At 41.6% G+C, this 495,357-nt stretch overlaps 7 protein-coding genes, 1 long non-coding RNA gene and 2 pseudogenes across 25 annotated transcripts; 3 read left to right on the forward strand and 7 right to left on the reverse strand.

The window, feature by feature from the left end:
- Positions 1–1,181: 1,181 nt before the first annotated feature.
- On the reverse strand, positions 1,182–12,673 carry LOC118932985 (C-type lectin domain family 18 member A). Of its 2 annotated transcripts, XM_036926952.2 has the most exons (12): positions 12,285–12,673; positions 11,601–11,692; positions 9,519–9,758; positions 6,249–6,346; positions 5,748–5,869; positions 5,484–5,591; positions 4,762–4,854; positions 4,269–4,375; positions 3,533–3,662; positions 3,140–3,236; positions 2,070–2,161; positions 1,182–1,570 (listed from the first exon to the last, which is right to left on the reverse strand). In XM_036926952.2, exons 1-12 carry the CDS (start codon positions 12,421–12,423, stop codon positions 1,533–1,535), a joined length of 1,356 nt encoding a protein of 451 aa, XP_036782847.2. In that variant the 5' UTR covers positions 12,424–12,673; the 3' UTR covers positions 1,182–1,532. The 2 variants fall into 2 exon arrangements, with proteins under 2 accessions (XP_036782847.2, XP_036782848.2); XM_036926953.2 differs by lacking the exon at positions 9,519–9,758 and having other exon boundaries at positions 12,285–12,671.
- Positions 12,674–25,119: 12,446 nt separating this feature from the next.
- On the forward strand, positions 25,120–96,567 carry LOC118932959 (pyruvate dehydrogenase phosphatase regulatory subunit, mitochondrial-like). 6 transcript variants are annotated; one of them, XR_008993989.1, is made up of 5 exons: positions 25,120–25,373; positions 27,244–27,436; positions 34,128–34,208; positions 60,017–61,575; positions 70,104–70,411. XR_008993989.1 is itself a non-coding variant. In XM_057492781.1 (4 exons), the coding sequence occupies exons 2-4, from the start codon at positions 27,273–27,275 to the stop codon at positions 47,959–47,961; spliced, it is 279 nt and encodes a 92-aa protein (XP_057348764.1). In that variant the 5' UTR covers positions 25,218–25,373; positions 27,244–27,272; the 3' UTR covers positions 47,962–48,162. The 6 variants fall into 6 exon arrangements, 2 of the variants coding, with proteins under 2 accessions (XP_057348765.1, XP_057348764.1); XR_008993990.1 differs by lacking the exon at positions 70,104–70,411 and adding an exon at positions 94,087–96,567 and having other exon boundaries at positions 25,206–25,373; positions 60,017–60,114; XR_008993987.1 differs by lacking the exons at positions 34,128–34,208; positions 60,017–61,575; positions 70,104–70,411 and adding exons at positions 26,123–26,251; positions 47,928–48,162 and having other exon boundaries at positions 25,212–25,373.
- Positions 30,037–77,685, reverse strand: PDPR (pyruvate dehydrogenase phosphatase regulatory subunit). Of its 7 annotated transcripts, XM_036926883.2 has the most exons (19): positions 77,519–77,685; positions 76,636–76,764; positions 71,701–71,962; positions 70,422–70,555; positions 58,149–58,230; positions 57,888–58,051; positions 57,124–57,245; positions 56,219–56,336; positions 55,315–55,464; positions 54,040–54,232; positions 52,860–52,984; positions 50,827–50,982; positions 50,493–50,626; positions 49,972–50,120; positions 49,577–49,689; positions 48,382–48,476; positions 47,022–47,111; positions 35,908–36,090; positions 30,037–34,821 (listed from the first exon to the last, which is right to left on the reverse strand). In XM_036926883.2, the coding sequence occupies exons 3-19, from the start codon at positions 71,922–71,924 to the stop codon at positions 34,417–34,419; spliced, it is 2,637 nt and encodes an 878-aa protein (XP_036782778.2). In that variant the 5' UTR covers positions 71,925–71,962; positions 76,636–76,764; positions 77,519–77,685; the 3' UTR covers positions 30,037–34,416. The 7 variants fall into 7 exon arrangements, with proteins under 7 accessions (XP_036782778.2, XP_057348758.1, XP_057348760.1 ...); XM_057492775.1 differs by lacking the exon at positions 76,636–76,764; XM_057492777.1 differs by lacking the exon at positions 76,636–76,764 and having other exon boundaries at positions 71,701–71,986.
- GLG1 (golgi glycoprotein 1) lies at positions 86,432–274,153 on the reverse strand. Of its 3 annotated transcripts, none has more exons than XM_057492773.1 (27): positions 273,718–274,153; positions 154,533–154,565; positions 145,202–145,288; positions 140,760–140,975; positions 134,903–135,106; positions 133,995–134,066; positions 132,898–133,081; positions 130,422–130,636; positions 124,486–124,607; positions 122,901–123,002; positions 121,196–121,349; positions 119,201–119,338; positions 116,725–116,811; positions 115,354–115,416; positions 114,516–114,629; positions 113,393–113,481; positions 112,544–112,661; positions 111,412–111,504; positions 109,444–109,581; positions 107,976–108,099; positions 107,103–107,245; positions 106,819–106,920; positions 105,802–105,909; positions 104,366–104,486; positions 103,631–103,737; positions 101,560–101,723; positions 86,432–87,668 (listed from the first exon to the last, which is right to left on the reverse strand). In XM_057492773.1, the coding sequence occupies exons 1-27, from the start codon at positions 274,129–274,131 to the stop codon at positions 87,587–87,589; spliced, it is 3,594 nt and encodes a 1,197-aa protein (XP_057348756.1). In that variant the 5' UTR covers positions 274,132–274,153; the 3' UTR covers positions 86,432–87,586. The 3 variants fall into 3 exon arrangements, with proteins under 3 accessions (XP_057348756.1, XP_057348757.1, XP_036782864.2); XM_057492774.1 differs by lacking the exon at positions 86,432–87,668 and adding an exon at positions 96,712–97,819; XM_036926969.2 differs by lacking the exon at positions 86,432–87,668 and having other exon boundaries at positions 96,712–101,723.
- Positions 179,986–182,301, reverse strand: LOC118932997 (STING ER exit protein-like; annotated as a pseudogene).
- Positions 208,571–234,042, forward strand: LOC118932978 (60S ribosomal protein L36-like; annotated as a pseudogene).
- Positions 274,154–285,452: 11,299 nt separating the features above from the next.
- On the reverse strand, positions 285,453–343,243 carry RFWD3 (ring finger and WD repeat domain 3). Of its 4 annotated transcripts, none has more exons than XM_036926922.2 (13): positions 343,095–343,243; positions 338,166–338,616; positions 318,621–318,829; positions 312,434–312,504; positions 310,816–311,007; positions 310,637–310,728; positions 300,579–300,693; positions 299,860–300,088; positions 297,568–297,718; positions 296,256–296,432; positions 290,881–291,095; positions 289,409–289,620; positions 285,453–287,884 (listed from the first exon to the last, which is right to left on the reverse strand). In XM_036926922.2, exons 1-13 carry the CDS (start codon positions 343,150–343,152, stop codon positions 287,741–287,743), a joined length of 2,316 nt encoding a protein of 771 aa, XP_036782817.1. In that variant the 5' UTR covers positions 343,153–343,243; the 3' UTR covers positions 285,453–287,740. The 4 variants fall into 4 exon arrangements, with proteins under 4 accessions (XP_036782817.1, XP_036782815.1, XP_036782816.1 ...); XM_036926920.2 differs by having other exon boundaries at positions 300,579–300,750; XM_036926921.2 differs by having other exon boundaries at positions 310,816–311,010.
- A 4,476-nt stretch (positions 343,244–347,719) lies between these two features.
- MLKL (mixed lineage kinase domain like pseudokinase) lies at positions 347,720–378,783 on the reverse strand. The gene is made up of 11 exons (XM_057492772.1): positions 378,441–378,783; positions 374,366–374,834; positions 371,107–371,181; positions 370,142–370,328; positions 367,913–368,010; positions 366,701–366,836; positions 363,714–363,798; positions 353,406–353,557; positions 353,146–353,195; positions 352,748–352,888; positions 347,720–350,280 (listed from the first exon to the last, which is right to left on the reverse strand). Exons 1-11 carry the CDS (start codon positions 378,447–378,449, stop codon positions 350,249–350,251), a joined length of 1,434 nt encoding a protein of 477 aa, XP_057348755.1. The 5' UTR covers positions 378,450–378,783; the 3' UTR covers positions 347,720–350,248.
- A 6,659-nt stretch (positions 378,784–385,442) lies between these two features.
- Positions 385,443–428,066, reverse strand: FA2H (fatty acid 2-hydroxylase). The gene is made up of 7 exons (XM_036926967.2): positions 427,717–428,066; positions 402,915–403,007; positions 392,903–393,045; positions 392,216–392,322; positions 389,466–389,638; positions 388,067–388,319; positions 385,443–386,861 (listed from the first exon to the last, which is right to left on the reverse strand). The coding sequence occupies exons 1-7, from the start codon at positions 427,981–427,983 to the stop codon at positions 386,782–386,784; spliced, it is 1,116 nt and encodes a 371-aa protein (XP_036782862.2). The 5' UTR covers positions 427,984–428,066; the 3' UTR covers positions 385,443–386,781.
- Positions 389,566–409,793, forward strand: LOC130681007 (uncharacterized). The gene is made up of 3 exons (XR_008994044.1): positions 389,566–389,657; positions 407,273–407,327; positions 409,579–409,793. It is a non-coding gene; the product is annotated as an uncharacterized LOC130681007 (long non-coding RNA).
- Positions 428,067–495,357: the final 67,291 nt, after the last annotated feature.

The raw sequence follows: 495,357 nt of genomic DNA on the forward strand, positions 1-495,357 counted from the left end.
CCACCTCTAAGTTCCATAACACCTTTACCATTACAAAATAAAACCCATACCCACTGAGCTGTCACCCCCACCTCCCATCTTCCTGCCGCCCCGGCAGCCAGCAGACTGCATTTGTTTCTGTAGATTTACTTATTCTAGATATTTCATATAAATGGAATCATAATATATGTGACCTTTTATGACTAACTTCTGTCACTAGAAATAATGTTTTCAAGGTTCATCCACATTGTAGCGTGTATCAGTACTTCATTCTGTTTAACAGCTGACTAATATTCCACTGTGTGTTTACACAAATGGATAGTTTGTTTATCCGTCCATCCACTGATGGACATTTGTGCTGTTGTGACTAAGCTGCTGTGAACTTTGTGTAGAAGGATTTCTCTGAGTCCTCGTTTTCACTTCTCTCGGGTACATACCGAGGAGTGGACTCGCTGGTCCTATGGCAGTTGTGTTTAACTTTGATGACAGGCATTCTAAGGGTGCGAAGTGGGATCTTATTGTGGTTTTGATTTGGATTTCCTACTGCCTGTGATGTGGAGCATCTTTTCATGTGCTTCTTGGCCCTTTGTGAATCTTTGGAGGACTGTTTATTCAAGTTCTTTGCTCATTTTTAAATCATTGTCCTTTTGATAAATTCATTTTCTGCCATGATTAGCCAGAGTTGTTTCTATGTCTACTGGTTGCCACTAAGAATTGTGGCTAATACGCTTCTCCCTGTTCCATGGTCCCAGGTCACACTTTGACCTCCAACAAGCAAAACAAGTTGATGTTCACACACAACAGTGTGCAGCTGGGCCACAGTGCATTCTGGATCTCATGACGGCACCTCCCAGTCTTTCACCTCTCTGGACGCAGCCTCTCTGTACCACTGTAGGTAGAGGAGGGAGATGGGGCCATAACTGAGGTAACTGCTAAGAAAGAAGAACATGCAGGTGCAGGTATCATGGATAAAGGGAGAGGGTGTGAACAGGAACACACAGCAGGCGGAGGCAGCGTGAGGTGCGGGGCAGGAAATCAGGCGTGCTGACAAGGCTTCTAAGTCCGTGCATAGTCAGGGACTAAGAGCCTGAAGACCTCCAGAGGGTGGCCTAGGAAGGGACTGGGGAGTGTAGGACGCAGCCATAGGCATCTTCCTGGATCATCTGGATTTCCCTTCAACATGAACATTTGCAAGTCCAGCAGATTCATAACTTAGTTTAATCCTTTTGCGGGTGCATCCCGGGCAGCAAGGATCCCCCCATCTGCCACCGAGGGTCCAGCCCACATGGAGGAGAGTGGTCTCTTCTGACTGCTGGCCCTAGTTGAGACCCATCACCCCGAGCAAAAGCAGGCTGAGGGGGCCCTAGGCTCCCTCCCCCATGCCAGACTCCCCATTGGCCTCATTTGTACCCATGCCCCACTTCCTGCAAGGTCTGAGACTCTTGGTGTACGGGGCTTGTGGCCCCAGCCTGGCCCTTGTCCCAGGCAGGTGGACAGACAGGCAAGCAGGGCTGTGCTTCCAGGCGCTGGCAGGGGTGAGGCAGGCCTGAGCCTCAGGGCCCCGGGTCCCACCGGGAAATGTGCTCCTGAGCTGGAAAGGAAGCCGAACAGAGTGAGGGTCAGTGGCAGCCCAGGCAGTCCTGGGATGCGGACCCTGCTATTCTTGGCCAGAAATGGCTGTGGTCCCATGTGCAGCTCCAGACCCTTCCAGCAGGTGCTGCTGGGAGCTGGTTCAGGGCTAGGTTTCACCTGGGCCACCCACCAAAATTCACTGGGCTCTAGGGAATCAGGGCACACCAAGGCACCTGACAGGTCCCCAGTGACAGGAGGAAGGGACCCTGGAGAAATACCCAGCCAGGCTGCTGTTCCCATTCTGCTGTGGACATGCTGTGTGAGGCTGGGCACATCTCCCCCTGCCTGCTGGGTCTCAGATGCCCGCAGGTCACCAAAGCCCTGAGCAGGAGACCTCAGTGGCCCCATGGGCCCAAACATTCTCTGGGCCTGTGACCTGGGTATCCTAGCACCTGGAGCTGACCAGTGGGTATCCCAGGGATGTAAGCCAGAGGAGGGGAGCCGCAGGAGGCCCTCACCAAACTGGCAGATGTAACGGTTTCGGGTTTTACAGCGCTGGTCGTTCCAGTTGAAGGCTGACGATGCCTGCAGCTCCACGCAGTTGCCAAACCTGCGGGTGCTCAGGAGGAGGAATGAAATGAGGACCCTAAGAGGGGCTTAACTCCTCTCCGCCTGCAGGCCACCTGCAGCTAAGAGGCCTAGGTGCTCCCATCCCACATACAGGGCCTCTGGGAGCCAGACCCACCCCCGAGCTCCCATGCCCGCTCCTAGGACCACTGCAGGTCTTTCTACGGAAGCTGGGAGGTCTTGGCAAACCCCCTACTTGGGGTGGGAACCCCACCTACCCACTGCCAGCACTCAGCCACCCAGCCAGTGGGGGGACGGCCAAGGGGAACAGGAGGAGAAGGCCCGTGCCCTTCCTCTCAGTGGAGAGAGGGTGCCTGGGAGCCCAACCAGGCCGACTTCCCCCAAGGGATGGGCCGGGGCATCGGCCTGGCTCCTGTCAAGGAGGCTGAGGGGAGGCTAGGCAAGATATTCCGAGCCCTTGGTGGCCACACAGCCTTACCACCTCCATCGTGCCACCTACTCCTACCCCCACCCCCTGTCCCCCCTGTCTGGGCATTTCTGGGCTTTAAAGGCCAGGGCAGGGCCACAGAATCAGAAGGCCTTGGTCTAGGCTGGCTTGTGGGTGGATGTGTGGGTGAGTGGGTGGAGGTGGAGAGACAGTTAAGGAGGCCAGAAGCAGGGTACTGAGGCGGGCAGGGGGAATGGTGGGGTGGGGTGGAGGGCCGGGGCAGGGTGGGGCACAGCCGAAGGGACGGTGGGGACCAAGGGATGGATAACACCTTCCTGGGTTCCCTCTCTTTTCTGTGAGCCCCTGGAGGCCAGGGATGTGCCCCCACCTCAGCACCGTGCCCACTCCCAGCTGTCCCCAGACATCCTGGGCACCTGGGCACCACGTAAGGCCCAGACCCACAGAGGGATCAGCCCGGCAGCAGGCTGGGTGGAGCTCCTCAGTGGGGTCTGAAGCTTGGACAGCAGGCCCAGGTGAGAAGGTGGGCCCAGGGTGGCGGGTGCCCAGACTCACCCCTGGTTGTCAGGCTGCCCAAAGGCGAAGCTGGTGAAGGACTGGTGCTCCCCAGTGGTCCAGCGGAAGGAGTCCTTAGCAGTCTTATAGGTGAGCCCTGGGCCACAGCAGCCAAGGTTGGCCGCATCACCCAAGATGCCTGCGCCCTGCTCAGAGCCCAGGCTCCCTGAGAGGAGGGCTCCAGGCCCAGACCCTGGTGCCTGCCCAGCCCCAGCCCCCTGACGGTGCTCCCTCCCCTAGGCTCTCTCCCCAGGGGGTGGGTTCACCAGCCTGACTACTGGCCTCATTCTGGGCCCCAAGCTCTCCTCCTCCCACCCTTACTGTCTGCTGAGGGGCAGGGTGCTCTGGGGGTCCATGGCCCAGATTCCTGCCCCCCACCAGCCAGGCACTCACCGATCCAGAAGTTTCTGGTCTCAAAGTCTCTGTCAGTCACCTCGTTAGTGCTCTCCAGGCGGCTCAGGTAGAAGGCGAGGATGTCCTGCACTTTCTGGCTCTCAATCTGGGCTAGCACCCCGCCTTTCCTCTGTAACACCCACTCCAGGTCACGCTAGCAGGGCCCCAGAGCTCAGGCCAGCCCTCCCTGTCCGTCCTGCCACCTCCCTGTGGCCGCTGACGTCAAACCAGTGGTCAAGCTGTCTTCACCCCCACAGCCTCGTACCTCTTAGGGGTCCCCCTGGCCCTCCCTTGCCTGCACCTCCTCTCTGTGCACAGGGGCCCAGAATGGCACAGTTCCATCCTTGGAAGGGTTTTGTTTCACTCTGCTCAGAGTCTTAAGTACATTTGACTTGGCTGCCAATATTAATAAATCAAGAGATGCCAATGAAAATCTGAATTTCTGGTTCTCTTGGAAAAAAAAAAATCCAAGTTCTGGCCTCTCTGAACGCCTATTCCTGCGTGGCAGCCGGCAGCTGGCAGCTAGCGCGGAATCAGGATGGCTCCTTAGATGGGGGTTGGGTGGGCCCCTCAGATCAGTAAGTGACCTCCTGGCTTCCATGGGCCTCTGCTTTATACTAATGACAAGAGTCAGGTCAGGAGAGGTTGAAGCAATCGTCTTAGTCTGGGGTCCCTCCGTGAAGACCCTTGCCTGAGACCCTGGGGAGTCCCTGGGAGGGCAGGGGTCAGCTACCACCTGGCAGGTCATCTTGGCCCTGTAGTAGGTGTCTGTCTCCGAAGATACCGTGAAGCAGTCTCCATCGATCCTCAGGTCACAGGCGTGGAAAGGAAAGTGCACCCTGGCTGGGGAGAGGGGAGCCCGGCTTTGTGGGGGATGGACCTCAGGATCGTTACCCCTCCTGCCCTGCCAGGTGCCCCTTCTTTGGGCTACCTTCTCCCTGCTGGAGTGGGTGGGGGTCAGTGGTGTGCTGGTAAACATGTAACAACCAGCTCCCTCTCTCTTAAAAAAAAACAAAACACAATCTGTAGCATTGGCCAGTTTCTGTGGTGTCAATACCCCCACCACGTCCAAGTGCAAGATACCACCGGATGCCACTGAACGGGGAGCTGGGAAGAGATGGGAAGAGATGCCCAGTGGGCACCTGTGAGCTGGTCAGAGTGGGTTCTAGCCCCTGGCTCCCAGGGGCCCGGGCAGGGCTCTGGCTTGTGGGGGCCTTGGCAGGACTCACTGGCACACCGGGCTCCCCCATAGCCGACGCTGCAGACGCAGGAGCACTCCTCCTCCCGGAACCGGCCGTGCACGCACTGCACCCTGCACCGCACTGCCGGGACAGCAGGCGGGGCTGGCTCAGCCCGCAGCCCCTGGGCCCCAGGCCGCCCCTCACGGGCCGCGGCGGCTGGGCAGGGACCAGCCATGGCCAGACACCCTTCTCGGGGACGGAACCCATCAGGGCTTCCAACTGCTGCCACACATGGCATCTTTGGTTTGATTTCCATTGTAGAGAGATAAGCAAATTGGGGTTTAGGAGGCAACCTGCCCATAGTCAAAGAGCTAGAGAGGGGGGACAATAGGACAAGAACCCATTTCTGACCCTAAAACTGTCCATCTCCCACCACCCCAGAGCTTTAGGGGCCAAATCGGATTTCACCTTGAGTCCCCTGCACAGTTCAGGGTCTGGCAGACAGTCAGTGCTCAATGAACGCTTATTGATTGACTATATGCAGTGTGTAGATCAGCCAGTATACAGTCAGCACCGCTAACTCAGTCAGGATTCCCTGGAACACCTCCCAGTGTGCGCAGCGCTGCCCTGGACACCCCACGCGGGCATGGGTGTGCGCCTGGCTCAGTCCCTGCTCGCCCTCTGAGGGCTGCCCGCATGTGTCCTGGGCTGGGCGTCCCTCTCTGGGGGGCCCCCGGTGCCCGTGCTCTGGAGGTCTAGGTGTGCCTCACCTTGGCAGTACCTGCCCGTGTAGCCAGGGGGGCAGTGGCACTGGCAGGTGCTGACATTGAGATGTCCATTGTTCCGGCAGCTCATGCGACATGGGTTCCTGGGGACTTCTGGTCAGACGAGGAGGCAGCTCTGAGGGGGGCCTCCCTGGGCGCTAAGGGCAGGGCTCCCAGACAGTCCCTCAGTGCCACCCTCCTCCAGGATCACCGGGTCGGGCTCCCGTGTACCCGCTGCCCCAGCAGGAGGCAGGCAGGGTGGGCACTTACCACAGAGGCCCCCTGCGTGGTCCCAGGCTTTGAAGCAGCCCGAGACGCGGGCCGTGCAGAGCGAACACCAGGCCCCCTTCTTATAGGGGACGACTGTCTTCCCGTTCACCTCCCAGTTGCCTCTGTGAGAGCAGCGCGGGAGGCTGGGAGGCCCGCCCTTGCGCAAGGCGAGGCTGGGCCTCGTTGCCTGCCCGCTGGCCCCTGCAGCTCCTACTGGCCCAGCCAAGGAGTCAGGGAGCTGGGTGAGACAGACTTCCCAGGAGAGAAAAGCTGACCTTCAAACTGCCCTGGAGGCAGGGGTGTGCTTCCAGGACGGGGCATCTGAGGGGCCGCGGGCTGTATGCTGGAACTTGGGTGCTACCCACTTCTGCACCGTGTCCCCCTCCTCCTCCTTCCCTCTCCCACCATGAGTGCAGACCAAAGGGTGAAGGCTGTGGGGGGTGGGGAGTGCACCCCCAGCCCAGCAGCGGGTGGCAGGGCAGCCCTGAGGCGGGGGCTTACCCGGGAGAGTAGGCGCAGACGAAGGCTTCCATCTTGGTCTGGGCCCCAGAGCAGAGCTGCCGTCCACAGCCCAGCTGGCTCGAGGTGGCCCACACGAGCTGCAGGAGACATGGTGGCTCAGAAAGGCCATCACTGGCCACCCACTCCCGGGCTGGCAGCAGCACGGGGGATGCTTTCTGGGCACGGGAATACAGCTGTCACCCGGACTGCTCGCTCACCTCCCTGCGGGCCTCAGGAGAGCGGCTGTGCTGGGCAGGGCTGCGAGGACGGGTGGTTCGATCTAGGAAGGCTTTCTGGGAGTGGAGGGGGAGAATAAGCAAATACCCGAAGGCGAGGGGCTTGTGGATGGGTGGCACAAGATAGCCTTGCACAGCTAGGGCCCTGCCATAGGTTGCAAAAATGGCCACAACCCTTCGCGTGTCTAAAGCTGCTCTTTTAAACATGGTTTCTCAGCTGTTTGCATCAAAAGGCAGAGTCGCTCCCACACCTTACTGGGGCTGGCCCTGTGGCTTGCAAAGGCCAAGCCAAGAGTATGCAGTTGCAGGGATACTGAGCCAGTTTTGAACCTGGGCTTCAGGAGACCCTGCAATTTCCACTCACTCATAGAACTCTCCTGCTCAGCCGCCATGCAAATGGGCTGGGGGCTGAAAGACCGCACAGGGCAGCGATGAGCCAGTTGAGGCCACTCTACAGAGCCAGCTCCCAGCCATCCCAGCAGCTGACTGGGGCATCAGGAGCAGCCGCTGGGCCGCGCAGGGCTGTGAGGAGGGGCAGCTGCAGAAGCACCTCCCACCTGAGCCCAGCCCACACTGCCAACCTGCAGAATCAGATGTTAAATTTGGGGGTAGGGTGTCACGCAACAAAAGCTAACAGGTACAGGCCTTTAATAGTGGTCAAACTTAGATTTAAAGTCTTAGGATCAGTGATAACTTGGAAACAGCACAAATGGTCAATACATAGGAAGAGCTAAGCAAATTCTAGGAGCCCTGAAAATGACAAGTATGAGGCAGGGGAACACGAACATACAGTCATCCGTACGCGCCCAACAATTCGAGAATATACATTCTTTGTAGGACTTCAGGGAACTTTTGTAAACATTAACTCCTCCCTAAACCACAAAGCAAGACTCAACAAACAGCCATATGCCAAAAGCCATATTCTATAAATTCAGTGCAATGGAATCTGAGGTAAATAACTGAGAAGTAAGTAAAGGAGAAAGCAGTTTGGACATGTCAACTTACACTTCAAAATCAAAGACCACATCATGATGGAGAAGAGGAAAGAAACAGATCTAAATGACAATGAAATCACTAAATATCAGAATTGAAGGAATGTAACTAATGATGTCTAGAGGGCAATTTATAGCTTTAAATACATACATCAGAAATGAAAAAAGACTTAAAATTAATGAGCTAAGGACCTATATCGAGAATATAGAAAAAATAAGAGAATAAACCAAATGAAATAGAAGAAAGAAAATAATAAAAAATTACGTAACCAGGAAGATCTAGTGTTACGCAACAGCTTTTACACACACACATAAAACTATTCATGCATTTCATCATTTTAACAGTTAAGAGAACACCATATGATTATTTCACTAGGTGCAAAAAAGCATTTGATAAAACACAAGATGGATTCATGATTTTAAAAATCTTTAACAAACTTAGATTAAAGAGAAATACCTGATAAAGGTTATTTACTTAATTCACATGAAAGAATCAGAAGCCAAGAATAGCCAAGAAATTTTTGAACAATAATGGTAATATGGGGGAGTTTCCTGTCAAAACTCTTCATAAAGCCAAAATCATTAAAACACAATTTGTACAGGGATAAACAAAAGCAACAGAGCAGAGAATTCAGCAACAGACCTGGGTGGCTATGGGAGCCGGCATGTGACTGACGTGACATTACAAATCGGTGGGGGAAGGGTCAACTCTCAGTAAAAGTGCCCATGTGGAAAAAAGATAAAATTAATCCTGTGACACACCATGCATAAAAAATTCCAGGTGGCTTAATGACTTCAATATGAAAAAGGAAAACATTTCAACTTTGGAAGAAAATATAGGAAGAATATCCTTCTGATGTCAGAGTAGAAAAGAGTTTCTTAAACATGACACAACAAATGGATGAAGTATAAAGAAAAAGACCTGAGAAAATGGATTATGTTAGTATTAAAATCTTCTAAACGATTTGTTTTATAATGGATAACATAAAAAATATTAAGTCATATGCTAGAAAAGGTATTTGCCACCAATATGACTAACAAAGTGTAAAGAATATAGAAAGGATGGTTATAAATTAATAAGACACCATGTTATAAAAATGGGCAAGGGATATGAACAGGCAACAAACAGAACAGGAAATGTGCTCGGTCTCATAGGTACTCAGGGAAATGCAAATTAAAAATGGAGTGAGGTGGCATTTCATAGCCTTGGGTTGGCCAAAATTAAGACACCTGCTAATACAGGAAAGTGAGAACTGACTTGTGGGCAGGAATACCATTCCTGCGATCACTTTCGCAATAGCTGGTTAGATTGCAGTGTATGGTATGACCCGGCCATTCCCCTTCCAAGTGTGTCCTAGAGAAACTCTGGACATGTGTATACAAGAGGACGTGAACCAGGATTTGTGCACTGTGAACGACTTGGAATAGTAAAAAAGTGGAAATAACCTAGATGCCTCTAAACTGTACTTTATTCACAGTGAATCACCCATGTGTATTTGGAGCAGTGGAAGTAAATCTCACAAACATGGTCTGTGAGTGATAAACACAAACTACGAAAGGAGACACACAGTAAGAGCACTCATATAGGATTTAAAAACACACAACCCCCTTGCACAAGCAGAAAAGGTATCCAAACACACATGTAGTAAAGGTTTTATAACAGGCTTGGGGTTTTGCCTGTGTTCTTTGGTGCCATACGCCAGCACCAATGCCAGGTGTGTAGAAGAAAACAAAGGAGACGTGCTTGGGAGTGATCCCCCTGGACTTCAGGAAGCTGACCTCTGGGCAGGATGGAGGAAAGGGTGGGAGTAGTATTTTAAAAGATGAGAAACAAATAGAACTAACTTTTATAAACATCGAGGTAATGAGTAAGGGGGGTGGAGTCCATTATTTGAATTTACATTTGAAATATTAAAAGCTAAAAACAGTAAAACCACAAAAATTGGAGGAAAAGCCGCCACCACCACTTTTAGAACAAGCTGTAGCACTTCTGAGCTGGCCCCAGAGGTCCATGGGGCTTGGAGCTGGTACCCTGGCCTCACCTGAGTGTAGCGGGTGCAGGTGGCATTTCGGGCACACTCTGCGGCTGCGTGGCTGTACTGCTGCCCCTCAGAGAACCACAGGCCCACCACGTGGACAAAGGACGCTGAGCCCACAGGCAGCAGCTGCACGTTCCAGCCCACTTGGGGGGCGGCCCCCGGGGTAGACACAGGGCGCTGGGCCGGGGCGCCACAGAGGGTGGCCCTGGCCTGAGCCCACTGGGCCAGGCTCTCGCTCCAGTCCTGGGAGGGACGCAAACAGAGACATCAGCAGCAGCCTTAATGATCCTACTCCCCCATGGGTGTCCAGTCATGCAGAGAGCACTGGACCCAGCATCCTCCTCGGCTGCCTGACATCTGAGCTGGTTTCACCCACTTTCCTGGGGCCAGAAAAGGTCAGACAGGACCTGCGAGATCTCCAAGGTGTGTTGGAAAAAGCACGGGGGGGTGTCTGGGCACTAGAGCCTGGCTCCACCCAGACCTGAGAGGCTCCATCCTCCTGACTCCCATGGGGCACCCTGAGGCCCTGCCCGAGGCACCCCCGCGGGGGGCGGGCCCTCCTGAGGGCTTGCCAGCCCAGGGCAGGCTTCTGTGGTAATTCTCCCCGGCTGGTAATGTGAGCCCTTGGCAGTGCCTAGGCCTTTCAAACTGGTTCTGTGTTTGCCATTCGGAGCAACTGACCCTTGTCACAAAGGCTCGGCTGTTTCCCCTGGGCCTCAGCACCTATGGGTCCTGTTCCCCCACCCTGACCTTGGGGTGTATAGGGGCACCAGCGGGAAGCAGGACAGGAGAGAGGGGGTGAGAGGTCCCAGCGAGAACCCTAAGCTGCTCTCCCAACCCAGGCACCAGCTGAGCCCCACGGTCAACAGGGCAGTCCGCATGCCGTGCGCTGCACCTGGTCACCCCACCCGCCACCCCATTCCCGCGGCGTGACCTCCAGCAGTCCCCTAATCTCGGTGACTAAACGTCTTCATCTGTAGGATGGAGACATAACGTTCCTAGGGATAGGGCTGCCCCGAGGATTAGATGATGCAGGGAGGAAAGCGCTGTGCTCAGGGCCTGACCCTGGACAGACAGACAGTCTGTGATTTTCTGTCTGATGAGGATTGGAGACAGAGGCCTGGCAGCCCGCACCACCCAAGGGACTCAGCCTCTACTGGGTAAAAGCATAGGAAGCCCACAGGGGCCAAAGCCCTGGGACTGAGGGATGCTGGGTGGTGGGGCTCCTCTTGCATTGTTTATGAAATGCTGTTTCCTAAGACTTCGGCAGAAGGGGCCAGAAAGTGATCAGGAGCACCCCCACACGGGGTGCCAGGGCGGGGAGTGCGGGCTGCGGGGAGTGGGAGCTGACCGGCACAGGGAGCAGAGCCGGGAGGGGGCGGAGCCACTCCTCCCCGCCGGCGCGCCCCTCCCCCACCTCCTGGGAAACTGCCCCCGGAGCTCCCAAGGTCGCCGCGGCCACGCCAGACGCGGAGGAGTGTCCGGGAGGCGGCCAGGGGGAACCCTGCCCACCCCACCCTGCCCGCCTCGCTCCGTGGCCTGCTAACGGGCTGGAGCAGCTGGGGTCCGCGCGAGGGGGCGGCGTTTCTGGGCCCCAGGATGACACTTCCCACCCCAGTCAGGGTGGCGGGAAGCCTCCGCCTCCTCCCCAAGGCTCCATGATTGAGCAGGGAGCTTGGAGGGGCCCCTCTGGGCGCCCAGACACGCCCGCGAAGAAGCACTGGGTCCTGGTCGCACCCCAGCCCCCTTCACCCAGGAGGATGCTTTTCCCTCCCTTTCCCCTGCCCGTCGATCCCGCAGGGACTCTTTTGTGAAGCTCCTTTTCCTGCCCCTTCCAGGTCTCCAGGTCTCCGGGGTAACGGGATGGGATGCGAGGAGAGGCCGAAGGACTGCTCTACCGGGAGCACGGGACTGTGGAGCCCCTGGGAACCGGGCCCAGTCCCCCGGGTGGTGGGGCGAGGCTGCCCCTCCGGCCCTGCCAGGGGGAAGGGTGCCCGGAGCTGGGATGGCCTCCTGAACCCTCTCCGGGGTTGCCTGGGGTTGCCCGCGCGGCTGCCCCTGGTTGAGCTGGGCTGGGGTACTCACCATTCTCCGCATGTTGGCCGCAGGGGGGTGGACCCGGCTGCGCAGGCGGTTGTGCAGGGAGAGGAGCAGGAAACTCTCCTTTCTGCTCAGGGCTGGGGTAGGAGAGAAGGTCAGGCCCCTGAGCCAGGCAGGACCTGGGCCTGACCCCCGGGTGATGGGGTGCAGGGGCCGCGGCAGGATGAGCAGGACCTCAGATGGACCGGGGATGGTGTGTGTGGGGGGGGAGGGCCCGGCAGAAGGACGGGGGCCGAGAGGTGGATTGACAGTTGGGGAGAAGAGAGGGAGGCAGCAGTGGGGGCACCTGGGTTGAGAGCCTGGGGGAGCACTGATAGAAGGAAACGGGGGCCAGGGGCCAGCTGTGAGGAGAGCTCAGCCCTGGGCTCATGAGGGCCCGCTGGCTGGGGCACCTCTCGGCCACGGTGGCTCTCCTGGGCCCCAGTTGCAGGCTCTGGGCTGGTATTCCTCCTGGACCCCAAGCCTGGGCCCACTCCCTTTCGGTCGTCCTGTCCCCGAGTCCCAGGCTCTGCCATCTGCCCGGGGCCTCTGCACTGCCTGAGAGTGCTTTTTAAACCACACCAGCTTGCTCAGGGCTTAGGCCTGGGAACTGGCTTCCAGAAGCCCCCTAGCAACCCTCTGCAGAGCCCTTAGCTCCTCCACCTCTGCCCTCACCCAGGGTCCCCTTACCTCCAGGCACTGGGGACTGTTCCCCCTGCAGCTGGAGAGGCCTCACCTCTGCCCAGGCCATGCCAAGGAGAGCCAGGAGCATAGGCAGGAGGCCAGGCAAGCGGCCCCCCAGCCCAGTGGAGGGCTCTGGCTGCAACATGGGCCTGGTGGGCACTGGCGGCTTGTCCTGGCTCAGCCTTCCAGCTCGCTTCCCAGGCTGGATGGAGCTATTCACAATCTCCAGGAGTCAAGCTGGGCTGGCAGACAAAAGGGGGAGGCTGGTGAGTAATCAGTGTGTCCAAACAGCCTCCTGTCGGCACTGGCATGAAAAGAGTTCCAATCCCAGGGACCTCTCCCTCCTCCAGCCGCTGGCCTGGCCAGTTGCGCCAGCATCAGCCCAACTAAGTGGTGCGCACTGACCCTGTGGCCCCTGCTAATCATTGCAGGAATATTAGAGCCCTGGGGGAGCCCTCAGAGACCCTGCTGATTGGCCCACAGACATTCCAGGGCTGTGGATTAAAAAACGATGGCTGTGCCCTGCCTGGGACAATGTCCTCCAGGTCACACACAGCTTCCACTCCCAGGCCCAGGCCCAGGGAGGAGGCTGGGGCCTCAGCCAGCTGTGTGCCCTGAGGGTGGGCAGGAACTGGGCAAGACCCTGGGGGAGGGAGTTCTTCCCTTTCTTGAGAAGCTCGTCCCAGCTCCCAGTCATGAATTAAACATAGGCAGGTGGTAACCGCACACCAGACAGGTGCCACAGGTGGGTGAGGGCCGTGGTCTGGTGGGTTTGTAGGGAAGTGGGTTGGAGCTGCACCTGCGAGAGGAAAAGGGTGTCTTATGTGGTCTGGGCAATGTGGGGAGCTGGGCCCCAGCCCTTTTGCCACCCCCCGCTCCCATGTGACTACAGGCCAGGAGAGGGCGAGGCAAGGGGGAGCACGTGATGCCTTGGCTGCCTTGAGTCCTGCTGGGAACAAGTCTGGCTCTGGACAAACAGGCAGTGTAGCAGGAGGGCACAGGCTACCACGATGCTCTGGGCCTGGCGGTGGCCTGCACAATCCCACCTGGCTGAGTTGGAACAGATCTACACCACGGCCGGTATGTCTGTTATTAAGCCATTCCAAAGGATAGGCTTGCAAACCAACTACTTCCCCATTCTGGAGTTTGTGTGACCCTTGGCCCTTGGGCCAGCACCCTCTCAGAGCCAGGTGTCAGCTCCCTGGAAACTGCTGAGATGCAAATGTAGTTGGCTTTTTGGGGGAAAAACACTGAGGGGGCATGGATATCCTCATGGGTACTGGGGCATGGGGGTAGGGCCAGGCACAAGGACCCCATGCCACCTGGGGTTGCATGTCCCCCCTGCAAACCCAGGGCCTCAGGAGTTTCTTCTCTCTCAAACGGATGGCCAGACAGCCTCAAATTCACCCTGTCTGGATCCCAGCAGTGCTTAAGAATAGCAACCTTTTTCTAAAGAGCTTACAAAGTAACTTCACGTGTGTGCGTTCATTTAATTGTTGCAAACACCCTGTCAGGTAGCAGACACGGCGGCCGTGTCACAGATGAGGAAGCTGGGCTCCGTGCATCTAAGGGACTTGCCCCAGGTCAGCCGGTGAGCACAGGCTGCATCTCTGGCCTCCTGCTCCCAGACACTGGTGCAGATACACTCTAAATCACATCCTGGCCCCTTGACTTCAATTCCCCGAGCCCTGCTCTGTGCCAGGTAACAAAAGGCCCAATTCCTGCTCCAGGGCTTTGAAAATAAATGGCTAGTTCTCCTGTGCAGCGCAGTGCCATGCACTTAGGACAGAAGGGAGGAAAAATATTTTGGAGCCTTCAGGGGACCAACTTTTGAGAGGCCCTGGCTCACTGCAAGAAGAGGCCAGGGCAAGGCCAGATTCAGGAGCCCGACGCAGAGGAGGTGGGCAGATGGAACACCAGAAGGCCTAGGTCCTAGCCAGGTGCTCTGTGTGACCCTGGCATTGTCCCTCCTACCCCTGGGCCTCAATGTCCGCTGGTGTAAAGCAGGGATGACCTCCTCTGCTGGGGTCCCTCGTCAGGGCGTTGCCCCTTGGTTTACGTGGTATTTCCTCCTGGTCCAGACTTTTTACAGGAGCCTGTTGAGTGGTTGGGATGGGTTTTCAGAATGGGCACCCCCTTTCTTGCAAGCTGCATTTCCCCAGTAAGCAACTGCTATTCTGATTTTTATCGCTATAGATCAGTTTTATTGTTCTGAATCACATATAAACCGATTCACAGAATATGCACACTTTGAGGCCTGGATTCCTTTGTTACACATAATGTCTGTGAGATAAACCCATGTTGGCGCCTGTATCAGTAGGTGGTTTTTGTTGTTTTGTTTTTTAATTTCTGGCAGTATTTCATTGTATTTTCATTTTTCTAATGATGGACATTTGGATTGTTAGAAGCTTTTGTTTATTCTGATTAAAGCTGCTATGAACATGACTGTATGATCTTAAAGTTTCTTTTAATAAGCATTTAGGAAAGAAAGAAAAGATGAAATTACCCAAATCAGGATTCAGGATGGAAAGAGGGAAATCAACACAACTGATACAGCAGAAATCAAAAAGGTTTTTAGGGAATATTTATGTGTCCCAACTTTGTGTCAAGAAAATAGACAATGTAAGTAAAATGGACAAATTACCAAAATTTACACAAGAAGAAAGGAAATCTGATTGACCTATCATAATAAAAGGAATTGCATGAGTGATTAAAGATCTACCCACAAAAAGAAAAGCTAAGGTGTAAATGCTTCACTGGTGAATTCTGTCAAATATTTAAGGAAGGAATAACACCAAACATACACACACATTTTCAGAAAACAGAAGCAGAGAAAGCTTAAAGGACTTATAGGTAGTCCAAAAGGAACTCTTACAACTTAAAAATGAGAAGACAACCAACCAATTAAAAGTTGATTGGCAAGAGATTTTAATAGACATTTCTTAAAAGAGGTTTATAAACGGAGTAAAAGTACATGAAAAGATGCTAAACGTTGTAAGTCACTAAGGAAATAAAAATTGAGACCACAAGGACATACCACTGCATACCCAGAAGAATAGCTATAGTCCAAAAAACTGCTAATACAGTTTTAGTGAGACGGAATGAAACTGGAACCTGCATACATTGCTAGTGGCAATGTAAAATTCTACAGCCTCTTAAATACATTCTTACCATAAAACCTAAAAATTCTACTTGTATTGATCTGCTTTAGAGGAATAGATAAACATGTCCACACAGAGATTATATGAACTGCACACTATTGCTTCTGCTCACATTTTCAAAAAGTCACGTGGGAGGCTGAAGCCAAATGACAGCTGTGGGTAGAGAAATACAGTCCAGCCCTTTCACGCACTGCCAGGTCACATGGCGGAGGGCACGAGGGATTGAAAGCTGTGTCTAACCTACCACAGCTAGTCGAGCTCCTAACTGTTGCCTTCTTTGCTCTTTTCTACCAATGTCTTCCGTGGTTGGGTCCCCCAGCCTCAAATGTCCTTCTGGCCACCTGTCCCTGTGGTGAAGAGCAGAGATCGCTGGACTCAGATGTAGAACCTTGGCTCCATTTCTAGGTCTTCCCACTACAAGTGTGATCTTGGAAAAGTCATGTTCCATCTGAGGCTATGTTATCTGCCAAAACTTACCTCGTAAGATTGTCATAAAGATTAAATGGGATGATGTATAAGACCACCTTGTCCTGTGTAAGGCACAGTCTTTAAGAACCTACTGAAGTGCTCCCTCTTCCACAAAGCTTTCGACAACTACCATTTCTCCTCCAGAATCTTCAATAGCGGCACCCTGAGGTTTCTAGGCACAAGCGAAGCTCCTGGTAAGCTCTTCAGAAGTGCTGACCTGACTTTCAGCCTTGTTGATTCCAGTTCACCACAGGGTGTTGGGTTAGATTTCCCCAGAGGAGTCTAAGGCGCCCTGGCTCGTCTCTGTCACTTTACTTAGCGCTTGCTCGAAGAGTTCACTATTTCACGTGGGGCAGACTTAGACTCGAGTCATCAGTTATATGATCTGCACCCTGAGAATGTTCTTCTCTCAGCCTCACATTCCTCGCAGGCGAAGCAGGGATCCTCTCATCTCTTATACGTTTCGGGGAAGTTTCAATGAGATGACACAGACAGGCACTTGTACCGTGCCCGGCCCAGCAGCTAGTCTTACTATTACTCTGCCTTACATGGTTTCTGCGAAATTGCTCCAGGACACTGAGCACAGTACCCAGTCCTAAGCAGATGTTTCACTGCGTGAATGCACAGTGATTGTGGATGGAAGTTGGTGTAGTGAGCACCGGTTACTTCCCTCAGGTGCCATCTCCAATCTCCTCACAGCGTGAGCTTACGCGCCCTGTTGTCTGCACGTGGGTACGTGGTGACACAGCAAGGGCCCGCTACTGACTCTTAAGTCAATTTAAGGTAGGGTGATGAACCCAGGGACAGGGATGCTGACTTCAGCAGGAGGAACGGAGGCTGGCTCTCCAGCATGGAGGATAACGTAAGTGCCTGTACCTGCTCTACCTCAGTGCCCAAATTCTTCGTTACACCTTGGTAACACGGGTAGAAGTGGCTGTACGGACAGTTTATCCTTTGTGATGCAGATACATATGCCGAGTTACTGCAAATGAAGGACATTTTCACAAGTGGACTCAGCAAGAGTAAGTAAACTGTTTATATTCATTTACAAATGTAGCAACCTGAAAAGAAAATCTGAATTGAAATCCTTGATAAAAACACAGGGCACAAGGTTAATCCCTTGCTCAAGGAGGGCAGAAATGTTGGGCCCCCTGAGCACCTAGAGGCACTTGGGCTCTTGAGAAAAGACTCGGTTTCCTAGAGCGAGCTCAAGCGCCAAAGAGTGCGGGCGATGGCGTCGCCATACATCCCACGAACAGACCAGACAGGAATGCGTTGACTGCGCTGCTAGGAATCCCTTCCCTGAAACCAGCTGCAGAAGCTTCCCTCCCCACCCGCTCTGGATCTGGGGAAGGGAGGCTAGTGCTGGATGGGACCCTCAGATGTAAATGAAGTCACTTCTTTTGTCCTGCTGTTGCACCCCACCCGTGGCATTCCAGAGTGAAGACACAGGATCTGGCCAGGAGAAGGTGCTCCCAGCTCCGGGACTTGGTGTGTGAGGTGTATTTTCCTACACACACACACACACACACACACACACACACACACACACACACACACATAAACAATAATAAAATTACACACACACACACATATAAACAATAATAAAATTATACACAGCAGTAATAGTAGTGTGACTCCATTTGGGTTCCCAGACTCAATTCCAATGTGTGTTAAGTATGTGGGAGGGGGTCTTCCCATACAAGACACCAAGCAATTCTTGAACAACAGCAGGGTGTTTAAGAATGCAACTAAATTCTGATGCTATCTGCTGGAGACAGCGCCAGATTTCCCAGGGTAAGGGCTCCGTCCTACAAGACTGCCCTCCAGCCCCTACCACAGATGCGGGACGCAAGTCCTACGCGTTACCTGTGCTTCTGACCTACCGGCTACAGATTGGAGGTTCCCTCGACCTCCCCCTGAGATTCAATTAGTTTGATAGAGTGGCTCACAGAACTTAGGAAAACACTTATTTTTACCAGTTTAATAAGAGACACCGTAAAGGATACGAGTGAACAGCCACATGAAGGGATACATAGGACATAGGGCAAGGTCCCAAGTAAAGGAGCTCCTGTCCTTGTGGAGCTTGAGGCCTGGCTCAGTGGCACGTGGAGATGTTCTGGCTCCCCAAGCATAGAAGCTCTCCGTGCCTAAGGGGCAGGACCCAACAAGGCAGAGAGAGCTGTAAGCTCTTCTCAGGGGTTTTGTGAGGGCATCACTGCATAGTCAAGACTGACTTAAATCATTGGCCATTGGCTGATTCAACCTCTGGCCCTTGCCTTGGGTGGGGTTCCAAGTGTCTCTCATTAACATGACAAAACACCCATTTCACCTTTAAGATTCTGCAGTGTTTTCAGGAACTGTGCATGGCCAAATAAACCTGGGAAATATGTGTTTGGTCATCTGAATGATCATATATATATTTCTTAGGACTCAGTTTATCACAATGTGCAAAGGAAATCCTGGCGTAGATCTTCTGAAACAGATGCTAAATTAACTTCCCCACCTCTTGTAACTTCTGTCCTTGAGAGACAGAAAAAGGAGAAGCCCAGGAAGATCTGCAAAGGATAAAAGTAAATACATGTAAGTGTAAGATAAATTCTAACCGAAATTAGCAGGCGACGAGAAGCAACAAAGGGCCAGGCAGTTTATTTGAGTGCAATCCCAGGCAAGGTTCACCAGTCTGCACCAGGACAGGCTGGAGAAGTCGCGTGCAACCAGACAGGCGGGGAGTTTTTTTTAAAATTAATTTTATTTTGGTATCATTAATCTACAATTACATGAAGGACATTATGTTTACTAGGTTCCCCCCTTCACCAAGTCCCCCCCACATCCCCGTTCACAGTCACTGTCCATCAACATAGTAAGATGCTGTAAAATCACTAGTCTTCTCTGTGTTGCACAGCCCTCCCCGTGCACCCCCACACTATACATGCTAATCGTAATGCCCCCTTTCTTTTTTCCCGCCCTTATCCCTCCCTTCCCACCCCTCCTCCCCAGTCCCTTTCCCTTTAGTAACTGTTAGTCCATTCTTGGGTTCTGTGCTTCTGCTGCTGTTTTGTTCCTTCAGTTTTCTTTTGTTCTTATACTCCACATATGAGTGAAATCATTTGGTACTTGTCTTGGGCGGAGAGTTTTTAAAGAAGGTAGGGGGAGGCAGAGCTTGGATTTACAGCGATGTGAGGATTGGCTAGCCTAAGGCACATTTTTCAGGAAGGGGGCAGCAGTCGGGGACTTTGGCACGTCATCAGTGTCCCACGTGCTCACCCCTCCCTCCAGTGCCACCAACCTTACATTCCAGCCTTTTGGTTATAATGGGCGCCAACTCGATCTGGCTACTTCCAGCTGAGGAGGGATGGCGTGGGTAGGGTTGAGGCTGGTGGGAGGCCAGAGGAGGCTTGGAGGGAAGGGGTGAGTACTGATGTACCCACACGGTCTTGTTCACTTCTACTGTCTGACCTCTCTATCGGGGGCCGGAGGTTCTAGCAGATATGTTGTCTTTGTCTCTCAGGACAGATATGTGTAGCATGATCACTCAGGCTTTGCCCCATCTAGTACTGTAGTCTGGACAATGAGAGACAGACTGAGGCTTGTTCATAGCAGGCAGCCTGGATGAAAGAATGGAAAGACGAGCATTGGGTGGGACAAGGGGGTATCTTTCTTAGGAGTGGGAAGTAAGGTAGGTAGGAGAGGTGTTCGGGGGAACTTGAGATAAGAGAGTATAAGGATTAGGGATGACCGGGTGAAGAGGGACTACAGCCTTGTTGATTATCTGCAGGTCTTGAACAAGCTGGTAGGGCCCTGATGGCTTCTTGACTGGAAGGATTGGAGTGTTACAGGGAGAATTAGTTGGTACTAGAAGCCTTTGGGAAAGATGGTTAATGATAGGTAGGATGCCCTTGGATGGGCTTGGGAAATAGGAAATTGGGGTCTAGAAGGAGAGGAGGATGAGTCCTTGAGGAGGATGAGGACCGGAGCATAATGGCTCCACACTACAGGAGTAGAGGTGTTTCAGACTATTGGGTTAACACCGGTCAATGGTACAAGAGGGTCTGGGAGGCCTCAGGGCTACAACTTACATTGGCTAAGACGATGAGTGAGCTCGGTTGGGGATGACTAAGAGGCAGGGAGATAGAGGCACCAAGCTTGGAGAGGAGATCTCACCCTAACAAAGGGATGGGACAGGATGGGATGACTAGATATGAGTGGGTAAGAGAATGGCTCTCAAACGTGTAGGCTACCAGACCTGTCTCTAGAGGCTTAGAGGGGGTTCCCGTGACACCCACGACCGAGACCTGGGAAGGATGTAAACACCCATGAAAGGAAGGTAAAACAGAGTAGGTAGCTTCCGTGTCTACTAAAAAGGAGATGGACTTACCTGCTACCCACAGCATGGCCCTGGGCTCAGCAAGGGTGATAGGGGTGTTCAAGTCTAGGCATCTTCAGTCTTTGAGTAGGCCCAGCAGGTCTGGAGGGGAGTCTCTCAGGGGCGCCTGCCTCCCATGAGACTCTGTCATGGGAGGATGACCTTCCCCAGCTGGGCACTGTACTTTCCAATGACTTCTCTTACAGCAAACTGGGCAGAGTTTACTCGGCTTGTTGGTCAGGTTGGGGCATCTCTTTGCCCAGTGGTCTTCGTGGCCACACTGGAAGCAGGGTCCTGAGGCTCATGAGCTGTGGACTGGTCTTTAGTGTGATGAGACCCCTGTGTTGTTGGCTGCAGGGCCACCGCGAAGGCTCGGGTTTGGGACACTGTCTTTCTCTCATGTTCTTTATCATGGGTATTAAAGACTTTAAAGGCCATGGTTACCAGGTCACGGAGTGGAGTCTGGGGTCTCTCTTTTGCCTTTTTAATTTATGTCTTATGTAACTAATACTTGTTTTGGTGAAATCTAGTTCTTTACTAGTTTAGGAGTAATAAAACAGTGACTATAAATGACAAAAGACTTACAAATGACAGTGGTTAAAGATCTGATGAGAGCTTACTGTAAGACAGTTGACATAAGGAAATTCAGATATTTTTGTAACACAAAACATTCAGTAACAAAGTTTAGCATTATTCCCTTTGACAGGGCTTTCTAGGTAATTAAGCAGGTAACTTTATATCAGATAAATAAGCGAAATGGCTAAATACTTTCTCTAATGAGAAGAAAAAGCCAAATTAGCCAAATACTTTCTCTAATGAGAAAAAAGTTCATCTGACATGTTCCAGGGGCCCTCTGGAAAATATCAGAGTTCACTAGAGGTAAAAGTACTTTTTTGAATTTGATTTTGGGAAGTTGTCAGAAGAAAGTTTCTTTGGCACTTGCTTAAATAGAATCATAAGTCACTATGAAACAATACTTATCTATTTAACTAGAATGACAATAAAAGGTTTTAAAGGCAAATACAGAAGGTTACACAGTTATTAGTAAAACTTAGCTTTTAGTTTTTTTCATATTAAGATCTCATTATCTTAAATATTCAGACAAATCATTGAGACTTTAAGCATGAGAAACTGTTTTGATAAAACAGAGAACTCTTTGCAATCTTTCAACATTAAGGGCAGACTAACAGTTAAGAAAACTTTCTTTTAAACTGAAAACAAAATTCTAATTTTGCTGTGTACTTGATACTGAGATTCATTTGCTTTACTTTTATTTTTCATGGCCATATTAAATTCTTCCACAAGCTTTCTACAACTTTCTTTTTACATTCAGTGTTCTCCCTCTTTAAATAAATAGCTGTACTTTAGAACAATTACCTTCTTTTACCTTCAACAAAATGAATTTCCATTCCTTATATTTTCTCTTATTAAAACACACATCCTTTTAGCAGGTAGAGATGTTTTCTTCTTTAAGTAGCTTTAATTAGACTTTAAAACCATTAGGAACTTTAATTTTCAGTGAACACTGAGAAGTGGGCTATTATAAACCATTGCACTAGCATTCTTTAGATTAACAAATTCATGAACACACTTTATAATTCCTGACACCATGTGCTTTACAGCATAATATTTAAACACAAAATATGTCTACTTAACTTAGCAAAACTTTAAGATTCTAGGTTACTACAAAAATTTTCAGGCTGCATGCAGGCACACACACTGCAATACACAATCACTAAGATGTTCACTTGCTATGTTCAGCTCACTAACTCCCAAGAACCACGCCAGACCACTTACAAAACGCCGGGTATGGGGAAGGGTGTAGGGTTGGGAGAGAAAGGCGGCAGGTCTGTGCTGGGAGGAGTCTTGTCCGTGGCTTCCGGAACCCGAGGGTGGGAGGAGCCTGTTCCAGTGGGGGAAGAGGGCGGTGAAGGCGGAAGTAGAGGGGGAGGGGGTGGTGCAGCCACCGGAAGAGGAGAGGATCAGGAAGGCGGCATGGTTGAGAATGTAGGACTTTAAGATGGCAGCAACACAGGGGAGGACAAAGAACTTAAAGATGGTGGCGGAGAGGGGTGGGGGCAGTGAGCTGAGAGAGGTGGGAGACTAAGGTCCTCTGGCGAATCTGAAAAGGAAGAAGAACTGGGCAGAGTAAGAGGCTGACAATCTTTAACTGGAGATCGGGCCAGGAGAACCTGGGTCATTGAACACTTAACTTAAAGGTCTGGGTGGGAGCGCAATGTCCAAAAAGTCTGCACATATGGGATTTCACCCTACTTTCCACTCTGGTGGCAATAATTAGTCAAGTCGGTGAGGAGGCCAAAATCGAAAGTTCCCTCAGGGGACCAGCGAGATTGATTGTCCAAGGGATACTGAGGCCTGGCCTCAGAGGAAAGAAAAGACTAGCTTCTGCTTGCGAACTTCCTGGGACAAATATAGAGTAGCCAAATTAGAAATGAGACACCGCAACGGGGTCTGGGCCTCTGCTTTTGAGGGCTGGTTCCCCATGTCTGCGTCACCTCCCCAACTAATCCCACTGAGAGGAGCGCCCAGCATCCCAAGCACACCAAGTTAAGGGAGACGTCCTGGGGCCTGGGTGAGGGATGTCTCCCACACCACAGGGCCAAGGGCGGGCCGAATGCCCACAGTGGATGGGCCGGATGCCCAAGGGGCCAGATGCCCCAACCTGGACGTGGCTATGATTTTGAACAGACCAGGTGAAAACGGGTTAGGAAGGGAAACATACCGGGGGAAACTGAGGGACTCACCAGAAAATAGTCCACGCAGCGGAGAGCAGGCTGAGGTCCCGGGTTGGGGAAGGAGGGGGCAGGGCCACCGATGGCCACTCGGGGCCCCGCACTCATGCTCCTTCCCGGGTTTTTTCAACACCAAATGTAAGATAAATTCTAACCGAAATAAGCAGGCGACGAGAGGCAACAAAGGGCCAGGCAGTTTATTTGAGTGCAATCATGGGCGAGGTTCACCAGTCTGCACCGGGACAGGCTGGAGAAGTTGCGTGCAACCAGACAGGTGGGGAGTTTTTAAAGAAGGTAGGGGGAGGCACAGCATAGATTTACAGCGGCGTGAGGATTGCTAGCCTAAGGCACATTTTTCAGTTTGGGAGGGGGCAGCAGCCGGGGACTTTGGCACGTCATCAGTGTCTGACATGCTCACCCCTCCCTCCGGTGCCTCCAACCTTACAGTAAGTACATAAGGAAAATGCTCCATGAAGAAATGTGTAATTCCGCACGGGATGCTCTGCTTTGTGAAATCATGTATCCTACAAGGAGCCACTCTGACATCTAATGAAAGAGAGGAGCCAGAAACATAAAAACACGCCATCCTCTTGACAAACAGTGCGTGGATGGTAATGAAAGCCTACAAATTTCAAGCAAGACCAACACTTGATGATGAAAAGGGCATTAAGACTTGCATGTTAAAGTAGAGGCCAAAAATAGTGCCAGTTGAGGGAAACTGGGAGAATCTCTGCAGCTTGCTCACTACTTACTGCATGTAAATAGAATGTCATTAAAGTATTCAGTAGCACTTCATTCCACCCACTATTTCCTACCACAGCTGGATTTCTTCCACTGTCATCGGCCTGGTAATGGCATGAGCCAGAATGATCACCAAGAAAACTTGGGAAGGTTTTCTCCCCAGATTGCCACATCTGGGAACCAACAAAGTCTTCCCCAAGAATATACCTCTAATCTATTAGTCTGTTCCATAATCTCTGTTGGGCAGGGCAGTAACCCCAAGCTTTAAGCCCTTAGCTAAAATAATAAAGTAGAAGTACTTACCAGCACTGATCCAGTACTTATTTAGCACAGAAGCCCAGGATGCCTTGAGCTCTCATGTACTGGAGCAACAAGAGGCAGAGTTTCTGTTCTCAGGCGACCAGACCTCAGGTTGTTGGTTGTCATGGTGACACAGGAGTCCCTGGGGCTTGATTGCCACCCCCCAACGGCAGAAGCCCATCCTTTCTCCTGCACTGTTGAATCCTATTAGCCAGCCCTGTGCCTGGCCACCAGAGGCCATCAATAAAGCGACATTGGCGGCTTGTGGTGAGAGGCCTGAATCCAAAGGATGGAACTGGAGAGTGTGGCCCAACGTGCCGTGGCACCTGTACCATTAGTACACCATTCATTCAAAGAAATATTTATTGGTCGATGTCCCCAACACTGTTCTGAGTGCTGAGAATATAGCCGAGCCTAAGATTTATGTTCAGTGGAGAGAGGACAGGGCTTGCAACTAGTCAACACACTTTCAACACACACGTACTTTATTTAGCTGGTGATGAGTCCTACAGAGGAAAGAAAACAGGGCGATGTGATAGCAAAGGAGAGGTGGGCGGAGGGGTTTCTCAAGATGATGGAATGAGTAATTCCATTTCCTCTGGCCCAGGTAGCTAGGAAGGTGCAGACGAAGATGTGGCCAGGAACTCAGGTCCTCTAATCCTGCCTCCGAGGTCAGGCCAGGCCCTAGCCGACCGGATTTCAGATACGCTCTGCTACAGCCTCGCCCAGGAGATCCGAGCGACTTCGAAGAAACCAAGCGACACTCAGTCGGATCTTTTCCCATCGTCGACTAGAGGCTTTGAGCGGCGGACCCACTCCGGGACGAACTGGGAACGCGCCTCGCGGGTGCAGGGAACCCCCGGCTGCCCGACTGCAGCGGGGCCTGCCGCCCGTCGCGAACGTTCGGCTGCACTTGCAGAAATCTACGGGGCTCGAGGCCCGAGTTATCGGGCAGCCCGATTAACAATGCTCCCAGCTCGCAGCCACTTTACTCCCGGCCTTGTGGCCCTGGGGGGCGTGGCTTCGCAAGACCCAAACAAGCCCCACGTGTCGGGGGCGGGGACGTCACGGTGCGCGTGCGCGCCTGAGGTCACGCGCCGGCGTACCTCTGTTTTGGGGTTGGCGGGTGGGGCGGCCGTAAAGCGCGGAAGGTCGCGGTCTCCACCTTCCCCGGAACTTCTTCCACCCTCCGTCCCGCCCCCGCCTCGTGTCATGTCCCCGCCTTCCAGGACCCGGCGAGTGTTGTGGCTGCTGGGCAGCTGTCGCCGGGCTGTTGCTGAGCGCGGAGCCCGTTGGGGCCCGTGAGGTAAGGGACACCGCGGGGCCGTTACGGCCTCACCGTCAGCGCGGCCCCGGACTCTCCCAGCGAGGCCCCTGTCCGCTGTGGTCTCCCTCAGGAGTGGTCCCGGTCGTCCCTCGTCCCCTGTCGCTTCAGCCAGGTCCTCTCGGGAGAGGCCCCGCCGGCCCAGGCAGCAAGAGGGTGCGCCTCAGCGCCCTCGGCCTCTCTGCGGCTGCGTTCCGTCCGGCCGGGGCGGTAGGGGCCTCGGGGGCCCGCACCCGGCTGTCCCCGTGCCTGCGCACCGTCTCTTCCCGGCGTGTCCGGTGCTCGGAATCCCGCACCGGCCGGGTGTCCTCGCCTCTGGCTCCCTCCTCGGGCTTGCGCACCCTGCCCTCTCTGCGGGTGGAATTGTTTTCCCGCCTTGCACCGTGCGGTGCGCGTGTGCTTTACTAACTAGTAAGACTGCCGTGAAGTCAGGCCAGTGAACTGCCTTAACGTTTGGCCACTGGGGACTGATGTGAGTGACACTCGGATTTGATTTAGGAATCTTCAAGACCTTTGTAACCATGCACGTCAGCATGAGGCACGGGGTTGCGAGGGGAGCGCGGCAGCCGGGCCGCAGGGCACACTTTTCCAGTGCTGGGGTTTGTGTTATTTTCTTAAACTTTCCGGGTCACCTGGTGCCACTTGTTGGAAAAATAAGAGCACCCTGGACCAGCAGGATCAGAATCTCCAAACATGGAGCCTGGGAATGTGTCTTTGTTTTTTTATCCCAGGTGGCTCTCATGCTGAGGCCGATGTGATCAATGTTGTTCCTCCATCCAGCAGCCCGTTTGTACACAGCGCTGTGACCATGTAGAGTAACGACTCAGGGGGAGATGGAGCTGGCCTCTTGCTCTAGTGCTGTAAGCATTTCTGAGCATAACCAGACCTAGGACTGAAGTTGTTTAGCAAAAATTATTCTTTCTGGCACACTATTTTACAGTAATTTTATTTAAAAAATAACGTAATTTATTTTAAACCAGGTTATGTTTTATTTGTGTGAGTTGGACACCTTCACCTCTGCAGAGCAGCACAGCAAGTGAGGACTTCACACTTGGTTTTTAATCGTTTCCTTGCCACCGTTCTGTCCTCTGAAAGGAAGACTCTGCTAAGGACAGACTGTGCCTGAGTCTTGTCTTTCCCAGAGCATTGTTACGGGGAGGTGGACCCCATTCTGACTTTGTTTTAAGCACCCTTTATGAAAGGATAGCCAGTCGGGCATTCCACCTCGCAGTATTTTTGTTGTTTTCTCTTTGCAAGCTAAGTACCGTCCCCAGCAGAGGCCTACATTGAGATTGTTTGGATTGGAACCTGGAGTTGCTGACTCGGATGCTCTCCACCGTAGAGCTGTCCTGGGGAAGATGCAGACTCACGCTGTTCTGGGCCCTGGGCCCCCGAGGAGGGGTTTGCTATCACTCTGGAGGCCCCGACCCAAGGCCTAGGTGGGCTCTGCAGCCCCACCCTGTTCTGGTGGGCTCTCACGTGGCATGGCGGCAGTTCTGCAGTTTGCCTGTGAGGGCCAGTCAGAGCTTCTAGGTAGCCAGTGGAGGTAGGGATAGGCTGAGGACGTCCCCACTGTCGCCCTGAGAGGAGGATCCTGCCACATGCTGTGTTTGCTCTGCACAGCTCCTTGCCTTGCTGAAGAGTACCTTCCTTCTCAGTCTTGATGCCAACTACTTCGTAGGTGCTCCCCGAAATTCCACCAAGGTGTCTGCTTTCTGATCAAGGGCCCAATTGGCTCTTCTTAGAAAAACCTCGTCTGAGAGAATTTCTGAAAGGCAGGTGAGTGGAAGAGGCTGTGAGCTGTAAACTCCCTCAGCTGAGCGCTCTGTCTGGGTTTGTGTTTACTGCTCAGAGCCCCTGCTGAGCTCCCTCCTGCGCAGGATGCCAGACCTGGAGCCGCTGGAGATCCTGAAGTTGGTGAACTGCCCCGAGACCTTCACGCCGGACATGAGGTGCATCATGGGCGAGGCTCCCTCGGTGCAGGGCTACTTCGTCCTGGCGGGAATGAACTCTGCAGGCCTTTCGTTTGGTGGGGGAGCTGGCAGGTCAGTCTCAGCTTGGGGGGCTTCTTCCTGTCCAGACTGACTTGTAGTTAATGTGGTGTGATGTGTTTAGTCTGGTATGTTAGTAAGAGGGGGATATGTGCAATTTGAGAGTTGTCCCCCATCTCCTAATCCAGAAATGACATTGTGCAAGACGCTTTTGGAACTCCTCGTTTGGAATTAGCCATGGAGCCTGTGGGACGATCTTTTTGTTCTTTCACTCCTAGCAAGTATTGGCTATTCATGAAACTGGAAATAATAGTAGGTTTGGAAGACAAGAGGATGAGACTGTTGTAGACAATTTACCTACCTGTGGATTTACAGTTGTAGTTGCTTAAAAAATAGTTGGGTGAACTGAATAAATAAAGTTCAGTGAGTACATTTGTAGATGGAAGCTCAGGACAGGAAATGAAGACCGGCTGTTTTCTCTCCAATAGTTATCTTCTCTTCCTGCCTTAGTGAGCAAGCATGCATGCACACATACCATTTTCCACAGAAACAAGGACTCAGAGATGGCCCAGGACTGACAAGGGCATCGAGTGCCCAGTTCTTACTCTGAGGTCAATTGTAGGGCAGGATGACAAACCCAGTGACAGCGATAGTAACTTCAAAAGGAGAAATGGAGGCTTTCTCTCCCCAGCCATGCCACCACTGTATGGAAGGTAACATAAATGCCTTTATCTTACCTCAGTTTCCAAGTTTTTAAATCTTATACAGAGAGAGGTACATACAATAAAATGCACATTTTAATAAATCTAAGTGTACATCTTGTATTTTGACATGTGTATAACATTCATGTGATCACCAAAATCATGATACCAAACATTCTAAATTTTTTTCCCTTCACCTGTTTTACCAGTTTTCCCTTCCACCTGCCACCAGTCTGTTCTGTTTATGAGTCTGTTTTAGATTTCATATAAGTGAAACATATGTTCTCATTCTCTGAGTTATTTAACTTAGTATAATACCTCTAGGTTTATCTACATTATTGCAAATGGTAAGATTTCATTCTTTTTTATAGCTAATATTCCATTTATGTATGTACCACATCTTATCTACTGGTGGACATTTAGGTTGTTTCCCTATCTTGGCTATTATAAATAATGCTGTAGTAAATATAGGAATGTTTTTATCTTTCTGGATTAGTGATTCTGTTTTCTTTAGGAAAGTTCCCAGAAGTGGTTACTGGTGGCACGGTATTTCTATTTTTAGTTAATTTTTTTATTGAAGTATTGTTGATATACATATTGGTTTAAAATAGCACAGTGGTTCTACAGTTACCCATATTATTAAAATCCTCACTGCTTCTAGTGCTGTTACTATCTGTCAACATAGGAAGATACCACAAAATCATTATCAAGATTCTCCGTGCTGTACTACTATCCCCATGACTAACCTACATTACGATTGAGAATTTTTGTGCCCCTTTCCTTTATCCCCCTCATGCTTCCCACCCACCTATGCTAATACCTCCCCCATGGTAACCAACAGTTCCTTCTTCTTATCTGTGAACCTACTGCTTCTTTGTTCATTCTGTTTTGCTTTGTATTTATATTCCACAAAAAAGTGGTATCATATGGTATTTGTCTTTCTCTGCCTTACTTCAGTGAGTATAATCCCTTTAGATCCATCCATGTTGTTTCAAATGGCAGATTTTCTTTACTTTTTATGGCTGAATAATATTCCATTGTGTATATGTACGACATCTTTATCCATTCATCTACTGATGGACACTTAGGTGGCTTCCATATCTTGGCTATTGCAGATAGGGCAGCAGTAAACATAGGGGTGCATATAACTTTTTGAATCAGGAATTTTGTTTTCTTTGGGTAAATTCCTAGAAGCAGAATTACTGGGTTGAATGGTATATCTTTATTTTTAATTTTTTGAGCAACCTCCATACTGCTTTCCATAGTGGTCACACCAATCGACATTCCTAGGGTTCCCTTTTCTTCACATCCTCACCAACACTTGTTACTTCTTGTCTTTTGGATAGCAGCCATTCTGACTGGTGGGAGATAGTACCTCATTCTAGTTTGATCTGCATTTCCCTGGTGATTAGTGATGTTGAGCATCTTTTTGTGTTTCTTGGCCATCTGTATGTTGTCTTTGGAAAAATGTGTACTCGGGTCGTCTGCTCAGTGTTTAATCTTTTTTTGTTTTTTGCTGGTGTTGAGTTCTGGATGTATTTCAGATACTAGCTCCTTGCCAGATATATCATTTGCAAATATTTCCTCCCATGGACTTTTTGTTTTGTTGGGTTCTTTTGCTGTGCAGAAGCTTTTTAGCTTGAGTTTAGTTTATTTTTGCTTTTGTTTCCTTTGCCTGAAGAGGCACATCCAGAAAAAAATTGCTAATGCTGATGTTAGACTTTATTGCCTTTGAGGTCTTATATCTAAGTCTTTAATCCATTTTATTTTCTTGTGTGGTATAAGACTGATCTAGTTCCATTCTCTTGCATGTAGCTGCCCAGTTTTCCTCCATGTATTTTTCACTCTGGTAATGCTGGTAGTAATGGTTTCATGTACAATGTTTATCCTTTGTGATGGCAAATACATATGCCGAGTTACTGCAGATGAACGTTTCACAAGTGGACTCAGCACTAGTAAGTAAAATGTTTGTTTATTCATTTACAAATGTAACATGAAAAGAAAATCTGAATTGAACTCCAGCTTGATAGAAGTACAGGGCACAAAGCTATCCCTTATTCATGGAGGGCAGAAATGTTGGGCCACCCTGTGTGCCTAGAGTCACCAGGGCTCTTGAGAAAAGACTCCGTTTCTTAGGGAGTCTTGAGTGTCTTCAGGACCACATGCTAACACTACACAGGGACAGACAGGGCTGAGCTAAACTGCATGTTCACAGATGCAAACTACAAGCTCAAGCACCGAACAGTGAGTGCAATGACGTCTTCATATGTCCCACGAGCGGACCAGACAGTAAAGTGTTAGCTGTGCTGCTAGGGATCCCTTCCATGCAACCAGGGCAGAAGCTTCCTACCCCACCTGCTTTGGATCTGGGGTGAGAGGCTAGTGGCTGGATGGGACCCTCAGATGGAAATGAGGTCACTTTCCTTTTGTCCTGCTCCCTGCACCCCGCCCGTGGCATTCTGGAGTGAAGGCACAGGACCTGGCTTGGAGAACAGAGGTGCTCCCAGCTCTGGTCCTTGGTGTGCAAAGGAAATCCTGGCATAGATCTTTTGAAACAGATGCTAAACTATCCTCCCCACCTCTTGTAATTTCTGTCCATGAGAGACATAAACACAAGCCCAAGGAGGTTTGCACAGGATAAAAGTAAATGCATCTAAGAACATGAAAAAATGCCCCATGAAGAAATATGTACTTCCCCATGGGATCCTCTGTTATGTGAAATCATGTATCATACAAGGAACAACTCTGATGTTTAATGGACAAAGAGAAGGCAAAGACATACAAAAATACTCAGTCCTCTTGAAAAATAGTGCATTTGTAATGATGAGAGACTGCAGGTGTGAGCCCTGTACTGACAACAAAAGAGCCTTTCAACTCAGCACCTTAAAGTGGAGGCCAAAAGTAGTGTTGGGGGAGACACTGCCAGGAACCCCACAGCTCATTTCTGGCTAACAGATCACAGGACCTGGTTAATGCCCAAAATGTCTTAAGTCTTTCATCTACTGTGCTTCTGTAGCCATGTGCCTGAAAATGATGTGCAGAATGAAAATCCTTTACTCTTGGGAAAATTTCCCCTATATCCTCTTGATAAAAATGCTACTTATGTCAATGTTCGTGAAGGTAGTAGGGAGAGGATGGGTGTACAAAAAGAAAATGAAACAGCAGACGGTTACTCTTCAGTACTAAGAACTACTGACCAAACCTTCATCTTAGATGCTGAAGGGGAGGGACCCTTGCTGACTTCACACCAGGAAGCTACGAGGAGACTAAAAATGAACCAGGACAGTCCGTCTCTCAGGACACAGCCTTCTAGGGTTGGAACCAAGACCAGGTCATAGATGAGTCCCTCCTATCTGCCTCAGGTCCTCAAAGGATGGTGAAGACTTAGGCTGATGCCAGCAAATATGTCCATAAGCCAAAGGACAAGCAGAGCCAGAAATCCCAGTGGTTGGTCATCTCCGCAGTGAAGCAAACCCAGTTTTAGAAAGCTGTGTCCATCCCTACATGTATGTGGTAGCCGTGGGGAGGGTTAACATTTCAACTGCATGCAAAGCAGGGTAATGGAAGAAGTGAGAGTTATTTTTCACGTTTTACTTTCTTGGAAACAAAACCCAGGAAAGAAGGGAAGTAGGTAAAATTCTTGGTCTATGTAATAAGACAGAATCCAGAAACAGTTACCTCCTGGTGGAATCAAAGTTACAGGGTGCTACTCCTGCAGAAATGTGATCTTTGGGGCCAAAGTGAAACTGGGCTTAATCACCAGGTCCCTGGCCTGATCAGCACATGGCACTGTGACTGCAAACTAAGTTGAAGGACATCAGGGAGGAGGCGATCCAAGCAGGTAGTGCTTGTCCCTTTTAGCTCTTAAAACTGAGTTAGAGCTTTTTTTCTGATTTCAGTGGCATTATCATGAACGGGAAATCTTTCTGATCAAAGCTTCCATTTAAGTCAAATGGCCGAAGCAGTGCCACGGACTTACATGTGGCACTAGGGGCATAGAATTTACTTCTAGGAGGAGAAAGCCCACAGGAGACTTGGAACCCTGGGTCTTAGGCTGTGTGAGGCCTGCAAACTTTGTGTTTCTAGGTTCAAAAAGATGCTCCCAATTGAACATGCTGACAAGTCTGAGAGTGCAGAGCCCTTCCCCAAGACAGCAGAGAGGTGACGACAGATCATTCCAAGTACAGAAGAGGACCAACCGCCTGCAAGGCAAGTCTAACCCCCCCATTCACAGGAGTCCCTCAGCGCTCTAGGACAGGGGAGTTGTCACACCAAGCAGACATGAGGCCCCTTTGCCTGAGAGATGGAAACAGCCCCAAGTGAGGATGTTTGGATTGTCAGTTAAGCCTGAGGCAGGAAAGAGTCATCCCCTAAGCAGAGAAAACTACCAGATTCACACTCCGATATTTATATTTGAGCCAAAGGAGACCTCAAGGCTGAATGTAAGTGCCAAAAGATATGTGTGCGTCAGGGCACCTGATGTCCCAGAAGATTAACATCTCGTCAGAGTGTGGCCCTTATTTATGGACAAGGTGTAATTTGCATGAATCTAACACTTCTTTTGGATTCAATCCCAAGTTTGTTTTTCTGAGATGACTGACTGGTGCAGAGTATGGATGCCTTTGGCTGTACATCACCTGTTTCCCTCTTGGGGCTGTGGCTCCCGCTGACAACAACACCTGTGCCTGCTCTTCCAAGTCCTTCAGAGCTGCTCTCCAGCTGGGCAGCTCCCCCTCATCACACAGCAGCTCTCATCATGTACTCCCTTCATAAACCAACTAAGGCCTCCTAACAGTGGATACAGTCCGTAACCAAGGAAGAGTGGTCTGACTGGGGAAATGGCAAGAAATGTCCAGAAAGAGTCAGTCTGATTATGAAGTGGTCAGAGATCTCAAGGAAATCCCACGGCAGCAGACATCTGAAAGTTTTGAGCTGCTGTAATAAAATGAAAAGATCTTTAATATATTTAGAGACTTACCAGAGCTAATGCTTCTAAGATAACTAAGACTACAGAAGCTATAGTTTAATTAAAATCTAACAGCAGGTTTTTTTGCATTTAAAGACTCAGATTAGAACAGTTTATCTGCAAAGGAAAACTCAGTATTGGCATGGATTGCACAGTCTGTGATATCCAAATTTTCCCCTTAGAAAATAGACACTGCTTAAAAACGTACAGGACCCTCTTGGGGAACCCTAGGTCATCTATTCCAGGGACATGGAGAGATGGCTGGATGGGAAGAAAGAGCTTGGAAGGAGAAGTGGACAGCAGTTCCCTAGGTGCATGTACCCAAAACGTCAGTGGACACATGGTCACCTCTGTGTGTCTGTCTGTCCTACACTGGAGGAGGCAAATCTAGGATTCCAGTTGCTCTCAGACTCAGCATGGCCAGCAAGGGTTAGTTACTCAACCAGGGTGGTAGGCCCTACATTCCCTCCCTGTTCTAAAGAGAGAGGGATGTTTGCTGACCTAGTGAGCCTGCTGGGGAAAGGACAGGTGAGGCTGAAGAGGAAAGTCAAGACAGGGTGACTGAGCAGCTGGCAGAAAAAGCGCTGTGTTAACAGTAGAAAACTCAGCACCACTGGTGATGTACTTTCTGAGGCAGACCTTTCAGCTTGGAAAGGCAGCACAACACTGGCTGTTTACTCAGCCAAACAAAACCCTTCACTGCACAGATTAGGAGACATTGAGGAAAATTATAGGCAGGTGGCCTCCCTACCAACCCAGCTAACTTCCTCTCTGCTATAGACCAGGTAATGTCCACATGATGCCTCTCATCAGTGAGGTAGATGGTCATCCTCTTGCTAGAGGTATCAGGGTGCCAGACCCACCGCACAGTGGAACAGGAGCATGAGCTGCCTGGCTGAAAGGCACAAGCTATTCCATGGGACTGTATTAAATTTACAGCAAGCCACCAAAATGAACAGGTTCCTCTGAGGAAACTTAGCTCCGCAGACTTGGACTCCTGAGGCCTGCACACCACCAGCTGCTTTTGCTTCGAGACACGGCATCTGAAATCAGACTGTCCCCATAATCTATTCCACAGGTGGAGTTTGCTCCTGTGCTATCAGATGCTTCCTGTCACGATGGGACTTAGAGGAGTGGAAAGACAGAAGCACAGTCCAGAGTGAGTATTGGGATGGGAACCTGCAAGAGGAGGGGAAGGTGGAAGGACGAGAGAGGTTGCAAAGTGAAAGGTTTAAAAGTAGGTCGAGTTTAAAATTATATCAAGGAGGTAAGAGATGGGAGGCAAAGGTTTCAATCAAAAAGAGGGGTGGGATCAGGGAGGTGAGAAGCTCCCAGGATGTGGAGGTGGGGAGGTGAGATGCCTGGCATTACTTCCCGTGCAGGTCACTTAGCTCCACGTCATCCTTTCGGCGCTTATGGGTGAAGAGGGAGGCGACAGGGTAGAGCTTGGCCTTGGCCTGGAACCGGTGTCCCGCAATGTCAATCTCATACTCTCCCCGGTTGATGAACTCTGCTGTCACCACCTGCTCTTCTCCAGTGTCCTCGGAAAAATTGTGCACGAAGCCCAGGCAGACGTGGCGCTCCAGGGTATAGCTGTAGGCGCTGCTGGTGGTCTTACCCACATACTGCCCATTCCGGTAAATGGGCTCTCCCCACCAAGGCCAGAGGTCCAGGTCTGTGTCGTGGTTGTCCAGGATGAACATGGTGAAGCGTTTGTACACCCCGTTCTGCTTCTGCTGCAGCAGGGCATCTCGGCCAATGAAGTCCATCCCCTAGAAGGAGAGGCGACACTGAGACTTGGTTACACCCTGGCACTTGGCCCAGGAGTGGCTGGGAGGAAGGGTCCCTGTGGCACTGCAGTGGAGTGCAACTCTCCCACCACCACACTCCTGCAAGCTTTGAGGAGAGTGTTTTCCACCATGTGAAAAATCACAACACATGTACAGATTCCTTTTTTTCTATTTTATAAACAGATTTCAATCATAAGACCATATGGAAAAAAACAATGAAAAAATACTTTGTTTTAGAAAAACGGTGTTTTTATATAATCCCAACAAAATGCATGGATATCTATATATATATATGTGAGGATCGAATACTCTTGACAGTGATTATGAATAGATGAGTGATTTTAATTTTCTTGATATTTTTCTCTATTTTCCAAAATACATATTCATTTTATACCAGAGAAAGCTCTCTATAATCTCCCAAAAAGAATACTTTCCTATAGATAAAGTTAGTGTACTGATAAGGAATGACTGCTGAGATACTGTGTTAAGTGAAAAAAGCAAACTACAGTATTACAAGTGTGTATTGCCCAACCATCTAAGTTAAAAAAGTGGTGGAGGGAGATTATACCCTCATCTGTTTGCATTACTGAAGGTCTCGAAAAGGAGCTGAGAAACTCTGCTCTGGAAAAGTTTGCAGTGAAAGCAGATGGGGTTCAGAGGTGGAAAAGAGACTTTTCCCTGAATGTCCTCTTGAACCGTGACTTTTTAAAAAACCTACATTTATATTACTTTGAAAAGAAATAAAAACTTAGGCAGTTGGATGTAAGATGATTCATTTATACAAATACATGGGGCATGTCAATGAATCACCATAATCAACTTAGGAAATCTTGCCAGGAAGCACTTTGTTCCAAATGCTCAGTACAAGCGTCCACTGCTGTTTCCACACTGGGATGTTTTACCCACCGACACTTTCATTCTAAGGCTGTCCTCTGTGCCGTTATTCCTGATCTATCCCCGAGAGCTTAGTACTTCACTTTTTCTTCCATGTTTGCTCGTCTTCCTATTCTAGTGCTGGTTCACCACACAAGAAGCTGAGTGACAGTGGAGTGTGTGCAGATACAGTACCTTTTCTAATTTTACCCGAGATTCTCGTCCACATTCCAGAGGTGTGGTAAGGGTATTTAAATCTTGACCCCAGAAGGCAAAAAACTTCTCAATTCGGAGACTACGAAGAGCGTAATATCCAGCATTCCGGATTCCATATTTCTGCCCCATGCTCATCACTTCGTTGTATACATGCAAGGCGTACTAGAGGGAGAAACGAAAGGTTGGTGATGGCAGAACTTACTAATTAAAAGGGAGCGGCGGGTCTGCCAGTGCCTGAGGGCTGACACTGTTGCCCTGGACGAGGGAGAAGCTTGTGTAAAATTCTCACAGTGATGTACCCTCAACATACCAAAGTGGCATGGCCCAGGAGTTGTGCTGGGGTCCCCCTAAACCAGACTATAGCTCCATGACAGCAGCATCCATACTTTCTCACTTCTCTCCAGCATCCAGGACCGTGAGCTAAGGAGACAACAGTCATCACAGAATGGCTCGCAGACACACACCCTCACCACTCAGCAACTGCCTGCCGCGTAACCACTCCCCAGCCAGCCTGCCCACCCCACCCACTTTGTTCTCTTGCCCTCAGTCCCCAAACTCTGTCTTTCCCTTACATGCTGCCTATGCTAGGACATGAGTGTGACACACAACTCTAGATGTGTGTATGTGACCTCTTTTTTCACAGATTACGGCATATCTTAGAGACCCAGATGGAGTCACAGAGAAGCCAAGAAAGCAGAGCTCTCCTACCCGGGCCCCACGACTTTCAGCCTCTCATGTCGTTCTTTTCTTGTGTCAGAAAACTTAAATAAAGAGAAAGTCCAGACTGAAAGCAAATATTCAACCCTTATCTAAACATATTCTATTAAGTCTAGGAACTAGTAACAGACTATACTGTTTGCTTTAGAAACTGGAAAACAGAAGACAGAGAGATAAGACAAAGACAAATACTGTATGATCTCATAAAGAATCTAAAAAAAGGCAACCAACCAACCAACCTCAAACTCATAGAAAAGAGATCAGATTTGTGGTTACCAGAGTTTGGGGTGGGGGAATAGGAGGATGGGCATCAAAAGGTACAAACTTCCATTTACCGGATAAGCATGAGGGGTGTGACACAACATGATGACTATAGCTACCAATGCCATACAATATAAGACCTCATTGCAAGGAAAAAATTCTTTTGTTTGATCTTTTCACTATACCTATATAAACTTTGGTGGTAATCATTTCACAACATATGTCAGTCAGTCCATTACGCTGTACACAGCACTGCACGTCACAAAGCAGCTTCGCTGGTATTGCCGGTCTTCATCCTGGCAGCATATGTTGCTCCCTAAATTGTACAACTGCAGATGAACAGCATCTACTGAACAGACCACTCCAGTCAACTTTACATGTGGAAAAAGAATTCAAGCTGTTGAATTCACACACAGCCTGTGGTATGTGTGTAAGTGAAACACCCATATTAGCCCAGGTGGGCAGGAAGAGGAGACCCAACACAGGCCGGCAGGGAAAGGAGAGTACTACAGGGCCAGCATCTCTGGTGGGTTCAGGCCTTTGTGTCTCAAGCTGAATACTCTGTACTTAAGAGGAAGGCCAAGGAGGAAAGATTTAAAGCCAGGACTAGTCTTGTCTTAGACAGAAGAATGGGCAGAGCGGGTCACCCCCCATTTACTCCCTTACTAAATAACGGATTTAGTGTGAACAGACAAGCACCTGCTGTCATCCATCATGTTGGAAGACATCTCAGAGAGATGAGTGTAAGTTTCTTGAGGACAACAGCCAGCCTGCGAAGAGCCTGGGCATGTCACAAATTACCTCCTGGACTCATGGAAAATCATAAAAGTGGAAGTAGCGCAGGAAAACCAGAAGGCAGAAAGAATCCAGGACCTCCAAGTTATGAAGCTGCTGGGGCCACAGAGCTTCCCTTCCTGATGGAGTTTGGTCGGTACGGACACGGCAGCCAGGTGGTGACACCTGCATGAGCATTGGCACCTCAGAATCAATCACTGTCTGTGCCGGTGAAACAGGTGCTACCTTTATGTTAGTACTGCAGGTGTGGACACAGCCCCTTCATCTTAATATTATTGTTATAATATTTCTGAGTGAAAAAGCATATGAAATTTTCTGGGCTGGTAAATTCATGCTCCAATTAATAATCAAAAGACAACACTATGAATAATGTAACTAATATTAAGAACAAGACAGAGCCTCCAATCACTGCTGCTTGTCACAACTGGACATATGAAATTATAGGGATAAAAATTGCTAAAGAAGGAAAACTATTAGCATTTGCATATGATAAGACTGAACCATGAAAATTGCAGAGAATCAACCAGAAAACAAGTGTAAACAAAATAGTAAGAAACTAGGTTGAAGTATTTATATATATAGAAAAAAATTTTCATGAATCATACTCACATAGAAGACAATGGAACAAAGATACCCTTCCCATTCACAGTAGCAACACAAAAATACTCAAATATACTTGTGATAACATCTATATGAAGAGAACTTCAAAATATCTCAAGTCATCAAAAAACAATTAAAAACAAAGTATGTACTTTGATTGTAGGTCAACACACCATAATGTCAATTCTAATTTATGTGTAACACAATCCAGAAAGTATCACCAGGGTGTTCTTTGTTTTAACTAGATGATTATAAAGTTGTAAGGGAAAATTAAGAGACTAATTGTTCCAGAGTTTTCCAAGGTATGGAAATTAGCACTACCAGATATTAAAATATATAATAAAGCCTCAATAATTTAAAGTATGATCTTGGATCATGGATAGACCAACCAGACAAAAGTCCAGAAATAAACCCAAATACATTTAGGAATTCAGTATTTGATAAAGTTAGAATCTCAAATCAGTTAGTTATCCATGTGGAAAAAACCAGTTTGATCCATATTTCATAAAGTACACCAAGAGGCACCACAAAATAATGGGGCATTTAAATATTTTTTTAAAACATAAACCCATAAATAGCAACAACATGAACTATAAAAGTACTAAAAGAAAATGAAAAATTTTACATTAGAGAAGTCCCTTCTATGTTACCAAACTGTAGAAAGCACAAAAGATTGATCAATTCAACTACATAAAATTTTGTTTCTGCAACATAGAAAATATTTTCTGTAATAATTTCAAAAACCTTTCTACATTGCAAAAAACACAACAGAAGACAAATGACAAACTGGAGAAAGATTTGCAACAGCATGGACTGTCTGATTCAGAGAATGCCGGGAAGTTGATAAAAAGATCAATATAAAAACGGACAAAGGGTGTGACTAGAACATTCATTCCTGCACCGTTTATTAAGCATTTACTATGTGCCAAGTACTTCTCTAGGAGCTGGGGAAACAAAGTTAAAAAAGACAAATACCCTTGCTTTCAGGGAACTTCCATTTAAGCAAGGGTAATCTGATGAACACACTAAAGTGTATTTTACTGAACAGCAGTAAGCACTATGGAGAAAAAACAGGGAAGGGTAAGAGGGAGATCAGGGGGATGTTGCAATCCAGAAGGTGACACCAAGCAGATGTGGTTGTGAGCTTGGGAGTGTCTGGGGGAAGGACACAACAGGGGAAGGGGAGAGGCACATGTAAAGGCCCTGAAGCTGAGCAGGCAAGCTTCCCCAACTCAGCAAGGAGTGAGAAAGAGTGAAGAGAGAACAAGAGGGAAGCCGCAGGGCCAAGAATGGGCCAGTGGAACTGTGGAGGCCCTGGAGATGGGCCTTCACTTAGAGGTGGGTTTTGAAAAGTGGCTCAGTCTCATGACTATGGGAAATTAAAACTGCACTGACAAACTGTTCTATACCCATGAACCTAAAGTCTGAAAACTGTGTGTGCCGGTACATGCAATAAGGAGATGGACACTACCGTACACTGCAGAATTTCTTATAATAGCAGAGGACTAGAAACACCATAAATGTCTGTTAGTACTAAACTGGTTAAATTATGCTTCAGCAGAGAGAAAAAAGATGGCAGCATGAGAACTGAGGCAGAAATCTCCTCCCAAAACCACAGATAACATGAAAACACAGCAAATACAACTAATCTTGAAAGGGTGACCAGAAAGAAACTGCAACAGATGGCTTACATCTGGGGAAAAGAGAAGACCTCACAAAAAATGGGAAAGTAGCAAAGCTGTGAACGAGTGGGACCCAAGCCTTGCCTCCACCCCAGCTCACTAGCGGGAGGAAGAGAAACAGAGTAGGGAGGGAGTAGAAGCCCCGGACCGCTAAATACCTAGCCCTGGAGATCTACTGCGGGAGCACAAACCCGCATTGCATGGTGCTCTGGAGATTAGAGGGGTTAGAAAGCAGGACAGGTGGAATACTTGGAGAGACTGAGATTCCAGCTGCTTGTGGAGAACAGGTACCCACAACTGGCCACTACAGGACAAAAGAAAGGCAGGTGCTTTGAAAGATTTCCCAACAGTAAGAGGGCTGCTAAAGGGGCAAGGATTACACAGAGCTTGCTGCTCAGGAGAAAGGACAGGTGGACAAAACTGTCCTGGTACAATCAGCACAGCAAGTTGGGAACTTTCAGGAGACTCAGGAACTCCATCCCCCTGGCTGGCAATGCAGCTGCGAGGACTCCCACCACGATACACAGCCTGCCAGTCCTTCTTCCTGGCCAGCACCTGCTCTCAAACCTGCTGCCCCTGCCATCGCACCAGGCTAGCCAGAGAGCAGCCCCACCTACAGCAGCAACAGAGGCAAAACAGAGAGGCTTCTCCCTATGCGCTAAGCACACTGCCCTGGCAGTGGAGGCAGGCACTGCGGCCGGGAAGCAGGAAAGAACTCTGTCCTCCCAGAAGGCATTGGTGCCACTTGCCTACAACCCCCACCATTGGTCCAGGGGTTGGGCAGCTCCAGAGAGTAGAGCTCCTGGGCACTAGAGGGCACTACCTACACAGTTATCATTTCATATTACTTAAGTAGGATTGAAATTTCAAAAGAAACTTTTTCAATCCCAAATCCCTCAAACACCAGAAAGAGGAATCAGTGAAACTGAAATCAACAGTCTTCTTGATAAAGATTTCAAAATAAAAATCATAAACATGCTCATGGAGCTATAGAAAAATATTCAAGATCTTAGGAATGACTTCAAGAAAGAGAGACTTTGATAAATACAGTAGCTGAAATGAAACATAAAATGGAGGAATTTAAAAGCAGATTAGAAGAGGTAGAGGAGATGGTCAATGGAATAGAAATTAGAGAATAGGAATACAAAGAAGGTGAGGCAGAGAGAGAAAAGGATGTCTACAACTGAAAGAATAAGACAATTCTGTGACTAATCCAAACAGAACAATATTCACATTATAGGGGTACTGGAAGAAGAAAAGAGAAAAAGGGATAGAAAGTGTCTTTGAGGAAATAATTGCTGAAAAGTTCCCCACTCTGGGGAAGGAAATAGTCTCTCAGGCCATGGCAGTGCACAGATCTCCCAACACAAGGGACCCAAGAAAGACAACACCAAGACATGTAATAATTAAAATGGCAAAGATCAATGACAAGGACAGACTATTAAAAGTAGCCAAAGAGAAAAAAAGATCACAAACAAAGGAAAATTGATCAGGCTGGCTATCATCAGACTTCTCAGCAGAAACCATACAGGCCAGAAGGAAGTGGCATGATATATTTAATGCAATGAAACAGGAGGGCCTCCAACAAAGAATACACTACCAGCAAGATTATCATTTAAACTTGAAGCAGGGAATAAACAATCTCCAGATAAGCAAAAGTTGAGGGAATTTACCTCCCACAAACCATCTCTACAGTGTATTTTAAAGGGACTACTCTAGATGGAAGTGCTCCTAAGGCTAAATGGCTGTCACCAAAGAACATAAAACCACAGTAAAGGAATTAGAACAATTAATAACTAAGCAAATGCAAAATTAAATCAGCTACCAAAAAGTCAGTCAAGGGATACAGAAAGAATACAGAACATGACACCTAATATATAAAGGGTGGAGGAAGAAGAAAAAGAAGGAAGACAAAAGGAAAAGAACCTTTAGATTGCATTTGTAATAGCATAATAAGCGAATTAAGTTAGACTGTTAGATAGTAAAGAAACTTCCCCAGAACCTTTGGTAACCATGAATTTAAAGCCTGCAATGGAAATAAGTACATATCTATCAATAATCACCCTAAATGTAAATGGCCTGAATGCACCAATCAAAAGACACAGTTACAGAATGGATAAAAAAAACAAGACCCAGCTATATGCTGCCTATAAGAGACTCACTTCAAACCCAAAGATACACACAGACTAAAAGTGAAGGGATGGGAAAAGATATTTCATGCAACTAATAGGGAGAAAAAAGCAGGAGTTGCAGTACTTTTATCAGACAAAATAGACTTCAAAACACAGAAAGTAACAAGAGACAAAGAAGGACATTACATAATAAAGGGAGCAGTCCAACAAGAGGATATAACCATTATAAATATCTATGCACCCAACACAGGAGCACCCAAAAATGTGAAACAAATATTAACAGAATTTAAGGGGGAAATAGAATGCAATGCATTCATTTTAGGAGACTTCAACACACCGCTCACTCCAAAGGACAGATCAGCCAGACAGAAAATAAGTGAGGAGGCAGAGGCACTGAACAACACTTTATAACAGATGGACCTAAGAGACATCTACAGAACACTCTACCCAAAAGCAACAGGATATACATTCTTCTCAAGTGCACGTGGAACATTTTCAAGAATAGACCATATACTAGGCCACAAAAAGAACCTCAGGAAATTAAAAATGACTGAAATTGTACCAACCAATTTCTCAGACCACAAAGGTATGAAATGAGAAATAAATTGTGCAAAGAAAAAAAAGCCCACAAACACATGGAGGCTTAACATGCTCCTAAATAATCAATGCGTCAATGACTAAATAAAAACAGAGGTCTAGCAATATATGGAGACAAATGAAAACAACAGCTCAACATACCAACTTCTGTGGGATGCAGTGAAGGCAGTTCTAAGACAAAAGTACATAGCCATACAGGCCTATCTCAAGAAAGAAAAACAATCCCAAATGAACAGTCTAAACTCAGAATTAATGAAATTAGAAAAAGAAGAACAAATGAGGCCCAAAGTCAATAGAAGCAGGGACATAATAAAGATCAGAGAAGAAATAAATAAAATTGAGAAAAACCAAACAATAGAAAGAATTAATAAAACTAGGAGCTGGTTCTTTGAGAAAATAGATAATATAGATAAATCCCTAGCCAGACTTATCAAGAAAAAAAGAGTCTGCACACATAAACAGAATCAGAAATGAGAAAGGAAAAATCACTACAGACATTGCAGAAATACAAAGAATTATTAGAGAATATTATGAAAAATTATGTGCTAACACATTGGATAATCTTGAAGAAATGGACAACTTTCTAGAAAAATACAACCTTCCAGGAAGGTTGTATTGACCCAAGAAGAAACAAAATCTGAACAAACCAATTACCAGCAATGAAATTGAACTGGTAATCAAAAAACTACCTAAGAACAAAACCTCCGGACCAGATGGCTTCATCACTGAATTTTATCAAACATTTAGAGAAGACCTAACACCCATTCTCCTTAGTTTTCCAAAAAGTAGAAGAGGAGGGAATACTTCCAAACTCATCGTATGAGACCAGCATCCCTCTAATAACAAAACCAGGCAAAGATACCACACACAAAAAATTACATACCAATATTCCTGATGAACATAGATGCAAAAATACTCAACAAAATATTACCAAACCAAATGCAAAAATACATCAAAAAGATCATCCATCATGATTAAGTGGGATTTATTCCAGGGATGCAAGGATGGTACAATTTCAAAATCCATCAACATCAGACACCACATCAGCAAAAAGGACAAAAATCACATTATCTCCATGGATGCTGAAAAAGCATTTGACAAAATTCAACATCCATTCATGATAAAAACTCTCAACAAAATGGTTATAGAGGGCAAGTACCTCAACAACATAATAAAGGCCACATATGACAAACCCACAGACAACATCATAATTAACAGTGAAAAAATGAAAGCTTTTCCTCTAAAATCAGGAAAAAGACAAGGATGCCCACTCTCCCCACTTTTATTCAACAGAGTACTGGAGTCCTAGCCACGGCAATCAGACAATGCAAAGAAATAAAAAGCATCCAGATTGGTAAGGAAGAAGTTAAACTGTCCCTGTTTGCACATGACATGATATTGTACATTAAAAAACCCTACAGAATCCATCACAAAATTATTAGAAAAATTGAATTCAGCAAAGTTGCAGGACACAAAATTAATACATGGAAATCTGTTGCATTCCTATATACTAACAATGAACTAGCAGAAAGAGAAATCAGGAAAACAATTCCATTCACAATTGCATCTAAAAGAATAAAATACCTAGGAATAAACCTAACCAAGGAGGTAAAAGACCTACCCTGAAAACTACAAGACACTCATGAGAGAAATTAAAGAGGACACCAATAAATGGAAATACATCCCATGCTCATGGATAGGAAGAATTAATATTGTCAAAATGGCCATCCTGCCTAAAGCAATTTACAGATGCAGTGCAATCCCTATCAAAATACTAACAGCATTCTTCAATGAACTAGAACAAACAGTTCTAAAATTTATATGGAATCACAAAAGACCCCGAATAGCCAAAGCAATCCTGAGAAGGAAGACTAAAGTTGGGGTGGTTATTCTCTCCGACTTCAAGCTCTACTACAAAGCCACAGTGATCAACTGTTTGGTATTGGCAGAACAGACACATGGGTCACTGGAATAGAATAGAAAGCCCAGATATAAACCCACACATATATGGCCAAGTAATGTATGATAAAGGTGCCATAGATATACAGTGGGGAAATGACAGCCTCTTCAACAACTGGTGTTGGCAAAACTGGACAGCTACATGTAAGAGAATGAAACTGGATTACTCTTCAACTCCATAAAGTAAACTCAAAATGGATCAAAGACCTGAATGTGAGTCATGAAATCATAAAACTTTTAGAAGAAAACATAGGCAAAAATCTCTTGAATATAAATATGAGCAAATTTTTCCTGAACACATGTCCTTGGGCAAGGGAAACAAAAGCAAAAATGAACAAATGGGACTACATCAAACTAAAAAGCTTCTGTACAGCAAAGGACACCATCAGCAGAACAAAAAGGCATCCTATGGTATGGGAGAATATATTCATAATGACATCTGATAAGGGGTTAACATCCAAAACATATAAAGAGCTCACATGCCTCAACACCCAAAAAGCAAATAAACTGATTAAAAATGGGCAGAGGATCTGAACAGACACTTCTCCAAAGAAGAAATTCAGATGGCCAACAGACACATGAAAAGATGCTCCACATCACTAATCATCAGGGAAATGCAAATTAAAACCACAATGAGAATACCACCTCACACCAGTAAGGATCGCCACCACCCAAAAGACAGGGAACAACAAATGCTGGTGAGGATGTGGAGAAAGGGGAACCCTCCTACACTGTTGGTGGGAATGTAAATTAGTTCAACCACTGTGGAAAGCAGTATGGAGGTTTCTCAAAAAGCTAAAAATAGAAATACCATTTGACCCAGGAATTCCACTCCTAGGAATTTACCTGAAGAAAACAAGATCACAGATTCAAAAAGACATGCACCCCTATGCTTATTGCAGCACTATTTAAAACAGCCAAAACATAGAAGCAACCTAAGTGTCCATCAATAGATGAATGGATAAAGAAGAGGTGGTGCATACACACAATGGAATATTATTCAGCCATAAGAAGAAAACAAATCCTACCATTTGCAACAACATGGATGGAGCTAGAGGGTATTATGCTCAGTGAAATAAGCCAGGTGGAGAAAGACAAGTACCAAATGATTTCACTCATTTGTGGAGTATAACAACAAAGCAAAACTGAAGGAACAAAACAGCAGCAGACTCACAGACTCCAAGAAGGGACTAGTGGTTACCAAAGGGAAAGGCGTTGGGGAGGGTAGGTCGGGAGGGAGGGTGAAGGGCATTGAGGGGTATTACAGTTAGCACACATAATGTAAGGGGGGCATGGGGAAGGCAGTATAGCATAGAGAAGACGAGTAGTGACTCTATAGTATCTTACTATGCTGAAGGACAGTGACTGCAATGGGGTATGTGGAGGGGGGGGACTTGATAATAGTGGGGAATGTAGTAACCACAATGTTGCTTATGTGAAACCTTCATAAGTTGTGGACAAAATGAAGGTCTTATGGCCAGGATTCTTACCTGGCCCTGGTTGGCTAGCTCACTACACACATGTGGGTAAAGCATCGTTATTGACTCTATAGAGAGAGCCCTGCCCAGTGCTCTGGGTGACATGGTGGCACAGCTACAAGGCTGCAGGAGAGCAGAGCAGAGGCTGCAGTGGTGGCAGCAGTGAGGACAGAGGCCCAGAGGATGGCTGTGCAGGTAGAGAGGCCCAGAGGCAGAGACTGGCTTGCTGCATGCAGACAGATTTTAGTGATGGACCTGCCACTGTGGAAATACAATTGGTTATAACCCTTTCACCCCAAGAATGTTCTACTGTCATATCTTTAATCACACTGAATCCATAGTGAACTTGCCTGGAGAATTCCACTGGCAAGACAACTTTGTATCAATGATACCTTAATAATAAAAAAAAATCAAACCATCATGAAAAAAAATTATGATTCAGCTATTTGATGAAATACTATATATACCATGCTGAAAAATAAAAAGGGCACTCTTTGTCTTCAGGCATTGACAAGGAAAGATCTCTACAATTGTGAACAGCAGTAGGTTTGTGTTTCAAAAAGGGGGTTAAGGATGTCTTTGAACTTGCCTGTATATGCACAGAAATCTCTGACATGACACACCAAAATGAATAGTTTTATCACTGGTGGTGGTTGGTGGGAACTGGCCAGGTGCCTGAATACTTTTTACAGGTTTTTATTTTTAGGCCATGTAAATGTACTACTACTTATTAGAAAACTGCTTAGTTAAAACTGCTGAAGTCTCTTTAATGCAGCCTGCCTCAATTACCAAGGCCCAGTCAGACCTGTCTAACCCCACCAGCACTCTGCAGCTGTGGGAAAGCCCACACACCTCCCTTCCTTGGGTCTCACCTCTATGGGGATGTAAAGCATGAATCCTGGCTCTCCCGTGTGAGTCATGCTCATCACGCGGATCCCATTTGCGTAGCCCACGCTCATCTCCTGTGGAAACAAAGGGGAGGTCAGGTGGAAGTCCCTCAGGGAAGTGGCCACTCCACACATTTGCTCAAGACATGAACACCTGAGGCAAACCCTTCTCACTAGCCCTGCACCCATTGTTGGCCCTGAAGGAGATGCGAATGAAAGAATTTCATCTTCCAAATGGTCCATTTCCAGGTACTGGAGTCACTAGGAAGGGAGCACAGCCCTTGCAACAGCTCTTCTGAATATCACCATTTCAGCTTGACAAGCATGAGGTTTTTCTTTTTGCAAAGTCTTGCTGAAGATTCGTTTTAGTCAGGGCACTGGGAGCAACGCAGACCAGGCAAATGCCTTCTCTCGGGGCACCTGCCCTACAAAAGATGAGGCCTAATAACTGCAGGACAGGTTCATCTGCTACCCTGGAGGCAGAGGCTTCTAATGTTCAAAACGTGTTTACAGGAGCTTAGTTACCTAATGAGCCTCTGACACATCACTGTCCCCATAATGGACACTGTGGCGCCCCACACAGCTGGGGGCCGGTTGTTCACAGGGAAGCCCAGCATAATGTGGTGTCTGCAGGCTCATACCACTGCTCCGGCAGGAAGCGCGTGCTGGGAGGGGCTTGCTGCCGCCTGCGGTGAGAATTTTCTCTCACTTTGCCAAGAAGAAAAAGGGAAACTGACAATGAGTTAGCTGGTAGACCCTGACTTCGGTTTGAACGCCACAGCGCCCCCATCCGTCACGGTCCTGCAGCTGCTTGCTACAGGCAGCTGCACACTTGCCTGGGCTTCCAACAGAATGTTCAGTGACTTTTTCTTTTTTTTCTGTCGCTAACAGTTTTTTTCCACTCAGCTACAGTTGCCAAGCGTAAGAAGGATGTGAGTCTAGGGACTCATCTAACCCATTTCTTACCTGCGGATGCCACGTGCACAGAGGTTACTCTGTATGGCAAAGACAAAGCACTCCATGGAGAGAAGGCACCTGATCTTGGCATTTTGGGCAACAGTGTCATAATCACATAATTAAAAAATTTAATCTACCACTACGGAAAGCAATAAATATACAGAACTGATATCAGAGAAGGCAAATCCAAAGATATCCTAATGCTTATTAAATAAGGGCAACTTGAAGGGTAAAAATAAAGAAATGAATTTATTCATTTTGTTTGCTTAATAAAAGTCAGAACACATTTTGTAGTAGTTAATGCCATAGTAAGAGCATGTAACTGCCATCTCTATAAAAGAAATATTCCCTGCCCACTTAAAAAAACTAGAACTTTATTAGCACCCACCTTGCAAAACAGACTTGGGAAGTGGTCTGGAGTCATAGGGGCATAGGACAACTCAGACAGCACGTCCACAGCTCGAGGACCGATCAAATTGAGGGCTAAACAGAAAAGAACAAGATGTCGGCACCTCCAGGTGAACAGCTAGGCCAGTGGAAAAGGTTTGTTCCAGACTTGCTCATTATAGCCAAGGGTGAGGCCGTGAAAGTGTACCTTTGCTTAGGCAATCTGAAGGTGGACGCTAAGCACCCTGATTCTGGCACACACACCTCTCCTGACTAAATGCAGCTACCACCTGCTGGCACGCAAGACCTGGCTGGGGTCTCCTCTACCTCGTACACAGGTAGACAGTGTTTCATAGCCTGCTTTGCAGTGAGATTGGGATCATGAGACCAAACCCTGGCCAAAGAGATAGGAGCCCACTTCCAGAGCTGGCTACAAACTCGCTGCACAATTCCCACTGCCTTCCTCTTCCCACTGTGGCTACATGACAGCAAATGCCCCAATTCCAAATCAGTACCTGGAGGAGAGCTGCCCACACACCCTGGATTCAGTCACGTTTGTGATAGAAGCTTGTGCTAATCATACATCATTCTCCCACATATGGGCTAAAAAGCAACTCTGGTTCAATAACATTCTATAGTTTCCCACTCTGGTAACAAGAAATTAGTCATATTTGCAGCTATAGTGAATTGAGAATAAGGCCTGGTGGGGGCATAGGGCTGGAATCAGTAAAGGGAGGTAGGGGTTAAACCTGGAAAGAAGAGGTAGAAGAGGAGGGGGTGTTCCCCTCAAAGGACTGATGAAGAATCAGCAAATTAAGTTATCCTTAAAAATTGCTAAATCATTTTTAAAAAGCTAAGGGGAAATTTTAAAGAAAATAATACTTTTGTAATAAATGTAAAAATACTTTAAAAATGGTTTACTCATTCATTCAACAAATATTTGCACTCCTACATGCTGGCTGTAAGGGATACAGCAGAGAACAAATCAAATGGAAACTCAAGCACTAATTCATTCCACACCCTACTTACAGAAATGTGGGCAAGAATTAGGGTTCAGTTTTCTATAACCAGAGATCCTCTTCTGTGCTTCTAATTCTGAACCTCATTTTTGAAAGTCAAATATAAATACATTTTGAAAGACAAATCTGGACTGGCTGGCCTTTCCTTACTCAGCTGATCTCAGAGGGGCGCATTACCAGTGTATTTCCAGGTGACGTCCTCCAGAAGCAGGTTGCTGTCTCTGGGCATGTGCTTCTTGAGCCAGGCCCAACAGTGGACCTGCTGGTCAGTTGGAGAAATCATGAAGAAACTGAAAGCAAGACCCAAAAGAAATCACTACCAGGCAGCAGAGACAGGGTTGGGAAGCATTTAAGCTGTCAGGGAGTCTCAAAACAATGAACAGAACACTGGCAAATGATCTCTTACATAATCTGGAGGGTCTCTTTTTTTTCCCTGATGATTTATTTTTGTATGGGGCTGCTAATGAACTGGCCGTGAGTTAATGACATGGTTTTTTGGTCCTGGGTGTAGAGTTAGGGTTTCCTGGGAAAGTGCAGTGGCGGGAGCAGAGTGGGTTGGCAGCAAACTTCACCTGCGCTTGCTCAGGCGCGCTATGCTGCAGTCGTTCTCGTACCCTCCACCCTCGTTGAGCATGCCCGTATGCACGATGTGGCCCACAGGCACATCAAGGTCGTTGGAAAAGAGGTACTGCAGGATCTCTATTGCCTGGTCCCCGGTGGACTGCAGGGTGAGGGAACAAAGCAGAGAGTGAGCATGACAGCATCTGGCTGGGTCACGTGGCCTGATGAGCATGGTGGCCTGCTCAGAAGATTCAATTAGCCAGAACCCAGGCAACACTACTGCAGCTTTTCTCCACAGCAAGAAGCTCCAGAGAAAGCTAGCTGTTGACTCTAATGATATATGGGCCTCTGCAAGCAGATTACAAACCAGAAACAAAGAGCTAAAAATTCAGAAAAATTTTCTAATACGGATAAAACACTGACATATACCAGAATTCTTAAATCATCTGTTTTGAAGTGACAGATGAGAAACAGGAGGCATTCAATAAATGTGCAGGCTCCTAATCTGTTATCTTGGCTCCCAGATACTTACTGTTATTTCAAACTTTGTGAAAGAGGACATGTCGATGACACACACAGCTTCCTTACAGCACTTGACTTCAGACTCCACAATGTCAAACCAGTCTGGCTTATAGAAAGTCTTGCTCTGCTCAAGTGCCAGGAGGTCTACAGAACAAAATAGGAGAAAAGGAAAAGGGGAGGGGATTTATATTGGAGGATCTCCCTGTATAGTTTAGTATAGCATAGCAGTTTTTATTTACCTTCCCAGGAACACATTCTAGCTATATACATTTAGAAATATGTTTTATTAATTCTCAGAGCAGAAAAAAAAAAAAAAGGACAAAAATGAGAATGTAGCTTCTTACCCTTGTCTGGTGGCACAAAGTACTTTGGCCTCTCAAATCCATGTTTCTCCATCCACCTGGCTCCTTGGGCATCCAGCCGGTCATAGAGAGGAGACGTGCGTAACTGCCTCCCGGTCTGGAAGTCCCAACGAGGAACCTTCAGATCGTACAGCAGAGCTAGAACAGGCAACAGTCTCTGAAAGCCCAGACCACAGAGCTGAGCCCCAGTATCCACTGGGCTCCGGAGTGGTTCCTATTCTAAAGAACATGCTTTCCAGCCTCATGTGGCCAATTTGCCAACCAGCACCCAGGATAACAGGCGTGCTCCAGAAAAAAGAATAGTACTGCAAGAGCTGGTATCGTCCCTCCATAGAGCTGTATAGCTATGCGTCACATAACAACTCTAGGTCTTTGTTCACAACTGTCATTCCAAATTAGTGGTAGAAACAACGGGAGAAAGGTCAGAGTTCTAAACCTTGCTAAGCTCCACAGCAGAGATGAAGGTTGTATCTACATGGGACACAGGTGGTTACAAAGTATGAAAAAAGGGCACTAGATTCTTAGATCTTGTTGGGATCTCACATCTGTTACAGACATTTCCTCTCTAATATTTAATCAATTTCTGAAGTGAAAGGGCACCTTAGCATACCTTGATTTGGTGGCTCTGAAATCTGACAGGTTGCATAGTATTGTCCCAGTAACATTATTCACATAACAAAGCTAGGGTCAGAATTCATTTCTCCTAATGTCCAATCTGCAACAGCAATGAGTAAATAGCCAGAAAGAGTGTGATCTCTAGTCCCTTTCAAAGAGAAGAACTGACCTCACACTATTCCAAATACAAGGTACGTCAGGGGGTAGGGAGGCTGGAGGACTGAAGAGAAGGAAGCAATGCTGGTCTCCTTATGTTGTGACAGTTTGTCAATCTCCTATGGTCCTTTATGTTCTGCTTTCCTCATCCCTATTTCCTACCATGCCTGCAATTTCTATTTTATGTCAGAGAAGGCCACCAAAAGTGTCATATCCTCCAGGAGAAACTCAAGTTCAATTATGATTTGCACAGGTTCTAATGTAACTATGGATGAGGAACTCTAGAATTAGGACAGTTCAACATTTTAACCAAAATATTTCTTACAAATAAAAAACCTTTTAAGTTATACATACTGCTGCCAGGTCCTTTATTCCCCACGCATATGAGCTCTCTGCCACTGGCCAAAAGTCAGTGCACAGGTGTTGAAAGGCCTCACTGTGAGCGGTACCTCCAGCTACCAAACCAGCAACTCATTCTTAATCATGAACAGTGGTCACGGCCAATGCAGGAACTTAGTCCTGGGCATCAATATGTCAAAAATATTTAGACATATTCTGGCCAAGTCGGAGAACAATTCCTCAGTATAGGAACATGAAATCACAATCTGATTTGGATCAATTCTTAATAAAAACTGTCTCTAAGGGCTTATTAGAAAATACATCAGAGGCAGAATAACAAATTAAACCTCAAATTAAAATGAAGAGGCCAATCATTCAAAGTTGTAGGGAAGCAAGAACAAGGAGAAAGCAGAAATGTATGTACTATGTTCACAAGAAGTGGTTTCCTATCTTCCTAGCATATAACATATTAATGACAAAAATCACTCAGAGAAGCATGAAGCTTTGAGAATCACTTGGCAAATTGTCTGCCTTGGAAAGTAAACCATGGCCTCAGCTACCAAGTGGGGAGCTGGCACACTCTCTGACAGCCTCTCTGAGCAAAGCAGCATGCAGACGCCGCTAGGAATACATAGAAGTTGCTGCTGGCGGTTTGGCAGGAGCTATGCTGCAAGTCCTGTTCTGCTTCATGCTGCAAGAGCTACATGAAGTGCCATACCTTACAGAAAACATTCCGTAAGTACCACTTGGGGCACAATGCCCCACACAGGCCTGAAAAGTCAACACCATAAGCCCACCATGAAGCAATTACTAATGAACTACGGAGAAATCTGCTCCTCTGAATGGCAGGACAAGCCCCAAACAAGGCACTTCAACTAGGTGCAAGTGGAATAGGTTTCACTTACGCATGACTTCCATGACCCGGTGGCGCAGAAAGGTACGGCTGCTCTGGAGAGCTCCAAAACGCTTCAGGTCTAATTCCCAGACGTTTTCTGAGGGATACCCGTGCACCATCCATTCAGCCAGGTACCTGTTTAGACGTGGGGGAAGGTATTGGGCCTCAGATGTGACACTCAGCACTACACTAGGACTCAAGAACCACCTGAATCCAAGATCCTTTCACGTCACAGACAAGTGGGGCAATCCTGGCCACTGGAAGAAACACACCTGGATCCATCTACCGCTCTCACAAGACCACTATGAAGATTTTAGTTCGAATAAGATACTCTAGAAATGTTTTAAGACATAAGCCCTGTCTATGAGGAAGTAATAAGATATGCATACAATAAATGTACCCTAATTTATACATCCTGTGAGTTAAAACAGTCACCTCATAGGGGTATACAGTTGTCCAACCACACCTCTTCTGCTCCGAATGTTTTTTCTTAACTCTTTGTCCATAACTTTTTCAGAGCCATTCTACAAGTCACTTCAGAAAAATGGCTTCATGAATTTAAAAAAGTTTTTTCAATTGCAGTAAAATACACAGAACATAGAACAGGCCATCTTCACCATTTTCAAGTGGACAGTTCTGTGGCAATAGGTGCATTCAGACTGCAGAGTAACCATCAACACTATCGAGCTCCGCAACGCCGCCCATCTTCCCAAACTGAAACTCTACACATTAAGCAGTCACTCTCCATCCCTGACCCCAGGCAGCCACCATTCTACTGTCTGTCTGTCTCTATGGACTACTCTAAGCATGTCATGCAGGTGGAATCACATATTACTTGTTCTGTCATGACAGGCTCATTTTCTTAGCACCTATTTTTAAATGAAACTTACATTACTCAGCATGATCATCTTTCTCACCACACTTGGATGTTTCCAAGCTCAATTACATACTCAAAGGACCATCATTTGCTAGGAAGGAAGAACAAAAAGAACGTCCCACAGGCTCCATGGCTAATTCCAAATGAGGAGTTCCAAAAGCGTCTTGCACAATGTCATTTCTGGACTAGGAGATGGGGGACAACTCTCAAATTGCACATATCCCCCTCTTACTAACATACCAGACTAAACACATCACACCACATTAACTACAAGTCAGTCTGGACAGGAAGAAGCCCCCAAGCTGAGACTGACCTGCCAGCTCCCCCACCAAACGAAAGGCCTGCAGAGTTCATTCCCGCCAGGACGAAGTAGCCCTGCACCGAGGGAGCCTCGCCCATGATGCACCTCATGTCCGGCGTGAAGGTCTCGGGGCAGTTCACCAACTTCAGGATCTCCAGCGGCTCCAGGTCTGGCATCCTGCGCAGGAGGGAGCTCAGCAGGGGCTCTGAGCAGTAAACACAAACCCAGACAGAGCGCTCAGCTGAGGGAGTTTACAGCTCACAGCCTCTTCCACTCACCTGCCTTTCAGAAATTCTCTCAGACGAGGTTTTTCTAAGAAGAGCCAATTGGGCCCTTGATCAGAAAGCAGACACCTTGGTGGAATTTCAGGGCGCACCTACGAAGTAGTTGGCATCAAGACTGAGAAGGAAGGTACTCTTCAGCAAGGCGAGGAGCTGTGCAGGGCAAACACCGCATGTGGCTGCAGAGAAGAATCCCCAGGCGCTCAGCGCTTGCAGAGAAGCCCTTCAGCGGCACCCAGAGAGGTTCACAGTGAGAGCTGCAGCTGGATGGGCGCCAGCAGACAGACCGACCCTGGGCCTGTTTCACAGGAAGTCCATCATCTGGGGACATGGCGGGTTCTTCATGCTATTCTGTCCACTTTTAAGAGTTTAAAATTGCCCACAATAGAGAGATTATTGTTTAAAATGTCCAGCCAGGGTGGGACGGCAGCTCCTCACTACAGACCCTTCCATATCTTTTGGATTTGGGACCATGTGACTATATTAACTATTCAGTACATAAAGTTACTAAAAAACTGAGTATGTAAATATCAAATCACTATGACATACACCTGAAACTAATACACTGTATGTTGATTATTATTCCATTAAAAGAAAGAAATTGAGTCAAAGACCATAGGAACACAATTCTACTTTCTATAAATGTCTTCCATCTTATATCATGTCCTATAAAAAGGCCTCCTCCCAGCCTAAAATTTCAGCAATGACTTTAGGTCAATGAGTAATGAGCCAAAGGCCCCTTACCAGAGTTCAGTCCCCTGAACCTGCTACCCGGTTAGTGCATCCCTGACCAGGCCAACTCTAGAGTGGCCTCTGTCACCACCACGTGGGGTTGTTCCAAAGATCAAATGAGGAATGTTGCTCATGTAATTGTACATTAATGATACCAAAATAAAAAATATAAAAATAAAAAAAAGATCAAATGAGGAGCTATTCTCACAAAGGTCCTGGAAAACCTAACATCTTAGACAAATAGGACAATATCACTATCATCTAGTTCACACACCAAAGTGATCCCAGTCTTCCTGTAGATTCTGTATCTCCAGCTGGTTTTTGCCCTCAGTGAAAATTGGCTTCGGGTTCTTCTCAAAGCCCCCAGATAAGATGCCACCCTGCCAGTTGCGAATATAAATTCTTCCGTCAGCATCCACAACAGCTGAGGGAGAGAGATGAAAAGGGAGTGGGGAGTAGAAGAGACAAAGGGATTAGAGGTAAGCCAGCTTTCGAAATGGACAGAGAATGAAAACAAAACACCCACTGTTGGCTTTATTAATGAAACAGTCTCCAGGGGACACAGGCAGGCTTTCCAGTGCCTTTCAAGGTCCCGGGGGAGGATCCTCCTCTCAGGGCGACAGTGGGGACGTCCTCAGCCTATCCCTACCTCCACTGGCTACCTAGAAGCTCTGACTGGCCCTCACAGGCAAACTGCAGAACTGCCGCCATGCCACGTGAGAGCCCACCAGAACGGGGTGGGGCTGCAGAGCCCACCTAGGCCTTGAGTCCCTAAAGGCCCCGAGGCCTCCAGAGTGATAGCAAACCCCTCCTCGGGGGCCCAGGGCCGCAGAACAGCGTGAGTCTGCATCTTCCCCAGGACAGCTCTACGGTGGAGAGCATCCGAGTCAGCAACTCCAGGTTCCAATCCAAACAGTCTCAATGTAGGCCTCTGCTGGGGACGGTACTTAGCTTGCAAAGAGAAACCAACAAAAATACTGCGAGGTGGAATGCCCGACTGGCCATCCTTTCATAAAGGGTGCTTAAAACAAAGTCAGAATGGGGTCCACCTCCCCGTAACAATGCTCTGGGAAAGACAAGACTCTTTTGGGACAATCTGTCCTTAGCAGAAAGTCTTCCTTTCAGAGGACAGAACAGTGGCAAGGAAACAAGATTAAAAACAAAGTGTAAGTCCTCACTTGGTGTGCTGCTCTGCAGAGGGGTCTCCAAGGGGCGAGTCAGAAGGTAGAAGTGTTCGCAGGCATGTAACGGGATACTAACCGGCTCCTCGTTGGACAGACCCAGCTCGTATGCCCACTACAAACGGACAGATTTATTTGTGGGTGGGAAGAGGAACAGAAAGACACATGAGCAAGTTCAGCCACTTGAAAGGAGTTTAATTTCAAGTGGCTTGTGTGTGTTCTGGCTACAATGTCAGGTGTGGGAAGCCAAGTCCAGCCTGCTTTTGTTCAATTATTGGGATGGGGAGCAACAGTCGAGGTTTTAAGCCATTAGAAGTCCTGTTAGATCAAGACAGAAAGATTTACCAGCTAGTAGAAGGAGCTCTTGGAGAGTAAGTGAGGCCCCTTTAACAAAGTGCCTGGCCTCAGCTACCAACCCAAATACCAAACATAAATGAACTTCACATGGCAAAAAGTTTTCCTAGGTCACCCTAAGACTGTAGAGTGGAAGGTAAGGGACCAAGTTGCCTTAAAAGTAGAAGCAGCTGAATGTTTGAGCTGAATCCATGCTCCTGCCACTGTAAAGCAGCCTTATACTTTACCTGTTAGGTTGTAGGATGAAAGAAACCTCCAGAGAAAGACCCAATAGCAAGGACTTATGTCAATGCCCAGATGTTTCCCAGCCTTTCTGACCAGGATAGCACCACTTCACAAGGGCAGGGCACGGGAGCGTCTATCTGAGGAACAGCTATAGGTTTCTGACTTGAAGTACAAGAATTCTGAGTTTTCCAGTCCAAACAAGAAAGAGTGTGGCCCCGATGTCTCTTTCTATCACAATATTAATCTTACATCTGTGCACCAAAAAATCCTGGGGATTGAAGTCAGATAAGAAAATAAGTAACCCAGTATTGTTTCTAACCTACCTGACCAGCACAGTTGACAAAATACTGGCATTCGATCTGTCCTTTATCTGTCTCCACGCCAGTAACTTGACTTTTTTTGACCATTACATGGAGAATGCTTGTCCGGTCATAGATCTGAACACCTGTTCCAAGGTAAAGAAAGGATCGGTGAGTCCATCCTCCACTGATCCAGAATTAAGGCATCTGCAAGTGGAGTCTCAACTCATAAGAAACACTGCAAAAGCCAGGTCAATGCTTTAATTAAAAAAACAAAAACACTCCTCAGAACCACATCCTGAGACTGTATAAATGGGCCCTTCCCAAGACTGAAGCTAGGTGACATTGGCATCCAATCAGATTCCAGGAATCATAAAGGGGCAGAGAAGAAAAAACCCAAACAGGGCATCTTAAATCTACATGAATCAGTTCATCCAAAGTGTGTAACACTAGGGAAACTGATTAGTCTTCCCCTCATTCACTCTAACATGGCACATGGTCCAAGCTGTGGATGAAATCCCTGAGGTGTGTTCTGACCCTGAGCTTCTCAAGTTCTGCTGGTGGGGGTGGGGACTCCCTTGAGTCTGAAGTGCATTAATCAGACTAAAAGCAATTTATTAGGGCTTTAATAAGAAAAGCATGGCCCTGAGGGAAGATACTTATCCAAAGGTATTACATTAAAACACCATTAAGAGCCAGCATTTCAAAGGGGAAGCAGAGTTGTTGTCACTGCCTCCTGTGAGACACTTTCCTAGGCAACCGCTTCCCTAACCCAAAAGCCTGCTTACCATTCTGGGAGGCAGCACTTGCCAGGGCAAGAGCCACGTCAGCGGAGGACACCACTGCATCCTCGGGCACGTGCATGGCCCCCACCAGGTCGTGCACATTGAGGAGAGGGTGTAGTTCGGCCACTTTCTTTGGGGAGATGATCTCAGAAGGGATGCCTATAACACTGCCACAGAACACAAGGGGACAATGACATGCACTGGCCCCCTGGCAGAGGTCCGTCTGACCATAAAGTCGGGTCAGGCTTCTTGCCTCATACGTACTTCAGCCTTGAGTTGATGCGCTTCAGGGAGATCAGCCGGTCCTGAGTTTGGGCCAGAAAGACTGAGCCTGTCCTTATGTAACCTGCAAGAAACACCAGACCAAACTGAGGCAGACCAGGGCAAATGGAGGGTGGCAGAGAGGCAAGCCTGCTAGACTGTAAGTTTGAAGACCTGCGAGGCGTCCTGACACTGCCACCATCTAAACCTCAGCTCAGAATTTCATGAGGATCAAGAAACTTTAATGTACATAAAACCACTCTTAAAGTAAAACTGAAAAACACCATTGCTAAAAGATCTTTCGTAGGGTAATCCATCTCTACTCTTCCCTCGTTAGGATTCCTCCTCCAAGTTTTGGTGGGAATGGAACCCTTGGTGAAGGCCTCTCACAACACCAGTCCTGGGGGGTTGGACACTCTGTCTCCTTTCCCAGTACAGCCAGTAGGCATGTGACCTAAGCTCAGCCAATAAGACACCCCCAGAATGCTCAGTGTCCACGAGCGGGTAAATGGCTGGGGGTCACTCATCTCAGGAGCAGCAGTGTGCTGGCCAGCCCCTTCCTTTGCCAGCTGAGGGACTGTCTGCTGTGAGCAGCCCACATCCTGGCCTCCATGCTGCCTCCAGCTGGCCTGCCAACTCTACTGGCCTCCAAAGGCCTTCCAGCAAACTCCTTGCCCAAGTTAGCCAGAGTCGATTCCTGTTGTTTGCAATCAGCATACCTGACACAACCATTATTGGTCTTGGGTGAGTGACCATCCTCCTAAATTGCAATGACTCTCAGGTCTTAAGAGGAAAATGCTGACTCAGTCAGGTACCTTTTGAAAAGGAGCTACAGTGAGGATTTAAATATTTTCCTTATTTATTTTGAGAGTATCAGATAAATATGCCCTTCACTGACATGACAAGAATGTATCAGTTTTGAGAACTGATATTTCAGAGACTGGTTTTTAAAAATCGGTAGATATCCCAGGTAAGTACAGCAAACTGGCCAGTGATCTGTGGGCTGTGTTCTGATTTTTGCCTTGAGACAGATAGTTATTTTTTGCTCACTACTAAAGATCACACCTAGGAGAGCACCACTGTACATGAACTACATAATACATCACGTTACACTATACTCAATCACGCTCCTCAAACAGAACCACATACCATAATGACTTATCACCCATTACCAAGATTAAAATTCCAGTATTCTCCCACAGAGGACTCTCACAGTTGGGTATGGAGCTTTCTGACATATAATACACTTTAGCAGCAGCTAAGAGCCATGAAACAGAACACTTACATTCAGTAAGAAAAAAAAGGTAGTCATACAGGGTATTAAAGGTATTAAAAGGCAAGTTAAAGAAGAAATGTAAGTGGCCAATAAACCTATGAAATAATGTTTAACTGAAAGATGTAAATCAAACTCTGGTTAACTTTTTTCATCTCTCCGATTAGTAAAAATTAAAATACTCAACTCTGAGAAGACTGTAAAGAAATAAGCACTCAGACACACCGATGGTGGGAAGGTACAACCCTTTTGGAGGACAATTTGGCAATACCCATCCAAGGTTATATGACACACCCCTCGCTCAAGTCATCCACCTTCCAGAAATCTAACCTTTAGAAATAGCAAGAGACATTAAAGATATACAGACAAGAGTGTTTACTGAATCACCTTTATAAAGAAAAAGAAAATGAAACTGACAGCTGTCAGGGAATGGGAAGCTGGTAGACCGACTATGGGATGCATATACCGTGGAGCCTGACTCCTCACTTACAAACAAGGAAACAGACTGATTGGTGGACACTGAGCATTTGCCAATTTGGACAGTAGCCTAGACTACACTGTTATTTAACTATTATTAAAAATGTTTCTGTATTTTCAGAAATAAGAACTGAGCACATAACAGGGGGATAATTCCAGACTCAAAAGATGGTACGAAGAGCACGTGATAAACTGCCTAACAAACAGCACTGATAAAAGGTAAGGTGAAAACTTGGGAGAGATAAGAGCCACGTGGGCTGAACTGTCTTGAATGGATGCTGCGTGAAGTACTGACTGACGTATCAGGATATTTGAGGATGGGCAGAATTTGGATGGCTTGAGAAGCAAGCAGATGGTTATTTTCCAGTCCTGAAAACGTAAGCCAATATATTTGGTTGGTTCAGAGATACCAGCCTTGGAGTTGAAGACTATGACTTGTCAGTTGAATTTCAATTTTACTTAAGTCAGTTGTTCTCAGGCCTTCCTGCACATTAGAATCACTTGGGAATTGTCTGTTCAATTGCCTGGGCTTGGGCCCCACCCCCAGACATCCTGATTCTATGCGTTCAGGGTGAGGCCTTGACACAGGTAATTCCAATATGCAATGGTTCTCGAGCCTGGCTGTGCATCATCAGCTGAGAAGCTTCTAAATTATCTATGCCCAAAGTTTCACCCCAAATCAGCAAATTGAACTATGACTCAGAATCTGAAGGTGGGATCCCTGCACCAGCACTTTTAAAAAGCTCCCTGGGTGATTACTGGGGGAGGAGTAACTTTTTCATTATAATTCCAAACTTAAGGAAAAGCTGGAAAGCCAGTAAAAAGAACAATACTATTATCCAACCCCCAGTCTAGTTCAGATTTCATTGACTGTCCTAATGAAGTGCTCTCCCTGTAGGCCTCTGGTCCATGATCCAATCCAGGGGCAGGCGCTGCGTTTAGCTGTCTTTTCTCCTGGGTCTTCTTCAATCTGGAGCAATTCCTCATGCTCTCTCTTCTTGACTTCGACAGTTTTGAAAAGTACAGGTCAGGCATTTTGCAGAACATCTCTCACTTTGGGTTAGTCCGAGTTCCTCGTGAGGAGACACAGGTCATGCATTTTGGCGGACCACCCCAGATGTAATGCCCTTTCCTTCTGCCATGACTCTTTCCCACTTCTGGCAATGTAAAGCTGGACCACATACTTAAGGCATCCTCTGCCAGGTTTCTCCAGGGTACAGTTACTGTTTTCCCCTTTGTAATTAACAAGTGGCCTGTGGGAAGATACTTCTAGACTAAGTATCCCGCTTCATCATGTTTTCACCCAGTAGTTACAGCATCCACTGGCAATTCTCTCCTGAAGTCAGTACCACTATGATGGAGGCTGAGTGGTGGTTTGCTCATGCCATCATTCCTTTACATTCATTAGCTGGCGTTCCTTAGTAAGGTACAGTTTCCCCTTCCCCCTAATTTAATTTAACTTTCTTTATCAATGTGGCTTCATGGAGTTCTCCTTTACACACTGGGTTATAACCCACGGCTGTCATTTACTTTCTTGCTCCCATTATCCCACACTGGACATGGAGGGGACCCTCCAGCCGGCTCCTGTGCCCTGTGGCATGTCTCCATCACTAGTGTGTACTGCCCCGGCACCAGCCAGGAACCAGTCATTCTCCAAGAAGCTCTGAAGCGTCCTTTTAAGTGAGAACATCCTCCAAAACCCAGATCTGGGCACTGGTGTGTTTATGCCCCTGGGGTTCCACCACTGCCTCTAAGCCCTCTGTGCCGACACAGCTGTGAACAGCCCCCTTGGGACTCCTGCTCTGACCAAAGCTGTGACTGAACACTACCGACGCTGCCTCCAATTTCAGTCCAGCCCCACGGGGCTCCTCCTGCCACCCTCCTTTCCACGCTGTGACTCCCTTCCCCCCAGCAAGAAGCCTGGACCCCTTTGTCCTTAGTATAGCCGCCCGGGTGCTCAATCCTAGAATAGAGATGGCCGGACACTGACAGAGCAACACTGAGAAAAACACAGAATCTTGCTAAAGGCAGTCAAAGTCCACACTTCTCTTTGTCTGCAGACTGAGGGTCCACAGTCAGCACACTGGGGCCCCGTATTGCCCAGGCCAGTCCTTCCTCCCCTCCAGTGCAGTTGCTGTTCATCTGAAATCCAGCTGGGCTCTGACGGCAGCTCGGGTAGGATTCCACCGCAGGTTTCCCTCACCCTTGATGTTCTGGTTTATACTGGAGTATGCAAAATACTAACACGGTTCTAAAAGTCAAAACCACAAGGAGCAAATGCAGAAATACCACTGTCCCCACCCCTGCACCATCTCCCACTTACCCATGAAAGTCACCAAGCTCAGTCACCTCTGCCTTATCCTTCTTGTACTTTTTTTTGCAAAAATTTAAGTGTATTCTCCCATATTTCTTACACCAAAGTAGCACATTATATGTGCTCTTTTTATCCTTTGTTGTTCTCACTGAACAAAGCATCCCAGAACTCACTCCATGCAGTTTGCAGGTGTCGCCGTCCCCCTCTCCCCTTTGCCTAGCAGTCCTGTGTGTGCCATTAATTCAACCAGCCTCCTAGGTGTGGACATTCACACTTGCATCCCTACATCTGCAGTTAAACAATATTATAACAAATAACCTCATGCATGTGTATTTTTCTGCACAACATTTTTAAGTGGATAAAAGGTGGTATATAATAACAGGCTTAACACCACCTCAGTGTATTGGTTCAAAAATGTGTACCTGCATACACATATAGAAAAAGCAGTTGGGAAGGGACAAGTTAAACACAGCAGTAAGCTTTGTGTGGGTATTCAGTGGGGAGGATGTTCATGTTTTATACGCATATAAATTTACATATATATGTTTAAGACTTTTTAGAAGTTCCTTTTAACCCACTAAGTAATTTTTAAAAGTTGATCTGTCACTAACTTGGAAAATGGCTTAATCTCCCTGCATCTGGAGTTCTTCATCTATAAAATAATGACCCTTTCTTATTATAAGATCAAATCAAATATAGAATACTTTCAAAAGGGTATTGAGACCTTTAGATTATCACATTCATTTGCGTGGCAGAAGCTTTATCACACGTGCCCTGGAACTCCAGGAACTGACAGTGCCTAGTCAGGGGATCAGGCCTCTTGCAGTCACCCAGTAATACTGACTAACAAGCAGTTAGCATACACCTCACACAAATGAGCTGTTTTCTGAGGTTCAGCATATAATATCTTATTAAATCTAGGCTGTACATATGTCACTTGTCTTTATTTAGTGTCTCAAAAGCAGTCCACTGAACGATAGTGATCATGGTAGGGAACACCGTCCACTGCGCCACATCACAGAATTCCCCAGCAGGGAAGTCTCCCCATCATCTCTCACTGCACCACTGGGCACTGCAGTGTGGGTGAGGGACTGAGGATGACCCCCTTATTCTCCTTTGCCTGACTTCCTCACTGCCCCACATCCACCTGGGAGGTACCAGGCCCAGTAAGGGGTTCCAGATGGTGACCTAGAAGTAAAGCCAGGCTAACTTCCTTACAGAAAAGAAGCTTATTACCCTACAGGTTTCCTCTAGAATCCAACCAGCTGAGCAACCCAAGGCCCAAGAGTCAGCAGTTCCATCTCTAGGTCCATTATGTGGACCCATTTTCTGACTCAAACCCTGCTTAATATCTAATTCAAGTACCTTGTTGCCAGCAAATTAAATCCAACCCTGCCTGTCCTACCTGTAGCAAGCGTCTTCCCTAATAAAAGCCAGCGATGGTGCTGCAGCAGGAAGTACTTCCACTATGTTCACTCCCTAGCCGCTGCCTCTCAACAGGAAACTGGGCCAAGTTGATGGCGCCCTAGAGAGTTGGGCTCACATACTGGGCAGGAACCAGGGTGAGGCAAGCCAGGTGCCCAGGGTGTCATGTTCAGGAGGCTCTCCCTCTCGGCACTGTGCCAGCGTGGGGTCAGCCCGGGAGCCTGGCTCGCCTTGCTCCCCCTGGGCCTGGCCCTGCTTATGTGCCCAAGAAGACTCCTCCTTCCCCGCCTCTGGCTCCTCTCCTGGCGTCTCCTCTCTCTACTTCCATGTCCATCAGATCTCAGCTACTGCACATTCAATCTTATTCTGTAATTTACAAAAAAGGTTACACTTCATGAAAGTAGGAATTAAATGAGACAGAACTGTTATAAAACCTTACTCTGTGATCAGAATTTCAAATAATCCAAATCTCACCTTCCTTAACTAAAACTGTCTTGTATGTGTCACAATTCCTAAATTGGCTGACAAAGGAAACCAGAAACTGTGCTTACGCTACAGTCACATAGCAGAGCCACTTTAGGTAGCAAATAGAGAAAGCTGCCATCCTTTGTAAGGATTAGTCTTGAATTATCATGATTTGGATTCTGCAAGGTCTTCAAAAGCACAATCCTCACATAGGCAAGTGTCCTGAATTCCATCACTGGGTCTCACTAGCCCCTCATGACAATCAGTGTGGTCATCAAATGCCTTCATCAGCCATGAGACCAGGCTTGACTCTGGGCTTCTGGTAAGCCCACCACCTCACCAGAAACTGCCCTTGTTAATGTTCAGCACCCCTCTGTGCAGCAGTCTTCCTGGTCCTGCAACAATTCCTCTTATTCCAGTTCTATTTAGCTTCTAAGTCCCTGTGTCCTTTCCCCCTAATTACGCAGACGAAAAGACATGTATGTTTAAGCTTTTTAGTCAGAAATAGCCTTAACAGCACACAATGGTGAAGTCCAGTGGATCCAACGATGATTTAACTATCAAGCACTTCATCTTTATTTATTTATTTATCCTTTGCCATACAGAAACTTTTTAGTTTGATGTAGTCCCATGAGTTCATTTTTGCTTTTGTTTCCCTTGCTCGAGGAGATGCATTCAGGAAGAAGTTGCTCATGCTTATATTCAGGAGATGTTTGCCTATGTTGTCTTCTAAGTTTTATGGTTTCATGACTTACATTCAAGTCTTTAATCTATTTCGAGTTTACTTTTGTGTATGGGGTTAAACAATAATCCAGTTTCATTCTCTTGCATGTAGCTGTCCAGTTTTGCCAACACCAGCTGTTGAAGAGGCTGTCATTTCCCCATTGTATGTCCATGGTTCCTTTATCATATATTAATTGACCATATATGGTTGTGTTTATATCAGGGCTCTCTAGCCTGTTCCATTGGTCTATGGGTCTGTTCTTGTGCCAGTACCAAATTGTCTTGATTACTGTGGCTTTGTAGTAGAGCTTGAAGTTGGGGAGCAAAATCTCCCCAGCTTTATTCTTCCTTCTCAGAATTGCTTTGGCTATTCGAGGTCTTTTGTTGTTCCATATGAATTTTAGAATGATTTTCTCTAGTTCTTTGAAGAATGCTGTTGGTATTTTGATAGGAATTGCATTGAATCTATAGATTGCTTTAGGCAGGATGGCCATTTTGACAATATTAATTCTTCCCAACCATGAGCACGGGATATGTTTCCATTTATTGGTATCTTCTTTAATTTCTCTCATGAGTGTCTTGTAGTTTTCAGAGTATAGGTCTTTCACTTCCTTGGTTAGGTTTATTCCTAGGTATTTTATTCTTTTTGATGCAATTGTGAATGGAATTGTTTTCCTGATTTCTCTCTCTCCTAGTTCATTGTTAGTGTATAGGAATGCCACAGACTTCTGTGTATTAATTTTGTATCCTGCAATTTTGCTGAATTCAGATATTCGATCTAGTTGTTTTGGAGTGGATTCTTTAGGGTTTTTTTATGTACAATATCATGTCATCTGCAAACAGGGGCAGTTTGACTTCTTCCTTACCAATCTGGATGCCTTTTATTTCTTTGTGTTGTCTGACTGCTGTGGCTAGGACCTCCAGTACTATGTTGAATAGAAGTGGGGAGAGTGGGCATCCTTGTCTTTTTCCCCATCTTAAAGGAAAAGCTTTCAGCTTCTCGCTGTTAAGTATGATGTTGGCTGTGAGTTTGTCATATATGGCCTTTATTATGTTGAGGTACTTGCCCTCTATACCTATTTTGTTGAGAGTTTTTATCATGAATGGATGTTGAATTTTGTCAAATGTTTTTTCAGCATCTATGGAGATGATCATGTGGTTTTTGTGTTTCTTTTTGTTGCTGTGGTGGATGATGTTGACGGATTTTCAAATGTTGTACCATCCTTGCATCCCTGGATTAAATCCTACTTGATCATGATGGATGATTATTTTTATGTATTTTTGAATTTGGTTTGCTAATATTTTGTTGAGTATTTTCGCATCTATGTTCATGAGGGATACTGATCTGTAATTTTCTTTTTTTGGGGCGTCTTTGCCTGTTTTTTGGTATTAGAGTGATGCTGGCCTCACAGAATGAGTTTTGAAGTATTCCCTCCTCTTCTACTCTTTGGAAAACTAAGGAGGATGGGTGTTAGGTCTTCACTAAATGTTTGATAAAATTCAGTGGTGCAGCCATCTGGTTCAGGAGTTTTGTTCTTAGGTAGTTTTTGATTACCAGTTCAATTTCATTGCTCGTTATTGGTCTGTTCAGATTTTCTGTTTCTTCCTGGGTCAGCCTTGGAAGGTTGTATTTTTCTAGAAAGTTGTCCACCTCTTCTAGGTTATCCAGTTTGTTAGCATATAATTTTTCATAGTATTTTCTAATAATTCTTTGTATTTCTGTGGTGTCTGTAGTGATTTTTCCTTTCTCATTTCTGATTCTGTTTATGTGTGCAGACTCTCTTTTTTTCTTGATAAGTCTGGCTAGGGGTTTATCTATTTTGTTTATTTTCTCGAAGAACCAGCTCTTGCTGTCATTGATTCTTTCTATTGTTTTATTCTTCTCGATTTTATTTATTTCTGCTCTAATCTTTATTATGTCCCTCCTTCTACTGACTTTGGGCCTCATTTGTTCTTCTTTTCCTAGTTTCATTAATTGTGTTTAGACTGCATATATGGGATTGTTCTTCTTTCCTGAGGTAGGCCTGTATTGCAATATACTCCCTTCTTAGCATGGCCTTTGCTGCGTCCCACAGATTTTGCAGTGTTGAATTACTGTTGTCATTTATCTCCATATATTGCTTGATCTCTGTTTTTATTTGGTCATTGATCCATTGATATTTAGGAGCATGCTATTAAGCCTCTATGTGTTTGTGGGCTTTTTCATTTTCTTTGTGTAATTTGTTTCTAGTTTCATACCTTTGTGGTCTGAGAAAATGGTTGGTACAATTTCAATCATTTTGAATTTACTGAGGCTCTTTTTGTGGTCTAGTATACGATCTATTCTTGAAAATGTTCCATGTGCACTTGAGAAGAATGTGTATTCTGCTGCTTTTGGGTGTAGAGCTTTGTAGATGTCTGTTAGGTCCATCTGTTCTAATATGTTGTTCAGTGTCTCTGTCTCCTTACTTATTTTCTGTCTGGTTGATCTGTCCTTTAGAGTGAGTGGCGTGCTGAAGTCTCCTAGAATGAATGCATTGCATTCTATTTCCCCTTTTAATTCTGTTAGTATTTGTTTCACATATGTAGGTGCTCCTGTGTTGGGTGCATAGATATTTATAATGGTTTTATCTTGTTGGATTGACCCTTTTATCATTATGTAATGTCCTTCTTTATCTCTTGTGACTCTCTTGGTTTTGAAGTCTATTTTGTCTGATAAAAGCACTGCAACTCCTGCTTTTTTCTCCCTATTAGTTGCATGAAATATCTTTTCCCATTCCTTCACTTTTAAGTCTGTGTGTGTCTTTGGGTTTGAAGTGAGTCTCTTGTAGGCAGCATATAGCTGGGTCTTGTTTTTTTATCCATTCAGTGTCTTTTGATTGGTGCATTCAGTCCATTTACATTTAGGGTGATTATTGATAGGTATGTACTTACTGCCATTGCAGGCTTTAGATTCGTGGTTACCAAAGATTCAAGGTTAACTTCCTTACTATCTAAGAGTCTAACTTAACTCACTTAATATGCTATCACAAACAGAATCTAAAGGTTCTTTTCTTTTTCTCCTCCTTTTTCTTCCTCCTCCATTCTTTATATATTAGATATCCTATTCTGTACTCTTTGTCTATCCCTTGATTGACTTTGGGGATAGTTAATTTAATTTTGCATTTGCTTAGTAATTAGCTGTTCTACTTTCTTTACTGTGGTTTTATTACCTCTGGTGACAGCTATTAAACCTTAGGAACACTTCCATCTACAGCAGTCCCTCCAAAATAGACTGTAGAGATGGTTTATGGGGGTAAATTCTCTCAGCTTTTGTTTATATGGAAATTGTTTTATCCTTCCTTCAAATTTAAATGATAATCTTTCCAGATAAAGTAATCTTGGTTCCAGGCCCTTCTGCTTCATTGTATTAAATACATCATGCCACTCCCTTCTGGCCTGTAAGGTTTCTGCTGAGAAGTCTGATGTTAGCCTGATAGGCTTTTCTTTGTATGTGATCTTATTTCTGTCTTTGGCTGCTTTTAGTAGTCTGTCCTTATCCTTGATCTTTGCCATTTTAATTCCTATATGTCTTGGTGTTGTCTTCCTTGGGTCCCTTGTGCTGGGATATCTGTGGATCTCCATGGCCTGAGAGACTATCTCCTTCCCCAGATTGGGGAAGTTTTCAGCAATTATCTCCTCAAAGACACTTTCTATCCCTTTCTCTCTCTCTTCTTCTTCTGGTACCCCTATAAGGCAAATATTGTTCCATCTGGATTCATCACAGTTCTCTCAATATTCTTTCATTCTCAGAGATCCTTTTTTCTCTCTGTGCCTCAGCTTCTTTGTATTCCTCTTGTCTAGTTTATATTCCATTTATCATCTGCTCTGCTGTATCTAATCTGCTTTTAATACCCTCTATTGTGCTCTTCAACGACTGGATCTCTGAATGGAATTCATTCCTGAGTTCTTGAATATCTTTCCATACCTCCATGAGCATGTTAATCATTTTTATTTTGAAACCCTTTCAGGAAGAGTCATGAGGTCCATGTCATCTTTCTCAAGAGTTATATTAATTTTACTCTGAACCAAGTTCCTTTGGCATTTCATATTTGTATATGGCTCCCTCTCGTGTCCAGAAGCTCTCTACTCTGGAGCTGCTCAGCCCCTAAAGCAATGTTGGGGGTCACAGGGGAGTGGTATTGGTGCCTGGGGGGAAGGAAAGAGCTGTTTCCTGCTTTCCGGCTGCTATGCCTGTCTCCATTGCCTGAACCAGTGGGCCGAGCACACAGGTATAAGCCTCTATGCTTTGCATTTGTAGTTGCTGTAGACAGATCTTTCCTCTGGCTGGCCTAATGCCAGGGTAGGGTTTGCCAGTTTGCGAGCCAGGTGGGGCTAGCCGGGAGAAAGGTGCAGTAGGCTGCCTATCACAGAGGGGGTCCTTGGAGCTGTGTAGCCAGCCAGGGAGTTGGAGCACCTGGAAATAGTGAAAGCTCCCAACCTGCTAGGCAGAGTGCATCCGTACAATTGTGTCTATCTGTCCTGTCTCCTGAGCAGTAAGCTCTGTGCAATCCTTGCCCCTTTTGCAGCCCTCTTTCTAAGGGCTTCCTTGTTACAAAGTCTCTCAGACTGCTCACTTTTCTTTTGTCCCAGAGCAGCCAGATATGGATCCCTGCTTTCCACAAGCAGCTGGAATCTGAGTCTCTCCAGGAATTCTGCCTGTCTTAGCTTTCCAATCCCCTAATCATGAGTGTATCATGAAAGCACCATGAAATGTAGGTTTGTGCTCCCAGAGCAGATCCGGAGTTAGGTATTCAGCAGTCCCAGGCCTCCACTCCTTCTCTGCACTGTTTCTCTTCCTCTTGCCGGTGAACTGGGGTAGGGGAAGGGCTTGGGTCTCACCGTGCCATAGCTTTAGTACATTACCCTGTTCTGTGAGGTCTGCTCTTTTCTCCAGGTGTATGCAGTCTGGCGCAGTCCTTTTTCCTGTGCTCTTTCAGGATTAGTTGTATTAATTATATTTTTGCATTATATGTGGTTTTAGGAGGAAGCCTCTGTCTCACCTCTCATGCCGCCATCTTTAATCCATAACCTCATCTTTATTTTTTTATATAATTTTTTAAATTAAGGTATCACTGATATATACTCTTATGGAGGTTTCACATGAAAAATGATACGATTACTACAGTCACCCATATTATCAAGTCCCCCCCATACCCCAGTGCAGTCACTGTCCATCAGTGTAGTAAGATGCCACAGAGTCACTACTTGTCATCTGTGTCAAGCACCTAATCTTAAGTGCTTCCTCCTTCTCTTTACTTAGGAGCCAAATGTCAGTTACTATATTACAATGGGTGAAATACAGAGGAAATGGTCCAGGAAATTTCATATCATAAGAATTACAGGATCTGAAAAGGATCTGGGATATTGACTAATCCCCTTAATTGATAGGGGAACTGACGACAGCTACAAGCAATGTGACCTGCACAAGGCAGTAAATACCCTGACTAGTGGCAGAGCCCACACTGAAACTCAAGTTTCCTTACCAGCTCACCAGGCAAACGTGGCATGGGATCAACATAATACTGAGGGAAAAAGACTGTGGGAGAGCATATTAGCAAGTGGTAGGTCACCTGCCTACCTGTTTGGATCCCTGTTTCTTGCTCTAACTGATGGTAGAGTTTGTTTGAATAGTCTGCCATCTTCTGCTCGATGCTCAAGTGCCTGGCAGTGCTCAGGATGCCAGCACAGAACCTCGTGGAGCCAGCAGCCAGCCTGTGGGATGGACCCAAAATGCTATTAGGTGGACTCACATATCTGAGAACGCAACAAGTTCAAAGTCCTCATTACAGCACTGTTCATAATGTCAAAAGATAGAAACAACCTAAATGTTCAGACATGAGATGGATTGAACATTATGGGGTTTGCCTACACAATGGGAGACTATACAGCCATAGAAAAGGATTGAGAAAGTTTTTATGCAGCAATATAGAATCCTCCAATAGAAAAAAAACAAGGTGATGGTGTTTTGGGTATGTTACCATTTGGATAAAAAAGGGGAAGAAATAAAGGAATGCCACTAACACACCAACTAATACTTATTTGCTCACATATGTAGGAAGTCTCTGGAATGATACACAAGGAACTTAAATTGCCTCCAGCCAGGAAACTTGCAGCTGGAGGTCAGAGATTGGAGGGAAGGTTTTCTTGTGCCCTCTTTTACAGTTTTCAGTTCTGAATCATGTACATGTATTGCCTATTCAGAAATAAACACATTTTTAAATGTCCATTCTGTGGTAGACAATGGAACATAAAAAACCTAGACAGGGAAGGACATTAAGGGAAAATGAAAATATTCCAGCAAAGTATGAGCTGTAGTTAGTAAGAATGTATTCACATTGGCCCACCAATTGAAACAGCAATCCCAACTTAAGACGTTAACACAGGGAACACTGGGTGTGAGGTCAGGGGAACGTGGTATGATCTTCCAGCTGTGCAGTGGTTCCATGGGCCTACAGCTGTGTAGTATGTTAATTAGATGCAAAATAAACAGATAGAAGGCGGAAGGTAGCAATTTCCATTTCGGCTCAGGGAGGAAGCTCTCAAGCTACAGGATTCCTGTTGCTGTATGATAATAGAAAAAAGAACAAGATATGCTGTGAGCCTGAAATAAAATCTACCCTTTAGGTACTTGGTGTGTTGGAAATTGGACACCTCTCCAAAAACCAGAAAACATGAGTATTAGGCATCATAAAACCAAGCACAGGAAGGAGGTCTCACCTGTCTATGATCCTTCCCCATGCCACTTGGTGACAACTGAGATCAGCTATTTGTGGGACTAGTTAGCAAAAAAAAGGGAAAGCTGGAGCCCAACCAGTGAGTGCAGTGCAGCCCCAAGCCACGTCCAGTCTGATCCTCACCTGCCCTGCTCCAGAAGGACAATGTCCTTCCAGCCCATCTTGGACAGGTGATAGGCCACAGATGTGCCCATGATGCCGCCACCACAGATGACCACTCGTGCCTGGGCGGGCAGGGCGAGAGAATGCGCCTTGGCGGCTGACACACCACTTCTTGCTGAGGACCACTTCTGCCATCCTCGCCCGGTTCTTTGTCTTCGGACCACCAACAGCAACCAGTGAAACATCACGTCCGTCAGCACCCAGGAGATGTGCTCTCACTCAGCTAAGGAGAGCCCAAGAATTCAAACTAGACAGAGAAACCAAACATGTTTCATTCCATTGTATTCAATGCATAGAATTACTGAGAAAAGGATGCAGCAAAGAACCAGCATCGTTCATTCAGTGCACAGTGAGCGCCACAGTTTCCTACCTGCACAGACAGCAGTGGTGGCCAAGGATTATGATGCCTGAGTTCCTGGGTGCCACAGTGTGCAGGACTTGGAGGAGGGCGGGAGGCAGGGCAGGAGCGTGAGCGTGAGGGAGCCTGTGGGCATGGGTGTGTGCACACACCTACAGGATCATGTCCCACTCTGAGGTGTGAAGTGCGAGACACCCATCAGGCACCCATGTGTCAATGCCAAGCAGCAGCCAGAGAGCCAAGTCTGAAACTTGGGGCAGAGGTTTGGGAGTCAGGAGCTTATACAACATTTAAAGCCCGAGCAACTTGAAGAAGAAGAATACTGAGGCTCCCCAGCATTTACCAATGGGAAAGAGAAAGAATAGGCTGGAGAGAGAGCCAAATGCTGTGGCACACTCACAGGTGCCCAGACAAGAAAGGGGCTGAGGAGACGGAGACGGAGTGGTCAGTAGGCAGAAGGAAACCCAGGCAGAAGGGTCACAGGAGCCAAGAGAGGAAAGGGGCTCAAGAAGTGGTTAACTCTAGCAGGTGCTGACGGTGGAGCAGGCAGCCAGGTGTGCACTGGAGTTCCACAACACAGAGGTCCTTGGTGGCCTCGGGGAGAGCACTCTCAGGGGGGTGGCAGGAAGGAAATACAGACTGCAGCAAACCGGGAGTGAGCAAGACGAAGGCCTGGGGACAGCTCCGTTACCTTTTCTCTGACTGGAGCAGAAAAACAGGACAGAAGGGAGAGAAGAATGTGGGTAGGGCAGGGTTACTTCTTTGTTTATAAAGCCAAGAGCTATTGAGAACACCTCCCTGCTGGCGGGAATGACCCAGTCCAAGGGGAAGAGATGGATGAGGAAGGAGAGGCCAATATCAAAGACAAGGTCCTGGAAAAGAAGAGCAGGATGGGAGCCAAGTCTCAGCCAAGGATGGTGTGCCTCCTGTTTCCATGGGTGACACGGCGGAGAGGCTGCCCCATGTACCTTCCCCAAAGCAGAGGATGATGCTACGGCAGGCTTATCGCTTATACACGAGTCACAGGCTGTAAATACAAGCACACATTTCTACAAGACCATAAATGCCTGAAGTCAGAGAAGGAAAAGAGGACAGAATAGGGCCATCAGGGAAGGGGTCACAGAGAAAGTGGGACTTAAGCTGAGCCCCGGAAGGATAAGATTTGGAGAGACAGGAAGCACATATGATAAAGTCACAGTCTGGCCATGTGTGTTTGTGGATGACAGTCGGGGTCATCCAGATGACATGGAGGTGCTTGGAGCCCTCGGTCTCTAGGAGGCTGGGGAGCAGGAACTGAAGTATGATGGAGCCAGACCATGGAAGACTCCAGACACTTGATCTGACTTGGTCCAATATACAATAATCAGTCACTGCAGGCTGACTACGATAAAGACAGAGTTCTAACGAAATTCATTGAATTGCAAAACAGAGCACTGTTCACGTTTCAAGAAAATGCAGGCAGACCTGCTGCAGGCCATGCAATCACTGAAGTCAGAAAATCTGCAAAGATGAGCACCTAAGATGAGAGAGTGGTGGACAAGTAGACATCAGGGTGGCACATGGTGAACCAGTACACCCACCACCACCTCCCCGGTCAGCCTCAGAACCCAGCCGGCTCCACAGGCAGCCCAAACCCGCTAAGGTCAAGTATCGACGCCCATCCATCAGCGAGGACTCTCAGAACTGAGCCCAGTGCAGGCCCAGACTGTGTCCCAAGAGAAATCCATCCCACTGGGCCTCATCCTTTCGGCCACCTTGCGGTCCCTCCAACAGATTTAAGACATGAAACAAGGCTCCCCAACTTTCTTCAATTAACAAGTTTTTATTGTAAAATTCCAAACTATAAAATTACAGTCTTGGTGTAAACTCAAAACCAGGAGGAAATTAAGATTTCCTACCACACAAAGATGACCAAGACCAGTGTTATGGTATTTCCCCAGACTCTTCCCCTTTGGGAGCAGCGGTGTGCTGCCCTGATAGCCATTTGTTTGCCACCACCTGCCAGAAGTCCTCTTCTTACACCTTAGGGACTGACTGCACAGGCTGCCAGTGGGTTAAGCAAAAATGGACTCTTACCACGCATTGCACAACCTGCCTCCTTCACTTGGCAAGTGATATATGAGAAGGGTTGCTTGTATCATCTGTTTTCCTGTTTCCCCCGCCTACTTAGTCCTGAACCAGAAGTGGTTGGGCTTCTGTCCAGCCACGCCAGGGACACTGCTCTCACCAAGAATGCTAATGCTGCTCATTTCCAAGGACACTCTGGGCTCCCTGTCACTGGGCCACTCCACAGCAGCAAGTCCTGCTGAGCTCTCCTCACACACGCTTGCCTCGTGTTATTCTGCTGCCCCCTGGTCTCTGGGGGCTTCTCTCCTCTGCCTGTCCCTTCTGTGCTGATGTCTTCAGGGCTCTGAGACCAGCTTCTCTTCCTGGCCCACTGCCCTCCAGGGCTATTTCATTCTCTTCTACGACTGACAGCCTACCCCACAGCAACTCCGAGCACACCTAGCTGAAGAACAGCTGCCTCTGCTTGTGTTCCCATGGGGCACCCTGAGCCCATTCAAAAGGGGCACCCATCTTCCTCTATTTCCAAATCTCCATTTTCTGTGTCCCACAGGGACATCACACACTGGGTTCCTGCCTTCTCTCATCTCCTCTATCCAGCCAATCATGGAGGCCTGACAGTCCACATTCTACATTTCCTTTAGATGGGTCTACTTCTCTACGTCTCCGTGGCCAGTAGTTGAGTACAGACTGCCTTCCTCTCTTACTGAGACCACGGCAGAAGCTCCTGATGGGGCTGCCAGGCTCTAATCTGCACATCATTCTCCCCACACCCCACAATTCTTCCATAGTACCCTAGCGAGTCTTCTAACATGAAAATCCTGTCTCACAGCCCTGCTGAAAACCCTCAATGACTTTCTGAGGCCTTCAGGAAAGAGCAAACTCCTTAATATGAAGTGTTATATCCTTCCCTATCTGGCTCATTTCTTATCTCCAGTCTCATTTCTCTCCTCTCGGCTCCCACCTGTAACAAACCAGACTGAACTACCTGTAATTCCACAAACATGTCAGCACAAACTCTCTTTCACCTCCAGGATGCCTGCGTACTGCTCCTTCTAACCGGCAGGGTTCCTGCCACCCCCCACCCCACCCCGCAATAAAGACAACCCCTGAGCTCTCAGCTTATTGATGATCTGACCCCCTCTCCCCTCACACCTGCTAGGTGACCCTTCTCTGACCTCCACAGCGCTCTGCAACTCCTGCAGCACAGAGCTCATCACGTGTGGGACGATCTGTGTCAATCAGGGAAGCCACACAACCACCCAGTGGAGAATACAGGCTTCAGAGGTAGGCAGACGTGGGTCTGAGGATCTTCCCCACCTCTCATTAGCGTTGAGAGTTAGTCAATCTCTGTGCTTTGGGCTCCTTGTCTAACATGGGCCAGAAATGCCTACCTCACCTGGTCGCCACAAAAACTAAATCAGACAATGCAGGAAAAACATGACAACTGACACCTAAGAAGCACTCCATGAGTGGCAGCTTTTAGCCCTATTAAAATGGAGTTCTCTGAGAGCTGGAACCGATTATAACATGATCATGGTTTTCCAAGCACTCGGCCTAGGCCCCTAGGAAGTACAAGTGAAAAGGACAGAGAACAGAGAACAAAGGAGATGGGTACAATTCAGTGATGACTCTGAGATCTCAGGGCGAGGCCCCCAGATTTGAGGGGATAGCTATGAAACCTAAAGGAATTTAAAAGCAGAAAAAGATAGTATTTTTTTAGGTAGTTACAGGGTGCCAGACACTGCTTTATGTACACAACTGATTTACTCCTCACAGTTCTACAAGGTAGATATTGAAATTTCTATTCTACACCTGAGGAAGTGGAGGGACAGAGAAATGAAGTAACTCACCCAAGATCCTACAATACCCGTGAGTGGCAGAGCCATGAACCAAACCCTGCCAGTGTGGCACAAGAGTCTGCACTTAATCATTACTCCATGCAACCTTTAAATTTTCAGATGACTAAAGAACAGGTGGGTAGCTATGAGTTCAGAAACAGAAGGCACATCTCCTAGCAGGAAGGGAACTGCAAACCGTGGCAGAAAACAGAGTAACAGATGAGTTTCAACATGGAATTGGCTATGTTAAAGCCCAGGGAAACAAGAACCAGGAAATGCATTTTTGACCTTGTGTTCATCATGACCTTCTACAGAGTCAATGGGGTGGTGAAAGCAAAAGAAAAAAAGGGGGCCGGGGTTGCGGGGGCTAAAGTGGATGCAACAATGAATGAAAAGAAGACCAGAGTCTATTCAAGTAGGTCTGGCAGCAAAACTGAAGCAAAGGCTTGACAGCAAAGGAGGTAAAGCTGGTAGAGAAGGTGAAGGTGTCCAAGTCATAAAATAAAACACATAACCTGGTTTAAAGTAAATTATATATATTTTAAATAAAGTGAATGTAAAACATTCTGCCAAAAAGAATAATTTCTGCTAAACAACTTCAGTACTGGGCTGGTTATGCGCAGAAATGCTTACAGCACTAGAGCAAGAGGCCAGCTCCATCTCCCCCTGAGTCGTTACTCTACATGGTCACAGGGCTGTGTACAAACGGGCTGCTGGATGGAGGAACAACACTGATCACATCGGCCTCAGCATGAGAGCCACCTGGGATAAAAAAACAAAGACACATTCCCAGGCTCCATGTTTGGAGATTCTGATCCTGCTGGTCCAGGGTGCTCTTATTTTTCCAACAAGTGCTACCAGGTGACCCGGAAAGTTTAAGAAAATAACACAAACCCCAGCACTGGAAAAGTGTGCCCTGCGGCCCGGCTGCCGCGCTCCCCTCGCAACTCCGTGCCTCATGCTGACGTGCATGATTACAAAGGTCTTAAAGATTCCTAAATCAAAACCGAGTGTCACTCACATCAGTCCCCAATGGCCAAACGTTAAGACAGCTCACGGGCATGACTTCACGGCAGTCTTACTAGTTAGTAAAGCACACGCGCACCGCACGGTGCAAGGCGGGAAAACAATTCCACCCGCAGAGAGGGCAGGGTGCGCAAGCCCGAGGAGGGAGCCAGAGGCGAGGACACCCGGCCAGTCCGGGATTCCGAGCTGAGCACCGGACACGCCGGGAAGAGACGGTGCGCGGGCACGGGGACAGCCGGGAGTGGGACCCCGAGGCCCCTACCGCCCCGGCCGGACGGAACGCAGCCGCAGAGAGGCCGAAGGCAGTGAGGCGCACCCTCTTGCCGCCTGGGCCGGCGGGGCCTCTCCCGAGAGGACCTGGCTGAAGCGACAGGGGACGAGGGACGACCGGGACCACTCCTGAGGGAGACCACAGCGGACAGGGGCCTCGCTGGGAGAGTCCGGGGCCGCGCTGACGGTGAGGCCAAAACGGCCCCGCGGTGTCCCTTACCTCACGGGCCCCAACGGGCTCCGCGCTCAGCAACAGCCCGGCGACAGCGGCCCAGCAGCCACAACACTCGCCGGTCCCCGGAAGGCGGGGACAGGACATGGGCCGGGGACGGAACGGAGGGAGGAAGAAGTTCCGGGGAAGGTGGAGACCGCGACCTTCCGCGCTTTACGGCCGCCCCACCCGCCAACCCCAAAACAGAGGTACGCCGGCGCGTGACCTCAGGCGCGCACGCGCACCGTGACGTCCCCGCCCCCGACACGTGGGGCTTGTTTGGGTCTTGCGAAGCCACGCCCCCCAGGGCCACAGGCCGGGAGTAAAGTGGCTGCTAGCTGGGAGCATTGTTAATCGGGCTGCCCGATAACTCGGGCCTCGAGCCCCGTAGATTTCTGCAAGTGCAGCCGAACGTCCGCGACGGGCGGCAGGCCCCGCTGCAGTCGGGCAGCCGGGGGTTCCCTGCACCCGCGAGGCGCGTTCCCAGTTCGTCCCGGAGTGGGTTCGCCGCTCAAAGCCTCTAGTCGACGATGGGAAAAGATCCGACTGAGTGTCGCTTGGTTTCTTCGAAGTCGTTCTGAAATTCGGTCGGCTAGGGCCTGGCCGGACCTCGGAGGCAGGATTAGAGGACCAGAGTTCCTGGCCACATCTTCGTCTGCACCTTCCTAGCTACCTGGGTCAGAGGAAATGGAATTACTCATTCCATCATCTTGAGAAACCCCTCCGCCCACCTCTCCTTTGCTATCACATCGCCCTGTTTTCTTTCCTCTGTAGGACTCATCACCAGCTAAATAAAGTACGTGTGTGTTGAAAGTGTGTTGACTAGTTGCAAGCCCTGTCCTCTCTCCACTGAACATAAATCTTAGGCTCGGCTATATTCTCAGCACTCAGAACAGTGTTGGGGACATCGACCAATAAATATTTCTTTGAATGAATGGTGTACTAATGGTACAGGTGCCACGGCACGTTGGGCCACTCTCCAGTTCCATCCTTTGGATTCAGGCCTCTCACCACAAGCCGCCAATGTCGCTTTATTGATGGCCTCTGGTGGCCAGGCACAGGGCTGGCTAATAGGACTCAACAGTGCAGGTGAAAGGATGGGCTTCTGCCGTTGGGGAGTGGCAATCAAGCCCCAGGGACTCCTGTGTCACCATGACAGCCAACAACCTGAGGTCTGGTCGCCTGAAAACAGAAACTCTGCCTCTTGTTGCTCCAGTACATGAGAGCTCAAGGCATCCTGGGCTTCTGTGCTAAATAAGTACTGGATCAGTGCTGGTAAGTACTTCTACTTTATTATTTTAGCTAAGGGCTTAAAGCTTGGGGTTACTGCCCTGCCCAACAGAGATTATGGAACAGACTAATAGATTAGAGGTATATTCTTGGGGAAGACTTTGTTGGTTCCCAGATGTGGCAATCTGGGGAGAAAACCTTCCCAAGTTTTCTAGGTGAGCGAATATTCTGGCTCATGCTATTACCAGGCCGATGACCTTGGAAGAAACCCAGCTGTGGTAGGAAATGGTGGGTGAAATGAAGTGCTACTGAATACTTTAATGACATTCTATTTACATGCAGTAAGTAGTGAGCAACCTGCTTCCCTCAACTGGCACCATTTTTGGCCTCTACGTTAACATGCAGGTCTTAATGCCCCTTTCATTGTCAAGTGTTGGGTCTTGCTTGAAATTTGTATGCTCTCATTACCATCCACGCACTGTTTATCAAGAGGATGGCCTGTTTTTATGTTTCTGGCTTCTCTCTTTCATTAGATGTCAGAGTGGTTCCTCGTAGGATATATGATTTCACAGAGCAGAGCATCCTATGGGAAATTACACATTTCTTCATGGAGTATTTTTCTTACGTACTTAGAAGTATTTACTTTTATCCTTTGCAGATCTTCCTGGGCTTCTCTTTTTTCTGTCTCTCAAGGGCAGAAATTACAAGCGGTGGGGAGGGTAGTTTAGCAACTGTTTCAGAAGATCTATGCCAGGATTTCCTTTGCACATTGTGATAAACTGAGTCCTAAGAATAGTATGTGGTCATTCAGATGACCAAGTTCGTATTTCCCAGGTTTATTTGGCCATGCACAGTTCCTGAAAACACTGCAGAATCTTAAAGGTGAAATGGGTGTTTTGTCATATTAATGAGAGACACTTGGAACCCCACCCAAGGCAAGGGCCAGAGGTTGAATCAGCCAATGGCCAATGATTTAAGTCAGTCTTGACTATGCAGTGATGCCCTCACAAAACCCCTGAGAAGAGCTTACAGCTCTCTCTGCCTTGTTGGGTCCTGCCCCTTAGGCACAGAGAGCTTCTGTGCTTGGGGAGCCAGAACATCTCCACGTGCCACTGAGCCAGGCCCCAAGCTCCACTAGGACAGAAGTTCCTTTATTTGGGACCTTGCCCTATGTCCTATGTATCCCTTCATGTGGCTGTTTACTCGTATCCTTTACGGTGTCTCTTATTAAACTGGTAAAAATAAGTGTTTTCCTAAGTTCTGTGAGCCACTCTATCAAACTAATGGAACCTAAGGGGGAGGTCGTGGGAACCTCCAATCTGTAGCCGGTAGGTCAGAAGCACAGGTAACGCGTAGGACTTGCGTCCCGCATCTGTGGTAGGGGCTGGAGGGCAGTCTTGTAGGACGGAGCCCTTACCCTGGGAAATCTGGCGCTGTCTCCAGCAGATAGCATCAGAATTTAGTTGCATTCTTAAACACCCTGCTGTTGTTCAAGAATTGCTTGGTGTCTTGTATGGGAAGAGCCCCTCCCACGTACTTAACACACATTGGAATTGAGTCTGGGAACCCAAATGGGGTCACACTACTATTACTGCTGTGTATAATTTTATTATTGTGTTATATATAGGAAAATACACCTCACACACCAAGTCCCGGAGCTGGGAGCACCTTCTCCTGGCCAGATCCTGTGTCTTCACTCTGGAATGCCACGGGTGGGGTGCAACAGCAGGACAAAAGAAGTGACTTCATTTACATCTGAGGGTCCCATCCAGCACTAGCCTCCCTTCCCCAGATCCAGAGCGGGTGGGGAGGGAAGCTTCTGCAGCTGGTTTCAGGGAAGGGATTCCTAGCAGCGCAGTCAACGCATTCCTGTCTGGTCTGTTCGTGGGATGTATGGCGACGCCATCGCCCGCACTCTTTGGCGCTTGAGCTCGCTCTAGGAAACCGAGTCTTTTCTCAAGAGCCCAAGTGCCTCTAGGTGCTCAGGGGGCCCAACATTTCTGCCCTCCTTGAGCAAGGGATTAACCTTGTGCCCTGTGTTTTTATCAAGGATTTCAATTCAGATTTTCTTTTCAGGTTGCTACATTTGTAAATGAATATAAACAGTTTACTTACTCTTGCTGAGTATTTATGCCAAATACTTCAGCTTTTATATCATTAACTAGAGTTCAATGTTTATTTAAAGTGATTTTCTAAAAAATTTACTTACAATGAAAAACATACATGTACAGTTTCCTTTTTCATATAGTGTTTTCGGGGGACATACTGATGTATATGTCTTATTCTTCAAAAGCAATACTTCTTTTAAAGATTGCCTATTGAAAAACTGAAAACTCGTACTTTTCTTCCCCTCTTCCTCATGGGGCTTGGGTTTACTCTGTAAGGGCAGCCTACAACCAGGGTGTGTACATTGGGCCCCTGGGCTCTATCTGCTGATCGATCAGTTAGAACAGCTCTACTCAGCTGTGGGCTCCCTGTTTCACTGCTTCTCCTGTGGACACTTTGGGACACTCTGACAGTTGTGTTGATAGTGTGTAATTGCACCAAATCTGTTTTGCCTCCCCTTTGAAGATGCCTGCCCCACTAGACAACTGGATGCCCCACACTGAGAAGCTCTTATGTCAGAGTGAGAGGGGGACTCTTGCTTTGTTTCCTATGTTTCTCGCCATGCATGGCTAAGTGACTGGACCTCACCTTTCTAGGAAGACTCACAGACTGCCGCAGTTGCCCCCTTGCCCCACTGCACATGCTCCCTGATGCACAGTAGGTCCTTGGGCTGGCTCAGCATCCTCTCTGAGTTCCATGGAAGTCTGCCTGGTGGTCAGTTTCTGCTTAGCGAATTGTTCTTCAGTTAGAGGACTTGATATATGCCCTATAAGATGCAGCTAACTATAGCTGAGACAAATTGTAACTTAACAAAAAATGATGACTGAATAGTTTTCCAGGAAGCAGCTGATAAGAGAGATCCTAACTGACAGATTTTCATAACCTTTGGTGAGTGACTAGGGGACAGATACTGATGGAGGCTCTTTGAAATTCAAACCATTATTGGAACCCACCTAGAGACTGTTTTTACAGTTTTCCTTTTTCTCTATGGCAAAGCGAGAGCAACAGAGGCCTCCACTGTTAGCTGTCAGCCAGCCTCTGTCCAGCACTCTCTCTGTTGCCCAGAAGGAGCAGCCATGCACTTGTACCTAGAAAGTGCTTCTTATGTAGGGCCTCTGGAAGCACTTTGCTTCTGGAACTTAACACTTCCCTCTACAGAAACAGTGTTCCACTCAGCAGTTCCTATTAGGAAACTGATCTGCTATAAATATGTTTTTAAAAATTAGGGGCCAAAAACTTGTTCATGAATGTTCAAAGCAGCATTATTCATAACAGCTCCAAAGTGGAAACAAACTTAGATGTCCATCAGCTGATGAGTGGATAAAGAAAACATAGTATATACACTCCATGGGTTATTATTCCAATAATACAGAAGAATAAAGTGTGGGTAGAGCTACAACACAGATGAATCTTGAAACCATTAAGCTAAGTGAAAGAGGCCAGACATAAAGGCCTTTTATAGAAAATAGCCAGAATAGGCAAATCTATAAAGACAGAAAGTAGATTAGTGGTTGCAAGGGACTGAGGTGGGGACTTGGGGAGAAATAGTGATGACTGCTGATGGGTACTGGTTTCTTTTTGGGTTGATGAAAATGTTCCCAAATTGATTGTGGGGTTGGTTACATAGCTCTGTGAATGTACTAAATACCACTGAATTGTACACCTTAAACGGGTAAATTGAATGGTATGAGTCAAAGCTCAATAAAGCTGTTTGAAAATATTAGCTGCTAGCCTCTGCCCTAGGGTGGCAGGCTAGTTATGTTCTGTGGGCACCAGGTGTCACCTTTTGTGGGGCAGATGCCCATGCTACATCTGCAGAGCCTCTATGCCACAGGACTCCACAAGCTGGAGGACTTGTCACAGGACAGCTTGTGGTTCCCTGGCGCTCTGGGTGTGAGTCATGTGCTCTGCCCCTTACCCCATCATCTGCTCTCAAGCGGGGCCATTCCTAAGCACTGGAGGCAGTGTTTTGGTTTTTGCTGTTGTTGGTTCTCCAAATCCTCTGCTAGAGGGCGAGGTCTTCAGGAAGAAGTCCATGGGGGGCAGTCAGGAATCCTGGAGGGCCTGTGCCCCTGGGGACTTGAGCTGTGTCCTTGTTCTCTCTCCATTCTTGTTCCCCAAGTGTTAAAAGATGGGGCCCCAGGACATGGCCCTCCCTTGCCCTGCACCTCTGCAATTTCCTAGAATTTAGTTGTTTCTGGGATACTGGGGTTGAATTTCTAGAGGGCCAGAAGGAGGAAGACTGTGGCATAGCCACAGTCAGCAAACTGAGCTCTGACCTCTGGCCACTGGTCACACACGGGATGTCTAGTAGAAATAAATGAGGAGCACTTGGCTTGCAATGGTTTCATTATTTTTGGAGAAGGAGTTGATGACGATTATAGGGGTGCTGAAACTCTCCCATGTTCCCTGTCCACTTGGCTTCTGCTCACAAGAGACCATGAGTTAGTGGGACCTGGGGTGGGGGTGGGGGTCACAGGCTGTCGTCTGCACCTCTGAAGCCCCCAGCTGAGTCTTAGTCCCAGCTGCTCTCCATGGGGTACAAATGTGGAGGGAAAGGAGGCCAGGACCGAGCTGGAAGGCACCAGAGGAGACACCCTGTCTTCAGAAATCTAAGGAGCATTTGGGCATTGGCCGGCTTCTCGCTAGGAAGCCGATTTCTGGAAGCCACTCCCACCCATTATGCTGCCTGGCCACCAAAGCACTGCTTACCCAGAAACCAGACAGTGAGACCAGGCAACGGCCGCAGCACTGGAGTCAGGCAGATGCGGGTTCTAATCCTGGTTCTGGCTCTGACTGGCTGCTGGATTCCTGGCAGCTTATTCCACATTTTGAGACTCGTTTTCTTCACCATAAAATGGGATAGAAATATTTACCTGGCACTCAGTATAGTGTATTTAATTTTAGCTTATGAATTTTATAAAAATATATTAAAATCTGGATTTAATATAGATAACATAAATATTTTAAGGTTCCAAATATACGGACTGAAAAGTCATCCCCTACCATTGTTCACCTTCTTAGGTAACCTGTTACCTGCTATATCTTGGGGTAAATGTTATTAGTGTTAATAGCTACTATTTACATCAGGGGCTTACCTTGTATCAGGATGGTGACTTTTATCACAGCATTCATGTTTTTTGGTAGACAGTGTTACCCCTGTTCTGGGGGCAGGGAGCAGGCTCAGAGGGGGGAACATTTTGCCCGGCAGTACACGACCTGTGAGGAGAGAAAGCCAGGATTTAAAAACTCAAGTGTTTTCAAGTTGGTAAATCTAGAACCATCAATATTAACTCTTCCCACCCATACACTTGAGTCTTTCCATCAGGAGCTGGGCAGGCAAGCTCCCTGGGAGAGGAAGGAGGGCATCTTACATCCTACTGACATCAGACAGCAGCAGGTGCCAGGCTAAGTCAGCTAGGTTTTTTACATGGATCATCTCAGTTAAGCCTTCTAATCACCCTCTGACGTAGGTGCTACCATTCCCATTTTATGGAAGATAAAATTGAGGCTCAGAGAGGTTAAAGAATTGCCTTAACTTCTTACAGCTTAGAAAAGTAGCAGAGACACGATTCAAGTCCAGGCAGCCCAGCAGAGGAGCCTGAACTCTTCACCATTCTACTCCGTCCCAAAGGGTGGGAGGCTGGATCTAATGTAACAGAACTGGAGAATACAGGGGTCTTGGGGAGAGAGGGCTCCAGAAGGAAGGGGCAGGTGTGAGACCTGAAGGTAAGAAGTGACAGTCAGGAGCATGGTTCTGGAGCTAGGATTCCAGAAATGAAAGAGGGTTTGTTTATGGAGGAAAAACATAAACCACACATGGGTGAACCGAACTAGGTCGGTGGTAATAACATCATCACAGCTATTGGACTCGCTGATCCCATAAACCTGCTGCATAAAACCACCCCCAAACATACTGATTTAAACACACCCACCAACTGTTTTGCCCACACATCTGCACTTTGGGCAGAGCTGGGTGGGGTCAGCCTGTTTCTGCTCCACATGGCACTAGCAGGGGTGGCTTGGGGGCTGGAACCATCTGAGGGTTTGCTCACTTACGTGTCTGGTGGCTGAAGCTGGTCGTCGGCAGAACACCTACTTATAGGCCTCTTGCCCCTGCTGGGCTTCCAGGCTGATGACCAACAAACAGCATCAGTCATTAGGGAATACAAATTAAAACCACAGTGAGACATCACTATACACCTAGTACAATGTCTAAAATACAAAAGACTAGCCATACCCAGCGTTGTTGAGAATGCGCTCATACAACCACTCTGGAAAATGGCTTGGAACTTTCTTAGGAAGCTAACCACACACTTATCATATGGCCCAGCCACACAACTCTTGAGTGTGCACCTGAGAAAAATGAAAATGTCCATACAAATATTTACACATGGGTGTTCATAGCAGCTTTATTTTAACTAGCCAAAACTGAGACACAACCCAAATGTCCATCAATAGGTGAATGGATAATTAGGGTCTAGGTGTACAATGTAACACAATTTAGCAATCGAAATGAGTAAACGGTGGATACATGCAACAACATGGCTTTCAAAATTATTACGCTGAGCAAAAGAGAAAAGTGTATGTACAGCAGTATTCAATTTATATAAAATTGTAGAAAACGCCATCTAACCCATAGTGACAGAAAGCACACCAGTGGCTGCCTGGAGATGCCAGGGGTGGGGTGGAGGGAGGGGTGACCAAGGGGCATGAGAAAACTTTTAGGATGATGGACATGTTCAGTCTTGATGGTGATGATACATGCCAAGATTTACTTAATTGTACTCTCAAGATATGTGTGGTTCACTGTGTGTCAGGTTTATCTCAATGCAAAAAATAATAATGAGGTGGAAGAGAGAAGGGCATATGGAATGGGACATGCTGTGGTGACCATCCTAGAGAATACAACCCACCTCATTCCCCATGTATCAGACCTGCTAGACCATGTGCGCTAAGCGCTTGACAGCACCTAGTGCCATTGAGTCCACCCTGCAGCCCAGCCTGGTGGGGGGTTAGGAGGCCCATTGTTTATTACTATCTCAGTTGTTGTCAGAGAGCCAAGAGGTCTTGGTCTCTGGGAGGGAAGGGTGTCTCAGGGTCCTGGTGACCAGGCCCTCAGGGATTTTCTCTCTGAGCTTCAGGAGAAACTGCTGCCCACTACCTGAGGCCCGTCCAGAAGCAGAGGCGCCCTTTAACATAGATGCAGTGAGGTGGCGGCTTTGTGGTCAGGGTACGGCTGCTGAACTGAGCAGGGAGGGGCCTGCAGAGAGGTGGTCCCCCTTCTGCTGGATAGGTAGATGCTTACCCAGCATCCTCTGGTAATTGAATTCAGCTTTCCCAACAACCTGAAGTCCTCAAAGATCAGCTGACATTGCTGTCTCCTCCCCTGCCTCCAGAGGGGCGCGAGTGACCCAGGACTCCCCCAGCCCACTGACCACAGTGATCGGTTTGGGCAAACACATGATCTACACTAGGTCAGCCAACATCAGCCTTGGGCATGCTGTCTAAGCAACAGGAAGGAGGCTTCTCCTTTTCCGTGGGGTGCCTGGTGGACATCTCTCCACCACATGTGGAAAGCCTGCTGAAATAGGGAGGTAGAGTAGAGAGGAGAGATGCGTTTCTGACATCACAGCTGAAGTCCCCGAATCCAGCCATTCCTGAAGCTAGAACCTCCCCAGGACTTCTGCTTTATGGGCCAATAAACCACCTCCTTTGCTTAAACCAGTTGCAGTTGTGTTCTTGTTCACTGCAAATAAAGTCCTCCTCTGTGCTCACCCCAGCATCCAGATGCCCTACCCAAACCCACCAGAGCTCAGAGCAGGGGCTTTCCAAGTGACCCGGATATTGGGGTTGGCCCATGATGCACTGAGCATGCGTCTGCTCCCTACCGTCCACACCTAGGAAGGAAGCAGATACCACGTCCCTGGCTCTGGGGCCACAAGGAGGGCTCAGTCGGAGAAGTGCCGCATCTTCTGTTCCAGGGGTGATAGGGAAATGGTAACCCAACCAAGGCTTCTGAGAGGAGCTATGGCATCCCGGCCCTGAGGCTCTGGCTGCTGCTCTCTGCCTCAAGTGAGGGTTCCCTCTTCCCCTCCCAATCCTGAGTCTCTTTCCTTTTTCACAGGGGTGGGGGGCTGTCCAACAGACAAATCCTGGCTTAGGAGCCCATGAGGGGCCTCAGGCTGGGGAGAGTATCAGAAGCCATGGGCTGGGAGAGCAGCTGGGTGCAGTTCTGATTGATGGAGGGCAGTGAAAGGGGAGAGGTCTCTGGGGAAAGCATCATTTGCCTGGTGCTTGGGCTGACCTGGAGCAGGGGGTGCTTGGGAGGGCTGTTAAGGGATGGCAGGAAGGGCGCCAGGCAGAGGCTGTACTTTGGTGGTGGGGGTCACCTGTACAATGCTGTCCAAGAAGCTTAATAGTTGAAATAGGTGGCCTTGATTAAGCAGTCAGTGTGTGCTAGACTTTAGCTCATTTAATCCTTATGGCAATTCTTCCAGGTAGATTCTATGAGCCCCACTCTACAGGTGAAACTGGGGCTTACACATCACGACCAATCACACAGCTAGTAGGTGGGGGAGCTGCCCCGGGGGTAGTCAGCTGGCACAGGAGCCACCGCAGGGCTGGGCAGTTGGATCTGGTGAAAGTGGTGGAGTCTGAAGAACAATGGGCTGAAGCAGGTGAGGGGTCAGCAGGAGCAGGTGGGAGGCCATCCGGGTGGCAGGCAAAGCCAACCGGGGCTCAGAGGACCTGCAGGACAGCCGACTGAGAAGACTCATCTGGAGGCTGGTGAAGTCCCTTAGATGCAGAATTAGGCCTGTTCCTAATTTTGTGGAAATGAGACGAGAGAAACTGAGGAGTCCTCAGCAAACAGCTACCCTGGATGTGCGGAAGTGAGGTGCCTGGATTAAGACTGAGGCACTGGGGGGCTGCCGGGGCTGGTGGGGCAGACGAGGCCCTGAGACGAGTTTTCAGATAAGTGCTGCAGGAAGGTCAGGAGAGATGAAGGTGAGAAGATGCCATTAAGCAGTGGGGACTGGGGCTCATGTGTGGTGGGAGACGGGCTTGGTCCTTTAAAAATGTAAAACTTTTCCTTTCTGCCTCCTTATAATAAATAGCAAAGCTTAAAAAAAATTAAACAACAGAAATACTGAAAGTTATAAGACCTCCCATAATCCTAAACCCACACATTGCTACTTATTAATGGTTTCAAATATTTCCTTCAGATTTTGGAATAAAAACAAAACCAGATAAATACAAAAGTATGAGAATTCCAATTCTTCTACATCTTTGCCAAAACGTTTTTTTCATTTTAGTCATTCAGGTGTGTGTGCAGCTTATTTTATTGTAGTCTTCAATTCTGTTTCCCTAAGAACTAATGAGATGGAGCACCTTTTCCTAGATTTATTGACCTTTAAGATATCCTGTTTTGTGAAGGGCCTGTTCAAGTCTTCTGCCTATTTTTCTATTGGTTTGGCTTTTTCTTAATTGGTAAGAGGTTTTCATAAAGTCTAAATAGGGCTCCTTTGTTGGTTATATGTGTTTTGGATATTTTCCACTACACAGACCTTTCATTAATGGTGTCTTTTGATAAACAGAAGCTCCTGATTTTAATGTTGTTTTTCCATTATAACTTTTTTTTAGCGTTAATATTTAAGAAATCTTTGCCTAAGATTCTAAGATTTATGCTCATAAAGCTATTCTCCTATGTTTCCTTCTAAAAGCTTTATTGTTTTACTTTCCAAATTTAGATATATAACCCAGCGGATTTTTGGTTGTGGGTCTGTTAAGAGTAGAGGTTAAAATTCACCTCCTTTGGATATCATGAACCAGTGTCATTTATTGAAAGGACTGTCCTTTCTTCATAGCCTCGTTATATCCCTTTATCATAAAGCTGTATACGTGTTTTGGATTCTGTTTTCTGTTCTATGAGTCCAACCGTTTATCCTTGCACGAACACTGCACCATTTGCATTACATCTGTCTTTTTTAATGTTTAGGTTCCTGGCAGTGTAAATTCCCCAGCTTTGTTTTCTTCAAGCTTGCCCTGGACATTCTAGGTCCTTTACATTTTCTTAACAATTTTAGAATCAGCTTATCATTTCCCACAAAATAACCTGCTGGGGGTTGATTGGGACTGGTTTGATACTACATCAGTCTGGGGAGAACTGAGATCTTTAAAATACTGAATGTTCCAATGCATGCACATAGTATACCCCTGCCACTTATCTATGTCTTCTGTTTCTTTCAATAATGTTATATAGATTTCAGTATAGAGGACTTGCATATATTTTGTTATATTTTGATGCTGTCATAAATGAGTTTTATAAATTTAATTGTCTTTTGGTAGCCAATAATGTAGAAATACAATTTATTTTTCTATATTCACATTGTATTCAGTGACCTTGCAAAATTCATTGATTAATTCTAATAGCACATGTTATTTTAAAATTTACTATGTATACCATCAGGTGGTCTACAAATCATGTAAGTTTTCTTTCTTTTTCAGTTCTTCTTTTTAAAAATACTTTCAAATGCCATAAAATTCATCTATTTTGTATAGTTTATTAAATTTACCAAACCATGCAACCATTGTCATAATCTAGTTTTAGAACACTTTTATAACCTGAATTAAGATCCCTCACGCCTCATGTCCTCATGCCAGCTTCTGCAGCATCCCACACGTTGGTATGTTGTGTTCTTTCGTTCTGGTCAAAATACTAATCTACTTCCTGATTTATTCTTTGACCCATAGGTTATTTAGAAGTATGTTACTTTCCAAATATCTTTGTTACTGATTTCTAATTTAATTCTATTGTCAGAGAACATATTTGTGTGACTTGAATCCTTTTAAATGTCTTGAGACTTTTATGGCTCAGAGTATGATAAGTTGATAAATGTTCTTTGGGTATTTGAAAAGCAAGTGTATTCAGCAGTTGTTGGGTGTTCTATAAATACCATTTAGTACAGATTGGTTAATAGTATAATTCAAGTCATCTTTATCCTCAGTAATTTTCTACTTGTTCTATCAAATATTGAAAGATGAGTGTCAAATTCTCTGTTGTTGTGTTTTTCCATGCAGTTCCATTACTTTTGCTGATTTTATTTTGAAACAACATGTGTGCATAATGTTTAGGATTGTTATATTCTCTTGAACTGAACTCTTTAATGTTACAAAATAAACTTTTTTATTGTCAGGAATATCCTTTGTTCACAAATCTACTTTATCTGATACTGCCACTTCACTTAAAAAAAAATTCGTAGCAGCTCAAGTGTAGTATTTCCATTTTTTTCTCTTTAACTACTTTTGTCTTTAAATAGGTTTCCTGTGGGTGGAATACAGTTGGGTCTTGCTTTTTTTTTTTTAAGTCCAATTTTTGATTGAGGTGTGTAGACCACTTACATTTAATATGATATGGAACATTTATATTTATGCCTTTTTCTCATGGATTGACTCCCTTTTCATCAAGTGTACATCTTTATCTTTAGTAATGTTTCTTGCCTTTAAGACTACTTGATCTGATATTGGTATAACTAAAACCAGCTTTACTAACATTTTTACTTTCAATCTTTTGATGTCCTAATATTTAAGGTGTATCTTTTGTTAGCAGAATATAGTTGTTAGATTTTAATCCATTCTTAGTCTTTTAATTGTAGAATTTAGTCCACTTATATTTAGTATAATTAGTAATACATTTGGGTTTATATCTACTATGTTGTTTCTTGTTCCCTTTTCTCTTGCCTTCTTTAGGATTGTTTTTAAGAATATTCCCTTCTCCAGTAACTTGTTCATTATACATTCTATTATTCTTTTAGTGGATATTCCTACAGATTAAAATATGCACTTCCAACTTAATAGTCTAATACAATGTTACTTTGATCACTTCTCCAATAAAAGTTAGAACTTTAGGACAATTTAACTTCACTTGCTTTCTCCCAATTTTTGTGTTGTTCTTGTAAGACATTTTAAGTCAATATGTATTTTAAAGACATTTCTACTGCTCTGTATAAACAGTATCTATTTGTATTTAACCACATACCCTTTCTAGTGCTCTACATTCCTTCATTTCCATGTAGGGTCATTTTTCTTTTGTGCAACAATTTTCTGTTGGAGTTCCTTTTGTGCAAGTCTGATGGTGAAAGATTCTCTCAGCTTTTTCTAGTATCTTTATTTTAAAGACTATTTTGATTAGCTGAAAACATTCCATATTGGATTTATTTCACCTTTAAAAATGTTTTCATTGTCTGCTGGCTTCCATCATTTCTGATGCAAAGTCAAACACTGGTGTCAGTATACACAGTACAGTGATCAAAATCGGCAAATTAACAATGATTTAATCTATACATCTTATTCAAATTTCACCAATTCTCCCATCAATATTCTTTAATGCCAAATTAACAAAATTTTTCTCATTTAGGATTCAATCCAGAATCACACATTGCATTCAGTTATCATGTCTCTGTAGTGTCCTTCAATCTGGAACAGCTCCTTAATTTTATTTCTCATGATAGAGTACAGGCCAGTTATTTTGTAGAATGTTCCTCAGCTTGGATTTGTCTGATGTTTCCTCATGGTTAGATTCAGGCTATGCATTTTTGACAGGAATACGACATAAAAGATCTTGTGTCCTCAATGTATTATATCAGGAGGCACGTGATATCTATTTGTCCCATTCCTGTTGATGTTAACTTTGATCACGTGGTTAAGATGCACCTGCCAGATTTCTCCACTGTAAATTACTATTAAATTACCATTTTTTTTCCTTTCTGTCATTATCAATTTGGGGGGAGGTACTAAATATATGAACACCCTGTTCTCGAAACACACACACACACATACATATCCCCAAACATTTGCCCATGAGCTTTAGCATTTACTGATGCTTCTTGCCTGCACAATTATTATTATGGTGGTTGTCAAATGATGATTTTCTAATTCTGTAATTCTTTCTATAATGATTAGTTGGAAGTCTATGCAATACAATTTCTATAGAATTCCAACTACTTCTCATTTGCCTCGATTCCTAAGGCATAGCCTCTAGGACTATCAACTGAAATCCTGGTGTATTCACCAGGGTCTTTCTTTTTGAGAGATCTTGAACTCTAACCTTTATCTTCTCAGCACTGCACTTCTGCAAAATTCTGCTCAGGTTTCCATGTTGTAAAATTTCAGACTTCAGTAAATGGCATGAAATCCTGAACATACATTTGAGATCCCTCACACCTTCAGTTTTGTCACTCCAGCCCACGAGACTATTAAAAAACTAATTTCTTTTGTTCCCCCTGCAGCCTTCTGCCTGGGGAAAACCTGCATCCTTAGCCAGAGTTGGCTGCAGATTGAAGTTCACCTCTTTAGGTTCTCCCCATTCCACAATCTTAACACCTCTGGTCACTGTTGTTTCTGCAACTGTCTTAAACCAGAAAAATAATCTGTTTCTCTGGCTTTTCTAGTCATTCTCACTGGACATTTGGCTATAAACTACTCCATCCTACCCAGAAGTGGGAGTTCTACACTTTTTTGGGGGGCTGCACAGTACTGTATCATATGGATACTTCTCCTCTAATTACAGTAGTTTCTCCTTTATAAAAAAATCATCCTTGTAGGTATATCAATATACATGAGTTCAATTATTTTTATAGGATAATTTATAGAAAGATTGCTAGATTGCAGAATGTTGATTTACAATTTTGGTAGGTATTATCAAATGGCCCCTGTTAAGACTACATACTAGGCAGAGCTGAAAGTGCCTAATAAATGACCACAGAGTCATTTTGAGTGGGCCACTATTCTCCACCTCCTCCAATGCCTCCGAGCTCTTCCAGCCCTCTGATGTTTGAGCCTCAGCCTTCTGTGCTGAAGAGACAAGGCAATCTACAGATCTGGGGTGTGGTGCGGGGCAGTCCTGCCAGGCCCATGTCTTGTCTTGGTACTAGGTTGATGGGGAGTGGCCCCGCCTTCCTCTGAGTCAGCGAAAGGTGCCCCAACCTATGCTTTCAGTGTGAATTCCCACTTCCTGGCAGAGATGGACCTGGCCCAGAATGATGCACATCCTACTGTGGGCAATGCCAGCCCTGCTGACAAGGGCACCTACTACTTTGCCATGTGGTCTTCAGGCTGGTAAGTCTTCAGAGGGCACCAGTCTGCTCTGTCAGGGTGACTCCCAGGGTATAGTGTCCTGGGCCTCTAGTGTGTAGAACTGCAATGGCAGAGATGGAAATGCGCTTGGAAAGATAGGTGTAGATGCTGACATTCCCTTGGAAGAAGCCTTGATTGGTAGGAATAAGAAGAAGTAGAAGAGAAGAAAGGCTCAGAAGAGTGGCCTGCTGGCAGGCAAGAGACCCAAGAATCTTGATGGGGGAACTGTCCAGGAGCACTTGAGAATGGACACAGACACCTTAGACCCAGACTTTTAGGCTCAGGAGGGGAAGCCTAATCAAGAACATTAAATCCATTCCCATCCGTTAGTTACTCTGTAGGAAGGATACCGGAGGCCCAAAGAGGGAAAAGTGCATACGGTAAAGCCCAGAGCTCATATTCTACTAAACAGCTAGAAGGCTCTGTGAGAGGCAAGAGAAGCCCATGGAGGAAGGGAAGCAGGTCTCTGGAGGCCCTCGGAAAATAGGGGACGCAGTAGGACTGGGACCGAAGAGGCTGGTGGTGCTGGGTGACATCCTTCCTCCCATCATTCCCTACAGCTGAGATGCAATCCCCAGCTCTCTGGCCACCCTAGCTGAGGCTATTTATCTGAGCCTCTGGCCTTCCCTTTCATGGATTTTTTTGTGGCCCTAGACCACCATCCTGACCCTCTGAGGGTCTCCTGGGTCCTGAGATGCCAACACCAGGAAGAGGAGACTTCACTGGAGGAGCTGGGGATTCACAGGCTGCGGCTGCCTAAGGTGGCAGGGATGTCTGTGACTTGCAAAGGCCTGCACCAGAGTGGGGCCTCAGAGGTTGTACTGCCACTACTGAGGACCCATGGGGCGAACTCAGGTTCTCCTGATGCTGCCACCCAGAACCTAGACATCCAGACCACCCCCTGGATACCTGGAAGCTCAAGACAGAAGTGCTGTGTGTGGCTGAGCACCCCTGGCTCTGCCCCTGCCTCTAGGTGAAGCCTGGACTTGAGCTTTGGAGCCTGAACAATGATGCTGTGAGACCAGCTACCTGTGAAGTCGATACCCACTCTGTCACTCCTGGCTGTGATCTCTGGTGTGCTGAATGCCCATTTGTTTCCTTTGCAGGATACAGCAGAGGGAAGCTATTTCAAGGCATCTGTTCTGTTCCATGGTGCAGAAGGCTGGTACTGGAGAACTGGAATGAGACTCATGAGGACAGTGGAGACATTTACTTGATCTGGGCCCCCAGACACTGACCTGGGACCTGGGACTACCTAGATGGCAAAGCCATGACCTTTCACTGTCAAACAACACAGTCAACAAATATTAATGGAGTATTAAATATTTGTCAGAACAAAGAGATGAGAGAGGAACATAGTCTGAACATTAGTGAACCTAGAAGGCTAGGTCAGAGAAGCAATGCTTAGAATGCAAGGAAAACTTTGCTGAGGGTTGTGGGACAGGATCACAGAGGACACTCAGGAGGTTGGAGAGGAGAGGAGCTCCCCCACGGGACGACTTGAGGAGCCCCTGTGGACAAGGCAGAGTCAGAGATGAACCCTGAAATTACTTCTGGGGAGGTGTGTAGACCCACTCAAGAACACCTGGGTCTAGTCCTGGCTCCGCCCCCAACTCTCTGTAGCCCCCTGGGTGAGTCTTCTACCCTCTCTTGGCCTGAGACCCACCCATGTACCTATCGCATCCAGTCTAAGTCACCTGTCCTTACAGAAGAAGGTAGGTCTAACTTTCTCATCTGTAAATGGGGAATTCAACAGTGCAGAAGGCACCGTTATCCTAGGAGGATAAAGTGAGTCAAAGAAAGCTCTTTGGAAGGAGGCAGTGGCAGGGAGAAGACTAGGAAAATGCAGTCAGAGGGCTGGGTGGGCCCAGATTTCACCATGTACCTGTTTCCCCGACAGTGGAGCTAAAACAGACCCTCACAGCTATCACCCACTGCTGCGTGGACTGCTGGGCACAGCTCTGGTCCGCGGCCTGATCCTGGCTGCTCTCTGGAGGAATCATGCTGTGGGGCCCACCCAATGGAGCCCCTCACCCAAGAGGGTCGAGCAGCAGCTCCTGGTTCCAGGACACACATGGACGAAGCCACACTCTTTGCTGGGGCCCTCTAAGTGAGTGGTCGAACCCCAGAAGTCCTGCAAGGACCTCCCCCACCCCAGCCTCGCCCTCCTTGCCCCAGCGAGCTTCCATCTGCTGCCTTTCATTATCCCTTGGCTCCCCCTTTTGTCTCTCAGACTATCCAAGTTTCTCCATAAATACAAGGAATGTGAGAAGAACTGCTGTGCTGTGGATTATGTTGGGCCAGGGAGGTCTGTCCAGAGTCTGCAGACCCTTGAGCATAGGTCAGCAGCCCCTTCCTGTAGCCTGATGCAGGCTGGGCTTGTAGTTTGGCCATACAGGACTAGCCAAAGCCAGTCTGGCTCGTCAGAGGAAAAAAGAGGTGGCAGAAGCAGACAGTCTCGTTTCGCTGCCACCTAGATGTCTGTGAAAGCAAGGTCCCACCCTTCTCTGCATCTCACTTCTTCATCCAAGTGGGTTGGACCGTCTAAGGTTCTCCCCCTTTTTGGCTAAAACCCTTCTGTTCTTAGCCCCTTTTGAGAAGAAATGCCAGATGCCTTTGAGGATTGAAGTTGGCTAAATATCTCTTACCAGAAAAATCACACACAAAATGTGGGGGTGAGACCGGTCATTCTGAGGCTGCTGAGGCTGCACCTGGACAGCATGTTCCCGTCAGTGCAGAGGCATCGCTGGAGGGCCCAGTGCCGCTGGGCTGGTGGGGCCACTTCCCCCTGGTGGGAATACCGGTGACAAGGGATGAACCCTGTGCCTCACCTTCCATGCTCACACACAGCCAGGCCTCCTCTCCAGGACACTCAAGAGCACTTGGCACCTGGCTCCTCGTGTGCCAGGCTGCCCAGAGCACCCAAGATAGAGGAATCTTAATTGCAGGTGGGACTCAGAAGACCCCCAAATCCTCTTCCTCCTTTCTTTGTCTACTTTTCACCTTGTCCTGGCCTCCACTCTACATCCAGGCCCACCAGCTCTTAAGTGACAGCTGCCAAAAATGAGTTTGAGGAGTTCTGAAAAGAAACCCTGGGTCCCAGGTTACCCCTTCCTTTCTCACTGAACATTTCATCACTCAAATCCTAGTACAGACATTACTACTTGAAGAAATCCTTGCTACCATGCAAATTCCTTAAGCTATTACTCTTTAACATCCACATGCAAATCAACTTTGCTGAGAGTGCAGGTAACAGAAAGGGCTCAGCAAGGGTGTCACAGAAGTCACTGAACCCAAGACTGGGCAGCTAGAATGGGGAGGCAGGACTGACTAAAAGGGAACAGGGCAGAGAATGGAACAGAAATGTGGTCAAGTCCTAGGCCTTCATAGAGGTGGTCACTAGAGACCAGGTGCCTTCCATGTGCTGTACATGTAAGGACAGGTTCTGGGTATGTGCTCTGCCTGGGAAGGAGACTCATAAATTGGCTTAAACATATCATTAGAATAATAATTCTAGACACATTAGAAAACTCCAGCTGACTTCCAGAAAGCTCTCTCCTCCAAAAGTCCTATGGCTCTACTTGGCTTGACCTAATTAGCCAAGAACACCACAAACCTAACAGTAAGTTTTGTGAGCCTCAGTGCAAGTTCACAGTCAGTGCTCATAGCTCTGTGGGCTTCTACTAGCAAAGCAGGTGGTTGTTGAGTCCTCCCAGTCATCACAGAGAAGATTTAACAAGTAAAAACCTGCAAACTCTTTATTAAATTCTCCCATTTCATCTGTACAGAAAAAAATGCACATTATGTTCAGAATCTCAGTCACATCTCAAAATTACACAGCATGAACATGTAAAAACAAGGAACTGCCAATATTTTATACACAGAAAGGAAAACCATTTACAAAAGAGGCTTGTTAATTTTACTTACTTTCTTAAAAAAAAAAAAAAAAAGTTAAAGGCCTAAGACCTCTTAGCATTTGCTGTACAGTCTGTTTTCCTGCTGGGACCGACCTGGGACACTGTGCTGGGAGAAGTCCCGCAGGAAGCCTCCTGCTGCTGACTTCCTATGGCTCCTCCATCCAGCAGAGTTCAGTCTGATGGGGCACCTGTTCAGACCACCCTAGCATGTCTGGGAGAGGGCCTGCTGGGCTCTGGGGTCCAGGTGTCAGTTCTATGCTGAAGGGAAGGCAAAAGCAGAATCGAGAGGCACTATTCGAATTTTCTCCTTGCCCAGGGAGATTTCTCTACTGTACATATCTCAACATCCCAACCTGTGTGTCCTGGAGGATCCTGGGAAGGGGAAGGAGAGGAAACCACGGTCAGGATCCTGTTACTACCAGCCTGAGGAGACAGTACCTACCACCTCTGTGCTCCAGAGGACAAACAGTCTCTGGGTCTCTGCAGTGATTTCACTAGATGGTCTGGGGAAGCCTGTTACTCTGGAGTCAGTCTGGGTTTGCTGGCAGTTTATCTTCTGTCTGCGGTCTGGGCATGAACTGGGTTTTGGCTTCAAGCTCAACCGTCCTAGAGAGGAGGACTAAGAGGAGTGTAGGCAGAGACATGACCCACCAAAGACACATGAAGGGAGAGAGAGATGCACAGGCCAGAACATCAGCTCTGGCTCCACGGCCCTTGGGAATAAAAGATCAGTGGGGAAGAAAGAGGTGAATTAGGCCAGAGTGTCCATAAAAGCCCAGAAGAAACTCAGGGCACTGGAATGCTGCATATTATAAAACTACTTAGAGGATGTCCAAAACGGTGAGAAATAAAAGGGATCTTTGGAGGTTTTTCAAAATTTCAAACTTGATCTTTGAGATTTCCCAGATCTCTGAATTTGAATCTGAAATACAAGCAAACATATCAAAATGCACATAATTTAAAAAGCCATATATTTCTTTTTTCTCTATGGCCAAATCTAGGCTGAATTTATCAAGCTGGGTTGGTTGCCTCCCAAGGGTCCCGTTCCAGCTTCCTCCTCCGTATCTACTTGCTTAGACTAAATTACACGTGGAGAATGTTTACTTTTTGATGGAGCAGGGGAAGAAATGGTAAATGAAACTTCTTCTCAGAGGAACTTGAGAACAGCTCAGAAAGGAAGCCCCAGAAAGCAATCTACCCTTCCCTAGATGACTCACTAGAGTGGGGATCTTTGGACTAGAAACAGTACACAGCCTGGAGGTGGGAAGGAAGGGCGACATTTCCAGAAGTCACCCTCACATATGAGGGGGGATCTTCCCTGGGGAAGGCAGAGTGAGGTCAGCACCTAACTCCCTTTCCACCTTGTCTGACAGAATGTAAATAGACGCTACAGGCCTCTTACCCCCGGATTCTTCTATTACATGACTTCAGGAAATGGGAAGAAATGAAACCTGTTAAATAATTTTCTGTCACTTCTAGGAAAGCAGAATCTCCCTCCCTCCCCAAGGCAGGGCTGCTTGCTATCCCCAGAACAGTTAAGTGCAGGATGTGAGACAGACAAAAGCATGCAATGAATTCAGGTCAACACCTGCTCACTAAACACTTGAATTCCCCTGGCTTCTAAGGATGCAGTAGCTCAGAACAAGCTGCCTGGACCCACAAAACTGGGACTGACAGTGGCAGCCAGAGGGTCTCTAGGAGTGCAGAGGAGGAGGCTCTCCAAGCCTTTGCTGTGCCCCCATGAGGCACACCTTGCTAGCAGCCTTCACCTGGGACAGCGGCATTGGTGGAGAAAGGCCGGGATGTGCCAGGGCATAAAGGTCTCATGTCCAGAGCTCCCTCCTGTGGCACAAGGTCCAGCAGGGGGCAGGCAGTCGTTCTTGACATTCTGCCCCGATTCCTGTAGTGCAGGGCCTCCAGCCTGAGACTGGCCTCCTGGCGCCTCTGGAGTGTTGTGGAACACACCGAGTCCCCAAGACACCGGAGTGAGCTGATGAGGCCAGATGAATTACTTAGCTACTGTAATTTCAGCAACTGCCTGGAGCTTTGGCCTTGGCAAAAATCCTACCTGCTGCTTGTTCATGAATGAACATCAGGAGAAGAGATAAAGGCCTAGGTCCATCAGTTCCTTCACCACGGCCATGGTTTCCTCTTCTCAATTTGTTCTTGACTAGTTGATTTCCCCACATCTAACCTATAAAGCCAGTAACCAGAGGTGTCCCAGAATCTGTTCTGTTACACCAACTGGGGTATAGAAAGGATACAGGTGGGCTGCAGGTTCAGATGGCGCTGGGCCCGTGAATATAGAAAACGGCTCAGAACACTACACTACTTAGGAATCTCAAGACTTGGACATGTGAACCTATTCCAAATAGGATGGTGAAATGCTTCTAGAACAAGCAACTGAAGATACAGGCAGAATTACCCCTTCTATTCTGATCATTTCTAAACGTGATAAATGTTTGAAGAATCAGACTCCTTTTCAAACTTTTGCTGCAGACAACTAACAAGATTCTCTCTCAATTCAGAAAGAACAAAAATATGGAGACACATTAAACTACTCTTATCAAATGGTGAATGTTTATCCTACTCTGTAATCCACACCACATAGGTCAGTGAGGGCCTACATTTAGATGGCATCCCTGGTTCTTCATCTCAAACTGCCAGCACCCAGGTGGAAGCCACTGGATATGGACTCTCTAGACCAGCTCAATTCAGGCCAATAGTGGTGGCGGGGGATTTGCTGCTTGGCTCCAGGATTTTCAAATTTTATGAGACTGAAGAGTCCCAGGGTAGTTGCTAAGAATCAGGAAGGCCCTACGAGTAGGACTGAGGGGACCAAGCAGCTTAGCAGCTCCCCTGGTTGACTAGTACCCTAGGCTGGGGGATGTACAGCTGGCTTCTGGAACCCACTGCCTCCAGGGAGGATTGCAAAGAGAAAAAACAAGAAAAAGAAAACCACAGTATTCAAATATCTGTCAGTCAGGTTAGACAAGGAATAATTTGGATCAACTGATCCACAAACTGACCCACTTTGTACTGAACACATTTCAGGGAAGACAGACATGGAGGTCCCACAGCACACATGGACAGCGGCAAAGGGGGGGCAGGGCAAGGGGGGCGCATGGTCTATGTGGACAGTTTTAGGCACGTGAGTTATAATACTTTGTGGACGTCTAACAGGTTAATAAAATATATATTATATAAATATATCTCCTACTGTACACGCCGCCCTCTTGTGCAGCCACTGTGACTCCATGCCCCAACTAGATTAAGGTGTGCCGGGCTGACCCATGATGCCCGCACTCCTCCCTCTTCATACTCCAAACCTGTCATCTCCACACTGGAGGGACAAGGGAGGACAGCCAGGAATATTGCTTCCATAAAGCTCAGATACTGGAAAGACTGATGAATCATCAAAGTACAACATTTAGCCAATGCCTACTACAGTGGGTACACACAGCAACTTGGACAGAAAGAAAAAAATAACAGAGAAAAGCCTCCATCTTTTAATAATAACAACCTTCCATACCCTTTCCAACTAAAGGCATAAAGGGGCTTGTCTGGGAAGGTGGCCTTGAGCTTGCAGAAAGGTCAGGATGGACTGCCAGCCACACCCTGAGGCCACTCAAGTGTTTAGACGCCATTGTCTCACTGACCTGCATTGTTGCCTGAAAAATAAAGTCAAATGAGTCAATCCTCTGCACCCCCTTCCTGACCTAAGCTCCCTCCCCTGAGTCACTGCTACCCCAGTAGGGCCAACTGAGTCCTGCATTGGCCTGGAGGAGGAAGATGACAGGATCCTGCTGCCTTAGAACTTAGGGGCCAACCTCCCAGGGCAGATGAGTTGACTGATCAGCTTCACACACTTGTGATTTCCTTCCCAACCCATTTGTCCCTGGCCTAGGGAAGCTCATGCTTTACTTCACTGAGGTGAGGAGATCATCAGAATACCTAGGGCCTTGGGGTCTTGAAAGCAGGGGCTCCCCTATGGTGGGAAATGGAAGGCATCACTGTTTCACCAGAAGATAACAAGACCCAAGGCAGGCTAATTAATGGTTTCCCACTACTCAGTGTCGTCCACAGCCCTGAAGTGGCCCAAAGGTGCTTTTCAGAAATGAGCAAGACATCCTAGTTCATAGCACACTGGGTGGTACGTTTCCCCCTTTTAAGTCCTGCCTTCATTATACATAGTCACACAGAAAAGATAACCCCATTGCCCAAATCAAGCCTGGAGGAGATGTGTTATGTGTTACTATATACATTTTTTTCTTTCTTTAAAAACTTTTTTCTTTTTTGGTGTTTTTTTTTTTAAAAAAAAAAATCATTTTGAGTTGCAGGTCAGGTAAGTTGGTTCTGGAAGTATTGGTAGTTCCACTGGTATGAGAGAGACTTGTCTACAAGCAGGTAACCCCAAGTCTGCCAACGAAGGCAGTAACCCAAGCGGCCAGCTGCTGACGCTGCCCAAGTGGTCGAGGAGGAAGAGGACACGTGGACATGGCAAGGTCTGAGGCGGGACAGGGCGGTGGGTACCTGCGGCTGCTCTAACACGGGTGTTGTGTCGCCTCTCAGAAGAACAAGGCGTTCGGGCACACTATACAGGAGGGCTGTACAGATGGGGCACCGGACAGGTAGCTCCTTTGGCGGTTGAGGTGGCTCTACCTGTCCTTGAGCTCGCGTGTCACTCGTTTGGTGATACGTCCACACATCAGGCCAATCAGGAACAATACACAGATGCTCCCGCTGATCACAGAGAGAATGTAGTTCTTTGATGGGGATGTCATCACTTGCATGGCGAGGTCAGAGAAGCCATCCGCTGGGGCCACCTGGAATGATACAGAGCAGCATCACCCTCTGAGAGAACTCGGCTGGAGGCAGTGCTCGCTCTAATCTGCCCCCCTCAACTCCTAGTTTAATTTATGCCATTTCTTTCCTGAGAGAGGGCAAAGGACAGGACAATCAAACACAGAGCTAAACTCCTTTCTCCAATCACAATACCATATATACATACTGCATAAGATTAGAAAATCTAGACAAATCCAGAGAGGTGGAGTCTCGCACAATTCACAGTGATCACCACTGCCATCTAACAGCAGCCTCACACTGAGGGCCTGACCACATGCTGGGCCCTGGCAAAGAGCTCGACAGCATTTTTATTTAGTCCTCACACCAATCCCTGCAAGATTTTACTGCTCCCGTATTAAAGATGAAGAGCCAGAGGCCTGAGAGGTGGGAGGTGGTTAGGTGTCTTGCACAAGGTCACACAATCCTACGTATTCTGATTTCTTTCTTCATCATGTTTGCAGCCTTTTTAAAAACAAAGAGAAGAGCTGTGATCATTTTGGATGCTAATTGTATATCCTTTGCTTTTTTCACTCCTCACTGTACCATAAGCATCCTCCCATGTCAAACACAAGGTGCACACAGGACTTACACTAACTTAAGCACTCCTCTACTGTGGACATTTAAAGGCTAATCAGCTTTCATCCCAGCTTTCCTCACTGCTTTCTGAAATGGACCTCTATGTGAGCCTGCTGGCAGAATTAAGGGCCAAAAGGCTCCCCAGGGGCACACAAACCTATTCTTTTGAGGCTCACCCTAGCCTGCCTGACGGGCCTGGCCCACGGAGGTCTGGGCTGGGCTGCCACTATGCTCATCCTGGATTCACAGAACAGAGAGGCTTCAGATCAATGTGATCTGAACATCAAATTTGCCAATACAAAACAAACAGCAGAGTCACTCTGAACAATGCTTAACAGCTCAAAACTAAAAACCAGTGAGGAAAGAAGAGACTGATTTAGTGTCTGTCTGCTGGCTCATCTAACCAAGGATTTAAAGCAGACTGTATTCTGTTGGGAGGAGGAGTGGGGTCTTGCTTGTTATATTTGACAGCTATGATCACTTCCCCTCATTTCCCTCACGACTGTGGTCTTTCCTGCTTGCCTGTCACCCTTGACCTTGAAGCGTATGGGTAATAGGAGGAATTAGCCAAGGAGGAGGAGAGTTCTTGAGGTCACTCTCTTGATCTAAGTAATGGGTAATGTCTACCCCCTTTGGGGTGGGATGACACAAAGAGTGTGGATCTAGAAATCTTGAGTTTTTCACTGAAGGCCCTCGAGCAATTCAATCTTTGAAATCAGTTTCCTCCACCAACAAGTGACGGATATTCATTCCACTCGACTCACAGTTTCAAAGTTCAACTGAGATAATATATCCATCAAAGTGTTTTGTGAACTACAAAGCAATGTGTACATGAGAAGTTCTCCTTTCCCTGAGGCTGAACGTTTATGGAAACAGTCCCGCCAGCCTGAGCTGGCCAGGGCCCCATTCGCATTCACTAGCGTCCTGCTGTCCTCCTCCTATTATTCTCCCCATTTCAGGTTTGCTGAGGGCTAGTCTCATATATATATATTCTCTCAAAGACTGTGAAATTAGAAAAACAAGCTTTACAACAGAAGTGGCTGGATCCCTTTCCTTTCCCATGGGCGTGATGTCTGACTTCTCTCTGCATGGTTGGCTTAAGTCACATCTTTTGGGTGACTCACTTTTCAATGGGAGACTAGGGGCAACTAAGACCCAAAGTTAAGCCAAGGAGGCTTAAAGGTGCACCGACAGGTTTTTCAAATACACTTATCCAATCTCACAAAAAGGACAAGACGACCAGTGATGTATCTTGGGGAGGGGCTGAGGGATGAACAGGATGGCCTTTTGAGGAGATTCTCCTGGTCATTACCTTTGCTGCGTAACTCCACATTTCAATCCGGTCATTGAGGCGTTTTTTGCACTCAGGCTGTAACCTCACCCGCTTATCCTCCAGGGCCTCCATGAGGCAGGACATTTCTGCAGAAGGAAAGGAACAAGAGTCTGAAATTGTGCAGAACAGAAATTTCTGAGAGGATGGGGAGAAAGGTACCTAACCACCAGAGAATTCAGATCTGTAGGCTACTGAAAGTTAAACCCATTCTGGGAAACCTGATCCAAGATCCAACATGGACAGGAATGATATTTAATTTCCAAGGTTGGCTGTCCAGAATCTCTCTCAAAACCTCTCTTTTTCCAGGCACATCTAGCTCAGAAACAACTTTACACCTGCCCAGGTTCCACCTCACACAGATCCTGTCCACTGATCCCCAGCGTGGCTGCTAGGAAAGCTGATGAAGCCGCTCTAGTTTGGACAAGGGGGAAAGAGGCCATGGTGATGGCTTAACTTTTATTTCTGTGATAAATAACTCAACTTTCCCTTCTCATCAAATTTTTAACTCTGGTCCTGGCTAGGTCAAACCTGCAAGGTTATTCCTAAATTCGTTTTGCCATGAAGGCCTCATCCCAGCATCAGCCAGGCCGCAGACGATGTTGTCTGTGGTTGAGCTGTAGCCACAGAAGAGAGTAGCTGCAACTGATGTTTCAGAAGGGGTTTCTGCTTCTGCCAAGATGGTCAGAGAGGGTCAGCCTGAACACAGTGACTTACGACGCCCTCGGCCAGGGGTAATGGCTGCGCAGTGGTGTTTAATGTCCAGGGCACAAGCTGTGTGAAGAACTGGGTCCACAAAGATGTCTGCTTTGCTTTCCTTCAGCATGTTTAACACTTCCTAAGGAAGGGAAGACCATTGTAGAGAGAACTTTTATACAGGAAATGCACCAGATCTGTTGTCTGTAAATACTTTACACACAAACAAAAAAGCCAAGGAGGGAGGGTTGAGGGTTAGCAACAGAGCCTCCGAGACAGGTGGCAATGTGGTGATGCAAAGAGTGTAGATTTTCAGCATTCGATTTAATTCAGTAAATATACTTGGGGATCTAATGTATGCAAAGCTTTGTGCTCAGTAAAGCAGAGGACTGTAACATCAGATTTGGGGTTTGGTGTTCTGGTATGCTGCATTGTTAAATACTAAATGTTAGTATTTATATCAGCATAATACAGTTTTGTTACTTTAAGAAGTCTGAAAATGTGAAATCTGAAAATCAGCATAATAGCCTACATAAAATTCCTAATCAAACAAAGGTGAATGTTTGCAAAATGTTTCACTTTACCTCCATTATTCTCAAGAGGAAAAAAGAATTGACAGAGCATAACTTCTACTGCAAGAATAATTCTTACTTGAGTTTAAAGATCTTGTGAGCAAGAGAAACATAAACATGATAGAACTGAAATCAACTTCAGACTTTTCATTTATTTATACATGATGAATTACAGGATGTAAAGACAGGCCAGAAATACTTTCTGAAATAAACATTAGTTTGCTCTCAATAAAAAGACTATAGTTTCTGTAAAACAGTAATAAAAACAAGAAGCAAAAAACTCAAGTATTATTCAAAAAGTCCTACTCTAGGTTAGATGGGATCACTTTGATGACAAAGCAGGCCAAGAAAAATATCTGGATTTAGCTTTTAGTCAACTCCTACCATCATTCCTAAGACTATGTGGGATCAGAACTATTTTTAGCATATGAAAATATCTGCATACAATATTCACAATGACTCAGCAATGTTACTGAAACACTTTTAAAGAGATAAGTTTTTTAAAAAGATCAAATATACTATTTCACTTTCAATTTTGCAAAATAATATATGCTTAGCATCATGTTTTGATAAATTTGTTTTTATGTGATGTTCCTGAAATTATTTTTATGAATGCAGTATACTTACTGATATACTGGAATTGACATTTTGCTTAAACAAGGGTCTAGTCATGGGGTTAAGACATACTCACAAATCATTAGTACACACAAAAGAATATTTAAGTAAGTTATAGGCGATTAATGGTCAAGAACGAAACTAAAGTTTGATAAGAGGAAAGGAAGATTTAGATGTTATTAATAAGATGTACAGATGTACAGCTTTAAAAGGAAAATGAGAAGAGGAGTGAAAAGCAAGAATGGGGGAAACAAGACTGATGGTGGTTACCTTTTTACACACTTCTGTTTTGATTTTGAGCAGGTTAACTTTAAGGCACTCCTCTACTTGACCTGTCTGTTCCTGGGCTGCTGCTTCTTCAGCACAGAGATTGGAGATCTATTCAGGAGACATACAGGAATAAGGCCACCCTTGCTATCACCAGAAGCCATGGTCTCTGAAACCTTAGGTTTGGTGAACCTCTCACATGTGCCCAGGGCTCTCAACAGATCTCATTGATTTTACCCCCTCCCTCCTGTATGGGATGCCAGGCTTTATTCTGCTTTACAAGGATTGGCACACAGAGTTGAAAACCCATCAATGCAACATATCTTCATGCTGTAAACCTTAAGATTTGAGTCAAACTGTCCTAGGACTGGTCACAAAGAGGCTACTTCCTGATTCCATGGGAGGAAGTTTATTTAACCAAGTAAAATGCTAAAAGCAAATGTTTGACATTTATAAAGGTTCAGGATCAACCCAGACTTAACACACACACACACACACACAGTCCATATGAAAGATGAAACACAGTTCACATGAAAGATGAAAAATTTAACCTTCTTTATGAGTAAGCTCATTTAAAATATCTTTTATCTCTGATCCCCTAAAATTGACACATGTTGAACAAGGTTCTCCACATGGCCCCTTCTAGCTAGAAAGTCAAATAATTTCCAAGAACAGGCATTTCTTCAGAGCTATTTTAGGAGCACTTTTATCTTTCTGTGAAGTCTTAGGGAGTGTTCTAGGTTGATTATCAGAATAAGGAGAAAGGAAAAACAATATGTAGATGGATATAATAATTGAACAATAGAGAAATAAGGACCCACCATAATATAGTGACAGGACTAGTGCCAAGCCTAATTCAGTGCAACAGAGAATGAGGGACTCAGACAATGGAGAGCCTAGAAGATGGGCCTTCTACTAATCTGGATTCAGGGCTGAATGGAGAGGGAGTAAGGAACTACTCTCCTATAAAAATATCTTTGACCAGCTCTGTTCACAACCATTTTCATACCCAAATCCTACCTCATCTGAGCAGTGTAGCTGGAGCTGAGGATCTAGTCGGTAATCCAGAGCAGACTCCTGAATAATAATTCGGATCTGGTCTTCACAGTCCGAAGAGAGGCGCTGCTTGTGACAAGGGAGAATCATCAGCCTATCAGACCCCTTTTTATTTTGCCTCTGGTTTGGAGAAGGAATGAAAAACATCTTGGAAAAGTAGGAGCATGCTACAGACTTCTAATGAGACAACTGCCAGGAGTAGAGATGGCTCCAGAAATACACCCTGCGAAAAACCCAGGCAAGTTTACCTGGTCAGCGTATCTCAGCTTGAGGCAAGAGATGACTTGACCTTCTAGCTCCGAATCATCCTTGGCCTTAGTCAGGATACCATGACAGAATTTAGGAATGTCAGCTTTACAGGCCTTCCTTAGCACAGGGTTTAAGCGGTAATCTGGAGCAGAAAATTGTAAGGACAGGATAAAATATTCTACCCAGATTCACAAATTTTAGAGATTCACCTTTCAAAAGGTGGCATATTATTGTCAATGACCATGAAGAAACCACTTTTATTTATTCAATAAATGTTTTTGAGTTCTCATTATACAACTTTTAATTAGCAATATACTTGGTGAAAGAGATGTGGAGACCCCCAGAATTCTTCTACCTACACAGAGGTAGCAGCTCTGTAGAGTTCTGTGGTACCAATACTCTAATTAGTCTTCACAAAAATCAAGCAGAAATCAGCAACCTTCCCCTTAACAGATTTTTCTGAAAATACTGAGAATATCCAACTCATCTCACCTATTACATTAAAAAGTCTTTCAACTCAGAACTGACATTTCTCTAAGAGAGATTGCCCCTATAGTCTCCTGTTACATGCATGAAGTTTTATTAGATCTTCAGATTTTTTTAAGGAACTTTAGCCCTGATCCCTTTGCTAAGTCTTCAAGGGAAGTTTTCTGTGTTTTCTTTCTTTTTTTTTTCAATCTCTTCTTCCCCATGACTTTCATCTTGTTTTTGTGGGTAATCTCAAAGGACAAGTCAATCCCTGGTTATTACATCCAGGCTCTACCCTTAAAATTCAAACAAAGCACCTGTAGTTTAGCTTGGTAAGTGTATTTCCACTCAATTCCATTTAAGCTGTGCTCTATGGGACCAGGAAAGCCAAGCCAAGATGTTACCTGTGTTCTGAGTGATCTGGCGCTTGGTTATCATCTGTTTGCATTTGGGATCCATCAATTCACTGTTTTTATTCTGCTTCAAGCACTGCAACATGGTTTTCGAATCTGCTTCTGCACAGAACCTCTGCAAATAAAGTTTTATAAAAGCAGATACCCAAATATGGCAATTAACACCATCTGTAGCCTTCTTACATCTACTGGGGAGCTTACGACAGGAGCAGCCTGAATTGTCACTTGGTATAAGAGAAATGGCTAAGCCTGAATAAGCACCCAGCTCCAGTTCCCCCTTCCTCATCTTATCTCTACTATATTTCTTACATTTCTTTCTATTACCTCACTGTTTCTTACTCTGCATAGGATTGATTCCCTATTTAAATGGCTTTGTTACACTACACGGCATCTCATGAGCTTAAATATTGTTTAAGCATGAACGTAACATTGGACCAGATGGCCATGTAGCCCTCAGGCCGTATCTGTCTAATCCCAGTGGAAACTTAGGAATTACCCACCAACCAATGTGAACAGGGATGTTGGGAATGAACCTGTCCAGTTCATCTTTTAACTCTTAAGGGCTATAAGCCTACCAAATCTTGTGGGGCTGGCCCCTGGATACTTGAAGTTAGAGATCCATTTTGGACTACTACTAAACTCCACCTCTATCTGCTAATTATAGTCTACCAATATCTTAGTATGGGAATGCGGATCACTGATTTTTATAAAAGTCATCAAAATCTTACAAAGCCCCCTCAAATCAAGAGTCTGAATTTCCACTTTTACACAGGATTCAATTCTACCAGGCCCAGGTAAAGAGACTTCTAACTTGCAAAATTCTCTTTGGAATTTATTTAATAGGGTGAAAAGAAGTATTTTATTTTAAGGAAGGCTGAAATAGGGGTTAGAACCTTATGTTTAACCTCTTTGTATATGTGGATAGATCAAGGAGCGGACATCTAGGTTCTCTCAGTCTGCCTGGAGAGAAAGTTCACTGAAGAAGCAGAAGAACTTGTAGAACAGAAAAGCCTTCTGCGTGTTAGGTGGATGAGGAGGACAGTCAGCGTCCTGCCGTTTTCAGTGTGCCTACCACTAACTGCCCACAAAACCAATCACATGCTCATCTACTTAGTTGTGCCTGCAGCTGAAGTAAAGCCATTTATCTCAGCTCAGCAGTTTTCAAAGTTGACCATGCATGAGAATCACCTGGGAGGCTTGTTAAAGCCTCCTACCCCACTCCCAGAGTTTAGACATTTAGTTACTCCCATTCAGCAGATACGGGGTGAGGCCCAAGAATCTGTAATTCCCAGATGATGCTGATGATGCTGGTCTAGGGACCACACTGAGAACCACTGTCTTAACTGTATGAAACTGGTTGAAATGAAAAAATTACATGAATTTGCTCTAAAATTTAAATAAGTTCACATTGGTATTTTTACTCTACTCTGTGTGTAGCCCTTGGTTTTGCATGCCTTACCTTTATCATCTGCTTGCAGACTCTCATAAGTGTATAGTCCAGTTCTGGGTCCATCATCTCTGTCTCCTGCAGCTTAAAAACTTTCTGGTGGCAGCGGGTACTTAGCTGCTTCTTGTTCTCTTTCAGACATTCAATAATCTAGGGCGTAAGAATTACAATCCAGTTAAGGGGTCTATCAGGAATCGATAATCCATGTATTATTAGTGAAGCACCCAGTTCTTAGTGCAGCCCCCCATTTTTCTATCCAACTACCTTCCATTTCTAATTCCTAGGTAACAGGCGTCAGGATTTCCTCACCAAGGAGAATCATATTTACAGATATATAACCTCAGGGCTAATAGTAAACCAAACTGTATAAAAATAATAGATGGACAGCAGGCTGTCCTGGAGTCTAAATGGAAGGAAATCCACTCACACTTCCTGGTTTCTTCTGCCTTCTAGAGCTGTTCCTTGTCCAAATTCCTTTTGGAGCATAATTTGCCTCTCTGCCTTTCCCTGGAGCAATAACCCTGGCTAGGCAGGCACAGGCCAGGAGGTTCAGTCCAACACACAATTTATCACATAAGAATAGATCAACAGATACCACGTATGAATCAGACCAAATCCTTATCCCTGAAGAACATATAGTTTCACAGGGCAAACATTATATAAATAAATAACTACAATAAAAAAGATGAGTGGGTTAACATAAAAGCATTAAGTGCCACAGAATGGATTTTAACATAGTTAAATATATCCTAAAACCTCCCATTTCCTATACCAAACTTTAAGATACTATAAAAAGTGATGAAGGGAAGCAGAGAGGAAGCTGCAGTCGCTAGCTATGGCTGTAGCACAAAGTCATGAGATATCTGTGAAATCTTTAAGGCACAACCAAGAATCACCATATAACTAAGGGGAAGGTAATGGAGCAATGAAAGATATTTAACATCCTCAGAACCATACAGAAGAAAACAAAAATCAGGAACACGTAGTTATGAAAGCCAATTACAACTCTTGGAAATGAATATAAAACACAACTAACTGGCACTATCTAAAGAGCAGAACAGACAGATTAAGCCTAGAAATCATTAAGCCTGGAAATGGAACTGAGGAATTAACTCAATGTAGCACAAAGAGACAAAGAAATGGAAAGTATGAAAGAAAAAGTTAAAGAGACATGGAAGATAGATTCAGATGTTTCAACTGTCTAATAGGAGTTCCAGAAGGAAGGAAAAGAAAGGCAGTATTTGAAAACACAGTTGAGAACTTCCCAAATTTGAAGAAGATGTGAATTTTGAGACTGAAAAAGCCAACTAGGATGAAGAAATTTAAATAACATACTTAATTATATCACAGTGAGGTTACAGATCATTAAATATAAAGAGAAAACTCAGAGACAAATTATATAGCAATGAGAACCAGATTGAACCAGATTGACCAGCAAGAGCAGATACAAGAAGACAGAGGCCACTTCTTCAAAGGCTAAAATACCATGGCAATGACCTTAACTAGAAGAGGTAGCTAAGTCACTGGGAAAACATTAAAAAATAAAAAATTAAAAAATCACTTGTCTGTACTTCACTCCTGATGATTCTGAATAGGGCCCTATTCTGTGTATTTGGGAAGAAAAGCTCCCTATTTAATTTTTCTGTGACCTCTAGTTAAGAACCTCTATGCAATGGAAACATAATTTTGGAAATGTAGGACTATTAAGAAAGCTAGAGAGAGGAGGAGGCATTTGATGATCATTAGGAGCTTTTAGGCAAAGAAGGTGGGGAAGGACAAAGTAATGTGAAAGAGGGGAGAAAATAAATGAGACAAAAAGGAATGCAGGTGGGGAACTTTGGGTAAAGTTTGGCATAGCTTAAGAGGGGATTATTAGGGTGGAAAAGATGTGATGAGGCCTATCCCACCAGTGAAGAATTGATTATTAATATGTTACCTTCATACTACTTTCATAATTTAAAAATTAAAACAAAAAGTTACCTGAGCATTGCCATACTGCACAGTGGAACAGTAGTTTTTAATGTCACTCTTGCAGGCTTCATACAGATCTGGTTCCAGACGGATGTCCTCTGTCTACATGAGAGACGACCAGCAGAGAAAAGTGAGCTTATTCTAAGTTAAAGGTATCAAGGTCTACATATGTATTTACTGATTGGATCTTGTCTAGTGACCACAACATAGCAAAGTGGCGGCAGTACGGCCACTGCAGTAAAAGGCGAGTTAGGACTGAGTTTCAGTTCTGCCAGTAACTAGCTACATGGCTTTGGACTTTGCAAAACAAAATGCTATCATCTATCCTGCCCCCTTCATAGGACTCCTGTGAAATAAAGTATGATACAATGATGTGGAAACCACTTTAGCAAGTTAAAACGATTATAGAAGAAGTCTAGAGTCCTATTTTTATATTTTACTGTAAGAGTAAGGTTTAAAGCAAGGGACCGAAAATCTTTATAGCACATTTAGGCCAGCTCTACTTAAATATAATTATCATGAATCACTACAACTCTATGTGAAAATCTGGTAATGCAACTTTTGTGATATTAATGGTGTTTGGTATTCATTACTAGTTTTTGCTTAGATGGAGGTAAAATAAGTATGATTCATAATACAAAACACACTATTATTATTATTTTTTGTAGAAAATTCTCTTAACCTCTTCTGATCCTTATTTATTATTAAGGTGTCACTGATATACAATCTTATGAAGGTTTCACGTGAGCAACATTGTGGTTACTACATTCACTCATATTATCAAGTCCCCCCCACATACCCCACTGCAGTCACTGTCCATTAGCACAGTAAGATGCTATAGAGTCACTACTTGTCTTCTCTGTGCTATACTGCCTCCTTGAAGATACTATTGTTGCAATGATGTTATCACAAGCTTACAGCTTGTCTTACAGCTAGATTTCCAGTTATATGTGATAAAAACTCATTGGTCAAGAAAAAAAAGTGAATTAAGAAGCTGGCAATATGGTAACATTTTAGCACAAGGCTCCAAGTCTTAATCACAATAGTGGCTAAAATCTTCCAATTTGCCCTTGCCCTGACCCAACACTCTGAAACCTGTCTCTGTGGTTTCTGGGACCAGAGCTCTACTTCAAGGCATTACCATCTCTAGTTCTTCCACACGCAGCTGCTTGCGGCACTTCAGGGATACCCTGTGCTCCTTGGCTTCCTGTAGGGTGTCATTGCGCACGGTGGTGCTCAGGCAGATCACCACGTCCACCCTGCCAGGGAAAGGAGAAGGCCTGAGACTGGATGTAGCTACCAGGTGGGCTGGGGCAGGGGCTGCACCACTTCCCCAGGATCCATGATCCCTTTTTTGTTATCTTTCAATGCTTTTCTAGAAGTTTCCACTTGTTTTCAGAGTCCTGAAAGCAGCAATTTGACTATGTAATGCCATACAAATCGGGCCACAACACAAAAGCTGACTATATTCCTGATTGGCAGAAAGAAGAGAGGGGACATGTGTGTAAGGACAGTTCACCACTTGTTTTGTGAAAAATGTGACCAGAGAGGAATGCTGCTCTTAACTATGGACTGAGTCTTCAAATGTACTGAGAAACTTTGCTGAAAGGGGCAGAAACCTGAAAAAAAAAAGGGAAATTGGCTAGTATGGAGGGGAAATGTGTTCTAGAACCATGCCTTTGCAAAGAGCAATACAGAATTTGGATGGTCATGCTATAAAAGTTCATCACTGCCCTCATTAAGACCTAATTCTTAAACAAATCAAGTTTTTCATTTATCTCTAACTCAGTAAAAGCCTCTGCTGCTTTCCTGAAGAGATGACAAAATGAGATGCTGCTGGAAGTCAGTTAAGACGATCTAGCCAGACAAAAGATGAGCTAGTCACACTACCAAAGCAGTGTACAGGAGGCCTCCAGGGCCAATCCTGCCAGAATGCAGGAGGTCACCTGACATATTGGGTAGCAGAACAAATCAATTAAAAGCTACATACTTCTTTTTTATGTTGGGGCAAAGTTTCAACACATCCTCCTTGCAGGCCATTTTAAACTTGTAAGAGAACCGAAAATCCTTCATTTGCACCTGAAAAAGATGATGAGAAAGAAAGTCAAAAGTTCTGCGGCACGTTCTAATCAATAGCGCTGCGTGACCCTGTGCTCACATAGAGTGCAGAAGAAGCCTGCATTCCAGGATCTGTGCGACTTGCCCTCTGTCTCTCTCAGACTTCATGACCCGCCAACCTCTGCATTGCTCCCTCTGCTGCACACTCCAGCTTCCCTGCCATTCCAATCACACACATGCTGCTCCTTCTGCCAAAAGGGCTCTTAGCTCTCTCCATGGTTTGCTTTCTCACTTACTTGGCATTTCTATTCAAATACACCTTCTGAAGTTCCCTTTCTCCTTCACCTTCCAGCGCTTTCACTGCTTGATTTTTCTTCATAGGCCTTGAGACTTTATTTGTAAATGTGTTTTTGCATTTTTCTCTTAGTAGAACACAGGATTCACAAGGGCAGGGTTTATCTATTCCACCACTGTCTCCCAGTGCATGTACTCTAGAAGCCCTCAATACATCTGTTAAAGGCAGGCAGGTAGGCTATATGCCCTGAAGAGAGGTCAGTTTTAAACAGACGACTGGATTTCATCCTCTTGGGAAGGAAGTGCTTATGGTGTGATCTTCTTATTCAGATGCCAAAACTGGGTAATATGACGTAAAGAAAAAAAGGTATAGAGTCTACTGTTTTGATACATATTTGGGCTGCTGCACTAAATAAGGACACAACAGATTCTACTGATACTGTTAAAGGAAAGGCTAAAATACCTTTTGAAAGCAAGCAGTGTGACTAGAACAGAAGCGCCTGTTCCCTGTCTCTATCCTCACTGGACTACGTGCTCCCTAAGAGTACGGATTCTGTCTTACTTACCAATGCATTTCCAGAGCCTAACACAGTGCCTGACCATAATAGAGTAATACGTTTTTGGGGAACAAATCTAAACAGGACATATATTTGGAAAAAATGACTTTTCACAGAAGAGGTGCTCTCGTGTTCTGAATGAGGAAGGAATTCAGTAACCATTCAACCAGCTCAGACAGAAGGGATTTGCCTGGAGTTACTGACCAGCTGGAAGTGGGTGACTCCAATGGCACACTTCTCATTCATATCTTTCTGGTGTTTGTTCTGTATCAGACATTCCATCAGGTCCCCAGAGTCTATCTGGTTATCCGCCACATCCTGGGGAAGGTGGTGCACATTGATACTTTGTTTACAACAAGTACTGAACAAATCCTGCACCCTAGCCTATGCAAAATGAAAAGGAGACTGATTCTAGAGCCTTCACAAAGAAGACATATCATCATAAATTATGTCAAAATGAGCCTGAGAATTCAGGGGAATAAAATTTACACAGCAAGTTGCCTGCATGAAGCCCCAGCAAGAACATGTATTCCTTTCCTTATATGGCCAGCAGCTGGATCTCAGGATAACATCTATATAGCCTCCTGACCATCCATCCGTCCATCTGTATGGTTCCTGGATGTGTTTCACTCCCACAATTTAGGTGGTTCAATAAAGCAAAAAAGTAACAGAATTCACTCAGTTTACAAGGAGACAGTTGGAAGGGGCAGCCACAGTTACTGCTAACAAACTCTGGGCTGATATATCAAAAGCAAGTCAGCCACGCTAATGCTAATAGGAGTTTCCCGCTTCCCTCTTATAAAGGGCATCTCGTCAACTGCTGCTAACACATACCAGGTCACCTACAAAGGATAATCAAATATGGTTTCCCAGGAAGGTGGCACCCCTCTCTTGATTTTATTTACATTTTCAACTTAAACTTGGCAATTTGGCAATCACTCAGGACTAATGTATGCTGAAGATAGAGATAAGTCAAATATATTCAGAGACCACAGTCTCAATAAATTTGATTCTAACTCTTGTTTCTTCAGACATCACTTACGTGGCAAAAATTCTGAATTATGGGCTCGCAGGCTCTCATCAGCAAGGCTTCTATTTGAATATCCTGTCAAAGATTAAATACATTAATAATTCTGCTTTAGAAAGAATCAGGGGTGGTGAGAGGAACAGTGTTTTTCTGAATCAGTAACATCTAAAGAGCAAATAATCTAATACATAAATTTGGAAAATATTCTATGCCTTAAGTTAGACAGCCCCCGCATAGACAGAGCTCCTTTTTGTTGAAGACAAGTTTTCTACAGGCAGAATCTGCTTGTGTCTAAGCAAATGAGAGGGCTGAATTAAGGACGGTGGGGAGAAAAATCACTTTTTAATAATACCAGAGAATATAAAGCCTTTGGAGTTTTTTCCAAAAAGCTAAGCAGTTCAAAATGAAAAAAGAGGTAACTAACATTTACCTTTAGTTTACTAACTCCTAAGCCAGATAGATTGCTGTCCTCAAACCTGATGACAAACCGCTGTTTTGGGGAAACATAACACTAACTGCCTTTAAGCAGACAGTAATCGTAAACAGCACTAACTGCTGAAAACAACAACACCGTTTAGAGTTACACAGCACAGAATGGCCTCGTGAGCCCGTGAGAATGGGAGGAAATGACAGAAAAATGAAAGGAGACAAACTTTCGAAAGATAGAAAGCAAAAAAAAAAAAAATAGAAAAAAAAAAAGAGAGACTGGTTAAGAAATGTAGTTTAATGTATTGTCAATTTTGACAGTTCAAATAGTTATAAAAGGCTGATGATAAAAAAAAAGCAATCCCAGTTTCCCTGATTTTTGACCCCGTAAAACATTTTTAGCTGCTCCCTCCTCCATATTAATTTCTAAATAATATGCTATGTTTATGAAGTTTCTTCATTTCTTTTTTATATTTAAGTGGGTTTCAGGATGGACAAGGAATAAACACATATATTCAATCTTTCAAGTTTAACTGAAAGTCCAAGGCTTTTATTTTATTAAATGCACAGACATTACCAAATGACCTAATCGAAAGAGTTGAAGAGAACAGGAATTCTTGAACTATCCTTAAATGTGATTAAGAGATTTAAAGTATAGCTGCTGTCTTCTTAAGGATGGGTAGGAAGAGTGGTCTAAATCCTGTGATAACTCTGTATCTTATGAAGAAAACCAAAGGCCTTTCAGAGTGCTTTACTGGAGAAATGAGGAAAGGGGTTCAGGAAGCCACACGAGGTATTTCTTTATAAAGCAAAACAGAGAGAATCTGATGAGGTTTCTTATAGAGAAGTTTTATAGAGGTTTTATAGAGTATCTGCACTTTCAGGAGTCTAGAAACAGTACAAGAAAAAAGGAAAGGCTGCTGACAGAGTGGCTCTCCTTTTGAGCTGCGAACTGCTTACCTCGGATTCTAACTCGGTGAGGTTGCCGACTATATCCCTGCACTCTACAGCCAAGTCATCAAGATGATCCTGGAGACACTCAAGTTCCTGCAAATAAAAAGGCAATCCCTTGGCATATGTTAATTACATAAATAATCAAGGGAGGTTGATTACCAGTGTCTACTTCCTTTTCAGTGGGACTCCTTTTCTTTTAAAAACTACTTCACTGAATAGAATACTAAAGTTTTATTTGATTTCCTAAACTGGGATTGCCGAAAAGATAATTACTTGATGTAACAGGGTAGTTAAGAGGGTCAAGGGGGTACAATAGCTATGTAACTCCTACAGAAGGCCAAATCGGTAAGTCCAACAAGAATCAATGTTCAGGGGTCTTCAGAGTCTAAAAATCTTATCAGGCCTTTATTCCATTCCTTTAATACCCTGCCATTCTATTTTCATCTACGTTTTGATATTCTTTGCATCCTATTTTAAATCTGTATTTTGATAATGATCACTGGAAAACAAATTCACAGTGAAAGACAGAATATTTTAAGATTCTTCATGAACAAAGTAGGTTGGGATCCAAGGTCTGAAACACAGCATAGAGCTGACAGTTCCTGCAAATCAAATCTGGGATTCTAACCCTAGCCTACATAGAAGGATTGTGTCAGGGAAACTGGAAAACAAATGAGCATAGTAGGGTCTGGGTATCTAACAGTCATCTTGTCTGGGCTTTGGAAACTGAGATGAAGCGACCTTGCAGTATCAGTCCATTACTATCCTTTTAGAGGTTTAGAGGCTTTAAGTAAAACAGGAGCTCACTTCCCCAAAACATATCAACAGCTATTTCTCAGCAAAGGGCTCTGCTAAAGGATCAAGTTTAACTTACTGGCTATTCTGCAAGAAACTTTGTTTTGGAATTAGAATGGAAGGGAGAAAAAGGGTTTTAGAAATTATATAACAGTCAGAAAGGGGGAAAAAAATGCTAAAGGAAAATGCCTAGAACTTTTTAGAGTAAGATAAATGGCTAAGGGAATAATCTCATTTGTGAATCCTTTCCTAAACCTAGCTTCATGGTGATGGGCTGCAAAGTAGGGCTTTCTCAATGTTACTTTACAGGGGGTATGAAAGGAGAATGTTTCCTGGGATGCCATATAACCATATCCCTTGTGTTATTGATCAGGGGCTGCAGAAAGTTAAACTTTAGACATTTTCTAACAATAAACATGACAGAACTATAGCAGGCTCAGGAAGTAGACTGCTGAAAATACATTCCCAGTCCTAACAGATCTGAGTAGGGAGCCATGTTGCTCCTTAAAACTGTGCAGTTCCTGTACATGCGTGACTTTTTAATAGTTAATCCCAAAGGGTGTTCCACAGTGGTACAAATGGAACCTGGATACCTGAGTTCACACCTTATTCTACTATGAATGCAGCTTCAAACAAGCAGCTGTTCTCCTTACTGCTTGGTTCCCCTGCCTTAAGACAGATGGACAAACTACCTTCCTGCTTAATTTGCTAGAATGTAGTAATATACTTTTTTTTTTTTAAACTAGGCACAAAACTTTAGGAAATATATTATAGCATGCATTTAATTCTTGGGGGCTGTTTCTTCTCTACACTTTCCTGTATGGAGAGGTTATAATACAATGGAATGAATGTCTAGCTAGGATTACACCTGAGTTTTAGATAAAACACTTTACTTCTCTAAGCGTGTTTTTTCAATTACTAGATGGAAAAAAGAATTCCATTCCTACCTATCCTGTAGGACTATGGTAGGGCATGCATACCACGCTATCATGCATACCAGCATTTACATATACATTTGTATATATACTCCGCATTCCCTCAGAAGTATTAATGTGACTTACAAAAGTGAGAAAAAGCAAAAAAAAAAAAGAGCAAGATAAAATGAATTTTAAAAAAGTAAAAAATAGGAAAGAAAAGGAAAATATGATAGAAAGGGATGGATCAATTACATTATAATATCATTATATAGTGAGAGATGGTAACTACACTTATTGTGGAGAGCATTTTCTAATGTATATGATTGTTGAATTACTATGTTGTATACCTGAAGCAAATACAATAGTGTATTATAAACCATACTTCAATTAAAAGAAAAAAGTGGGGTGGAGCCAGCAATAAGCTTGGGACACAAGATGTCCACTATGAAATCTTACATACTTGCTACAGGCAGGGCACACCTTTTTCTACAGGCTTTTAATGAGGTAACACAAAGAGGGAAAATAATCAATTAAAAAATGCAGTAACCATAATATAAAAACAAACTGCTTAGGAAAAGTACAAGTATTCCTGATACAGAGAAGAAAGAGCAAATTTTCCTGAGAATTTCTTAGAGAGAGAACATTGAATAATATAATAAATGTCATTGGGTGAAGTCAACAGAGATGGATTTTATATTTGTATTCTATGTAAATTGTTAAACACTATTATTATTATTACTGTAAAAAAAATAGGTAGCTATAGCAGTTACCTGTCCAGTCTCTGTTTTTTCACTGCACCATTTTCCCAGATCAATTAGGCACTTATCCTGGAGAGCAGGATCCAGCTTAACATCCATGGCTCGTTGGTGTAGGATTCTCTGGACTTCAGCTCGGCACTCGCGTGAGAGCTGCATGAGAAAGAACAAGGAAAATAGTTTAAAGGTAGCAAAACAAAACCAAAAAGATACTAGATAAAGCAAAGTTGAGGTCAGGAAATTAACAAATAATATTATTATTCACACCAACTTTATACCTTGAATTCCTCTCCCAGAATAAGGATTAAATGTTCTAGGAAGCTTCTAAAAACCTGCTTCTTTAGGAATCAGATTGTAACTTTAGCATTTTTCTAATATACTATGTGAAACAATACCCTTTTCTTGAATATCCTGATAAAAAGTGAAGCAGATTCATTAAGATAAGGTTAGAGTATTTTGTTTAGCAAAATTAACTTGCTACTACTCTACGAATGTAGAGTAAAATGCTGGATATCCAAGAATACACAACTAGATCAGAATTAAGTTTAAATTTATCTAAACTCAGAACAAGCAGGTAACAGTAGAAGCAATGGTCACTACATGTCAGAACCAGACTCTTCTAGATGAGGTAGGGAGAATCAGAAGAGGGTGAAACCAGTGAAAAGTAACATTTCTGGAAGGTTGTGAAAAAGTTGTCTCTTCCTAAAACAGCCAACACGCTGGGGGAGGGAAAGGGGGAGGAACTGCTCAGTGGGCATGGGTTTCCCTTTTGGAGACATGGAAATGTTCTGAGCATAGAGGTGGTAGCTGTGTGACTTTGTGTATGTGACAAATGCTACTGAATTTTTCTCTTTAAAATGGTTAATTTATGTTATGTGAATTTCATCTTAATTTTTAAAAGAAGTGTATTTTTTAAAAAGACAGCATGCTAGAGTCCACTGTTTTCATTTACAATACAACGAACTTCCTACTGTAGTGACTACCAAGATGCCAGCATTCGGGAGCTCCTGTGATTAATGAGCCTCATTATTTAGGGGAAAAAAGGAATTAATCATGGGGATAAAAGTAGAGCATCGGGAATATAGTCAATCATACTGTAAAATCTTTTTATGATGACCTATGGAAACTATCCTTATCGTGATGAGAATTTATATAATTGTTGAATCACTATGTTGTACACCTGAAACCAAAAAAATATTACATACTAAACTTCAATAAAAAAAAGAAAGTAACAAATTCCCTTTTCTTACATAGCAGTATAAAAACTGGGTTACAACTGCAATGGCTGAAGTATGACATTTCTATTTGAGTCTCCTCATTGTGAAACAGACTTTTGCATAAAGCTCAGAAGGGGTATTTGTAAACATTCATGTGAAGTAATATCTCTACTTTCTGTAACAAATGTAGAACTGAAATTAGTAAGAGTACCTCAGAAGGCTGAAAAAGGCCCTCCTGGAGAGCATGCAGTCTATCAGAATAACACTGGAAGGCAACAAATGTTGCCTGAGAGCCAAGCACACACAAATACAACTAACAAGGCAGCAATTAGGGCAGAAAAATAGGAAGAGACTGGGGTATGAAGGTTTCTACTCCAACTAGTGTACTATTAGAGAGGCCTCATTAATACAGGTATTATGTGTTCTGCCGCCAAGGGCAGAAATCTAAAAACCATTTGTATCCTGGCTAAGACCTTCTAATGGATTTTTAAAGCTAAATAAAGTGAGGGCAGCAGAACTTAATTGTCTATTTGTGATTTAGATTTCAGTAATTTAAAGAAAAACCTGGAAATGTCTCCTAGCTCATTTTGTTAAAAACTTATATCAAATAGAAAGAAGCTGGTGGAGCAACTGTATGTACACTCACTGAATGAAGTTTCTAGTAGTGCAGCAATCCCTCCTCACCAGATATACTAATGGAGTTTTCCTAGGATGACAGAAATCAGAACAATATATAGCAAACTAATTAAAAAACAAATGATAAGAAGAAACAAAGTCAATACTGAGTGCATACCCTTCTGCCCTGTTCCTCAGTGCGGTAGGCATGTCTGTATAAGCAAGAAAACACAGCTCCAGGAGGCATAAGTTCACTGGTTTCATTCCAACCATGGGTGTGGCAAAGACGAGATGCATCTCCCTGGCATTTGCGGTATAAGACAGGGTCCAGTCTACAGTTAAAAGTTAAAAAGACGTTCCTGAATTTTGGTCTTCATGAAAACACACACAATGGTCAGTCTATAAAAGTTTACTGACTTAATACATAAGATTTAAGTTCTACCTCAAAGACGTTATCTTGGTTACATAAGACACACAACATTACAATTATAGACTCAGCACTAACGTGCCCTTGCTGAAATGAGAAAGCAAGGGTTGAAGCAATCATTCTGCAATTCACAATTTTTACTCAATACTCTCTTCTAAGTATGAATGAAATTCAATTCTATCTAACATACTAGATTCGATAAGATCAGGAAACGGCAAGATAAACAGAATCTCTCACTCAATTTCCTTTCTAGTAAAACTGTTTCTCTTTTTCCCATGCAAGCAAGGCAAGGCAGTTATATTTTTTGTTTACCTGAATATGTTTATAAATTTAAAAAATGTGACATTTAACTTTGACTCTGGAGACAGTAGATTAGGCAATGAACCTGCTGCTTCTCCAGATCAGACCAATGAATGCTTAATTTTATCTACATTACAATGTCAACTTTGGGGAAGGGCTATTTAATGGGAGAAGAAAGGCTGATACTTAATGAGCAGCTTTTGAGACTGAAACATTGTTTGATTATGGGTGAAAGAATTACAGAAGAGGAAAAAACATGGTTTTCAGGTAGTAAACAGTAAACTTTTTATTGTTTTGGTTTAGATGGCCTGAGTAAAAAATTCCTACCCAGCTTTCTGTAGTCCTTTCCAGGGCCAATTTTAGGAACAGAAATGAAAACCCACTGACTCTTCAAGTAATCTCTTTCTAGTAAAGTATGTGGGTAAAATATATTAATCACCAGGAAATATTAATGACCAAAGTACAGTGGCTTCAACAACTATGACTCAGGAAGCAGCTGAACCTGGGAAGCAGAAGGAGCAGCCTGATGCGCTACTGGCAGCTATAGAGGTGGAAAGGGAAAAGACAGAGATGGAGATTGCAGCCAATAAACTATAGTAATTCTACCTGTAATACAGATCCTTCTCCTATTTCATGCTCCCAATTCCCCCAGCCCCCCACCTTATTTTTTGGCTAATAGGATGAGAAGAGAATTAGAAAATGAAGTTGTCACTTACTGATAAGAGCCTCTAAAGATAGAATAAATTCAATAACTTTGAATAGTTAAAGAAATAAAAGCAAATTCCCATACCCAAGGCAAATCAATAAGAATAAAAATGCATTATTTTCTTCTTTGAGGCATATCTGAAGATGCTTCTGCTGCCCCACAGGGGCCCAAGTTCTTTCTGGATAGATGTTTGTGGTATCAGAAATATCTGATCCTGACTTCCAAAGACATAGTGAATGGGGACAATTAAGAGACAGACCTGCAGCAGTTGCCTCTGTTTTCAGATACCCTTCTAAAAGAAAGAGGTTTTTCAGGGGATTGGAGCCTGCCAGCTCTCCCAGAACTTAAAAAAAACAAATTCCTATTAATTATTTCAAAAAATACAGGAGATACTAACTACACAGGAAAACAGGCTGAGGCTTATACTTACTCTGGCTTCAAAACACTTACTTCCAATCTCGGGAAATGAAATATTGCAGCTCTAAAAGACGGTGTTCACAATCTTCTACCATTTTCTCTGTGTATAAATGTTCCATCAGGCACGAGAGGATCCTGGGCATAAACAGGGGTGAAATTGTAACAAGAGAAAGAAGAGTTCTGACAGCAGGTTCAGAACTCTCACAACAGTATTTCTTGGTTTGCACAAAAAGCCACTTACAGCTCTTTTCCTAGGGCAATCACAGATTTACATTTCTGAGAATAACTCAAATTAACTCAACCTGACAGTGATTATGCCTTTTATCAACTTCAGAGCCACTTAGCACTTAGGACTCAGCTTGCATAAGATCTGTGTACAGTTGCTTTAATTTTAACTTTATTATAAAGAACATCCCCCCCCCACAAAAGAAAAGAATCATAGTATCCACGTTCCCTTCCCATAGTTCTACCAACCTATGGCCAAGTTTGTTTTAACTCTGCAACCCCTTGCTGCTATTTTGAAGCAAAGTATTTGTTCTTAAATACTGAAGCATGCTTCTCTATGATAATATAATACCATTATCAACCAAAAGAAGTTAATTTAAAAAATTCTTACTATCATGTAATATCCTATCAATTTTCAAAATTTTTTCAATTACTTCATGCCCTTTTATATGTTCAAATCAGGACCCAGAAAAAGTGCATACTTGCATTTAACTGATAATACCTTCTATTTCAATTTGTAGCAGTTCCCTCCTTCCTCCCTCTTCCCTGCCCCCTTTATGGCTGATGTACTTTCTTTTATACTGGTAAATATTCTGAAACAGTCTTAAGCGAGTTTGGCTATCTCCTCTCCTCCAACCACACAAAAAGCTTTAAGGAAGTACACCCTTTTTTTAATCCCCTACCATACAAGAACAGCAGGAGTGTACGCATAGCAGAATGATGATAAACATGGACTCTTTATTGTCAGGTACTTCCAGCTGCAGGCTATAAAGATCTGTGCAGAGTGGGAAACCTGTTCTTACCTGCAACCTGGTTTTAAGAGTTGTTTGCACATCATTCATAATAAAACTAATTCATAAAATTCAAGTACTTTATTATAACATTTTACAGCTTTCTTAGATCTTGGATATAAATAACTTCGGAGTTCTTTTTGTCTAAGGTTACCCCCCTCCAACCACCACATTTTGTTTTTTATTTCAATTATAATTACTTCCTAATGATTATCAAGTAGCTCATGTATACAATGAGTCAATATAAAAATAGGATGAAAAGTTTAAAGCCAAAACAAGTGTCACTTTATCCTAAGTGTTTCTCGTTCTCATTTTTATTTGACCATTAAATGGAATTATTTGTGACATAATATATAGCCCATATATGCTCAGTCACAGTCAACAAACATCATCACAATGCTGGGTCAAAGTGTCTCTACATGATGTATGAGACAGAACCCAAGTCTCAATTTTAATATTAGTTTTAACAAAAGTAGGTATGTGTTCCTATTTAACAAAATCAGTTAAGATGAAAAGTCATCCAAAAGTCAAGTGAGGAACTGTCTGTTGTGCTACAATGCCAAATAAAATACAATAGGGGTAAACAACACAAAGTAACCTACATTGGGTCTCCCGATCGTATGTGTTTGCAGGCTGTCTGTATTACAGATTCACAAGCTTCATTCAAAGCTCTATCAATGCGGTAATCTGCACCAGGGTCAGTCTCCTGAATCAGTGTTTGAAGCTGGATTTAAAAAAAAGATAAGAAGGAAGAGTCACTTACACATAAGGGGATAGAAATATCACCTCTTCAAACGATCAGTTACTCAGTCTGGCATATCACAATGTACTCTTAACAAGGTACTATAACTGTCACTGGCCAGGCTCAAGAGCTCTTGCCAAATACTTTCCAGCTGGTTTCTCTATGTTAATTGCAAGTTTTTCTGTTTAAGCCACTGTGGGGACTCCTTGGCAAATGGAATCATTCCTAGAGATTTGCAAAACAAAAGGTCTTTATAATATAAAGGGTGCTTCTTTCCTCATATCTGCCTATTTGTTAATCAGATTACTAAAATCTGATGTTCAGGGCCAGAACTGAATGGAGAAGAGTAAATGGAAGACATTTTCAGTTAAAGACCTAATGTGGTCATAAGAATCTCAAATTTGAATTTTGCTGCAAATACAGTGGCTTTAAAATAAGCAGACTCTATGTTATTAAAAATAGATAAGATATTTAACTTGCAAGAAATGTCAATTACAAAAAAGAATACAATAGTGTAATTCCTACTTTTCTCAACTATCTTTTGTAAAACCAAGAAGTAAACCAGAGTTTGCTCGTTTTAAGTATACAGAAAAGTACCTGTCATTATGCAGTTGAAAATGAGAATATATTCTTCAACATTCACTTTTGCTTGGTGTACCCTTTGTCATGGAATAAAGTAAAAGCAGATTCTTTTTTCTTGTCCTTGAGGAGAAAGCAGTTGTGGCACAGAGAAAAAGGCTCTAAAGGATCAGAAGACCTGAGGCCTATTAATAGTTCTGGCTCTCCCAGACAGTAGCTTTGAGAACATAAGCAAGTTGATCAACTGCTAAGTCCCAGTTTAATTGCAGAGGATTATTAAGAGTAATATACAGGAGACAGTAATATAAACTGCACAGCATCTTACATGTGTAAAAGATCATTATTACTATTGGTAGGTAGTGGAGGGTGTTTTGGGGTGGGAATTTTAAATGACAGAAAGCAAATTTGAAAACTATAATCCTTCTGGTTTGGGCTTCTTTTATTCTAAGATAAAAAACTGGAGCCCTTCATTATATCATGGACTTAGCTTCTAGGCGCCTTCTCTGATCCTTACACATTTGACTTACGATCCTGCAAAGGTTCACATGAAAGCACTGACCCCATCACAGATCAAAAGGAAACAAAGAAAACTCCAGTCTGTCTATCCTAAAAGAAGTCAATAATCAAGATGAGAGAAATATGATGAATATTTCCAAAATTTTGGGATAGAAAGTTATTTATACTAATTCTTGGTGGCAATTTGGAGAATATACAAAATACTATGGTTAGTTGGTAGGGAGATTACTGTCAAATGACTACCAATTTTAGTAATGCCATTTGCTGACAAAGGCCAAAATATTTACACCTTTTTCACAGGGAAGTTATAAGCATCACAGGACTTTGCAAGTGTCTGTAAGAACTGGGGAAATGATTCTGGGAAATCAGTCAAGAGAACAAAATGGACAGTCATCTTTGCCTGGGAGGGACTGAGCCCAAATTCACTCAGCCATAACTGAAGAGAATTTAGTAAGTTCATGATTGTGGTGCATTTGGAAGAGTATGTAGTTATTAAGATAATAATGATCCTTATGTTTCACAGCTTACTAATTGTTGAGAAATCACTAAATCAGTTAAGTATCCATGACTGACAGGGGAAACTCTGAGATTCACAATGAGTGACCAGACCACAGTTTCTAAAAAGAAACAATCAATGCCCTATAGACTAACAAGCTAATGGCTCAAGGGATCACTGACACTCAAATCCAGTAACAACTGTGGGATATAAACACTAAGAACATAAACTGCTACATGATTATACATCTATTTCAGCCCCCGACTGCTTAGGAAAAACCTGGGGAAATGACTCTGGGAAATCAGTCAAGAGAACAAAGTGGACAGTCATCTTTGCCTGGGAGGGACTGAGCCCAAATTCACTCAGCCATAACTGAAGAGAATTTAGTAAGTTCATGATTGTGGTGCATTTGGAAGAGTATGTAGTTATTAAGATAATAATGATCCTTATGTTTCACAGCTTACTAATTGTTGAGAAATCACTAAATCAAAGCATCATGAAGCAGAGAACAGGGAAAATCAGCAGTTAACCATAGACAGTATGGCTGTACTTACGGTATCAAGAAGAAAACTCTGAAAAACAAAGAAACCTACTCAAAATAAATTATTTCAAACATTCCTTCATTTGACTGAGGATGGATAATGTACTAAAAGACTAAGGAAAAATACTCCCTTTGGATTGTTTATTCCTTTAATTTTTGTGAGCAAAGACTAAAAACTATTGGTCTATAAAAACCAAAATCAAGTGTTTGTTCCCATTTGGCTAAACTTTATGTGGGCAAAACTACTTATTTCACTTTGTGAAGCTAACATTTAGGTTTGGAAAGCACTTTTCTTCTGGCCCCAAAGGATGAGGTGGGCAGCACTTATTTCCCTCTCACGTTGAGTCACTGGCTCTTCAAAATAAGCTAAATTTCAAAAAGCCCTGGAGTAAACTAGATGCCTCCAGTTATAGTCAAACCCATTTTATTCTCCCTTTTCTGTGTATCTTACTACAAGTGTAGTCTCAGTAAAAGGTTTATGCCTACTGCCTCTTCCCTTTTACATGACACATTAAGGATGAAATGCAAATATAGGATATCTTAAGTCAATTTGATCTGGGGCCCAGGCACATCATTGTCACAGAGATTTCCAGTCACCAGCAAGGACTGTTCTTGAGAAACTACACTGTGCCAATTCACCCACAGGAAATTCCAGAAGCCATCCTTCTGGGTAGGCTTGGCATTTTGGGGAAGAGGTTACATTTGCCTGTTGTTTCCACAATGGGAGGTATAATTTGTCTACTCTGAGTGAGAATAACAGAAGCTAAGATGAAAAAGTATACTATCAACATTCTGTGGAAAGTCTGTTTCAGACTAGAAAATTTTGATTTTACATATTAGTAGGAAAGTAAAATTCAAGTAATATTCAATTTTGAGTAAAAACAACAAAAAGACTAATTGAATTGTAGTTTTCTGAAGTTTCACTTAGGAGAGAGCCTTAACTTTCTAATTTAGGTTATAAAGATAAATAGTATCTTTTGTGCTTCCTAAAGGGAAGTATAAGAAAGTACAGGGTATACTGTACAGGGTACCACTGTTGCATTTGGTATTGAAAATTGTTCAAAGATTCTTATACAGTAAAAACTAATAAACACGTACAACTGCAATGAAACAGATGTATCTGTAATATTTTGTTAACTTTATGTTATGCACCTGATCTACAACTATCCAACTGTTTACAAATCCTGGAACAATAACTTTGTCTTCCCAAAGTATGCTAATTTTTTCCAACTGTCTTTATAAAACTGTTGAGTTTGGGGGTAGAGAAAAAGACACTTTTATGCAGAGCTGTGCTAGTCTAACAAGAAAAGATGGTGTGATTTTGAAAATGATATGCTTTCTTGATCATTCTGGCCAGGAATTTATGCCATGCTGCACATCAGTAATAAAAAGAGACTCTTGGAAAATTTCGATTCATTTCAGTTATCTTTTAGCCTCAACTCAATCAATCCTATTGACACAGGCAATTCTCTTTTGGAGGAGCACCTTTTCTGATTTATCAGAACCTGGTTTGCCTTGTTCTGAGTTTAGTAAATACAGTCTAGTACGTTACCTTTTTTAAAAACTCCAGCAAATGATGCATTTTTACCTATTTAAGTAAATAATTCATTTTTTTAATGAACTCAAACATCTGTTTTAAAAAGATTCTTAAAAAGATATGCCTGAACCAAGTAAGTGATAAACCTAACCAAGTAAGTGAAAGATCTGTACTCTGAAAACTACAAGACACTCATGAGAGAAATTAAAGAAGATACCAATAAATGGAAACACATGCTGTGCTCATGGATAGGAAGAATTAATATTGTTAAAATGGCTATACTGCCTAAAACAATCTACAGATTCAATGCAATTCCTGTCAAAATACCAACAGCATTCTTCAATGAACTAGAGAAAATCATTCTAAAATTCATATGGAACCACAAAAGACCCCAAATAGCCAAAGCAATTCTGAGAAGAATAAAGCTGGGGGGATTATGCTCCCCAACGTCAAGTTCTACTACAAAGCCACAGTAATGAACATAATTTGGTACTGGCACAAGAACAGACCCATAGACCAATGGAACAGACAAGAGAGCCGTGATATAAACCCAACCATATACGGTCAATTAATATACGATAAAGGAGCTATAGACATACAATGGGGAAATGACAGCCTCTTCTACAACTGGTGTTGGCAAAACTGGACAGCTACATGCAAGAGAATGAAACTGGATTATTGTCTAACCCCACACACAAAAGTAAACTCAAAATGGATCAAAACCTGAATGTAAGTCATGAAACCATAAAACTCTTAGAAGACAACATAGGCAAACATCTCCTGAATATAAACATGAGCAACTTTTTCCTGAACGCATCTCCTCAAGCGAGGGAAACAAAGCAAAAATGAACACATGGAACTATATTAAACTAAAAAGCTTCTGTACGGCAAAGGACACCATCAACAGAACAAAAAGGCATCCTATAGTATGGGAGAATACATTTGTAAATGACATATCCGACAAGGGGTTAACATACAAAATATATAAAGAACTCACACATCTCAACACCCAAAAAGCAAATAACCCATTTAAAAAATGGGTGGAGGATATGAAGAGACAATTCTCCAAAGAAGAAATTCAGATGGCTCACAGACACATCACTAATGATCTGGGAAATGCAAATTAAAACCACAATGAGATATCACCTCACACCAGTTAGGATGGTCAGCATCAAAAAGACCAATAACAACAAATGCTGGTGAGGATGCGGAGAAAGGGGAACCATTCTACACTGCTGGTGGGAATGTAAGCGAGTTCAACCATTATGGAAAGCAATATGGAGGTTCCTCAAGAAACTAAAAAAAGAAATACCATTTGACCTGGGAACCCCACTTCTAGGAATTTACTCAAAGAATACAACTTCTCAGATTCAAAAGACATATGCGCCCATTTATCGCAGCACTATTAACAATAGCCAAGAAATGGAAGCAACCTAAATGTGCATCAGTAGATGAATGGATAAAGAAGAGGTGGTACATATACATAATGGAATACTATTCAGCCATAAGAAACATATCCTACCATTTGCAACAACATGGATGGAGCTGGAGGACATTATACTCAGAGCAATAAGCCAGGCAGAGAAAGACAAATGCCAAATGATTTCCCTCATTTGTGGAATATAACAATGAAGCAAAACTGAAGGAACAAAACAGCAGCAGACTCACAGCCTCCAAGAAGGAACTAGCGATTACCAAAGGGGAGGGGTGTGGGAGGGTGGATGGGGAGGGAGGGAGAAGGGGACTGAGGGGTATTATGTTTAGTACACATGGTGTGGGGGATCACGGGAAAAAGACAGTGTAGCACAGAGAAGGCAAATAGTGAGTCTGTGGCCTCTTACTACACTGATGGATAGCGACTGCACTGGGGTATGGGGAAGGCTCGATAATACTGGTGAATGTAGTAACCACATTGTTTTTCATGTGAAACATTCATGAGAGTGTATATCAATAATACCTTAAAAAAAAAGATATGCTTGAAGAAATAATATTTCATGTTTGTGTCTTAGTACCTAATGCTCACTGTAATGTCCTAAGTGGTCCAGATAAAGTAAGTTGGGACAGTGTCAGGAAGAGGCTCCTCCCTGATAAAATGTGACAAAGTGGCAGTGGAAAATTTTTCCTCACCGCTTGCTGGCAGTTCATTCCAAGGTTCCCCTTCTCCCCACGAACTACTTTCATCAGACAATGCAGGGTTCGCCCTTTTCGATGCAGTCCAGAACAGTGGTGTTCAATCTCCCCCCGACAGCTCAGGATGATCTCAGGGCTCAAAGAAAAGTCTTCCATCAGCATGCGTCGGTAATCTAACATCTCCCCCTGGCACTCACTGCTCACTTGTCGTCCTAAGTTAGGATTTAAATCATAACATTATGGAGCATTATGATCAGATATCACCACATATTAAAAGTACACGTTTTACCTTTGAATATACCAGTCATACTATTTTCTACTGAAAAGCTTAGAATTTAGCAAAAGCTTTATCAGCATAAAATGAGTTTAAGACTCCAGAGAGCAGGGTTTAGCTTGTTTGTTCTGCATTATACAGATTTTATACTGCTTTACCAATGAAGTCTTATCAGTAAGATACCTATTTGGGTAAAAATGAAAGCCAAGAATAATCCCTATTGCCCTACACAGTTAAAACTCATGGGTAAAGGACTTGAAATATTCATTTCAGCTCCCCTCATTCTTGAGCTGTAAATGCCAAGTTGGAAAAGTTCAGAAATTAAAAAAAAAAGCTCTACTGAGGTATAACTGACATGTAATAAACTACTTTTAAACCATACAACTGGATCAGTTTGATATATGTCAACATTGGTGAAACCATTACACAATCAAGATATTGAACATATACATCAACTCCAAAGGTTTCTCATGCTCCTTTAGAGTCTCTCCTTTTCTCTCTACCCCATTCAGCCATCCCCAGTCTGCTTTCTGTGGCTATACATTAGTTTACTAGTTTGCATTTCTTATAAGTTTATATTAATGGAATCACTGGGTACAGACTCTTTTGTCTGACTTCTTAAACTCAGCATAATTATTCTGAGATTCATCCAGGTATCAACAGTTCTTTCCTTTTTATGGCTAAGTAGTAGTATTCCATTATGTGCATATACTACAATTTGTCTATTGCTTCAACTATTGATGGACATTTGGGTTGTTTCCAGTTTTGGGCTATTACAAATTAAGCTGTTATGAACATTCATGTAAGTTTATACAGACATACGCTTTCATATCTCTTGGGTAAATACGTAGGGGTTACATGGCTGGGTCATATGGTAGATATATGTTTAACTTTTTAAGAAATTGGTAAACTATTTTCCCAAGTGGTTGTACCATTTTAAATTCCCAGCAGCAGTTCTTCCATATACTTGTCAGTACTTAATATGGTCAGTCTTTTTATATTAGCGATCAGTAGAACTTTTTTGAATTGTCTATTCGTATTCTTTGGCCATTTATTTATTGAGCCTTTTTGTGTTTCTTGTTAATTTGCAGTTTAAAGACATTAATTCCATTCTTTAAATACCAAAATTAGATTATATGATGTATACTGTTTTATAATATGCTATTATGAATCAACAATCTTCACCTTTCCATTTCAGGAAAATTTTATCTAACACCCAGACCACAATAAAAATTCTCCAATTGTCTCCAAAATGTCCTTTGTTTGGTATTCAAGACCATGCACCGTCTCTGGTTGCTTGCTATTCCACTGCTTTAAGTTTAGGAGTCTTTCATTATCCAGATATTACAAAAAAATTTTTCACAAAAAACCTCCAAATTTCATTTAATGATTGATTTTTTCCACTTAACTTTTTAATCAGTAACCAACTATCACAAAATCATTTATTTAGTAAGACCTAGGAATTTCATTTTTATAGCCTATAGCCAATACTGACAAAGACAATCCTGACCTTCTAATTTATCGTTCTTGGCTTCTTTGTCAAGGACTGATTTTTGGACTAAACAGACCATGAGTTTGACTTCATGGAGGTAATCTCTTCTTTTACTGTTTAATTTCTTAATATTATTACTGCTTTAATGATAACTGGACATATCACTCATTACATGCTACATGCTATACCAAATAACCTCATTTAATCCTCACAACAACTCCTCAATACAGGTGATATTATTTTTGTTTTATAGATAAGAAAAGGAGGTTTGGAGAAATTAAGAAATGTAAACAATGGTCACCCAACCAGTTAATTTGGTAATATAGCCATAACTTGCAACCATATTTCTCTGACCCAAGTTTACGTGCCATATCATTATGCTACCCTGACTCTGCTAAAAATGCTTCACAACACAACATACATTTTAAAAAAGTAAAATATTTGGACTTGAGAAATATACCATACTTTTTCAAAAACAGGCTGGGATGTAAAGAAAAACAAAATTTGGGATTGTTGAGCTAAAAGAAGGCTTAGGGATATCATGCCTTCAGTTCCTGGAGTTGTGCTTACAAAGAAAGGCTCCTGAGTCACAAGGTACAGGTATATTCAAAAGGGCAAGTTCATGAGGAAACCAACATTTATAGGTACTAGAGCTGTAGAATGTGAATCCAACAAGGAATGAAAAGGATAAAAAAATTAATTTTTACCTCTATGCACAGCTGACTCCAGACACATCAAAAGGTAGGAGAGCCTGGCTTCCCGGGACCGAGGAAGGTTTTCCACATTGCACCTATACTTCTTTAAGTCACTCTTACAGGATTTGGCCAGTGAGTAACTGACTTTATAATCCTGGGCAATCAGCTTTTGTCGGGTTGTTAGTGCTTCTCGACACTGAGTAGAGTGCAGTAACAGAGTTATAAGATGACTCAGGTGGTTCAGCTGCTCATAAGTACCTCTAAGACAAGCAGAGGCTCATGGCCAACTACATGTCAACTGCTACAGTTATTATCAGAATACCTACTCTTAAGTTTGGTTAAAATTGAACACAAGCAAGCTAAACTAGTATGCAAGAGGTAGCGGTAAATGGATTGGGAACCCTGGAATTCTGCAGAGAACTGCTGTTTGTTGCTGTAATGGCAGCTGTCCTAAACACATACTCTGTAGATTCTAAAACATTAATCTGATAAAGTATTCTTTTCTTCTTCAACAATAGAATCAAAGTGGCAACTGAAATAACACTCTGGAAATTCCATTCTATACTTTTTCAATATTATTATTTAACAGTACATGTTAAAGGATCTGAGATGAAACATTTCTTCAGCTGCAAGGGAAAGTGACAGGATAGCAAAAACAAAAACAGTAACTCTTAAAAGTCAATACAAGCATCTTGCATTCATCCAGAGACAGAGGACTAACAGTAATGAGAATGCTTAATGAGACAGCTGCTGAAAAATTAAATAGCTAATTACCTAAGAAGCACACTGCCTTGGTTAGCCTAAACTTCCTGAGTATGCAGGCCTGGCTTCAATACAATTCTGATAGAAATTCTTCCAGTTTTCCTCCCCAAACTGACTCCTGATTGGCTTCCTAACATTTAGATACCACAGTTATGCTTCATTTTCTTGGCTTAAGTGAAATGTACTGTGGTTCACTACTAAAAGCCAAGTATCTCATCTCTGAAAAGGGTAAGCTTTATCAGTCATTTATATTTTGGTATGAGTTTATAAGAACATTGTTTGAGAGATTTTAAGAAAGCTTTTTGAGAAATGGATAAAATATAGGTTTGCTTCAAAGTAATACTTACCTTTTCACTCATGGATTCTTCAAATTTATGGTTAAAGAGGCACTTATACACTCTGCCTTCACCAGCTTGTGTCTGTAAGATAGAACATATACATAATGATGATGAGCTAATAAGCAGTTATGCTGGGCATTATCCATCATCTTATATAGAACTTTCTGTTAAACTAGTATAATGGTGAACACTTTTGAACAGATGGCTCAGCCATTTTATAACATTTGCTAGCCTTTGAAATAGTGATTGTGTGAAGACGAAAAAAAATTTCCCCATGATGTTTGGCTACTGTCATTTGTTCCCAGATACACTATTAATGAGGGAGCCAAGAGAAGTGTCAATAAGTCTTCCTTCTTATAACTTTATGCTAGTGTCAATAGAACTCTTGGATAATCAGTCTCTGATGGGTAAAGCTGTTAATTCAAAACAGGCAGAGTGGGAGTGCACACTAGTCACTCTCAGTCCTTTGAGATTATTCTATTTAAAGTGTTAGGAAGTTGTTTGTAAGGTCTGTAGTAATCAAGGATTTGGTTTTAAAGTTAGCCACCTGTTGTTTTCTTCATTTTAGCCCAAAAAAAACATAACTACATTATATGGCAAAGTTTTAGCCATGGAATAGGTGTGAATGGGATCCCCTAGTGAAGCAGGATTCCTATAGATAAAATAGGCTTTGAAGAACTGAAATTGAGAAGTGAGATAAAGTAGAAAAAATGTGTGGAGATTGTCAGAAGCCAACTGTTAACTAGATGTTAAATCATCAAGGCTTAGCATCTGACATCATTTTCTGTTATCCTGAGACCAGTTCCACCTTCCATTTCACTGGCTTTTCTACAAGTGAAACTGTTGGTTCATTTTATTTTAGAACAGGGTATTTAAAAATATTTAAAAAGAAAAGAGCAGCCTCTGAGCAGACTCACATTTTCACAAAAACGCTCCCGATCATCTCGGCAAGCAAAATATAAATGCCGGTCTAAATGGAAGTCATCTGAGGACAGCTCAGCCACCCGGAGAATGGCTTTCTTGCAGAGTTCAGAGACTTGAATCTTAGGATCTCTTTCTTCTGCTTCCTTCACCAGACCTTTCTCCAAGCATGATACCACTTCACCTTGTGAATGTGCATCCTAAAATAGCAAGGATACTAATATTTTAAAACTATCACAACAATGAATTTCAAATAAACACCATTTGGTTAAAACAAAAAAACAATTCAACGTACAGCTGGAGTATTGATGTTCTACTGAGGAATCAGGTGGGAACCAACTACATAGTAACAGAAAATGTCCTCAATAATGTTCAGTTAGAACATAATACTTACATGCTACAATTATTTGTACTACAAATATTTGTACTCTACAAATAAAGATCCTGGGAAATTTAAGGATTATTTAGCTGGCATCTGAGTTTTTAGTTTTAAATGTTAGTAAATTTTAAGAAATTACATCAGCCCAATGCTGAAGTAACACTGCAGAAAGCTGTTCATATGCCTCTAAGGGCTACATATTCCCCAAATACTAGTACTTTTTAAGTCAAGTTAAAACAACAACAAACCACAAAACCCACTGAGAAAAGATGGTATAAAAACTCTCTTTTCTACTCTATACTGTCTACAAAGACCTCAATATGTACAGTCTGTAGTGTAATACTCACTGATATTTTGGATTTATTTTAATGAAACTTAATGAGATTGCCACTGTTTATACAAATAGCTTTTGATAGCTTTCCTAAAACCATCCAATTATCTTTCATTGTACATTGCATCCCCACAGCAACCACAAGCATTCATTCATTCAAAATTTGAGAAATTTACCCTAAATATTTTCTGTTCAAGAGTCATCTTCTACATCTCAGATGTTTCAGTAACTTGAGAGTTGTGACCATTAGTATAGCAAACCAAAGCAGCAGAAAATATAGTGCTATCATTTATTTACACACACACACGCAGACACCATCTTGTTACAATAAAACACCACATCTGTGAAATCATCTGTATGTAATAAAGATTCCTAGAACCAGGTAGGAAAACATCTACTTTAAACAACATTTCAGTTCAACAAAAAAAGGTACATAGTTTTTTACTATTTTGTTATAAGAGGAGCTGTTACCTAGCACATTAATTTCCAAGTATTTACATGAAAATCTTCATGTTGTCTCCTAATACAAATGTGAAGAGGGGTAAGAGCTGTGGTAGCTATTGTGTAGATGGTAGAGGTCTAGAGAAGTTTATCAGCTCATCTGAGCTGTAGAATATAAGAAGCCTTGCTAGGGAAGGTCCATCATTTATTTTTCTAGACTTTGGGGTTCTAGAAAACTCCTTAAGTTTGTGTGGGGGTCCCATATGTATTTTCTTGGTATATATTTTAATTGTGTACACTAAGGAGAGTTCACAGGTTTCATTAGATTATCAAGAGCTTTGCTGGCCCAAAAAAGATTACTAAGCACATTACACTAGCAGATTCTCACGCCTTCCTATTCTCTGTCCATAACTTATACTTTCTCGCTAGCTGTAGGATTCTATCCAATGCTCAGAAAACCCGAGATAATCAAAACTTGGAGGGACAATTGACAAAAAGATAAGGACAGAGAAAGTGGACACAAACCCCAGAAATAATGTATGAGTAACACTCAAGTTTGTCTGACTATGGCCTACTTAGGTAAGGCCTTCTGAAAGGAAAAACAATGATAACAAAGATTTAGAAAGAAATACATCAGTCATTTACTATATACAGTATACAAGAGATTATTATAAATGTAATTTTGTTATAAAAGCAACATCCTACACCAAATGTTAGCAGCCCATAACAACTTACTTAGATGGTTGCTAGCAAAAAAATAATTATTTTTCCAACTGCAATATAATGAGTCATAAGAAATACTTATTTGGTCATTCATATGACCAAACATGTATTTCCCAAGTATATCTTGTCTTCATCCACAGTTCCTGAAAACACCATAGTAGAATCTTAAAGGTGAAACAGGTGTCTTGTCACATTAATGAGAGACTTTTGGACTCCCACACAAGGGCAGAGGCTGGAGGCTGAATCAGTCAATGGCCAGTAATTTAGTCAATTGTGACTATGCAATGAAGCCCTCACAAAAACTCCTAGGAAGAGCTTATCGCTCTCTGCTCTCTTGATCCTGCTTCTCAGTAGGAGAGAGCTTCTGTACTTGGGGAACTACAATGCCTCCACATGCCACCGAGCCAGGCCCCAAGCTCCATGAGGATGGAAACTCCTTTACTTGGGACCTTGCCCTATGTATCTCCTCTTCATCTTGCTGTTAATCTTTATGGTATACTTTATTAAACTGGTAAACCTAAGTGTTTTCCTCAGTCCTGTGAGTCGCTCTAGCAAATTAATCAAACCTAAGCGGACATCGTGGGAACCTCCAATCTGCAGCCAGTAGGTCAGAAGCACAGGTGGGGCTTGCAACCTGTGTCTGGGGTCAGGGGTGGTGGGCAGTCTTGCAGGACAGAGCCCTTAATCTGGGGAATCTGGTGCTGTCTCCAGGCAGACAGCATCAGAATTGAGTTGAGTTCTTAGAGACCCTGCTGGTGTTCCAGAATTGCTTGGTGTGTGTGTGTGTGTGCGAACCACCCCTCTGCCTCCCCCACCCCGACCAACACAGACACACACACATTGGAACCAGGTCCAGAAACTGGAAAGAAGTTAAACTCACCCATGGCACCAACCAAGAGTCTGAAAAACAGCATGACAGTCAACTTTCGATTGAGATTTAGATTTTAGTCCTGGCACCATAGGGTAAAGAGATAAATTCCATGTAATGAGTCTGCTTCCCTGTATCATAGGGCTTATAACTGTTTTAAATGTGCCACCAGTAAGATTTAACTATTTAGGGCTATTATAATTTCTTAACTGTTCCATTTGCTTCTTATTGGATTTAAGGCAACATCATCATGGTTTGGGACCCCCTAAGAAATCTGAGATTTAATTTTAATTATAGCAATTTTAACAGCACATATTGGTATTGGGCCATATTACCTCCTTTAGATATTTTCATTCACTGTAACATTAGATGGTTTTTTCAAATAAAAATATTTCAGGAATTATCAGTTCTCCACGTTTCAGCTTTTCATTTCAGTCCATCTGAGTTATATAACTGAAATTTATGTAAATATTTGCCAGAGAAGACTATATGCCTAACTACTGACGACTATGAATGAAAGCAAAGGAGGTAAACTACATACCAGCAAATTATCTATAAGAGAATTACTTAGGTTAAAAAAAATTATTAATACCTGGCCTTGACATATGAATAACAAATGATCCTGTAAATGGATCTACAATGAATTTTTAAAATTCTATTGTGAAGAGCAAGTGTCTGTCTTAAAACTACTGCTAGTATGTGCTGATCAGTTTTTAGCAGTTTGATAGGTAATATCTCCCCCACCGACATTTACCTTGTTCTTTTCTTTTTAAAGAACAGAGTATGATAACACCTATCTCAGGAAGGGAGGCAAAAACTTCCTCTCTGTTATAATTTCAATGCTTTTGGTGTCTTCTATGACTTACCTCAAAGAAAGAGAATGTCTGAATTATTCAAAGTAGTTGGTTGTAAGAAGGGATAGTAAAATCATTTTACTACTGAGTGACAAGAATAATAGTAGTAATGTGGCACATGTCCACAATTAAGTTCCTGTACTGAATGACACATTTTACTTTCCCTTCAGGTAATGCAAATATTTTACACTTTTACTTTTTAGAGCTCTAACAATATTTATTTAGAAAATTCTAAAGGTTTTATTTATAGCTTTTCTTCTAAAATTTATTTATATTAACAATTTGAAAACCATCATTACAGTTTTGAAATCATGACATTCTATGTTTATACAGAGGCAGGGTACAGATTAACCATGACCGCTTTCCTCTAACCTTTGGAAGAGGTCAGTTCAAAGTCAGTCACAAAAGAGTTTGCAAGCTTGGGTGGCAAATTTGAAATTGATGAGCCTGGTCAGAAGCTGGTTCACTAATTTTCAGGATAGTTTTCATATCTAAAATAACTAGCTTCAGAGAAGTAAACTATAGTTAAAAAAGGCCAAGCAGAGATAAGGTCATGCCTCCCTCATCTGTAACCTGCCTACAGCACTAGAGTGGATTATAGAGGAAGGAACATGCTTTTTCAGAAGTGTAGACATGAGTCCATTTTACTGTCCCCAAAATAGAAGCAAGCCTTTGATGCTAGCATGGGTGCCTGGTATAGACAGAAATTCACCTAACTGGAAGGTATAGCAAAAGACAAAATGCAAAAATGTGTATTTTGATGGCTCACAGAAACATTTTTTGTTATTTTAACAAAGCTGAAGAACAACAAAGCTGAAGAACAATCTGTCTTTGTGTGCTAGCAGTATTTTCTGCAGTCGTTTCAGTCATTGTAGACTTAGTAACTCATACATGTAGATGAAAGGAGGTTTTACATTGACAGCTCAAGATTGCTAGTGGGAAACTATCCAGCGATTATCTTGGTGTTCAACAAGAAAGAAATACTACAAAGAGAGGTGAATTACAACAATCTGTTCTCCAGCATGGACCCCTAATCACAAATACGAAAAAGTGTCATCACTGATTCCTCAAAAGTGTATCTGGAACACTTACATGGAGATTTTAAGAAGAATGAGGTTTGGAACTGGATATAATTTCCAATACCCTAAATAAAGTCAAAGGAGCTTCCTGAACTATGAGGGTAACCTTATGTGATTTTGTGCCATTTCTGTGTCTGTGGGAAGGAAAAATTCTGCTTTCTTAAAACTACCTGAAAGTTGTATACCAAGCTCACAGTGCCCTCAAGACTGACACAGAGAGGCCCTGTGAAAGGACAAGCCCTGTGTTGGTACGAAGGAAAGGGTATTTGGTGACAGTCAGACAATAACCAGGAAGTTTGTGCATAGTTCTGGCACTCCAACCCCACGCCTGCTTTGCCAGTGACGGAAGCCAGCAAACCATGATGCAATAGACAAACAGAGGCAAAGAGACAAATGGTTTTTATTTTCCAGCATATTTCCTGAACAAATTAATGAGTGGTGGCAATTAATACTTAATGCCATACATATGTCTCAGACTACCTCTTCCACTGGCATCTGTTACATCTCAGGAATTTCTTTCATTTTTGCTGAGCAAAGAAATTCAGAGTTAATCTGGCCAAACCTCCACTGTGACCTTCCAGACAACAGACCAACAAGAACAAAAATAAGGTCAGATATAATTAAGCAAGAAGAAAATAACTAGGTAGTTACTTTCTTTCCTCTTTACTCAAACTAGTTCTTCTGAGATGAAGATAACAGTATATCACAATTAGAGTACCTTTCTTCTGACAAGTTAGAATACCTTCATTTATCTTAAAACTTTCCTAATATTTAAGTATCTTCTTTTGTACTGGTGTGCTTACTAAGTAATAGGGCAACAGTGAGGTATATGCAAAGAAAGGTTAGAAACTCTTGTCTCTCCTAATCCAAATACTTTGACCATGACTACAAAATACTTTGCCAGAGGAACACTGTATGTTACCAGCAATTCATTAAGTACTTTGAAGACAACACTACTTGTACTAGATTTTAATTCTTCTTCTCCATACAGTTCTGAAACATTTTGCTACAAACAGATGAAATGCACTCAAAGGTCAACTAGATTTAGATCTTGGGGCTGTCTGGACTTCAACTTTAAGGCCAACTCCAGCCCTAAATTTTTCCCATGCCAGTTATACAGAGCTTTTCATTCATTAAGTTCATAGGACCCCCTCTGGTGAAGCCAGTGTAACACATACCTTTTCTCCAAGCCGAATGCTGCCACATTTCAGAATGTTGATATCATTTTTGCAGTCATCCATGAAGCCACAGATTAGACGGTAATCACTGAAAATGATAGCCGTCATCTTGGTGATATACTGGTGACACTGGTACTCAGTGATGTTTCCTCGGTGATCCACCAGGCAGGAAACCAAGTAACCTTTTCCAACTGGTTCATCAGCACATTCTTTTATCTGTTCAAAACAAAGTAGCTATTTTACACAAGCATTCTATTTTCATATCAAACAACCTTTACAAGAGAATGTCTGATATTTTCGTGTTGATTTCTCATCTCTATTCTTGAGAGAAAAAGAAGAAAACACCTAGAAATACATTTGTTTTAAAGAAAATAGCATATCATACCTACTCAGATTGTTGTGTCCTCTAGAAAATACCTAGGAAACTGATTAATGTGTCTTGCAAGAAAACATAAATACAGACAAATATTTAGGTAGAACGCATGCCTAAAGGGAGTAAAATGAACTTTTTTTTAAAACTCCAGCTTTATTGAGATATAATTTAACAAAGTTTTTAACATTTACAGCTTTAGAATGGTTCTGCTGAGATATCCCTATATCCATGCAAAGAATGCAATGGACAGTGAGGAGATTTATCTGGGAAATAGGTTTGGAAAACAGCTGCAGAACTGAGGACTAGTTGCACATCCTAAGTTAAGCTACACAGCAAACTATTACTGTTAGGTAAACTTAATGGTTAAGGGGAGGGAAGAGGAGAGGCATAATATTACTTCTTGACATGACATCAATGGGTTCTAAATTAACTATGGATTTGGACATGTGTTTTTGAAGTTAGTAGAATCCCAGCTTCACCACACTGTGGTCTGGATAAGAAACATGTTTAAAACAACATTCAGAGCAGTCTAGCAATAAGTTTGGGAATGGGAAGGCCACTGCAAATCAAATTTGAGTGGTTTAGACATATGATCTAGTGGATCAAGCACAGAGTGATTCTGCATGGTCAGTGTTCCTACAAAGTGCATCCCAAACCACAAGTGCTAATGAAGCAAACTTGCAAAAAAATTGCTAGGTCTCAGGAATAAAAAATTGAAATTTACTTATAGATTTTTAAGCCTGAATTATAAAGCAGAGGTTATTTGGAAAAAGCCTATTACAGTCAGAGAAATTAAAAACAAACAAAAATGACAGTTTCGACAAGAAGGACCCAAATGTAAATATTTATTTTTAATATAAATGAAAAGGGAAATGTTTTTTTTTTTAAACCAATAGAGGTTTTTTTTAAACCTTCTCCATTAAATGCCACCTATCATAAATATGTACACAGGGCAAAACAAATATAATCTCCTTTTCCAAAAGGCGCCAAGTGAAGAATCTACCATACACTAATTTTTCTATAGGCCACTGGGTCTCATCATGTCTAATTCCAGTATCAAATCTAGCCCAAGCAAAAGACTCAGTTCAAGACAGAAAACTGTCTACTTTTCAAGAAGCAAACTTGGGAATTTTAAGTATAAATTGGCTCACACTGGCTTCAAGAGGCAGCAGAGATCTTCAACAGTCAAGACGGATGCAATTCTTTCAGCTTAACCTTGAGCTCTTTTTTTGTGATGCCTAAGAGGACCATGAATGTATTTCCAGAAAGAAAAAAAAAAATTTTTTTTTTTTGAGCAAAAAAGAGTTAAGTTTTGGCAGTGAAAGGAAGAACAGCTGCTTAAAATTCTCAGCATCTATAACTGAACCACTGGAAAACCCTGTGTAATAAAACAAGACTAGTGCAGACACCTGGGTTTTTTTTTAATCAATCAAGTAGAGTATTCATACTGGTTCTAATACTGGGCAATAAACAGTTTAAAAATCTGAAGAAAATACAAGAGTACATTCTGAACTGGAGCCTTAATGAGAAATTAAATGGATATTTAGCTTTTTTCAGTTAAGAATTTACTGAAATGTAGAGATACTGTACCTATTTGTATTTCAGTTCACAATAGGGTGTAATGTTTGAATTATTAGTTCATAAATTATTAGTTCATACTTTTTTAAACCATTTTACTGGATAGAAGGTTATGACAGAAGGAAAATTTCTAAGATTAATGGCAGAAAAACAGCATTAAATCATTACGATATGATTACAAGTAATATATTTTGGTCATTCTTGACTAGTATTTGTCATATTTCTCAGATATATTTGGCTTTCATCCATGGTTCCTGAAAATGCTTCAGAGCCATAAAAGTGAAATTGGTATGTTATGTTAATGGAGAGACCTGAAACCTGACCCCTACCTAAGAGCAGGGACTGGTAGCCAGGGGGACCAACCATGTGATTAGTGGGTACTTTGAGTCCCCCAACCCATGGGAGGAGAGGACAAAGGAGCTGGAGGTTGAATCATCCAATGGCTTAATTGATCATGACTACGCAATGAAGCCCTCACAAAACCTCAAGGGAAGGGCACTTTGCTCCATTTTGCATCCTGCTTTCTATGAGAGTTTCCATGCTTAGGGAACCAGACACTTCCATGTGCCACTAAGCCAGGCCCCAAGGTCACCAGGATAAAAAGATCCTGTTTGGAACCTTGCCCTGTGTTCTCTCTTCATCTGTCTAGTAAGCTGTATCATTTAAATATCCTTCATTAAACTGGTAAACATGTTTCCCTGAGTTCTGTGAGCTGCTCTAGCAAATTGGAACCTAACAGGGAGGTCATTGGAACCACTAATCTATATAGCCAGTCAATCAGAAGCATGGGTAACAAGCAGCCTGGGGCCTGCAACTGGCATCTAAAGTGGGGGATGGAGGGCAGTCTTGTAGGATGGAGTCCTTAACCAGGCGAATCTGGTGCTGTTTCATGGTACATGGTATCAGAACTGAGTTGAATTCTCTGACACCCTGATGGTGTTTGAGACTGCTTGGTGTTAAGCATAGGAAAAGCTCCTCCTCCATAGGAAAACACAGTGGAACTGGGTCCAGAAACCCAGAGTTGGTGTCAGAATAGTGGGATTTTCTAGAAAATCATGTAGAGTAAATAAATAGTTTCTTTTGCAGTTTGCAGATATTCTTGTGGTGTTTTTCCTCCCTGGATGTAGGATTCCAAAATTAAAAAGAAGATAGGAGGGAGATACAGAATAAAATGTCATGTTGGTATCTATGTTCTTCCCGATACTTAATTTTCCTAACTCCAGTATAACCTTTCTCTAGGGAGGGAGAAGTGCCCACGTTACTTGAATCTTTTATAAAACCACTACGCCCCAAACAGTTCCAAGAAGGCCATCATTATATAAACATTATAAGAAAGCCAGCTTTATAAGTATATAAATACAAACAAACATTACATAAAAGCCAGAAAGAGTGAAATTATTCTGATGAATCTGCATATACTATGAGCTGGATTTCCACATGGCAATAAAATGGTATGTACAGTCAGTCATATAACTAGCTAAGGGAATTTGAATACTAAAGCTAGAAGCTGAAGATCAATGTTTCAAAAATACGCTATTCTATTCTGGAGGTAAATATAAAGAAAGGTCACTGCTTAAGAGAACAAAATATACCTGGATTCAGTATTACAAGGTTTGAGGAAGAGAACAGGCTCTAAAACAGGGAACATTAAGGGAGGAACACAAGCTGAGGGCTTATCTGGTTGTAGTAGGGTCCTCCTGAGGAGCTCAGGAGAAAGTGGTCCTGACTTAAATCATTAGTAGGGTGTCTGAGGGCAGATTTACATGTTGCAAGATCTATGATTATTAACTTTGAGGTGGAAAAATAGCAACTGCTTTGTGATCCTTATACTTCAGTAGGCAGAAATCTCTGGTTTTCTGGAATTGCTGTCACTAATTCCAAAAATAAAATAAAAAATTCAATACTACAACTTTTACTAATATTACTTGTCTATGCTGAGCAAAGAGAAATAACTGAAAATTTTCTCCAATTAGCATCTGTACAATACTATATATTTTCATTAATTATTTCTGTCTTTATACTCAATATCCATTTAAAATAATATATACAATCTTTTTACAATCATTTGAAATGTTAACTCCTATTATTTGAAGCATATGCCTCCATTGTTCAGTTGATTCAGCTGCAAAGCCAAAACACTTAGGAGTGTTTTTAAGTCTCCTGTGAAGCTACTCTGATATGCCTCACACATAAGCAGACTGTAAATGTGTGGGAGCAGCTCTGATGACAGAATCGGCTGTAGTCTCTGTTTGGGAAACAGCAAAGCACAATTTCCAACCTGTATGAATCAGTAACACCCTGCCATAAACGCAGGTGAATGTTAACAAAAAGAACTTTAATTACGTGCCCCTTGGCCTATCTCTCAACCAATACAGATGTGAATTCTAAGTAAAGTAACTCAATCAGACAGGGTCTGATTAATGGTCTGGTCAACAGATGTAATTTTCTCTTCTAAGCCATTAAATACCCACAAAATTCTTTCACAACCTACCTCTGATATGGTAGACTTGCAAACCTCTCTGGCCACAGATTCAAATTTGGGATCTGTAGTTAGGTTCAGTTTATAATTCCACAACAACTAGGTACAAGAGAAACAAACAAACAAATAAAAAACTCCTGTTAGAATAGTGTGAAACTTATCATCAATGGTTATTATAAACAACAGTGATAAAGATCCATTGTGAAGTCAGGTAAAGAAAGCATGCTCACGCTTCAGTTAATGAACAGAAAAGTACTAAATGTCATTGAATTTATAGATAAGAGGAGAAAAATGTGCAAACAAAATAAAATACTACCAGTCAGACGTAATTTTTTTAACTTATGGACAATTTTTTTTAATCAAGAGAAAAATTAAAATTCTTGATAAGGTTTTCAAAGAAAACAAACACACTGTATAAGCTAAATTCTGCTTAAACCAAAGTCTAACTTAGAAGCTTAGATTTGTGAGGTTTAGTCACAAATTACACAATCAACAGTGCTTTCACAGATCAATTTTATGAAGAGTGTAATTTCCAGGCATATGTATCTTCACTCCTTTTGAAATTATTGACTTGACACATATACCATAAGGTCTACTTCACATAACTGTTTCAGCATTTTTAAAATGAAATATCTAAAGCCATTATTATTCTCAGGTGAGGGCTGAATATTACTTTATCTTTGTAGCTTCAGTTAAAAAATTTCAATGCATGATCCAACTTCAGAAAAGTAGCAAAAATGAGCCCTTATACTCTGCTCAGATGCAAAGACAGAGCAGGAGCTTTGTATGACATAGAACACAAGGAGATTTTTGAGGGTGGAAGCATGGTTTACAAGCCTTTCTCTGCTGTACTCTCTAAGACTAAAGAATACAATCAATCATTCACTCATTCACTCAAACATCTGCTTAGTACTTTTTTTTATGATGTACTATGCACAGTCTCATCTCAAGGTCTTCATTGGCTATTACAGGAAACAGAAGCTAATGTCTGAGTATACAGTATGATGGGAACTGAGGGATAAAACAGGAGAAGAGAGACAAAGACTGTCCAGTGATGGCTACGGTCAACGGCAGGTAGTGTGATTACATATTTGGTTAACGGCATTACAAGATGCCACTGCAAAAAAGGGGAGGAGTATCCAGGCTACAAGGCGGCATTTGGTCAGGGATGGTTTACCAGAGAAAGTGCTAAGATGAAACCTGAAAGTTTAGCAGCAGTTAGCTATAGTAAAGGGGTAAGGAGAAGACTAAGTAAATGAAACAGTGTGCGTGGAAGTTCTCCCTGATGGGAAGTAGGGTGTGAGAGGATCTCAAAGTCCAGTGAAGGACTCTGGAGAGGCACTCCATATAGTCCAGACCATAAAGTCCTTGTAAGCCATGTCTGAACTTTAGCCCAAGAGTAATAGAGTGTCCCTGAAGAGAAAGTAAGGGAAATATTTGTTGAATAGAACCACAATGGGTTAACATCTCACACCAGTCAGTATGCCCACTATCCAAAAGACAAGAAATAACAAGTGTTGGCAAGGATGTGGAGAAATGGGAACCTTCCTACACTGTTAGTGGGAATATAAATTGGTACAACTACTGTGGAAAGCAGTACGGAGGTTCCTCAAAAAACTAAAACTACAAATACCATTCAACCCAGTAATTCCACTTCTAGGAATTTACCTGAAGAAAACAAAATCCTTTATTTGAAAAGATATATGTACCCCTATGCTTATCGCCACATTATTTTCAATAGCCAAGATATGGAAGCAACCTAAGTGTCCATCAATAGATGAATGGATAAAGAAGATGTGGTATATATACACAATGGAATGTTACTCAGCCATAAAAAGAAAAGAAATGCTGCCATTTGCAATAACATGGATGGTTCTAGAGGGTATTAGGCTCAGTGAAATAAGCCAGGCAGAGAAAGACAAATACCATATGATTTCACTTACCTGCAGAATACAAAAACAAAGCAAAACAGAATGAACAAAACAGCGGTAGACTATAGACACTGAGAAGTGACTGGTGGTTACCAAGGGGGAGGGGTTGGAGTTGGTGGGTGGAGAAGGTGAGGAGGATAAAAGGGCACAAAAATTCTCAACAATATAGGCTGGCCACAGGGATAGTTGTACAGCATGGAGAACATTCAATGATTCTGTAACATCTTTCTTTGTGGACAGTAACTGCACTAGAGGGGGTGAGGATTTAGTAATATGGGTAACGGGTAACTGTTGAACTACTGTGTTGTGTATCTGAAACCAATGTAAGATTGCTTATCAATGATACTTCAATAAAAAGAAATGAAAAAAAAAATTTGTTGAACAGATGAAAAGAACAAACATGATGACTGACAATTACAACCAACAGGATATATGAGGCCAACTGAAGAATGAGTATAGCAAAGACCAGTGGAACAGAATAGACAGTCCAGATATCAACCCAAGTATATATGGTCAATTGATATACAATAAAGGAGCCATGGATATACAATGGGGAAATAACAGCCTCTTCAACAGCTGGTGTTGGCAAAACTGGACAGCTACATGCAAGAGAATGAAACTGGATTACCGTCAAACTCCATACACGAAAGTAAACTCAAAATGGATCAAAGACCTGAATATAAGTCATGAAACCATAAAACTTTTAGAAGAAAACATAGGCAAAGCTCTCTTGAATATAAACACAATTTCTTCATGAACAAAAGCAAAAATGAACAAGTGGGACTATATCAAACTAAAAAGCTTCTTTCTGTACCGCAAAGGACACCATCAGTAGAACAAAAAGGCATCCTACAGTATGGGAGAATATATTCATAAATGACACATCGATAAGGGGTTGACATCCAAAATATACAAAGAACTCACGTACCTCAACAAATAAAAAGCAAATAATCGAATTAAAAAATGGGCACAGGATCTGAACAGACACTTCTCCAAAGAAGAAATTCAGGCCGAAAGGCACATGAAAAGATGCTCCACATGGCTAATCATCAGAGAAATGCAAATTAAAACCACAATAAGATATCACCTCACACCAGTTAGGATGGCCAACATCCAAAAGACAAAGAATAACAAATGTTGGTGAGGATGTGGAGAAAGGGGAACCCTTCTACATTGCTGGTGGAAATGTAAATTAGATCAACCATTGTGGAAAGCAGTATGGAGATTCCTCAAAAAACTCAAAATAGAAATATCATTTGACCCAGGAATTCCTCTCCTAGGAATTTACCCTAAGAATGCAGGAGCCCAGTTTCAAAAAGACAGATGCACCCCTATGTTTATCGCAGCACTTTTTACAATAGCCAAGAAATGGAAGCAACCTAAGTGTCCATCAGTAGATGAATGGATAAAGAAGATGTGGTACATATACACAATGGAATATTATTCAGCCATAAGAAGAAAACAAATCCTACCATTTGCAACAACATGGATGGAGCTAGAGGGTATTATGCTCAGTGAAATAAGCCAGGTGGAGAAAGACAAGTATCAAATGATTTCACTCATCTGTGGAATATAAGAATAAAGAAAAAACTGAAAGAAAAAAACAGCAGCAGACTCACAGACTCCAATAATGGACTAACAGTTACCAAAGGGAAAGGGACTGGAGAGGATGGGTGGGAAGGGAGGGATAACAGGAAAAAGGGGTATTATGATTAGCACACATAATGTAGGGGGGGAGGCATGGGGAAGGCAGTATAGCACAGAGAAGACAAGTAGTGATTCTATAGCATCTTACTATGCTGATGGACAGTGACTGTACTGGGGTATGTGGTGGGGACTTGATAATGGGGAATCTAGTAACCACAATGTTGTTTATGTAATTGCATATTAATGATACCAAAAATAAAATAAAATAAAATAAAACAACAACAACAACAACAAAAGAATGAGTATAGCAGAAGCTTTGTTCTAACTGAAAGAATTTCAGGCCTCTTGGCTCCTCAGAAGTAGAGATGTATCTAGTGATTCAAAAATCAAGGTTAGAATTTAGACAAATACATTTTACTATTATCTATGAATTAAAGCCTAGCATGAATTGGTCACTAAATGTCCTATTTTAAAATAAAAGCTACACTCTTGTTTTAAAATTCAGCATATTCTAATTCTGTGTGTACATCAAACCAAAGACAGATTAAAATAGTTCCTCTTTATTAAATGACTCATAGCTGACCCAATGCCATTTCTTTCATTTTATAAAGAAAAAGAAAAAGCTGCCTAACAGCTAGAGGATTTAAAGTAAACAGCAACAAATGTCAGAAAATTATAAATACAAACCACAGAACACTTTACTTTATCTAATTAAAAAACCCTCAGATGTCCTGTGATAGGTTGTAGTGGTAGGGTCAGTTTCACTGGGATCAATCCCCAGGTTTAAGAAGGGATTTTGTCAGTGAGGTAGACTGGGGTTCTTGGAGTACAAAGGTAGGAAGTACAGAAATGATAACTTCTGGGGATTACTCATAGCTCGTAATGGCTGAAGTTGTGTGTATGAAAGATGGGGAAGGGTGTGCAGGCAAGGGTCATATCACATTGAGTACTATGGCTCATTTTTAAAAATTTGAATTTTAAAGGAAATGGGAAGCTAATGGATAATTTTAATCAGAAAACTCAAAAGATCAACTCTGGTGAATTAGCGTAGATAAGGGCTAGATTGGGGAGGTTAGGGGACCAGTTAAAAGGCAAGAAATTGTTGGATGAGAGATAGGATGTATCTGAGTTATTTGGAATAATGACAAGACTTGGGTGTGGATAGTGAAGGAAAATTCCTCCTTCACAATCAAGCTCCTTGAAAGTATACTCTACAGCTCATTTTATCTATTTATACTCTTCCATTTACCCTTAAAAATTTTACATCAAAGCTATCTGCTTAGTCAAATAGTTCTATACAGGTAGTTTAAAAATCAAAACAAACATGCAGTTCCCTGCAAAATCCCCTCCTAAAGGTCTACCCACTCTCCAGAGACAAATACTTTAAATGTTTTAGCTTTTTCTTAGGATAATTACCTCCATACTTTTAAACTACTTAAACTGCTATTTCTTTAATTGTTAGTTTTACAAATTCTGCAAGATTCTTTAGATTAATATTATGGAAGGAATGCACTTAGACCCTTCCTCTTGATCGTAATCCTCCCATGTTGAATATTCAGTATTTACATTATAATATAAAAAACTATATATACTGAGCCATAGAGTATTGTTATTATTACATTTTTTCCTTCCAACTTTTAGTTTGTCATAGAGTTTTAACATTTATTTCATGGGCCTATTTTTCTATAAACCCATTACTAATTAACCCCACTCTCTTCATTACTAGAAAAGTAAATCTCTCAAAACATTCACATGTATCAGGTAATCTCTCAAGTGAGACCTTCCTCTTGGAGGAACATCTCCTGCTTTAAGCATCTTCCTGCTTCATCAGGACCGGATTTGTTCCCTAGGCCTTGCCACAGGTACCATCTTTCACCATCACCCTTAGACTTGCCTTTGCTTTTTTCTCTTATACCGATTCACTAATTACTGGATTCTTTATCTTTCTTGTCTTGGTGTTTCCCCTCATTTTGTTGAAACACATTCTCTAGTAGCCTTATGAGAAAACATGCATGAGTTGTAAATGTTCTGAACAATTGCATGTCTGAAATGTCTTTATTTTCTAATATCTTAACTGGATATCATTCTTCCTCAGAATTTTGAAAGCACTGATCATACTGTCTTCTAGCTTCCCGTAATGCAATTAAGTATAATATCATTCAAATTCCCAGTACTTTGATTATTCTTTTTCTCTCTGAAAGGTTTTGGAATCTTTTGTTTATTTTCAGGGTTTGGGTGTGGGTTATCATTCCCTCCATGATATGAGGTACTTCATAGGCACTTTAAATCTAGAAACTCATGTCCTTCAGTTCTTGGAAATTTTCTCACATTTTTCGTTCAACCTTTTTTTAAAGTCCTTAATATATGCCAGGCACTGTTCAAGACGACAATGAGCAAAAAAGGGAAAATCCCTGCCCTCAAGAAGTTTACATTTTATGAAGAAGAGAAAGATGCTATGCAAATGATAATATATTGGGTGATAAATGTTACAAAGAACAGTTGAGCTAAGACAAAAGAAAAGTGACTAGATTAGGGGTGCTACTTAATATAAGGGAGGACAAGGAAAATGAATATCCACAGAAAGGGAACTGTTCCATGAAGAACAGCATATTCAGAAGACCTAAGTCAGGTACACTGACTACTTGAGAGACAGCAAGGAGTCCACTACGGCTTAACTGGAGTTAGCACGGGGTAACAGTGGTAAAAAAAAGTCAGAGAGCAGGTACCTTGTATGTGCTGTCGGCCACAGTTAAGGACTTAACAAATTTAATCAGTGAGAAAAAAAGCTTTAGAGGTTTTGGGGCAGAGAGGTAAAATGATCCAACTTGTATGTTAGAGAAATTATTAAGGCTGTAGCATGGAGTACAGACTGTAGCAGGACAAGGGCAGAAGGAAGGTGACTATCTAGGAGGATATTATAGAAAGAAGTATAAGAGAGAACTGATAGTGATGGCTGGAACCAGGGAGGTAGTAGTGACAATAGTCAGATTCAGGACAGATTTCAAAAGCAGCAGCCACCAACCAGGTTGCTAGTAGAATGAATGTGGAATGTAAGAGGAAAGGAGGAATCATGGTTTTTGATTTGAATAATGGGAAGAAGAGAAGAACCAATGAGACTGGGAAGAGGTAGAAAATCAAGGGTTCCGTTCTAGAGATGACCATCATACAGAGTAGAAATGGGAAATCAGTAGTTGGAGACTGATATTCTGGAGAAAGATCTGAGCCGAATAAAAGACATGAACCACAAACTGTCAGCAGGACAGTGTCAACTGTTCCTCTTCAATGGGAGTCTTGGCAGCAATCTAAGTAGCCATCTGGAGGTATCCTTCTCCAGATGACAATTCAGGTGTGAGAACACAAGACTCACAATGGGCAATGAAAGGAGAGGCCTAGCCTAGAAATCTCATTCTCCATGGGAGCCAATATTGCATGTCTTGCAACAGTCCTCTAGGCATTGCTTTCAGGGTCCCTGCAAGGGACACACCCAGATACAAGGGTCACCACATTCAGGGGAGCCCTAAGTATGACACACCTATTGAATATTCATAATTAACTTACAGTTCTTCCCAGTCCTTACAGGTCTTACCAATTAGGGTCATTTATATCATAAGCAATACTTTTGTGAAATTTAGTTGAAATTTTACTCTTATCAGGTTACCAGGGAACTAAGTTACATAATTAATACCATAAAGAACGGGAAAGGGTTTTGTTAACCTTTTACTCACAGCGCTATTATGAGCTGCCAAAAACATTCTTTACATGGGTAGATATATATGCATTTCTTTTGAGTAAATACCTGGAAGTGAAATGGTTGTATCAAATACTATACTTATGTTCAACTTTGAAAGTACAGCTAACCCTTCAACAACACAGGGGATGGGGTGCTGAGCCCATGCACAGTCAAAAATCCACATGTAACTTTCGACTTCCCAAAAACTTAACTACTAGTAACTTAACTGATAGCCTACTGCTGACTGGAAGGCTTACTGGTAACAGAAAACAGCTGATTAAGACATATTCTGCATATGTGTTATATACTGTATTCTTACAATAAAGTAAGCTAGAGAAAAGTGTTTTTCAAATTATCACAAATCTCCAAAAAAATTTCCAATGTATTTATTGAAAAAAATCTGTGTATAAGTGGACCTGTGCAGTTCAAACCCATGCTGTTCAAGGGTCAACTGTAGTTACACAAATTTACATTATCACTACAGTTCACTGAAGTTCCCTTATTTCATATTCACATCAACATATTGAAACTGTCAGTCTTTTGAATTTAGCAAAATTCTATTGGTGAATGTACTAGTATCTCACTGAGATTTTAATTTCCACTTCCTGATTACTAATGAGGTTGAGCACCTTTTCATTTGTTTATACATCATTCAGGTAACATCTTTAAGACATGGGTGTTCAAGTATCTTATCCATTTTTCTTTCTTTCTTTTCTTATTAAAGGCTTATCCCAAATTTGTCCCCAAAAATAGATATGCTGTAATTTTATGGCATAATCTGTATTTTTTTTTAAATTCCAAACTATTTAAAATAAATAAGCAAAAACAGTTCACCCATTTACCCCACTCCCCACTCTCTGCCTCTGGCAACCACCAACTCTGTTCTCCGTATCTATGAGCTTCGGGTTTTTATTTTTTATTTATTTTTATGTTTTGGTTTCCACATATAAGAGAGATCACATTGTATTTGTCTCTGACTTATTTCAGTCAGCATAATGCCCGTGAGGTTCATCCAAGTTGTTGCAAATAGCAAGATTTAATTATTTTTTAATGGCTGAAAAATATTCCATTGTAGATATGTGCACCACTTCTTCTTTATCAATTCATCCACTGACGGACACTTAGGTTGTTTCCATATCTTGGCTATTGTAAATTATGCTACAATGAATATGAGGGTGCATGCATCTTTCTGAGTTAGTATTTTCATTTTCTTGGGATAAATACCCAGAAGTGGAACTGCTGGATCATTCTAACAGGTGTCAAGTGATATCTCACTGCAGTTTTGATCTGCATTCCCTGATGGATACTCTTGTGATTTTACTTTTAATCTTTGACCTATGTAGATCTTCCTTAGAATAAGGAGTCACCTAAGCAGTCAACGTGCTTCTCTGTTCTTGTAGTCTCCCATCCACGCTAACTTCTACATTGTTATAGAGTCATCTCTTACAGAATTGTCAGATATATTACTACTCTTAAGACCCAACTCAAGTATCATGTCCACTATTAAGTCTTTCCTGACATCAACCCATCTGAGCAAAATTCAGTTTTGTGTCCCCACTGCACTACTCCGTATAGGCTTTTACGAAAGCACACAGGACTTTCTGCACAGATCTGATTTCACATTAGTCTTTTAATGTTGTTAGGTTTTATATAATATGAAGATGCAAGAGTGTGTGTATGTGTGTATGTGTATAAAACTTTTAATATATTAATTACAGTTATCTCTGTAGCTCTTATCTGCTAACTCTAACACATGTCATGATAAAGCAGAGAAACAATTATTTTTATTTGATAGCTGTAAATTAAGAAAAATGTAAGCTTATTAGTTTGGTAGAACCTGCTGATTTCAACAACAGAGGGGTATTTGTAGATTCACCATGGCCCTTAAATGAGATTTATCATCTTGCTAAGATTAAGAGAATCTAAGGAGACATAATGCTTCCCAGAACAATAGGAAAAATGTTGCCAAATTTGTCATTATATATGAAAGCACATTACATATGAGAAGGTGAATTATGGAAAAATCCATACTTACATGATTGCAGTCTGAAGAAATTTCATTTTCAGGCTAAAAGGAAAAAATAGAAGAAATGTTGTTAAAAAAAAAGACAACTCAAATTTTCAAACATAACCAAAATAAACTCAAAACAAAAAATCTGAATATTCAACTGAATACATTTCTTCAATATTGGGAGTAAAATGGGCTTATGTATCTTTCAGGTCACTGGGGAGAAACATACCAGAAAAGTAGATGAGACATAATCCCTTCCCAATCAATGGGACAATCTCGAAATGGGGAAAGTGGAGAAGAATGTACTAAATAGATAAAGCAATAGCGACATAAGGATCCTTACATGACACTTCATAATTCTAAAAGCTAAAGAGGATCAGGTACAATATGGGTGTCCTTTTCTTAAAGAAAATTAGGTATCTAAAAAACAGACTTATTAAAAAGGGTAAAAATGGCTTGTCAAAGATTTAACGATTAGTCTCAGATCACCATTAGGGAAAGCTAGGTGATGGGTACACGGGACCTCTATATACTCTGTTTGTAACTTCATGAGTCTATAGCTAAAAACAGAAAGTTTTAAAAAACAGCAATTATATATGTATTCCCATTTGCTTTGTAAAGCCAGGTACATGTACCAGAGATAAAATGAACTTTCAATTCCATGATGAGAAAGGTAGACTAGGTTATGCCTAATACTGCATAGCTTTGTAATATTCAGTATCTTTGTTCATACTGTTAAGGGAGATACAACTGTAATAATAAAGCAAAATTTCCTTTGAGTTTCCATAGCATTCCAACCTGTTCAAATGAAGTGAACTCTGTGTGCCTATGAAATATGACCAGTGCAGACTGTAAAAAGTGTAATGTTCAAAATAAAAAGATTTTGCCATTCAAGGATAAAGGCAATAAAGAAAATAATCAATATTAACAAACAGTCACATGAAGCATCACTTCAGGAAGAAAAAGGTTTTTAGGGAACTAGTAACTCTACTGCAGGGTTTAGCAGGCATTAGTTCTAGTAAACAAACTCGTTTTTTTGTACTTATAAAATTATTACATTAAAACTGACTTTAATCAGATTGCTAGGTAATCATAAGATTATAACACACCACTTTCTCCTACTTGTCTAAGTAAAAACAGTTATTTTAATGCCTTTCAGAGTTTCAGAAATCAGTCTCCATACAACTGAGGTAGAGCAGGGTCACAGGACAAGCATCACAGTTAATTTTTCTTGCCTATGATGAAAAATGCCAAGAAATAAATAGTATATTAAGAACAAAACGGACTCCATCTTAAGGCTAAGATTCCATTTTAAAAACCAGGGAGTTGGGAGGTAAGATTCCTAACATATTTGATGGTAATCAGCCAATAACCTACCCTATCTTAAGGTAGGGCAAGCAGTCCATTTAAATGGTATGTTTGGACTATCTTGGAAAAGAACAGGATCAATAAAATCCTTGTGTTAAGTTTACCTTACAGAGTATCTAGAGGACTGACTATGGATAATGACATAATGTCTCTCACTGGAGATAGACATTGTGAGATCACATGTCAAGCCTAGCTCCCCCCAACCCCCACCCTCTACCCCATTCTTGAAAGCCTTAAAAGACAGAATCCTAAACTGAATTAGCACGCCTCCTCTCTGAGGTTGCCGGCATTCCCCTTTCTTCGAGTGTGTACTTTGCTTTAAATAAAGATGTCTTGCTGCTTAATTTACTGCATTTTGTCTCTGCGCTTTTCCAAACCTCTTGGGTTAAATAAATAAAGACCCCTTTTCTCAGTGGTAAATGTCTTTGTTACTTTGCTATTTCATTCCATTTTCCAGACTTAAAACACAAGTCTTCACTCTCTCTGTCCTACTTTAGATAAGTAGGGAAGGGCTACTGAGATCTCTGATTTGGGCTTGCAAGTTCCCATCAACTGGGTATAACCCAGACAGGACTGCAGCATGTTCGAACATGCTTTCAGTAGCCTGTCTGAAAATCTCTTTCTCTGCTTTGGAAAGTTCTCAGAACATAATCTCACTCCATCTAGTGCTCCGCGGCTCCCCCAGATCCTGGGTGGAAAGGGCTAAGTTCCCATGCCATGCAGATTCAAGTGGACACTTGACATCAGGTGACCCTGGTTTCAGGAGTTGGCAAGAGGTCTGCCCTATGCCCAGCAGGAGTTCAATGAACTTTCCTTTCCTCCTCTGCTCTTCCTTGCTCCCTACTGCCTGTGCGGTTGCTGCCATTCATTACTATTCTTACTTTAATGAATTCCTTCCTTATCTACACTAGTCTGACCTATTCAAGAATATTTTCTCCATCAGAGTCAAGAACCCTCCCCTGTACAGGTTGAGGTCTCACTTAGTGCGTAAGGAGAGACCTCTCCAGACCCAGCTGCCTGGCAACACAATGAGTTAATCTAGCTTAACTCTGTTTTCTCTACTTCAATTCCAAGTGCTCAATGTATCTCTTAACAGTTTATTAACAAGAAGTGGTTTATTTTGTTTAGACAATTTTCTACCATACGATCCTTTTACCTATCCCTTAAAGGTTGTTTCAATCAATGAGGAATTACAGTTATTTCTCAACCAAAGTACAAAGGCAATTAATATTACTATCATCTCTACTTCTATTCATTTCCGCTGAACAGTAACTTTGGATTAAAGAGGTATTCTTAAAAGAAATTCAGAGCATTGCAGAATTTTCAAAATAATGTAGTTCAATAAGATGTAAGTTACCCATGAAAAAAAAGTACTGTCATGTTTGCAGTTCACAGGACCTATATTAGCAAATCAATAATTGCTTTAATTGCTTATTTCCCTACAGTGGTAGACTAGATTATTTCCTCATTTTATGCTTCTCTTTTATAGAAAAATAAGTATTTGTGATTACAAGCATTTGAAATTTTAAGGGTGTTCATTATTTTTAAAAAAAACTGTATTAAACAAATAAAAATTTCAAAACATTTAAGTTACAAATGGTCATAGCTATGGTCTAATTTAGTAAATTTTACTAGTAAGTACAGAGTACTGTATCTTTTATGAAGGAATGACATAATTCACAGAAACACAAATAAACTGCAAATCTGGAGACCAGTGTTTGGTTATCTTCTCTTTTGTTGTCTTGATTTGCAATTGATAATAAATGGGTCTTATTTTTTTCTCTCTAGATTTAATTTTTCTACCCAGAAAGAAAAGATAACAGTACAGGAATGCCATTAAGAACAAGGCTATGATGTTAAGCCATTATGATTCATAGAACTGAGAAGTTAAAAAGAATTTCTAAGTGTAATTGCAAATAATTTCAGAAATTTAAGAGGGTCTTTAGAATCAAAGGATACTGCAGTGGTTCAAAGGAAGAGAACAGACTGCAAAACATAAATATAAAATATAAAATATAAAGTAGTATACCCAAACAGTGGGAACATGAATAATGCCAGCACAAATGAAGTCTAGAGAGAGTATAAAAAGAAAACGCTATGGTTTGAGTATTCAGCCATTTGACATAGATCGAAAGACAGACATATCAAGTAACAATAACAGATGTGGGTGCTGACGCGGGTTCGTTTCTCACACTGCATCACTGCTGTGATGTCCCAATCATACCACATAATCAGGCATAGTAGATCTATTTCTGCAAAACTGTAAATGCAGATAGGCTTGATTATCTTTTTTTAAAATTAAGGTATCATTGACATACAATCTTATGTTCAGGTTTCACATGAGCATAGGCTTGATTATCTTTAATCTTAGAAGAAGAGTATGGGGAATAAAATCTGGAATTACTGAAGTAGAATTAGGCTGAGGATTTTTTTCCTTTTGTTAGCAATCAGTGAACTAAAACTCTGGTATGATCCCAATAAATAAATCACAAGTAAATATTGAATAATTTTGATGTGTCCAAAATCATGCTAGGCATTGTGAGATAAAATGGTGAAGTCAAGCAAATCAAGCAAGAATAGGGCCTTGAGCTAGGCCTAAAAGATTAGACAAAAGAATGATTTTCAAAAACATGCAGGTTAGATGACTCCCTGGGACTCGGGAAGAAATAATAACAGTCTCTCTTTTTCAAAAAGTTTATCCTTTAATTTATAGTTTAGTATTTTTCTAATGTATGTGTTAGTTTTATTATTATTATTATTATTGTTTTTTTTGTAGATAATTATTTTTTATTGAAGGGTAGTTGGCACACAGTATTACATTACATTAGTTTCAGATGTACAACACAGTGATTCAACATTTATACACATGATAATTCTAGGTACCAGCTATCACCATACCAAGTCGTTACAATATTTTGACTATATTCCTTATGCTATACATTACATCCGGTTACTTATTTATTTTACAATTGGAAGTGTGTACTTTTTTTTTTTTTATTGTTTTGGTCGTGAGGGCATCTCTCATATTTATTGATCCAATGGTTGTTAACAACAATGAAATTCTGTATAGGGGAGTCAATGCTCAATGCACAATCATTAATCCACCCCAAGCCTAATTTTCGTCAGTCTCCAATCTTCTGAGGCATAACAAACAAGTTCTTACATGGAGAACGAATTCTCACATAGTGAATAAGTTACATGGTGAACAGGACAAGGGCAGTCATGACAGAAACTTTCGGTTTTGCTCATGCATTATGAACTATAAACAGTTCAAATATGAATACTCATTTGATTTTTATACTTGATTTATATGTGGATACCACATCTCTCTCTTTATTATTATTATTTTTAACAAAATGCCAAAGTGGTAGGTAGATATAAGATAAAGGTAGAAAACATAGTTTAGTGTTGTATGAGAGCAAATGTAGATGATCAGGTGTGTGCCTGTAGACTATGTGTTAATCCAAGCTAGACAAGGGCAATAAAACATCCACGTATGCAGAAGATTTCTCTCAGAACAGGGGGTGGTGACGTTCTAAGCCTCACCTCTGTTGATCCCCAATTTCTCACCTGATGGCCCCCCTGCGACTGTTTCTGTCTTAGGTTGTTCCTCCCTTGAGGAATCTTACCCATCTCTGGCTAACCAGTCATCCTCCGGGGCCATACAGGGAAATGTAAAGTTGGTAAGTGAGAGAGAAGCCATATTGTTTGAAAAGGTTAGCTTTTTACTTCTTTGCATATTTATGCCCTGTGGCTTCTATGCCCAGCATTTGTCTTGAGGTATCTTTACCACTTGGAGGAATTATGATACTCAGTAAATTCGATATGAGGCACGAATTCTTTTTAAGGGTTGTAATTAGGAAGGAAGAAGAAAAGCTATAGAAGTAGCAGGCGGAAGAAAACATGGGAAGATTGATTATTTCTTTGACATATCTTCTTGTAGAGTAACTTCAGCATGTATAGGTTTTAAGCTACTACCTAAACTGCGCGCACACATTAACATAATAGGAGTATAGTTACATAATCAAAGCATACCTGTAATTACCAGCCATCTCCAGTGACACCAAGAAAACCAGTTAGGCACCTTAGGCATTTGTGAAAACTTATCTATGATATGGTGGATATTGTCCAACTGAACTTGAACAGTCTGAGAGAAATCACACAAATTAAAACAACCCATTCCTGGGGAATGTTCACATCCCTTATGTTCTTTTAACAGTAAATAGTCTGTAGTTGTAAGATTTTGGAGCGCTACAATTTGCACTTCTCCTAATTCTTGATTGAGTTCCAACAGTATAGATCCAGTCAAATTTGTTGTTTTACTGTATGCACAGGCCAGCTTAGATATCTCCTTCCTCATTCCCATGGCAAGTCCAGGAACTGGTGGGATGAGTGCATCTACAGCTGTAGCAGTGCGTGGATCTTTGTTGGGGTTTTTTGATGAGCATCTTCTGGCATGAGTCTTCTAGAGAGTGCTGATGTTGGAAGTTCTTTTTCATATCGTATCTTAGTTCATTTTTGGGGTAGCCCAATTAGGCTTTGATCCTCTGTATAAACACAAACGGCCCTTTGCCTACACTTTTATATATGCCCTTTATACCCTTGTGTAGAACTCATTGGAGGTCTCCACACAGGAACTGCCTTTTTTTTTTTTTGGTATCATTAATCTACACTTACATGACGAATATTATGTTTACTAGGCTCTCCCCTATACCAGGTCCCCCCTATAAACCCCTTTACAGTCACTGTCCATAAGCATAGCAAAATGTTGTAGAATCACTACTTGCCTTCTCTGTGTTGTACAGCCCTCCCCTTTCTCCCAACCCCCATGCATGCTAATCTTAATACACCACTTCTTCTCCCCCTCCTTATCCCTCCCTACCCACCCATCCTCCCCAGTCCCTTTCCCTTTGGTACCTGTTAGTCCATTCTTGAGTTCTGTGATTCTGCTACTGTTTTGTTCCTTCAGTTTTTCCTTTGTTCTTATATTCCATATATGAGTGAAATCATTTGGTATTTCTCTTTCTCCGCTTGGCTTGTTTCACTGAGCATAATACCCTCCAGCTCCATCCATGTTGCTGCAAATGGTAGGATTTGCCCTTTTCTAATGGCTGAGTAGTATTCCATTGTGTAAATGTACCACATCTTCTTTATCCATTCATCTATCGATGGACATTTAGGTTGCTTCCAATTCTTAGCTATTGTAAATAGTGCTGTGATAAACATAGGGGTGCACTGGTTTTTCTCATACTTGATTGCTGCATTCTTAGGGTAAATTCCTAGGAGTGAAATTCCTGGGTCAACTGGTAAGTCTGTTTTGAGCATTTTGATGTACCTCCATACTGCTTTCCACAATGGTTGAACTAACTTACATTCCCACCAGCAGTGTAGGAGGGTTCCCCTTTCTCCACAGCCTCGCCAACATTTGTTGTTGTTTGTCTTTTGGATGGCAGCCATCCTTACTGGTGTGAGGTGATACCTCATTGTAGTTTTAATTTGCATTTCTCTGATAATTAGCGATGTGGAGCACCTTTTCATGTGTCTGTTGGCCATCTGTATTTCTTTTTTGGAGAACTGTCTGTTCAGTTCCTCTGCCCATTTTTTTTTTTTTTTTAAATAATTATTTTTTATTGAAGGGTAGTTGACACACAGTATTACATTACATGAGTTTCAAGTGTACAACACAGTGGTAGAACATTTATATACATAATTCTAGGTTCCAGCTATCACCCTACCAGGCTGTTACAATATCTTGACTATATTCCTTATGCTATACATTACATCCCGGTTACTAATTTATTTTACCATTGGAAGTCTGTCCTTTTTTTTTTTTTTTTTTTTTTGTGAGGGCATCTCTCATATTTATTGATCAAATGGTTGTTAACGACAATAAAATTCTGTATAGGGGAGTCAATGCTCAATGCACAATCATTATTCCACCCCAAGCCTAATTTTTGTCAGTCTCCAATCTTCTGAGGCATAACAAACAAGTTCTTACATGTAGAACAAATTCTTACATAATGAATAAGTTACATAGTGAACAGTACAAGGGCAGTCATCACAGAAACTTTCGGTTTTGCTCATGCATTATGAACTATAAACAGTCAGTTCAAATATGAATACTGATTTGGTTTTTATACTTGATTTATATGTGGATACCACATTTCTCTCTTTATTATTATTATTTTTAATAAAATGCTGAAGTGGTAGGTAGATACAAGATAAAGGTAGAAAACATAGTTTAGTGTTGTATGAGAGCACATGTAGATGATCAGGTGTGTGCCTGTAGACTATGTGTTAATCCAAGCTAGACCAGGGCAGTAAAACATCCACGTATGCAGAAGATTTCTCTCAGAACAGGGGGGTGAGGTTCTAAGCCTCACCTCTGTTGATCCCCAATTTCTCACCTGATGGCCCCCCTGCGACTGTGCCTGTCTTAGGTTGTTCCTCCCTTGAGGAATCTTACCCGTCTCTGGCTAACCAGTCATCTTCCGGGGCCATACAGGGAAATGTGAAGTTGGTAAGTGAGAGAGAAGCCTTATTGTTTGAAAAAGTTAGCTTTTTACTTCTTTGCATATTTATGCCCTGTGGCTTCTATGCCCAGCATTTGTCTTGAGGTATCTTTACCACTTGGAAGAATTATGATACTCGGTAAATTTGATATGAGGCACAAATTCTATTTAAGGGTTGTAATTAGGAAGGAAGAAGAAAAGCTATAGAAGTAGCAGGCGGAAGAAAACATGGGAAGATTGATTATTTCTTTGATATATCTTCTTGTAGAGTAACTTCAGCATGTATAGGTTTTAAGCTACTACTTAAATTGCACACACACATTAACATAATAGGAGTATAGTTACATAACCAAAGCATATCTGTAATTACCAGCCCTCTGCAGTGAAACCAAGAAAACCAGTTAGGCACCTTAGGCATTTGTGAAAACTTATCTATGATATGGTGGATATTGTCCAAATGAACTTGAACAGTCTGAGAGAAATCAGACAAATTAAAACAACCCATTCCTGGGGACTGTTCACATGCCATATGTTCTTTTAACAATAAATAGTTTGTAGTTGTAAGACTTTGGAGCGCTACAATTTGCACTTCTCCAAATTCTTGGTTGAGTTCCAACAGTATAGATCCAGTCCAATTTTGTTGTTTTACTGTATGCACAGGCCAGCTTAGATATCTCCTTCCTCATTCCCATGGCAGGTCCAGGAACTGGTGGGATGAGTGCATCTACAGCTGTAGCAGTGCGTGGATCTTTGTTGGGGTTTTTTGATGATCATCTTCTGGCATGAGTCTTCCAGAGGGTGCAGATGTTGGAAGTTCTTTTTCATATCATATCTTAGTTCATTTTCGGGGTAGCCCAATTAGGCTTTGATCCTCTGTATAAACACAAACAGACCCTTTGCCTACACTTTTATATGCCCTTTATACCCTTGTGTAGAACTCGTTGGAGGTTACCACACAGGAACTGCCCTTTTTTTTTTTTTTTTTTTTTTTTGCTATCACTAATCTACACTTACATGACGAATATTATGCTTACTAGGCTCTCCCCTATACCAGGTCTCCCCTATAAACCCCTTTACAGTCACTGTCCATCAGCGTAGCAACCTGTTGTAGAATCACTACTTGCCTTCTCTGTGTTGTACAGCCCTCCCTTTTCTCCTACCCCCCCATGCATGTTAATCTTAATACCCCCCTACTTCTCCCCCCCTTATCCCTCCCTACCCACCCATCCTCCCCAGTCCCTTTCCCTTTGGTACCTGTTAGTCCATTCTTGAGTTCTGTGATTCTGCTGCTGTTTTGTTCCTTCAGTTTTTCCTTTGTTCTTATATTCCACAGATAAGTGAAATCATTTGGTATTTCTCTTTCTCCACTTGGCTTGTTTCACTGAGCATAATACCCTCCAGCTCCATCCATGTTGCTGCAAATGATTGGATTTGCCCTTTTCTTATGGCTGAGTAGTATTCCATTGTGTATATGTACCACATCTTCTTTATCCATTCATCTATTGATGGACATTTAGGTTGCTTCCAATTCTTGGCTATTGTAAATAGTGCTGCAATAAACATAGGGGTGCATCTATCTTTCTCAAACTTGATTGCTGCATTCTTAGGGTAAATTCCTAGGAGTGAAATTCCTGGGTCAAATGGTAAGTCTGTTTTGAGCATTTTGATGTACCTCCATACTGCTTTCCACAATGGTTGAACTAACTTACATTCCCACCAGCAGTGTAGGAGGGTTCCCCTTTCTCCACAGCCTCGCCAACATTTGTTGTTGTTTGTCTTTTGGATGGCAGCCATCCTTACTGGTGTGAGGTGATACCTCATTGTAGTTTTAATTTGCATTTCTCTGATAATTAGCGATGTGGAGCATCTTTTCATGTGTCTGTTGGCCATCTGTATTTCTTTTTTGGAGAACTGTCTCTTCAGTTCCTCTGCCCATTTTTTAATTGGGTTATTTGTTTTTTGTTTGTTGAGGCGTGAGAGCTCCTTATATATTCTGGACGTCAAGCCTTTATCGGATGTGTCATTTTCAAATATATTCTCCCATACTGTAGGGATCCTTCTTGTTCTATTGATGGTGTCTTTTGCTGTACAGAAGCTTTTCAGCTTAATATAGTCCCACTTACTCATTTTTGCTGTTGTTTTCCTTGCCCGGGGAGATATGTTCAAGAAGAGGTCACTCATGTTTATGTCTAAGAGGTTTTCGCCTATGTTTTCTTCCAGGAGTTTAATGGTTTCATGGCTTACATTCAGGTCTTTGATCCATTTTGAGTTTACTTTTGTATATGGGGTTAGACAATGGTCCAGTTTCATTCTCCTACATGTAGCTGTCCAGTTTTGCCAGCACCACCTGTTGAAGAGACTGTCATTTCGCCATTGTATGTCCATGGCTCCTTTATCAAATATTAATTGACCATATATGTCTGGGTTAATGTCTGGATTCTCTAGTCTGTTCCATTGGTCTGTGGCTCTGCTCTTGTGCCAGTACCAAATTGTCTTGATTACTATGGCTTTATAGTAGAGCTTGAAGTTGGGGAGTGAGATCCCCCCTACTTTATTCTTCTTTCTCAGGATTGCTTTGGCTATTCGGGGTCTTTGGTGTTTCCATATGAATTTTTGAATTATTTGTTCCAGTTCATTGAAGAATGTTGCTGGTAGTTTCATAGGGATTGCATCAAATCTGTATATTGCTTTGGGCAGGATGGCCATTTTAACGATATTAATTCTTCCTAGCCACGAGCATGGGATGAGTTTCCATCTGTTAGTGTCCCCTTTAATTTCTCTTAAGAGTGACTTGTAGTTTTCAGAGTATAAGTCTTTCACTTCTTTGGTTAGGTTTATTCCTAGGTATTTTATTTTTTTTGATGCAATTGTGAATGGACTTGTTTTCCTGATTTCTCTCTCTGTTGGTTCATTGTTAGTATATAGGAAAGCCACAGATTTCTGTGTGTTGATTTTGTATCCTGCAACTTTGCTGTATTCCGATATCAGTTCTAGTAGTTTTGGGGTGGAGTCTTTAGGGTTTTTTATGTACAGTATCATGTCATCTGCAAATAGTGACAGTTTAACTTCTTCTTTACCAATCTGGATTCCTTGTATTTCTTTATTTTGTCTGATTGCCGTGGCTAGGACCTCCAGTACTATGTTAAATAACAGTGGAGAGAGTGGGCATCCCTGTCTAGTTCCCGATCTCAGAGGAAATGCTTTCAGCTTCTCGCTGTTCAATATAATGTTGGCTGTGGGTTTATCATAGATGGCCTTTATTATGTTGAGGTACTTGCCCTCTATTCCCATTTTGCTGAGAGTTTTTAACATGAATGGATGTTGAACTTTGTCAAATGCTTTTTCAGCATCTATGGAGATGATCATGTGGTTTTTGTCTTTCTTTTTGTTGATGTGGTGGATGATGTTGATGGACTTTCGAATGTTGTACCATCCTTGCATCCCTGGAATGAATCCCACTTGGTCATGGTGTATGATCCTTTTGATGTATTTTTGAATTCGGTTTGCTAATATTTTGTTGAGTATTTTTGCATCTACGTTCATCAGGGATATTGGTCTGTAGTTTTCTTTTTTGGTGGGGTCTTTGCCTGGTTTTGGTATTAGGGTGATGTTAGCTTCATAGAATGAGTTTGGGAGTATCCCCTCCTCCTCTATTTTTTGGAAAACTTTAAGGAGAATGGGTATTATGTCTTCCCTGTATGTCTGATAAAATTCCGAGGTAAATCCATCTGGCCCGGGGGTTTTGTTCTTTGGTAGTTTTTTTATTACCGCTTCAATTTCGTTGCTGGTAATTGGTCTGTTTAGATTTTCTGTTTCTTCCTGGGTCAATCTTGGAAGGTTATATTTTTCTAGGAAGTTGTCCATTTCTCCTAGGTTTCCCAGCTTGTTAGCATATAGGTTTTCATAGTATTCTCCAATAATTCTTTGCATTTCCGTGGGGTCCGTCGTGATTTTTCCTTTCTCGTTTCTGATACTGTTGATTTGTGTTGACTCTCTTTTCTTCTTAATAAGTCTGGCTAGAGGCTTATCTATTTTGTTTATTTTCTCGAAGAACCAGCTCTTGGTTTCATTGATTTTTGCTATTGTTTTATTCTTCTCAATTTTATTTATTTCTTCTCTGATCTTTATTATGTCCCTCCTTCTGCTGACCTTAGGCCTCATCTGTTCTTCTTTTTCCAATTTCGATAATTGTGACATTAGACCATTCATTTGGGATTGCTCTTCCTTTTTTAAATATGCTTGGATTGCTATATACTTTCCTCTTAAGACTGCTTTTGCTGTGTCCCACAGAAGTTGGGGCTTAGTGTTGTTGTTGTCATTTGTTTCCATATATTGCTGGATCTCCATTTTGATTTGGTCATTGATCCATTGATTATTTAGGAGCGTGTTGTTAAGCCTCCATGTGTTCGTGAGCCTCTTTGCTTTCTTTGTACAGTTTATTTCTAGTTTTATGCCTTTGTGGTCTGAAAAGTTGGTTGGTAGGATTTCAATCTTTTGGAATTTTCTGAGGCTCTTTTTGTGGCCTAGTATGTGGTCTATTCTGGAGAATGTTCCATGTGCACTTGAGAAGAATGTATATCCCGCTGCTTTTGGATGTAGAGTTCTATAGATGTCTATTAGGTCCATCTGCTCTACTGTGTTGTTCAGTGCTTCCGTGTCCTTACTTATTTTCTGCCCAGTGGATCTATCCTTTGGGGTGAGTGGTGTGTTGAAGTCTCCTAGAATGAATGCATTGCAGTCTATATCCCCCTTTAGTTCTGTTAGTATTTGTTTCACATATGCTGGTGCTCCTGTGTTGGGTGCATATATATTTAGAATGGTTATATCCTCTTGTTTGACTGAGCCCTTTATCATTATGTAGTGTCCTTCTTTATCTCTTGTTACTTTCTTTGTTTTGAAGTCTATTTTGTCTGATATTAGTACTGCAACCCCTGCTTTCTTCTCACTGTTGTTTGCTTGAAATATGTTTTTCCATCCCTTGACTTTTAGTCTGTACATGTCTTTGGGTTTGAGGTGAGTTTCTTGTAAGCAGCATATAGATGGGTCTTGCTTTTTTATCCATTCTGTTACTCTGTGTCTTTTGATTGGTGCATTCAACCCATTAACATTTAGGGTGACTATTGAAAGATATGTACTTATTGCCATTGCAGGCTTTAAATTCGTGGTTACCAAAGGTTCAAGGTTAGCCTCTTTAGTATCTTACTGCCTAACTTAGCTCGCTTATTGAGCTGTTATATACACTGTCTGGAGATTCTTTTCTTCTCTCCCTTCTTGTTCCTCCTCCTCGATTCTTCATATGTTGGGTGTTTTGTGCTGTGCTCTTTCTAGGAGTGCTCCCATCTAGAGCAGTCCCTGTAAGATGTTCTGTAGAGGTGGTTTGTGGAAAGCAAATTCCCTCAGCTTTTGTTTGTCTGGGAATTGTTTAATCCCACCGTCATATTTGAATGATAGTCGTGCTGGATACAGTATCCTTGGTTCAAGGCCCTTCTGTTTCATTGTATTGAATATATCATGCCATTCTCTTCTGGCCTGTAGGGTTTCTGTTGAGAAATCTGACGTTAGCCTGATGGGTTTCCCTTTATAGGTGACCTTTTTCTCTCTAGCTGCCTTTAACACTCTTTCCTTGTCCTTGATCTTTGCCATTTTAATTATTATGTGTCTTGGTGTTGCCCTTCTTGGATCCTTTCTGTTGGGGGTTCTGTGTATTTCCGTGGTCTGTTTGATTACTTCCTCCCCCAGTGTGGGGAAGTTTTCAGCAATTATTTCTTCTAAGATACTTTCCATCTCTTTGCCTCTCTCTTCTTCTTCTGGGACCCCTATAATACGGATATTGCTCCTTTTAGATTGGTCACACAGTTCTCTTAACATTGTTTCATTCCTGGAGATCCTTTTGTCTCTCTCTATGTCAGCTTCCATGCGTTCCTGTTCTCTGATTTCAATTCCATCAATGGCCTCTTGCATTCTATCCATTCTGCTTATAAACCCTTCCAGAGTTTGTTTCATTTCTGCGATCTCCTTTCTGGCATCTGTGATCTCTTTCCGGACTTCATCCCATTTTTCTTGCGTATTTCTCTGCATCTCTGTCAGCATGTTTATGATTCTTATTTTGAATTCTTTGTCAGGAAGACTGGTTAGGTCTGTCTCCTTCTCTGGTGTTGTCTCTGTGATCTTTGTCTGCCTGTAGCTTTGCCTTTTCATGGTGATAGGAATAGTCTGCAGAACTGGGACGAGTGACGGCTGGAAGGACTTCCTTTCTTGTTGGTTTGTGGCCCTCCTCTCCTGGGAGAACAGCGGCCTCTAGTGGCTTGTGCTGCGCAGCTGCGCGCAGACAGGGTTTCTGCTTCCTGCCCGGCTGCTATGGAGTTAATCTCCGCTGTTGCTGTGGGCGTGGCCTGGCTCGGGCAGCTACTCCAAAATGGTGGAGTCGCGTTGGAGCAGGAGCTGCTGGGAGGCTATTTATCTCCGTAAGGGCCTCTGCCCATTTTTTAATTGGGTTATTTGTTTTTTGTTTGTTGAGGCGTGTGAGCTCTTTATATATTCTGGACGTCAAGCCTTTATCAGATGTGTCATTTTCAAATATATTCTCCCATACTGTAGGGTTCCTTTTTGTTCTATTGATGGTGTCTTTTGCTGTACAGAAGCTTTTCAGCTTAATATAGTCCAACTTGTTCATTTTTGCTGTTGTTTTCCTTGCCCGGGAGATATGTTCAAGTGGTCACTCATGTTTATGTCTAAGAGGTTTTTGCCTATGTTTTCTTCCAAGGGTTTAATGGTTTCGTGACTTACATTCAGGTCTTTGATCCATTTTGAGTTTACTTTTCTATATGGGGTTAGACGATGGTCTAGTTTCATTCTCCTACATGTAGCTGTCCAGTTTTGCCAGCACCATCTGTTGTAGAGACTGTCATTTCGCCATTGAATATCCATGGCTCCTTTATCAAATATTAATTGACCATATATGTCTGGGTTAATGTCTGGATTCTCTAGTCTGTTCCATTGGTCTGTGGCTCTGCTCTTGTGCCAGTACCAAATTGTCTTGATTACTATGGCTTTATAGTAGAGCTTGAAGTTGGGGAGTGAGATCCCCCTACTTTATTCTTCTTTCTCAGGATTGCTTTGGCTATTCGGGGTTTTTGGTGTTTCCATATGAATTTTTGAATTATTTGTTTCAGTTCATTGAAGAATGTTGCTGCTAGTTTCATAGGGATTGCATCAAATCTGTATATTGCTTTGGGCAGGATGGCCATTTTAACGATATTAATTCTTCCTAGCCACGAGCATGGGATGAGTTTCCATCTGTTAGTGTCCCCTTTAATTTCTCTTAAGAGTGACTTGTAGTTTTCAGAGTATAAGTCTTTCACTTCTTTGGTTAGGTTTATTCCTAGGTATTTTATTTTTTTGATGCAATTGTGAATGGAGTTGTTTTCCTGATTTCTCTTTCTGTTGGTTCTGTTAGTGTATAGGAAAGCCACAGATTTCTGTGTGTTGATTTTGTATCCTGCAACTTTGCTGTATTCCGAGATAAGTTCTAGTAGTTTTGGGGTGGAGGCTTTAGGGTTTTTTATGTACAGTATCATGTCATCTGCAAATAGTGACAGTTTAACTTCTTCTTTACCAATCTGGATTCCTAGTATTTCTTTGTTTTGTCTGATTGCTGTGGCTAGGACTTCCAGTACTATGTTAAATAACAGTGGGGAGAGTGGGCATCCCTGTCTAGTTCCCGATCTCAGAGGAAATGCTTTCAGCTTCTCGCTGTTCAATATAATGTTGGCTGTGGGTTTATCATAGATGGCCTTTATTATGTTGAGGTACTTGCCCTCTATTCCCATTTTGCTGAGAGTTTTTATCATGAATGGATGTTGAACTTTGTCAAATGCTTTTTCAGCATCTATGGAGATGATCATGTGGTTTTTGTCTTTCTTTTTGTTGATGTGGTGGATGATGTTGATGGACTTTTGAATGTTGTACCATCCTTGCATCCCTGGGATGAATCCCACTTGGTCATGGTGTATGATCCTTTTGATGTATTTTTGAATTCGGTTTGCTAATATTTTGTTGAGTATTTTTGCATCTACGTTCATCAGGGATATTGGTCTGTAGTGTTCTTTTTTGGTGGGGTCTTTGCCTGGTTTTGGTATTAAGGTGATGTTAGCTTCATAGAATGAGTTTGAGAGTATCCCCTCCTCCTCTATTTTTTGGAAAACTTTAAGGAGAATGGGTATTATGTCTTCCCTGTATGTCTGATAAAATTCTGAGGTAAATCCATCTGGCCCAGGGGTTTTGTTCTTTGGTAGTTTTTTGATTACTGCTTCAATTTCATTGCTGGTAATTGGTCTGTTTAGATTTTCTGTTTCTTTCTGCGTCAGTCTTGGAAGGTTGTATTTTTCTAGGAAGTTGTCCATTTCTCCTAGGTTTCCCAGCTTGTTAGCATATAGGTTTTCATAGTATTCCCTAATAATTCTTTGTATTTCTGTGGGGTCCATCGTGATTTTTCCTTTCTCGTTTCTGATACTGTTGATTTGTGTTGACTCTTTTCCTCTTAATAAGTTTGGCTAGAGGCTTATCTATTTTCTTTATTTTCTCGAAGAACCAGCTCTTGGTTTCATTGATTTTTGCTATTGTTTTATTCTTCTCAATTTTATTTATTTCTTCTCTGATCTTTATTATGTCCCTCCTTCTGCTGACCTTAGGCCTCATTTGTTCTTCTTTTCCTAATTTCGATAATTGTGACATTAGACCATTCATTTGGGATTGTTCTTCCTTTTTTAAATATGCTTGGATTGCTATATACTTTCCTCTTAAGACTGCTTTTGCTGTGTCCCACAGAAGTTGGGGCTTAGTGTTGTTGTTGTCATTTGTTTCCATATATTGCTGGACCTCCATTTTGATTTGGTCATTGATCCATTGATTATTTAGGAGCGTGTTGTTAAGCCTCCATGTGTTTGTGAGCCTTTTTGCTTTCTTTGTACAGTTTATTTCTAGTTTTATGCCTTTGTGGTCTGAAGAGTTGGTTCATAGGATTTCAATCTTTTGGAATTTTCTGAGGTTCTTTTTGTGGCCTAGTATGCGGTCTATTCTGGAGAATGTTCCATGTGCACTTGAGAAGAATGTATATTCTGTTGCTTTTGGATGTAGAGTTCTATAGATGTCTATTAGGTCCATCTGCTCTACTGTGTTGTTCAGTGCTTCCGTGTCCTTACTTATTTTCTGCCCAGTGGATCTATCCTTTGGGGTGAGTGGTGTGTTGAAGTCTCCTAGAATGAATGCATTGCAGTCTATATCCCCCTTTAGTTCTGTTAGTATTTGTTTCACATATGCTGGTGCTCCTGTGTTGGGTGCATATATATTTAGAATGGTTATATCCTCTTGTTGGACTGAGCCCTTTATCATTATGTAGTGTCCTTCTTTATCTCTTGTTACTTTCTTTGTTTTGAAGTCTATTTTGTCTGATATTAGTACTGCAACCCCTGCTTTCTTCTCGCTGTTGTTTGCCTGAAATATGTTTTTCCATCCCATGACTTTTAGTCTGTACATGTTTTTGGGTTTGAGGTGAGTTTCTTGTAAGCAACATATGGATGGGTCTTGCTTTTTTATCCATTCTATTACTCTGTGTCTTTTGATTGGTGCATTCAGTCCATTAACATTTAGGGTGACTATTGAAAGATATGTACTTATTGCCATTGCAGGCTTTAAATTCGTGGTTACCAAAGGTTCAAGGTTAGCCTCTTTAGTATCTTACTGCCTAGCTTAGCTCACTTACTGAGCTGTTATATACACTGTCTGGAGATTCTTTTCTTCTCTCCCTTCTTGTTCCTCCTCCTCGATTCTTCATATGTTGGGTGTTTTGTGCTGTGCTCTTTCTAGGAGTGCTCCCATCTAGAGCAGTCCCTGTAAGATGTCCTGTAGAGGTGGTTTGTGGGAAGCAAATTCCCTCAGCTTTTGTTTGTCTGGGAATTGTTTAATCCCACCGTCATATTTGAATTATAGTCGTGCTGGATACAGTATCCTTGGTTCAAGGCCCTTCTGTTTCATTGTATTAAATATATCATGCCATTCTCTTCTGGCCTGTAGGGTTTCTGTTGAGAAATCTGACGTTAGCCTGATGGGTTTCCCTTTATAGGTGACCTTTTTCTCTCTAGCTGCCTTTAAAACTCTTTCCTTGTCCTTGATCTTTGCCATTTTAATTATTATGTGTCTTGGTGTTGTCCTCCTTGGATCCTTTCTGTTGGGGGTTCTGTGTATTTCCGTGGTCTGTTCGATTATTTCCTCCCCAAGTTTGGGGAAGTTTTCAGCAATTATTTCTTTCAAAATACTTTCCATCCCTTTTCCTCTCTCTTCTTCTTCTGGTACCCGTATTTTGGATTGGTCACACAGTTCTCTTAACATTGTTTCATTCCTGGAGATCCTTTTATCTCTCTCTATGTCAGCTTCTATGCGTTCCTGTTCTCTGGTTTCTATTCCATCAATGGCCTCTTGCATCCTATCCATTCTGCTTATAAACCCTTCCAGAGTTTGTTTCATTTCTGTGATCTCCTTTCTGGCATCTGTGATCTCCCTCCGGACTTCATCCCATTTCTCTTGCGTATTTCTCTGCATCTCTGTCAGCATGTTTATGATTCTTATTTTGAATTCTTTTTCAGGGAGACTGGTTAGGTCTGTCTCTTTCTCTGGTGTTGTCTCTGTGATCTTTGTCTGCCTGTCGCTTTGCCTTTTCATGGTGATAGGAATAGTTTGCAGAGCTGGGACGAGTGACGGCTGGAAAGACTTCCTTTCTTGTTGGTTTGTGGCCCTCCTCTCCTGGGAGAAAAGCGACCTCTAGTGGCTTGTGCTGGGCAGCTGCGCGCAGACAGGGTTTCTGCTTCCTGCCCGGCTGCTATGGAGTTAATCTCCGCTGTTGCTGTGGGCGTGGCCTGGCTCGGGCCTCTGCTCCAAAGTGGTGGAGTCGCGTTGGAGCGGGAGCGGCTGGGAGGCTATTTATCTCCGTAAGGGGCCTCCCTGCTCCCTGCAGCCCAGGGGTTAGGGTGCCCAGAGATCCCCGGATTCCCTACCTCTGGATTAAGTGTCCCGCCCTGCCCCTTTAAGACTTCCAAAAAGCACCCGCCAAAACAAAACAACGACCACAAAAAAAAAAAAGGTGGTCGTTTTTCTTTATTCTCCAGCGCCAGCCTCAGGCATCTGCTCATCGGTCTTGCTGCCCTGTTTCCCTAGTATTGGGGTCCCTATCCCTTTAAGACTTCCAAAAAGCGCTCGCCAAAACAAAACAGCAAAAAAGCAAAAAAAAATGGTCGCGCGCTTTTCTTATGTCCTCCGGCACCCGGCCTCCAGTGCCCGCTCACTGTTCTTGCTGCCCTGTTTTCCTAGTATCGAGGGCCGTGCACTCTGGTCTGGATGGCTGGGGCTGGGTGTTCGGCAGTCCTGCGTTCCGTCTCCCTCCCGCTCTGCCTATTCTTCTCCTGCCGGGAGCTGGGGGGAGGGGCGCTCGGCTCCCGCCGGGCCGGGGCTTGTATCTTACCCCCTTCGCGAGGCACTGGGTTCTCGCAGGTGTGGATGTGGTCTGGATGTTGTCCTGTGTCCTCTGGTCTTTATTCTAGGAAGAGTTGTCTTTGTTATATTTTCATAGATATATGCGGTTTTGGGAGGAGATTTCCGCTGCTCTACTCACGCTGCCATCTTGGCTGAATTATTAATATTTTATAAAAAACTACTAGGGGTATGCGTGATTTGTTCAAGTAATAAGAACATGAACAAGAAGGGATTAAGAGCTGAAACCTTTCTTCCAACCAGCTTAGGAGTCCTACCCAGACCCCACACCTCCCAGTCAGAGGCAAAGTGCTGGCTCCTAGCCCATGGAAGCATCAAATTAGAAGTTGAGCTTTGCTACATTATTAGTGCCTCTCTCTCACTCTGGATATAGAAATCTGGGCTCAAAAATAAGAGGCTCTTTACATCAAGTGTTTCCTCACTGGAAATAAAATAACTGCTCTCTTAACAATGAAAAACTGGGAGGAGAAAATTTTATGAAAAACCTCACAAATTGCCTTCTGTTAATTTAATAATCAAATTTTGTATAAGAGACTGCCAAAGTTGCATATATTAGTATCAGTAAAGAAACTAATGAATAGAGGAAAGAGAAAAGAAGAGAATGTGACACATCCTAACCCAGAGCAGTGACTAAAATTGAGAAAGAACTCAGTTAATGCTGAATGAATGATGTGGCAATAACACCATAAAGGAGAGAAGCACTGAGTACTTGAAGATACCTGAGTCCAAAGAAAAAGTGATGGGTGTAGCAGGACACAGTGGAAGATGTTACTAACTGAGCTAGGTGCTACATTAATTTCTTAAAACATGATGGACTGCAAGATAAATTGTACCGTGTCCAACTTTACAGAAGAAGATTCTGAAATACAGAGAAATTGAATAATGTGATCAAAGTTACATTGCTAGGAGACAATAAAACTGGAATTTAAATAATGATAATAAATAGCAACTAATGCTTATTGTGTTATTTTCAGTTTGAGGACCTCCCAAAAGGCTCAGTAGGTCAGTCTGAGCACAATGACTGCAGATGGGGGAGAGAATTTGGGAGGTGCAAGAAAAAGAAAGTTGTCCAGAATGAATAAACAAAACTAGTCTTCTAGAGTGACTTGACAGCTACATGACAAATTTAGATGAAGGCAGCCCAGAAAGAAACTGCTGGAGTTCCTAGAATGCATAAACAAAACTAATGCTCTAGAGTGACTTGACAGAGCTACATGATGAATTAAGATGCAGGCTGCCCAGATAAGAAACTGCTGGAGTAATTAGATCAACTAGAGATCTGCGTTAGATCTAGAACAACCACAGCAATTATTTTAAAAACTTTGCTTAGTTCATTTGCCTTTTCTAAATTAATGATTTAAATATTTTGGATGTTACTGTACTTTAATCTCCTAGTTGGGTAAGCCAAAGCTAAAACAGTTGATTTTAAGGCTTAAAGTCCTAGCCCTTCCTATAATTCTGTAAATTCAGAATGGGTTTTAAGGAAAGACACAGAATGATGGAAAAAGAACAAGAGACAACCAGAAGTATTTGGCTATGGAAGATGTGTGATTTTAGGTGTTGTCACTTAAGTTCTCCAAACCCCTGAGGGCAGGCTTTGGTCTAGAACAGGGACTTCTTCATCTAGGATCCATGAACATACTTCAGGAGTGAGATTACCTTGAAACTGAACACAAATGTTTGTGACAATGTATATTCTTCAAGAAGAGAATCCATAGCTATTTTCAAGAATCTCAGAAAGACCCCTAAGACAAGAAAAAATTAAAAAACATTGGTCTAAGACGGTTGAGATTCTTTCTATTTTATGAGTGTATAAAATCTGAGATATGAAATATAAAAATGGAAGTACTTATCGAATTCCACATCTTTTAATGGGGATAATTTGCATGTTTATGATTATGATTTCCTGTCATCTTAATCATTCTCTGTTAGTCAAAGTCACAACAAACAGGTTTCAGAATGAACCACTGAAAGTTTGAGTCTGAATGCTCTCAATGAAATCAACAATCACACTGACTTAAAAGGAAGGATGGCTTTATAGAAAGTACAAGTCTAACAGCTGGTGTTGGCAAAACTGGACAGCTACATGTAAGAGAATGAAACTGGATCACTGTCTAACCCCATACACAAAAGTAAATTCGAAATGGATCAAAGACCTGAATGTAAGTCATAAAACCATAAAACTCCTAGAAAAAAACAGGCAAAAATCTCTTGGACATAAACACAAGCAACTTCTTCATGAACATATCTCCCCGGGCAAGGGAAACAAAAGCAAAAATGAACAAGTCAGACTGTATTAAGCTGAAAAGCTTCTGTACAGCAAAGGACACCATAAATAGAACAAAAAGGCATCCTACAGTACGGGAGAATATATTCATAAATGATAGATCCGATAAAGGGTTGACATCCAAAATATATTAAGAGCTCAAGCACCTCAACAAACAAAAGCAAATAACCGAACTAAAAAATGGGCACAGGATTTGAACAGGCACTTCTCCAAAGAAGAAATTCAGATGGCCAACAGGCACATGAAAAGATGCTCCACATCGCTAGTCATCAGAGAAATGCAAATTAAAACCATAATGAGATATCACCTCACACCAATAAGGATCACCACCACCCAAAAGACAAACAACAACAAATGCTGGCGAGGTTGTGGAGAAAGGGGAACCCTTCTACAGTGCTGGTGGGAATGTAAATCAGTTCAACCATTGTGGAAAGCAGTATGGAGGTTCCTCAAAAAATTCAAAATAGAAATACCATTTGACCCAGGAATTCCACTTCGAGGAATTTACCCTAAGAATGCAGCAGCCCAGTTTGAAAACGACAGATGCACCCCTATGTTTATCACAGCACTATTTACAATAGCCAAGAAATGGAAGCAACCTAAGTGTCCATCAGTAGATGAATGGATAAAGAAGATGCGGTACATATATACAATGGAATATTATTCAGTCATAAGAAGAAAACAAATCCTACTATTTGCAACAACATGGATGGAACTAGAGGGTATTATGCTCAGTAAAATAAGCCAGGCAGAAAAAGACAAGTATCAAATGATTTCACTCATCTGTGGAGTATAAAAACAAAGAAAAAAACTGAATGAACAAAACAGCAGCAGACTCACAGAACCCAAGAATGGACTAACAGTTACCAAAGGGAGAGGGACTGGGGAGGATGGGTGGGAAGAGAGGGATAAGGGGAAAAAAAGAGGGGGGGGGCATTACTATTAGCAGACATAATGTAGAGGCGTGGGGGGCACAGGGAGGGTTGTACAACACAGAGAAGACAAGTAGTAATTCTATATCATCTTAGTACACTGATGGGCAGTGACTGTAATGGGGTATGTGGGGGAGACTTGGTGATGGGGGGGGTGTAGTAAACATAACGTTCCTCATGTAATTGTAGATTAATGATACCAAAATAAAGTAAGATAAAATAAAATAAAAAAGGAAAGTGCAAGTCTAGAACTATGATATCTCAAGGTGAACAGGCTGAGTTAATGAGTCTGACAGGAGAAATTTAAGAATTCACAAAAGTAACTTGGAAGTTGTCCCAGTTTTGAAACAGAAATGCTTGGGAATTGGATTTTGTCTAAAATATGGAACATTCTACAGTTACACTGACTGAAGTGAACTACCCACCAGATCACACGTGCTACTAAATAGACTGTTTATTAATCACCTGGGAGAAAACAAACAAAAATATCAATAGTATTGGTGCTTTTATAGCCTTGCAAAAACCTGAAGGCTGAGCAAGAATCTGATGCCTCCTTCTGATTAGAAACATTCTGCTGCAGTACTAAGTAAATTCTTCTAGGAGTTTACTCATTAAGAACCCAGTAAACTCCCAATCATATGAGCAATTCATTTATTAATTTGGCTCAAACCAGTCCCCACCTAGCCACCAAAATGCCAACTGAATATAATATAGTTGGTAATACAGCCAGTCTCTTAGTCTTGGTAAACTTGCTCTGAACAAGTATAAATTGTATCTTAACAATTGGTCAGATTCATAACTAAGTTACTCCTAGTGCTTTATTCTGGCTTAACCAGAATAAATTTTTCTTATTTGTACCCAGGGATAGCTGCTAAGTGTTGTTTTTCCAAAAGGATACCAATCAACATACACTTTGTGCCCTCCAATAATGCTCTGAGTCACTAAGAATTGTGCTTTTCTATGATTCCTTAACATGCATCCATCTTTTAAAAAGGATTTTTTTAAATGTCCAGTGGGAGATTTTTTAAAAAATGGTAGGAGAGATAGATTACAGATGCTGGCTCTCAAGTAAATTAGTGTGATAGAGGAGATAAAACATGAGTTTATATCTACCCATAATAAAAAGTTGAATGCGGAATTTGGGCAGGATGGAGTGCTGGTATTTTAAAAAAGACAAAAGAATTACCACCACTGCCTACCCCCACCAGGCCCCCTCCCTATGAGTTAAGATAACAGAAAGGAAATCAGAGAGTCTAAGGGAGGAGGGCCCACTGAAGTTAAGCCTTAAAAGGATGTTGTGATTTGGTGATGTGGTGCTGTGTATATGTTGAGGCAGATGAGAGGAGGGCTGTGCAGCACAGGAGGGGTTGGAAAGGCATATTCTGTGCAAAGGGCAGAGTGAGAAAGTGAGGAACCCTATGGTGACCATTCTTAGGCTTATATATTTGGCATCTTTTAATGTATGGTGGGATAACTACAGAATTTTTTTTTTTTTGAGAGGGCATCTCTCATATTTATTGATCAAATGGTTGTAAACAACAGTAGAATTCTGTATAGGGGAGTCAATGCTCAATGCACAATCATTAATCCACCCCAAGCCTAATTCTCATCAGTCTCCAATCTTCTGAAGCATAACGAACAAGTTCTTACATGGTGAACAAATTCTTACATAGTGAATAAGTTCTTACATGGTGAACAGTACAAGGGCAGTCATGACAGAAACTTTCGGTTTTGATCACGCATTATGAACTATAAACAATCAGGTCAAATATGAATATTCGTTTGATTTTTATACTTGATTTATATGTGGATCCCACATTTTTCCCTTTATTATTATTATTATTATTATTTTTAATAAAATGCTGAAGTGGTAGGTAGATGTAAGATAAAGGTAGAAAACTTAGTTTAGTGTTGTAAGAGAGCAAATGTAGATGATCAGGTGTGTGCCTGTAGACTATGTGTTAATCCAAGCTAGACCAGGGCAATAAAACATCCACGTATGCAGAAGATTTCTCTCAAAACAGGGGGGGTGAGGTTCTAAGCCTCACCTCTGTTGATCCCCAATTTCTCACCTGATGGCCCCCCTGCGACTGTGTCTGTCTTAGGTTGTTCCTCCCTTGAGGAATCTTACCCGTCTCTGGCTAACCAGTCATCTTCCGGGGCCATACAGGGAAATGTAAAGTTGGTAAGTCAGAGAGAAGCCATATTGTTTGAAAAGGTTAGCTTTTTACTTCTTTGCAGATTTAACTACAGAATTTTAATAAAATCCCAACACTAGTTCAATAAGTTTCCCATAAGGCAAATTAATATTTTATGCTAAACACATTATAGAGAGTGGTGATTTATTTACTGTTATTTACCTGTTGTGCTTCCCTAGTGAGTGGTAGGGTAACAGCTGGTAAATATTATATAGTTAATACTACTTCCCCCATCTTTAAACATTTTATTATCTTTGAAAAAGGAATAAGAACAGCTACTTAGAAACTGGAGACACTCAAGCACTGATCTATTCATAGTTTCTACACAGCTGAAGAAATTTACATCAAATAGACAAAAAATAGTATAGCAGACCCACATACAGAAAGGTTTAGAAAAATCCACGACTAGAAAGCAGGTCAGATGTATTCAAAGACCTCAGTGAAAGAAGGAATCATTGGGAAGCAACAAAAAGCCTTCTGCTGGGGTATCAAGATAGGAACCAGTCCATTTAGTTACCAAAAAAAGCTATTTTTTTCTCCTGATCTAAAAGTTTGCTTCCAATCTGGGTTCAGAGCAAGGTCCTGATCATTGAAGTGGCTGTCAAAGTCCTCCTCATTTTCACTTTCTTGGCTTCCAGTTCAGCCAGCTCTAGCAGCTAGCTGCCCTTTTCTCTTGCCTCTGCACTCGGCATTCTGTGCATTGGAGCCAGCAATGTCCCTAGCCTCAATCTCTTCTTGCTCAACCACAGACACAGTAACAGAGCTGACCCTGCTTCCATGTGTTTGTCTGTTTAGTCATCATCACCTTCTTAGGAGGCTTGTCTCTGATATAAATATTCATTTTCCCAAAACCTGGCCAAGCTTGACTACTGCTCCATCTACAATGAAAATCACAGGAGTATTCTTTAGCTGGGACTGACAGAGAGTGGCAGTCCATGCTTTCCACACCTCTTCTTGTGCTGTCATTCAATGTCTTCAGCCCTCAAAGATATACAGTCTCATCTTCAGTGTTACAAAATTTGAGGGCATGTTTGGCCGCATCAATAACATGAGCTCCATTGTGGGACACCATGGTCAATTTCTCTGTCCAGTCCAGTCCCAGGACTGTCTGTCCATGTAGTACTAGACATGGAGGGCTTCTCACAGTTGTCCTATTTCTCCCTGTCAGAAGATGGAGCAGACTAATGACCAGGATGCTACTCTAGGCATAGTTCAGAGGAGCAGCCTGAGAACTCAATGCTAAGAAAAATGTACAGTTACCTCTGTAAAACATGATGAGCTTTAAAAGAGGCAAAAGATAGATAGGCAAGACCCCCACAGACAAATTCAGGCCCATTTATTTGGATAAAGTCCCATAAGTTAAGGATACCTATGAGAGAATATATTCATAAACAACTCATGTGATCAGGGGTTAACATCCAAAATATATCAAGAGCTCACTCACACTCCTCAACACCCAAAAAACAAATAACCTGATCAAAAAATGAGCAGAGGACCTGAATAGACATTTCTCCAAAGAAGAAATACAAATGGCCAACAGGCACATGGAAAGATGCTCTACATCACTAATCATCAGGAAAATGCAAATTAAAACCACAATGAGATATCACCGCACACCAGTTAGGATGGCCAATATAAAAAAGACTAGGAACAACAAATGCTGGTGGGGATGCAGAGAGTAGGAACCCTCCTACACTGTTGAAGGGGATACAAATTGGTAAAACCACTGTGGAAACAGTATGGAGGTTCCTCAAAAACCTAAAAATAGAAATAACATTTGACCCAGTAATTCTATTCCTAGGAATTTAGCCAAAGAAAACAAAACCCCTGATTCGAAAAGATACATGCACCCCTATGTTTATCAGTGCACTATTTGCAATAGCCAAGATATGGAAGCAACCTAAGTGTCTGTCAGTAAATGAATGGATACAGAAGATGTGGTACATATACTCAATGGAATATTATTCAGCCATAAAAAAGAAAAGAAATCCTACCATTTGCAACAACATGTATGGATCTAGAGGGCATTATGCTCAGTGAAATAAGCCAGGCAAAGAAAGACAAATATCATATGATTTCACTTATCTGAGGAATATAAAAACAAAGCAAAAGAGAAGGAGCAAAACAGCAGTAGACTATAGACACTGAGAAGTGACTAGTGGTTACCAAAGGTGGATTGGAGGGGGTGGGGGTGGGACAGTGGGGGCCAGGCCTGCTGAACCACTGTGATGTACATTTGATTAAAAAAAAACACACACATACATACTCACAAAAATTAAGGATACCTAGTTCTTGGACAGGCTCACATCAATGTAGAACAGTGAGGGGGTTATGCTGAGGTCAAGACTTGTCTTATACCTTTAGGATGAAAAATACCCTTAATGCCCTTTAATTCTAATAAAGCATAAGAATACACACACACACAGAAGGAATTAACAAATGTTTCTGCTCTGGTTTAGATAGCACACTTATCGCAGATATAAATACTTTCAGCAAAATTTTCAGCTCTGTCCACTACTAATTCATCTTTGGCAAGGCCACACCCCTATTCTGAAAATATCACACAGCAATCTGGCTAACTGCTGGATTTAATGGCTGACCAAAAAAAAAAAAATAGACTGATCAACTCTTGACTCTATACATGAAGATGCTATGTCCCCAAATATACTTTGAGAAGTCAAATTATGTTATTTTTGCTTAAGAAAACGCTAAAACTAGTTAAACTGACCACATGGAAATTCAAAATTAACATAATTTATCATCTTTTGTGTTCAAAGCAGGAAACAACAAATGACAAGTAAGGATGTAGTAATCTAGTTATTGAACAAAAAACTGCATCACTACATTATGGCAGAAGGATACCCAGTGGATTATGGCTTCACAAATCTTAAAGTTTATTAAAAATATAAATTACAAAAACATGTCATTTTCTGTACTATAAGAAACCAGTGAACTCTTTCCACTATTATAACTATTATGGATTAGAAACAGAGGTACCTATAAACTCAAAAGAATGTTAAAAGATAATTGTAGATTAATGATACAAAAAAAAAAAAAAGAATGTTTAAAGAAATTTCTTTTCACATACAGAACTCAGTCAACCTTTTTATCAACTTACTATTAGGACTGCACAATACTCCAAAAATGCAGCGATTATTTTGTTAATAATAAGAATTTAAAATCCAATTATGGCCCTGCAAAGACTGTCTTATTTCTCCATTGTGAATGAATGCATTTCTCTGGAGCTAAATTATCCTCATGTGTGACTAATATTAGCAGGGAGGGAAAAGTTACCTCTCACCTCTCATTTTTTTCTCCCTAGAAATGACTTAAAAATCTAGAATCTAGTTTGGTGCTGGTAGGGAGCATTTTTACCTAATTTATGGGGGAAGGAAAGAGAGTCAGGCATTCTATCAAATGCTTGGCCAGATTCCCCTTTAAGCCTCAAGGGAAAGAATCTTGCACAGGTCTATCAACCTGGCTCCCAGCCATGGCCAGCACACAGCTGTAAACGGATAAAAAGCCTTATTTTCACTGCACAGCTGCCTGGATAGTCAGTTTTCATGCCCGTTACTGGAATGGCACCCAGAGCATTATCCTTTAGTCTAAAATGGCTAACATTTATAAGCTGTTTTGCAGGAAATTAATCAAAAAGGTCTTATTTCCTCTGAAGTGTAAGACTTTAAATACTATATCACTACTACAAAAATATAGTATCAAAATTCTTCTAAAATAGCTACTTATAGTACTTTTCTTATCTCATAAAAGCAGGCACAGCATAGTAGATCCCCTCATGTCATCATGTCTGAGAGGCAAGATGGTAGTAAAAATTATGGACTAGAAGCCAAAAGACTTGAGATCTGATTCCAGTTTCATGCATATTTCGTTGCTTAACAACCTCGATCAAGTCACAGCATTCTTTACACTTTAAATTTCATATCAATAAAACAGAGATAAATCCTGCAATACCCACCTCATGGCGCTATTATGATAGAATAAGAGTTATAAAAAGCCTTTGAAAATTATAAATGACCTTGCAAATATGTTACCCTGGCCTTTCATTCTTTTTTTTTATTATTAAGGTATCATTGATATACAATCTTATGAAGGTTTCACACGAGCAACATTGTGGTTACAACATTCACCCATATTATCAATCTCCCCACACACACCCCACTGCAGTCACTGTTCATCAGCGTAGTAAGATACTAGAGTCACTACTTGTCTTCTCCATGCTATACTGTCTTCCCTGTGAGCCACATGACCTTTCATTCTCTGTATATAATCTAATTATTTTAAACATCAAAAGCAACAGTACTGCTTTCTAGTAGGCCATGACTCATGCACACTAAGAATAAGAATCGAAAATACATGACATACATATTTGTTTGTATATGTATATATTATCTCTGAAAGTAAACAAAAGATTTATTTTCACATATGTACCCTTTTGTACTTCTTGAATTTTGTACTCTATGCAAAGAAAAAAGAAAAAAAAAATGAAGATAATTTCAGTTTAAGACATAGACAGTTCGAACAATTGGAATACATCTTCATGGCTGGAACACCAAGGAAATTTAATGATACATTCTTCCCAGTCCACATTTTTCTATTTCTTTCTCTGCCAGTGTCTATTTCAAAAGGGTTGGGGGTGGCAAAGGAAATACAGGCTATCTACAACCTCTGGAACACAGCACATAGCAATCTGGCCCTCTTAAGAGTCCTAGACTCACAGTTCTACTCTAAGAAAAACATATTAACCATTTTATGATCTAGTTTTCCCAGTATGGTCAATTTTCATTTCGGAGTTTTAGAATGAAAGGTGAAAATAAAATTCTCTGAAGGGCATTGCTTTAATAAGGAACAGAATGTCAATTCTCATATGGCAGCTTTTATATACTTTATTTACCATCTCAATTTGGAACAGCTGAATATAGTTACAAACTTGTCAAAGCAGTAGCTACTACAGCCAAATGCAAAATGTGAAACTAAACTAAAATAGAAAGTTTCCAGACATCTGACAATGCCATTAATGTTTATATCCAGCAAATCTGGAATGATTCTGTCAGTGAAGCTCAGTACCTCTAATCCAACAATGTTACTACTATAATTTTGAAAAGATAAAACCAACAACAAAAAAAGACATAAGATTACAGGATACAAAAAGAAAATGTCCCAAAATGAAACATAATTTCTCATGCCACATACACAAGTATCTAAAAATAACACATTTCTTCCACTGACCTGTGATATAATGATTTGTAAGAAATTTGTATTTGGTCATTCAGATGACAAAAATACATTTCTCGGATTTATTTGGTCTTCACCAACAGTTCCTAAAAAAAAATGCTTCAGAACCATAACAGTGAAATAAATGTCTTATTAATGAAGGTGACTTGGACTTGACATAAGGGCAGGGGCTGGTTACCAGTAGGCCAGCCAAATGATTAAAGGGTTGGAACTTTCAATCCCACCCTCAGGACTCCAGGGAGGGGCTGGAGATTCAATCAGCCAATGTCCAACGACATAGTAAATCATGACTATGTAAAGAAACCTCCATAAAACGCTAGAGGGCATCATTTTGGTCCTTTTCTTTTTGGAGAGCTCCCACACTTAGGGAACAGAACACTTCCCATGGAGCTAGGCCCATGAGGACAGAAGCTACTTTGTTAGGGACCTCACCCTACATTCCACACATCTCTTCATCTGGCTGTTGATTGATATACTTATCATATTCTTTAATAAACTGGTAAACGTGAATGTTTTCCCAAGTTCTATGAGCTGCTCTAGCAAATTAATTAACATAAGGAGGTGGTCACTGGAACCTGCAATTTGTAGCTGGTCAGTCAGAAGCACAGGTATGGGCTGGGCTTGCAACTGGTATCTGAAGTGGGGGTTAGGGCAGTTATATAGGACAGAGCTCTCAACCTGTGGAATCTGATACTATCTCCAGGTAGACAGTGTCAGAACTGAGTTGAATTCTTGAACAGGCTACCAGTGTCTGAAAATTGCTTGGTGGTGTGGTGGAGGGTGGGGGATCTCACACACACATTGGAGTTGGGTTCAGAGAAGATGATCAATGTGAGTGCACTGTTTACTCTAACTGGCATAAAGAGAAGCAAATAGGGCTGAGCTGACAGAAGGTGCAGAACTCTTTCTGCATAACCCAGTTCAAATGACTAGTACGTCTTCAGAGGAGAAGAGCTTTGATTCAGGGACTGGCTTTCCATCTGAATGAAGACAGAGCTATACTGCATAATTTTGAAGAATGTGCAAGTTTTAAAGCAGGACCCGGCAGGAGGACAAAAATTAGGTTACACGAAAGAGATTAAGAATATTTGAGTATTGGGAAATGGGGGTGTGTGAGTGCTGAATTCGGGGAAGAAGGGTACCTGGAACCTGAGCACCAATGGATGCTTAAATGGACTTGACAAGTCAAGGAGACACAGCAAATAATTATCATATAAATAGTCTCTTGACAGGGAATGACGTCAAGAAACTGAAATGCGCAAACATAATCACTACTGAAGACTAATAGACAAGGAGGAAGGTAAACATAAAATAACAGACAAATGTAAGGAAAACTAAATATAGTTAGTTAAGATAATGACAAATACAGCTACCGGAACCTACTGGATCAAAAGCTGTAAAGGATATTAAGTCCTGAAGCTCCCAGACTCATCAGAAGGTCATAGGACTAAAGGGGTAACTGGAGATAATATATCAAGAAATTTTCAAACTTTTGGGACTGCCATTTTACTATTCATGACAATCTGAGGCACCTCAGGCCGAACACCACTGACGTAGTCCAAAATCATTTCCCCAACTACCCCTGTAATACTCTGTCCCTCCATTAAGCCCAGAATGGGGAAGCATTTGCTCAAGGTCACAGAATCAATTACTGGCTGAATGAAAATCTTAAGGCCCCCATATAGATGTTATTAAGTATAGAAAAAAAATGAAATGAGCATGAAAACAGACCTGGGCAAACCTGAAACTTCATTTTGAGAGATTTGAAAACACAGCTGGAAAACAAATAAATTACTTCAAATATCAAAACTAAAACCAGTACCCCAATACAAAGCACAAACTCAAGGGAAAACCCACCTTTTCCTTTATTCTCCTATACCTCCATTGAAACAACACTTAATAACTATTTTCAGGAGATAGTTTATAACTAATCATGGTGTGTATTTAATACCTGTCTCAGGTTTATAGGCCTTTACTGAGTAGGCAAATCTTCTGATTCCCTAACAGGTCTAACCTTTCATCTACCTGATGATGTCTCCACTATATATTTTACCTGGAATCTAACACTTTGTTTGAATGACAACAAAACATTAAAATTTAGCAACCCATCCTCAACAAAATATTAGCAAACTGAATTCAAAAATTTATCAAAAGGATCACCCATGATGACCAAGTGGGATTTATTCCAGGGATGCAAGGATGGTACAATATTTGTATATCAATATCATATGCCCCATTAACAAAAAGGATAAAATCTGCATGATCACATCAATAGATGCTGAGAAAGCATTTGACAAAATTCAACATCCATTCACGATAAAAACTCTGAACAAAATGGGTACAGAGGGTACATACCTCAACATAATAAAGGCCACATACAATAAACCAACAGCTAACATCATACTCAATGGCAAAAAGCTAACAGCTTTTCCTCTAACATCAATAACAAGACAAGGAAGTCCACTCTCACCACTTTTTTTCAACAGTCACAGCATTATCACAGCAATCAGACAAGATAAAGAGATAAAAGGCATCCAAACTGGTATGAAGAATTTATACTGTCCTTATTTGCAGAAGACATATTATACATATAAAACCCTAAAGATTTCACCAAAAAACTAATAACTAAATTCAGCAAAACTGCAGAATATAAATTTAATACACAGAAATCTATGGCATTCTTATATACTAACAATGAACTAACAGAAAGAGAAATCAGGAAAGCAATTCCATTTGCAATTGCATCAAAAAGAATAAGATAGCCAAGAATAAACCTAACCAAGGAGGTGAAAGATCTGTACCCTGAAAACTGTAAGACAATAATGATATAAATTAAAAACATAAATACATGGAAATCTATCTCATGCTCATAGGAAGAATTCATACTGGCAAAATGGTCATTCTGCCAAAGCAATTTACAGATTCAATGCAATCCTTATCAAAATTACCATTTTCAATGAACTAGAGCAAATGATCCTAAAATTCATATTTAACCACAAAAGACCCCGAAAAGCCAAAGCAAACCTGAGAAAGAATAACAAAGCTGAGGGTATTACACTCCCTGACTTCAAGCTCTACTACAAAGCCATGGTAATCAAGACAATTTGGTACTGACACAAGAACAAACCCATAGAACAATGGAACAGACTAGAGAGCCCAGATATAAACCCAAACACATATGATCACTTAATATACAATAAAGGAGCTATGGACATAAAATGGAGAAATGACAGCCACTTCAACAACTGGTGTTGGCAAAACTGGACAGCTACATGCAAGAGAATGAAACTGGATTACTGTTTAACCCCATACACAAAAGTAAACTCGAAATGGATCAAAGATCTGAATGTGAGTCATGATACCATAAAACTCTTAGAAGACAACATAGGCAAAAAATCTTCTGAAAAAATCTTCTGAATATAAACATGAACAACTTCTTCCTGAACATAGCTCCTCGAGCAAGGGAAACAAAAGCAAAAATGAACACATGGGACTGTATCAAACTAAAAAGCTTCTGTACAGCAAAGGACACTATCAACAGAACAAAAAGGCATCCTACAGTATGGGAGAATATATTTGTAAATGACATATTCGACAAGGGGTTAACATCCAAAATATATAAAGAACTCAAACACATCAACATCCAAAAAGCAAATAATCCGACTAAAAAATGGGTGGAGGATATGAAGAGACAATTCTCCAAAGAAGAAATTCAGATGGCCAGCAGACACATGAAAAGATGCTCCACATCACTAATTATCAAGGAAATGCAAATTAAAACCACAGTGAGACACCACCTCACACCAGTTAGCATGGCGAACATTAAAAAGACTAAGAACAACAAATGCTGGTGAGGATGCAGAGAAAGGGGACCCTCCTACACTGCTGGTGGGATTGTAAATTAATTCAACCATTGTGGAAAGCAATATGAAGGTTCCTCAAAAAACTAAAAATTTAAATACCATTTGACCCGAGATTCCTACTTCTTGGAAATTTACCCAAAGAATACAAGTTCTCAGATTCAAAATGACATATGCACCCCTATGTTTATCGCAACACTATTTACAATAGCCAAGATATGGAAGCAACCTAACTGTCCATCAGTAGATGAATGGATAAAGATGTGGTACATTTACACAATGGAATACTATTCAGCCGTAAGAAAGAAACATATCCTACCATTTGCAACAGCATAGACGGAGCTGGAGGATATTATGATCAGTGAAATAAGCCAGGCGGAGAAAGACAAATGCCAAATGATTTCCCTTATTTGTGGAGTATAACAATGAAGCAAAACTGAAGGAACAAAACAGCAGGAGACTGTTACCAAAGGGGAGGGGTGGGAGAGGGCAGGCAGGTGGGGAGGGAGGGTGAAAGGGATAGGGGTATTATGATTGGTACACATACCGTGGGGGGGTCACGGAGAAGACACTGCAGCACAGAGAAGGCAAATGGTGAATCTGTAGCCTATTACTACACTGATGGACAGTGACTGCAACGGGGTATTGGGGGGACTCGATAATATGGGTGAATGTAGTAACCACATTGTTTTTTCATGAAAAACCTTCATAAGAGTGTATATCAATAATATCTTAATAAAAAAATAAAAAATAAGGACAAAAGTAAAAATAGGTTTTCTTTTTAAACCTCAATTTCAGGAGTAAAGTTTGTAGATACATATACATATTCTTAGTTACAGGAAGGCAACTTCAGTTTAAATAGTTCAATTACATTAGGATAAACTACAGTGAAGGAATAAATTAATTTAGGAAATTATGGGACAAAAATCTTATCCTAGTAGAAAGAACAGTCTAAGTCACATCACCAGGTTTGCTTAGCACAAACAGGTGTGTATGGAGTTTCTGTCTCCCCCTCAGCCTAATCCTTAAATCTAATATCCATATACAAATCCAGATGTGGTATCCATTCTGAACTTCATTTAGATTTTTGTTTTTAAGTAAACATCAGAGAATTAAATAGTTTGGGTTTTGTTCATTCATGTTTTAAGGTTCCAAACAAGCTTTGTATTTAAGTCCAACAGTTCAGAATCAGGTATCTTTAAATACGGAAACTAAGCCCATTGGTCATCTAAGATTGCTTTTCTAAATTTTACTTGGGAAATGTTTCTAGCCCCCCACTGGCACTCAGTGCACTTCTTTTCATCACATCAAACTCAAGTGATACACTGTTAAAGTAAATGCTGCTTGTCACCAACTGGTCAACTTAAATAAGATCAACGATTTGACAATTCAGTTTAAATGTCCTGGATCTTTCTGGGTTTGTTATTTTAAATCACTTGATAGCCACCTGTGAACAGGTAATACAAAGCAGTACAGAAGAGACCAGGGCTACCACCATAATTCTTCAAAATACACTCAGACCTTGTAACAGTATCTTTAAAATTATTATCATCAGAATCATTATTGTTCAGAAGAATATTGGAAAATTTAATGTCTAACACACAAGGTTTTGCTAAGGTCTCTGAATCTTTATACCAGAAATAGAGAAGATAAATATCCATGACTGGAGGAAAGTCTGCTATTTCAAAGACAGTATTTTAAATTCTGACATGTAATACAAATGAAATGTCTCATGGACTACAGAAAGAGGACAGACCAAATAACATAAGTGAGCCAGAGAACACAAACAAGCATTTTCCCAATTGAAATCTTGGTGAATAATCCACATCACAGAATTTGACTGGGGGAAGGCTCCAGGCATTATAGGGCGTACATATTCAGAAGCAAGAGATGGTACCTAATAACCCAAAACATTTTTGTTTCAGTTTAAAAACAAACAAACAAAAAAAGATGGGGGAGAATAGCAGATTTGGACAGCTCGCCCTCTAAAAATTTTGTTTTTGCTGCTAAGGATTTTTTTTTAGCTTTCTACCTAGATTCTCCTTATTTACATCTCAGAATGCAAGAAGCAAAGCTACATGCATTTCCATGAGACTTATCCTCTGTAATATGTACTAAATAAAATCCATGGGATGAAACATTCTAAGGCTTATTTAAAATTCACACTTTTGTTGTAAAGAGCACTGTACACACATCTGTAGATGTCTACTCTGAATCATCTGGTTATGAATCTTTCAACATTACCATTGTTGGGTGGCTAGTTACACCATTAGCGTAAGGAATTCAGAAGCACATACACATGCCAATTTATGATTCAGGACAGATTTTAAAATAAAAATTCAGGCTATGCTTCACACCAAGAAATCTTAGAATATTTAATCTTAATTAAGTAACTTAACTAAAAAGCCTTTATCCAGAATTTTAAGTTTTAAACTTTACCTCAAAATCACCAAACACACATTTTAAAACATAAAAAAATACGGGATAAATTTGGCCTAAAAGCAAGTTAATGACATTTGAAAAGAAAGAGAAGTGAATGCATTAATACTTCCTTTCCAAAAGGCTTGACACTGAACAAATGATCTCAACATCCATGACTTATCAAAATACTTTATTCAACTGGTTACTAAAATTATCCCTACTTTCAGAACAAAGAAACAGTGCATAAAAATAGTAAGTTGACTCCCTTGGTTTAAAACAGCCTCTTATGAGTTCATTTTGGGGCCATCAAAAATTCCTAAGTCTTTTTGGTTTTATTTTGTTTGCCTGCTCCTTTGGAGGTAGTACCTGAACTAAAAACAAAGAAATTCCGATAAATATAAGTTACTTCCTCAACCTTTTCCTGTTTTACTAATACCTTATTTAATGTAATTATACATCCTCTTTAAAAATCTCATTAAAAAGGAACAGCAGATTCTTTTTCCAAAGATGACTAATCATCTTCACCTTAGAATTTAAGCAGATCCAGCTTACACAATTAACTACCACCAAAATAAACCAGACACAACAAAAGTATCTTGCATGTGTCTTCTGGCTTAAGGCTAGTTTCCATTTATAACAATTCAAAACTTTTTTCATAGTTAGCTTTCTTTTTGTGTAGTGAGGAAAGCAACTGACTGGGTAAGACACTGAAGCTGTTAATCACAATTTCTATTCTACTAGTTAACTAGTGCTATGATTTGGGAGAAGCCAATCATGAATCCTCTGTTAGAATGTTTTGAATCCGAACCTTGGTGAAAAGTGAAAAACATATTTTTTCAAACCTTTCTCCCATAAAAAATTAAGCACCATACCTTTCTGAAATCTTCTGAAAATCCTGATAGTACAATTACCAACTTATAACATCTTACTTCTGTGAAAGAATACCCACTTCCAAATACAGGGATCATTTAAATAGTCTCTGATACCAAAAGTTGTATACTTGTGATAGTGATACATATACAGTACTGATTTAACAAACTGATTATAGCTTAAACTTGCGTTTTCAGAAGAATAATTCAGGATAAATATTCAAGGTTTTAAAGTCAATATTTAGTATCAGTTTCTGAATGAGAACCTGACTCACAGTGAGGCCTTTAGCTGCTCTGCCATTCTAAAAACATCTGCCACAGGATACTTTATTAAATGCAAACTAAGAATTGCAAATCTATGTTCTAATTTTTTGTGCAATCATGACATTCCAGAACAGGCAATGGCATAATTTTGCTGGGATAAATGTGGCTCCAAGTTATATCTACCTTGAAAGTCTTCCTGAAAATATTAGAATTCCAATGGAATAAATTATTTGTTGATCACAAAACCTCCACAGTCTCTGGCAGAATTTTTCTTAAGATAACTTACATATATAGACATTTCTGGAAGGCAGTAATCACAACTTGAACTACCACAATAGTAGGCACACATTGGCATTCTATATACATTTGTTATTTGGTTGACGGAAATCCTATCTGAACCTGTCAGCCACTGGGGTTACAATGAAATAAACAGCTCTTTCCAAACTTCTTCTTCTTTGCTGGTCTATTTTTCAGGCTTTTCAATTTTAGCATCAATTCTCTAGCATAGACCCCCAAATTATAACCAAAACTATGCAATGACTTCTAGGTGGAGAGAACAGATCAGAAAATTAAATAAAAATGCCAAAGAGCGCTCAGAAAGTTTAATCTAGTATTTTGGTTTCTTGATGGAAACACACCAGGATGGGGAAGAAGAGAATTACCAAATTACATTTCTGGAGTTCCTCTGCACACCCCTAAAGGAATTCATCATCTTTACTTAAATCTAATTCCTCCAGGAGAAACTACTCATCCTTCAAATGAAGCTTTTAGAAATGACCAAGAAAAAAAGTCCTACATGAATTAACACCAATGGATTAGACCTGGAGTGGAAAAAGAGACAGCTTCTGAATGAAGTTGCAAGCCTAGTTATCTCATGAGGACAACTTTCCCTCTTTAAACTTACCTTCTAAGAATTTCTAAATACTAGGCTGATAAAAACTGGTTACAACATATATATAAGGTAACTTTCTGCTTCAGAAATCAATCAATTTCATGTGAAATCTAGGTAAATTCCACTTCATTTCTTTTTTATAAACATCCATGTAGGAAAGTGTGGTGAAGCACATGGCAGTGACAGTGGATGAGTATCAGTCAAACTCATATAAGGGGCAGTAAGGTCCTGCACTTTCTTAGGCCTGTTGGGAGAGAAGAAATGTTGAAAGAGGGCCTAAGGAGTAAGGTAGAAAAAGAAAGCAGAACTAAAGAGCAAAAAGTGATTATGTCCCTAAGATAACAAATGGAAAAATAATTCAAAAGGGAAGAGGAAATAATAGGAAAGCCATCTCTTAGAAAGAAAAACCTCCTTTCCTTAGTCTCTCAAAAGTGGCTTAGAAAAGACATTCTTGCTGACTAGCTTCTACCAAGCCTAACAATTCATTTGATTCTACTCCCTGTTGCACGCTGTTCTTCACGAATTCCACTCAGTCTTCATGATGTGAGCGTCCTGAAAGTCTAAGTCCACACAGATTCTGCATAAAATTTAAAATGCTCATTATGCAACTAAAATTTACTGCTAAATAAAAAGGAACTTTACTTTTTCATAGAAGGAGAAGTACAAATTATTGGTACAGGCATACCTTGGAGGTACTGTGAGTTCAGTCCCAGACACTATAATAGAGTATCACAATAAAGCAAGTTAAATGGATTTTTTGGTTTCCCAGTGCATATAAAAGTTATATTTACATTGTTCTGTAGTTTATTAAATAGTGTGAGATACCATTGTTAAAAAAAATAATGTATGTACCTTAATTAAAAAAATTTTATTGCTAAAGAATGCTATCATGAGTATTCATTCAGTGAGTCATAATCACTGATCACAGATCACCATAATAATAACGAAAAAGTTTAAAATATTGCAAGAATTAACAAAATGTGTCACAAATACACAAAATGAGCAAAATGCTGTTGGACAAATGGCACTGACAGACTTGCCTGACATTCAGGGTTGACACATACCTTCAATGTGTAAAAAATAGTACCTGCAAAGCACAACAAAGTGAAGTGCAGTCAAATGAGGTGTGCGTGTGTTTACTTACTAAACAGGAAACTGCCTCTACCTGTCAAACCATTGCAAATAGAGATTCAATTTTAAGTTATGTGAATAGCAATTTTATTTTGTGAGAAATAAAGCTGTAAATTATGCTTCTGTTCTATAGAAAATGGAAAACTTGTTTTATAATAGAATGGAAAGGGGAGTTAAAAGCCAGAAGAATCTATGTTTTAGCCTTAAAATAATAATAAAAGTAAAGCTGATAAAAATAATTTTGATACCTGTTAAAGACACCTTGTTACTAAAACTACACTGAGTTTATTTTACAAATCTCAAAACCTAAAACCACAGCTAAGATTATAATTTACTACACTTCCTGTTAAGGTCTGATCTTGACTTACACAGATTCTTGACTCAGACATACGACATACCTATACCACTTAAAGTGACTACATGTTCTTGGAGTATGAAATTTTGTCTACTCTACCTCTTCATACACAGTGCCTAGTACAGCTAGCACAAAGTAGGTGCTCAATTATTTGTTTCAAGAATAACTTAACAAGGTTATTGAAAACTATGAAACATAATATAAATGATGAATAAAACCTATATGTGTGGCTTTATTTTCAGGAGAATTAGCTAATACTGGAAAGCCTTAATAGTAATTTTTTTTTAATAGTAATTTTATAAGGTTGAGAAACCTTATAACATTTGGTTGAAGGTCATAATGAACTAAATGACTGCTCTAGCATAAAACAGACAAAAAACAGGCAGAGGGCAGTTATTTGGAAAACAAAGTACACCTATTTAACAAGGGACAAAATACACAGAAGAGAGGAAGAACAGCAATTAGTCCTTTCTGTCTGTCATGTTCTAAACTCTTTTCATTACACAGAACTACAAATTTTAGCCCATTTTCCAACACTCATATCAACACCTAAGATCAACATTTGTAAACTCTTTTCCTTCTGAATATCTGGTCAGGGGAGGGGCTGAGTAGGCAAGGAAGAGATTATTAACAGGAGAGGACAGCTGTGGAAGGGTACTAGCACTGAAAGGGTACTAAAATATACTTAATTGATTGTATTCTAAAAAGTACATACTTTCCTTTCTTGCAATAGTCACTCAAAAGCTTCTTCCTGGAGTTGGGTAAGAGATTCCATTAAGTTTTGAGTATGTATTTTCATAATGTGGCCAAATGTTAAAGCTGGTAGAAAAAAGAGCTGTTAAGACTCAACTGATAGCGTGATGTCCTGGAATCTTAATATATCTTGGCCAATATGTTGGCTTAAAAAGATAAGCACATGGAGAGCAGCAGCTCTGCTTCATGCCGGGCAATGTCTCCACAGAGTATGGGGTTCCTAGTGTAACAGCAGTCATACCATATGGTGCTGCTTTTATTGGCATTGGCAGGACGGAAGCTGCCAAAAATTGAATGTGCTATTTTGGACCATGAAAAGTGATAAATCCCAAATTTAAAACACAGAATTATTTTAATTGAAAAAGATCCTTTTTAATTTAACTTCAAAAACACTGGACTTATAATTCAAGGCCTTAATTGGGTAGCAGTTCTTACTCTTTGACCTAAGATAAAGGCTCAACAAAAGACAAGAGATGGGGAATAAATTTGGCAGTTACTCCCTGAAAAAAAAATTTTTAAAGATGTAAACAAAGCTCTTTATAGTTACACAATAAATATAAAAGTACAATGCATAGAAACAGCTTTTGGAATACCACGTTTTGATAACATCAAACAAGGGCAGTAGATGTGAGAAGCTGAAAGACAGCTGATCAATAGGATGGATTCTCTATTTCTCTCTAGCCACTTCTCCAATTTTTGCCCAATAACATACCTACAACTACTCAAATAAGCTGATTTAGTATTTGAAGTTAGAGCAACCTTGGAAATATTCACGTTATATCCAACAGACAAACTATTTAACCCTCACAAACTCACCCCTAGATCTGAGTAACTACATCTAGGTTCTAAAAGCATTATCAAATGCTATATTGAGGCTGATAATACTAATTCCAGAAAAGCAATTTTTGAGTTTCCACACTTGTTTCAATGCCAACCTTTCCCTCAAGCCTGTTCCTTTTTCCTGAATCAGGTTAATTATAGGTAATAAAAATAGCTTTTAGTTTTGCCCTGAGCTGGCAAAATAGGTTTTATGAACTGCTTCATATAAGGCAAGAAAATTTTAAGATAAGGACTAGGTTGGATCTAAAATAACAAGTGAAAACACCACTTTCCTGCCCACCCAACACCTTGAACACCAACAAACACAAATTATCTAGAGTAAGATAAACTGTAAACTCAAGTAACTTCACCTAGAGAGGGATTCCCTCCAGCCAACCCAAATATGTACAAGCACTCTTACAAAGTAGCTCCTGTGGTTCTCAAAGTACATCAAACTAGCACTGGCAAACTTTGGGACACCTACCCCAGACCGGTAAATCTATGCCCAAGGACGTTTTCAGGTGATCTGAGGTGAGAGGATAGCAGACCTTATAAACAAAGTGGTTTGAACTGTATGGGTCTACTTACATGCAGATTTTTCCCCATAACTATACTGGAACACTTTTTGGAGATTTGAGCCAATTTGAAAAAAATGTTTTTTCTCTAGCTTACTTTGTTCTAAGAATACAGCATACAATAAATGTAACATGTGAAATGGGTGTTAATTGATTGTTTACACTATCAATCAAAAGCAAGCTACTAACAGCTAGGTTTTAGGGGAGTCAAAAGTTTTATGTGGATTGACTACAAGGTGGGTTGGCACCCCCTAACCACCATGCTGTTCAAGGGTTAGGGCTTTGGATGTGAGACAAAGTATGTCAAATAAACTGCTTAACAGCAGTGTAACAACTTTGGTTTTTTCTGTCATATTTGCTGTTATAATTTCCTAATGCCCAGAAATTATAAATTAATCAAAGGCTTATGACAGGAGAAACTGAGAAGTGCTTTTTGGGTTTTACAGGATTAAATCTTCTCATTCCTTCAAGTGCTATATCTTCTTATTTATCTATTTTCAATAAAAGAAAACACAGCTTTAAAGTGTTAATTGATGATTTGTCTGCAGTTGTGTGTAGAGGGAGGTGGGGGAATTTGCCTTTAGGTGTCATGATAAAGGCTATATTGATGCTACATAGCTAATTTCAAATGTTTGAGGTGAATCATGTACCAGGAGAATTACTGAGGAGGGGAAGGAGGAATATGGAAGGAAAGGCAACTTTTTAAAAATACTTTTTCACCTGTAGGCTCTTAAAACTCTTACAAATTAGTCCAAGTAGACACAACAGAAGCTGTAGAGTAAGAATTACAAGGAGAAAAAACTGGCAAACACCTTTTCAGTTTTTATTTTCCTATCAGTCCTTCTTCACCTTTCCTCCTAAGAATTAGATTTTAACCAAATAAGTTTGAAGTGTGTACAGTTTGAGCCACTGCTATGACTTAGTTTGGGGGATGTGGAAAACAGGCTACATAAAAATTTTTCTGAGCCATCAGAAGTATATTTATTTGAGATTCATATTGTTTTCTATTGGATGGACTGCCATCTTTTCCTTCAAGTGTCTTGATTTAGGGAGATAGGAACTCAGCTAAGTTATACGTCCTTTTGCTTCATCCTGTGCTTTGGTTCTAAGATCCTTTGCCAGTCTTGAAAACATTTAACTACACTAGCCTGTAAATCAAGGAATTTAATTCCTAGGGAAATGAAACAGGACAGTGGAAGACTGAAAAAATAATTGCCATCGAAGCTGGGCCTTTGAAGATGAGGGGGAATATCAACAGATGAAAAGAAAAGAGATTTCAGGCATAGAGAACAATATTTACTCCTTCAAAAGCATAGTTTACTCTGATAAAGGTGATGGAGATGGAATGTTGAATGTAACAGTCATGGGCACTCATGGAGCTTACATCTGAGAGCACTGAGGTGAAGAACAAAAAGGCAGACATCTAAAATAATGGCAAACTTTGCTGTGAAGGAAACAAACTAAGAAATAAATAACAGAAAATTTACTTTAGGTGGGGAGGACCAAAAAATCTATGTGGAGATGTCATTTAATCTGAGATCTAAAAAGAGAGATGTAGCTGTAAACTGTGGGTCAGAGAGGCAGGTGTATATGGAGAGCATCCTAGAAAGAAGGAACAGCATACTGGAAAGAATCTAGCATGTTTTACCAACTAAAGAGGGCAGGTATGGGCAGAGTCCTGTGAGAAGTATAGTGGCAGAAGATGAATTCAAGAATAAAGTGCCAATAGGGGGAGGATTAAAGATGGCAGCATGAGAGCAGAGACAGAGGCTTCCTCCTAAAACTGGATGCAATTAGAAAATATAGTTGGCGCAACTAATCCTGAGAGAGCAACAGGAAAGAGGACGGCGTCAGACTGCACACACCTGGAGAAAAGAGCAGACCTCACCAAACCGGGTAATGTACCAGAGCTGTGGCTCCACGGGACCTGAGCCCTTCCCCCACCCAAGCTCACGGGCGGGAGGAAGAGAAATGGAGCAGGGAGGGAGTGGAAGGCTTGGGACTGCTGAATACCTAGCTCCGGAGATCTGCCCTGGGAGCACAAACCTACATTTCACGGTGCTTTCATGAGACTCACATGACTACCAGATTGGAAAGTTAATACAGGCAGAGTTCCTGGGGAGACTGGGATTCTGGCCAATTGTGCAAAGCAAGGATCCATATCCGGCTGCTCTGGGACAAAAACTTCTACCTGTGTGCCTGGCCCACTGGCTCAGGCAGTGGAGACAGGCACAGGAGCCAGGAGGCGGGGAACAGCTCTTTCCTACCCCCAGGCAACAGTACTGCTCCCCTGTGACCCCCGACATTGCTTCAGGGGCTGAGCAGGTCCAGAATAGAGCTTCTGGACACTAGAGGGCGCCATATACAAACATGAAACACCAAAGGAACATTTTCCAGAGTAAAATTATTAATACAACTCCCGAGAAAGATTTAAATGATATGGACCTCGTGACTCTTCCTGAAAGGGAGTTCAAAATAAAAATCATCAACACTCTAATGGAGGTACGGAAAGACATCCAAAAAATCAGGAATGAATTCAGGTCAGAGATCCAATCGTTGAAGAGCACGATGGAGGGTATTAAAAGCAGGTTGGATACGGTGGAGGTGACAATAAAAGAAAGAGAAACTAGAGAAGAGGAATACAAAGAAGCTGAGGCACAGAGAGAAAAAAGGATCTCTAAGAATGAAAGAATATTGAGAGGACTGTGTGACCAATCCAAGAGGAACAATATTCGCATTATAGGGATACCAGAAGAAGAAGAGAGAGAGAAAGGGATAGAAAGTGTCTTTGAGGAGGTAGTTGCTGAAAACTTCCCCAATCTGGGGAAGGAGATAGTCTCTCAGGCCATGGAGATCCAAAGATCTCCCAATACAAGGGACCCAAGGAAGACAACACCAAGACACATTGTAATTAAAATGGGAAAGATAAAGGATAAGACAGACAGCTAAAAGTAGCCAGAGACAGAAATAAGATCACACACAAAGGAAAGCCCATCAGGCTAACATCAGATTTCTCAGCAGAAACCTTACCAGCCAGAAGGGAGTGGCATGATGTATTTAATGCCATGAAGCAAAAGGGCCTGGAAACAAGATTACTTTATCCGGCATATTATCATTTAAACTTGAAGATGGGATTAAACAATTTCCAGATAAGCAAAACCTGAGAGAATTTACCTCCCACAAACCATCTCTACAGTCTGTTTTGGAGGGACTGCTATAGATGGAAGTGTTCCTAAGGTTGAATAGCTGTCACCAGAGGTAATAAAACCAGAGTAAAGAAAGAACAGCTAACTACGAAGCAAAGGGAAAATTAAATTAACTACCCCAAAGTCAATCAAAGGATAGACAAAAAAGTACAGAATTTGATACCTAATATATAAAGAATGAAGGAGGAAGAAAAAGGAGGAGAAATAGAAAAGAACCTTTAGATTGTGTTTGTAACAGCATACTAAGAGAGCTAAGTTAGACTCTTAGATAGTAAGGAAAGTGACCTGGAACCTTTGGTAACGACAAATCTAAAGCCTGAAATGGCACTAAGTACATACCTATCGATAACCACCCTAAATGTAAATGAACTGAATGTACCAATCAAAAGACACAGAGTCACTGAATGGATAAAAAAACAAGATACATCTATACGCTGCTTACAAGAGACTCACCTCAAACCCAAAGACATGCACAGACTAAAAGTCAAGGGATGGAAAAAGATATTTCATGCAAACAATAGGGAGAAAAAAGCAGGTGTTGCAGTACTAGTATCAGACAAAATAGACTTCAAAACAAAGAAAGCAACAAGAGATAAAGAAGGACATTACATAATGATAAAGGGCTCAGTCCATGAAGAGGATATTACCATTATAAATACATATGCACCCAACACAGGAGCACCAGCATATGTGAAACAAATACTAACAGAACTAAATGAGGAAATAGAATGCAATGCATTCATTTTAGGAGACTTCAACACACCATTCACTCCAAAGGACAGATCCACCAGACAGAAAATAAGTAAGGACACAGAGGCACTTAACAACACACTAGAACAGATGGACCTAACAGACATCTATAGAACTCTGAACCCAAAAGCAACAGGATACATATTATTCTCAAGTGCACATGGAACATTCTCCAGAATAGACCACATACTATGCCACAAAAAGAGCCTCAGTAAATTAAAAAACATTGAAATTCTACCAACCAACTTTTCAGACCAAAGGCATAAAACTAGAAATAAATTGTACAAAGAAAGCAAAAAGGCTCACAAACACATGGAGGCTTAACAACACGCTCCTAAATAGTCAATGGATCAACGACCAAATTAAAATGGAGATCCAGCAATATATGAAAACAAATGACAACAACAACACCACAAAGCCCCAACTTCTATGGGACGCAGGGAAAGCAGTCTTAAAAGAGGAAAGTATATAGCAATCCAGGCATATTTAAAGAAGGAAGAACAAACCCAAATGAATAGTCTAATGTCACAATTATAAAAATTGGAAAAAACAGAACAAATGAGACCTAAAGTCAGCAGAAGGAGGGACATATTAAAGATGAGAGAAGAAATAAACAAAATTGAGAAGAATAAAACAATAGAAAAAAAAATCAATGAAACCAAGAGCTGGTTCTTTGAGAAAATAAACAAAATAGATAAGCCTCTAGCCAGACTTATTAAGAGAAAAAGAGAATCAACACACATCAACAGAATCAGATACGAGAAAGGAAACATCACGAGGGACCCAACAGAAATACAATGAATTATTAGAGACTACTATGAAAACCTATATGCTAAGAAACTGGAAAACCGAGAAGAAATGGACAACTTCCTAGAAAAATACAACCTTCGAAGACTGACCAAGGAAGAAACACAAAATCTAAACAAACCAATTACCAGCAAAGAAATTGAATCGGTAATCAAAAAACTACCCAAGAAAAAAAACCCCGGGCCAGATGGATTCACCTTGGAATTTTACCAGACATACAGAGAAGATATAATACCCATTCTCTTTAAAGTTTTCCAAAAAATAGAAGAGGAGGGAATACTCCCAAACTCATTCTATGAAGCCAACATCACCCTAATACCAAAACCAGGCAAAGACCCCACCAAAAAAGAAAATTACAGACCAATATCCTTAAAGAACATAGATGCAAAAATACTCAACAAAATATTAGCAAACCGAATTAAAAAATACATCAAAAGGATCATACACCATGACCAAGTGGGATTGATCCCAGGGATTCAAGGATAGTACAACATTAGAAAATCCATCAACATCATCCATCACATCAACAAAAAGAAGGACAAAAACCATATGATCATCTCCATAGATGCTGAAAAAGCGTTTGACAAAATTCAACATCCATTCATGATAAAAACTCTCAATAAAATGGGCACATAGGGCAAGTACCTCAACATAATAAAGGCCATCTATGATAAACCCACGGCTAACATCATACTGAACAGTGAGAGGCTGAAAGCTTTTCCTCTGAGATCGGGAACAAGACAGGGATGCCCACTCTCCCCACTGTTATTCAACATAGTACTGGAGGTCCTAGCCACGACAATCAGACAAAACAAAGAAATACAAGGAACCTAAACTGGTAAAGAAGAAGTTAAAATGTCACTATTTGCAGATGACATGATATTGTACATAAAAAAAACCCCAAAGACTCCACTCCAAAACTACTAGAACTAATATCAGAATACAGCAAAGTTGCAGGATACAAAATTAACACACAGAAATCTGTGGCTTTCCTATACACTAACAATGAACTAATAGAAAGAGAAATCAGGAAAACAATTCCATTCACAATTGCACCAAAAAGAATAAAATACTTAGGAATAAACCTTACCAAGGAAGTGAAAGACCTATATCCTGAAAACTGTAAGGCACTCTTTTTTTTTTGGTATCATTAATCTACAATTACATGAAGAATATCATGTTTACTAGGTTCCCCCCTTCGCCAAGTCCCTCCACATACCCCTTCACATTCACTGTCCATCTGTGTACTAAGATGCTGTAAAAGCACTACTTGTCTTCTCTGTGTTGCACAGCCCTCCCCATGCCCCCCATGCATTATACATGCTAATCGTAATGCCCTCTTTCTTTTTCCCCGCCCTTATCCCTCCCTTCTCACCCATCCTCCCCAGTCCCCTTCCCTTTGGTAACTGTTAGTCCATTCTTGGGTTCTGTGATTCTGCTGCTGTTTTGTTCCTTCATTTTCCCTTTTTTCTTATACTCCACATAGGAGTGAAATAATTTGGTACTTGTCTTTCTCCACCTGGCTTATTTCACTGAGCATAGTACCCTTTAGCTCCATCCATGTTGTTGCGAATGGTAGGATCTGTTTTTTTCTTACGGCTAAGTAATATTCCATTGTGTATATATACCACTTCTTCTTTATCCATTCATCTACTGATGGACATTTAGGTTGCTTCCATATCTTGGCTACTGTAAATAGTGCAGCGATAAACATAGGGGAGCATCTGTCTTTTTCAAACTGGGGTGCTGCATTTATAAGACACTCTTACGAGAAATTAAAGAGGACATTAACAAATGGAAACATCCCATGCTCTTGGTTAGGAAGAATTAATATTGTCAAAATGGCCATCCTGCCCAAAGCAATATACAGATTTGAGGCAATCCCTATCAAATCACCAACAACATTCTTCAACGAACTAGAACAAATAGTTCAAAAATTCATATGGAAACACCAAAGACCCCGAATAGCCAAAGCAATCCTGAGAAGGAAGAATAAAGTGGGGGGGGGGGGGCGGCGGGAATCTAGCTCCCCAACTTCAAGCTCTACTACAAAGCCACAGTAATCAAGACAGTTTGGTACTGGCACAAGAACACAGCCACAGACCAGTGGAACAGAATAGAGACCCCAGATATTAACCCAAACATATATGGTCAATTAATATATGATAAAGGAGCCATGGACATATAATGGGGAAATGACAGTCTCTTCAACAGATGGTGCTGGGAAAACTGGACAGCTACATGTAAGAGAATGAAACTGAATCACTGTCTAACCCTATACACAAAAGTAAATTCAAAATGGATCAAAGACCTGAATGTAAGTCATGAAACCATAAAACTCTTAGAAAAAAACACAGGCAAAAATCTCTTAGACATAAACATGAGCGACTTCTTCATGAACATATCTCCCCGGGCAAGGGAAACAAAAGCAAAAATGAACAAGTGGGACTATATCAAGCTGAAAAGCTTCTGTACAGCAAAGGACACCATCAACAGAACAAAAAGGTACCCTACAGTATTGGAGAATATATTCATAAATGACAGATCCGATAAGGGGTTGACATCCAAAATATATAAAGAGCTCATGCACCTCGAGATCCAAAAAGCAAATAACCTGATTTAAAAATGGGCAGAGGATATGAATAGACACTTCTCCAAAGAAGAAATTCAGATGGCAAACAAGCACATGAAAACATGCTCCTCATCGGTAATCATCAGAGAAATGCAAATTAAAACCACACTGAGATACCACCACACACCAGTAAGGATGGCTACCATTCAAAAGACAAACAACAACAAATGTTGGCAAGGTTGTGGAGAAAGGGGAACCCTCCTACACTGCTGGTGGGAATGTAACGCAGTATGGAGGTTCCTCAAAATGCTCAAAATAGACTTACCATTTGACCCAGGAATTCCACTTCTAGGAATTTACCCTAAGAATGCAGCACTCCAGTTTGAAAAAGACAAATGCACCCCAATGTTTATTGCAGCACTATTTACAATAGTCAAGAAATGGAAGCAACCTAAGTGTCCATCAGTAGATGAATGGATAAAGAAGATGTGGTACATAACAGTAGATGAATGGATAAAGAAGATGTGGTACATGGAGCTAGAAGGTATTATGCTCAGTGAAATAAGCCATGTGGAGAAAGACAAGTACCTAATGATTTCACTCATATGTGGAGTATAAGAACAAAGAAAAACTGAAGGAACAAAACAGCAGCAGAATCACAGAACCCAAGAATGGACTAACGGTTACCAAAGGGAAAGGGACTCGGCCAGAGGGATGGGAAGGGAGGGATAAGGGCAGGGAAAAAGAAAGGGGGCCTTACAATTAGCATGTATAATGTGGGGAGGGGCATAGGGAGGGCTGTGCAACACAGACAAGACAAGGAGTGAGTCTACAGCATCTTACTACGCTGATGGACAGTGACTGTAATGGGGTTTGTGGGGGGGGACTTGGTGAAGGGGGGAGTCTAGTAACCAAAATGTTCTTCATGTAATTGTAGATTAATGATAATAAAATGAATTTTAAAAAAAGAATAAAGTGCCAATAAAGAGTTTGGATTTTATTTGAAACACAATGAGAAAGTGTTTTAGGAAGTTGACAATGGGAGAGACATGATCAAATTTATTTGGTCAAAGAGACATTGTTTATTCACCACTTTTCAAAAAAATTCTTTTTTTCAATAAATTTTGAGGTATGTGTTATAAAAATAAAGTTCACACATTTTAAGTGTATAGGCTGGTGATTTCTCACAATTGTACATATTTGTGTAATCACCACCACAATCAAGATACAGACATTTCTATCCCCCAAAGTTCATTTGTGCCCCTCTACAGTCAACCTCTCCTGTCCCCACCCCTGCCTCAGATAACTAACCATCTATTTTCTATCATAGTAGATGACTCACTTCTTTCTATTGAAAATGTCATATGAATGAAATCACTTCAGTGTTTATCCACTTTTACTCAGCAAAATGTCTGTGAAAGTCATCCATGCTACTGTATCAGTAATTTGCTCCTTTTTGTTCTAGAGTGGTACTCTTTGTATAAATATGCCATAATTTATTTATCCATTCACCCACAGACAAGACAATTAGGTTGTTTCCAGTTTTGGCTATTATGAATAAATCTGCTTGGAACATTCCCATTCTTTTTATGGGAGTATGTTTTCATTTCTACTGGGTAAATAACTATGGCTGGGATTTCTGGGTCAGATGTTAGGGCATGTTAAAATATAAGAAAATGTGGAACAATCTTCCAAAGTTGTTGTACCAATTTAGACTCAACAGTGATGTATGAGAGTTCTAGTTGCCCTACCTCCTGGCAACCACTTGCTTGGGTTTTTTATTTTAGCCATTTTAGTGGTTAGTAAATGGTATCTCATAGTTTTAATTTGAATTTCCTTGATGAGTAATAATACACAGAATTTCTACATGTGATAAGTGGCTATTTTAATATTTTTTTGTAAAGCATTGTTCAAATCTTTTTTTTAAAAAAATTGAGTTGTTTATTATTACTGAATTTTAAGACTTCTTTATTTATTCTAATTAAACACATCACATGTCAGACACATGTTTTACAAATATTTTCTCCTCTATGGCTTGCCATTTCATTTTTTTCAATGGTACCTTTTAGGAGCAGAAATTTTAATTTTTTTTATATTTATTTTTTTAAATTATGGTATCATTAATATACAATCACATGAGCAACGTTATGGTTACTAAATTCCCCCTGTATTGTCCCCACCACATACCCCATTACAGTCACTGTCCATCAGCTTATTAAGATGCTATAGAATCACAACTTGTGTTCTCTGTGCTATACTGCCTTCCCCATGCCCCACACTACATTATGTGTGCTAATCTTAATGCCCCTTCTTCCCCTTATCCCTCCCTTCCCACCCACCCTCCCCAGTTCCTTTCCATTGGGTAACCACTAGTCCATCCGTGGGTTTTGTGAGTCTGCTGCTGTTTTGTTCCTTCAGTTTTTGCTTTGTTCTTATGCTCCACAGATGAGTGAAATCATTTTGTACTTGTCTTTCTCTGCCTGGCTTATTTCACTCAGCATAATACCCTCTAGCTCCATCCATGTTGTTGCAAATGGTAGGATTTGTTTTCTTCTTATGGCTGAATAATATTCCATTGTGTATATGTACCACCTCTTCTTTATCCATTCATTTACTGATGGACACTTAGGTTGCTTCCATTTCTTTGCTATTGTAAATAGTGCTGCGATAAACATAGGGGTGCATATGTCTTTTTGAATCTGGGATCCTGTAGTCTTAGGGTAAATTCCTAGGAGTGGAATTCCTGGGAGAAATGGTATTTCTATTTTTAGTTTTTTGAGGAACCTCCACATTGCTTTCCACAGTGGTTGAATTAATTTACATTCCGACCAGCAGTGTAGGAGGGTTCCCCTTTCTCCACATCCTCTCTAGCATTTGATGTTGTTTGTCCTTTGGATGCTGGCCATCCTAACTGGTGTGAGGTGATATTTCATTGTGGTTTTAATTTGCATTTCTCTGATGATTACCAATGAGGAGCATCTTTTCATGTGCTTGTTGGCCATCTGAATTTCTTCTTTGGAGAAGTGTCTATTCATATCCTCTGCCCATTTTTAAATCGGGTTATTTGCTTTTTGGTTCTTGAGGTGCATGAGCTCTTTATATATTTTGGATGTCAACCCCTTATCAGATATGTCATTTATGAATATATTCTCCCATACTGTAGGATGCCTTTTTGTTCTGCTGATGGTGTGCCCTTTGCGGTACAGAGCTTATTAGTTTGATGTATGCCCACTTGTTTTTGCCTTTGTTTCCCTTGCCCGAGGAGATATCTTCATGAAAAAGCTGCTCATGTTTATATTCAAGAGAGTTTTTGCCTATGTTTTCTTCTAAGAATTTTATGGTTTCTTGACTTACATTCAGGTCTTTGATCCATTTTGAGTTTACTTTTGTGTATGGAGTTAGACAGTAATCCAGTTTCATTCTCTTACATATAGCTGTCCAGTTTTGCCAACACCAGTTGTTGAAGAGGTTGTCATTCCCCATTGTATATCATGGTCCTTTATCGTATATTAATTGACCATATATGCCTGAGTTAGTATCTGGACTCTCTACTTGTTCCGTTGGTCTATGGGACTGTTCTTGTGCCAGTACTAAGTTGTCTTGATTACTGTGGCTTCATAGTAGAGCTTGAAGTTGGGAAGCATAATCCCCCTGTTTATTCTTCCTTCCCGGGATTGTTTTGCCTATTTGGAGTCTTCTGTGGTTCCATATGAATTTTAGAACTATTTTTTCCAGTTCGTTCAAGAATGCTGTTGGTATTTTGATAGGGATTGCATTGAATCTGCAGATTGCTTTAGGCAGGATGGCCATTTTGACAATATTAATTCTTCCTAGCCAAGAGCATAGGATGAATTTCCATTTATTAGTGTCCTCTTTAATTTCTCTCAAGGGTGTCTTGTAGTTTTCACGGCATAGGTCTTTCTTATGCATTATTTTTTAATGCAATTTTAATATTCACTAAACACACATAAAAACAAAGGAGAGTTTACTCTTTGTGACATCAACTCTCAGATTCTCCTACACTAACTGGGTATCAAACAATTTAATTGTGACATTAACAACCTGGAATTAACATAGACCCCACAAGTTAAGGGCCCAGACCACAAGACTGCTCTCACTTCAGATGCCATTCTCAAGTCCCATGTACCAAGGACACTTGCACTTCTGTCCAACTTGGCTACAAATTTGAGGGTTCCCATTCTCTAGAACAACTAACAGAACTCAGGAAAACACTTTACTTATATTTACCAGCTTATTATAAAGGGTATAACCCAGGAACAGTCAAACAGCAGAGATGCATAGGGCAAAGAAGGGGAAGCAGATAGACAGCTTTCATGCCCCTTCAGGGGATGTCACCTTACCAACATCTTGATATATTCACCAACCCAGAAGTTCCCCAGGTCTTCTGGTTCAAGAGTTTTTATAAAAGCTCAATCTCCAGACTCCCACATCCTTGGAAGTCAAAGATGGGCCATCCAGAGGCTATTTAGGGGCCCATCTCCAGTCACCTCACTAGCATAAACTCAGGGGTAATAGAGATATAACATGAATAATAAAAAGAATTTCTATCATTCAGGAAATTCTAAGGGTTTTAGGAGCACTGTGCCAGAAACTGGAGGCAAAGGTCAAATACATTTTTTATTATACCGTATTCTTAAAGAGGGAAACTTGACTTATCAATATTCCACTAATTCGCCAGCATGAAAATACAGCAGTGTGAATATGAGGTGGGTCACTCAGTCTCCCCTACAACTGCTTTTCAAAAATCAAAATTAGCTTGAGCCATTTGAAGCAAAACAGAGACCAAGAGGAATGTGAGTGGTTTCATCTGGGATCTGCCTTTACAATGTCTCCAGCAGCCACACCTCAGCCATACCCTCCGTACAGCATAGGCTATGTAAGATTCAAGGAGAATGTTCCATTCTCCCAGATAACTTAGTAAACCTGGTTTTTACTTTCTTTTCTATGAGAAATTCCCCCTACTAACTTGTATGTAAGTTCATGGTTGAGTTACAGGACCTTATTTTATCTCTCTCTTCAAAATTTTACTATTCTGACAGATGCTAGCTTATCAGTATTAGTTATGTAAATGCCAATTTTCTGAAACATTCTTTAAAATAGTATAGACACCAGAGCAGTTTCAACTCCAGTTCTTACACTTTGCTATTATTTTATCAATCATGACTATGCAATGAAGCCCACACAAAAACCCCTGAGAAGAGTTTATCATGCTCTGCTCTCTTAGATCCTGCTTCTTGTGGGAGAGCTTCCCCTCTCTCATGCTCTCACATGCCACTGAGCCCAGGCCCCAACCTCCACGAGGACAAAAGCTCCTTCATTTGGGACCTTGCCCTGAGTATCTCTTTATCTGGCTGTTAACTTGTATCTTTTACAGTACTCTTTATTAAACTGGTAAATGTTAGGTGTTTCCTGAGTTCTGTGAATCACTCTAGCAAATTAATCCAACCTAAGGGGAAGGTCATTAAAACCTCCAATCTGTAGCACATAGGTCAGAAGCAGAGGCAAGTGCCCGGGGCTTGCAAATGGCGCCTGGAGTTGGGGGGTGGAGGGCAGTCTTGTATGACAGAGCCCTTAACCTGGGGAATCTGGTGCTGTCTCCCAGCAGATAGCATCAGAATTGAGTTCTTGGACACCCTGCTGATGTCCTAGAATTGCTTGGTGTTGTCTGTGTGGGAGGGAGACCCCCCCGCCCACCCGCCACACACACACACACGGATGCACACACACACTCTCTCTCTCTCTCTCTTTCTGTAACTGAGTCAGGGAACCCGAAAGGAATTAAGCATATCACCACAAAAAAAAAAAAGGAAAAGAAAGAAAGAAAAAATCCAGTTTGTATAATTCCTCGGTACTGCTTACTTAAAACTACTCTGTTCTAAAATGAACAATATATTACTGCTAATCACCAGCTGGTTACTTAAAGTCAAATGGGACTTCATTAAAATGATGAAAATGAATAAACAGGAAAAGAACCATGTTGTGGACAGGAACTCTGGTAAAGTGCATGAATAAAAGTATCTTTTGATGGATGTATCCTATTAATGCTCATTTCTTCAACTTGAAAATTCAGTACCATCATTGTTGCTTGAACTAGCTTTTAGCTCAACAGTGGACCTACTGATAGATACCCAAATAAAGATGAGATGCTAATATAAAAATAAGTCATTTCCTTCGGTTTATTTTATAAGATTTTGTGGTGAAATGGAAAGAAAAAAAAACAGTAAGATTTTTTTTTTAATCAGTTAAAGGGCGTATTATACTCAGTGAAACCAAGCAGAGAAATACCATATGATTTCACTAATTTACGGAATACAAAAACAAAGCAAAACAGAAGGAAAAAAACAGCATTAGACTCACAGACACTGAGAAGTGACTAGTGGTTACCAACGGGGATGGGAAGGGGATAAAAGGGCACAATAATTCACAATCACATTGTAAGTTGACCACAGGAACTGCTGAACCAGTGTGATATACATCTGAAACCAATATAAGATTGTATATTGATACTTTAATTAAAAAATCAGTTATAACTGCTTGGAGACACCAAGTAGATGGATTATTCTAACATACTGATCAAATGATCACTGTGGTAGTTTTAAAGGTACGTTCGCAAATAGCAATTTTCCCTCTTTTCAAACTGAATCAGGTCACCAAAATACCCAAATCATAATCTTGTCTTTGTCAAGAGGCTTTGCTCCAGACTGACAAAAAATAGGCCAAATCATTCATGTTGTAAAAGGATCCACTATATAGAACAAAAAAACTTAAGCTTGACACAAATTTTCTTTAAATTGTCAACTCTATCAATATATTTAAAATGTGATTCCATTCTCCGAAGAATGATTTGCAACTACTTTTACATTTCTTTGTAGAAAAACCATGCACAACACCAGTTTAACTGTGAATGTGTGTTAGTTTCTGCAGAGAAACAGTGACATAATCTTCACTCACTGCAGAGGATGGGAGAAAAGAAAGCCTCTTACCAGGTCCTCCTCCTATGGCAAGAATCATCTTGGACTTTCTCTTCACTCATTAAATGCTAATGAAGGAATCCAGTTTGGAATATGTAAACCCATATTTGTACTTTTAGAACAGCATATAGCTTCATTTAATGATGGATTAAATTAACATTTAGGTTTCTCCTTGGGCTACTTATTAATATTACCATCTTTACGATTTTATGCTACCATTCCTGAATACAGAGTGACCAATGGCTCAGAAATAACTAGCCCAGGACTTAAATAACTTCTGTGGAAAAAATAGAGTGACTATTTGTACATGGACAATTATAAGCTGGTGAAAATACATCTACTTTATATTACGGTAAGAGTTAACTCCAAATTCCTAAATCACAAAAAAAAAACCTTTTGTCCTTACTACAACAAAGCAAAAACAGTCCTACAGGAGAAAACAAAATGCTGGAAACAAGCAACAATAAGAATGTACTAATCATTTCACCATTTTGTAAAACTTAACTTAAAATACTAGAAGGTCTTTTACTAGAAAATTTAAGGTTTTACAAGGAGAAATGGACTTTTCTCCAAAATCTTTCTGTGCCTTTCTCACGGCCAGCCCCACCAGGCTCGCAAACCAGCAAACCCTACCCGGCAATTAGGCCAGGCAGAGAGAAGCCCTGCCTACAGCAACTACAAATGCAAAGCACAGAGGCTTATACCTCTGTGCTCGGCCCACTGGTTCAGGCAGTGGAGACAGGCATAGCGGCCGGGAAGTAGGAAACAGCACTTTCCTTCCGCCCAGGCACCAATACCACTCTCCTGAGACCCCCTACATGCTTCAGGGGCTGAGTAGCTCCAGAGAGTAGACCTTTTGGGCACTAGAGGGCGCCATATACAAATATGAAACGCCAAAGAAACTTGGTTCAAAGTAAAATTATGAATACAACTCCTGAGAAAGATTTCAATGATATCGACCTCATGGATTGTCCTGAAAGGGAGTTCAAAATAAAAATCATTAACATGCTCATGGAGGTACACGAAAATATTTAAGAATGCAATAATGAATTCCGGTCAGAGATCCAATCATTGAAGAGGACAATAGAGGGTATTAAAAGTAGATTAGATACGGTGGAGAAGACAATAAATGAAATACAAACTCGAGAAGAGATATACAAAGAATCTGAGGCACAGAGAGAAAAAAGGATCTCTAAGAATGAAAGAATAGTGAGAGGACTGTGTGACCAATCCAAATTGAACAATATTCGCGTTATAGTGGTACCAGAAGAAAAACAGAGAGAAAAAGGGATAGAAAGTGTCTTTGAGGAAGTAATTGCTGAAAACTTCCCCAATCTGGGGAAGGAGATAGTCTCTCAGGCCATGGAGATGCACAGATATCCCAACACAAGGAACCCAAGGAAGACAACATCAAGACATATATGAATTAAAATGGCAAAGATCAAGGATAAGGACAGACTATTAAAACCAGCCACAGAATATGATACCTAATACATAAAGAATGGGGAAGAAGAATAGTAGGAGGAAAAAAGAACCTTTAGATTGTGTTTGTAATAGCGTACTAAGTGAGTTAAGTTAGACTCTTAGATAGTAAGGAAGTTAACCTTGAACCTATGGTAACCACGAATTAAAAGCCTGCAATGGCAATAAGTATATACCTATCGATAACCACCCTAAATCTAAATGGTCTGAATGCACCAATCAAAAGACATAGAGTCACTGAATGGATAAAAAACAAGACCCATCTATATGCTGCCTACAAGAGACTCACTTTAAACCCAGACATACACAGACTAAAAGTGAAGGGATGGAAAAAGATATTTCATGCAACTGATAGGGAGAAAAAAACAGGAGTTGCATTACTTGTATCAGACAAAATAGACTTCAAAACAAAGAAAGTAACAAGAGACCAAGAAGGACCTTACATAATGATAAAGGGGTCAATCCAACAAGATATAACCATTATAAATATCTATGCACCCAACACAGGAGCACCTACATATGTGAAACAAATGCTAACAGAATTAAAAGGGGAAACAGAATGCAATGCATACATTCTAGGAGACTTCAACACTCCACTCACTCTGAAGGACATATCAAACAGACAGAAAATAAGTAAGGACACAGAGGCACTGAACAACACATTAGAACAGATGGACCTAACAGACATCCACAGAACTCTACACCCAAAAGAAGCACGATACACATTCTTCTCAAGTGCACATGGAACATTTTGAAGAAAAGATCACATACTAGGCCACAAAAACAGGCTCGGTAAATTCAAAAAGACTGAAATTGTACCAACCATTTTCTCAGACCACAAAGGTATGAAACTAGAAATAAATTACGCAAAGAAAATGAAAAATCCACAAACACATGGAGGCTTCACAACATGCTCCTAAATAACCAATGCATCAATGACCAAATAAAAACAGAGATCAAGCAATATATGGAGACAAATGACAACAATAATTCAACACCACAATATCAGTGGGACACAGCCAAGGCTGTGCTAAGAGGAAAGTATACTGCAATACAGGCCTACCTCAGGAAAGAAGAAAAAACATATATGAGTAGTCTAAATTCACAATTAAAGAAACTAGAAAAAGAAGAACAAATGAGGCCCAAAGTCAGTAAAAGGAGGGAAATAATAAAGATTAGAGCAGAAATAAATAAAATTGAGAAGAATAAAACAATAGAAAGAATAAATGACAGCAAGAGCTGGTTCTTTGAGAAAATAAACAAAATAGATAACCCCCTAGCCATACTTACAAAGAAAACAAGAGAGTCTGCACACATAAAGAGAATCAGAAATGAGACAGGAAAAATCACTACGGACACCACAGAAATACAAAGAATTATGAGAGAATACTATGAAAAATTATAAGCTAAGAAACTGGATAACCTAGAAGAAATGGACAACATTCTAGAAAAATACAACCTTTCAAGGCTGACCCAGAAAGAAACAGAAAATCTGAACAGACCAATTACCCACAACGAAATTGAATTGGTAATCAAAAACCAACATAAGAATAAAACGCCTGGACCAGATGGCTTCACCGCTGAATTTATCAAACATTTAGTGAAGACCTAACACCCATCCTCCTTAAAGTTTTCCAAAGAGTAGAAGAAGAGGAAATACTTCCAAATTCATTGTATGAAGCCAGCATCAAGCTAAAACCAAAACCAGGCAAAGGCACCACAAAAAAAAGAAAATTACAGACCAATATCCCCGAGGAACATAGATGTAAAAATACTCAACAAAATATTAGCAAACTGAATTCAAAATACATCAAAAAGATCATCCATCATGATCAAGTAGGATTTAATCCAGGGATGCAAGGATGGTACCGCATTTGAAATCCATCAACATCATCCACCACATCAACAAAAAGAAGGACAAAAACCACATCATCATCTCCATGGATGCTGAAAAAGCATTTGACAAAATTCAACATCCATTCATGATAAAAACTCTCAACAAAATGGGCATAGAGGTTAGGTACCTCAACATAATAAAGGCCATATATGACAAACCGACAGCCAACATCATACTTAACAGCGAGAAGCTGAAAGCTCTTCCTTTAAGATTGGGAACAAGACAAGGATGCCCACTCTCCCCACTTCTATTCAACATAGTACTGGAGGTCCTAGATACGGCAATCAGACAACACGAAGAAATAAAAGGCATCCAGACTGGCAAAGAATACGTTAAACTGTCCCTGTTTGCAGATGACATGATATTGTACATAAAAAACCCTAAAGAATTCACTCCAAAACTACTAGATCGAATAGCTGAATTCAGCAAAGTTGTAGGATACAAAATTAATACACAGAAATCTGTGGCATTCCTATACACTAACAATGAACTAGCAGAGAGAGAAATCAGGAAAACAATTCCATTCACAATTGCATCAAAAAGAATAAAATACCTAGGAATAAACCTAACCAAGGAAGTGAAAAACTTATACTCTGAAAACTACAAGACACTCAATGAGAGAAATTAAAGAAGATACAAATAAATGGAAACACATCCTGTGCTCATGAATAGGAAGAATTAATATTGTCAAAATAGCCATCCTGCCTAAAGCAATCTATAGATTCAATGCAATTTCTATCAAAATATCAAGCATCAATGAACTAGAGAAAATCGTTCTGAAATTCATATGGAATGACAAAAGATCCTGAATACCCAAAGCAATCCTAAGAAGGAAGAATAAAGCTGGGGGGATTACGCTCCCCGACTTCAAGCTCTACTACAAAGCCACAGTAATCAAGACAATTTGGTACTGGCACAAGAACAGACCCATAGACCAATGGAACAGACTAGAGAGCCATGATATAAACCCAACCATATATGGTCAATTAATATAAGATAAAGGAGCCGTGGACATACAATGGGGAAATGACAGCCTCTTCAACAGCTGGTGTTGGCAAAACTGGACAGCTACATGCAAGAGAATGAAACTGGATAATTGTTAAACCCTACATGCAAAAGTAAACTCGAAATTGATCAAAGACCTGAATGTAAGTCATGAAACCAATAAAACTCTTAGAAGACAACATAGCCAAAAATCTTCTAAACATAAGCATGAGCAACTTCTTCTTGAACGCATCTCCTCAAGCAAGGGAAACAAAACAAAAATGAACTCATGGGACTACATCAAACTAAAAAGTTTCTGTACAGCAAAGAACTCCATCAACAGAACAAAAAGGCATCCTACAGTATGGGAGAATATATCTGTAAATGACATATCCGACAAGGGGTTAACATACAAAATATATAAAGAAGTTACATGCCTCAACACCCAAAAAACAAATAACCCAATTAACAAATGGGCAGAGGACATGAAGAGAGAATTCTCCAAATAAATTCAGATGGCCCACAGACACATGAAAAGATGCTCCACATCACTAATCATCAGGGAAATGCAAATTAAAACCACAATGAGATATCACCTCACACCAGTAAGGATGGCCAGCATCAAAAAGACTAAGAACAACAATGCTGGCGAGGATGCGGAGAAAGGGGAACCCTCCTACATTGCTGGTGGCAATGTAAGCTAGTTCAACCATTGTGGAAAGCAATATGGAGGTTCCTCAAAGGACTAAAAATAGAAACACCATTTCACCCAGGAATTCCACTCCTTGGAATTTACCCAAAGAATACAACTTCTCAGATTCAAAAAGACATATGCACCCCTATGTTTACTGCAGCACTTTTTACAATAGCCAAGATATGGAAGAACCCTAAGTGTCCATCAGTAGATAAATGGATAAAGAAGAGGTGGTACATATACACAATGGAATACTATTCAGCCATAAGAAAGAAACAAATTCTACCACTTGCAACAACATGGATCGAGCTGGAGGACATTATACTCAGTGAAATAAGCCAGGCGGAGAAAGACAAGTGCCAAATGATTTCCCTCATCTGTGGAGTATTACAATGAAGCAAAACTGAAGGAACAAAACAGCAGCAGACTTAGAGACTCCAAGAATGAACTAGTGGTTACCAAAGTGGAGGGGTGCTGGAGGGCAGGTGGGGAGGGAGGGAGAAGGGGATTAAGGGGCATAATGTTTAGTACACATGGTGTGGGGGATCATGGGAGTACAGTGTAGCACAGAGAAGGCATATAGTGGATCTGTGGCATCTTGCTCCACTGATGGACAGTGACTACATTGGGGTATGGGCGAGGACTTGATAATATGGGTAAATGTAGTAACCACATTGTTCTTTCATGTGAAACCTTCATAAGAGTGCATTTCAATAATATCTTAATAAAAATAAATAAAATTATATATATTCAAAAAATAAAAACAAATAAAAATCATAGCAACTGTAAATTACCAAAATATCTGATCTTCCCGTATTACTTAAATACTTTTAACTCAAAGCTTGTGCAGTCCAGACGAAGAAAATAAACTTTTTTGGGGGGGTCTTGAAGATTTTCACTCCTCTCCTGTTTACTGACATCACCATCAGCCAGTTCCACACACCCCTCCCCTGAATTTTCCCTGATCCCAAGGGTGGGGGTGGGCTGTGCCTGCAGCAGAGGCCCCTTGGAGACCACGTGCCAGATGTCCATGAAAGGGTCATCCTAGTACTGAGCCCATTTCTCAGAAAATAGTGGTGAGTCTCACTGGTTTCAGAGCTCACCTGAAGACCCACAGGCAGTAGTGCCTGGTACCCAGGGTGTGCAGATCAGGCTAGCCCTCCCTTGCCCCAGGGTGGCTGCCGTAGCGAGGTACTAGCCCCCTCTGAGTGCCTTTCCTCTCTCCTCCCCTCAGGGTGACTCTAGGGTACTGCTCTCCTACAGGGAGTCCTCCGGACAGTGGGTGTTAACTAGGGTCACCAGATGGAGCTACAGATGAGGGAGGCCCCAATTCCCAGGCATCTACACCCAGGTGGCTGCCATGAGAGGCTGGATTGGGCAGAACATCCAGGAGTACCTGCTACCTGGCTGCCCAGGCCTGGGCCGAGAGACATGAAGGCAGCAAGAACCAACTGCCAGCTGCCTAAGGAAGGGAGTCTCGGTGCAGGCAGGAGGCAGGAAACCCGCTCAGTTTCACTGTGCATTTTGTTCCAATAAACACAGCCCTTAGTTCTTAGCCTGACGGCTCAGCACCTCCATGTCACAGCAAGGGCCACTTGCCCACCCTCACCCAGAAACAAGGAAGGACAGCAGAGGAAAAGCAAGACCCATACAAGGAGGGACTCAGCCTCAGCTTCGAGATGCCCTGGGTGAACATCACACTCCCTGTCACCTGGGGTAGGGGCAGGGGTGCAGGAAAATACTCTCCACCCCACCCTCAGCAATACATTAGTCTGGTGCCCCAGGACTTCACGGCTCAGCAAAGTCTGACCCTGCCCCAGTTCCACCTGGCTCTTTGCCAAGGCCAACCAGCACAACCTGGACAGGTGCAGCCAAGCTGTCAAGCACTTCAGGAAGGGCCAGGGTCTCCAAGACACCTCCAAGACACAAGCTAGGTGCACTGGCAGGTGGTGCATGGACAGAGCCCCTGTGTTCCCACACCAGGAGTAACCTCATAAACCAAGGGCAGGCACCCCCAACCCTCACCCAAAGCCACCCTCTAAGACTTCACAGTCAGCTCGCCCAGCTCAAGATCACCAGCCCTGTCACACCAAACCACATTCTTAAATAGGGCCAAGCAGTCACTTGTTAAAGGTTAAGAAAAATTTGTCATTTCCCTTCATTATCAGTGTGTAAATGTAGAAGAAAATAATGGGGTAAGAAAAACTTATTTGATTTTAGGGAAGGGAGAAAATTGTTAAGAAACAAAATAATTAGGTGAAATTTTTTTACATTTCACCTGCAGACTTTGCCTGGAGAATGTCAAATTATAATTGCTGTGCTACATGTACATAAGGTAGCTTAGTGGCTCACTGTAAAAAAAAAAAACTGAACTCTAGAACAAATGTAAATTACTGGATTATACTACCTTCAAAATAAGGTTGATATAAGAATTTTAATTTTACATTTCCACTAGAAATATTATTACAACTCATGAGTATAGGGTAGGTGATCTGTCACCCAGGCACTGAAACAGCCATCAATAAATATTTTGGTAATCATTTTTTTTCATACAAAGCCTTAATTTTCATAACTAGCACTCAACTTCCAAAAGTCACAAACACATTTGACCATTAACTCAAAAGCCCCAGACATAATAAAAGGATTTTGTTTCATCTTTTTATTTACTGAAGAAAAGACATGGTTTGCCTGGGGTGTGTGTATGTGTGTTTACACTGAAATGAACATTACCCATTCACTTTAATGACTCTTAAGTTTCTCCCTTCTAAAATGTGACTTCTCACTTATGTTTTGTAGTTCTACACATAAAACTTCTTGCAACGTACTTAATAATATCCTAAATCTGGTATAAATGTAGAAGATTTTTTAAAAAAAACAAATCTGGTGATCTGTTTCTGGTAATAATGGGGTAGATTATTTGGAACAACACTCAAACTATAAAAAACTAAAGATAGTGGAAGACCTATACCCTGAAAACTACAAGACACTCTGGAGAAAAATTAAAGAGGACACTAAAAAATGGAAACACATCCCATGCTCAAATGATTTCACTCATCTGTGGAGTATAAGAACAAAGCAAAAACTGAAGGAACAAAACAGCAGCAGACTCATAGAACCCAAGAATGGACTAACAGTTACCGAAGCGAAAGGGACTGGGGAGGATGGGTGGAAAGGGAGGGATAAGGGGGAAAAGGGGGCATTACGATTAGCACACATAATATAGCAGGGCAGGGCATGGGGAAGGTAGTATAACACAGAGAAGACAAGTACTGATTCTATAGCATTCTACTATGCGGATGGACAGTGACTGTAACGGGGTATGTGGTGGGGACTTGACAATGAGGGGAGTCTAGTAACCATAATGTTGCTCATGTAATTGTACATTAATGATACCAAAATAAAAAACAAAAATAATAAAAATAATAAATGACATATCCAATAAGGGGCTGACATCCAAAATATATTAAGAGCTCAAATGCCTCAAAACCCAAAAAGCAAATAATCCAATTAAAAAATAGGCAGAGGATCTGAACAGACACTTCTTAAAAGAAGCAATTCAGATGGCCAACAGGCACATGAAAAGATGTTCCACGTCGCTAATCATTAGAGAAATTCAAATGAAAACCACAATGAGAGATCATCTCACACCAGTTAGGATGGACAACATCCAAAACTCAAGCAACAACAAATGCTGGCAAGGATGCAGAGAAAGGGGAACTTTCCTACACTGCTGGTGGGAATGTAAACTAGTTCAACCACTGTGGAAAGCAATATAGAAGTTCCCCCAAACACTAAAAATAGAAATACCATTTGACCCAGGAATTCTACTCCTAGGAATTTATCCTCAGATAACAGGATCACAGATTCAAAAAGACATACGCACCCCTCTGTTTATCACAACACTATTCACAGTAGACAAGACATAGAAGGAACCTAAGTGTCCATTAGTAGATGAATGGATAAAGAAGATGTGGCACATATACACAATGGAATATTATTCAGCCATAAGAAGAAAACAAATCCTACCATTTGCAACAACACGGATGGAACTAGAGGGTATTATGCTCAGTGAAATAAGTCAGGCGGAGAAAGACAAGTACCAAATGATTTCACTCATCTGTGGAGTATAAGAACAAAGCAAAAACTAAAGGAACAAAACAGCAGCAGACTAAGAACCCAAGAATGGACTAGTGGTTACCAAAGGGAAAGGGACTGGGGAGGGGGGGAGGGAGGGAGGGAGGGAGGGTGGGTGGGAAGGGAGTGACAAGGGGATTAAGGAGTATTCTGATTAGCGCACGTAATATAGAGGGGGCATGGGGAAGGCAGTATAGCACAGAGAAGACAAGTAGTGACTCTAAAGCATCTTACTATGCTGAAGGACAGTGACTATAATGGGGTATGTGGTAGGGACTTGATAATAGGGAGGAATGTAGTAACCACAATGTTGTTCATGTGAAACCTGACAGTAAGATTGTATATCAATGATATCTTAATTAACAAAAAAAGAAAAGAGAAAGAAAAACATTCAGTATTCCAATAAAGAAAAACTAAAGATATTGGACGATAAAAACTGGAAAGCAAAAACAGCTAACAATATTGTATTACCAAGCCAGAGCTGAAGGGAAAAGGGGTACCCAGAAACAGAGACAAGCTCAAAACCTCACTTTTGCTTTAAAGGTACTTGCTAAACTCAGCAAAACGGGTCCTCCTTTTTGAAGGCTATGTGGGCAGAAACCAAGCCCAAGACCTGCCCAAGATAGAAAATCTAAAAAGAAATGCTTCCTGCATTAAACTGGAATCTCAAAAGGCTACACTCTTAGGGCCAGGACAAACTACAAGTAAACTAGCCCTCCACAAATTTGCACTGGGCATTTCAGAAAATCTCATGACTGTGAAACTGATTTTAGGTCGTCCAGGACTAGAGGTGATCCAATCTGCCCTATAGAAGCAAATAAAAGCCCCTTCTGAAAAACAGCACTTTCATCTTAGATGCCAAATTATTCCTACAAGTAATTTCCCAAAAAGATAACAAGCAGCATACAGTAAAAATAACTAAATACACTAAGAAACAAGATAGCATGAATGAGAATCAGAAGAAAAACTAAGCAACAGATCTTAAAGACTTCAGTTACTGGCATTATCAGAGATGACAGAACAATTACATTTGCTACACTTAACCCTCAGAATAGCAGGGGGAAAAAAATCATTTACCATTTTTATATGAAATCCTTTATTAATAACTTAGGATAAGAATAATAACTTAGAATAAAGCAAAAGTGAAAGACTTCACTAGAAATATTAATACATATTCTGACATAATAAACCCAAATATTTATTCTATGTTTTCCTGTGTTTGAAAGTATACATACCCAACTGTCAATAACAAACCTGGAATAAACACATCTTGCAAATATGGATCCCAGATTCCAATGCATCTCTAACAGATTCTAGCTTATCATTACTTCCGCTTCCTCTTGCACTTGCATCATCAAAATGAAATAGTTTGAAAATTCTGATACCTCATAATTTTGTTCAAAACAAGACTGCTTCTTCTTTGATCCATCATTGCAAAACATTTTCATTTACATATGAATAAAAACCAATCCGAATAATAAATCCAAATACCTTTATTTTTCTTCAACCATATCCTTCCAGTCACCTGTGTATACACATTTGACTTTAGCATTTTGTCCATCTGTCTTGTAAATTCTGGTGCAAAAACATCACAATTGGTGTATATTCACTGTCTTCATCTTCCAGCAAAAAGAGATGCTTGTCATAAAATACTGCATAATGAAGACCTGCTTGCTAAGTAACTAATTAAATGAGAATAGTGTATTTCCTTTTTATTCTTAGAAATAATTTGTTCACCTATTGAGTTTCGAGTTTCAGAAAATTTATCCAGGATATTGTCATGTGAAGATGGTCTGACACACTGCCTCTACACTATTAAAGACCAGTGTCGCCCAACAGAAATATAATATGAATAATACGTGTAACTTTACATTTCCAAACTGCCACAATAAAAAAATAAGAAATAGGTCCAATTAAAGTTAATATATTTTACCTAGCCTAATATACCTAAAATGTTATTTCAGCATTTCAGGGAAAAATCCAAGTTCCCTAGCCAGGATCATCACTTGATCCTAATCTAATCTACCCATTGTATTTGTGCAATGATGTAATACTTAGACTACTGTGCAGGCGCATGCTGGTATACCCTTGGCAATAAGCTATTACTGATGGTATTGCTATAAAAAGAGCTTCCCCAGTACTAAGAGCAGAGCCTAGAAAAGAGAGTAAGAGAGCAGGAGAGAGGGGAGCACAGCTTGGAGGTGAGGAGAGTCTGGGGCAGAGGCTTAGCCAGAGGCAGAGACAGAGGCAGACAGGATTCTAACTCTCAACCTACTGCCCTGATAAAGCTTGGTATGAGCGAGCCCCTTTTTACCCCCAATATTCCATTTGTCTTTATTCTGTCTCACGAAATCCATAGTGAACTTGCCTGGGGCTGTTGCCTGAAACCCTCAGCAAGACAAGTATGTCTGTAGTCAGTATAAAAAATTGAGATATTTTAAATTTATTTTCTCTTCCTAAGTCTTGAAATCCCAGGTGTATCTTAACACAGCACATCTCAAGTACACTTTTTAAGTGGTCAGTAGCCACAGATGGCTGGTGGTTACCATTTGAAGTCAACAGTGCTATTTCTCTCCACATTTCTCTTCTAATTCATATAATTGTGATATATTTTCTTCCATTAATATTCCCTCTTTGCCATTATGACCAGAAAATGATTAATTCTGAATTTTCAATTGTGTTCGATAAAACCTTAAAATATGGGGGGCGGAGGCAAGATGGCGGCGTGAGTACGACAGTGGGAATCTCCTCCCAAAAACATATATATTTTTGAAAATAGAACAAATACAACTAATCCTAAAAGAGAGACCAGAAGACACAGGACAACAGCTAGACTACATCCACACCTGCAAGAACCCAGCGCCTGGTGAAAGGGGTAAGATACAAGCCGCAGCCCGGTGGGACCTGAGGCCCCTCACCCCAGCACCCAGCAGGAGGAGAGGAGTCGGAGCGGGGAGGGAGAGGGAGCCCAGGACTGCTGAACACCCAGCCCCAGCCATCTGCCCCAGAGTGCAGACACAGTGCGTGCGTGGGGTGCTGGAAACTAGGGAAACAGGACAGTAAGACCTTTGAGCGGGTACCGAAGCCGGCGCCCCTGTGACAAAGAAAAGCGAGTGCTTTTTGAACGTCTTAAAGGGACAGGGAACCCACAGCTGGATGGAAGCATCCCGGGTCACAGTCCAGCAGTTGGAAATTCCAGGGAACTCCGGGCGCACTAACCCCCTGGGCAACAGTTCTGAGACCCCTCACGGAGGTAAACAGCCAAACAGCCCCCCGTCCATTACCCCTCCGGGGCCCGCCATAGCAGAGCAGCAGCTTGAGGCTGGCCACGCCCACAGCAAGGGAGCTTCCTCCACACTGGCTGGGCAAGATACAGAGACCCAGTCTACACGCAATTGCCCAACACAAGCCACTAGGGGTTGCAGTAGTCCCAGTAAAGAAAGGCCAGGAGCAAGTAGAAAGACGTGGCTCTCCCAGCTGACAGACGAGTCAATAGCTCACCACTGCACCTATCAACATGAAAAGGCAAAAAAATTTGATCGAGACAAGACTAACCCAGACAGCTTCAACATCTGCTACATCTCCCCCTGAGAAGGAACCTGGGGAGATAGATTTAACCAGTCTTCCTGAAAAAGAATTCAAAACAAAAGTCATAACCATGCTGATGGACTTGCAGAGAAATATGCAAGAACTAAGGAGGGAGAATACAGAAATAAAACAAGCTCTGGAAGGACTTCAAAATAGAATGGACAAGATGCAAGAGACCATTAATGGACTAGAAAACAGAAAACAGGAACGCAGAGAAGCTGATGCAGAGAGAGATAAAAGGATCTCTAGGAATGAAAGTATTTTAAGAGAACTGTGTGACCAATTGAAACAGAACAATATCTGCATTATAGGGGTACCAGAAGAAGAAGAGAGAGAAAAAGGGATAGAAAGTGTCTTTGAAGAAATAACTGCTGAAAACTTCCCAAACTAGTTGAGGAAATGGCCTCTCAGACCACAGAGGTACACAGAACTCCCATGACAAGGGATCCAAGGAGAGCAACACAAAGACACATAATAATTAAAATGGGAAAGATCAAAGACAAGGACAAATGATTAAAGGCAGCCAGAGAGGGAAAAAAAGGTCACATACAAAGGAAAACCCATCAGGCTATCATCAGACTTCTCGACAGAAACCCTACAGGCCAGAAGAGAATGGCATGATACACTTAATGCAATGAAACAGAAGGGCCTCGAACCAAGATTACTGTATCCAGCACGATTATCATTTAAATATGAAGGAGGGGTTAAACAATTCCCAGACAAGCAAAAGTTGAGGGAATTTGCCTCCCACAAACCACCTCTACAGGGCATCTTACAGGGACTGCTCTAGATGGGAACACTCCTAAAAAGAGCACAGAACAAAACACCCAACATATGAAGAAGGGAGGAGGAGGAATAACAAGGGAGAGAAATAAAGAATCATCAGACTGTGTTTATAATAGCTCAATAAGCGAGTTAAGTTAGACAGTCAGATACTAAAGAAGCTAACCTTCAACCTTCGGTAACCACAAACTTAAAGCCTGCAATGGCAATAAGTACATACCTTTCAATAATCACCCAAATCTAAATGGACTGAATGCACCAATCAAAAGACACAGAGTAAAAGAATGGATAAAAAAGCAAGACCCATCCATATGCTGCTTACAAGGGACTCACCTCAAACCCAAAGACATGCACAGACTTAAAGTAAAGGGATGGAAAAAGATATTTCATGCAAACAACAGAGAGAAAAAAAGCAGGTGTTGCAATACTAGTATCAGACAAAATATACTTCAAAATAAAGAAAGTAACAAAAGATAAAGAAGGACATTACATAATGATAAAAGGCTCAGTCCAACAAGAGGATATAACCATTATAAATATATATGCATCCAACACAGGAGCACCAGCATATGTGAAACAAATACTAACAGAATTAAAGGAGGAAATAGAATGCAATGCATTCATATTGGGAGACTTCAACACACCACTCACTCCAAAGGACAGATACACCAGACAGAAAATAAGTAAGGACACAGAGACACTGAACAACACACTAGAACAGATGGACCTAATAGACATCTACAGAACTCTACATCCAAAAGCAACAGGATACACATTCTTCTCAAGTGCACATGGAACATTCTCCAGAATAGACCACATACTACGCCACAAAAAGAGCTTCAGTAAATTCCAAAAGACTGAAATCCTACCAACCAACTTTTCAGACCAGAAAGGCATAAAACTAGAAATAAATTGTACAAAGAAAGCAAAAAGGCTTACAAACACATGGAGGCTTAACAACACACTCCTAAATAATCAATGGATCAATGACCAAATCAAAATGGAGATCCAGCAATATATGGAAACAAATGACAACAACAACACAAAGCCCCAACTACTGTGGGATACAGCAAAAGCAGTCTTAAGAGGAAAGTATATAGCAATCGAGGCATATTTAAAGAAGGAAGAACAATCCCAAATGAATGGTCTAATGTCACAATTATCGAAATTGGAAAAAGATGAACAGATGACGCCTAAGGTTAGCAGAAGGAGGGACATAATAAAGATCAGAGAAGAAATAAATAAAATTGAGAAGAATAAAACAATAGCAAAAATTAATGAAACCAAGAGCTGGTTCTTTGAGAAAATAAACAAAATAGGTAAGCCTCTAGCCAGACTTATTAAGAGGAAAAGAGAGTCAACACACATCAACAGAATCAGAAACGAGAAAGGAAAATCATGACAGACCCCACAGAAATACAAAGAATTATTAGAAAGTACTATGAAAACCTATATGCTAACAAGCTGGGAAACCTAGGAGAAATGGACAACTTCCTAGAAAAATACAACCTTCCAAGATTGACCCAGAAAGAAACAGAAAATCTAAACAGACCAATTACCAGCAACGAAATTGAAGTGGTAATAAAAAAACTACCAAAGAACGAAAACCCCGGGTCAGATGGATATACCTCGGAATTTTATCAGCCATACAGAGAAGACATAATACCCATTCTCCTTAAAGTTTTCCAAAAAATAGAGGAGGAGGGGATACTCCCAAACTCATTCTATGAAGCCAACATCACCCTAATATCAAAACCAGGCAAAGACCCCACCAAAACAGAAAACTACAGGCCAATATCACAGATGAACGTAGATGCAAAAATACTCAACAAAGTATTAGCAAACCGAATTCAAAAAATACATCAAAAGGATCATACACCATGACCAAGTGGGATTGATCCCAGGGATGCAAGGATGGTACAACATTAGAAAATCCATCAACATCATCCACCACATCAACAAAAAGAAAGACAAAAACCACATGATCATCTCCATAGATGCTGAAAAAGCATTCGACAAAATTCAACATCCATTCATGATAAAAACTCTCAACAAAATGGGCATAGAGGGCAAGTACCTCAACATAATAAAGGCCATATTTGATAAACCCACAGCTAACATCATACTGAACAGTGAGAGGCTGAAAGCTTTTCCTCTGCGATCGGGAACAAGACAGGGATGCCCACTCTCCCCATTGTTATTCAACATAGTACTGGAGGTCCTAGCCATGGCAATTAGACAAAACAAAGAAATACAAGGAATCCAGATTTGTAAAGAAGAAGTTAAACTGTCACTATATGCAAATGACATAATATTGTACATAAAAAACCGTAAAGACTCCACTCCGAAACTACTACAGCTAATATCGGAATTCAGCAAAGTTGCAGGATACAAAATTAACACACAGAAATCTGTGGCTTTCCTATACACTAACAATAAACTAAGAGAAAGAGAAATCAGGAAGACAATTCCATTCACAATAGCATCAAAAAGAATAAAATACCTAGGAACAAACCTAACCAAGGAAGTGAAAGACCTATACCCTGAAAACTGTAAGACACTCTTAAGAGAAATTAAAGAGGTCACTAACAAATGGAAACTCATCCCATGCTCCTGGCTAGGAAGAATTAATATCGTCAAAATGGCCATCCTGCCCAAAGTAATATACAGATTCAATGCAATCCCTATCAAACTACCAACAGCATTCTTCATCGAACTGGAACAAATAGTTAAAAAATTCATATGGAAACACCAAAGACCCCGAATAGCTAAAATAATCCTGAGAAGGAAGAATAAAGTGGAGGGGATCTCACTCCCCAACTTCAAGCTCTACTACAAAGCCACAGTAATCAAGACAATTTGGTACTGGCACAAGAACAGAGCCACAGACCAATGGAACAGAACAGAGACTCCAAACATTAACCCAAACATATATGGTCAACTAATATTTGATAAAGGGGCCATGGACATACAATGGGGAAATGACAGTCTCTTCAACAGATGGTGCTGGGAAAACTGGACAGCTACATGTAAGAGAATGAAACTGGATCACTGTCTAACCCCATACACAAAAGTAAATTCGAAATGGATCAAAGACTTGAATGTAAGTCATGAAACCATAAAACTCTTAGAAAAAAACATAGGCAAAAATCTCTTAGACATAAACATGAGTGACCTCTTCTTGAACATATCTCCCCGGGCAAGGGAAACAAATGCAAAAATGAACAAATGGGACTATATCAAGCTGAAAAGCTTCTGTACAGCAAAGGACACCATCAGTAGAACAAAAAGGTACCCTAAAGTATGGGAGAATATATTTGTAAATGACAGATCCGATAAAGGCTTGCCATCCAAAATATATAAAGAGCTCACCCACCTCAACAAACAAAAAGCAAATAATCCAATTAAAAAATGGGCAGAGGAGCTGAATAGATAGTTCTCTAAAGAAGAAATTCAGATGGCCAACAGACACCTGAAAAGATGCTCCACATCGCTTGTCATCAGAGAAATGCAAATTAAAACCACAATGAGATATCATCTCACACCAGTAAGGTGGCTACCATCCAAAAGACAAACAACAACAAATGTTGGCATGGTTGTGGAGAAAGGGGAACACTCCTACACTGCTAGTGGGAATGTAAATTAGTTCAACCATTGTGGAAAGCAGTATGGAGTTTCCTCAAAAAACTCAAAATAGAAATACCATTTGACCCAGGAATTCCACTTCTAGGAATTTACCCCAAGAATGCAGCACTCCAGTTTGAAAAAGACAGATGCACCCCTATGTTTATCGCTGCACTATTTACAATAGCCAAGATATGGAAGCAACCTAAGTGTCCATCAGTAGATGAATGGATAAAGAAGATGTGGTACATATACACAATGGAATATTACTCAGCCATAAGAAAAAAACAGATCCTACCATTCGCAACAACATGGATGGAGCTAGAGGGTATTATGCTCAGTGAAATAAGCCAGGCGGAGAAAGACAAGTACTAAATGATTTCACTCATATGTGGAGTATAAGAACAAAAGAAAACTGAAGCAACAAAACAGCAGCAGAAGCACAGAACCCAAGAATGGACTAATAGTTACCAAAGGGAAAGGGACTGGGAAGGATGGGTGGGAAGGGAGGGATAAGGGCGGGGAAAAAAAGAAAGGGGGCATTACGATTAGCATGTATAGTGTGGGGGGGGCACGGGGAGGGCTGTGCAACACAGAGAAGACAAGTAGTGATTTTACAGCATCTTACTATGTTGATGGACAGTGACTGTGAACGGGGGATGTGGGGGGGACTTGGTGAAGGGGGGAGCCTAGTAAACATAATGTCCTTCATGTAATTGTAGATTAATGATACTAAAATAAAATTTTTAAAAATATCTTAAATTACAAAGATGGTATTTTAAAATTACAAAAGGGTCAGATGCATCCAAATGGTAAATGAAAGACAGAAAAGCAATTTTTCTTTGTTCTTTCAAAGACTTCTAAAAAAGAATAAAGATCCTATCAGTCTTCACAAATGTTATTTTTCAAAAAAGAAAGTAGAAAACTAAAACTGGGTCCATTGGAACCTTACAGTACAATCAAAGTGAAAGAATATCTTTGCATGGTGACAGATGGTAACTACACTTACCATAGTGAGTATTTAATAATGTATATAGTTGATGAATCACTAAGTTGTTCATCTGAAACCAATATGGTATAATTTCAACTAAAAAAAAATGTTTTTAAGTTAAAGATATAAGACAAACTTGAAAAAAATCTTCAGGGCACAGGAAAATATAAAAAGTGATCTAGCAGATTAGAACTGGAAGAGCCTAACAATTTTGAAAAAGAAAGTTAGAAGACTCGTACTACCTGATTCAAGACTTACTTTAAAACAACAGTAATTAAGAGTGTGATATTGTCAAAAACATAGATATGTAGATAAAAGCAATGAATCTATGCATTTGTTAAAACTCAGACTGTACATACACACAAAAAAAGAGCAAATATTACTGTATGCAAATTACACTTAAATAAAATGAACTATAGTGATTTAATTTAAAACAATGTGGAAAGAGCTAAGCATCTGGGTATAACTGAAGGAAAAACTAGAGAACTGGAAGGTTAGTCAAAAGAAATTATCCAGACTATAGCACAAAGAGAAGTTAATAGGTAGCCTTCTGCCACAGCAGCTATAGTTCTGTGCTACCCCATGGCCATGGGCCTCAACAAGGGCCATAAACTGACCAAGAACAACAGCACGCTGAGGCACAGCCACTATGGACGCCTCACCATGCACACGCACACCAAGTCCCTATAGGACATGACTCAACAGGTATGAAGCCTTGCCTCACATGAACAGAGTGCTTTGGAACTATTCAAGGTCTCTAAGGACAAGCAGGCCCACAAGTTCTTCAAGAAAAGAGTGGAGACACACACCCATGCATGGAGGAAGCATGAGAAGCTAAAGAATGTCCTGGCTGCCAGGAGGAAAGCAGTTGCCAAGGACTGAGCCCTCTCCCCACTCTGTGCATAATAAAACCTATACAGGAAAAAAAATGACAGATGTAAAAAGACTTAATTGAAGTTCTAGAAGTAAAGCAAGAATGGAGGGAGATAATGACTGAGAATTTTCCAGAAAGGATGAAAGATACTAAATGTAAAGAAAACTCAATGAAGCCTAAGCCAGACTAAAAAAAGGAAAATTCATACCTAGACATATCAGTGAATGAGAGAGACCACAACACCGAAAATCTGAAAAGAAGCCATCAGAACTGAGAAGAATCTGAAAAGAAGCTATCAGTAGGGAGAAGAAAACATGCTGAAAGAAAAAATATTCCAACCTCAAATTCTATTTTGTGACAGACTTTTCTTAGGCCACAGATACCTCTCATTTTTTATGCACACCCCTTTGAAAGTGTCATAGTCATTCCTCCCATCAAGATGTGGAGTCTAATTCCTCCACCTTTTTAATCTGGGCTTGGCCACCTGACTTGCTCTGATCAATGAGACATTAGGAAATATGACAGCAGAGGCTTGAAATGTGTTTTGTTCATTGCAACTTGCCATTTCTCTATTGCTTCTTGAACCTAGCCATCATGGGAAGGAGTTTAGGCTAACCAGCTTGATGACTACAGATACATTGCCCAGTTGCCTCTCTCACCCTAGTAAATCAGCAGACATATAAGTGAGCCCATCTGGGACTATCCAGCCCCCAGCTGACCTGACAAGTGACTGTAAATAATGCATGAGCAGAACTGACATCACATAAATCAAAGATAAACCATGCCACTCAGCCCTGCCCAAACTGCTGACCCACAGGTATATGGGGTAATTGTTGTTGCTTTTGGGTCATTAAATTTGGGATGGTTTGTTACCCAGAAATAGATAATTGATACCTAGACCCAACAAAAATACCTTTTAAGCATAGGGTAGAATGAACAAACCCTGACAATTTCCAAACAAAACCTGACAGCTGGCCACCAAAGACACCCTCACTGAAAGACACTTTAAAGAATGTACTGTAGGCAGAAGGAAAGTGATCCCGGATGGATGATCAGATACACAGAAGGCATGAGGAGCAAAGAAAGTGCTAATCATGTGCGTAAATCTACAAAAATATTCCTTCTGAAATAAACAGCACCTTAAAGGATTAAAACAAATTCAGTGCCAGTTACCACTCCCAGTCATTCTGATTTCATTTACCTGAGATACTTGGATGTTGGTATTTTAAAAATTACCTTAACACTGACAAAGAAAAAACTTAAGCCTGTATGTTTAAAGTTGACATTAATCCTCACCTTCACCTTTTATTTTGCTTGCCTTTTCTGAAGTTACTAACTTGTGATGCTCCACTGAAATAAGCTTTTAAAAATTTACTGTCTTTGTAATACAAAGTAGTTTACCTTGGGAGATAGAAGGTCCAAAAAAACAAGTACTATGCAATTTCTAATTATTTCTCCTCAACAGGATATTACTATAAATTCACAGACTGTTCCCAGTTGCAAGCATCCAAGAAAATCTCAGCTAAGGCTAAACCTAAACAGATTTTCTGGTTAATGTTCTTCTAAGCATATTCAGCAAAATAGTAACTAATATAAAAGACCAGGTTGCAGGCCATCTGTTAACTAAGAGTAACAGATCAGGATATTGTGATACTCAAAACACTCTATGTTAACTGTTCATTTTCCTAAATTGCTCTGTGGACTAGATATGGATGTCAGTGCTTATGATCTAACTCAAAATATAAATCTCCTAATTAACTCCCAAAACAAACCCTTAAAGGATGAGAGATTTCCAGAATAATTAATTTTGGCTGTAGTATCAAAAGAAGTAAGAAGGAGTGGAATCAATATAAGGAACAAGAAAATGATGCACTAAAGAGTAACATAAATGAGAAGAATACATGAACCACACCTTACTGATTTTAAGATGCATCATTATTTTATGTACCAGTAGGGGAAAAAACTGCCAAATATAATAATGTCTTAAAATTTAAGATACATTGTAGATTAATGATACCAAAAAAAAAAAAATTAAGATACATCCTGATTTCAAAGATGTTAAGGTAAACAATAAAAAGTATGTTTTAGAATCAAAACACAATAAATGACAAAACATTTGTCCAGGAGATTTTTGCCAGCAGCTGTCCACCACTATTAAAACTTTCAGCCAAACCAACCATACAACCCAATGCAACATCAAAGTACAGCCTCAAAAAACTTTCTCTATGTGGTAGACAAAGGTATCGATGAAAAAATGTGTCTATGGAGAAATGGCAATATTCAAATTCATTAACACCTCTAAGGCTGTATCACAAACCTGCACACACCCAAGAGCAAGCACAAGAGTAAGCACAAACTCACTCTGTCTCTTTCACTCTAAAGCCCAAACTAGTAGTATTATGGTGTGATGCATACAAATTTGGCCCTTGAAATAAAGGTCCACACCAACTATAAAATCTAACAAATTCACTGAATTCCTATAAAAATGTAGGATCTGTAAAGAGATTACAGCAAAACATTTTTCTAGCTGAAGATGATGCTAATTCAAAAGGATTGCAAGCCATTTATAAATAACTGCATGTACATTATATATTATAGTCTAAGACAAATTTGTTCTGTAAAGGGACATAGGTAATTACTTTAGGCTTTATGGGCCACAAACAATCTCTACAATATTGCAGCATCTTAAAAACTGTAAAAACCAGACAATTTGGTACTGGCACAAGAACAGATCCATAGACCAGTGGAACAGAATAGAAAATCCAGATATAAACCCAAGCACATATGGTCAGTTAATATACGATAAAGGAGCCATGGACATACAATGGGGAAATGACAGCCTTCAACAGCTGGTGTTGGCAAAACTGGACAGCTACATGTAAGAGAATGAAACTGGATTATTGTCTAACCCCGCACACAAGAGTAAACTCAAAATGGATCAAAGACCTGAATGTACGTCATGAAACCATAAAACTCTTAGAAAAAAACATAGGCAAAAATCTCTTGGACATAAACATGAGCAACTTCTTTATGAACATATCTTCCTGGGCAAGGGAAACAAAAGCAAAAATGAACAAGTGGGACTATATTAAACTAAAAGCTTCTGTACAGCAAAGGATATTATCAGTAGAACAAAAAGGCATCCTACAGTATGGGAGAATATATTTATAAATGACATATCTGATAAGGGGTTGACATCTAAATTATATAAAGAGCTCATGCACCTCAACAAACAAAAAGCAAATAAGCCAATTAAAAATGGGCAGAGGAGCTGAACCGACACTTCTCCAAAGAAGAAATTCAGATGGCCAACAGACACATGAAAAGATGCTCCACATGGCTAATCATCAGAGAAATGCAAATTAAAACCACAATGAGATATCACCTCACACCAGTAAGGATGGCCACCATCCAAAAGACAAACAACCACAAATGTTGGCGTGGTTGTGGAGAAAGGGGAACCCTCCTACACTGCTGATGGGAATGTAAACTAGTTCAACCATTGTGGAAAGCAGTATGAAAGTTCCTCAAAAAACTCAAAATAGAAATACCATTTGACCCAGGAATCCCACTCCTAGGAATTTACCCTAAGAATGCAGCAGCCCAGTTTGAAAAAGACAGATGCACCCCTATGTTTACCACAGCACTATTTACAATAGCCGAGAAGTGGAAGCAACCTAAGTGTCCATCAGTAGATGAATGGATAAAGGAGATGTGGTGCATATATACAATGGAATATTATTCAGCCATAAGAAGAAACAAATCCTACCATTTGCAACAACATGGATGGAGCTAGAGGGTATTATGCTCAGTGCAATAAGCCAGGCAGAGAAAGACAAGTATCAAATGATTTCACTTATGTGTGGAGTATAAGAACAAAGCAAAAACTGAAGGAACAAAACAGCAGCAGACTCACAGAACCCAAGAATGGACTAACAGTTACCAAGGGGAAAGGGACTGGAGAGGGTGGGTGGGAAGGGAGGGATAAGGGGGAAATGAGGCATTACAATTAGCACACATAATGTAGGGGGTGGACACAGGAAAGGCAGTATATACAGAGAAGACAAGTAATGATTCTATAGCATCTCACTATGTTGATGGACAGTGACTATAATGGGGTATGTGGGGGGGGGACTTGATACTGGGGGGAGTCTAGTAACCATAATGTTGTTCAAGTAATTGTACATTAATGATGTCAAAGTTAAAAAAAATTTTTTAATGTAAAAACTGCATTACATATCAACTATACTTCAATTTTTTTTTAATGTGTAAAACCCATTCTTGCCTCCAGAGACACAAAAACAGGTTGTGGGCTGGATTTGGCAATGGGCTGTAGTTTGACAATGTCTAGTCTAAGATATAAATGGGCATAAATTGGTGCTTAATAAAAAAAGGTTGTTGAAAAAATTAGAGAACAGATCTATTCTAGATTTGTATAGGTTTTAATGATGCTTTAATAAGAACTGCCAAACCAAAAGAACTGCTAAGCTTAACTGAAAAAATATTTTATTTTTATTCTTTTCATTTACAATATGATCTTTGACAAGCTTCTGTTACTTATGAACAAGGTCCTGAATGAGAAGCTGAAGAAATATTTTTATTTTTACTTCTTTGAGAAAACCATGTATCAATTCTAATTTAGGAAAATAGACATTGAGGTCTTATTGAAGTCAAATCATTTTTTGTAATGACTTTTATCATACTTTACAAATAAGACTCCACCCTCCAAAAACCTGAGCTTCAACATAAACAGAAAAAATTTACTCTCAGAGGATCATCCTATCCACTTTTGCTATTAGCAAAGCCCATCCAGGTTCTGACAACCAAAAAGAAAGACAAATAAATCTCTAGGACCAGTAAAAAGCCAAGGCTTAAGCAACAGCTTTTCTACTAGTGCTGGCCAGCACATGTCTACAAAAGGGAAAATAAAGTTATTGGTGAGTTTTACATGGATGGCATTTTCAGTATTATTAATAGAAATGGACTAAAAACTGAATGCTAATTAAAGAGAATTCCTATCACATTGCCCAGCCATACACCCTTAGCTGTTCCTATGTAGAAGAAAACAATTCCAAATAAAAATATATATATATATATTCACTGAATTTTAAGTGACTCTATTCTGATAAACTGAGCCACAAAGGCAATCACCAAAAAGTAGACTCTAGGAATGTGTTCTAACAAAGAACTCTGCAAAGTTAAAATGGGCCATGACTATGGGTCCTGAAATGCAAAGGAAACATGGCTAAAGTGTAATCTGTAACAAGAATCCCACATATAACAATGAAAATTATAAAACATGAAGGGGAAGAATCAAATGTTTTGCTCTAAGTATTGTGACTTCACACTAAAATATTCTTATAGCAACAACTTAGATTTGTCCCTTTCTCAATTAAAATTTTTTTAAAAAGACAACTTTGGGTGCTATTTTTTTACATTTTTTGTTTGCTTTTGTTATTTTTAACTAATCAGACCTAAGTAGCAATGAATTTGATCTCCTTTTTTTTTTTTTTTTTTTTTAATAATTATTTTTTATTGAAGGGTAGTTGACACACAGTATTACATTACATGAGTTTCAAGTGTACAACACAGTGGTAGAACATTTATATACATAATTCTAGGTTCCAGCTATCACCCTACCAGGCTGTTACAATATCTTGACTATATTCCTTATGCTATACATTACATCCCGGTTACTAATTTATTTTACCATTGGAAGTCTGTCCTTTTTTTTTTTTTTTTTTTTTTGTGAGGGCATCTCTCATATTTATTGATCAAATGGTTGTTAACGACAATAAAATTCTGTATAGGGGAGTCAATGCTCAATGCACAATCATTATTCCACCCCAAGCCTAATTTTTGTCAGTCTCCAATCTTCTGAGGCATAACAAACAAGTTTTTACATGTAGAACAAATTCTTACATAATGAATAAGTTACATAGTGAACAGTACAAGGGCAGTCATCACAGAAACTTTCGGTTTTGCTCATGCATTATGAACTCTATACAGTCAGTTCAAATATGAATACTCATTTGGTTTTTATACTTGATTTATATGTGGATACCACATTTCTCTCTTTATTATTATTATTTTTAATAAAATGCTGAAGTGGTAGGTAGATACAAGATAAAGGTAGAAAACATAGTTTAGTGTTGTAAGACAGCACATGTAGATGATCAGGTGTGTGCCTGTAGACTATGTGTTAATCCAAGCTAGACCAGGGCAATAAAACATCCACGTATGCAGAAGATTTCTCTCAGAACGGGGGGGTGAGGTTCTAAGCCTCACCTCTGTTGATCCCCAATTTCTCACCTGATGGCCCCCCTGCGACTGTGCCTGTCTTAGGTTGTTCCTCCCTTGAGGAATCTTACCCGTCTCTGGCTAACCAGTCATCTTCCGGGGCCATACAGGGAAATGTGAAGTTGGTAAGTGAGAGAGAAGCCTTATTGTTTGAAAAAGTTAGCTTTTTACTTCTTTGCATATTTATGCCCTGTGGCTTCTATGCCCAGCATTGGTCTTGAGGTATCTTTACCACTTGGAAGAATTATGATACTCGGTAAATTTGATATGAGGCACGAATTCTATTTAAGGGTTGTAATTAGGAAGGAAGAAGAAAAGCTATAGAAGTAGCAGGCGGAAGAAAGCATGGGAAGATTGATTATTTCTTTGATATATCTTCTTGTAGAGTAACTTCAGCATGTATAGGTTTTAAGCTACTACTTAAATTGCACACACACATTAACATAATAGGAGTATAGTTACATAACCAAAGCATATCTGTAATTACCAGCCCTCTGCAGTGAAACCAAGAAAACCAGTTAGGCACCTTAGGCATTTGTGAAAACTTATCTATGATATGGTGGATATTGTCCAAATGAACTTGAATAGTCTGAGAGAAATCAGACAAATTAAAACAACCCATTCCTGGGGACTGTTCACATGCCATATGTTCTTTTAACAATAAATAGTTTGTAGTTGTAAGACTTTGGAGCGCTACAATTTGCACTTCTCCAAATTCTTGGTTGAGTTCCAACAGTATAGAGCCAGTCCAATTTTGTTGTTTTACTGTATGCACAGGCCAGCTTAGATATCTCCTTCCTCATTCCCATGGCAGGTCCAGGAACTGGTGGGATGAGTGCATCTACAGCTGTAGCAGTGCGTGGATCTTTGTTGGGGTTTTTTGATGATCATCTTCTGGCATGAGTCTTCCAGAGAGTGCTGATGTTGAAAGTTCTCTTTCATATCGTATCTTAGTTCATTTTCGGGGTAGCCCAATTAGGCTTTGATCCTCTGTATAAACACAAACAGACCCTTTGCCTACACTTTTATATGCCCTTTATACCCTTGTGTAGAACTCGTTGGAGGTTACCACACAGGAACTGCCCTTTTTTTTTTTTTGCTATCACTAATCTACACTTACATGACGAATATTATGTTTACTAGGCTCTCCCCTATACCAGGTCTCCCCTATAAACCCCTTTACAGTCACTGTCCATCAGCATAGCAAAATGTTGTAGAATCACTACTTGCCTTCTCTGTGTTGTACAGCCCTCCCTTTTCTCCTACCCCCCCATGCATGTTAATCTTAATACCCCCCTACTTCTCCCCCCCTTATCCCTCCCTACCCACCCATCCTCCCCAGTCCCTTTCCCTTTGGTACCTGTTAGTCCATTCTTGAGTTCTGTGATTCTGCTGCTGTTTTGTTCCTTCAGTTTTTCCTTTGTTCTTATATTCCACAGATAAGTGAAATCATTTGGTATTTCTCTTTCTCCGCTTGGCTTGTTTCACTGAGCATAATACCCTCCAGCTCCATCCATGTTGCTGCAAATGATTGGATTTGCCCTTTTCTTATAGCTGAGTAGTATTCCATTGTGTATATGTACCACATCTTCTTTATCCATTCATCTATTGATGGACATTTAGGTTGCTTCCAATTCTTGGCTATTGTAAATAGTGCTGCAATAAACATAGGGGTGCATCTGTCTTTCTCAAACTTGATTGCTGCATTCTTAGGGTAAATTCCTAGGAGTGGAATTCCTGGGTCAAATGGTAAGTCTGTTTTGAGCATTTTGATGTACCTCCATACTGCTTTCCACAATGGTTGAACTAACTTACATTCCCACCAGCAGTGTAGGAGGGTTCCCCTTTCTCCACAGCCTCGCCAACATTTGTTGTTGTTTGTCTTTTGGATGGCAGCCATCCTTACTGGTGTGAGGTGATACCTCATTGTAGTTTTAATTTGCATTTCTCTGATAATTAGCGATGTGGAGCATCTTTTCATGTGTCTGTTGGCCATCTGTATTTCTTTTTTGGAGAACTGTCTGTTCAGTTCCTCTGCCCATTTTTTAATTGGGTTATTTGTTTTTTGTTTGTTGAGGCGTGAGAGCTCCTTATATATTCTGGACGTCAAGCCTTTATCGGATGTGTCATTTTCAAATATATTCTCCCATACTGTAGGGATCCTTCTTGTTCTATTGATGGTGTCTTTTGCTGTACAGAAGCTTTTCAGCTTAATATAGTCCCACTTACTCATTTTTGCTGTTGTTTTCCTTGCCCGGGGAGATATGTTCAAGAAGAGGTCACTCATGTTTATGTCTAAGAGGTTTTCGCCTATGTTTTCTTCCAAGAGTTTAATGGTTTCATGGCTTACATTCAGGTCTTTGATCCATTTTGAGTTTACTTTTGTATATGGGGTTAGACAATGGTCCAGTTTCATTCTCCTACATGTAGCTGTCCAGTTTTGCCAGCACCACCTGTTGAAGAGACTGTCATTTCGCCATTGTATGTCCATGGCTCCTTTATCAAATATTAATTGACCATATATGTCTGGGTTAATGTCTGGATTCTCTAGTCTGTTCCATTGGTCTGTGGCTCTGCTCTTGTGCCAGTACCAAATTGTCTTGATTACTATGGCTTTATAGTAGAGCTTGAAGTTGGGGAGTGAGATCCCCCCTACTTTATTCTTCTTTCTCAGGATTGCTTTGGCTATTCGGGGTCTTTTGTGTTTCCATATGAATTTTTGAATTATTTGTTCCAGTTCATTGAAGAATGTTGCTGGTAGTTTCATAGGGATTGCATCAAATCTGTATATTGCTTTGGGCAGGATGGCCATTTTAACGATATTAATTCTTCCTAGCCACGAGCATGGGATGAGTTTCCATCTGTTAGTGTCCCCTTTAATTTCTCTTAAGAGTGACTTGTAGTTTTCAGAGTATAAGTCTTTCACTTCTTTGGTTAGGTTTATTCCTAGGTATTTTATTTTTTTTGATGCAATTGTGAATGGAGTTGTTTTCCTGATTTCTCTTTCTGTTGGTTCATTGTTAGTATATAGGAAAGCCACAGATTTCTGTGTGTTGATTTTGTATCCTGCAACTTTGCTGTATTCCGATATCAGTTCTAGTAGTTCTGGGGTGGAGTCTTTAGGGTTTTTTATGTACAGTATCATGTCATCTGCAAATAGTGACAGTTTGACTTCTTCTTTACCAATCTGGATTCCTTGTATTTCTTTATTTTGTCTGATTGCCGTGGCTAGGACCTCCAGTACTATGTTAAATAACAGTGGAGAGAGTGGGCATCCCTGTCTAGTTCCCGATCTCAGAGGAAATGCTTTCAGCTTCTCGCTGTTCAATATAATGTTGGCTGTGGGTTTATCATAGATGGCCTTTATTATGTTGAGGTACTTGCCCTCTATTCCCATTTTGCTGAGAATTTTTAACATGAATGGATGTTGAACTTTGTCAAATGCTTTTTCAGCATCTATGGAGATGATCATGTGGTTTTTGTCTTTCTTTTTGTTGATGTGGTGGATGATGTTGATGGACTTTCGAATGTTGTACCATCCTTGCATCCCTGGAATGAATCCCACTTGGTCATGGTGTATGATCCTTTTGATGTATTTTTGAATTCGGTTTGCTAATATTTTGTTGAGTATTTTTGCATCTACGTTCATCAGGGATATTGGTCTGTAGTTTTCTTTTTTGGTGGGGTCTTTGCCTGGTTTTGGTATTAGGGTGATGTTAGCTTCATAGAATGAGTTTGGGAGTATCCCCTCCTCCTCTATTTTTTGGAAAACTTTAAGGAGAATGGGTGTTATGTCTTCCCTGTATGTCTGATAAAATTCCGAGGTAAATCCATCTGGCCCGGGGGTTTTGTTCTTTGGTAGTTTTTGGATTACCGCTTCAATTTCGTTGCTGGTAATTGGTCTGTTTAGATTTTCTGTTTCTTCCTGGGTCAATCTTGGAAGGTTATATTTTTCTAGGAAGTTGTCCATTTCTCCTAGGTTTCCCAGCTGGTTAGCATATAGGTTTTCATAGTATTCTCCAATAATTCTTTGCATTTCTGTGGGGTCCGTCGTGATTTTTCCTTTCTCGTTTCTGATACTGTTGATTTGTGTTGACTCTCTTTTCTTCTTAATAAGTCTGGCTAGAGGCTTATCTATTTTGTTTATTTTCTCGAAGAACCAGCTCTTGGTTTCATTGATTTTTGCTATTGTTTTATTCTTCTCAATTTTATTTATTTCTTCTCTGATCTTTATTATGTCCCTCCTTCTGCTGACCTTAGGCCTCATCTGTTCTTCTTTTTCCAATTTCGATAATTGTGACATTAGACCATTCATTTGGGATTGCTCTTCCTTTTTTAAATATGCTTGGATTGCTATATACTTTCCTCTTAAGACTGCTTTTGCTGCATCCCACAGAAGTTGGGGCTTAGTGTTGTTGTTGTCATTTGTTTCCATATATTGCTGGATCTCCATTTTGATTTGGTCATTGATCCATTGATTATTTAGGAGCGTGTTGTTAAGCCTCCATGTGTTTGTGAGCCTCTTTGCTTTCTTTGTACAGTTTATTTCTAGTTTTATGCCTTTGTGGTCTGAAAAGTTGGTTGGTAGGATTTCAATCTTTTGGAATTTTCTGAGGCTCTTTTTGTGGCCTAGTATGTGGTCTATTCTGGAGAATGTTCCATGTGCACTTGAGAAGAATGTATATCCCGCTGCTTTTGGATGTAGAGTTCTATAGATGTCTATTAGGTCCATCTGCTCTACTGTGTTGTTCAGTGCTTCCGTGTCCTTACTTATTTTCTGCCCAGTGGATCTATCCTTTGGGGTGAGTGGTGTGTTGAAGTCTCCTAGAATGAATGCATTGCAGTCTATATCCCCCTTTAGTTCTGTTAGTATTTGTTTCACATATGCTGGTGCTCCTGTGTTGGGTGCATATATATTTAGAATGGTTATATCCTCTTGTTTGACTGAGCCCTTTATCATTATGTAGTGTCCTTCTTTATCTCTTGTTACTTTCTTTGTTTTGAAGTCTATTTTGTCTGATATTAGTACTGCAACCCCTGCTTTCTTCTCACTGTTGTTTGCTTGAAATATGTTTTTCCATCCCTTGACTTTTAGTCTGTACATGTCTTTGGGTTTGAGGTGAGTTTCTTGTAAGCAGCATATAGATGGGTCTTGCTTTTTTATCCATTCTGTCACTCTGTGTCTTTTGATTGGTGCATTCAACCCATTAACATTTAGGGTGACTATTGAAAGATATGTACTTATTGCCATTGCAGGCTTTAAATTCGTGGTTACCAAAGGTTCAAGGTTAGCCTCTTTAGTATCTTACTGCCTAACTTAGCTCGCTTATTGAGCTGTTATATACACTGTCTGGAGATTCTTTTCTTCTCTCCCTTCTTGTTCCTCCTCCTCGATTCTTCATATGTTGGGTGTTTTGTGCTGTGCTCTTTCTAGGAGTGCTCCCATCTAGAGCAGTCCCTGTAAGATGTTCTGTAGAGGTGGTTTGTGGAAAGCAAATTCCCTCAGCTTTTGTTTGTCTGGGAATTGTTTAATCCCACCGTCATATTTGAATGATAGTCGTGCTGGATACAGTATCCTTGGTTCAAGGCCCTTCTGTTTCATTGTATTAAATATATCATGCCATTCTCTTCTGGCCTGTAGGGTCTCTGTTGAGAAATCTGACGTTAGCCTGATGGGTTTCCCTTTATAGGTGACCTTTTTCTCTCTAGCTGCCTTTAACACTCTTTCCTTGTCCTTGATCTTTGCCATTTTAATTATTATGTGTCTTGGTGTTGCCCTTCTTGGATCCTTTCTGTTGGGGGTTCTGTGTATTTCCGTGGTCTGTTTGATTACTTCCTCCCCCAGTGTGGGGAAGTTTTCAGCAATTATTTCTTCTAAGATACTTTCCATCTCTTTGCCTCTCTCTTCTTCTTCTGGGACCCCTATAATACGGATATTGCTCCTTTTAGATTGGTCACACAGTTCTCTTAATATTGTTTCATTCCTGGAGATCCTTTTGTCTCTCTCTATGTCAGCTTCTATGCGTTCCTGTTCTCTGATTTCAATTCCATCAATGGCCTCTTGCATTCTATCCATTCTGCTTATAAACCCTTCCAGAGTTTGTTTCATTTCTGCGATCTCCTTTCTGGCATCTGTGATCTCTTTCCGGACTTCATCCCATTTTTCTTGCGTATTTCTCTGCATCTCTGTCAGCATGTTTATGATTCTTATTTTGAATTCTTTGTCAGGAAGACTGGTTAGGTCTGTCTCCTTCTCTGGTGTTGTCTCTGTGATCTTTGTCTGCCTGTAGCTTTGCCTTTTCATGGTTGATAGGAATAGTCTGCAGAACTGGGACGAGTGACGGCTGGAAGGACTTCCTTTCTTGTTGGTTTGTGGCCCTCCTCTCCTGGGAGAACAGCGGCCTCTAGTGGCTTGTGCTGCGCAGCTGCGCGCAGACAGGGTTTCTGCTTCCTGCCCGGCTGCTATGGAGTTAATCTCCGCTGTTGCTGTGGGCGTGGCCTGGCTCGGGCAGCTACTCCAAAATGGTGGAGTCGCGTTGGAGCAGGAGCTGCTGGGAGGCTATTTATCTCCGTAAGGGGCCTCCCTGCTCCCTGCAGCCCAGGGGTTAGGGTGCCCAGAGATCCCGGATTCCCTACCTCTGGATTAAGTGACCCGCCCTGCCCCTTTAAGACTTCCAAAAAGCACCCGCCAAAACAAAACAACGACCACAAAAAAAAACAAGAAAAATTTTTTTAATTAAAAAAAAAAAATTTTTTTAATTAAAAAAAAAAGGTGGTCGTTCGTTTTTCTTTATTCTCCGGTGCCAGCCTCAGGCCTCTGCTCACCGGTCTTTCTGCCCTGTTTCCCTAATATTGGTGTCCCTGTCCCTTTAAGACTTCCAAAAAGCGCTCGCCAAAACAAAGCAGCAAAAAAGCAAGAAAAAAAAAAAAATGGTCGCGCGCTTTTCTTATGTCCTCTGTCGCCCAGCCTCCAGTGCCTGCTCACTGTTCTTGCTGCCCTGTTTTCCCAGTATCGAGGGCCCTGCACTCTGGCCCGGATGGCTGGGGCTGGGTGTTCGGCAGTCCTGGGCTCTGTCTCCCTCCCGCTCTGCCTGCTCTTCTCCCGCCGGGAGCCGGGGGGAGGGGCGCTCGGCTCCCGCGGGGCCGGGGCTTGTATCTTACCCCCTTTGCGAGGCTGGGTTCTCTCTGGTGTGGATGTGGTCTGGATATTGTCCTGTGTCCTCTGGTCTTTATTCTAGGAAGGGTTGTCTTTGTTATATTTTCATAGATATATGTTGTTTTGGGAGGAGATTTCCGCTGCTCTACTCACGCCGCCATCTTCCGCCCCCCTATCGTAACAGTCTGATCTCCTTTTTAAAAACTATTTACTGTATGAGTATGTTGATGACTCACGATTGCTTAGTAAGAATGAGAGACAAGAAGGAAATGGACCAAAATTGATCTCATTAAGTAGGTAAAAGCTTTCTGTAGAACTCAGCCAATTAATGCCATACTCTAAACCTACTGACTTGTCTTAATACTGTTTGTGGCTTGGTAGTTCAATTTCAGAGTAAATATTATGAAGTGTGTTTTATGAGAAATGAATGTAAACTGTAAGAAATCAATTAATAATTTCATATATTTTTTAAAAGAGAACAGCATAAGTATTCCACTTAAAAATTATGTAACTATAAGAATTAAGAGCTGAAAGAGCTGAAAGTAAGGAGAGCTGAATAGAAAATTACAAGTTTCCATTATAAACTGGTAGCACTAGGACTTTTCAAAATTATATATTAAAACTATATTATTTTAAAAGTATTTTAAAAGTATTGCTAATATATGTCTAGCTTTTTCCCTAATGAGTAACAGGCTTCCACTTTCACTACTTGAATAAAAAATGAGAAACCACAACTAAATCCATATGCCTGCCAGGATGTATGGTATCTGTGTGAGCATTAGGAGCATTTTCTTAGATGCACTCCTATTCTACTTTGTTGTGCTTCAGTACACAAAAAAGTTACCTGGTCTAGAGATACAGGCTTTGTCTTGTCCTTTTAAATCTCCCCCACCCCCACCCCCATACCATTTGCAAATATTATCTTGAGTCATCCAGTTAAGACAAGATCTAAGAAAAGACCTTTGAAACAATGTTTTTCTCCAAGGTGACATGGTCTTAACAAGGCATTTCAGTAAACTTTAACTAGGCGAAAATACATAAATGTGTACTGAAAGTTCTGCATTTATTAAGAGCCAGCTCTTAATAACCCTCATAAATAGGTTGAGATCCTGAAACAGAGGGTTCAAGGCTGCCCCAGGAATACTAAGTAGCAATAACATACCAAGATTAGAGAAATTAAAAGCAAAAACTCTTTTAAAAACTCAAGAGATCTTCATTTAAAGATGTTAGTATAACTTTTCCAGACTAGTTGCATCTCATGCTGTACCATTTTTTAAAACACAGGTCTAAATCCTAAAGCTATTTGATATTAAAGATGCTAAACCAAATAACTAAAGTGAAAATATTTCTCTTAATGGTGTTAAAGCCTCCCAGGGAGGCTTTTCTGGGATTATCAAGGAAATGGGAGATCCAAGGGTTGGGTAGAAGAAAAGCAACCCTTTATCACAGGAAGTCCTTGAGAATCAAAGGCACACTAGCAATAAACGCAATGAGGTTTTTGTTTTTTAATCAGAAGCCAATTTTAAAAGTTGTAAGTATTACTAATATATGTCTAGCTTTTTCCCTAATGAGCAACAGGCTTTCACTCCACATTATTTGCAGAGATGTGTGACAGTCTTTTCCCAAAAACTGTAACTAAAAATTACTAATTAAGAAAAATAATTAGAAAATGATATACAGTGTTTTGTGACTTAGAAATGAGTAGTTTACCAACATGAATATAATTTACTGAGCTTAAGGAGATGCTTCCTGTTTCACTTAAGCATGTTTCCTTTTAGAGCAATTCACTTAGGTGGGATTTTTCTGCCAGTGCAAGTAGGAGTCCCCTCTTAATACGTTTTTGTAAAATCAGTTAATGTTTGTGAACAATAAATGGTGCAACACTTCAAAAGTTTTTAACTTGCTTTTGATTTACATGCTGCTGGTGCAATAATAAAGCCATCAAAACTGCACACCTGAAACTATGTAAGTAAAAGGCTATTCACTGCAGCACTGTTCCTAACTGAAATATAGGAAATACCCATGCATAGGAGAGTCACTGAACAGACTAAAGATTTCTATGAATTGATATAAAGTTATTTTAAAGACATAATGTTAAATGAAGAAAAGCAGAGTGCAAAACAGTATCAAGCATGCTACCTTTTCCATAAGGAGGGGGAAATAAAATATACATGTGTCTAGGAGTGACTCCATAGCATCTTACTATGCTGATAGACAGTGACTGCAATGGTGTGTATGTGGGGGACTTGGTAATATGGGTGAATGTTGTAACCACAATGTTGCTCATGTGAAACCTTCATAAGACTGTATATCAATGATACCTTAATAATAAATGAATGAATGAATACATGTGTCTGCTCACTTGTATATAAAGAAAAAGTATAAACTAAAACTGAGACTGGCTACCCTGGGAAAAGAAAGGATAAAATGATGGGAATGGGGTAAAAGGTGTAGCAGGGAATTAATTCTAGAACCACATTACTTTTTACTAACTCAAAATTTTAACAATAAGAATGGGAGGAGGCAAAATGCAATTAAAATAAAAACAAATGAACCTAACTATATTTGAAATGAACAGCATAACCACAGGGGAAAAGAGGAGAGCGAATAACCTGAGTGGCTCATAAACACAGTATCTTGATTATGTAACCTGAGGCCAGAGACAAAAACAGATGAAAACAAATACTAACTCTAATGTGTAGGGTGGTTTTCTCATAATGGCATAGTTTGGCATTCTAAAACTATTTTAAGTTTATTAGAGGAGATTCAGCAAATAAATAATTTGTGGTAACAGGAACCAACTTTTTCACTGTCAGAGAACGGAACTATAAACATGGAAAGGGAGAAAGCTAGAATAAACCCTGTACTGGAGGCATCAATATGAATATAAATCTATTTTAAACATATCTGTATCTACCTACCTATATGTAGACATGAATAGATATCTATGTGAATATACACACGCTTGTACATATATATATCAATGTATGTAAATACACACATACACACACTTCACACATTTTCTGGCTGTCTGCTGAAGCAAAGACACCTGAGAAGCAATGAGCACACATAGCACCCAGATACCAAAATACCATTCTCCATTAAAAGGAAATAGGCCTACTTGGAGAAGTGGTTGATTCCATAACTATAAGAGGATCCTGGGAGACTTCTGGTTTCTAGGCTGACATGTAAAGAGCTTGAAAACCACTCCCATCCTCACATTAAAAAAAAAAGCTGAGCAAAGTGAAAATCAACACCTCTTCTTAGATCCATCAGAGAACTGCAGTTGCACAAACCCTTGCCGAAAAAGTGGAAACAGGTGAATTCAGAGAATCACAGCTTACTTGAAGGTGAAGCGCAGGAACAGAAGCTTGCTACTGGGGAACTCACAGGAACACTTAAACTGTAACTGACCATTGCTCCAGGCTCAAGTGGACAAGCTTGAGAGTTAAAAACTCAGGGGGATAAACAATATGAAAAGGAAATTGAGTAACAACTTCATTTACAGTAATGTAAAAAGAAAAAAAAAATACCTAGGGATAAATTTAACCATGGAATTGAAAGACCTACACCCTAAAAACTACAAGACACTCTTAAGAGAAATTAAAGAGGACACTAACAAATGGAAACTCATCCCATGCTCTTGGCTAGGAAGAATTAATATTCTCAAAATGGCCATCCTGCCTAAAACAATCTACAAATTCAATGCAATCCCTTTCAAAATACCAACAGCATTCTTCAACGAACTGGAACAAATAGTTGTAAAATTCATATGGAACCACCAAAGACCCCCAAATAGCCAAAGCAATCCTGAAAAGGAAGAATAAAGTTGGGGGGAATCTTGCTTCCCAACTTCAAGCTCTACTACAAAGCCACAGAAATCAAGAGAAGTTGGTACTGGCACAAGAACAGACGCACAGACCAGTGGAACAGGATAGAGAGTCCAGATATTAACCCAAACATATATGGCCAATTAATATATGATAAAGGAGCCATGGACATACAACGGGGAAATGACAGCCTCTTCAACAGCTGGTGTTGGCAAAACTGGAAAGCTACATGCAAGTGAATGAAATGGGATCACTGTCTAACCCCATACACAAAAGTGAATTCAAAAAGGATCAAAGACCTGAATGTAAGTCATGAAACCATAAAACTCTTAGAAAAAAACATAGGCAAAAATCTCTTGGACATAAACATGAGCTACCTCTTCATGAACATATCTCCCTGGGCAAGGGAAATAAAAGCACAAATGAACAAATGGGACTCTATCAAGCTGAAAAGCTTCTGTACAGCAAAGGACACACCAATAGAACAAAAAGGCATTCTACAATATGGGATAATATATTCATAAAAGACAGATCTGATAAAGGGTTGACACCCAAAATATATAAAGAGCTCACACACCTCAACAAACAAAAAGCAAATAATCCAATTAAAAAATGGGCAGAGGAGCTGAACAGACAGTTCTCCAAAGAAGAAATTCAGATGGCAACAGACACGTGAAAATATGCTCCACAATGCTAGTCATCAGAGAAATGCAAATTAAAACCACAATGAGGTATCACCTCCCACCAGTAAGGACCGCCACCATCCAAAAGACAAACAACAACAAATGTTAGCGAGGTTGTGGAGAAAGGGGAACCCTCCTACACTGCTGGTCAGAATGTAAACCAGTTTACCATTGTAGAAAGCAGTATGGAGGTTCCTCAAAAAGCTCAAAATAGAAATATCATTTGACCCAGGAATTCCACTTCTAGGAATTTACCATAAGAATGCAGGAGCCTAGTTTGAAAAAGACATATGCACCCCTATGTTTATCACAGTACTATTTACAATAGCCAAGAAATGGAAGCAACCTAAGTGTCCATCAGTAGATCAATGGATAAAGAAGATGTACATATACACAATGGAATATTATTCAGCCATAAGAAGAAAACAAATCCTACCATTTGCAACAACATGGATGGAGCTAGAGGGTATTATGCTCAGTGAAATAAGCCAGGCGGAGAAAGACAAGTACTAAATGACTTCACTCATATGTGGAGTATAAGAACAAAGAAAAAACTGAAGGAACAAAACAGCAGCAGAATCACAGAACCTAAGAATGGACTAACAGTTACCAAAGGGAAAGGGATTGGGGAGGATGGGTGGGAAGGGAGGGATAAGGGCAGGGAAGAAGAAAGGGGGCATTACGATTAGCATGCATAATGTGGGGGGAGGGGCATGGGGAGGGCTGTGTAACACAGAAAAGACAAGTAGTGATTCTACAGCATCTTACTATGCTGATGGACAGTGACTTGTAATGGGGTTTGTGGGGGGGGGACTTGGTGGTGGGCAGAGTCTAGTAAACATAATGTTCCTCATGTAATTGTAGATTAATGATACCAAAATTTTTTAAAAAAAGGGAATCATTACTAGTATGTGTAACAATATGGATACATCTCAAAATACTCATGCTGAGCTTAAAATGCCAGAACAGAATACCCCTGCCCCACAAAAAAGAGTATATACTGTACCATATCATTTGTATAAAATTCTAGAAAATGCAAACTAATCTATGATGAGAGCAAATTGCCTAAAAAGGAGGAGGTTTGGGTGAAGAGTTGGAAAAGAGAATTCCCAAGGGGCACCATGATCCTTTTAGAGGTCATTAAGTATGTTCATTATCTTGAAGTTGATGATGGTTTCATGAGTGTATACTTGTGTCAAATTAAATTACATACTTTAAATTTAAAAAAAACTCAGGGGGATGAACAATCTGAAAAGGAAATTAAGTAACAATTTCATGTACAGTAATGTAAAAAGAAAAAAAATACCTACAGATAAACTTAACCAAGAGGAAAAAGATGTTTATACTGAAAACTCTAAGCTGTTTTGAAAGAAATTAGACACAAATAAGTGGGAAGACACCCCATGTGCATGGACTGTAAGACTTAATATTGTCAGTAATACCCAATGAGATCTACAAATGGAATGCAATCCCTAGCAAAGTCCCAAAGGCATTTTTTGCAGAAACAGAAAAATCCACCCAAAAATTTATATAGAATCTCAAGGGGCCATGAATAGCCAAAACAATCTTTAACAAAGTTTGAGGTCTCACATTTCCTGATTTCAAAATTTATTACAAAGCTATAGTAATCAGAACTGTGGTACTGGCACTAGCATAGACACAAAGACCAGTGGAACAGTCCAGAAATAAACTTTAGCATGTGAAATGATTTTCAATTAAGAGTACACTCATGAGGAAAGGACAATCTTCACAGAAAATGTTGTTAGAAAACTGGATATCCTCTGTGGGGAAAATTTAAGTTCCTATCGCCAGGATCCTCATCTGAACCTAAACTACTTGATGATGTAACTTGCCTGCTGCTAAAAGCTACTGCTTCCACACTAGCATAAAGTTTAGCCCAGTTCTCTGGGCAGAGGCAGAGACAAGGAGGATTACAGACCTGCAGACTGTTGAATGCAGACATGATTCTAGTGCTTGACCTATTGCTGAGAACAAGCCGGGTAATAAACCCTTTTACCACAGGAAAGTTCCATTGTCATTCCTTGGTCTCACTGAATCTATAGTGAACTTGTCTTGGGCTGAAACCCACTGGCAAGACAACTGGAGACATCTGTCAGGATTCACTGACCAAGGAACAGAACAGGCTGCCCTTATGGGAGGGGTGCTTCAGCAGGCCGCACCTACAGATGGGGAGACATTCGAGTGTTCCCCAGTGGACATGTGGTCTGAGGTCTCCTGCCTCTTAGAAGATTGCACCCCACACCAAGACTGGGAAGGGATGGAGGTGACACCTGAGGCAGTGAAGTTGGCCCTCAGCAAAATACAGAATTCCTTAAAGAAACAGAGTGCCTGTGAGGCAGTGGGAATGGTGGGGAGTTTTTTTCTCACAATACTGAGAAAAGCTGTAAGGGAGAAAGACATTGTCCTGGAGGAAGCATGAGAAGAGGCAGCAAGAGAAATTGAGCTGTGAGGTGCCGTTGAGGAGGTAAAAAAAATTTGTTGATGACTGAAATGGCATCACTACCAGGTGCTGTGGAAATGGTAAAGGTATGGTATACTAGACCTGGACAAGACTCCCTTCCTGACACAGTCCTCTCACAGGACCACTCTCTTGCTTGCATCCTACCTGATGGACAAGATTTGCCAATGTTGGTGTCTTTAAAACATGTATCTTATCACCCTTAAGATTGGGTACACACTAGCAAAAAAACTGCTACTCACTGGAGTGCATGGAGCTTCCTATCAGTACCACTACTAAGTCTGAGTCATGAACTCACCTGAGTAGAACTCGTTTTGAATATAGCTGGCATAATCCCCTCAGGCTTAAAGATTATTATAACTTTTGTTACCTGTATCAAAATTTTATTGCATAATAATTTTTGTTATTACCTCTATGTTGTTGTTATCCTCTGTTGCTGTTGTGGAATCTGTTTACAATACTCCAGCTTTCTCGCACAGGGACCATTGTGGAATATTGAGAGCAGTAGTCTGTGAGAAGAGAATCCTGGAGTGGTGGGGTGTGGGGAAAATTGAAGGTTCCTACCGCCAGGATTCTCACCTGGCTCTGGTCAGTTTGCTCACTACACACATGTGGGCAATACATTGTTACTGACTCTATATGAAGAGCTCTGCTCAATGCTCTGGGCTGCTGCACGGCAGCAGGGCTGCAAGGCTGCAGGAGAGCAGAGACTGGAGTGGTGGCAGCACAGAGGACAGAGACTGAGATAGCTGTGGGGGCAGACAGGCCCAGAGGCAGAGACCGGCTTGCTGTACACAAACTAGCTGTGAGTGGATGGGATTATAGTTACTGACCTGCCACCACGGGAATAAAGTTGGGTATAAACCCTTTCACCCCGAGAACATTCCATTGCCATTCCTGGGTCTCAATGAATCCATAGTGAACTTGCCCGGGGCTGAAACCCACTGGCAAGACAGAGGTTAATATCCAAAATACATAAAGAACTGCTACAACTCAACACCATCACCACAAAAATGGCAAAGAATAGACACTTCTCTAAAGAAGGCATACAAATGAGCAGTAAGCACATGAAGATGCTCAACATCACTAGGAAATGTAAATCAAAACGACGAGATATCACTTCACATCCATTAGAATGACTGGGTTTTTTTTTATGAAAAACAAAAACAAAATAAGTGTTGGCAAGGATGTGGAGAAACAATCTCTGCACTGCTGATGGGAATGTAAAATGGTGTACCTACTGTGGAAAACAGTATGGCCAGGCCTCAAAAAATTAGTAATAAAAATACCATACAATCCAGTAACCCCATTTCTGAGTATAAACCCAAAAGAACTGAAAGCAGGGTCTCAAATATTTGTACACCCACATTCACAATAGCCAAAAGGTGGAAGCAACCTGAATTCCTTGATGGATGGATGGATAAACAAAATGTGGTATATATATATATACAACAGAATATTATTCAGCCATAAAAAGGAAATTCTGACACTGCTACAATATGCAGGAACCTTGAGGACATTATGCTGAATAAAATAAGCCAGACACAGAAGGACAAATATTTCACTTATATGATTCCATTTATATGAGGTACTAGAGTAGTCATAGAAAAAAGGGTGGTTGTCAAATGCTGACGAGAGGCAGAATGGAAAGTTATTGTTTAATGGGTATGGAGTTTCAGTCTGTAATGAGAAGTTCTGGAGATGCCTAGTGGTAACAGTTTCATGACAATGTGAATGTACTCAATTCATTCTGAACTTCACATGTGAACATGGTTAAAATGGTAAATTCTAAAAAAATGGGTGGCATAGCTTCAGGTTGTTCTGTACTGGTATGCTGCTGGTATGATAATAAACAGTAAGGTAGATGCCAAGTTTGAAAACAAACTATACAAAAACCAGATACTCCTTGTTTGCATTAGTGGCAGAGAAACTCAAGATAATTATTTCTAATTACTCACAGTCATTAGAAAGCTACTTTCTTTTTTTCATCAAGGATTTACTGAGTACATAGGAGGTGCGGGCTAGGAACTAGGAATACAACATTGTGCTGTTGCTAAACACACATATACACAGAGCCCAAGAAGCCAAGTGCTCCTACACAGACAAAATCAGGTGACACACATAAAGTTTTGTATTATATGATGTATTGAAAAACTTCAAGCTGGAACCAGAATGTTCATCTTTGCGATCCTGACATTTTGCATTGCTAATGCCATAATTCTTCTTTACAGTAGCTACTTATGGTGCTTTCCCCAACTCTCCTGGATCTATCCAGAATGGCATTTAAACTATCTTTGATCTGCTTTCCTAGAGGCCACCAAGGCTTACTAAAACTATTTGTGGGGCACAAAGCCCCAAGTGTTTGGCTCCACCCCAAAACTACCTTGCAGTATCAATCAACATAGTGACAATTCAGGAAGTGGCTATACAATTATTTTGGACAATAGGGCTAAACATCTCTATTTACTTTTGCTGAAACTTAACTTCAGAATGAAAAAGTTCTGAGGAAGGAAAAAAGAAGAAAAAAAAATTTTTACTCTGTGAGTTATAAGTTAAACCTGAGATAGCAACTCTCCTGGGAACTGGTAAAGTGTATGAAATTCAAAAAGGCTATGGTATTTAAGTTCTTCAAAAAAATTATAAATCATATTTTCGGACATCAAACTGATTTAAAATTTTCTCACCCTTTCTTTCTTTATGGACATTTATACTCACCCTCTTCCTCTCTAGCATGTCCAATCTTTCACCTTCTACTTGTTCCTTTCTCTTTACCTTTTGGCTAAAATAGATTTCCTTAATCTCGAAAAATCTTTAATTGGGAAGTCTTCCCTTTAAGGTTATATCTTTCCTCTTATCTCTATGAAACTTCAGAAACAGACTAAAATAGTCTCAAACAGTCCAAGTCTGGGTTCTATAAAAGAAATTCTATTTCTGTTTTATCAAAAACCATGCTCTTTTCTCAGTCACTAACCTTAAATGATATTCTATTTAACCTAGTGATTACTACCACCTCCTCTCATATTTCGCTTTCCTTGGCTCCCACAACTAAAATTTCCATTGTTGGATTCCACAATTAAATTCTTCTAAATCTTCTTTTAACTCTCAACCACTCTTTCTCTTCCCTGTAATTCCCTCAACGAGCCTCCTTCAAACCCTCAATTGTGAGTATTCCTCAGTCCCTGAAATCACATTCTTCTATTTACACATTCTTTAAGAGAGCTCCACTATTTTTCATACTTTCAATTATACCTCTTTAAGCTAGACAGCTAAAATTTAGATTCAGTTTAAGATTTCGTTCCAAAGTAAGGGAAACAAAAGCAAAAATGAACAAGTGAAAAGCTTTTGTACAGCAAAGGACACCATCAGTAGAACAAAAAGACATCCTACAGTATGGGAGAATATATTAATAAACATCACATCCTATAAAGGGTTGACACCCAAAATATATAAAGAGATCACGCACCTCAACAAACAAAAAGCAAATAAGCCAATTAAAAAATGGGTAGGGGAGCTGAACAGACACTTCTCCAAAGAAGAAATTCAGATGGCCAACAGACACATGAAAAGATGATCCACATCGCTAGTCATCAGAGAAATGCAAATAAAACCACAATGAGATATCACCTCACACCAGTTAGGATGGCCAACATCCAAAAGACAAACAACAACAAATGTTGGCGAGGATGTGGAGAAAGGGGAACCCTCCTACTGCTGGTGGGAATGTAAATTAGTTCAACCATTGCGGAAAGCGGTATGGAGGTTCCTCAAAAAACTCAAAACAGAAATATCATTTGACCCAGGAATTTCACTCCTAGGAATTTACACTAAGAATGCAGTAACCCAGTTTGAAAAAGACATATGCACCCTATGTTTATCACAGCACTATTTACAATAGCCAAGAAATGGAAGCAACCTAAGTGTCCATGAGTAGATGAATGGATAAAGAAGATGTGGTACATATAAACAATGGAATATTATTCAGCCGTTAAGAAGAAAACAAATTCTACCATTTACAATAACATGGATGGAGCTAGAGGGTATTATGCTCAGTGAAATAAGCCAGGTGGAAAAAGACAAGTATCAAATGAATTCACTTATCTGTGGAGTAGAAGAACAGAGAAAAAAAACTGAAGGAACAAAACAGCAGCAGACTCACAGAATCCAAAAATGGACTAACAGCTACCAAAGGGAAAGGGACTGGGGAGGATGGGTGGGAAGGGAGGGATAAGGGGGTAAAAAGGGGCATTACTATTAGCAGACATAATATAGGGGCGGGACATGGAGAGGGCTGTATAACACAGAGAAGACAAGTAGTGATTCTATAGCATCTTACTACGCTGATGGACAGTGACTGTAATGGGGTACGTTGGGGGGACTTGATGATGGGGGGAGTCCAGTAAACATAATGTTACTCATGTAATTGTAGATTAATGATACCAAAATAAAATAAATAAATAAATAAATAAATAAAAGATTTAGTTCCAAAGTTACATCCTTTCACTGGAAATTGCTTGAACTTTCTGGCTGTCATTTAAAATTCAACACTGGCTAAGATTTATCTATTTTTGGAGGGAGCTTAACAGACTTTCACTTCTCAATTTTATTGTTCTTTCCACTCAATCATCATCTTCTCAATAAAACATTTCCCGACTCTCTTATTAGCCAAATGTCCACATATTTCTTTCATAGAACTGACCACAGCTATAATTTTCCATTTATTTTGTGATTCCTAAATGGCTACCTCCTCCACTAAACGGTAAGCTTCCTGAGAAGGAATGGAGCCTTTTAAGGACTGGAAGGGAGGGGTATGACAATCACATTCCCAGCACCTATCATTAAGTTTTGGACATGTGGTAAATAATTTTTACCCAAAATCTGTCAAACGAATAAACAAAAGCACTCTATTTTTTCCTAGGTAATTGAGGGATTTCCATTAATCACACTTCCATCTCCATTGCTACTAGTCCACGATAATTCAGGTCCTTACTTCATGGTTTAATTACAAAAATAGCTTATTCAATGAGCTCCTTCAGATTTTTCTTACTTCAATCCACACTGCTACAAGAATAATTTCCTCAACTATTTTACTATGCTATACTCTCACCCAATAATCTTCAAGTGACTTTCTATTTCCCTCAAAAACAAAGCTAAACTAATGCAGACATTTCACTGAGGAGCTCAATTTGCTAAGAGAATTGTCAGCTGCTCAGGGCAGTCCTTCCCACTGGTGATGGCTTTGAAAAACACTGACTCAATTCTTCTCTTTGACTCTCTCTTATTCTAAGTTCCTTTCAGACCACCACCAGTAAAATTACCTTGGAGATGTTACTATTAATTGCATCACAAACACCTAACATCAATTAGCCAAGTTAGTTGGCAAATACATTTACAAACTATCTCTTAAAATATATTTCTTACAAGATATTAGTATTATTTATTACATTCTCAATTACAATTTCAGTCAGTATAATTAAGTGGCTTAGTTTCTCTTCATTATTTAAGTTTAAACAGGGTTTTCTAAAGTATAATGTTTTTTCCCCAGATGGATTATTCCTATCATTTACAGCAAGAGCCACAGAAAAAGGAATATTAACAGACTTTTAAAAGATTCATTATTTTCAAAACACTTATAACATTTCTAAGTGATTTAATCCCATGCCTGAAATAATTTTATATGTTTCAATACAAAGACCTCTGTGAACTGAAAAACCCACATTATTAAAGACACAATACCTCTGGATTGAAAAAGAATAGAAAAGTGGGCAAGGCAGGCAGGTATCACACCAAGCAACAACTCATAAATATGACCCAAGAATCTTGCAGGGAGGAGAAGACTATCAAATAGCCTTGCTAAATTTAGCACTTACAGGGAATTAAATGGACCTCAGTTCATGATTAAATACAATTTTTTTAAAAATCAGCAACACTTCTTTAACTAAATAACCCTGTCCTCACACCCTATCCAAACTCAAGAAAAGATAATGAGAATTTTACTATAAAAATTTTAAAAGGATTCCAGGTTTGGTTTTTCAAAAGAAACTAAATAAGCAAAACCCTAACTGTTCTGTTTTACCTCCAATATTATAGTAAATCCAGAGATATCAGGCAATTTGCCCAAAATTTACACAAAGGAGAAAGGGTAAAGGAATGACATAGTGGCATAAACACAGAAACTGTTTTAAAATGGTACTGAAAAATAACCCTGGATAAAAGCTTAAAGCAAACAAAGACAGTGGTTAAGGCCCTCAAACTAAGCCAAATGGTGAAAGTGCATCATAGCAAGAGGTCACTGTTATTAAGTTTACATTAACATAAAAGGCAGCCTGAGAGATTAAAGATGGTGGCATGAAAGGTGAGACACAGAACTCCTCCCAAAACCACATATAATATGAAAATATAGTTAATGCAACTCACTAATCCTAAAAAAGAAACAGGAAAGAAGGCTCCGCCAGACTGCATAATCCTGGAGAATAGAGCAGACCTCACGAAAAAGAGTAACCTACCAAAGCCTTGATCAGGCGGAACCAAAGCCCTTCCCCCACCCCAGCTCACCAGCAGGAGGAAGAGAAACAAAGCAGGAAGGGTTGGAAGCCTAGGACTGATGAACAGCCAGCCCTGGAGATCTGCTTTGGGAGCACAAACCTACACTGTATGGTGCTCTGGAGATTAGTGGGGTTGGAAAGCTAAGACAGGTGGAATAGTTGGACAGACTGAGATTGCAGCTGTTTGTGGAAAACAGGGGTCCACATCAGGTTGCTCTGGAACAAAGGCAAGGCAGATGGTCAGAGAGATTTCCTAGCAGTGAGAGGGCTGCTGAAAGGGCAGGAATTGCATGGAGCTTGCTGCTCAGGAGAAGGGATAGGTGGACGATGTTGTCTGGGCACACTCTGCCCAGCAGGTTGGGAACTTTCAGAAGCTCCAGGCGCTCCATCACCCTGGCTGGCTACTCAGCTCCAAGACACCCCACTGTGATATGCTGCCTGCTGCATCTTCCTCCTGGCCTGTCGACACCAGCTAGCAAACAGGCAGTCCCTGCCCTGGCATCAGGCCAGCCAGAGGGAGGCCCCGCCTATCGCAGCTACAAACACAAAGCACAAAAACATATACTTGTGTGCTCGGCCCACTAGTTTGACAGTGGAGACAGGCACTGCAGTTGGAAAGCACGAAACAGCTCATTCCTCCCTGAAAAAACAAGCGCCACTCCCCTGCAACTCCCAACATCACTCCAGGGGCTGAGCAGCTTCAGAGACAAGAGCTTCTGGAAACTAGAGAGTGCTACATACAAATATGAAACATCAAAGGAATCTGGTTCAAACCAAAACCTCACAAACACCAGAAAAAGGTCCAAGTGAAACAGAACTCACCAATCTTTCTGAAAGAGAGTTCAAAATAAAAATCATAAACATGCTCATGGAGGTACAGAAAAATATCCAGGGACTCGTACTAATTTAGGATGGAGATTCAATCATTAAGAAATTCCATATCTAAAATGAAATACACAATGGAGGGATTTAAAAGCAGAATAGATGTAGTATAAGAAATGGTAAATGGAATAGAAATTAGAGAAGAGGAACACAAAGAAGCTGAGGCACAGAGAGAAAAAAGGATCTCTAGGAATTAAAGAATATTGAGAGAACTGTGTGACCAATTCAAACAGAACAATATTCATACTATAGGGATACCAGAAGAAAAAAAGAGAGAAAAAGGGATAGAAAGTGTCTTTGAGGAAGTAACTGCTAAAAACTTCCCCAATCTGGGGAAGGAGATAGTCTCTCAAGCCATGGAGGTGCACAGATATCCAAACACAAGGGACCCAAGGAAGACAACACCAAGACATATAATAATTGAAATGACAAAGATCAAGGATAAGGACAGACTTTTGAAAGCAGCTAGAGAAAAGAAAGATCACATACACAGGAAAACCCATCAGGCTATCATCAGACTTCTCAGCAGAAACCTTACAGGGAAGAAGGGAGTGGTATGACGTATTTAATGCAATGAAACACAAGGGTATCGAAATAAGAATAATCTACCTGGCAAGATTATCACTTAAATTTGAAGGAGGGATTAAACAATTTCAGATAAGCAAAAGCTGAGAGAATTTACCTCCCACAAACTATCTCTACAGTCTATTTTGGAGGGACTGCTATAGATGGAAGTGTTCCTAAAGCTAAACAGCTGTCACCAGGGGAAATAAAACCACAGTAAAGAAAGTAGAACAATTAATTACTAAGCAGATGCAAAATCAAATGAACCACCCCCAAAGTCAATCAAGGGATAGACAACAGGTACAGAATGATACCTAATATATGAAGAACAGAGGAGGAAGAAAAAGGAGGGGGAAAAAAAAAGAACCTTTAGGTTGCGTTTGTAATAGCATACTAAGTGAGTTAAATTAGACTGTTAGTAAGGAAATTCCCCTTCAACCTTTGGTAACCATGAATCTAAAGCCTGCAACGGCAGTAAGTACATACCTATCGATAATGACCCTAAATGTAAATAGTCTGAATGCACTAATCAAAAGACATAGAGTCACTGAATGGATAAAAAACCAAGACCTGTCTATATGCTGCCTACAAGAGACTCACTTTAAACCCAAAGACATACACAGACTGAAAGTAAAGGGATGGAAAAAGATATTTCAAGAAACTAATAGGGATAAAAAAGCAAGAATTGTTGTACTTCTATCAGACAAAAGAGACTTCAAAACAAAGAAAGTAACAAGAGACAAAGGACATTACATAATAATAAAGGGGTCAGTCCAACAAGAGGATGTAACCATTATAAATATCTATGCACCCAACATAGGAGCACCCAAAAATGTGAAACAAACACTAACAGAATTAAAGGGGGAAATAGAATGCAATGCATTCATTTTTAAGAGACTTCAACACACCACTCAGTCCAAAGGACAGATCAGCCAGACAGAAAATAAGTAATGAAACAGAGGCACTGAACAACACATTAAAACAGATGGACTTAAGAGAGATCTACAGAACACTCCACCCAAAAGCAACAGGATACACATTCTTCTCAAGTGCACATGGAACATTTTCAAGAACAGACCATATACCAGGCCACAAAAAGAACATCAGTAAATTCAAAAAGATTGAAATTGTACCAACTAGCTTCTCAGACAACAAAAGTATGAAACTAGAAATTAATTACACAAAGAAAATGAAGAAGCCCACAAACACATGGAGGCTTAACAGCATGCTCCTTAATATCAATGGATCAATGACCAAATAAAAACAGAGATCAAGCAATATATGGAGAAAAATGACAACAATAATTCAACACCACAAAAATCTGTGGGACGCAGTGAAGGCCGTGCTAATACAGAAGTATATTGCAATACAGGCCTACCTCAGGAAAGGACAATCCCATATGAACAATCTAAACTCACAATTAACAAAACTAGAAAAAGAAGAACAAATGAAGCCCAAAGTCAGTAGAAGGAGGGACATAATAAAGATAAGAGCAGAAATAAATAAAACTGAGAAGAATAAAACAATAGAAAAATCAATAAAAGCAGGAGCTGGTTCTTCGAGAAAATAAACAAAATAGATAAACCCCTAGCCAGACTTATCAAGAAAAAAAGAGAGTCTATACACATGAACAGAATCAGAAATGAGACAGGAAAAATCACTACAGACACCACAGAAATACAAAGAATTATGAGAGAATACTATGAAACATTTAAGCTAACAAACTGGATAACCTAGAAGAAATGGACAACTTTCTAGAAAAATACAACCTTCCAAGGCTGACCCAGGAAGAAACAGAAAATCTGAATAGACCAATTACCAGCAAGGAAATTGAATTGGTAATCAAAAAACTAACTAAGAACAAAACTCCTGCTCCAGATGGTTTCACTGCTGAATTTTATCAAACATTTAGTGAAGACCTAATACCCAGCCTTCTAGTAGAAGAGGAGGGAATACTCCCAAACTCATTCTACAAGGCCAACATCACGCTAATCACAAAACCAGGCAAAGACACCACAAAAAAAAATTACAGACCAATATCCCTGATGAACATAGATGCAAAAATAGTCCAAAATATTAGCAAACAGAATTCAAAAATACATCAAAAAGATCATCCATCATGATCAACTGGGATTCATCCCAGGGATGCAAGGATGGTGGTACAATATTTGAAAATTCATCAACATCATCCACTACATCAACAAAAAGGACAAAAACCACATAATCATCTCCATAGATGTTGAAAAAGCATATGACAAAATTCAACATCCATTGATGATAAAAACTCTACAAAATGGGTACAGAGGGCAAGTAACTCAACATAATAAAGGCCCTATATGACAAACCCACAGCCAACATTATACTTAACAGTGAGAAGCTGAAAGCTTTTCCTCTAAGATCGGGAACAAGACAAGGATGCCAACTCTCCCCACTTTTATTCAACATAGTTCTGGAAGTCCTAGCCACAGCAATCAGACAACACAAAGAAATAAAAGGCATCCAGATTGGCAATGAAGAAGTCAAACTGTCCCTGTTTGCAGATGACATGATATCGTACATAAAAAACCCTTAAGAGTCCACTCCAAAACTACTAGATCTAATATGTGAAATCAGCAAAGTTGCGGGATACAAAAATAATACACAGAAATCTGTTGCATTCCTATATGCTAACGATGAACTAGCAGAAAGAGACATCAGGAAAACAATTCCATTCACAATTGCATCAAAAAGAATAAAATACCTAGGAATAAACCTAACCAAGGAAGTGAAAGACCTATACCCTGAAAACTACAAGACACTCTTAAGAGAAATTAAAGAAGACAACAATAAATGGAAACACATCCCATGCTCATGGATGGGAAGAATTGATATTGTCAAAATGGCCATCCTACCTAAAGCAATCTACAGATTCAATTCAATTTCCATCAAAATACCAACAGCATTCTTCAACGAACTAGAGAAAATCATTCTGAAACTCATATGAAATGACAAAAGACCCCAAATAGCCCAAGCAATCCTGAGAAGGAAGAACAAAGCAGGCAGAATTACACTTACTGACACAAGCTCTACTACAAAGCCACAGTAATCAAAACCATTTGGTACTGGCACAAGAACAGACCCATAGACCAGTGGAACAGAATAAAGAGCCCAGATACAAACCCAAGCATATATGGTCAATTAATATACGATAAAGGAGCCATGGATATACAATGGGGAAACAACAGCCTCTTCAACAGCTGGTGTTGGCAAAACTGGACAGCTACATGTAAGAGAATGAAACTGGATCATTGTCTAACCCCATACACAAAAGTAAACTCAAAATGGATCAAAGACCTGAATGTAAGTCATGAAACCATAAAACTCTTAGAAAAAAACATAGGCAAAAATCTCTTGGACATAAACATGAGCAACTTCTTCATGAACGTACATCCCCAGGCAAGGGAAACAAAAGCAAAATGATCAAGTGGGACTATATCAAACTAAAAAGCTTCTGTACAGCAAAGGACACCATCAGTAGAACAAAAAGACATCCTACAGTATGGGAAAATTTATTCACAAATGACATATCCAATAAGGGGTTGACATCCAAATTATATAAAGAGCTCACGCACCTCAACAAACAAAAATCAAATAAGCCAATTAAAAAATGGGCAGAAGAGCTGAACAAACACTTCTCCAAAGAAGAAATTCAGATAGCCAACAGGCAAATGAAAAGATGCTCCACATTGCTAATCATCAGAGAAATGCAAATTAAAACCACAATGAGATATCACCTCACACCAGTTAGGATGGCCAACATCCAAAAGACAAACAACAACAAATGTTGGCGAGGATGTGGAGAAAGGGGAACCCTCCTACACTGCTGGTCAGAATGTAAACCAGTTTACCATTGTGGAAAGCAGTATGGAGGTTCCTCAAAAAACTCAAAACAGAAATACCATTTGACCCAGGAATTCCACTCCTAGGAATTTACACTAAGAATGTAGTAGCCCAGTTTGAAAAAGACATATGCACCCTATGTTTATCGCAGCACTATTTACAATAGCCAAGAAATGGAAACAACCTAAGTGTCCATCAGTAGATCAATGGATAAAGAAGATGTGGTACATATACACAATGGAATATTATTCAGCCATAAAAAGAAAACAAATCCTACCATTTGCAACAACATGAATGGAGCTAGAGGGTATTATGCTCAGCAAAATAAGCCAGGCAGAGAAAGACAAGTATAAAATGATTTCACTCATCTGTGGAGTATAAGAACAAAGCATAAACTGAAGGAACTAAACAGCAGCAGACTCACAGAACCCAAGAATGGACTAACAATTACCAAAGGGAAAGGGACTGGCGAGGATGGGTGGGAAGGGAGGGATAAGGGGGCATTATGATTAGCACACATAATGTAGCGGGGGATGGGGGGCACGGGAAAGGCAGTATATACAGAGAATACAAGTAATGATTCTATAGCATCTTATTACACTGATAGACAGTGACTGTAATGGGGTATGTGGGGGGGACTCGATAATAGGAGGAGTCTGGTAACCATAATGTTCAAGTAATTGTACATTAATGATACCAAAATAAAAAAAAATTCAAGGAATGGTGATTTCTACTCCTGCTCAAATCCACTCATGATGAATTACTACAGGAATTGCTTCCATAGTAATTAACAACTAGACAAAATATATTAGGTAATTTTCAGTCATTGGACAACAGGCAGAATAGCCCATGATCCCTGAGGGAAGAGAAACAAACAAGGTGAGCCTGATGATTAACCCAGCTTACTGCCTGGAAGCTACAGCACAGGGTGAGGGAACCGAAAAAGAATCTGGTGTTCTTGCTCAATAGAGGAAAGAAATCATAGTGTAGGTGAACCAAGGTGCCTACAACTTGCAAGTCAGAGTACTCGAAGGGAGAGCTGCACAAAGAGCCCAAGGGATCTGCAGAGTTGAGTGGAATCCTATCCTATGTATGTGTGGTCGGAAACAAAACATTAAAAAGCAAATAGGCCAAGTATTTCCTGAAACTCACACAAGGCAGACAGTAGCTCATTCTCACCAGCCAGAAAGGAAAGACTTCATATAACTCCAGACATGAGCACCAGAAAAATCAAATCTTAGGAGCAGAATTAAATTAGACAAAGATTTAAGGTTGCTTTGGACTTGCCCTAGCAAAGCTTAAAAGCAAGCCTCAAAAGGATCAAACTGATCTGCATGTAACCGATGTGTCAGACAAAATCAAACAGTCTCTAAAGGAATTCAACAAAATTCAGCAAAGATGTAAAACTCACAAAGGCCAATATCCAATAAAGAATTACCTCACATGCAAAGCAGCAGGATTGTGACCATTAGAAAAATAAATTGCAGAAAAAGACCATGAAATTATAGATGATGAAAGTAGCAGATGAGGACCTTAAAACAGTACACTCAAGACTATAAAGGAAAACCTCAACATAATGAAGAGAAAAAGGAAATACACACACACACACATATATATATATAAATATATAAAAGACCCAAATGAAACTTGTACAGATGAAAAACAAAATGTCTTAAAAAATATACTGGATGACAATAACAGCAGACTGAAAACTGCAGAAGACAAGAGCAAGGAACCTAAAGAAACAGCAATAGCAATTATCCAAAATGAACGTGTATGTGTGTGTGGGGAACACTGTTCATGAGGAAGGGAAGGTGAAGAACAGAGCCTCATGATTTGTGAGACAACAGCAATTTAACTTTGTAAGATTAGAGCCCAGGAGAGGAAGAGAAACAGAAAGAAAAACTATTTGAAGAAATAACAGACACATAGTATGTGTTCAAATTTTTGCTGACAGATTTAAATAAAAATGAGAAAGAGCTAAAAAAATGTACAAAACATTAACATGAGGATTATATTATCTATGTAAAAGTGAAAGTTATCAGAAAAGCAATGGGGTAACACGGAAAAGACAAAGGCTTTAAATTTAAAAAGATCTGGGTTGGAGTCTAAGCTCTGTGTTTCTTAATACTTATTTGACTTGGGCAAATCACAATCCATCTGATTAATTTTTTATCTGTAAAATAAGATTGTTATCTGTCCTACCTACCGCATACGATTATCAAGAGCTGCAAATGAGATAAAAAGGGTACCTTAAACTAAGTGTTGGATAACAACTTGACTCAGAATAATTACTTGGGGAGATGGTTGTTAGATTAATACTCAGTTTTTAAAAAGCAAGTATATTTGGTGAGTTCCTCTCACACTTACACCTAGTTCCACATTTCCCCTTTCATAAGAGAGTTAGGAAAATATTTTCTTAACACATTATTTTATATGAAACAAAACTCTCAAGTCACATTTTTGCCTAATAATAATCTTATTAATTAACCCATACAATAAATACTTCACAAACGATGAGTAAAAGTATAAAATAATCTATACTGGTTCTCTTTTTTTAGACCTGGGGCAGATAAGCCAAATGAAAAACTGGAAAAAAAAATTTCAGAAAACTCCCACGGTGAGAGCCCTATGCTGAAATGACTACTTCTTCCTAACTCCCTGCTCTTAACTGCAGATTTCAAGATGATACAAAAGGAAATAATAAAATTGCTAAGAAGCAGACACTATATACTCAATAAATATAATTTTATAAGCCAAATATGATCAAATATTGGTAATTCTTATGGTTCAATCTAGCAAAAAGAATGAAGCCAGAAAACAAAGCTTCAAGGGGAGCTCGTGGGGGAGGGGAGCAGTGGGGGGGCAAAGAGAAAGATATTGAACAATATTCTAGTGTAGGAATTCCCAAATCACTGAATATAAAAACTTTACCAACAAGTAACATTTACATAAAAACCCTGTAAACTCAAAAGCTGTAACCTGATACTCTCCAGAAGCCTACACCACTACACTATGTATTTGGGGTGTTGGGGAGGTGGACGAGGAGTAGTGGAGAGCAGGATGTTGTGTAAGGAGCTAGTGGGAAGTAAAGCTGGAGAAATAGGCAGAGATTAACAGGCTTAAGAATGAGATAATTTGTTTCCACAAGAAGGGAACCACACCACTCTCTTCTGACTTCTGCTTTCACTGCTTTAATTTCTCTTATTTCAGATACACTGTCAAACTGGAAATCAATATACAATAAATTCTTGATACTTATTATAATGATAAAAAGCATCAACAATCAGACATACTAAAAGCTTTTTACCTATATACATGACAAATGGTGAGGTCCTAATAAATCTATCAAATCAGTTTTAATATTTAATAGTATGAGATTGTGGAATTTTAACTGTTTCAAAACTATTCAAAACTAACTCTGCTAACCTTATTACCTCAGAAAGAGACTTACATACTGAATATTTTGCACTATCCTTAATGATGATTAATTTATGCATTTATAATCTTAACACAGACTGTTTTCATGGGCCAGAGAATGTTCCAACATCAGCGATATAAAAGTCCTTACATATTACTTTCCCTCTGAAAAGTTGCCAACTTTGGGGGAGATTTCAAGGATTTTTATATTTATCTGGTTTTACAAAGGGCAAAAAGATCCAATCAATGCCTTCTTTTTCTCAGCTGATGAAACAGCTATGTTCTTAGTCATTCCATTCTACAGAGGAAGGACCTGTTTATAAAGTAATGCAGTCTTCAGAATATCAGATCTAATCTTTTCTCTCTTACATGAGAGAATGGAGTTTTCCCTTGTCTGACAGGCAGTATAGTCTCAATTTAGGCATTATTTAGCTTAAGAGAACAAAGAACAAAGAACTGAACTTCTTTACTGAGAATTCACTCCTTTGCACTCTATAATCTCAAAGTACATACATTTTAAATACCCAGTAAAGGCTCTATAAATGTTCTTGACCTTCCTCTTCAACTAAGTTCAACTAAACTTTTCTTGAAGGAGCCTTGGAAGGATTATATTAATAGGTGTGGCACATTACAGCTCACTTCACATTTCTCTTAAGAAAGTGAACATAAGCTTTATCTGAAACAATTTTATCTGCAAGAACAAAGGGAAATGGAAGGGAAAAGCAATTTGGTGGATGGTCCACATATTTTAAAACTTTTCATCCTCACCGCAACCCTGTATATGCAGGTTTAATACCTCAATATTATAGAAGAAAATTGAATATAGAAGAAAATAATATAGAAGAAAATTGAAGGCTGAAGAGATTAATTTGTCTGAGGTCACAGTAAGTGGTAAATGAGCTAGGATTTGAATCTAGGACTACGGTCTGAAAGCCCATTCTGTTTTGCCACTCACCACATTACTTCTCTTATCAGGAACTCCATATGACTATAGTACCTTAACTCTTCTGATTTTTAATTCCTGTGTAATAGGTGTGGCTCAGTAGATAGCATTAATGATCAGAGGGCAGATTTTGTTTCTGATTAAGACTCTCTATTATATCCCCTTCTCCCTCCTCCTTGAAGTTTTTGTCCACTTCATCTTGTTTATCACATTACAGAGCTGATTCAGCCAGTGCAAGAACTTTGGGAATTCTGTTACATGACTTGCAGGCTGTCTTTCAAGTTTAAACTGAAATTACAAATGAAACCTTCCTAGATCTAGAGCACTTTCCTTAAACATTATTTATTTTTCTTTTCTTTTTTTTTTGGAACTGCATTTCAATTGACTTACAACTTACATGCACATTCTCTTCTGTTTGTGTATCATTAATTTTGTTTGTGTATCATTTCATTTCACTGTTTATCATTTCACTGTGTATCATTAATTTTGTTTGTGTATCATTTCATTTCACTGTTTATCTTGCTAATAATTTTAAATATGTATCACATGTTATTTTTAAAAGGAAAACAAAAATGTTTTACGAGTTTGTTTTATGTTACAAGTATAAAGACTCAAGAATTCAAGTCAGCACCCATTATCACTATGACTCCCCCTACCAAGAGTTATGCATGTTATTCAAGCCTTCAATTGAAGAATTTATAGGTACTGTAAATATCATTCATTCACTCTAACTTAATTTTCTAATTTCAAGAAATTAAAGGTGAATGAAAACAGATGCCTGGTTCTCTTAATTGTTTTTAGATTCCAGTCCACACTTCTTGATCCTCCACACTCTATTTTAATGCAGATACAAGGGTTAGTTAGTACTGGCACAGTTCTGAGGTCCATCACTTGAGATCCCGAAGTTTGAAATTTATCTAACTCAACCAAATAAAGATGAGTCACTTACTGACTTCCAGTTTTATGAATATTGTTCCTTTCTAGATGAAGGAGGGACAGCACCCCTTAGAACTCATAAATTAGGCATGCAGAAGATGAGATCCATCCATTACCAGATTAGGAGGCGCCTGAAGGTAGCTAAATCAATAATTTTATGATATGAACAACCAATTTACTATTTTATAGCATGTATTATCATTTTTTAGTAAAGTATCTTCTTCTTCTAGATTAGTGTTGTCCAACAGAATATATTGTGAACTACGTTTCCCAGTAATCAGATTAAAAAATAAAACTGACTTTAATAATGTATTAACTGAATATATCCAAAATACTGTCATTAAACACACAATCAATATAAAAATTAATGAGTTATTTTATTTTTTGGTACTAAGTCTTCAAAATCAAGTGCGTATTTTACACTTAACAATATATCTCAATTCAGACTACTTATATTTCAACTGCTCAGTAGCTACATATGGCTCATGACTACCACACTGGCCTACCACAGAGATAGGAGGAGGGGGAATTAGCTGTTTTATTACGGTTGGACAGAATTGCTTTCAAATCTTAACTCCAATACTTTACTGGCCCTGTTGCAGTTTCCTCATTTAAAAAAATAATAAAATAATAATAAAAATAATACATCTCTCATAGGATTAAACAATATATAATGTCTAGAAAATACCTGGTGCCCAAGGACAGGGCACACAGAAAGCCCTCAATAAATACTATTATTATATATTTATATCTTCTAATACTATGCACAGTGTCTTGCACATGGTGGGTATTCAATAAATGTTTGCTGAAGGAAGAAAAATTAATTTGCATGACATCTTATAAACCATTTTAACTGATTCTTTTTAAAATACATAAATATCTCATAGAATGAAAACATTTTTTTGGACTGTTCACTAAATTTTTTTAACACAGGAGATCTGTACAAAAGAGAAATGTACCATTTCATCTTCTGGACTGCTCAAGTATTTTATTTTCTTCCAACAAACAATGAATTATTATGCAACAATGCACTGTTAAGCATTCTTAGATTTAAGAAGTCAAGAGACTTCTTAAAAAGTGTTTTCCATAAATGGCAGTGCTATTTTACAGATAAGTGTCAATGATCTGCTGGAATATTGTTATCTCAAATTGGAATAAAAACACATCCCATTTCTGGGCTTTACTTGGTGAACGAGCCAGGGGTGCATATAAGATCTGTTCTAATCTGCACTCTGAAAAAATTCTCAAACTGTCTACTTCAGTCAGTGCAACCCCCTTATTTTTTTAAATCATCTTTTTCAAAACCTGTGCTTATGATTCTCTTGCACATGTGTTATATTTCTACAGATCACAGAATCAAGAAGTAGCAGAGTTGGAAGGATTTTAAGAGTATTTTCCAAAGCATGTACCATACATGGTAAGCAAGATGATGTCAGGTGGTATGTGTTAGTATTATAGATTTTAATTGTCTTTTTTTTGTTGTTTAATGTATATTTTCACTCCCCTCAAAAGATTTCTGATTGTATGACACCAAGTGATCAACATATAATTGTTTCTTGATCACAATCTCACTTATCAAACCAACAGTAAGTAATGGTGATGTCTTAAAGTATTAGTGTTCTTCCACAAGGATAGGTGCATAACAGATGAATAATGCCGTGATTATGTGGTTAGATTGCTTCCAACCACTGAGAGCACAAGAGGAAATTCCATGTTGGCTCAAACAAAACAACCATACTATATTCTAAGGCCAAAGTTAGAATTAATTCCTGTTTGCATTATTCATATCACTATCTCCCCTCATGAATAACTAAGGAACCTGGAGCTGGTATACATACAAATCCCAGAAATTATACAATATATACATACAGACAATATATCCAGGAAACAACTCAAGTAGGTTAAGTAACAATGATCTTAGAATTGTGCTATTACCCAAATCTCTCATTTAACATCTGAGGAAAATCAGACTCAGTGTGGTAAAATGACTTGCCCACAATCATACAATTAGTTAATGGCAGTGCCAGCTCTAGTCTGAGTTCACTTTTCCTGCTTTCCATGGATTCAACACAAATAGTAGGGGAATATATCTAAATTCTTCCATTATGCTAGTACAAATCCTGCTTAAGGTGAGATGGGATTTGAAAATTTTTTCATTAAGCAGAAATTCTGCTTATGATGGATTACAGACTAGTAATGAAATTAGCTTTGTCTAATAATGCTGGTCTGTCTGCCTGACAAAATTACTCCAATGCGGGCTCTCTTGTCCCCTCCTGGCATGAGCCAGGAGCTCTATTCTCTCACTTTATTTCTAAATAAAAGTCTATACCTTGCTCTCCTAAAAAAAAAAAAAAAAAATTACTCCAATGCATAGGAGCTAATGCTACTCAATTGTTCTTCGTAGTGAAAAAAAGAGAACATAATTGCAGGTAATCGTTCTCATTTTATGTCCTTTTATGAAACCTGGGCATTTCAATAGTCACATACTACCTTCCCACTATAGTCTTTGAAGTCAAAGAGAACTTGTAAATTTACCAGCTCTACCACTTAGGATATCACATTGGATACAAATTACTTCATCTCTCTGAATCAACTCTCAATTAAGATAGTAAGATAACCCTATCCACCTCACAGGACTATCTAGAGTATTAAATGAGATAATACAGATAGTGCGGGACACTATACAGTTTAGTTAAAGGTTAACAGAGTAAGAAAAATGTCCACCTACGAGTTTGAAAGGTTTAAGGTTTGTAATGTTGACATGTTAATTTCTGTTCAATACATAATATAGCACATCTTAAATATTTACAAAGCATTCATTCTGTACATAGCTTAGAGATAGCAGTCCACAAATCTATAATCTGAAACTTAAATACCAAAAGAAGAAACAAATTCAGAAAAAATATTTCATGATTCATTTAAATACTAAAAAATAACACTTAGGTTCTAGTTTTATTTTTTAAGTCCTTATCAGAGAAACAAGTTAAAGTACTTAAAAGTGAAATAACACAGTGTTTGGGAATTGCTTTAAAATATGCCAGTCTACCAACCCCTGTGCCAAAAATAAAGTGAAAGATAGCTGTAGCTAGGTGATGCATACATGGGTAGTCATCATACCTCTCTACTTGTGTATGTTTGAAATTTTCTGCATTAGGAAGTTTTGATTTTTCTTAAATCTAACAAAAAACACAAAAACTAAAAACAACTATGCATGTCACTAATAAATTTCTCCTAAGGAACCAATGTCTTTATCTGACACTTCTAACCCCAGAATACTTCTGGTCATTTTGGCCAAAACACATTAAGTATTTAAAAATCATTCTCAACATAAAGTACTCTTAACTCATTATGAAATATGAACTAGAGAGCAGTACCTTCTTTTTTTGATACTATACTCATTCACCTAGTAGAAGAGCCCAAGGTGAATTTTTCTTTTCCCCTTAGACTTTCATATTTTTTTTATAACTATAAAAACCAAAACTATAAACTAGTTCTATAAAACTAGAACTATAATATCTATCAGTTATGTATATACATACAATTAGGACTACTATTACACCTACTATTACAGAGGGCCCACTGGGTATACTTGACCTTTTAAAAAGCATGACTCATCTGAGAGGGCTAATAGAAAAAAAAAAGAATCCCCCATATAACACATACCTTCAAAATAACGGCCAAGATGAGGAAGAGTAGTGAACTATGGTCTATATGCAGTTTTACTACAGTTTACACATAGATTTTTAATTTGTTGGCATGTGATGCATTAAAGACAAAAGTATCAGTTGAAATTATTGAAAAGTAACCAGATACCTTTAAATAAATGTTGTGATTTATTACATAATTTTGAACAACACACTAGAGAAAATCTTAAAATATTTGAACTTAAGACTTAACCCAACACTATATAATACTATACAAAAATGTTTATTATACTGCCATTTAAATACTCACATGCTTTTTTTCATAAGTCTAATAGCAAGTACACAGAGAACAATAATTCCCAAATGTGTATCCAAAGGGATAAAGAAGCACATGTCTACCTTCCTGTCAAATAGTCCTACTTACCAAAAAACAAATACAAAACATATTCCATAATTTCACTTCAAATATGCTTAGCTAGTTTACTTAATTACACTATGCTCTTCCACACACATAAATCAGGTTTAACTAATTCTCAAACTTGGTGGAATAAAATTCCCTTTTGCTGTCTTTAAAAAAAAAATAAAGTAGTTTAAAAATAGCTTCACCTCCTGAAGAGTATACAGTTGTTCATGGTACTCTTCTCTCAATTTTTACACATATAAAATGAGAGGAAAATGAATTAAATAGTAAATTTGGAAGCACCTGTCCCCCAAAATACTCCCTCCCTCCAATTTACATGACACGCTTTTCTTTCTCTGGAGCATAAGGCTAACTCCATTAGTTTACTCATCTTCAATCAGCTGACAATATTTACAGAGTTCCAGCACTATGGGTACTTGGAAAAGCTACAAAGAAAATACAGGACCTAATAACTATCTTCAAAGAGTTTAAATATCAACCCCAAAAAGGAAGAAAAAGTAGAACTGAAACAATATCCTTGCTGAGACTTACAGTCAAAGGTGGACCAGGGATTACATTTTCAAGCTGGGTTCTTTACATTAAGTCATGAAAGATAAATACCTACTAAATTAAACAGACTCCTTAAGTGGTCAAATCTCAGTTGCTTATCGATTATCTACACTACTACAACTCCTACATGCATAACAAAAGAAGACTGCTCCTGTAAGTGGAGGTTTCCAAATGTCCCACCGGAAACAAAGAGACATGAACTCCTAGAATGGCCAATTTTTGCCACTTGCCCTAATAATGTCCTGTTTCTGCCACAAACCACTAGCAAAGTGTTTGGTCACCAATAAAAGGATCTTCGTTTGAGGGAACAACACCTATACTATGTCCTCAAAGACCAAATAGAAAATTCCAAAATGCTTGACAGAATTAAGAATCTCAGCTTTATCTATTAGAGGAGTAGCTGAAGAATAAAGAATAACAAGGAATTAACCTTTCCAGTTTTCAAGTTGTAGATGAGAACTCATCTAAGGCCCCACATTTCTGGTGGCCCTACCAACTTCCTTTCTTCTGTCTCCTGATAATGGAAGTCTTTTCCTCTTGTGAAATCCTCTGTATAGAATACTACAGCAAACATTATAGTGGGATGAGGGGGGAAAAACTGCCAATACTAGCAATTTTCTACAAGCCGGTGGTCTTCAAGACCCAAGACCATGAACACCCTAGACAATTCTGATGATACAGTTTTCCAGACAAAACTATCAGACAACAGCTTCATTCTGTCAACCTTTGGGCCTAATTCTATGTACCTAAACCTTTTAATTAAAAAAAAAGTATCCCTACCAGATTTGCTGGCAAACTAACAACTGCCAAATATGCATTTATGTCTGCAGCATTAAATCTAGAGAAGAAATTCTGTCACTTAACCGAATCACATCAAATCTAGATTTCATTAAAAGGTACTGTTAAAATCATATACAGATGTCAGAAACCCAATCCACAAATACTGATTATGTATTACAGCTTCAAATGCCGGACCAACTTTTCAAGCCTTAGGGCTCTAAATCACTTGCAGTAATAGCTTAAACTTGTCATTCACTACAAATTGACCAAAAGAAGTGACGGGAAAATATATACATATATATTAGCGTCAGCACCCTGTAGGTAATAAAAATTTGAGAATTACAAAAGAACGGGGTAAAGAGAATAAATTCAGCTGTGGACTACAACACGCATCATATAGAACCCGAGTTACCTACACAAACATTATCTACTGCCAATAAACAGCAGGTCATTTTTATCGGCTTAAGGACGCCAACCATTTTTCAGACTTAACAGGGTTGCTACAAGTTGTCCAAGTGGAAACGGATGGCAAAATACTAAGCAGGTCTTCGGCGAGGAGTCACTGTGCTTAGAGCAGCACACAAAAGCCCAGGGCAAACACCAACACGCTCAGGGCCTCCAGACCCCGGCGCCGGGGAGGGAAGGAGGGAGGGGGTGGGGTGGTGTCCTCCCCACGGAATGAGCCGGGAGCTGGGGAGCGAGCGCGGCAGCCGACCCGCATCCGAGGCTTCGAGGCCGGCGACACCCGCGGGCCCGCACCAGGCCTGGCCCTCCCGGCTCCGTCCCGCCTCCTCACCTCCCTCACGTCCTGCAGGCACTCGAGCACCGCCAGGTTGTTGCTCCAGGTATGCTTCGGACACACACGGGTCACGTCCTCCCTGCAGAACTCCTCCTCCGCCAGCTTCCAGCCCCCGCTGGCGCCGCCGGGGCCCGCTCCTCCGCGCCGGGCCGGAGGCCCACCCGCCGGGAAAGGCGGCTGCGGCGGCTGAGGCGGCTGCTGAGGGGGCTGCTGCTGGTGCTGAGATGACTGAGGCAGCTGGAGCAGCTGCTGACCCGCCGGCCCGCCGCCTCCAAAGCCGGCCCCCTGGCCCTGGCCCTGGCCGTGGCCGCCCTGGTTCAGGAGTTTCTGGGCCCCGGCCGCCGCGAGCAGCAGCAGCTGCAGCGCCGCCGCCAAGCGGAACATCCTCCGTACACGTCCACACGCCGCCATCTTGGGTTCGCGGCGAGCTCGACGCACCAGCCGGCGCCGCGTACTTAAATAAGGGGGCGTGTCCGTGGGCGGGGCCACCCGCGGCCCTGCCCGGCCGGCGCCGACCGGCGAGCTGAGCCCGGAGGTGGCCCCGTTGGAAGGGCCCACGCTCTGGACCTTAGCCGGCTGGAAAGCGGCGCTTTGTCGCGCGAGTCGCTGGTGCTTCGTAAAAAGCCTTGGTAGGGCGGCTTTGCCCGATTATCGTCACAGAAAAATAAGAAGTAATTAGGTTGCCACAACCAACATGGCCGATATTGTGAGTCGCTCGTTCAGTGACTTCAAAAACAAAAAACTTTATGTGTGTAGAGGTGAACTTTACACGATCGGGTGTGTTCCGGAATCGAAAGAACCTCTTCTCGCACCTCTTCCTGCACTCGTCCACCTGCCTCAGTAGTCTTTCTTACCCAAAAAGAAGGCAGCATTAAATAAGGGTACTCTGTCTGTGTCTCTGTCCCCCTGCTCTCCCTGCTCTCTCTCCCTCTCTCTCTCTCTGCTCTCTGCTCTCTCTGTCCCGCTGCTCTCTCTGCTGCTCCCCCCACCGCCTCTCTCCCCACCCCACCCCTTCTGGGCAGCCACTCTCTCCTTCAGATAACAAAGTCTCTTGCGTGGGCCATGTCTCCGGAGTAGTTCTGGGTAAGGAGGGTCGCAGCGTGGTGCCTTTTATTGTGGCGGATCCGCTCGGCCTGTTGCCTTGGGGGAGGGTCGGGATGTTTAGAGATAAAGTGGGATAAACCCAGCAAGCCCCAGGCATAATTCTCACCGGCTTATGTGCTTGGGTCCATGGGGCAAATGGAGGATAAATTACTATATTCTTACAGCCTCAACACAGATTGAGTCTGCTTCAGTAACTATTCTGGCTGACTTGCAATGTAGCATCTTCAGCAGCACTTTAGGAAGAGATTGGTTGTTTCACTTTCACATCAGTGTCCCCTCCTTTTCCTTAGGAGAGATGATCTCTTATCAAAATGACTTCACATCCATTGTGTCATTTGAGCCAAGAGTCAGGCCTCAGTTGGGTTCTGATTTAACTGAGGAATGGTACAGAGATGGTAACAGTTATGCACAGCAGGATTAAATGACTTGCCCAGGATGAACTGTGCCAAACTGGGACCAGAATTCCTGGGGCTTCCAGTGCCCTGGTGCACTCTTATCCCAAAAATCTGTACAGATTTCTGTGCATGTTGGGACATGAGGGCAGCTTGGGGCATGGATCCCAGTTGTTAATGCATGTTCAAAAATGCAGCTTCTGCTGTCCTGACCCACAGCTGGGCAGTGAGGACCAGATCAGATATAACTAGAACCTGAGAAGTCAAGTGGGATTCAAGGGCCCCACAATGAACCCCTAAGACTGAGAATATTCTGGGGGTACAAACTGCCCACTGTGACTGACCACAAGCCTCTATCTCTGGGAATGAGGACATGTTGGCCTCTCCACCAACATTTACTCCTGCTACTGCCATAAAATGGTCCTGAGGATGTTGCTGCTGACTTTGAGCATTGACTAAGGCAGCTCAAGGTCACCAGATAAATGTATATGTTCGTTAACGATACATGGCATTGGTAAGTCTCAGGCAGACAGGCAAAAGACATCACCAGAAGTTCTTGAAAAGTCACTAGGGGCCATTAATTTTCCATAATGGGTCTGAATGTGCTCAGACAACAAGTGGAAGATTATTTCCAGTCAGTTTAAGGCTAGAAGTTAATAATCTGCTAAAATAAACCAGCAGCTGCATCTCACCCTGCACTGAGGAAATCCTACACCCAGCCACAGATTGCCTCTGGAGATAGGGAGGAGTATACATACCTATCTTGAAATCACAGTGACCAAGAAGAAACAGAGAGAAACCTGGGAACCTGGCCAGCTTGGGCAGTGTCAGGCAAGTCTACACTCTACCAAAGGCACAAGCCTCCAAGCCAGTGGGAAGACTGCTGACCTCACCTGGGTCTCCTGGCCTCACTGAACTTTTCAGTATAAAATAGAGTATCTCTATCACAAACTAGGAACTCACTGTACCTGTTACAGTAACCTTCATTTCTTAATCCTCACTTCCCTTATTCATTCAATAGATATGTCGTGTTTGGTTTGGTTTGGTTTGATATGCCAGGTGTTACTGAAGAACTGGCTTATATGAGAGAGAAACAATAAGACAGTAAACAAAGAGCAAGATAATTTCAGACAGTGTAAGTGCTATGAAAAAAAATAAAAGATACAGTGTGAGTGAGGTATAGAGGGACTTACATAAAGGCAGCTAGGAAAAGGCTTTCTGACTGATAACTGAACTAAGAACCAAGTGATTGTAAACCTGAGATTAACAACCATGTGAGAAACTGGATCCAAAGGGGCCTTAGTCCATTTGGGCTGCTCTAACAAAATGCCACAGACTGGATGGCTTATAAATAATGGAAATTTATTTCTCACAGGTCTGGAGGCTGGATGTCTGAGATAACAGAGCCAGCATGGTTGGGTTCTGGCGAAGACCCTCATCTGGGCTGCAGATTGCAGCCTTCTTGCTCTGTCCCCACACAGTGGAAGGGGCTAGGGAGCTCTTTGGGGTCCCATATTAGAACACTAATCCCATTCATGAGGACTCCACTCTCATGACATAAGCACCTCCAAAAGGCCCCATCTCCCTAATACCATCACACTGGCAATCAGTATTTCAACATAGGAATTTTAGGGGAGGATACATCATTTAGACCATAGCAGAAATGTCCTAAAAGCAGAGGGTAACAATAAACTCAAAACACTGACACGGGGATAAACATTCAAAATGAAAGCCCATGGGGCTGAAGTGAATTGAGAAAAGAGGGGAATAGAAGGAGTCAGAGAACTGGTCAAAGATCAGATCATATTCGGTCCTATATACACACGTAAGTGGTAAGGATTCTGATTCCTACCATGACTACAAATTTGTATTTCCACTGAAATAAAACCATGCAAGCAAGACAAAATATACAAAATATCTTTGGAAGGGATTAGAAAATATGCATAAAATAATCAATGCAGTCAGGAAATGAGCAGCTACAATCTTTGAAAAAAGGGAAGTACATAGGGGAGCTCCAGCCTCGATTTTTTTCTGAATGTACTGTCCAAGTTTTGGCTCAGAAGAATTGAGCCCATGCAGAAAACAGAAATCTTACTGGGCGAAAAACACACAGGTAGGATTCAGCGCCCCCAAAGTGGCTGGGACTTAAGGGCCTAAATACTGAAGAGAAGGAAACTGTCGACAAAGAGCCAAAAATCTGCACAGATTTCTCTAAAGTCACTGGCTGACTCCTCCACTGTGCAAGCACAGGGTGAGACTCCAATAAACCTATTAAAAGACAATAGCTGACAGCAATAAACTGAGAGAAATTTTAGTGGCCCCATAAGTGCTGGGAAATAAATAGAAGTTAGAGTTAAAACCTTGCTTACATATAGGGGCTTGGTAAACACCCTTGCTTCTAACTGAAGCCTCAGAAGAGCTATACCTTATAGGAATAAAGGCTGTGCCCCAGGAGAAAGGACAATATCCTAGAGTAAAGACCTTACCCTAGGAAAAAAAAAAAAGGCAAAACTACAACAGACTAATATTAATAAAGCTTAAAACATGGCTCAGTGGGGGATCAAAGTGACCCACCAGTATTGTCTACAAGAAAAAAACTTTTCTGGAGAAAGGTAACATCATTCAAAGCCTCTACAGTTTTTAATTTGCACAATCCAGCATTGAATAAAAAATTATGAGGCATGTTAAAAACAAAATGGAACTGAACTAAATAACCAAAACCAAAAAGAAAAAAAAAAGTCAACAAAAACTCCATATGATTCAGATAACTGGACTTATCAGATGGGAACTTTAAAGCAACTGTGACTACGGGGAAGGCAGACATAGCACAGAGAAGACAAATAGTGACTCGATAGCATCTTATGCTGAAGGACAGTGACTGCAATGGGACATGTGGGGGTACTTGATAATACGGGTGAATGCAGTAACCACAATGTTGCTCATGTGAAACCTTCCTAAGATTTTATATCAATGATTCCTTAATAAAAATAATAATAAAATAAATAACTGAATAATATGGTATAGACAATAAAATAGGTGAAAATAGAGAATTTCAATTTATTCTATATGAATAATAAAACAGAGAGTCTAGAACTGATTTAAAATTCATTAGAAGACTTCATTAGCAGACCAGATGTCTTAATCTGTTTGGGCTAGTATAATAGACCACAAATAGGGGACTTATAAAAAACTGCAGAAGTTTATTTCTCACAGTTCTGGAAGTCCAAGATCAGTGTGCTGGTAGATTCAGTGTTTGGTGAGGGCCCTGGCTCACAGACAGCTACCTTTTTGTTGTAACCTCACGTGAAGGAAGGGCACCAGGAAAGAGACTCCAGAGTCTCTTATATGGGCACTCATCCCATTCACAAAGGCTCCATACTTATGACCTAGTCTGTGCTTCCTTTTGGATATTTTTTGACCTGTTCCCTTTCAGTAATTCTAATGCCATATCCAGTGCTATAGACAGTTTGTGTCCCCCTAAAATTCATATGCTGAAATTCTAACCACCTTTCAATTCTTAAAGATGGGCCTTTGAGAGTTTATTAGGTCCCCAAAACCTCAACGTTTCTGAAGCCTTCCTAGGAAAATTAACCCCTTGAAAACATGTCATTTTTATATTCATGCGTTTATACAGTTATTTTCCGAGCACCTGTTTCCTGCCTTGGGGATATAGCACTGTGGTTTAGGAGAATCAGCCTAGACTGTTTGGGTTTCATTATCTACTCCATCATTTGCTTACTGGTGGATTATTCTGGGTTCCATAAAATGCAATCTCCAGACAGGATTAGCCATAGAAGAGACTTATTAGGATGAAAACTTCCCAGGAATGGGCCAGAGTTACAGCATTTCTGCCACACCCAGAGTAATTGGCTGGGAGCAACCCTTGGGGAGTGTGGCCTTAGAGTGAATGGAATGATGGATTTTAAAACACAGCAACTGGGATCACTGGTCAATCATACTCCTCAGAGTTGGAGACGTAAGAGGCAAATTTCCATGAACACCTCATTCCACCCTGCTCCCGAGATTTATTTCTCCACACAAGTTTGGTGAGCAGCTGCTCCAGTTTCCATGGATCTCTTTCTGAGTGAAAAATTCAAAAGACAGGTTAGTGGGATAAACTAATATCCATCATAGCAGGTGATCTCAGGGCTGCAACTGGTATTCATCCCCTCTTGAATTTCCATTCTGAATTTCCTTTACCCACAGCTAGTATCTCAGAAGTTTCACTGGCTTACCTGGTGATGTGCCCCAGCCTTCATTCCTGTTTCCCCACATTGGCTCCTGGATCCATGTATTCTTCCTATTGGGGACATAGCACCATATAGAAGTCTCTTATTTAACACTGCATCCTACAGAATGGCACCCCATTCTTTCAGAATATTGCATCTCGGCTAGTGCTTCAGCTGTGCCTGTAGGTCATTACCAGTGTCCTGTTAGCTGGCTGCTTCTGAATGGTGTGGAACACGATATGACGCACAAATCTACGGTCATGGGCCCACTTCTGCAATCTCTTCACTGTGAAGTGGGTGCCCTAGGTCAGATGCTATGCATACAACTCAGTCAGGCATGACACTGGCTGAGGTTCTGAGAGCAAGAAAATCAAATCCATACCCAGAATAAGTATCTGTCCCTATAAGGATGAACTACTGGCCTTTTCAGAAGTAAGGGGCCCATTGTAGCTGGCTTGCCAGCAAGTAGCCATTTGGTATTCTCTGGGAACAGTGCTTATCAGAGACTCAGTGTTGGTCCCTATTGCTGACAGGTTGGACATTCAGAGGCAGCCTTAGGTAATGGGACTTTGGGCCCATGTGTAGCCTCCATCTGTGCAACCATGGTCGCTCAGTTCACGTGCCCAGCATATTAGGTCTTGCAGGGGCAGAAAGCTGACTAATGTCAATTGCCTACTTGGTTGTTCAGTGCCTCTTCCATGGTGGAGGCTTTCTGGTGGGCATTTTCATGTGATAAAAAGTTCTTTACTTATTTTGCCTTCTCCCATATGATTCTTCTATGTGCCTCTATCCCAGACCAGGCCATTGGATCATGACTAGGAATCTCTATATATTCTCACCTTAGACCACTTCTCCTTCCACACAGTGGAAAGACCAAAGGCACAGCTTGCAGTCCCATCCATTCATTGGGAATATTTTTCACTTTCCATCATCTTTTAGAGTCATACTTGCATTCTTTAGGTCTTTAATGGTAGCACTAATCTCTATCATCCTCCATCCCCCAGTAAGACATTGCTTTTAATTTGCTAGCTTGGCCAGTGGTGGGTAGCAGATTCTAGTGTTTACATTGGTCTTTTCTGTCATAATTCTTACCCCATAGGTCAAAACCCTACAGTGGAGTTTTTCTAGATCATCTTGTTATGTATTTGGATACAGGGGAAATCACTGGATAGGTCCACATATCCAGGTGGGCCTCTGTGTGCCATACTTTAGCCAGGATGCCATTTATTACCTGGCTCTCAGAGGCCAGAGGACTATGATGATGCTTTCAGTCTGAATATCGATGTCAACTCAAACCGTGTCCTCACGTACTTGGTTATTTCTTGCACCAGTGTATAGTCACCCAAGTAATTGGTCGTGTCTCTCTGGGGAAGGACTGAGGGAATCATTGTGATGGCATGGTGTTGTAAGGTCTTTAATCCTAGGCTCCCAGCTACTTATCCATCAATGGGTTCTGGATCTGAAAGTGGCTCTGGTCTCAAAACTTAACAAGGGAGTATGACTTATTGCAGATGACCACCTTTATTTAGCCTCTTGTTGCTCCATTCTTGTGGGTTTGTATTATGGATGTAAAACACCCTTTGTGGCTGTGTCTATTTTGCCCTTAGGGATGCTACTTTTTAACCCTCTCCATAAGTCCCTGCTGGTCAAGATCCCTTGGTCACCTCTTCAATCTTGCTGGTAAAAATGGTGATCTGGGATCTGGCAGTTAAGCATTGCCATCTGGTCTTAATTATTCTGGGGTTCCAATTATCCCCAAATTACTACCTGTTTTCTGGAACACTTCTGGCACTACTTATGTTAGTGTAGCTCTACCAGGAAGCAGGCAACAAAAGGTGATTAGCCATCAACAAGAAAAACAACCCAATTTAAAAATTAGCACAGGATTTGAATACACGTTTCTTCAAAGAAGATATACAAATGAGCACATGAAAAGATGCTGAACATCAGTAATCACTTGGGAAATGAAAATAGAAACTACAATGAGATACCACCTCACAACCATTAGGAAGGCTACTATTAAAAAAACCGAAAATAATGACTTAGGATATGAGATATTGGAACCCTTGTGCACTGGTAGTGGATATGTAAAATGGTACAACTGCTGTGGAAAAACTGCATGGTGGTTCCTCAAAAAATTAAAATCATATGACCTTGCAATTCCACTTCTGGGTATATACTCAAAAGAACTGAAAGCAGGATTTCAAAGAGATACCTGTACACCCATGTCCATAGTAACATTATTTACAGTAACTGAAATGTGGAAGCAATCCACTGACAGATGAATGCATAAGCAAAATATGGTATATACACACAATGGAATAGTATTTAGTCTTTCAAAGAAATTCTGACATATGCTGCAATGTGTATGAACTTTGAGGACATTATGCTAAGTGAAGTAAGCCAATCACAAAAAGACAAATACTGAATGATCTCACTTACATGAGGCAATTAGAGCAGTCAAATACACAGAGACAAGAAAGTAGAATGGTAGTTGCCAGGGGCTGGAGGGAAGAATGGGGTGTTACTGTTTAATGGGTATAGAGTTTCAATTTCACAAGACGAATAGTTGTGATGAACATTATAAATCTAATACCACTTAACTGTACACTTAAAAAGTGGTAAAGCTGGCAAATTTTGTGTTGAATTTATTTTACCACAACTTAAAAGACTGGGGGGAGAAAAGGAGGGGGGCTACTAGCTATGTAAGAAATTTATTAACAGCAACACCTATAGGAAAAGGGGCCATCCATATGGTGCAGGTCTCACCCTGTGTGAAGTAGAAAGGGAGGAAAGAATGAATGGGTGGTTGGCTGGAAACAAGACCAAAGTCCAATTCTAAGAAGTTTGGCCAAGGCCTTTGAAGAGTCCTTAAACTAGCTGTCTGCCTGGAGTGGAACATATCCCAGAAATGGGCCTGCCTTAGTATCTCTGCCATGCTCAGCCATTGGCTGGGAGCAACTTGGTAAGTGTGGCCTTGCTGCGGACGCAGTAATGAATTTCAGACCTCAGCAGCTGGAATGGCAGTCAGTTATGTTCCCTATAGTCAAGAGATCTAAGAGGCTCACTTTCATGGCCACCACACTTGGGCATATTAACTTCTCTGAAAGTTCCCTTCATATAAAAGGTATATGACAGCATTAGGCACATACTCAGTAAATGTAAGCTATTATTATAATTCTAAAATAAACTATTCTGTGTATTTTTTAATTTAGGAAAAAACAAGTGACTTGCTATCAATGAGACTTAAGGGATGAAAAAATAATGTACTTCCAAGGCACCCTCAAATTATCCAGCTAAGAGACCTGAAGTTACCTGTCATAGAAACCTCAGTGACAGTCTAACCTGAGAATCTAAGACCCAAAGACAGAAACCCAGCGTTCTAGAATTTGGATGTCCTGCCTGCCTTACAATCTGCCACATCACACAAACTGTGGTTCTTACTCTAAAGGAATTTCATGTTTTTTTTATGTGTGTGGGCAGGGGTAGGGGGATAACCTTAATCAGATAAATAAATGTTAGCATCTGATAATGTATTTGTTTCCTTTCCTCATCTCAGGCAGCAAGTGACTCACGTGAGCTGAGTGAAGAGGCTTATTGTCTACCTAGTGATGTGAATTACTGTCACACTCTCCACCTCAACGGTCAGGATACCATCTTCATAAGGGGAACTGGGATCATGGCCAGTTTATCCATTGGGGTACAAATCAGGTGTCAGGACTTTCAGCAATTTCTCCTCTTCCCTTTTCCCCATCACTCTTTCTTATGTTAGGCCCTCATTCCTAGCTAACTGATGAACAATCAATTCTTGGTACCGTGTTTTAAGAGAATTGAGGCCACTCCAACACCCCCACCATAGCTCAATTCCTGAGAATTTACCAGGCCTTCTGAAAGCATGGCTTTAACCTTAAGGTGGCATTTTTATCAGATGGCAGGGTCTATAGGTATGAGACAGACCTCAGCTTTGGAGTTTGAAGGCACAGTATGACCATTTATCTGGGGTCAGATACCAGAACAAGTGGCCCGCCAAGCCTGCACTTTCATTAACAAAGTCTATCCAACTGTTGGCAACTCACACAGAGCTTAACTTGGGAACAGAACCCCCAGGTCTTTTTACCCAAGCATTTGTTAAGTGAAGTTCTTGACTTCATTTGTTTTCCTTTCAATGGGCAATATTTCCTTTAACCAAGCCCACACATTGTGTTGGCTTATTCAGCCAGCCCTGCACCTTGCTTTCTAGGACAGGACAGGGCAGCTCCACTACCTTCTTTCCCTCTTCAGCTGACCTGGGCGGTTCTAGTCCATGTGTAATGGGCTCTTCTACTGAACAATGGTGCTCCCAGCCTCAGCACCCAGAAATCTGAGACAAGTGAGGGCATTTGGAAGTGTGATGCATCACAATAATATGCATGACTCACTGCTTTATTTTCATTCTAAATGTATTAGGAAGTTCTGGGGAATCAGTGTATGCTCTTCTGGAGAGAGACATCAAGAGTGGAAACAAGCTTTCACCCAGGTTTCCCAACTCTCACATAGCTGTTAATAATGGCAAGTATAAAATACAAAAAGAACATGTAACATTTAAGTGCCACCTAAATGTCTTTAATAGAATTTTTAACCTGTTTCTTCCCCTGTAAATTGGAGTCACAATACTTATTCCATAGCATTGTTTAAAAAGTAATGTGTAGATACCCCAGCAGTTAACCTTGCTGTAATTTAGTTCCTGTTTAAGCTTAATCTAGAGCTGAAACTAATCTAAGAGAGGATAATAGGTGCTGTGTCTTGGAATCTGGTGTGAGACATGAGCAATGTCACAAGGACTGCAAACAGTTCTCGCGATCCTTACTGAGGCAAACCCAGATAAGGAACACACCGTGAGACTCAGGTGGCCAGATGACTTGATGACACATAAGAGAAACTTTAAGAGGTGATTAGTTTGCAATTGTTTAGCTTGAAAAAAATCTCATCACATAATCATTAATTGATGCCTGTCTTTTTACTAGCTGTGACTTAATAAAAGTGCAGGGGAGCGCTGACTTGTTGCTTAGTCTCCAAGAAGTCTAAGCCCTCTGCATTAAACGTCATTCTGACTCGGTTCCTCATTTTCGTGGTCCCCGACTGCAACAGTAATATATTAGGAAGGGGCTTTGTGAACTGTAAAGGGATAAACAAACATGAGATTTTTACCAACAAACAGAAATTGACTGATTATAAAGGACAAGGACACACAAACGTCTCTTTTCGGAATCCCACTTACAGCCAATCACTGAGATGGGAAACAAAAAGAAGAGTACCAAAGAAAACTAATGTGTTGGGTTTCTTAGTAATTTGGGGCTTGCTTCTACCCCAGGACCTCTGTCACCTTTGTTGGAAATTGGGTTCAGTCCTCCTGAAATCTAATAAACTCCATTTGCTGTTCATGTGGAATACATTTTCAGCCTTTCCAGTCTAATCCCAAACACCATGACTTAAGGAAATAGAAATTCCTGAACTAAATAAAACAAAGAAACTAAGGCAAGTGGCCAGAATTGTGCTGAACAGGAGGAACAAAGGAGCCCACACTTGCCCAATGTGGCTGCTACTGTCAGAAGTGCAGCCAAAGACTAAAAGAAATAAAAGGAAAGTCCTTCCCTCCTCCCATATTCTGGTCTTCCAGGTTCAAAGAAACTTAACAGGAAGCCAGCACAATGCACGTGAAGGGAGTTCAGGAAATATAGTTTGCAGGATTCAGACTCTTAGATCTGAGAGTAAACAGACAAATAACCAGTGTGGGAAAGTTCTTACGAGGCAAACACACAGCTTCCCATTAATAACAGCAAAATAGAATTGCCAGCTAGGGCCTCAACCACATCATCTATTTAAATAAGATGCTATCTTAAATAAGAACCAGGGAGCATTCTTGTGCAATGCAGACTCTGTTCTGCATGGTGGAGAAATATCCCTCTCCCAACCAGCAGATGTGCTTCTGCTTCTGGCAGTCAGAGACAAAAGACACCAGGAGTCCATACACAAGGCAAATGCTTTATTTTAAAATGAACAGCGAAACATAAGACAAAAACATTAAAATACAGAACAGAGATCCCACTGTCCTGTTTTCAAAACAGGTACAAGGATACATAAAACAACAAAATGCTTTAGGTCTGCTTAATTCCACACCCTCAAATGGGAAAATGACCTTAGTCACAGGGGCAAGTGAGCATGGTGTTGCAGAGCCGGGGGCGAACAGGAGACCAGAGTCTTAGGTCCACAGATGCACATTTCTGCCAGGCTGAGGCAGATGATGTGGGGCAGTTGGGGGAGAAGCCTTTTCCTTTGGAAAAATCAGTCGTCATCACATGAGTTTGCCCCTAAAACATCCAAATTGACTGGAGGAATGTAAGGACTGGTGAGACCTGAGATTCACTCAACTTCCCTGGTTGTCCTTTGGTTCCTACTCTTGAGGGAATCAATCAGCATCAGCTGAGTGTACTTCAGCACTCTACAGATCCTAACCTGCCGTGGGCTTGGCCCCTGCCAAAGGCAAAGGGGGCCAGGGCCTGACTGCCTGCATCCTCTGACAATCTGCTGAAACCAGATGTGTTCTGCTTTTTAATTCAAATCCGTTTCAGCCACTGAAGTTGTAAGCCTCGGCAGTCATTCTTATTCATCAACATATAGAAAGAGTATTTCCTCTGAGAAAAGGGGGCTCTTTCCTAGGCCCAGGCAACTGGCTTTTTGAAAGATGCCTTTAAACAGAAGGCTACTCTTTAAAAGGCACAACTAGAACTTGTAGGAAGTTCTGGGGAAATCTACTGCAATGACCTCTTGCTGGAGAGAATGGCTGAAAACAGCACAGGAGTTGACAGGACAGAACTGTTTTAAAATAAAAATGATAACATTTCTACAGAGTTATTTAAGAAAAATCACATTGTTAACTACTCTGTTCCCAAGAACAGGACACTCACTGCCTACACCTTGAGGCATGTTCTGTAGTGGACAGTTGTTTAGGGAATAGCTTTAGGCAAAGCAAACAGATATAAACTAAATCCTCTATTAGAGTAAAGTACAGCTCCCAATGTTGGACAATCCAGGGTTGGAATGAAAGCTGGTGGGCATTTCCCTGAAACCCATATAGGTCTCCAACCACTATCTTCCTGAGAATAACTATCTTAATAACAACACTTTTAGAAAGGGAGGCAAATCAGGTGAAATTGGAATCAAACATCAATTACACACAGGGAACGTTTTACCTGGGAATTTCAACACACTCAAGGCCCCTCACACTGATGGGTTGGCTTTATTTAGATGTGAACTCTTTCAAAATGGAAGAGACAAGCCCTTCTTCTGTTTCCAGCAGCACTCCAGGCAGCTTCTCTTTTGTAAGCCTCTCGGTTAGTCTGCTCCTGATTTCTGATGCTAGCTAGAAGAGACTCAAGTAACAGCTTTGATATATTGCTCACCTTTTCCTAGTGAGAGGGAAAAGGAGTAGTCCTCAAAGCACTGACTTATATAAAACCATCCTGAGATTCTAAGCTGAATAGAAAAAAATATCTTTGAACAACTGTTCCCTTTCCTTGGCTTCCACAATGTGATGAACTTATGTACACGGTGTTAGGAAAAGGTCTATAGCTTGTCAGTCACCTCCATCACTGGGCTTGCTAGGAGGTGCTCTATTTGGAACACCTAGGACATACCTGTTGCTGCCACAGAGCAAACCAGATGTGCTCACCACACATGTCATCTGTGGGGATGAGACCGACTAACCAAAAGGTTGTTAGCCCACAAGGTCAGAAATAGATCAAACTCTTCTCCAGGTTCTACAGTGCCCTCTTGTGTTGAAATGAAATGAAGACTTCTGCCTCCATGCTGCATCCAGGCAGTACTAAAATGGTTAGTCCCTTCTGGGACTTAAATATTCCCAAGTCAGATAGCTCAAGTGACAAGATTACTCAATTAAGATGTTACACCCTCCAGAAAATGCATGGTGTACATTCATATCCTAAATGACTTCTGGAAGAATACTCAGTTCCAGCAGAAAGTCTGATGAAAATTACAGCTTCTCAAGAAAGCTTTTAACCCAATAAATGAATAATGTAGATAGAATACCAGTTACTTACTCTGTTGATGGACACAGCACATACACAGTCTGTAATGTTTTAGTGACCTGCAGTCCTAGAATAGGACTAACCCAAAGTAACCATGATCCCAAAGTTCTAGGCACAGACAACAGCAGAGATCTTGTTCAGGGCTGCTAGGTGCTAGTAAACAACATTTGACATTAACCAGCAGCACCTGATGAAAATGTCAAGACCATGTTCATTCCCACTTATAGATATGGACCATCTTCTCTGTTAAGGTAGCCAGGTAGCTGTTATGGTTCACCTCAAAAGGGCAGATGTCCAAGACAGGCTGATGAGCCTGAAGATCCTGCAGCAATGAGCCACTGCCAGCATCCCACAGCTAAAGAAGACAAGCAGAGATAAAGGTCAGGAGTCATTCAATTCGGCTAGAGGAATTGCTTTCTTTACCATCAAACAACTCTGAAAAGAGCTTCAGAGAGAGTACTGCCTGGGGAGGAAAACAGACTGTCTCTAACCTTCACAAAGTTGCACAGAAAGCTGGCATTTCTGATACCATTCGGGTATGGCCTCACCTACTGCAATCAGCAATGAGTCTATCTGTGAGTGTATCTGAAAACAAGCTTAGCATTTATCCCTTCAATCATTGTGCCTGGCACTCACCTAGGGACAGAAGGGTCAACAAGACAAGAAATCCCTGTTCCTGCCCTCATGGAACCTATCTTCTAAAGGGTGTTTTCTTTTCCTTTTAAAAAGTCTTTTATTATGAAAAAAAATTTTTAAGTAATAAAAAAGTAGAATAGTACAATAAGCTATCCATCACCCTGATTATTAAACTTCTACATGTTTTATTGATTCTACTTCTTTTCCAACTGCATGTCATTTTACCCATATATGCTTAATTATGCATCTCTAAAAAAAGACATTTTCTTACACTTCAGTGTCATCGTGTCCAATAAAATGAATAATATCATAGTATTCTTTAACACCTAATGCATATTCAAGATTTTCTGATGGTCTCTTTTTACATTTGGTTTGTTTGAATCAGGATTCAAGTAAGGCCTACATTACATCTGGTAAATTTTAGTAAGTCTCTTTTAATCTACAGCACATCCAAACTCCCACTTTCTTTTTTCTGTCACTGACTTGTTGTAGCTCTGTCAGTGGTCCTACATAACATCCACAACCTAGATTTGTCTGTCTGCTTTTTGTGCTATTTAACTTCTTCTTCCTCTATCCACTGCAATGCCAGTAAATGAAAGTTAGCATTAGACTCCATAGAGGTGTTATCTAATATGATGGCCACTAGCCATACAGCCTATTTATATTTAAATTAAAATCTAAAAATAAACTTCTTCATTCACACCAACCATATTTCAAATGCTTGTGTGGCCAGTGAATGCTCTAATGCTTGATGAGATTCAAGTTCAAGTACATTCTCAGAAGGTGCTGTGTGCTTCAGTGCCTTACATCAAGAGGCAAATTATTTTTTGTTAACCCATTGATGTTAACAGTGATCAATGTGCTCAGATGTGATAGGATGACCACTCTACTGTAAAACTCCCCATCAATCTCTCACCTGTTGGTTTCATCCTGAATTGATGAAGCTGATGCCTGAATCAATTATTTTATATGGGTTTCATCAGTAGTGCTTTTTTTTTCTTAAGGTTTACAACATGGTTCATGGTACACTATAGCTCAAGTAAAAAGAATGAGGTGAATTTACAGATACTGAAATGGAAAGATATCCAAGACAGGAAGTTAAATGGGAAAAGGGCAAATAACAGTAGGTAAAGTGTGACTCGTGTAAAAAAATAAACCACCATACATATACAGGCATATAATATGCAATTATGAAAAACTTTGGCTTTTGTTTCATATACTTGTGTATAAAAAATAATCTCACCAGGGCAGAATTTGATGCTTCATCCCCGGTACACACTAGGATTCTGCCATCATTATCTGGGTTTTGGAAAATGGCACTTTTGGTCAGCAGTTTGCAAGTGGGTCCCCCAAGAAATGTCTGTACAGGATGGCAGGAGCAGGTTGGCTCTCCAGCGTCATTCAGCTTGTAGGACATCTCCATCAACACACTTCGTAAGGTGCTGTGATTTTTATCTACAGGATACAGATGGGGGACCACCCATGGGGGTGGTCCAAAGAAATTAACCAAGTACCTGAACTTCAGATGCTTACCACTGAGTGAAAAAGCCACAATTTTTTTTCTTTTCTTTTGGTATCATTAATATACGATTACATGAGCAACATTGTGGTTACTAGATTCTCCCCATTATCAAGTCCCCACCACATACCCCATTATAGTCACTGTCCATCATAGTAGTAACAGAAAAGCCACAATTTTTAAGCCATCAAGAACAGCTACAAAGCAAAGGAGTACCAACAACAAACTGACAGCACAGATGAAATCCAGATCCTAAAACAATCCTGAGAATAAAATCCATGTATCCTGCTGCCAGACCTCTGCGTGGATTGGTATCTTCCTTAAGAGTTCTGACTACAAGTTTTTTTTCCTCCCCCCCGTGAGGGCCCCATTAATCCCTGGAAATGTACACTTTCATAAGTGAAAGCAGAAGGGGAAACATGTCCCGGTGATTCTGCTGGGAGGTAAACAAAAGCTATGGAACAAAATGGGACCTGTAAGCTTTCTACACAAGTTACAGCCTTAGAGGTGGAGGACCTATGAGAAGGCTAAGAACCAAAAAGGTAAAAAAAATCTGCTGAGGCAGCTTCTCACCTCAAATAAATCTTAAACCTAGCAGAAGTATGGGCACTCAGATGACTCTCTGATGAAACACCTGCCTAGGTTCATACTTTTCATGTTAGAAAGGACCTGTGAACTTAAGCGCAGTTGGCTGTCCCAGTTCACTTCCAGTTCTGGAAGCAATTGAATTCAGCTTCGTAGGCCCACACAACCTGGTCGTTCATCTACTCTCTACTTGCCTTTGTTGGTCCCACATGAGGAGAGACCCTGTTCTGGGCCCTTCATCTAAGCCTTTCTCTTAAGTGAAGTAAGGAGCAGGCAGAAGACATGAAACTCATTCAAGGGTAGCTCATGGCCTCAACAGAAGGTCTTCTCATTCCATCACTGCTTTCAGTCATGGGGGCTCCTGAAGTGGCTTATTCATTTCAGGGAGTACCAGGCAAAATCTGTCCCAATTCACACAAGTGAGGAGCAGAGGCAGGCTCTATAGAGGAACATGGGCCACCATCCACTGGAGTAGCAAGAGCTATCAGACTGTGAGGAGCTTAGTAGTGCCACCTGAATGAATGGTAAGACAAGTTCTCCTTTCCTCTCCTCTACCAATATGCTCCCCATAAGAAACACAGGAGAGCTTGCAAGGACATCCCAACACCTACCAGGCCTATAGGTCACAAGACAATGCCGGGTGCTGCTCTCAGTCTGAAAGTCTATGCAGCCCCCTGGCTCCACAGGCAGCACATGAGGCCAATGAGAAAAGCCCATTTTCAGCTCCCAGAAGGAAGCATTCTCCAAGGTTCCGGCCAATACTCCACCATATGGAAACACAGCAGAGGCAGCTCTGGGTATGTACGACAAGGATACCAGTGGGCATCTGAAGGGAATCAAAGGAAACATGTCTTAACACTCCAGTACTTGGACTGCTCCATGAGCCCTTAAACACATTCCTACCCGTCTACAGAAAAAGCTAAAAACCTTCTGTGGGTTCCTATCCTCTGACATCTGGTAACAATTATCAACTTACTCTGTAGAAACAAAAGCATGCATATCATCTCCTGCATCCAATTTCGAAAGAGACACCCCATGTTCTAAGAGCAGTAAAAAAACCGACTATGAAATGTAACACTACAAGATCACAATCACAAGGAAGCTTGACTGGTGTGAAGCTTCTGGAAATGGGGTTAGCCATGTACAGAAGAAAAGTCAGGAAGGAAAAACAGCATACACAACTAATAAAAAAGCGCTGAAAAACTGTAGTTGACAGATCCTTCACAGTGTAAAGCAATTACATTTTTTAAAAATTTTGGTATCATTAATCTCGAATTACATGAGGAACATTTTGTTTACTAAGTTCCCCCCTTCACCAAGTCCCCCCCACAAACCCCATTACAGTCACTGTCCATCAGTGTAGTAAGATGCTGTAGAATCACTACTTGTCTTCTCTGTATTGCACAGACCTCCCTGTGCCTCCCCCACATTATACATGCAAATCGTAATGCCCCCTTTCTTCCCCCCAACCCATCCCTCCCTTCCCACCCACCATCCCCAGTCCCTTTCCCCTTGGTAACTGTTAGTCCATTCTTGGGTTCTGTGAGTCTGCTGCTGTTTTGTTCCTTCAGTTTTTACAGTTTTTAATTTGTTCTTATACTCCACATATGAGTGAAATCATTTGGTACTTGTCTTTCTCCGCCTCGCTTATTTCACTGAGCATATTACCCATTTAGCTCCATCCATGTTGTTGCAAATGGTAGGATTTGTTTTCTTCTTATGGCTGAATAATATTCTATTGTGTATATGTACCACATCTTCTTTATCCATTGATCCACTGATGGACACTTAAGTTGCTTCCATTTCTTGGCTATTGTAAATAGTGCTGTGATAAACACAGGGGTGCATATGTCTTTTTCAAACTGGGCTCCTGCATTCTTAGGCTAAATTTCTAGGAGTGGAGTTCCTGGGTCAAATGGTATTTGTATTTTGAGTTTTTTGAGGAACCTCCATACTGCTTTCCACAATGGTTGAATTAATTTACATTCTCACCAGCAGTGTAGGAGGGTTCCCCTTTCTCCACAACCTCACCAACTTTTATTGTTTGTCTTTTGGATGGTGGCGATCCTTACTGGTGTGAGTTGATATCTCAATGTGGTTTTAATTTGCATTTCTCTGATGACTAGCGATGTGGAGCATCTTTTCATGTCTGTTGGCCATCTGAATTTCTTCTTTGGAGAACTGTCTGTTCAGTTCCTCTGCCCATTTTTAATTGGCTTATTTGCTTTTTGTTTGTTGAGGTGCATGAGCTCTTTATATATTTTGGATGTCAAGCCTTTATCAGATCGGTCATTTATGAATATATTCTCCCATACTGTAGGATACCTTTTTGTTCTATTGATGGTGTCTTTTGCTGTACAGAAGCTTTTCAGCTTAATATAGTCCAACTTGTTCATTTTTGCTTTTGTTTCCCTTGCCTGGGGAGTTATGTTCATGAAGAAGTCACTCATAATTATGTCCAAGAGATTTTTGCCTATGTTTTTTTCTAAGAGTTTTATGGTTTCATGACTTACATACAGGTCTTTGATCCACTTCGAATTTACTTTTGTGTATGGGGTTAGACAATGATCCAGTTTCATTCTCTTACATGTAGCTGTCCAGTTTTGCCAACACCAACTATTGAAGAGGCTGTCATTTCCCCATTGTATGTCCATGGCTCCTTTATCATACATAAATTGACCATATATGTTTGGGTTAATGTCTGGAGTCTCTATTCTGTTCCACTGGTCTGGGCATTTATTCTTGTGCCAGTACCAAACTGTCTTGATTACTGTGGCTTTGTAGTAGGGCTTGAAGTTGGGGAGTGAGATCCCTCCCCCTTTATTCTTCCTTCTCAGGATTGCTTTGGCTCTTCGGGGTCTTTGGTGTTTCCATATGAATTTTTGAATTATTTGTTTCAGGTCGTTGAAGAATGTTGTTGGTAATTTGATAGGGATTGCACTGAATCTGTAGATTGCTCTGGGCAGGATGGCCACTTTGACAAAATCAATTCTTCCTAGCCAAGAGCATGGGATGCATTTCCATTTGTTAGTGTCCTCTTTAATTTCTCTTAAGAGTGTCTTATAGTTTTCAGGGTATAGATCTTTCATTTCCTTGGTTAGGTTTATTCCTAGGTATTTTATTCTTTTTGATTCAATTGTGAATGGAATTGTTTTCCTGATTTCTCTTTCGGTTAGTTCATTGTTGGTGTATAGGAAAGCCACAGATTTCTGTGTATTAATTTTGTATTCTGCAACTTTGCTGAATTCAGATATTAGTTCTAGTAGTTTTTGAGTGGAGTCTTTAGGGTATTTTATGTACAATATCATGTCATCTGCAAACAGGGACAATTTGACTTCTTCTTTACCAATCTGGATTCCTTGTATTTCTTTGTCTGATTGCCATGGCTAGGACCTCCAGTACTATGTTGAATAACAGTGGGGAGAGTGGGCATCCCTGTCTTGTTCCCGATCTCAGAGGAAAAGCTTTCAGCTTCTCACTGTTCAGTATGATGTTGGCTGTGGGTTTATCATATATGGCCTTTATTATGTTGAGGTACTTGCCCTCTGTGCCCATTTTGTTGAGAGTTTATATCATGAATGGATGTTGAATTTTGTCGAATGCTTTTTCAGCATCTATGGAGATGATCATGTGATTTTTGTCCTTCTTTTTGTTTATGTGGTGGATGATGATGGATTTTCTAATGTTGTACCATCCTTGCATCCCTGAGATGAATCCCACTTGGTCATGGTATATGATCCTTTTGATGTATTTTTGAATTTGGTTTGCTACTATTTTGTTGAGTATTTTTGCATCTATGTTCATCAGGAATATTGGTCTGTAATTTTCTTTTTTGATGGGGTCTTTGCCTGGTTTTGGTATTAGGGTGATGCTGACTTCATAGAATGAGTTTGGGAGTATTCCTTCTTCTTCCATTTTTTGGAAAACTTTAAAGAGAATGGGTATTATGTCTTCTCTGTATGTCTGATAAAATTCCAAGGTAAATCCGTCTGGCCTGGGGGGGTTTTGCTCTTGGGTAGTTTTTTGATTACCGCTTCAATTTCGTTGCTGGTAATTGGTCTGTTTATATTTTCTGTTTCTTCCTTGGTCAGTCTTGGAAGGTTGTATTTTTCTAGGAAGTTGTCCATTTCTTCTAGGTTTTCCAGCTTGTTAGCATATAAGTTTTCATAGTATTCTCTAATAATGCTTTGTATTTCTGTGGTGTCCATCGTGATTTTTCCTTTCTTATTTCTGATTCTGTTGATGTGTGCTGATTCTCTTTTTCTCTTAATAAGTCTGGCTAGAGGCTTATCTATTTTGTTTATTTTCTCAAAGAACTAGCTCTTGGTTTCATTGATTTTTTCTATTGTTTCATTCTTCTCAATTTTATTTATTTCTTCTCTGATCTTTATTATGTCCCTCCTTCTGCCAACTTAGGCCTCATTGGTTCTTCTTTTTCCAATTTTGATAATTGTGACTTTAGACTATTCATTTGGGATTGTTCTTCCTTCTTTATGCCTGGATTGCTATATACTTTCCTCTTAAATCTGCTTGGGCTGCATCCCACAGAAGTTGGGGCTTTGTGTTGTTGTTGTCATTTGTTTCCATATATTGCTTGATCTCTATTTTAATTTGGTCGTTGGTCCACTGATTATTTAGGAGCATGTTGTTAAGTTTCCATGTGTTTGTGAGTCTTTTTGCTTTCTTTGTACAATTTATTTCTAGTTTTATACCTTTGTGGTGTGAGAAGTTGGTTGGTAGAATTTCAATCTTTTTGAATATACTGAGGCTCTTTTTGTGGCCTAGTATGTGGTCTATTCTGGAGAATGTTTCATGTGCACTTGAGAATAATGTGTATCCTGCTGCTTTTGGGTATAGACAGCAATTACATTTTAATTAAAAAACAGGATGGTTTCTTTAGAGAGTTTCTAAATTTCTTTCTGTCAACATATGACCAGGACTACAAGCTAAGAATTCTCTCCAAAATATTAGCCTGCAAATTATAATCTCAAGAACTCATTTCCACATAAGTTGCCAAAGGGATCCCTTTGGCTGATTTAATTTCCTGTCACAATGCAGTGAACCAAAGAAAACTAAAGCATTCTTTCCTTGCTCTTTTTTTGTTATCCTATCCCTCTACATCAATAGCAGTTAACCTTGTTAGTCAGGAGTTCACATTTGTATAAATTTACATTAGTCATCTTCAGGCCTATAGACCACATCACAGAAGTATGATTTCACCCCACCCAAATGAAAAGAAAACCTCAAAGTGCTGAACCTAAGTTTCAGTAATTACTACAGTGATATTTTTTATGTTTAGATCCCCATGCTCCCCCTTACACATATTCAAATTGGAAGTGGAAATTCTCTTTTAAAGTACTTCTCATTTTGGCCTATGTCATAGATGCCAATCTCCTTTCCAAACTTTATACCTCCAGGAGAATAACACGCCCAAATGGTACTCAATATATTCTGAACAGCTGGTAGCCACTTACCCTCAGAACTTGGGCTGAATTAACAAACCTAATTCTATAACTGGATTATAAATGATAAATCATAGTAATATGGTATCTTCAGACAAAGTCGGTTTAGCTATCAATTAGGGAAGTTAAATCCTTTTTTATTGGGCTACGCTTTGATCTCTTCCTTTGTGTTAGGCATGTGGCCATTAAAGCAAGTGTATCTTAAGAGACCGGGAAAACATGACCAAGAAATGTTGCTTGAATGTAGTGGATCTGGGTTCTGAATATAGATCTAACTTCATTTTGCTATGATGGGTGACAAGTGACTATATGAACCTTACACCAGAGCTTCCTACTATGTGAAATGTAATGAACACAAATTGTAAGGATGTTACTGATTCTGAAGTGAGAATAGATCAGTGGACTCACAGAACTGCCCTTTACAAGGGATTTTTGACTGAGAAACACTCTCAGAAGAGAGTTAATACAGTAACAGTCTAAGAGAAAGCTGTTACCTACAGGAAAAAAAGTGAGTGGCTCTCTACCTGGCTTTCTGAGGTACTAACTCCTCGATATGACTGCCTGTGTATCGAAGGTCATACACCAGGATTGAACCGTTGACCAGTCCAGCATAAATGTAATTGTTTTCATCAAGACACCAGCAGCAGCTCCAGACAGGACGTCCAGCGTCGTAAGTCTGCACCACCGTATTTGTTTCCAGGCTGTGGAGATGCAAGAGACTTTTACAACTATGCATTAAGAAAAATCAAAGATGCAAAGATTATAGTTTCAATGCTTATCTTTTAAGAACATGCCCCCACAGACTTGAACTATTCCCAGTTTTCTCTAGTGAATGCCCAGATAACTTCTTTTAATTCCAAAGTATTTGTTTTGGGGACATAGGTTTTCCTCTTGAAATGTAAGGCAGTAAAAGAATTAAGTTAAAGGACCATTTAAACACTGTATTTCCAACCCTGCCCATTACTTTCTCCAAAGTTACCAATTAAACAGGTCATCAATATTCAAGGTTGAAAAATTAGAAGATATATGCGAGAACAGTAAGTTATAATCCACCATCCAAAAGTAGTAAAAAATTAATAACATTTTGGTATTTACTATTTTTTCCCCACCCCCTCCTCTATAAAAAATCATGGCATATACATACCACAAAAAACATAGTGGTAAATTGAGATTCAGGGCAAAACTAAGTTGTAGCATTCTAGAGAAGACAAAAGGCTTATCAGGCCTGATAGTACTATCACAATGTCCCTCAGATTTCATGGCAGAAACAGGAAACCAACTATCAGACAGCTGATCAGAACTATATTCTAAAAGATAAAGTCAAGGAGCACACTAAGACCTGGTTCATGGCACTCAGAGCATGTGAGAGATAGTATAGTAGCTGAGGGTCACTGATGAGGGACATTATCATGGCCCTCCAGGAAAGTAAGTTCTGGTGAGTATTTTTGTTAAGCAGAATGATTCAGGTAACAGATTAGAAGCAAGCAGTCCCAAGCTGGTACGGTGATTTCATTGGGCTAGGGATCAAAGTACCCTCCATAAGGATATTCTATCATTTCTAGGGTGTTACTCTCATCTGCATGGCTTTAAGATCTATTGTGTATAATTTTAAAGAAATGGAACACTATATATACTGTTTTGTGCCCTACTGTCTTCTTTTAAAGCAAACAAACAAACAAACAAACAAACAAATTCGGTGAACCAGGATTTCAGAAGACAATGCCTCAGGCCCATTCCTCCATAGAGCAATCTAAAGCTATCATAATGCAGATGCTAATGTCCATGCTGTTTAACACTAAATAGCCCAGGCCCCATCTTCCTACCCAAAGCACTCACCTGGTCAATTTAATAGTGCTGTCCAGGGAAGCAGAGAGCAGTAAGCCTTTGGGCTGACTGCTGAAAGCCAGTCCACGGATCTGTTTGCTATGCATGGCAATGTACTGACTGCTTTTCATGTTGGCAGTACTCAACATCTTAACACCAAAGCCTGCCAAAGGTAAGAGAGTGTAAAAGAGATCACTGAAAGTTAAATTAGGGCAAAACTACCTTTTCAAGTAGTTCCTTTGTTCATCTTTCTAGGCATTTAAGTCCCTGGAAAACAGCTGATGAAATAAAGAAAATAAAAATTTCCTAGGGCTATAATTTATTTTAAAAAATATATTCCATTCCAAATGTCTGTCAACAGGTGAATGGATAAGCCACACTATATGTGGATATATATATGTAGGTGTGTGTCACACACATACAATGGAATACTACCCAGCAGTAAAAGGGAATGAACTACTGATAAACACAATATGGAGGAATCCCAGAAAACTTACACTAAAAGAAGCCAATAAGAGGAACACTGTAATTCCATGATCAAAATTAAAATACTTTTAAAATTATAAAAAATGACACAAAATTCTAAAAATGTAAACTAATATACAATAACAGAAAGTAGACCAGTGGTTGTCTGGGAATGGGAAAGGAGGGACAGGAGGGAGGTGGATTACAAAAGGGCATAAGAAAATGGGCTAACAGGTATGTTCATTATCTTGACTCTATGTGGTGATGGCTTCAGTGGTGTATTCATCTATGAAAACTCATCAAACTGCATACTTTAAATATGTACAATTTATTATAGGTCAATTATACTTTAATAAAGCTGTTAAGAGAGAGACTATTCCACTTGAACCACAGAACTGAAGACACAGAAGAGGCAGTGAACAATAAATAATGGAGGTAATTTCTCTATCAGGTGGACAACATATACTACATTTGTCTGAAATGGAATGAAAACAGATGATACCTCAAGTATTCTAATCAATGTATATTATTCCAGGAGGGGGGAAAAAAACCCAAAATGTGTCCTCTTTAATTTGTCACTCTTTTCTCTTGCTAGACTATGATAATGTATCTATTTCTACTAAGTATCTATTATTATTTGAATTATAAACAACAGGATTTGTCAAATCCTAGATTTAAGAAAGCCCGGAATCATACTCAGCTTACCTAGGGAACCAAGTGAGAAAAGTCAGTGTTTTTCCTGAAATAGAACTAGGAGTCAGAGACAAACAGGGAAACTAAAGGCTTTAAATTAACCAAGAACATGAATACTTGCTAGCTTACCATTAAGGAAATAAGGAGCACCAGCTGGCTATCAAGAGACAGCTACACAGAGTGGAATAGAAGCATTAAGAAAAAAGGAACAGATTATACCCAATTGGGGAACAATTCAAAAAAATACTATTTTCCCCATTTGTGGGGAAGGTTTTAGTTTGTGATAAATCTTTCCACTAAAAATTTCCATGGGACATATGAATATTACAAATAATTCTTTTACTTTCCCCTCAATGGGAGCTTCTCTCAGTACAGCTAATACCAGTGAATAGAAAAAAAAGAAAATTTAGGGCTTTCACTCCTAATCCTGTATATATATATATAAGTTTGGGGGGACACAGTTTTGAAGTATTTGAATGGAATTTCTAAGTGGGGAAACAGGAAATCAGGCTCAAATAAAGGGACTTGAGAGTTGGCAGGAATCATAGCTCAAGACAGTATAAAGAAACAACTACAACATTTAGGAATTAATTAGGCCTGTGAGGAGATTGGTTTTCAACATCAACACAACTTAAAATTAAACTTAAAAAGCACAAAGTATGAGAAAATTAGTGTAGTATTAACAAAATAATCTATGTATTCCAATTCTTTTCCTTGAAATCTGTCACTTTGAACACTACTGAAAATAAAGACTAAATCTTGTTTCAACTTGACTTGGCCCTCCTAGAGTTAGTTTTTAAAAATATTTCCAGTCTGAAATAAATCTGTAACTTTAAGGGACATAGAGGAAGTGGTGCCTTCTGTGTGATCCACACTTCAAGGATCTCATTTCTCTCACTTTTCCATGGTTATCAGTATTTCTAACCTCCTGGCAAACAAACATACAGAATGAAGTCAACAGACACCAAAGATATCTTTATAGCACCTGAAAATATCTGAATTAACAGGGAACTGACTAGGAAAAGGTGATTTGGTGGGTGTGGTGAGCGTTCACCTACTAATGAGTCCTGGATTCTCCAAAAGGGGGGGAGAAAAATACATGAAGTCCTACAATGAACATGAAAGCACAGGTTCTGGACTGTTCACCTGGAAGGAAGGAGGCCTCAGGAGAAGGCTGAGACACCACCAGGCAGCTCAGAGCATCACAGTATGCCATGATGCGGCAGTTTCCTGTCTTAGACACGGTGAAGGTCTTCTGGAAATGATACTTGTGCTGGGCCTGGCTGGAGGGCAGGTAGCTTCGACTACGTGCTTGGGAGCCCCCGGGTTGCTGTGAAATCTGTTGCTGATGCTGCTGCACAAGTTGTTGCAAGTCCTAAAATGAAAAAGATTTTGTAAACATGACGTTTTTCATTTGATATTCCCCTTGTGCAGTTTCTTGATTTAATATAAGGAGATTTCCTATCCAGTACATGAAAATATTAACAATAATTCTAGAGAATTGCTATTTTCACTAGTTCAATAGGCAATTGAAATGCAGCACAGAATAATAAAATATCAGTGCTGGAAGTCTTTAATGGCTTTTCTGTCTAAAGCCCTCATTTTACTGGTAGATTCAGAGAGGTGAAATAATTTAACAAGTTGGAATTATTAGCCAGCGTTTAATTTTTTAAAAATTCAGACTGCAGTAGAATTTATTCTTAAGTGTATAAGCTTCAAACACTCTAATATAATAAAAGTTAATTATATTGCTTTCCTGAAAAACTTGCTAAATCTTATTTGTTTGTGAGATGTACTTGAGTAATATCTGGATTCCTTTTCAATTCCTATCCCAAACTTCTTTGGATTAGAAAGGACAAACTTACCTGGACACAACTGTGAAGCCTAGTGCATTCATCAGAGAGGACTTGAAGTTGGAGCCGGCACTGTGCCGATTCTAACTCGGCCTGCTTCCTTAGGATCTGCTCCTTTAGTAAGGAACTAGAGGGATAAGTCAGCAACAAGTGGAGATTAGGATGGCTACAGAAGAATTCTGATCTAGACAGCATAGTAAATTCATGCTATGATACACATACTTAGTTGTAAATATGTTATGACAATGAGTAAAATACAACAAGAGAAAAAAATCTCTTAAGTCCAGAAACAGCACAGAAACGTAGTAAGCAGAGCTGAACTTTTAAGTCTTTTGGGCTTCAGTGGTAAAGTAAGTAGTAAGGGCCAAGAGTTTGACTCCTACTAGGGAATGGGGACTAAAAATGCAAAAAATGCAAAATAAGAAAACAGAGCCAAGTTCGCTGCTTGAGTTAGGACCAAATTATGAGTAAAGTGACAGGTCAAAAGATCAAGATTATCTGCTGGATTGAAAGAAAATAATAAGGTATCAGTTGTTTATGAGATACTCTATACTCTTAATGCTACAAAAAAAAGAGACTGAAGTTAAAAAGTGCATACCAGGGACATGCTAATAAAAGACTAGTTAGAATTAAGAAGCATGAATAGGCATAAAGAGGAACAATGGATAATGAAAGGACCCATTCACCAAGAATAAAAATCATGAATTTGCATGTACCTAAAGACAGTTTCAAAATATGAAATGCAAAGACAGATTTCCAATTCAATGAGATGGTTTAGAAAAAAGGTGAAAATGGAAAAGGAAGGGATAAAGCTCCCTTATTTATCTTCATGGAAAAGTCAAGAGAACCCACAAACTAAAAATAAAGTGAAAGTGCATGCAAGACCTTTGTGAAGCAAAGTACACTTGTAAGACACAAGAAAAGAGTGAATAAGCAGAAGGATGCTATACAATGTTTGTGGCTGGAGAGACTCAAAATCATGAAGATGGGACAGCTCAAGTTACTCTAAAAACTTAATGCAATTTCAGTTAAGATCTCAAAGGGTTTTTGATGGAACTTATTAGCAAACTAACTTTAAAATATGAAAGAGCAAACTGCCAAGAATAGCAAAGTCAGTATGAAGAACAAAATGAGAGGACATATTTTAATGCTATAATAAATTGTAACTTGGAAGACTGGTATAAGAATTAATAAATAGACCATGGATCGAAAGAATAGTCTACGCAAAAAATATTTAGGATAGAGGTAGCAATGAAAATTTATACAGAAAGAACATATTACTTAATAGTTATGCTACAACTCGTTATTCATAAAACCAGACTGTAGATGGTCAACCTCATTAGTAACTGAAAGGATGAAAATTAAATAAATACTACTTCACCCCACAAGACTGGCAAAACTTAAGTCTCATAATACAAAGTGGGCAAGGATAGGAAAAAAATAAGAAATCCCTTACACTGTCGTTGGTGTGAGTATGAACTGGTAATGGCTTCTTGGAAGAGCAATTTGACAATATCTAGTAAAGTTGAAATTACATGTAACCTCCAATAAAGTACTTCCATTTCTAGACCTAAAGAAACTGTGCATCATGGTTTATATTAACAGAAATTGGAAACCACCTTAATGTCCACCAATTATGGGTAAATTCTAATTACAGACCAGAATACTATACAGAAATTGAAATGAATAAACTAGAGTTACATCAACTAGAATGTGTTCCAAACATACTATTAAGCAAGACAGGAAGCTACAGAATGAAAATTTTAATCCAGTACATTTGCAAAGAGTTATAAACTTTCTAAAACATACTATATATGACTTCTGGATATAGATCCTCTGGGGAAAGAGAAAGAGATGGAATTGAGATTAATTCAAAAGGAAACCTCTACTATATCTGCAACAATTTATTTCTTGTTTAAAAGGCCTAAAACAAATACAGCAAAGCACTTAAAGATCTGATAAAACTGAGTTCAAGGTTGCTCATTTTATTAGTCACTGTATTTACAGGTATTCTGAAAATCTTCACATTTTTTAAAGAGACTAGGGAGCACACTGATTAATTCAGTAATGAGCACATTTTTAAACCTAATCATCCATTAACAGCCAAACCAATAGTTTTGCTGTTTTGGTGTGGAGAGGGAAATTTCAACAAAATTTCCCTCTCCACACCACTCCCATTTTAGAATGTTGTATTTGTTGGCACAAATGGAAAAAATAAATGAGGAAAATTAAAATCATCTGTAATCCCACTCCTCAGTGACTACCTATGATAATTTTTTCTAGTTTGCAAAAATATATTCACAATAATGTGCTTTCATGTGGCAATATATGTGCACTTCATCATTTTAATGAATGTGTAGTAGTCTATCACATAGATATGTAAGACTCTACTCGACCAAATAATTCTCTTGGTTTGGATTATTAAAAATGCTAAATAAATGACAAGTCTCATTAAATAACGTTTGCACACATCCTTAATAGCTTTAGAGTAAGTGCCTGAAGTAGAATTATAATTTAAAGGCTTCTGAAGTATACTGCCAAGGGCTTCTCTAAATGTTTGTACCCATGTACATTTTTACCAGTACGGAGCGAGAAACCCATGTTCCTATACTCTTTCAGAGCTGGTTATTTTTATTTTTTAATCTTCTTAAAGTATATTCTAAGTAATGTACTGGCAGTTGTTCTTCAGCTTCCAAAAGCCTGAAAATTCCTTGCATTGCACTTCATGTGCAAAGCTTCACTTACGCAGTCTTTTGTGAGGAGTGCTGCTGCAGGAGAGTTTAGGGACACAATAAGCAAAAATGGCAGTATTTAAGTAAATGTGCCAGATCCTTTTTTATTTTTTTAAAGCATCATTAAGCCTATTCTAGGACAAGGAGACTAAAACTTGGAGAGTATTCCAGATGGTCATGAATTCGCTCCAAAGAGTAAGATAGGGAACCCCTGATTTAGTGTTCAATAAGCAGGGGCAAGCAGTGAATGAAATCCCTAGGGAAGATCTGGATAGGCTACAAAAAAACCCAGGTATTTTTTCACATGGGTCTGCTGCCCAGGTCAGCTGTGCAGTATTATTATAGTGCTGTAGGTTTCTCTATGGTTTTTGATTTAGGGAAGGCTTAAGACACCATGGTCTTGGCCTCCCCAGGTCATATCACCAAAGGCTTTATAAAGCCTTAGAGCTGATTCTAAGTTTAAGGACTTGTCTAAGTGTTCCTGCAGAAGGAAAAGCTGGTTTGTTCCTTCTCAATCTACTTGTTCCAGTCAGCACATAGCACTCAGGCACTGACAAAGCAGAGGCTTACAGGACGTGCAGAGAACACAGAAGGAATGAGTGTCACAGTCTACCACCTGTCACCCTTCTTTCACTTCCCTCCCTTTCAAGGAAGGAGATTTTCATGATAACCAGTTGCCCAGTGTTTCTGGGATGAAAATGTCATGTGATGAAATATGGTTAATATTCCTTAGATTATAGGCATAGAAACTTTATTTAAACAGGCAAACTGAAACTAAAAAACCAATGTACTGACTAGTGGAACTGAGAAATATACTGGAATTTAACTTCAGGCATGGCTGACTTGAGGTTCAGGAGTCTGTCTTCCTCCACTTCTTAGCTCTGCTTTCCTGAGCACTGATGTCATTTATTAATTCTTTTTTAGGTCCTTCATTTTTACCCAAAAAATATGTTTCTGTGATTTTCATTCTCTTTGGCAGAGCTTCTGTCTTTCATCATATTCCTTAATCCTGAAAAAATCCCTTTAGCGTTTTTCCCCTGTGGCACAGGTTTTCTGACTAGAAAAATCCCTGAGTTTTTCTGTGGCAGAAAATGTACTTACCTAGCTCGCATTTTTTTAAATTTTGGTATCATTAATTTATAATTACATGAGGAACATTAACTTTACTAAGCGCCCCCCACCCACCAAGTCCCTCTCACACACCCCATTACAGTCACTGTCCATCAGCATATTAAGATTCTATAGAGTCACTACTTGTCTTCTCTGTGTTGCACAACACTCCAGTGCACCCCCCCACATTACACATGCTAATTGTAATGACCCCTCTCTCCCCCAGCCCCTTATCCCTCCCTTCCCTCCCATCCTTCCCAGTCCCTTTCCCTTTGGTAACTGTCAGTCCATTCTTGGGTTCTGTGATTCTGCTGCTGCTTTGTTCCTTCAGTTTTTACTTTGTTCTTATACTCCACATATGAGTGAAATCATTTGGTACTTGTCTTTCTCCGCCTGGCTTATTTCACTGAGCATAATACCCTCTAGCTCAATCGATGTTGCAAATGGTAGGATCTGTTTTCTTCTTATGGCTGAATAATATTCCATTGTGTATATGTACCACTTCTTCTTTATTCATTCATCTACTGATAGACACTTAGGTTGTTTCCATTTCTTGGCTATTGTAAATAGTGCTGTGATAAACACAGGGGTGCAACTGTCTTTTTCAAACTGGGCTGCTGTATGCTTAGGGTAAATTCCTAGAAGTGGAATTCCTGGGTCAAATGATATTTCTATTTTGAGCTTTTTGAGGAACCTCCATACTGCTTTCCACAATGGTTGAACTAATTTACATTCCCACCAGCAGTGTAGGAGGGTTCCCCTTCTTCCACATCCTCGCCAACATTTGTTGTCTTTTGGATAGTGGCGATCCTTACTGGTGTGAGGTGATATCTCATTGTGGTTTTAATTTGCATTTCTCTGATGACTAGCGATGTGGAGCATCTTTTCATGTGCCTGTTGGCCATCTGAATTTCTTCTTTGGAGAACTGTCTGTTCAGCTCCTCTGCCCATTTTTTAATTGGATTATTTGCTTTTTGTTTGTTGAGGTGCATGAGCTCTTTATATATTTTGGATGTCAAGCCTTTATCAGATCGGTCATTTATGAATATATTCTCCCATACTGCAGGGTACGTTTTTGTTCTATTGATGGTGTCTTTTGCTGTACAGAAGCTTTTCAGCTTAATATAGTCCAACTTGTTCATTTTTGCTTTTGTTTCCCTTGCCTGGGGAGATATGTTCATGAAGAAGTCAGTCATAATTATGTCCAAGAGATGTTTGCCTATGGTTTTTTCTAAGAGTTTTATGGTTTCATGACTTACATTCAGGTCTTTGATCCATTTCGAATTTACTTTTGTGTATGGGGTTAGACAATGATCCAGTTTCATTCTCTTACATGTAGCTGTGCAGTTTTGCCAGCACTATCTGTTGAAGAGGCTGTTTCCCCATTGTATGTCCATGGCTCTGTTATCATATATTAATTGACCATATATGTTTGGGTTAATGTCTGGAGTCTCTATTTTGTTCCACTGGTCGGTGGCTATGCTCTTCTGCCAGTACCAACTGTCTTTAACTGTCTTGATTTCTGTGGCTTTGTAAAAGAGCTTGAAGTTGGGGAGCGAGATTCCCCCACTTTATTCTTCCTTCTCAGGATTACTTTGGCTATCCGGGGTCTTTGGTGTTTCCATATGAATTTTTTAACTATTTGTTCCAGTTCGATGAAGAATGCTGTTGGTAGTTTGATAGGGATTGCATTGAATCTGTATATTGCTTTGGGCAGGATGGCCATTTTGACAATATCAATTCTTCCTAGCCAAGAGCATGGGATGAGTTTCCATTTGTTAGTGTCCTCTTTAATTTCTCTTAAGAGTGTCTTGTAGTTTTCACGGTACACGTCTTTCACTTCCTTGGTTAGGTTTATTCTTAGGTATTTTATTTTTTTGATGCAGTTGTGAATGGAATTGTTTTCCTGATTTCTCTTTCTATTAGTTCATTGTTAGTGTATAGGAAAGCCACAGATTTCTGTGTGTTAATTTTGTATCCTGCAACTTTGCTGAATTCAGATATTCGATCTAGTAGTTTTGGAGTGGATTCTTTAGGGTTTTTTATGTACCATATCATGTCATCTGCAAACAGGGACAGTTTAACTTCTTCTTTGCCAGCCTGGATGCCTTTTATTTCTTTGTGTTGTCTGACTGCCGTAGCTAGGACCTCCAGTACTATGTTGTATAGAAGTGGGAAGAGTGGGCATCCGTTTCTTGTTCCCAATCTTAGAGGAAAAGCTTTCAGCTTCTCGCTGTTCAGTATGATGTTGGCTGTGGGTTTATCATATATGGCCTTTATTATGTTGAGGTACTTGCCCTCTATACCCATTTTGTTGAGAGTTTTTATCATGAATGGATGTTGAATTTTGTCGAATGCTTTTTCAGCATCTATGGAGATGATCATGTGGTTTTTGTCTTTCTTTTTGTTTATGTGGTGGATGATGATGATGGATTTTCGAATGTTGTACCATCCTTGCATCCCTGGGATCAATCCCACTTGGTCATGGTGTATGATTCTTTTGATGTATTTTTGAATTCAGTTTGCTAATATTTTGTTGAGTATTTTTGCATCTATGTTCATCAGGGATATTGGTTTGTAATTTTCTTTTTTGGTGAGGTCTTTGCCTTGTTTTGGTATTAGAGTGATGCGGGCTTCATAGAATGAGTTTGGGAGTACTCTGTCTTCTTTTTTTGGAAAACTTTAAGGAGAATGGGTATTATGTCTTCTCTGTATGTCTCATAAAATTCCGCTGTAAATCCATTTGGCCCGGGGTTTTGCTCTTGGGTAGTTTTTTGATTACTGCTTCAATTTGTAGCTGGTAATTGGTCTGTTTAGATTTCTTCCTTGGTCAGTCTTGGATGGTTGTATTTTTCTAGGAAGTTGTCCATTTCTTCTAGGTTTTCCAGCTTGTTAGCATATAGGTTTTCATAGTATTGTCTAATAATTCTTTCTATTTCTGTGGGGTCCTTCATGATTTTTCCTTTCTCGTTTCTGATTCTGTTGATGTGTGTTGATTCTCTTTTTTTCTTAATAAGTCTGGCTAGAGGCTTATCTATTTTATTTTCTCAAAGAAGGAGCTCTTGGTTTCGTTGATTTTTTTCTATTCTTTCTTCTCAATTTTATTTATGTATACTCTGATCTTTATTATGTCCCTCCTTTTAGACTATTCATTTGGGATTGTTCTTCCTTCTTTTAATATGCCTGGATTGCTATGTACTTTCCTCTTAAGACTGCTATCTCTGTGTCCCGCAGAAGCTGGGGCTTTGTGTTTTTGTTGTCATTTATTTCCATATATTGCTTGATGTCTATTTTGATTTGGTCATTGATCCACTGATTATTTAGGAGCATGTTGTTAATCCTCCATGTGTTTGTGGGCCTTTTTACTTTCTACATTTTATTTCTAGTTTTATACCTTTGTGGTCTGAAAAGTTGGTTGGTAGAATTTCAGTCTTGGAATTTACTGAGGCTCTTTTTGTGGCCTAGTATGTGGTGTATTCTGGAGAATGTTCCATGTGTACTTGAGAAGAATGTGTATCCTGTTGCTTTTGGGTGTAGAGTTCTATAGATGTCTATTTATATCCTCTTGTTGGACTGACCCCTTTATCATTATGCAATGTCCTTCATTATCTCTTGTTAGTTTCTTTGTTTTAAAGCCTATTTTGTCTGATACTAGTACTGCAACACCTGCTTTTTTCTCCCTGTTGTTTGCATGAATTATCTTTTTTCATCCCTTTACTTTTAGTCTGTGCATGTCTTTGGGTTTGAGGTGAGTCTCTTGTAAGCAGCATATAGATGGGTCTTGCTTTTTTATCCATTCTATTACTCTGTGTCTTTTGATTGGTGCATTCACTCCATTTACATTTAGGGTGATTATTGATATTGAAACATATGTATTTATTGCCATTGCACGCGTTAGATTCGTGGTTATCGAAGGTTCAAGGTTAGCTTCTTTAGTATCTGACTGTCTAACTCACTTATTGAGCTATTATAAACACAGTCTGATGATTCTTTATTTCTCTCTGTTCTTATTCCTCTTCTTCCATTCTTTGTATGTTGGGTGTTTTATTTTGCACTCTTTCGTGTTTCCTTTGACTGCTTTTGTGGGTAGTTGATTTTATTTTTTGCCTTTAGTTAGTATTTGGTTGGTTTGCTTTCTTTGGTGTGATTTTGTTTTCACTAGTGACATCTATTTAGCCTTAGGAGTGTTTCCATGTAGAGCCGTCCCTCTAGAATATCCTGTAGAGGTTGTTTGTGGGAGGCAAATTCCCTCAACTTTTGATTGTCTGGGAATTGTTTAATCCCTCCTTCATATTTAAATGATAATCGTGTTGGGTATAGTATTCTTGGTTCAAGGCCCTTCTGTTTCACTGCATTAAATATATCATGCCATTCTCTTCTGGCCTGTAAGGTTTCTGTTGAGAAGTCTGATGACAGCCTGATGGGTTTTCCTTTGTAGGTGACCTTTTTTCTCTCTCTGGCTGCCTTTAATACTCTGTCCTTGTCCTTGATCTTTGACATTTTAATTATTATGTGTCTTGGTGTTGTCCTCCCTGGGTCCCTTCTGTTCGGAGTTCTGTGTACTTTTGTGGTCTGAGTGACTATTTCCTCCCCCAGCTTGGGGAAGTTTTCAGCAATTATTTCTTCAAATACACTTTCTATCCCTTCTTCTCTCTTCTTCTTCTGGTACCCTTATAATGTGGATATTGTTCCATTTGGATTGGTAACACAATTCTCTTAATATTGTTTCATTCCTGGAGATCCTTTTATCTCTCTCTGCGTCAGCTTCTATGCATTCGTCTTCTGATTTTTATTCCATTAACAGCCTCTTGCACCTTGTCCATTCTGCTTTTAAATTCTTCCAGAGACTTTTATTTCTGTATTCTCCCTCCCAACTTTACCCATTAGCTCTTGCATTTTTCTCTGCAGCTCCATCGGCATGATTATAACCTTTATTTTGAATTCTTTTTTAGGAAGATTGGTTAAGTCTATCTCCCCAGGTTCCCTCTCAGGGGATGTCTAGTTTATTGTTGTATCAAATTCTTCTGCCTTTTCACGGTGATAGAGGTAGTCGTACGTATTTGGCGCATGCGTCAGCTGGAGAACAAAGTCCCTTCCTCCTTGCCTGTCGCCTTCCCTTCCTGTGAGAATGGCGACCCCTAGCAGCTTGTGCTGGCCCGCTGCACCCCATCAGGGCCTCTGAGTCTGGCCTGGGTGGCTGCGGAGGAGGCTCTGCCGAACTGCTGTGGGCATGGCCTGTCTCAGGCTGCTGCTCCGCTATGGCAGGGCCATGCCAGAGGGGGAACAGGCGGGAGGCTGTTTGTTGCTGTGTGGGTCCTCAGAGCTGTGCTGCCACTCAGGGGGTTAGGGTGCCCAGAGTTCCCTGGGATTCCCAGCTGCTGGGCTCAGTGTGCCAGGACGCTTCCATCCAGCTGTGAGGCTCCTGTCCCTTTAAGACTTTCAAAAAGCACCCGCTTTTCTTTTGTCCCAGGGGCGCCAGCTGTGGGAATCCCCTCGCAGGTTTTATTGTCCTGTTTCCCTAGTATCCAGCACACCATGCACTGTGTGTCTGTGCTCCTGGTGCTGAAGAGTAGGGCTGGGTATTCAGCAGTCCTGGGCTCCCACTCCCTCCCCACTCCGACTCCTCTCCTACCATCGGGGAGCTGGGTTGGAGGCTGCGCGTGGGTTCCGCCGGGCCGTGGCTGGTACCTTAACCCCTTCGTGAGCTGCTGGGTTCTCACCGGTATAGATGTAGCCTGGCTATTGTACTGTATGTTCTGGTCTCTCTTTTAGGAATAGTTGTATTTGTTGTATTTTCAAAAATATATATGGTTTTGGGAGGAGATTTCTAGTGCCCTTCTCACACCGCCATCTTCGCTCTTCTCCTGATGTCATTTTCAGGGAGGCACTGCCTATCCTGTGGCTGAAAAGGCACTTGGGAACCCTGGGGTGTATATAAATTGAGCTAGCTGAAGTTGCAATTAGTCATTACTCCAGTTCCTCATTTTTAACACTACTTGGAGAACAAACCATGCAACCTCCCTTAGAAGATGACTATGTATTATACATATTACATATATAAATTATACATGTTCATAAATCACAATATGAGACAGACTGCCAATGATCCCCAGTCACGGTCCAAGTAAAGCCTCAGAACCACACTAAGAGTGATGACTCATACTTCGTTTTTCAAGGCTGTCTATAAGGAACCAAAATATCCCAGCTAGGCAGACTCTTGCCACCTACCCTTTCATGAGCTCCTGTTCACTGGTGTCCAAAACTCTCAGGGTTCGGGCATAAAGGACAACAATGTCACTGTGCTTGGCTTTCCTGTTGCACTAAAGAGCCAAACAGGACATAATTAGTGTGGGTCTAGGAATCCTCCTGACTTAACACATTGATTGTGTACATGCAAAGGTCCTTACCTGTGGACATTTTCGCGTCTGTCCTTTGAGCCACTTAGAAATGCACCTATACCCAAAGAGGTGTCCACAGTGTAATGCTGAGAGCCTGTGATCCCCAGCATTGGTCCAATGTTCCATACATATTGTGCAAGTATCCCCATCGTCATCATCCATGGAGAAAGAAGGTAGAAGAGAGCTGGTCTTCTGAGGAGACTGCTAGATGGAAAACAATACATTCAAATTAGATAAAATGCAAAAACAATCTTGAAGAAGATGTGCAACTCTTACCAAATAACAAAACCACAATAATGATACAAACCCTACTGAAAAACACTGCTGAAAAACTGTAATACCTATGCATCACTTGTCATTCTTTCTAAAGTGCAATCTGATAAAAACTTTCATACAAGCCATGAAAATACTACCCTTTGACCTTATTAAATTCTTGGATTTTTTTCTCATGAAATGAAGAATGGAAATGATAAAAAACCTAGCAGTTACTCAGATAACCAACAGGGAATAGGTTTGGTATACATTCAAAATTATGTTTACAATCAACTCAAGTAGCTATAAAATACTTGCCTAATATGAATAAAAAAAAAAGCCAGAAAAACAAAGGATATTAGCAGCATATATTAGCTTATAGAAAAAATAGTAAGTGTTCACTTACAATTAAGAAAGGCAAATTATAGCAAGAAACCATTTTTTAATCTATTAGATGGTATAAATTGATGTCTGATGACACCAAGCACCATTGAAGGGGAGGAAGAAACAGGCATGCTTATATACTGTTGCTGCAAGTAGGAAGCAGTACGTTTTCCAGAGGACAATGTGGCATTACCTATCAAAACGAAAATATCTCTCTCTTTCTCTTGACGTAGAAGTCTATCTCCTAGAAATATACCCCATGAATACAGTCGCAAATATTTGCTGAGACAATTTTACAAGGTTGCTCAGTGCAGTGTGATTTATTTCAGGGGAAAAAAAGGAAAGAAAAAGGGAACATAGTGTACGTGACAAGTTAACTAAAAGTTTATATGATGAAACACTATGCATCTATTATTAAGAATGAGATTCAACTTTAGAAAGCTCTCCAAGTTGTAATAAGTCAGAGGAAAAAGGAACCAGGCTCAAAATAAGATATAACCCCTTTTGTGTAAATTAAAAAAAATAGAACATTTATGCATATAAATTGATACATACTTAAAATTCTTCTAGAAGGAAGAAATAAAAACATGGAGGCCGTATAGAAACATGTGAAAGATAGACCAATGATGTTTTGGGACTGGCAATGTCCACAGTTGATGTAAACAACTCATATTAAGGGTGGCAATGATGCATGTTATTTTAAAAATAAAAGTCGTTTATGACATAGAAATCATATTCTGCCAGACAGTTAATAAACTGCATTCATATCTAGTACTTTGATACTTAACCTTGTTAGGTAGGCAGGACAAATTACTCTCACATCTCCCCCTACCCTCCCTAATTTTCAAGCTAAGAGGAAGCAGTCACACAAATGAGTAACATGGATAGGATAAACATCTGGACCTCCTGCCTACAAAGCTTCCATTTTAGCCCGCAACCTCCTTTTTAAATGAAAATCCAAACCTTTCACTTAAAATGATATACATATTACCTGTTTAGGGAGGGCCTCTTGACAGCCGATACATGTAACTTCCTGCTCTGCTGAGATACCTCCTTGTTGGTCTGTCAAGTTGTTTCCAGATATGATAGGATATAGATAATATTCAAAAGAAGATACAAGTCAGGTATGAGAGGCTAGCAAGAGAGCCTGACTCACCATAGCCTTCCATTTCTACTTGGTAGCATTCTATAAAAGGATGTCCCCAAAGTAGCACCAGTCAATTAATTTTCTTAAAACTTATTTTGGATCTTTCAAACACACATAAAAGTAGACAGAATAGTTAATTAACCCACAAGTACCCATTACCCAATTTCAAAAATAATATTTTGCCAATCTTGTTCCATTTAAGCCTCTATTCCCATTATTTTCATTTGTAATACTTAATAACAAACCTTAAAATGTCATTTCACTTGTAAAAACTTTTGTAACACTAACTGAAAAGGACTTCTTTTACATAAACACCATTACTATTATAGCTAACAAAGTTAACCACAATCCTTAAAAGCCATCTAATACCCAGACACCCAGCTCATACTTAAAATTTCCCAATTATTTTAAAGTTACTCTTCATAGTGGATTCACTCCAGTCAGGATGTAAACAAAGTCTCCATAATGAGATTACTGTTACATCTCTTAAGTCTTTTTTCATTCTATAACAATTCCCCTTCACTCCTTTGTATTCCTTCCTGTCACTGATTTGTTGGGGGAGATCTGGTCATTTGTCTTACAAAATGTCGTACATCCTGATTTGGCTGACTGCTTCCTTGTGGTATGGCCTACTTATTTGCTCTATTGCCTACATTTCCTAACACTGGCAATTCGATCTAGAGGCTTCAGTAGATTCAATTCTGGTTCTTCTTGGTGGGGAGAGGAAGAGCAGCAAGAATACTTAGGTTGTATGCTTCCAACTACAGCTAATCAGGAGGCTCATACTGGGTTTAGGTGGTGTCAGTCCAACCCTTAGATGATCAGGTTCCTCATCCGTCTTTCACATCCTCCATTAATGGTCAAGGAAGCAATATTTAATTTTTAGAGACTCAAATTGTCCCATCCTAGGCTGGTGGAAGCCTCCTCAAATTGGCTTTAAAAAAAACAAACTTTTGTTCAAGCATAATACACATACAGAAAAGCATATCCTAAGTATTCAGTCAGTGAATTTTCACAAACTGAACTATAAACCAAAATATGACCAACCACCCCAAGAATGCCCTTTACCTTCTGTTCTTATATTTTGGGGGGAGTGGGGAGGAGATAATCTCATCCCCACCAAAGGCAACCACTTTAACTAAATTCTAACACCACTGACTGATTTTTGCCTGCTTTTTTTGTATATAAATGGTATCTCAGAGTTATCTGTTTTTTTTTTTTGTCTCTGCTACTAATGTTCTATCTACATTGTCAGATTCTTCCATAGTAATGTGTGGAGTTGTAGTTTTCACTGATATGTAGTGTTTTATTGTATAAATATAGAACAATTATTTATCCATTGTACTGATAATGGGGATTGGGGTAGTTCTCAGGTTTTTTTCTATTACAAACAATGCTGTTACCTTCTTGTACATGTCTTTGATGGACATATGTAGTCATTTCTCTGGCTACATACCTAGAAGAAGAATTGCTAAACCATAGGTTAGATATATACAGTGAGTTTGTAAAGACATTACCAAAATGTTTGCAACCGTCTATATGTCCACCAGCAATGTAAGAGATCTGGCTACCTCTCCAAATACTTGGTATTGTCAAGTCTTTTAAATTTTAGCTGTTGTGGTAGATGAACATTGGTTACCACAATGTGATTTTAATCTGATGACTCATGAAGTCTTTTATATATTTATTGGCCATTTGGCTCTCCTCTTTTAGAAGTACTTTTTCATATCTTTTGCCCATTTTTTCTATTGGGTTGTAGAAGTTATTTATATATCCTAAATTTGTCTTTCCAGATAAATGTAATATGAATGTTTTCTTCAGTTAGCGTGTTGCCATTTCACTGTCTTAATGATGTCTTTCCAAGTGAAGAAGTTCTAAATAAAAACTCACCTGTTTTGTTATTAAGGGAAATTTGGTCATCTTTCCTGTGAAATGTCCTATATTCTGGGTGTGGCTGACTGCTTCCTCATGCTATTGTTTAACTCTTATTTACAGTAAATTCACAAAGTTGTACATTACCACAATCCAATTTTAAAACATTTTCATCACCCAAGAAAGATCCCTCACGCCAATTTAGAATCACTTCCCATTTCTACCAACCAGCCTTAGGCAACCCCTTATTTACTTTGTCTCCACAGATTTGCCTTTCCTAGATATTTTATTTAAGTGGAATCTTTAAGTGGAATCATAAAGTATCTCTCCGCTGGCTTATGGTCACAATTTTTTTTTTAAGTTTTTAGGTAATTTTCTTGTATTCTTCTAAATTTCAAAGTACTCCTTACTCCTGAATTTTACCATGAATATATTCCTCTAATATTAGAATGGTTTCATTTTTTACAGTAGGTATCTGATCCACTTATATCTTACAGTATGAAGAATGAATCCAATTTTTATCAGTTTTCTAGTTAGCTACCCAGTTTTAACAATTACATTAATTTAAAAGTCTACCTTTTCGGCAGTTCCTGTGTGGTAACCTCCAACGAGTTCTACACAAGGGTATAAAGGGCATATAAAAGTGTAGGCAAAGGGTCTGTTTGTGTTTATACAGAGGATCAAAGCCTAATTGGGCTACCCCGAAAATGAACTAAGATATGATATGAAAAAGAACTTCCAACATCTGCACTCTCTAGAAGACTCATGCCAGAAGATGATCATCAAAAAACCCCAACAAAGATCCACGCACTGCTACAGCTGTAGATGCACTCATCCCACCAGTTCCTGGACTTGCCATGGGAATGAGGAAGGAGATATCTAAGCTGGCCTGTGCATACAGTAAAACAACAAATTTGACTGGATCTATACTGTTGGAACTCAACCAAGAATTTGGAGAAGTGCAAATTGTAGCGCTCCAAACTCTTACAACTACAGACTATTTACTGTTAAAAGAACATATGGCATGTGAACAGTCCCCAGGAATGGGTTGTTTTAATTTGTCTGATTTCTCTCAGACTGTTCAAGTTCAGTTGGACAATATCCACCATATCATAGATAAGTTTTCACAAATGCCTAAGGTGCCTAACTGGTTTTCTTGGTTCACTGGAGATGGCTGATAATTACAGATATGCTTTGGTTATGTAACTATACTCCTATTATGTTAATGTGTGTGCGCAATTTAAGTAGTAGCTTAAAACCTATACATGCTGAAGTTACTCTACAAGAAGATATGTCAAAGAAATAATCAATCTTCCCATGTTTTCTTCCGCCTGCTACTTCTATAGCTTTTCTCCTTCCTTCCTAATTACAACCCTTAAATAGAATTCGTGCCTCATATCAAATTTACCGAGTATCATAATTCTTCCAAGTGGTAAAGATACCTCAAGACAAATGCTGGGCATAGAAGCCACAGGGCATAAATCTGCAAAGAAGTAAAAAGCTAACCTTTTCAAACAATAAGGCTTCCCTCTCACTTACCAACTTCACATTTCCCTGTATGGCCCCGGAAGATGACTGGTTAGCCAGAGACGGGTAAGATTCCTCAAGGGAGGAACAACCTAAGACAGGCACAGTCGCAGGGGGGTCATCAGGTGAGAAATTGGGGATCAACAGAGGTGAGGCTTAGAACCTCACCCCCCCTGTTCTGAGAGAAATCTTCTGCATACGTGGATGTTTTATTGCCCTTGTCTAGCTTGGATTAACACATAGTCTACAGGCACACACCTGATCATCTACATTTGCTCTCTTACAACACTAAACTATGTTTTCTACCTTTATCTTGTATCTACCTACCACTTCAGCATTTTATTAAAAATAATAATAATAAAGAGAGAAATGTGGTATCCACATATAAATCAAGTATAAAAACCAAATGAGTATTCATATTTGAACCGACTGTTTATAGTTCATAATGCATGAGCAAAACCAAAAGTTTCTGTGATGACTGCCCTTGTACTGTTCACTATGTAACTTATTCATTATGTAAGAATTTGTTCTCCATGTAAGAACTTGTTTGTTATGCCTCAGAAGATTGGAGACTGACGAAAATTAGGCTTGGGGTGGATTAATGATTGTGCATTGAGCATTGACTCCCCTATACAGAATTTTATTGTCGTTAACAACCATTTGATCAATAAATATGAGATATGCCCTCACAAAAAAAAAAAAAAAAAAAAGGACAGACTTCCAATGGTAAAATAAATAAGTAACCGGGATGTAATGTATAGCATAAGGAATATAGTCAAGATATTGTAACAGCTTGGTAGGGTGATAGCTGGAACCTAGAATTATGTATATAAATGTTCTACCACCGTGTTGTACACTTGAAACTAATGTAATGTAATACTGTGCATCAACTACCCTTCAATAAAAAATAATTATTTATTAAAAAAAAAAAAAAACTTCAGGACAACAAAAAAAGGCATTAAAGTGATAAAAACGTCAAAAAAAAAAAAAAAGTCTACCTTTTCCCCATTAGACATAGTTCCTTTACAATCTACTAAATTTTCATATGCACTTAGGTCTTTTTCTAGAAGTTTATTGGTAGACTGTCCTGCATGTTTGGTGTTAATGATTGCATCTTTGAGGTATTGTTTACCTTGTTTCCCTACTTCCTTCTTATAAACCGTGCAAACTAGTTTTTATATCTACAGTCTTAAGTAGATTCAGGATTTTCTGGGTGGCAGCAGTACTTCCTACAGGTATGGGCATATTCAACTGCAGCCGACCAGCAGGAAGCTATGGTCTCGTGGTGTCAGCCTGCTCCTGTATTAACAGATTCCCACCAACAACCTTTTAACCTAATGGTTTTAGGATCCACTGATGGTATTTGCCTAGATACATTGTTTCATTAGGAGTCACAAAATCATTATTTTTTTCCCTATCATTTCTGCTCCAATTATTAGCTGGAATTTTTCTATTAAAAAAACTTCCTTGGGGGTGGATGGGAAGGATGAATAAACAGAGCACAGAGAATTTTTAGGGCAGTGAAAATACTCTGCATGATATTATAATGATGGACATATGTCATTAAACATTTGTCCAAACCCTAACATAAACTATGGTCTTTGGGTGATTGTGGTGTGTTAACAAATTCACCATTCTGGTGATGCCAATAATAGGGAGGCATATGGGAAATCTCTGTATCTTCCTCTCAATTTTGTCATCAATCTTAAACTACTCTAAAAATGAAGTCTTAAGAAGAAAAAAAAAGAAAACCACCATCATCAACTATTTGGTTTTCCTGAATACATTTCACACAAGAAAGGCAGGATAAATGCTTAATCCTTTACTTACCAGTTTTCACAGCAACAAGTTAAGGCTCTAATGAATTACATGGTGCTAAATGAGATTTTTAAAAAGTACATAATTATGAATTTATAGATTTCCATAGATTTGATGTACTTCAACCTGTGAATTTGGATCCATAATCCAAAAACATATTCATTATTCATTTTATATTCAAATTGTCCCATCTTAGGCCACTCCGTATAGTATTTCAAGGTTGCTCTTGTGCCTGCTGATATAACTGAGACTTAGATGGTTTCTTTGCTTTCTGGCAGAATAAAATGCCCTAGGCTCATCTTGTACATTTTCTATACCAGATCAGAAAGCCACTTCTCCAAGAAGGCCTAGGTTTCTTTTAGTGGGTAACAATCACAGTATAGGGTATCAGAGGGTTTTCAATGTTAGCAGGACATACACTTTAGGGGTCTCTGCCCACTACTGTTAAATATTAAGTTCCACTTGTACAATATATAACATTATGCTAGGACTTCAAAAGTAGAAGGCTAGATAGGGTGAACTTACGAAGCTTTTCTTTTTAAAAAAGAGTCCACTTCCTTCTCAGATGTTCAAGAAAACAAAAGGGAATATACACTGCCATTACAAAGTGAATGACTCCCTGGGACACAAATCACATTAAACGGAAGTCAGATCAAATTCTCTCTATATAATTATGGCCAGGCAAAGTTATGTACTGTAAAGCAGAAGCCTATAACATTTGTAGGGAAAACAAAAATCTACAGTTCCTAGCCTTCTGGAGTCTAAGCTTTCTGGATGTTAGCCTTGTAAAAACAAACCTGGATAAAACACTTACCTTCTGAAACAACAGCTCCAGGCTCTGCCTGGGCAGCAGCCTCTTCATTCTCTATAGAGTTTTCACGGTTTTCACGGTCAGAATCAGAACTACTTGCTACCTGCACATCTTCAGAAGCAGGATTCCTATTCTCTAAATCTTGAGAATTGGCTGGCAATTGAGGCTGGGTCCTGCTCACTTGAAAGTAAGCATCCAATGGTGCTCTTGACCTATGTATGCAGAACAGCAACAGAATTATAGTAAAATAGACCATCAGCACAAGAATAATCCACAGTAATCTGTGGTAGTCTGACGATGAATCCTGGTCAGTTCAACCCATCTCCAGGCCATTAAATGCTTCCTTTGAACATGGAAGCAGGAAATAGCAGAATTAGGCAGTTGGTGGCTGGCCTGGATATTCTTTTTTCCACTCAAACTACATTAGCCCACACTGGAGCTTGACCCTTCTGCTAAAAACTAATTCTATCTTACTGGCCTTTGGAAATGTGTCAGTATCTTTTAAGGGACAGGACTTAGTGACTTGTATGCTGGTGTTAGGGGGCTGAAAAGGGAGTGGACAAGAAAACGACCCTGTTGATCAGATACGGTCTCATGGAATTCTCCTGCTTAGCTATGCACACCAAGGGCTTCTGGGGTATAGGGTGAAGTATGACTTTAGCCATCATGTTTTATCTGTTTTCACAAAACACTATTTTTCTTTCCAAGTTTAAATAATGCCAGGTTAAGGTTAAAAACATGGCATGACATAAAATAACTCAAGATGAGAAGAGCTGGCAGCAAACATAACACTCCAATCCATTCTGGCTGGCTGAGTTTTAACCATAACCACTACTATACCTCAGTTTCCCTCATATTTAAGATAAACCATACCCCACTTATAGCACCAAATGACATTCAATATTTAAAACTAGAAAAGTGCTCTGAACTTTAGAACATACTACCTAGCTAATATTCAAAAAGTACTATTGAAAGGTAACCTACTTTTGGATTTTAATAACTGTCTTCATCACATTATATATTATTACCCAAAAACATTGTTGGAGACTAACTCAGAAAAAAAATTGATTTTTCATAGTCTGGCTGCAATTTATGGCAAACTAAAGCTTCCTATTAAAAAATGGATGATCGATGGAATAAAATAAACATTATTTGGTACCCAACTGTATAGACAGAAGATTCAACCTTGTTAAAAAAACAAGAGAATGAACTGAAATGAGAAATAACAATTGCGAATTCTTTTTGATTCACAATCTAAAAGTTCAGTGGTTTTCAGCAGAACCACAAAGTAATGCAAACATTACCACTTATTATTCCAAAACATTTTTTAATTTTGGTATTACTAATATACAATCACATGAGCAACACTGGTTACTAAATGCCCCCCATTATCAAGTCCCCACCACATACCCCATTATAGTCATTGTCCATTAGCATAGTAAGATGCTATAGAGTCACTAAGTTGCCTTCTCTATGCCCCCCCCTACGTTATGTGTGCTAATCGTAATGCCCCTTGTTCCCCTTCTCCCTCCTTTCCTACCTACTCTCCCCAGTCCCTTTCACTTTGGCAACTGTTAGTTCATTCTTAGGTCCTGTGAGTCTGCTGCTGTTTTGTTCCTTCAGTTTTTGCTTTGTTCTTACGCTCTACAGATGAGTGAAACCATTTGGTACTTGTCTTTCTCCACCTGCCTTATTTCACTGAGCATAATACCCTCTAGCTCTATCCATGTTGTTGCAAACGGTAGGATGTTTTCTTCTTATGGCTGAATATTCCATTGTGTATATGTACCACATCTTCTTTATCCATTCATCTACTGATGGACACTTAGGTTGCTTCCATTTCTTGGCTATTGTAAATAGTGCTGTGTTAAACACAGGGGAGCATATGTCTTTTTCAAACTGGGCTGCTGCATTCTTAGGGTAAATTCCTAGGAGTGGATCCCAAACATTTCACATTTAAAAGGAAACCCTGTACCCATAAGCAATCATCCCTTCTTCCCTTCACCAGTTGCTGGCAAACACTAGTTTACTTTCTGTCCTTACAGATTTGCCTTTACTCTGGACATTTTATATGAATGTAGTCATTCAGTATGTGGGCTTTTGGGTCTGACTTCTTTCACAATTTGATATCTACAAGGATCATAGCATCTACAAATAGCTAGTCTTCTTTCTTCCCCTCTAATCAGAATGCCTTTTATTTATCTTTCTTGCTGAACTGCCTGGGCTAGAACCTGTAGTACTTGGTGAATAGAATTGGCAAAGATGTTGTTGTCTTCTTCCTGATCTTAGGGATTAAGCCTTCAGTCTTTGTCCATTTAGTATGTTAGTTGTGGGTTTTTAATTGATGCCCTTTATCAGGTTGAGTAAGTGCCCTTCCATTCTTAGTTTGTTGAATGGTTTTATCATGAAAGAGTTCAAATGCTTTTTTTACATCTATCGTGGTCATGTTCCTCTGCCTTTAATGTATTAATATGGTATATCTCCTTGTTTTTTATATGCTTTCTTGGAACAAAATCCTATTTGGTTATGTGTACAATCCTTTTTGTGTTTTGGATTAGGTTTGCTAGTATTTTGTTGAGAATTCTTGCAACTATATTCATAAAAGATATGGGTCTACATAGCTTCTTATGACATCCTTGGCCTCACAGAATTGCTTGGGACGTGTTCTCTCCTCTTCCATCTTTTGAAAGAGTTTAAGTATTTAGTGTTACTTATTTTGTCTTAAAATGTATGGTAGAATTCACCAGGGAAGCCATCTAGTTCTGGGCTCTTCTTTGTGGGAAGCTTTTTTAAAAATTACTAATTCAGTATCTTTACTTCTTATTGGTCTATTCAGATTTTCCTTCTCTTTTTGAGAAAGTATTGACAACTTATGTCTTTTTACAATTTGTCAGTTTCACTTAGGTTATCTGATTTCTTGGTATAAATTTTTCACAGTATTCCCTTATAATTTCTTTCATCTGTAACTGTGATAGTAATGTTCCCCTTTTTTATTCCTGATTTTTTAAGACTTTTAGTTTTATCGACTTATTGGTCAGTCTAGCTAGAAGACCTTTTAAAAGAAGCAACTTTTTATCTTACTATACTGATGGGCAGTGACTTCAATGGGGTATGCGGGGGGAGTTGATAATATGGGTGAATGTAGTAACCACAATGTTTTTCATGTGAGACTTTCATAAGAGTGTATATCAATGATAACCTTAATAAAAAAATAAATACTACTAAGCCCCTAAAAAAAATAAATATATAGAAAGCAACTTTTGGATGAGCTGATTTTCTTTTGCTTTTCTATTTCTGCTCTATTTCCTTCCTTCTGCTTGCTTTGGATTTTTTTTTAACTTTCCCTTTTCCAGTTTCTTAAGTTAGGTTCATTTGAGTACCTTCCTCTTTTTTTGGTATAGTCTTTAAAAGCTATGAATTTTCCTCTAACCCCTGCTTCAGCTGCACCCTTAAGCTTGGTTTGCCATTTTTTTCATTCACCTCAAAGTACAGCTGAACCTTAAACAACACAGGTTTGAATGTATAGGTCCACTTTTATATGGATTTTTTCAATAAATATACAATTGACCCTTCAACAATGTGGGGGTTAGGAGCGCCAACCACCCACGCAACCAAAAATTCATGTATAACTTTTGTTGACTCTCCCTAAAATTAAATACTAATAGCCTTATTGTTGACCAGAAAGAAGCCTTACCAATAGCACAAATAGCTGGTTAACATGTATTTCTAAAGTTACATGTATTATATACTGTATTCTTATAATAAACTAGAGAAAATATAATATTCTTTCAAATTGTCACATACCTCCAAAAAATTTTCCAAAATATCAACAAAAATCTGTGTATAAGTGGACCTGTGCAGTTCAAACCCATGCTGTTCAAGGGTCAACTATATCTGTAATTGGATGTAAGGCAGCAGACAGGTTCCATGGGCGATAAGGCTGACAGAAATGGAAAAGGAAAAATGTATGTAGTGGCTTGTACAGGAGTCAAACCTGTGACCTTAACATTATTAGCACCATGCTCTGAACAGCTGAGCTAACTGGCTGCTCTCTGGGCCACAGAGAAATGCCAGAATCTGAGAGAAGCAGGATCTGAGTTGGACAATTCAGAAGAAGGAGGCTGGAAACATTTGCCTCTTTGATGTGCTCCCCTCTCAACCTGGGCCTGATTTACCTGCAGGCTGTTGTCAGCTGTGGCAGGGACCACCAGTACAGGGACTAATTCACCTTCTGCTTGTTCTCTTTTCACTGTTGGACCCTACAACTCTACCATTTCTTTTGTACTTCCTTTGCTGCATCTGAAGTTAATTGATTTTATGTACAGTAGGCTATTAGTAGTTAAGTTTTTGAGGAGTCAAAAGTTGTATACAGATGTTTGACTGTGAGGGGGTCAGAGCCCCTAACTCCCATGTTGTTCAAAGGTCAGCTGTATTTTCTAATTTTTCTTGGCATTTCTTCTTTGACCTGCTGGTTATTTAGGAGTTATACAATTTTCATGTTTGTCTATTTCCCAAAATTCTTTCAGTTACTGAAATCCTGTTTCATTCTACGGTGATCAAAGAACATGCTTTGTATGACTTCAATCCTTTAAATTCACTGAGGCTTGTTTTATGGCCTAACTTATCATCTATCCTGGAAAATGTTCCATGTGTACCTGAGAAATAGGTGTATTGCATGGAGAAGACAAGTAATGACTCCATAACATCTTATTACACTGACAGCCAGTGACTGCAATAGTGGGGGTGAGGACTTGATAATACAAGTGAATGTTGAAACCACAATGTTGTTCATTTGAAACCTTCATAAGATTGTATATCAATGATACTTTAAAAAAAGAAAAAGGTGTATTCTGCTACTGAGTGGAATGTTCTACAGATATCTATTAGGCCTACTAGGCTTAACAGGGCTGTTCAAATCTCCTAGTTACTTGCTGATCTTCTGCCAAACTGTTCAAATCATTATTCCAAGTGGGGTTCTGACATTTACTATTAGTGGTGAATTGTCTGTTTTCCCCTTCAATTCTGTTAATTTTTGCTTCATGTACTTGGGGGCTCTGCTGTTACAGGCATATAGATTTATAACTGCTGTATCTTCTAAATGGACTGACCCTTTCATCATTATAAAATGGCCTTAACTTTTATAAAAATTTGTCTTAAACTATTTTGTCTATTACTAGTACAGTAGCTCCAGCTCTTCTGTGGTTACTGTTTCCACACTGTATCTTATCCCCATCTTTTTGTTTTCAACTTATCAGTATTTAGAACCTAAATTGTGTCTTATAGACAGCAGTCTTTTTTTCTAATTCATGCTGCTGACCTATGCTTTTTGATTAGAGTGCTTAATCTTAATGTTATTACCAACAAGGTAGGATTTGTTTGCCATTTTTATATTTGTTTTTTATGTTTTATGTCTTTTTTGTTCCTCTATTTCTTCTTCATTATGTCTTATGTGTTAAATATTTTCTAGTGTACCATTTTAATTGTCTTGTCATTCATTTTACTACATATTTTGGGTTATTTTCTTAGTTGTCCTCAGGATTACCATTAATATCTTAATTTATAACAATCTAATTCAGACTGACATCGACTCATTTCAGTATTATACAAAAACTTTGCTCCCATGTAATTCCATTCCCTCTCCACTTTCACCACTGTCATATAAATCACATCTGATGATTTTGTGTCCATCAACACAGATTTATAGTTATTCCTTAATGCTGCTGTCTTCTAAATCAGAGAGGAGAAAGTTATAAATAAAAAACACATGTGTATTGTCCTTTATATTTATCTATGTAGTTACCCTTGTTGGTGGTCTTTTGTTTCTTCATCTGGATCCAATTCACAGTTAATTTTCTTTAATTTCAGCTTGAAGGAGTCTAGTAACTCTTAACATGGCAGATTTCCACTGAAGAAAATTTTAAAAACAATTCTTGGGATGCCTTATGGCTCTTTCACTTTTGATGGATAGTTCTGATTGAAATGGAATTCCTTACTGACTTTTTTCTGTCACTACTCTGAATAGGTCAACCAGCAGCCTTCTGATCTTCATGGTTTGTGATGAGAAATTAGCTGTTAATTTTACTGAGTAGCTTTTGCGTATGATTAGTCATTTCTCTCTCTTGGCTGACTTCAACATTCTTTTTCTTCAGCACAGACAGTTTAAATATCTAGGTGTGGGTCTCTTCAATTTATTTTATCTAAGAGTTTACTAAGCTTCTTGCAGATTAATGATATTCATCAAAGTTGGGAAGTTTTTGGTCATTCTTTTAATATTCTTTCTGCCCCTTTCCTCCTACCATTTGGAGATACCATTATGTTTATGTTGGTATACTTGATGGTGTCCAACAGGTCTCTGAGGGTCCATTCATTATTCTTCATTCCTTTTTTCCTTCTGTATCTAAACTGGATTATCTAAATTGACCTGCCTTCGAATTTGCTTCCGGACACTTCACTTTTTCTTTTCCCTGCTCAAGCCTGCTGTTCTCTCTAACAATTCTTTTTCATTTATTGTACTTGTCAACTCCACCATTTCTAGTTTGTATCTATATATTTTTATTTTGATATCATTAATACACAATTAAAGGAACAACACTGGTTACTAGATTCCCCCCCTTAAGAAGTCCCCATCATATACATACCTCACTTGTTAGTGTCCTCTTTAATTTCTCTTAAGAGTGTCTCATAGTTTTCACGGTACATGTCTTTCACTTCCTTGGTTAGGTTTATTCCTAGGTATTTTATTTTTTTGATGCAGTTGTGAATGGAATTGTTTTCCTGATTTCTCTTTCTATTAGTTCATTGTTAGTGTATAGGAAAGCTACAGATCTCTGTGTGTTAATTTTGTATCCTGCAACTTTGCTGAATTCAGATATTCGATCTAGTAGTTTTGGAGTGGATTCTTTAGGGTTTTTTATGTACAATATCATGTCATCTGCAAACAGGGACAGTTTAACTTCTTGCCAGCCTGGATGCCTTTTATTTCTTTGTGTTGTCTGACTGCTGTATCTAGGACCGCCAGTACTATGTTGTATAGAAGTGGGGAGAGTGGGCATCCGTTTCTTGTTCCCGATCTTAGAGGAAAAGCTTTCAGCTTCTCGCTGTTCAGTATGATGTTGGCTGTGGGTTTATCATATATGGCCTTTATTATGTTGAGGTACTTGCCCTCTATACCCATTTTGTTAAGAGTTTTTATCATGAAAGGATGTTGGATTTTGTCGACTGCTTTTTCAGTGTCTATGGAGATGATCATGTGGTTTTTGTCCTTCTTTTTGTTATGTGGTGCATGATGTTGATGGATTTTCAAATGTTGTACCATCCTTGCATCCCTGGGATGAATCCCACTTGATCATGGTGTATAATCCTCTTGATGTATCTTTGAATTCGGTTTGCTAATATTTTGTTGAGTATTTTTGCATCTATGTTCATCAGGGCTATTGATCTGTAATTTTCTTTTTTTGTGGTGTCTTTGCCTGGTTTTGGTATTAGAGTGATACTGGCTTCATAGAATGAGTTTGGAAGTATTCCCTTCTAGTCTGTATATTTTTATAACCTAAATCTCTTCATTAAAACTATCTACTTGGTGACACATTCGTACTTTGCTTTAGTTCTCTGAATATATTTAAATAAATTTAAAGTTAGTCTTGTAAGTCCAACGTCTTGGCTTCTTTGGGTACATTTTCTAGTTTTCCTATGTACGGATCATACTTTCTTTGCATGACTTGTAATTTTTTTCTTGAAAACTGGACATTTCAAATAATCTGAAATGGTAACTGGAACTCATTCTCCCTCTCCTTAGGGTTTGTTTTTGGTTATTTCTTATAGTTGTTATTGTTTGGTATTGACTTTTCTGAAGAAATTCCGTGAAGTATGCCTTTGTTTGTTATATATGGCCACTTAAGTCTGTTTGGTTAGCTTAGTGGTCAGTTCATTACTAGACAAAGATTTCTTTAAACACCTGGAAGCACTAAGATTCCTGGTCTTTGCTGAGGGACTGTGTGCATTCATGAGTTGGGGCACTCCTTCAGTAATCACCCAGGCAGGTAACAACCCTCCTACTTGTAAGCCAGAGTGGAGAGATTAGTGCCTTTCCTTTCTTTCCTGACCATGGGCACAGCTGCATGCAGCCCTGGGCATTTGTGTGGTCTTCTAGATTTCCAGGAGTATATCAGAGCTTTTGAAAACCCCTATAATGATTTCATTCTCCAGCTTTTCCTCTTTAGCTTTTTGGTTAGTTTGCTGTTTGTCCCAGTGATTATGTACTGCCTCAAGCAGCCTCTAAGGAAAAAGGCTTTAGGCTTTTTAGATAGGGCAAGTTAAGTCAGGGATAGCCTTGCAAGTGGGATCTCCCAGGAAACCATTAAACAGGTCACAGAAAGATAATTCTCTGGGAATGAGGCTTTGAAGGAGCTTCAAACCCATTCTACTTCCTTAGTAGCTGCTGGGCCATTGATTGTCACTGTGATCCAGGTAGTTGGTTTCAAGACTAACATGGAGCAGGAGACAGGTATGTGAACAGGGAATGGGCACAAAGCTTACTGTCAGTAAGCTGAGAGTCTGCTGTTTTTAATATTCACTCCCTGAACTGTTATAAGCATTTGTTTAAATTCCAGAGTCCTGAAAATTGATTCTGATAAAATTTACCAGTTGTTTCACTGCTTTTATGGAATTTTCTGAGGTCCTTACTCTGCCATTTTTACTTATATCACTCAGATTTTCTTTTTCAAAAAAACTAAGCAAGTTTATCAATTTATTTTTGGGAATTATGCATCAGCAACAGCTTTAGCCAACAGTAATAATCACGTAAGAGCACTTCCTAAGAACATTTAGCCAAATGAAATACATAACCAAAGTTAGGCTAAGAGCTCAGCTATTGATAGGCATATCCACAGCATTCTGCACAGAAACCTATAAAAATTAAGTGTCTATTAAAAAAAAATCACTCATTACTGTTTTAATATAGCAAAGCTGACATTTTGTTGGTCAGGTGGGGATCACAAAGGGGAACTATGAAGAGCAACAGAAGACAGTGCTATGGTTCCTCTCTGGGAGTGCAACTTTGAAAACCTAAGAAATCCTCCTCTTTTCCTACACTTACCATCTTTGAATTAAATAATAGTAATAGTTAAGTTCTTGCCTTGGTTAGCCTGTTCTCCTGGATTCCATAAGCTTCATGAGAATAGGTACCCTGATCTGTCCTGTTCACCAATGTACCTCTAAGGCAAAGTTCAGTCTCTCACAAAGTGAAGTGTAATAAATATTTGATGAATAGTGCTGATAGCCAGGATAAAGCAGCTTCAAACAAACAAACAGGAAAGGCATTTGTGACCCTGGCCAAAAAGCCTGTTGGGATAAACACCTATTACTCAGCTTTCCCCAGTTTTGGCTTCTTGGAGTCTGAAGAAAAGCTGCTCATCATGGCCCAGGCCCTCAACACTTGGCCTAGGGAGTCTGTCAGGTGAGTAGGCAGACACTGTAATGAGAAATTCATGTCAGGAAATTCAGAAGGTGGGTTCCAGAAAAAGATGGCAGAGTAGACGGCAAGATGGAAACCTCTTCTCAAAAACACAGAGAAGAAAATACAGCAAATACAACTAAACCTGAAAATGACCTGAAGACTGCAGAACAGACCACCTACACCTGAAGAAGAGAAGATCACATCAAAAAGGGTAAAGTGGCAGAGCCCAGATCAAGTAGGACCCAAACCCTTCCCTCACCCGGGACTACAGGCAGAACAAAGAACGGAGTGGGGAGGGGATAGGAGCCCAGGAGTGCTGCACACCTGGCACTGGAGATCTTCTCTGGACATTACATAAGGTTCTGGTGATTAGCGGGGCTGGAGACCAGGGACAGGTAGAACACCCTGGAAGGCTGAGACTCCAGCGATTGTGGAGGACAGGAATGCTCTGCCAGTCCTGAGCCCCAAAGCAGAGGTAGCAGTTTGAAAGACTTGCCAGCAGTGAGAGGGGTAACAGAGGAGCAAGGGTTGGATGGAACTCTCTCGTCAGGTGGAGGATACCTCCCCAGACCTTCCTCAGCCCAAGAAATTGGGAACTCTTGGGCGCCTCAGAAGCTCCATCCCCCTTGCTGGCAGCGCAGCCCTGAGGCTCTTCCTTGTGCGTGCTGCTGGGAGCAAACCCAACTGGCCCAGCAGCAGTGTCAGACTTTGCAGGCAGAGGGAGACTCTCCCAGCTTCCTTGGCTCCATTTCAGCCCAACCAGGGAGGTGCCTGCAGGAGCCAGCCCCCACTGCTCCCTTCCTCCTTGTGGGTGTCCCAGCCCAGTGCTGTGCATCCAGTCCGAGTAGAGCCTTATGTCAGGCTGTCCCTCACATTATCCCTGCAGCCCCGCCACTGCTGCAGGCCAAGGGTAGCCAGTCCACAGCACATTCAAGGGACTCCCAAGCTGATCACAAAGGCAGTGGCTGAAGCAAACTCCCAGCACAGACAGAAAGATGCTCTGCCAACTGCACATGAACAGCTGGGGCCCTGCAAAATAGAACCAGGCACTAGACAGCAAAGAATCTTGAGCTTCTGGGCACCAAAGGACGTCTTCTTCATAAAGTTATTACTCTACAGGCCAAGAAGCATGGCAGAGCTATCTAATACAATGGAAGAAACACAGAAACCCTGACAAAATGAGTAGGCAGAGGAATATGATACAAACAAAACTACAGAACAGAACCCTAGAAAGGAGGCTAAAAAAAAAGAAATCACCAATCTTCTTGATAAAGATTTCAAAATAAAAATCATAAACATGCTCATGGATTTATAGAAAAGTAATCAAGACCTCAGGGAGGACTTCAACAAAGAGGGCAGAAGGCCTGAAAGAGCGCCACTCAGAGCTGAAGAATACACCATATGAAATGAAACATACAATGGAGGGATTTAAGAGATTAGTGCAGTAGAGGAGACACTGACAAGAGATGGAAATTAGAGAACAGGAAAACAAAGAAATCAAGGAACAGAGAGAAAAAAGGATCTCTAGGAATGAAAGAATGGTAAAAGAGCTATGTGACCAATTAAAATGAAACAATATTCCCATAATAGGGGCACCAGAAGAAGAGAAAGACAAAGTGATAGAAAATCTCTTTGAGGAAATAATTATTGAACACTTCCCCAATCTGGCGGATGGAAATAGACACTCAGGTCATGGAAGCACAGATATCTTCTAGCAAAAGGAACCCAGGAAGACCACACCAAGACATATAATAATTAAAATGGCAAATATCAAGGAAAAGGAGGGAGTGCTGAAAGCAGCTAGAGAGAGAAAAAAGATTACTTATAAAAGAAAGCCAATCAGACTATCAGCAGCCTTCTCAACAGAAATTCTACAGGCGAGAAGAGAGTGGCATGATACATTTAACGTACCTTAACGGAAGGACCTCCAACCAAGAATACTCTGCCTGGTAAGATTATCATTTAAATTTGAAGCAGGGATTAAACAATCTTGAGATAAGCAAAAGTCAAGGGAACTCAACACCACCAAACCATTTCTACAAGGTATCTTAAATGGTCTGCTCTAGATGGAAATGCTCCCAAGGCTAAATAGCTTTCACCAGTGAAAATAAATCCACAGTAAAGGTAGTAGACCCACTAATTACCAAGCAAGTACAAAATTAAAACAAAGCAGCATAATCAACCATATACAAAACCACTCAAGGAATGCACAAAAAGTGCAGATTATGACATCTAATACGAAAAATGTGGAGGAGGAAGAGGGGGGAAAAGTACCTTTAGATTGTGTTTGAAACAGAATAATCAGCAATTTAAGACAGACTATTATTTGGTAAGGAAGCTATCTTTGAACGGTTGGTAACAACAAAACAAAACCTAAAATAAATACACACTCATAAAAACAATTAATTAAAAAAGAGAAATCCAATTACAACACTAAAGGAAATAATCAATAACAAGAGAAGAGTATAAGAGAAGAAAGGAACAGAGAGCTATGAAAAACAATCATAAAACTATAAAATAGCAGTAAATATATACTTATCAATAATTTCCATAAATGTAAATGGACTGAATACACCAATCAAAAGATAGAGTGGCAGAATGGATAAAGAAATAAGACCCATCTATATGCTGCCTACAAGAGACTCATTTGTAACCCATACACACACACAGACTAAAAGTGAAGGGATGGAAAAAGATACTTCATGCTAATGAGAAAAAAGCAGGAGTAGCAATACTTATATCAGGCAAAATAGCCTAGATTTCAAAACAAATAAAGTAATAGGAGACAAAGAAGGACATTAATTAATGATAAAGGGATCAGTTCAACAAGATGATATAACCACTTATAAATATCTATGCACCCAACATAGGAGATCCTACATATGTGAAACAAATACTAACAGAATTAAAAGGGGAAACAGACAGCAACACATTCATTTAAGAAGACATTAACACACCGCTTACATCAATAGACAGATCAATCAGACATAAAAATAAGTAAGGAAACAGAGGCACTGAACAATGAATTAGATCAAATGGACTTAAAATATCTATAGAGAAATACCATTTGACCCAGGAATTCCACTTCTAGGAATTTACCCTAAGAATATGCAGCAGCCCAGTTTGAAAAAGACCGATGCACCCCTATGTTTATCGCAGCACTATTTACAATAGCCAAGAAATGGAAGCAACCTAAGTGTCCATCAGTAGATCAATGGATAAAGAAGATGTGGTACATATACACAATGGAATATTGTTCAGCCATAAGAAGAAAACAAATCCTACCATTTGCAACAACATGGATGGAGCTAGAGGGTATTATGCTCAGTGAAATAAGCCACGCAGAGAAAGACAAATATCAAATGATTTCACTCATATGTGGAGTATAAGAACAAAGAAAAAACTGAAGGAACAAAACAGTAGAAACACAGAACCCAAGAATGGACTAACAGTTACCAAAGGGAAAGGGACTGGGGAGGATGGGTGGGAAGGGAGGGATAAGGGGGGTGGAAAAGAAAGGGGGCATTACAAATAGCATGTATAATGTGGGGGGGGGCATGGAGAGGGCTGTGCAACACAGAGAAGACAAGTAGTGATTCTATAGCATCTTACTACACTGATGGACAGTGACTGTAATGGGGTTTGTTGGGGGTGATTTGGTGATGGCGGGAGTCTAGTAAACTTAATGTTCCTCATGTAACTGTACATTAATTATACCAAAAAAGTAAATAAATAAAAAAAGAAAGATCTGTAGAACACTCCACCCAAAAGCAGCAGGATACACACATTCTTCTCAAATGTACATGGAACGTTCCCCAGAACAGATCACATACTGGGTTATAAAGAGCCTCAATAAATTTTAAAAAATTGAAATTGTGTTAACCAGCTTCTCAGACCACAAAGGTATGAAACTAGAAATAAATTATGCAAAGTAAATTAAAAAGCCTATAAATACATGAAGGCTTAACAACATGCTCCTAAATAATCAATGGATCAATGACGAAATAAAAAGAGATCAAGCAATACATGGAGACATATGAAAACAACTCAACAGCCCAGAACTTGTGGGATGCAGCAAAGGCAGTTCTAAGAGGAAAGTATATAGCAATACAGGCTTACCTCAAGAAAGAAGAACAACCCCAAATGAACAGTCTAAACTCAAAATTAATGAAACTAGAAAAAGAACAAATGAGGCCCAAAGTCACTAGAAGGTGGACATAATAAGATCAAAGCAGAAATAAATAAAATTGAGAAGGATAAAACAATAGAATCAATTAAACCAGAAGCTGGTTCTTTGAGAAAAATAAACAAAACAGATAAACCCCTAGCCAGACTTTTCAAGAAAAAAAGAAAGTGTACACACATAAACAGAATTAGAAATGAAAAAGGAAAATCACAATGGACACCACGGAAATACAAAGAATTATTAGAGAATACTATGAAAGATTATAGGCCAACAAACTGGATATCCTAGAAGAAATGGACAACTTCCTAGAAAAATACAACCTTCCAAGACTGCCTCAGGAAGAAACAGAAAATCTGAACAGACCAATTACAACAATGAAATCAAATGGGTAATTAAAAAACAGCCTAAGAACAAAACACCTGGACCTGATGGCTTCACAGCTGAATTTTATCAAACATTTAAAGAGCTAATACCCATCCTCCTTAAAGTATTCCAAAAAGTAGAAGAGGAGAGAATACTTCCAAACTCACTCTATGAGGCCAGCATCACTCTAATACCAAAACCAGGCAAAAACACCACAAAAAAAGAGAATTACATACCAATTTCTCTGATGAACACAGATGCAAAAATACTCAATAAAATAGTACCAAACTGAATTTAAAAATACATCAAAAAGATCATCCATTCTGTGGCATCTTGCTGCACTGATGGACAGTGACTGCATTAGTGTATGGGTGGGGACTTGATAATATGGGTAAATGTAGTAACCACATTGTTTTTTCATGTGAAACCTTCATAAGAGTATTTATCAATCATACCTTAATAAAAATTTTTTAAAAAAAGATCATCCATCATGACCAAGTGCAATTTATTCCAGGGATGCAAGGACGGTACAATATTTGAAAATCAATCAACATCATACAGCACATCAACAAAAAGGACAAAAACTACTTGATCATCTCAACAGATGCTGCAAAAGCACTTGAAAAAATTCAATACGCATTCATGATAAAAACTCTCAACAAAATGGGTACAGAGGGCAAATACCTCAACATAATAAAGGCAATATACAACAAACTCACAGCCAACATCATACTTAACATCAAAAAGCTGAAAAGTGTTTCCTTTAAGACTGGGAACAAGACAAGGATGCCCACTCTCACCACTTTATTCAACATAGTACAGGAGGTCCTGGCCATGGCAATCAGACAACACAAAGAAATAAAAAGCATCCAAATTGTTAAGGAAGAAGTTAAACTGTCACTCTGCAGACGACATATTACACATAGAAAACCCTAAAGACTCCACCAAAATACTATTAGAATAACTGAATTCAGCAAAGTTGCAGGACACAAAATTAACAAACAGAAATCTGTTGCATTACTATTTTTTAAAAATGAATTAGCAGAAAGAGAAATCAGGAAAACAACTCCATTTACAATTGCATCAAATTAATAAAATACCAAGGAATAAACCTAACCAATGAGATGAAAGACCTATACTGTGAAAACTATACGACACTCATGAGAGAAATTATAGACACCAATAAATGGAAATACACCCAGTGTTCATGGACAGGAAGAAGTAATATTGTCAAAATGGCCATCCTACACAAAGGAATAAAGATTCAATGCAATCTCTATTAGAATACCAACAGCATTCTTCAACAAACTAGAACAAATAGCTCTAAAATTCATATGGAACCACAAAAGACCCTGAATAGCCAAAGAAATCCTGAGAAGGAAGAATAAAGCTGGGGGAATTACGCTCCCTGACTTCAAGCTCTACACTACAAAGCTACAGTAATCAAAACAATTTGGTACTGGCACAAGACCAGACCCATAGATCAATGGCACAGAATAGAGAGCCCTGATATAAACCCACACATATATGGTCAACTAATACACAATAAAGGAGCCATGAATATAAAATGGGGAAAAGACAGCCTCTTCAACAAATGGTGGTGGTGAAACTGGACAGCTACATGTAAGAGAATGAAACTGGGTCATTACCTAATTCCATACACAAAAGTAAACTTGAAATGTATCAAAGGCCTGAATGTAAGTCATAAAACCATAGAATTCTTATTAGAAAACATAGGCAAAAATCTCTTGAACATATAAGCATTAACAATTTTTTCCCTGACACATCTCCTTAGGCAAGGGAAACAAACTAAAAAATGAACAAGTGGGACTACATCAAACTAAAAAGCTTCTGTGCAGCAAAGAACACCATCAGCAGAACAAAAAGACATCCTACAGTATGGGAGAATACATGTGTAAATGACTCATAAGCAGTTAACATCCAAAATACATAAAGAACTCATATGCCTCAACACTCAAAAAACAAATAACCCCATCAAAAAATGGGTGGAGGATAGGAACAGACATTTCTCCAAATTAGAAATTCAGATGGCCAACAGGCATATGAAAAGATGCTCCACATCACTAATCATCAGGGAAATGCAAATTAAAACCACAATGAGGTATCACCTCACACCAGTTAGAATGTCCACTACCGAAAAGACAAGAAACAACAAATGCTGGCGAGGATTTGGAGAACAGGAAACCCCCACTGTTGGTGGGAATACAAACTGGTGCAACTGTTGTGGAAAGCAGTATGGAAGTTTCTCAAGAAACTAAAAATAGAAATAGAAATACCATTTGACCCAGTAATTCCACTCCTATGGATTTACCCAAAGAAAATAAAATCCCTGATTCGAAAAAATATATGTACTCGTTTAACCCCACACTATTTGCAATAGCCAAGATATGGAAGCAACCTAAGTGCCCATCAATAGATGAATGGATTAAAAAAAGATGTGGTATATGTACACACAGAGCATCATTCAGACATAAAAAAAATCGTGCCATTTGGAACAACATGGGTGGATCTAGAGTGTATTATGCTCAGTGAAGTAAGCCAGGCAGAGAAAGACAAACAACATATGATTTCACTTATTTGTGGAATATAAAAACAAAGCAAAACAGAATGAACAAACAGCAGTAGTTTCATAGATACTGAGAAGTGACTGGTGGTTACCAAGGGGGAGCAGGGGAGGGATAAAAGGGCACAGTAATTCACAATCACAATTTAAGCTGGTCAGGGGACCTTGAACCCGTGATGTACGTCTGAAACTAACATAGGATTGTATATTAACAACACTTTAATAATAGTACTAATAAAGTCAAAATCCAAACAAAACAAAACTAAAACCAAAGCAAAACAAATATACCCCCAAACAGTCCAATTAGAATATGGGCAAAGGATACAAAGAGGTATTTCATCTAAGGATATACAGACAGCAAATAAGCACACTAAGAGAGATTCAACATCACTACTCATTAGAGAAATGAAAGTTAAATCCTCAGTGAGATACCACTATACACCTATCAGAATGGTTAAAATAAAAAACTGACAGCACCAAATGTTGACAAGAATGCAGAGAAACTGCATCACTCATACATTGCAGGTAAGAATGTAAAATGGTACAGGCACCCTGGAAAACAGTTTGGCAGCATCTTTAAATGATAAAGACGTAACTACTGTACAACTCAGCAATTGCATTCCTGGGTACTTAACCCAGAGAAATGAAGACTTCTGTCCAATAGAAATCTATACAGTGTTTTAGCAGCTTTATTTGTAATAGCCCAATGCTGCAAACATCCAGAAGTCCTCCAGTGGGTGGATGGTTCAACTGTGGTATACCTATACTGCTCAGTAATAAAGAGGAATGAATTCTTGATACATGCAAGAACTGGCTGAATTTCCAGAAATTATGTTGAATAAAAAAAGTCAATCTTATAAGGTTGGGTATATAATGTACAATTCTATTCATTAAATATTCTTGAAATGACAAAATTATAGAACTGAAGAACAGGTTAGTGTCAGAAGTTAAGGAGGGAATGGAGGTAGGAGAATTGGGTGTAGCCACAAAAGGACAATATGAGTGACATTCATGGTGATGAAATGTTTGGTATCTGACCATATCTAGGTCAATATCCTGATTGTGATATTGTACCATAGTTTTGCAAGATGTGAGCACTGGGGAAAGCTGTGTAAAGTGTAAACGATACACAAGGGAAAAAAAAAAAATTTCAGAAGGGAAGCAACTACTCCTAGAAAAGCTCTTATTTTTATGCTGAATTAGTGTGAAATTTTCTTTCAACACAATATTTAGGGGAAAAAGTTTTAATACCACATTTACCTGGCTCTAGAATCCAGGTTCTCTCCACTAAACTACATAATCCCTAGACTTTTAGGCTTATTCACTTTGTGGAGACAAACATGACTGTCAGCCAAATAGCCTGACTGACATTTTTCAACACCTAAATTCTGTAAGCCAGGACCAATTCTACATATGTCAAGCATTTTTCTGATTAGAGTTTGGTTTCTGTGTGTATCTTCTGAGAGAATAATGCTGACTACGCCAATGAGAATTTGGTCTCTGTGGTGTTTCCATTTCTCTCTTTAAACTGGCATCTGGTTTATAAGTGTTACTCTCCTGTGACTTGGTTAACACAAGTAAGTGTCCCCTGTCAAGAGCAATCAACTATGTCCTGAGTGAGTATATGAACAACTGAAGCTAATGAATACTGTGAGAGGCCTCTTGGCAGTCAGCGAGTTTCTGGGGACACCACTCTCACTCTCCAACCACTTACTGACAGGATCCCCAAATTGCACTGCAAGGTGCCTTCACCACACACATGTATGAAATCTTATTTTGCCTTCATAATCTGAGAAAACATTTTGAAACAACAGGGTAACATGCATTTGCAACTCTTGTCAACACAGAACTAGGCACCCATCATCCTTTATGGGTCACATCCGGAAGTGACCAGACTACAGAGACTACAGCCACTGTACTAGCAGTCCCTGATACAGTAATCAGCAGGACCCATGGGAAAGGATGCTGGATCCAAAATCAGAAAGCACAATCCCATTTCCTGAGTTAGTCCAGTCAAATCATAAATTATCCCATCTGCCTCATTTGTAAAATACAGGTAAATAGATGACCCAGCTACTCCTTTTCAGTATCATCTCACTATTTTCATAGTGTAAGAAAACAAATGGATCTGAAAGAAGCTTCCTCTATCTGCCTGTGTAGAAAATGAGTCAGATCTAGGTTCCAACACCAGCTCACTGTGTTGTAGCTATGAGAACCTGAAAAAAACATTCTTTTACTGTCTAAGTTTGCATCACATATAAAATGGAGAAGTTGACTTCAATCTAAATATTATGAAAACATTTAGAAGGCCAAATGTGAAATAAAGTATTTCAAATAAAAGCAGGAGGAAGTAAAAAAATAGACAAGGACTAGACAAGTGTTATTCTTCATAATAACCCCAGTAAGATTTGACAAGTAAGCCCTTGAAGAAGAATGTTCAAACCAACAACTATGGAAGAAAATTATGTCAACTCTGCAACACATTCTTGGGAAAAGAGGGCTGCAGTGTTTACCTTCGTGAGATAAGTTCTAAATTAATTCACATTCTACTTTTCACAAGTCTTGTCTAAACCCAGCCTGCCTGTCTTCCAAAATCTACTGCACCACTGTGCAGTGCCAGTGAACAATGGATCTTGGGTGAGTGGAATTATAAGTTAGAAATACATTTCTTATATATGACACAAATGATCTAAAGAGCTGGCCTCTACAGAAACCATTGCTAAAAAACTATCACCTAGGTCACAAGGCATATCAAAGTAACTTATCCCCTCAATTACTTGGTGAACTTTTAAGACAACTACTTTTATTTTCATTTGATTTGTGAAGAAATGAGGGTTCAGAAAGGTCACCTGACTTGCCAAGTCACAATGTCAATCCTCAGCAGCCACAGAGGCATGACCAGGGGCTAAGGGTCATAACTCCCAATCTGGCATCAGTCCAACAATTCATACTTCTATTTACCTGGCACTGTCTGTCCTCTGTGACCCTCCAGTTCTTGCCCTTTGTGAAGCAGACCCCCTTCTCCTCCTTATTCTTACTGGCCCCACGCTGTGGTCTGAAGGTGGTCTCAGGAATTCCAGGACGCCATTAAGTCTCTGTAGCCCACTGATAAAGCTGTTCACTGAATTCAATGAAGGCATTTGGACGGTGCAATTAGCACCGGATTCCTGGGGATGCTCCTCTGAAGCTCCTGGATTGATGTTCCCCACCTCCTCTGTTAGGTTAATGGACACTGATGGAGCAGGCTGGAGCAGGTGTGGTCTCCCTTGGCTGCTGACCACTTCATCAGGAGTAGGTTGGAGCAGAGGTGGTCCTCCTTGGCTGCTGACTGCTTCAGCAGGTACAGGCTGTACTGCAGCATGAGAAACTAATGGCACCTCAAGATAATATTCCATTGCTTCATGAGCCATCACTGGGGAAGCAATATTTGTAAAAGTATTAGTAAAACACATAAAATATGTCATGCAGCTGATATAATTTTATCTAGTCTTTTAGAATTTGTTTTATGATCATTCTTGGCAAAACTGAGAAGCTTAAAGATTTTAGTTAAGTCAGAAGTGTTTTGGTAATCATACTTTTCCCTCCATAACAAGCACTTATAACCAGTTCTCCAGTTCGTCCTTTGGAAACATGAAGTCATGTGATCATAGAACAACCTTCTAAAATAGAAAAGATTTATACAATAAGGGGATTCAACTATTGGGTCTGAAAGTAATCTCCCAGACCTCTTGCAATTCTTAATCATGATCTGAATATGGACATTTACCAAAAAAAAAGCATATAAAGCTGTATTTAATTTTGGTAGGCAATATATTCATCTTTTCTAAGCATCAATTTAGAAAGATAAATAAGGAACATTTTTACACTTGCAAAATTAACTCAATTACTAACTCAAAATATAAATTTGCCTAATTTCTCCAAAAAGGCCTAGCAGCCTTTTCTTACCTCATCCTTTTCATTTTTATTTCCTGTCTCCAATTCCATTTCTTGTCCATAGAACAAATATTGTTTAAGCACCTGTCATGTCCCTTTCACTGTTTCCTGTTTAGAATTCTACTATGTTAGTCTGTTCAAGAAATATTTACTAAGCACCTGTTTCATAGTCTGACACCCCACAGATGTGAAGACAGATAAAACTCAGCAGAAAAGACTCTAACTACTGGGTGAAAAAACGAACTAATGGAAACTTACATATTGTGGTCTTTGGTTTTGGGAGTAGGAGACAAGGAGCACAATTTTAAGACAAAATAAGGAAGGAAGGCTTCTCAGAAAGAGTGAAAATCAAGCTGAGATGAGGATTAAAATAACTTGGATATATGAAGAGTGAAGGAAGAATTTCAGAAGGAAATCAGTACATGGGTCCCTGGTGAGCATGGGTTTGGTGGATCTGACAAACGTGACAGACCAGCATAATAAGCAAAGTAAAGAAGAGCAGACAGTATGGGATGGGGTTGATGGGGCAGTATACTATCACTAAAGGCTTTAGTGAGGAGTTTCTTCTGCATTAGAACAGACTATAGTGCAAGCAAGGAGATCAATTTACAGGTTGCTGTGAAAGTGTAAACTAGTGGTCACAGACTTGGACAAGAGTGGCAGCAATGGAGATGGAAAGGAGTAAATAGCTTTAAGAATCCTTAGTATAGTCATGCTACTTAAAATCATGAGATAAACTGCTCAAGAAGAAGAGAGAAGAAAAGTGGGCCAAGGACTAAAACCAGAGACACTCACATTAAAAGAAGAGATATAGGAAGATAACTCAGAAACAGCTATGAGGTAGGAGGAAACCTGGGAGAATGTGGTGTGTTGGAAAAATGTTTCAAATGAGGGAATGGTCTGACAAATGTGTTAAGTGCTACTGAGGAAAAGAATGGCCACCCACTAGATTTAACAATGTGGAGATGACAGATCATCTAGAAAAGAACAGTTTCCCAGAAATGAGGATGTCAGAGGTCAGACTGGAGTGGGCAGAGTAAATGGAGGGAATGCCAATAAATGAGGTGAATGAAGCACATGTATCTTTCTTAATTCCTGAAAACCCATGAACACGATCCACCTCACCCAACCCCACCCCCACAAAGTCATTAAAATAAAGGGATAAATCACAAGGACAAAGCAAATGCAAACAACCTATGAGAATGTTAAGAAAGTTACTTTGCCTGATAACTGGTAACTACCTACCAGAGCTGAAAAGATGAAAGTCAAGTAGAGTTAACCCTTGAACAATGTGGGGATTCCCCCCCACCCCACAGCCTCCGGGGCACAGATGAAAATCCAGTTATAACTGTTTATTCCCCAAAAAGTTAACTAACAGCCTATTGTTGACCTAATGCCTTACTGATAGCATAGTCATTTAACATATATTTTATACATGTATTATATACTATAGTCCTAAAATAAACATTTTCAAGTATTGCAAATCTTCAAAAAATTTTCCAATATATTTATTGAAAAAAAAAAATCTGTGTATAAGTGGACCCAGCAGTTTAAGCCTGTGTTGTTCAAGGGTCAACTGTAAGGGCAAAGGGGGGATTAGGTGCTATTGAGAAGCAAGATGATTCATACTGGGGATTGTAGAAACCAGATACTAGAGAAGACAGTGTTGAAAGATGGAGTTGAAAGGGAGGATTGGCTGAGAGCCTGTAAAAGTAGTTAGCCTGTCTCCCAGTTAGATAAACAAAACCTTCCCTACCCATGCTGTAGAAAACTGGAGGTTTGAACCAGATAGGCTTAAGACCAACATGGGGACTAATACAGCAGTGAAATTAAGGAGTTAAGTGGAAGTCTACAAACCAAACAGTGTGAGGGAGGCACTTTCAAACCTCCTCCCCAACTTGCCCCCCCTGCACAAACCCGGGACACTGGTTTATATAGATTCTCTATGCGCCAAGGTAGGAGATTAGAGGATTGTTCTCTAGAGAAAACAGCTTAAGAAAAAAGATCTATAAATGCCAACAAATTGTGAATTCCCCAAGAAAATGGTTTAGTCTCTGCCCATATATCTAACACTGAAAGTCCACTGGTTTAGAAAGCTCAGTTACTCATAAAGAGCTTCCAATCAGCTTTCTGAGGGTCTCGCCTTAAAAATGAACAAATGGCCAAGGATCAACTGACATTTGAGAAAGTTCTCCAACATGAGAGAAGAGAACAAAACAGACAAACAGAAGAAGCTTGGAGGGGATAAAGGAAGACAATGCAATAAAAAAAAAAAAATTCAAACTTACAAGAGAAGAATGCCAAGGAGAAAAAAAGGACAAATCAAGAAATAAGAAAGAGCTCTTGGAAATGACAAATGACAGCCAAAATAAAAGATTTAACAGAAGGACTGGAAGATAAAGTTGAGGAACTTGTCCAAAAAGTAGAAAAAAAGTCAAAAGACAAAAGACAAAACAAAAAGTCAAAAGACAGTAATAAAATTAAAAGATCAAGCCAGGATATTTGATTAACTGAACTATCAGAAAGAACGAACTTAGAAAATGAAGTAAAGCAAACTTTTGGTCAGGATGCAACCTAAATTAGCTCGCTTCCAACTAAGAACCCCAACATGGTAAATTTTTCTCAAAATTTGTATGAAATAGAAAAAAGGTTACAGATGAATCCTCTGTAATTCAATTTTTATGACAGTTTAAAAACATGCAAAAATCATCCTACTACCTGGATTTAAAATACACGATAATAGCATAAAACAAGTGTGCATGAAAAACACCAAGTTCTGGAGAGGGAAGGTGCAAGGGTACACACGGGGTTTCAGCTGTATATTATTTAAATTTTTTTCTTTAAAAAAAAATAGAAGCGGTTGTATCAAAAGGTCGATGTCAAGATTTGTTTGGTCTGGGTGGTGGTGAGTGCACAGGTCTTTTTGTTTGTTTTGTACTTTCCAGTATGGTTAAATATTAAAAAATGAAATTCCTTCCCATCATCATATGCCAGTTCTGATCAGAGCTACAAATTCTGGTAGAGCAGGAAGGCCAAAGCCAAATCCAAGTCTGATTCACAACTGTCCTCCACAGCATCATTGTAACGTAGCAGATGCTAAATACCTACTGAATTATCTATCATACATTAAAAAACAAAACAACCAAACAAAAAAACCACCAAACAAACCAAAAAACCACAAACCCACCAACTAAAAACTTTCATCCTGGCACAAAGTTCTAAGGCACAGCGCTGTTCTGGGGCAAAGCTTCCCAACCAATGTGGGAAAACACAGATCCCTCCAGTCCTTGGGCTAACCTGGGATGCCTAGAGCAAAAGACCGTCGCGGCCGGTCATCCCAAGCTTTGGACAGCCTCGTTCTGGACTTCAGCAAGCTACACAAATTTTCTACGCGTGCCGTCGCAATAGACGCTTAAAAGGTCACCTCCCACTGGTCTCAAAAAGCTTTCTCAGCACGGCCAACGTCCCCTCAACTACCAAGGGGTGGCGTCCGGGAGGCCAGCACACCTCAGTTCAAACCCCTACTGTCACGTGGTCCCCGTGCAACCTTCGGTGGGCTTCTTAGCCTACCGGTTCAACTCGTCCATCCGTAAAATGGGCTAATAAAAGCGTTTACGTCACAGTGTTGATTACAACCACTTATTTGCACAAGAAAAGTTTGAGGCCCGGCTCCTTGGGGTATATCTGACTTCCGCCCGCGGCGAACTCGGCTCCTCCCAGGACTCGCCGAAGTTCATTTCCCCGCGCCCCACGACTCCGAAAGCGTGAGGGTTCGGGCGCCTCGAACGAAGGTTGGGGCCTCCGGGAGCAACCGGAACTCCTCAGGCCGCCGGATTCTCTGCCGGTCTGCACCACACTTGGCGAGGCGTCCCTAGGCCCCACATCCGGGGAACCAGCCCGGTAAGTTATCCAGGAGCCAGACGTCCAATGTCTGGGGAGAGGTAAATGCCTCCATACCTGCAGTGGAAAAGACTACTTGCAGCTCGCCAGCCTGCCGCAACTGCGGCTGGTTCATCGGAACTCTCTCACAGCCACCACCGCCAACAGCCACTTCGAGAGCCGCTCAAGCTGCGCGCCCGAGCCGCTCGAGCGCCCTGCTCCTATTGGGCAGCATACATATCCAACAGCCAATAACCTCTCTTCTTATTCCTTTGGTCCCCGCTGGTTGAAACAGAGGCGCTCTCATTGGCTGATTCTTTACTGACTAGGCGGGAACTACGCACGTGTGGGCCCCCTACAATTGGTAGAAATCTATGTTCGTCACCTCGCGCCCAGTGGGGAGGGGAAGAATGCTGGAGAGGTTTTATCGCTGTTTATTTGAACTTTATGGCGGGTGAAAGTTATTAGAAAAAGACCGCTCGGTCCATTTTGAAAACAAGACAAAATATTAAAATTCTGGCTCCTGCTGCCTCTCCCTAACTCTTTTTTTTTTTTTGTAGATAATTATTTTTTATTGAAGGGTAGTTGACGCACAGTATTACATTACATTAGTTTCAGGTGTACAACACAGTGATAAAACATTTATATACATGACAATTCTAGGTTCCAGCTATCACCCTACCAAGCTGTTACAATATCTTGACTATATTCCTTACGCTATACATTACATCCCGGTTACTTATTTATTTTACCATTGGAAGTCTGTACTTTTTTTGTGTGTGTGTGTGAGGGCATCTCTCATATTTATTGATCAAATGGTTGTTAACAACAATAAAATTCTGTATAGGGGAGTCAATGCTCAATGCACAATCATTAATCCACCCCAAGCCTAATTTTCGTCAGTCTCCAATCTTCTGAAGCATAACGAACAAGTTCTTACATGGAGAACAAATTCTTACATAATGAATGTTACATAGTGAACAGTACAAGGGCAACCATCACAGAAACCTTCGGTTTTGCTCATGCATTATGAACTATAAACAGTCAGTTCAAATATGAATACTCATTTGATTTTTATACTTGATTTATATGTGGATACCACATTTCTCTCTTTATTATTATTATTTTTAATAAAATGCTGAAGTGGTAGGTAGATGCAAGATAAAGGTAGAAAACATAGTTTAGTGTTGTAAGAGAGCAAATGTAGATGATCAGGTGTGTGCCTGTAGACTATGTGTTAATCCAAGCTAGACAAGGTCAATAAAACATCCATGTATGCAGAAGATTTCTCTCAGAACGGGGGGTGAGGTTCTAAGCCTCACCTCTGTTGATCCCCAATTTCTCACCTGATGACCCCCCTGCGACTGTGCCTGTCTTAGGTTGTTCCTCCCTTAAGGAATCTTACCCGTCTCTGGCTAACTCTCCCTAACTCTTTAGTTTAAGAGCTGTATTTATCCAAGCCTGGTAGCTAATCAGTAATTTCAACATATTGCCCCCAGAATTCCAGAACGTGTGAAGAGGCGTGGAACAATCCCCTTCATATATATCCTTTCGTGGGATTGAAAGTCTCATGAAAAAGAACTTGCCTGCACGATCTCTTTAATCCCAAACCATTGCAATAAATTGCCTGCTTCTATAACTATCACTTCGCTTAACAACAAACATTTTTCAAGAGTTTTGCTGAAAGCCTAAATTTCACTTTTTGGAGGAAGACCTGAAAATCTAAATCTCAGGCAGGGACAAGCTGCACATTGCCACATTTACTACTCAGCTGTGAGTTTTCAGAGCACCTGGTAGAGAAGAGGATAAATAATTGAAAGTCATGGGTAATCCAAATAAACATGATTCATGAAACAATTCTGCCCTTCAAAAGACGTTAAGAAAATTAAAAGATACACTGCATACCGGCAGAAATTATTTGAAAATCATTTATCTGATAAAGGACTTGTATTCAGAGTATATTTTTAAAACTCTCAGAACTTAATAATTAGTAAACAAAAAAACCCAACTTAAAATATGGGCAAAAAATTTGAACAGACAAGTCACCAAGGAAAATATATAGATGGTAAATTAAATGAAAGGCTTCTCAACACCATTAGTCATTAGGAAAATGCAAATTAAAGGCTCAATGAGATACCTCTCATTACATACCTATTAGAATTAACAAAATTAAAAAAGCTGACCATACCAAACGTTGGCAAGGATATAGAAGAACTGGAACTCTCACATACTGCTAGTGGAATGGAAAATGACACAACTACTCTGGAAAACAGTTTGTCTTGAAAAGTTAAATGTACACTTACCATATGATCCAGCCATTTGTTTCTAGGTATTCACCTAGGAGAAAGGAAAGCATATGTTCAAACAAAAACTTGTACATGAAAGTTCGTAGCAGCCTTATGTGTAATAGCCAAAGATTATAAACAACTCAAATGCTCATCAACAGGTGAATAGGTAAATAAATTATATTATACCCACACATTGCAATAGTTTTCAGTAGTAAAAAGGCATGAATTATCGATACATGTAATTACATGGATGAATCTCTAATTATACTGAGTGAAAGCAAACTTTTTACATACCATATGTTTTCATTTATATAAAACTTTAAAATGTAAACGAATCTATAGTGAAAGAAAGCAGATCAGTGGTTGTCTAGGGAAAGGGAGAATGAAAGGGAGTGATTTTAAGGGAGCATGAGGAAACTTTGGGAGTTGATGGACATGTTCATTATCTTGATTGTGGTGGTGTATACATATGTCAAAACTTATCAAACTGCCTACTTTAAATATATATACTTTTCTGTGTGGCAGTTATACCTCAAAATGCTGTTAAAAATCAGACAAGAAATAACAAGTGTTGGCAAGAATGTGGAGAAACTGGAACAACCCTCCTACACTATTGGTGGGGATGTGAATAGGTACAACCACTGTGGAAAGCAGTAAGGAGGTTCTTCAAAAAACTGAAATAGAAATACCATTCAACTCAGTAATTCCACTTCTAGGAATTTACTCAAAGAAAACAAAATCCAATTCAAAAAGACATATGCACCCCTATGTTTATTGTCGCATTATTTACAATAGCCAAAGTATGGAAGCAACCTAAGTGTCCATCAACAGATGAATGGACAATGAAGATGTGGTACACAATGGAATATTACTCAGCCATAAAAAGAAAAGAAATCCTGCCACTTGCAACAACATGGATGGAGCTAGAGGGTATTATGCTCAGTGAAATAAGCCAGGGAGAGAAAGACAAAGACAAATATCATATGATTTCCCTTTTTTTGTGAAATGTAAACATAAAGCAAAACAGAATGAACAAACAGCAGTACACTCATAGACACTGAGACATGACTAGTGGTTATCATTAGGGAGGAGTTGTGGGGGACGGGTTGGGGTGGGTGAGTGGGGAAAGTGAGGGTGATAGATGGGGCACAGAAATTCTCAATCATAATGTACGGTGGTCACGGGTTTGGTAATACAGTGTAGAGAATATAGTCAATGATTCTGTAACATCTTCCTATTTTGACAGATAGTAACCACACTAGTGGGGGTGAGGATTTAATAATATGGGTAAGTTAGTTGAGCCACTGTGTTGTATATTTGAAAACAATATGATTGTATATCAATGATACCTCAATAAAAAAAATTTTCTAATAAGAATTGTGGGATAGGAGTGATGAGAGGAATCAGTTGTATAGGCATAATGGAACTTTCTAGCCTGATGATAATGTTCATTATCTTGGGGTTTGGATTACTCACGTGTGTGCATTTGTCAAAACTCATCAAATAGTATATTTAAGATTTTTGTATTTCACAACATAGAAAATTTACTTGTCCCCCCAAATCCATAAACAAATATTGAATTCCAATTAATGGTATAAATGCTGAAGTGCTTCAGAGTGAAGTGTGCTCATGCCTGAAATTTTCTCTGAAGTGCATAAAAAATAAGGACTGAATAAAGGATAGAAGGAAGCATGGATAAATGGATAAGTATGGGCTAAAATAAATATATTAAGTCATTAGTTGTAGAATTTAGGTGTTGTGTATATAGGTATTAAGTATAATTTTACTGGCTTTTCTGTGTATTTGAAAACTTTCAAAAATAAATGTTGGTAAAAAAAATTAGGGCAAGTCAGGGGTCCTAAAGATTAAGCTTTATTAATTTCACAGTAAATCTACCTCTGCCTATGGGTCTGCCAGAGCATGAATTAATCTATTACCTATATTCTCCTCATTGTAGAGAATCCTTATTCTCTATAAGGAACAATTTTCACTGTAACTACTACAGGAAAGACAGCAAAGAATTTTAAAGATGAAAACAGTAGTACCTGACGATAAGCTTTAGAAAAGAATAATTTTAAGTGTTCTACCTGTCCATGTTTATTCTTTTACAATTTATAAAAGAAAAACATATTTTAGACTTAAAAAATAGAGAATAAGTAAAAACTAAAAAAGAATAGAAATCAGCTATTTGAGTGAATGCATTTGAGTGATTTGGGATGAGTTGTGGAGGGAAAAAAAGCAACATGTACAAGTAGGTGTTGGTGTATCCTAGGTAAAGCATACAACATGTGCAAAGGTGGAAAAATCCAGAACAAATGGGCCACATGCAGGAGATGGGTTTGCATATCATAGGGCTTAAAATCTGGAGGCTACTAGGCTAACATATTTTGTTTCTTCTATATATTATTAAAGTAATTTTATTAATTTATTTATTTAAGTATGGTTGATATACAATATTACCTTGGTTTCAAGTGTACAACATAGTGATTTGACAGTTATGTACATTACTAAATGCTCACCACAATAAGTATAATTACCACCTGCCATTATACAAAGATTGCAATATTATTGACTATGTTCCCTATGATGTACTTTTATCCCCGTGACTAGTTTTACTTAATTTTTTTATTAAGATATTATTGATATACACTCTTATGAAGGTTTCACATGAAAAAACAATGTGGTTACTACCTTCACCCATATTATCATGTCCCCCCCATTACCCCATTGCAGTCACTGCCCATCAGTACAGTCAGACTAACTTGTTTTATAATTGGAAACCTGCACCTCTTTATTCCCTTCACCCACTTGGCCCACCCTCCACCCTCTGCCACATGACAACCACCAGGTCTTTATTTAAAATGCCAAAGGGTGCTATTTAGCCAAAATCTGATGAGCAATTTGACGGACACCATTGTCACAATCATGCGAGGAGAGTTGAGGGTGGGGTAGAAAAAGAAGGAAATAAAGAATCTTTGTATTTGGAAAAAACTACCCTTGGATATGTACAGCTTTCACAGAGCCTATGAGTATGTAGCAGGTTCTTGGTACTTCACCCTAATTCAGCCTGAAGGATATTCTAGCTGTCCTTGAAATCGGTTATTAACCATCATACCCCAGCCCATTTATCACATCCAGCGCTCTGTGATGGAAAATACAGAATTTCAAACAGACTCACCAATCACATTCTGAACCAGCTAAAACAATATCTTTCTGGGTCTATTCAGACTAAACAGAGAATTTAAGACTTCTGTGGTGAATTTGACAATGGTACTAGCCTGCTCTGCCACTGTCAGCATGATCTACTTTTTTTTCCTCTTTGGATTGGTTCATTTGCTTTTTTAAAATTATTATTATGGTATCATTAATGTACAATTACATGAGCAACATTGTGGTTACTAGATTCCCCCCATTATCAAGTCCCCACCACATACCCCATTACAGTCACTGTCCATCAGCATAGTAAGATGCTATAGAGTAACTATTTGTCTTCTCTGTGCTGTGCTGCCTTCCCTGTGCTGCCCCCCTACATTACATGTGCTAATCATAATGTCCCTTAATCCCCTTATCCCTCCCTACCCACCCATCCTCCCCAGTCCCTTTCCCTTTGGTAACTGTTAGTCCATTCTTGGGTTCTGTGAGTCTGCTGCTGTTGTGTTCCTTCAGTTTTTGCTTTGTTCTTATGCTCCACAGATGAGTGAAATCATTTGGTACTTGTCTTTCTCTGCCTGGCTTATCTCACTGAGCATAATACCCTCTAGCTCCATCCATGTTGTTGCAAATGGTAGGACTTGTTTTCCTCTTATGGCTGAGTAATATTCCATTGTGTATGTGTACCACCTCTTCTTTATCCATTCATCTACTGAAGGACACTTAAGTTGCTTCTGAAGTAATTTTTAATGAGATGCCAACCTTTAAAAATGTGGACAGTTTACAGAAAAAATATGAATTTCCAGCTTTTTTTGACAAAATGGAAACCTCTGGAAACACTGGGATCTGTCTCCTGTATGATAAAAATAGGCTGGAGCTGAGTGGAGGCTGTCCTTCACAAAGCTCATTTGTGAGCAGATGTCCCCTCCAGGCTCAACTCACTCATTTAGGTTCCCTCCTAGATCTTATAGGCATTAGAGTTTGCAGTGTCTGGTAGAAGAACTCTGGGACATGATACAGGAAGTTGGGTTGAGGTGAGAGATACAAGGCCATGGGTATCCAAATGGGGAAATTTGTACTTAGTTCAATGGGAAACAGAAAGGATTGAATAGTGTTTGCTCTGTTATTACTGTTGTGTGACAAATCACCCCAAATCGTAGTGGCTTAAGACAACAAAATTTGTTAGGTCATGATTTTATGAATGGGCAGTTTGGACTGGCCCAGCTGTGTGCTTCTTCTGGTCTTGACTGGACTCACTCATGTGACAGCTGCTGGCTGGCTGGTGTAGTATGGCCTCAGCTGGGACAGGTTGTCTCTGCTCCATGTGGTCTCTCATCCTCCGCCACACTAGCTTGCTCATGGCTGGATAGGGTGCCAAGAGAGGGAGTGGAAGTTTGTAAGTCCTCTTGAAGCCTGGGCTTGGAACCAGCACATTGTCACTTCTACAATTCCATTGGCCAAAGCAAATCACAATGCCAACCCAGATTCAAATGGCGGAGAAGTAGACTCCACTTCTTGATGGAAGGAGCTGAAAAGTCACATTGCCAAGAGGTGTGGATACAGAGAGAGATGTTTTTACAGAACATCTATCACAGTCAATATTAAAGGTGTATTTTTGACAATATCATTTGGAGTGGGATGACTGGAATTGTTCTCTGTTTGTAACAGAGAAGTGCTGCCTCCCGGCACTCATACATGACTCCATGCCAAAGGATGTGAGAGAGAAAGATGCCCACTTGTGCCTTTTCCAGTTTCTTGTCAAGGGACTCCTTAGTTTCGGTTTCAATACACAGCTTAGTGAAAGGCAGACAGCTTCTCTAAGATGTCTGTGAATGAATGAGTAGAAAGTTAGATAAGAGCAGGAAACCAAGAGCCAAACTAGAAACACAAAGACATTGCTATCTTGCATGACTGTAGGAACTACATTCTCCTTGGTCTGGCTGGAGCCCAAAGCACCACCTGCAATCACGACTTTGGGATATGAAGTTCCCTCTTAGTCGGTCCACTTTTAAAATATACCTTGTTTGTGGGAGGGATAAACTCACATCTCAGTGTGAATTAGTCTCAGGTACTAGATTCTCTAATACCAGGAGGACCTTGGGTTATAAGAGAGCCTGAAAGAAGGAGGGAGAAGACAAAGGAGAGTGTGAGAAGAGGAAGGTACTATGGAAAGCCCCGTCCACTTCCCGTTTGCCCTGAAGGCTAATGCTCCGGCAAGCCCTGCTGAGTTCGCGCTGCTGCTCTACGGTGGCAAAGAGAAAGTTTCAGATGGAAGCTAGGCTGCGATTCTTCTTTTTCACTCCCCAAAGTAGGGATGGGAATGAAGGGAGGAGAAGGATGAGGGATGATATAATCTCTAAGATGTCTGTTAGAGTGATTCCCAATGGACCACCTATGAGAAGGCCTTGAAGAACAGTCCTCATGCCAGAGACTTCTGGAAATAGTGATGATGCCCTTGGGAAACTGTCTCAAAAGGCTGGACACCCATCTCTTTCATTCCTTTCTCAAGGCATTTCATCTTCAATAATTAGTGTGCTCCACTCCCAGGTCTATGACATGAGATATTCTCCCATGTGTACTCCAGGATATATGCACAAGGAGTTTAAAGGGCATGGTTCCTAAGAATAAAGTACTGGAACAACTAAAACGTCCATCCACAGTGGAATGGGTAACCATGGTAACCTTGGTTACCTAATGGTCTGCTATACAGCAGTGAGAGTCAAAGAGTGGAAACCACCACACTAGTATGGATGAATTTTAAATCATAATGTTGAGTAAATGAAGCAAGTTATGGCAGAACATAAAATGATTTCATTTATAAAATGTCCTCATATATTCAGCCATAAGAAGAAAACAAATCCTACCATTTGCAACAACATGGATGGAGCTAGAGGGTATTATGCTCAGTGAAATAAGCCAGGCAGAGAAAGACAAGTATCAAATGATTTCACTCATATGTGGAGTGTAAGAACAAAGGAAAAACTGAAGGAACAAAACAGCAGCAGAATCACAGAACCCAAGAATGGACTAACAGTTACCAACAGGAAAGAGACTGGGGAGGATGGGTGGGAAGGGAGGGAGAAGTGGGGGGAAGAAAGGGGGACTTAGGATTAGCATGTATAATGTGGGGGTGAGGAATGGGGAGGGCTGTGCAACACAGAGAAGACAAGTAGTGATTCTACAGCATCTTACTATGCTGATGGACAGTGACTGTAATGGGGTTTGTGGGGGGGACTTGGTGAAGGGCGGAGCCTAGTAAACATAATGTTCCTCATGTAATTGTAGATTAATGATACCAAAAAAAAAATGTCCTCACATATGAGAAACCAAATAATGGAGTGTACCTAGGTTGTAAAACCATAAATACATTTTCACAAAAATTAGGAGAGGGGTTACCTCTGAAGGGAGAGGAAGGTGAAAAGCTAGGGACTCACAGGTGGTTTCTGACTTAGTGGCAGTGTTCTATTCCTTAACCATGAGTGGATCTGTGATGTTCTTTCACTTGGATTTTAAAAAAACGGCACATATAAATTTCATACACTGCTGTAGTATGATACATATCACAATAAAGCAGAGAAAAAAATGATTTTGTGTCTTTGAAGTCTGTAGTGACTTCAGTGGAAACACTTCCCCGGTCCAGGGGTGCTGCGTGTGAAACTTGTGTTCAGCACTTTTTGGAAAGACTGGGAGATTTGAATCTAGAGTGGGAGAGGGAGACATTCCCAGGGAGGTGATACAAGGAAACTGGAGAGAAGTGGCTGATAACATGGTGAGACAGAAGACTGAGTAGGGGAAATTATCCCAAGGACACTAAAAAGGAAAGGAAGAAAGGAAAGGAGGTAGGAAGGGAAGAAAGACAAAAAGAGAAAGAGAAAGAAGGAGGGAGAGAGGGAAGGAGGCAAGGAGGGAAGAGGGAGAGAAAGAACACAGGCAGGAGTAACGGTAATCTGCCTTCCCAACACACCTTAGCCTGAACGGTGTCCTTAGGATGGGCCCAGTGCACTCCTGTACTACTTGGACTGGGCATTTGGGCTGGGTAATTCTTGGCTGTAGGGGGCTGTCCTGTGCATGCAGGATGTTGAGTAGCATCTATCTTCTAGATACAAGCAACATACCCCACCCTACCCTACCTTCCCTGAGTTGTGACAACCAAAAATGTCTTTAGACATTGTCAAATGTCACCTGAGAGGCAAACCCCTCCCCCCCACCCCGGTTGTGAGCCACAAAGGAAATCTTTCACAAACGTGAAATAGCACGTGTGGCTCATGCTCTTTATACCAGAAAGAACCCTACCATTAACAGAGGGCCTCCTGGAGGGCTCATACGCCCGGCAATCAACAATGATCTCCTGCAGCTCGAGAGGGCAGTTTTCACCCAGAGGCTCTTGGTAGTGGTTCACAGCCACCAGCTGGTGGATCTTCTTAGAATTACAGCCTGAAATGTAAACAATAGGATGGGAGGCTTAAAAATTTACTCTGGCACTCACACATCTCTCTGGATGCTGATAGTGGGCATCAGAACTAGGGACTTCGGGTAGTGAAGAAACAAAACTTCCAACGGCTCTACTGAGCAGCCCGGGCAGAGCCCACACCGGAGAGCAAAGTTCCCAAGACACACCGGTGGGGGTTTCCAGCCTGCTAGAAGGGAGACCCAATCCCAACACCATGTGAGCCAACCTGCACACTGGTTACCTTCAAACGGGACCTTTCCGGTGGCGATTTCCCAGAGGACGATTCCAAAGCTGAAAGAAGGCCAAGAAACTGAGCAAGCATACAAGTTTCCCTCTTCCCAGACCCCTCTCCCCATTTCCAGAAAACTCAGTGAATTTTCTAATTACCACCCAATTCCACTCAACAGAGTTGAGTTCCCACGGTCCTCAGAGGCGGGGTTTGACATGGGCCTTCCTGTCCTTTTCTCTGAGTTAGTCATCTGCACAAGAATGAGAACATACCTGTATATTTCAGCTTTTATGTCATATTTATTAAACACATTTTCCAGTATCTGAGGTGAGACATATGCTGACAAATTGACTTCCTCTTCTTCTTTTCCTTTACTTTGTCGACTGATGGAAGTCTGCGTTTTGCTCAACTCAAATCCTGCAAGCTAGATAGAGAGGCGACTTAGAGACAGACAGAAACAGCACAGTCGTGGGTGGAGGGTAGAGGGCAGGGGGTTGGTGCTCCACCTGATTGTCAGGGGATGGTCTTTTACCTTTGGGATGTATTTCTAGCAGTGTCTTCTGTCTGTGCAGCTACTCTACTGGCTGCATTATGGATTCAAACTATTGTAGTGTGTTGCCCAAGAGAAACTCCAGGAGCTTTCTGCTCTATAAAATGGGACAATGAAGATTGTTTGCTATAATAGTTATAAAGCATCAGTAAGACTTGGTAAGTGGTTGTTGTTCTAATATTACTGTTAGATACAGGACTTTCTCAGTTGAGAACTCAATGCTACTAAGAGAATGTGGTTAGCAGGGCATGGAGCCACCATATGGCTTGCTTTCTCTCAGGAGGAGATGAAAAAAATGACATGAGGGTATCCCTTCTGTTCTATCTGACCCTATAGGGTGGCCAGCCTGTTCCTTTGGATTTTACATGACAACAGTGAGTTTCTGCATTGACCCAGCATGGCCCATGTCATGCTCTTTAAGAACCCATAGCACAACTAATAGGAGTGTATGATCTTGCTCCATGCATCCCTGGCATTAGTACCATCAGTGTACAAAGGGCTGCCCCAAACTAAGTCAGATACCAAATCTAGGGGCAAGGTCAAGAAAAGGATTAAACACTTAGATGGCTCATTCCCTTTCACTCACATGTTTATTGAGCACTGACATCCTCTGACATCTGGCAGTGGACTACAAAGCAGGGATTAAAGGCTGAATAGCACATGTTACAGGCAGGTGGGACAGGGAACACAAAAGTGGCCTATATATGGTGCTTTGGGAGCACTTATATCACACAAGTAATGGAGAAAGGGATCTGAAAGGCAGAAAATGCCCGTCTTCTTTTATATGAGGGCTGTCCCTGAAACTCATAAGGCTGGAAGAAAGAAAGCCATCTATGGATGACAAAGAATACATTCTTTCAGCATTTGGGAATTATGGACAAAAAGTTAATAAAATGCTTCCCTCTTCTGTATAAGAATTTTTTTTTTTTTATTGAAGGGTAGTTGACAACAGCATTGCATTACATTAGTTTCAGGTGTACAACACAGCGACTCAACATTTATATACATGATATTTCTAGGTACCAGGTATCACCATACCAAGTTGTTACAATATTTTGACTATATTCTTTATGCTATACATTACATCCCGGTTACTTATTTATTTTACAATTGGAAGTGTGTTTATATATATATATATATATATATATATTGTGAGGGCATCTCTCATATTTATTGATCAAATAGTTGTTAACCACAACAAATCTCTGTATAGGGGGGTCAATACTCAATGCACAATCATTAATCCACCCCAAGCCCAATTTTCGTCAGTCTCCAATCTTCTGATGCATAATGAACAAGTTCTTACATGGAGAACAAATTCTTACATAGTGAATAAGTTACATGGTGAACAGTGCAAGGGCAGTCATCACAGAAGCTTTCGGTTTTGTTAATGCATTATGAACTATACACAGTCAGTTCAAATATGAATATTCATTTGATTTTTAAACCTGATTTATATGTGGATACCACATTTCTCTATTATTATTATTTTTAATAAAATGCTGAAGTGGTAGGTAGATACGAGATAAAGGTAGAAAACAGAGTTTAGTGTTGTAAGAGAGCAAATGTAGATGATCAGGTGTGTGCCTGTAGACTATGTGTTAATCCGCGCTAGACGAGGGCAATAAACATCCATGTATGCAGAAGATTTCTCTCAGAACATGAGGGGGGAGGTTCTAAGCCTCACCTCTGCTGCTCCCCATTTTCTCACCAGATGGCCCCCTGCGACTGTGCCTGTCTTAGGTTGTTCCTCCCTTGAGGAATCTTACCCGTCTCTGGCTAACCAGTCATCTTCCGGGGCCATACAGGGAAATGTTAAGTTGGTAAGTGAGAGAGAAGCCTTATCGTTTGAAAAGGTTAGCTTTTTACTTCTTTGCATATTTATGCCCTGTGGCTTCTATGCCCAGCATTTGTCTTGAGGTATCTTTACCACTTGGAAGAATTATGATACTCGGTAAATTCGACATGTGGCACGAGTTCTATTTAAAGGTTGTGATTAGGTAGGAAGAAGAAAAGCTACAGAAGTAGCAGGCAGAAGAAAACCTGGGAAGATTGATTATTTCTTTGACATATCTTCTTGTAGAGTAACTTCAGCATGGATAGGTTTTAAACGACTAATTAAATTGTGCACACACATTAACATAATAGGAATATAGTTACCTAACCAAAGCATACCTGTAATTACCAGCCATCTCCAGTGAAACCAAGAAAACCAGTTAGGCACCTTAGGCATTTGTGAAAACTTATCTATGATATGGTGGATATTGTCCGACTGAACTTAAACAGTCTGAGAGAATTCAGATAAACTAGAACACCCCATTCCTGGGGACTGTTCATATCCCATATGTTCTTTTAATGATAAATAGTCTGTGGTTGTAAGATTTTGGAGCGCTACAACTTGCACTTCTCCTAATTCTTGGTTGAGTTCCAACAGTATAGATCCAGTCCAATTTTTGTTTTACTGCATGCACAGGCCAGCTTAGATATCTCCTTCATCTTTCCCATGGCAAGTCCAGGAACTGGTGGGATGAGTGCATCTACAGCTGTAGCAGTGCGTGGATCTTTGTTGAAGTTTTTTTTTTTTTTTTTTTTTCTGATCATCTTCTGTCATGAGTCTTCCCGAGAGTGCTGATGTTGGAAGTTCTTTTTCATATCGTATCTTAGTTCATTTTCGGGGTAGCCAAATTAGGCTTTGATCCTCTGTATAAACACAAACAGACCCTTTGCCTACACTTTTATATGTCCTTTATATCATTGTGTAGAACTCATTAGAGGTCACCACATAGGAACTGCATTTTTTTTTAATCATTAATCTACACTTACATGACGAATACTTTGTTTACTAGGCTCTCCCCTATACCAGGTCCCCCCTATATACTCCTTTACAGTCGCTGTCCATCAGCGTAGCAACCTGTTGTAGAATCACTACTTGTCTTCTCTGTGTTGTACAGCCCTCCCCTTTCTCCCACCCCGCTATGGATGCTAATCTTAATGCCCCCCTACTTCTCCCCCCCTTATCCCTCCCTACCCACCCATCCTCCCCAGTCCCTTTCCCTTTGGTACCTGTTAGTCCATTCTTGAGTTCTGTGATTCTGCTGCTGTTTTGTTCCTTCAGTTTTTCCTTTGTTCTTATATTCCACAGATGAGTGAAATCATTTGGTATTTCTCTTTCTCTGCTTGGCTTGTTTCACTGAGTAAAATACCCTCCAGCTCCATCCATGTTGCTGCAAATGGTTGGATTTGCCCTTTTCTTATGGCTGAGTAGTATTCCATTGTGTATATGTACCACATCTTCTTTATCCATTCATCTATCGATGGACATTTAGGTTGCTTCCAATTCTTGGCTATTGTAAATAGTGCTGAGATAAACATAGGGGTGCACTGATCTTTCTCATACTTGATTGCTGCATTCTTAGGGTAAATTCCTAGGAGTGCAATTCCTGGGTCAAATGGTAAGTCTGTTTTGAGCATTTTGATGTACCTCCATACTGCTTTCCACAATGGTTGAACTAACTTACATTCCCACCAGCAGTGTAGGAGGGTTCCCCTTTCTCCACAGCCTCGCCAACATTTGTTGTTGTTTGTCTTTTAGATGGCAGCCATCCTTACTGGTGTGAGGTGATACCTCATTGTAGTTTTAATTTGCATTTCTCTGATAATTAGCGATGTGGAGCATCTTTTCATGTGTCTGTTGGCCATCTGTATTTCTTTTTTGGAGAACCGTCTGTTCAGTTCCTTTGCCCATTTTTTAATTGGGTTATTTGTTTTTTGTTTGTTGAGGCGTGTGAGCTCTTTATATATTCTGGACGTCAAGCCTTTATCGGATGTGTCATTTTCAAAGATATTCTCCCATACTGTAGGGTTCCTTTTTGTTCTATTGATGGTGTCTTTTGCTGTACAGAAGCTTTTCAGCTTAATATAGTCCCACTTGTTCATTTTTGCTGTTGTTTTCCTTGCTTGGGGAGATATGTTCAAGAAGAGGTCACTCATGTTTATGTCTAAGAGGTTTGTGCCTATGTTTTCTTCCAAGAGTTTAATGGTTTCATGACTTACATTCAGGTCTTTGATCCATTTTGAGTTTACTTTTGTATATGGGGTTAGACGATGGTCCAGTTTCATTCTCCTACATGTAGCTGTCCAGTTTTGCCAGCACCATCTGTTGAAGAGACTGTCATTTCGCCATTGTATGTCCATGGCTCCTTTATCAAATATTAATTGACCATATATGTCTGAGTTAATGTCTGGATTGTCTAGTCTGTTCCATTGGTCTGTGGCTCTGTTCTTGTGCCAGTACCAAATTGTCTTGATTACTATGGCTTTATAATAGAGCTTGAAGTTGGGGAGTGAGATCCCCCCTACTTTATTCTTCTTTCTCAGGATTGCTTTGGCTATTCGGGGTCTTTGGTGGTTCCATATGAATTTTTGAATTATTTGTTCCAGTTCATTGAAGAATGTTGCTGGTAGTTTCATAGGGATTGCATCAAATCTGTATATTGCTTTGGGCAGGATGGCCATTTTGACGATATTAATTCTTCCTAGCCATGAGCATGGGATGCGTTTCCATCTGTTAGTGTCCCCTTTAATTTCTTTTAAGAGTGACTTGTAGTTTTCAGAATATAAGTCTTTCACTTCTTTGGTTAGGTTTATTCCTAGGTATTTTATTTTTTTTGATGCAATTGTGAATGGAGTTGTTTTCCTGATTTCTCTTTCTGTTGGTTCATTGTTGGTATATAGGAAAGCCACAGATTTCTGTGTGTTGATTTTGTATCCTGCAACTTTGCTGTATTCCGATATCAGTTCTAGTAGTTCTGGGGTGGAGTCTTTAGGGTTTTTTATGTACAGTATCATGTCATCTGCAAATAGTGACAGTTTGACTTCTTCTTTGCCAATCTGGATTCCTTGTATTTTTTTGTTTTGTCTGATTGCCGTGGCTAGGACCTCTAGTACAATGTTAAATAACAGTGGGGAGAGTGGGCATCCCTGTCTAGTTCCCGATCTCAGCGGAAATGCTTTCAGCTTCTCGCTATTCAATATAATGTTTGCTGTGGGTTTTTCATAGATGGCCTTTATTATGTTGAGGTACTTGCCCTCTATTCCCATTTTGCTGAGAGTTTTTATCATGAATGGATGTTGAACTTTGTCAAATGCTTTTTCAGCATCTATGGAGATGATCATGTGGTTTTTGTCTTTCTTTTTGTTGATGTGGTGGATGATATTGATGGACTTTCGAATGTTGTGCCATCCTTGCATCCCTGGGATGAATCCCACTTGGTCATGGTGTACGATGGTTTTGATGTATTTTTGAATTCGGTTTGCTAAAATTTTGTTGAGTATTTCTGCGTCTACGTTCATCAGGGATATTGGTCTGTAGTTTTCTTTTTTGGTGGTGTCTTTGCCTGATTTTGGTATTAGGGTGATGTTAGCTTCATAGAATGAGTTTGGGAGTATCCCCTCCTCTTCTATTTCTTGGAAAACTTTAAGGAGAATGGGTATTATGTCTTCCCTGTATGTCTGATAAAATTCCGAGGTAAATCCATCTGGCCCGGGGGTTTTGTTCTTTGGTAGTTTTTTGATTACCGCTTCAATTTCGTTGCTGGTAATTGGTCTGTTTAGATTTTCTGTTTCTTTTTGGGTCAGTCTTGGAAGGTTGTATTTTTCTAGGAAGTTGTCCATTTCTCCTAGGTTTCCCAGCTTGTTAGCATATAGGTTTTCATAGTAGTCTCTAATAATTCTTTGTATTTCTGCGGGATCTGTTGTGATTTTTCCTTTCTCATTTCTGATACTGTTGATTTGTGTTGACTCTCTTTTCCTCTTAATAAGTCTGGCTAGAGGCTTATCTATTTTGTTTATTTTCTCGAAGAACCAGCTCTTGGTTTCATTGATTTTTGCTATTGTTTTATTCTTCTCAATTTTATTTATTTCTTCTCTGATCTTTATTATGTCCCTCCTTCTGCTGACCTTAGGCCTCATTTGTTCTTCTTTTTCCAATTTTGATAGTTGTGACATTAGACCGTTCATTTGGGATTGCTCTTCCTTTTTTAAATATGCTTGGAGTGCTATATACTTTCCTCTTAAGACTGCTTTTGCTGCGTCCCACAGAAGTTGGGGCTTAGTGTTGTTGTTGTCATTTGTTTCCATATATTGCTGGATCTCCATTTTGATTTGGTCATTGATCCATTGATTATTTAGGAGCGTGTTGTTTAGCCTCCATGTGTTTGTGAGCCTTTTTGCTTTCTTTGAACAGTTTATTTCTAGTTTAATGCCTTTGTGGTCTGAAAAGTTGGTTGGTAGGATTTAAATCTTTTGGAATTTACTGAGGCTCTTTTTGTGTCCTAGTATGTGGTCTATTCTGGAGAATGTTCCATGTGCACTTGAGAAGAACGTGTATCCTGTTGCTTTTGGATGTAGAGTTCTGTAGATGTCTATTAGGTCCATCTGTTCTAGTGTGTTGTTCAGTGCCTCTGTGTCCTTACTTATTTTCTGTCTGGTGGATCTGTCCTTTGGAGTGAGTGGTGTGTTGAAGTCTCCTAGAATGAATGCATTGCATTCTATTTCCTCCTTTAGTTCTGTTAATATTTGTTTCAGGTATGTTGGTGCTCCTGTATTGGGTGCATATATATTTATAATGGTTATATCCTCTTGATGGACTGAGCCTTTTATCATTATGTAATGTCCTTCTTTGTCTTTTGTTACTTTCTTTATTTTGAAGTCTGTTTTGTCTGATACCAGAATTGCAACACCTGCTTTCTTCTCTCTGTTGTTTGCTTGAAATATCTTTTTCCATCCCTCGACTTTAAGTCTGTGCGCGTCTTTGGGTTTGAGGTGAGTCTCTTGTAAGCAGCATATGGATGGATCTTGCTTTTTTATCCATTCTATTACTCTGTGTCTTTTGATTGGTGCATTCAGTCCATTTACATTTAGGGTGATTATTGAAAGGTATGAATTTATTGCCATTGCAGGCTTTAAGTTTGTGGTTACCAAAGGTTTAGGGTTAGCTTCTTTACTGTCTTACTGTCTAACTTAACTCGCTTGTTGAGCTATTATAAACACAATCTGATGATTCTTTATTTCTCTCCCTTCTTATTCCTCCTCCTCCCTTCTTCATATGTTGGGTGTTTTGTTGTGTGCTCTTTTTAGGAGTGCTCCCATCTAGAGCAGTCCCTGTAGGATGCCCTGTAGAGGTGGTTTTGGGAGGCAAATTCCCTCAACTTTTGCTTGTCTGGGAATTGTTTAATCCCTCCTTCATATTTAAATGATATTCGTGCTGGATACAGTAGTCTTGGTTCGAGGCCCTTCTGTTTCATTGCATTAAGTATATCATGCCATTCTCTTCTGGCCTGTAGGGTTTCTGTTGAGAAGTCTGATGATAGCCTGATGGGTTTTCCTTTGTAGGTAACCTTTTTTTTTCTCTCTGGCTGCTTGTAATACTTTGTCCTTGTCTTTGATCTTTGCCATTTTAATTATTATGTGTCTTGGTGTTGCCCTCCTTGGATCCCTTGTCATGGGAGTTCTGTGTACCTCTGTGGTCTGAGAGGCCATTTCTTCCCCTAGTTTGGGGAAATTTTCAGCAATTATTTCTTCAAAGACATTTTCTATCCCCTTTTCTCTCTCTACTTCTTCTGGAATACCTATGATTCTTATATTATTCCTTTTAGATTGATCACTCAGCTCTCTTAAAATTCTTTCATTCCTGGAGATCCTTTTATCTCTCTCTGCATCAGCTTCTCTGCGTTCCTGTTCTCTGTTTTCTAGTCCATTAATGGTCTCTTGCATCTCGTCCATTCTGTTTTGAAGTCCTTCCAGAGCTTGTTTTATTTCTGAATTCTCCTTCCTTAGTTCTTGCATATTTCTCTGCAAGTCCATCAGCATGGTTATGACTTTTGTTTTGAATTCTTTTTCAGGTAGACTGGCTAAATCTATCTCCCCAGATTCCTTCTCAGGGGAAGATGTAGCAGATGCTGAAGCTGTCTGGGTTAGTCTTGTCTGGATCATATTTTTTTGCTTTTTCATGTTGACAGGTGCTATTGACTGTCAGCTGGGAGGGCCAAAATTTTCACTTGCTACTGGCCTTTCTTTACTGGGACAACTGCGACCCCTAGTGGCTTGTGTTGGGTAATTGCGTGTAGAGTGGGTCTTTGTGTCTTGCCTGGCCGGAAGGGAGAAATTTCCCTTTCTGTGGGCGGAGTTTGTCTCAGGCTGCTTCTCTGCTTTCGCAGCGCCCGGTGGGGTGATGGATGGGGGGGCTGCTTGACTGTTTGCCTCCGTGAGGGGTCTCAGAGCTGTTGCCCTGGGGGTTAGTGCACCCGGTTTTCCCTGTAATTTCCAGCTGCTGTACTGTGACCTGGGTTGTTTCCGTCAAGCTGTTAAGTCCCTGTCCCTTTAAGACTTTCAAAAAGCCCCCGCTTTTCTTTGTCACAGGGGCATCAGCTTCAGCACCCGCTCAGAGGTCTTACTCCCTGTTCCCCCAGTATCCAGGGCCCCCTGGGCATGTACTGTGTCTGCGCTCTGGCCCGGATGGCTGGGGCTGGGTGTTCGGCAGTCCTGGGCTCCGTCTCCCTCCCGCTCTGCCTATTGTTCTCCCGCCGGGAGCTGGGGGGAGGGGCGCTCGGGTCCCGCCGGGCCGGGGCTTGTATCTCACCCCTTTCACCAGTCGCTGGGTTCTCGCTGGTGTAGCTGCAGTCTGGCCACTGTCCTGCGTCTTCTGGTCTCTCTTTTAGGGCTAGTTGTGTTTGTTGTATTTTCAAAAGTATATATGTTTTTGGGAGGAGATTCCCACTGTCCTACTCACGCCGCCATGTTGGCTCCGCCTCCCCTGTATAAGAATTTGACTTTCAGTTCTCTTTTTAACTTCATTCACCTCATAATCTGGTAAAGAAAGACTGTCACCAATTCTAAGTAATATTACTGATGATAAAAAATGGCCGCTGATTACAGAGAAGACAATTAATGACTCTATAACATCTTACCATGTCGATAGACAGTGACCGCAATGGAGGGGGTGAGGACTTGATAATACAGGTGAATGTTGAAACCACTGTGTTGTTTATGTGAAACCATCATAAGACTGCATATCAATGATAGTTTAATAAAAAAAAAATGACTGCTTTATGATTAGCACACATAATGTAGGGGGGGTCACAGGGAAGGCAGTATAGCACAGAGAAGACAAGTAGAGTGACTCTATAGCATCTTACTATGCTGATGGACAGTGACTGCAATGGGGTGTGTATGGGGGTACTTGTAATATGGGTGAAAGTAATAACCACAATGTTGCTCCTGTGAAACCTTTACAAGATTGTATATCAATGATACCCTAATAAAAAAACAATGACTGCTGATTGGTAAATTGCTTATGGTTTGGGGGTGGGGGTGATGGGGACTATAAACAGCTGATCATGCTGCTGGGCTTTTCAGCAACTCTTTTGCACCTGCCCTGCCCCTTGTGGGGTCACCTGAAGGTATGCCTGTGGATCTGTCATCAGAGAATATTGACCCCTGTGGTCATGAGACTTCTAAGTCTGGATACCACACCGGCCATAGGGGAGCCTCTTTTTCTAGCATCTTGGGTGAGGACAAAGAGAGTCTCTTCTGGATAACAGTGGGGACCCCCACTGGAGAAAAGGATTTGATGCTGCCCTGTTGGCAAACTGTGTCTCTTGCAAGATGCCCTTCTAAGTGACTCTGAATGCCAAGTGTGGTATCTGGCAGCCCTGTAAGTCTGAATGCCTAGTTGAATCTACAAAGATTCCCTGGACATAGCAGTGGTGTCCAGATACCTAAGGGGAACTGACACATAGCCCATCCCTGCTGAGTGGGCAGTGAGGGATGACAGACATCAGAATAGCAGGAAGAACTGAAGCTGTCTTCCGGTGGGCACATGGAAAGCTGTCTGGGCAGGGGTGGGCCGAGCTCAGTTCTAAGGTTAAGGCAGAGAAACAAGCAAGCCCAGCCTTTCTGGGAAACATGGGTCCCTCTCCCAACATCGGTCACACAACTTGAACTCACAGAGCCCCTGGAAGGCTGCACTCACCTTCACTTTGTAGCCTCCCGCAACCAGGAAGCTCATGCTGTTGATGTTTCTGTGGAGCTGTGCGGGCACTTCCGAATGGTGCAGCCTGACACAACCAAAGGCAGGGGCATCAGTGACTTCTGCACAGACTTTCTTGGGGCGCTTGACAGTCATTACCAGAATAAAGAAGCTGGTTGGCCTTCCTCATGGGTAGCTAGTCACGGATGGACAGGAGAACCAGAGTGCAGTGGGGAGATCTGACAGTTGTGTGCTGTGAGTATAGAGTAGCGGTAAGATGCAACTGGAAGTATCCATTGGATGGACCAGTGGATGTGACAGCCCTTGCGGAGCATGTGCAATCTGGTACTAGAGGTCACTTTAGACAGAGAAAGATGTGGTCCTCTGCCTGGGAGATGCCAGGCAGATCAAAGTGCTCAGAGGCATGGCTAGATGGTGGGACCAAGCTAGGACTCGGGTTGAAACAGAATGTGAAGCTGGGGTTTCCACCAACTTAATAAGGGGGAAGTGCTTTGGATTTAATGGAGCCCCTGCATTTCAGTTTGGGCTGTTACCAAGGATTTGGTACCAGTGATTTATTTTTAAGTAGGTATTTTCAGGAGAAACTGGTAAGGGAGCAGAGGAAGCAGGATAGAGAAGAAATAAAGTTAGGATGTGATTTCAGATGAAATTCCAGCCTCAGCCTGATCTCACCAGACCTCTGGAGGAAAATTAACTCTCACAGTTTGTTCTGCATGAAGCAAAGGAATTGGAGCTCACAGCCGTTGTGCAACAGCTACAGACTGGGAGCAAGAGGGACTGGGACAGGGGCAGGTGGATATAAAACTTCTGGGAACTTACAGCTGTCTCCAGGGGCAAAGAGGCTTCAATATCCATGGATATTCCTCTGGAGATGGCACCTGTGAGCTGTGGCAGCAAAGTATGCCGAGTGGGGGGATGCATATGTACAGCTGGTAAAGAGGCCATCTGGATGGGGCACTAATAGTGTCCCCTGTGGTCCAAAACTAATTATTAGATTCTCATAAAACCCACTAGTGTAGAGCGAAGAAGAAACAGACTGTATGATTTCAAGTAATCAGCTACAGCAGTATTTCCCAAAGTATGGAATACATGCTATGCAAGATGATGTAGTGAGAAAATTATTATCCTATCAGTGTATTCCAGTCTTTCTGGTTACATCAAGGAGAAAGTCTCAGTTTGGCGTCACATGTCTGTAACACTTCTCACTTCTCTAAAACTGCTAATATCTCCTCTGTACAAAGAGAATGTGGATTTGAATTACTGACCTTTTGGCAGGCAGCAGCATCCAGCCAGAATGTCCTAGCATTGTTTCGGTGTCATTTGTGGTCACCTATTAATGGCAAGCGATTCTGGTTTCCAGTTCATGGTAGTAATAGAAAGTGTCCTTTTCTTTTACTTTATTTAGGTTTTTAAAAAGTAAGCTAATTTAAAGAAAAATGTTAAGTAAATAATACTGGCAGTATTGTGGCTATGAGTAAACCATGTAAGTGGTCTGTGAGTGACAGATCTTTGGGGAGTCTTGGGCTAAAGGAACTACAGACTATGGATGTGAGAGTACGGAGAGTTGCCAGATAACGTACAGGACACCCAGTTGATACTGAATTTTGGATAAGCAATGATTTTTTTTTCAGTATAAGTATATCCCAGAATTACATTTTTCCCTCTGTGACTTATTTATTTTATAATTGGGAGTTCATATTTCTTAATCCCTTTCATCTATTCCACCCATCTCCCCACCTCCCTCCCTTATGGTAACTGCCAGTTCTCTGGGTTTATGAGTCTAATTCTCTACTGTTTGTTCATTTGTTTTATTCTTTTAGATTCTACATCTAAGTGAAATCATAAGGTATTTGTCTTTCTCTGACTTATTTCACTTATCATAATACCCTCCAGGTCCATCCATGTTGCTGCAAATGGCAAGATTTCCATTTTTTTTTTATGCTGAGTAATATTCCATCAAATATGTGTACCACATCTTCTTTAGCGTTCATCTATTGCTGGATACTTAGGTTGCTTCCATATCTTAGCTATTGTAAATAATGCCACAATAAACATGGGGTTCATATGTCTTTTTGAATTAGCATTTTTTTTCTTCCAGTAAATACCCAGAAGTGGAACTATGGGTTGTATGGGAGTTCTATTTTTAATTATTTGAGGAACTTCCATACTGCTTTCTGTAGTGGCTGCCCCAGTTTACCAACAGTGCATAAGGGTTCCCTTTTTCCCACATCCTCGCCAACACTTGTTATTCCTTGTCTTTTTTATGCTAGCCACTCTGAATGGTGTGAAGTGATCTCATGGTGGTTTTGATTTGCATTTCCCTGATGATTAGTGAATTTGAGCATCTTTTCATGTGCCTGTTGGCCACCTGTTATGTCTTTGGAAAAATGTCTATTCAAATCCTCTGCCTGTTTTTTAATTGGATTATTTTGGATATTAAGCCCTTATTGGATATATCATTTGCAGATATCTTCTCCCATTCAGTAGGTTGCCTTTTCATTTCATTGACGCATGGAACATATAAAACTGCATGGGACATACTTCTACTAAAAAATTATTATTTATCTGAAATTCCATATATCTGCAATCTTAGTAAAAGTATGTCTCATATAATATTTGGGATATACCTATACTAAAAAATTATTCATTGCTTAGCTGAAATTCAAATTTAACAGGGCATCTTGTATTTTTATTTGCTAACTCTGGCAACCTTATGAATAAGAGCCGTCCAATTCCCGAAAAGCAGCCTGGCCATTTAATTTTACCCTCAAACCTGTGAGCTGGTGCTCACTGAGCTGAGTCCCTTTCCCTCCTCTAGTCTAAGGGGTTGTAATTAGAATAAGCAGTAGACCATGCAGGGTGAGGGCCAGCTAGGGTTTCTGGCCTTCTCTCTCATCACCTCTGCGATTATCAAAGGTGAGACAGACACATTCTGCTCTTCTCGGTGCCGTTTTCACCCCATCTGGTACCTGTATAAGCCCATGGCTGCCCCCAGGGCCAGGACGATACGCTTTGCAAATATGAGGTCCTTCTCCTTGTCCAGCAGTTCTCTCAGGGTCCCAAGCTCACAGTATTCCATGACAATGGAGAATTGAGGGGGGCTTACTGATGGAAAGAAGCCAAATGGTGTGACGGTCCAGCACCCTCAGAGTTCCCACTTTCTGCAGCCCACCTGCCTACAGAGACAGACTCAGCTCTGCTGTTTCTCCCCCAACTCGCCACCCCCATCTCACACAGTTTGCCCCCTGACCTACTTAAATGGTTCCAGTGTCCACAGAGTTCCCACACCTCTTCCTGGTGGCATGTGCCATGTCATAATTCTAGCTTTCTCTGTTATTTCAGTGCAGTCTCACCTACTCAACTGTAAGCCCTAGGAGGGCAGGGTCTGTCTTGTTCCTACAGTGCTCACAAGGAGCTCAGTACATGTGTGCAGAGGGAATGAATGATGTACAGGCTGCAGGGCTGCTGAGAGGAACTCAGGCCAGGGGTTGAGATCTCAGGTCATGGGCTTAAGATGCAAGTCCAACATGCAAAGTGACAAAAAGTGAATCAGTTGCTTGGGCTATTCCCCAGGAAAATAAACATCAATGGAAGTTATCATTCAGGCTGGGATTCTATGCTCTGAAATCAGGTCGCCTGAGGCTGTGGAGAAACTTCCAGAGGGAGTAAGATAGGAGTTGCTCTGTCCTCTCTGTAGACAAGAGCAGCCAACACAACCTGCAGGAGGGGCTGTGCCACATTAAAAATTAAAAATTAAAAATTAAAAAGAACCTGATGCATGAGGTTTTTGGTAAAGGGGCAGGCTAGTTTTGTTTTTAGGTTTGATCTACACTAATGATGATCAAGGGTAGGTTCCTTGTTTGAGGCAGCCGGCTCTATAATGTTTTATAGCAACAAAATACACCCATCACCCAGGTCAGCATCTGGACAAGCACCCCCCTGGTTCCCAGTGGACTTGCAAGAGGAGACCTGGCCACATTAGCGCAAACCAGTCCTTGGGCTGAAGCCAAATTCAACACTCCTCTTCTGACAGGAGATGGGACTGTGAAAAAATTAGCACTGATAATAATAATACTGTAGGTCCTCCCTTTCAGCTGTTCTTTAAAAAGGCTATGCCTTATAACACAGAAGATGCATGACAGACTGCCAAAAGCACGACCAGCCCCAGGAGTACCCCTTACCTGTTTCATCAATGCAAATTCCAAATATACGCAGGATGTTGGAAGAATCAAATTTCTTCATGGCTTTGATCTCATTACTGAAAGTATGCCTCACTATTCTATGAAAATAAAAGGAGAAATTAGGATTTCAGGTCTGGAAGGTGCCTCAGAGAACCCCTGGTACCAGCCGTGTACAGGTAGGGGCATGAGGGATTGTAAGCATCTTCTGGGGTGAGAACTGGTGCTGTGAGGAGCGTGGCCACTCATGGCGGCATGTGGACCCCGTCCGATGTATTTGGCAGTGGAATTAGCATGTATAATGCATGCCACACACAGATTTACCTTGAAAATGTCATGCTAAGTGAAAGAAGCCAGACATGAAAGGCCACCTATTATATGATGCGACTTATATGAGATGTCTAGAATGGGCACACCTATAGAGATGGAAAATACATTAGTAGCTGTCTAGGGCTGGAGACAGTGGGGAGCGATGGGGAGTAACTGTTAATGGGCATAGGGTTTCTTTTTGGGATGAACATTACAGTAATGTTTGCACTACTCTGTAAATATATTAAAAGCCATTAAATTGTACACTTCAAATGGGTGAATCTTTTGGTATGTAAATGGTGTCTCAATAAAGCTGTTAAGAAATACAATCCTGATCAAAATCTACATTTTTGAGGTGTGTGATATTCTGAAGTATGTGGTAAAGCTTTCTCTGATATTTATTTAGCTAAGTCAACCTGAGAAAGAAGAGTCAAGATGTGGGAGATGGCTTATTAGATATTGAGAATTACTACTAAGTCACAATAAAAAACAAAACAACAAAAATGTGTTATTTGTGCAAAGACAAATTGTGGAACAGATTAGGGAGATCAGAGCTAGGTCCATGTCTAAACAGAAACTTCACAGACAATAAACATGGCACCACACATCAGTGGGCAAGGATATTTAATAGATGGTATAGAGAAAACAGACTCACTGTGTGGATAAAAATAAAACTAGGCCCTACATAATATCACATATAAAAGTGGATACCAGGAGGATTAAAGCCGAACTGTGAAAGATAAAACTGTAAAGTTAATAGAAGAAAATCTAGACTAGTTTTGCTATCTAGGAGTGATGAAGGGCACCTCAAGAGCACAAATAATAAGGTAAACTTTCGGTGGGTCTGATTACCTCAAAATTTAAGACGTCTGTTCAATGATGGACACCATGGACAAAGTTCAAATACTGATAATGTGAGGAGAGAAGACCTTTGCAATAGCTAAGGCTGGTAAGTGATTAGTTTGCACAATATACAAAGGTCTTCTACAAACTGACAAGGCCAAAAACAGCAACTATGACAGAAAAAAAGGGCAGAGGACAGGAACAGGCAAATTATACAAGTGGAAACACAAATAGCTAAAAGTCTTATGAGCAAATATGCGAATGTATTAGTGAAGAGATGCAAATTAAAATAACTATATAAGATATTACTGTATAACCAGAAGGATGAAACACATTAAAAAGCTGGATAATACTGAGGGCTGGGGAGATGTATGACTAGAGAGTTCTCAAGCACTGCTGGTGGGAGTGTAGGAATGTACAGCCCATTCTGGAGAGTTATCTTGTAGTACTTAGTCCATTTCATGTCTGCATATCCTATGATCCATCCATTCCTCTCCTGGCAATATAGCCCAAGAAATTCTCATACAGTCTATAAAGGGATACTTACAGCAACATTATTTTTGGTGGGGGAAAGTTGGAAACAGATTAGGTTCCATCACTGGAAAAATAGGTTAAAACGTAGATTTATAACACAGATAGCAGTCAGAAGGAAAGGACTACAAATTTCATGATGCTGAGTGAAAAAGGTAAGAAAAGTAGACAACAGACATATAACACTAATTATATTTGTGAAAATTAGAAATGCATGTATGTATAGTAATGTACATTTTGCAAGAACATCTATAAACAAAACACACTGTTGTCTGTGGAGGGGATGGGAAAGTGAGAAACAGGAATAAAAAGGAATAAATTTTCAAAAAACATCTAAATACATTAATAATAGGGAGACCCTTGTAGAATTGTGGTTGGAAGACATGCATTTAAGTCTATTCTCTGCTCTCTAATAGTAGAGGGCAAGTCATTTAATCCTTTGGGGCCCCGGTACCCCCACGTAAAAATAGAGACAACAAGCCTCTCTCCTTGAGGAGTTAAAGAGAGGAAGTGAAGTGATACATGAGAGAACTATACACAATGACTCACCCAATGTTTCTGGCCTGGGGTTTATTGAATACTTTTATGGCCACTGGAGATTTGTGGTATTCTCCTTTATAAAGTGTGCTGAATTCCGTTTCCCTTAGCAGGATCCATTTGCGTCCTGAAAGCTGCTCCTTATCGATCTCTTTGATTTGATCTTGTGGGATCTCCTTCATGGAAGATTTCGCTAAGTCTGACCTCAGCCCCAGGAAGGAAGGAAATAGTTAGTGAACCGAGGAAGGTGTTCTAAGGACTGAGGCATCTTAGTAACATGTGAGTGGGAACTCCTACCCCATGAACCAAAGCTGGCCCTGGCTGGAGCTTCTGACTGACATCCCCGGGGAGGCACAGAGGCGGGTTCCGGTGCCTCTGAGTGACCAGTAGTGACACAGTTGGACGGTTAACAGAAATGTGTCACGCACTTCCTTCCTTTCTCTTCCAATCCTGCCTGTCTCTCCTGCCTGAGCCCCCATCTGGACCCATCTTTTTCATATTAGAGGTTTTCCTATGCCTCCTGCCACACAGCGTGGCACTTGAGTATTTAGATCTTGCCTAGTCATTCCGGTTCTATTAGTCAGACACACAGGTCAAGCTCAGTAACTCTGTACAGGCTCCGGCATAAAGCACATCTCACAGTTTTGTTGGGTGGATGAATGAGCATTTTGTATTCAATTTGAATTTCTTCTTGGAAATTCAACAGATGAACTGAAGCTTTTAATGCTCTCTAGAGGAGCTTTTCAGCACTTGGACCAGTGCTAGAAGATACCTTGCTGGTCCAGAAGCTCCCTTCAAATGCTACTCGATAGCCAGAAGGCTGCGCTAGCCGGGAACACATTCCAAAACAGATCAGCTGCTTCTAGCCATCCAGCCCAGCAGATGAACAAGCGGAGGGTGGGGGGAAGTTGGAGTTACTAGTAATCAAATGACTTCTCGTTTGGGGGCAGTCAGAAGCAGGGCAAACGGTAACTCACAGTGTCTCACAATTTCGATGACATTTTTCCTGTTACTCTCCATTTGCCTTGAGATAGCATCTATAATTTCATTTTCTGCAAGAGAAAAAGCAGCCAATATTCAAAAATAGCACTGGTAATTAAAAAGTTACAAAAATACATTTTTTTTTTACCTATCATATTCATTGCAGTAGGCGTTACCACTACTTATGAATATTCAGCTTTCTACTTATAAGCACACAGGAAGTGTCTTGAGGCATGACTGTGCGACTTGCTTTGGCCAAGAAATGAAGTGAAAGAGATGTCGGGGAGGTTTGCTTCAACATAAAAGAACCATAATATTGAAAGGATCCTCAAAAGAAGGTATAGCTTCCTTGCAGAGTCTCCGGACTAAGCCTGAATGAGAAATACAGTTTAGTTTTTTAAAATAAACCATTATGTTGTGTGTTCCTTTTTAAACTACAGCATAACCTAATCTATCTTGATTTATATGCTCAGAAATAGGTTTAAAAATTGATCACACACTATATAGGTCAGTCAGCCATCCCAGTTTCCTCAGGACTTAGGGGTCTGAGGACATGGGAAGTTCAGTACTAAAACTGGGAAAGTCTCTAATGGAAAAATGTATGGAGAAACAATCTCATATACTGTTAGTAGGAATGACATTTGTTTAATCTCTGTGGCGATCTGGCAACCTCTATTAAAATTTAAAATGCCCATAATCTTTGACCCAGTAATTAGATCCCATCATTCCACTTCTGGGAATATTTTCTTAAAGATAATCTGAAATCTATGTAATGAGCAATGCAGGATTATTTATGATAGTGAATAATTGGGCATAATTTAACGTGTACTTAAATGTCTGTCAATAGTGAGCTGCTTACATATATCTGGTCCTGTTTACCAAGAAATACTAGACAACTCTATGGACATTTATATGGAAGAATATTCAAGATTATTTAATGAGAAAAGCCAGGAACAGAACATGTTTAATATGCTACTGATTGTGTAGCAACAACAAAAATATATATACTTAAATCTCCGGAAGGCTATTCAAGAAACTGGTAAGAAAGACTGTATCTTGGGAGGGAGACAGGTTAAGAGGGACAGGGTAGATTTACATCTCAGGCTGGACCCTTTTTTGTACCTTGTCAGTTTTGCACTATATAGATGTATTACCTAATAAAAACATTTTACAAAATTTAAAAACAAGAGCAGGAAGTAAATCCTGTCCTGCCAGCTGATGATGCCAACATGTCCCCCATCCACCAGGAAGTGGATCAAGGAATGCTGAGGACTGGGAAGGCTGGGGGCCAATCCTGCCCTTCAGCTGGGTCAGCCTCAGCATTGCCCTCACCAATCCCTGGTTCTCTTCCTCCTTAGAAGCAGGTGTTGGGGGATTACGGATGCCTCATCCAGAAAAGGACCCATTTTGCCCACAAGTCTGCAGATCGGATTCGTCTTGTTTGAGCACCTCTTCCTGACCTGATTGGAGATGGGCTGCCCTCCATATCAAGGTAGCAGAACAGTTATTCCTCTGGGCCGTAGCGCCCAGAAAGTTCATCCAAATGTCCTCCCTGCCTCCTCACTTCCTCTCTCTCCATCCATAATCCTTACAAGAGGGAAGGGTTTGTAATTTGTATCACCAGGATGTGCAAAAGTGAAAAGAGGCCACATTTGTTTCCATCCTTTCCCTCTCTTCCCTCTTCTGGTGGCCCTGACTCCACTGTCCATGTCTCATCCCCTCAACGCCTTGCTCTCTACTAAGTCCAACCAGGCTACTCTGGTTCAAGCCCATGTCACCTCTTACACAGCCTGTAAAGTGGTCTCCTGATTGGGATCCCACTCCCATTCTTGCCCCCGACCAGGGTATGTTGAATTTTGGTTCCAATTCTTCATGCCCACATAGTGGTATTATGAATCCATACTCTGGCCATAGCCTCTCAGTGGGCATTCTGGGCTGCCAGTCCCTTCATGCTGGGCTCGGCCATATCATTTGCTTTGGATGTTGATGAATTTGATACAAGTAGAAGCTTGAAATGTACTGGCTCAGATGAACTTGGCTACTTGCAATACTGCCCTAGGAAGAACATTCTCCAGGTGCTCAATATTCCTCGGCCTTGGCTCCAGAGACACATGGGACAGATCCATACCCATACTGGACTGGGTGTGCCTGGAGCCAAGCCCAGCCAAGCCCACATGGAATCAGCAGAACCCTAATGGATCCACAGCTCTGTAAGCATGAGAACTACTGACTATCACGTTAAGCCTCTGAGTTTTGGTATATGCTGGTATGCAGCATTAGTGAAGTAATAACTGACTAATACACATCACTGTAGACCATTGTCACATGGCAGCCTGAGTGATTTTCTTTCAATTCAAATCAAATCATGACAGGCCCACATTTAAGGACCTCCTTTCATTTGCTTTCTATGACTCTTAGAGTAAAATCTAACCTTACCATACCTACAGCCCTGCAAGATCCTGCTCTTGTAACTCCTGGCCTACTTCCCCATTTTCATCTGGTACCGCTCTCTCTCCCTTGCCTACCAAATCAGAGCCATCCTGGCCTTCTGGCTGTTCCTTGCACATGCTGTATTTATCCCCACCTCAGGGCCTTTGAATTCACTGTTTTCTCTGCCTGGAATGTTCCTCTCCCTCATCTTCATGAGGCTTGTGCCTTCTCATTATTCAAGGTGTCCATTCAAATGCTACCGCACCAGGAAGGCTTTCCCTGATCACTCTCTGCATCCATTGTCACTTTTCAGTCCAGGACCCTGCTTATGACTTTCATTGCCTTCAGATGCAACGATTTACTTAGCCCTCTGTCTGCACACTTTACACCTCCTGAGGAGAGATCTGGTCTATTATGCTCCGCGTTGTATCTCCAACCTTAGAACAATGCCTGGCACACAGCAGATAAGCAATTCCGGTTTGTTTAGGTAATTAGTTAATTATTTTTTCTGGATAATTTACATAGTAACTGAAGGTCCTGGAAAAACTAAGGTTGGAAGGAATTAGCTTCTAGAATTCCAGGTATCACATCAAAAAGAGAACGGAGAGGCAATGACGACTTATTAGTGTTATTCCTGACACCCTGCCCTCCCCCACCCTCACTTGCCAAAGTTTCATCAGCCCCCACCATATCCAGGCCCAGGGGGTGTTAGGAGTTTGAGCTACCCTACTCAAACCTCTTCGGCCTTCCAGCTCCTTTGGTAAATAAAAATGGGCTTAAAATGCCCCCATTGGCTCTCCCCCCGGTCCCCCCAATAAACCTTACCAGTTCTCTGCCTTTGGAAGACTTGCAAGTCTTCCTCCGCATCCTGCTGGTCTTCCTGTTGCCAGACTGCTTTTTGGCTGATGTTTGAAGTAAACGTCTGTTGATCCACCTGAAGCAGCAGAGAGAGGTCCTGCACCATGTCCCTCAGACTCTCATTCACGTCCCTGAAGAGTATTTTGTTATGCACTGCTGTAACAAACTTCCAGACCTTGGATTTATCACCGAAGGTATCTATCCTTGCCTTAGCTTCCTGTAGGACAGCCTGGAAGCGGGTCAGGGCAGTGGTTAGTTCAGCGGACGGGTGCCTGTCCCCTTGGTCCTGGAGCATTTGCAGCAGCTGCAGCAGGCCATAGACCCGGTTCCTCAGACGCTGGCACTGTTTCTGGCAGTATTTCACTTCTTCACACTGTTTGTAGACAAGCCAGCCTAAGGAGATGATCTGCTGCAACATATCCATACCTGGAAGAAACTGATGGAATCTGGTTTAAGTCCCAGAATCTCCTGTGTCTTTACAATTGGGCCAAGGGAACACCAAGGGTGCCTATGATTTCAGTGCCTTAGGAGGTCTCCCCACCTTTATCACGTAAGGTAGAGATGGACTGCTTTCCACCAAAATGCATTCTGCCCTTCCTTAATGACAGAGTTGTGGCTGAGGTGTTGGTCCAGCTAAAGACTACAGTGACTAGTTCTCACCAATGGGGTGTGAATGGATACAAATATGTGCTCCTTTCAACTGAGCAGGTGTGTTTCTGCTACATACTGTCCACTGGATGCAGAGGGTATTGCGGCCCTAGGTGTCATGGAGCCCCAAGAAGGATGGCGGAGTCCCCAGAGGGAAGAATCCTGGATCCTAGAATCATTGCTTGGAGGAGAGCTGCTCACAGAACATATGCCATGGACCATTAAGTGAGTGAGGAAGAAACTTCTACTGCATTTGAGTCATCCTATGGGGTCTATTTCTTAGGTCAGTTTAGACGATTTAAAAATATATATATATATCCTGCCAAGGTATAGGGATGACTATAAGATGGTGGGTTGGAAGGATCAGGCTTGCCCAAAGAAGGCAAGGGTTACTCAGCAAATTACCAACTGTTGCTCTTCAAGGATAAAGGGCCCAGTGGGGAAAGATCTTCCAGTTTTTAAAAAGCAGTCAGAACTTGGATTATGTTAAATCCCTTGATTTAAAATCTTGCAACCAAGCCAAAAATCGTTTTGAAGACTGTGCAGTCCAACACTGTGTAGGTCAAATAAAACATGTTTGCCAACTGCATATTGCCCATGAAGCACCAATTTGCAAACCTGGCCACAGTTGGCCAAGGGTATTCATTCATTAAGGATTGTAACAGAGTTGGCCTCCGTCAGTCTCAAATTTCCCTTCCTGTCTCTTCTCCCAGTTCTTTAGCATCCCTGCCTCCCCAATCCTCACTCCAGACCTCTCTTTTGTATTTCTAGCCAGCTGTAAATTTGTTCTAGCCTTCCCACTGGCCTATGCATCAATAAGACCCCATGTTATAAATGCAGCCCTCCTCAGACGCATTTACACGGAGACTCAAGAGATCTTCCAGACGTGGAAATTGTGCGGGACATTTGGGTTGTTTACAAAGCATCCATTTCTCTACTTCCTATTACTTCCCATGTTTTCAGTGGCTCTCTGCTCCTCCCTCATTCATCAATGAGTGTGGGGGGAGCTGGCCCCTTGCAGGGGTGAGACTTGATGTGTCTAAGCTAGTGGTTCTCAATTTTTTGAGAGATTTTGAAGGTGATTTTGCCCCCCAGCAGACTTTTGGCAATGTCTGGAGACATCTTTGGTTGCTACAACTGGAGGATGGGTGCTGTTGACATCAAGCAGGTAGAGACTGGTGTACTACAATGCACAGGACAGCTCCCCACAACAATGAAGAACTATCCAGCCCAAAATGTCAATAATTCAGGGGTTGAGAATGATCTAAGCCATCAGACAATTCTTAGTAGCCTATCACAGTGATTGGTTCAAAACTGGGCATGAAGGCTAATTTGAATGGAGAGGAATGTTTGCTGGGGAGCTTCCTGGCTCCCCTAAGACAGCTGAGGAAGCCAGATCTAATTCTTATTCTCTCTCTTTTCCCTAACTATGAGCAAGAAAGCATGGAGCCCCAATCCTAAACCTTGGAATGAGGCTAACCTATGGGTGGCAGAATGGAAAGAAAATCTGAGTCCAATATTGATCCACTGGTTTGAACTGACCCTGAAGTCTACCCCACTCCTCAATTACAGGTTTCATGAGCCAATAACCTTTCTTATTGTTTAAGCTGGTTTGAATCTTGTTTGCAGTACATCCAACTAAGGGCAACTGGGTTCAGCAATGAATGATGATAATGATGATCAAAAATGTCTCTCTTCACCTGCTGTATATTCTACATGCTTTGAAACCACGAGGTCATTGTTGTTATTTTCATTTTGTAGATGAAGATACTGAGGTTTGGGAGGATGCATTTAAATAAGTACAAGGCCATGGAAACAGTTTCCAAAGTACCTTTGAACAAAGCTAACCTCAACAGCTCAATGAAATAGGTAGGAAAAGTCTTACTACCACTTTGCAGATCAGATCAGTTTGGAGAAGGCAAATGGCCTGGAACCCAAGTCTGGCTTTAAAGCATGAGTAAGAAACTAGCAGGAATGACACTAAATAAGCAACTGATTGATATATCTTTATTTTTGTTGCCTTAGAGTTTTCTGATCTAGCAAGGGAAGTAACAGATCTTATGGCATGCCTTACAGGACTCAACGGATCTCAGGCTCTCCAGTTCTTTCCAGTTGCTAAGCTGATGCCTGCAAGGCCATTTCTTAGGACTCCTGAGGGAAATGGGCTTAACACCTTTCTCTGGTCCCCTGGAGACAGAAGCTGATGCGAACATGTTGCTCAAGGAATCTTGCAGACTTCAACATCACGTTTCAAGCTACGGTGATCTCAATACCAGACTCCTCAAAAAGCCATGCTTCAGGGAAAACCAATCAGACAAACAATGGGAAAAAGACGCCACTCATCAAAGGGACAATTTGAAACGATACATTTTGTGGGAAAACAGACGGCCTGGTATGAAGAACACTTCACAAAACAAAACTTGAAGAGATGTCAAGAACTTGTATTTTAGGCTGGGAAGATGAAAAATGACAAACCTGGCAATCCTTCCCAAATGTAAACCCAATTTAATGCAGTCCCAATAAAACTCCCGCTGATATATTTTGGCACTGAAACCAAATGACCCTAAGTTCTTTTGAAAGAGGAAATCAGTAGTGATAGCCAGGATTTAAAAAAAATAAGGGGACCTATCTATAAGATATTAAAATACATAAAACATAGCAATGACTAAAATTGTTTAGGGCTTATAAGGTATAAGATAAAGATATCAGAAAGAAGAAAGGAACTATAAATACGTATATACTTTGACTCAACAATGTGAATTTCTAGGAATTTATGCTATATAGATAGATGAATATTAAGCTGTTTATGGCAGTGATATTTAAAATAAATAAAACCGCTAACTTGAATATGTTCATATGTTACTTGTAGTAAAACAATGAGGGGGGAAAGTTAAGTCTAAAAATGGTGGTAACAATGTAAATCCATAAAGACCTCTAATGCCATTTTGCCCCTCCCCTCGACAAAAGTGGTATTAGACATCCCTTCCCTGATGAGACATTTTACATCAAATTACTCTCCTTTTACCCAAAGTGGGCCCCGGGAAAGGAAGCGGGCATTAACCCTGAAGAGCTGGAGTGACCAGTCCTCTCGATTCCCCACGGACAGCCTGGAGGGCGTCTGTGTGGCTCTGCTTGGACGGGTCCGCGCGGGCTCCGGGGGCGCCTCCGCGCGCCGCACCCGGGCCCCGGCCCCGTTCCACATGTTCTGGCGGAAGGCGGACACCCGAGAGGGCAGCTCCACCCTTAGGGTGGAAGAAACGAAACGAACTCTGTCCTGACTTCCAGGAAATCGGCCTGCCGGTCACCCCTCCTCCGACGCCGCGTTCTCGCCTCCCGGCAGCCCTTCCGCCAGGCCGCCTCCGGAGGTGCGCGCCCGGCGAGACCCCAGACTCACCTCTGCCATCCCCGGGGCGTCCGATCGGTCCTGCGCGCGGTTCCAGCGGGAAACCTCCGGCCTCCCGCCCACCGCCTGCTGTCCAGGAAGTCGGCGGCCGTGAGGCACCCGGCGGCTGGCGAGTCCCTGCGCCTCCTTGGCGCTGCGCTCCCGCCGCTGATGCGGCCCCAACAAGGCTCCAGCCGCGACAGGGCGGTCCAGCGCCCTCCCCAAGGGACTCCCCGGTGTGAGCAGTCCCCCAGCACGCGTCTCCCCAGCCCGTCTGTGGGACGGGGGCGTTTGCCCTGCGCCCTCTAGAGGCCACCGCCCCGGGGCTGGGCCGCGCGCGGGGAAGCCTGACGCGCCTCCAGGAGCCTTCCCCTTGGTTCTTGCTGCCAGCGTCAGGCTGACAGTGCCCTGACTCCCTAGAGCCCCTTTCTAGAAAGTTCGCCCATTCCACACTCTCCCCCCCTTTCCCAGATTCCCTCAGTGACTATTTACAGAGTACTCACTAGTGCCTGGCACTCTGCTTGCAGCTGGGGATTAGGAAAAGAAAAGGGTCTTCAGGAACTATATTAACCAGGACACAGTATGGGAAGGATTGGATGAGCAAAAAGCTGTAGGTGCAGGAGAGATGGTACTTGTGTGCTTGAGAATAGTGGGGTGGAGGTGGGGGAGTGAGGGAAGAGACACACCTAAGTGGGAAAAAAAACCACGTCCTCCTCTAATGTCATTGCAGAGCTTCTGTTAGAGTGGGAGACATGTTTTATTAAAGTTAGCTGAGTTCCCTGCAGGAAATCTAAGGATGTCATTCATTTGCTCATCAGGCTATTTTTCTCTGAAAGGACAGAACTGGATTGCGTGGAAAGACTTTTTTGGATTGGGAAGGCAGGGCTGGAGGATGTCTGGGGTGTTTTGTTTATAAATTCATTTGTCCCTACTATTGTTCTCTATCTCTTGTATCATCAGTTTTCTTCTTAACCTATGTCAGGTTCCAGAGCAACAGAGTCTGAGAAAGAGATTCAGGTACATGTGAAGACTTAATATTGTTAAAACATCTGTATTACCCAAAGTGATCTACAGATTCAATGCAATCCCTATCAAAATTCCAATGTCATTTTTTATGGAAATAGAAAAGCAATTCTAAAAGTAATATGGAACCACAAAAGACCATAAATAGCCAAATCATTCTTTAGAAAGAACAAAACTGGAAGTATCACATTTTCTGATTTCTAAATACATTACAACATTACAGTAATCAAAACGTACTGGCATAAAGGCCAACATATAGACCAATGGAACAGAATAGATAGTCCAGAAATAAATCCACACATATACGATCAACTGATCTTTGACAAGGGTGCCAAGAATACACAATGGGGCAAAGATATTCTCTTTAACAAAGAGTGTTGCGAAAACTGCACAGCCACACGCAAAATAATTAAATTAGATCATTATCTTACACACAAAAATCAACTCAAAATGGATTGAAGACTTCAACATGAGACCTGAAACTAAAACTTCTAGAAGACATAGGGGAAAAGCTTTGTGACATTGGTTCTGGCACTGATTTCATGAATATGGTACCAAGAGCACAGGTAACAAGTGAGTTGGATTATATTAAACTAAAAAGCTTCTACACAGCAAAAGAAACAGCTGACAGAGTGAAAAGGCAACCTATGGAAGGGGAGAAATTATTATTAAGCCATATATTTGATAAGAGATTGGTTTCCAAAATATATGTCATATAACTCAATAGCAAAAAAATTAATAACCTGATTTTAAAAATAGGCTAAGGACTTGAATGGACATTTCCCCAAAGAAGACATATGAAAGGCCAACAAGATATTAAAAGGTGCTCACCATTACTAAATATCATGGAAATGCAAATCAAAACCATAATGAGATATTATCTTACACCTGTCAAAGTGGTTATTAAAAAGAAGACTAGTGTTAGCAAAAATATGCGAAAATTGGAACTCTTGCACCATGTTGGTGGGAATGTAAAATGGTACAGTCATGATGGAAAACAGTACGGAGGTTTCTCGAAAAGTTAAAAGTAGAAGTACCATATGGTCCAGCATCCCACTTCTGAATATTTATCCAAAAGAATTGAAATTGTTCTTGAAGAGATAGCAAGCACTTTTATGCTCATAGTGGTACTTGACACAATAGCCAAGTTGAAAACAATCTAAATGTACATGGACAGATGAATGGATAAAGAAAATGTGGTATATATACACAATGGAATATTATTCAGCCTTAAAAAAGGAGACAGCTTTGCAATATGCAATAACCTGGATGAACCTTGGGGACATTATGCAAAGTGAAATAACTAGCTAGAGAGAGAGAAATAATGGATTACTCCATTTATGTGAAGTATCTAAAATAGTCAAATTTACAGAATCATAAAGTGGAATGGTGGTTGCCAGGAGAAGGGGAAATGGGGTGTTACTAATCAATTGGCATAAAGTATCAATCAAACAAGGTGAATGAGCTCTGGAGATCTGCTGTACAACATTGTACCTATAGTCAACAATAATATATTGTACAATTAAAAACTTGACAAGGGGGTAGATCTCACATTGTCTTAACAAAAACAAAAAAAGAAAAAAGACTATAAGAGAATACTATGAACAATTGTATGCCAACCAATTAGATAACCTAGATAACGTAGACAAATCCTTAGACACACAAATTACCTGACTGAAGAAGTAGAAAATCTGACAGACCTATAATAAGAGATCTAATCAGTAATCAAAACCCTCACAACATAGAGAAGTCCATACCAGATGGCTTCAACTTCAAATCTATCAAACATTTAAAAATTAATTAACAGCAATCCTTCTCAAACTCTTCCAAAAATAGAAAAGGAGAGAGAACACCTCCTAACCCTTATGAGGCCAGAATTGTCCTGATACCAAAGCCAAAGACACTGCAAGAAAGAAAACTACAAACCAGTATAATTGATGAATATAGATGCAAAAGTCCTTCAGAACATACCAGAAAACTGAATCCTAGAACATATTAAAGGGTTATACACCATGACCAATCGGATTTATTCCAGGAATGCAAGGGTGGTTCAACATATGAAATCAATGTAATACACTACTTTAATAGAATGAAGGAAAAAACCCACATGACCATCTCAGTTGATGCAGGAAAAAAAAAAAAATTCAGCATGCTTTCATGATGAAAACAGTCTCAATAATAATAATAATAATAATAAGGGAACTTCCTTGAAATGATGAAACTCCATATCTTAAATCTATTAAAAACCCACAGTTTAAATCATACCTAATGGTGAAAGACTGAAAACTTTCCCCCTAAGATCAAGAACATGACAAGGATGCTTGTTTTCACCACAGTTATTCAACATTTTAGTGGACGCTCTAGCCAGAAAATAGTAAAGGCATTCAAACTGGATAAGGAGAAGTAAAACTATCTTTGTTCACAGATGACATAATTTTGTATATAGAAAACTCAAAGAATCCATAAAAAATTTTTTCATGGGCTAATAAATGAATTCAGCAGTTACAAGGTACAAGATTAACTAAAAAATCAGTTTCTATACACCAACAATGAAATAAACAAAAAGGAAATTAAGAAAACAATTTCACTTATGATAGTAATTGAGAAAATAAACTATTCAGGAATAAATGTAACCAAGTAGGTGAAAAGATGTGCACACTGAAAATTACAAAGAGCGATGGGAATAAACATTTGGACTTCACTTTCCTCCATTCTGCCAATCTCTTGCAGGTGCCTGTATTTGCAGAACAGGCAGCCAATGAGCAAAAGAAAACATTGATGCAGTTCACAAAGATCAGTCCCTGGGGTACTGAGCGTGATGCGGAAAGACAGAGTGAATCTGGAGAGCAAATGGAAGGTATCTAGCACATCTCATAATTCCAATGTCTGATGTTTTTGCAGGTATATTTCTGTTACATGTTTTTCTATCAGCTTTTACTCATGGTACCTTCTTTCCTTGTTGTTTTGTTTTGTTTTTTTATTGGGAGCTTACAGTCCTTGGAATTTTATCTGTGATTTTTTTCAAGACCTGGATTAAAGTTGCATTTCTTCACAGAAATTTGCAAGTGCTTCTTCAGAGAGCCTTGTGGATCCACCGTCCAGGGATATTTTACATTAACATTTTGCCTTGGGGTGTTTCAGACCACCAAGTTTGCATGAATTCAGTCTTCAGACCTCCATCAGGGCAATGCTTGTGATTCTGTATTCTCAAAAGAGCCCTTCTATGCTCCATGCAGGCAGTTTTACTTGCAGTGCCCTGGAAGGGTGGGTTTATTTCTGGTGCCCTCCTACATTCAGGACGTAGCCCTTTGGGATCCTTGTCATATCCCTACTGTCCAACCTGTCTTAACCTGAGTTGTGGTGGAAGGTTCTGTAAAAACACTGCCTCAGCTTTGATTTCAGCGACAGTTCTGGGGGATAATTCTTAGCAAGCTCACGCTCTACTCATACTGACTGCATCCCACTTCAAGTGCACACATCCATTTTTCTGCTTTTGCTCCAGGACCTTGGTCAAAGCCAAGAAATCTGGTTGACATGCATGCCAGGACAGCCCATAAGTGAGGAGGGAGTTGTGCCTCTGAAGGCAATCCTCCACAAACAGGAGAGAAAGCTGGTGGATAAATGCTCTAGCCTTTTGTCCTTTAGGTGGACCATTCTGGCAGGTTATCTGCTTCTCAAGATGCACCTGCAGAATCTGTATGAGAACCACACACATTCATCTTTATATGGTTCCCCCACTTTCCCTTTCCAGTCCTTCCCCATCTTTCACTCATTGCTTCTGCATTCGCCTGCCAAATAGACTGCCTGAAACCAGGTTCTTTTATTAAGTTTTGCTTTTTAGGGGGACAGAATGAAGACAGGATCCCACCTTTATGCTTTCCCTCTGATTAGAAGGTGTCTGGGATGGAGTGAAGATGAGAGTCCTGGCGTTTTCCAAATTTACATTCATCCTGTAGCATCATTAACAGAGAAAAGGTATTCGTTGTGCTGTTACCATCTAACTGTAAAGAAAACTCCAATTGAGATTTGCAGCCATCATAATTCTAATGTTGTAGAGTTAGAACTGGAAAGTTCATATCCAGTTCCAGCTTCTCCTCAGAAGTGGTAGATGAGACAAAACAGTAAGTCAAGAGAAGAGGTAAGGTGAAGTGCTGGAATTTTACAATCACAGACATCTGATCCCGAAGCAGTCACTGTGAGGGCAGTCACACGGGGGCATAGCCTCACATTGTCACCAGAGGGCAGCAGAGACCAGAGAACAGGTGGAGAAGCACCAGCTACTGTACCTGCCAGAGATCTGATAGAGACAAGACTAACATTTACTGGGGTCTGTTACAAATTGGGCTTGTGCTGGGCACAGTAAGAAATTGTACAAAGTTCAAAGGCAGAGACTGGAGGCCAGAGCCAAAGGAGTAGTGGAACAGAACTGAGTTAAGAGGGCAGTTCTTCAGGTCAGCAGGAAACCCCCAAAGACAGCCTGTCTGGAAGTATGAGCACAGTGTTAGAAATAAATGTAACTGCTGTGGGCCCATCTTCTGCCAGGGCAGCTGGGTTGTTAGAGAAGCAGTTAAGGTCAATGGCTAGGATCACTGAGTCAGTCAACCTGCATATTCACACCCATCAGAATTTAAATGACCCCTTGTCCAAGCAAACAACAAACTTTGATGATTTTTGTGTCTTCTCTCACTACAGAAATAAACTTTATCATGTGCCATGAGTTCCAGGCTTTCCCATCATGCTAGATGTGTTGGCATTCTGATAAATGTCCCTGGATTGCTTTAGCATCTAATCTTTGCCTCTAACTTTTGTCTCTTGCACTTAAAAAAATTCTCCGACTCTGCCATATGGTCGCTGAGTGGGGACTGAACCATGAGTGTCAACTGGCTTGAGGGTTAGGGCCTCGTGGCACTTGCTATATTCTCTTCTGTACAGTGGGGCTCACTCTCTTGCAGTGGCCTCCTGGAAACTCCTATCTTCCTGGAATGTCATAGCAGGCATAGCAGAAAGCTCTGGGGGAATCTGTCTGATGTTCATGGAGTGGACCTTTTCATTAATAGGTTGGCTTGGACTTTGGGGTTTTTTTTTTCTCCCTTTTCCCCTACATTTCATTACCATGCTGTGAACTCACTTAGATTTTTGGCATTTCTTACTAGCTCTGTTTCAATCTTTTTAAAAGTTTTTTTTTTCCAATTACCTTTTTTTGCTCAAATTTGTCATCTTAGACTGTTCTCTGGTGGACACATATCTACTACTAGTTGATCTCTTCCTTCCTCTTCCTTTTGATTTCCAGTTGATTACCATCTAGGAAATGGAGGCTGTGATTGCTGTGGCTTGGATGGGCCGATCCCAGTGATAGATACCAGGGGCTTGAGGGACAGGTGGCTCAGACAGGTCACACTTATCTTCAGGCCGGTTGCTGCCCAGATAGAGCCACCACATGGCTGCTAGAGTGCAGAGAGGCGGCAGGGGATTGCTTCTGCTTCCCCATCTGCTTCTGCATCCTTGGGCAGGCGCACCCAGAGCCTACCTCTGCTGGACCTGCTGAACTGGACTCTGAGTGTGGAGGTCTTGGTTCTGTGCTTTGACAGGTTCCCCAGGTGGTTCTGATTGGTGGTTGAGGAGGCATCCTGAGAAACTGTTCCACCTACACTGAGCTGGCCAGAAGTTCTAGTTTCCACGACAAGCATTTGCTGCTAGAGCATTTCTCCTTTGCTTTCGGAAAATCAACTGTAATCCCAGTTAGGGTCTGATAAATTCCAGAAGAAACGTCTCCCCAGTGGTGTACTCAGGCGTTGCTGGGAGTGACCCCTTCCCCTCGAGGTGCAGGTGATAAGGGGAGATGCTGTTTGCAGAGAATTTTAAAACAGTAATAAAACTGAGTAAGAGGATAAGAGTTGATCATCTTTTTATCATCACCGTGTCCCAGCGAGCCTGCCCAATCTGGTCAGTGATAAAATAAATACTCCTCCCGGCTGGACCACGCCCCCTCCATCCCACTACCTTATGGCCCGTCCCCAGCCATGGTGAAATCTGATTAGTTGCCATCACAAGTAGCAACTCATCTTTGTGAGTTTCTTTATCAATGTTTTTATTTTTCAAAATATACAATTTATTTACACCTTTATTTCACAACTGTAGTTTGTATATTTATTCCAAAATCTTTAAATAAGTCCGCAGTAAACAGTACAAATCACAGGAACAGTCAAAATGCTTCTCTTTAGCCTTTACACTCTTCGAGTTTTTTTTTTAATTTCAAGTAGTAACAGTTTGTGGGTAAGAAGGGAACAAAATAGGACAAAACTTTTTTTATATAAGCTTGACACGTAGGATTAGATAAGGCAGTCTGAGCAGCTACTTGGTCTGGGATCAGACTAAGGGCATTCATGGAGTTTATAAATAAGACCCTCTTAAGAGCAGTGAGGGTTTTGGTTATGAGGAAGAAGGGGCAGGAACGTCACCTGCTGGGGGGTGGCCAGGAAGCAAAGGGAGAGGGAGATAAGGCACCACACGGAGGCTCCTTCTCCGCTTCAGGAGGCACTGGCTGGGAGGGTCCTGAGTGAGGGGCCAGGGGCCCAGCTATGCCAGGTGGGGGCCAAGAACTGCTGGGAACAGGGTGGGACTCCCGCCCATGGAGAGGTCTCTGTAACCCTTGGGGAAAAGCTTTGTGATTCTGGAGGCAGGAGAGAGATGTCTAGAGCCGGCAGTTCCCAAAGAAAAGCCTGGGCTCCCACCAGCCTTCAGGCCAGCGCCAGCCACTTCGGCCCACCGGCCCAGGCAGGTGAGGGCTGGGCGTGTGGATGCTGGATGGGCCACAGCCTGTTTGGCAGGGGGCAAAGGTGCTGCCCTAGGATCTGAGGGTGGCCTGTAGAAGGCATCATGCTGTCTCTTCTCATGAGAGCCCTTCATCCACCTTAGTGTTTCTGGAGCCGCCAAATCCTCCCCAGGCAGCTGCGCCATGGGGGGCAGCTCCTGGGGGTGCTCAGGCCTAGCGCCAGGGGTCAGTTTCCTTCATTCCCCTTTGCAAAGTCCCCGCTGGCTGAGTCCTAAGCAGTCCTGTGGGCTAGGTTCTGGGCAGGGATGCCAGCGGAGGGGCCAGGAGGCTCCGGGAAGGAGCCAGTCCCCGAGAGGCATTTGGCCACCAAGTGGATGTGACCCTCCTGTGGTGGGTCAGGCAGGCAGTTGCAGGGCCAGCCTCATTCTTCAGAGTCTTGCCAGCACCCTCCACTGAGCCAGAGGGCAGGACAAAGCCGCTCCTGCCTGGCCAGGCCAAGCTGTGCAGGGTCTTGTTGGGTGGGGAAGGCAGGGGCCGGGAAGGCGGGGCTGGGAGTTGTCACTGCGTCTTCGGGTGGGGCTCTTCCGGTGAAAGGGTGTGGAATAAGTAATCCCACAATTTAGTACTGATGCCAAATCCTAGAGAGGGAGACAAATGGGGAGAAGATGAGGTGCTAGCGAAGGTGTGGGATAAATTTTCTCGGGAAGGGAGTCTGGTGGGGCCAGCAGATTTGTCCCTGCTGGCCCTTCCAAACTTCAGAACCATCCTGGCAGAAGTCAAGAGCAGCGTACCTCTGTCTGTTGTATCCCAGGGATGCCATTGGAATAAACCCAAATTCCTTCTCTGGCCTGACCTCCTGGGAGAGTCCGGCCCTCACCTACCTGTTCCTCCTCCTCTCTCACGCTTCAGCCTCCTGTGTCTCTTTGAAGATGCCAAGTTCTTTCTTGCTTCAAGGCTTAGCACCTGCAATGCTCTTTCCCCAGATGTCGGGTGCTGGCCTCTCTTAATTTAGGACTCAGCTCTGATGACGTCTCTGCAGTGATACCTCCGTGGACCACTAGCACTCTGCCCTCTAACATGGTGGCCACCAGCCCACGTGGCTGCATGAGCACTGGGAACATGGCTAGAGCCAGGGAGGGACTAAATGCCTAATTTCATTTAATTTTAATTAACTTAAATGTTAATTTAAAAACTTATACCCAATTCAGTTACTGGAAAATTTTTAAGCATGTTTGGAGCAACTCATGTTCATGAATCTACCTTCTTTGATTGCAAATTTTATAAACTCTTAATATAGATCAAGTATTTCCAACAAAAAGTTAGCACTTGAATGGAGGTATGCTGTAAGTGCAAAATACACACCAGATGTCGAAGACTTAATATAAGAAAGAGAATGTAAAATATCTTTTTAACAATTTTTTATATTGCTTACATGTTGGAGAAATAATTTTTGGTTGTATTGGGCTGTTAAAATTAATTTCATCTGTCTATTATCACTTGTTGATATGGCTATCAGAAAATTTAGAATCATACCTGTGACTCACATTATATTTTATTAGGCAGAGGCAGACCCCTCCTCCACCTGTCTGGTTCCTCTAACACCCTCTTGTTTTATTTTTCTTTGTGGCACTTAACTCTGTCTGACATGATCTTTGCTAGTTATTGATTTCCTTGTTTGTCTGTCCTGCACAATCCCCCGCACCAGCAGGTAAGACGGGAGCCCCAGGTTTGCCTGCTGCCTGTGTACTCCCAGTACCCAGTGCCTGGGTCTTGGTAAGGGCTCAATGGCAGCTGTCAAATAAGTACATGCACAAATGAGGGGGCCTGGGGGCGTTGGCCTCACCTGACTTCTGGTGTGTGAAGTGATGCTTGACGTGGTAGGCCTTCATGTTGTACAGGTAGGAGCCCTTGTGTGGTGAGCCGAAGTGCAGGTAGTAGTGGGTCACATCGTAGATGACGTAGCCCAGGAGGCCTCCCGCAAACACAGAGCCTGCCACCGCCTCGGGCAGGAGGAGCCGTAAGAATGCATAGAAGAGGACAATGAACAGAGAAGCTGGCACAGGGGGAAAGACCAGCCGGGACTCATCGAAGGGTGCCTGTGGATGGAGAAGTGCCCGTATCAGAATGCGGCCGGTGGCGCCTGCCTGCAGTCAGAGCACATGCACGTGGACATCCCAGCAAGGGGCAGCGACCTGTCATGCATGGGCTTGGCACCTCCAGAGGCTTTGGGGGGAGGCAGACAACCATGCCTGAAAGCCCTAGAGATGGTGTCTTGCTCCCAGTTTCCAAGCCAGGATGGGACCCGGAAACCAGCCCAAGAACATGATGGTGGAGGTGATGTGGGCAGGATGCCCGCGGTTCAGGGCTCTGCTTTGTGCTCAAGAGGCCATGTGGGCTCTGGAATTTGTCGGCTGCTAGAGGAGCCCCACCACCAAAGAGCATGGGGGATACCTGGCCCGAGGCCTGGTGCTGTCTGGCGGGCGACACACTGGCAAGCTGAGGTTAACGCAGGTTCACGTGGCACGGTGCCCCTGGAAGCCCTCCTCCCACCCCCATGGCCTAACTGGAGCCCTCCTTTGTTCCAAGGGGGTGGGTCACAGTGAACCAGAGAACAAGAGAGCCAAGGCAGGCTCCGGAGTTTTAAAAGCCAAGGGCCTGGCAAAGAGGTAAGATTTTACTCGATAAGTCTGGCTAGGGGTTTATCTATTTTATTTTCTTGAAGAACTAGCTCCTGCTTTCATTGATTCTATTGTTTTATTCTTCTCGATTTTATTTATTTATGCTCTAGTCTAGAGGTAAGATTTTAAAGACTGCGTGGTGAGCATTCTGTGAAGAGAGAGACCCTCTCTGGAAGAGAAGGGGAGGAAGCCTGCGATAGTCACAGAGTGACGCGCTGATGTGGGCCTCCCTCCCCTCCGGCCGGGAGCAACAGGACTGGTGGTGTGCTGGCTCCTGGGAAATGAAGGCAGGCAGGGAGGGAAGGTGGGAGGAAGGAGGGATGGAGGAATGAATGAATGAACCAGTTGTGAGGACTAAAGATGACACATGGAATGTACCTCAGAGTGCCTCGTGTTCATGCTGATGGCATCCCGACATAACACGCTCACTTGTCAGATTAAGTTCAGATTAGGACCCTAATGCCCTGATTTCCTCTTGCTCCCAGCCTGACTCCTAGAAAGATTGGCAGCTCCCGTGTCTGGGTTATAGCCGCATGGCCCCGGGTGGGAGGCCATCCCATTCACCTTGTGGTGCTGGCCGTGCAAGATGAAGTGCAGCGTGATGAGGTAATAGCTGTTGCTGGGTGGCTTCATGTGAAACAGGAAGCGGTGGAGGATATACTCTGCCAGGCTCCAGAGGAACACCCCCAGTATGAAGAGGCCCGGGAATGTGGACTCAGGCACGGCCACTGAGTACTCTGCGGATGCGAGAGGAAGGTAAGGTCAGGGCAGATGGCCCCGGCAGGCAACGATGCCCCGGCAACCTCAGCTCTGCTTTCTCTCTATAGATTTGCCCATTCTGGACATTTCATATAAATGGAATCATACAATGTGTGGTCTTTCATGACTGGATTCTTTGCTTATGATATTTTCAAGGTTCATCCCTGTTGTAGCATGTGTCAGGACTCCATTCCTTTTTAAGGCTGAATAATAGTCCATTGTTTGAATAGACCACATTTGTTTATCCAGTCGTCAGTTGATGGACATCTGGGTTGTTTCTACTTTTTGGCTATCATGAATCATGCTACTGTAAAAATGTACAAGTTTTGTATGGGCTTATGTTCAGTTGTCTTGGGTATATGCCGAGGAGTGGAATTGATGGGTCATGTCATAATGGTGCTTAACCTTTTGCAGAACCACCAAACACTGATCGGAAGGCAGGAACTCTTCATTACTGTTTAGCTCCCTAGTCAGCAGGGAGAGAGGACAGTGCACCGAAGAGCACTACCCGGCCACAGGCTTTGGTCTTGACCTTTGCTGGGGCTCCCTCAACACAACTCCACTGGAGGCCTGCCTCCCGGCCTGGGAAGCTGCTGGGCAGCGGCTCCGGCTCAGCGTGCCCTCTGACCCGCTCCCAGGAACTGCGCTGGGAGCCAGCCTGAATTTGCAGAACCCCTCTGCTTTTCACAGCATTTTCATACAGGACCCTAGGAATTTCAGCTTTGAACTAGTGTCTCCATTTAGCTTCCACTGCTTTGTGGCGTCCTGACTCTTCTGCATTTATTCCAGTGTGCCCTTTGTCTGGCGGCTGCGCTGGACCCTGCTGAACCTTCCCCTGTCTTGCCGTGTGGTTCTTATTTTCCCTGCCAGCGGCCTGTGCCTTGCCTGATGAGCTGGGGGATGAGGGAGGCATGCAGAGACATATCTCTCATCCACCATCACTGGCATCATGGTCACAAGCTCTACACTGGACCTTTATTAGATGGCACTTTTCAGCTCTCCGCAGAGGCCTGCAGTTCTCACCAAGCCTGCAGATCACCCTCCCCGCCTTGCTGAAGACTTTCCTCCTATAGGTCAAGTCCCCGCCCGCCCCCTCACCCCAGCATCGCCCTGTCTGCCCATCCGGCCGGAGCTGGTACAGAGTGGCATCTCTGGAGGCATCCTGCAGAGGGACCTGGGCCAAAGCCCTGGCATCCCCGTCCCCCTCCAGCCGCCAGCCCTGGCGGCCTTGCCACTGTTGGCAATTGTTAGGGGATCGTCGGGGGTACAGTGGGCGATTCAGTAAGCAAGGCTTTGCAGCAACAAGCCCTGTGCTGTGCCTGAGCTATTCAGCGTGGGCAGAAAAGGGTAATCTTGGCTCACAGGGCGTGCAAGTTAACTCTTGGTGACTGGGAGCAGTTCTGGATTCTGGGGGACTTCCTGCAGCTTCCTGAGGCTCCCATCCCTGCAGCCATGGCCCCTCTCATCTAAACCATTCAGCAGCTTCCAGGAGAGGTGGGCAGGAGAGAAACCCCAGAGCATGGGAGGAGCCTGTGTCTGGCAGAGAGGGGCTCTTAAGGCTTGCAGTAGGAAATATGCCATGTGATCAGGAAAGGAAAGCCCCCTGAGCTCTTCCCAGTACCCCTCTGCTTCCTGTCCCCCAACCTGGCCTCCATCTGAGCCACCTGCCATGGGTCTGCAACTCCCTAAGGCAGGCGGCACCAGGACAGGCAGGCCACCTGGGCAGGTGGCATCTACCTGGAGGCCCAAGGCAGGTGGTGAATTTGGGAGGCAGGCTAGCATAAGTGGTCACACCTAAACCTGTGGCTGCCCCGGGAGACCCAGTCCCATAGGCCCTTTGGAAGTCGCCCCATGTCAGCGCTTCCCTTTCTCTCCTGATCCCCAAAGCTGGGGGGCACCTGGAATACACATCCTAGTCAAGTAACCCTGAATTGCCTGCTTAACTTCTCTGAGGCTGCATTTCCTCATCTGTAAAGGGCATGATGATAGTACCTTTCTCGTGGGGCTGCTGGGGGGTTAAATGAGCTGGTCCCTGGAAAGCACATTTTAAGTGCTCAGTAGAGGTTAGTGGGATTGTTACTCCAAGTTGGGGCATCTGTCACACAGCCATCTGCCCAGGACACATGGTAGAACATGCATGAATCTTTCTCTCCCAGGTTCTAAGCTGTGCTGTGTTCATGGACCATTCTGAGTCCAGCTCTCAGCTGTGCCACCTGATGGAATGACTTCACTTAGTTTCTTGACAAATAATCCCAGGCCACACATTTTCTCATATTAGACTCAGTGAGAAGCCCCCTTTTTTATTTCTTTGTCTCCTGATGAAATGATTTCATTTAGTTTCTGCTAAAGTATTGTGTTTTTTCCCCTATCCTTTGGGGTTGGGGTAGGAAGAGTCTGACATTTTTCTCTGCAAGACTATTTCTACAGATAGGTCTCATGTGAAAACATGATGTGGTTTGGGGCTCTGTGTTCTTAGAAACTAAGGACCAGGGAGAGCATGGAGGTTTCCTGCCTCCAGGAGCCATGGGAGCAAATCATGAAGGAACCTACATTACCTGTGGTGAAGGATGTGAAGAGTCGAACGTTGCCCTGGGCGAGGGTTTGGTAGTAGGACCAACTGAGGTACAGAATCAGGGGCATCCAGATGATGGGGACATTGTACCTGCAGAAAGAGAGATACGTGCACAGGGGTTTGACAAGATCCAGCATCCCCCGAGACACACCTCCTGACTAAGGGGGAATTAGATGATACGAAAGCATATGGAGACCTGGGGTGAGAAGGACACTGCCATGGGGGGTGGGTGGAGAGGAGAAAAGAACAGAGAGGCAGTGAGTCTATCTGCCCCGTCTCTGATGTAAATTACTGGCAGAAAAGAACTGTATCTCTGTGGCTCCTGACTCTGTGCAGCTGGAGATATACTGACCTCTTCTGGCAAAGGAGTTAATTGCAGGTAAAATTGTTGCCATGAGCATTAGAGGCTGGAAACTCTCATAGGAGCCTGAAATTGAACAGGACTGGCATTCAAAGTGGTTTCTGGATGCATGTTGGCTTATCACTCACTCGATGGACAAACCACCTGTAGGAATGGATTATGCCTATGGTGTGTTCCACTATCCTCAAGAGTTTAGAGTAGCTCTGGGTCTGGGAAGGGACCTAACTGCCCCTTCCCCTCTTAATCTGACTGGCACCATCAGGTAGAGTAGAGAGGGAGAGTCCACCATGGGCTCAGAGCAGGGCTCACCAGACAGTCTTGGTGAGGGACTCGATGAAGTCTGAGTGGAAGAGGCGGATGGGCCTGATCACTGGCTGGTGGACCCACTCATCATACTTCTCTCCCAGGTGGCCTACCTGCCACAGCAGGGGCTTCTGCCAATCTACCAAGTCCTGTAAGAGACAAAGTCAAGTGGACTTGATATTCACACCTGTGTACACCCATTCTCCCATCTTCTGGTTACAGTATCTTGAAACCCACCTGTATGGGACTACCCACCCTACTGCTTCTACTATCCAGAACTGATCAAGCTGCTCATTCTCATCCCCCTGGCCACAGAAATGAGATCCAGGACAGGCCCATGACTTAAAATGGTGCAATGAGCCATACGACACCCTCTCTTCCTGCCAGAGTTGCTAAATTGAAAGGGCATGACCCTGGAGTTGCTAGCAGAGCCTGCCTAATGACTCAGTCAACACAGGGGATGGCCAAGCCAGGAGCTAGAGATACTGAATCCAGATGATGACACCTGAGCACCCAGATGCAGCCACATCTGAAACTTGACATCTTGCCCAGAGTTCTTTAGGTATAGGAGCCAGTCCATGTCATTCTGATGTAGGAATGAAATAGGACCTCTCCCCTCTACCATGGGCTTTCTTCTTGGTGTTGCTCTGGGTGATTCATTCCTTCATCCATTCAAACATTCATTTAAAAATTATATATAGATACATATTTCTATGCTAGGTGCTAGGAAGAATGAACAGGAATGTAGGAGACTACCTTTGCTTCATATAGCTTAGTGCCTAATCAGAGTTCAGACTCTCATGTCAGGCCTGGGTACAAATCCTGGCTTCATCACTTACTGTGTGACCTTGGGCAAATGACCTCTCCATTTATCCAGCTATGAAATGGAAGTAATTATAGTAGTATCTGCATAAAGTGCTCAGCAAAATGAAACATGCCAGGCAAGACAGTTTAGTGGTGATGTAGGCAGGCTGATATTGGAGCACAGGTGTGAGTATCAAGAAGGCAGAATGACTGATACACATGCCTGGGTCCAGGGTAGAAGAGAAGGGCTTTGCAGAGAACTTGGGTTTGGGTTGGAGCTCACACAACATGGAGGACTTGGCAAGGGGGAGAGGGGAGCAGGAGAGGAAGTATGGGCAGAGATGTGGAGTTGAGAATGATTGTGGCCTGATTGGTACCTCGACACTGATCTGCATGGCTGCAGGAAGAAGTCTGCCGAGGGTTTTAGATGACAGACAGACCCTGTACCAGGCCCAGGAGTTGACACATTATCCTCCAGGTCAGCTGTCTCCAAGATGGGGATGTATGTGTACACAACCTGGGGGTACTCACAAGCTGATCCCCAGAGGCAGGGACAAAATATTAGACTCTTCTATTTGTAATATACTTATCTCATGTTTAAACCATATTTGAATGTTTTCTAATGCACATAATACAAGAGTACATTCATGCATGCAGAAAGTTCACAGATGATTAAAATGGACATATAGTAGAGAACATGCTCTAAATGTTTTACTTTGAGGGACACAAGATCAAAAAAGTTTGGAAACTGCAGCTTTAGGCAATGGGAAGCCCTTAAAGATTTCTGATGAGTCAGTGCATTAAAGGAGATTAACTTGGACCTAAATCCTTAAACTACAATCACTAAAGAACAATGAACTTGAAGTAAGGTACCACCTTCAAAACCTGGCTCTTTATCATTTATCAGCCACGGGCTCCTGGCAATTGCCTTTACCCCTTGGCTCTCTTGTCTATAAGCCAGGAGTGCCTTGACCCACCACCCATGAAGGGAGAGCGTGAGATGCCCCCAGGATCTGATGTACAGCAGGTGTCAATAAATCTCTCATGCAAAGGAGTTAGGCAGCCACTGCAGGTGAGAAGGGAGATAGTGCCAGGAAAGGAAAGGAGAGGAGAGGAACAAGAGATGCCCATGGAGGAAGAGCACTCAAGCCTGGGAGAAAGCGCCAACGCTGACCCAAAACCCGCCCTCCTACATTCCTGGTTGGAATCCCATCCTTGCACAGGCCTTCACTCCAAAGCTGGCTCAGCCCAGGCAGGTTCCCCAGCCTTGCCAGAGGTGAAGCAAGCTCCGCCATCACAGCCGGGAATTAGGGGTCTCAGGGCAAGCAGGGAAGGTCACTGGGGATTCTCTGTGCATCTGAGACCTGGGGCAAAAGCCCAAAAATGGTTGTGGTTTCTGCCCTGTGAACTTGGCATTTCCCAGGTGCTGGCAGCCTTGCTGCTTCTTGGGCTGGAAGATGACTCGTGTCAGCCTGGAGCCATCCATGTCCCATCCAGTACCAGTCAAACCAGGCAGTCAGCCAAACCCCACCTGGTTGCTACTCCCTTCTTGGCCCCAGTCCCTATGTCTCCTTAATTCCACCCTCGGTTCTAGTAGCAAAAGGATTTACTGTATGCATGCTGCCTCATTCCTTCCATTCCTCTGCCTGAGATCTACACACACACACACACAGACACACACACACACCTCCTTTGTTATCTTTTTCTACCACCAGGAAAAAAAGAACTAGAGGAACCAGCTAGTGGCCTGTGTTTACACCTTATCTTGCAGCAGCCCACAGAGCCCCACCTTGGAAGAAGCTAGGCCAGGGTCACGGTGAGAGCTTGAGGCTTTGTCCAACTCTAATAACCTTGAGCACTAACAACTCACAAGAACTTGTTATATGCCAAGCATGATTATAAACACGTAACATGAATTAAATCATTTGATCTGCACCATACTCCTAACTAGGCAGGTACTACTATTATTATCATGTTGCAGATGGAGAAATTAAACTGTATAACTTGCCCAAGGTTGCCCAGTAATGTCTTTTTGATGACTTGGCCCCCTGGTCCCGGGTAACACTCCTTGTCTTGAAGCCCACTTTGTCTGCTTTTAATAGTGACATGCTGGCCTTTATGCTTGGCTCTTACCTAGTCTATATTTTCCCACCCTTTTGCTTTACACCTGTGTATGTCTTTATATTCAAATAGCATCTCTTGCAAACAGCATGTAGCTGAGTCTTGCTTATTTATCTAGTCAGACAATCTCTGCCTTTCAATTGGAGTGTTCAGTCCATTTACATTTAATGCTGGGGTAGGTTTATCATCTTGCTATTTGTTTTCTATTTGTATCCTTCTCCCTTTGTTTTGCTTGCATTAATCAAGTATTTTAAAATAGTCTATGTTATCTCCCCTAAGGCTTTTTAGCTATGCCTTTTTGTATTTTTTCCCTAGTTGTTGCTCTAAGTATGATGATATGAAATCTTAACTTATCACCGTCCATCCTGAATGAAACCCCTGGTTTTCATGTGTTCCAGTGTTACACGTGATGACACTCCATGACTGGTTTTCATCTGTACACTTAATTTGGACCTGTCTACCTTAGACAATGAACATTTCCAACTATAACGTGTGGGTGTAGCCAGGTGAGCCTCTCTCTCAGCCTCACAGTGGTTTGGGGAAATTTTTACCTGTTGTCCCATTTTTCCCTTATTTTCTAAAGCAAGTAGAAAACAGCATAGCTTAATTCGATTGAGACACAGGAAGAAATGTCTAGGTGAGCAGGGACTCCTGCCTCCTACTGCGAAGGGAACAGAACCAAAGGACAGAGGGGTGTGGAGTGCTGGAGCTGGAGTGCTGAAGAGGGGCTTGTCTACAGGTGTGGGAGGAACGGAACCAGCCGCCTTGAGCCCCCTGTGCCCCTGAACACAGGGGTCCTGTTGCCCATCTGCTCTTTGACATGACTTTGGTGCCTCTCTAGGTAGACCAGCAGGCTCTGGCCACTGTACAAATGGCAGATTTGCTGTCTACAGTTGGTTGCAAGGCTGTCTCTCATGTGCTCCTTGGCCTTGGAGGGTCTCAATCCCTGGGCTCGGTGTCTAGCCCACAGTGCATTTCTGCTTGGTACCCAGAGGGGCCCACTTTGCCCTGGAGGGCCACTTCCCTCCACCCTGGAGGGATCCCCAGAAGTCTCACTCTCCTTTCTGCAAACATTCCCCCTCAGTCCTTAAAGACTGGCACTTATACTTCTGCCACTCGAGCCTCAGTCCATTATCCCAGGGGAAGTACAGTGAAATTCAGGCCCACTGACCTCCTCCCCGTTATATGGACGAGGACACTGAGGTCCAGAGGTGTTAAGTGACTCTTGAGATGGGTTGGTTGGTCCTGGAGTGGGGGCCTCCCTTCCTGCCTCCCCCAGACTGTAGCACGGTCCACATGATCTCCCAGGAGCTGGGCCATGCATCACTCCCTCAGCCCCAACTTGGATGGTACGTGCACCTGCAGGGGATCTTTTCTCAGTTCTCTTCCAGTCTTGATCACCAACAGAGAAAGTCTCAGCACAGTGTTAATTCATTCATCACCTCTCACTGACTGGTCATTTCCAAGTGGCAGCTGGCTGGGAACTGGTCTTGAGAAGGGAGGATGGCAAGAGATGAGAGCTCAGGATTCAATGAGGTAGGAAGGGACTCCAGATAAGTTTCACCTTCTCTCTCCCTGGCTTAGGGACCCTTGACCCCTTAAATCCTTAACCCTCCTCCACAGACAGCTCTTCCTCCTGAGCTGGTGCCTAGCCCTTCCCACCCCCACTTCCTTAGGCTCTGGACACAGGGAAGGCACCAGCCAAGTTCTGCTGGCCTCTGCAGGAGGCTGGGTAGGGGAAAGGAGGGGAGGGCAGACCACTGAGTACGCATGCCTCCAGTTCCCAGCGTCTGGGGGCTTCCACAGCTACCCTGGCATAGAACACCCTCCTTTCAGAGCTGGGAACCCGATGCTCAGAGAGGGCACATGATTCACTCAGGGATGCCCAACTAAAGCTGGACTGTGTGAATGAAGGTGAGGCTATGCCCAGAAACTGCTCTGCGGTGGGCTTACTGGGGCCCACACAAAGAACCCGAGCAACAGGCTGGACCCCAGGAAGCACAAGTGAGTGGGGGTGAGTTTGGCCAAAGCACCTTGTGCCAACTGGGCAAGTCTGAGCCCTCCCCCAGCCGGCTCGGCCCCTGCCCTAATGGGAGGGGGAGGGCTTCTCTGGCTATGCCAGGAATGTGGCTGCAGCACACCCCGTGGGGGGGAAAGGGCAGCCTGCCTGCTGCCCAGGGTTTGCATGGAAGGGTGTGCATGCTACCAGGCTGGGGAGGGGCCTCCTCTGCTCTCTTCCTTCTGCTGCCCAGGTTCCCCTCCTCCTGGTGGCACGGAACTCTTTCCAAGGGCAACCCCAGCTCAGGAGAGGCAAGCTGGGCAAATATGAGGGGAGGAGGCAGCTGCTCTGTGCCAGCAGTTCCTCCCACCTCCCCAGCCATGAGCCAAGGTGCTTGTTGAAAGAAATGTCCAACCAAACCCCAGAGCTCCTAGCCCCAGGGTAGCCTTCTGAGCCAGCAAGGCAGAGGATGGGTGTCCGACCAGTCCGGGCCAGTGGGAGGAGAGTAAGGACAAGAATCGCAGCCACTGTTTCTACGACCTTGTCAAAGGCTCCCTGGGCCCAGACTTCATGTCCATTGTTCTTCATAAATGATGATTTTGAGAGCTATAGCCTGCGATGGGCTCATTCTACAGATGAGAAGACTGAGTCAGATGCTCAGGGCACCTGCTGCAGATGGGACGCACACAGAGCCAGCCCAGCTCCTAAGGCCAGAAGGCTTCTATCAGCTATCCCCAGACCCCAGGGGCTGTGACTTCCCCAGGACAGAGGCTGTGAGGGACCCAGCAGGGATGTCCAGCATGGTAGGCTATGTGGGCTTTTGGTGGTCGTGAGGGGGGCTGCAGGCCTCCCCTGTGAGGGTCCAAGGAGATGAGTGTGGGCAGGGATGGGGGTGAGGGCCAGAGGCCCAGGGTGACAGGAAGGATGGTTGCAGAAAGCCAGAGTGACCTCAGTCCTTGGGGCTGAGAAAGAGCAAAGGGGGCCTGACCTGTCCCCTAACCCAGGGCAAGGTCAGGTGGTCTTCACTGGCAGCACACTTTCTGATGCCCTTTTATATGTTCTGCCAGATCCTCTTGACAACTCTACACAATCCAGAGAGGGAGAAATTCCCTGCATCTTGCTAACGGGGAAAGGGACCCAGTGCTTCTGTGGTCATCTCCTATCTCCTAGCCTGCCGTGTCTACTGGGACACTACAGGCAGCACCCCCGCCCCAGCCCACCAGCCTGGTTTCTCCCTGGGAGTGTGGACTTTTGAGCTCTTCAGAAGAGGGGTCAGGAGCCCTGGGCAAGGGACAAGCAGTGGGGAGACTCGGGAGACTCCGGACCTGGCAAGGACAGTCTTGGGGAGGCCCCTGTGGATCCCTCTGGGTGGCCTGATTCTTCAGACCCCTACTCTGGGGAGGGTCAAGGAGACCCAAGGCAACTGCGGGGCAGAGTGCTGGGAGGTGAACCAGGTCCACACCCACAGCTCAAGGTGGGCCCTTCCCCAGAGGTGGGCTGGCCCAGAGGGCCCTTGTTCTGATCCAGGAGCTACTCTCCCGAGTTCTCAGTGACTTATCTGAGGGTCCCAACAGGGTAAACCCATGGCACCAACATCAAGATCTTTGCAGGCTCTGGGTACCCCCAGAGCAGCCCCTGATGCCAAGGAGTGTGTGTGTGTGTGTAGGGCAGCAGGCCAGAGCAGCCCCTGATGCCAAGGTGTGGGGGGGGGCAGCAGGGGTTTGCAGCATGGGACACACCTGGCTGGATGAGTCTACCTGTCTCTTAGGAGAAGAGAGTGGCCTCCACTCACTGGCAGTCGATGGGAGTCTGGCTGACCTGAGGGAGGATGGAAAGAGGCTGTGGCCTTGCTTTGGAAACGCCTTCCAGGACATGCTCAGCCTCTTCCCTCCTGTCTGCCATCCCCTCTCCCAGTGCAGGCCTGAGGTCACGTGCTTGGCCAGTCAAGGTCACCTGGGTTGGGCGGGCAGGGGGAAGGGGATCAGCAGTAACTTGCAGCTGGGCCATGAAGCTCACCAGTGACTCCAGGCAGTAGACTTAAGCCCTTCTTCATCAGCTACACCAGGATCATAATAACCCTTAACTCCTCCCGTTTTTGGAAGGATTAGATCAGATAGTACATAATTATTTAAAGTGTTTGGCTGAGTGTCTGGCACCTGGTAAGTGCCCAGTAAAAGAAGTGCCAATTTGCTGCTACCTCTACTTTCCCAGGGGAACTGGGCAGGGAATCTCTGCAAACCCCTCAACTCATACCAATTCAGTCTGGTTCCTGGGAGGCTGACCCCCGAAGTGGGAAGGGTGGAGGAGGCTGCTAGGGGAGGAGGGCGAAATGGGCTCAGTGAAGCGGTGAGAAGGGGCAGTGGGGCACCTGGGACAGGTGTGCCCAGAAGCCAGCAGCAGTGGGCAGCTCCAGTCACCTGACCAGGACACGCTCCCGGCTGCTGGGTTCCAGAAGACAGGGAGTGACATGTTAGGGTGAGGAGCTACAACCTGGTTTCTTGTCCCACAAGGAAGCCTGAGTCTGGGCCTACTGGGAGGCGGCAGGAATGGTTTAGAAACTGTGCAGTACGACCCCTGACAGAGCCTGAAAGTCAGACCATATGCAGAGTGGGGCCCCCTGGGCTCGCCTTTCGGAGCCTTACATTTTCTGCCCCAGCACCAATCGCAGTTTCCCCTCACTCTTTCCAGCGTGGCTCACTCTGTCCCTCAGCTTCTAGGGCTGGGAAGCTGGGCCACAGGACCCAAGACGTCCTTGCTTGGCAGCACCCAGGGGTTTTCCCACGAATGTAAAGCAGGGAGGGGTAACCTCGGCAAGTCCTTAGCCCCAGGAGCAGGTGTGCAGGTCCACCACAGGCCCAGGGCCCTGGCTGAGACAAAGCTGGTACCCTCATGGCCTCCCTCCACAGCTCCTCGGGTCCAGACCCCACAGACCCACGCAAGCCCCTGGGTCAGAAACGGATGCAGGGCTTAAATGCGACAAGGGGCTGGGGCTGCTCCTTGCCTCTCCGCTCCCTGCCAGGGCCCAGGATTGATCACATGGTAGATGACGGAAGAAGGGGAAAAAGAGCAAGCAAAGCCCTGTTCACTCTCCCTGGGGAGCCCAGCTCCCTGTGCTGGGTCTTCTTGGGGTGCTGGGGCAGGCATGAAGCCGATCCCCCACTGCCCCCAGTGGGGCTGGGGGCTCCTTGCCAGAGTGGGGTCCCACACCCTCTCTTGGGCCAACCCTTGTCCCTCTCTTAGCTCAGGGACTCAGGAGGAGGGACTCAGGAAGAAGAGAGGGATGTGGGAGAGAATGGCAGAGAGGCAGGGAAGGTGAGCCAGGCAGGGCTGCCTGGGCGTGCTGGCCACAGGCCAGGGGCAGGCCCTGGAAGGGGAGGCAGGGGAGCCCCTCTTCCCCTCGGGTGGGGGCCCTGGTGATGGCAGAGCAGGCCAGGGTGGACTTGATTCCCCTCGCCCACTGAACCTGCAGCTCAGGAAGACAGACACCCTTCCCCAGAGCAGCGCCACAGTGCAGGATCTGCAGTTCCAGCCAGCCTCAGACGACAGCCCCTCCCTGCCAGGACCACTCTTTCTCCCACTCTCCCCCAGGGCTGCTCATTTTTATCCAGCCCTGATCGGCTCTGAGTATTTTCTTTCCAACCTTCAACCCCTAAGCCAAGCCCACAGATGGTGGCCCAGGCCCCCTCTTCACGGCGCCTCCCAGCACCACCACGGAGCCCTGAGCAGGACTCTGGGCTCCCTCTCTGGTCCTGCCCTCAACCCCACACCCGCCTCGTCTCCCTCTGCAACTCCTCCTTGTCCAGGACAAGGTCCTGACTCCACAGCTTCCAGGGTCTGTGTTCCATTCAAGCTGGTGGACCTCCCCTCCGTCCTACCCACATGCACAACAAGCCCAAGTCCCCCAGGTTTGCAGAGAAGTCACTTGCAACAAGACCCCTCAACCTGCCCCAGCCTGGGCAATGAGCAGTCGCAGCCAAGCCCAGGGGTTAAGGTCAGAACTCCAGGTTCTGGTCAAGCCGTGTGGCCTTGGCAAGCCCTTCCCCCTGCGGGCCTATTTCCTTTTTGGTTATATGGCTCCCTGAAGGGGAGGAGCCATGGAACAACTTGTCCCAGCCTCTCTCCTAAAGCACCCAAAGGTGACTGCTGTGTGCTGTCGGCCTCCCCAGAAGACGCCGCCTCTGAGTTCCTGGGGCCAGGGAGTCCCTCAGGAGTCCTGGCCAAAGGGGCCCAGGGCACAGTTGGTTGGCTTGTGGAGTCCCCCCATCACTTCTCTGGTCACCTGGGTTCCCGGGGGTGCTTCTCATTTCTCCCCATGTTGTAATAACTACCCTCAGGGGTGTTTGTCCTTCCCACTAGGTTGTGAGCTCCCTGGGGGCAGGGGCCTGTCCCATTTATCTTTTGTCCCGGTGTCCAGCACGGTAGGGGACATGAATGGATGTGCACATTCGCGTCCACTCCAGGAGGCAGTCAGTGGCCATATGGACATGGGGACAGTCCCAGGACTCAGCGTGGAGGAAACGGCTCCCAAGTCGGGCTCCCCACAGAGGGTCTGGGCAATGCTGCTTCTACCCCAACTGCACTGACCCACCGCACTTCCAGCCATGTCCTCTCACCTGCCCAGGACTCCCGGAGCCAACAAATGGGCTCTGCTTAATCACAGCCAGAGAGGGCTGGCGCCAGGCTCTGCAGACAGGTGCTGCAGAGGGCTCCGGCCCTGTCTCCTGGCCGCAGCAGCTGGCGGCTTGCCAGGGATTGCCAGTGCCTGGGGCAGCTCTGCCCTGCATGCTGGTCAAGCTGGGCGTGTCTGGGCCTGCCGACCCTGTCGTTGTGCCCTTCTCAGCTTCACCAGCTCTGGGGGAGACCCCCACTGGGGTGTTTGGGGCCTGGTTTTGCACAGACCGCCTGCACCCAGCATAACCCCAGCAAAAGCTAGGTTTGCTTTTCCAGATCACACTTGTGAGCTGTGAGCATCTGCCACCCTGTCCTCATCTTTCCCTGGGCAACTGTCATGCATAACACAGTCTTTGGCTTTCTACACCCTCTCCTCAGCCCTGGGAGCTCCCGGTCATCATCCCTCCATCCCAGGCCAGCTACCTTGTCCCAGTCCACCACTTTGAACTTCGGCTCCAACACAGGGTCTATCTTCTGAGTGTTTGCAGAGGCTACAGCCCCATTCTCCATGGAACCCTGGGAAGAGAAGATATGAGGTGATCATACTTAGAGCAGGTGAGGGAAGAGAGCCCCAAGCTACCCCGTAAAGAGGCAGCCAACAGTGGTGAGAGTCCATGGTGGGCAGGCAGAGCAGGAATCAAGGACACCAAGTGTATTTGAAAACAGGTAGACACTGGTGTGGGTGGTATTATTCTCTGCACTTCACTTGTCCCTTAAAAAAAATAGTTTCTGCAAAACAAGAAGCGGAAAGATCTGGGAGAGAAGGAAGCTGGCAGAGGGGCTGTAGGGAAATGAGAGCTATCAGTGGAAATGCTCTGGGCAAGGAGTTCCTGCCAGCCTCCCTCCAGGTCGCTGGCAGGTGTTGGGTGGAGGGAGTCACAAGGTGGTACACACCTGGCGGGCTCACTGTGCCACACCCCTGAATACCTCACCTCCCTTGCTCCCTGTAATTCCATAGGGCGCATGGGTCACAGGCTGGGGCATCTAGGTCCTCGTGCCCACAAGAAAGAAAGGAAGCAGGGAGTGAAGGAAACAGTCCCTCCAGGAACTCCTGTGGGTGGGTCGGCAGCCACACATGGGGTGGAACCAGCAGAGGAGTGCCCACATGAATTCAAGGTTAAACCAAAGTGGCAAAGAGGTGAAGTCAGAAGGAAACGGAATGTACTGAGAAAGTCACATGGCCCTAGCTGGCCCTGCAGTCACATGCGGTGAGGCTGGAGAGGGCAGGCTGGCACGTAGGTAAAACTCATGCTTCCCTGCAGGAAAGGTGGGGAGAGCACTTAGCAATGGGAGGCCTGCCCTCCGAGTCCCTGCGACTAAGGAAACCATGCTGCCTGTGGCCAGCCAATACCCTTGGGTGCTCGGTATTCACGAGAACTGGAAGAGACTGTTTAGGCAGTCAGCTGGGGGTTCTACTGTCACAATTCTTACATTTTTGGCTTCCAAATGAACCAAGAGAACCTGATGGTGACAGTGATGCTGGCATTTCCTGGGAAAATATAAATATAACCCAAATAAGTGCAGGCTTTGGGAGTCCAGTCTTGGTATCTCAGTATTTTTAGACTGTGTCACCATGCTAACATCTGAATTCTTTAAAAAAGCATCTCTGATGATCTCTTAAGGACAATCTCCTATAGCCCATCACACAACCAAACTCCCTAGGTATCCAATATATACTTCATGTAATAATGGGACAAGTGCAGAACCTGGCAGGACTTGTGCCTCCCTCGTATGGTCACATTTCAGGTCATAGGGACCGAGCTCCCATCAACCCTTTCGGCTGCCATCCTATGTGGCTCATTCACTTAGCTTATGGCCACCGGAAGCCTTTTTCCATGGACTGCTGCTGTTGGTGTGCTGTGGAAAACTGGTGTGACCCAGGAGATGATTTGGACCTGCAGAACTGTTCACTGGGGGGCCATAAAAGATGTGCGATGAAGACTGGGGCACCCAGTGCAGTGATGAATGGGAGAGCAGCAGGCAGTGGGAAGGACCAGAAGCCCGAGCTGTGAGCTGACTTGGGGAAGTCTGCAGGGACAGGGAGCCTTGGCTTCTGGTCTCAGGCTGACAGCCTCAGGGGAGTATCACTATGGATCCCTTCCCCTTCTCTCAGTTCTTCCCTCCCGCAAGGATCTCACCCATAGCCACTGCTTTCATCCCCTCATCCACTGACATGCTCATTTGAGCATCCATGATGTGCCAGAGCATCCGCTCAGAAGGCTCCCCAATGTCTCTCTGATGCTGGCCCCGCCCCTTGTCCTAGAAGGATATTTCCAACTGCCCACATCCTGGTTGGGCCCAAAAGCCCTGCTGTCCCTTCTGACAGTCCATTCCTAAAAAGGAACATACTATCATCCTCTGCAAATCAGCTTACGGTTGACTCCCCTATATTTAAAACCTGCCCTCTGTGTTTCCAAATTTCTCTCCTGTTATACCCTTAGATTAACCCTAATTTTTCCCTCTCATCTTCAGGGATGACTTGCCATTTTCTAAATGTGCCTTTGCATTTTCCCTTTCAAAATGCAATCCTGTCCAGGATGATGACTGAGGTTAATATTCACAAATGCTTACTATGTACTTGGCCCTTTAATCTTCATAGCAACTATAAAGTAGGCACAATTATTACTCCCATTTGACAGATGAGGGTACCGAGGCACTGAGCAGCCCCATAGCTAGTAGAGCCATCAGTGGGACTCCAGAATGTTCTCTTGACCACCATGAACTTTTTGCTTAACCATTTTAGCCAGAAACGATGTCTTCATTTTCCAACTTTAAAAAAATCATACTTTCCATGTGTCCCATTGCCTCAGTTAATATTTATAATTTCCTGCCTCATTTTTGTATGCTTGGGCAATTATCATATTTGTCCAACGGAGCTGCAGGGTCCAATCGGGCAGGAAATTACTGTTTCCTCTTTCTCAGAGTGCCTAGGATGGATTGTTGAAAATATTAGATGTTCTACTCATATTTCCTGAGTGGACCATGTTTCAGTGCTGCCCTGAGACTCCTGTAGTGCAGTGGTCTTGGCTGCTGGGGACAGAGCCCTGAAGCTCTGCAGATCTCCTGCTCCTTGGAAATATAAAATAGATGGGGTGGGTACATCAGCTTGGATGAGAGAGGTGGCTCAGGACACTGAACATACCATCTTGGAACACCACTCTGGGCTAGATAGGACAGTGCCCAGATAGAAGGGTCAAAATTGCAATAATCTGGGCCATATCTGCTCAGTGAGCTTTGGCTAAGGAAGTTCACAGGACAGGCATGAGCAGACCTACAAGTCTATTAGAATAAGGTGATAGTGCCAGAATTTTATTTTGCTAAATAAAAATATTTTTGAAAATTACCATCAACAGCATTTTATAAATAAAAAGAAATTCCACCAACAAATAAGTAGGAAACACATGTTTAAAAAAAAAAAGGCAATTCTTCTCAAGGAAGGGCATTTCACAATTTTACAATGACATTAAAAAAAAGTTCTATTTAAACATATTTATTAATGCGGAAAAAGTACAACCTAACGTTTTGTTTTGTGAGCTTCAATTGCCCATAATTGTTTTCTTGGTTGAAGGTGGTTGGCACGAGGCTCTATAATCTATGTGTAACAGGAAGTGGATCAAATGTTCATTTGTTCCAGTAATAAGGTTTTCTTTAAAAAATTACCAAAAATCCAGTTTTGAAGAGAGATGTTGGCTAAAAATGGGAACAGAACTTTTAAGGTTTTTTTTCCATCCAGCTGGAAATATTCCAGGTGAAGCGAGGGGAGTGGAGGAGCCCCAGGGCTCTCTGCCTCTCTGCCTTGCTCCTGGGCGCTGGGCGGATGGGGTGCAGCTCCTGGTTTGGCACTCGCATCCCAGCCAGGCAGTCAGGGGTTCTCTCAAGACTGTCCTTGGAAGCGTCTGTGTGAGGGCTGGCACCGGGGGCACACCACCTCTGGAGGATGAGGAGAAGAGGGGAGGAAAGGTGGGGAGCAGGCTGCCTTTCTGACCTCCTGCTGTCGTCTTTCTGACACCCCAGCTTAGTCTTGAGAATCCCGGAGCCACCAGGCAGTAACGTCACGGGTAATACACTGCAGGCAAATAAATCCCAGACTGACCATGCAAGCAAGGTGCTTTCTGGGTGACCTCATCGGGGCCACACCCCTCCCTGGCAGAAGCCCAGGTTATTCATCACAAGCTCGTACACACCTCCAATACAAGAGGGGACTTCAAGGAGAGTCAGAGCCCACCGCATGCTGGCGCTGCCCGGAGCAGAAACACACACAGGACCGAGGAGGTGCCCCCTAGCTGTGTCTTTTACTGATCACTCCTCTCAAGTCTTTGTGAGATTTCGAAAGGTCTGAAAATCTTGTCCAAACACAGACGAGACAAAGACCCTCCTGAAGGAGCTCTCCCATTCCCCCTCGGCGGCGGGGGTAGGTTGCTCCCATCTGAACCTGGGGGTGGGGGGGTTCCAGAAATGAGTCCTGCTGGGAGCTACTGCCCCCCACACACTGATCTGGGCCACATTTTTCAGACTTCCATGCCCCAGTGTTTATTTTATAGTTGAGCCAGGTTCACCCTTGAATTGCACAGGTAAACATCATCCATGAATCAGAAATGTGTAAAAGGTCATTCCTGGGAACTAGGGTACAACCCAAACTTTAAAGGACTTTTTTAAAAAGTTGCTTGGAAACTTCCACAAGGCATAATTTCAAGAACTCTCTTGATTCTGGAAGCAAGCCCAAGGGATCTTTCAATACCAAAAATCATCAGGCGGTGAAGAACATGTGTGTTCTCTTGCAGTGTTTGGAAACTGTTGGGGGTGATGGCTTCAGAGTGACTATGCTTCAGTGCTGTGGTAAGTAATTCCGTAGTCAGACTCATACTGGTCAAGGGCTAATGAGCGTGGCTTCACATGGGGTGTGTAACCCACCTGTGTCAGGTGACAGCTTTCTCAGAGGGTCCACCTGAAGGACATTAAGACTGTCTTGGGGCAACAAGAAAGAAGCCGAAAGCCCACCCCTCATCTTGGACCCCCAACCTCTCTGCCCTCGCAGGCTTTGTGGTCAGGCCCAAGGCTGTTTGGGAGGAGCCCGACGAGGTGGGTGGCGCTGGGCTGAGAGCATCTCGGGTCTGCTCGTGCAGTTCCCTCTGATTGCTTCCCAAGCTAGGACACAGGTTCCATGAGGACACAGGCCCTGCTGTCTTGCTGGGTCCCCGGTAGCTGGCACAGGATTGGCACTCAAATACTTGCTGGATGATACATTAATGAGTAGTTGGACACCTGCTTAAGTTTTGGGGGCCCAGGCTGGAGAGGCCACCCAAGTGTGGGCAGGGCAGGCAGGAAGAGAGCTGCCCAATGCCCCAAAGCCCATGGGTACTGAGGAGGGAAGGTCAATGTCCTTAAGAATGGCCACTGTGCTCTGCCAAGGAGGTTGGTTAGGCAGGTGCTGCCCATTCTGGGCTGTGAACCACTGGACACACTGGCAATGTGGTGGGGACAGTGAGGAGGGCATTTTGATCCCCTCACACCCTCCTGGCTATGGTCTGAGGCCACAGAGAAAGAAGCCAGCAAGGAGGCAGCACCAAAGCCAGCTTCCCAGCACAACACCAGCTCCTGGCTGGCCACGGAGCTCTATTTCCTCCCAGGTCAGCCCAGGCCTCAGCTCATTGCTCCTGGAGATGGACCCGACTACACCACTGCCCCTCCACACTGAGTCCCGCACCTCCGACTCAATCTCCCAGAGGACACAGGGGCTGCTTCTGACAGCTCCCTGAGGCTCCAGTCAGTTCCCCCAACACACCCGCCTGTGAGTGGGGCAGCCTGGGGCAGGGGACAAACCCAGGGCCAGCGTCTCATTCTAGGCACTGCAGACCCAGCTCTAGATGAGGAAGCATAGCTCTAGACCAGGCTCCATTGTCAACTTGCTCTGTGATTGAGGATGTTCCTCTTAGAAAAAGAAGTTGGGGCAGGGGCGCCCTAAGTTCTTCCTCTGTCCTCAGAGGTTGGACAGGCGACACTGAGCAGAGAAGCATGCCGGGTATGATTCAAAATACAGAGCCACCTTGCTAGCACAGCGAACAGGCAGGCATATCCTTCACCTCCATAAGGAAAGATGTCTGCTCTCATTTTTCTTAAAACATGAGACACCATGAAATAAATAACACACAAAATCATGAGGCACCCTTTTCCCTGGGACACTGGTCTGGAGAAAAAAAGAAATGCAACGAGTGTGGCGATCAGTGGTCACTTCACTTGGCCTTGATGTCAGGGGGCATAGGGAGTGGAGTGGACTGCAGGGAACCAGAGGGGACCTGCCCCACTGCAAGGCAGCCCTGACTTAGGTCCAGGTCAGGGGAGGATGGGGCCCAGTGTTGCAGACCTTCTGATTTCTAAGAAAAGCTAGAAAACTAGATTTTCACGTGAAATCTCCAGATTTTAAAATCTGACTTGTATTTAAAACAAAACAATATGGGCCCAATCAACCTGTCTGAATACAAACACCAGTTTGAAATGTCTAGGTGAACGGCAGCTCTCTTGCCCCAGGCACAGCCCCAGAGAAGGACAGATACAGGTAGGCAAGGGCGAGGGCTTTGCTCTCCTGCACTGTTCACAGAACAAGGAGTCCACCTGGGCGGGCCTGCAGGATCAGCTCTATCAAGGCCCTGGCTGGGTTGGGGGACAGGCTGGCACCAGGGGACCAGAGGCCTTGCAAGGTTCAGTGAAGGGCCATCCTGGGCCTCTCCTCCCTCCAGTCTACCAGAGAGGACTGGCTTCAAGAGGAAGCAGGGGGTCAGGAAAAAAGTGGGTGATAGACTCTGACTTTTACTGGGTCTCTTCCCCCTTGTGGTATCTGGGGAGGAGACAAAATCTGTGAGGGTGCAGGAGCCACAGGGAAGACACAGCACCACGGATGTCACCTCCACTGACTGGTACAGACGCCTGTTACGGGTTGAATCATGTCCCTCCCTCCAAAATTCTTCTGATGAAGTCCTGACCCCCAGTTCTTCAGAATGTGACCTTATTCGAAAACAGGGCCACTGCAGATGTAATTAGTTAAGATGAACCATTAGGGTGGGACCTGATCCAATAATACTTGTGTCTCTAGAAAGAAGTGAAGTTTGGAGACAGACACGCAGGGAGAACGCCGTGTGAGGATGAAGGCAGAGCCCAGGCTGAAGCGGCCACAAGCTAAGAAATGCCAAAGATTGCCAGCAAACCTCCAGAAGCCGGGGAGGGGCCGGGGCCAGAGTCGCCCTCACAGCCTTGAGAAGACTAACACCTTGACCTTGGACGTGTAGCCTCCAGAGCCACAAGACAATACATTTCTCTTGCCTAAGCTACCTAGTTTGCGGGACTTCACTACCACAGCCCTCGCAAACGCGGGCAAGGCCTGGACCAGCCTCCCCTGGGGCCAAGATGGAGCCCCAGGAGGGGAAGGACTTCAACGAGGAGGGAGAACTTCTGGAAGAGGCGCCTGGGAGATGTGGACACCAGTCTGCCTCTCATCCAGAGCTGAGGAGGTGGCCGGATCCAGGGTCTCGTGACCAACACAGCCTGCCCAGCAGACCCGTGGTGGCAGCACACACAGCAAGCTCTTGCAGGGGAGGACATGCAAGTGTCCCTTTCTCGCCCACTGCCTCCCATCTAGCAGCCAGGGGTGGCCAGGTTCCCCTTCTCCAGGGCCTGAGGAGACACGCCCCAGTTTCCCCCACTTGGAAGTGCTGTGTGGGGGGAGCAGGCTGAGCCGCAGGGCCAGGCACACTGCAGTCTCTTCAGCGCAGGCCTTGGCCTACTTTGCACGCCCTCCATCCCCTAGCTGGGTGGCTCCTGGGACAGCTGTGCCGCCTCCATGGTGAGGGCCATTACCACCCTGCATGAGATGCAGCCAGCATCTCATTGGTAGCAACACGATTCTCCCTGAGGGACCAGCAGGAAGTATTCCAGGGATGGGGGAAACTGAGGCTCAGAGAGACCAAGTCACTGACTGGAGAACTCTCAGAGGATGGCTGGGAGAGCAGAGTCATCCTGCCGGAATTCCTCCTGTGCCCTCCTCTGCGCCCCCTGGGGGACTCACTGGGATGCTCCCAAGCCCTGGGCTGGATTCTGCCTTAGCCCCGAGCCCCTGTCGTCCCCAGAAAGGGCTTGCTTGGAGGGTGCATGAGGGGGAGAGAAAAGAGAACAGCAGAAAGCCTGCACTCTGCACAACAAACAAACAAGCCGACCACAGAGGCGGTGAAAGGAGGCAGTGTGCTGAGGCGGGGGCTGCAGGAGGCGGGGGAGCCGGCATAAAGGCATGTTGTTCGAGAAAGCTGGGGCTGGGCACCAAGGGATGGACAGATGGCCTTTTATCCCACAGCCTGGGTTTGGCCTGAAAACCCTTTCTCTGAAATGAGACGGTGCCCCAGGCCCTGTGTCCAGCTGCCCCCACCCCATGGAGGCCCACAGGAAGGCAGGGGCCCAGGTGTCTGCACGTCTGGGTAGCACGCGGCCCTGGGCAGGTAGGAAGGGGCAGGCCCAGGAAGGACGAGGCTGAGCCCTAACTGTACCAAGAGCCTTCCTTTGGGAGAAGACTTCTGTGTTAACAAGCCCACCCCGAACGCCCCCAAGAAGCAGTCTCCTCAGAGCTGGTTGCTTTCAGTGGCCAGAAATTTGAGGCTAAAAGGAAGGCAGCAGGATCTGCTTGCTTCCATTTCTAATAAGCTGCCCTCTGCCTGACTAGGCGTAAATCAGAAGCCAGGCCCAGCCAGGTCCTGTGGCCTGTCCTATCCATGAGATGGTTAAAAGAAACCCTTTATGTGAGAAACAAAACAAACAACACTCAACCCCTCCAAAACAAAAACATCCCTGGCAAGTGATAAGCCATCGAACCCCAAATGCACATCCACTCCCCACTCGCCCATAGTCTCTGGAATGCAACGACCTCCGCTGGTCACTATCCCTGCCTTCACGGTAAGGAGAAAAAGGGAAAGAGAAACGTGTGGGAAACCTGTGCCCAAGGTGCGGTCAACTTCCCTGCCCAGGAGATGTGGGGACGTGGACGAGATCCCCCGCCTCCTGGGTCCATGACACTGGCTCACTGGGGACCTGGCATTGCTTCTGCTCATGGAATGGTCCCACCTTGGGTGACAGCACAGGCAACCTGTCATCAGGAGCAGAAGCCAGCAGAGGTCGGCAGTCATGACATCAGAGAAGGGGGTGGTAGATGGTAAATGCTACCTCGCTGCTCACAACTGGCCAGAGTGAGCCCACGACTTTCGGGGCTATTAACCTGATTCTCTACCAGAGCCTGCCATGGACCATCTTCATCCACAGGCATCTTTTCCTCTCCAGCCTCTATCCTCTGATTAGGGGCCATTTCCAGGAAGGCACCAAGAGTCTAGTGGACACGTCATTTTTTCCAACAAAAGCCTGACTCTGGGATTTGCAGCAGCCCAAGCGGAAAATCTGAGCTGGAACCCAAGGGCTGCGGGTATGACCTGGGCAGGGTCACAGAGGACAAGGACTCTGAGGCTCTCCTCCTTAGTCCTGCCTCACGACGTCCCGCCTGGCACTGCAGAGATAGGATGGGCAGGGCCTGAGCTGCAACTCCAACGAGCAGTATCAGCAGCCTATAGGAATGAATTAATCCCTTTGTTGATTAGATGGGACATTTCTAGACTGTGGTCTCTCAAGGCACCTCAGGTAGGCTTACAAAATGTGCTGTCCACAAGGAAAATACATTTAAGCCATCTAAAACACCTATCGCCTCTTCACTGACCCAACTTCTGTATTTCAGATACATTTCAGATCTTTCATGTAACACTCCAGTGTTAGGACTGGCCTCAAAATACTGTATTTTGCTTTTTTTTAAAGGAGAAAGGAGACCACTGTTTACAAATGACTTCAAATATCACTATTCCAGAAACAATATTCCTAAATTTTCCTTTTATACACTTATGTAAGACAGAAAAATAATTGCTGTTCTCATCAGTGTTTACAAAATGACAAATGATTATAATGCCAAAAACAATAAAGTCACTGAACCGTTTGTAAACAAAACAATAACAACAGCAAAAATAACCTGCCTTACACCGCCTCTTTCTTTTTATTAATTCAAACAATTCCGTCTTCTCCTGCCTGGATATGGAATCTTCTCCCATTTATAATTGAGGATGTCTATGTTCAGACAGATTGACTGGCTTGTCTCCACTAGTATGGTTAGTTCTAGAACACAAGACTGTCGGTCTCTAAGTGTGTGTCTTCTTTTGCACTCAACATTTAAACCGACACCCTCTAAACCCACCACACATTTCTTAAACTAGCAAAGTCTACACAGCAAGCCCTATAAAGGATGTCTCCTTGTAAGCTACTACCTGTCCTCCATGACTTACGCTCATTAAACACCATGTTTGTACTCGTCACTATAATGGCGCTTCAGCCCTGGGGGATGATGTCCTTAAGCAAGTCCAGGGTAAAGTGTCCTTCTGGGTGGTCAGTGCCTCTCTGACATGGTCACAGATCAGGGACATCACTGAGTGCACGATCTGGTGCCATCAAGCAGAGAGGGCAGGAAGGAGCCATTTGTGAATGGTGCAGGTATACCAGCTATCTGGACCAGAGTCACCAGATTAGGATGCCACAGAAATGGGAATGAGAAATAGAAATAAGGATTTCTCATAATTCTAGAGAGGAATGTCTTATAAGTTTGGGCCACACCTCTGGACCAATGCTGCCCAGTAAAACTTTCTACAACGATGGAAATGTTCTGTGCTGTTCACTATAGTAGCCACTGGCCACCTGTGTCTACTGTGCACTTGAAATGTAGCTAGTCTGACAGAGGAACTGAATTTTTATTTTATTTGAATCAATTCATTAAACAGCCACATGTGGTTGGTGGCCGCCATGTTGGACAGCTCTGCTCTGGACTCATATGTCCAACTACTATTTGAAATCTCTGAGTGTTTCCTTAGCATCTCAAACCTTATTGTTGCCCTAGAGAAAGCTTGTGATTGCTCCATCGCAAGCCCGGGTGCCCACCCCAGTATCCATCATCTCCACGAATCAAACCATTCAGTTGCTCAGGTCAAAACCTTAGTATCATCCTCAAGCCCTCTCTTTCCTTACTCTCCACACTGAATCCAACAGCAAGGGCCACTGGGTCTACCTCCAAGGCATTTCCAGTTTCTACTCACTTCTTTCTGCCCCAGTGGCCATCCAGTCCAGGCCACCTCTGTCACCTGGACAATAGCGATGGCCTCTTAGCTCTCTTCCTGCTTCCCCTCTTGACCCACCCCGCCCTTCAATCTACCTTCCACCCGGCAGCCAGAACCATCTAATAAAATATGGACTATGCCAGTCTTCTGCTTGAAGTCCTCCAGCCCATTGTTCTTAGAAAAAAACTTAAACTTCCTACAATGAAATATCTGAACCATATACATTATATAATATGTGCATAAATAAAAAATACATATAACATATACACAATATATATAAATATGTTATATGTTCTATATACATTAACATATGTAAATATGTAAATAATTCCTACATATATATATAAATATATACACTATATTCTGCTCAAGCTCGTCACCACCTGTAGTTGTCCTCTCTCTCTTTCCACTGGCAGGTAAGCTCCATAAGGGCAGGGACCTGTTATCTTTTTATCCCTAACACCAGCTCAGCCTGGGCACGAGGAGATGTCTGCCATGTTTGTGGGTGAACAGAGCTAGGAATAGTGGGGAGAAGGCAGCAGCCCTCCTTCCCCCTGCCCATGTGGGGCCTCTGCAGCCTCATCCTTGTAGACTGTCATGTCATCCCTGACCAGGGTGAGGGCTCCCATCCAACACCGCACTTGTCCAGGTGAAGACAGAAAGAGGGTAGCATGTCCATGCAGACCACACATGCCCTATCTGGGGAAAGGGACAACTCTGAGAGATCATCATTTCACCACTCTCTAGCTCGTCCAGGGGTTGATTGGCCTTGCCCAGCAGGGTCTAGTACTTGGCAACTCAGATTCTGGAAACATCCATCCTTCACCATGTAATAGGAATCTCCCTTTTCTCAGCAGAAGTGGGGGCTACAGAGGCTCATAATCATCTTGTTTCAGTTTAATCTACATGTTGTGTTTTACTGATCTCACATGACCTCACTGCAGCCACACAAAGTCCCATAGGGATGCAGGAAGCCGGGAAACCAAGGCTGGGAGAGGTTAAGTGACTCAGTGTGACACAGCCAACAAGAAACAGAACCAGACCTGGCTGGTCTCTGTCTGCAGACCCCAGGCTCCTGCCCTCTCCCGGCATGGGTGGGCAGCAGGGTGGGCTGCCTGGTCAGGGCCCACAGCATGAGTGCTCTGCACCAAGCCCCACGCTGACTCTCACATCCCAAGAGCTCTGCCTGCCGAACCACATTCAGGGCCTCATTTTTCTGTCTCTGTTTCCCCTGCCCTTTGCCTTCTAGGACCACAGGCTGCAGACCTGATGGTGCTTCTGAGACCAGAGTGCCTGTTTAAAATAAAAATGTCTGGGGTCTTGCCCCCAGAGATTCTGATTTTGTAGATTTGAGGAGTGGCCCAAGAATGAATGCATCTATATAATACTACACGAATTACTTAATGTAGTTACTCATGTGTTTTTTTCACCCCAATTAAACACCAAACTTCTCACATGAGTTTTCAGTATTGAATCCTGTTGCTCCTAGTCATTTTTCTGCACTATAACACAGTCCCCAGTATACATCACACCCACTTCCACCCGTGCTGTTCCAGTGGCAGAAGTTGTTGAAGGCTATCTGCATGGGGAGGAACAGGGTGCCCCTGACCCCACCCAATTCATGTCCATCCAGAACCTGTGCATGCAACTTTACTGGGAAAAGCAGTCTTTGCAGATGTAATCAAGTTAAAGTGAGGTCACATTAGATTTGGGTGGGCTCTGAATCCAATATGACAGGTGTCCACATAAGAAGTGGTGAAATTTGGAGAGGCAGATGCAGAGACACAGGGAAGATTGCCTTTGTGAAGATGGGGGCAGAAACTGAAATGATGTATCTACAAGCCAAGGGTTGCCAGCCTCTCCAGAAGCCAGGGAAAAGGCAGGAGCAAATTCTTCTTTAGAGGCTCCAGAAATAACCAACGCCATTGACATTTTGATTTCTAGAGTTCCAGCCTCTAGAACTGTGAAAGAATATATTTCTGTTGTTTTAAGCCACCCAGTTTGTGGTATTTTATTATAGTTGCTCTAGGAAATGAATTATTACTGGAAATGTGATGCCTGTTGCACCTGACCGCTCACGTGCTTTTGCTTTACTTTACTTTTCTATTCATCCCTTAAGTATGTATCTGTGAGTGATGTCCACAATGGAACTACTTAGAATTTTTCCAACATTTTACTATTGAAAACATTTTAAATGCAGCCAAGTTGAGAGCATTTCACCACCAACACCCATAACCCCGCTACTTAGATCTTACCATTCACACTCTACTATTTCTTTTTAAAAGCAATCTTTAAAAGTTTGTGTATACCAACATCTAACTCTCACAATCATGAGGTCATATCCTTAGGAGTGATTACTAAATACGTGTTAAATTTACTTGCCTCCCTTTGGAAAAAGTTGGGTATAATTTTCACATGGTAAAAATTACCAGTCTTAACTGCAGAGTTTGATACATTTTGACAGTATATGCCCGCTTGTAGCCAATGCCCAAATCAAGGTGTAGAACATTTCCATCATCCCAGAAAGTCCCAGGAATCTATTTTTAATAAGCTCCTCATTTGATTTTGATGAAAGGAACATGAGGGGTAAGTATCCAGTTCCCTTGGCCAGAAGGAAAAGGAGGTTGAAATTTACAGGGCTTTGCAAGAGTGGCACCACGTTCTCTGTTAGCAAACAGGCTGCTTCTCTGCTCTCCTAGCCTCAGGCTGTTCACACACACACACACACACACACACACACACACACACACACACACTTGACCTGCAGGTCTAACCCCCAAACACAGGCTGTGGACTGACTGCAGGGAAGGTATACAGGACCCACCCGCATGCTGAGTTCCAGCCACACAGCTGCTTCCAGGCTTCACCCTCCCGGCTCCCCAGCTCTGCATTCCCCGCTGAAATCGCTGCCATTCCAGGACCGCTTGGACGCCCACATTGGACATGGCTCCCCAACCCCCACCCCACAATGGGCTTGCTGACTGGGGCCCATCCCTGTGTGGGCTTCCTTGAGCCACTTCCTTCCTGCTCCAGCGGCAGGACCTCAGGCCCCAGAGCACACCAGGCAGCCCCAGCCTGTGTAGGTCAGACCCGGGCTGTGTTTCCCCAAGGCTAGCAACACAGCCCAGAAATGACCCTCAGCTCCTGCCCTTTTCTTTCTCTAAAGGAGCAGAGTCCTGGAATGGAACAGAGGGAGGGGCAATAACTAATGACTAAACCCTACTAAAAAAAATGAGTGATTTCATCGGTATAGAATAGAATCCAAAAATGGACCAAAACATATCTGTAAATGATTGATGAGTGACAAAGATGTTTTTTAAACCAGTGGGAAAAAGATAGGTCATTCCACAAATCTACTGGGCTAGCCAGTTGGTCCTTTGGGAAAATATAAATCTTAAAAATAATCTCTATTTTGTTCCTTATGCTAAAACATTCCAGTAGATAAAACATTTTAGCAAACACAAACAACAAAAACATTATGCATACAACTATGAGCAGGATGCTAATATATTTTTGTTTTTAGGTACAAAATCTTAAAGTGGAGTTGGTCTTTCTGAGAATAAGATTTGCTAAGTGGAAAATTTGAAGGCTTAAATGAAGAAAAAACACAAGTCAAAAGATAAATGAAAACTGGAGGACAAATGGTAATACATATGGTGGAAAATGGGCTAATATCCTTTGTATATAAGGAATGATTATAAATCAGTAAGAAAAAGATCTCCCTTGGTTGACTCTTTTGCCTAAGATTTGTCCCTAATGGTTGTGCAATGGGCACCTAGAGACCCTCATTCCAGGATCTCTCAGAGCTACAAGTTACTCATCAATGAGATGGGAGAATTGACATCTGCCCCACATACCTTAAGGGCTCAAATAAACTTGGGAAAAGTATTTTGAAAAATGTAAGTTACTATTCAAACTTAGGTGTGTTGCCATTAGTTCTACAGGGATCATTGTTACCTACATGTTCTTTATCTGAGTCCCTGAAGATTCAAGTTACAAACAGCAAAAATCACCTTAACATGCAACTATTCACAAGTCAGTTCATCACTTACAAATTTAGTTCCTGCTCAAGCACTGACCAATGCCTCCCCTAAATCCGCCCAGTCCTTCTAGGCAAAGTGACTATTGGGGTTGCTATCATGTCACAATACATAATTTAACAAAACATAAACTGACTGCAAGGTGAAATTGAAAACCATTGCAAAAATATAGAAAATTTCATGAAGTCGACGAAAACAATAGAAAACTATTTTACTCACAACTCCATTCCAAAAAAGGATCTGGCAAAGTTAGTCTGTTCAACCCAAACACAGGCAATCAACAAACGATGAGGCACCTCAAAAAAAGATGACCCATTTATCAAAGGGTCAAGAGAGATCCTTAGCCCTAAATACATTTGCTCAAATGGCCTTTTTCATGATCATTCTGTGAACCGCAAATATGAAGTTTAGAAAGTCACATTGTGCTTTCATAGAGTTTTGTTGGAAAAACCACACATGCACAAAACACTACTTGATTCATTATTTGTTCAATTTAAGAATTGGCACTCAACTGCCATCTTAATTTTGCTGTAACTAAAAAAACAAATAAAAACAAACCCTTTTCAGTTGTGTTTTTTAAAATTATCACTTTCCCTCTACCTACCCCCTGCTCCATGCTCTATGCAATTTTGGTTTTCATTTAAAGTAGTTTTCCTTTAAGTGACCTTTTAGCCTAGGAATCAAGGTCTTCCTACTTCGGTCCAAGGAATGACTGGATTTTTTCCAGCACCCTATCTCCAGCCCGCATAAGCCATTACACTCGGCATTCCAAAGGGTCTTGCCTGAGACAAGAGGAAGCAACCACTAAATCAGGTTGATCCGGCCTTTTTCCCCTGGCTTGGGAGATACAGGACCATGGAGGTTATATTTATTCAGCCCAGTGTAGATACCCCTTATTCCTCCATGGCAGCAGGTCTCAAAGCCCAGGCCTTGAATTGACTTAAAAATGTGAGGTTTTTCTTTGATATTTGTGGATAAATGAAGCCTATTTCATAAACTTTCATTGTTACATAAGACTAATGCCTCATAGTATTAGCAACCAAGTGGATTATTGTGGACTTGGAATTTACAAAAATAAAATTAGCCATAACTATGCATAAACACTGAGAAGTGACTGGTGGTTACCACAGTTAAGGGGTGGTGAGTGGGGGTGGGGAGGGGAGGGGGATAAAGGGTCACAAAAACCTCAGTCATAACATAAGGTGGTCACTGGGATCGAAGTGCAGCTGGAGAATATAATCAATGGCTCTGTAATATCTTTTTATGTTGACTGATAGTAACCGCACTAGTGGGGGGTGAGAATTTAATAATGTATGTAACTGTTGAATCACAGTATGTATGCTTGAAACCAATATAATACTGTACATAAACTATACTTCAATTTAAAAAATCATAAGTAAACGAGCCATTGCTAGAGATCCCTAGGAACTCTGACTGCATTTTCTGGTGGGAAAGCTGAGCATCACACAACGTTAATCAGTATTAAACAGGTTCCACTGGGCACGGAAGACTGAAGAGAACCAGAACTCTACTCCTAAATTCTATTCCTTTTGAAGGAGAAATTACGACCAATTCACTTAGGTACCTATCAACCCAGTTTGTGGCAGATTGCATGGTTCACTCTAAATTTACACTCACATGTAGCTGTATTAATGGAATTTCTGGTTACTACTTTTCCTATGACAGGACTTTTAAGATATTCTGTATGCATCATAATTCAAATATATTAAAACAAATCCCCCCAAACTTGCTTATATGGTCCCACAATTTAAATACCTTGCAATATACTACCAAAGTAAGAAAACAAAGTTTTGGGAAAATTATGTTTGGGGACAGCAAAAAATTCTGAGAATGAGTTTTGTATTTCTCAATGGTAAACTTTATGAGTGTTGTTAAGTTAGCATCAAGTTGTTCTCCAATTTTATTGTTGTGGTTGAGCCTGTTTTCCACTGGAAAGCAAGAGAAGGTGGGGAGAGTGAGTGTTAGAGCCTTCAGCCCACCTTAGATGAACAGTGTTCAGAGAAGACTGAGCAACATGTTTTGAGACTACATGCTTTAGAGAAACTTGCATGAAAAGACACAGGAAGGAGTAAGCAGAACTGGAAATCCAGGCAACTTGGGACCCGCCTCTGCATGTCATCCAGACACATACAGCCACATGGGGATGGGTTACTGCCCTGGGATCAATGAGGACTCTCAATTGGCATTTTCTGTGGCTAACTTCACTTCTCCCCTTGTATGGGACTCACGGGGAGGGCGAAAGGCAGTAGTCTGGTGTTACCAACTCTCTCTGGCTTTGAATACCTGAGGGCAAAGGCAGAAATGAGCGACTCACTTGATAGCCCTCCATCCTTTCCATCAACTGTTAGCTAACAAAGAAGAAACTAGAAAGGGTTTCTGTTTTTTAGACTTTAATTCTCAAAGGATATTGGGTGTGCTAAGATTATTACTTTCCTTTTCAATTGTGCACACAGCTCAGTTTTCCAAGCAGCGCACTCATTCATTTATTCAAACACTTATTAGTTCTTGTTGGCATGCACCAGCATGCTAGTGTCCTAGAGAAACCCAGATGAATCAGACAATTCCAGTCTTCAGAGAGTTTACAGCTTAGTAGGAAGGATAAGACACATAGTGAAAATACAGTAAATAAGGAATAACATTATGAATGTTGTAATGTACATATATAGGCAAAGTGCTATGAGAATTTGGGAGAAGGAAAAAGTGGTTCTAGATGGGGAGGTAAGGAAAAGCTCTGTGGAAAAAAGAGCATTTGAGTTTTAATGTAGCAATGGGGAGCCACTGAAGACTTAGGAATACTGCCATAACATAACCAAGTTCACTTCGGGAAGGTTCACAGACAATGGGGTACAGGAAGCACTGGCAGTGAGAGACCTGCCCAGGAGACTCCTCTTTCTGCAATAATGAGCATAAAGAGGGCTCTGGTCAAAGTAGGGTGGTAGTGGGGAGATGTCCTGGAAGGAAGACTAAGGAGGCTTCTGAGGATCAACATGTGGTCCGTCTAATCCATCAGCTCTGCTTGTTCCAGTTACTCCCCATTTTTTCCTTCTCTAGCCTATGGATTCTCTAAGACAGAGCAAGCAAGGGAGATAATTGCTGTTTGACACAGTAAGGACAGTGTAGTGCACTACTGAGTGAAAGGAGCTGTCCAGCAGAGTACACACTGTACGAGTCCATTTAAACTCTGCGAACTTTTCTGGGGAATGAGGAGCAAGAGAAACTAGTCATGGAGACTGAGAAGTAATGACCAGGGGTGCAGGTGGTGAAGCAGACAGATAATGCGTACCCCTTCCAAAGTCTATGTCCCAATACCTGGAACCTGTGAATATGTGACCTCACATGGCAGAAGGGAGTTTGCAGATGTGATTAACTCAAGGACCTTGAGATGGGGACATTATCCTAGATTATCCAAGGGGGCTCAGTGTAATCACAAGGGTCCTTATAAGTGAAAGACGGAGGCAGGAGAGTCAGAGGAGAAGCGACCTGAGAGCAGAGTCGGGGTTGATGCAATTGCTGGCTGGAGGCTGAGAACACTGGGAGCCTGTAAAAGCTGGAAAAGGCAAGAACATGGATTCACCCCCAGAACCTTCTAAAGGTAGGCTGCCTGCCGATTCATTTTGGACGTCTGACCTCTAGAACTGTAAGAGAATACATTTGTGTTGCCTTGAGGAACTGAGTTTGTGGGGTTTGTTGCAGCAGCAATACAAAAGTAATGCAGCTGGAAAACCAAAAGGCTGTGGTATCCAGAAGCCAAGTGAAGACAGTGTATAAAGAAGGTGGGGAGTGAGCATCATGTCAAGAGTTGCTGCCGAGCCAGGTGAGATAAGGTGAGAGCTGACCACTGGGCTTAGTGAGGTGGAGGCCCCGATGACCCCCGCGAGGGCAGGCTCGGTGGTGTAGCGGATTTCAGAGAGAACAGCACTTACTACCTAAATGAATGAAGACAACGTATGGACCAATGATGAGCATGTTATGAATGTCGTAAGAAAAAAAAAATAAGGAAAGGGAAGATGATACATGCTGCCCAGGTATCAGTTTGGGTTCTTTCCTGGGAATGTAAGCCAAAGATCCTTCCTTCCAGGTATTTCTGGAATATCTGTTTGTTTCCTTTAATTTCCCAGTGTCCTAATTTCTGAACTTCTCCTCAATTTGGGTCTCAAAGCCCTTTCATTCACTGGATTCTGGAGTGACGCCAGAGAACACTCCTGGAGCCTGTGTTTACCCTGGTGTCACATGGAACCACAGTGCCCTGGGTCCCTAGATGCTCTACCGGCTGGCCCTAGGCTCATCTTCAAGGTAAGACTTGCGGGCATTAGAGCGGGCCAGGGCATGGAAATCCCTGGTAGGCAGCAAAGGATGGTGGCCCTGATTGGCCATGCAGGCTCGACTGGGAAGCCCTGTTGTAGGCTTAAGCAGATCTCAAATGCCTTCACTTAGCAGGCATGTGCACCCCACTCTGCAGGTGGGGACAGTCTGGCAAATTTGCCAAGCATCAGCTTTTGTCTGAATTCTTGGCTCAGATGGGCTTCCCTGGTTAGGCTGTGTTCAAGACAATACGGAGCCTGGGATGTGGTGGGGACCCTCAGTCTTCCTGCATTTAGACCTCCTCCCTATTGTTCATTCCCCACTTAATGACTCAAGTCCTGAAGCTCTGAACAGCCAGACCCAGAGCCTGGCAGAATCTGTGGACTTCTCAGCCCCTCAGAGACAGATGCACCCTGTGGGGTCAGGACATGGCACCCAGAGACAGACAGACATCAGGGTCACCCCAACAGCAGTGCTGTGCAGGCTCGCCTTCCTCCAGGGTCTTCTTAAACAGAGGGCTCTTGTTCAGGGCAAGTCAGACACCTGTCCATGGGAGGACCTCTTGAGGTCTATGTGTGTGAGATGGGGAAGCGTGAGCTGCCCTTTCACACATACCATCCTCTCGGTGGCAGGTTTGGGGAGAGGGAAGATTCGGCTTGGACTGTGATAAAAGCTGCAGCTCTCTCAATAGCAAAATGCTCAGCCACGCAGTTTTTACATACAATTTCATTCCTTTCATCAATCCCAGAGAATGGCTCCCAGAACACCAGGGTTAAGAAGCTCTGCTCTGTATGTTCTTCAAAGTCTGATATTTACTCCACTGATGGTGCCCAAGATGATTTTAGGAGATCTGAGGATGAGCATTTCTTATTTTAATAGTTCTATACCTATTTTAAAGTGCATGTAAAACCTATGATTTCACTGGTATTATTGCCTAGGGTGACTAAATGGTAAAATAGAAAGTGGGTCTATTTAAAGATAAATACTAAATATAATAGTTCAAGTGGTACGCCAATTTAGAAAAAACAGGGACAGTGATTCATGGATGACCCAAGCTTGGGAAACACATTATCTATGGGCTTGGGAGGAGATTTGGAGCCAATGTTCTTTCCCTTCCTATTTCTTTTTTTAAAATGCTGATTGCAGCTCCACAATGTTCCACTATCAGTGTGAGCGCAGTTGGAAGAACACTGCTCTTACCTGCGCTTGAACAGAGGAGCCTGACCCTACTGGCCCTGAAGGCCAGGGAGAGAAGAGGGCCTGGCTTCCCTACTCAGCCATTGCTCATTTGCTTGCGCAAGGCGGGCAGCCTGGCTTCCTCAAGTCCAAGACCACAGCCACAGCAGATCTGTCTCACCCCCACAGTATGCTGTCTCAAACAAGTTTGACTTGTTCTGTGTGTGTGTCTCATATAAGTGTGAATGTGAGTGCAAGTGTATACACAGGTGGGGTGTGGCAAAGTGGGGAATAGGGGAAATCAATGGGGCCAGGCCTTCTTCCTGGAAGTTTCACAGCAGAGCTCCAGGACGCTCCTCTCCAAGGACTACACTCAGGAAGGAGGACCCTTAGGAGGACCCCATTCAGAAATGAACCCCAAACAACAGAGCTAGTTCATGACACCACCCTGCCCCCAAAATGCCCCTCCCAGGCCTCACAATACAGGAGCTGGGTTTAACCTCAACAGGTATCAGCACCTGTGGTCCAGCAGGGAAGGGGAAGAGAGGTGGGGAAGGCAGCATGAGAGATGCTAGAAGGGCTTAGCTAGAAGGAAGAACAGAAATGTCTTGTCTCCAGTCAGTCCTTGAGAAGATGGCTTCTCTCCGAAAGGATGCTACTCCAGATTTCTCTTCTAACTACCTCTTTTCCCAATTTAAAGACAACCCTACATTAGTAGCCAGAATAGAAATCTATGGATTCGGGGGAGAATGACCATTGGTCAAGTTTGGGCCATGAGTTTGTAAGTGCATTGTTAGATTTTAGCTTTTTTCCTCGCATTCTCAGGATGGGGCCCAGAAATAAGGATGCCTGCAACAATGCCACGCTGAGACTCCTGGGGTGACAAGCGAATGCAGGGATAGGAAGCAAATTTGGATGCAGTATTCTGAGCCCTCCCTGAGGATCAGGTAAGGCAAAACAAAGCAAATCCAAATCAAACCATGTTGAGGGTGGTTAGCAGAACTGGGAGGTGGAACCATCTAGGGCAGCTGGCCAGGAGTGACAAGATGGTCCGGGGAGAAGGCACACCCTAAGGCTCCTGTTTATAGGACCCAGTTACAATGGAGAATGGTCCCCATGAGCCATCACAAGCCTGGAAGTCTCTAGTATTCTGGTCCCAAACTCATTTCCTGCACTTTCTGTAGTTGTAACTACAGCTAAACCTTCTGCCCCTTCAGCACATCCTGACACCAAACAACAACATCCAAAATTAAACTGGGCTCCCCTTGCAGAATGCTGAGTCCTGGCATTTTACCTGGGAAATCCCTCCTGCCCCCTTCAGGCACAGCGACTGTGGTGCAAGGCCACGTTACCCCTTCCCCAGGCTGTGCAGTAGCTTCCTGCCTAGTCGCCTCACACCCACTTGGGCTTCCTCCTTTTCTTTTTGGCACTGCAGCCAGGGTGCTCTTCCAGAGATGCAAATATGCCCACACTGCATCCCTACTGGTCCCCTCCCTGGATTCCCATCATTCTTAGAATCAAGTCCCAAATCCTGACCATAGCCTGAGAGGCCCTGCATGATGGGCCAGACGGATGTCTGGCCTCTTCCCACTTCCCTTTCCTTGCCCAAAGCCTCTGGTCACAAGGTTTTATTTCTGTCCCTGACTGTGCCAACTGTTTACCATTTGGTGTCTTCACAAATGCTATTCCCTTGGTCTGGAATGTTCGTGCCACCACACTTCACCTGGATAAAGCCCTATCCATCAATTGGCTCTCAGTATAAATGTTACTTTCTCAAGAAAGCTCTCCTTAAACTCCTCTCCTCTAAATCCATCCTCTGATAGCACCAGGTAATTAAATATTAATATGCAGTTAGCATGTTCCCTCATTAACCTGCTAGCTCCATTTGTCCATTGGTGCCTCCCCAGTGCCTAGCTCAGTGTTGCCAACCATTAAGAGACCAAGTGGCCATGGGAATGAAGAAGGAGATATCTAAGCTGGCCTGTGCAGACAGTAAAACAACAATTTTTTTTTTAGGTTGTTCCTCCCTTGAGGGACATCTGCATGAGTGGATCTATACTGTTGGAACTCAACCAAGAATTAGGAGAAGTGCAAGTTGTAGCGCTCCAAAATCGTGCACCTATAGACTATCTACTGTTAAAAGAACATATGGGATGTGAACAGTTCCCAGGAATGAGTTGTTTTAATTTGTCTGATTTCTCTCAGACTGTTCAAGTTCAGTTGGACAATATCCATCATATCATAGATAAATTTTCACAAATGCCTAGGATGCCTAACTGGTTTTCTTGGTTTCACTGGAGATGGCTGGTAATTATAGATTTGCTTTGGTTATGTAACTGTATTCCTATTATGTTAATGTGTGTGTGCAATTTAATTAGTAGTTTAAAACCTATACATGCTGAAGTTACTCTACAAGAAGATATGTCAAAGAAATAATCAATCTTCCCATGTTTTCTGCCGCCTGCTACTTCTATAGCTTTTCTTCTTCCTTCCTAATTACAACGCTTAAATAGAATTCGTGCCTCATATCGAATTTACCGAGTATCATAATTCTTCCAAGTGGTAAAGATACCTCAAGACAAATGCTGGGCATAGAAGCCACAGGGCATAAATCTGCAAAGTAAAAAGCTAACCTTTTCAAACAATATGGCTTCTCTCTCACTTACCAACTTTACATTTCCCTGTATGGCCCCGGAAGATGACTGGTTAGCCAGAGACGGGTAAGATTCCTCAAGGGAGGAACAACCTAAGACAGGCACAGTCGCAGGGGGGCCATCAGGTGAGAAATTGGGGATCAACAGAGGTGAGGCTTAGAACCTCACACCCCCTGTTTTGAGAGAAATCTTCTGCATATGTGGATGTTTTATTGCCCTGGTCTAGCTTGGATTAACACATAGTCTACAGGCACACACCTGATCATCTACATTTGCTCTCTTACAACACTAAACTATGTTTTCTACCTTTATCTTGTATCTACCTACCACTTCAGCATTTTATTAAAAATAATAATAATAATAAAGGAAGAAATGTGGGATCCACATATAAATCAAGTATAAAAATCAAACGAATATTCATATTTGACCTGGTTGTTTATAGTTCATAATGCGTGATCAAAACCGAAAGTTTCTGTGATGACTGCCCTTGTACTGTTCACCATGTAAGAACTTATTCACTATGTAAGAATTTGTTCTCCATGTAAGAACTTGTTCATTATGCCTCAGAAGATTGGAGACTGACGAGAATTAGGCTTGGGGTGGATTAATGATTGTGCATTGAGCATTGACTCCCCTATACAGAATTTTATTGTTGTTAACAACCATTTGATCAATAAATATGAGAGATGCCCTCTCAAAAAAAAAAAAAAAAAAGAGACCAAGTGAATGACTGAGTGAATAAATGACTGAAGTATTAAGCAAGATGGCCCAGTGAGGAGCCGCCTGGAACAGAGAGAGGCTAGTCCTTTCATCTAAAAGCACTTGCTGGGGCCATCTTGAAAGCAAGAGCTAGAAGCAGGGAACAATGGGTGGTTTATGTCCCAACATGATGGGTCACTGTCACCAGTCCTATACCCAGGCCTGGGGAAGGCCTGAGGAGTCCTGTGGATCCCTGTGGATAGGGGCCATCTTCCACACCCAAGGATCCTTGGGCTGGAGAGCACTGTATGTGGAGTTAGATACACTTGGCTTTTCCACTAATTAACTGTTTGACCTTGGGCAAGTTCCTGAGCCTCCTTGAGCTTCAGTTTCCACATCCTAAAGTGGGGCTAACAAACTTACCCCCGGATCGGCTCGAGGCCTAAATACCATAATGAGCCTCTTCTGCAGAGCAGCATGTAGCTCAACATGCTCATTCCTCCTCCCTGGCAAAACTAGCTTAGCCCTGTCATTGCACACTTTTGGACCCCAAAGCCAGCATGCAAGACAAAGACGAAAGGGGGGTCTGTGGGGTTTGAGGGTGTGATCCACCCAAGACACTGCCCTGACCTCTGCATCCACCCCAAGACTAGGGCAGCAACAGGAAATCCAAACTAGCTGAGAAGGGTGACTGACCTGTGACTTTTGGAAGCAAAAGTAGGGTGAGATGGGGAGGAGACAGGTGAGCCTGGAAGCTATTTATTCAACAGAAATGAAGAGCAGTCGCAAAAAGGGAGAGGCTGATGAGGGGACAGGAGGGGAAGATGCGCGTGTGAGGGGCTGGGAAAAAGTGATCCAAGTTGTTAGATGGCAGAGGCTGCGGAGGAAACAAGAGGAGGAGGAAGGGACTGGGCAGGGGGAAGCAGCAGGTACAAGCAGGTCCCGGGACGTGCTGGAGAGGAAGGGCAAGCTCCTGGCTGGGGTGGGGGGAGGCAGTGACCTGTTACCTGGAGAGAAGAGACGGGGAAGCGGAGGTGAGGGCGGAGGCTGACCTTGGGTCCTCCTAGAGGGCAGGTGAACGGGTCTCCCTCCCCGCGAGGCAGAGAATTGGGGGAGGAGGCCAGGGAGTAGGAGGGTGGGACCCCGGGCCCGGCTGTACCTGAGGGTCTCCTTGCAGCTCGCCCACGTAGTACTGCTCGAGCCAGCGGCGCGCGTTGGCCGAGTGCCGGTGCGGCGGCCCATCCAGGTCGGCGCTGACATCCTGGCCAGCCCGGGCCCGCAGCAGCTGCTCGCCCCCCGGGTGGTGCCGCACGAAGTCAGTGAGGTCGTAGAGGCGAGCCCCGCAGCGGACCCAGCAGGCGCCGGCCGCCAGGCGCCGCTGGACCTCGACCGGTGAGAAGGAGGCGGGGGGCGGAGAGGGGGCCATGGCGGGAGACCGGAGCTCGCGGCTGGAAGCCGGGGAGTCTGCTCGGCGGTCGTCCGGCGCGCCTCTAACATCCTCTGAGCCACTGCCGCCTGGACCCGCCGGCCGCCACCGCACCTGCTCATTTGCATACCGCGCTCCCATTGGCCGCTCCTCCCGACGCTACCCGAGCCAGGAGGGGCCCCCTTCCCCATTGGTCGGCAGACCGGAGCGGGGTGGGCCAGGCGCCGTGGGCTGCCGGCCAGGTGGCCCCCCGCAGGTAGAAGGCACGCTCGCCAGGTGCGCCCTGTCTCAGGGAGAGCGAAGGGGGTGGGCGGTTGCAGGTGGGGCAAGTCTTCCTGTCGCGGGTGGCTGTGTGCACGGGCATCGTCAGTGGCCTGGTCGCCGCTAGAATAGTTCTGCTGCTGCTGCCTTTAAGAGAAACTTGCAGTTTTTGATCCTCAGGCTCCAAGAGGGGCTGAAAGTGGGGGAGGTGGGGAAAGGACTCCAGCCAGTAAGGTCGGTGAAGCACTGGCCTCGGGCACCCTCGAACCCAGTGATCACAATATATACTATTAATGGAATATTTTTAAAAAGTCATATAATTGCACCACAAGATGAATGTACTTAATACCACTGAACTGTACACTTAAAATGGTTAAAATGATAAATTTTATATCATTAATATTTTACCCAAATAACAACATATATAATAAGGAATTTTAAAAAATCTCATTGGCAAACCACAGCCTGCAGACTGGCCATCCGTTTTTGCAAATAAAGTTTTCTTGGAACCAGACTAGTGAGGTGACTGGGGCAAGGTGCTGAAAGTGTAGGGTTGGATCTTGTCTTTAATAAGTAAAGTTTTGATATTTTGTTCATCATGGATTTTTTAAGTTTTAATTTTCTAAAATACTACATTAGAATATTCTTTATCTTGATTACAGTTATTTGGTGTGCCTGTAAATTTTGCACCCAGAGTGACTGCTTCACTTGCCTCACTCTAGTCTTGCTCAGAGGGCACAACAGAGAATCCAGCTGGTCTCTTTCAGGAAAAGGTATTTTCAGGGTCACACTTGTTCTTGGGCACCTGTGTGGGGCCAGTGCTGGAAGGAAGCCTGGTCCAGGTGCCTCAGGACCACCCCAGCAATAGATGTGCCCAACATCAGGATAGTTTTTCTTCCCTCCCTTCCAAGCCTCTCCTGGCTCACCCTCAGGCAGTAGGCAAGAGTTGGGCTGAGTCTATGGGTTTGCTGTCCAACAGGTCGGGAGGCCCTAGGTCACTAATGTTGCTTTTCTCAAATGGCAAATACAGAAATAGTTACCCTTACCCTACTTCCACACCTACTCTGTTTCAAATACCTTGTAAGTGCAAAAGCAGTCAAGCCCATACTCACAGGTGTCCTTAACTACTTCCTGCTGACAATATCTGCAGGGCATCCCTATTCATGATTGCCTTAAACTGCTATTGTCTGAAGTTGAACAAGCAATTTAGACACCTGTTCAAAATTGCAACACATTTTCTGTCATGGTAATTCCACTTCTAGAAATCTGATACTGTACAAAGACGTATGTATAATATTAATCACAACATCATTTATAGACTAGAAACAACCCAAATATACATCTAGGGGAAGATTGATAAAATAAATGTTGGTGTATTTAGACAGTGGAATACTATGCAGCCATTAGAAAGAATGAGGCAGATCTGTGTGTACTGACAGGGAACAATCTCCAGGACACAGCAAGTGGAAAAGAACAAGAACAATATATATAGCATGCTAACAATTATTCTGCATTTTACAATTCTTTAATCTTGAAAAATATTTGGAATGCAAACAAAAGAATATATGTACATTTTAAAGAAAAAATAAAAGGATTAACACAATGAATTTGCCTCCCAGCCCAAGAGCAAGGACTTTACCAAAAATTTGTTCCTATTATACCCCAAACCTTCCCTCTCTCTGCCTCCTCCTTCTGGCTTTTGTGCTTATCCTGCCTTCATTTTTTGCCTTTAATATTTTTATCACATCTATGTGTATGCCGATACAACATGGTGTTTAGTTTTTGAGTTTCATGGAAATCCTCTGGTACTGTACTTTGCGTTAGTGGCCTGGGGTGTTTCATGCACTATTGTTTTAAGATTCATCCAAATTGTTGAGGGTCACTGGAGTTTATTATTTTTCACAGCAGTGTCATATTCCACTGTATCAGTTTATTTACTCACTTTCCTTTTCTTATAGTTAGGAATTTGAGGGGTTTTTTTCTCGTTTCTCATCCATTATGAGCAAGTGTTCAAATTTACAGGATAATGTAAATTAACTTCTAAGTGGTTATACTATTTTACATCTTCATGAAAGCTGTATGAAAATCCCCTGGGAATAAGACAAGGATGCCCACTCTTATCACTTTTATTCAACATTCTATTAGAGGTCCTTAACAGTGCTATAAGACAAATGAAATAAAGGCATAAATAGCAGAGATGAAGCCTTAAAAATATCTCTACGTGCAGATAACATGATCATTTATATACAGAAACTAATTGGCAAAGCAACTAGAACTATTAAGTGGATTTAAGAAGTTCATAGGATCCATGGTCACAATATAAAAATCAGCTGTACTTTCCAGTTAGGATGGCCACCATCCAAAAGACAAACGACAACAAATGCTGGTGAGGATGTGGAGAAAGGGGAACCCTCCTACACTGCTGGTGGGAATGTAAATTAGTTCAACCATTGTGGAAAGCAGTATGGAGGTTCCTCAAAAAACTCAAAATAGAAATACCATTTGACCCAGGAATTCCACTCCTAGGAATTTACCCTAAGAATGCAGGAGCCCAGTTTGAAAAAGACATATGCACCCCTATGTTTATTATTCAACCATAAGAAGAAAACAATGGACATGCAAAGCACCTAGAATATCCAGAACAATACTGGAAAAGAACAAAATTGCAGTACTACTACTTCCTGACTTCAAGACTCAATATAAAACTACATATTCAAGACAGTGTGGTACTAGCAGAAGAATCAACAAATAGATCAATGGAGGAAAAAACAGAGTCCAGAAATAGATCCACACATATAAGGTCATTTTGTTGTTCTACTGAAATATGCTTTATACACAATTAAATTTGGCCTTTTAAATGTACAATTATATGCATTTGGGGCATCTCCTATACTGTTGTAAAGATCTGGATTGTCTCTCCCTTTGTTAATATACCACATTGTCTTTATTATTATAGCTTTATGATAAATCTTGATATTTGGTAAGGCTACTACCCATACCCTGTTCTCCTTTAAGAGTGTCTTGATTTATACTTGGATCTTTCTTTTTGCATATGAATTTTAGAATAATTTTGTCAGTGTCCATTAAAAAGCCTATTGTAATTATAAAAGCAAGTGCGCTGAGTCTATAGATTAATTTGGAGATAATTAACATGTTTGTAGTATTGTATCTTCCTATTTATGAACTTGAGCTGAATCTCTACTTACTCAGGTCATATATAATATTGCTCCATAAAGTTTAAAGTTTTCTGCATTTAAGACTTGCACATAGATGTTAATTTCTAAGTATACTGTATAGGTTTTTTTTTTTGCTATCGCATATGGCTTCTTTTTAAAGTAAGCTTTTTGTTCAAATATGATATCCGTAGAGAAAAGTATGCAAAATCAGAAATGTACAACCCAGTGAAATTTCACAAAATGAACACAAAAGATAGAACACTAGCAGCCCCACAGAAATCTCCCTCATGCCTTTTCACAGTTTCTACTTCCTTTCTTCTCTAAAGGAAATCACCATATTGGTTTCAAAAATTGTACATTCGTTTTGTCTGCCTTCAAACTTTATATTAATGGAATCATACAGAGTGTGCCCTTTTGTACTACCTTCTTTATCTTAAATTATATTTGTGAGATTCATCCTTATTTTGGTGTAATCATTTGTACATTCTTATTGCTCTATAGTATTCCACCATATGAAGGTGCTACACTTACTTATCCATTGTGCCATTAATGGCTATTTGGCTTGCTTCCAGCTAGGTACTGTTAAAAATAGACTTGCTATGAACATTCTTGTACATGTCTTTTGATAAATATTTGAATGCATTTCTGTCAGGTAGATACCTCGGAATGGATCTAGGTGTTTTCAGCTTCAGTAATACTGCCAATGAGCTTTCCAAAAATGTACCAAATGACCCTCCCACCAGCAGTATATAAGAATCCAAATTTGTTCACATCTTTGTCACACTTGGTATTATTAGTCTTTTAAAAATGTTTTTCAGCAGCAGAATCACAGAACTCAAGAATGGACTAACAGGTACCAAAGGGAAAGGGACTGGGGAGGATGGATGGGCAGGGAGGGATAAGGGGGGGAGAAGTAGGGGGGTATTAAGATTAACATGCATGGGGGGGTAGGAGAAAAGGGAGGGCTGTACAACACAGAGAAGGCAAGTAGTGATTCTACAACAGGTTGCTACGCTGATGGACAGTGACTGTAAAGGAGTATATAGGGGGGACCTGGTATAGGGGAGAGCCTAGTAAACAAAGTATTCGTCATGTAAGTGTAGATTAATGATTAAAAAAAAAAAATGCAGTTCCTATGTGGTGACCTCTAATGAGTTCTACACAATGATATAAAGGACATATAAAAGTGTAGGCAAAGGGTCTGTTTGTGTTTATACAGAGGATCAAAGCCTAATTTGGCTACCCCGAAAATGAACTAAGATACGATATGAAAGAGAACTTCCAACATCAGCACTCTCGGGAAGACTCATGCCAGAAGATGATCATCAAAAAACCCCAACAAAGATCCACGCACTGCTACAGCTGTAGATGCACTCATCCCACCAGCTCCTGGACTTGCCATGGGAATGAAGGAGATATCTAAGCTGGCCTGTGCATACAGTAAAACAACAAATTTGACTGGATCTAAACTGTTGGAACTCAACCAACAATTAGGAGAAGTGCAAATTGTAGCGCTCCAAAATCTTACAACTACAGACTATTTACTGTTAAAAGAACATATGGGATGTGAACAGTGCCCAGGAATGGGTTGTTTTAATTTGTCTGATTTTTCTCAAACTATTCAAATTCAGTTAGATAATAACCATCATATCATTGATAAGTTTTCACAAATGCCTAGGGTGCCTAACTGGTTTTCTTGGTTTCACTGGAGATGGCTGGTAATTACAGGTATGCTTTGGTTATGTAACTATACTCCTATTATGTTAATGTGTGTGCGCAATTTAAGTAGTAGCTTAAAATCTATACATGCTGAAGTTACTCTACAAGAAGATATGTCAAAGAAATAATCAATCTTCCCATGTTTTCTTCCGCCTGCTACTTCTATAGCTTTTCTTCTTCCTTCCTAATTACAACGAATTCTTAAATAGAATTCGTGCCTCATATCAAATTTACCGAGTATCATAATTCTTCCAAGTGGTAAAGATACCTCAAAACAAATGCTGGGCATAGAAGCCACAGGGCATAAATATGCAAAGAAATAAAAAGCTAACCATTTCAAACAATAAGGCTTCTCTCTCACTTACCAACTTAACATTTCCCTGTATGGCCCCGGAAGATGACTGGTTAGCCAGAGACGGGTAAGATTCCTCAAGGGAGGAACAACCTAAGACAGGCACAGTCGCAGGGGGGCCATCAGGTGAGAAATTGGGGATTAACAGAGGTGAGGCTTAGAACCTCACCCCCCCGTTCTGAGAGAAATCTTCTGCATATGTGGATGTTTTATTGCCCTTGTCTAGCTTGGATTAACACATAGTCTACAGGCACACACCTGATCATCTACATTTGCTCTCATACAACACTAAACTATGTTTTCTACCTTTATGTTGTATCTACCTACCACTTCAGCATTTTATTAAAAATAATAAAGAGAGAAATGTGGTATCCACATATAAATCAAGTATAAAAATCAAATGTGTATTCATATTTGAACTGACTGTTTATAGTTCATAATGCATGAGCAAAACCAAAAGTTTCTGTGATGACTGCCCTTGTACTGTTCACCATGTAACTTAGTCACTATGTAAGAATTTGTTCTCCATGTAAGAACTTGTTCGTTATGCTTCAGAAGATTGGAGACTGACGAAAATTAGGCTTGGGGTGGATTAATGATTGTGCATTGAGCATTGACTCCCCTATACAGAATTTTATTGTTGTTAACAACCATTTGATCAATAAATATGAGAGATGCCCTAACAACAACAACCAAAAAAAAGTACACACTTCCAATTGTAAAATAAATAAGTAACCGGGATGTAATGTATAGCATAAGGAATATAGTCAAAATATTGTAACAACTTGGTATGGTGATAGCTGGTACCTAGAATTATCATGTATATAAATGTTGAATCACTGTGTTGTACACCTGAAACTAATGTAATGTAATACTGTGTGTCAACTACCCTTCAATGAAAAATAATTATCTAAAAAAAAAAAAAAATGTTTTTGTTTAGGCATTCTGGTGGATACAAATTGGGAAATTTGCATTTCCCCAGGGAAAATGAGACTGAACATTTTAATTTTATTGGGTATCTCTATTGCCCACTTTTCTATTGAATTTTATGCCTTTAAAAATTTCAGTTTTTACAAGTATCTTCTATTCTAATAGGAGTTCTTAGTCAGTTATATGCATTGAAGATATTTTCTATCAACCATGGTTTACCTTTTTTCTTTCTTTATGTTGTCTTTTGAAGAAATTCTTTAAAATTATGAAGTTGTTTAACTTAGCAGTCTTTTATGATTAGAGCTTTTGTGTTCTGTTTAAGAAATGTTTGACTACCCCAAAATCATAAATATATTCTTCTGTTATCTTCTAGGAGCTTTGTTGTTTCATCTTTCATGTTTAGACTTATAGTCAACTTGAAATCGAGTTTTGAGTGTGATGTAAGTTACAGGCCAAGACCATCTTTTTCCATAAGGATATTCAATTTCTTCAGCAATCGTTATGGAAAAGACCAGTCTTCTCCACTTCTTGGTGATACCACTTTCTTCATAAATCAAACATACAAACATATGTGGGTTTGCTTCTTGACTCTCAAATCTATGCCATTAATATATATTGTCTTTCTTGAGCCAATACCATACTATCTTAAGTCCTAAAGACTTTTAATAAGCCATAAAATCTGGTAGAATAACTCCTTCAACTTTATTCTTCTTCAAGATTCTCTTGGCCTTTTTCATTTCCATTTCAGGAGCTGTTGGGACACCCAAATGAGAGCACATGAAAAACACGTGGTGAGCTGCCCGGCCGTCTGCATGCATGCCATGGGAGCTGCTGGTGGCGGAATACTGCAGTGATGGCTATGGGAAGTTTCATCTGTTTTGGCCCAAAGGAGGGAGAGACAGATGTCCCTGGCCTCAGCCCCCACTCAGTGCTGGCTAGTCATCCAAGGCCAGCATCAGGTCTGGCAAAAAGCAGCCGCTCACAACTGAATCCGGATGTCCATGCTTGGCCATTTCAGATAAAGCAATCAGGGCCAGAGGGCTGATTATCCATGAGGACAAGAACTTGTTTGGGGGTGTGAGTCACAGCCTGGCCTTGCTGCCATTGGGCCTGAGTTACTCACAGGAGAGCAACAGCTAAACAAATCTGCTGGGCGGGGTGCATGCGGACAGATGGGATGGGCAGGGAGTGGTCGAGGGCATGAGAAACACCTCTGTTTCCTGAGCTGGGCACACCAAGTAAAGGGAAGATGTCATCCACATGCCTCCTGACAGGGGGGTAAGAACACAGGAAGCTAGAGAGCATCTGTAAAGCAATTCATTTTTAATAACTATTTAAACTGCTATGTTCCCGAGCACAGAGAGCAGAGGGGATATGCACATTGAGAAATGATAGTTTTGTGAAATTAACCAGAAAATGCCCCCAGGCAATGGGTGCTCAGGTGATTTAGAAAAGGGAAGGCTGGGGTTGGTGTAAATGACTCTAACCACCCCAGCATATTTGTTAAAGGGTCTGATATTTTGTGACATTGATGTGTTAGGTGGGAGTTTCCCTCCCAGTACCACCTACACCTCCAACATCTGTTTCCCATCCTCACCCCCCAGATCAAAAATGAGAAGGGAACCAAGGAAGGCAAAGCCAAGCATCTCGGGTCCTTGTAGAGAGTTGGGAGCATCTACTCTCTCACTCTCTGCAGACCAGCTTTGGCACCGGGTGCAGATGTGCATCCATCTGCATCTTAATGATGGATGGTAGCTCTCAATCTGCTCTCACTCGTTGGCTGTTGAACACAATCTCCTGATTCTGGCCCCTTCCCTGGCACTCACTTTCCTAAGTATTAGCCTGCCTCTTTGATGGCAACTTCCCTTTTTCCATCACTGGCATATTTTCTTTTTCCTACTATCTCTGAGGTGGAGCTCTTTCACAAGGTGGCTCCAAGTCTCCATTCTTTCCCCTGTTCTCTCCCTCGGTGTCTGTATACACTTGCTTGACCTCAACAGCCACCTCTAGCTGCTGAATTCTAAATCCCTTGCTCCATCTCTGACACTTTGTCCAGTCCAGAGAGGTATTTCTGACCACCATCTGAGCCTCTTACATGTCCAACATGTTCACCCAAACCAGCTTCTCCTGTTTCTGCAGTGATGTCATGGAACTTTACTCAGTGAGGAACCTCAGAACGGCCTTCTGTTCTCCTCTCCCACACTCCCCCAACCAATCAGCTGCTGAATGGTGTCCACTCTACCTCTGAGATGTCTCTCATCTGCACCCCAACTTCACCATCTGTACACCTAACAGGGGTGAATTTTACTGTATGAAAATTATGCCTCAATAAACCTGACTCTGAAGAAAAAAGTTACATAATACAGAACTTATGGAGCAAGAATTTACAGGCAAGCCCTCTTTCAGTCATCATATCCCCAACCTCGTCCCCCAGCTCCCCTTCCCTGATAAGAGGTAAGTCACCATTCAGTGTGGTATATTCTCTTCTGATTCTCTCCCTGCCCCTACTTCTGCCCCACATATACTTCTTTTTATTGAGATGTAGCTGACATATAACATTGTATTAGTTTAGGTGCGCAACATAATGACGTGTGCATATTGCAGAATGGTCACAACAGTAGTTTATTGAACAACCCATCACCAACATAGTTAAACGATTTTTTCTTGTGATGAGCATTTTTAAGACCTACTCTTTTGGCAACTTTCAAATAATATGATACAGTATTGTTAGCTGTAGTCACCATGCCGTACATTACTTTCCTAGTACTTACTTTATTTTATAACCAGAAGTTTGTTCCTTTTGACCACCTTTACCCATTTGACCACTCCCCTTCTCCCTGCCTCTGGCAACCAGCAAGCTATCCTCTGTGTCTATGAAGTTTTTTTTTTTTAGTTTCCACACATAAGTGAGATCATAAAATATTTGTCTTTCTCTATTTCTCTTAGCAAAATGCTTTCAAGTTCTATCCTTGTCTCAAATGGCAGGATTTCCTTCTTTTTATGGCTGAATAATATTCCATTTTATATACATACATTTTCTTTATCCATTCATCCATTAATGGCACTTAGCTTGTTTCCATGTCTGCCTTTCTATTAACAATATAGCTTAGAAATCACTCCATATTAATTCATAGAGATTTTCCTCATTTTCCTTTATAGTTCACAGTATCTCACTGTATGAATATAATATAGTTTATTAAACCAGTCTCCTTTCTGTATATGTACATTCAGAAGCATTATTACCAGCATTTTGCAAGTATAAATCATTCCAGAATGAGTAGTGCATGTATATTATTTTTATATGATTTGCATGAATATCTTCACGGTAAATTCCTAAAAATGAAATTGCTGAATTAAGGGGTAAATGCATTTATCGTTTTTCTAGATAGGGTCAGATCCCATTCTGCATAGGTAGTACCCTATTGCAGTCCCATGAGTAATATATGAGAGTCAACAGTGTGTGGTCAAAACTCTTGCCCATCTAATAGGAGAGAAATTATGTAGTCAATTTGCATTTATCTTATTATGAATCAGCACAATCTTTTAAAAGCCTTTTGGCTACAAGCCTCTTCCCGCTTACATACTGACATGTTGCCAGGTTAGAAGGCTTGTAGCGTGTTGCTAGGGCTTGGTAACTATAACCCACACTCCCCACTCTAGCATTCGGTGTCCTCTGCCTCGGGTCTCAATCCACCTTTCAACTATATCTCCAACTCCTGTCCCCATAGAAGAACAGGCAACTGGCTTCATTACCCCTAAGCACACTCCATCTTTCCTTGCCTCTGAGGTTCTGCTCACTTGTGGTGGTGCCCTCTTTGGGGGGTGGCAGCTCTTCTCTTTGCGTGAGTTGATATTTTAGACAAAATATTAAAATATTTCAGGGTCCAGGATTTCCCCAATTCATACTGTATCTGTTTATAAGTCATACTCCCTACCAGACAGTAGATATTATACCAAAGACTTTCTCTAGGGGAAGAGAGATATATTGAGTCACCTGAGGAGGATTTTTTCTTTAAACAAACATACTTGTATGTTCAGCTCATCACTCAACACCAGGTGTATTAAAATTTCCAGAGAAATTTGGCATGTCCTAGGAGATGGGGTTACAGTGGTGAGGAAAACAGGTCAGTTCTCTCTCTCAAGGAACTCATATTCGGGGGGGGGTAGTTGATAAATAAATCAATAAACAAACAAGAAGTCAGAAGTGAAAAGCACCAATCAGAGAATTAAAACAAGGTGATGTGGAGACTTTCTTTTCCAGTCAAGACGAAGTAAATCAATAAAACCAAAGCTGGTTCATTGAGAAAATCATTAACATTGATAAATCTCCAGCCATATTAGTAAGGAAGAAAAAGAAAGAAGACATAAGTTACCAATGCCAGGAATGGGAGAGATGAGATCAATACAAATTCTACAGCTATTAAAAAGTTTATAAGGGTATATCATGAACAATTTTTTTCTCCAATAAATTTGGCAATTTAGATGAAATGGACTAATTCCTTGAGAAACAAACTACCAAAACTAATTCTAGAAGAAATAGATCGCCTGAATAGTCCTAGTCCTATAACTATTAACAAAAGTGAATTTAAAGTGTAAAACTTGCTCACAAAGGAAATTACCCAGATGGCTCACTGGTTAATCCTACCACACATCAGCTTCATGATCATTTTACTAAACAATTTAAGAAAGAAATAATACGAATTCTATGCAAACTCTTCCAAAAAATGAAGAGGAGGCAATACACTAACTCATACTTTGAGACCAACATTATTCTAATACCAAAACCACATTTAAAATCACAAGAAAATAAAACTGCAGACCTGCATCACTCATGAAATCATGTGAAAATTCTTAACAAAATTTAATAGGCAAACTGAATGCAGCAATACATTAAAAAGGTAACACATCATGACAAACTGGGGTCTATTAGGAATTCGTACTCAGTTTAACATTAAAAACTCAGTCACTAATATCACTATATTAATGAACTAAAAAAATGCCAAACCATATGATCATTTCTATAAATGAAGAAAAATAATTTGACAAAATCCAATATGCATTTGTCTTTTTTCCCAATTTTTTATTGTAATAAAATATACATAAAATTTACCATCTTAACCATTTTAAGTGTACAGTTTAGTGGCATTAAATACATTCATAAAACAGCAACCATTATCACCACCCATCTTCATGCTCATTTTGTCTTGCAAAACTGAAACTCTACACCCAGAGAATAACTCCCCAATCTCTCCTGCCCCTAGCCCCTGACAGCCTCCATTCAACTTTCTGTCTATATAATTTTGACTATTCTAAGTACATCACATAAATAGAATCATACAGTATTTGTCTTTTTATGATTGGTTTATTTCACTTAGTATAATGTCCTCCATGTTCATCCATGTTGTAGCATATTGCAGAATTTCCTTCCTTTTTAAGACTGAACAATAATATCCTATTATATGTTTATAGTATGTTTTGTTTATCCATTTATTGTCACCAATATTCATTTCTATCACTCAACCATACGTTTTTTTCAAAGTAGGAATAGGCAACATCCTTAACCTCATAAAGACATTTATGAAAATTCTACAACTAATATTAAATGTCATGGCAAAAGACTGAATACTTTCTCCTAATATCAGGAAGAATGCAAGGATTCCACTCTTACTACTTTTATTCAACATTGTACTAAAGGTTATAGCCAGTGAAATAGGGAACAAAAGGATATGATAGGTATTCAGATTGGAGAGAAAGAAGTCAAACTGACTTTACTGGGAGATGACATGACTGTAGAAAATCCAGTGGAATCTACAAAAAAGCAACTAGAAGTAATATGTGAGTTGAGCAAAACTGCAGGATATAAGGTCAGTTTACAGAAATCAACTGTATGTCTGTATACCAGTAACAAACAGTCAGAAGTTGAAATTTAAAAGCCATACCATTTACCATAGTATTAAAAAACATGAAATAATTAGGAATACATCTGACAAAAGGTGGGTGATACCTGCATCCTGAGAACTACAAAAAATTGCTGAGAGAATGTGATGAAGAATTAAATAGATGGAAAGACATACTATGTTCAGGTAGCAGAGCACTTAATCTTGTTGAGATGGCAGTTCTCTCTAAATTGTTCTATAGACTTAATGCCATTTCCCTCAAAATCCAGCAGGCTATTTTTATAGAAATTGGCAAACTCACTTTAAAATTCAATGGAAATCCAAAGGACCTAGAAGAGGCAAAAGAACTTCAAAAAAGAACACTTTGGGGGACTTAACACTGCCTGATTTCAAGACTTTAAAGTTACAGCAATCAAGGTAGCATTATAGTGGGGGTAAAAATAAATGAATAAAACAGAGTACAGAATTCAGAAATAGATGTACCTATATAGTCAAATGGGTTAAAAAAACCATATTGAGCTAAATCCACATACCATACAACTCACCCATTTAAAGTGTGTAATTAAATGGTTTTTAGTATATTTATCGAATTGTGCAACCAACACCACAATCAGTTTGGGAAGTTTTATCACCCCAAAAAGAAATGCAGCACCCATTAAAAGTCAGTTCCCATTCTCCCATTATGCTCCCCTTCCCCAGCCCCAAGAGACCATTGAGCTACTTCGCATCTCTATAGATCTGCCAGGTCTGGGCGTGTCCGATAAGCGAAATGACAACAATAGGTGACCTTTTGTGTCCGGCTTCTTTCACTCAGCATAATGGTTTCAAGATTCATCTATGTTGTAACATGCATTAGTAATTTCTTTTTATTGATGAATAATAATCCATTGTATGAATAATATGCATTATTTATCCACTCTTTAGTTGATGGACCTTTAAGTTGTTTCCAGTTTGGGGCTATTATGAATGATGCTGAACATTCATATACAAGTTTTTGGGTGGACATATGTTTTCATCTCTTTGGGGTATATGCCTAGTAGTAGAATTTTGGTAATTCTGTATTTAACATTTTGAGAAGTTGTTGGAGAGTTTTCCAAAGTGGCTGCACTATTTTACATTCCCACCAGAAGGGTATGAGGATTCTAATTTCTCTGCATCCTCACCAATGCCTATAATTAGTTGTTTTACATAATTTTATATCCATCCTCGGGGGGTGATGTGGTATCTCATTGTAGTTTTGATTTATATTTCTCTCGTAGGCTAAAGATGTGGAGTGTCTTTTCATGTGCCTATTGGCTGTTAGTATATTTTCTCTGGGGAAATGTCTATTCAGATCCTTTACCCATTTTTAAATTCAGCTATTTGTCTTTTTATTGTTGAGTTATAAGTGTACTCTATTTATTCTAGACCCCAGTCCATTATCAGATACGTGATTTACAAAAATTTTTTTTATTCTGAGAGCTGTCACTTCCTTGATGGTGTTCTGAGTCCTGTGAGGTACTCCTATTCAGTTCTGTTCCCTCTTCCTACTTTTTGTGCTTTTACTATTGCACATATTATGTCTCTATGTGTTACAAACACAGCAATACATTGTTATAATTACTACTTTATATAATTTTGTCTATTGAAGAGGTTGAAAAAGGAAAGGAGAGGGAGTATATATTTACAGAGTTATAGGAACATTCTTATTTACCGTTTCTGATTCTCTTCATTTGTCCCTGTGGATTCCGACTACCCTCTGGAATCATTTCCTTCCTCCGGTACAGCTTTGCTCCTATCCACCTCCTTTGTGCTGATGCTGTCACATACATTACGTGTCTATTTGTTATAGGCCCAACAGAACAATTATATACAGATTGTTTTATACAAATGAAGGGATGGCCTGCGATAGAAGTAAGGATGGCTCATCTATGGCAGACAGAGTCTGGCACAGATGCAAGCGGACGATTTGGATGGCATGGACGTTGAGTCATTGTCTGACACCTCTACTTCCTTAATGCAGTATAAGGCAAGGCCCCAAGTGATGATGGAGCTAGGGGCCAAAAGGAAAGGGCAGGTGACTGTTGCTGCTGTAGATAATAGGCCAATGAGCTGGGCAATCATCTCTACAGCTGCCTGTTAGGAATGCTGTTTGTTGGGTGGAGTCCCAAGACTATTAGTAGGTACTACACTGGCCTAAACAATCACATGTAACTATGTTTATATACATGCACAATGGTGATTTTGGTCAGAGACAGGTCCCCAACTATGCATGACATCTGTGCATACAGTAACCTTTCCAGTGCCTGGCGCATAGTAGGAGCTCTAGGAATGTTGTTAGACTGATTTGGATACAGAATATACATTTCCTTGCCTACAAAGATAAACTTTTGATGGACTACCAGGAAACATACACTTTGAGATGTATTTCTAGGGGTCAGGATAGCTTTTTGATTTGTCTATGCATTCTACCCAGAATCTGTGGCACACAGTTAAGTACACAGGTTACATTAATGAAGCGTGATCAAAATAAGGACAGGTCTAAGCTAAGTGGAATGAGCCCTTAGCTGTAAATAACTGTGCAGACGCAGGCATAAACATCTGCTATAAACATCTGTCTACACTGGTGTACACAGTATTAAAGATAAATAAAACTGGACATTAGTTCAAATAGTGAAAACAGAATTTATTCAGTAACTACTGACAGTAGGGGAAATACCTGAGCTCCATTCTGATTTGTACAGATGTGACACAGAATTTTAAAGGGAGAATGAGGGAGTAAGGAAGGGAAGAGACTGGAGGACAAGCAGCAGAGGGCTTGGTCAGTGCAAATATGATTAAGCAGTTGTATCTGTTAGCTGGCAGTTACCCAACGTAGGACTGGGTCCTCCTACAGAGACTGGGAGACAGAGGCACTATCCTCCTGATAGGAACAGCTTTCTGGTCCTTGAGAAAGACACTCCTGAGTTGTACGAGACACATACACATCCCAAACGGACAGAGGAAGGGGGTCACTATTGTCAATTCTTTTTAGTAAATGCTATAAAAAGGGGTGGTCGGGGGCCTAAAACAAACAGTACATTTTCCTGGCAGCCTTGAACTTTCTCAGGCAGGCCTTTTATGAGAGGTCGGGAGTTGGGGAGAGTGCCCTGGGATCATTCTACGGACATGGCCTTGTGCTGCAAGAAGCCATGCTGAAGTTTGGAAGGAGTCCTTACGTGGCAGAGTTCTGCAGATCTCAACACATGCACACACACACACACACACACTCACATTCTCATTCAGCACCTCAGCCCACCCTCACTGAGCTATACCAGGTCTATATTCAAATTCTTCTTCTCCTTTGGACCCAAAGGGTAAGTCTTGAATGGAGCAGTGTGTAGCCATAAGGGCCAAATCCTGGTGCAAAGCCCAGGGCAGGGGCCTGTGGAATAGGTTCACTTCTACACACCGAACTTGTGGGAAGGAGGCCCAGGGGCTGCTCCTGTCTGCTACCACACCCATGTTTGTAGCTTCCTTGAGCCCACCACACATCCAGGGAATGCACCAAGTGCCCCCAGCTTCAGCGCAGGGAATAATGCACTTGTAGGTCTACTTGGGGGAAAGGTAAAGCCCCCAAAAATGCCCATCAATGGGAGCACCTATGAACAGTCCACTCCTCCAGCACTCAGAGCACCTAACTGGTCTGCACGGCCAGTCCCTCAAGGCACTGCTGCTGAATGCTGAGATGCCGCCAGCCACTGTGCCTGGTCCCCTGTATTTCCCAAGAGGTGGGGTGACTTTACTGTAATAATATTGAATGCCATAGTAAGAAAGTCATTCCCTCGTCAGTTTTACCCCGAGTCCTTCTGATAATGTCAAACAGAAAGCCTCTGTTTGACTCTACTAAGACTTTAACACCTTGCAGAAGATTGGAGTCTTTGGTAGTCCACCAAAGTTTAGCTAGAATTTATTAACAGTAATGTAATTGTTTTATTTTTGTTGTTTATAGTGACTTTATATTTTTGGCAAGGGCTACTGGGGTTTCTATTTGTGATCGTGATGTAAAGTTTTCTTTTTGTATAAATTTATGTCAGTAAAAAAACCCGAGTCCATTAAAGATTACTGCATATTCAAATAATGATTGGATAACAAAATTCATCAGGATGTACTGAGTGTACTTATAGATCAAAGAGCAAAGCCCTTGTATATGCCCCGAGCAAAAGTCCCCCCGACCACGACACCAGGTTAGAACATTGTGTTGAGAGGTCCGAATGGGAATGAAACCCTCTGTGTGTCGGTGACCTTGGGCCCTACCGCTCCCTGGAACAGACCTGCCCTCGCTCTTGCCCAAAGCCAGCAGGGCCTGGAGTATCATCTGAAGAGAGCTACGCACGCTGGAGCCTGCAAGAACATGCAGAGAAATTCTCAATTTGAGGCCCTACGGGGCTGTGAGGGGGAGAGTGGATCATCAAGCATTCAGGGTCCTGGGAGCCAGCGGCCAAGTGGAGGCGCCGGGCGGCCGCGGGGCTGCAGGCGGAGCGCAGCGCCCTCCCTCGCCGCCCTTCACCACCAGGTGGCGCCGTCGCGCTCCCAGGGGAAGGCGCGCGGCCGGGGCGCAGCTTGGTGCCCGCGCGGCCTGGGACCCTCGCAGCCGCAGCCGGGAGGCCGCCGTACGCCTGCGGTCGTCACGGCGCTGCCGGAGGGGCAGGTCAGAGGGCGAGGAGCCAGGCGCGAGGGAGTCGGTTTCGCTCCCCTTCCAAACCAAATCCCAGAGTCACCGGGGCACCAAGATAGGAAAATACCCCTATAGGGAGCGATTCTTTACCCTTTCATGGGCCTGTTTCTTTGGAAGTAGGGTTGAAATTCTGGGGTGCTCAGGTTAAGCCTCTCTGAGAAAGCGGCATGTAAGCCAAGGCTTGGAGGAGTGGGGGACGGGACCAGAGGGGTTCTGAGGGAGCGCTGCGGAGGGAACCGCCGGTGAGAAAGCGCTGGGGTGACGGGCCTCCGGGCGCGTTTCCAGAAGGAAGCCAGCGGCGCGAGCGGGGCGCGGGAGGCGCGAGGGAGAGAGCGAGAGGGCCTGAGGCCGCGGGCCCCGAGACGAGGTCCAGCAGGCAGCTCACCCCTGCAGCCTTGGGCTCTCACGCTGACACGTGCACGCGGGGCGGCTGTGGGCAGAGCAGGCGCACGGCCTGACTTGGGTGTAACCAAGGCGATCCCGTGTTCCGGCCCGCCGGCGGTGCTGCCTGACTCCTGCTGCTGCTCTCAGAGAAGGTGGTACGTTATGGTCGCTTTAGCACCACCACGGGGCTGGCTCTGTTGAGAACAGACTGAAGGGGAGCAAAGGCGGGAGACAGATCGTCAGGCCACCACTCAGTAGTCCAGGCAAGAGTGTGGTGGCTCTGAGCAGTGGTGGAAGAGGTGAGAAAAGAGCCAGAATTCAGGGTTCGACGTGTTCATCCAAGTCGTCCATTAGAGGTCCAAGAAGCCCATTGGTCCGGAGGCAGATGCTGATGACCCCGACGAGCCCCTGGCACATTGTGCCCTGTCCCTTCTGCCCACAACTGCCCAGCCCACACAGACTTGTTGAGGAGGCAGGTGGATTTAGAGGAGAAGTGATGGGAATTTGTCTGGGAATATGGGGACCACCCTGGACAGAGAATCTCTTCCTTACAGCGGTGATCTGGCTCCAGGCAGTTGTGCTCTTCCGGTGTCTTCTATCTCAAGCAGAAGCTCAAGATCTTGGTGTGGCAAGTTGTGTTCATGGCTCAGTACAAATGTTCTCCACTACTTTCTGCTGGGATTTCACACGCCCTATATCCAGGACCCGCTATGTATGCAGGGCCCATGGCAACATGAAAATGCAGGGCCCCTTGCATTAAGAATCTCAACTTGGGTTCAGCACAGCACTAAACCAGCCTGTGCAATTCCACAAGTCATACATCCATGAAGTTGCCCCTGTAACTGAAAGATGTTTCACAATCACTTCTGGAACCTGGGAGTGAAGGTCATGTAGTCTGAAAGCAAGGAGAGGAATGTGGGAGCCTAGGTTAACAGAATCCTGAATTACAATTTCCACCTCCACTACCCTGGCCACACATACGTACTCACCGGATGGGCTTCCTGTTGCGAGTGAGCATATAATAGCAAATTACTATAATAGTAAAAGGCATGCCAGTGGACGTCTGTTCTCAGCTGCTGGGTTGAATGAGAAATCTGGGTCAGTGATCTTCTCTGGTCAGACACATACAGAAACTCTAGGGGATGGGCATGGAAAGAAACTGCTGGAAGGAAATGCTCTTGGTAGGAGCCCAGAGACAAACCAAAAGCAGTCACAGGGTAAATGGTCAGCGAGTGGTGTTGCAGCAATGAATAAAGGACCAGCAACCCCCACACAGGCCTCACCAAGTCCTTTGTAACCCGCTCTACACAAGAACCCATGGGGTGACCGCCTCTCCTCCTTTCACTGCCAAACACTGTTGTTTGACTATGGAAAACTTCTGGCTTTTTTTAACTGAAGAAGTCTGGGGAGGCCTACGTTGGACGTGATAACAATGACACAGGTATTCTGTGCCTGACCTGTAAGTCTGGAGAAGCTTCCAGACCAGTAGCTGCCTGAGTCCAACCCTGAACACAAATGACAAGGCTAGAGTCAGCCGGAATGCCAGGGCATGGGTGTGAAGCATCGCCTCTCCCGCCCTGCTGGCATCTGTGCTGGCCCACAGTCGCCAAGCCCTTTGTAACCCGCTCTATGCAAGAACACATGGGGTGACCGCCTCTCCTCCTTTCACTGCCAAATGCTGTTCTTTGACTATGAAAAACTTCTGGCTTTTTCTTAACTGAAGAAGTTCTGAAGCTGAGTTCAGTCTAGGAGACAAGTTTATTGTAATCCATCTTTTCTTTCCTCCATTCCAAGAGGGTGTCGGAAAATCCTTCTCTGTTAGCAAAGTGTGTTGGCAGGTCTGCAGGGATGGGGAAAACATGGTACCAGCAGGAACATGGCAGTGCTGAAAGATCAGAGGGCGATGAGGGGAGCGAGTCAGCACCGGCCTCCCCTGCGGGCCTCTTCCTGGGGTCCTGACTCACGATACTGAAATGTGCTGGAGCCGGGGCCCCATTCCCTGGGAGCCTTTCCTGATCCTCGCACTAGGGCCTTGCTACCCATTCCATTCCTGGCGCTTCCCTCTGGGCAGTGACTGTGCACTCCCTGGCTGCTCCTCAGGGAGCGTGTTGGGCTGAACTGGAGGGGCTGGTGACCCCAAGTGCCTAAGGCTTTAACAAGCATCTGAATGAGGCAGCTGGCTTCCACGCCCAACCTCCACAGCTGCCCTGAAAACTCTGGGCCACCAAACCTCCAAACTGCAAAGGAAAAGCCAAGGCACCCCTACAAGAGGAATTTGAAATGTCTGATTATCTAATTACACAATTCCACTTAGTATCATAATATCACAGACGAAATCTGCTTGAACAAGCTGGCTTATACTTAACCAATAGCTGAATTGTCCCCAGATATGAAAAGGTCATGGGAACCAGTAGTTTGGATGTAGGTCTAGAAAGAAAGAAAATAAAAATAAACTTGCATAGAATACTACCCTATGTTGGCTCATCACTAGTACAATGAATTTGAATCATCCTGATTTTTCTAAATATTACATGATCAGTTGCCAGGGCAGTCCTTGCAAAGGCTTAAGACCAGGAAGGTGGGAGTATGAGAGGAAATCTGTGGTGTGGACGTGGAAGGCTGTGTGCCCCTGAGGGGACTGAGGTGTGGACACAAGACTGTGTGTACTTGAGGGGACCTGTGGTGTGGCCAGAGGAGGGTACACATGGACCTGAAGACACCTGCAGTGTGGACACAGATGACCAGGTATACACAAAAAATTTCAGGACTCAGAAGGCTTGCTACCTGAAGGAGCTTGTGATGTGCACGTAGAAAGCTGTGTGTACCTGAGGGGACATGCGGTGTAGACATAGATGCTGTGTGTATCCAAAGGGTTGTGGGGTGTATGAGCAGAAGGCTGTGGGCACATGAGGGACTGTGGTGCTCATGTAAGTGGCTGTATCTGAGGAGACCCCTGTGGATGGAAAAGACTGTATGTAATGGTGGGAGTTGTGGTGTGGACATAGAGGGCTGTACACACTTGAGAGGACTTACTGTGTGGACATAAAAGGCCCTGTGTACTTGAGGGGGCTCATGCATGGTATGGGTGCAGGTACCTACCCAGGGGGATCAGTGATGTGGCCACAGAAGGCTGTGTGCTCCCAAGGGAACCTGTGTTGTGGTCCAGGAAGGCTGTGGGTGCACAAAGAGACCTGGTGTGGATATGGGTGTTGTGTGCACTCAGAGAGCTGGCTGCATGGCCAGAAAAGCTCTCATAGGGGAATGGTGGCAGGGACGCTGCCGGTGAGTATGTCTGAGGGCTCTTTTGGCATGGACAGAGACAGCTGTGTGTACCAGAGGTGACTTGCGTCTAGACACAGAAGTTGTACTCCAAGAGGACTTGTGTGGACAGAATGCCTGTGTATCCCTGAGGGCCTTCTGCTGTGGGGGTAGAAGGATGTGTGTCCCCAAAAAAGACTTGGGGTATGGACACAGAAAACTGAGTTCCTGAGGGGGCTAGTGGTGTGCACAGAGGGCACGCAGGCTGTGTAAACCTGAGGGGACTGGGGACTTGGTAGTTAAAAAAAAGGCTGCGTGAATCAAAGGGACTTCTGGTATGGATGTCTGAGTCTATGTATGTATCTGAGGAAACTTGTGACGTGGACAGACAGGCTGTATACATCTGAGGGGACTTGCACTATGCATGCAAAGGTGTGTGTGCTCAAGACAACTCGGTGATTGGAAGCAGAAAGCTGTCTGCTCCCAAGTTGACCTGTAGTGTGGACATAGAAGTGTCTGTGTATGGTGAAGGCACTGTGTATAGTGTGGGCATAAAAGGCCGTGTGCCCCTGAGAAAACTTGGGGTGTAGATGACACAGGACTGTATGTACCTGAGGGACTTGTAATGTGGACATAGGTGGCTCTGTGTACCTGAGGAGACCTGTGGTGTGGTCACAGAAAGTGTGTGTACCCAAGGAGACTTTTGATTGGGACAAAGAAGACGGTTTGTAACTGAGGGAACATGTGATGTAGACACAAAAAACTTGTATACCTGAGTAGAGCTGTGGTGTGAACACAGAAAACTGTGCACTGAGGCAACTTGCAGTGTGGAGGTAGAGATTCTGTGTACCTGAGGTGACTTATGGGGTCAATGTAGATGGCTCTGTATATCTGAGACTGCTCAGGCTATAGACACAGAAGGCTGAGTACCCCAAGGGGACTTGTAATGTGCATACAGAAGGTTGTGTGTGCCCAAAGGGACACGTGAGGACCTGAAGCCATGGTGTCAACATAGAAGACTACGTACACCTAAGGGGACTGGTGGTGCAGAGACAGGCCTAATATAAAAGACAGATAATAACAAATGTTGGTGAGAATGTGGAGAAGTGGGGACCCTCACATATACTGCTGTTGGGAATGTAAAACAGTGTAGCCACTTTGGAAAACAGCCTGACAGTTCCTCAAAATGGTAAACATAGAGTAACCATGTGACCCAGCAATTCTACCCCAGGTGTATACTCAGGAGAAATGAAAACATATGTCCGCAGAAAAACATGTACATGAATGTCCATAGCAGCACTATTCATCATAACCAAAAAGGAAAAATAACCCATATGTCCATCAACTGATGAGTGGATAAACAAGATGGTATATCCCTAAAATGGAATATTACTCAGCCATAAAAAGTAACAAGATTTTGATACATCTTACAACATGGATAAACTTTGAAAACATTATGTTAAATGAAAGAAGCCTGTCATAGAAGGCTACATATTGTATGATTCCATTTATATGAAATGTCCAAAATAGGCTTATCTATAAAGACAGAAAATAGATTCATGGCTACCAGAGGCTGGCAGAAGATGGGGAGGTTGGAGCATATTCATTTCCTAGGGCTGACATCAGAAATCACCACAAACTTGGCAGCTTTAAACAACAGAAACTTATTCAGTCCCAGTTCAGGAGGCTGGAAGTGCAAAGTCTAGGTGCTGGTAAGACTGGTTCCGTTGGGCAGCTCTGAGACAGCACCTGTTCTGGGCCTCCCTCCTGGCTTCTGGTTGTCGCTGGTGGTCCTTCATGCTCCCGGGCCTGGGGCTTTGTGATCCCAATCTCTGCTTCCATCTGCATGTTGCCTTCTATCTCTTCATGTTTTCCTTTTCTGTCTCTTACAATAACACTCATCATTGGACTTACTGACCTTAATTCAGAATGACTATTTCAAGATACTTACTTTAATTACATCTGCAAAGACTTTTACTCCAAATTAGGTCCCAGTGAGATTCCAGGTGGACCTATCTGTTGGGGCCAAATTCAACCCACTCCTGTGGTGGCTATAGGAAGCAGGGCTTCTTTTTGGGGTGATGAAAATGTTCTAAAATTGATTGTGGTGATGGTTGCACATCTGGTGAATATACTGGAAGCCACTGCACTGTGCACTTTAAACGGGTGAACTGTACAGTGTGTGAATTCTATCTCAATAAAACCATCATTTTAAAAAGGAGTCACAACACCTTATTGTACCCCTTTTACTCCCCTACGAGTAATAGACCTGCTTCTTCATGGAGCTATGGGTGATTTAAAACAAACAATGAGCAAACACAACCCTGCCTCTCTCCCTGCATCTCCAGAATAGTAAGATTCCCTAAAAATAGAGTTATTGAGTACAGTGCTCATGAAGTGATTTTGAAATACAAAAAACTGGCTAGCTAGCAATGTCCGTTCAAAGTCTCTCGGGATTTAAAAGATTATCACAGTAGCATTTGAGTACTGACTCCCCAAACCTAACCGAATATTAAATCAGTAGTAAATTTGTAAACCAAAAACAAATTAGGAGCCACTATGTTTTGCTAGGCACTGTATTTTCTTAAATTGCTATTTAGATGTCCTTGAAAGGCAAACAATTTTTCCAGAAATGTTTACCTACTACTTACTACATGACGTAAATACTAAGCACATGAGACGAAATACTAAGATTAAGGTTCAGATGTCAGAATATTCCTGACCTTGATTTGACCCTTTGATGGAAAGAGAGGACTTGTCTGGCTGTGGGTCAAGATGCATGCTTTTAAAATGTGGACAAAGGTTCTGAAGGGGGCAAGGCCCACAGTAAGTCAGGACTTTTGACTTTCCTGCTGATCTCTAGGGAGAGTGAGCACCAGCTCAGATGCCACCCCCTCCATGCAGGCATCCCTGATGCCTCAGGCATGGCTCTCCTCCTGATGAACTCCTGTGGTACCTGGCACATTCTTTTCTACATGGTCTGGTTCAGAGTGGATATTCAATACATTGGTTAAATGTAAACCTTATAAAGCATGTTTTACAGGAATTATGTGTAAGTCACAAACATAAGCCACCTATGCAAACTTAAGTTTTCTAGTCTCCACATTTAAAAAGATAAAAAGAAACAGGTAAAATTAATTTTAGTGACACATTTTATTTAACTCAATGTACCCAAAATATTATCAAGACTACATGCAATCACTATGAAACCTTTTAAAAAATTGAGGTATAATCGACATGTAATATTTCATTAGTTTCAGATGTATAACCTAGGATTCAACATTTGTATACATTGTGAACTGATCACCACAATAAGTCATTACCATCTGTTACCTTATAAAATTAATACAATATTATTGGATATATTCCTCATGCTGTACATTACATCTTCATGATTTATTTATTTTATAACTTGAAGTTTGTACTTATTCATTCCCTTCACCCTTGACCCATTCCGCATTAATTTTACCCATCTATCCATCTTTAGTTCAGAAGTAAAAGAATATAATTTATTTCCCCCTTCCCTCTGGCAACTGCCAATCTGTTCTCTGTATCTATGAGTTTGAGTTTTGTTTCATTTGTTTGTTTTGTTTTTTAGTTGTTACATATAAATGAGATCATGCTGTATTTGTCTCTTAGCATAATATCCTCAAGGTCCATCCATGTCATTGCAAATGGCAATATTTCATCTTTTTAAGGCTGAGTAGTATTCCATTGGATATATGTACCACATCTTCCTTATCCATTCATCCATCAAGGACATAGGTTGTTCCATCCATCAATGGGCACAGGTTGTTTCAATCTTGGCTATTGTAAATGACAGTGCAGTGAACATAGGGGTGCATATATCTTTTTAAATTAGTGTTTTCATTTTCTTCAGATAGATACCCAGTAGTGGAATTGCTGGATCTTGTGGTAGTTATTTTTTAAGTTTTTGAGGCACCTCCACACTGTTTTCCATAGTGGCTGCACCAATTTACAATCTCACCAACAGTACACAAAAGTTCCCTTTTCTCCGTATCTTCACCAACACTTGTTATTTGTTATCTTTTTGGTAATGGCCATTCTGACAGATGTAAGGTGATATTTCATTGTGGTTTTGATTTGAATTTGCCTGATGATTAGTGATGTTGAACATCTTTTCATGTGCCTATTAGCCATCTGTATATTTTCTTTGGAAACATGTCCATTCAGAGCCTCTGCCCATTTTTAAATTGGATTGTTTTTCTGTCATTGAGTTATATGTATTCTTTAGATATTTTGGAGATTAACCCCTTAGCAGATACATGATTTACAAATATCTTCTCCCATTCAGTATGATCCTTTTTATTTTGTTTATGGTTTCCTTAGCTGTGCAGAAGCTTCTCAGTTTGGTGTAGTCCATTTGTTTATTTTTGCTTTTGTTTCCCTAGCCTTCGGAGTCAGATTTTAAAAATATGACTAAGATTGATGTCAAAGAGCTTACTGCCTATGTTTTTTTTTAGGAGTTTTATGGTTTCAGGTTTTACATTAAAGTTTTTGATCCATTTTGAGTTAATTTTGTATATGGTGTAAGATAGTGGTCCAGTTTCATTCTTTTGCATAAAGCTGTCCAGTTTTTCCAACACCATTTATTGAAGAGACTGTCCTTTCCTCACTGTATGTTCTTGCCTCCTTTGTCATAAGTTAATTAACCATATATGCATGGGTCTATTTCTGGGCTCTCAGTTCTGTTTCATTGATCTATGTGTCTGTTCTTACACAATGCCATACTGTTTTGATTACTATAGCTTTGTAGTACAGTTCAAAACCAGGGTGCATAATACCTCAAGCTTTGTTCTTCTCCAGATTTCTTTGACTATTTGGGGTCTTTTGTGGTTCCACATAAATTTTAGAATTATTTGTTCTATTTCTGTGAAAATGTTATTGGAATCCTGATAGGGAATGGACTGAATCTGTAGATTGTTTTGGGTAGAATGGACATTTTAACAATATTAATTCTTCTAATCCATGAGCACAGAATATCTTTTCATTTATTTGTGTTGTTCTCAATTTCTTTCATCAATGTCTTATAGTTTTCAGTGTTCAGGTCTTTCACTTTCTAAAGTGAAATTTATTCCTAGGCTAAATTTATTCCTAGGTATTTTGTTCTTTTTAACATGATTGTAAATGGGATTGTTTTCTTGACTTCTTTTTTCTGATAGTTTATTATTAGTGTATAGAAATGCATCAGATTTTTGTAAACTAATTTTGTATTGCAACTTTACTGAATTCATTTATTAGTTCTAACAGTTTTTTGGTAGAATCTAGGTTTTCTATATATGATATCATATCATCTGCAAATAGTGACAGTTTTACTTCTTCCTTACCAATTTGGATGCCTTTTGTTTCTTTTTCTTGCCTAATTGCTTTGGCTAAGACTTCCAATACTTGGTTGAATAAAGTGAGGAGAGCGGGCATCCTTGACTTGTTCCTGATCTTAGAAGAAAAGGTTTCAGCTTTTCACTATTGAATATGATATTAGCTGTGGGTTTGTCATATATGGCCTTCATTATGTTGAGGTACTTTCCTTCTCTACCCACTTTGTTGAGAGCCTTTATCACAAATGGATGTTGGATGTTATCAGATACTTTTTCTGCAGCTATTGAGATGATCATATGATTTCTAGCTTTTATTTTGTTAATGTGGTGTATCATATTGATTGATTTTCAGAAGTCATAAATCCCACTTGATCATAGTGTATGATCCTTTTAATGTATTACTGAATTCAACTTGCTAATATTTTGTTGAGGATTTTGTGTTTATGTTCATCAGGGATATAGGCTTGTAATTTTTTTGTGGTATCCTTTGTGGTATTGCTTATAGAAATCTTTAATGAGGTTTTTTAATGCATGAGGTCTTTGAAATCCAGTGTGTGTTTCATACTACAATAGATCTCAGTTTGGACAGCTGCATTTTTAGTATTCAGTAGTCACACAGAGGCTACTGTATTGAGCAACATAGTTTTAGGTTATCTATTACATAGTAGCCACTACACTAAGCACTTTATACCCATATTACCATAATAAAACAATTATAATCAGCCTATACTGCATTCTTTATATTTACACCATGCTGGGCATTAGGCTAAGGGCTACATTTGGATTATTACACTTAATCTTCACAGAAGTTCTGTGAATACACACCATTATGCTTATTTTCCACCTGCAGGGACTGAGGATTAGAGATATTAGAAAAACTAGCCCATAAGAATGCAGCAACCCAGTTTGAAAAAAAGTCAGATGCACCCCTATGTTTATCGCAGCACTATTTACAATAGCCAAGAAATGGAAGCAACCTAAGTGTCCATCAGTAGATGAATGGATAAAGAAGATGTGGTACATATACACAATGGAATATTAGTCAGCCATAAGAAGAAAACAAATCCTACCATTTGCAACAACATGGATGGAGCTAGAGGGTATTATGCTCAGTGAAATAAGCAGGCGGAGAAAGACAAATATCAAATGATTTCACTCATCTGTGGAGCATAAGAACAAAGCAAAAACTGAAGGAGCAAAACAGCAGCAGACTCACAGAACCCAAGAATGGACTAACAGTTACCATAGGGAAAGGGACTGGGGAGGATGGGTGGGAAGGGAGGGATAAGGGGGAAAAAAGGGGGGGCATTACAATTAGCATGTATAATGTGGTGGAGGGGCACGGGGAGGGCTGTACAACACAGAGAAGACAAGTAGTGATTCTACAGCATCTTACTATGCTGATGGTCAGTGACTATAATGGGGTATGTGGGGGGGACTTGGTGATGGGGGGAGTCTAGTAAACATAATATTGTTCATGTAATTGTAGATTAATGATACTAAAATAAAAATAAATAAAAAAATTAAAAAACTAGCCCCAAACTGGGAAGTTACTGAGCAAAGTAGCCAGGCCAGGAAGACTCAGGCAGAAACTGCCTTCACAAATAGCTTCCACATGGTCTCCACAAATCCTCACTCTCACTTTGCAAAGCAGGTTCTTATTATAAGTCTTTCTGGACAAATAAGTTTACCTGTATACTCTTTCAGGCTGAGTTAGTAAGGACTGAACTCTGAATATGCATTCATTTTGGTTAAATGAAGCCTCCCCACCACAACATCAATGGCTACCTAAAATATGATGAAACGGGGTGTGAGTTTAATTTTATCCATCTATCCACTGTTAGTTCAGAAGTAAAAGAATATAATTTACTTCCCTATTGATTTGATTTAACATTTCCAGTTATGCAGGTTGTTAATTTTCAAGCAGAGATCAGAACAGGAAGTGACTTCTTTTATTTCTATCCATATTTCACAATGTGATTTAAATAATTCTCACAAAGGCCAAGATCCTTCAAACCACATCACCTTCAACCTTCTCCAGTAGCATGCAGGGCATAGCCAAAATAGCTAATTTAGGGAAAGGAAGGAGATTGAGCTGTTGTGGCAACTTTTACGCTATTCAGATATGGGACCCCCTAAGATCTCATGTTTTCTATTCTCTTTGGGGCAGGGGGTAGAGAAATCAAGAAAAGCAAGGTAAGATCCTTGCTTACAGGTTCTACGGTCCTTAAAATTTCAGGTATCATATAATTCCCACTGTTTTGCCTGCTCAGTCAGGCTGATTTTAAATTGTGGTGGCCAAGAATTATTTTGAAGTAGTGGTTTCTCAAATTTTAGGGTTTTTAAAGCATTTGGGAATGCTTATAAAAATGCAGCTGTTTGCTCCAATCCTCTGAGATATTGAATCAATATATTAGAGTGGGCTCATGAATCTACAGAGACCTCCAAAAATTCTCTCCATAAAGCAATAAGAAAACTGGCCAATATTTTCAGAATTCTGGAAAACTGCCAAGTCTTGCAGCAATCCAGAGAGCATTTATTCAAGAAAAGTGGCCAAATCTTGGTAAAAATGGCAAACATTATGGCATTTTAACTTGTTCTAGTCCTAACCCCCTCTCTTCACCTTCATAGTAACCTTAAAAACCAATAGCCTGAAATCATAGGGAAATCCAGTGGCAGCCAGCAGAGGGGGTGGAGATGGGAGCTCCTTCAAAGCCTCTTTCCTAGAGAATTCTCATGGTCTGACCTGGTTGGCGGTTTCCTGGAAGACCACTTGCAAGGCTGCCTTTATTTTACCTGACTTGGACCTCACCCAGTGAAAATACCATCTCCCCAGGGGCTTTTGTCAAAAGCATTAGAGACAATTGTTTAATTTCATGGTTGTCTGTGGCTATTGATAACAGCAGGGCAAACAATAGGCTTTTTTAAAAAAAGGTAAAAAGGAAAAGCTGGGTTATGAGATTTTCATTGAGCCTTGCAAAGCTCTGATATATTCTTGGGAATTTAGAAAACCATACTTGTGTAGGGTGTATGCATGCTCAAGAATGACATGGGATAGCCCTAAATTCTTACCATGTCTGACCTTGAGGCTCTGCACAAGCAGGAAGAGCATTAGCGGCCAAGATGACCTAGGAATACAGACTTTGCAGATTTATTTCAGAAAGGTCACTAAATAAGAAAGCAAAAACAACAGCAATAACAAATCCTGGTTGGAGAATGGAGAGAGATCTGATTTACAAGTTTACCAGATTGTATTACTTAAAATATCCAGGTTCAATTAAAAATTATGAGACATGCAAATAAACAAGAAAGTACACACTCTTCAACTTTATGATAGTGTGAAAGCAATATGCATTCAGGAGTGACCATACTTTGAATTTTGATCTTTTTCTGGGTTAGCAATATGCAGTATGATACTCTCTCATGATTCTGGGCAGCAGCAGTGAGCCAGAGTTCCCAACTAGCCATGAAATCAGAAAGATGAACAACTAATACATTTACAACCATTTGCTACCCATACAACCATTCTGTTTTTCGCTTTCAGTACAGGATTCAATAAATTACCTACTAAACACTTTATTATAAAATAGGCTTTGTGTTAGATGATTTTGCCTAACTGTAGGCTACTATAAGTGTTCTGAGCATGTTAAGGGAGGTTAGGCTAAGATACTATGTTTGGTAGGTTAGGTGTATTAATTGCATCTTTTACTTGAAATATTCTCAATTTACAATGGGTTTATTAGGACATAACCCTATTGTAAGTTCAGGAAGACCTATACAGCCCATACACAGGAAAAAAAGTAATCAGTGGAAACTGTTCTTGAAGAAGCCCAGACATCGGACTTACTAGGCAAAGACTTGAAATCAGCTATTTTCAATAAGTTCAAAGAACCAGAGAAAGCATTTATAAAGAACTAAAGAAAAGCTTGAGAATGATGTTTCACCAAATAGACAATGTCAAGAGATAAAATGTATGAAAAAGAACCAAATACAAATTCTAGAATTGAAAAGCAAAATGACTAAAATGAAAAATTCAGCAGAGGGCTCAAAAACATATTTGAACAAGCAAAAGAAAGAATCAGAGAACATGAAGATAGGTCAACTGAAATTATCCAGTCTGAGGAAGAGAAAGAAAATGAGTGGACAAAAATGAACACAGCCTCAGAGATCTCTAGGATATCACCAAGTGTACTAATATATGCATAATGGGAGTCTCAGAAGGAAAGAAGGAGAGAAAGGAGTAAAAAGAATATGCAGAATAGTGGCTGAAAACTTCCCACATTTGATTTTTTAAAATTAGCTAGCACAACCAAGCTCAACAAACTCCAAGAAGAATAAACAAAGAGAGACCTATAGCAAGACACACAATAGTCAAACTTTTGAAAGACAAAGAAAAAGAGAGAATCTCAAAAGCAACAAATGAGAAGCAACTCATCATGTTCAAGGGAACCTCAATAAGATTAACAGTTGATATCCTGTACAAAACCATGGAGGGCAGAGACAATGGGATGACACATTCAAAGTGCTAAAAGAAAAAAATGTCAATCAATAATTCTATATTTTCTAAACTTATCATGCAAAAATGAAGAAATTAAGATATTCTTAGATAAATGAAAAACAGAAAATTCATTACTAGCAAGCTTGTGCTGTAAGACCTACTTAAGAGAATTCTGTAGGCTTACATGGAAAGGTACTAGATGGTAACCTGGATACACATGAAGAAACAGAGGCAATTACATAGGTAAACATAAAAGTCAGTATTAATGTATTTTTGCTTGTCGCTTTTTTTGCCTATATGACTTAAAAGACAGCAGCATCAAGCAATAATCATAAATCTGTGTTGACTTGCACATAGTCTATAAAGATGTAATCTCTATGACAATAATAGTACAAGGGAGGAGGAGAGAATGAAGCTATAGAGGAGCAAAGATTTTGTGTATTACTGAGATCAAGTTGTATTAATCAGAAGTAGGTTCTTATAGGGTAAGAAGTTAATTGTAATTCTCAGGACAACTAAAGAAATGTAACTCAAAAATATAGTAAAAGAAATGACAAAGGAATTAAAAAGGCACACTACGGATTTAAGTGTGGTCTTTGGAATTAATACTTATGTTAAGTAGGTATATAGGTAAGAGGTTTGCAAAATAAATTTTGCTAAGGTTAAGGTTTTGTAGCTGGCAGCTCTTATAACCCTGAAGATTCTGTCTCTGAAGCCAGGAAAAAGCGGTCTGTTTCCAGTTACATATCATAAAAATAGGGAAATTAAGCCAAGAATTTAGAGTTTCGATTTTTTTTTTTTTGTAGAGGATAAAGAATAAAGGACTATAGTCTCACATTAAGAAAAAAATCTGTTAGTTTTCCTACTGACTTTCAGAAAAAGAGAACCCAAACAAAGGCAGTAACAGACATGTTTTTGAGGAAGAGTAAATGACCTGGAATCTTGGGGAGGAGAACTGTGAAGTGTGAGAAGATAAAATTGGAGATGTGGGTGAGAGCCTAATGGTCATGCGAAGCTTTGTGAGCTACCGCAGAGGTCTGGAGTCCGTTCAAAGGGCAGAAATACAGCAGATTCTGACGTCTCTGTTTCCCCCTTTGTTTCTCTCTGTTTCTTTTTTCGACTGGAATGAATAGCAGGCGGAGTCTTGAGAGTGCTTCCTGCCTTCAGGGGACCCCTGATACCAGTATAAACAATATGTAGAACCAGACTGAGAAAGCTCAGCTTGGCTTAGACCATCAGGGAAAGAACAACTTCTTTGAATGCATAAGAATAATGTATAACTGTTCTTTTGCATTGCTATAGAGGTGAGCATTTTTCTCTACAAAGTTTCAACAACTTTCCTGCATTCTTGCTCACACTGCTCATTTATTCATTTTTATTTTGTGGGAAGCCAATTGTCAATTTGGCTGCCTCTTGGAGGATCATAGTGCTAATTAGTGAGGCTTATTTTATAAAACACTCCTTGATGACTGCCTGAACCAAATCCTTTCAAGTCCCTTCCTAATGTCGTAGCATGAATCACAAAAGGTGATGCCACATTACTCCTTGATCTTTGTCAAAGGTGCATGAAAGAAGAACAGGGCAAATTCCTGCAAGCATGTCACTGTGTGAAACTGAGTAACTGGAGACCTGGAGGGGGGTCAAGGTTACTGTGTTTGAAGAGCAGTTGTTGAAGAGACTCATAGTGGAATTTCTAGGAAGTTTCAGAGAAAGTTGAAGCCTTGTACCTCAGACTTAAGCAGTGGGATTTTTCTTTTCTAATTGCAGTTTTAAGAATGACACTCAAGTCCCATGTCTTGTCTCTGTCAGAGCTTCTACATTACAACAAACACTGGGCAAGTTAAAAGGGGAAGATTTTAGTTGGGAACTATTCCTTCCCACCTCACTTTTCATGATTCTTAGAATGTACTCATTTTTACCTTCCTTCCCTTATTTAGTCCATCCTTCTTTAAGATAGGGTGTTGGCTTAGGAGATTTCATTCATTCATTCAACAAACATTTAGTAATACATCACCCCGATCCTTTGGGTATACAAAGATGACTGTGTTAGTCATTCTTGGTTACAAGCAACAGAAGCCAACACTACACATGCAAAAGAATATTCTAGAAGAAACAGATGGGAGGCAGGAGAACTGGACTTGGAAAAAGGACAGGAAACAGGGCAGGTGTGGAGGATCAAAGAGCAGGAAAACAACGACCATTTTTCAGCAGACACCACTTGGTTGAGATGCGACCATACCTGCCACTAGAGGCCACTGCTGATACCACCATCACCATGAACAAGGCCTAACGGTCTCATTGTCTTTGGATGGCTAGCTCGAAATACTGTGCTCCAGGAAGGAGGAATGATGGCCAAGCCAGATTCTGTGGCTCAAGACAGGGAAAGATTGTTTCTTGTCCTTTTATGCTTCCATACAGGGAGATGAACTATAGAATGGCAAGGGGAGGGGGAAGGCGGTTCAAATTAGGAATGGCCTTGGCAGCCAAAAACCACTACATGTTTCAATAACTACATGACATCATTCTTAAGAAGTTGCCAGTCTTAGAAATAACAAATCCTGGTGAGGATGTAGAGAAATGGGAACCCTCCTACACTGTTCATGGGAATGTAAATTGGTGCAACTGTTGTGGAAAGCAATATGGAGGTTCCTCAAAAAACTAAAAATAGAAGTACCATTTGACCCAGTAACTCTACTCCCAGGAATGTATCCAAAGAAAACAAGATCCCAGATTCAAAAAGACAGATGCACCCCTATATTTATCGCAGCACTATTTACAATAGCCAAGATATGGAAGCAACCTAAGTGTCCATCAGTAGATGAATGGATAAAGAAGATGTGGCACATATACACAATGGAATACTATTCAGACATAAAAAGAAAAGAAATCCTGCCATTTGCAACAACATGAATGGACCCAGAGGGTATTATAGTCAGTATAATAAGCCAGGCAGAGAAAGACAAATACCATATGATTTCACTTATTTGTGGAATATAAAAATAAAGCAAAACAGAAGGAACAAGATAGCAGTGGACTCATAGACACTGAGAAGGAATTAGTGGTTACCAAGGGGGAGAGGTTGGGGGATGAGGTGGGAGGGAGAAGGGGATAAAGGGGCACAAAAATTTTCAATCAGAATATAGGTTGGTCCTGGGGATCGTAGTACAGCATGGAGAATACACTTAGTGGTTCTATAACATCTTACTACATTGGTAGATAGTGACCACATTAGAGGGGATGAGGATTTGATAATATGGGTAACTGTTGAACTACTGTGTTGTATATTTGAAACCAATGTAAGATTGTGTATCAAATATATTTTAATAAAAACAAAAGAATTTAACCTGAAATTTTAAAAGTTGCCAGTCTTAAAGGAGAGACAGAGAATACATAGATCAAACACAACACAGAATAGTAAACATGATACCAGAGGCATGATCAAGAAAAAGTACAGTGCCAAAGCCCTGAGCGCACACTCTGCAGTCAGATGAACCGGGTTACACTTTGGTTCTACTAGGTGTAAGCTGTGTGACCTTGAAAAGCTGTTTAACCTCTAGTTGTTTTCTCACTTGTCATGAGAAGTTAATAATAGTAATAATCTCTTCACAGGACTGTTACTAAATAAAGTATGCAAAGCAGTTAGCATAGTGCCCGGTCCCAGTAACACCCCAACAAATGTTAGCAATGATCATTATTATAGAGGGTCACGGGAACCTTACCAGAATTGGCTGAAACGTTCACTGTACACACACACAAAACTCAGACCCATGGCCTCTATCTACTCATATCTTCCCAGAAAATAGACTCATAAAACTTTGTCTTTAGAAGCAGGTAAGTGACTCTTTCTGAAGCAGGAACATAAACCACCACCATATATTTGATCTCTTCCACAGTTTTTCATTTAATTCATAGCAAAATGGTCTGGGTGGGGTGGAGACAGGTCATAATACTTGTCTCAGATTCTCAGATGGCTTAGGAACTTCAGAAACGCAGTTGGGAGCCTCTGCACTAGAAGGAAGCTATGCAGAAAAAGCTTTTGAGAAACATGATGTTAGAGGAGGAGCTGGTATGGATGCCTAGAGGCCAGCTGCAGCTTTAAAAACATTACCCTCCTTCACCGCCCCTCCATTATCCTGCAATTATGTAATATTTTAGGACTGTTTCAGAGAAGAGTGTTTTCCCTTATGGTTCCACAGACATCCTGCGATCTCTGTCAAATCAGATAAATTTTCATATCTTGGTTTCATCTCTCAAAGCAGCACCATCCACCAGAATTTTCTGGTGGTGAACCAGATTATGCATGTGTGTATGTGCGTGTATGCACAGATGAGATGCCCCCAGAATGCCCTAGAAATGCCTAGGGGCAAGAACCAGTGTGTTTTGGCTCATTACTGTTAATGTGACCCCTTGAAATATTCATTATCCAGTCTCTGATTAGGTTTTAAGAAGCATAAAATTGATTCTAAACAGCTCTCCTTCTTTAATTTCCTCTTCTGGAGAACGTTTTACACTTCACTCTGCATTTTATTTGTTAGTCAACATTTGCTAAAGGACTTTCCAAGTGCCTGGGATTGTGCCAGGCCTGGCAAGGTGAGGTGGATAGAAGTGGTCCTTGTCCTGGGGGAGCGCATGGTCTGGGGAGAGAGGCAGATGCCATGTGGTCAAGGGGAAAGCCCAGGGAGCAGAGGGAGGGAGGCACCAAACTGGGGGGTGGAGGAAAAACACACGTCCACCAGACATCTCTCCTCTTTTGACATTAGAAAGCCAGGTGCCCCCTGGGAATTCTTCATTTACCAGCTCGGGAAACCCCTCCATGGCCCTGTTCCATGGCTTCATTTCTGTGGGTCACGACACATAACCCTACACATTTTATCAGAATGAAAATGGAAAGACTGTATATTAACTTCATAAGGTCACTCTTGAAAAATACATTTGACCAACATCACCCATTTCACGCCTCCTCAAAAAAGTTGTACCTTTTTAAGGTGGTCAAGAGGTACGAATGTCCAGTTTTAAAGTAAATAAGTCCCAGGGATGAAATGTATGGTATGGCAACTACAGTTTACAATATTGTATATTTGAAAATTGCTAAGAGTAGATCTTAAAAGTTCTCATCATAAGAAAAAAAACTGTAACCATGTGTGGGAATGGATGTCAACTAAACTTACTCTGGTTATCATTTTGTGATATATACACATATCAATTCATTATATTGTATACCTAAAACTAATACATGTCATATGTCGACTATATCTCATTTTCAAAAATTGGAAAAAAGGGAAAATATATCATTAATATTTGCTTTTCCATTTTTTTTTAAAAAAAGACTGAGCACTGCTTAAAAAATTTGGTAGTAGAGTTGTGAGTGTAAGAATGAGAATAAGTTAGCATAAGAGTAGCCATCTTAAGGGCCTAGAAGCAGTTTTCTGAAGTTGTGACTTAAAAGAAAAAACTGGAACTGGGTAAGGCCTTGGAAAACAAGTTAATCATGAACACCGGGATGGGGGCAGCTGTGGCCTTTGGTCAGCTAACCTTGGTCAGTTAATCCTACATACCAAGCTTATCGTGCAGAACCTCCCTAACAATTGAGGAGTGGTCTTACCTTGCTCTCGCTTAACCCCAGGATGTATGTCTTGCAAAGATAATGTGCAGCTGTGGAAAATTACTAAGAGTTAAGTGTTTTGAAAATGCTATATAAACCCTTGGTTTTGAGTGCTCGAGGTCCTTGTTGAGACCCGCTGCGTCGGGCTGACACTTGGACCCCAGCTAGCTGGTTCCTGAATAAATTCCTCTTGCTTATTGCATCAAGAGACGCCTTCTGTGAGTGATTTAGGGTGGCGCTCTCCTCTGGGAAAAATCCAACATTTGGGGGCTCGTCCGGGATCTGCGCTCACCCCGCTTCACTCCCGAAGTCGCTCTTAGAGGAAGAGGTAAGATTAGTGGCGCCTTGGGTTGTCTGTATTCTGTTTTCTGTTTTTCAGTGAGACCGGTCAGAATTCTGAAAGGGTACCCGTTGTCTAGCAGCCGTCCCGGTCCCGTAAGGGGTCGCGACTGCGGTCGGTAGACGTACTAGGAGCACCGCAGGCTGCAACCCTGGGGGACGCCTCGGGGAGGTTGGGGGGCCAGGGACGCCTGGTAGCCTCCCGTCTGTTTTTCCGGCAAAGTGAACCTGATGAGATAGGGTTGGTTTTTGGGCGCCGAGAGTATCAACCCTCTGATTCCTTTCGGTTTCTGTTTGAGACTCTGAGGAGAACTAAACGCGGCCGCTGTGTGTCTAATTTGTGTGTGTCTTTGTTTTTTGTGTCTTTTACGTGTCTAATTATTGTTATACTGACAATGGGACAGACGCAGACGACCCCCTTGTCTCTCATGACAGACCATTTTTCTCAGACGTTAGGGAGAGAGCTCACAATTTGAGCACGGACATCAGGAAGAGAAAATTTCGTGTTTTCTGCACCTCAAGTGGCCATCCTTTAATGTTGGCTGGCTGCCGGAGGGAACCTTATCATTATGTCTCAGTCTGTATGTTTGTGTGTCTAAGTGTGTAAATGAAAATATCTTTCTACTTCCGGATGGTATTAATGAAATTGATTTAAAGACAAGCGCTTGTGAAAATTGGGCATTCTAAAACTTCCAGAAAATCTGATGGAAAATGTTAAGCATTAATGCTAATTTGGGTTTGCCTGAGGCGGGCATGTCATTGTAGTTATCAGCTGCCAAAGTTTACTTAAAGTCATTTAAGTTGATGTTACCAGTTAAACATTTCAAGAAAATGCTTGAAGAAAAGCTTGACTTTGTCTAATGTTTTTAGTAAAAGTTTTCTAAGTAATCTGGCATAGTTGCTAAAAATAAGTAAACAAGTGTAGCAAATAAACATCTTAATAATAATACTGTATTAATGTATAACAGTGTATATGTATGCAAACAGCTTGAGAATTTTTGTGGTAACCAAAATTTTTAAAGTTTGCTAAGTTATATAGACATATTTTGTGCCTAATGAGAAATTGTGTTGTAAAGCACATTTCCAAAAATGATAATATATGTTCATAGATGAAGAATGCTAGTGTAACAGTTTATAGTAGCCTGTTTTTCAGTGTTCACTGAAAGTTAAAGTATCAAATGATTTTAAGTTCTAATGAAAACTACTTAAATAAAGAAAACATTTCTCTATGCTAAAAGATGTATGTTTTAATAAGAGAAGGTATAAAGAATGGAAACTCGTCTGCATGCTAAAGAATGTGTTTTTTAATAAAAGAAAGTGGCTTTGTTCTAAAGTGCAGCTGTTTGTTAGAGAGAGACGGAGAACAGAGACAAAGAGAGAGCAGTGTGGTGCAGCAGCGTGGTGCCTTTTGTTGTAGCGGATCCGCTCAGCCTGTTGCTTTAGAGGAAGGTCAAGATGTTTAGAGATAAGGCGGGACAAACCCCTGCAAGCCCAGGCATAATTCTCACCCATTTATGTGCTTGAGACCATGGGGCAAATGAAGAATAAATTACTATATTCTTACAGATATAGTCATGCTATGTGAAATTAAAGCAAGTGAGTCTTGATATCAAGTGCACAGCAAAATTAGAATTTTGTTTCCAGTTAAAGAAAACTGGTTTTTGTTTTTTTTTCTCTTTAACTGTTAGTCTGCTCTTAATGTTGAAAGATTGCAAAGAGTTCTCTAATTGTTTTATCAAAGCAGTTTCTCATGCTTAAAGTCTCAGTGAGTTGCCAGAATATTTTTTTAAAAAATGAAATCTTAATATTAAAAAGACTAAAAGCTAAAGTTTGTTAACAACTGTGTAACCTTTATTTGCCTTTGAAATATTTTGTTATTGAAAACGATTGCATGGCATGAGAAATTGAATTATTTATTCCTTATATTTTTACAAGTAGAAAAATCTCTCTAACCAACAAATGATTAAAGTTGTTACTGATTATTTGTTTTCTTAATTTATCCTCCTAAGCAGAATAGTAACAAAGCTTTTTTTAGCTGATTAAATGCACTTAGTTAACAAACCAAAATTTATTCTTAAAAATTAAATTGTGTAGAATCTGGACAAGATTGTTTCTCCCAGAAAAACAGGTTTCACTGTAAAAGTTTAAATAGGCAAACGTGTGACCACTTTTGAGGAAGGTTGTAATAGATTTTTTTTGAGAACCACCAGGTCTTCTTGTTTAATTTATATGCTGTAGATGTTTGTATGTTTTAAAAAACATAGAGGACTCTCCATATTTTTTAATGCAAATGATCTTATAAGTTGCTATGCAAATTCTATTAAAAGCTCTATCTACTGTTAAAGAGTAAACCATTCTTGAAGCTTTCAGGGAAGACCTGTAGACTTAAGTACTTTCTCTGCTTTTTTGTATCTGGTCTTGGACACTTATGCTGAGTTATGTTCTTATTATTTTCACTGTTTGTAAGCTATTAATTGTATATAATCTTTAAACCATCCAAATATCCAGCATACCTTTCCATGTCACCACAACCCACTATTGATGCCATGAATGAAATAGCTGGTTAGAAAGCCAAAGGTCATCATTTCTCAATCCCTCAATGAAGAAGTAAGATGCCTGATCTTTCATCTCAAAGCATATTTCTGGTCAAATCTGAATATCTGTGTGAAAGAAAGAGACATCTAAATTTGAGATTCTGCTTAAACTTTTAAGTTGAATTTGACTATAGCCATATTCATTCTTTGTATGTATCTCTAACAGGTCTTTTGTATGCCTGGTGATATTATAATCTGCCTTGAGTTTGGACAGTTCTTTCAGCTAAATGTGAATTCTTATTGTAGCTTTTTTCCCCTCCTGAAGATGAAAGCAGAAAAATCTACCATCTGCTACCATTCTCTCAAGAATGCTTGGTAACATAGATTATTTTGACTTTGTATATATTGTCTTTAAAAACTGACAGCAGCAGTCTCCCCTGCTGCCCCACCTTTTTAAGATATCTCGTTTACTGTGCTGGGTATATAGACAATAAATGTGTAATGATAGACAGTTCTAAAAGAATTAAATGCAAAAAAGTGCTTTTACCTCTAGTTAACTCTGATATTTTCCAGAGGGCCCCTGGAACATGTCAGAAGAATTTTTTCTCATTAGAAAAAGTATTTGACTAATTTGGCTTATTTATCTGATATATATATATATATTTACCAAGAAAGCACTGTCAAAGAAAATGCTCATTTTGTTACTGAATGTTTTGTATTACAGAAATATCAGAATTTCCTTATGTCAACTGTCTTACAGTGAGCTCTCGTCGGATCTTTGACCTTTGTCATTTGTAAGTTTTTTGTCATTTATAGTCACTGTTTTGTTGTTCCTGGACTGGTAAAGAACTAGATTTCAGCAGAACAGGTATTAGTTACATAAGATTACATAAACTAAAGAAAATGGTTTTGTGTCTTTTTGTTTCGAATGTTGCTGATAGAGTGTTTTGAGCTTGTTCTCTTAAGCTGACAACAGTTTAGTAGATGGCTGTCTTTATAAGCAGAATTGAGACATCCTTCTCTCTACCTGATCCCTACAGAGTTTAAAAACTTTTGGTGACTGTTTTTGTATTCCATGGCAGTATGTTTATTTGCACGAGTTTAGTAAGAATCTGCTTTCCTTGTGAGAAGACTAATTAAGAACACTGGTTATACTGCCAGGGCTTTGGCTGGAATGTCATACCTGAGAGACATGTGCATGGACTCAGATGTGAACAACTTTAAAGAACTAAGATTGACTTTATAAAGCCAACAAAGCCCCTTAGAAGAACTAGCCTGGTACCTTGCTTGCAGAGTTCCCAGCAGCCTTACCAGGTGAGTAAAGAAGGTCGCTTCCTGGCAGGTGCAGAGACCTCGAGAAGAGAAAAATTCATCCAAATCTACAGGTACTGCAAGCAAAGCCTGATGGCAGGTCTGGCTTGGCTGTCTGGCCTCAAGAGGCCTTTAAAAGTTCAATCTGAGGTTCCTTGCAAAAAGTTCCAGCAAAGCATATTTAAAAGAGCCTGTGTAATCAATTGCTCTTCTTGCTGCACTTGTGCAAATAATCAAGCCAGCTGTTAATTATTTTCTTAACCTGGTTACTTCTAATAAAAATGAAAGTAATTTTAAAGTATTATTTCAATAATGCAGCCTCCTTCCAGAATAGAAAATACAACTCCAGATGTTGCTACATAACCTAATAACACAATTTGTTTTATCTTGCCTAGAAGCCACAAAACTGCAAATAGTAATAGAAACGAAACCCAGAATAAAAGCGCCAGCCTTCTGAGGCCCTCTCAACTGACCAGTGATAGAGACCTAGCTGCACCCTTTACTGCGCCCCCTTCTCAGCACGAAGCAGCCAGAGCGGTCATCGCCCCTTTTCCCTAGCAGCAGCTAGAGTCTCTACCTGTAGAAGAGAGAATGAGACAGAGACCATAGGCTTAGACAGAATAAAGTAAGAGCCTCTGGAAGAGGCGGGGCAGGATATTTGCAATCAGAGCAATGTAACTACATGCTAGAACTCCCCCCTACTAGAACTATGTTAAACATGAAACTCTAGAATCATTCTTCAGTGAGATCAGTTAATGTTCCCCAGATAGAGAGGAGTAGCACATGTTTTGTTATGCTAGTCATTTGTAATCGTGTATAAGATTCGCTTTAGCATACTGGAGGGCCCGGGCCTGTGTGCTGTCTTTCCTCCTTCAGATCTGACTAAGTAATCTTGCAAGCTGAGCAATTGACTTAGCATGCAGACCCAGCTGTAGACGGCATAGTAAAAAGCAAGATTCTTTAGCAAATAGACAATATCTCAGCCCACCTTAGAGGCTGAGCATGCAATCTTTTGACGTGCACCCGAACCAAGGCGCCAGTGTCCCAGAGAGAAATCAAGGAAAGAAATTATCTTTAATATTCAAAGACCCCTTCCCCGTTACCCAAACTGACAACCGCGATTTATATAATAAGTTAAAAGCTCTCCAGGCAGTCCAAAGAGAATTGTAGACCCAACTAAAAGCAGTCTACGAGCCCGGCTCTCCAGAAGCAGCCCACCTGTTCCAAGTTAAAGACTTTGTGTTTGTAAGGCGACACCGAGCGCAGACCCTTGAGCCACGGTAGAAAAGACCCTACTTAGTGTTACTGACCACCCCAACAGCAGTCAAAGTTAGTAAGATTGCCACCTGGATCCACGCATCTCATGTGAAACCCGTTGTCTCAGCCGAGACAGCTGACGACCATCTCACATGGAGAGCCCAACCTACTGAGAATCCTCTCCAGCTTAAAAATCACCAGAAGACCCCTAAAGTGACCAGGTGCGCGTCCAGAGACACCAACGCTGTTTAGCTGACCCACACACCGTTCTCAAAAACTATTCCAAGATAACCACGTCAGCTGGACAAAGACAACCTTCAAAAGCTAAGACTGCGCCGTTCATATTGTGCCTTTCCCCTATTGCACTACCAAACAGATGACCTCTAATTTCATGATTGAAATAGTTACAAGAAGAAGAGGGGAATGTAAGAATGAGAATAAGTTAGCATAAGAGTAGCCATCTTAAGGGCCTAGAAGCAGTTTTCTGAAGTTGTGACTTAAAAGAAAAAAAACTGGAGCTGGGTAAGGCCTTGGAAAACAAGTTAATCATGAACACCGGGATGGGGGCAGCTGTGGCCTTTGGTCAGCTAACCTTGGTCAGTTAATCCTACATACCAAGCTTATCGTGCAGAACCTCCCTAACAATTGAGGAGTGGTCTTACCTTGCTCTCGCTTAACCCCAGGATGTATGTCTTGCAAAGATAATGTGCAGCTGTGGAAAATTACTAAGAGTTAAGTGTTTTGAAAATGCTATATAAACCCTTGGTTTTGAGTGCTCGAGGTCCTTGTTGAGACCCGCTGCGTCGGGCTGACACTTGGACCCCAGCTAGCTGGTTCCTGAATAAATTCCTCTTGCTTATTGCATCAAGAGACGCCTTCTGTGAGTGATTTAGGGTGGCGCTCTCCTCTGGGAAAAATCCAACATGAGATGAGTACAAAGCAGTCAAATATTTACCTCTTAGAATAAACCAGAGAAAAGGAGACATAGTTAAGGGCCAACTTCCTACTATTAACAATTGACCTTATTAATAGTACCATATTAATAGTTACGTTGTTAATTACCTATTCTTGGTAATCACATTTTAATAATAATAATGATGCTGTTAATCATCAACAATAAATATTCAATAAATGCACCCACTTGGAGCCTGGATATTTACTGGTACTCAAACATTGATCAACCAAGCTTCATTTCGTGAGATCTTTAGAACTTGTATAGTTTAAAAAGGAGACAACATTCCCCTACAAAAATGCTTTTTAGTTATTCTTTTCAAAAGTGTTTCTCTGTAGAACGAGAGACTCTAACAAATTGGTTGACCTGTGTTACCCCTCACAGGAGCTTTGTGCTTCCATATGGAGAAGTAATAGTCCAGGATCTGTCCTTAATTACTTCTGGTTATTATTTCATTGTATTTTATGGTTTCTCCTAGATTTATTTAAACCTTCTTGCAGTTAGGTAAAGTATTGATTTAAAAAGTGCTGGCAGGCACCTTGAAAAGTTAGAATCATCAAAAAGTTATTTTACCCCCATCAAAGTAAACCTTGAGAATTACTGCCATTTTTCTAAAGCAGCAAGAGTCACTTTCACCTTATCAATACCAAATGCTTATCTGCATGACCAGTGATCCTGGCTCAGTTCTGGCTTTGGAATGCTTTTCCCTGTTTCACACGTCCTTGGTCTCCTTCCAAGAACTGGCGAGGCTACAGTCACACAGGACATTCACCGTCTGTGGAGTTCAGGACTCTGGCTCTCTCGCTCCTGCCTCAACAACCTTATCCTATATTTTCTGGGCCAGGGAAGAACCTACAACAATGATATGTATATATATATATATATGTGTGTGTGTGTGTACATACATACACATATTTATTTATCTCTTTATTACTACTTTTGTTCAACACTATACAGATTTATTGTCTTATAGTTCTGGAGGTCAGAAGCTCAAAATGGGTCTTTTGGGCTCAAGTCAGTGTTTTGGTAGAGCCATGTTTATTCTGGAAACTCTAGGGGAGAATCTGTTTCCTTGCCTTTTCCAATTTCTAGGGGCCACCACATTTCTTGGCTTGGGGCCCCTTCCTTTATCTTCAAAGCACATCACACCAACATCTGATTCTGTCTTAATGTCTGTTTTCTGCTTCTGACCCTCCTGCTTCCCTCTGTGTGGACTCCTGTGGCTTCGCTGGGTGCATCTGGATCATCCACGGTAATCTCCCCATCTCAAGAGGCTTAACTTAAAGCTCCTTCAAAGAGGCAGCAAAGTCTCTTTTCCTATGTGCTAGAGACTGAAGGTTTGTGCCCCAAATATTCATGTATGTTAACCCTAATCCCCAGAGTGATGGTCTTGGGAGGTGAGGCCTTGGAGGTGATTAAGTTGTGAGAGTGCAGCCCTCATGAATGGGTTTAGTGCCCTTATTAAAGAGATCATGGGACAGTGCCCTCGCTCCTTCCACCAGGTGAGGGCGCAGCAACCGGCCAGCCACGTGAGCTCTCAGCAGACACTGAGTCTGCTGCTATCCTGATCTTGGACTTCCCAGCCTCCAGAAATGTGAGAAATACATTTCTGTTATTTACAGGCCACTCAATTGAGGGAATTTTGTTACAACATCCTGAACAGACTAAGACACCATGTAAGACAACATTATTCTCCTATTTCTGGGATTAGGATGTGAACATCTTTGGGGGGCCATTATTCATCCTGCCACAGTGAGAGTTTATACTGTAAGCTGCCTGCAATAATGCTTTTACAAAAGAATAGTAAACAGCATTTCAGTTCTGGTCTTGATTTCATTCGCTCATCTCTTATTGCCCAACTTGACACAGTAGCCAGAGCTAACCAGCCATGGGAACCTCTAAGAGTTTGCAAAATCCCTCTACAGCTGACAGCACAAATATGAACTGAAAAGGCTAGACATACTGGGTGTTTGTGGCCTCTCTGCTTTATGAGCTATTAAAGCAGATTTACCCCTTTGGGAAATTTCCAACCACACTCCCAAGATCATACAATGTTCCTAATGACAAAGTCCTTTAAAAAAAGTCATCAGAGTCCATGACTAATAGGAAGCTATTGCAATCAGAAAGATAAATAAAAGCCCTTTTTACAGTCACTCTTAATCACAGTAATAATTAACACCCCAAGCCAGATTGCCATAATGTAGATTGTATCTTGTATTCTGTTTTTAAAGAAGTATATAGAATTTTTAAGGCTACTGTATAGAATTAAGCAAGTATATAACTTCTTACAGTTAGAAATTTCCAGAATAGATTATATCATGTCAATGCAATAGAAACTGCAAATGCTTCTATAAGACAAGGACAAGTCAACAATGGGCTAAGTGAGCTGAGAGATTTTAGATAGGAAATTTGTTGTAATCTTCATCTTTAGATTGGAAATTGTTGCTTAATAGTAAACTGAATACTGTAAGTTACTTGAAACAATACTTTGATCTGGAAAGCCCAAGGCCCATTATAACATGTTAGCAGATGTCAGTATTTTATGTAGCCTAGTGAACAATGATATTTTGTGTTCAAGATATGCAGAAGTCACAACCAACTTGTTGCACCATAGTATTTTTGGAAATGACCTCATTCTTTTTCAATAACCTCTCACCTGTAGATATGAAGAAATGGAAGAGTAAAAGGTAGGAAGTTAAAGGACAGACAGGGCACCCACCTGAGAAAATGAAGATCAAACAACAGCATCCGGATCACGGACCGCCTACTCCTGCCCTAGTGACAGCAGGAAAGTAGTCCTGAATTACAGCCTTGGCTTTCCAACCAGGTGGTAACTAACTTAACAGCGGTGAGCGCTTAGTAATGTATAAATTGTCCAATCACTACGTTGTACATCTGAAACCAATATAATGTTGTGTATCAGCTATATTTCAATTTAAGATATTCTTAAACTTACGATGAGAGACACTTGCCTAATTTGTCAGTGGCTATTTCTTTCCCTGAAAAGTATCAGTAAGAATGAGAGACCTGACCACTTTCCACATTTTAGAGTTCGAAGTGCAACTTGTCAACGAACAGCTGGAATAGGGGCTGATATGGAGGACACAGAAGCAAAACATGGAAAGACTACAGAAGCCAAAGAACTCTTTTTTTTTTTTTAACCTCCACCAGTGAACTCTCAATAGGCAGCAGGAAGACTGACTGCAAACCAAGTTGAGGGTGAGGGAAGCCTGGGTAGAGAGAATTATAACTAACTCCAGTTCCAAGAGGTGAACTTGAGAGCCAGACGCTGAGAAGGGCCTGAGCTGGCCCATGCGGGGTTTGGTGGACTGAAGTTCCCAGGCTCTGGCTGCCCTTCTTGGCTGGTTGCCCTGTTGCCCTTGGCCAGTTCTAGAGCCAGGGCTAGCAAGTCTGAGATGTGTACTCAGCTCCGCGAGAGTGGGTAAGTGAGTTTCCAATCCCAGAAAGGCATAAATAACCCACTGATGAGGAGGAAATAAAGTTTTGACATGAACTGTGTCACTCCTGGTGTGAAGAGTTACATAACCCCTGTGTTTCCTTCTGGAGGCTTTAATCAGTTTTCAGGGGTTTGAACATTTCAGACAATCTGATACACTAGAGAATCTAACATATAATTTCAATTGTAATCCTTAGGGAGATGTAACTAAGTGTGCAGTCACCGTGTAAATGCTGAGTGGTTCTGATTTTCTAAATGTGTGTTTTCGACTTCTTACATATAGACATTCTTTAAGATTTTTATCTTACAAAATACATATTTTGATTTATCGGATTTATAAGAATTAATCTAAATCCCTGGGAAGATTTTATTGTTAAATTTGTAAGTCTTTCTCTCAGGCACTTGCAAAATTTGTAAAAAGCTTAACTCTCCTGCATTAACTGCTCGGGAGAGTAAGTTCTTCACAGAAGAATATTGGCTAATGAGTACAGAAGGAATGATAGACTTGGTGTAGCTTTATTTTGCAAAATCCAATAAAGTAATGATTCTGGGCCATGACCATCACCTGCCAAAATCATCAGGTGAAAAGCTAGGGGTTACATTAATAAAGGATGCATCCAGCTGACAAAACCTGGATCCCTGGCTCATCCTTCACATTACAAAAAAGAGAAACGACTAGTGTGTGTCTCCTGATGAAAGTACCCAACACTGCATTGAATGTATTTTTGCCAAACACCAATCCTGAAATGCGATCAAGCCTCTAGATTGCAGTTGCTAAATTTAGCTAACAAAAATACATGACCATACTGCATGGGGCATTCTTACACTAAAAAGATTATTCATTGTTTAGTTGAAATTCAGATTTAATTGGTGTCCTGTATTCTATCTGAAAACCCTATTTTAGATCTGACTACCAGTTCGCAGGAAGTATATAGGAATGCAGTCAGCAGAATCTAGAATGTAGAAAACTCTATAGGGCAACTGTCCTTCAACTTGCCTTATATGGGATTATGGGAACCCTCTACACTTTCCATTCAACTTTGCTGTGAACCTAAAACTTAAAATAAAGTAGACTTTTAAAAAAATTTTATTAAAGTGAGGTTCCCTTTGAATCAGGTCTCCCTGCTTGGAAGTAACCAGATACTGGTTTCACGTGTGTCCTTCAGAATGTTTTCTACGTATTTATAGAAATACACATGTACCAGAAAATGCATAGTGTCATACTGTGTGCTTTTGTTTGCTTGTCTTGAGCACCCTTCTTTCTGTCATCTGACTGTTAAATGACCCTTGATTACAGTTAAGTGATCATTAAGATATTAACTGATGACACTTTGCTCAGTGATCCTTTTATACATTATTTTTGAAAAACAAAAAAATATGATTCCTTGAGGGTAAAAAAGGCTACCAAGATGCTAAGGATCTGGTTGAGTAGATAAGGACTTGGCTTGTTACTCTGAAAGGCGCATCCATCTGATAGAATCTGTGTAACTGTGGGTGAAACAGGAAAGCAGGCCCTGAGGTCCGAAGGCTGGACGGGCTGCCTCAGCTACGTCTCATTGTTCTTCTGGTGAACATAAACAATTAAGCAGAACATCAACATCAGACAGGGCTACCCTGAGACCATGAGGGAGCAAGAGGTAAACAAGACCACTTGGGCATCATGTGTGAACACTCATGAAACCTGAACACCGTCCAAGCCCCAGAGCACCAACCATCCTTGTCTCCCAGCCAGTGTGAGTGGCTGCTGATTGTTCACCGGTTCCAGAGGGAGCCTCAGCCTGCTCTGCCCTTCCTATGATTAAATTTTATTAATTTATTGATCATAGAATTACTCTTGCTTCCAAGAGGAACATAACATTCAACCCAGACCAAACCTCCACTTCCACAAACCCATGTCAAAATCATCTAACACATATGCAAATTCTGTAAAAAGCTCCCTCCGGCACCCTCTCACCGAGCCGCCCCAGATTTCCCCTCTCTGCAAGGAGCAATAAAGCCAGGTTGTTCACCTACAGATAGATGTGTTCCTGGTAACCTTCAGCTGGATAGTATTGACAGGGTTTCCTTTAAAAATTTAAAAACAATGGATCCTGCCCCTGCATACTCATAGGTCACCCCTCATCAATGACGGCTTCCCACAGTTCCCATTTCTCTTGGTAACTACCACTAATTCCATTCTTTCAGGTAACTGCCTACCCGTTCAACTCGTTGGCTGCCAGGGGCTCCAGAGACACAAGTCCTCTAGATGAGGCCAGTGCATACCTCCTCTCATGGGGTCGCCCTGCAGGCCTCTCTGAGCTGGCTGCCAGGCTCTGCCCCATGGCCAGGTGGGCTCAGATGCCCCCCTAGCAGCCCAGAGGTCACAGCAGCTGCTTGGCATACGAGGGGCAGATGGACAGGAGTTGGAAAAAGGATGATTATTTCATGATAAAAAAGGCAAATTTTTTTCTTTGTTTTACAAAATTGGAATACTAACATAAATAGAAGTTCTTTATGTTGTCTTTTACTTAATATATTATCATTATTTGCTCCATATTGCTTCAAACTTCTTGAACTCAAATTTCTTGGGGCACTTGGATTAAAGATGGCAGCATGAGAGGTGAGACAAAGGCCTCCTCCTAAAACAGCATATAATACGAAAATATAATTAATACAACTAATACTGAAAGAGCAACAGGAAAGAGGACTGTGCCAGACTGCATACACCTAGAGAAAAGAGCAGACCTCATGGAACAAGGTAATGTACCAAAGCTGTGCCCTGGTGGGATCCAAGCCCTACCCCCACCCCAGCTTACCAGAAGGAGGAAGAGAAATGGAGCAGGGAGGGAGTGGAGGCCTGGGACTGCTGAATACCTAACTCCAGAGATCTGCTCTGGGAGCACAAACCTACATTTCATGGTGCTTGCATGGTACTCTCGTGATTAGGGAATTGGAAAGCTAAGACAGGCAGAATTCCTGGAGGGACAGATTCCAGCCACTTGTGGAAAGCAGGGATCCATATCCAGCTGCTCTGGGACAAAAGAAAGGCAGGCAGTCACAGAGACTTCCTAATAAGGAAGCCCTTAGCAAGAGGGCTGTTAAAAGGGCAAGGATTGCACAGAGCTTAATGCTCAGGAGACAGGACAGGTAGACAAAATTGTCTGGGTGCACTCTGCCCAGCAGGTTGGGAGCTTTCATGATCTTCAGGTACTCCAGCTCCCTGGCTGGCTACACAGCTCCAAGCACCCCCTCCATGATACACAGCCTACTGCACCATTCTCCCAGCCAGCCCCACCTGGCTCACAAACTGGCAAATCCTACCCTGCCATTAAGCCAGCCAGAGGGAAGATCTGTCTACAGTAACTACAAATACAAGGCATAGAGGCTTATACCTATGTGTTTGGCCCACTGGTTCAGGCTGTGGAGACAGGCATAGCAGCCAGGAAGCAGGAAACAGCTCTTTCCTCCCCCCAGGCACCAATACCGCTCCCCTGTGACCCCCTGCTTCAGGGGCTGAGCAGATCCAGAGAGTAGAGCTTTGGGGCACTAGAGGGTGCCATATACAAATATGAAATGCCAAAGGAACCTGGTTCAAAGTAAAATAATTAATACAACTCCTGAGAAAGATTTAAATGATATCAACTTCATGAATCTTCCAGAAAGGGAGTTCAAAATAAAAATCATTAACATGCCCATGGAGGTACGGAAAGATATTCAGAGACTCAGGAATGAATTCTGGTCAGATATCCAATCATTGAAGAGCTCAATGAAGGGTACTAAAAGCAGGTTGGATATGGTGGAGGAGACGATAAATGAAATAGAAACTAGAGAAGAGGAATACAAAGAAGCTGAGGCACAGAGAGAAAAGAGGATCTCTAAGAATGAAAGAATATTGAGAGAACTGTGTGACCAATCCAAGCAGAACAATATTCGCTTTATAGGGATACCAGAAGAAGAAGAGAGAGAGAAAGGGATAGAATGTGTCTTTGAGGAGGTAATTGCTGAAAACTCCCCCAATCTAGGGAAGGAGATAGTCTCTCAGGCCATGGAGGTGCACAGATCTCCCTACACAAGGGACCCAAGGAAGACAACACCAAGACACATAGTAATTAAAATGGCAAAGATCAAGGATAAGGACAGAATATTAAAATCAGCAAGAGAGAGAAATAAGATCACATACAAAGTAAAGCCCACCAGGCTATCATAAGACTTCTCAGCAGAAAGCATACAGGCCAGAAGGGAGTGGCATGATGTATTTAATGCAATGAAGCAGAAAGGCCTCAGACCAAGATTACTTTATCTGGCAAGATTATCATTTAAATTTGAAGGAGGGATTAAACTATTTCCAGATAAGCAAAAGCTGAAAGAATTTACCTCCCACAAACCATCTCTATAGTCTATTTTGGAGGGACTGCTAGAGATGGAAGTGTTCCTAAGGTTTAATAGTTGTCACCAGAGGTGATAAAACCACAGTAAAGAAAGTAGAACAGCTAATTACTAAGTAAATGTGAAACTAAATTAACTATCCCCAGAGTCAATCAAGGGATAGACAAAGAGTACAGAATATGATACCTAATATATAAAGAATGGAGGAGGAAGAAAAGGGAAAAGAAAAAGAAAAGAACCTTTAGATTGTGTTTGGAAGAGCATATTAAGTGAGTTAAGTTAGACTCTTAGATAGTAAGGAAGTTAACCTTGAACCTCTGGTAACCACAAATCTAAAGCCTTCAATAGCAATAAGTACACACCTATTGATAATCACCCTAAATGTAAATGGACTGAATGCATCAATCAAAAGACATAGAGTCACTGAATGGATAAAAAAACAAGACCCATCTATATGTTGCCTACAAGAGACTCACTTTAAACCCAAAGACATGCACAGACTAAAAGTGAAGGTATGGGAAAAGATATTTCATGCAACTAATAGGGAGAAAAAAGCAGGAGTTGCAGGACTTGTATCAGACAAAATAGACTTCAAAACAAAGAAAGTAACAAGAGACAAAGAAGGACATTACATGATGATAAAGGGGTCAGTCCTTCAAGAAGATATAACCATTATGCAGTTCTCCAAAGAAGAAATTCAGATGGCTAACAGATACATCAAAAGATGATCCACATCACTAGTCATCAGAGAAATTAAAATTAAAACCACAGTGATATATCACCTCACACCAGTAAGGATCAACACCATCCAAAAGACAAACAGCAACAAATGTTGGCAAGGATGTGGAGAAAGGGGAGCCCTCCTACACTGCTGGTGGGAATGTAAATTAGTTCAACCATTGTGGAAAGCAGTATGGAGATTCTTCAAAAAACTCAGAATAGAAATACCATTTGACCCAGGAATTCCACTCCTAGGAATTTATCCTAAGAATGAAGCAGCCTAGTTTGGAAAAGACACATGCACCCCTATGTTTACTGCAGCACTATTTACAACAGCCAAGAAATGGAAGCAACCTAAGTGTCCATCAGTAGATGAATGGATAAAGAAGATGTGGTACATATACACAATGGAATGTTATTCAACCATAAGAAGAAAACAAATCCTCCCATTTGCAACAGCAGGATGGAGCTAGAAGGTATGCTCAGTGAAATAAGCCAGGCAGAGAAAGACAAGTATCAAATGATTTCACTCATCTGTGGAGTATAAGAACAAAGAAAAACTGAAGGAACAAAACAGCAGCAGACTCACAGAACCCAAGAATGGACTAACAGTTACCAAAGGGAAAGGGACCGTGGAGGATGGGTGGGTAGGGAGGGATAAGCAGCGGTGGGGGCACAAAAGGGGGCATTACAATTAGCATGCATAATGTGTGTGTGGGGCATGGGGAAGGCTGTACAGCACGGAGAGTACAGGTAGTGATTCTACAGCATCTTACTATGCTGATGGACAGTGACTGCAGTGGGGTATGTAGGGAGGAACTTGGTGATGGGGGGAGTCTAGTAAACATAATGTTCCTCATGTAATTGTAAATTAATGATACCAAAAATAAATAAATAAATAAGATATAACCATTATAAATATCTATGTGACCAACACAGGAACACCTACATATGTGAAACAAATACTAAAGAATTAAAGGTAAATAGAATGCAATGCATTCATTCTAGGAGACTTCAACACTCTACTCACTCTGAAGGACAGATTAACCAGACAGAAAATAAGTAAGGAGACAGAGGCACTGAATAATACATTAGAACAACGGACCTAACAGACATCTACAGAAACCTACACCCAAAAGAAGCAGGATACACATTCTTCTCAAGTGCACATGGAACATGTTCAAGAATAGACCATATACTAGGCCACAAAAAGAGCCTCGGTACATTTAAAAAAATTGAAATTGTACCAATCAGTTTCTCAGACCACAAAGGTTTGAAACTAGAAATAAATTACGCAAAGAAAACAAAGAAGCCCACAAACACATGGAGGCTTCACAACATGCTCCTAAATAACCAATGGATCAATGATCAAATAAAAACAGAGATCAAGCAATATATGGAGACAAATGACAACAATAATTCAACAATGCAAAATCTGTGGGATGCAGCAAAGGCTGTGCTAAGAGGAAAGTATATTGCAATACAGGCCTACCTCAGGAAAGAAGAACAATCCCATATGAACAGTATAACTCACAATTAATGAAACTACATAAAGGAGAACAAATGAGGCCCAAAGTCAGTAGAAGGAAGGACATAATAAAGATTAGAGCATAAATAAATAAAATTGAGAAGAATAAAACAATAGAAAGAAGCAATCAAAGCAAGAGCTGCTTCTTTGAGAAAATAAACAAAATAGATAAACCCCTAGCCAGTCTTATCAAGAAAAAAAGAGAGTCTACTCACATAAACAGAATCAGAAATGAGAAAGGAAAAATCACTATGGACACAACAGAAATACAAAGAATACTATAAACAATTATATGCCAACAAACTGGACAACCTAGAAGAAATGGACAACTTTCTAGAAAAATACAAACTTCCAAGGCTGACCCATAAAGAAACAGAAAATCTGAACAGACCAATTACCAGCCACAAAATTGAACTGGTAATCAAAAAACTATCTAACAACAAAACCCTGGACCAAATGGCTTCACCACTGAATTTTATCAAACATTTAGTGAAGACCTAATACCCATCCTCCTTAAAGTTTTCCAAAGAGTAGAAGAAGAAGGAAAACTTGCAAACTCATTATATGAGGCCAGCATCACTCTAATACCAAAACCAGGCAAAGACACCACAAAAAAAGAAAATTAAAGACCAATATCCCTGATGAACATACATGCAAAAATACTCAACAAAATATTAGAAACTGAATTAAAAAATACATCAAGAGGATCATACACCATGACCAAGTGGGAGTCATCCCAGGGATGCAAGGATGGTACAACATTAGAAAATCCACCAACATCATCCACCACATCAACAAAAAGGACAAAAAACACGTGATCATCTCCATAGATGCTGAAAAAGCATTTGACAAATTCAACAACCATTCATGATAAAAACTCAACAAAATGGGTACAGAGGGCATGTACCTCAACATAATAAAGGCCATCTATGACAAACCTGCAGCCAACATTATACTTAACAGCGAGAAGCTGAAAGCTTTTCCTTTAAGATCAGGAACTAGACAGGGATGCCCACTCTCCCCACTTCTTTTCAATAGTACTGGAGGTCCTAGCCATGGCAATCAGACAACACAAAGAAATAAAAGGCATCCAGATTGGCAAGGAAGAAGTGTCCCTGTTTGCAGATGACATGATATTGTACATAAAAAGCACTAAAGAATCCACTCCAAAACTACTAGATCTAATATCTGAATTCAGGAAAGTTTTAGGATACAAAATAAATACACAGAAATCTATGGCATTCCTATACACTAACAATGAACTAGCAGAGAGAGAAATCAGGAAAATAATTCCATTCACAGTTGCATCAAAAAGAATAAAATACCTAGGAATAAACCTAACCAAGGAAGTGAAAGGCCTATACCCTGAAAACTACAAGACACTCATGAGAGAAATTAAAGAAGACATCAATAAATGGAAACACATACCTTGCTCATGGATAGGAAGAATTAATATTGTCAAAATGGCCATCCTGCCTAAAGCAATCTACAGATTCAATGCAATTCCTATCAAAATACCAACCAACAGCATTCTTCAATGAACTAGAGAAAATCATTCTAAAATTCATATGGAACCACAAAAGACCCCAAATAGCCAAAGCAATCCTGAGAAGGAAGAATAAAGCTGGGGGGGATTACACTCCCAGACTTCAAGCTCTACTACAAATCAAGACAATTTGGTACTGGCACAAGAACAGACCCATAGACCAATGGAACAGACTAGAGAGCCATGATATAAACCCAACTATATATGGTCAATTAATATATGATAAATGAGCCATGGACATACAATGGGGAGATGACAGCCTCTTCAACTACTGGTGGTGGCAAAACTGGACAGCTACATGCAAGAGAATGAGACTGGATTATTGTTTAACCCCATACACGAAAGTAAACTCAAAATGGATCAAAGACCTGAATGTAAGTCATGAAACCATTAAACTCTTAAAAGACAACATAGGCAAAAATCTTCTGAATACAAGCATGAGCAACTTCTTCCTGAACACTTCTCCTCAAGCAAGGGAAACAAAAGCAAAAATGAAGTCATGGGACTACATCAGACTAAAAAGTTTCTATACGGCAAAGGACACCATCAACAGAACAAAAAGGTATCTTATAGTACGGGAGAATATATTTGTAAATGATATATCTGACAAGGGGTTAACACCCAAAATATATAAAGAATTTTCATGCCTCAACACCCAAAAAGCAAATAACCTGATTAATAAATGGGCAGAGGATATGAAGAGACAGTTCTCCAAAGAAGTATTTCAGATGGCCAATGGACACATGAAAAGATGCTCCACATCACTAATCATCAGGGAAATGCAAACTAAAGCCACAATGAGATATCACCTCACACCAGTCAGGATGGCCAGCATTGAAAAGACTAAGAACAACAAGTGCTGGCAAGGATGTGGAGAAAGGGGAACCCTCCTACATTGCTGGTGGGAATGTAAGCTAGTTCAGCCATTGTGGAAAGCAATATAGAGGTTCCTCAAAAACTCAAAATAGAAATACCGTTTGACCCAGGAATCCCACTCCTTGGAATTTACCCAAAGAATACAACTTCTCAGATTCAAAAATACATAAGCACCCCTATGTTTATCGCAGCACTATTTACAATAGCCAAGATATGGAAACAACCTAAGTGTCCATCAGTAGAGGAATGGATAAGGAAGATGTGATACATATACATAATGGAATACTATTCAGCCATAAGAAGACAACAAATCCTACCATTTGCAACAACATAGATGGAGCTGGAGGACATTATGCTCAGTGAAATAAGCCAGGTGGAGAAAGACAGGTGCCAAATGATTTCCCTCATTTGTGGAGTATAACAACGAAGCAAAAGTGAAGGAAAAACAGCAGCAGACTCAGAGACTCCAAGAATGAACTAGTGGTTACCAAAGGGGAGGGGTGTGGGAGGGCTGGTGGGAAGGGAGGAAGAAGGAGATTTAGGGGTATTATGTTTAGTACACATGGTGTGGAGGGGGATCATGAGGAAAAGAGTGTAGCACAGAGAAGGCAAATATTGAATCTGTGGCATCTTACTACACTGATGGACAGTGACTGCTTTGGGGTATGGGTGGGGACTTGATAATATGAGCAAATGTAGTAACCACATTGTTTTTTCATGTGAAACTTTCATAAGAGTGTGTATCATCTTAATAAAAATTCAAAGAAAAATAAAAATATGAAAAAAAATTCTTGAAACGGACATCAGCTAGTCTGCTTGAGGTAAAATCTCTCTTTTCCTTCACTGTTTATAATCAGCTCCTGAGACTAGGTTGGAAGAAGAGTCAAGTTTCCATGGGTAGCACTGTAATTCTAAGGACTATGTAATGTACATGATGCCCAAACTCTTTAGGGAAAGACTTTCAAAATAATGATTTTAACTGCCACTCCCAATTAGCTAACCTATTAATCTTAAAGTAATGACAGGCCGATTACTGCAGACCAAATTGGTATCCATCTGCAATGTAAAACACACCCGTAAAATTTACCTAGTAATAAATCTGTTCAACAGAACTCTAAAATATAAGCACATATGCTTTGGGTGTGTGCCTTTTTGGCCCATATAAACACTTTGCCCAAGGGACAGCCATCCAGTTTAAGACATAATTGAGGAACTGAATGGCTTGCACCCAGCTGCCTGTGACACATAAATTCTTCTCAGTCAAACCTTGAGCAGCCAGCAAAAATTTACTTTTATGTTTAAAAAAAAAGTTGCCTCTTTGTCTTCAGCAAGGAAGCCTTCCAGTATTTAACTAGATGTTTTTACAGTAAAAAGTCAAAAGAACATATTAAAAAGTCAAACAGTAGCAAAACTTCAAAATAAAAAGTAAAATTTATTTCCCCACCCCAAACCTGTTGCCTAGTCTTCAGTGAACATTCCTATTAATAGTGCATTCTCCCAGGAATTTCCTATGCATTTATAAATGTATATGTACACATCATCAAACAAACAGAAATAAGCTCCACACTTTATGCACAGTTTTTCAGTGTTAACAATATATATAACACTTTTCTAATGGTGGGGTCATAATCCATTGCAGGAAAATGCCATGATTAATTCAATCAGTTCCCTATTGATGAACATTTAGGTTGCTTCTATTTTTTTCTACTAACAACGTGAAAGTAAACCTTCTCATACAAACACTTTTGTGCATTTGTGTGAGCACATCTGTGGAATAAATTCCTACAAACGGAATGGGTCAAATAGTTGGGTATTGAAGAATTTGAGAGCCATTGCCAAATTGTTTTCCTAAGAAGGCAGCACCACCTAACACTGATATGAAGTATATAATGTTGCATGCTTCCCACACACTAGCCAACACTGTTTTTAACTTTTTTATCTTTGCCACTTCAGTAGTGAAAAATGGCATTTCTTGTGTGTGTGGGTGTCTGCTTTAAGCCAGTACACAATGAGTGCCAGGAGGCTGCCATTTCTGAACATGGTGACCCAATTAAATAAAATCAGGGTAGTAATGTATGGATGCTATTTCGAAAGTTTATCCTTATTTCTAAGAAGGATGACTTGGCTTTGCAGCCTAATTGGAAAGATTAAATATATACGGAGCAGCGTTTCATGTCACTTTCTGATTACTGCTTGATCTTAAAATGTCAGGCTACAATTTAAGGCAATTATCCAAATAACACAAGAAATCATTACAATTTTGATTCAATTATTTAGAAATGTCAGCATGTGTCATTCATAATCTTGAGAATAATGACAATTCATATTGTATGTTTATGTGAAACAGGTGGTCTCAACAATAGAGTAAATAGAGAAACGAGTATAGTAAATCTCAACCTTTTCCTTACCTCTTATGGATAGTTTTGGAAGGAAGTTATTATGCCACTAAGACAAATTTAAAATCCCATATTGAAATACATTTAAATAATCTATTTATTGTACAAGAGTTTTAGATTTACAGAAAAATAGCAGATAGCAGAGGCAATTCCCATAGACGCCCACCCAGTTTCCCGACTCAGAAACCCTTCCGTTAGCTTGCTACATTTGTCACAATGAATGAACCCACACTGATACATTACTACTAAGAAAGTCCACACTCTATCCAGGCGCCCTTAGTTGCTCCCTTCTGTCTGTGTTCTGTTCTAGGATCCCATCTAGGATCCTACATCACATTTACTAGCTTTGTCTCCTTTGGTTCCTCTTGGCTGTGACTCTTTTTCAGACTTTCCTTGTTTCTCATGACCTTGACAGTTTTGAGGAACACTAGTCAAGAATTTTGTAGAAAGTCCCTCAGATGGGATTTGTCTGATGATTTTCTCATGATTAGACTGAGGTTATGGGTTCAGGGGAGGTGACATGCCCTATTCATCACATCATATTAACTATCACGTCACACCATCAACATGACCAATCACTATTGTTGTGATCAGTGAAACTGAGGCACCATGCCAAGGACACAGGTAAGCTGAGATGCAATCCACACAGGCTGGCCACAGGGTCCAGGCTCTTAGCACTGTGCAGACTTGATCACCTGGCTGAGCAAAATACATGTTTTTTATTAAGGTATCATGGATATACACTTTTATGAAGATTTCACATGAAAAACATTGTGGTCACTACATTTGCCCATATTATCAAGTCTCCCCCATATGCCACTTAAGTCACTGTCCATTAGTGCAGTAAGACGCCACAGAGTCCTTACTTGCCTTCTCTGTGCTGCACTGTCTTCCCCATGATCCCCCCCCTACACCATGTGTACTAATCATAATACCCCTCAATCCCCATCTCCCTCCTTCCCCACCTACCCTTCCCAATCCTTTCCCTTTGGTAACCACTAGTTCCTTCTCGGAGTCTCTGAGTCTGCTGCTGTTTTGTTCCTTCACTTTTGCTTCGTTGTTATACTCCACAAATGAGGGCAATCATTTGGTATTTGTCTTTCTCCACCTGGCTTATTTCACTGAGCATAATATCCTCTAGCTCCAACCATGTTGTTGCAAATGGTAGGATTTTTTTTCTTCTTATTGCTGAATAATATTCCATTGTGTATATGTATTACATCTTCCTTATCCGTTCTTCTACTGATGGACACTTAGGTTGCTTCCATATCTTGGCTATTGTAAATAGTGTTAAACTGTGCCCATGGAGATATGTTCATGAAGAAGTTCATGTTTATATTTAAGAGTTTTGCCTATGTTTTCTTCTAAGAGTTTTATGGTTTCATGACTTACATTCAGGTTTTTGATTCATTTTGAGTTTACTTTTGTGTATGGGGTTAGACAATAATCCACTTTCATTCTCTTACATGTAGCTGTCCAGTTTTGCTAACACCAGTTGTTGAACAGGCTGTCATTTCCCCATTGTATGTCCATGGCTCCTTTATCATATATTAACTGACCATATATGCTTGGCTTTGTATCTGGGCTCACTATTCTGTTCCTTTCATCTATGGGTCTGTTCTTGTGCCAGTGCCAGTACCAAATTGTCTTGATTACTATGCCTTTGCAGTAGAGCTTGAAGTCGGGGAGTGTAATCCCCACCCCCCAGCTTTATTCTTCCTTCTCAGGATTCCTTTGGCTATTTGGGATCTTTTGTGGTTCCATATGAATTTTAGAACTATTTGGTCTAGTTGGTTGAAGAATGCCATTGGTATTTTGACTGGGATTGCACTGAATATGTAGATTGCTTTAGGCAGGATGGGCATTTTGACAGTATTAATTCTTCCTATCTGTAACACAGGATATATTTCCATTTATTGGTATCTTCTTTAATTTTTCTCATGAGTGTTTTATAGTTTTCAGGGTATAGGTCTTTTGCTTCCTTGGTTAGGTTTATTCCTGGGTATTTTATTCTTCCTGATGCAATTGTGAATGGAACTGTTTTCCTGATTTCTCTTCCTGCTAGTTCATCATTAGTATATAGGAATGAAACAAATATTAATTTTGTATTCTGCAACTTTGCTGAATTCAGTTATTAGTTCTAGTAGTTTTGGTGTGGATTCTTTAGGGTTTTTCATGTACAATATCATGTCATCTGCAAACAGTGACAGTTTGACTTCTTCCTTACCAATCTGGATGACTTTTATTTCTTTGCATTGTCTGATTGCCATGGTTAGGACCTCCAGAACTATGTTGAATAGAAGTGGGGATAATGGGCATCCTTGTCTTGTTCCTGCTCTTAAGGAAAAGCTTCCAGCTTCTCGCTGTTAAGCATGATGTTGGCTCTGGGTTTGTCATATATGGCCTTTATTACGTTGAGGTACTTGCCCTCTGTACCCATTGTGGAAGTTTTTATCATGAATGGATGTTGAATTTTGTTGAGTAGTTTTTTAGCATCTATGGAGATGATCATGTAGTTTTTGTCCTTCTTTTTGTTGATGTGGTGGATGATGTTGATGGATTTTCTAATGTTGTGCCATCCTTGCATCTCTGGAATAAATCCTACTTGATCATGATGGATGACCTTTTGATGTATTTTTGAATTCGATTTGCTAATATTTTGTTGACTATTTTTGCATGTATGTTCATCAGGGATATTGGTCTGTAATTTTTTTTTTTGGTGTCTTTGCCTGGTTTTGGAATCAGAGTGATGCTGGCCTCATATAATGAGTTTGGAAGTTTCCCTCTTTTTCTACTCTTTAGAAAACTTTAAGGAGGAAGTGTATTAGGTTTTCACTGAATGTTTGATAAAATTCAGCAGTGAAGCCATCTAGTTCAGGGATTTTGTTCTTAGGTAGTTTTTTGATTACCAGTTCAATTTTATGCTTGGTAAATGGTCTGTCTGTTCAGATTTTCTGTTTGTTTATGGGTCAGCCTTGGAAGGTTGTATTTTGCATTTTTCTAGAAAGCTGTCCATTTCTTCTAGGTTATCCAGTTTGTCGGCATATAATTTTTTATAGTATTCTCTAATAATTCTTTGTATTTCTGTAGTGTCCGTAGTGATTTTTCCTGTCTCATTTCTGATTCTCTTTATGTGTGCAGACTCTCTTTTTTTCTTGATAAGTCTGGCTAGGGGTTTATCTATTTTGTTTATTTCCTTGAAGAACCAGCTCTTGCTGTCATTGATTCTTTCTATTGTTTTATTCTTCTCAATTTTATTTATTTCTGCTCTAATCTTTATTATGTCCCCCCTTCTACTGACTTTGGGCCTCATTTGTTCTTCTTTTTCTAGTTTCTTTAATTGTGAATTTAGACTACTCATATGGGATTGTTCTTCTTTCCTGAGGTAGGCCTGTATTGCAGTATACTTTCCTCTTAGCACAGCCTTTGCTGTGTCCCACTGATTTTGTGGTGTTGAATTATTGTAGTCATTTGTCTCCATATATTGCTTGATCTCTGTTTTTGTTTGGTCATTGATGCACTGGTTATTTAGGAGCATGTTGTGAAGCCTCCATGTGCTTGTGGGATTTTTCATTTTCTTTGCATAATTTATTTCTAGTTTCATACCTTTGTGGTCTGAGAAAATGGTTGGTACAATTTCAGTCTTTTTAAATTTACTGAGCCTGTTTTTGTGGCCTAATATATGATCTATTCTTCAAAATATTCCATGTGCACTTGAGAAGAATGTGTATTCTGCTGCTTTTGGGTGTAGAGTTCTGTGGATGTCTGTTAGGTCCATCTGTTCTAATGTGTTGTTCAGTGCCTCTGTGTCCTTACTTATTTTCTGTCTGGCTGATCTGTCCTTCAGAGTGAGTGGAGTGTTGAAGTCTCCTAGAATGAATGCATTGCATTCTGTTTCCCCTTTTAATTCTGTTAGCATTTGTTTCACATATGTAGGTGCTCCTGTGTTGGGTGCATAGATATTTAAAATGGTTATATCTTCTTGTTGGATTGACCCCTTTCTCATTACGTAATGTCCTTCTTGGTCTCTTGTTACTTTCTTTGTTTGGAAGTCTATTTTGTCTGATACAAGTACTGCAACTCCTGTTTTTTTCTCCCTATTAGTTGCATGAAATATCTTTTTCCATCCCTTCACTTTTAGTCTGTGTATGTCTTTGGGCTTAAAGTGAGTCTCTTGTAGGCAGCATATAGATGGGTCTTGTTTTTTTATCCATTCAGTGACTCTATGTCTTTTGATTGGTGCATTCAGACCATTTACATTTAGGGTGGTTATCGATAGGTATATACTTATTGCCATTGCAGGCTTTTAATTTGTTGTTACCATAGGTTCAAGGTTAACTTCCTTACTATCTAAGAGTCTAACTTAACTCACTTAGTACACTATTAAAAACACAATCAAAGGTTCTTTTTTCCTCCTACTTTCCTTCTTCCCCATTCTTTATATATTAGGTATCATATTCTGTGGCTGGTTTTAATATTCTGTCCTTATTCTTGATCTTTGCCATTTTAATTCATATATGTCTTGGTGTTGTCTTCCTTGGGTCCCTTGTGTTGGGAGGTCTGTGCACCCCCATGGCTGAGAGACTATCTCCTTCCCCAGATTGGGAAGTTTTCAGCAATTACCTCCTCAAAGAAACTTTCTATCCCTTTTTCTGTCTCTTCTTCTTCTGGTACCCCTATAACGCAAATATTGTTCCATTTGGTCACACAGTTCTCTCAATATTCTTTCATTCCTAGAGGTCCTTTTTTCTCTCTGTGCCTCAGCTTCTTTGTATTCCTGTTCTCTAATTTCTTTTTCATTTACTGTTTCCTCTACTTCATCTAGTCTGCTTTTAAATCCCTCCATTGTATGTTTCATTTTAGATACTGTATTCTTGAATGTTTGTATCTCATTCGTGAATTCATCCCTTAGTTCTTGAATATTTTTCTGTAGCTCCATGAGCATGTTTATGATTTTTATTTTGAAATCTTTTTCAGGAAGATTGATGAGTTCAGTTTCACTTGGCCCTCTTTCTGGTGTTTGTGGGATTTTGGTTTGAGCCAGGTTCCTTTGACATTTCATATTTGTAGGCGGCACCCTCTAGTGCCCAGAAGCTCTACTTCCTGAGGTTGCTCAGCCCTTGGAGTGATGTCAGGGGTTGCAGGGGATTGGCACTGGTGCCTGTTGGGAAGAAAGAGATCTTTCCTGCTTCCTGGTTGTAGTGCCTGTCTCCACTGCCAGGGCCAATGGGCTGAGCATGCAGAGAGAATCCTCTCTGCTTTGCACTTGTAGCTGCCATAGGTGGGGCTGCCCTTTGGCTGGCCTGGTGCAATGGTGGGGGCAGCCAGTTTGTGAGCTGGTGGTGGCCAGAGAAAGGTTCAGCAGGCTGCTTATCACATTCGGAGCTGTGTAGCTACCCAGGGGGATATAGCGCCTGAAGCTCCTAAAAGTTCCCAACCTGCTGGGGGAGTATACCTGGACAATTTTTTCCACCTGTACTTTCTCCTGAGCAAGCTCTGTGAAATCCTTGCCCCTTAGGAGCCCTCTCACTATTAGAAAGTCTCTTAGACTGCCCACCTTTCTTTTGTCCCAGAGCGGCTGGATGTGGATCCCTGTTTTCCACAGGTGGCTGGAATCTCAGTCTCTCCAAGTAGTCTGCCTGTCTTAGCTGTCCAACCCCACTAATCTCCAGAGCACCATGTAATGTAGGTTCGTGCTCCCAGAGATCTCCAGGGCTGGCTGTTCAGCAGTCCTAGGTCTCCACCCCCTCCCTGCTCCATTTCTCTTCCTCCCTCCAGTGAGCTGGGGTGGAGGAAGGGCTTGGGTCCCTCTGGATCATGGCTGTGGTACTTTACCCTTTTCCTTGAGGTCTGCTGGTTTCCCCAGGTGTAGGCAGTCTGCCACAGCCTTCTTTCCTGTTGCTCTTGTGGGATTTTGATTTGAACCGATTCCTTTGACGTTTCATATTTGTAGGTGGCACCCTCTAGTGCCCAGAATCACCCCAGGGTATCATTTCTGCATGACTCTTGGCTAGGGTTGTGAGATTTAGCAAATGAAAATACAACATTCCCACTTAAATTTGAACTTCATATTACCAACAAATAAGCATGTTCCAACTGAAATTCAAATTTGTCTGGGCATCCCACATTTTATCTGACAACCCTCCCCCAGCTTCACAGCTCCCACACGATTTCCCAGCCCTCCTAGAGTTCCTGTGAGTTACTTCTCTTTCACAAACCTCTTTCCTACTTCAAATAGCTGTGGTGGAGCCTGCTGAATGCCACTAAAATCCTTAACACTATGATTCTGTCAGTGTGGGAGATGAATGAAAGATCTAGAAGGCTGTTTTCCAGAAAAAAAAAAGGAAGAGAACACAACTTCTTGCATAAGAGAAGAACAGTGCAATGTGCTTAATATGCCATGTTTTTTCCAGAGAATTTTACTTGGAGTGTGACTATGAAACAAATCATAATGCCTGCTTGCTTCATACTTATGTAACATGCCCGAGCTCCACACACTTGGGAGTTTGCAACTGCTGGAATAGTTCTGCTCCTCTACTTTACAGATGAGTAATTAAGAGATTCACAGAAGTTTTGTGCCTTCTCTAGAGTCACAAAGCAAAGCTGTGGTGAGAACAAAGGTCTCCAGTTTCACAGATGACATTCCTACTATTCCAAATTCCTAGCCCAGAAAATCCTAGTTGTCAGCATAGTCCATGCTAAAGTGTAAGATCACAAAATGGTAGGAATCACGTCTAATTAACAAGTGTGTCCCTCTAAATGGTGGCACAGAGCTTGAAACCTAACTCTACTGGAAAAGTAGTCAGGCCTTTCAATAAACAATCCATTATTTAAGTATTAATATATCAAGGTACATTAAATTATTGCAAGCCCAAAGTTGACCTCTGAGTGAATGAAAGGACATAATGAGGCAGGTGGAGGGAAAGGTGGTGATTTCCTTCTATCAGGATTCTTAGGGCTCTTCTGGTGCAATCTCCTAGTCAATGCAAGAATTCCCTCTACAACACCCTTAACACAGAACTCTTCCAGCGACAGGGAGCTCACATCCTTTTGTTGGGTAATTTTAAGTCTCCCCTAGTGTAATTCAGACATCCCCCATTCCTCCAGCCTGCTTTAATATCTACATAAGGCAGGTTTGGGCTTCCTCTCCCCACCTTCTCACAGATTTCCCAGAAGGTAGTATTGACTTAGGCAGGCTGCACCTTGCCTGTTCATGCCTTGGTGCCCACATGCAATGTACTTCTCTTCTGATATCCCACAAACCCCAACGACACAGTCACTGTGTGTGGCAGACTTTTACTGAGAGGTTAGCAGTAGTGAGGGTAATTATGGCAAAGAATAGGAAGCGATTTCAAACGAAATGCTAACTGTCACTGCTAGAAGGAATTCCCAGCACTCCACAGCTCAGCAAATCTCTCACTCAGCATGTCCCTCTGGGGACTGGACCCTCTGCCGGACCCCCCAGACCTCACCTCTCTCCCTTCTTCCCATATCTCCCCAGAAATGTGGAAATCCCTCCCATTTTATTAGACAGGAAAATAGAGCTTTTATTATTATTATTTTTTTAGAGCTTTTGTTTTTTATATCTTCTCTCTGACCACACCAGAGACAGCTCACCTTTCATACTCAAAGAGGCTCATCAGGGTTATTTCTCTAAACAGAAATCCTCTAAAATGAGTTATCTTATTCCCATCATATGTGAAAGTCATTACAATCAATGGTTTTAATTTTCTTTTTCTGAGTTCAAATCATTTTCTTTGTAACTTGTTCCCATTAGTCCTTTTGAGCTCCAGATCTACAGAGGTCACAGCATTTTTTAGCCATTGTAAGTCAGCGTTTTATGTCCTCTCTATATCTTCTCACCAGGTCAAATTTTCCAATATTTGAAAATTTTCATTTTACATAGTTCCCAAATTCTTCACCACCTTGCTTATTCTTTGAGCACTATTCCTCTAAAAATTGAACAGAATTGATCCAACAGTGGACATAAATAGGACTATCTCCTCTCTCCATCCAAACAATGAGGTTGGAGATTTCACTGACTTTTTACCGTAAATGCACATTGTTGACCCATAGTGAACACACACCTAAAATCTCTACATCTTTTTTGTATGAACTCTCTCAATCTGTATTTCTAACAATTGTTTCTAACTGCACATATTGCATTTATCCTCCCAAAAACTTATCTTTTTAGTCTGGATTCATGACCATAGTTTGTTGAGGTTTTCTTTAAATCTTGATTTGATGCAATTTTCCAACATATGAATTATGCATTTCAGCTGTGTCATCGCCCAATCTTACCTGAGTACATTTTCCAGTGATCTGTCTGTTAGGAATTGCTGCACAATCCTCCTGTTAAAGTGATGTGCAGTAAATCAGGGCTAACCTAGAGGAAACCTGGGTTCTAATCCCAACTGTGTCCTTCTTTCTGTGACCTTGAGCACAATGTCTTTGAGCCTTCGTCTCACCCCCTATAATATGTGCACAACTGGGTAGGGTTGGTGTGAAGGTCAGTGGTGAAAGTACATAAAGACATACACCTGACTTCAGCTTAACATTTTTTTTTACTTCGTTTTGTTTTCTCCTTCCTTCAATGTATGCCTTTCTTATTCCCATCCAGAATTGATATTGGCAGAATCCTCTGAACCACCTTTCTGACTGTACTTGGTTTGGTCACATCCCTCTTTATCATTTATATCTGTTTTAACTAGGTTTCTTGTTTAAAACTGCACTTTAATGTTCAAAACTCAGATATTAGCAATAACCTGTGAGGAATGTTCAAACTCAAGAAGGTGAGGGGCAAGATTTCACACTTTCCTGATGGTATGTTTGTTCAATCACTGGATTGATGATTCTAGCGAGAATTAGTAGGTAAATTACTAGATAAGTACCTAGAGAAACAGGAATAGAATACTCTGGATTAACCTTTATTTTCAACCTCATTCATACTGAAGAATCGATCAACTTCTTGGAATCTAAACCTCTGTTGCCACCTAGTGTTGACAATTTCTCAGCTTTAAAGATATAAATGTTCAGGAAGCTCCTTGGCTCCAAGAACTACACCTCCTCCTCTAGCCATCTTTATCTCCAGATTTCCAGCTCTGTGAAAGCCTTTTGGGAGTAAAACAAGACAGAATAATATTGTCTATTTGGCACTGCACAAATGTTCAAATTCTGTTATATCAAATGTGCCCAAAATGTTTACAGAAGGAAGAGAGTTTGATTCCTTCAAGACACAGATTGGCCCAAGCCTTTTCAAGCCAGCAAGCCCATTAGTTACTGGGATATTTTCCAATGGCAGAGAATCCCCACTGATATTGGACACCAGTGTTGATCTTCTGTCTTTTTTCCATTGCTGGTCTCCATTAGGGCAAGAAAAAAAAAACATAGAGATGGTATTGAGGGGTGCTCTCTCATCAATTATTTTAAATTAAGAAAGCAGAAGAAAGGGCCTGGCCCCAGGCCTCAAACAGATTTACTTCCGGTTTGGGCACAAAAGCATGCAGGTGATGAGCAGTGTTGGCAGTGACAACTTCTTCTAGTTTGCCCTTCATTCCTGAAGGATAATTTTGCTGGGTATATAATTCTGGGTTGACAGTTCTCTTCTTTCAACTCTTGAAAAAAGCCCACTGTTTTTCAAGCTTCCATAGTTTCAAACGAGAAATTTGTTGCCATTTGAATTGGTGTCCCCCTATTCCCCAGAGTATGTGTGGTTTCTTTCTGGTGCTTTCAAGATTTTTCCTTTGTCTTTAGTTTTCAGAAGTTTGACTATCATGTGTCTTGATATGGATTTCTTTGGGTTTACCCTATTTGGATAAAAGAATAAATTTAAACTTAAAATCAATCAATCTCAACTAGCTGAATCAGTAGATTTATGCTCTTCACTAAATTTGGGGAGTTTCTGGCCACTATTTCTTTGAATACTATTTTCACCCCCTCTCCTTTCCATCCCCTTTTGGGACTGATTGTATCAATATGTGT

Source organism: Manis pentadactyla, chromosome 15 (genome assembly GCF_030020395.1).
Source record: "Manis pentadactyla isolate mManPen7 chromosome 15, mManPen7.hap1, whole genome shotgun sequence".
Taxonomy (NCBI): domain Eukaryota; kingdom Metazoa; phylum Chordata; class Mammalia; order Pholidota; family Manidae; genus Manis; species Manis pentadactyla.

Bases quoted from the DNA above. Each gene is read 5' to 3' on its own strand.
- GLG1 (XM_057492773.1), bottom strand. From the start codon at position 274,131: ATGGCGGCGTGTGGACGTGTACGGAGGATGTTCCGCTTGGCGGCGGCG. The intron at 116,812-119,200 runs GTAACTGCTATA...TTTTATTTGCAG, and splicing joins AAAAAACAGAGACTGGACAG to GAACTTGAGTGTCTCCAGGA. The intron at 105,910-106,818 runs GTAGGATTTGGG...TCTCCTGAATAG, and splicing joins AGCTACACTGCTCAGATGAG to ATCTCCAATCTCTGTGCTGA.
- FA2H (XM_036926967.2), bottom strand. From the start codon at position 427,983: ATGGCCCCCTCTCCGCCCCCCGCCTCCTTCTCACCGGTCGAGGTCCAG. The intron at 393,046-402,914 runs GTAGCTGGCCTG...TGTCTCTTACAG, and splicing joins AAGTGGTGGACTGGGACAAG to GACTTGGTAGATTGGCAGAA. The intron at 392,323-392,902 runs GTGAGCCCTGCT...CTCTTTCTGCAG, and splicing joins TCCCTCACCAAGACTGTCTG to GTACAATGTCCCCATCATCT.
- LOC118932985 (XM_036926952.2), bottom strand. From the start codon at position 12,423: ATGTTGCAGCCAGAGCCCTCCACTGGGCTGGGGGGCCGCTTGCCTGGC. The intron at 5,592-5,747 runs GTAAGTGCCCAC...TCGTCTGACCAG, and splicing joins CCACGCAGGGGGCCTCTGTG to AAGTCCCCAGGAACCCATGT. The intron at 3,237-3,532 runs GTGAGTGCCTGG...GCTGTGGCCCAG, and splicing joins GACCAGAAACTTCTGGATCG to GGCTCACCTATAAGACTGCT.
- PDPR (XM_057492775.1), bottom strand. From the start codon at position 71,924: ATGTTTCACTGGTTGCTGTTGGTGGTCCGAAGACAAAGAACCGGGCGA. The intron at 56,337-57,123 runs GTAGGTTAGAAA...GTCCGTTTGTAG, and splicing joins TTGTCAACTGTGCTGGTCAG to TGGGCATACGAGCTGGGTCT. The intron at 36,091-47,021 runs GTGAGACCCAAG...TTCTCCCTCTAG, and splicing joins TGCTTTACATCCCCATAGAG to TACGCCTTGCATGTATACAA.
- LOC118932959 (XM_057492781.1), top strand. From the start codon at position 27,273: ATGCCAGACCTGGAGCCGCTGGAGATCCTGAAGTTGGTGAACTGCCCC. The intron at 27,437-34,127 runs GTCAGTCTCAGC...TCTATTCCACAG, and splicing joins TTTGGTGGGGGAGCTGGCAG to GTGGAGTTTGCTCCTGTGCT. The intron at 34,209-47,927 runs GTGAGTATTGGG...TGTCGCTAACAG, and splicing joins AGACAGAAGCACAGTCCAGA to TTTTTTTCCACTCAGCTACA.
- MLKL (XM_057492772.1), bottom strand. The intron at 353,196-353,405 runs GTATGTTCTCAT...GCCTTCTTTCAG, and splicing joins ATAAAAGCTGAAATATACAG to CTTTGGAATCGTCCTCTGGG. The intron at 350,281-352,747 runs GTAGGGTTCTTT...ATTCATTCACAG, and splicing joins CAGGAGGCCCTCTGTTAATG to ACATCTTAGAGAAGCTGTCT.
- RFWD3 (XM_036926919.2), bottom strand. From the start codon at position 343,152: ATGAACCAGCCGCAGTTGCGGCAGGCTGGCGAGCTGCAAGTAGTCTTT. The intron at 338,617-343,094 runs GTATGGAGGCAT...TTGCTTCCCCAG, and splicing joins AGTAGTCTTTTCCACTGCAG to TGATGGCTCATGAAGCAATG. The intron at 300,089-300,578 runs GTAAGTTTGTCC...TTTTCATTTTAG, and splicing joins GGCTTCACAGTTGTGTCCAG to GACTTGCAACAACTTGTGCA.